This window comes from Chiloscyllium punctatum, chromosome 17 (genome assembly GCF_047496795.1).
Source record: "Chiloscyllium punctatum isolate Juve2018m chromosome 17, sChiPun1.3, whole genome shotgun sequence".
Lineage (NCBI taxonomy): Eukaryota > Metazoa > Chordata > Chondrichthyes > Orectolobiformes > Hemiscylliidae > Chiloscyllium > Chiloscyllium punctatum.
The window spans coordinates 73708420-74184520 of record NC_092755.1 but is presented as its reverse complement, the minus strand read 5'-3'; the positions used below and the strand labels follow the sequence as shown (position 1 = coordinate 74184520).

Here is a 476101-nt window from a genome sequence, read left to right as displayed (position 1 = left end):
TATGGATATATCAGGGTTACTAGTCCAGTTACATTATCACAATGTCACTGCTTCTCTTTCCATAACCTCACGTTTTACACGATTTATTCTACCATTTTGTCGTCCAATAACCTGTCCACAGCAATTAGAAGCTACTTAACCTCCTCCCATCTTGCATTCTCACCTAGCTTGGTATCATTACCAAACTTGGGCATATTAACTTCTCTCCATCTAAATCACTAAGATTGTAAATGGCACAACACTAGTCGCAGCCTGTCAACTGGAAAATGTCCCCTTCTGTAGCAAAAAATTTGTTTCATGGTTCATTACCAAAAGCTATATTGGGGATTTGATTGAAAAGTAAATATAATTTAAACCGTTTATCATACAAGTGGTAATGAAACACAGTGGGTAGCCCACTTCTTGACATCTTGGTAGAGTCAGGTTATATTGTGTTATCTCTGTAAAAGCTTGAAATACAAACTATTCATTTGAATACAAACTAGTCACCTAGCAAAATGAATGTGTTTAAGATAAAATAATTTTACAAAAATTGATTTTATTTATTGTTACATGTATCTTGCAAAATATAATGAAAAGCATTGTATAGTATTGCCACTCCGGCACCATCTTAAACATAGAAAAATAAACCAAAACAGAATATAAAGGCAGAAAAATTAATTAAAGGGTCCAACTTTACAGTATTTCGGGTTAAGTACTCTGTTGTGGGTCATGGGCCAGGTGGCCAGGCATGACTCCTCCACTGCACCGCAAGAACAAAAGTTGCCATTCTTTGGCCACTGCCACCATCACCACCATGAGCCCTTGCTGGATCTTGCCAATGCCACCAGGTACTAAACAGGCCCAAAACTCGATTCTGCCGCTGCCATGAGTCCATAATAGGCCCACTTTGCCAATGCAACAGTTGCTAATGCTACAAAGTCTCATACAGTGCCCATCCTCCTCCATGCCCTTCTATTTGAAAGGGAGGGTGACTTGACTTTAGTGCATATACAAGAATGGTTTTGATCAGGTGGATTTAGTTACAATATTTCTTATCTTGGGTCTAGCCAGAATTGGGGGACATGGTTTTAAAATTAAGGTTTGATCTTTCAGAACTAGCATGTTTACCTCTGTTCTTATTTCATGTTTGTAACCATTCCAAAGCATGCCATAAGGATAGGATAGGGTTAGAGGTTTTGAATCTACATGGTTGCTGACAGAAGTAAGCAAATGAGTTCAGGAACTGACAGTGGTAGTTGTTGCTTTGCTTTGGTCATCTAACCAGATTTAGTGAGCAAATAAAACATAGTGGTCAGTTAGGCTTGCACTCAAATCTCTGCCGTGTTCTCATTCCCTATGAGAATCACTCCTGTCTGCGACTCTGAGAGACCAAAGCTCAATTCTGCTTCTAAAGGTTCTTATACTTACTTTAGCTAATCCTTTCCATTTTGTATACTTCCAAAAGTTAGAATCATACGGCAGGCTTGTTCAACAAACAGCTCACAGACCTTATCATGGCCTAAACCATTCTTACAACCCATTTTTCTATTCCTAGATCTTGTATTCCTTTCTTTCCCCATATATTTAATCAACTTGTTGGTAGTCTTTTACAGGTTTCCAAAACACCCAGTCTTCAGATTTATTAGTACTCTTTGTAACAAGTCTCCAGCCTCTCCTTTTAGCCTATATCATCCTTAATTTTCTCAGTAAACCACAGATTATTTTTTCTTGCTGAATGTTTGACCTAAATAGAATACATTTTGTTGAACATTTTTAATTTTTAAAACCCTCACACTTTATTACAACTTCATGTCTATTTGCTTCCAAACTCTCCCCTTAACTATTAAGTTTTTGGTTTATGATTGGAATATGTAATTTTAAACTTAATATGAAATTGAATATTATGATCACTATTTCTCAATGGATTTCTAAAATAATGACATTAATAATTATCCCTACCTTATGGCACAATGCTATATTTAAAATAGCTTCATCCATATTTGGTTCCACCCATTGCTGCAGGAATCTGTTACAAGTCAACTTCAGGATCATCTTTGCCAATCTGATTGGCTCAGTCCAGTCTAAGAAGATTAAGAGCATGAAAGTCCACTTCAACAGTGACATTGTTTGTAAACGAGAAATTACTGAAACTTGTTACAATGTACTGTTAACCCTTACAATTATTAAGGGCCAATAAACCCTCAACAGTGTTTTTTGAACTTTACTATTCCTAATGTTAAACCATGATAATTCTATTTCCTAATTTTCTGGACCAATATAACACATGCTGTTTTGCTAAGTGTGTATATGTGCATAAAGCTGAATGAAAATGACTTTTTTTAAAAACAAAACAACATGCACTGGTCAACCATAAGTGCAACATGAAGGTAGAAAACAAAAAGATGGAAAAACTTGTGAATCTGGAATGCCCTTCGCAGGTGATTAAGTGTCAAAACTGCAAACTGGAGCTCGCGTTCAACAAATCTGAACAGCATGCTGAATATTGTGGATCAAAGGACTGAACCTTGTGCAGTTTGTGGTTGCAATGTTCTGGTCAAAGACAAACGTACAACACATTTCCTGTGGCAAAGATGTGGAGAAAACAACTGTGTCAAACCTAGATCTGAGTATCACTTTGATGATGATATTGGGACTTGGTTTGAAGCCAACCATTTGGGATTCTTCATTGGGCTGAAGAGAAGCATAGATTAGAGTGGTGCTGGAAAAGCACAGCAGGTCAGGCAGCATCCGAGGAGCAGGAAATTTGACGTTTCGGGCAAAAGCCCTTCATCAATTCAAGGATATTTCTGGTATAGCTGTGCTAAGTATAATGAGAACTCTTGATTGTTCTGTGTTTCTTTACACATGTAGTAACTTTAAATAGCTCCAATTCTACCACCTTTTTAATGATATAGAAAGTGGGTGTATAAGTGGCATTGTGGATTTGCAAAGATTTCTTCTATCTTTTAAGAAAGAAAAATACATACTGAGATAAAATATTTCAATGCTAAGCAAAGACCACCAATCTGGACTTCCACTTTTATTTGTCATTTATGTAAATGATTTGGATGAGAATTTAGGAGGCATGGTTAGTAAGTTTGCAGATGACACCAAAATTGGTGGTATAGTGGACAGTGAAGATGGTTATCTATGATTACAAAAAAATCTTGATCAATTAGGTCAATTGGCTGAGGACAGGCAGATGGAGTTTAATTTGGATAAATGTGAGGTTTTGCATTTTGGTAAAACAAACAATGGCAGGATTTATACAGTTAATGGTAGAGGCCTTGGTAGCATTGTAAAAACAGAGACACTTAGGGGTTCAGGTACATAATTCTTTGAAATTTTCATCACATATAAATAGGGTGGTTAAGAACATGTTTAGCATGCTTCCTTAATTGCTCAGATTATCAAGTATAGGAGTTGGGATGTCAAGTTGAGGTTGTACAGGACGTTGGTGAGGCCTCTTTTGGAGTAGCGTGCGCAGTTCTGGTCGCCCTGTTATAGGAAGGATATTATTAAGCTGGAGAGGGTTCAGAAAAGAGTTAACAGAATGTTGCAGGGAATATAAGATTTGAGTTATAAGAAAGGCTGGCACATTTTTCACTGGAGTGTAGGAGTTTGAGAAGTGACCTTATAGAGGTTTATAAAATCATGAGGGACATAGATAAAGTCAATACCAAGTGTCTTTAAGCCTAGAATGAAGGAGTTCAAAACTAGGGAGTATATTTTAAGGTAACAGGAGAAGGATTTTAAAAAGGACACGAGGGGCAACTTTTCTTTACAGATTGGTAAGTATGTGGAAGTGAACTGCCAGAGGAAGTGGGGGATGCAGATAACATTACATTTAAAAGATATTTGGATTAGTACATGAATAGGAAAGGTTTGGAGGGATATGGGCCAAATGTAGGCAAGTGGGACTAGTATCGCTCAGGAACATGGTCGGCATGGATTAATTGGATGGAAGGGTCTGTTTCCATACTGTATGATTCTATGACACGAAAAGGGTATTTCTGAGACTGAATATACTCCAAAGAAGTTTGTTTGTGCAGATGAATTTGCTGCAGGCATTCAAGATGATACATTTGGAAAAAAAATGACTTATAATCTGCAGTGGCTCTGTCTGAATCCTCAGATAAAACTAATCTCCATATTTTTTCAGTAAGTGGCATATAAAGAAGAATGTTATAATTCCTTCTGTGGTTAAAAAAAAACTCAAATGTGAAGACTTCCTGAATCACATTGAAATGATTCTGAATTGTAGTCCCACATTTTATCATCATCTCACTATCATTGTATACAAGACAAAAACTAGGACACTTAATCCCCAAATAAGGTGACATCAGCTAAGCATAAATATTCACATTCTGTGGCCAGTTACGTGTCCTTATTTTCTGAGTTCAAAACTGCACATCAATATGAGCAGAAACTGTGAATTATGACAACCATTAACACGATCTACTAAAACCATCAATAGGCTGTTTTCCCTTTCTTGTACATATCTTGCCACTACTTCTCAGGGAAAAAAAAAAATCAGCAGAAACCAGCAGACTCAAATAAACCAAAGAACTGCAGATGCTGGAAATCTGAAACTCTAGAAATTGCTGGAGAAACTCAGGAGGTCTGGCAGCATCTGTGGACAGAAAGCAGAGTTAATGTTTCAAGAAAATTCTGGAATCAAAACATTAACTCTGCTTTCTGTCTCCAGCTGCTGCCAGATCTGCTGAGTTTCGCCAGCAATTTGTGTTTTTTTGTCCCAGCAGACCCAGGTTTGTCTGTTAATGAAAATTCCAAAAAGCTCACAGGAACCAATTGGATAATCAACTTTAACGTTTAATGTTGCTTTTTAAGTTGCCATAGGAAATAATAAATATTCTGCAGTTTCAGAAATGCACTCTAGTTTCAGTTATCAAATTATTTAAATGCATTATAGAACACTTTCAGTATTGCCTCAATGTAACATTAGAATAATAGTTCCTAAGACACGATGATAATTTTTCAATTTAATTTGCAGTCCTCATGCTCCCTTGACGTCAGATTAACATCAATTTATGCCCTGTTTGCTCTAGCAAACCTATACTGAGAACTAGGCAAAGTGACACTCTGACAATTTCAACTTATTTGTCTTGATATATTCAAACTCAGATGAACAGAGAATTTTAGTATGTCTCCTCCATTCTCTTTTACCCCCAACACATTTCCAAGTTTCTACAATACACATTTTAATACGCATATTTAATTAAATACATTGGGCTGCTAACCTTGAAAGGAAAATCTAGAAGTTACAATCTTTGACTAGATTCAATCTGCAAACCAATAACAACTTAAAATTCAATCATCAGTTACTTTATAGTCAAATAGCAAATCCCAGGCAGCATAAAGCTGAATAGATAATTCCCCTTTAATTATGCCTGATGGCCACACTGCCTTTAAGGGACTTGGATTCAGTTTATGCACACAGATCATCTCTTTTTACTACAGAAATAATTAATTTGTATTATATTTTGTCTCTTTTTACGACAGAAATAATAAATTTGTATTATATAACCATCCTCCACTTACTGCAGTTTGCTGGAGAAATGATCTTGCTTTTAATAGGAGACTATGGTAATTTTGATCATGCATTTTGTGTGTGTAGTTTGCAGAAATTCTTTGTTTGCTTAGTAAATAAACCTGTTACGATGCAAGTCCTGCCTAGCATCCAACTCCATGACTGAGAATGCACTTATTAGTAAATATAGAGGGGTCACTGTTCCATCACTTTCCTTAAAAAAAATGAATTTCATACTTTCTAGTTCTAAAGACAAATCAAGGATACTTTAACTGTTAGCTTCTGTTATATGAAGTTCAGTAAAGTTTGCTGTGACGGGTTCCTTCAAATTAAGTTGCTGATTTAAATGCATCACGTGCTATGAAAGAAGAGGTACGCCATAGGTTGGCAGCTCCTGGTGTAGCTGGCGAAACATCATAGCACATTTATTTCTTTCCTTCACCTTGCCAAGAGCGTTGTACAGTCTTGCTTGTAAGTAAAGGACTTCTCGGATCCGCTCATTGCAATCTGCTTTCTCAAAATATATCTTTGCTTCATTCAGATTTTCAATTGCTGATTCGAAAGCTTAAAAAAAAGTTAAATTTTGAAAAAAATGTCAAGCAACATCACTGGAAAGTCCTATAGCATTTATTAGTATATTTATTATATCACATTTCAGTAACCCAAAACTGCTTTCCAAAGTACTAGAAACAGAAAAAATACTGGCTTTAAAACTTTAGTCAATTTCCTGCAAATACCTTTAAATATATAAATATATAGCCTCCAATTATTCCTTTAAACAAAAAAGATAATTGTAAAGTCATTTGTTATCTTCCTTAATCTTATCAGATTCTTGAGCAGTAGAGAATTAGAATGATGCACCCCTGAGCTTTCGCAAAACAACAACAACAACATGACAGCACCTTTTACATCCCTTCAGGAGGAAAAGTGGAGCTTATCTGAAATATGGCACCTATGACAGCGCAATATTCTCTTTGTATTGAAATGAAGTGAAAGCCAAGATTATATGATTTATGGAGTGGGGCTTGATTTTTGATACAAAGACAAGAGTTCTAAAATGGAGACAAATCTGAGAAACTCTGTGGGTTGTTAAGGGGTTGAATCAGTTTCAGTTAGTTAAGGGTTAATTTTCAGATATATTTTAAAAGAAATGGGAAACATAGATGTATAAAGACAGGTGAAAACTACAGGAGCTGCACCATCAGTGGACAGAGCTCATGGTGTAGAGGAAATCTAATGGGAGTTCCACATTGTGTTATATGTGTGGGGGTCAGAGACGATTGGTGGCGTTTCTTGGAGAATGAGTGCATGGTAGTAGGTTGTCTAGTAAATAGTGTGGACAAGGGGTCAGAGTTAGGATGGTGATGCCCTGGGAAGCATTACCAGAGAGAATTCTTGGAGTATGACATTAAAAACAGGTGAAGAGCAGTAGTATAGGCTCCTCCCCCACCTTGTCTCTCCCCTATTCCCACCCCCCATACACACACACACACACACACCCCCACCAAGCCCTTGTGATGGACTAGTAATTAAACCCATAGGTAAAATTTTGTTTGACAACATTCAACATGAGCTAATGCCAGTCATAATAGATGTATCAGGGATACAGTTACCGGAGTGGTGCCCGTTCCCCACTGAAACTATTCTATTCCCACCTGACCCACAGAATAATGGGATGAGGTACGGGGAAATATGAGAGGAAATCCAAACCAGCAGTTAATAGATGGAACAGAAGGGAACTCTTTAATGATCTAGTCACAGCACATGGGCAGGAGAGTCAATGGCCAATACTCTTGATTTAGCTAATTTGGACAATAAACTCTCAGGATCTTGACCCAACAAGTCAAAAGAGCCCGAGAAAGACTAAATATGGATAGACAACCAACAGGAGACCATGGGACAGCTTGTGGAGAATCAGGCTATCCACCACTTAATGACCATGCTGGAGGGTTATGCCAAGGTGATTAACCAGATCATCCAGGGCAAAATCAGAGATGACAGTGAGCAGCAAAACTACACCCTGTGCGGTATCTATGGAGACTGTATGATTGAACAGCTGAAGGAGGACCTCAGGCAGGCTAGTGAAGGGAAAGTCCCATCCTGGATTAGTGATGTATAGCTCGAACATTCGTTCCAGGACAGAACCCATACTAACATCTCTAGCTGTCTACCAAGATCTGATATAATGACAACTGCAATGACACTCTTGGTGAGGTGCTGGGCTTGGTGCTAGGGATTTCAATTATCCCTAGTGACAAAGTTGGGTCGACGACTTTTAAAGTCAAAAATATTGGAAGTATTAAAAGAGGTACTTGAATGGGTTACCATGACACCCTCCCATATGCTGTGAAGAGACAGGGGACAATTGATAAGGACCACTTAAACAAACAGATCAAACTACTGTATCTTTACAAAAACAGAAGCTGCTGGTAAAGTTCAGCAGGTTTGGCAGCATCTATGAAGAGAAATCAAAGTTAACGTTTCAGGTCCAATGACCCTTCTTCAGAACTGTCCTTTGTGGTCTTAGCCTGTCATCTGTGAATTTGGCTCCTCTCGTACATAGCTGTGGACCCAATTGCACTCACCTTAATATATCTTAGGATTCTGGCAGCTAAGATTGCAGGCTGGGAAAGGCAGAGATTGGGTACTCACTATGAATAATACTATACATGCACACAGGGGCCTTAAAATAGATGGAACTCCCAGGGTTAGCACTATTGTCACTTCTATTTGATCTAATTACTGAATGTTGTCAATGCAATATAATTTTATGTGGATTATAGTGATGGGAGGTTCTGTTTTGTACAAATGAGAGGCTTGACCAATGTACATCATGGCTTTCACACGAATGCGTAGGCTCCCCTGACAACAAACAACTAACTTTTACAATTAGGTTTGAACGTCATTCACAAAGGACTCTCTCCATTCAAAAGGTGGGGGGGAATGTAGCAGCCTCTTGGCTGCGAAAACACAGCTAGATTGCTAACTTGGCCAAACAGCAAGGGATTCTGGGTACATTGGCCAAGCAAAACTCAAATCACAAAACCCACACACCAGGCACACTGCAAACACAGCAGCCAGATGCTAATGACTTAAACATACTATAAAAGCCAACAGTTATTCTGGACAGGGAGAAGAAAGTGAGGACTGCAGGTACTGGAGATCAGAGTACAGCATGTGGTGGAGGAGAAAAACAGCAGCTCAGGCAGCTTCCAAGGAGCAGAAGAATCGACATTTCGGGCTTAAACCCTTCATCAGGAATGCCGATTTGTGATGAAAGGCTTATGCCTGAAACATCGACTCTCTTGCTCCTCGAATGCTGCCTCACCTGCTGTGCTTTTCCAGCACCACAATCTTGACAGTTATTCTGGACAAACACACTCCCAAAATCCTAACCACCGGGTGCTGCCTCACTACGAAACAGTAGAGAGCCATCTAAATCACTAACTCTTGTTTCAAATGATTAAATGTGTCTCCCTGATTGTCCAGAACTATAGAAAATTCCAGAAAACCATCTAAAAGGTTTAAAAACAGGGTTCACCCGCAGACCTCTATCTTGGAACCTCTCTTAGACTCTCTTGAATCATCTGAGGCCTTCTAAGGAGAACAGCATGGTAAGAGGCAGACACCCGCTGACCATCCAAAGGGAGAAAGGAAGACAGACAGACCCAGAGATATAGCCACAGACAGCATGACTGCGTAAATTTACAAGAGACTCTGTAACTTTAAGGGGCCAAATAGGATAAGGGACAATATGTTTAGTATTCAAGATTATTGTGATTTTGTTCCTAATAAAGTGGGATCGTTTTGCTTTGTATCGGCTTGTGTTTGTACTGATTTGATTGCTTTGGTATTATAGGACACCTGGGCAAATTCATTCATAACATTCTGATCGGAGTTGTCTAAACTGTTTAAGGTGAGACTAGACAACATTATAAATCCCAAAATTTTGCATACCTTTTTAATTACTTTCTCAAGAAGGTGATTATCTTCAATAATTTGTGAATGCGTTCCCTTAGGTTTCTCTTTTCCTGCACTTCTTCTAATTTAATGTCCTTTGTTTTATCTCTCCTTATTGCTTATTTCTCTGCTAATTTATCTGCCGTATGTATGCCCATTTCAGCAGCATGTCTTTGTGTTCTTCAGATCTATCATTATGGCCAAATACCAGGGGATCCAAGCAAATGGATTTGGAAAGTTCAATATTATAATGCAATACAATGTTTACTAGAAATACATTTGTTCCTTTCTATACTAGAATATATTAAAACAATCCACTCATATCCAAAGGTACTTCTGATTTAAAATCTTGTTCCAACTAATTTTAAAGTGGCTTGTCTATTCAAGAAACATAAAGCTTTTCTTTTTGAAGTGGTGGCCTGAGAATTGTCTTGCAAATGTTAATAAGAATGAGTATATTAAGTTGGACCTAATGGATTGTTTGTAAGATCTAAGGAAACTGACAGTTTATAAATATTACTAAAATTGTTCTAGCAGTATACAGTTCAGGTCAAAAGATTTCAAGTACTTACCCTCAGTTCTTTCTTGAGTAGGAGCAGAGGCTGCAGAAGCGACTTGACATTTTGCCAACAGCAACATAGCACGCCCTCGGTTCAAGACTATTCCATTAGCCAGAATGGGTTCAATAGCCATATACAGTAGATTCAAAGCTTGTTCTGGAATTCCAAGCAGCAGCTGGCAAAAATATAGGATTTGGGTCTTTTAAGTCACAAAAAGACTTGAAATTGTTGAAGAACTTCACATCCAGCATAAGTTTCCTGTTAGTTGCATTTCCTGTGACACCATATAGACTTACCTTTCAATCCTCCTAATGCTATGTGCAACTGCAGTTAATTTTAACATAGTCTTCTTTTACTTCCCTTTCTAAAAGTCAGATAAGTTTCACATATTTGCATTTCTTTTCTTTTCCTCAAGCTTATTTTGTATGTAGTGTATTTTACATGTATTTTTCTTGAAGGGTACCAAACAGAGTAATCTTTTTTTAAAAAATTTAATCCCAAACTAGCTTTTCCATCAGTTAAAAATAAAGCAAGTAACAGGTTTTCAGTTTTCAAAAAGCTATACAAATAGACTCCCCCTGCCTGCCGCTTCCTATTTATCAGTCCTAGCATAATAAAGGAGAAGAGAACAGGACAAAAATGTCTTCACCAAAGACATCTACTTACTGGCTACAGTCTATCCACTCTTACCCCAATTGTCATGTATTGCCACCAATATGTTTCTACTTTGTTTTCATGAAAGGAGAATACTAATAGTCACAAAAGTGTTTCTCGTATTTCTTCCCCTTTGAACTGCTCACTCAACTTATGTTTACACTTGATATTGACTCCCTGTGTGTAACACAGAGAATAAGACCTATTTTTCTAGTTCAACAAACACAGAAGTTTGATCATAAATTGTTGCTGAGTCATGTTGTAGTTTTTGTTTTACTCTAAATCTGTTTAGGAAGATGAAAATCAGTGACATGCTGCTTTGAAGTCCTCCAGTTTTGGAATATACTATCTTTGGAGAAATTGTGGTGGAAAATCTCCCCAAAAAAGTAGAAAACATAATGTTAAAGGGAAACTATGACATATGGTATAGAAGTGGTCCTTCAGTCCATCAAGTCTGTACCGCCACAAATATACTATTATCTACACTAATGTCACTTATCTACACGAGGGCAATAGCCTTGAATGTTATGACACTTCAAATACTCATCCGTGTCCTTTTTTAAAAAAGGATGTGGGATTTCCTGTCCCAACTACCATTTCAGGCAGGGCATTCCAGGCCTTCAGCACATTCTGGATGAAAAAGCTTTTCCTCAAATCCCCACTCAACCTCTGCCACTCACCTTAAAATTATGACCCCTTATTACTGACCCTTCAATGAAGAGGAACAGGTGCTTTCTATTCATTCTGTCATGCCCCTCATAATCTTATATAGAAGAGAATATTCATTTACAGGCACAGTATACATCAAACATAGAAATTCCTAAGTCTGAAATAGAAAATTTACATTTCTATATTACACCTAGAATTGAAAAATAAAATACTAAATTTAAAATTAATAAATATCCTTAAAAAACAATGACCATAAACATATCTGTTGAAACAGTACAGTGGTATACCATACAAAATTCTCTTAAATAAAATTAGGTTTTTAGTGTGAAACAAGAGCCCATGTTACGCAAACAGATATTACTGATATCCAGGAAAATAACTTTCTCCATTCTTTTCCTTTAGAAAAGACATCAGTAAATGAGTGGTGGTACGTTTGGCATATCATAAACAGCATCTCAGGTCATAAATAATTTCTATGTAAATAAGGTATAGGTGATAAATGTCAAGATATAAAGGTGAGTCTTTAGAAGACAATTATTCAATATGTAGTTAGGGCTCGACATTGCAACAGGGATGGTGAGGTAACAGAAAATTTACAATATTTATTCACTATGATGCTGTCTTGTAGAAGCACATACAAATAAGGACTTGGGGAAAAAAGTTTTGTTAGAACAGAGGAGATCATAAGATGATTTGATGGAGGTGTTTAAAACTATGAAATGATGAAGCAGAGCAGATTAAAACAGGATGCTTTCTGTGATTGCAAGGACATAGAACAAAAGGTCATTAATAAAAGCAAGGGACCAAGAAAAGTAAAAGAAACCGTTATGTTTGAACAGTCAAAGGCTTGTGAGACAGTTAAGCATCTTGTTTCCCCATATAAACATAGGATAGAAACTCAGTTGAAAGAAAAGGCTATAATGAAAATAAAAGAATAAGAAATATCACAAGAGCATGTGATTAAACTAATGTTTGTCTGAAAAATAAACACTAACATGTATTGTTAGTTTTATGCTTATGTATTCCTTGCTGCTCTAAAAATGGCATCTCTTCATATAATTGAATTGAAAGGTACAAGCTTGGAATGAAATTCAGGAAGAAGACTGCCACTTAGTATCACACAGCATGGTGTGAATGAAGCAAAGCAAACAACTCAAAGGAACTACTGCTTTGATGGCAGGTGCTTTTGGGCTTGCTGTTGTTGGCAAAATTGTGTCTTGGTGAGGGGAACCAGGAAAGAAAAACAGTTTCTTATACGATTCTCCCCTAAGGTTAGACCCATGCAGAGACATATATTTCTTGTTTCGTAGTAAAGTATATATAATAAGCTTTGCAACTAATTACAATAACATTTGTGACATAGCTCACCTGTGAAAATGCCAAATGTAAGATGGCTTCCGAGGTTAGATATTCTAAGTGATATTCTCGGCTCAGTGCCAATGCTTTTAGAAGCAAAGGAACTGCGACTGCATGACATGAGGAACGCCAGAAAAGCTCAGCTTCCAAAATAAGAATTCTAAAAATAAACAGTTATAAATACTTAGAACATATTAGTAAAGCTTTATTTTCTGATGCTGTTGAGATCCCAAAATCATAAGAACAAAATTGGAGCAGGACTACGAATTATAGCCAATCAGGCCGACTGTGACCTTGACTCCACTTCCCTGCCTCCTTTCAACAACCCTCCCCCCCAATTCCCATGCTCGGCAAAAATCCAAGTCAGCCTTGAACAGAATCAATGATCCATCTTCCACTGCATTCTGTGGAAGATAATTCAAAGACTAACATCCCCTCAGAGAAGAAATCCCTTTTCACCTATGTCTGAAATGGGAGACCTATTATTTTTAACTGTGCCCTTAGTCATAAGTTCACTGTGACAGAAGCATCCTCTCAGAATCCACCCTGTGTGGCCCTCTTGTAATCATATGTTTCAAAAAGAACATCCCTCACTCTTCTCAACTGCAATTAATACAGGCTCATCCTGTTCAATCTTTCCTTACAAGATTCCTTACCATCTTTCCTTTATACTGGAAATCAGCTGTGTAAAGTTTCTCCAAATTGCTTACAATACAAATATACTCTTTGCAAGTAAAAAGACTAAAACCGTGCACGGTATTCTCAATGCCATCTCATTAATTCCCTGCACAGCTATAGTAAGACAACTCCTTTTTATAAACTTGGAGATAGTGAGGACTGCAGATGCTGGAAAGTCAGAGTCAATAAAATGTGGAGCTGGAAAAAGCACAGCAGGTCAAGCAGCATCAGAGGGGCAGAAGAGTTGGAATTTCGGGCATGACCCTTCATCCATTTCACTCCATCCTGATGAAGGGTCCTGCCCTTCTGATGCTGCTTGACCTGCTGTACTTCTCAAACTTTGTATACTCCACCTCCTGGCAATAAAGGTCAATATTCAACTTGCCTTCATAATTTGCATACTATCTTTATGTGATTCATCTACAAGGATACCCAGATCCTTCTGCTGTCTATTTCTATTTGAATAATATTCTACTTTTCTATTTCTATTGCAAAAACAGACCTCACATTTTCCCACATCATACTCCATCTGCCAATGTTTTGCCCACTCAGTTAAGCTAAATCAATCCCATTTCAAACTCTTTGTATCATGATTTACCACATTTCCTGAATCAGTCCCTGACTATGGACCAGATCTGAACAACATAGCCTAAGAAGTATGACCACCTTTGGAACAAAGTGTTCAAGCAACCTTCTCCCCCTGAAGCATGGCAGTATCCAAGGTTTGGATTTCAGCCCATCAAATTGGGGCAGCATAGTGGCTCAGTGATTAGCACTGCTGCCTCACAGCACCAGGGTCCCAGGTTCAATTCCAGCTTCGGGCGATTGTCTGTGTGGAGTTTGCACAGTCTCCTTGTGTCTGCGTGGGTTTCCTCCGGGTACTCTGGTTTCCTCCCACAGTTGAAAGATGTGCAGGTCAGGTGAATTAGCCATGCTAAATTGCCCATAGTGTTAGGTGTGTTAGTCAGAGGGAAATGGGTCTGGGTGGGTTACTCTTCGGAGGGTTGGTGTGGACTTGTTAGGCCAAAGGGCCTGTTTTCACACTGTAGGGAATCTAATCTGATCTGAACTCCTCAGGCTACAAACTGTTTAGAAGTACTTGATCAAACTGGTGTCCATCAGCTCCCCTATACTACAACTAAAACACATCACCAGTCCTGCCATATTTATTTTGTTTTATCTAACTAGTCAAATTTCAAGTATAGAAATACTTGTCAATGATTATTCACAATTTGTGTTGTGGAAGTATTCATGGTCTTGCTGTGATGTTGCAGTTTTTCTTTAAATTACCTTTTCCTTCATTAAAATTAACATATCCCCCTCCCTTCTAAATACAAGCTGATCATTATGATGCACTTTTACATCTAGACTGCAGCCGATGTATTTAATCTTTGTCTCCACAGAAAGTACTTGAGCTGGAGTACTCTAAATCACCACAATTTTTATCTTATATGTTATGTTGCTTTTGCTTGTGCTATGGGATGGTCCTTTTGAGTTACTTTGTGTCTCATTTCCATTCTACTTTGTCTTTGTATCCACAATTGTACTACACAAATCAAAAGGTAGGCAAATAATTTTTCACACGATAGGGAATTAATTGCCAAAGGTGGCAAATGATTTTTCATAACACTCTATAATTTGGTCCATACAAGAACTTGGCCTTGACATCTTCCAAAAGTATGATGTAGTACATAATTACTGTGACACTGAGTTAAGAACTTGAAAAATTAGTTGTATGTTTCAGTGATATAGGAGGAAGTGAGGACAGTAGATGCTGGAGATCAGAGTCGAGAATGTGGTACTGAAAAGCACAGCAGGTCAGACAGCATCCAAGGAGCAGGAGAATTGACATTTTGAGCATACGCCCTTCATTAGGAATGAGGCTTGTGGGCCAGTAGGCTGAGAGATAAATGGGAGGGGCATGGGGCTAGGAGAAAGGTTGGTGAGAGTGCAATAGGTAGATGAAGGTGGGGGAGAAGGTGATAGGTCTGAAAGAAAGGTGGAATGGATAGATGGGAAATACGATGGACAGGTCAAGAGGGTGGTGCCGAATTGGAGGCTTAGGACTCAGTGGGAAGCGATATCTGGACCTCTTACTGAGATATTTGTATCATCGATAGTCACAGGTCAGGTGCCGGAAGACTGGAGGTTGGTTGACGTGGTGCCACTGTTTAAGAAAGGTGGTAAGGACAAGCCAGGGAACTATAGACCAGTCAGCCTGATGTTGGTGGTGACCAAGATCCTGTCCCTCAGGAGGGAATCCTGATGAACAGGATGTACATGTATTTGGAAAAGCAAGAACTGATTAGGGATAGTCAACATGGCTTTGTGCGTGGGAAATCATGTCTCACAAACTTGATTGAGTTTTTTGAAGAAGTAACAAAGAGGATTGATGAGGGCAGAGCGGTAGATGTGATCTACATAGACTTCAGTAAGGCGTCAGACAAGGTTCCCCATGGGAGACTGGTTAGCAAGGTTAGATCTCACAGAATTCATGGAGAACTAGCTATTTGGATACAGAACTGGCTCAAAGGTAGAAGATAGAGGGCTGTTTTTCAGACTGGAAGCCTGTGACCAGTGGAATGTCACAAGGATCGGTGCTGGGTCCACTGCTTTTTGTTATTTATATAAATGATTTGGATGTGAATGTAGGAGGTATACTTAGTACATTTGCAGATGACACCAAAATTGGAGGTGTAGTGGACAGCCAAGAAAGTTACCTCAGATTACAATGGAATCTTGATCAGATGGGCCAATGGGCTGAGAAGTGGCAGATGGAGTTTAATTTAGATAAATGTGAGGTGCTGCATTTTGCAAAAGCAAATCTTAGCAGGACTTATTCATTTAATGGTAAGGTCTAAGGGAGTGTTGCTGAACAAAGAGACCTTGGAGTGCAGGTTCATAGCTCCTTGAATGTGGAGTCACAGGTAGATAGGATAGTGAAGAATGTGTTTCCTTTATTGGTCAGAGTATTTAGTACAAGAGTTGGGACGTCATGTTGCGGTTGTACAGGACATTGTTTAGGCCACTGTTGGAATATTGCGTGCAATTTTGGTCTCCTTCCTATCGGAAAGTTGTTGTGAAACTTGAAAGGGTTCAGAAAAGATTTACAAGGATGTTGCCAGGGTTGGAGGATTTGAGCTATAGGGAGAGACTGAACAAGCTGGGGCTGTTTTCCCTGGAGCATCGGAGGCTGAGGGGTGACCTTATAGAAGTTTACAAAATTATGAGGGGCATGGATAGGATAAATACGCAAAGTCTTTTCCCTAGGGTCAGGGAGTCCAGAACTAGAGGGCATAGGTTTAGGGTGAAAGGGGAAAGATATAAAAGAGACCTAAGGGGCAACTTTTTCATGCAGAGGGTGGTGAGTGTATGGAATGAGCTGCCAGAGGATGTGGTGGAGGAGAGTACAATTGCAACATTTAAAAGGCATCTGGATGGGTTAATGATTCGAAAGGGTTTGGTGGGATATGGAGTGGGTGCTGATAGGTGGAACTAGATTAGGTTGGGATATCTGGTCAGCATGGACAAGTTGGACCGAAGGGTCTGTTTCTGTGCTGTACATCTCTATGACTGGGATAAGGTGGGGACGGGAAATGAGGAAACTGGTGAAATCCACATTAATTTCATTGACATGCTTTGTCCATCCCTCAGGGCAAATGATTACCAACTGATTCTATATATTGTTCTCAAACTAACTAATGAAAATGGAAAAGCTCTGTTGGAGTAACTTCAAGAACAATTATGTAGGAATGAAAACTCAAGCTACCCAAGTACCTCAACATCCTGAGCTGTCTGTAGGACTACCGGAATAAGTTTAAAAAAGCTTTCTGCTAAGTATGGGTTTACATATAATTATTGAAAGAAATGGAGAAGATTTATTGCCTATTTTTGTGTTGCTGTTATTCTGATCTCAAATGTACTATAATTTATTGGTGCTATGGTTGGTACGGTACTGTGATGTAGAATTCAAAGCTAGAATTAATATAAGTATTGTAGTAAGAGTTTGTATGCTGCACTCATACTAGAATTGTGAAGTGTGAATGTTGTATTGTGAGGTATGATGTAAATAAAGACCTGAGCAAACATACTAGATTGAGAGGTATGATGTCTCAATACAAACTTGAGTCTGCATTAATTACTATAACAGCCCAAACCTGTTGGATTACAACCTGGTGTTGCGTAAATTTTAACTTAGAATAAGAAAGCAGTCTAACAGAAATCAGGAAATTCTTCTTGACACAAAGACTGATCAACACATGGATTGGACTTCTCAACAGGGTAGTCAAGGCAAAAAAAAATTGGAATTATATAGGAGATGAATCAGATTCTGCAATGGGAAAGGGAAGATGTATAGTTCTTCCTGGGTGAAAGAAATAGACCAGACAAATTGATATCCTCATCATAATTCTGTGATTTTGTTAGTGATGTCTATAGCAAATTCCTAATCAATTTTATCTAGACTCTTAGTCCCCAGCGCTCAAATATTTAGTGCAGTGAGAAGCCAAAACATACATTTCAAGAGGGTTTTGTGTGTAATGCCTTGTATGTACTAAATTTGACTCTTCGGAATAGCAGCTGAGATACAACAACTGTTTACAGTGTGTTAAATTGGAAAGCTTAAGGTCAAGCCAAATTCCTATTACTTGGTCCCACCAGAAATACTCTGTATGGAAGATGGGTAAGGACATGCTTGGCTGAGCATTAAATCATACAATGGACTCCTTCTATGCTGTATACATGAGCCTTCTGAAACCGTACTGACTCTGCAAGACAGTCCCACTGTTGGCTCTTCCCCAGCAATTTTTCAAAACCATTACTTACTTATGCTAATCTCTTTTAAAAGCTACAATTGATTCAGCCTCCACCATTTTGTTGGATACTGTGTTCCACATCCCAATAATTTGCAATGTAAACATGTCTTTTCTCTCATGCGTGAAAAAATTGCCCCTTAGGTCCCTTTTAAATCTTTCCCTCTCACCTTAAATCTATGCTCTCTAGTTTTGGACTCCTGTATCTTGGGGTCAAGTCCTTGGCTCTTCACCCTATCCATGCGCCTCATGATTTTATAAACCCCCATAAGGTCAACCCCTCAGCCTCTTACGCTCCAAGGAAAATGGTCCCAACCTATTCAGTCTCTTCTTATAGCTCAAACCCTCCAATCCTGGCAACATCCTTGTAAATGTTTTCTGAACCTTTTCAAGTTTCACAACATCTTTCCTATAGCGGGGAGACCAGAATTGAATGGTGCCAGAGGTGGTGGTGGAGGCTGGTATAATTACAATATTTAAAAGGTATCTGGATGTGTATACGAATAGGAATGGTTTAGAGAGATATAGGCCAAATGCTGGCAAATGGGACTAGATTAATTTAGGATATCTGGTTCGCATGGAAGAGTTGGACGGAAGGGTCTGTTTCTGTACTGTACATCTTTATGACTCTCACTATCACCCAATCCATATCTTCGGTTTGTGTCACCTCCACCAAAGGGAACAGCTTCTTTCTATTGAACTACAAGATTTTGAATACCATTAAATCTCCACTCAATCTTTCTTTAAAGGACAGACACAATTTTTGTCATTTATTCCTGTCATGCAAGTTCCCCATTTACAATATAACCATTTGTTGTAAATTTTTTTGCACCCCTTTTAAAGCTTTCTAAAAAGTGTGGCACACCAAATTAGAAATAACATTTCAGCAGAGGCAAAATCAGTAATCATTGAAGATTCCACATAATTTCATTACTTTTGTATGGACCAAATATTTGGCATATCAAAGCTGCCTCCATTGAAGTAGGATTTTGGCAGCCCAAAGCATGGAACTGCAGTGTGCACATTAGATCAGCTAAGAGCAAACAGACTTTGTGGGTTCATTTGAATAGTTAGGGTATCCTGTAGAAGTAACGTACCCCTATTCATATGATCTTGGGACAACTTTGGGTGTTGGGGATTGAGGGGCTTAAGTATTCTGTATGATTGTTATTAGCAGAGCAGATTGTGCCTAATGCATAAACCCCTTGGAATGGCAAAGCTGTCAAGGAGAAGAAAGAGCTATCAAAATGTATTTTTCCTACAAATGAGTGCGCTTTTCTCAATAAAGTGTAGTCTGCAATATGGAACTTTAAGTAGTAGACCTCCATTTTGTCTTTTGTCTTCTGGAGTACCAGAACATAAAGGCAAGTAGGCATGTTAGTTGAAGGGGGATATGAATTAGCACTAAGTTAGCACAGGAGAATAAGGGGCCATGGGGATGGCTCCTAAACAGCATTAGTTTGTGGAAATGAGAGAATGTGAATATTGGGCTTATTTTACTTTATTTTAACTTTTGGATGCTTGCTGGAATCCTGAGGCAAGCTTTCCGTCCAGTCTGGCTCAAAAATATGCAGCTTCATGAGCTCTTCCACATCGACTGACCTGACTTCCTACGCAGCCTGCACTCCCAGACCAAAAATTAGGAGTCCAGGCATCCAAAGTCAGGTTTGCAGAGCCTAGAATCCTTCTGCCTCATGCACCTGATCATGAAACAAAAGTTAGGGCTGGTGTCACTTTTTAAAGCCCAGGATCTCATGTGTCTTTTTTTTAAACCACTTGTTGAACCCACCTGCCACCTTCAATGATTATGTACATAGCAAGTCAGTGCCTGTCTTGTTGCCTTTCCTTTAGAATCGTACACTTTAGTTTACTTTGTCTTGCCTCATTATTTGTATTACAATGCATTACTCGTTAGTTCTATATATTAAATTTCATCTGCTAAATTTTCACTCAGTCCTATCTATAATCTTTGGATGTCTAACAGTATCTTCTGTACAGTTCATAATATTTCCCAACTTTTGAAATTGTATACTGTATACCAAAGTTTAAGTCACTAATATACTTGAAGAAAAGCAGCTCTCCTAGTACTGACCCCTCGGGAATTTTTATTTCTCCTACAGTCCAAAAACCTGATTAACCTGTCATTTAACCAAGTTCACATCCACCATCAATGTCACTTTATCTCAGAGGCTTTAATGTTTTTGGCATTTCATAGTACTTCATCAAATACTTGCTGAAGTCCAGATATTAAACAACATCACCTTCGTTATTACTTTACCTCAAAAAACTCAAGTTAAGCACCATTTCCCTTTAAATAATCTGTGCTGACTTGCTTTAATAAATAATGATAAAATGGCTTGCTCATTTTGGATATTAACTGAGTGATAATATGTGTGGCTGCATGTCATTCAAAGTTTTTAGATGTGGTAGCTAGTATACTATGTTGTCAGTAGTAAGCTTCTTTCAGGTTTGATATTAGTTTATCGTACATTCATAACCTCAAATTATACACTAAAAATAGCAATTTTCTATATCATTTACTATTTGTCCTATTAACAAAGCTGATTAGTATCAGTTGATTGAAAAGCCTCATTTTTAGACATATTTGCTTTGTATGAGTGTTATTACTTGCAATGTTAATACTGCTTCCACTCTTTTTTTAAAGAAACTCAAAATAAAACTTGAAGACTAACAAACAAACTATTCCTTACAAATTCTAGTATCTAAAAAATTATAATTTAGTTGCAGTTCTGTATTTTTACCACAGATTCAAAATCCTTCAGACAGACTTAGTAATATAGAAAATGTAATTAGTTATCACAATAAAATATTACTCAAGCCTACACTACGGTGACATATGGGGCCATTGTGCTATTTTCCACCACTACACCAGCTTTTTTCAAAGAGGGGCAAGTAAAATCAGCAAACTGATTTAACTAAGGGCTTTATTTCCACATGGACTGGGATTTGCAGTCAGCAATAGCCTGGACCATGTTTCAATAAATCAACAAAACTTATCTGGCTTTCTCCCTTGCTGTCTTTATTTTTGGATGAGTTTGCCCACCATCCCCAGCCTTCAACTGACTCTGCATTTCAAAACTGCAGAGTGCATCTAAAACATAGCACAAGAGGTCAGGAACTGGAACTAGGACCTATTTGGGTTCCTGTCCCTGACTAAAAATTCAATCCCTGGTGCTATCATCATTTTGGATCATTCACACATGCAATCATTCTATACTTACTTTATCAACATTTCTGTAGATTTTTTCTTTTGACAATGGACCAACAACTTTTGTAGAAGTCTGTAGGATTCTGTGATCTGATTCTGAGCTTTCAGCACAAGTGCTTTCCTTTGAGGAAACATGGAAGGAAATCAATGAGCGCTATTGTGTAGGGCCATATACCACTGGATACATCAAAATTCATTTAGAACACATTGCATTTTAGTTAATACAGCAAGTTTTTATGATGTCATTGTGAATTGAGGAATATGCTATTTTATAATGCCAGGTGACACACTGCATGTTTAAAGACACTGAGTTCGGTCACACTATACCAAATCATTCTGGGAGTTTTTAAACCAGTTTTTGGTAGATTAATGCCAAAATTCTATCCAGTTATTAATGAAAGCTTATAGCCTTGACAATTACATGCTCCTTTACTTATACACTCAATTTTACTCTTCTTAAAATCCAGGATGTACAGCAAGATAGAAAACACCAGGTAGGCTTGAACAGTTGAGCAATAGTCAGGAGCATTATAAGCCAATTGAAGAGGCTAATAAACCCAAGTTTAAAATCTCAAAACTTCAGAATGAAATATAATAGAACAATCTCTAACAGGAGTGGGACAACAATATACGTAAGTTACAATATTTGAGAGGTTAGATTGTAAGTTATTTTTTAAACTCTGCATCTATCTTAAAAAGTATATTTTCTCCTGTTGCTTGAGCAATTTGTTCATCTCTTTTCTAAGAAATTCAGATTTTTCCAACTTAAAATTTATAAACATATTTCCATGTCAGGCAGTCACAGAAACATTCTAGTGGAAATTTCAAACAGGACACACATTTCCATCATTTATAACCTGGTATCAAATTAGATGGTCAACAGGAAATTCACACAGAGGACTTATTGCTAGTACATTTTCTGTGGGTTGCTTGCTGGTCAGAGAAACAATAAACTATTAGATTCAAATTTTAAAAATGTTAATAAAGAGTAATAATTGTAGAATTCTAGCAAAACATGTGGCGTCACCACCTTTTTTTTGTTCCTCTGACTATTAAGAGTCAGTCACATTCTCTGAACTAAAAAGAAGCAGCCAATAACAAAACGTGAATCGCTGCCGGAAACATTTTTTGAATAGGTTATTTGCTTTTCTTTTCTTAAATCATTTGATATCAAAATTGAAAAAAAAAGACATATTTACATAAGTAAACAATTGATATATGCTTGCAAATTGTGAACATAGCACATATCTGGCATGTATCAAAGTAAGTTAAGACTGTTCTAAATTGTGTGCTGGATGATCAGGAAAAAAATAGCAGCCAGTGACAAAATGTGAATCATTGCCTGGAAAAAAAATTTTCAACGGATTATTTACTTTTCTTTTATTAAGTAATTTTGAATCAAACTTTAAAAAGCTTCTATTTATATTTACATAAATAAAGAACTGCTACATGCTTGAAAATTGTGAACATGACATAATGTCTGGTGGGTATCAAATAAATTAGGATTGTTCTAAATTGTGTGCTTGATCAGCAGAAATGCATCAGAGGTGGGGGAGTGAGTTGTGACTTTCAGGATAGGTTGGTCTGGAAAGGACTCATGTAGGTAGTGGAATATGATAGTGCAATATACAGGGACAGGCTAGCTTAGAAGTTAGAACAGATATGGCATGGCATCTTTTAGAGCGTGTCAAAACCAAAATATGTAGAATGGCACTTCGGCAGTATAAGGAGTCTCAGGCACTCATGCAAAATCAGCATCAGAGAATGAAATTTAGAAGATGCATTAAGGATTGGAACTATAGTTGTTTGTTGGCAAGTTAAAAAAGTAACATTTTGTATTCTAAATGGTACTTTTAACCCACCTAGTTTCAGGGTTGGAGGAAATAAATGGTAAGGAGAAGGAGAAAAAATTTCAAAAAATACTTCGAACAATTTAATTAACTGAACTTCTGTTCCCTTTTTACTGGTAGATTCTACATACTGTTTTTTCTGTATTGTGAAGTATTTATTCTTAATTAGAAAACTACAGTTTTTGATTTGTGTTATGCTACCATTATAAAATTTGAGGCAATATGTAATAACATGAATAAAATTGACAATGTGATGAAGTAGTAAATAAATGCCATTACACAAATGAATCCAAAAGATAAATGTAGCACTGGCTTTTTTTTAAAAGGAGGGGGTGGTGGAATGCATTGGCTATATGGTTGGTTTGCAATGCAGAGTCACACAAATAGTACCAGTTCAACTTCCGTACTGGCTGAAGTCACCCAGGAAGGCCCTGCCTTCTCAACCTTGCCCCTCTCCTGATGTGGTGTCCCTCAGGTTAAACTCACCACCAGTCATCTCTTTCTGACAGAAAGCAACCAATGGCCCTCTGAAGCAATGCTGACTTACACTTTCAGTCTATTAGCAAATATGTAGGAGATATTAAAGAAACAAGCATACTGGCATTACGGTATAACAGCAGATTTCTTTCCAAAAACACCCATCAGCGTAACCTCTTCTACTTACAAAAAGCACATATTATTTTCAAAACCATGCCATAAGCTTCTCTGAACTTGTAATAAAGCCAATTAATTTATTTAGGAGGAAAATTAAGCCTTGTTCATTTTTGCAATTCAAGAAAACGAATCAAAGTCAGCAAAGCTCATATTTGAAAGGCTCTCCTAATTTTTCAAATTAAGTTACAAATTAAACTTCTTTAATCTACTTTTCCATTTTTCTTTGGAGAAAATGTAATACAATGAAATTAAGCTGAGATATCAATGTTATAGGAACGAGTACACAATTTAGCTATCCATGCTTGTTTCACAAATCAATGAATTAATGACTGATTCCTAATCTAATTCCATATAACTGTCTTCACTCCACATCTCTTAAAATCTTTGGTAGGCAACAATAGCAATCAGACATTAAAAATTAGCAATTGATCCAGTATCAACTGCTCTTGGTATAAGTGTCCCAAATCTCTGCAACACTTTGCTGAAAATTATTCATTATACTTACCTATACAGTCCTTCTGGGCCATTAAGTGCTGCTATTCCAGGAACTAGGGAGTCAGCTATGTGATATTTCCCATCACTCATTGCTCGATTAAACTGTATATTTTGTTCAAACAGCATCCAGAGCTTACAGGTACAAAAATAAATTTGATTATAAAGCATGGAACATAAAAAGTTGTAAATAAGCAATGTCAACACTACTGTTTGCTTTTTATTGCCAGTAAGATAGCAATTAATTACTAATTTCAACATGAATTCATACAAATTGCTTCATTGTATATACTCAGTAACCTAATAAGAATTCCCGTAGGCATATAGTAATTCAGGTTTTCTGATATTTGTGTAAATAATCAAAAGTTTGTTTTTAACAAAAGGACATCTATAACCACTGAACTCAAACATTTAATGTGAGAAGATCCTCAACTTATCTTATTACTGTGGTAATGTCACTGATGTCTACATAGGTTGTAACTTCATTTTCCTTAACATTTCAAAGGCATATTTTCAAGCAACATCTTCACAGAAATTCAAAAAAAAGCAGCATAAAAATATAGCAGTCTAGTATTTGCCAAATTCAATACAAAATATATATCAAAATGATAAGATTTCAATTTTCAATCAATCAGTTAGAAAGAGTTGGTAAATCAACACTTAAAGATTTCCACAAACTTTCTAAAGGTCAAATACACTGAAATAGGAAATGAACAACAAACTAAACATAGGTTGCAACAAGAAAACAAGAAATAATCATGGCTCCACTTCCTAATCGTAAACATACAAACATACAGGTTCTAGACTTAGACTACTAGTTCAACTGTTAAGAGTCTCTTTGCAGATTCCCTCTTTCCCCGAAAAGAGATTTATGGCCTTTGTTGTTCTTTTACTTCTGACGAGAAACTCAACAATGTAGTTGATCATGATCACAAACCTACATCCTACGAAACTGGTGAAACCCAATTGATTCTCCAGCTCATTGTCTATTTCCACTGAATTCAACAGCAGTTCTTTTGTGAGTTCTGAAGCAGAAATAGGAACTCTTCATGGGTCATTAGAAACTGAAAGTTTAATTTTCACATAGGTCATCGGTCTCCAATTTTTTTTTTTAAGAAACTGAAATTCACAAGCCAATCAACTGTCAGCATCTTAAGGTAAACATGGTCTATTTTATAATTGCAGTTCCGCTAATTAATTCAAAGTAAAAGTTGCAGTTGAGATATTAACGTTTTCTTCCCAGTGTGCAGCATATATTTCTTGAATTCAGTGCAGTAAAACTATTGTACACTTGTTTTGAAGAACTATTACACTATTAAGTTACTGTAATCATTTCAAAAACTAAACAGTGTCAAAATGATGACAATTATCTTCTTTATCAAACAATAACTGCTATTGCAATTGCCACTGTACCTTTGCATGCTGGCTGTGGGGAGGAAACCGATCTTTCAAATGCTTTAGGATTTCAGAAGCAGCTGAATAATAGCCCTACAAATTCAAAAGATATGTATCATTTAAGGTAACAATCACATTCAAGGATACATTTATTAATTAATTGCAATAGCATTTCAGCTGCTTGGGTTTCTATTAAATACATAAATCAAATGAAGAAAAAGGGAATTCAAAATTCAGTTCTTTTATATTAAGTGCCAACTATTGCCTAGTTGCTTTACTTTGACAACAAAATTATTTTAGGAGCTCTGGATTATCACATCTTGGAGTCAAATAATTATGATTGACTCTTTATAAACAAGAGTCATAACTAACACACTCTTCAGTTGTAAACCGAGGTTGGTTTGGAAGTGATTAGTAGTCTGCAGTGTGAAAGAAGTGAATTGACAGCTTAGAGACAAATTCTTAAGAGCATCTGGCTATGGCTACCTCTAATAGCTCCCTCTTATGTTTTGGTTAAGGAACTGCTTTTAGCTAAATAACATACAAACCTTACATGAAACTTGCTAAATCAAAACAAGTTCTTTTAACCACTTTAAATGTTACCAAATTCCTAAATAATATTGTGAAGTGCCGAATTTAAGTAATTGTTCATTTTCTTTTGCATAATACAAGACTTTCTAGATTATAGAGACTCTTATTTTAGTTTCTCAAACATATCGTCGTGGTAGCACAGAGAGTGATGAGACATGTTCAGGACCACTTCACTGAGTTTAAATCTAATCAATAAGGCCACTAAGATGAAGGCACAGATATTCCACTAAATAGAGATGAAATCAGCTGTAGATTTATTTTTGGTCAATATACTACTCTATCAGAGTAGGCCCCTACAGACCCAGAACAGATGTTCTGCACAGGTTTATCCCATTTCTGGATCAAGGAATTGGAACTGTAATTTTACCTGATTTTGGAATTGGACAGCTTTCATGGATGAGGGGACACTAATTGGGAGATTGTGTCAAGAAATTAACACTATTATACTCATTTGAAAGACAGAACATGAGGAACAATAATTCTGTCTCTTAGAGTCATAGAGCTGTACTGCATTGAAACAGACCCTTTGGTCCAACTCATCCATGCCGACCAGATATCTTAAATAAAATCTAACCCCACAAGGATCAGTGCTGGGTCCGCTGCTTTTTGTCATTTATAGAAGTGATTTAGATGTGAATTTAGGAGGTATGGTCAGTAAGTTTGCAGATGTAGTGGACAGCCAAGGAGGTTACCTCAGAGTAAAATGGGACTTGGATCAGATGGGCCAATGGGCTGAGGAGTGACAGATGGAGTTTAATTTAGATAAATGTGAGGTGCTACATTTTGGAAAAGCAAATCAGGGCAGGACTTATACACCCAGTGGATAGGTCCTGGGATGTGTTGCTGAACAAAGAGACCTTGGAATGCAAGTTCATACTTCCTTGAAAGTAGAGTTGCAGGTAGATGGATAGTGAAGGCGGCGTTTGGTATGCTTGCCTCTATCAAGGTCATGTTGTGGCTGTACAGGACATTGGTTAGACCACTTTTGGAATATTGCGTGCAATTCTGGTCTCCCTGTTATAGGAAGGATGTTGTGAAACTTGAAAAGGTTTAGAAAAGATCTACAAGGGTGTTGCCAGGGTTGAGGGTTTGAGCTACAGGGAAAGACTGAATAGGCTGGGGCTATTTTCCTTGAGGCATCAGAGGCTGAGGGGTGACATTATAGAGGTTTATAAAATGATGAGGAGCATTGATAGGATAAATACTCGAGGTCTTTTCCCTGGGTCCCAGAACTAGAGGGCATAGGTTTAAGGTGAAAGGGGAAAGATTTAAAAAGGACCTAAGAGACAACTTTTTCACACAGAGGGTGGTACGTGTATGGACTGAGTTGCCAGAGGAGGCTAGCACAATTACATTTAAAAGGCATCTTGAAAGGTATATGAATAGGAAGGGTTTATAGGGATATGGGCCAAATGCTGAGAGTTTAAGAAAACACAATCACCACAAGATTGCTATTTTAACCATGTGACATTATATTGTAATTGGGAATATGAATCATTTTAGAAAGATCATTGTTTCAGTAAAGAAGAACTTCAAGCAATATTCTTCTACATAGCTAGCAGAAACACTCTTTGATGGTTTAACTATCCCAGATAACTCTGCTAGACAAAGTGTGAGATCCTGCCCTTGGTTTGAGCAGGGTAAACTAATCTCAGCTGAGCTACTGTATGATTAGTATCAGTCATCTGGGGCAAGGGAGATGAAAAGCAAATATGCTTAGCTGGTACTTACCATCCAATGAACTCTACTTAAGTAAGCAAGTCAATATATTCTTTTAAACTCAACTATAAAGTTCCTAATGATCAAATATCTTGTTATCATTGACACATGGAGAATGGTCACTTGGCCGATATACTGTCAGATGAAACTGTATCTCAATGTGGTCTGCAGGGGAAAAAAAGCAGGCAAGGCAAAAAATGAAAAAATAAACAAAGCCAACTTACCTGTTCTGCATGAAGTTCTGCCAGGTGACAAAGTACTACAGCCATTGCTTCAGTGTTATTTTGATGGATATCCACATTTACAGACTCCAGAGTATGCATGTACAGAAGAAGTTGTGTTTGTTGTAGAGCCATTGTGCTAGAAATGATAAACAAAATTAAGTATTCACGCTGAGAGTAATTTATTGGCAATTATGATAAACACTTTTGAAAGTCTCACCTACTAGGTAAGTCTAATCCACATAATTCAGAAATATAGAACAAAGCAACATACAAACTTGGCACCAACTCTCACCAAGAGTACTCAAAAAAGGTAGGAAAAGAATAGAGCTCATTTTCTATTCTGACAATTCCACTTGCTAATGATTATTGGTAAGTCTCACATCACCTGCTAGAATATTGTACCAGAATATATGAGGTCATTCCCAAAGTTCATAATTTCAGTTAGTGATTGGAAGAAACTTAATAGAAGTCAGATCCACTCCTAATTGGAGGCAGATGATTTAACTTAGTTACTTTTTGAAAAGTTGTCACTATGTTATTTGAAATAACCTAGCAGAAAATAATGGAATTGGACAAGGCCATAAATAAAAAAACCAAATGAACCGTGGATACTGGAAATAAGAAACAAAAGAAGAAATAGCTTTAAAAACTCAGCAGGGCTGGCAGCATCTGTGGAGAGAAATCAGAGTTAATGTTTCGGGTCCAGTCCACTTCTTCAGGGTTACTGGACGCGAAATATTAACTCTGACTTCTCTCCACAGATGCTGCTGGACCTGCTGAGTTTTCCTAGCCATTTCTATTTTTTAATCATTATTTACCCTTCTCAGTTGTCCAATAATGCAAGGGTATAACTTAAAAATAAATACCACCTTTAGTTTTACTCCTAAGGGTTAAATGATATGCAGCTGAAAATGTGTTGCTGGAAAAGCGCAGCAGGTCAGGCAGCATCCAAGGAACAGGAGAATCGACGTTTCGGGCATCAGCCCTTCAACGTCGATTCTCCTGTTCCTTGGATGCTGCCTGACCTGCTGCGCTTTTCCAGCAACACATTTTCAGCTCTGATCTGCAGGCCTCACATTCTCCCCTTAAATGGAATGCAATTTGTTATGCACCATGAGTCCATAAATAAAAATTAACACACTTTTACATACCTTTGACCATACATTTTCCAAATTGCAGTTTTCTGAGCTATGCTCACATCAATAAGCTCTGAAAGCCCATGTTTCCAATGCAACATGTCAGAATCCTTCATGGCATCCATTAATTTGTTGGCTGACCTTCCAGAAAAGGTCCTTTGTTGCACTAGTGATTGGATGCCCAGAGATGCTAGATACTACAAAATAAGAGCAGTTAGATATTAACATAACAGGAGTATCATTTTTGTTGTTTGTGCAAAGGGGTACACATTCCAAGGCATCATTCATTTTCAATGCCTAGAACTCTGAGCATATAAAGATAGTTGGAGTCTCTGTTGGCAGGACCAGATGGGATGACAGATTCCCTTCCAGGAGAAGCAGTTGGGTTTTTGAATTTGACAGTTACTCTATTTATTAAACTAAAGTTTTAAATGAGAGAAAATGAAATCTCAACTTGTGTTTGCTGGTCCAGTTCAAAAACTCCTACATGATCATACTGCAACAATACATTAAAGTTGATTTTAACTTCCTTACTTGGACTGTATGTTAGTGTTCTATAGAAAGAACCACAAATACTTATTTAAAATACATTTCTGATTATAGGTTAAAGTAGAAAATTGTAACTTTTATCACCTGATCTGATTTGAAGGAATGCCTGAGACCTAATACAATGAGGGATTAAGTGATGGGCATAGGAGAGTTAATTAAGTTTGAACAGGTTGTATACATATGGATTGTGCTAATAGTCAGTAATGAATGTTTTATGGATTTTGGTTAACTTAAATAGAGTTCTCACTTAAAAGTGTAGACTTGAATTCTCCTAAGACCATTATCTTTTGGAATTTACAAATTTACTAATTTTATTATTCACAAAGAAAATTAATTAATATTTTACTAAATGTTTATGCTCTACTAGTATCTAGCTCTAGGAAGCAAATTTACTTACAGGTAAGCCAAGCTGTCCAGCCTTTTTCACAGAATGTTCAACAAGAACTGCATTATCAGATCCTTTCATTTGCTCTAGTATATAGAGCCAACTCTAGAAACAAAGCAATGATTAGTGTGATGAACTTAGAACTAAATGTCAAATATCAAAATTAAGATTTATGTTTCAGAGCATCAAAAAAGTAGAAATGCACTAAAGACTAAATAATGTGAAGGCTAAGTTAAGACTCCTTACCAAGCAATGCTGTAAACAAACGTGATCACTGGATTCTTGTGCAATACGAATAGCTTCCTGTAAAGCAAACTGGGCCTGCTCACTGCAAATACAAAGATATTAAAGTCAGATCATCGGAAAGCAAAAGCACATGCTATTTAATAGCATAAGCAATACTCTAAATATCCCAATTATATTAGAGAAACCACTTGGACAGTGGTTCTCCAATGTCAATTAGCTCCAGGGGACCCCTTGCTGTTAAAACCCATATATTTGTACTACCTTTTAAGAATAGCTGTGCCAATGTAAAAAAAGAGTGCCATCAATTTAATGGTCCAGCAAGAATTATACAGGTCACTTTTTAGCACAATCATTTTTCTCCTGTTACAGGCATAATCGGGAATACTTCAAGCATTCAACATGCCTGTTTTAGCAATGTTTTTTGGCTACAATGAAGAGGAATGTTTGAAATTAATATGGAGGGTGATGCTGGAGATATCTAAATTAGTGCTGCACCCTGCCTCCAATAGTTATGTACTACTGCAAACCTTTGTTAATTTATTTAGGAAATCTTAGTTTATACAGAAATTAAAACATTCTCATTTAGATTATATTAGATTCCCTACAATATGGAAACAGGCCAATTGGCTCAACGAGTCCACAGTGAACCTCCGAAGAGTAACCCACCCAGACCCATTCCCCTGCCCTATATTTACCCCAACTAATGCACCTAACACGATGGGCAATTTAGCAAGGCCAATTCACCTGATCTGCACATCTTTGGATTGTGAAAGGAAACCCACGCATACACGGGGAGAATGTACAAACTCCACACAGACAGTCGCCCGAGGCGAGAATCGAACCCAGGTACCTGGTGCTGTGAGGCAGCAGTGCTAACCAATGAGCCACCATGCCGTCCTCTAACACGGACTCAGTAACTACAATCAAACTTGATACTCACTGATGGCCAAATCTACAGTTTAAAGCAGCCAGATTGAGTGCTGCATATCGTAAACTTCGTCCAAATCCATCCTCTCCGCTGCTTTTGCTATCACTGCCAGTAAGGATCAACCGATCAAAATAATGAAGCAGGCTGTGCATAGCACTGAAATAGTCTTGTACACGAAGGCTGTTCAGGTAGCTCAAATAATGCTGGAATCACAACATAAATGCATATACAAAATAATACATTTGTTAAAATATATTAAATTCCACACACATTTTCAAGGTACTTTATGAGAAATACTGTCCATTTAATTTATTGTCTTTTGACACAATTAAGTTCTGGTGAGGGAGAGAGAGGGTCATCAAGGACTGTCACTGAATTAAAATGTGACAGCCACAGATCAAAATTTACTTAATCAGTTAAAATTAATAGAATTTAAAAACCCAAATTACTTCAGAAGCAGAAATATATTCAGTTATCATTCCATAATTTATAAAATATTAAAACTTAATATTTACAGCGCTTGGAAAATGTAATCACGTATTGTATGTTCATTTATCAGTAAAGTAATGGCATGGAATTTCTAAATAACATTGTCAACATTTACCTACTTTGATTTGTTAATGGGATGTGGGTATCTTTAGTTGGTCTCAAGAAGGTATCATAAACTGGCTTTTAGAAGCACTGCAGCCCATGATGGAGGGTGGTCTAAGTATACCAATAGTGGTTAGGAAGGGGGTTCCAGGATTTTCATAGAATCACAAGAATCTCTACTGTGTGGAAGCAGGCCATTTGACCACTGAGTCCACAATGAACCTCCAAACAGCATCTCAGCCAGAATCACCCTCCTACTCTATCCCTGTAACCCTACATTTCCCATGCCTAATCCACCAAACCTGAACATCCCTGGACACTGAGCAATTTAGCATGGCCAATCCACCTAATCTGCACAGTGGGATGAAGCCAGAGCACCCAGAGGAAATCCACACAGACACAGGGAGAATGTGCAAACTCAGAGACAGTTGCCTGGGGGTGGAACTGAACTCGGTTTCCTGGCACTGTGAGGCAGCAATACGATCCACTGAACCACCATGCCGCCCCAATGGGATTTTGATCCTGTGACAATGGAGAAGTGATATACAATGAATAGCAGGACAAATGCCAGGATGCATACCCTCAAAAATTCAGGGTTTCAAGGAAGCCCCTATGTAACCCGATTCAGTTATGAACACATTCCTAAGTCGAAAGAAAAGGAAAACAGTGATGCAACGAACATATGAAAGAAGTCTCTATTTTTCAAACTGTTGACTACTTACGATAGGCTGTCTTTGCACCATAAAACACATGGAAAAACACTGAATTAGCTTTGGAAAAACTCAATAATTCTCTTAACGCTTGGCAAGTGGTCTTTGGATTAGGGCTAAATATGCCGCCAGGTAATAATGCAGTCAAATATATTTTCCATATTTTTGTGCTACAGTGCAACAGTCTGAATTGTGTAGCTCAGCTTAGGAAGCAGGTAGGTGCGATCCATTAGGATCATAGCTGGTTCAGACTCTGTTTGAAGAATATACTACTTCCATGAATTCCTTATCTGTCAATTCAATAGTGCAGACATCTCGGTACAAATTTCCCTAGTTGTCTTCATTTTAAATTCCATGGTGGCCTCCTACAGGCAATGAAAAGAGTTCCATTATCGGATTAGTGGCCACACCTGCTCCTCCTCATTTATGACATCTTCACCATATAGTCACAGTGCATTTAAACCTAGTATTATGAAAGCATTAGGTGATTATGGCATCCTCACCATCTTTCACCATTCTTCAAGAGTTGTATTTCTGCTTCTTATCGATGACCTCAATAACCTGAAAGATCAGGTAACGTTGGTAATTGGTTATTAGGCTCCTAAGCACCCTGATCACTGGCTTTTGTGTTGGGAAACAAGACTGTCAGCTCAACCTTAAAGGTCAGCAAATGTCGGTGCGAGGGGCAGTTGACTATAATGCTGATCATCTTCCTTTTTTTTCTGTTATTACATCTGCCTGTCCTTCCTTTCTAACTTATTGGTCCTAACATCTACCTTCCCCTCAATCCCTGACAAAGAGCTTAATGCTTCAAACATTGACTCTCCTGCTTCTCAGATGTTGTCTGACTGTGCTTTTCCAGCACCACAGTTTTTGACCCTGATCTCCAGCATCTGCAGTCCTAACTTTCTCCCTGTTATTATATTTTGTCCACTTTCTAGATCCATGCCTCAAAAAATATTGGAGGACACCTAAGGGGCTTTATTAGCATCATACTACATGAGCAGTGACTTGCCGTTTGCAAAGCAACATGACTTCTTAGACTTTTCCAACAAAGAACCACCTTTTTGGTGCCATCTATGTTAGCACAAACCAAAGCAGAGACATGTTCCTTGCTTTGTTTTCCACCATTATGTTTAAACATAAAATATATAAAGAGTAGTCTGGTAAAAGACAGTAAATATTTCCAGTTTTATCCATGATAAAAATGTCTTTTGGTTCAGGATGTGCGAACACTATTTTGCAGCTAATTATTTGTCCAGATAGATGAGGGTCTGAATGAGCAGACAGAGCTGATGGGACTCTCAGGGCAGGTCAAGCACCAAAGCATCCACAGAAGACAAAGGCAGGCAAGGATAAATCCAGATTTGGCCTGGAAAGTCAGACTGCATTGTGTATTGGGAGCGTGTATTGGGAGCCAGGGTTCCTATCATGTCTATGCATGGAGAGGGAGACATACCCTTGACACATCACAGGATGGATGTTGTGGTTCCCAACGGACATCCTGGCCTTGACCTGGAAAATCAATTGTTCTCTGGCCCTCAGCCAGCCATTCTGCAAAGATGTAGCAGGGAGGAATGGGAAGGGTCAACTGTTGGCCATTCCCTCAGCAAACACTGGACCTGGACCAGCAGCAGAGCCCCCAACTACCTGGAAACAAAAAGAAGATGACCAACCTTCGCCAAGTTCATCACAGCCGACTGCATGGTCTGGCCAAGTTTACCTGCGTTGGTAGTTTCTGGTACTAGTCTGCTTGCCAGCAGTTGTTATATAAGTATTACGATAAAGACTTAATGTCGTGTTTGATAAAATAACTAATGTAAAAATCTAGTGTTTATCTCAAAAGCAGGTTTAAATATACATCAAATGGCGCCTTTTATCTCCACTATATTTTGTGAATAAAACTGCATTGAATTGCAAGTTGACTTTGACTCTTTTGCTCATCTCACAAGTATAGTGCCCAAGTAAGACGAGTTCGCCTAGAAACTAGTCCAAGTGTCCAAAACACGAACAACTGCCACATCCTCAGTGCTTATTGCTTGGAAGATGACTCTGTCTTGCTTTGAATTCATTCCATTACCCTTCAGGTGAACCCTTTGTGATCCAGCCTCTTTGCAAGGACTACTTCCACTTATTGCAGAATTGTGAATGTTATCTGCTCCAGTTGCTTGGAACCACCTATCAGACATATGAAACATTAGGACAGGCAGCCATTCTCACCCTCTTCCTTGGAGGCAAACAGTCAAACTATTCCAAAATGTCCAATAGTGAAATCTCCTATTCGTTAGTGATAGCCACTTACTACCTCCCACTGTGGTTCTGCTTTATCAACTTCACTTCATTTCCAATTGGCAGTACTTTAAACCGTCTCACAAGTTTAATCAAACTTCGTTCTGGCTGTTTGGCTCAGTCATATGACAAGCATCCAACAGCTCGGCTAATCAGACTAGAACTTCGGCTTATTACAGACACCCAGCTCTTGGGTTTCCTATTCTGCCAGTGGGAACAGCTGATAACTTAAAACTCCAATTGTGGCAAAATTATCAGAATCTGACTGATTACAGTCTAACTGCAGTTCCAAGTTAGGGGATGGTATGTGATTTGGAGGTAGTGGTGTCCCTGTGAATCTGCTACCCTGGTCCTAACTTGAGGTCCTGGGTTTGTAAGGTGGTGTTAGACAGGCTGCAACAATTGCTCCAGTGCATCTCGTAAATGGTACACTCTGCCACTATTGCACACCAGGGAATGAACATTAAAAGATGATGGATGGGATGCCAAGCAAGCTTTATTCTGGGAGGTGCTGAACTCCTTGAAGGTTACTAATGTTCAGGGAAGATGGTAAATTCTCACTAGTTGTAGATGATCACTTGGCACTTTGTGATGTGAATGTTACTTACCACTTATTAGATCAAGCTTAACAGTTGTTTAGGTATTGGCATATATGGAAACAAAATGCTTCAGTATCTGAGGAGGTGCAAAAAGTGCCTGAACATTGTGCAATAATCAGCGAACATTCTCACTTCTGATTTTATGATTAAAGGAAGTTCATTAATGAAACAGCTGAAGATGGTTGTGCCTAGGAACTCCTGCACAGATAACTTGGGACTGAGGCTATTGACCACCAGCAACTACAATCATCTTCCTTTGTGCTGAACATAACTCCAACCTGCAGAAAGCCATCCCATCAGCATTCCCACCAACTCCAGTTGTGCTAGGGTTCCTTGATGTCATACATAGTTAAATATTGCTTTGATGTAAAAAGCAGTCACTCTCACCTCATCACTAGAATTACGTTCTTCTGTTCATGGTTGGCCTGAGGCTATAATCATTTAAGAAGCAAGCAGATTTGGTGGAACCCAAACTGAGCATCGATCAGCAGGATGATGTGCTGCTTAGTAACATTGTTGACAACCCCTTCTCCGATTTTGCTGATGACGGAGAACAGATTAATGAGGTGAAAATAGGCTGGATTGGATTTGCCCTTGTTCTTTTGGTCGGGCCATATCTGCATAATTTTTCGCGTTGCTGGATTGATGCCAATATTGCAACTGGATTAGGACAGTTTGGCTAGGGGTGTGGATAATTCTGGAGAACATGTCTTCAGTACTATTGCTGGAATGTTGTCAAGGTCCATATCTTTTGTAGTGGCACACCTTTGGCCATTTCTTGATATCACATTCAGTGAATCAAATTGGCTGAAGACTCGGAGGTCTGTTCTGAGGGGACTTCTAGAAGAGGACAAGATGAACCATCCACTCAACATTTATGGCAGAAGTTGGGAGCAAACTACTCTGTGAATTACTTTGTTAATGAGCATCATAAAGCATCACTAATGATAGCTGATTTTCTTTTTTAACTTTTAAAGACTTTTACAAGTGTTGAGTTGTAAGAAATATGAATCTAATTTACACACAATAAGACTTCAAATACTTACAGCTTCTGAAAAATCAGGATTAAATTTGAGTAAATTATTTAGTTCTTTCTGTAGAGTAGCTGGTGATAGAGCCTTGTTTTCATTGTTTTTCAACAGCGATGCCTATAAAATGTAATAACCACATTTGTCAATTTGTACAAGCAAAGCTGATAAACTAGCCAATGGTGACATCATACTATTAGTTAACGCTTCAAATGCATGCCAAGCAGAATTTAATTCTATACTTAAAGAAGATTATCTCTATTTCAGAATGACCATAAGTTTCAACGTGTTCTCTATATTGGTCAAGGACAATTTAAACCAGTGTACAGCTTGTGATTTAAAGTCAATATTAAACATTTCATTTACATTACAAGTATGTGGTCTCTCTGGGAATTACTTACATCACATTCCAACAGGCATTTTTCTCCAATTAACTTACTACTTCGGGACAGCAGATAAGTAGAATAGTTGACCTTTTTAAGAAATATTGCCCAAGACTTTAATTTTCTGTCTCGTCTAGAAACTAGCATTTAGAACCCCCTTACTTATTTTCCTAAACTACCTTGGAAATGGATACAACTTTTTTAAAAGGAAGAGTCAAGGATTGATCAAGTGACCAATTTTGTCAGAGAACAGAATAAGATTAACATAGGAGGATTGTGAGATCAGTATGTAACAACTGGAAATTACAGGCTAGTGAGCCTGATGTCAGTGGTGGGTAACTTGTTAGAGGGGAATCTGAAGGACAGGATTTACACGTATTTGGAAAGGCAAGGACTGATTAGGGATAGTCAATATGGCTTTATGTGTGTAAAATTATATCTCACTAAATTGATTGACATTTTTTGAAGAAGATTGATGAAGGCAGAGTGCTGGATGTTGTCAAGATGGACTTCAGTAAGGTATTTCACAAAGTTATGCATGCTACGCTGGTTAGCAAGGTTAGATCACATGGAATACAGGGAGAAATAGCTATTTGTATAAAAAATCCAGTCGAAGATAGGAGACAAAGGGTAGTGGTGGAGTGTTGTTTTTTGGACTGGAGACCTGTGACCAGTGGTGTGCTGCAAGGTTCAACGCTGGGTCCATTGCTTGTCATTTATATAAATGATTTGGATGCATATATAGGAAATATGGTTAATGTTTGCAGATGACACCAAAATTAGTGGTGTAATGGACAGTGAAGGAGGTTACCTCAGTACAATGGGACCTTAATCAGATGAACAAATGGGCGGAGAAGTGGCAGAAGGAGTTTAATGTAGATAAATGTGAGATGCTACATTTTGGTAAAGCAAATCAGGGCAGGACTTGTAATGGTAACATCCTGGGGAGTGTTGGCAAAGAGATCTTGGGGTGAGGTTCATACTTCCTTAAAAGCGGAGTCACAGGTTGACAGGGTGATGAAGAAGGCATTTAGTACACTTGACTTTATTGGTCAGCGCATGGAGCATAGAAGTTGGGAGGTCATGGTGCATGTGTACAAGACATTGGTTAGGCAACTTTTAGAATACTGCATTCAATTCTTGTCTCCTTGCTATAGAAAGGATGTTGTGAAACCTGAAAAGGTTCAGAAGAGAGTTACAAGATATTGCCAGGGTTGGAGGGTTTCTCCTTTAGGGAGAGGCTGAATAGGCTGGGGCTATTTTCTCAGGAGCATCAGAGGCTGAGGGATGACCTTATAGAAGTTTATAAGGTCATCAAGGGCAGGATGAATAGTCAAAGGCTTTTTCCCCAGGGTAGGGGAGTCCAAAACTAGAGGGCATAGATTTAAGGTGAGAGGGGAAAGATTTAAAAAGGGTCTAAGGGACTTTTTCACGCACAGGGTAGTGCCTGTATGGAATGAACTGCCAGAGGAAATGGTGGAGGTTGGTACAATTACAACATTTAAAAACACATCTGGATGGGTACATGAATAGGAAGGGTTGAGGGATATTGGCCAAACGCTGGCAAACAGGACTAGATTAATTTAGGTTTTCTGGTTGGCATGGATGAGTTGGACTGAGGAGTCTATTTCTGTGCTGTAAATCTCTATGATTCTGACCAGAACTACACGCAATACTCCTGAAGAAACCTCACCAACGTCCTGTACGACCTCAACATGACATCCCAACTCCTATACGTAATGAAGGCAAGCACGCTAAATGCCTTCTTAACCACACTGTCTGCCTGTGATGCAAACTCCAAAGAATTATGCATCCGAACCCTCGGTTTCTCTGTTCTACAACACTACCCAGGGCACTACCATTAATTGTATTAGTCCTGCCCTTGTTTGTTTTACTCACAATTATCCAAATTAAGCTGCATCTGGACTAGAAAAACTGGGTATGTGTTCTCTGCAGCTTTGAAGAATGAGAGATGATCTCATTGAATCTTACAAAATACTTAAATGAATAGATGCCTATAACTAGGGAGAACAATTTAAAAATAAGGGGGATGCTATTTATCCCATGATGATGAGGAGAAATCTTTTTATTTGCAGGGTTGGGAATCGTTGGGATTCTCTGCCAGAGCGTTAGAAGTGAAATTTAAAATGGTTGTGAGCTATAAACAACAGTGATGGATTTTGTTGATAATCACATTAATGGCAAACAATTGGCATTAAAATAACACCTTTAAGAAGCAGAACCTTCTGCTAATAGCTAAAACAAACCTGACAACTTTCCCTATTGCTGCTTCGGAGGGAAAGATTTTATCCTTGGGAAAATGTTCCAAGGCATATCCGATAAGTTTTGTCAAAGAAAATATGACAATAGGCTACTTAAGGGGAGGTTATTTTTTGAACAAGGATGCTTTGAAGGAATGGCTTAAGGAAGGAGAGCATGGTAAGCAGAGAGAGAGAGAGAGAGAGAGAGAGAGAGAGAGAGAGAGAGAGGAATAGAATTCCAGAACCACCAATGAGGAAATGATTAAAATCAGAGCTCCTAAAAGTTAGTGCAGGATACCAAAACAGAGCAGGGGAGGCCATAGAGGAATTTTAAAACGAGAGTGAAAATTTCAAGTCTTCACTTTATTTATTATTTTATCCTTTGTTGCCTATGTTTTACACTTCAGAAGATCTCATCATATCAAGGAGTGGCAGAACAGAATCAGAATTGTTGCAGTGCAGTATCTGGATCAGCTTTCCAAATGAACATTATGTCTTAGTGCCATCCGGCAACCCTTTCCCTGCATGCAATCAGAAAAATAAATACTCAGATAATCTACAGGACATCCTTAAATTGACAGGAAAAGAAGTGATTTTTAGTTGTAACAGGAAAATCAACCATCAATGTGGGAGGTATGTATTCAGAAATTGATACCTTACACCCAGAAATAGTCACTGTGTGCTTCTTGATCTAATATGGGACTCATTAATGACTACATTTTACTCAGAAGCAGAATATCATAACTTCCTGGCTTCCAACTTTAATAATTTTGAATTAATGTATCTGTGGAGAATCGTCATGGAATACATTGGAGAGGAAAATGTACATAATATTGAAATGAAGGAGAACTGATTTGGAAGCAAAACTACTACACTGAATGTTTACAAGGTGTTAAACCTCAAAATCTTAAAGGACTTGTATTTATTCAGCATTTTTCATGATCTCAAGGTGTCCCAAAATGCTTTACAACTACTGAAGCACTTCTGAAGCATTATCACTGTAATAATGCAAGAAATACAACAGCCAATTTGCATACAGCACAGTGCCAGTACAATCAATTAAGTAATCAGAGATCTGTCTGTAAGTGTTGGTTTCAGGCTAAATGCTGGCTAGTACACGAGTAGAATTTTCTGGTTGTCTTTATATGAACCTGACAGGTTTAACTGCATCTCCAATGGTGCAACGTGAGAATGCATTCTTTAAAAGAAATAATGCTACAGAAATAAATGCAATGTTCGGACACCACTTGACAAATGAGAACTTATAAAAGAAGCTCCACTCACCTTTTTGAAAATATGCAAATATATCCATCTTACTTAATGTGCAGATGCCTGTACTAGATTTTCACAAATTTTAGAAAAAAGGTGAAGACAGTGCAATAGAAGAATATATAATGGAATCCATTAAAATGTAAACAAGACCATAGAAATTCTAGCTGGATATTTCCCAATCTCTGCTGGCATTTAAGGTATTAGACTATGCCAAAGTATTGAGTTCAGACAGACTTCTAGTTATGACAGGTGTTTAATTTACAGATAGACACACACTACCAGAACAAATGTCAGAAGCACTAAAAATAATTATTCGTAAAGCATTCCTTTGCAACAGCTTTATGGTGCAAATGGGTAATCAGCCATATGACAAAATTGTGTCCTCCATTTTTTTTTAAATCAGCTGGTAAAACAGTCTAGATTTGGTCACAGGCAACAATAAGAAAGAAATTTTACAGAGAAATGCAGGACAGAAATACTTTTGACCATTTTGAGAAGCAAACTCTAGGACTTGCAATGAAAACCTGCAGTGCAGAAATGCCTAGGATGTGGTACATCAATGTCTTAAGTATAATTCAAAGTACCAAGAACTGTCTCAAACCATATAACAATGTGTTCAAAATTAAACAAGAAATTGGATATTCAGAAGATTATGATGGAGATATGAATCAAAAGAGGGCATTGTATTAGTTATAGATGTTTCAGGCCAGTGATTAATGTGAATCTTTCACTTGTACAGAATTAGACAGCAGATGCACATCTATAGTGTATAACAGACTGGGTAAAATGTTACCTACAGCCTGAATAAGTAAGTAGGGTTAGAACATTGTTAAGGAATTTGAGAATTTCGTCAGTTTCAGCTTTGAGGATGATATCTATTCTAAGAATTCACTGCAGATGGTTGGAGAATATTATCTAGTTCAGCTAGCTTTTGGCAGAAATCCTAAAGTCTCATTCATAATAAGTGATTGGCCCTCAGTTTGGGAAGGGATTAGAAGCAGCTTTACCTTTTTTGGAATATTTGAACACATTGCATGCAGGCAGAAAGGTTTTCATTCAAGCCAAAGTCTTAGAAAAAAGCTGGTAAGCTTTAAGACATAGTGTACAATCACTGGAAGCCAGTTTCAATCAGGGCAACATTGGTTATCATAAAAAAAGGGGAGCTCCTGGGAAAGGTTATTTGTAAAGATGGAAAAATAATGATTGTACAGCCTTGGAACCAGATTGCTCACGTACACTTTTCAAGGTTTCTGGGTAGAGACTACAAATTTGCAGATTCTGAAAGATTTATAGAGAAAGTAACAAGGAACCATTACCATAGTATTGCATAACTATGAGGATCAAACTATTCCAAGTGACAGTTTGTCAGATGACAGACTGATAAGTTCTGATTATCAAACGGAGATTTTCAGTCCCAAAGAGCTGAGAGTACGTACCTAAGTCAAATATTTACCAGAAAGGACTAGTAAATAGAGAAATGGAACAGGGAAGGATCCAAGAAAATATAAAAATTGGCTCAATGTACAGGTAAGGGGCAAGAGGTTAAGGCCACAGATTAGGAATATTAAGGAAAAGGTCAGAAACCAAGAAAACATCGCTGGGAGCAAACATAACCCTGGAAAGAGATCACGAACTGTTGAAAGGAATCATATTAATAAGGAGGGAAAGGTCAAACAGTAACAGTCTTGAAAAAGATAGAAGGCAAGATAGAGAATGTAATTTAACAAAGTCAAGGAATATAGTACAGACCAATGTCACCAGGAGCGTAAGCCCCAAGAAGTCTTAGTGGCTACAAACAAATTAGACAAAGTTAACAAACAGCAAGAATTACAAAGGTGGACAGAACTGCAGTATGTAAAGGTAGTAAACCAGTACATGGCAGCCAACCCCATCAAATGAATAGATATGGATGGAAAGAGGTCTCCTCTTGGAAGCCTTGGATGTGGCATGAGGTTTTGAAGTATTTAGAAAATTTTCAACAACAAATACAGTACATTGGAATGCAGAACAATTGATATTAAACCTGCATTTCTGCAGGGAGATCAGCTCAAAAGGAAAGTAATTCTTCATTCTCCAAAAGAGATATCAAAAGCACTGGCATCACGTTGGACATTAATATGTAAATAGCCTAATGATGCCTCTGGATCGTAGTCTCTCTCACTCATGTAAACTTCATTAAAACTGAGCTATCTTCAGTTGACTACAGGTGTTGCCACATTTTACTGATATGTCAGGGATAGATTTCAGGTATACTTCTAATGTATGTAGTTTTTTTGTGGAATGAGAGCAGAGAATTTGAAAACATTGAGGTAAATGGGCTTAAAGCAGAATTCAAAATTGAAAGTCAGGCACCTTGGCTTTTAAGTGTTTTGAACTGGAAACCAGGCAGATTGGATAGGTGTTGCTATCCAAGTAATTTTAATTAGAAAAAGTTAAAAAGATTGGAATTGTCGTAAAAAGTAGCTTTGCGGCAGAAGGTCTTGCTTTTGTTTAGGATCAACATGGCATTCTTTTTAGCAAAAATCTTGGAAGAAATTCTAACAAGAGATTCAGCAGCAACACCTATTGAGTGCTACATTGACAACAAGTGACAATGAGAATAATAGAGTTGACAAAATGCATGTATGATAAAAGATTGAGGATCAATGTTGCATTTTTAAAAGCTACTGGAGAGTGGAAAAACTTCAAGCAGTATCTGATTGCTTTCGAAGAAAGGAGCAAGCTCGAAGAATACATTAAAAATACTTGAAAAGATTGTTTGGAACCGTAATGTCCACTTAATAAGGTGGAAAAATAATGTCATTCTGCACAATATGTTATCAGTTTGCAGTTTGTTTTCACTACTTTATATTAAAATAAAAGGGATCTGATGTAACAGAAATGCCTGAAATCAAATGAAATTAGGGAACAGTTATTGGTTGAACATTAATTGAAGGAATAATTGGGTGAGAACTTGACTGGCTGCATAAGGAGAACAAGTAATTAGTCTTAGATTAGATTCCCTACAGTGTGGAAACAGGCCCTTCAGCCCAACCAGTACACCCCGACCCTCCGAAGAGTAACCCACCCAGACTCATTTCCTTCTGACTAATGCACCTAGCACCAAGGGCAATTTAGCGTGGCTAACCTACCTAACCTGCACATCTTTGGGCTGTGGGAGGAAACCGAAGCACCTGGAGGAAACCCACGCAGACATGGGAAGAATGTGCAAACTCCACACAGACAGTCGCCCAATCAAACCTGTGACCTTGGCTAACCACTGAGCCACCGTGCTGCCCCCTAGTCTTGTTGGAATTTATGGAGTGCAAGCAGAAAACACGTTATACTCTGTCTGACCAGCAGTTTATCTCTGGTCCATCTCTGACTCCTCTCTTCCTCAACATCTCTGTTTCTATTTCTAGGGATAGATTGGCCACTAATATCCACTATAAACTCACCAACTCCCACAGGTACCTGGACCATGCATCCTTGCACCCTGGTTCCTGTAAATATTCTATTCCATTTTCCCAGTTCCTCTGCCTCCGTCACGAATGTTCTGATAATGCCAACTTCGACAAGGAAGCCTCCAAAATGTCAACCATCTTCCTCATCTGAGGATTCCCCAACAACGGTGCTAACAGGGCCCTCAACTGGGTCTGACACATCTCCCACACTTCGGCCCCCCACCTCCTCTCTTCCCTCCTGTAACAGTGATAGAATTTCCCTTGGCCTCACCTACCATTTCACCAGCTTCCACATCCAGAAGATCATTAGCCGCCACTTCTGCACTTCACACAACCTTTACAAGGATGTTGCCTGGTATAGAAGGTGCTAGCTATGAAGAGGGGTTGAGTAGATTAGGTTTATTTTCACTAGAAAAAAGGAGATTGATGGGGGACCTGATTGAGGTTTTCAAACTCATGAAGGGTATAGACAGGGTGGATACAGACAAGCTTTTTCCCAGGGTAAAGGATTCAATAACGAGAGGTCATGCTTTCAAAGTGAGAGGTGGAAAGTTTAAGGGGGATATACACGGTAAGTACTTCACACAGAGGGTTGCCAGCAGAGGTGGTAGAGGCAGGCATCGTAGATTCATTTAAGATGCATGAGTAGGTGGGGAGCAGAGGGATACAAATGCTTGGGAATTGACAGACAGGTTTAGACAGTACATTTGGATCGGCTCAGGCTTGGAGGGCCGAAGGGCCTGTTCCTGGGCTGTAAATTTTCTTTGTTCTTTAACCTCGACTACTGCACTCGTTGTTCACAACTATGAAGGGAATAGCTAAGATGGAGGTAGAGAGGATGTGTCCACTGGCAGAGGAAACCAGGACAAGCGGATATAGCCTCAAAATTAGAGGGAGCAGATTTAAGACTGAATTGAAAAGGAACTTCTTCACTCAGGTTTTAAATCTATGCAATTTCTTGCCTAGAGAAGTAATTGACGCCACTTCAGTAAACATTTTTAAAGCTAAGATAGATGTTTTTTGAACAATAAAGAAATTAAGGGATACGGTGAGAGCACAGGTAAGTGGATCTGAGTCCACAAAAAGATCAGCCATGATCTTATTGAATGGTAGAGCAGGCTCGAAGGGCCAGACGGCCTACTCCTGCTCCTAGTTCTTATGCTCTGTAGCTACCATCAGTTCTGAGAAAGGGTCACCGGACCCAAAACTTTAACTCTGATTTCTCTTCACAGATGCTGTCAGACCTGCTGAGCTTTTCCAGCCATTTCTATTTTTGTTGCAGCAGTTAATCTCATATTTAACAGTAAGGGTGGACACATACAGACTCGGATGATCTCTGGCCTCCACTTGTGCAACATACAGATCAGGCCAGGCAGCATCCGAGGAATAGGAGAATTGACATTTCGGGCATAAGCCCTTCTTCAGGAATCTAGTCCAAGAAACAGCAATGGGGATTAAAAAAGGACATGCAAGTAGCAGGAATCCAATTCCTGAAGAAGGGCTTATGCCTGAAACATCGATTCTCTTGCTCCTCGGATGCTGCCTGGCCTGCTGTGTTTTTCCAGCACCATATTTTTCAAATCTGATCTCCAGCAACTGCAGTCCTTGCTTTCTCCCAACATACAGATCAGCCAAGAGTCAGTACTTTTAAAAAAAAATGATATATACCTGTTGAGCAAGGAAATATTCTGCTTGTTTCTGGGATAGAGGTCCTCTATCAATACCTTCTTCATCCCTGTCAAACAATAAGACAGCATCAATCATGAAACTTTAAGAGTTTTTTTTAATTAGGTACATATTACTGTTCCAAGAAACAGCAATGGGGGCAAAAAAAAAAGGACATGCAAGTAGCAGGAACTTGTGAAGTGAATTTGGCTCAACCCAGAAAAAAAAAGAAATTTAGAAGGATGAATGAAATAAGATCCAGTCATCAAACATGGGAAAGTGAAAAATCCTCTTCTTATCTACTAGACTAAACTTTTGGGAAGTGACCTGCAGTTACCAAAAGAAAGAGCTAAGGGTTCAGGCTGGTGAGAGGACATTTGAATTTGTCCAGCCTTGGCAAATCACACGACCAAAAGTATACCAACAGAGGACACATTACAGCAACATGGGATTTTTTATCAGATATAACTATTCAGTGAAGAAACTACATTGATATGATACATAACTAGTTTCCTATACACATTAATTTTGAAACAAACTGAAAGATCAGTAGACTACTATACTGCTTAAGTGTCATATTCAAACTGGAATTGTTAGGGATTCTCTCTCACAATGCCAATTAATGATATTAAGTAGAACTCTTGATACTAATAACCTTGGAGGGGTGCTCTTATGATGCAATGATCAGACTAGGAGGCCCAGGTTCAAGCCCCACCTGCTCTAGAGGTATATAATAACATCTTTGAACAGGTTGATTATAAAAATTGGCTAATAACTTGGGTCCCTCAAGTTTCATTTAAGAAGGTAAAGACTTCTTAAAAAGAAACAAAGAAACAGTGAAAATAGCTTCCCACAATCTTTGTTATTTGTTCTTCCTTCTCCTTTGTAACTTATTAGAAAAATCCTAGGTTGTCAAGCAGATGAATTATAACCCAAAAAATCTTGTGCAGAAGATCTACAAAACACACCAAACATAATAGTCTCAATAGTTTAGTTAGCTACCTGCTCAGGACAGATTTTAAAAAATATATTCATGAAACATGCTAGCAGAGCTTGCATTTGATCTCCATCCCTTGTCGCCATCAAAGATGATAACGAAACACCTATTGCCCACGTTCTTTTATGTGACAGAGGTCATAAATTTGGAAAGTGATGTCCAAGATGCCTCAATGTGTTACTGCAGTGTTTCTACAGCTAATTGTCTGGCTAATTGAAGGAGGGAACATTGGCATTCACAACCACCTTACCAATCATTGGCCTGCTTTATCCAGTATAATATTGAGCTTCTTGAATGTCATTGAAACTACACACATCCCGACAAATGAAGAACACAACAGCACACTTTTCACTTAGACCTTGCATATCAATGATGGACAGTCTTTGGGGAGTGAGGAGATGAGGTACTCACCACAGAATATCACACCTCTAACTTGCTCTTGCATTTAAAAAGCTGATCCAATTAAGTGTCTGGTCAGTTGTCATCCTCAAGTTAGTATTGATAGGAAATTCAGTAATGGAAATACTGACAGACAGAAAGGCAGAGGAACAGAAACAGACCAAGTTTGGTTTGTAATTGAGCTCATAACTAATCTGATAACCCTCAACTCCACTTCTCTGCCTTTTCACTTTGATTCAGAATCTATCTCAGCCTTGAAAATGGTCAATGACAGCCTTGACAGTCCTCTATGGTAACGATTTCCAAAGATTCACTCCCTCAGAGAAGAAACTCATCCTCTTTCTTAGATGGACAAACCCTTACTCTGAGAATATACTCTCGGGTTCTTGAATCTTCCACAAGGGGAAACAATCTCTCCATATCTGCCCTGACAAGCCCCCTGAAAGTCTTGTATGTTTCAGTAACAGTTTCAATGCTTTTAAACTCCAAAGAAAGGAAATCCAATGTACTGTGAAATATGCAGTATGCAGAGCCAACATCAATTCATCGGCTCCCCAATATTGTAGAAAATGGTAGGCTTTTTCTGGTCTAGAAAGCAAAAAAAAATTTAAAAATGCAATAACGCTTTTTGTTGAAAATACGGTGCCTTTCTGCCATGTTTTTATTCTCTCCTTAAGGTGTTTGTAAACTTTAACATGATCCAACGAATCTTACCTTATTGGAAAATCCAGTTCCTCTTTTTCCATCTTTCCTTCTAAATCTAAAGAGGTTAATTCCATATCTGTGTCTTCCCTTTCTCCAGTCCCTGAAGACATCTTTTCGTAGCTTTGGTAATACTGCTGTAAAGCTGTGTAAAGCTTATAAACTTGACTGAAGGACAGTTTGTTGTAAGCCAAGATCATGTGCCTCAAGAACAAACCTACAGGAGCATAAGAACTCATTAACAAAGTAAATACAGAGACTTCAATCTATTCCACATCATGATAATTAGTCTCGAATATATAACAGTAAAACTAATCATTATAAATTAAGCTTTGCTAGAAACTCACATTACAGGAATGATCTTTGGCCCGGTGGTAAAATACAAACTTTTAAGGTGGAAAGTTATGGGTTCAACTCCCAGTGTAGCCAATTTTAGCAACTGGAGCCAAGAACTCCAGTGTTCAACTACTAGGTTGACATTTCACTGCATGCTTTTATTCATTAATTGGATGTGGGCTTCACTGGCTGAGCCAGCATTTATTGTCTGTTCCTATTTACTTCAAGAAGATGGTGGTGAGCTACCTCCTTAAACTGCTGCAGTGCTTAGAGTGTAGTTAGGAAAGGATTCCTGGATTTTGACCTAGCAACAGTGAAATCATGGTGATATAGTTCCAAATCAAGACGGCCTGAAGGGAAACTTGAGGTGGTGGTTTTCCAATGTGTATGCTGTCCTTCTCCTTCTAGATTGTAGACGTTCTGGTTTTGGAAGGAGGAGTCCCAGGGAAAAGCAAGCAGAGAGTCTCTCTATACTGGAATGATATTTAGAAAGATTCTCAACCACCTTTCTGTTAGTAGAGAACTGAAGGTCAAATTATTAACTTGTCTATGTTACTAAAAAGGGAATTTATCTCACATGCAGTTGGGCAAGGAAACAGCAGTTTTCCTAGAACAAACCGATAATTTTAAGAGTAACAAGGAATACTTCAACATTAATCATCATTTGACAATTATCCTTTTTTTCAAAATCTTACAAACTTAGTGGCTTTACTTCTTAAAAAGAGTGTAATTGATAAAAACATAAAATGTGTACACCAAACAACAGAATTTATCTTACTTCAAAAGCATCTATCCATCATTACACACAAAATGAATCAAGAAAACTGTGAATGTATGGTAATATGTGACTCATGTCAGAATAAAATTTAGGTATGTAATAACTGGAGTTGGACAGATGAGTGGAGTTGCTTGAATGCAAAATATTAGGTTGTACATTAGCTGTTCTGACAATGATTAATCTTGCCTAATGAAGCCCAATGGGCAGCCAGGAAGTTTAAAGTTATCCACTATTATCTGTTGTTATCCAGAATAGCAGGTATTTGAAATTTAAATGATAATCAAGTTGCTGTTTCTTTCACTTGCTACCAACATATTTAAATACCTAAAGCAACACCTTCACAAGGCAAAGAAGATAAAGAAAGACTTTAGGAGATACACTATGTATTAAAACATTTCTGCATTCTTTTCTTCAAAAAGAATTAATATGGTAGGCATTAGCCTCGTGATACTGTCAATGGACTGGTCATCCAGGTAATGTTCTGGCGACCCAGGTTTGAATCCCGCCACGGCAGATGGAGGAATTGGAATTCAATTAACAGATTTAAAAAATCTAGAATCAAGAGTCTAATGATGACCATGACCCTATTGCTAATTGTCAGAAAAACCTATCTGGTTCACTAATGTCCTTTAGGAAGGAAATTGCCATCCTTACTTGGTCTGGCCGACAGGTGACTCCAGATCCACAGCAATGTGGTTGACTCTTAACTGCCCTCTGGACAATTAGGGATGGGCAATAAATGCTGTGTAGGAAGCGACGCCACATCCCGTGAACAAATATAGAAAATTAATCAAATGCTGTGATTTAGTGCTACATAAGTACAACTATATTACTGATGCAGTTTGGCAAAAGGGAAATGTACTATTTGTGATGGTTACAGATCTTTGTAACTTGTGCTGTGATTGCTTTGAAATCCACAATAATTATTTTTTGAAATTGAACATAAATATCATGAAGATAAATGAAAACAATTTCCAGCTAAAAATTAGATGAACAAAAATTATATACAGTAGTGTAGGCCAGAAACTAATGCGGCACGGTAGCTCAATGGTTAGCACTGTGCCTCACAGCACCAGGGACCTGGGTTCAATTCCAGCCTCGGTCAACTGTCTGTGTGGAGTTTGCACGTTCTCACCATGTTTGCATGGGTTTCCTCCCACAATCCAAGGACGTGCAGGTTAGGTGAATTGGCCGTGCTAAATTGCCCATAGTATACAGGAATGTGTAGGTTAGGTGCATTAGTCAGGGGTAAATGTAGGAGAATGGGTCTGGGTGGGTTACTCTTCGGAGGGTCAGCGTGGACTTGCTGGGCCGAAGGGCCTGAATCCACACTGTAGTGATTATAAAACAAAGACTATTGACTACAGGGATAAGAAATAAGATTAAAAATACATACCTATGACACTAGTCTTGTGAACTGCTGGTTCTGTCCCACTGAAAACATTCTGAAGGGAAGAGAAGAAGTTTTCCATATCTTTCAACTCTCCTTCAGCCATTAACTTTACTCTAAAAGAAAATAAAATACATACTTATCTTATCCAAATGCATTTTCAAAGAGAAAATAAATTAATGTGCCAGGTTTGATTTTAAAAATCTGCCTTTACTTCTTTAGTGATTTTAAAAATAATGAAATTATTTTCAATATGCTCAATGAAGAAGGTTAAGTACATAAGAAATAGAAGGACAAGGTGCTTAGCCTGTCGAGCTTGCTCCACCATTCAAGAAGATCGTGGCTGATTTGCCCTAGGCCTCGATTCTCCTTTATGCCAGCTTATTATAGCGCTCAACTCTCCAATACTTCAAATATCTATCTACATGCTCTTTAAATATTTTCCATGGTTTAACTCCTTCAGCCCTCTTGCATAGCATTCCAGACACTCACTCAGCCTTGGGTGAAGAAATCCAATGCATCTCAGTTTTAAATGAGTGTCCCCTTATTCTGTAACTGTGTCTATTGCAGATTCTCCACGAGTGCAAACATCTCTTCAACATCCATCCTGTCAAATCCCCTTAGAATCTTGTGTGTTTCAATAAGATCATCTTGGATTCTTCCAAACTGACTTATAAAAGCATACTTGTTTAGCCATTCTTGATTAATCAACCCCTTCATCCCAGGAATCAGCCAAGTAAATCTCTTTTGAACTGCCTCCAATACATCTTTTCTTAAATACAGTGACCAAAACTGTACACAATATTCCAGGTGTGAGATCTCACCAGTATCCTGTACAGTTGTGACAAGACTTCCATATATTTATCCTTTAACTCTCTACCAAGAAATGCAAAAATTCCATCTTCTTTCTTAGTTACTTCTAGCACGTTTCTTTGTATTTTATGCACAAGAATACCTCTGCATTCCATAATTTGGAGTCCTCCTCCATTTGAATAGTAGTCTGCCTCCTAATTCTTACTACTAAAATGCATGATCTCATGTTTTCCTACATTAAACTCCATTTACTAAGTTTTTGACCACTGACAACTTATCTATATCTCCTTGCAGGTCCCTTATGTCTTCTTCATAATATGTCCATGCACCTAGTTTTGTATCATCAGGAAATTGGTTACATTTCATTTTACCCCTCTCCTTTGCATCATTTAAAATAGATAGTAAATAGTGGAGGCCCTAGGACTGATACTCATGGCACTTTACCAATTACATCTTTACAACCTGGAAAAAACCCGTTAATCCTAATTCTCTCTATTGTGACCACCTTAGTCATGCTTAAACATTTTCCCCAATAATTTGAGTTCTTATCTCGTGCAGTCATATTTTATGTAGCAGCTTATCAAATGCCTTCTGGAAATCCAAATACACTACATCTGCTGGCTCCCTTTTATCAACTCTGCTTGCAATATCCTCAAAGAACTAGCAAATTTTTTAAACATGATTTCCCTTGCACAAAACTATACTGACTCTGTTTGATCGTTAAGTTTTTTTTTGAAAACGCCCTGCTATTTTTTCCTTAATAATCCACTCTAGAATTTTCCTAACGACTGATGATCTACAATTTCCTGTTTTCTGTCACCCTCCTTTGCACCACATTAACAGTTTTCCAATCAGCTGGAATAAATCCTGGAGTCCACTGAATTCTGTAATATTTTGACCACTGCCTCCATTCTCTCTGCAGCCAATTCCTTCAAAACCCTTGGATGCTGGCCATCAGATCCTGGTGACTTGTCTGTCTTTAGTCCCATGAGTTTGTCAAATACTTTGCCCCTCAATATAGAAACTGTTACAAGATCTTTCTGCCCATTAGCATCTTGTGTATTAGTTATCTTTGGATGTTCATTGTGTCCTCCATTGTGAAGACAGATGTAAAATATTGATTTAAAATATCTGCCATTACTCCATTTCAGGCTATTAGTTTCACAGTTTCATCCTCCAAGGGTCCCACATGTAGTTTAGCTCCTTTTTTTATATACTTGTAGAAGATCATTCTGTTTGGTTTTATATTCCTTGACAATTCATGTTCCTACTCAATTTTCTCCCTTTTTAAAAGCTTTTCAGTCACTCCCAGCTCCTAAAAAAACTTCCCAATCATCTGACCTACCACTCGTTTTTTCCTACTTTTTATGCTTTAGATTTTGACTGGACACTCCCTTGACTGCCTTTTTAAAAAAAATTATTCATTCATGAAATATGGGTATCAGTGGCTAGGCCAGCATTTATTGCTCACTCCTAGTGGTCTTTGATAAAGCAGTGAGTTGCCTTTTTGAACTGCTGCAGTCCATAGGCTCTGGATAGACCTACAATGCCATTAGGAAGAGATTGCACGGATCATGACCCAATGACATTGAAGGAATGGTGATATATTTCCAAGTGAGGATTGAGAGAGTCTTGGAAGGGAATTTGCAGCTGCTGTCCCCATGTATCTACCACCCTTGTCCTCCTAGATAGAGGTGGTTTGGAAAGGTTCTGGAAGGTGGTGTCTAAAGAGCTTTGGTGAATTTCTGCAGTGCATTTTATAGATGGTATACACTGCCTCTACTTAACGTCAGTGGTAGAGGGAGTGGATGTTTGCACAAGTGGTGCCAATCAAGCAGGCTACTTTGTTCTGGATAGTGTCAAGTTTTGATTGCTGTTGGAACTACACTCATCAAGGCATGTCTGGAGTTCCATCACTTTTCTGACTTGTTCCTTGTCGATGGTGGACAGGCTTTTGGGGTACAGGAGAGAAATTACTCACTGCGGGATTCTGAGCCTCTTCCCCTGTTCTTGTAGCCACTACATTTATATAGCTAGTTCAATTCAGTTTCTGATCAATGACAACTCTCAGGATGTTGAAAGTGGGAAAATGCAAAGGGAACATAGTTAGATTCTCTCTTCTTGGAGATGAGCATTGCCTGGATTTGTGAAACACAAATGTACTTTTTAACCCAAGCCTGGATATTGTCCTGGTCTCGCTGCATTTGGACATGCCTCGGTCTCTGAGGCATTACAAATAGTGCTTATTAGTATTATTAAAAATACATGAAGAGGAGGAGATGTGAGTTGTGAAAAGGAATAAACCAGGAAATTACAGGCCAGTCAGTTTAATTTCACTGTTTCAGTGAAACAGTGAACTGCAGAATCTGCAGTTGGGAGATGCAGGGATTAATCAAGAACACTCATCATGCTTTTGTTAAGGGGAGGTCATATCTGGTCAAATTGATTGAACTTTTCCAAGAAGTGACCTGGTGTACAGATGAGGACAATGCATCTGACCTAATCTACTTGGACTTCAGCAAGACTTTTGCCAAGGTATTATGTGGGAGATTAATAACTCATAGATCGAATTGGCTAATTGGATCCAGAATTGACTGAGTGGCAGGGAACGTCAAGGTACATTTATGTAACTGAAAGACTGTGTTTAGTGGGGTTCCACAAGGATCAGTATTGAGACCCTTGCTGTTTGTGGTTTTTATGAATTATTTAGTCGTGAATCTGAGAGGATTGATCAATACGTTCGAGGATGATATGAAAATTGGTGGGTTGGTATATCATGAGGAGGATGGTCTTAGATTACAGGGTGACTGAAGTTGGGAATGGGTATTTGAATTTCTAGAAGAATGGGCAAAAAGGAAAAGGTGGTGAGGTAGCTTTGTGAATAAAGAGCATTTCAGTACGGTGGTAAGTCAGAACCATACAGCATGGAAACAGACCCTTCGATCCAACAGTCCATGCTGAACATAATACCAAACTAAACTAACCCCACCTACCTGCTCCTAGCCCATATCCTTCCAAACCTATCTTGTTCATGTATCCATCCAAATGTCTTTTAAATATTATAATTGTACCCACATCCACCACTTCCTTGGGAGGTTCATTCCACATTCGAACCACCCGCAGTGTAAAACATATGCCTCTAAGATCTTTTTCAAACCTCTCTCCTTTCTCCTTAAAAACGTGCTCTGAATTTTAAAATTTCCTATTTTCGGAGAAAGACAACTACCATTGACTCTATCTATACCTCTCATTATTTTATAAAATTCTATCAGGTCACCTCACAACCTCCCATACGCCAGTGAAAAAAAATCCCTGCCTATCTTTATAACAAACCTTCCAAACCTGGCAACATCCTGGTAAATCTCTTCTGAAACTTCTCCAGCTTGATAATATCCTTCCTATAATGGGTGACCAGGACTGGACACGGTCGTCTAGAAGAGGTCTCATCAACAATCTGTACAACCTCAACATAATGTCCTGACTCTGATACTCAAAAGGACTGAGCAATGAAGGTAAACATGCCAAACACTTTTTTAACCATCTTGTCTATATGTGATGCAAATTTTAAAGAATTAGGCACCTGCATCCCTGGGTCTCTCTATTCTACAACACTACCCAAATCCTTCCTATTAATTGTATAAGCCCTGCCCTTGTTTGTTGTACCAAAATGCAATACCTCGCATTTATTCAGACTGAACTCCATCTGCCATTTTTCAGCCCGTTGACCCGTTTGATCAAGATCACTTTGTAACCTTAGAAAACCTTATTCACTATGCCACCAATTTTAATGTTATCCGCAAACTTACTAACCATGCCTTCTATTTTCTCATCCAAATCACTTATACAAAATGACAAACAAAACAGGATTCTGAACCGATCCCTGTGGAACACCGCTAGTCACAGGCCTTCATTCCAAAAAGCAACCCTCCATCATTACTCTTTGTGTCCTGCCATTAAGTCAATTATGTATCCAATTAGCAAGCTCACCCTGAATCCCATGTGACCTAACTTTACTAATTAGTCTACCATCCAAAACGTTGTTAAACACTTTACTAAAATCCAAAGAAACAATGTCTACTGCTCTGCCATCATCAACCTTTTTGTTAACTTTCTCAAAAATCCCAATCAAGTTTGAGATATGATTTTCCTCACACAAAAACATTTGGGAAAACATGCTGCCCACTCCCGATCAATTTTTGCTTCTCTAAAATGTTCATAAATCCTATTTTTTACAATTTTCTCCAGCAATTTACACACAACCGAAGTCAGTTTCACAGGTCTATATTTCCCCAGTTTCTCCTTACAACCTGACTTAAACAAAGGTACAACATTAGCCACCCTGAAGTCATCAGGCACCTCACCCTTAGTTACAGATGATACAAATGGTTTTGCAAGAGGTATCATAATTTCCTCCCTTACTCTCCACAACATTTTGGATACATTAGATCAGGTCCCAGAATTTTATCCACTTTTATATTCTCTAAGACCTCCCAAATTTCCTCTTCTGTAATGTGAAGTTTTTAAAACATCAAAGTTTATTTCTCTGTATTTTCTAGATTTCTTTCTTCATCCACAATAAAAACTGATGGAAAATATTAATTTAGTATCTCTCCCATCTCCTATGGTTCAACACAAAGACAACCTCCCTGATCTTTTAGAGGCCCTACCCTCTCTCTAATTACACTCTTGTTCTTAATGTATTTGTAGAATCTCTTTGGATTGTCCTTAACCTTATCTGCCAATGCTATCTCATATCCCCCCTTTGCCTTCTTGATTTCGCTCTTAAGAATGCCCTACACACACTATGTTGATTAAGAGATCCAACTGAACCAAGTTGTCTATATCTAAGATTCTCTTTTCTTCTTCAGTAGAACCTCAATATCTTGATTCATTCATTGTTCCTTACTCTTACCAGGCTTACTCTTCACTCAACAGGAACATAATGCCTCTGAACTCGTCATCACACTCTTGAATGTCCCCCACTTGTCAGACACCCTTTTACCTACAAACAGTCTATCCTCCAATCAACTTTTGAAAGTTCTTGTCTCCTACCATTAAAATTTGCCTCACTCCAATTATAGATTCAATAGATTGTGAGGTGGATGGCCTTAGGAGAATACAGATGAGCTGATCAGATGGGCTAATCATTAGCAAATGGAATTCAGTGAGTGTGAGTTGATTCACTTGGGGAAGACAAATAGGTAAAGGAATATATGATGAATGGTAGGACCCCTGGTAAGCACCCAGAAACAGTGGGAATTTGATGTGCATGTGCAGGTAGACAAAGTGATTAAGCTTTATTAGCTGAGGAACCGAGTTTCAGAGCAGGAAGGTCTACTCAGCCTGTTAAAAAAAAAGTTGTTTCAGGTCAGAGCAAAAGTATTGCATGCAACTCTGTAATCCACATTATAGAAAGGATGTCATTACACTGAACAAGGTGCAGTGGAGATGGCTTGGGCTGGGGAGAGTTTTAGTTATGAAGAAAGATTAAATAGATTGCAGTTGTTTTCCTTAGAGCAGGAAATTGAGTTGGGGCATGATTGTTATGTATAAAATTTTGAGGATCACTAATAGGATAGACAGGAAGGAAATTTTCCCCTTGGTGTACATCAATGACTATGGGCATAGATTTAAGATAAGGGGCAGTAGGTTTAGAGGTGATGCAAGGAGGTTTTTCTTCACCCAGAGGAACTCATTGCCTGTAAGGATGGCAGAGGCAGAAACCCTCATACCTTTTATAAAGCATTTAGATGTGCACTTGCAGTGCAAAGCTACAAGGCTATGGGTCAGGTTTTAGAAAATGGCACAAACTTGACAGGTCAAAGGGCCTTTTTCTGTACTGTAGATCTCCATGACATTGTGCAATCATTGGCAAACATCCTCACGTCTAACCTTACGATGGAGGGAAGGTTGTTATTGAAAAAGAAGCTGAAAGTGATTGGGCCGAGGATACTGCCCTGAGGGACTTCTGCACAGATGTCCTGAGGCTAGAATGACAGACCTCCAACAGCTACAACTACCTTCCTTTGTGCCAGGTATGACTCAAACCAGAGTTGAGTCGAGTGCAGTGCTGGAAAAGCACAGCAGTTCAGGCAGCATTTGAGGAGCAGGAGAATCGACGTTTGGGGCATAAACCCTCCTGATGAAGGGCTTGCACCCGAAACATCGATTTGCCTGCTGCATCGAATGCTGCCCGACCTGTGGTGCTTTTCCATCACCACGCTCTTGACTCTGATCACCAGCATCTGCAGTCCTCACTTTCTCCCAGAGGAAAGTCTTCCTCCGATTTCCATGAACTCTAGTTTGACTTCAGTTCCGTGATGCCACACTCAATAAAATGCAGCTTTGATGTCTAGGGTAGTCACGTGCACCTCACCTCTGGAGTTGAGTTCTATTACAGATTTCTTACCTTGTACTGACAGCACTTGCAAGTTTAGGGCAGCATTCTTCAATAGTCTTAAGCAACTGAAATAATGTCATATCTGGGCCCTGTAACAAAGTAGTAAGGTGCATTCATAATTTTAGAACCAAAATTGAAGATAAATCAACAGACTTCAAAAAATTGCAGATGACACCAAAATTGGAGGTGTAATGGGCAGTGAAGAGGGTTACCTCAGACTACAGCAGAATCGGGACCAGATGGGCCAATGGGCTGAGAAGTGGCAAATGGAGTTTAATTCAGATAAATGTGAAGTGTTGCATTTTGGGAAAGCAAATCTTAGCAGGACTTATACACTTAATGGTAAGGTCCTAGGGAGTGTTGCTGAATAGAGACCTTGGAGTGCAGGTTCATAGCTCCTTGAAAGTGGAGTCGCAGGTAGATAGGATAGTGAAGAAGGTGTTTGGTATGCTTTCCTTTATTGGTCAGAGTATTGAGTACAGGGGTTGGGAGGTCATGTTGTGGCTGTACAGGACATTGGCTAGGCCACTGTTGGAATACTGCGTGCAATTCTGGTCTCCTTCCGATCAGAAAGATGTTGTGAAACTTGAAAGGGTTCAGAAAAGGATTTACAAGGATGTTGCCAGGGTTGGAGGATCTGAGCTATAGGGAGAGGCTGAACAGACTGCGGCTGTTTTCCCTGGGGTGCTGGAGGCTGATGGGTGACCTTATAGAGGTTTACAAAATTATGAGGGGCATAGATAGGATAAATAGGCAAAGTCTTTTCCCTGGGGTTGGGGAGTCCAGAATTAGAGGGCATAGGTTTAGGGTGAGAGGGAAAAAGATATAAAAGAGACCTAAGGGGCAACGTTTTCACAGACAGGGTGGTACATATATGGAATGAGCTGCCAGAGGATGTGGTGGAAGCTGGTATAATTGCAACATTTAAGAGGCATTTGGATGGGTATATGAATAGGAAGGGTTTGGAAGGATATGGGCTGGGATGGACGGGTTGGACCGAAGCGTCTGTTTCCATGCTGTACATCTCTATGCCTCTAAATGCATCTTCGAAAAGCACCCTCACCTGCAGCAATGGTAAATTCAATTTATTCATATGAAGACGTCTAGTTTCGATTTCTGGAGTGCCTTGTCCTTTACAAGTAGCCATTTCGTGCAACAAAACCAGAATTGAGATTTTGTGTGGAGTTACCCAGTCTTTGATGCCAAAAATATTTGCATGAACCACACCGTTGGCCATCATAGGATTGAAAAACATACTCTCGTGAACGCTGGCCATGATAATAGACAGTCAAGAAATCCAACTAAAAACTAGAACAAGGTCCTCGACTTGAGAACAGCAAATAAAATCGACTCTTTCTGGTGGACCCAAAGACAATGAACATCCCAGACTCTACAACCGCTCTGGGCCTGATGAAAACCGTGTTACATACCGAAAACATAAAAATAAATAAAAGAACGGCGGATACCGATACATCCAAAAGGACTTCGATATGTTAAAGATATTTCCTTCTGAGAGGAAGAAAAAGATAGTCAACGAGGTATCCACTCTTCAGATTCAAAACTCATTTTGTTTTATCTTAAACTGTAAATTGCAAAACATTCCGCCGCTCCGCAAATCAACCACCCGGCATCATATGAATCGATACGATGAACACTTCCCTTAGATTGCTTCTGGCCAGGATTTATTGTATCAGAGAGCACCAAAATCAAAGAACAAAGGTCAGAGTACGCGATACGGATTTATCACATTTAATCATTGATTTCAATCTTCCGATCCTGGCCGCCATTACATTACGCATGCGTAAACGCTCATGCAGTCGGTCCGCACCCGCGTATTAGTCAGTTCGAACCGGCGAGACATTTGCGCATGCTCCAGAGACGTTCTTTCACAACTGCGTATTGTGTCTCTAGCGAGAAAAATCTGTTTCCTATTTACACGCGCGATGTTGTGATGACATCATCAGAGTGTGACTTGCTTGTCTATTACTTCCGGGGAAGGGTCACAGGTCTTCATTATGTGAACTCTTCTATTCCACATGTTGCTAGACCTTAAAGTTCTACAGTAATTTCTGTTTTTGTTTGCTTTGCTATGTGCAATCAATGTTTTGTACATCACATATGCAAAGAATGAGATGTTATAATAGTTTGTATTTATATAGTGAGGTAAAAACAATAACTGCAGATGCTGGAAACCAAATTCTGGATTAGTGGTGCTGGAAGAGCACAGCAGTTCAGGCAGCATCCAACGAGCAGCGAAATCGACGTTTCGGGCAAGAGCCCTTAGTGCCGTTCCCAACCGTAGGACATTTTAAAGCCGCTTAAAGTAAATGCAGCAGCCTGTTTGCTCAAAGCAAGCACTCCCAAACAATAATATGTTAATATATATCGTGTTTTGTGATTATGACCGATAAGATAACCGAGTGTCCAGTCAATTGAAAGGACAGCAATGGTAGAGCAATTAAAATTTGAATTGTATTAAAGGCCCAGAAATGGGAAAAAAAATCTCAAAGGTTTGTGGACGTGGAGGAGATTGCAGAGATGGAGAAGGAGAGGCAATGCGTGAACTTTGAGGTAAAAACAATGACTGCAGATGCTGGAAACCAGATTCTGGATTAGTGGTGCTGGAAGAGCACAGCAGTTCAGGCAGTATCTAAGGAGCTTCGAAATCGACGTTTCGAAAGGGCTTTTGCCCGAAACGTCGATTTCGAAGCTCCTTGGATGCTGCCTGAACTGCTATGCTCTTCCAGCACCACTAATCCAGAATGCGTGAACTTTAAATCAATGATGAGAGTTGTAACGTTGAGGTTTTGCTTATAACTAATGTGGGTTAAAGTAACACCCTGTGCTCTATACCAGTACTTTGCTTGGCTTAGGATATGGTTACCTTTTTAGATCACCTCAACTTTAAGGAGATTAGAACGTAGGAAATGAGCCAGGGCTGCATTGGAAGAGTAAAGTTGAGAGAAAGCATGGAAGAAGGTTTTGGCAACAATTGAATAAGACACTTAAGTGGAACTCAGTGGTCTTAGTGAAGGCACAGAATTGTGATCAAAAGGTCATTGGATCAAATACGTTACCTAGTTTACAAATAAATCTGCAGAATAAAACATCTTTCAATTCTGCTGCCAATAATCATGAATGAACTGAATTTTAGGATTTTTATTTCCATGTAAGGTCACCTTATTTTTTGATTAAGCACTGTTCAGCTTTCTAGACTCAAATTGAGTGAAGTTCAAAGACAAAGCATAACCACTGTTTTAATTTTTTTCCCCTCAGTCAGCTGGTTGTTATCATTTCACCCTCCTTTAGACCAATCTTCTGTGCCTTTACAAGTATCATTGACATTCCTTTTCTGCTTTATACCATTATTTTGTATACTTGATCAGCCATGATCATACTAAACAAAAAAAAACTGCAGATGCTGGAATCCAAAGGAGGCTCGAAGAACACAGCAAACCGGGTAGCATCAAGAGGCGCAAAAGTCGACGTTTCGGCTGTAACCCCTCTTCAGTCTATTGCTGTTCCTATGTGTGTATAATGCGATTTAGTTTCCCCTGCATTCAACGTCCTCAGTCCTTCCCGTTTATTCTTTCCTCTCCACGCATTTCCCTACTTTCCAATCCCTGAACGTGCTGAAAAACCATAACTCACTTATTCTAGGTCATTGGTTTGAAATGTTAACTGGTTCTCCCTTTCTAATTGCTGCCTGACCTGCACATTATTATTTTAACATTGTTTCCGATTGCTTTCATTATGGAGGTAATAATTGACTGAAAGACTACTGAAGTTTTCAAAATAGGTGATTGAATGAAAATCATCCAAAGGGATTTATTAAGAGTCTGAGTACACTTGTGCGGTAGTCAGCCACATAACAGACCGGTTACAAAAGCAAAATATAGCTGATACGACATTTCAAGTTGATGACCTTTCAACCGCACTGGTTGGGCCAGTTTCCAAGCTGTAATTTCCAGATAATTATAGCCCGGGCTCCACGTTACCCAGGGAGAGAAAGGATCCTTTCCATTTCCGACGAATGGGATGTGACCTCATGCTTCTGATTGGTTGATACGGGTGTCAGTCTGACCGGATTGGACTGCAGGCTTCCTAGCGAGCGGTTGTGCGCAGCCGCAGTAGGAGCGCGAGCGGTTGACGGTGTCTCGGACTGTGCTCGAGCTCCCTGAGCCTCTGGCGCCGAGAGGCCGGACATGTTGCTGTAGTTTCAGGACGTGGAATCGAGCGACTGTCATGAAGGTACTTGAATCGTTGCTGATTTTAGAGCATTTCATTGTTACATTGAAGGAGCGAGCACCCCAATTTAACAATGCAGCTGCCGCCCTCTATCTCCCACATCTCCACGCCTCAACCAAGATACGGAATTATTGTCAAATACAATAATATTTGGCATGAACAGAGGACTTGATGCAGTTTTAGAACACCTTCTCCCCGGTTTAGGAAAATCTCACAGCATTTGCAGGCAGCCTTGTTATTGCTGGAACTGAACGTCTGAAATGCGTGTGAGGGCCGTTTACTGATGGTGTTGGTTTTACTTTAATTTTGACATTTGTACCACAGTATAAGCGAGTGAGGTGTGTTATTTACCCGGGACAGCAGCAAAGGGAGCGAGATGCCTTTGCTGTCTGTGTTTGCCCGATTTAAGATTTGAAAGGAGAGGAATGTAACAGAATGTAAAATATAGAATTCCAGAATGTCTGTGATCAGTAGTTGACAACATTTATGTTTTCTTCGTCGTTTGATTGTGCTCATAATATTTCAAGGTATGTCGATTTTGATGCTTTTGACCTCTACATGGTTGAACTGTGAAAAGTGTCTAGCCCACTTCAATGTAGTTGACGTTTTCGTGAAATACAGCTACTGTATAATTTAGCCTGTTAAAATTTTGAATATAAATTGTAATCCGAGTGATGAATTACTATCGTTTAGATCTTACAATTAATGAAAGACGTTTCTTTCAATTTTCGAATATAACAGGTGCATCGACATAACCTATATAACACTGTTTTACACACATTATATTGGGATTCGCAAATTATTCATTCCTACATCTCAGTCCAGCCTTGCCGGTGGGAGAAATTAAGCATCAGTAGCGGAAATAGGCTGATGATTTCACATTCCTGATGAGGGGCTTAAGCCCGAAAAGTCGACTGTCGTGTACCTCGGATGCTACGTTACCTGTCGTGCTTTTCCAAAACCACACTTTTTGACTCTGATACTCCAGCATCTGCAGCCCTCACTTTCTCCTGATGATTTCAATAAGCCTATTTCGCAAGTGAAAATGAATGTGTATTTAAAAATATCATGAGACTGATTTTAATTAGCTAACATAAGTTATCTGCTTTTACAAAATGCCTTTTAATGTAATGTAATTTCTCAAACTGATCAGACAATAATTGAGATTAAACCAAAGGAGGATACATTTAATCAAGCAAACTAAATCTTGGACAAAAAGGCAGATTGTAAATGTCCTATAAAAGGAAATGAATTTAAGGAGGTAATTCCTGAGGTTGAGACCTGCAATAAGGCTGCTGCATAAGATAAAGATGGTATTATATATTAGAATAGATAGAGGATTGTTTAACTAACAGGAAGCAAAGAATGGGGATAAATAATTGATTTTTCTGGTTGGCAATCAATGACTAGTGGTGTGCCTCAGGGATCAGTGTTGGGAGCACAATTATTCACAATTAACATAGATTTGGAGTTGGGGACCATGCATGGTGTGTCAAAGTTTGTGGATTACACTAAGAAGAGTGAGAGAGCAATGAGGATAATGGACTTTGCAGTGGGACATAGTTTATGAGTGGGCAAAGATCTGGCAAATGTTAATAAATGTGAAGTAATCCATTTTGGGAGGAATAACAGTAAAAAGGGCTATTACTTGAAAGGTAAAAGAAATGCAGTATGCTACTATCTGGGTGTCCTTGTGCATGAATCACGTAAGGTTGGTCTGCAGGTACAGCAGGTAATTAAGAAGGCAAATGGAATTTTGTCCTTCATTGCTAAAGTCACAGAGCCATAGAGCTGTACAGCATGGAAACAGACCCTTCGGTCCAACTTGTCCATGCCGACCCAATCTAGTTCCACCTGCCAGCACCTGGCCTATATCCCTCCAAACCCTTCCTATTCATATACCCATCCAGATGCCTTTTAAATGTTGCAATTGTACTAGTCTCCACCACTTCCTGTGGCAGCTCATTCCATACACGTACCACCCTCTGCGTGAAAAAGTTGCCACTTAGGTCTCTTTTATATCTTTCCCCTCTCACCCTAAACCTATGCCCTCTAGTTCTGGACTACCCCGGGGAAAAGACTGTCTCTTTATCCTACCTATGCCCCTCATGATTTTATAAACCTCTATAAGGTCACACCTCAGCCTCCGATGCTCCAGGGAAAACAGCCCTAGCCTATTCACCCTCACCCTATAGCTCAAATCCTCCAACCCTGGCAATGTCCTTGTAAATCTTTTCTGAACACTTGGAATTGAGTTTAAAAGCAGGGAGGTTATGTTGCAACTGTACAGGGTGCTGGTGAGGCCACACCTGGAGTACTGTGTGCTGTTTTGGTCTCCTTACTTGAGAAAGGATACATATATACTGGCACTAGAGGGGGTGCAGAGGAGGTTCACTAGATTGACTCCAGAGTTGAGAGGGTTGACTTATCAGGAGAGACTGAGTAGACTGGGATTATATCCATTAGAATTTAGAAGAATGAGGGGGGAATCTTACAGAAACATATAAAATTTATGAAGGGAGTAGATAAGATAGAAGTAGAGAGATGTTTCCACTGGCGGGTGAAACTAGGACAAGAGGGCAGAGCCTTAAAATTAGGCGGAGCAGATTTAGGATTGAATTGAGAAGGAACTTCACCTAGAGGGTTGTGAATCTGTGGAATTCTATGCCCAGTGAAGTAGTTGAGGCTTCCTCAATGAATATTTTTAAAGCTAAAATTGTTTTTTTGAACAGTAAAGGAATTTAAGAGTTATGGTAAGAGTGTGGGTAAATGGAGCTGAGGCCACAATAAGATCAGCCATGATCATACTGAACGGCAGAGCAGGCTCGAAAGGCCAGATGGCCTACTCCTGCTCCTATTTCTAATGTTCTTATAACAAATATTTTACTGCTTTTTGTCATGACCAGTATAAAACCCACAGTGCCAACACTTTACAATTGACTTTATCTAGATGAGAGAAAATCAAACCGCTTCAGGTGGTTAGCATGCCAAATTAAACTATTTATTAAAATGCTTGAGTGTTTCGAGATGTTTGCAGTTTGTTGATTAATATATTGAATATGTTTCTTAAGCAATGCACTTCTGTATGAACTGAATTTGTGTGTTTCACAGGCTGGGGCCACATCGATGTGGGCTTCATGTTGTGGTCTGCTGAATGAAGTAATGGGTACTGGAACAGTGCGTGGCCAGCAACCTGGATTTAGCGGAGGTACAGGTCCATTCAGATTTGCCCACAGCACAGGATACTCTTCATATCCCTCACCAATGCCAGAAGTCCAAAATATAGTCTGTAAAGGCTGTGGACAGGCCTTTTCTTTTCTTAGGAAGAAGGTGAGTTTGATAAAACTTTTTTTAAAATTAAATTTGCTATACATCTAAATTAGTATCCATAAGCAAGGTCAGAGAGCAAGAATTTTAAAAAAAAGATAAATTTGTAGCAGGTCATATGATTTCCTTTCATAGATAATGGTGTAGAATTAAGATTTTTGTGACAGGCTGCCAGATTTAAGTTTATTTTAAGCAATTTGATTTTTTTGTGAATTAATAATGACTGAAACTTCTATTTATATTGAGTCTTTAATACAGAACTTGAATCTAAGAATTCCTGATTGTTCATTATAATTATAATAGTGAAAAAATATTGAAAGGAAGGTGTCAGATAGCAACGGGACATTGACAGAATGCAGAATTGGGCTGAGAAGTGGCAACTGGAGTTCAACATGGAAAAGTGTTGAGGTGATTCATTTTGGAAGGTCAAATTTGAATGCAGATTACAGGGTTAAAGGCAGGATTCTTGGCAGTGTGGAGGAACAGTGGGATCTTGGGATCCACATCCACAGATCCCTCCAAGTTCCACCCAAGTTGGTAGGTTGTTTAGAAGGCATAAGGTGCGGCTTTCGTTAGCAGGGGGATTGCGTTTAAGAGCTGCGAGGTTATGCTGCAGCTCTATAAATCCCTAGTTATACCACACTTTGAAAATTGTGTTCAGTTCTGGTCGCCACATTGTAGGAAGAATATGGAAGCTGTAGAAAGGGTACAGAAGAGATTTACCAGGATGCTGCCTGAACTGGAGGACATGTCTTATGAAGAAAGTTTGAGGGAGATAGGGCTTCTGTCATTGGAGCGATGAAGGATTAGAGGTGTACAAGATGATGAGAGGTGTAGACAGAGTGGATAGCTAGAGATTTTTTTCCCAGGGCATAAATGGCTATCACAAGAGGGCATTGTTTTAAGGTAATTGGTAGAAGGTTGAGGGGAGATGTCAGAGGTAGGCTCTTTACACAGAGAATGGTGGGTGCATGGAATGCACTACCAGCAGCAGTAGTAGAGTCTGATATATTAGGGACATCAGAGCAACACTTGGATAGGCACATGGATGACAGTATGTACGTTAGTGTGATCTTAGAAGAGGATAAAAGGTCGACACAAATTCGAGCAATTAAGGGCCTAATACTGTGCTGTACTGTTCAATGTTCAAAAGGCAAATCCAGTCATTACTTATGTAAATTTTAATGTCTCATTACAAACATTTCTAGTTCTGTTAGCTATTGACAAGTCAAATATTTTAGGAGGGTAGTCAATATATTTACAAGTTTTCCACTTTCTTCTATTAATGGCTGACTAATTCTATTAGAATATTTTATGTAGTTAGTTATGAAGGTAGTTTTCATTCCACTTGCTATGAATCCCCTATATTTTGTTTCTATAATTATGTTGTCATAGTTTTGCAGATGTTTCCCTTATATACTGAAGTAACTCCTTAGAAGGAAGCCTAGCATCACTGCTTTGATTGAACAGATAAAGGGGCATGTAACAATTAATAAGACTCATAAATTTACAGCTATTGCTAAAAATCGACACATGCTAATTCAATCCAAAAATATATCATAGACAATTCACTATAATCATAACCAAAATCATGATATGTTGCACATTATATAGGAGTGCGTTGTTATAAGATAGATTATTGACTCACTGACTGAAAATGTTTATTAGCTTTTTAAAAATAATTCTACCAAACTTTACACATTTCTATTAGAGCTCATCTTAACCTTAATTTAATGGAGATGTGATCTAAGGTTGTATACTGTAGTTGTTTCACTAGGGAGGGGTTCAACTGGTGAAGTGCACTCTCTAAATGTATTCGTCTTTTGTTTGCCAGTATGTATGTAAGGACTGCAAGAAGAATTTCTGTTCATTCTGTTCAGTGATGCAAGAAAGTCTACGAAGATGCTATACCTGCCAAGTGTTGCAACAAACTTCCTTCCAGCGTAATGAGCTTATGAAAATAAAGGTCAAAGATCTACGTCAGTATCTAAGCTTAAGAAATATACCCATAGAAACATGTTGTGAAAAAGAGGACTTAGTACAGCTTGTATTGAGCCATCATGAATCTGATGCTGATGGATCAGACACAGAGAATATTCACTCAAGGTCTCAGAGTTCACAATTTTATACTAACCCTCCTGCCACTGCCTCAGCATCAGCAGCATCACCTTCTCAGGGGATTTCCTCCAATGAAAGACCCACCTCAGGAACTCCAAACATGCATCAGGTAGATAACTTTTCAAATGTGTTGAATTTTGTTTTGAAAAAGAGACCACTTGTATGTCTTTTACAAATACATTCAGAATCCAGTTATATCTTTTAAAAAATAGTCTTAATTTGCTAAATTTTCAGCATTCTTAAGCAACAAAGAGAATACAGGCAGTAATGTTTGTAACCAAATATGTATGCCGCACTAATAGCATTCTTGAATACATTGGAACAGTGTACCAAAACCTGAATACACCATTTTCTGTAATATTTAGGAGACATACTTTTATTATTCTCATCTACGGAGATGATAAAACCCATTGTGGACACCATTCTTATGCATTTTGTCATGTTAATGTCTCCCAGAATTTCATGCAATACTTATACTGAAAACATTTTCAGAGGTTGACATTTCTAGTTTTGCAAAATTAGTCTTGTTTTGTTTGCATAATTCCTTATGAATTACATTTAAACCACACACAAAATAAAGTTACAGCATTACTTTACTTGCTGAAGTAAGATGATTATGGTAATTCTTTGATACTGCCTGGTATAGGAAAGAAGGAAGTGATTTTAAAAAAAGCACATTGGAAATAATTTCACAGTAAAACCTGTTGTATACAATTGCAAATTAAAACATTAGAAATCGCTTTGAATTAAAACAATAATCAGCAAGATACATCTGGTTAGCAATGTGTAGTTTAAATTTGCTAAGAAATATTTTAAACAATCAAGTACTTCTGGAATTGTTTATTATCAAAGAATAAGATGTTGAGTAACAGAGGATAAGAAACCCTAGGCTATTAAGGAGCAAGTGGTTTGCAGTCAGAAGCACATAAATTCTAGAGCATAAGATCAGGCTATTCATTGTAAGTTGTTTAATGTCATTACCATATTTATAATCTAACAAAGCTGCCTCCCACTCTTACCTTTTTACTACCTGGTCAAGTACATCTGTTCCTTTCTCTGACATGGATGAAGTCTCTCCTGAAATGCAACAGTACTGTATGTTTCAATTATCCATGGGGTTTCATGTTCCACATTCTCATCACTGCTGAAGAAATTACCCCAAAATTCTTTATTTCATCTATTACATCTCAGTCAGCAAGATAGTTGGTCTGTGATACAGACAACAGTGGGCCTCAAGTGAAGCAGTGTACATGATTCCTGCTTTCTATTTATGTGTTTGGTTTTCTTTGGGTTGGTGATGTCATTTCCTGTTCTTTTTCTCAACGGGTGGTGAACACAATAGTATGGGATAATTTCAGCTGTAGTTTCACCCTATGTTTCAAAATCTTTTTCTGATTTGCAACACTAGTTGAGAAAACAGCAAAAATCCTATATCTGTTATACTCAATAATTTCACTCTTCCCTATTTCTTTGACCTGTTACTTTTATAATTTAATATGAAAAATATCAACTGACTTTCTAGATGTTTTTACATTACTAAAGTAGTGATATTAAAGTAGTGATGCAGTCTAAATTATACTTTTAATTTATAATTGGAAGTCAGAATATCTGAATTTTCTCACTATATTCATTCAGTACTGTAAGCTAAGAAATCATCATTTGATCCTCAAATTCAAACAGCCAAGTGTTTGGAGAAAATTGTTTTTGAGATTATAATTTCCTTGACTAATGTGACTGTTTGTTTGTACTGGTTTTATTTTTCTTCTGCACATATCCTATAGCCTAGCACCAATTCCTTCTTTAATATGTTTTTATTATTAACTTTCTTATTCTGGCTGCTTTTTGAACTGGAATGTATTATTTCATGTCTTTTTAATACAAGAAACTTTAGTCAGATAACAATGTTTTTCTTTGATTCTTTGCCAGTCAGAGGCTACTTTTCTGTGGCTGGCAGATTTGTATCTCTATGGAATAACTGCAAAGATTCTTGACTGCTCTTCAAGCAATGTTACTTGAAGGCTGAACATTTTCTAAATGACAGTTCTACTGGTTTTATCTGAAGACTGTAAAATCCAAGTCAACAATTATTCTTTAAAAAAAAATCAGCAGCAGAGTGGCAGCATTCAGTGCTGATCCCACAGAAATTTGCCCACAAAGGTTTAGTGATTTTCATAACATTAATTTCTTCTTGCCACTAATTTGGCACAAGTCAAAGGGATCTCCAGGAATTTAACAATGGAAGTGTCATTGAACATGGTAAGCAGCCAATCATATTGAATTCCCAAACTGAAAAAAGAAAGTAAAATACATTGCTTTTCCACAATTTAATTATAATTTTAGAACGTGAAAGACATGATTGGGTGTTACTCATGGAATTATGATAGAAGCTAAAATATCAAACTTCTTAAAATTAGTGAGTTTTTAATGGGCAAAATAGACATCCCACAAATATGCATTAGGTTTTCAAGGCTAATGAGGCTGTTCAGAAGTACAGATCAACTTAGTAAGCTGTTAAAAGATATATCTTACTGAACAAGGTATAATTTGTTATTCAAGGGGAGTTACAGAGATAAATTAAATAAAATATAAGGGCAAGTTATCATTTAGTGATTTTTAATTGATTGCTGTGTGGAGAAAACTCAACTTTCTGATACAACCTAAAGCACTGACTGCATTTCAGGATTTCTTTGTTTAGCAGTGAATGCCAAAATATGTTTGCCAGTTTCAGAAGTAATTATGGTGAATACTGGCAATTTCTTCATCATTATGAGCATAGTCTGGTCCGGTATTTTAGTAGGTACTCCTTTGAGACTTTGCATGTGTGTGCATGTTGATAGGTGAAAAAAGTAAAGAAATTTTCTGGAGATATTTCTGTAGCTGTAACTGTGTGTAGTCACACAAACCTTTCTGAACATAGTAATTCAGTCATGTGTAATGACCTTCGAACGGTTGACAGATGTTACTGTCATTTTCAATACATAAGAAACAAATGACAGGCAAAAGTAGACATCGGGCTACTTCAAACTAATGCTGGAAGCCTAGTGATGGGAGATAAGGAAATAGCTGAAGAACTTAATAAGTACTTTGCGTCAGTCTTCACAGTGGAAGACATGAGTAATATCCCAAAAATTAAAGGGAGTCAGGGGGCTGAGTTGAGTATGGTTGCCATTACAAAAGAGAAAGTGCTAGAAAAGCTAAAAGGTCTTAAAATTATAAATCTCCTGGCCCCGATGGGCTACATCCTAGCGTTCTGAGGGAGGTGGCTGAGGAAATAGCGGAGGCATTAGTTGAGATCTTTCAAAAGTCACTGGAGTCAGGGAAAGTCCCGGATGATTGGAAGATCGCTGTTGTAACCCCCATGTTCAAAAAAGGATCAAGACAAAAGATGGAAAATTATAGGCCAATTAGCCTAACCTCGGTTGTTGGTAAAATTCTAGAATCCATCATTAAGGATGAGGTTTCTAAATTCTTGCAAGAGCAGGGTCAGATTAGAACAAGTCAACATGGATTTAGTAAAGGGAGGTCGTGCCTGACAAACCTGTTGGAATTCTTTGAAGAGTTGACAAGTAGGTTAGACCAGGGAAACCGAGTGGATGTGGTCTATCTAGACTTCCAAAAGGCCTTTGATAAGGTGCCACATGGGAGGCTGCTGAGTAAGGTGAGGGCCCATGGTGTTCGAGGTGAGCTACTGGTATGGATTAAGGATTGGCTGTCTGACAGAAGGCAGAGAGTTGGGATAAAAGATTCTTTTTCGGAATGGCAACTGGTGACAAGCGGTGTCCCGCAGGGTTTAGTGTTGGGGCCGCAGCTGTTCACGTTATATATTAATGATCTGGATGAAGGGACTGGGGGCATTCTAGCGAAGTTTGCCGATGATACGAAGTTAGGTGGACAGGTAGGTAGTACCGAGGAAGTGGGGAGGCTGCAGAAGGATCTAGACAGTTTGGGAGAGTGGTCCAGGAAATGGCTGATGGAATTCAATGTGAGCAAATGCGAGGTCTTGCACTTTGGAAAAAAGAATACAAGCATGGACTACTTTCTAAACTGTGAGAAATTCATAAAGCCAAAGTACAAAGGGATCTGGGAGTGCTAGTCGAGGATTCTCTGAAGGTAAACATGCAGGTTGAGTCCGTGATTAAGAAAGCGAATGCAATGTTGTCATTTATCTCGAGGGTTGGAATATAAAAGCACCGTTGTGCTACTGAGACTTTACAAAGCTCTGGTTAGGCCCCATTTGGAGTACTGTGTCCAGTTTTGGTCGCCACACCTCCAGAAGGGCATACTGGCACTGGAGCATGTCCAGCGGAGATTCACACGGATGATCCCTGGAATGGTAGGTCTAACATACGAGGAACGGCTGAGGATCCTGGGATTGTATTCATTGGAGTTTAGAAGATTAAGGGGAGATCTAATAGAAACTTACAAGATAATACATGGCTTGGAAAGGGTGGATGCTAGGAAATTGGTTCCGTTAGGCGAGGAGACTAGGTAAAAACAATGACTGCAGATGCTGGGAAACCAGATTCTGGATTAGTGGTGCTTAGGACCCGTGGACACAGCCTTAGAATTAGAGGGGGTAAATTCAGAATAGAAATGCGGAGACATTTCTTCAGCCAGAGATTATTGCCGTGGAGTGCAGTGGAGGCCGGGACGCTAAATGTCTTCAAGGCAGAGATTGATAAATTCTTGATGTCACAAGGAATTAAGGGCTACGGGGAGAATGCGGGTAAGTGGAGTTGAAATGCCCATCAGCCATGATTGAATGGTGGAGTGAACTCGATGGGCCGAATGGCCTTGCTTCCACTCCTATGTCTTATGGTCTTATGGTCATTTAGTGAAAATGTTAGAGATTCTTTGTCACTTTAGTTGGTTAGAATTCCAACTCCTTCCCCATCAATTAAAATGTCCACATTTAAAGGATAACCATTGTCCATTTATTTGAGTTGCTGGTTATAGCATCTTCAGTTAGTCTGTTTATTTAAGGCACATTAGTTTTGCTTATTTGATGTTAAAGCACGCTGTTAAAGTAAAATTATTTATTACTTAAGGTATATCAACCAAGAAATCACTAATTATCACATTTAAAATCAAAAAGGAGTGTGGTTTTAGGTGGTGATCATTTAAAGGCGTCACTCTTCTTTGTCACTTCATTATATCCTGTGAATTGGGCATGCATTGCATAGAGCTTGGCCTAAGTTGTATTTATGAAGACTGAGCTTCACAAAGATTTACCATCAGAAACAGTGAAATCTGTTGTTTTGAGGGTGTTGAGGATCAGGACCAGGAAGAGGTATTATAAACGCTGGTGCTTCTGTGTCTTTCTGTTCTCCCCACCCCCAACCAGCACCACCGTTTTTTTTTCCTCCTAGAACTTTTTATCCTCGAAATGTGAAATGTATTGTATTTCACTAGAGGTGAGGGGGCATGGTGGCTCAGTGGTTAGCACTGCTGCCTCACAGCACCAGGGTCCCAGGTTCGATTCCAGCGTTGGGTGACCGTCTGTGTGGAGTTTGCATATTCTCCCTGTGTCTGCGTGGGTTTCTTCCAGGTGCTCTGGTTTCCTCCCACAGTCCAAATATGTGCAGGGCAGGTGGATTGGCCCTGCTAAATTGTCCATAGTGTTAGGTGCATTAGTCAGAGGGAAATGGGTCTGGGTGGGTTACTCTTCGGAGGGTCAGTTTGGGCTGAAGGGCCTGTTTCCACACTGTAGGGAATCTAATCATTTATTTCTTCTCCTATTTGATGTGAATATTTCATAATTTTGGGACATTATTAATGTCTTCCACTGTGAAGACTAATACTAAGTATTTATTCAATTCATCTGCCATTCCCTGAGGTTCCTCATTATTATTTTCCCCAGTATCATCCCCAAGGAGTCTATGTTCACTTTGGCTTCTCTCTTCCTTTTTATGTATTTAAAGAATCTTTTGTTGTCTGTCATGTTATTATTTTATTTATTTACTAGATTTAGTTTTTTTTAATAGCCCTTGGTTTTCAAAACATTTCTAGTGTTCTGGCACACCACTAATTTTTGTTGCATTATATTTTTTTCTTTCAATCTGGTGCTATTGTTAACCTCTTTGGTTAGCCATGGTTGACTTATCCCTATTCAAGAATCCTCCTTGCTGGAATATTTATTTGTTGTGTGCCATGAACATTGCTGCCTATGATCCTCAATCATTTTGCTGCTCAACTCCTTTCCCAGTCCACCCTTCAGCCAATTGTGGCCTCAATCCTTTGCCAAATTTAATTAAGGGTAATTACGCAGTTGTTTCTGACCTAAGTTCCTGCCTCTCACTGAATGTTAAATTCTACCATATTATGGTCACTGTTTCCAAGGGGGTCTCTTACTCTGACACACTTTACTACATGCCACCAGATTCAAAAGAAACTGATCCTGGTTGGTTCAATGACACACTGTTCTAGGTAACTATTCTGAATACACTGAATTTTTCATCATAGATTCCGCTGCCAATCTAACTATCCCAAACTACATGAAAATGTAAAATCATTCATGATTAATATACTGTCTTTTTTACATGCCCTCATTATTTCCTGATTTATTCTCTGTTCCAGTGTAGCTACTGTTAGGGGATCTTTATATTGCTCCTATCGGTGTTGTCTTGCCCTTTTCATTTCGTCCCTCCACCCACATGAATTCTGTGTCTTCTGTTTCAAGATTATTTCTGCAATTGTATTTATTCCATCTTGTATCAATAATGCTACCCTGCCACCCTTTCCTTGCTTCCTCATAATAAATTCCCCTGTTTCTGACTGTAAGGTGATCTACATTTGTCTTCACCAATTCTTTTCTCTTCACATAACTATTGAAACATTTACAGTAAATTTTATGTTCTCTGTAGGCTTGCTGTTTTACTATATTTTCCCTCCAATCAATCCCTTCGCTTTTCTTTGCTGAATTCTAAACTGATGTCATTTGCTTTTTCTGATCAATGTGTATCTCTTCCTTGAATCTAATACTGCCTCTAATTTCCCTTGTAAGCCATGGTTTGGCCATCTTTCCCATTTTAATTTTGCACCTAACAGAAATAAACCATTGCAGTTCACCCATGCACTTTTTGATTGTCTGCCATTGCCTTTCCAGCATCATCCCTTTAAGTAATGTTCCCCTAAATATCTCAAGCAATTTGTGCGTCCTACCTTTATAGTTACCTCTATTTAGATTCAGGATCTTGTCTCTGATTCAGCTACATTAGTCTCCAATTTGATGAACACTTATTATTATATTTTATATTTTATATTTATACTCCTTGCACAACTAGAATGCCAATTATTTCTTTCTCGTTACACAGTATCTAGTCTATGATGGCCTGTTTTTCTGTTGTTTCCTCAACATATTGGTGCTGTATTCACTTTAGAAATTACTGAGGTATTTTAGGTGCTGGAGGTGATTTCCTTGAATTCCAGCAGTAGTGTTAATGTTTTATATGCTGTTGCATTGTTTTGGAACTTTGGAAAAAAAAAGTCAAAACAATAGCAGTTTAAAAGGGAGAAGAGTAGACAAAGGAAGCACATGGTGAGAACAGTGCAGGAGAGAGAAAGAGAGAGAGAGAGAGAGAAAACCTGCACAGTTACTGCCTTTGCTGTTTGAATTAGTGTATCACTGGACATCGGAGTGCATCTGGGAAAATTAACAAACAGTGAAATTCACAACTAACCTTGGAGGAACTGTTGGGCGAAGTTCACAGCACAGAATCAGATAAGTTAATTGTTGTTTTAAGTCTGTCCAAGAGGGAGGCTGCAGTAGTGGGTACAGTGGATTCTTTCTTGATTATATGTTTTTGGAGATAATTCTCTTGATTAAACTTAAATTAATAGCTATGGCTTATATTTTAACCTGGGGCAGTGTTTGTAGAAGAATAAGACGGTGTTATTTTCTGGGTCTGTAAATTTGTGAAGGAGCAAAAATGGCCTTTGCAGTGATATGTACTTCTGGTCAGATGTGGGAGTTTAAAGAGAGTTTAAGGGTTACTGCGGATTATATCTGCCATAAAAGCTGTGTGATGCAAATCTTATCAGATCGAGTGGATCGGTTCGAGAGACAAATAGAAGTGATGAGGAATCTGCAACAGCAACAGTGTGATGGATAGCAGTTATAGAAAGGGGGGAAAATCTCAGATACAGTCACATAGATGGGTTAACTCCAGGAAGGGTAAGAGGTAGGCAGCTAGTGCAGGAGTCTTTTGTGGATATACCCATTTCAAACAGGTATGCTGTAATGGAAAATGTAGGGAGTGATGGATTCTCAGGGGAACATAGCACAAACAGCCAAGTTTCTGGTATTGAGACTGGCTCTAATGCAACGAGGGGTACGTCGGCTTCCAACAGATCAATTGTGTTAGGGGATTCTGTAGTCAGAGGTACAGACAGACGTTTCTGTGGCCAGCAGAGAAAAAGCACAATAGTGTGTTGCTTCCCTGGTGCCAGGATCAAGGATGTCTGAGAGGGTGCAGAATGTTCTCACGGGGGAGAGGGGCCAGCAGGAGATCATTGTCCACATTGGAACCAATGATATAAGAAGGGAAAAGGTTGAGACTCTGAAGGGAGATTAGAGAAATTTAAAAAGGAGGTCCTCGAGGGTAGTAATATCTGGATTACTCCCAGTGTTACGAGCTAGTGAGGGCAGGAATAGGAGGATAGAGCAGATGAATGCATGGCTCAGGAGCTGGTGTATGGGAGAAGGATTCACATTTTTGGGTCATTGGAATCTCTTTTGGGGTAGAAGTGACCTGTACAAGAAGGACGGATTGCACCTAAATTGGAAGGGGACTAATATACCGGCAGGGAAATTTGCTAGAACTGCTTGGGAGGATTTAAACTAGTAAGGTGGGGAGGTGGGACCCAGGGAGATAGTGAGGAAAGAGATCAATCTGAAATGGGTACAGCTGAGAACAGAAGTGAGTCAAACAGGCAGGGACAAGGTAGATAAATTAAACTGTATTTATTTCAATGTCAGGGGCCTAACAAGGAAGACAGATGAACTCTGCATGGTTTGGAACATGGGACTGGGATATCATAGCAATTACAGAAACATGGCTCTGGGATGGGCAGGACTGGCAGCTGAATGTTCCAGGATACAAATGCTACAGGAAGGATAGAAAGGGAGGCAAAAAGAAGAGGGGGAGCGGCCTTTTTGATAAGGGATAGCATTACAGCTGTGTTAAGGGAGGATATTCCTGGAAATACATCCAGGGAAGTTATTTGGGTGGAACTGAGAAATAAGAAAGGGATGATCGCCTTATTGGGATTGTATTATAGACCCCCAAATAGTCAGAGGGAAATTGAGAAACAAAGTTGTAAGGAGATCTCAGCTATCTGTAATAATAATAGGGTAGTTATGGGAGGGGATTTTAACTTTCCATACATCGACTGGGACTGACAGTGTTAAGGGTTTAGATGGAGAAGAATTTAAGTATGTACAAGAAAATTTTCTGATTCAGTATGTGGATGTACCTAAAAGAGAAGGTGCAAAACTTGACCTACTCTTGGGAAATAAGGCAGGGCAGGTGACTGAGGTGTCAGTGGGGGAGCACTTTGGGGCCAGCGACCATAATTCTATTCGTTTTAAAATAGTGATGGAAAAGGATAGCCCAGATCTAAAAGTTGAAGTTCTAAATTGGAGAAAGGCCAATTTTGACAGAATTAGGCAAGAACTTTGAAAAGCTGATTGGAAGCAGACGTTCGCAGGTAAAGGGATAGCTGGAAAATGGGAAGCCTTCACAAGTGAGATAACAAGAATCCAGAGAAAGTATATTCCTGTCAGGGTGAAAGGGAAGGCTGGTAGGTATAGGGAATGCTGGATGACTAAAGAAATTGAGGGTTTGGTTAAGAAAAAGAAGGAAGCATATGTCAGGTACAGACAGGATAGATCAAGTGAATCCTTAGAAGAGTACAAAGGAAGTAGGAGTATACTTAAGAGGGAAATCAGGAGGGTAAAACAGGGACATGAGATAGCGTTGGCAAATAGAATTAAGGAGAATCCAAAGGGTTTTTATAAATATATTAAGGATAAAAGGCTAACTAGGGAGAGAATAGGGCCCCTCAAAGATCAGCAAGGTGGCCTTTGTGTGGAGCCACATAAAATGGGGGAGATACTAAATGAATATTTTGCATCAGTATTTACTGTGGAAAAGGATATGGAAGATATAGACTGTAGGGAAATAGATGGTGACATCTTGCAACGTGTCCATATTACAGAGGAGGAAGTGCTGGATGTCTTGAAACAGTTAAAGGTGGATAAATCCCCAGGATCTGATCAGGTGTACCTGAGAACTCAGTGGGAAGCTAGAGAAGTGATTGCTGGGCCTCTTGCTGAGATATTTGTATCATCGATAGTCACAGGTGAGGTGCCGGAAGACTGGAGGTTGGCAAACGTGGTGCCAATGTATAAGAAGGGCGGTAAAGACAAGCTAGGGAACTATAGACCAGTGAGCCTGACCTCCGTGGTGGGCAAAGTGTTGGAGGGAAACCTGAGGGACAGGGCGTACATGTATTTGGAAAGGCAAGGACTGATTAGGGATAGTCAACATTGGGCTTTGTGTGTGGGAAGTCATGTCTCTCAAACTTGATTGAGTTTTTGAAGAAGTAGCAAAGAAGATTGAGGGCAGAGCAGTAGATGTGATCTATATGGACTTCAGTAAAGCGTTCGACAAGGTTCCCCGTGGGAGACTAATTAGCAAGGTTAGATCTCATGGAATAGGGAGAACTAGCCATTTGGATACAGAACTGGCTCAAAGGTAGAAGACAGAGGGTGGTGGTGGAAGGTTGTTTTTCAGACTGGTGGCCTGTGACCAGTGGAGTGCCACAAGGATCGGTGCTGGGCCCTCTACTTTTTGTCATTTACATAAATGATTTGGATGCGAGCATAAGAGGTAGAGTTAGTAAGTTTGCAGATGACACCAAAATTGGGGGTGTAGTGGACAGCGAAGAGGGTTACCTCCAATTATAACAGGATCTGGACCAGATGGGCCATTGGGCTGAGAAGTGGCAGATGGAGTTTAATTCAGATAAATGCGAGGTGCTGCATTTTGGGAAAGCAAATCTTAGCAGGACTTATACACTTAATGGTAAGGTCCTAGGGAGTGTTGCTGAACAAAGAGACCTTGGAGTGCAGGTTCATAGCTCCTTGAAAGTGGAGTTGCAGGTAGATAGGATAGTGAAGAAGGCGTTTGGTATGCTTTCCTTTATTGATCAGAGTATTGAGTACAGGAGTTGGGAGGTCATGTTGCGGCTGTACAGGACACTGTGTTAGGCCACTGTTGGAATATAGCGTGCACTTCTGGTCTCCTTCCTATCGGAAAGATGTTGTGAAACTTGAAAGGGTTCAGAAAAGATTTACAAGGATGATTCCAGGGTTGGAGGATTTGAGCTACAGGGAGAGGCTGAATAGGCTGGGGCTGTTTTCCCTGGAGCATCGGAAGCTGAGAGGTGACCTTATAGAGGTTTACAAAATTGAGGGGCATGGATAGGATAAATAGACAAAGTCTCTTCCCTGAGGTTGGAGAGTCCAGAACTAGAGGTTTAGTGAGCGAGGAAAGATATAAAAGAGACCTAAGGGGCAACGTTTTCACGCACAGGTGGTACGTGTATGGAATGAGCTGCCAGAGGATGTGGTGTAGGCTGGTACAGTTGCAGCATTTAATAGGCATTTGGATGGGTATCTGAATAGGAAGGTTTGGAGGAATATGGGCCGGGCGCTGGCAGGTGGGACTAGATTGGGTTGGGATATCTGATCGACATAGACTGGTTGGACCGAAGGGTCTGTTTCCATGCTGTACATCTCTATGACTCTACTCCGCTACAGTATTGTTACTAATCTGATTTGCCCAATTTATATGCAGATTAGAGTCACTCATATTACTTGTGTTCCTTTATTGCATGCGTCTCTTAATTTCTTGTTTTATGTCATTCCCAATATCACCCCAAAGTTTGGTCTGTATGCACCCCTCAATAATGTTGTTTTGTCCCTTGGTGTTTCTCAGCTCCATCCATGCAAATTCCACATCAAAATTAATAACCATCATTATTGCATTCGTTTCCTCTTTGACCAGCAATGCATCACCACCACCTTTACCTTTTTGTCTGTACTTCCTAAATACATGATACCAAATTTCTAATAGTAGTTGGTTGGTAATTCCCTCAGTTAAGGTCCCACACTGCTGCAGTCCCTACACAAACTGTGCTCCTTGTGAACTGGGTGGATAGTGTCTTCTTTTTCTTTTAAAGATCTGGTCAGAGAATCTGTTTAACCATTTTAGTCAGCAAGACATTTAGACCAAGAAATTCGGGTGCTTGAATCCTACAGCCACAATCAGGCAGCTACTTCCTTTAATTAGGCCATTTTACTGACTTAAATGATCTAATTTGATTTTACCTTTACAAAGGACATACAAATAATAGATCACTTGGAGTTCACTTCACACAGCTGAGGCTTGACACTGCTGCAGTCTCAACACTAATCATGTTCCTTCCAAATAAATTGATAGTTCTAAAATGACTTTATTTTTAAAAAGAAGCAAAGTACTGAGCATGTTGAAAATCTGAGGAATCAAGCTGTTTGGTTGTATGCTAATTGGCAAAGCAGGGATGCTGTGGGCAAGCAGGTGGGCACCAAGTTAAGCACGTAGAAAACAAGCAAACAAAGTTGAGATGAACCCTAGTCCAGTCTGAAAGTTGGGTGCCCCTGTGCACAAAGTGTCACTACTGCAGCCTTTCAGTGCAAATTGTTGGTATACCTTGCACTGCAAATCTATGCTTTCAGAGCACATTGACAGTGCAGAGTAGAAGTGCCAGGATGGACTTGGAATGGTAAGTTATGGATGCAACCATCAAAGGAAAAGGAGTACCTGTGGCTGGTGCCAGAGAATTGTGTTCTGAGATTTTGCCAGCAATGTGTCTAACATGGACATCATTTGAAGCAAGAGATCATTTGCCAGAAATGCTCTCTGGTTTCCTTGTTGAGTATTCCTGATGTTGAGTTTAGTTGCTAAGTTTTGTAAAATGAATATTAATAAGGCTAGTTGTGATGTTAACAAGGTATCATAGAATCTCTACAGTATGGAAGCAGGCCATTTGGCCCATCAGGTCCATCCTGACCCAGACCCTATTGCTGTAACCCTACATTTCCTATGGCTAATCCACCTAGTCTGCACATTTGTGGACACTATGGACAATTTAGCATGGCCAATCTACCTAACCTGCATATGTTTGGACTGTGGGAGGAAACCCATGCAGACATGGGCACAATGTGCAAATTCCAAGCAGACTGTCGCCTGAGGGTGGAATCGAACCCGGGATCCTGGCACTGTGAGGCAGCGATGCTTACCACTGAGCCATTGTGCCACGCACCCAGGTGATTAATGATTAATAATGACCAAAAAATTGGTGTCTCAGTAATGCCGAGCAAGAATCTCACCGTGATGTTTGTGAATAGCAATAAAGATGATGTATGATCATCTTGATACTGAGTTGGGCACAGCTATACTTGTAGCCCTGTTCTGCCACACTTGTCATAACACTGAATCCTATACGATTCCACCCATTGCCTACCACAATTCATCACTGGATGTGGCCAGACTGTAGAGCTTATATCTAGTCTTTTGATTGTTGAATTACTTAGTTCTGTCTGTTGCATGCTATTTGGCATGCACGTAATCCTGTGACACAGCCCTGCCAGTTTGACAACATTTTTTAGGGATGGCTTGTGCTGTTTGTGACATGCCTTCCTGCACTTTTTGTACTTCTACTGACTGTGTATCACTGTACTATTACTTGAGGATGGGTCTGCCCTGGCAGTTTGATATACCCAGTGATGGTAGTGTCTGGGAAATTGCCTGTCTGTTTACTAGACCAAGGCTAATGCAAGTTATGTTCACTAATCTTACTCGTAATCATAGTATTATGAAATTTTTATCTGAATATTAATTAAAATATCATTAGATATATATCCACATCTTGGAGTTTTTGGAATGACTGGCTGACTGCAATGGGGAAAATACTGCATTTACGAAGAACACGAAGTCTTTGATTGGAGTGGCTCAGTCTGCAATACTTTGAGACAGGCAAATGACACTGAGTATAATAAATCTGATGGATTTTAACACAACAATCAGACAACTTGCCCAAACAATCAACAGCTGCCCCCCCCCCCCCCATCCCTTTCTCTGAAATTCCTCTCAACGAAGTGAGGGTTGAAAAGTCACTGGAAGGCCTTATCACTGCAAGTGGAGTTCTTAAGGGAGAATTCCAAACCAACAGTAACTGCCCAGCATTTAGACTGGAAAGCAAACTCAGCCATGCACCAACATTTGGACAATTCACTGATAACTTGAGCAAAAATGTGAAGTTTTTTTGGTTGCAGTAAACTAACTTTTTAGTCTTTACTTAAGGAACCTGGCTTACTTGTTTCTAATACTGAGTAACACATATTGCTAATTATACATGTATCAGATTATAACTTCCCTTTTTAAATTCACTTTGTCAGACTAGCAGAACAAAGAACAGAATCAGTTCACCCCTTCTAACTCCGTAATAACAGAAAAGTTCAATGAACTGGACAATTTGTTTAAACAAAAATCCCTACTGTAAGTTAGTTGAAGTCATATTGCACCCTGCTTGGTTTACAATAGAAAATGTACTCTACGGACTACTTACCCCAACAAAAAGTCTTTTGTGTATTTGAGACTCGAGACTTTATATGCATTCAGATAAATGCAGCTGAATATTTTGATTTATTTGTAGAAGTGTTCCTTAGAGAAAGTAGTGCATACAAATTCTAGAATTTTTAGACCTATGCATCTGTGACATAATGGGTTTCTACATTATTAGAAATAGAAGATCTGTGCAAAGTGCTCAGTAACTAAGTCGCAAGCCATTTCGGTCAGCAAATGTCTAATTTTTTTTGTGATGCTCAAATAACTTTAGTTGAGAAGGTAACTTTTTGAGACTTAATGAAAATGAAATGTCATTTCGTAAGAATGTTAAAATTGAGTACTAATATGAAATTAATTTTGAATTTTCCTTTTCAATGAGGATCTTTCTAGCAATGTCCTTTTAAAGTATCACAACAAATACAATCACAGCTGGTTGAAACAATTAATTCCATATTGATGGAAGTGGCAAATCCTACAAATAACTTTTAGTTATTACATCATGATGTTGAAACTGGTTTGGCTCTTTTAATTTCATTTGATTTTTAAAAAGTTAATTCTGGAATTAAAGCATAATACAGTGGATTCTTGAATTAGTAACAAATACAAAAGATACGGGAGAAACTCAGCAAGTCTGGCAGTATCTATGAAGAGCGTCAATTTTGAAGCCCAAACATAACCTTAACTTTGTCACTGTAAATCAAACTCATGCTTCCCTTTATGTGGGGAGTTTTCTTTTGAGATTACAATTTCAAACTCATTGTTTACTGAAATGCTTTGTCAGTGTGTAACTTTCATGTTGATGTGCCAAATTATATCTTTAGATGGAGAGATTTTAACTTTTTCTGTTAAGGATACCCTAACATACTGAAGGTTCCATCCGTATATTTAAGTGCAAATCCATGGAGGCAAACAAATGCTCACTTGTGCCTCAAGCTTGCTCCAAATAGAAAATTTCTAGAAAGTTAAATGTTTCTCTCTCCATGGATTGCCAGATTTGCTAAGGAGTTTCCAGCATTTCCTATGATTCTTCTAATTCCTTGCAGAGTATTTGCAGGTGCAGATTCTTTGTTACTTGATTGGGGGGGGGGGGGGGGGGGGGGGGGGGTGGTTAGCTCAGTTAGCTGGTTTGCAAATCAGAGTGATGCTAATAGCATGGGATCATTTCCTGTACCGGCTGAAGTTACTATTGTTATGTATTGTAGTTAGATGTATGCTATCCCTTTCAGAGTGGAAGCTAAGGGAGGCACTCTAAAACTGACTGAAGTTGAGAGGATGCACAATGAATTATTCCCTGTTCTCTGTTTCCAAATCAGAATGGCAAGAGACTTGGAGGTGACTTTGCTAGTCATGGGGGGGGGGGTGCTCCAATGTATCTGTTGCCCTGAATAAAATCCTCCTCGATGGAAATACTGATACATTTAGAAGGTGCTGCCTAAGGATACACACGCTAGTCCCCAAAAGAAGTAATATAAGCAAAAGAATTAATATTTGCTGAATGGTGATAATAGACATCTGTGAATAACTCATATGCCTGCCTCTTGTGCTCAGTATATGTATATTCCATTGTATGGTCATTCTCTGCATTCACAAGGGTTCCGTTCTTGAAAACCCCTGAGACTGATTAAATTTGTGTGTGGAGTACGTTTAAAAATGGTCTATGCCAGTGGATGTTGATTGTTATTACTACTTACTTGCAGATAGGCAAATTTGAGATTTTGCTGATAGAGAATTTACTGTATTTACATTTGTATTACAATGATAGTTCGTAAAGTGAACTGACTATACACTTTCATATGCCATAACTGCACTCCTCTCTGATCACGTATAATAAACTTTCGCTCACTATTTTCAAGCTATCAGCTGGTAACATTTGTGCAGTCATCACATGGCTAATCCTTTGGAGTTTAAAAATCAAACTTTTAAAACCATCTGGTTCTTCACAGCAGTTGAAACTGTTATCAGACTGTCTCCTCCAACTGGTCTCTCATTACTTGCCAAATTTACATATAGTGACTTATCAATTGTATAATAACTTTTGTTTAATTCATGAGAAAACTGCAGAAAAATTGTTCTAAGAATTAAATTGTTAGGAATTACTGAAACACATGGCAATTTTTAATTTCTTATCCACATTTTTAAACAGGGAAGGGAAGAGGCAGCATCTCCAATGAATAGTGGATCTGTATCACAACATCAGGAATATGTAAGTGTAAGATTTTTGCAATCATTGGGGATCAGCATCCATGGGCACTTTTGTAAGTCACCCTTAGGCTGGATCAAAAGAAATGCAATGACTTTAGTTGCCAGCTAAGCACCTTGGTTGGCTGGCCACTGGTTTGCCCATGCAGATTGATGCCAATGGCATGGGTTCAATTCTTGCACTGCTGAGGATACAATGAAAGACTCTTCTTCTTAACCTCTCCCCTTGCTGGGAGCATGGTGACCCTCCTGTTAAATTATCACCAATCGTGTCTCTCTAATGTGACTTTACCTTTATATATGAACGAGGCTTAGGCTATATGCCATCATAATAGTAATTGAATTTATTGTCACGTGTGCAAAGGCACAGTGAAAAGCTTTGTCTTGCGAACAATACAGGCAGATCATAGTTAAGTAGCATAGATAAGTAAATAATAATAGGTAAACAGCGGCAAAAACAAAAACACAGGTTCAGGCGAATGTTAAGAGTTTGTGAGTCCATTCAGTAGGTAAAAAACTGCTATGAAACCGGCTGGTACATGTGTTCAGGCTTCTGTACCTTTTCCCTGATGGTAGCGGTTGTAGAAAAAACATTGCCATGGTGGGATGGATCTTTGAGAATGCTGTGGTGGCCTTTCCTTGACAGCGGGTCTGATAGATGGATTCTATAGACGGGAGATTGGCCTTTGTGATTGTCTGGGCCGAGTTCACCACTCTCTGTAACTGTCTCTGATCTTGAATAGGTACAGTTGCCTATACCAGATAGTGATACATCCAGCAGAATGCTCTCTGGCGCAACTATAAACATTGGCAAAGGTATTTGCCGTCATGCCAAATTTCTTCAGCTGCCTGAGGAAGAAAAGTTGTTGGGCCTTTGTAACCAGTGCATCCACATGAAGAGTCCAAGAAAGCATGTGTGGATGACCACTCGCCACTTGTTCCACCTCTCTGCTGTTAATGTGTGGGTGGGCATTAAGTAACATCTCCTTTCCCCCCCCCCCCCCCCTTAAAAAAAAGTCAATAAAGAATTCCTTGGTTTTGCCAGAATTGAGAGCTAGGTTGTTCTCAGTGCACCATTTTCCCCCAGGTCTTCCCATCTCTCATCTGTAGTCTATTTCATCGCCATCTGAGATTCGACCAACTATGGTGGTGTCATCAGCAAATTTGTAAATGGCATTAGTTTGGTATTTGGCAACGCAGTCATGGGTATACAGTGAGTACAGTAGGGGCTGAGTTCACACCCCCTGGGGGGTTTGAGTGTTAGTGAGGATGAAATATTGTCCCCAGACTTCACTAATCGTGGTCTGTGGGTCAGGAAACAGGATCCAGTTGCAGAGAGTGGGGCTTAGTCTGATATCACTGTTAAGTAATCAGTCTCGAGGGGATAATAGTGTTGAAGGCTGAGTAGGATTCTTATGTAGCTGTTCTTGGTGTCAATATGTTCTATGATGGAGTGAAGGGCAAGTGATATGACATCTGACGTGGATCTGTTAGTCCGATAGGCAAATTGGAGGAGTCAAGAGTAGTGGGAGGCTGGAGTTGATTAATGCCATGACCACCAAAGTTAGGGCCACTGGGTGGTAGTCCATTGAGACATGCAGCGTGAGCCTTTTAGGCACAGGGATGATGTTGGCCCTTTTGAAACCGGCACAGGGAGAGGTTGAAGATGTCTCAGAAGACCTCTGCCAGTTGATCTGCACGTGCTCTGAGTGCACAGCCTAGTACTCTGTCTGGTCCCATTGTTTTCCTTGGATTCACACGAAGGAAAACTGATCTGCCCTCTGATAGTGACTGTTGGGATAGATTCAGCAGGACTTGTCGGAATAGGTGTTAGCCCTCCACCGAAATTCTCCTCAAAGCGAACATAGCAGGTGTTGATTTGGAAGGGATATGTCATAGTCTGCTATCTTGCACTGTCTCTTTTTAGAACCTGTGATGTCATTCAGTCCTTGTTATAGTCGCTGGGTGTCCATCTGGGTCTCTAGTTTGGATCAGTATTGGTCCTTAGCTGTCTTAATGGCTCTGCGAAGGTCATACTTAGATTCCTTATATTTGAGTGGGTCTCCTGATCTGAAGGCGTCACGCTTGGTTTTTAGCAGGTTCTGTATGGCCTGTTTCATCCAGGGTTTCCTGTTGGGGAACACCCAGATTGACTTCCTCTCTTTGCAGTCTTCTACACACTTGCTGATAAAGTCTGTGACGGTGGTGGCGTACTTGAGCAAGGTACCTGCAGACTGCTTGAACATGGCCCAGTCAGTCAATTCCAGTCAGCACCAGAGTTGATCCTCTGACCAGCACTGGACATGTATCAGCAAGGGGGTCTCCTGCTTGAGTTTTTGCCTGTAAGCTGGGAGAAGAAACACGGCATTGTGGTCGGAGTTCCTGAAATGAGGGTGGGGGATGGAGCACTAGGCATCATTCACAGTGGTGTAGCAGTGGTCTAAAATGTTCGGACCCCTGGTGGGGCAGGTAATGTTCTGCTGGAACTTGGGCTACACCTTTCTTAGGTTGGCTTGATTGAAGTCGCCAGTTACAATAAACAGGGTCTCAATGTGTTCGGTCTCCAAGGTGTTAGTGGTGGAGTACAGCACATCCAGAGCTTCCTCAACCTTTACTTGTGGCAGTATGCATACAGCAGTTAGTATAGCAGCTTATTTAATGTAGGACAAGTATTAAAAAATTAATTTCAGTATAAAACATTTTATTTACTTGAACAATTCTGCTCTCATTCAATGATATATCAAATAAATAAAAAGGTTTCTCTCTTGTTAACTTGTGCCATGCATCGCACTTACTTGGTGAACGGCTGCTTTGAGTTGAACTGTTGTAGTTTATCTGGTGGCTGAAAACTTAGATTATAAGTAGCTCAAATGAAGCCTCTAGCTGCAAAGTTGTCTGCCAAAATGACTATAAATAAACACTGGATTCAACCCTATTTGCAAACGTGCCCATGTCTTCATCCAAGCCAGAGCCATCAAAGATAGAACATCATTCCTGGATGATATGATTACTCAGTCTGTTCCAAGTCACTCTTGGTTTGAGAACCTGTGAAGATCTGAACTAAAATACTAGAACTAAGCATTTTAAATTACAATGAAACAGAGAAAAGAATGAGATTGTATGTTCACTCACCCACTTGACCTGTTTGTGAAGCATGTAACCTAACACTTTATCCAGCCATCACACATCTTCCAATTTTGGAGTGGAAGTAGGCCATTTTGAGGTTCAAGCCTGCTTCAAAAAGATCCTGGCTGATATGTTTGTATTCAGAATTCCACATTCTCATCTATCCCCAATAAATTTTGATTCCCTTACCTACCTCTGTCTTAAAAATATCCAATGACCCCACATCCACTGCTGTCGCCAGAGTTCAAAAGTCTGTCCAAGAATGATGACCCCTAATTTTAAAAAGTGCCCCCTAGTCTGGATTTGACTGCAAGAATAAGCATTCTTCCATGCCCACTTTAAGACTATCTTAGAAATTCCAATCAAATCACACATTGCTCTTCTGAATTTCAGAAAGCCCAGCATGTCCAGTTTTTTTTCTCAATAGCCAACCCACTCCAAATATCAATCTAGTAAACTTCGTCTGAATGACCTTCATTGTATTTACATCTTGAATAAGGACACAAATACTCATCATGGTATTTGAGATGTGGTCTGTTATGCCACTGCTCCATGAACCAGAACCCACTTACCCACACATCTGTAATCTTATTTGTCCTTTGTCAATTTGCATGAGACTCTGGCAGTAATCTGGAGATTAGTACTTTTAAGGTTCTGTTTTTTTAAATTCAACACCTGATGTCCTATAAGACTGTAGGAGCAGAAATTAGGCTATTCAGCCCACTGAGTCTGCTCCGCCAGTCAATCAGGGCTGATAAGTTTCTTAATCCCATTCTCTCTTTCTCCCTCTAACTTTTGATCCCCTTTACAAACAAGAACCTATCTATCTCTTTCTTAAATACACTCAATGATCTGGCCTCCACTGCCCTCTGTGGCAGTGAATGCTATATATTTAATGCTCTGGCTGAAGAAGTTTCTCCTCATCTCCATTCTGAAAGGTCTTCCCTTTACTCTAAGGTGAGGCGCTCTGGACCTAGTTTCTCCTACCAATGGAAGCATCTGCTGAACATGCACTCAATCCAGGCCATTCAGTACTCTAAGTTTCAATTATATCCCCCCCCCCCCCCCCCCCCATCCTTCTAAACTCCATGTATAGATCCAGAGTTCTCAAACGTTCCTTATAGGTTAAGATGTTCATTCCTGGGATCATTCTTGTGAATATGGTCTCTCGGCAGAAATTCTTTCCTGGCTCTACTAATGTGTAGATAATGACATGGGTCATGACCGTAGCTGGTCTGATAACTCCTATTTTCCATTTAATTTCTTAGATTAAACTTTGAGAATGTCTGTCTGTTCACTTGATTAGCTCTTTTCCTTAATCATCTGCAGATAATGTTTCCATCTAATTTTATTTCTAGCTAAATTTGATTTTTTTTTCACTCCTTATTAGTCAGATTTTGTTTTGAAGTTTGATACCATCTTGAACTTTTCCATGATTAACCACAGATGATGGGTCATCCCCTTGAGTTGTTCTTGTTGGAATGCATGGATGTATTGTATATTCTGAAATATTTCTTCAAATGTCTGGTACTGTGTCTCTATTGATATATCCTTAAACCTTATCTGGCAGTTCACTTGATTTTCATGCTTTTGTAATTGCCCATTAATTTTAAGATTCTAGTCTTGGATCCACCTTTCTCACTTCAGAAGGTTCACAAAATTAAATCTCAATTTCTCATGGTCTCCTCTTAGGCAGCAAAGGTGTATACTGTGTGTCTGGCGTTGGCTGTACCAGTTGAGAACCGGGTGCTTCACGGAGGGAGTGTTTCCTGCTTATGGACAAGCAAGCTGAACAAAAACTAATATAGTGGGCCATTGGTGCGTTTCCTGCACTTTATGGTGCACTGTCTAGTAATCAGTTTGCTCCCAGCCAACAATCTTCCTACAGAAGATGAAATCACAAACTGGTGCTTTTACTTTTAAGAAAAGACCTTGGCAATGCAATTGAAATATTGTAAATCCATTTTCTGTTTTTGCAGACATCGTTATCATTTGAATGAATTCCCCCACAGTCACGCCTACCTTACTCAATGTTTCTGCTGTCAAGCTGTGTTGCATACAGATAATGCTAATGCAGAATAAAAATGACCCACTCTCACTTGTATTAAAAACAATATTTCCATTTGTTTATTCCTGGTAGGGAACTTAACTTAAAAGTGTGATTTGAAGTAGTGAGAACAGCCAGGGGGTAGACAGCTGTGTGACAACACACCACTTTGAAACTGCAGTTTAACTCCAGTGCCAAATGAAAATTACTGTGTTAATGAGATTGGACAATTGTGATCTAAATCCCAACTAAAGGTCCATTAATATTGAAAACAGATGTCATTTTTACATTGTATTAATCATAAAACTAATATATTAGCGTTATTGTGCACCTTTTTTGCAGGCAAATGAAATCATTCCACCCAAAAAAACAAGAGCCTCGTTGTCAGACCTCTCCAGTACTGAAGACATTGAAGCATTGACCGTTCGTCAGCTGAAGGAAATACTGGCACGCAACTTTGTCAGCTTTTCAGGGTGTTGTGAAAAGTGGGAATTAGTGGAAAGAGTGAAGAGATTATTCAAAGAAACAGAAGAAAATCGCAAGTTCTGTAAGTTTATCTCAAATGTTTTATTAGAAATTTATTTATTCATTTAATTTAACAAGTAGTGACTTTTAAAATGTTTCTGTTGCAGTGGAAAATGGAAATAACCCAGCTGTAGCTGCTGGTAAGTTGTCAACTTTTCTTGGGCTTTTTCGAAGTTGAAAATAAAGTATTTTGCAGTTAATAAGAGGTGTAGGGTTGAGTCTGCAGAAGAGATTCTGATGAAATTATTTCCATTTAAGTTTGCCGAATCAACATCTTTTTTTAGTAAAAAGTCCATGTTCTTACTGTTTTGAGATACTGCCGCTAAGTTTCTCTCTACTGGGCTGCTATAATAAAAAAGAACATCTACATGAGATATTGTTGGAGCTACTCTGGTGCCCTGAGATGTAGGGAAACTTGACCACCCTTCAGGCTCTCTGCCTGTATTCCTGATGAAGGGCTTTTGCCTGAAACGTCGATTTTACTGCTCCTCGGATGCTGCCTGACCTGCTGTGTTTTTCCAGCACCACTCTAGTCTAGACTCTGGTTTCCAGCATCTGCAGTCATTGTTTTTACCTAGGAGATAAATGTTTCCATGGAGCCATAAGCTTAAGTATTCACATTTAGGCCTGTTGGAAACCATTGCCTTATTTTCTTCTACATTTGCATAACAGAATATTCTGCATATTATACTTAAAGTCTCTATGAGCAATGTTTTTCATCCTACCAATGTTCTGCAGAAGGTTTCTTTTAATAAGATTGGGCAGGACTTTCAAACACTTTCCTTCTAATCATGTACAATTGAGATCTCATGCAAAGTTATCAAAAACATCTTTCAAAGTATATGGCATGTTTTATACATATAACTATACTTGCCAAACGTTTTTCTCCAAACTTTTCAAATGTTTCAACGGTTAAGCTATTATAATGCCTGAGTAGCGGTGAGCAGGGACAGAGGGGAGATGAGCTTGGTGGATGTGGTGAAATTGCAATGTGACTTAGTTGTTGGCATTTCAGTTGGCAAACTTACTTGGGGACCAATTCCCATGTTGGGAAGCCCTGATTGAACAATAAGAAACAAAGTTTTACTCTGTAAATTCAATTAACTTGCCCATGAGTAATCATTTTAGTAGAATTGAAAGTTTCTAACTTTAATATTAATTAGAATAAGTTTTCAGTTCTTGGGTGGTCACCTGTTATAACTTAACACTGGTGACTCATTTTAGATGGTGTGTGTATATAGAGGATACATTTTATAAGTTCTTACTCTATGCTCCTGTAATCCCCTAGTTGGGCACAACTCTTAGCAAACTTGCCTCTACAAACAATGAGACTACAGCTCAGCAGGAAGTGACCCATACATTCTGCCTCATTCAAAATGAAAATTCTCAAAGTAATAAGGCTGCAATTGGTTGCAGATTTGTATAACAAATGTCATGTCAAGCACTCAGGATTAGTAATGTTAGATTTTTCAAAGTAATACTATTTAATAGTTACATGAACCCTTCTTGTTTTCTCTGAACTATTGAATCTAAACCTTTACGATTATGAAGAGTAAACACTTTTTTTTGAGGTATTTCAGTTAGTGTTTGGCAAAATATTAATCTTCAAAAAGTACAATTTGAATTGAGCAAAGCAAGAACATTTGTAAGCTGTCAGTCAATGCAAAAAGCAAACAAGTTGATCTTTTGAGGGTGGCTCCTTCAATGCTAACAATGTTCTACACTGGCTGATGACACAGATCACCACAAATTAAATTGATACTTGTTCTGCTTAATTCAATAACAGTACAATAGCATGTTTCATTTGTAAAGTTCTACCATTCCATTCTTTTAGGTGGTTCTTCATAACAATGCATGGTATTGATGTAGGGAGTAGCAATAATCTGGTCATGGCAAGCACAGCTATTATGCAATTTTGCATTCTATAGGTGCCTCAAAATTAATATTGAAGTTTAGTTTACTACCAAAACTATGCTTGATAGGTTTTTTTCATTAGCTAACCAGTTTTTCTTCTCTCCTTTTCTTTCTCCTCCTCCCTTCCTTCTCCCCCCCCCCAAACCGTGATTCAATATTTTTCCAGCTGAAGAACAGCTGCAGTTCAGCAGTGACGAGAATCTCTGCAGGATCTGTATGGATGCAGTGATAGATTGTGTTCTCCTCGAGTGTGGTCACATGGTCACTTGCACTAAATGTGGAAAGCGCATGAATGAATGCCCTATTTGTCGACAATATGTTGTACGGGCAGTACATGTCTTTAAGTCTTAAATTTGGGAGGTATTTGAATGAAGAGAATATGGCTTTTCCTGTTGCTAGATGAAACTTGATGGAGAAACAGTTTATGCCCATATCAATGACTGTAATTTGTTGTAGCCATTTTGGATAGTGTTGGAGGAATGGAATTTCTTAATTTACTAAGTTATCATTACTTATTACTGGGAGCCTTAAAGAGATCAGCGTTAAACTATGTTAAGGTGCAAAAAAATTACTGAATTATAACATTTATCAGCACTAAATCTAAGACTCTATGAAGGATATACTGGGGGGGGAAAAAAAGCAAAGATTCTATTTTAAACTTTTCATATCAATTTTATAAGTCTCCTAAAACGTTTTGCCATTTAGTGGATTCATGTGTGATAGAGTAGCCATTAACTAACCTGCAGACTTGCTCTCAATATGAATTGAGCATCTAGCAATGTCCAATTGAGAACAGAAAGGAAACCTCACAAGCAATCTTACATTTACTACTAACTATCTTGGTTTCTCATTTTTGATTTCTGTACTTTTTGTATGTTTTTAAAAGTTCATTGCCTAATAAAAAAATTATTGGAATAGCAATTCAGTCAATTTGATAAATTAGTAAAATCAATATAACTTTGCAAAAATGTTTCTGAACCTGACATGTGCTTTGAGGTTTTTTTGTAGAAATAATGAATATTTTTTCATTCCACTTTTATTCTGTTTCTCCTTTTGTCCTCCTCCCACGTTGTACAGAGTTGCCTGAGTCTAAATGAAGCCTATATACTTAAAAGGAGTTGAAATAGCTATTATGCAATTTTACATTAAAAACATCTGTCAAATCTGTGGTATTTATTATTTCTAACTGCAATGATTACACTGGCCTATGGAATCATTAACAACTTAACAGAATTTTCATAAGAACACTGTGCCTTTTAAAGATACAAATGACTTCTTCAGTGTCCAGTTTGGTAAGTAGTCATATGGGCAGTTGCTACCAGTGTACCAGTGAGCCTTCAGTGAAAAGGATGAGCAACTATAAGAAAGAGAGCAGAGGAACACTGGCTAGGAGGCAAAGTAATTATAACAAATTGGAAGATGATTACCTTATTTGTATTCGGCCTAGGGAAAACAGTAAACCATACATAGACAGGAGAGATATCCTAGCTGTTGATATTAGGAAAATAAACAAACAATGGGCCTGGTAATACAAACGACACTCTTCACTGAACTATCACTGCCTTGTACTCCCCTAGCATATTATTCCTTCTACTGCAGAACCAGAAATAGATTTATGAATAACTTTTCATTTTACTTCCCCCACATTAAGATAAATACTTAGGTTTTTGTGGGTTTTAAATATCGCTTGCAGGTTATAAACTGCAACAAAAGCACTTTCTTGGCATAAACAGCAGAGTATTTAGTTCTATGTTCTGATTGCTGACTCCTTATGGACAAAGTCCAAGGTGGGTCTGTGCTTCCTCTCCCTATGTGCAACTTCTCTGCAAAAATCAGACAGGCAGGCACACCAAATGTCTCTCACTTTCAGGCAGAACTGCCTCTTGAACATTTAGCAATCAACAAAGGAGGCTTGTGGTACATTACAACATGGTAAAACCTGTTGCCATTTATGTTAGGTTTTCACTGCACAACGGCTGATGAAACTTAGTAAAGTTTGCACCATAGCAATTAATGTATTTAATTGCCAATGCATTACCGTTAATGATAAAAGATCAACTTTTGAGTCCTGGTTCTACTTTTCTTTACAGCCAGCCCCACCTCCTTTTACAATTTCATTTCTATTATTTTTGAAAATCACTGGTCTATACTTTGAGAAACTGATTGCCCCTCCTGCTCTACTAATGTAATACACTATTTTTCAGAAACCTTCCCATCAATGTTCTGTTTTCTTTGTTGGATAGTTTTTGGGAAGCGAACTTCTTAAAAAGTATTAATTTATCCAGTGCTCACCTCATACAGACATCATTCTCCTTTGGTGTTTGCTATTCCGCTCTATCAGTAATGCATTTTCTGACTTGCACAGTATTCTTTACTGAACGGAAGTCTAAGAAATCTCTTGTGAGTTTAAAGTTATTCTCAATAACTAAAGCTATACAAAGGAAAACCTGATCAAGGGCTAAGATTTAAGGCAATTTGAATTGTAGCACTTCCATTAGTCTACTTATCTGGGTATAAGTTGTAACGAACACAAAATTAATTCTTGTCTTCCCTATCCTTAATTTGCATCTTATTTACATGCATAACAAACTTCAAAAGACAAAATGGGGTGGAAATCATTGTTTTCTCTGTGAAAACAATCATTTTCATTTAGAGAAGTATTTAAAAAAGTTGTGTTGTACAGCACCTTGAGTATTGTTCCCCTGTGAATCTAACAATAGTTCCGTACACAGCTTTCAAGACAGGTTTTATACAAATTCAGCAATGACAAACAGCAAATGGGAAAACCAATATCTCGTTACTTTACGGTATCATTACTGCTGCTAAGCTGCTTGCCTTAAAGGCAGGCGATGATGGCACATACAAACATCACAAAGATCATTCCACATAGAACATGTGAAACTTTACAGAGATTAAATCACAAGTAACAAACAGGGAAATTGAAATAAATTGGAATTCAATTGTATATAAGTAATAATGTTACATTGGAATTATTGAAATTTCCACACTACTCTCAATAAAGTAATTTCTGTACAAAAATATTTCTGCATAATGTATGATATGTAGAGTTTAACAAAACAACAATATTTATAACATGGTCAAAATGTGTGGTCAAAGATGCTTGTTTTAAGACTCTTTTTAAAAGAACTGAACTGAAATTAAAATTTACACTGCACATGCTTTAGTTGTAAAACGTGCACAAAAAAGTTAGTTTTTTTTTCATTTTTTTTCTTGCCATTTAGGTTTATACAAATACAAACACTTGTGCGTCAGTGTCCTTTTATAACATTATTAAAACTTAGGAAATAAATTTGAATTTTGGACTGATTTTTCAGATGTGGAAAAGTTTTTGTTAGGATGAGCAGCTTTTGTCCTCTCCACAGTTCATCCTTATCCTTTTGTCTGATGCCAGTAACATGAGCAGAATCTGGGTGTAATTAAATCTCAGAAGAAATTAAACATCCTGTTGTATGGTTCCAGTTCTTCCTCTTGCTTAGTTAACTGAGTTTTTGTAACAGCTTTTCCTCTGACAAATTGAACTGAACAATAACAGACATTTCTGCTATGAATTGTTCACAACCTTCTTTTGTTACCTGTTTGCAGTAACGGAGGTCTATTCGGCAGATATTACCACAACGTTTGAAATAGGTTAGGCACTGGTCAGTGACTTTATTGCAAACTGAAGAAGAAGAAGATTATGCAAGTTAAGTATGGCAATGATGTACTGGTATTCCTCAACTTAAAGTGTTGTGTTCACTTTCACATGTTATGAAACAAATGAGTAGAACTAAATCCAAAAAGTGATGGGGTGAGTTATAAGAATAGACCAAAAAATAGTTCAAGGAGTAATCATATGGAATTTTGGAAAATTACTTTAAAATATAGATAGAAAGTAAAAACAAATGACATGAATTTAAATTAGTTTAATGTTATGTGAACAATATATTGGAGAAAACTTAATACTGATGGATTATTCTAAATATGTATCAAGGTAACAGCAAAGTATTGTAGGTAGAATGCACTAACTCATTAAATAGAAGAAATCTAATTAACATCTGATTTCTAATGCTTTTAACAGCAATTTATTCCTGTTGAAATCCCTCACCTTGGTTGCACAGGTGAAGACAAAGGGGAGAACTCAGCCAGTATTCCACTCTAAAAATTGATACTTAGACCATACACTGGATAGTGCTACTAAAGACAGAACTGGCCCATCAGCCATGCTTTAGCAGATTGTCAAATGTCATTGAGATTGTTCACAAAAATATTCTGGGTCTGAGCAATAAAGTAATCCATAATTGTTTATTCCACCATGTCCTAAAAAGGTCCACAGTGGGCTTTGCATTACAGATTGAAGCAATGCATAATGATACTCCTATAAAGGGTAAAAAAATTTCAGGATACTAATCCATGACAATTAAAGAACTACAATACTCTGTGCAAAACAGGGTGGTGAGAGAGATTTAGTGGTCATGGCGTTGTCAGGACAGAGCAGCTCATGTCCTCATCAGCACTAGAGATTGCAAAGGAAGAACTTATGGGTTAAATAGTTCTGAGTTATTACAGTACACATTGGAAAAAACAATGACTGCAGATGCTGAAAACCAAATACTGGATTAGTGGTGCTGGAAGAGCACAGCAGTTCAGGCAGCATCCAACGAGCAGCGAAATCGACGTTTCGGGCAAAAGCCCTTCATCAGGAATAAAGGCAGTGAGCCTGAAGCATGGAGAGATAAGCTAGAGGAGGGTGGGGTGGCCCCCACCTTCCTCTAGCTTATCTCTCCATGCTTCAGGCTCACTGCCTTTATTCCTGATGAAGGGCTTTTGCCCGAAACGTCGATTTCGCTGCTCGTTGGATGCTGCCTGAACTGCTGTGCTCTTCCAGCACCACTAATCCAGTACACATTGGACTCAACTGGGCCCCTCCTGTGGTTCAGTGGCAGTGTCCCTACCCCTGGTCCAAGAGACCCAGATTAGAGTCTCACCTGCTGCAGAACATGCTGATTTACAAAATAGGTTAACAAGGGAAACTTGTGTCTCTACCTCTGGATCAGGAGGCCTGGATTCAAGTCTCACCTGCTCCAGAGGTGTGTAATTAAATTTTAAAAATACACATTGGACTCTGGGTCCCCTTGAGTTGTTATGATAGTATCCCTATCCCTTGACTGGGAGGCCTGATGAGCAAGTTCCACTTGCTTTAGAGGTGAGTCATAACATCTCTAAAGAAGTTGTTTAGAAATCTATGTTAAATTTAAAAAAAAATTAAAACCTCACATAAGTTTGCAGCTGGAAAGATATCAGAAACATTGGAGTTGAGTAAATAGCTGGGCAAATACAGAAACAAAGCAGACCCAGAAGGTGGCTCTTGTGGTGCAGTGTTAATGTCCAAAAAAATTAAAGCAGGCCCATACATCTCTGAACAGGTTGATTAGAAAAATAGTTAGTTAATAAAATTACATTGGACTCAGGCACTCTTATAGTGCAGTTATACTGTCCCTAACTCTGGACGAAGATGCCCAGGTTCAAGTGCCACCAGCTCTCAAGGTTTGTAATTATATCTCTAAACAAGTTGATTAGAAATTGGGTTAAATACAAAAATTACACATTGGACTCAAAATGTGGAGGAGTCAAAACATTGTGTAAAGTACCACAAAAGCCAATTAAGTGACCTGTTTAATTTTGATTTGGAGATGCTTGTGTTGTACTGGGGTGTACAAAGTTGTGTGATTTTTAACTTTGTTTCATTTTGAATGGTGTTGGCTGACACTCAACATAAATGTTGCCAATGATTAAGCAGCTTCTGGAAGTGAGCTTTTCAGCTCAAAGGACCCAAACTCTGCCTGCCTCTGGTTGGCTTATTATGTTGTTTGTGTGGCTGGTCCAGTGAAGGTTTTAATCAGTAATTACATCCAAAATGATGATGGTACAGGGTCGGTTACAGTTATGCCACTGAAGATTATAACTAACTTGTATATTTAATGGAGTAGATCATGACCTGGCACTTGTGTGCTACAAATGCTTTTGCCATTTATCACCTGTTTATTATCCAGATCCTGGATAATAATACTAGCACAGAGCTGAAAATGTGTTGCTGGAAAAGTGCAGCAGGTCAGGCTTATGCCCGAAACATCGATTCTCCTGTTCCTTGGAAGGGTACTGTTGGGGACATCGGGAGAGGAAAAAACGGAGGGCTTGGAGGCCCTGGTCATGGCAGATGGAGGTGTAGAGGGATTGGATATCCATGGTGAAGATGACGCGTTGGGGGCCAGGGAAACGTCGATTTTGCTGCTCCTCGGATGCTGCCTGAACTGCTGTGCTCTTCCAGCACCACTAATCCAGAATCTGGTTTCCAGCATCTGCAAGTCATTGTTTTTACCCTCCAAAATTATACTGTTAGTTGTCAGAACTTGGAAAAATCTGATCCTTACTACTTGCTACTTGAGCAATGTGTAAAATTTAACTAAAGGTTTATTTTCAAGTTTATAGCATTTAATTGGATTGATTTGAACTAGGAAAACAATATTTTCACTGTAGCATAGAAATTTATTTTATGTTCTAAACTGTATACACAATCAAACAAATTACTTGCAAAGCAATTAAAAGTTAAATTTCACCAATTTTAGCTTAAATAATAACTCAAAATGCACATTTCTCACCTGATAGATTGACATCTGTTAAGGAATCTCTAGTTGTAGTGCCAACTGCCGTTAATAGGTTAATTGATTGATCTGTCAGATGATTGCAGTAACTAAGGTCCAGTCTGGATAATGTTGGCATGTGTCTAATAAGAAGCCGGAGTGTTGCATCTGTAATGTCCAGTCCAGCCAGACGAAGGTCTACCACATTTCGTAGCTTGCTGCGATTGTCAATTTGACCTTTCAATTATGACAAGAAACTTATTAATAAAATCATAAGAAATAGAGAAGTAGGCAATTTAGCTCTTCTCTCACTCCACCATTCAACAACATAATGACTGATCTGTACCAGGCCTCAGTTGCTTATCATAGTTCTCAACTCCCCAATATTCCAAAGATTTATATACCTCCCGTTTAAATAGTTAAGTCGAGAATTTCAAACTCTCACCTGCCCTCTGGAAAAAGAAATTCTTTTGCACCTTGGTTTTAAATGAGATTCCCTAGTTCCACCCTGTCTAATGAGAGAGCAGCCGTATGGTCTGATTGGACTATTGCGACTTTACTCTTAATTGTTGTAAAACTATTTTTCCAAATGCAACCCCCTAACACTCGAGGCAGAAATTCAATTTGCCTTAATCACTTGTTGCACTTGCATGCTAACCTTTTGTATTTCATGTATTGGAAGACCCAGATCCTTCTGTACTGCACATTTCTGGAGACCCCCACTGTTTAAATGATAGCCTGTCTCTTGGTTTCTTGGTTCTTCCTCATGAAATGCCGTTGTCGTGGGTACGTTTGCTGAGCTGGAAAGTTGGTTTGCAGACATTTCATCCCCTGTCTGGGCAACATCCTCAGTGCTGTGGAGCCTCCTGTATTGTGTCGGTTGGAATTTATTTGCTTTTGTTCCTTCTGCTTTTGTTTGTTCGTTGCAGTGATCGGTATATTGGGTCTAGGTCAATGTGTTTATTGAAGAAGTCCATGGCTGAGTGTCACGCTCCTAGAAATTCTCTGGCTGTCCTCAGTTTGGCTTGTCCTATTATTATTGTGTCATCCCAGCCAGACTTAGGATGCTTGTCTGTCTGCCAGGTATCTGTGGATGAAGTTGTGGGGAATATTCATTTTTGACAAAGACTTTATAGAGGTGTGCTTCTTAATCTCTTCGCAAATTGAGTGCTGCAGTGTGTTGTATTCTTTTTGAACAGAGTCCTAATGCAGCTAATCGTGTGTTTGGGTGGGTGCTGTTATAATTCAGGATCTTGTCAGTGTGTGTGACTTTTCTGTACACTTTTGCTGTGCGTTCCCCATTGTGTTCTTTCTACTATGAAATCTAGGAATGGAAGTTGGTTGTTAACTTCCTCGTCTCTTCTAAATTTGATCCCTGTGAGCTTGGTGTTGATAATCTAGTGTGTGCTCTCAATCACTGTCCTTTAATTATTACAAATGCGTCATCCACGTATCTGATCCAAAGTTTGGGTTGGATTTGTGGAAAGGCTGTTCTAGTCTTTGTATCACTACTTCTGCTGTGAGCCCGGAGATGGATGAGCCTATGGGCCATTGGTTTGAGCGTATATCTGCTGCTGAATATGAACTGCATTGTTAAGCACAGGTCCAGCAGTTTGAGCATGCAGTCCCTGTTGATTGGTTCTTCATTGTGTCGTCTGTTCTGTTTGTCCACGAGGTTGGCTATTGTACATGAACTGACACCCACGCTCCAACAACAGTTCACCAGAACAAAAGATCCAATAACCATCAGGTGCAGGACAAACATGGTGCACAAGATTCCATCAGATTCTGCACAAAACACTATATAGAACAAACAGACAGACAACGTGCAATCCGCATTCATAAACATCAACTAGCCACTAAACACCTTCATAGCTATACGCACAGACAGCAAGCACCACAAATTCGACGGGGACAACACAACAATAACAGGCCAAGCCAAACTTAGGTCAGTCAGAGAATTTCTAGAAGCATGGCATTCATCCACAGACTCCATCAATAAACACACTGACCTCGACCAAATGTACGGACCCTTTATGCAATGAACAACCGGAACCGGCAACCGGAAGCCGCAGGAATGAAACCAAATAAATTCCAACCGACACAGTACAGCATGAGGTGCCACAGCATTCAGGATGTCACCTAGAAAGGGGTTGAAACGTCTACAAACCAACTTCCCAGCTTGGTGAACATACCCACAACAATTGCAACTGGCAACCAAGCTACAAATCTTTACACAAACCATGAACTCCTAATGAAGTGCATGACTTCAAACTTTTCTATATTAACTTTCATCTGCCAAGTTTGACCACTCTATCCATCTACACCACCTGCAGGTTCTGTATATCCTCATTGCAACAACACTCCCACCTATTTTTGTACCACAGTAAATTTGTAAACATTACACTCTGCCCTCTCAAATCACTATAAATAGTAAATAATTGAGGTCCTAGGGCTGATCCTTATAACACTTTACTAATTACATTTTCTAACCTTGAAAAGTCAATCCCAATTGTGTCTTGTATATAGAGTCACAGAGATGAACAGCATGGAAACAGACCCTTCGGTCCAACCTGTCCATGCCGACCAGATATCCCAACCCAATCTAGTCCCACCTGCCAGCACCCGGCCCATATCCCTCCAACCCCTTCCTATTCAAATACCCATCCAAATGCCTCTTAAATGTTGCAATTGTACCAGCCTCCAACACTTCCTCTGGCAGCTCATTACATACACATACCACCCTCTTTTATATCTTTCCCCTCTCACCCTAAATCCATGCCCTCTAGTTCTGGACTCCCCGACCCCAGGGAAAATCCATGTCCCTCATAATTTAGTAAACCTCTATAAGGTGACCCCTCAGCCTCCGACACTCCAGGGAAATCAGCCCCAGCCTGTTCAGCCCCTCCCTGTAGCTCAAATCCTTCAACCCTGGCAACATCCTTGTAAATCTTTTCTGAACCCTTCCAAGTTTCACAACATCTTTCCGATAGGAAGGAGACCAGAATTGCACGTAATATTCCAACAGTTGCATAACCAATGTCCTGTACAGCCGCAACATGACCTCCCAACCCCTGTACTCAATACTCTGACCAATAAAGGAAAGCATACCAAACACCTTCTTCACTATCCTATCTACCTGCGACTCTACTTTCAAGGATCTATGAACCTGCACTCCAAGGTCTCTTTGTTCAGCAACACTCCCTAGGACCTTACCATTAAGTGTATAAGTCCTGCTAAGATTTGCTTTCCCAAAATGCAGTAGCTCGCATTTATCTGAATTAAACTCCATCTGCCACTTCTCAGCCCATTGGCCCATCTATGTTAACCAATCCTCAATCCATGTTAATACATTATCCCCCAATACCGTGAACTTCTTTCTTGTGAAATAACCTTTTATGTGACATCTTATCACTACATAAATGATTCATAGATTCTTTCTCTGTGGTCTTCAAAGAAAATTATGAAATCAGAATGCTAAAAAAAAAGTAAAATGCAAGTACAGAATGGACCAATTGTAGCAAAGGAATTTTATTTTGAAGACAGCATTCAATTCAGCATTGCTATTGAAGAGATTTCTACATGCTATTTGAGAAGAATCTAGCATATCAATAAATGCGAGAAAACAGAGCTGTAGGCATTTTGACTTAAGAATGGAAGCACGTGGATTATAATCTGAAGATCAATTTAATTTTGAACTACACATGCTGTGAGTTTTCTGTGATTGATGTAAGAAATCAAGCCTCCTCCAAGCCACGTCAACTTGAAACATGGACCTGCCAGCAATCAGGCAATCCACAAAAACGTTTGGAACAACGTTTGAAACTGATGGTCATATAGTGGAATGCTGCAGTGGATGATTCATCTCAGACTCTTTCCCAGCTCTTCATTAACTGGCTTCTCCAACAATTAGATTTACTCCATTGATATAAAGAAACAGTCGTATAGACTAGATCAGCAGCATGACCCCGACAACTTATCAGCCAAATACTTGATGGGTATGCTCTGGAACTAGCCAAGCTATTCCAACATAGCTACAACAATGATATCTACCTGACAAACTGTAACATTACTCACGTATGTCTTATCCATAAAATGTAGGGCATGTGACACTTACTCACCAAAACCTCTCCTCATATTCAGGATGGGCTCTGCGGAGATTGTTCAACTCCACACCTCATCACAGCTTTGGTCCAAATATGGATAAACAAACTGCATTCTAGAGAGAATGTGAGAGTGACCGTCCTTGATATCAAGACAGCATTTGACTGAATGTGACATCAAGGAGCCCTAATAAAATCTATGTCAGAGGGAGATGGAGAGGTAGTGGTGAAGGGGGGCTTATCCATTGACTGGAATCATACATAACCCAAAGGATGAGGTACAATTAATGGGTTTTAATTAACACAAAAAAACTAAGTGACGAGATGCAATATAGCTTAAAACATACCAAGTTATAAAAATTTCCTACCTGGTCTGTTGTCTGTTGGAGGAGAAAGCAAATCTCTCATTTGGGCATCTTTTAATCCTTCCACCCATCTAAGATCCATAGTTCTCAGCAATGGACAACTAGAGCTGCAAAGTGCAGAGATTGCTGCCCAGGAGCAGCCTGAAACAACCAAGTCCTTAAGACCTGAAAAGGGGAATACAAAGTTGAACGAACCAGCTGGACAGCAGTTTGAAGGTAATGTGCTGAAAGGCTGTATTGAAGAAATTAATATAAATCTTTTAAAAACTGTAAATGATTAACACAGGAATCACAAAACATGACAAGAACTACAAAAGAAACTCCAAACTCACTGGCTTATTCCCACAAAGGAGCTGAATGTGCTCATGTACTGGTAGTAACCTAATGAAATTTTAAAGAATAAAACAACTATGAATTACGTAACCTCATCAAATCAAGTAGCAGCTGCCCTAATGTTTCAGTCGTGTGAATGGTGGTCAGCAACCTAGAAGTTCCACTGCCTCATGCTAATATTGTGTTTTCATATTAAAAGATGCTGATGTAGTCAGTTTATTCACATCAGCCCCACTTATGTACTTGTCACCAGGTGGAGAGACATGCTATCACTGGATATCACATTGCTTGATTCCTTGTTGGGTGACAGCTATCTCAATGTTGAAATCGTTGCCTTTAATCTTTTTGCACTGCCTGTCAGAAGTAGCAACTTGAGCAATATTTCCTTTTCCCTCTGCATTAGATGTCTTTAAGCAAAGTTCTGATACACTTGCCTACACTGTTGTTAACAACGTATATTTTCCTCTATTGATCAAAATAAGTTAAGAAAAAAATGACCAAAGTGTTGATTTTTCTGGAAGATACAAAAGGGCTTTAATTCTCCATTGAAGTTAAAAATGCAGGATTTTAAATTAACATAGAAACAAATATACTCTGACTCTGATCTTTTATGAACCAAAATATGTCTCAGAGTCACCCATCTCATCAGAAACAAGTGTTTTCAAAAAAGTAAGAGTATATTTAACATGTAAATCTTAACACCTTGGTACACAGGGTGATTCAGAAGTATTTCAGCAATTCATATCGAATGAGACAACAGAGTGTTTAGGAAACAAATTCACAATATTCTAGCCAAAGTCAGGATTATGACACATCTTTTCACGAAAATGACTGGAGTAAATCTATCACCTGCCTATCATTCATATTGCCTGCAGAAACTTGGATAATGCTGATCTTGCCCCTTTTCTCTTTGGCATAATAGAGAAACCCCCGTGTCATTGCTTTGGGATCACTTATTCAAATGTAACATGCAGCGCCTATTCAGATGAAATTTAACTTGCCTTTTCCCTCTCTTTCTAGTAAGCAACTACGGTCTATTGGCATGTTTTGGGAATTCATTGTCAAAGTCCACAACATGTCAATCAATGGCACAACGCAACATTGCTATACACAAATACAGAAGTCTTTTTAGGATTTGCAGTTTTATTTTCTGGTAAAAAAACTATAATTGGCATTGTCGAAACAATGCCATTTATTGTCCAAACCCAAACTAGAATATCAGCATGACAATCTGCAAGTGTTTGCCAATCAACACTGTAATTTGACTCCTGCTCCACAAATGGTGCCAAGGCAATCAAGCACTGCATCCCTTCCTGAGGCAGCACAAGCACTTAAAAAACGGATTACACTCAAATATCCTAATTAGCTCAGAGACCACCCTGCAACTACACAAAAAATCTTGGACTTGATTCAATCTCAATGTCATGACATTGGCCAGTATGGAACAAAAGCCATATTATCGACACCAAATGCCACACTGTGCAAGGATGCAAACCATATCTGTTAAATACAAATCTGACATGACAAAATGAAGGCAGCACAAGACATCTGACGACAAAAATGTAGAGAAATGAGTAATAGTGCTGGCTTGATCAGAGCCCTAGTCCTGGCCATACACAAGTTATGCGAGTTTACAGTTATTTGCCATTAAAAAAGGAGTGATGACAAATTCAGAAAGCAATCTGTACTGCCAATAGAGCCTCCGCATTAACATTATTTCTTGATCTTATACCAAGGTTCCAGCACAATCAACAAGGTAGAATATAAAGCACTTTTACTCCTACGTTCGTTAGATAGTCTCATTCATTTCCTCACATATTCATCTATAACAAATAAATCTTTTCCCATCTTACCTACCGAAAAGGTATTGTCCAAACTCATTCCACTTAATAAAAAAACCCTATTCTTTGCCAACTGTAACATTTCAATTTCTGTACAGCTGAAGATCCTTGCAGCATTTTTCTGGCTGAAAGCACTTTTATTTTCACAGTTAAGAGTATATTTGGATAAGAAAAGGGGAAAAAAAAACTCCTACGCAGAGTACAGGCTTCAAAAGGAAGTGATTAATAAAAATCAGTAAGGAGAAAAGAGCGTTCATGTATTTGTTCATGGCAAAGTGTTTATTGCACATTCCTAATCATCCTCAAGAAGCTGGTGAGCTGCCTCTTGAACCACCACAGGTCAGTGTGTGAAGGTTCTCCTACAGTGCAGTTAGAGAATGTGGTGCAGTTATAGGTAGTGAGTTGCCTCTTGAACCACTGCAGTGTGTGAAGATTCTCCTTACAGTGCAGTTATAGGGAGGGTGTTCCAGGATTTTGACCTGACAGCAAGAGGAAAGTGGTTATACTCTGGATGGTCTGCAATTTTAGTGGAATTTTGCAGATAGTGGTTTTCTTAAGCAACTGCTACCCTTATCCTTCTGTGACTTGTGTTGTCGGTTTGAACAAAGGACTGCATTTCCACAAAGACTGTATGGTACTGATTCTATCAATGTGGTCATGGACATGTACATCTATGGCAGTAAATCACTTGGACAGATTTTCCTCTCCTTCACATCAGTTATCTCACTATCTGCCTCCGTCCCATTGTGTCCTACAGGGCCCAACCAGCTTAGTCAGTGAGTGGCAATGTATTGTTTTCAATCAGAGAAGTGTGAATCTTGGAAACTGTTTATCTCAGAGATGTAGTGGTGCTGCCATCTAGATGAATGGATTTTTGATTCTTTAGGGTGTCAAAGAATATAGACAGTGGACTAGAAAATGGAATAGAGGTAGAAAATCAACTATGATTGTACCGAACGTAGAGCTGACACAAAGAGTCAAATGATCTACTCCTGCTCCCATTTTTTTCATGTTCTTAAACAGATTTAAGCTATTGCTATGCTACGTTCACAGCAACATTGCTTTGAATTAGTTAGAAAACTGTAAATGGTAATGAATGTAAAGTCAAAAACAATTTTCTTTAGGAAGCCAACACTGGCTATGAAAGATATGAAAGCATCAAAGCTCTGCTCCTTCACCTGAGGCAAGCTTGTGATTTCAATTAAATCTGTTGGACTATAACCTGGTCCAAGGTAAAACATCGTGAGATCTGAACTTCTGGATTAAAACCAGGTGCCAATCAGGTGACCTTCCCAAATTGTGAAGGTGGGAGAATTATACTTACAGGTCAGGCTGACAATAACCAGACTAAATTATTGGCCAGAAAACAAAAGCAAGAACAGTATTCAGTAGAAGATATATTTATAATAATCAGAAAACATTATTGATTTTTTTTTCCTAATATTAACTACAACAAAGCAGCACAGTGGCTAGCACTGCTGCCTCAAAGCGCCAGGGACGCAGGTTCGATTCCTGCCTTGGACGACTGTCTGCGTGGAGTTTGCAGGTTCGACTCCCGCCTCTTGGTGTCTGTGTGGATTTCTTCCAGGTGCTCTGGATTCCTCCCACAATCCAAAAGACATGCACGTCAGGTGAACTGACCATGCTAATTGCCCATAGTGATAGGCGCATTAGTCAGGGGTAAATATAGGCATGGGGAATGGGTCTGGGTGGATTATTCTTCAGAGGTTCAGTGTGGACCTGTTGGGCCAAACAGCCTGTTTCCATATTGTAGGAAATCTAATCATCTAATCTAACCAAAAGCCACCTCCCTGCACTAAATGTCAACCATATTTGTTAACTTTTATCGTGGTAAGTCCTCTTGTTATACTTGTATTCCTGATTACATCCTGATCGCTGGTTGTTCTGAGGTTGTCAGCCAAACCTATCACTATGGAATAACATTCCATTTCACAGTACTATGGCAAGCAAGTTAGATTATTTTTATAATTCCATTACCCACAGACAAGAAAGATCTTTTATAAAGGCTCTGACCCTGAACAATTCCCATTACTCAGTTTATTTCCTTGGAAACTTCTTTTGTAGGGTGATGTGCAAATAGAGCTAAATGATAAATTAATATTGATTACTAATGTTACACCATAATCCCAATTATCATTGAGAAAACACACATTTCCATTCAATAGTTCTGTTTATTTGGACAGTCTTGAAATAAAATGGAAACTAGCCCAAATAAAAAATGATGCAATAAACTTATTCTTCAGAATTATGGGTAGAACCTATGGAAATGTTTATTTACATATTCAGTGAAGTGCATGTAAACTTAGGCGCATAGTCTGACTGGTTCAACATATCCAACTCATTGTAATGCTTTTGCTATGAGTGTATTGGCATTTCAGACACCCACCTGGCAATCTGTTGATAAGCCAAGTTAACTGCTTTTTCGATATATTTGTCCAGCTCAGGTCAAGAGTTACAGGTTGCCTCCTAATGATGCCACTGAGCATAAGGGGTGTGATCGATTTACACCGGTTTAAATCAATCTTGGTCCAAAGCCTCTTGTCACAGCACCTGGGAAGGTAAAGTTTAACAATGGAACCAGTTGCTTGATATTATAGAACTTGGGTATTGCTGGAGAAAGTGACCACCTTGTTGAAGCTTCCATGCAGCCATCAGGGCAGATTCACAAAAATACCAAATTTTAAAATGAACAACAATTCATACTGCACAAGGGAGCTAATTGGTGCTTTGTTCATGGCAATGTCTTAACCAAACAATGGTTTTTTTCCACGTTTTTGCTGAAATTTAAACCAGGCAAGTTGATTCTGATTGGTCAAGATGTTCTCACGGGAATTACCCCAAGAAACTGTTCTCCAATCCTTTGTTTAGTTTAAAAAAAGGCACAATGCCTGGAAGTGTTCATTTTACTTCTAGAGGACAGACAGGATTCCACATGTTAAGATATGCAAATTTCCAGCCAACCTGTTAGCCCCATTGCAAGCCTGACCAATAATCTTGAACTGTTTGTTCGTGTATTTCTTAGTGCAAGTCCTGCTCAATCATGGAATCAAACCTAGTTAGATGCTATGTTCTGAGCTTTGCAAGCCTGGCTTGGTTGAGTAACATTCAGAATCTGCCTGATGCAAACAGCCAATGGTATGATTCATCAGTCATTGAGAAGTTCAGCCTCCATACTTGACATCATAGCAGTACTGCAACTTCTACACCACTGTATTTACTTGTGTGGCAGACAGAACATCCTCTGACTTGATGACAATCTGTTAATAGCAGTGAAAAATGGCTAACATTCCCCATTTCTCTGAAAGTGACACACTGGATCCATTCTTTTGGGTGATATATAGTAAGCAATGATGTGATCCATCCACCATATGACTTGATTTGGTAACAAACTTGTACAATGAGCAAAAGCTTATGGTCCTATTTATGAGGTTGCTGATAAGGCTAATCTTGTTGCATAGAGCTATATGGATCCCAACAGGTATATTAACATGTAACAATAGGCTTTTGGCAGATAGGAGTAGAGAACCCATTCGTAGAATTTTCAACTATCATGTCAAGGAAATGCAGTTTATTAGAGTCTGTTATTTCGAAGGCAAATTTGAGCTTGGGATGCAGCCCATGAAGGTGTACAAGGAAAATAAACTATCGAGGAACTTCACTCTTATCAATGAAGCAAAGATTTGAAGACAACACTCCAGGGCATTTCCTGTGCCAACACTGCAACCAGAGTCGACTTGCCTGATTAGAAAGTAAACTAAAGCTTGGAAGTAATTGATTGGTGACACTTTGACCAGAGTCGACTTGCCAAACAAGCACGATCCTTTTCTTGTGCAGCATAAATTGTTATTCCTTTGGAGATTTGCTATTCTTGTGAATCTGAACTGATGTGTGAGAAACAAAAAGCCTTGGCAGCATGGCCCTTTCTACAGTGACAAACTTTTAGACAGAATCTTTTCATGTTAATTACCATAAAATAACATAGGCTGATCTGGTTACATTATTTGGTGACAGTATAAGACTGCGGAAATTAAAACAAAACTTCTCGTAACTATCGTCAACTTTATTTTCTTTTCCTCACAAATATAATCTGTGCTAAGATATAATATAGATGATAGAGAATAACAATATTAAAAAGCAGAGTTAGTATGGCGACATGAAGAGGTAATCATACCTAATGAATTTATTCTAGTTTTTTGAGGAGGTATCAAGCAGGGTAGATAAAAGGGAACCAGTAGATGGAATATATTTTGATTACCAAAAGGTATTTGATAAGGTACCACACACAAATCTACTTCAGAAGGGACTATGGTGTTAGGGGTAGTACACTAGCAAAGCCAAAGGATTCACTAACTAATAGAAGAGAGTTGAGATAAAGCTATATTTTCAAGATGCAACTTGTAACTAGAAGGTAAAAACGAGGTAAAAACCAAAAGGATCAGTGCAGAGACCATGATTATTTATAACATATCGTAAATGATTTGGATGACAGAAGTGAATGTATTATTGCCAAGTTTTCAGATGACACAAAAATAGGTAGGAAGGCAAGTAATCAAGCTGACACAAGTGTCTACAGAGTGATATAGATAGCTTAAGTGGGTAACTGCTTAGCAGATGAAATAGAATGTTGGGAAAAGGTGAAATAGCGTTATGTATATCAGCAGGAAGAACAGAAACACTAAATGTTTACATGGAGAAAGGTTTGTACCATAGCTGAATCAGCAGGACGGCACGGGGTCCTGCAGCCGCAGCAGCACGGCGTGGGATCTCGCCGACGACCTCACCTCCCATCACCAAACCATCATCTCCTAGACCATATACAACCTCATCACCTCAGGAGATCTCCCACCCACAGTTTCCAACTCACAGTCCGGGAACCTCACACCGCCTGATTCTACCTCCTTCCCAAGATCCACAAGCCTGACCACCCCGGCCAACCCATTGCCTCAGCCTGCTCCTGCTCCAGCGAACTCATCTCCACCTACCTCGATACTGTGGTCCAGGAACTCCCCACATATGTTCGGGGACACCACGCACACCCTCCACCTCCTCCAAGACTTCAGTTTCCCTGGACCCCAATGCCTCATCTTCACACTGGACATCCAATCCCTCTACACCTCCATCCGCCATGACAGGGCCTCCAAGACCTCAGTTTCTTCCTCTCTCGACGTCCCCACCAGTACCCTTCCACTGACACTCTCATTCGGTTGGCTGAACTGGTCCTCACCCTCAATAATTTCTCCTTCCAATACTCCCACTTCCTCCAGATGAATTGGGGAGCTCTGGGCACCCACATGGGCTTCAGCTATGCCTGTCTATTTGTCAGCTATGTGGAACAGTCCCCACCTCTTCCTCTGCTACATTGATGACTGCATCGTGCTCACGCGAGGAGGTTGAACAGTTCATCAACTTCACCAACACATTCCATCCCAACCTTAAATTCACCTGGACCATCTCAGACGCCTCCCTCCCCCTCCTGGACCTCTCCATCTCCAACAATGGTGACCGACTCAACACTGACATTTTCTACAAACCCACCAACTCCCACAGTTACTTGGATTACACCTCCTCCACCCTGCCTCCTGTAAAAATGCTCTCCCGTATTCCCAATTCCTCAACCTCCGCCGCACCTGCTCCCAGGAGGACCAGTTCCACCATAGAACACACCAGATGGCCTCCTTTAAAGACCGCAATTTTCCCTCCCACGTGGTTGAAAATGCCCTCCAACGTATCTCATCCACTTGCTGAACCTCTGCCCTTGAACCCCATCCCTTCAAACGCAACAAGGAGAGAACCCATGATCCTCACCTTCCACCCCACTAACCTTCGCAACAACGCATCATCCTCCGCCATTTCTGCAACCTACAAACAGACCCCACCACCAGAGATATATTTCCCTCCCCATCCCTTTCCGCTTTTCATAAAGACCATTCCCTCTGTGACTACCTAGTCAGGTCCACACTCTCTCTCTCTCCCCCCCTCCCCCCACAACAACCCACACTCTCCTCCTGACACCTTCCTTTACCACCACAGGAACTGCAAACCTGTGCCCACACCTCCTCCTTCACCTCCATCCAAGGCCCCAAAGGAGCCTTCCACATCCAGCAAAGTTTCACTTGCACTTCCACACGTGAGTTATTATATCCGTTGCTCCTGAAGTGGTCTCCTCTACATTGAGGAGGCAGGACGCCTTCTCGCAGAGCGCTTCAGAGAGCATTTCAGAACACCTGCACCAATCAACCCCACTGCCCTGTAGCAGAATACTTCAACTCCCCCTCTCACTCCACCGAGGACATGCAGGGCCTGGGCCTCCTCCATCGCCACTACCTTACCATCTGACACCTGCAGGAAGAATGCCTCATCTTCCACCTCGGGTCCCTCCAGCCCATAGCATCAATGTGGATTTCACTAGTTTCCTCATTTCCCCTTATCCCAGTTCCAACCTTCCAGCTCAGCACCGCCCTCACGACCTGTCCTACCTGTCAGTTCCACTTTCCCCTCCAACCAATCACCTTTACCCCCACCTCCATCCACCTATTGCTCTCTCAATTACCTTCCTGCCTGCCTGACCCCCCTCCCATTTATCTCTCCACCCCCAAGGCTCCCTGCCTCATTCCTGATGAAGGGCATTTACCGGAAACATTGATTCTCCTGCTCCTCGGATGCTGCCTGATGTGCTTGCTTTTCCAGAACCACACTCTTGACTCTAATCTCCAGCATCTGTAGTCCTCACCTTCAACTAATATATTAGTTGCCTACTTTCAGTCCAAGTTCAATTAAACCAAAATCTATTAAAGCAGCCAAAGCGCTTTGGAGAAAAATGAAAGTAGTCTACACCAACTATTACTGAATTAGCATTGATGGGGTAGACCAGTGAAAATCATCAGGGTTTTAGATATTGTATAATAGATAATATTTCAATGGGTTTACAATGTGCAACTTTACAGCTTGAAATAAACTTGCAAGGCAGAGAAATATAACTAAAATTCTGCACAAAGTATTTGTTCCCCTGCATTTCAGATAATAAGGAAATAAATATAAGCAAATGTTACAGATTCTGGAAATCAAACAAACTCAAACAATGCTGGAAAACCCAGCAGCTCTGGAAAAAGTGGAAAGTGAAATAGTTCACATTTTGAATCAAATATGACTCTTCATCAGAACTTTATGAACAGCAACAGGAAATAAAACGCTTACCATCTGTTCCAGGTTTTACAGACTCTCATGCAAATGCATAAATCTTTTCGACTGAGGTAGCCAAACACAGCCATCCACACTTCTCGTTGCATGACATGGTCTTCACCATCATCAAGGGGCAGAGAGTCCGGGGGTGGGCTGACAGGGGGAGGCCGCACAACATGTCGCTCCATTTGAATGGACTTAGTTGGTGACACAGAGGGTGGGGGTCTAGTGATAACCCTGGGAGCCCGCCTCAAGCTCGTGGTAAGGTGATGCCTAAGCCTAGGAGTCCCATTTAATCCTTTGCTTAATCTGTGAAGTCTTTCACTGCTTGCCGGCAATCGTTTAGGCTTCTCTACTTTTTCACCCTCTCCTTCAGATTTAATTGGTTGATGATTCTCATTTGCCAGGCTGGTCTCAGTTTTATGAATCTCCTGATTGAGTTCTTTGCTTAGTTCTTTACTAAGTTCTTTATTGTGCAATCGCTTCTTGCGTTTCTCTTTAAACCTCTCACTTTTCTTTTCTTTGGCCTCTGCACTTTCAGTACTGGGACCAGCTCTTGGAGAGCTTGACCTAGACTGGTCACTCTCCTTTGTTTTCTGAGGTGTCTCTGATGGATCATCTTCAGGCTCCTGCTTGATAGTTCGCAATGTTTTGACAATTGTTGGGTGATCTTCACTTGGCTGCAAGGATTTTTTCTATTGAATAGAAAAATGAAGTGCATGAAACATTCAAATTAATACACTTAACATTTCAAGTAACATACTGAAACATCTATGGACAATAATACAAAAAGACAGGCTCGCATTGTTACTGTTGCTTTCTTGCTCAGCACACATCCAATTTTATAGCCAAAAAATAGCCACTGGAAAATGTACGCACTATTATAAACACAGGTAACGTGGTAGCCTGTGTGTGTGCAGCAGACTCTCACAAACAAACAGCAATAAAAAGGTAACCTGCTTTTGCCACGTTGATTTTGGGATAAATATTGCCAGACACAAGGGACAACTCCCAAAGTGCCATAAGATCTTTTATATCCATTTGAAGAGGAAGCCTCAGTTTCAATTTAACAGTTTATCTGAAAGACAGCACCCCCAACAGTACAAGGCTTTCTCAGCACTGGTTTTCTTGCGCTAAAGTCTTACAGTGGAACTTGAGCTGACAACCTTCTGACTTAGTGAAGGTCTAATAACCCCTGGCATGAGTTACAATACGATTCTGTTATTGGAGCTTCGCAACTAATAAGCATATTTTTAAAAATGTGTTTTGCTGACAGGGAAATCATTTACTGTTCATCCCTGGTGGAGCTTGAGAAGATTGTGGTGAGTTGCCTCATGGAAGGACTGCATTTGGTGTAGATATACCCATTATGCTGTTAGGGGGGTGAGTGCTAGGAATTTGACCCAGTGACAGGGAAGGAACTGTTTGCTAATAGAATTGTAACAGAGAACTGAAAATACAGTCTAACTAGATACATAAACAGAGGAACCTCTATTATCCGAAGGACACGGGCAGGGAGTATTTCGTTTGGTTATTCAAATTCCAGATAACTGAATGCCGGATAACAATTTAGCCGCGCATTGGGACCTTGCGAACTTGCCGAATAATCAGAAATTCAGAAAATTGAATGCCAGATAATTGAGATTCCTCTGTACTTAATCTTTTCCTGCCAAGCAATGATCTCAAACCAATGATTACTGTGAATTATGAATGGAAGATATTGCACATAAATTAACTATTTCCAAAATAGTATCCTCATATAAGCCAAAAAGAAAATTCATTGCAAGAAAGCAATAGACTTTTACATTTAAACTTCTGTCTTCAGGAGGAAGATAAACCGTGGGAAGATACAAATGATGAACAGCAGCTGAATTCTTGTCATTTGCTGCGAGATTTATAATCTAGGGGCAATCAATGAATAATGGTTCCAATGGAGAAAGACATGCTGAACGTGATCGGATTTGCAAGCTTATCATTAAAACACCATGGTCAAGTTCAAGTTTACTGAATAGGAAGTTTACGTCAGTTATTAGCTGCTATTCTTATACTTTTATCACCTTAAAACACTCCATTGTTGAGAATAATCTTAATATTCAAGCTTGTAAAATGGAAAGAAAATGACTCCTTAAGCCATGCTTTGCAGTAATGCCTAAAAAAACAGCAGGATGCCTCAGTCACTTGAAATTAGAAAAAACATTATATGAACCGACATAACTTTAGTGTAATCTTGTAGAAAAGCAAAGGACAGTGAGGGGGCTGCCAAAAAAAGGTATTTTAAAATAACATTTGTAGATTTTCTAGATTGAAAATTGCAGAACTTTTGATTCGATGTTATATCCTCCCTGGTACTTCACCCTTCACTACACACAATGTTAAAAAAAAGATACACAATGAGTAAAAGTTTGAAGTTGCTCATCTTATCCTAACATATCTAATTTGGGGCCAGAATAGAATATAGAAGAGTGTAGGATATCGTAACTTTGTGCTTATGGTAGTGTATATACGTCAGGAGTTCAAATACACACCACGGGAAAATCATTGTATAAACTGTACTCAGGAAGTCTGGTAACAGAGGCTTGTATCTGAAAGCTCCTAGACTGTTGTCAAAATCTCCTGCTATCATCCTTCAGAGAAGGGAACCAGTCACTTTGTATCTGAGTACATGATGACTCTGAGAAAAACTGAGGGTATGCAATAAATGTCTTACTTGAAGCAAGACAATTTAAATCAAAAGCTGCAGTGACTCTCTACAAGAGTTCTTTTCAACAGAAAAAAAAAACTAGCATAAAAATCTGTAGATTAAAGACAAGAAAAATGGAATCTGTGCAAATGGTAACGTAGCTTAAAAAGCAGAGGATCCCAAGTTTCATTTCTCATCTATCCAGATTTAATTGAACATAGTACTGCAGGAAAAGGTTTGGAATGTATAATTAGGCTTAGCAAAAGACTGTGGAGAAAGATGATTTTGATCATGGGCATGCAATTTAGGCATCTCTGCTGATATTTGACTGCTATTCATTCAAAGTGCTATTCAATTAGTCTCACTCCCATGATCTTTCCCCATCTCCTGACAATTACTTTCATTTTCAAATATATAGCCAATCTATTTCTAAAAATTGCCATTTGACCTGCTTGCATCATCTTTTAAAGTAGTGCATTCCAAATCAAAACTTTTTCTATATATTCATTCGTGGTCATGCTTACCAATACTGTCATGATCAAATGCATTTGCAGCTGGATGAGGTCAAGTATGAGTTTCCCTTTTGCCAATTCCCTCAGCAATTGCTCCAGACCCAATCAGTAACTATATCCTTTCGGACCCAACCAGCTTCATCGGTAGTAGAGGGATCAATGATCAGGGACATAGGTTTAAGGCAGATGGTTTAGAAGAGATTAGCGGAAAAATCCCTGATCATTGATCTCTCCATTGGTGATGGACACTGAAAATACCCAAGGAGTATATTTTGCACCCTCAGTGCTTCAAGTGCTGTTCAACATGGAGGATTACACATTCATCAGCCGAGGGAGTACAATACGTGGTAATCAGCAGGAGGACGTTTCCTTGCCCACGTTTAACCTAAAGGCATGAGATTTCATGAGGTCAAGGGTTAATGTTGAGGATTCCCAGGGCAACCCCCTCCAGACTGTATATCACTGTGCCATCGACTTTGCTGGGTCTGTTCTGCTGTTGAGACAGGACATATCCAGGGATGGGAATGGTAGCATCTAGGACTATGTCTGTAAGATATGGCTCCATGAGTATGATACACGCTCCCAATTTTGGCATTAACCCCCAGATGTTGGTTAAGGACAACTTTGCAGGGTTGTTTGTCCCAGTGCCTAGGTCAAGCCAGGTGGCCCATCTGATTTCATTTCTTCATGGAGACTTTGTAGCAATTAATACACTGAGTGACTTGCTAGGCCATTTCAGAGGGCAACCGAGAGTTAATCGCATTGCTGTAGGTCTGGAGTCACATGTAGGCCAAGCCAAGTGAGGATAGTAGACTTCCTTCCCTGAAGGACATGAGTTAGCTAGAGGGGTTTTCCCGATAATCAACAATAATTTCATAAGTCTTCAGTAGATTCTTAATTCCAGATTTCTTTTTAAACTGAATTCAAATTCCACCATCTGCTGTGGCAGGATTTGAACCCGGGTCCCCAGAACATTAACCGAGCTTCTAGATTAATAGTCTAGTGATAATACCACGGGGCCATCATCTCCCTGTAACTTTGTTGAATAGAATAAAAATTACTTTTTGTTAATTATCTGTAATCAGGCTCATCCAGTGGAAGCAGTCTCTCCTAGTGAGGCTTTTAGAACCCATCAGAATTTTGAACTCTTGAATTAAATCTCTTGAAGTAAAATGAATCTAGCTTCATTAGTCTTATCACATAACCGAAGTGCCTCATTTGGAGTACAGTTTATTTATCCATCAATGTTTTTCTCCCCCAGAAAACTGGAAACGTTCAAAACTGAGCAATTTATTCACAGTACAAAACTTGCCTCCAGAAACCAGAACAGTCCACGGGTACCATGCCACAGTGACATGTTCTGCCATTTATCCCAGCAGCAACTTTCCATTGCCTGGTAACCACATGATTTACATTATTACGTTTTCAAAGATTATCAGCACCTCAAGATCCAATTCACATCTGCAGGCTTTTGTTCTCCCTAGCCTCACATCTTACTGAAAATGATTGCAAAATCTAATATTTGAAAATAATTTTGCAATATCCAAAATCCATTTCCCAGGTTCTGTTTTGCAGCTCCATACCCAGATGCTTACTGGTAAGCCTTACTGGAGAGCAGCACGAGTTACCAAAAAGAAATACAACATGAAACATTTTTTGAAACAGTTTTAAAATATAAATAAAAATTGATTGCCAGGAACACTGCTTTTATATTAATACCTGAAGACCCAGCACATGCACATCACGCAAATATGAAATGCATTAAACCTCCTTGAGAGTTGAGTTTCACAGTGAATTCAATCGATGGCACAGGGTTCCCACTCATCACAATCAGTATTAGCTGCTCTATTCCAAGCTCCAAATGAGCACTGAGCTGTTACAGGAGCAAAGTAGCGTATTTTAAAAGGCTTTGAAATTATGAGAAAATGTTCTAAAAGTTTAAATCAAATACCTTCTTCCTCAACAGTTTCTCTTCCTTTCCAATTTTAAACTGCAACAAAAGAAGGCAGACAGAGTCAGTGTCATGGCAGAGGTCATTTTGATCTATTATCCAAAGCAGCAAAGTCTTTTTGATAAGAAATATGTGTTTAAGTTCTTTTTCCAAAATCTGTTTATTTCAGCTCTCAGCAATTCAGTCATTAGCTTAAATCAGAGTGAATGTCTTTCAGTTACTCAGTTTCCCTGCCAACATGGTAGGGACTTGCTCATTAATATTTGACATGGATATTCTGCAAATGACTTCTTAATAACAGGTTTTATAATAGTGATAATTATAGATTTGATTGAATATTTTGTAAAACAGCAACTTAAAGATTGCAGTATAATCATTAAACATACATTGCAGATTAGGCATTTTAAAAAAGACAGGAAGAATGTTTCGCCATTATGGCACATATATTCCAATTGTTGGTTTGAAATTAGACTTTAAAATAGAAAAGAATTTAGAAAGTTACACATATTATTGGATTGTTCATCACTAAACAATTGCTCCATATTTCATCTTCCCCAATTGCTTGGCATAGCTATAAATTAATTATGAGTCATACAGAGCAGTAAATTCCAACATTTAATCTTCAACGTGGAGTTGGCTGGTGCAAAAGTCAGAAAATTATCATTTTTTCTGAGTTATGGCAACAAAAATCAGAATACCGACTTCTTAGAAGTGTACAGCATGGGTAGTGAGTGAGGCCTCAGCTTTGATGCTTCCCCCACGTAGCACATTTACTTTCCTCAAATGTATCCCTGGAATATGCATTAAATTGAAGCAGAATATGCAACATAACAAGTGAACCGTATCAAAGTTTGAACAGTGGAATACTGTACTGGAGCCTGCAGTGGAGACTTACAGAAAAGGATAAATTGGGGTCAGAAACAGGGTTTGATATCAGTCGTTGAAGGAAGAATGAATCCCACGGTTTATGCCACAAGATGATATGAGATTTATTTTTAATCTGAAGGAAGAAAGAATGTATTTACCTTTTTAGACCAATAATCATGGGCGTAATGTAGACCGTATCTGCATATGCATTGTGATTATTAACTGTTTTCTTTGTTATGCTGATGAGCAGGGTTGGTAGAGAGGGACAATGAATGGGGGAAGCTAAAATTCATCACTACTGATCATAATGAACCAGAAATTACTCCACTATTCACTGAAAAACTTCTAACAAATTTTGAAAGTAATAATTATTACTTGAAATAGTTCTGAATTTTTCTTACAATGTAAACCCTATCTTTTTAAAAATCAGATAAGATATTAAATCTATGCTCAAACCTATTAGGATTATTTAATAATGGCATATTTAATTTTTTAAAAATCCTTTGTAAATGAATCTGCACTAATCAGTTGTATAACTTTTATTTGTTGCACCTTTTTTCGGGCAATTGGCTCAGAATTTCTATCAGTAATTCTCCGCTTCCGCATCACAAGCCCATCCTCAGATTTCCTTCTTGGAACAGATTCTTCAGGTCGTTTCTTGGGATGTTCCTCTGATCTCCGTTTGGAATTTTCCTCTCGGTCTCCCTTTTTCTTTGTCGTCTCTGCAGAGTCCTTTTGTTCTCTGTTCTGCCTCTGCTCCTTCAATAGTGAACCCGGGAGGTTGGAGGCATACTTAAACCCTGGCCCTCTTTTCTGCTTATAGACCAGAAGAAGAAAAAAACACAAATACAACTTTATATCTCATGTCTTAGGGCTTTATTGTAATGTTTATGCTTAATACTTTGCTCTGCTCATCACACTTCATACAAGTAGAAATTAATATGAGTTAAAATAATTTTTTAAAACTATTATGTTATATATCTTGAGTATCTGCATATACATATAAGTGCAGATTCATGATAGAATGTATACATTTCAAAAGTGAGTCTAGATCTGAAGGAGAAGGTAAACACCAGAAGTTGTAACTTATGCTGGAAAGGAAGGACGGACATAGGAAGGAAAAAATTGGAGGTCCTGAAGCCTGAGAAAAGGTAGAACAGCAGGACATCTGGATCATACCCAATGTCACATGGTAGATAATAAAGGAGCAGTTAGAGAAGGTAGGTTAATGTATAGCTAGAAAAATGGAGTGGGGGGGGGGGGGGAGGGTATTTAGAGTCCCAAAACTTTGAGACTTGTTTTGAGGAAGGAGGAATCAATAGAAGATTGATAAGTTGTAACGAGATCTGAAGAAGGGGAGATCTGTACAAAATGAATATGTTGTAACAACATTAGAGCATGGTCAGGGACAGTTTAACTTCCTGTGGCCTAGTGACAGGCACAAGAGTGAAGATTCAGAGGTGGGTTTGGCAGCAGGAATTTCAGAAATTGGATCCTTGGAAGCTGAAGACAGAGCCACCAGTGGCAGAATAAATTCATGATGGGAAGAGGTTGCAATTAAATGTGCACAGAGATCTCGGAGGGTTGTAGGCTATAAACAATTACTTAACTGAAACAGGATGAGACCATGAAAGAATGTGAAATCAAGGAGGAAACATTTTACAATTGAAGCATTCCTGGACTGGGCTGCTAAATGAAGACAGATAGCTTGGGAAACTTGGTTGGTATGGACAAGTTGGACTCCATGAAGGGGAGCCACTTGGCATAATGTCTTTGGATATCAAAAGATGTGCCATGAGGCACCACACATAATGTTCCTTAATAACACCTCATGGTGCTGGGGTAGTATATTAACATAGATAAACAATTAGCTAAGTGAAGATAGAGTGTTGGGATATTGGGTCATTCTCAGAATAGCAACCTGTAACTAGTGGACTGCTGTAAGGATCAGTGCTGGGGCCCGCAATTATCTACAGTATATAGTGTATTGAATGAAGAAAGTGAATACAATATCGCCAAGTTTGCAAATGACACAAAATAGATGGGAAGGCAAGTGACCAGGATGACAATCTACAGAGAGATAAAGAAATGTTAATTGGGCAAAAAACTTGGCAGATGGAATATAACGTGAAATGTGAGGTTACATACTTTGGCAGGATGAATAGAGGAGCCAAATGTTATTACGTGAAGAAATACTATAGAAAACTGCAGCAGAGAGTTTGGAAGTCCTAGTGCATGAATCACAAAAAGCAAACATCTCAGCTCAGAGGGTAAACAGCAGACAAATGGACCGTTGGTCTCTATTTTAAAGAAAATGGAGTATAAAAATAGTGAAGTATTGCTAGAATTATACAAGATACGAGTTACACCATAGCTACAATGCAGTGAAGGGCTTTGGCCCAATTATTGCAGAATGATATACTGCTAATGATGTGGCAGTCTAACGAAGGTTCTTTAAATTGACCCTGGGCATGGAAGGATTTTCTTATGAGGAGGGCAATGGGATACAGTGGGAAGGTGGGACTGACTGGGTTACTTTACAGACAGCTGGCATAGACTCAACACACCAAACTGTCTCCTCCCATGCCGCAATGATGTACATAATTGTACAATCAGACATCTTGTTTGCCCTATCGTAATTCAAATTTGTTCTTTCATTTAGTGGCACAATGAATGTAGGAATATTATCTATTGGGCTATGTGCAAAAAAAAAAGTCAGTATCGAATGATAATTCACATATTAATGCATTTCATTGTAAGTTTCTATTTTACAACACTAAAGAGAGGCGTATATGCAATAATCATTCTGAGATCCTAATCAGGAATCAGCTAAAAATGCATGATTAGATCAAATGACAGATCATTCACTCTGTTTGGACTACAGTAATGACAGATTTTGTCGTTGCAAAATGCAAATTTTCTAGTTCTGATAACTGCATAATTAAATGATGCCAATGTGAGCACGTCAAACAAGTTGTAATTGTTCTGGTTTTAACTTTCTACAGATTCTCTATTTTATTTTTTAGAACTGACTAGTTTTGTTGGGAGTGTCCACCATATCTCATTGATTCACTCTAGATTGTGGACTATTTGCTCAATGCTATGGTACTCATTGATATAATGGATGGAAATGACAGAACAGCTGAAATGCATTTAAATATATTTCTAATTACAGTGATTAAGGTCTTTTACAACATTGTGTGGAAAATGGACTGGATTGAAATTGAAAAGCCAAATCAATTTTTGCCAATCTAACTGTGTTTTCTCAATGGCAGAGCCAAGGTTCGCATTACATGGTTCTTCTGGATCTTTTGGCAGATACAGGTGGCTCATCTATAACATGATGGTTGCGTTCTTGTGTAACGCCTCATTATAGAAAAATCGCACTTTAAAAACAACGCTTAAAGTATTGGCAATATAATGGAGTTACAACCAACACACAATTTAAATGCTTGTGCTGTAGAAAGTGTCTCCAATTCGTCAATCGTGTTAATGCAACGCACATTATAGCAGAACAACCTGTATCACCATGAATGATTTTTTGTTCCACGAAGCCCAACTCCATATCATAGCGATCCAAATCAGAAAACTATTGTCAGTATCCTACTTGAGAATTATGATGGTCAGGACTGAAGGAAATGCAATACAAAACATTGTTATTAGGGAACAATGTTTTTAGATCACATCATTAGACAATTAAACAGACTGTGCTGATTTATTATTCACTTTCATATTCTGGGCACATTGTCTTTGAAGTCCAGACTACAACCTCTTCAAACGCTTTTTCTCCTCTACTTGCAAAAAAGTACACAAATTCAATAACTGGGGCCCTTTTGCTCCATATAAATGGTAACACACTCTTATAATCTCTGGGCTGGACTTGGGAGTACCAAATGCATGCTGCATTGTGTAACAACTACTGTATTTGCCAAAATGTAAATACATCTGCCGCTTTCCAAAAAGACTGAACAATTAGGTATGAGAGCAATGATTTGAGGGAAAATTACATTAATGAATTCAGCTTCAGTTTTCAGCTTATTAAAACTAATTATAATTATCCTACTTCATCCAGTTAGTCAGTTTCCAATGTGAACAATCCCCTATTTATGACCCCACAATGACATTATCATTATGCAAGGAAGAATTTCAAAATGCCCTTCTAAAACTAAAGTCAAGGACATTGATGATAAGTTTTGAAAAAACAGGCAGAAATGCAGAATGCAATCCAAAAGCACCAATGAAAGCCCACTGATATTGTGCAATAAAAACAGATGATTGATCGAATTATTTATACCCTATTCAAGGGATTGTTAATTGGTTCTTCGCTGTTCCCTACTGATACCTCAAAAACTAAGTAACTCAGTAATCTCCTGAAAAACACAGCCAATTAATAAAAGTATATTCCTGTTGCAAATTTACCCTTATTAAAAATACTTTTTAAAAAACGTCATTTGGCACAAACTATGCCAGAAAGAAAGGAAGTCTACATATTCACACAATCCTCAGGCAATCAACCTGTTGGATTTATTTCATTGTGTATTTTGTGGCCAAAATAATGCATTGCTTTAGCTTCAATATATGTACAAATTCCATTCTGTTTGCTATGCTAGTTACTGTCAACTAGTGACTGACACAGCAAGCATTCACAGAATGCATGAGTTAGACACACATGATTAAGAACGATAAGGTGCCAAAGAACACACACAATTTAGCTGAAACAGAATCAGAGTCGTGATCTTTAGCTCACTCCAAAACAAACAGCAGTGAATTTCACGCACACAGGCTGTCCTGTAAACAGATTTATTCATCACCTTTGTTTGTGAGGCATTCAACCCTGTAGCCAGACCAAGCTGGGCAACCGACTCCTGAACCCAAGGGAACACGGTCATGCACCACATTCCATAATGCATTATGACACCAGCATACAGTCACCATCATGTACCAAATATTGCATAGAAAAATAAGTGTCAAATTTAAATATTAACAATCTATGAGCGTACATAAATGAAATAAAATTATTTGCTAAAACATTTAAATAAAATTTGAACACTAGGTTGAATCATATCATGTAAAATTTGATGTAGGATTCCCTCAGAAAAAGCTATAAAACTTGATGGGTATCAGTTGTTTCATGCTAATGTCGACTGAAATTTCTGTCAGAGTTATCTGCTAAGATATAAATAACTGTTAATTTGTAAAAAAAAATGAAACTGTTCAAAATATATTTCCCTACGTGAAGGGTGCTTCCCCCAAATGCTCTTTTGTAAACATAACCACATGCTATTGCAGCTCATCAAGAATCAATCAAAGCTACAGTTTGAATAATTAGTCTGGTCGAGTTAGAGTGCTTGTTAAGCCACTGATCAGTCTTCCATGATTCCATTTAAGGCAGTGGGAAGGAACCAGCCTTCGTTCCAAATCCTCGTCATTATCAAGTGACAGCTGCTGAAAGTCAATGAGGATCTGGCTACAATAACCCACTCACTAAATTACAGTCATAACAGGCCGGGCAGAAAACTCTAATTAAACTTACTTTCCCTGTCTTTCCCTCATGGTTACACTTTGGACATTCCCAGCAGTTTGGAAGCTCTTCGTTGACAACTCCATCGCCATCCTGTACCTAGTAACAAGTGCAGGAAGTTCACGTCATTAATAAAAGTCAACTGTGATAATTGCTAATGCTTCAGCAGCACAGATGAACAAAATAATATTTCTTACTAAAAATACAATTAACAATTGATAAGGAGTTTCGTACATTGATATTATATGAAGACCATGTTAATCGGATTGCTGTTTTCCAGAACTTTTCAAGGTTTTGGAATGGGAAGAAACAAAACAGGATGGAAAACAATTAGCAAAATCTTTATAAACAAGAGCACTGTAAATAAAATATTTCTGATTACAGCACATATTTCAAATCATGAACTACACTCATCAGCCATATTGTTTTGCACTATTGGCACATATGGAATGTGTCCCTTATTTCAAACAAGGCAGGGTAAAGAGTACAAAGGTGTAGATTTCCTCTAAGTTTAAATCAAGGCAAATTTCCAGCAGTAATAACGTGCTCAATCCAGCTCTTTATAGTCAAAAATATTGTGTTGGAAGTCAGGTTTAAGCTATGGCACTGCACTTATTCAGATAAAACAGATATGGTAGAGTGCACTAGTTTCACAGTCGCGATATTTCGGAAACGTTTACTGTTCGATGCATAGAAGACAAGTGTTTCCATCTCACATGGTGCACACAAATCTTGCTGGAGAGCCTCTTACTTCACAGCTTTTTAATGATCAGCTTTGAATTAATTACGTCAGTAGGTGGGGGATGGAGAGAAAGTGAGGACTGCAAATGCTGGAGAGTCAAGAGTTGAAAGGTGTAGCGCTGGCAAAATGCAGCAGGTCAGGTAGCATCTGAGGAGCAGGAGAATTGACGCCGGGCATAAGCCCTTCATCGGGGCGGACGGAGTCAGTATCATAAAGTCCAGATCACTCTTATGGAATCCAGAAAATTACTTACACAGCGAAATGTTGCTGTCACACAGAAAGTTACAGGATTTTGACTGAGTAACAATCAAGTTCACTGGGAAATGTGAAACATTTAAAGCTGAACAATGCACTTTAAAGGTGTGCTCAGAAATACAATGGTGACCAGAACTGAGACGTCAAGCAAATTTTAATTAATTGCCTCTATTTTCATGTTAAATGGCTTAATGGAGACTGGTTAATCTGCTACTACTCAGCTGCACTACTGAATTGTGGACATAAACTGATAACTCCAAGTTTTACTGAAAGGTGAAAAATATTTTGTCGCTTTTACAAAACAATAAAGCTATATCTTTAAATAAGTGCATAATATGAATCTTTAAGTAATTACAAATACAGGTAGTTCTTCTATAATGCAATTCTTGTTTGTGTGCAACCCCGTATTATAGAAAACAGCGCTTTAGAAACTGCGATATAATCGAGTTACAGCCAACTCATGTTTTTAAAGTTTGCACTTTAGAAAGTGTCCTAAATTTGTCAATTGTGTTATCGCAGAATCACCTGTAAGTATAAATTATGATAGAACAGTGTTTTAGGTTTAATCTTGCAGTTCTCACACTGCTTCACAGAATCCCTGGAGTCTTACAAAATATATTGATAAAGATAAGGTTTAAAAAAACCTAAGACAATGGACATTGGGATAAATGTCTACATTAAATGTGCTATATCAAGGTAAGTAGCTGTTATAAGGTTTTATCACAAACTAATTACGAACAAAATACCCACTTTAGCAACTAATACACTAAGGAGATTTATTTATATTTATACATCTATGGACTTCTATTTCACACTGATGACAATACACAATTTTTTATGACAGTTTCCTCCAATTTTCCTTTAGAACTATTTGATGACCTGCTGGAAATCAGCTTAAATATTAAAAAAAAGTATTCCAGCAATGGTCAGTACTTTTAAAAAATGAAGGGAAAGAATTACCTTTAACTGCTTTACCTTTAAGCAGCCAGGATGCACAATTTCATTACAAATTGAGCATTCCATCAGCATAAAATTGAACTTTTCCTCCTCTTCTTCCACAGTGTCCTCCTTTCCTGCTTCTCCACAAATGAGACAGACTGCTGTATGTGGCAGGACCGGCTATGGAGAAAACAGACACCGTAAAACTGCCATCTATGATACTTCAACATGCCATCATAACCCACAGCAATTATTCCTAGTCCATACTAGCATTATCTTTGTAGAACTGTATTTAACTATTCCAGTTATATGTCCGAACACACGACTGTGGTTTGAATCACTTTTGCATACTGCCTTAAATTTCGAATCTGTGGCCATTCCAAAGTCATTCTGAGAAACAAATCTCCCTCACCTAATTTCATTTCTTCCAGTGTATTGCTTTTTATTTCAATTTACAAAGCACTACAAAGTATTTACAAAGTATTTAATGTATTTGCTCTTGAATAATAAACATAGATATTCCAACAAAACCTCATTTACACCACTCAAAGTTCTCCTTCTTCTTAGTGCACTCAGTTCCAAATAGGATTAAGCTGAGGAGTCCATAAAATGCCAATCCAGTGTCGCATCTTATAGAGCTGTCAATGCTATCCCACTATTCTAGCAAGCCTATATTTGCCAACTTCCATTGCTTCCTGCTTTCCAACACATTGTAAATAAGAGATTTGAATTCAAACATGTCCACAACTCTATGCCATCTTACATCTACAACTTCATTCAGATCTTTGTTATCATATACCTTCTACATTACTAGCTCTGCATTAACCATTACTTTCATTTGTTTATCAATTGCCGTCTTCAGTCCTCCACCTCGTCAACTATCTGTCTACAAAAACCAATTCAAACCTGTTTGACTAACACAGCTCACTTCTATTAGTTCTACCCTTACTGCATTTACTTGTCATTTCACTTTTTATGCAATCAAGGTATTTTATCAATAAAGATATTTTATAAACATGTGTAATTCTAAAATAAAAAGAGCAGGAGGTTGCTCTCTGAAACAACAGAAAAGCAAGAGCAATACAAAATCGCCTGTACTCCATAATATTCCTTTAGCACCAGATAATATGGAAATCCATGAGCGCTTGGTGATGCAATATCTTACCTTAGCTATCACTTTGATTTCAATACAAGCAACATTAATTTGTCTTAAGACAATGTTAACTCAATGCTCTGACACTGGATTACATAGGATGTATAGCACAGACACAGGATTGTGCAGAATATTTAGAAAAAGGCCATGTATCTCAGTCAATCTTCATTGGGGTTTATTTTCCATTTGAGTCTCCCTCATTTCTTTCTTCATCTATCATCCTAACCCTCTATTCCCTTCCTCTCATGTTTATTTAATTGCATCTTAAATGCAGCTACATTACTTGCTTCAATCACTCTCTATTAAAACAAGCAATAAAGTTTTGGCAGGATTATTCTGCAAGTTTCTCAGTGTACAGCATACCCAAGACTGGTTAAAGCAAATACTTTTTAGTCAGACAATTGAAACTGCTTCAAACATCAAATAACAGAACTAACCTCAACTTTGTACTTTTGTTTAGTTATTGAATTAAATGGTGCCAGCAATGTTTAAGCTAATTGTGAATCTGATTTAATATTTTCTTCAAGGGAACATGACAGCATAGCAAGTCAGGAAGAAACATCAATTCTACTTATCCTATTTAACCACAAATTTCTATTTAGCAAACACTGTAGATTAACTGAGTTAAACAATTAGAAGTTAACAGGATGGACAGATTTTCTGGCTGTTGTTTCCATGCAGTGTAAATACATGATAGCATAAAAAATACAAATTAGAATAAGCACATAAAAATATAGGCTTTAGTTCAAGGGTGGAATCAGAGAACAGCTACCTTTGCAGTTGCCAAGACTGCACATGGCCAGCCTCATGCAATTTCCTGAGGCTCATTTAATTGCAGATTCTTACAAGTTCTCAGCCTGCATTGAGCCTACTTACTAGAGCTCAGAGGGTCAAGACATTATTATTGGGGAGTAGTTGCTTTTGTGTACATTTACTTCCATTCAATTTAGTTCAAAATGCATAGTCGGAGAGCATCGAGGCATCGAAGAAAGATCAAATCATACATTATAGTTTCAACAAAGAATCATACAGCACACAGATAGTCATTTGTTCCACGATGCTTGAGATGACTCGTTGTAAGAGCTTAGCCATATTCTTCTTTTTTCTCCCCAATACCCAAATAGTTCTCACTAATCTGGATTACACAATCATTACAATTCAGCAAATCTGTCAATGGATCTGCTACAACGAATGCCCAAAACAGTCCAAAAGATGTATTTCAAACATTTGATCAGTTTTATTTAAGAATACATTCAAGGGATGTGTGCTTCACTGGTTGGGCCAGCATTTATTGTTAAGGGCAATTAGGGATGGACAAGGCATTGGTGAGCTGCCTTCTTGAACTCCTGCAGGCCATTGGTAAAAGGCAACCTTTACTGCCGATAGAGGGGGAATTCTACAATCATGAATCAGCATTACAAATAAATACGTTTAGTACATATTGATTCAGTTTCTGAGGAGTGCTGCACATTGTGTAACCATCAGCGAGATCACTACTTTGACCTTATGCGGAAGTTAAGGTCATTGATGAAGATGGTTAGGCCTAGGTCACTGGCTTAAGGAACTCCTGCCAAGATGAGGCTGAACTGACTGATCGGCAGTAACCACAGCCATCTTTCTTTGTGCAAGATACGATTCCAGCTAGCAGAAAATTTCCCCCAATTTCCACCGACTCTCAAACTTTCAAAATATACAATCTTATAAACCTTGGAGGTGTAAGACTGCTTTTGAAAGGTGTCTGAAATTTATGATAAATTAAAGGAGCTCATGTGACGTGCTCTGAATTTTGCCAATAATCTGATTTCAGTGCCTTGACTCGAGAGATGGTTTTATAGTTTTATTGGGAAGAAAGTGCAAGATGAATATAGTTTCAAATTCTTAGGCAAGTGTTGAATATGCTGTTGTAAAGAGTTGTGTTTTGAATTTCAAAGATAACAGAGCATTACGGTCTCAATGTTTTACCCTTGATACAAGGTCCGTGTAATTCACATTCCTGGTGAAGGATTTATGCCTGAAACATCAACGCTCCTGCTCCTTGGATGCTTCCTGATCTGCTCTGCTTTTCCAGTACCTCACCTTTGACTCTGATCTCCAGCATCTGCAGTCCTCACTTTCTCTGTGCAATTCACATGACCTTACATTACATTGTCTTTAAGAAGGAAACAGCCTAAGATATTCCTGTAAACAGGGATAGATTTATCTATTTGCGGTGTGGTGTTGAGTGAGTTTCACAGCATCTGGTCTGCTATGGTCCAGGGTGAATTTCTTCATGTGAGCTTTCACTTCGATAATTATGCAACTAAACTGCGAGTGAACCCATGCCCAGGGAGGCAGACAAGCTTGCCACTATTGTGACCAATTCCTTCTGTGATGACCAACTGTGGTAATATTGATGTAACATGGTTGTTAGAGAAGCGTATTCAACCCCCCGTATGAATGAACCACTTACTCTTCAGTGCACTGCACCATCACAAGCTGCCAACTACCACTGCTTTCAAGACAAACTGGTAGTAGTAGGTCAGCTTGACAGTGTGAAGTGGTGGCTGGGTTGGTCCAAGAGCAAACATGGTGACAATGGTGGTTTATCGATGTGGATTTATGTGGATAAAAGGTCCATGAGGATGGTGACCATGGAACATGCAGAAAGAAGTAGGACAGCAGAATGCTGGTCAAGATGGGCACTTGATGAGCTGTAGCCACCAGGTATCCACTCTGTTTTACCTTCAGGAACTTGCACAGTCTAGTTTTTGCAGTGCAGGAAGTGAGAACTGAAAATGGCATCTAAACAGGGCAAGTTGCATCATCAAATGCTACAAGATGTTGCATTTGACCAAAAAGTCAGAAATTTTACAAGTCTATGGAGGGTTAGTTAGGATTCGATGGGCTGAATAGCCTGCTTCCACACTGTAGGGATTCTATGATTCTAGTTATTATTTGACTCATGTAAGCAACTGAAAATCTCTGGAAAAGAAAGTTCAAGGAACATTAAGTACTGGTAAGCCAAAGAGATCATGTCAGCAAACCCTGGGGTCAGGAACCATTGAACAGTTTCCCAGGTTTTCCCTCCACCCACAACATCAAGGTGTCTAAGTGTGCGCAGGGGAGGTGTATCGTGAGGTCAGAGTTTTAAGTGGTAGTGTTTTGTGTCAACAGTCCATAGTTGTTCATCTGTAGCTATAATCTATTTATCCATAATAAATAATCATTCTTGTAATGAAGCCCTGGTCTCTGCTTTCGGTTAACCTGGATATAAATGCAAGTACATTGAGGAAATTTGCATACTTTGATAGCATCTTGCATTTTTATGAAAAAGCCAAGAATAGCGGGGCTCGCTTTCTAGTGAACAACCTCAAGAGACATGACATCTGGAATAGCATTATTATGGAATGTAAGTATGAAGGGAAAAATTAAAGTAGAGAAAGGGGAAGTAAATTATATTCAACAAAATATAGGGACATATGTTAAAGATGTAACATGAACACTAACTTAACTATAGCATTTCCTATAGGACAGCAGGGGAAAGGTGAAATTAACTTGGACTTTCTCATGGGGATTTTTGAGTTAATTATGTTGGAACCGCACTTGTGTGAACAATGCATTGAAAAGGTTTACTGTAGCTAAATGCTCCCTAAGAAATGAATAACAGGTTGGTCAACAGGTGGGAAAAGTGCAACTTGATTGAAGTACCTGAAGCCTAAAACTATAAAGCAATATCATGGATTTAACATCAAAAGGCTTTTTTTTAAAAATCTAGGTGACCTATTATTGAGCTCATAGTGCCATTGAGACTGGATGAAATTAAGATCAAGATCAAAGCTAGGTTGCTTTACTTGAAAAATGCCTCATCCAATGTGACTTGATCAACAAGGAGTTAACTGCTGACGATTGTGCTTATTAATCCCCAGTTTTAATGCCTTCCAAGCAGCTAACTCACTGATGAGTGAAAAACTAAGTAGGAAATGGCTGCAAAGCAGCAGAGAAACATCCAATCCACCTATTCATTGCTGTTTGTCATCAGCAGTCTTTTCTTAACTCTTGACACTAATAGCAATTTGCATACAACACTGACTAAATTAATTCCAATAATTTTCATAATTTATTTAAAAATGCATTTTTATTTCTGCTGGCAAAAACTGTAAATATGAATCATTTGCTAGTTTTAAATCCAAAACATATAAAACTGAGCAAAGCTGTGACCTCTACCACCGAGAAGGACAGACACAGAAATCACAAACCACCTCACGCTCTCTTCCAAGTCATATTATCATCCTGAATTGGAACTTTGCTACCTTTCCTTCATTGTCATTGGGTCAAAATCCTGGAACTCTGGCCGTTACAGCATTCCGGATATACCTTTACCATTCCACCATGGAATCAGTGACTCATTAAGAAATTGTGACTCATTAAGAAATTACAGTGTTTTTGTTTCTTTGAAAATGGAGTACGGTAATATGACGACCCTGCTCTCCAAAGTATACTACGTGAAGAAATATCTGAGGGTATGAACGTTTTGGGGATGGGACAGGAAAAAGAACAGGCAAGGAGGGCAGGTTACTGCAGGCCCTCCCAAAGAATGCCCCTTGCATTTATGGCACTTGCAGGTATGCATTTCTCTCCTCAATCTTACAGTGCAAATTCACTCTCAACCACTTTGCCATCCCAATTCTACACAACCTGGATTACCTTCCAATAAAGTTCCAGAACATCAGATATTTTCCAGCACTCAGTCAAGTGACTATAAATTAACATATTAATTTTGACAGAGTCAGTCAGCTACTGAACAGAGGAGCATTCTGGCCAAATCTATTCAATATTTACACATGCAGTTTTTTAGTAAAATCAGGAATGTTGCCTGCTTTTCCTGCCTGATTTTAAAAGCAGTTTTGTAGATTATTTCATCATTCTAAAAGAAACAAATTAACTCAGCTCAAAATGATCACCAAATGTTGGTTCTCCCTTTTGTTAAAAAAGATACTCTGAAGTTGACTGGAGACCTGCAAATTCATTTGAAGCATTCGCCGTTTACGATAATGAGCACACATTCTTTTGCTGCCTGGTTTCTTTTAACTTGAAGAATAGTTAACAATCTGTAACCAGCTGAATTAGAATATTTATGTGTGCTGCTCCTAAGTTTTGGTCAAGAGGATGGATGATCAGATACTGCACCTATAATTTTACTGTGTCTCAGTTGATACTTTGAAACCCACACTTCTGCAGTTCAATCACTGGTGGTTAAAAAGGCATTTGGCACGCTAGCCTTCCTTGCTCAGTCCTTTGAGTAAAGGAGTTGGGAAGTCATATTGAGGTTGTACACAACAGTGGTAAGGCCTCTTCTGGAATACTGTGTCCAGTTCTGGTTGCCCACCCCCCCCCCCCCCCCACCCCACCCACCCACCCAGTTACAGGAAGGATATTATCAAGCTGGAGAGTTCAGAAGAGATATAGCAAGATGTTGCCGGGTATGGAAGGTTTGAGGTACAAAAAAAAAGGCTGGGACTTTTTTTTCACTCGAGTGTAAGAAGTTGAGAGACGATTTGATAGAAGTTTACAAAATAATGCGAGGCATAGATAGAGTTAAGGGGAAAAGGATGGAGAAGTTCAAGACTTGGGGACATACTTTTAAGGTGAAAGGGGTAGAGATTTTGAAATGACATGAGGGGCAAATTCTTTTCACAGTGGGTGGTTTGCTTGTGGAATGAACTTCCTGAGGAAGCGGTGAATACGGATACAATTACATTTAACTGGCACTTGGATAGGTACATGAATAGGGAAGGTTCGGAGGGATATGGGCCAGGAGTAGGCAGGTGGAACTAGTTTAGTTTTGGATTATATTTGAAATGGACTGGTTGGACCAAAGGGTCTGTTTCCATGCTGTATGACTATGACTCTATAACTGATCTGGAGTGAAATGCTAGCAGTCCACAAGGATGATGCATTGCAATGGTCCAAAATCTCTTCATTCAATGTTTTATTGTGATTAAAATCTTTCACTTCAACAATTTATGAAGACTCAGTAATCCATTTTTGGTCTGGCAAGAACTGTAAGAGACTTGCTAGTATGAAAGCAATAGCCAAAAAGATTTGATCACCTTTAACACATGCCAATTTTTCCCACAAATGTGTTAAAATTGAAACATTTCACCATGTTGTAACTTACAGCAATGCACTGCCTCATGATACAGGACTGCTTCATTCTCCCTGGTCCTCCAAACTTCTTCATGTCCTTGCAGAAATGGCACTCCCCACATTCTGTTCTTCGGCATGCCTCGCATTTTCGACACCTTGTTCTCCTCCTGCGCGCTCCAGCTGTAGCCCTGTTCGCAGCAAGCTTCACAGCTGCAGAAGTTCCAAGCTTTCCTTTTGGCCTTCCTACTGCTCTATGCTGTAAAACATTTAAGAAAAAAGCAGAATCTAAATTACCCCAGTTTGCTCAAACATTTCTGTTTTGCAGATTTTAAACAAGTACCAAAATTTAGTATAAGGCAATGAGAATTTCCCTGTTCTTTAAAATGGCTGTACCGATGTCCGTATTCATAGCATAGTCATAGAAAAAGGATATACCATAAGGGCAAAAAGACAAATCAGTATGCTAATTCACAAAAGTTAGCTAAATCTATATCCCAGCACCAAGTCGTCAGTACTGCAGAAGTGTTTCATTATGTGAAAGATGTACCAACAGGCCACTCCCTGGTTACTGTACATCTCTTTCAAGACTAGCAATAATACTCAGTAGTTTTATAATATGATAAACATATTATCAATATCACAAGTTAGATTAATTGTAAATATGAATGTTTTAAAGGAATTTAGACTCCCTCAGACTTTATTTATATAAACAATGCAGCAAATATTAGAGATTTCCAGCACAACCACATCAAGTAACTAGGCAATGAGATTAACTGAATTGGATTAAAAGCAACTTGTTCCTTGTCGTTGCTTCTTGCTTTCTCCTTAGAAGTTGTTTGGAGTCAAAAGTCAGAAATTAATCACAAAACTGCCATTGCAAATTTCTACTGTTGACATTTTGAAGAAATAATTAACACAGCCTCTGCTTACGTTAAGTAACACCTCAAGTGGATACACATTATGAGAATTAGCAAATAAACTGAATCAATACATTCCCTCATATAGATGAGGTCCCTGGCACAGCCTCATACATAAATGACATTAGTCGTCATTACTTTCCTTCTCAAATGCTCATCTGTCAGCAGAATAAAACCCATACTATAACTGGTGCGCATTTCCTGACATCATAACACACTTCCTGTGTCAGTTCTAATCGCATACAATTTCCTGCCTAGTCTTTTGCACCAAAAAGCAACTTGAGAGCATGAAGCTGGTTCAATGTGGGTGAAAGCATCAACAAGAATCTGGTGCTGCCATATACAATGTGGAAGCTGCACTTGTCCCTACAGGTGGTGTTACTCTCAGGCAACACAACAGAATCATTGGAGACCAAGTATAAATCCTTTGGGAATTTTGGGAAGTGGTTGCATGGGAATGGGAAGAGAGTCTATTCATAGATAAATGTGACTACATTCTAGCAATGAACTGTCCCATTAGATTTGTGTTCAAGAATTAGACATGTCCAGAACCAAGCTGCTCCTGTACAGCTATAGCAGCATCTACCTGGCAACGTGGAAAACTGTTGTGTCCTGTCCACACAAAGCAGGACAAATCCAACCTAGCTAATTGATGGAAGGGGGTGTTAATAGTGCTACTTAGCATGCACTTCCTCAGAAATAACTGATCCCTGACACTCCATTTCAGTTTCACCAGTGATCTGACCTTATTACTGCCTTGCTCCAAACGTGAACAAAAGAGCTAAACTCTAGAGGGGAGATAAGGGTGTGTGCCCTTGCCCTCAAGGTAATATCTGACCCAGTATGGCTCCAAGGAAGTCTATGGAAATGAGGGGTAAACCCTCTACTGGTTAGAATAATGCTTTGTACAAATGAAGGTGGTTATGGCTGCTGGATGTGAATCATCTCAGCGCCAGAGCATCACTGCAGAAATTCCCTCAGGCTAGCTCCCAATGCCCAACTATCTTCAGCTACTCCAATGAACTTGCTTCAATTAGAAAGTTTGAAAAGGGTATTTTTGCCGATAATTCTATGAAGCTTAGCACTATCCTCAACTCCCCAGATACTAAAGTAGTGCAGGTTTTATATGCAGCAAGATCTGGACAACATTCCAGGTTTGGGCTGATACGCGACAAGTAACATTAAACCAAAGCAGCTAGATGAGTAGGTGACCAAATAATAAGGTTTTTAAAAATCTAAAAGAATAATTTACATAAAAGGTGCAGAGATTTACAGCATAAGACCATTCAGCTACCCAAAATAAATTGTACTACCCTGGTCCTGGCTTCTCCTACTGGTTGAAACATCTTTTACACGTCCACTCTATCTAGGCCTCTCAGCATGCTGTAGTTTTTAAATCAGATCCCCCCTCATTCTTCTAAACTCCACTGAGTAGAGACCCAGACTCTTCAACCGCTCCTCATATGAAAAGCCCTTCATCTCCAGGATCAGTCTTGTAAACCTTCTCTGGAACTTTCCAAGACAGTACAACCTTCCTTAGATATGGGGTCCTAAGTCGCTCTCAATATTCCAAATACAGTCTGACCAGAGCCTTGTACAGCTTCAGCAATACATTCTTGCTCTTGTATTGTAGTCTTCTTGAAATGTATGCTAACATTGCATTTCTAACTGCCAAATGAATGTGCATGTCAGAGATGTACAACATGGAAACCGACCCTTCGGTCCAACCTGTCCATGCCGAACAGATATCCCAACCCAATCTAGTCCCACGTGCCAGCACCCGGCCCATATCCATCCAAACCCTATTCGTATTCATATGAATCTTATTCATATACCCATCCAAATGCCTCTTAAATGTTGCAATTGTACCAGCCTCCAACACATCCTCTGGCAGCTCACTTCATACATGTACTACCCTCTGCGTGAAAACGTTACCCCTTGGATCTCTTTTATATCTTTCCCCCCTCACCCTAAACCTATGCCCTCTAGTTCTGGACTCCCCGACCTCAGGGAAAAGACTTTGCCTATTTATCCTATCCATGCCCCTCATAATTTTGTAAACCTCTATAAGGTGACCCCTCAGCCTCCGACGCTCCAGGGAAAACAGCCCCAGCCTGATCATCCTCTCCCGATAGCTCAAATCCTCCAACCCTGGCAGCATCCTTGTAAATCCTTTCTGAACTCTTTCAAGTTTCACAACATCTTTCCGATAGGAAGGAGGCCAGAATTGCACGCAATATTCCAACATTGTTAACCTGAAGAGAATAAAGAACAAAGAAAATTTACAGCCCAGAACAGGCCCTTCGGCCCTCCAAGCCTGAACCAAAATGTAATGTCTAAACCTGCCAGTCAATTCCTACGCATCTGAATCCCTCTACTCCTCACCTACGCATGCATCTGTCTAGACACAGTTACTGGGCCTGCCTCTACTACCTCTGCTGGCAACCCTCTGTGTGAAGTACTTGCCATGTGTATCCCCCTTAAACTTTTCACCTCTCACCTTGAAAGCATTATTGAATCCTTCACCCTGAGAAAAAGCTTGTCTCTATCCACCCTGTCTATACCTTTCATGATTTTGTAAACCTCAACACGTCCCCCCCTCAATCTCCTTTTCTAATGAAAACAAACCGAACCTACTCAACCTTTCTTCATAACTAGCACCTTCCACACCAGGCAACATCCTTGTAAACCTTCTCTGCACCCTCTCCAAACTGTCCACATCCTTTTGGTAATGTGGCGACCAGAACTGTACACAGTATTCTAAATGCGTCCGAACCAATGTCTTGTACAATGTTAACATGACTTACCAGTTCTTATACTCAATATCCTGTCCGATGAAGGCAGGCATACCATATGCCTTCTTGACCACTCTATCCACCTGTGCAGCAACCTCCAGGGTACAATGGACCTGCACTCCCAGATCTCTCTGCCCATCAACTTTTCCCAAGGCTCTTCTGTTCATTGTATAATTTGCTCTGGAATTAGACTTGCCTAAATGCATCACCTCTCATTTGTCTGGATTGAAAACCATCTGCCACCTTTCTGCCCAACTCTCCGATCTATCTATATCTCCTGTATTGTCCAACAGTCCCTAATGCTTTCTGCTACTCCACCAATCTTTGTGTCATCTGCAAACTGGCTGATCATACCAATAGTGTCCTCTTCCAGATCACTTAGATATATTACAAACAACAGTGGCCCCAATACTGACCCTTGTGGAACACCACTGGTCACCTTTCTCCATTTCGAGAAACTCCCTTCAACTACTACTCTCTGTCTCCTGTTGCTCAACCAGTTCTTTATCCACCTAGCTAGAACCCCCTGCACACCATATGACTTCACTTTCTCCATTAGTCGACCACAGGGAACCTTATCAAACCCTTACTAAAGTCCACGTATATGACATCAACAGCCCTTCTTTCATCTATCAACTTGGTCACTTCCTCAAAGAACTCTATAAAGTTGGTAAGGCACGATCTCTCCTGCACAAAACCATGCTGCCTATCACTGATAAGCCCATTATTTTCTAAATATAAATAGATCCTATCCTTCAGTATCTTCTCCGGCAACTTTCCCACCACCGATGTCAGGCTCACTGGTCTGTAGTTACCCGGAATATCCCTACTACCCTGAAATGAAACTTGTAAGACTCTTTGTGCTTCAAATTTCCAAAGCCATTCCCCAATTAGAAAATAATTCACACTTTATTTTTCTTATCAAGGGCATAACATCACACTTTTATACACTGTATTCCATCTGCTATTTCTTGGCCACTCTCCTATGCCTATCCAAGTCCTTCTACAGCCTCCCTGCTTCCTCAACACCACTTGTCGATCCACTTATCTTTGTGTCATCTGCAGACTTGGCATCAGTGCCCTCAGTTCCTTCATCTAGATCATTAATATATCACATGAATGACTTTGGTTCCATCACTGACCCCTGCACAACTCCACTCGTCACCGCTTCCACAAATGCCACGACAAATGTCATTGCTGCCCCTGCGGTTGCCACCAAATGCATCACTTCTACCCCCATGCCACCGTTCACATCACTTCTCTGGTGATGTCACCGGTGAGCACATGACTGTCCCCATGGTCCAGAGACAGTGTCCACCCCAACTCCAGGTCTACATCAGGCCCAGCACTGCCAGGTATTCACAATCCCCCCCCCAGACCTCTCCCTCACTGAGTATGAATGATCAGTTCTCAGTAAACATCTTAGCTTCATCCCGCTACACGCCCCGGTCAAGGATTTTGCACGCACTGCGATATTGAACTTTTCTTCTGCTGCCTCGGTGTCTACTTTTTCGATCGCAACACCCACCCACCTTCCAAAGACCCCCTTCTCCCACCTCCAACATATTCCACCCTCCTGGACATCCCCTCTTATATCTCCAATTACAGACATTGATCGTCTCAACCTGAAAACTCCTCTTACCCACGCCAATCTCTTACGCTCGCAACACGCAGCCCTCAACTTCCTCCAATCCAACCCCAACCTCAAACCAGCTGACAAGGGGGTGGGGGGAGTGGGATGCATGATAGTATGGCGCACCGAACTCAACCACACCAAAACCAGGCGCAACTCAGTGACATCTCCTCCTACCACCCCTTGGGAGGGGAAATTGCAGTCCTTGAAATAAGAGGTAATCTGAGATATCCTGGAGTGGAATGGCTCCTTTTGGGAGCAGATATGGTGGAGGCAGAGGAATTGGGAATAAGGGATTGTGTTTTTACAGGAGGTGGGGAGGGAGGAGGTGTAGTTAAGGTTGCTCTGGGAGTTGCTGGGTTTGAAATAGATGTCTGTGTTGAGTCGGTTGCTGGAGAACGAGATGGAGAGGTCTAGGAAGGGGAAGGAGGTTTTGGAGATGGTCCATGTGAACTTGTGGTCAGGCTGGAAGGTGTTGGTGAAGTTGATGAACTGTTCAACCTCTTTGTGGGAGCATAAGGTGGCGCTGATACAGTCATCAATGTAGTGGAGGAAAATTTGGGGGATGGTGCCGATGTAACTGCGCAAGATGGATTGTTCCACATATCCTGCATAGAGGCTGGCATAGCTGGGGCTCATGTAGATGTCCATGGCTAACCCTTCTGGTTTGTGCGAAGTGACAGGATTCGAAGGAGAACTTGTTGAAGGTGAGGACCAGTTCTGCCAATTGAATGAGTTTGTCGCTGGAGGGAACTGGTTGGATTGGTGAGAGAGAGGAAGGAACAGAGGGCTTTAAGCCTTCGTCATAGGGGATGGACATGTATAGGGACTGGATTCCATGGTGAAGTTGAGGTGTTGGGGGTCGGGAAATCGAAATCACGGAGGAGGTGGAGGGCATGGGTGGTGCCCTGAATGTATGTGGAAAATTCATGGACCAAGGGTGATAGGACAGGACCGAGTCAGAGGTAAGAGGAGATGAATTTGGTGGGACAGGACCAGGTGGAGACAATTGGTCAACCAGGGCAATCAGGTTTGTGGATTTTGGCTAAGAGGCAGAACTGCTGGGTGGAGCAGGGTTGGGGAGTTATGAGGTTGGAGGCTGTGGATGGGAGATTCCCTCAGGTGATGAGGTCATTGATGGTTTGGTGCCATCTTGAAGAAGACCACTCTGCCTTCTGCTAATCAAACTACAATCTGAACACATCTCATTTATAATCGGTCAACTGGTTAGCTTTTCTACCAGTTAATTTAGGCCTGATCCTCTCGTACTTCAAATATCTCTCTATTTTGGTTTACTATTCTTATTGTTGATTTTAATATTCTTTTCTACTAAATTTCTAATAAATCTAACAATTCATCAGCGAATTTGTTTGCAATGCACGTTAGCCTGCAACATGGCTGTGGGAAAGAAAGCAACTTACACAACACAATAGTAATCAATATTACCTTTGAAAATAAGCATTCTTTGCATTTGAGCACAAATCTGTTGTGAATACAGACCTCCTAATAAAGCAACTTCAACGACTAATTTCTTTAAGTTCTCAATTAGCACAAAAGAGAACATCCTGGTTGAATGGCAGTCCCAATATGCTAACTTATTCTGCGCACTAAGAACGAATAAATGCTACAAGACTGATTTGTCATTTGTGCCAGCAGTTTTTAAACAATTTCAGCCAAGATATATTAATATATGTCAGTAAAATGTCACATATTGGTGGAAACGTAAGTGTGGGTGTGTCAAATCCATGTGGCACAGTTTATGAGCAGTGGGGGCCAACATTGGACATTTAAATTGGACAATTGTCAAGCACTAAACGACTGCAAAACAAAGAACTGATGGTTTTTCAAGCTTAAGGTAGACTGGATACTCCTAATGTAGGTAAAAACAATGACTGCAGATGCTGGAAACCAGATCTGGATTAGTCGTGCTGGAAGAGCACAGCAATTCAGGCAGCATCCAAGGAGCAGTAAAATTGGCGTTTCGGGCAAAAGCCCTTCATCAGGAATAAAGGCAGAGAGCCTGAAGGGTGGAGAGATAAGCTAGAGGAGGGTGGGGGTGGGGAGAAAGTAGCATAGAGTACAGTAGGTGAGTGGGGGAGGGGATGAAGGTGCAGACACTGAGGCGAGTTTGTTTCAGGACATGGTTGAAGTGCAATTTAGCATAGCCAATTCACATAACCTACACATCTTTGGACTGTGGGAGGAAACCGGAGCACCTGGAGGAAACCCACACAGACACGGGGAGAATGTCCACACATACAGTCGCCCGAGGGTGGAATTGAACCCAGGTCCCTGGTGCTGTGAGGCAGCAGTGCCAACCACTGAGCCATCGTGCCACCCCATGGACACTGAAGTATCCACACGGGGTACTTCAATGTCCATCACGTGAAACATTGGGGCTGCGGCAGCTAGTAAGAGAACTAATTCAGGGGAAAGCCTAATTAATGTTGTCCTCTCCAATCTGTCACATATGCATCCATCAATGGAAGGATTAATAATGAGGACTAGCCCACAGTCCTAGTGGAAACAAAATCTTTTACTTATGCTGACAATATCCTCCATCATGTTCTGTAGCACTACCACTGTGCTAAATAGCAGAGATTCACAACAGATTAGCCAGCTCAAAACTGGGCATCCATTAGGTACTTTGGAACCATCAACATCATTATTTTATTCAATCACAATCTCAAATCTTCTGACCTGGTATATCCCTTATTCTACCATTACCAATCAGGGTACCAACGCTGGTTCAATCAGAAGTGCAGAACAGCATGCCAGCAGCCACACCACGGGTATTTAAAATAACGTGTCAAAATGGTGAGACTACAACACAGGACAGCAAAGCATGCTAAGCACTGAAATAGCGTGCAATAGGTAGAACAAAGAAATTCCACAACAAATTAACCAGATCTTCAGTTCTGCCACATTCAGTTGCGAATGAAAGTTGAAGTAAACAACTAACAAGAGGAAGGTCCACAAACATCCCATTCACAATGATAGGACATCTAAGCACATTAGTGCAAAAGACAAAACATTGAAATCCTCTTCAAAAGGAGCAGGATGAACCATCCACTTGGACATTCTCACTGAAGCCCTCAGGATTCTCACAGAATCCAATTCCACGTTTAACATGATTTTTATGGAAATACATGCTGAAAACATCTATTTTCAGGAATGGAACTCCAGTTTTAAGTGGAAAGATCCTGTATATCACCATTCCTTCTGAATGCCCAGATAAAACGCTGAAAAACCCTCCATAATAAGACTGTACTTAGATTAGATTACATTACAGTGTGGAAACAGGCCCTTCGGCCCAACAAGTCCACACCGACCCGCCGAAGCACAACCCACCCAGACCCCTACATTTACCCCTTAGCTAACACTACGGGCAATTTAGCATGGCCAATTCACCTGACCTGCACATCTTTGGACTGTGGGAGGAAACCGACGCAGACACGGGGAGAATGTGCAAACTCCACACAGACAGTCGCCTCAGGCGGGAATTGAACCCGGGTCTCTGGCGCTGTGAGGCAGCAGTGCTAACCACTGTGCCACCGTGCTGCCCAAGATTTCAGTCTTCAACCAACTTAATTCAATTCAATTCTCACAATAGCATGAGACAACTAACGTACTGGAGACAAAGGTTACGAGGCTCTACTATCTTCAGTATTACAGCCAGGATACAGTATTGTGTTCTGGAACTAGCTGTGTATCTAGTTAAACTTTTACACAAATCCTCTAACATCAACATCCACAGGACAATGTGCAAAATTGCCCAGGTATACCTTGATGACATATCTAACCCAGCTAAATGTCACCCCACTAGCCTGCTGTCAATCATCAACAAGATGGTGGAAGGTGTTATTAACACGCTATCAAGCAGTACTTACTCCCCAGTGCTCAATTTGATTTTCAAACCCCGTTGCAGCACTGGCCCAGGCATGGGATGGACAAAAGAGACAAGATCCGGCAGTGATGTGAGGTTGTCTAGCCTGCGGTATTCAAAACAGTACTCAAACATGTGAAGCAACAAATTCAGCTAAATTTAGGCTGGTGGGAATCAAAATTCTCACTCTTTGGGAATTGTACCATGCACAAGGGCAGATGGTTGCAGTTGTTTGAAGTCAATCCTCTCAGCCTCAAGACATCAGTACTGAAGTTCCTCATGGAAGTATTTTACGCCCAACCATTTTCAGCTATTTCATCAACAATCTTTCCCCCAGCACAAGGTGAGAAATAGACATTTGCTGATGATTGCACAGCACACAATACCACCCACAATTCTTGAGATACTGAAACAGTTCATGCCTGCAAGACCTGGACAAGATTCAGCCTTTGACTGATAGGTGGCAAGTAACATTTGTGTCATCTCCAACAAAAAAGTAAACTATCTCCCCTTGATGTTCATTGGCACTGTCATTTCCTCAACCATCAGAATGCTGAAGGCTCACTTTTGATCAGAAACTTAACTAGACTAGCTGTATAAACATTATGACTGCAAGAGATGGTCAGAGGCTACAAATTCTGTGGCAACTATCTCATCTCCTAACTCCCCAAAGAATGCCTGCCATCTGTACAGCAGACGTCAGGAGTGTGTTTACACACTTTCAATTTACCTGGACGAGTGCAGTTGCAACAATACTTATGGTCAACATTATCCAGGATCATGCAGCCCTCTTGATTTGCACACCATCCACCACCTTAAATAAACACCACCTCCACTACGACCACACAAAGGCAGAAGTGTGTACCATCTAAAACGTGCATTCAACAACATATAAGCTTTCTTTCACAGCACCCCCTAACCTATGAATGTTTCCTCCTGGAAGGTAAAAAGGATTACCACCGCCTCCAAGTTCCCCTCCCACTGTCTGATGTCGAACTAGACATGGAGTTCACATTAGGGGTTATTCCACTTTAACATTGATAAGTTATTTGGACTAGAAAGCTCATTGGGCATGAGATTTGTTTTAATGTTATTAACTGTAATGTATTGGCTGACACAACTGTCACCATTTTGGAATCGCTTCTCCCTCAATCAGTTCTTGAGGCCACCTCCCAACATTCAATACAGTGCTGCTGGAGTTCTGCAGCAGGGATCCACCAGGCCCCAGACAATCAGAGCCAAATATACCTTCCCTCCCAGCTGAGAGGCCAACACCAGTCCACACATAGGCGGCATGTCAGAGCCACTGCTCCAGTCTGGCAGGGCATTGTCTCCCTCCACAAGCCGGCAGCAGAACAGCAGACTGGAGCCACAGCTGGCAAAATAACAAAGCAGAGTCACCAAACTCCATCCAGAGCAGCTATCACTATCCACATCCAGCCTGTGCAAAACCCAGAGGCTCCCCCATACTGCTCTATCAGCTCTGCTGCAGGAACCATGTAGCCTGACCACCAGGGGAGGAAGTGCCAGTGAACCCAGCCACAATTGACATTCCGCTGATCAGGAAGACAGAAAGAAAGACCAAGGACACTATGTCCAGGAGAAGGTGTCCTGGTGAGCAATGGCCCGAACGGACTCTGGAGGCAGTGATTCCAGTTTAGCAAGGAAACAACAGCCTCAGCACATGGCGCACAGCACAGAGCCTGGGAAGCAAGGCCCCAGCTTCACTCATGGTTTGCTACAGAATGGATTAAAGATAGAATATTACATTTTCCTTTTATACCAGAAGCTTGATATTTATTTTAATATTTACTTAATTTACCAATGAAAGAATTTCACCATTTAAAAGTACTGCACTCCAGCTTAGAAAGATACAGATGATGTTTTAACATTTTTCTGTTAAGGTAGGTCACACAGAATCCAATTCCACGTTTAACATGATTTCTATGGAAATTCATGCTTCATTTAAAGCATCTACTTTCAGAAATACAATGCCAATTTTAAGTAGAAGATCCTGTATATTACCATTTCTTCAAAGTCCCTCGATAAAAGACTAAAATACCCTCTGTAATAACACTGTCCAACATCACATTGACTGCAGAAGTTCAAGAAGGTAATGCTCAAATTCTACGAATGCAGCCTAATTACATCTTTACTTCTGCCTCAGCTCACCTGGTGCTGAAACTCTCATTCATGCCTTTCCTGAACTCAATGATTCCAACATCTTCCTGACAACTTCTCATATTTTACCCACGGTGAACTTCAGGTCACCCAAGATTCTACTGTAATGCCATGTCCTAACTTATACCAAATTACATTTGATTGCGCCTATACTGGCAGACCCACACTGGCTCACAGTTAAGGAATATGGGAATTTTAAAATTCTAAATCTTGCTTTCATCCATGGCTTTGGCCCCTCAAATCTCCAACCTCTTGCATACCTGCAACATTCCAAGCTAACTGCACTTCTCCAAACTCTGCCCCTTGTAAATCCTCTATTTTCTTTGCTTCACCCATGACTGCCAAGTTTTTGACAGTCTTGACTCTTAGCTCATGACTTTGCCTCTCCTTAAAACCTATTTGATTAATCTTTTCATCGACTGCCCAAACATCAAGTTTCAAATTTTGCTCTGTAACAATCCTATGAAGCTCTTTATGACTTTCACTACATAAAGGTGCTTTATAAACTACAGTTGTTGTCAGCCATTGCACAACATCAGTGTAAGCAGCTGTTGGCTGTTAACTACTACCAAAATCGAGAATTTTCAGTTGGAAGATGGAAAAGCGTGTTCAGAAATATTTTTATAAATGTACACAAACTGTACGTAAGATGGAATGTAAAAGTGTAATTCTTCCCCTTGTTTGCAAAAGAACCAAATACACAGAGTTAAAAAGTGTGGCGCTGGAAAAGCACAGCCAGTCAGGCAGCATCTGAGGAGCAGGAGAGTCAACGTTTCGAGCATAAGGAGTTTTGTATGCGCGTGAGAGTGAGTGAGTGAGATAGATAAATGGGAGGGGGTGGGGTGGGGAGGGGGTGGGGTGGGGGGGGGGGGGAGATAAATAGCTAGGAATGCAGTGGGTAGATGAAGATGGGGGTGAGGGTGATAGGTCAGAGTGGAAGATGGAGTGGATAGATGGGAAGTAAGGTGGACAGATAAGGCACTTCAAGAGGGCTGTGCCGAGTTGGAGGGTTGGATCTGGGATAAGGTGGGGGAGGGGAGATAAGGAACCTGGTCAAATCAACATTGATACCGTGTGGTTGAATGGTCCAAAAGCGGAAGATGAGGTGTTCTTCCTCCAGTCATCGGATGGCTAGGATGTGGTGGTGGAGGCAGCCCAGGACTTGCATGTCCTTGGCAGAGGGGGACTGAAGTATTCAGCCACAGGACGGTGGGATTGTTTGGTGTGCGTGTCCCAGAGATGTTCCCTGAAATGTTCCACAAGTTGGCATCCTGTCTCCCCGATGTAGAGGAGACCATATAGAGAGCAATGGACACAAGTAGATGAGGTGTTTGGAGGTGCTGGAAAATCGCTGCCGGATGTGGAAGGATCCTCTGGGGCCTTGGATGGAGGTGAGGAGGTAGGTGTGGGTGCAGGTTACACACCTCTCGCAGTGGCAAGGAAAGTGCCGGGAATGGAGGGCGAGTTGGTGAAGGGCGTGGACCTAACGTGGGAGTCATAGAGAGAATGGTCTCTGCGGAATGCTGAAAGAGGTGGGGCGAGAAATACATCTCTGCTGGTGGGGTCTGATTGTCGATGGCAGAAATGGCAGAGGTTAATCCTTGCACACCACTAACCTCTGGATACAATGCATCATCTTCCACCATTTCCTCCACCTACACTCTCACTGACAGTTGAAATTTGTGATAATGAAACCAATCGCTTATCTTTGACAATGTGACAGTGTGCCAGTCACGGCACAAGTCTTGTCTGGCTTCAACCCACCAATCAGCATAGCCCCAATATGAACAGAAGCTCCTTTTCAGTTGTGGTTTTTATGTGGATCTAGAAATGTGCGTCAGTTCGGAAACCACTGACTTTTTCCTTGTAAAGGGTAAAGATTTTTAAGTAAACGGAATAAATACTCACAACCTCCCTGCAAAAGTTTGATCATTTAAAATAGATTTTTATTCTAGACTGATGCTCTCTCTGTGATAGAGGAAACTGAATCCTATAGGAAACAGACTAAAGGAACTCACCCAGCCAGTATTCCTTTTGGCACTTACAATGAATCCATTATACACTGCGTAATGAAATCAATGTGGATATTAAATAACAGATTAAACAAAAAAGTGCAAGTCCCGCTTAGCGACTCAAACTATGCACAGTGGCTAAAAGGCTGAATCCCAAATCAGATTGAGATTCTGGAAATGCGGTTTAGGCCCAGTACTTCCAAACCGCTTTATGTTAAGCCGAGAATGATTTTCTACCCGAAACTCTTTTAGGCCCGAGTCGACAGTAAACTACAGTGGGGGGGGGTCAACTCGGAGGAACACTGGCTAGTCACTTAAAATTTCTTTGCAAAAGCGTCTTCAAGCATTCATTACTCCGAAGTGCCATGAACACACAGCCTCAGCCATTTACAGAATAACTCATTGTTAAGAGGTAAGGTTTCTCCTTTGCTCACCCCTCCCCCATACTACCCATGCAGCAAACAAGGCAAAGCTGCCTTTCGAACAGGATCATATTTAATCGTTTCCTCTTGGCCAAAATTGTATGCGCGCACTTGAGGCTATATACTACCTAACGCCTAACATTTAACAACTGCTGTACTTTGTGCAACAGTAGTGGTAAGCATTGCCACGCTCTTATAAAAGTTATTTTACTGGATAACATTACATTCTGCTCTGGACACGCTGTTGAAAAACCAGGACCAAAAAAGACATTCTAAAGCATGAAACGCTTATATAATATTTCAAGCAACAGAACGTGTCGATTTGCGTGTGATCAGTATTTCAAAATATATGTGGACTCAGAGTTCCAAAAATGCATGTTAAGTGCTCTCAAAGATGAGGTTTAGTATGTCTTACGGAGCATTACTTCGTGGCCTCGGTAACGGATAACTGGTTTCGTAAACAGTCTGGATTTGTAATGCCACATGCTTCAAGTTTAAAAGTAGCAGCACCAGTCAGGTTAAAAAAAAAATATACAGTCTGCTGGCAGCTGTCCTAAAAGCATGAAGAGCCACCATCATTATTCAGCACAACAGAGCCTGGCTTCAGCTTAACTACTTCAGGCTTATACATTGTTTCCCAAGAAGAGCTTTCTAGTTTTTTTTTCTAAATGAAAATGCTCCTACTGTGTTCACAATCAAAGCTGAAAGCTGACCTGCTCTGGGTCTGAGTCATACTCCTCATCATCTGCACTCAGGGACATGGCCAAATCTCAGTCTGGGCCCAGCCAGAAACAAACTGACATGGCTGGACTGCTGTAGTAACGAGCCTCCACCATAAACCCAGCTTCCACACTCAAGGCTCATCAATATTCATGAGGGAAGGTCAGGATGGGGTTGAACCGTTTCAGTTGACCAATCAAAAATAAGCAGATGCATTATTTTGAAAAACAGACAATAGAGCTGCTGCTGGTTGTGATTACAGCCCACAGTCAGCAAGAGGAATGACATTGTAAGGGCACACACGCGACACATTCACAAATCACCCTGCTTTTCCCCAGCCACTTACACATCTAACAATGACTAACACTAAATCCGAAGTATGTCATGCTCTAGGCAAATACAATGAGTGGAGATGCAATCAGAGAGCGTTTACAGTATTATTTATGATTATCTTTAGTAAGCACTCCCCCGCCGACTCAGCCTACAAATAAACATTGCGGAGTGCAGGGCTCGTTAGTCGAAACAGAAAGGAGGTAAAAACAATGACTGCAGATGCTGGAAACCAGATTCTGGATTAGTGGTGCTGGAAGAGCACAGCAGTTCAGGCAGCATCCGAGGAGCTTCGAAGTCGACGTTTCGGGCAAAAGCCCTTCATTGAAACGTCGATTTCGAAGCTCCTTGGATGCTGCCTGAACTGCTGTGCTCTTCCAGCACCACTAATCCAGAAAGTCGAAACAGAAACCCATCGTCTTCAAGGTTCAGTTTAAAGGATATGACCAAAATCGAAGTGAACTTTTCTTTTGCTTCAGTTAATTACCAGCATAAAATAAAGCCTCGGTGTCTGGGCAGCAGCTCATTGATAACTCCTGTCAAAACAATAAGAGGAACAGCCAAAATATCTTTATTCTTTGGTCTGTAAAGAAAATCAGCTCCATTTTAGATTTTTCTTTTGCAGATCACAAAATTAATACCTGCATTTTTAGAGCGCCATTAACATGGGTAGCCATAAGCATCTATGTAAGAGAGCAAGAAGTCAGTTTTTGGTGATGTTTCAACATAGGGCAATAGTGTTTGGAACACTTCAATAATACTTGTTACTTTCCAAATATGCCATGGTATCCGTTTCAACCATCTGAAATTGGGCCTCAGCGTTAGATCTCATAAAGTACAGTGCATGTGTTCCAGGTCATAGTGAGGACTGAAGGAACAGCCTTCCGACCCTGAGGCAAAAACAAACTGGCATTGAACACTTACCTTCCCCTGCAACCGCAAGAAATGCAAAATTTGCACCCACACCTCCCCTCTTACTTCCCTCCAAGGCCCCAAGGGATCCTTCCATATCCGCCACAAATTCACCTGCACCTCCACACACGTCATTTACTGCATCCGCTGCACCCGACGTGGCCTCCTCTATATTGGGGAGACAGGCCGCCTACTTGCGGAACGTTTCAGAGAACACCTCTGGGACACCCGGACCAACCAACCCAACCACCCCGTGGCTCAACACTGCAATTCCCCCTCCCACTCCACCAACGACATGCAGGTCCTTGGACTCCTCCATCGCCAGACCATAGCAACACGACGGCTGGAAGAAGAGCACCTCATCTTCCACCTAGAAACCCTCCAACCACAAGGGATGAACTCAGATTTCTCCAGTTTCCTCATTTCCCCTCCCCCCACCTTGTCTCAGTCCCAACCCTCGAACTCAGCACCACCTTCCTAACCTGCAATCTTCTTCCTCACCTCTCCGCCCCCACCCCCAATCCAGCCTATCACCCTCACCTTTAGCTCCTTCCACCTATCGCATTTCCAACGCCCCTCCCCCAAGTCCCTCCTCCCTACCTTTTATCTTAGCCTGCTTGGCACACCTTCCTCATTCCTGAATAAGGACTCATGCCTGAAACGTCGATACTCCTGCTCCTTGGATGCTGCCTGACCTGCTGCGCTTTTCCAGCAACACATTTTCAGCTCTGATCTCCAGCATCTGCAGTCCTCACTTTCTCCATTGAACACTCCAACCAAACATTATCACTGACATTAAACACTGTTAATTAGGCGACAGGGGGAGAGGCATGACAGGGCGAATTAAGTTAAATATGGAAACCACAAGTTGAAAAGTGTGGCGCTGGAAAAGCACAGCAGGTCAGGCAGCATTTGGGGAGCAGGAGAATCAAGTTTCAGGCATAAGCCCTTCTTAAGGGATGTATTCCTGATGAAGGACATATGCCTGAAACATCGATTCTCCTACTCCTCGGATGCTGCCTGACCTGCTGTGCTTTTCCAATGCCAAACTTTTCGACTCTTATTTTCAGCACCTGTAGTCCTCAGTTTCTCCTAGTTGATGGAAATCACAAGCCTATCAAAAAAGGGTCCATCCCAACAGCAACTTGTGTCTGTATAATAATGTTAATCAATTGAAACATCTCAAAACAAGTAAATTACCAGAAAAAGTATGATATCAAGTCACATAAATAGAAATGAAGATGGGCGGCACGGTGGCTAGCACTGCTACCTCACAGAGCCAGGGACCGGGGTTCGAATCCAGCCTTGGGGAACTCTCTGTGTGGAGTTTGCACATTCTCTCCGTGTCCACATGTGTTTCCTCTGGGTACTCCAGTTTCCTCCCACAATCCAAAAATGTGCAGGTTGGGTGAAATGGCCATGCTAAATTGCCCCATAGTGTTCAGGGACGTGTAGGTTAGGTGCATCAGACAAGGGTAAAAGTAGAGTAATAGGGGAATGAGTCTGGGTGGGACACTCCTTGGCAGGTCGGTGTGGACTGGTTGGCCCAAATGGTCTGTTTTCACACTGTAGGGATTCTATGATTCTATGACTTGATCAAAGAGACAGTCTTTAAGATCACATTTTTAAAAGGGTGAAGAAAAAGTGTTCCAGAGCCAAGATGTGGACAATTGAAAGCATAACTGTAAATGATGGGGAAGAAAACAAATCAAAAATATTACAGAAACAGTACGAAGTTAAAATTTTAGACACTGTATTGTATAAAATTGTTATGCTTTGGAATTGCCTTTTTAAGATAAAGTGGAGGAATGAAGGGAGTCATGTGATCTGTTCTAGAATACACCTGACAATAAACCTAGGTGGCTTTGTTGCTATGGGGCCAAGTCAAAAGACTTATTGAGAAGGTGCAAATATTTATTATGCTTGTAGGCAATGGTAACAGTATCTATGCTGACTGTTAGCTTGAGTCATGCAGGGAGATGTTAAAAGTGTCAGGTTTCACATACAGTTAAACTTTAAACTGTCCATTTAGTTTTAAGCTACAATAATGTTGGGGTCCAGAAAATACTTAAAGACATTGACATGAATACAAAATCCACGTGATTCATATATCCCAACTGAACACTGTGACTCTCTGTTGGAGAAGGAACAAATTAACAAAGTGACTATTACTGGATGTGTGCATTAATCAATAGAAAATTGGGTTGATGTTGACTGTAGTATTAGCTGAAACAAAAACAATCTGACTCCAAAGACCAACATATTCCCATGAGCTATTTCAAATGCAAAGCTAATCCTTAGAAGAGTATAAAAGAAGTCGGAGTATATTTAAGAGGAAAATCAGGAGGGCAAAAAGGGGACATGAGATAGCTTTGGCAAATAGAATTAAGGAGAATCCAAAGGGTTTTTGCAAATATATTAAGGATAAAAGGCTAACTAGGGAGAGAATAGGGCCCCTCAAAGATCAGCAAGGTGGCCTTTGTGTGGAGCCACATAAAATGGGGGAGATACTAAATGAATATTTTGCATCAGTATTTACTGTGGAAAAGGATATGGAAGATATAGACTGTAGGGAAATAGATGGTGACATCTTGCAACGTGTCCATATTACAGAGGAGGAAGTGCTGGATGTCTTGAAACAGTTAAAGGTGGATAAATCCCCAGTACCTGATCAGGTGTACCCGAGAACTCAGTGGGAAGCTAGAGAAGTGATTACTGGGCCTCTTGCTGAGATATTTGTATCATTGATAGTCACAAGTGAGGTGCCGGAAGACTGGAGGTTGGCAAACGTGGTGCCACTGTTTAAGAAGGGCGGTAAAGACAAGCTAGGGAACTATAGACCGGTGTGCCTGACCTCAGTGGTGGGAGGGAATCCTGAGGGACAGGATGTACATGTATTTGAAAAGGCAAGGACTGATTAGGGATAGTCAACATGGCTTTGTGTGTGGGAAATCATGTCTCACAAACTTGATTGAGCTTTTTGAAGAAGTAACAAAGAAGATTGACGAGGGTAGAACAGTAGATGTGATCTATATGGACTTCAGTAATGCATTTGACAAGGTTCCCCATGGGAGACTGATTAGCAAGGTTAGATCTCATGGAATACAGGGAGAACTAGCCATCTGGATACAGAACTGGCTCAAAGGTAGAAGACAGAGGATGGTGGTGGAGGGTTGTTTTTCAGACTGGAGGCCTGTGACCAGTGGAGTGCCACAAGGATCGGTGCTGGGTCCTCTACTTTTTGTCATTTTCATAAATGATTTGGATGCGAGCATAAGAGGTACAGTTAGTAAGTTTGCAGATGACACCAAAAGTACAGTGGACAGCGAAGAGGGTTACCTCAGATTACAACAGGATCTAGACCAGATGGAGCAATGGGCTGAGAAGTGGCAGATGGAGTTTAATTCAGATAAATGAGAGGTGCTGCATTTTGGGAAAGCAAATCTTAGCAGGACTTATACACTTAATGGTAAGGTCCTAGGGAGTGTTGCTGAACAAAGAGACCTTGGAATGCAGGTTCATAGCTCCTTGAAAGTGAAGTCACAGGTAGATAGGATAGTGAAGAAGGCGTTTGGTATGCTTTCCTTTATTGGTCAGAGTATTGAGTACAGGAGTTGGGAGGTCATGCTGCGGCTATACTGGACATTGGTTAAGCCACTGTTGGAATATTGTGTGCAATTCTGGTCTCCTTCCTATCGGAAAGATGTTATGAAACTTGAAAGGGTTCAGAAAAGATTTATTAGGATGTTGCCAAGGTTGGAGGATTCGAGCTATAGGGAGAGGCTGAACAGGCTGGGGCTGTTTTCCCTGGAGCATCGGAGGCTGAGGGGGTCACCTTATAAAGGTTTACAAAATTCATTGCTTCCAAAAACTCATTGCTGAGACGTGTATGTCACTGGCTTGGCCAGCATTTATTACCCATCCCTAATTTTTAAGTTAAGTGTCAACCACATTGCTGTGGATGTCGAGTCACGGGAAGGCCAGACCAAGTAAGGACAGCAGCTTCCTCCCTGAAAGGACATTAGTGAACCAGCTGGACTTTTCCAGCAATCATTAGACAACTAATTCCAGATATTTACTGAATTCAAATTCCACCGTCTGCCATGGCAGGATTCGGACCCTGATGCCCAGAACATTAGCAGTGTCTCTGGATTAATAGTCAAGTAAAATAAAAAGAGAGGCAGAGATGGGATTAAGAAATGGAGATAAAAAGAACCAAGAAAAATGTGATTTTAAAATTTTCCAGCAAAAGTTAGACTCTGAAGGAATAACACTTTATATTTATAAAACTGATTATTCAATGTTATTGAGGTTATTTGGCAGTAGTCCATGTTTTTTAACATTCATCTCTCAGTGAAATATCATTATAGCAAAGATTTTTGTGGAATAGAAAATCTTGGATAGCCACTTCCGAATTTCTACCTTCACTTCTTCATATGTAGTCACTGGAATTTGTTATCAAATTTACATGTTTATTGCAGTAAACACAGACAAAGGATACATTTTAAAACATTATTAGTTGTGGTTTATGGCCATTTGAAATTACTCTCTCGAGACTTGCTGTGATCAAAATTTTATAAATGCTTATTCATTTCTCTTCTCTCTTTTGACAATCTCAAAAATAAATCTCATTTTTGTAATCGTATCCATGTGTATGGAATTAGAAATGCTGATTAATGCTCTATCATAAATCTAACTTCTTAAACAGCATATCAGAGAGTGGAATTGAAATACAGGCCTGTTTAAAATTTAGTTAACTCATTTTAATTGTCAATTGATACAAGGACTGTGTACAGTATTTGCATAATAAATATGTTGCACTATAAATGCCTGTAATACAATAAATCCATGCTTTCTGACTTGTTCATACTCACTTACTCAATTCCTCAGACAAGAGGAGCTATCAATCATCACAAGATCTCACAAGCCAACCAATCTTTTCCCCCTTAAACTACATGTAAGTAAAAAGTGCAATCAAGAGATCTTAATTTCCAGAGGAAAAAAAATTGATCATACATTACTATAAATGCAAAGATGGGCAAATTTTGACAGGGATTTCAGTTCCTTCTTATAGTTTGGTTGCTTTGATGTGGTGGAAAGTTGAAGTTTTAACCATGTGTATGCAAAACTACAATGTCCAGCATTCATCATGATGAAACACATCTCATGAAAACTGCAGCAGAGAGTTAAGGTGCTCTGCTTTTCAGCTGACAAGCAGAATTTCAGAACAGTTTAACTCTGATTCTAGACTGCTTATGAACTGCTCATATAATGCAGTGAGATGGATTCTTAGACCAGAACTGTCAATCAGAGCTCTAATTTTGTCCCAGCAATTCAAAGGAATGGTCACCAGGTTCAAGTTGATTCCCTGAGGCTGGGATCTACTCTTTAAAACACTCTTGCAGTTTGCGCAATAAATCAGATGATGCATCTTACATGACTGAATCAATTCTGAATAAGCATGATCAAGAACTTCCTGTTCATCTTACACATGGAATTCTAAGTATTGCTCTCAGTTCACAATTTACATTTATGTAGATCCCAGAATTATATGCCTGGGAGTGAACTGATGCTTCCCCAACTCAGAATGTTCAAAGCAATGCTGAGTTAACCCTTTATGTTGATCCAAACAACACACAAAAATACACTGAAAAGATTGGCACAGACAGAAGTCCTATTTTGCAAGATGTCACTGAACCAAAAGGATGTCTTAAGTATTTCTCTGCAATGTTGAATTTGGTAAATCGGGCATTGATTGAAACAAGTTTCTTTAAACAAAGCTTTTTAAGAAATTTACCAAAAATGGGCAAACAGAAAGAAAAATACAGTTTACATCCATTCAGCAGGCACTTTCATTGATCGGTACCAGCCTTCGACGTTTCCTAGCTATTTACCTCTTTAGAGAATAAAGTCTTTGTTTAATTAGATCATCTTTTATCAATTTATAACGATTTATTCATATGAAAAGTCAGTGGTCACAATATGTTCACATGAAGTAGCCAGGCAAAAAGGGGTGCTCGTTGTAAAAGCAAATACATTGAGAAAACCTGTGAAGCTACTCAGAAAGATCAATAATAACAAACTCCTCAACAAGAGTCAGACTGGACTCAAAATGCTGTTTGTTGCCAGTCCACAAGTGCTGCTCAACACACTATGTTTCTCCAGCATTCTCTGTTTGTAACAAAGTGATACCAGACATTACAATATAATGCAATAGGAAACAAGATTACAGATACTGTAGCAGCTGGAACATCACGCTAACAATGCAGATTTTAAATAGCAGGGAATATTAAGTCAGGAGAGAGATTGTTGCTTAGAAAAGGGGATAGATAAGTCACGCCCAATAAGGGAAAGAGCCTCACGGTGAGTTATTCAGTTGGACTTGAAAAAGCAGGAAAGCTAGTTATAAATTGAAGGTATCAGTAAGAGACTGATGGGTGATAGACTATTCATGGTTAATGGGCTTAGGAAAAGAATGACAATTGTATATAAGGATTTCCTCATAATTCAAAGGCAGGGTGATGCAGACTAATGCTTTGATATACTTTTAGTTTGGTAAATGAAGGATGTTTTAGGATTCAGGTTAAACCTTGGGATGTGCTAAGAATTGAGCTGAAAGGTAGAAAACAACAGAAGAGGTATGTTTGGGGAAGGGTGAAGTCTTGATGTGTCCCAGATGTATGTATTGGGGCCACACAATTTTGAATTTATATCAACAACTAATTCAAAACCTCACTGAATAAGTTGGCTCAGATGTATGAATGCTGGCAAACTAGAAACTGTGATTTGCACGAGACAATCACAAAATTAATTAGAGAAAGGATGTAAATAGACAAAACAAAATTTAATGGAGACAATTGCACAGTACTGCACATAGAAAGGGAAGATTAGAGTGACGTTGAAACAGTTAAAAACACAGAGTTAAAAGACCGAGAAGTTGGTTAAAAACTACTTTTTAAAATCTGCACAACTTCTCTCAGTAACCTCTGACTACAGGTTCCATGTGATTTCACTGCTCAAATACACTCGGCCACTGCAAAGCATGACCAAAACATCAATATACCTGCTGGACTATTGTAACAAAATAGTTGAATAAAGAAACCAATAATTTTCAATCTACATATACTTCTAAGTGATGCGTCCGGTCTGATCAACAAGACACTGGCAGACACTATGCATGGGATGTAGCTCTGCAAAACATTAAGAGGATGCCGATTCCTTATGTTAGAAGGGAAGGGAAGACTGGAGAAACTTGAATCTTTTCAAATAGAACTGGGAGAAACTAGAGATAAGTAAAATACTAAAAAAAATGGAGACTATGTTAAACTAAACCAAGAGTACTAAAAAGATGACACATAACCCCTGCTCATAAAAGTCAAATTTAAGACTGTTAGGAAATTCAGCAGAAAATGAACAATAATTGGAAAAGACCGTAAAAGGAGAGACCAAGCAGCAAAAATCCTGAAATTATTTTAACAATCAATGGGAAGCAAAAGTTATCTTGTCATCTGGTGCCCTTACAGGAAAGTACACTTTCTGAGTGAGGATAGATTCAAATCAGGTATGACTCCTCCCGGCAGCCTGAGCTTATACATGAAATATAACCTTTAATAAGGTGTCAGACAGCAACCGTAGTCTATTGGACCAAATCCCTGCAAGAGTAAGACTGCCAAAGAGCACCAAGGAATCTGGTTTGGTTTGAAATGCTGTAGGCTTGAGAAGTGTGCAGCTTTAGAGAGAGTGGGTCACTGGACTATGCACGCCATATTGTTTTGTACTCTCAAAAATTTCCAAGTCTTAAATCAAGAGTTGATACGACATACCCGATTTTAATACGAAAGATTTTAGGATGGCTGGTAGAAAGTGAATGGTGTAATTATAGAGATTACAGAGCTGACAGCTCAACTCTACTATTAGCTCACAACAGTCCAAAGATAGCACTGTTACATTGGTACTAGCAGTGTAACAGATCAAAAACAATAACAGCAGAAATAGTTATATACATATCTTTTCTCCTCTCCCCCCCCCACCCCACACCACACCCATGCCCCCAATAATTTCCTACAATTTGCATTATTGTTCTGATTTATGTATACTTAATTAGACCCTTCCCACCCCGGACTCTTTCCTGCCACAACCAGATTCATTCCTCACATTGACCAACCATGTCGTACCCTCTACCTGTCTTCACCAATTCCCTCTTCACTACCTTGCCCCGCCACCCCCTTTATCTGCAGCTCCCCCTACACCCACCTAGAGTCCTGAAGAAGGCTTATACGCGAAACGTCGACTTCTCTACCTCCTGATGCCGCCTGACTTGCTGTGTTCTTCCAGCCTCCTGTCCGTCTACTCATTTGTGCATACAGCAGAGACTATAGTTCAATAGGACTAGTAATGCAGAGGTCCATTTGTCCAGAATAATACTCTGGGATCATGGTTTCAGATCCCATGGTGGCAGCTGGTAGAATTTAAAATCACTTAAATCTAGGACATAAAGTGGGTCACAGCAATAGTGTTAATCCTGACAACAATTGTGAACAGCTATTGTTAAAATCAACCTGGTGCACCACTTTGCTTTAGGGAAGGAAATCTATCCAGAAACTGAACAGCATTAACCGTATAGCTGGTCAGAGTCTGGAAATCCTGAAGCAAATAATTCACCCTCCATAGTTCCCAAAGCCTATGAGGCACAAGTCAGGAATGTAATGGAACATTTCCCACTTTTTTGCATGACTTTACCTCCAAAAAGCACTGAAGAAGCTTGATATCATCCAGGGCCAAGTAGCCCACTTGATGAGCACCACACCCACAAACGCTTATTCCCTCCACCATTGATATCCACCAACAATTGCACACATCACTTGTGAGATGCACTGCAGAAATTCACAAAAGCTCCTCAGACAGCATTTTCCAAACCCACAACCACGACCACCAAGATGAACAATAGCTGCTGATAAACAGGAACACCACCACCTGCAATTTGTCCTCCAAGCCACTCACAATCCTGACATCACAACTCCTTCAGTGTCACAGCGTTAACATCCTGGAACTCCCTCCCTGACAGTATTAAAGGGTGTAACTACAACAAAAGGGCTCCAGTGGTTCAAGAAGGAGCTCTCTGCCACCCCTGAAGGCCAACAAGGAATAGGCTGCATCTGATGAATGAACAGAAACTAAATATGCGACCTCGCTAAGTCATCATAGGAATGTGTGGGAAATGGTATCACAGAGTGGCACAATTAAAGGTTGCTTTACAGCAGCTCCAGCTGAGGCACAGCAGAGTAAATGAAACCTCATTCCGCATTCAACTGCATTACACTGGCCCAAGGAATGTTTGGTACTGACAATGGATGCCTGAAACAAATTGTCCCATTCTTAAACATAAACATGGTTTCAAAACAAATATACAGCTGAATTTAATTGCAAACACGTATCTGCTTCTTGAACCAGACAGAATATGTTCCTAAAATATGTATGAATAACATTAAAGGTAAATTTGTATTTACAACATTATTCTATTGCTACTCAAAAGAAAACGCATGCAAAAGTCAAGGTATAACCACTGCCTAACCTCATCACACTCAAAGATGAACCCTCAAGACAAAAATGCAATGTATTTTCAACATGCTATTTTAGTCTGAGATATTTGAAACTATATGATACTGAATTCTACTGTTAAAATCCCAACATGAACACACTTGCAACAAATTGTCCAAATGGTTTACAAAGTACAGCATTTTCCACATTTTAAAAAATACACAATTATGCTTTCTCATAGGATTATGGACATAATGAACTGGTCACTTGTAACAACAACATGTTGAAACAAATTAATGAAAAGTTAGCATTGCTGCAACAATAAAGCTTTCAAATACCAACAATATTGAATAAAGAAATGAATGTTTTCTTGAGTTTATGATCCTGTCATCTCTTCCTACCTTCACTGCCTTCTTTGGCCATGTTACAATTGGGACCCCGGTGATAGCCAGCTTCTGATCATCATCAGCATGTTCCTCCAGTACAGTCTGCATTCACAACAGGAAAAAAAGAAACATTTTGTAAACAAACTACACCAAAATTATTTTGTTATACAGAGCAACCTCGATTATATGAGCAACACAGGCGGAGAGTATTTTGTTTGGATATTCGAGTGTTCGGAGAATCGAATGTTCGGATAACACAGTTTACCCAAGCATCAGGACTTTTGAGATCTTGTTTGGATAATCCGAAGTTTGGATAATCAATGTTCGCTTAACCGAGGTTGTTCTGTACGCCAGTGATAGTACCAAAAATAAACACTTTCTTTTTTACAACAGTTGTGCGTTTCCATAACTGAGTTGCATTTAATTTGGCTTGTCTTTTTAAGGCAATTGATCCAATACTTAAGTAAAAGAGAAATAATACAGATCTGATAGATCTTAAATAAAAATCAGAGAAAGAAGAAACTAAATTTCAATTCCAAAGACTCTTCTTTGGAACTATACTCTTTGTGTAAAAAAAAGAATTTCTACTTTCTCCTTTTGCCTCATTCATCAAGCATTTTATTTTCTACTGAAGTGGTCAGGTGAACAACCTGCTCCCAGCACTGGGAACGTTATAAGATCATTATTAGACATGGATAATTATTATAAAATCTTAATTCACTCAGTCATGCAGAAGTAGCAATTAGTTCCCCTCATGCACCATCCAACTGTTACTTAATTAAGGGGAAATTCTGCCTAACTAACATCTTTTACATCTTTAGGAAAGTGATGACTTCAGCGAACTGTTGCAAACCCACGATCTAGTGTACCTTAGTATCAAAGAAGCCTTTGACTAAGTTATTCTATACACAGTTTGAATAATTACATTTATATTTTCATTTCATTTGGTGTTTTTTGACATAGTATGTGTTTGTTGGCAAATTGGGTTACATGGGGCATCCTTCGATATCTTGGAGCTGCACTTAACATAACAGTTGTGGGCAGGACCGCTGCAGTTCCATTTATTATGATTTTTACCATGCCATGTGCTGAGAGATATATGGAAGCTTGGAGCAGCTGCTGCAATGGCTCAATTGGAAAGGGCCACAGTTTAGGGTCTTCCCATACTTCACACCAAAGAACTAGAACCAGAGTGAAATCCTCAATCTGAATGCATGAGAAATGTATAATGTGATCTAAATTCAGGTGCAATCTGCATTTTACATAGGAGACACCAGATAGACATATACTGGATTTAATCAAACAGATCTGTATTGCATCGAGATTGCCATATTTGAACTGTACTCCAAAGTATACTTAAGCCCTAAATACTCAAATCCTCTCCCAATTCTGACTACTATTCTTTCCCCTTACAAGTCTCTTCTTCAAAATTGCCTCTTTGAATAAACTTTTGTTCACCAGCTTCAATGTCAAACTTCGCTTTATAATGTTCCTATTAAGTACCTTGGGAGGTTTTATTACATTATGGATGCTGCATAAATGCAAGCTTTTGTTGTACTACATGTTTACAGGTGTTGTAACAAGCATGTAAGATGATTCAAGGAAAAGAAGAAAATTAACCAAAAGGTTACTTGCAATTCAAAAACATGAATTGACACACAGCATGCAGATTTAAAACTATGTTTAGGTTAGATATCAGGGAACCCTCTCTCACAAAAAGCAATGAGAAATGAACATGCAAAATGAAATCATTTAAGAAATAATTCAGTACTAACATTGACTGTCAGGATCTTTCTGAATAAGCTTAATGGTAATGGTAGTTTTTCTTCCATTGTTTTTTCTATATAGTGAAATGTATGCTCTTACTGTTATCGTCCAAAATGCTAAGTATTGAAGTAACTAGTATTTTCTCAATAAATGTTGAGATTTTTCCCTCTGAACCATTTTTAAAAATCTGATACTTAGGAAAAATATTATAACAAGGAACCCAATTCATCTTTCCAAATACAAAACAAGAAAAAAATTGATTTACATATTTAAAGTATGTCTGGAATATCAGCCCACTTCCCCCTCCCTTCCAACATTCTACTAAATATAGCCATAATTAGGGGTGGATTCCTATCCAATGGAAATGATAAAGTTAAGTGCATTATAAAGCTCTCCAGGGAGACAGCCACATGCTTTTTTATGCACAGAATCAATTAATGAGCAAAAGTGAGGTGACTCCAAAGCCTGTTTTATTTAATACATCAAAAGAACACATTTCAATATCTATTTCTTTCACAAACTGCTCTTCCCCTTTTTAACTGTTGCAGATCCAAATCGTTTGCACTATTTGAGCATATTATTACCCTCAAAATGAATCAGCAAAATGCTTTATTGTGTCTCGTTCTTTGAGGCCTCTCTCCCATTCCCACACACCCACTGTAAAAAAAGAGCAGAATCAACTATTGAACTTTGTTGCAGTGGCTATACTTACCAAGGGGGGAGTTTACGTGTTGTTTTGATGCTAACATTTTGCACAGAGGTCAAGTTTAGACCATCCTACACCATTCACTATCTCTGCAGTTGTTTCTGCTGCCCATGCCGTCCCTCTTCGACAGCTGCTTTGTAATTCTGCCCACTGAGCCTTACATTTTCTCACTACCATCTGATATTATTCCCGACAATCCTTTCCCTCTTGCTGTTTGGTCCCTTACTTGTCTCAACTTGGAATCTCAATGGAGTGGAGTTACTTAACAAACCCACATTGTTTGCTGTTGTTAACGTGGCTGAAACAACTCTGTATAGTTTGATGGATATTCAAGTATCATTTCAATCAGTGTACATTTGCTATAGCATGGCAAGACAATAGGTAGTTACAGGCAACAATGAAGCATGGGGCAAAAAAATCATAAACCTCAGATAGGATCATAGGTTACTCTTTAGGATCTTACTCAAACTGCCATCCGACATGAGTATTAACTAGCAATTCAACCATGGTCAGCATTACAAACCCAATTCTATCCCTCTGGAGTTGAAATGGCATCTGCAAGCATATTTAAACAGCTATGAGCACATGATAGTTATCAGAAGCAGGAAATATACATGTATATAGATGATTAGCTGAAAGTATCACTGCCTAGATTCATTCAGTAAATGTCAAAAAAACTAGAGATCAAACATTGGTCCTGGCCTGCATGCCTCAATCACAGGTTATCAAGAGTCAGAAGGAAAGGCAAAAGCTGACCATACAAGTTCACTAGCAGGAATATCTTGTACGCAACATCGTGTTAAAAAATAAAGAGAAAGAAGAAGTCTTCCATTTAAATTGTGTCCTTAGTGATCGAAGGATGTTGTTAGGGAAGCCCATGACCGAGTAGCACAAATGGTCGATAGCTGCCCATGGCTAATGCAGCAGAACATGGCTGACAGTAGTTACAGCATTTGAGAAAATATTAGCTTAATGTTGTCTTCACAAATAGAAGAACAGTAGCTCTGTATAATCAAGGCTACTGAATTGAGATAGAATGTGCAGCTACAATTGCTAACATCGATAAGAACATTTCACATTAATTAGTTGTTACGCTTGAATTATTTAATCAATCTGTTACAATATTAAGAATAGGTTCTAATTAAGATTCTTCAAATGATCATGAATACAAATTCTGAAATGGTTATAGATTCACATATATACAAAATAAATCACTAAATGCTTTGGAGGAAAAGATTCAAACCAGTTTCAGACAGTAAAAGCAGCGCCCATATCATTACAGGGAAGAATGGATACAGAGATTAGTAGACATTGGAATGTGGATTGAATGAAGACATTAACACACGACTTAAGAGTCATAAGAGTAATAGAGATGTACGGCATGGAAACAGACCCTTTGGTTCAACCCATTCATGCCGACCAGATATCCCAACCCAATCTAGTCCCACCTGCCAGCACCCGGCCCATATCCCTCCAAACTCTTCCTATTCATATACACATCCAAATATCTTTTAAATGTTGCAATTGTACCAGCCTCCACCACTTCCTCTGGGAGCTCATTCCATACACGTACCACCCTCTGTGTGAAAACGTTGCCCCTTAGGTCTCTTTTATACCTTCCCCCTCTCACCCTAAACCTATGCCCTCTGGTTCTGGACTCCCCGACCCCAGGGAAAAGACTTTGTCTATTTACCCTATTCATGCCCCTCATAATTTTGTAAACCTCTATAAGGTCACCCCTTAGCCTCTGACGCTCCAGGGAAAACAGCCCCAGCCTGTTCAGCCTCTCCCTATAGCTCCAACCCTTGTAAATCTTTTCTGAACCCTTTCAAGTTTCACAACATCTTTCCGTTAAGGAGATCAGAATTGTACACAATATTCCAACAGTGATCTAACCAATGTCCTGTACAGCTGCAACGTGACCTCCCACCTCCTGTACTCAATACTCTGACCAATAAAAGAAAGCATACCAAATGTCTTCTTCACTATCCTATCTACCTGCGACTCCACTTTCAAGGAGCTATGAACCTGCATTCCAAGATCTCTTTGTTCAGCAACACTCCCTAGGACCTTACCATTAAGTGTATCAATCCTGCTAAGATTTGCTTTCCCAAAATGCAGCACCTCACATATATCTGAATTAAACTCCATCTGCCACTTCTCAGCCCATTGGCCCATCTGGTCAAGATCCTGTTGTAATCTGAGGTAATCCTCTTCGCTGTCACCTCTAATTTTGGTGTCATCTGTGAACTTACTAACTGTACCCCTTATACTCACATCCAAATCATTTATGTAAATGACAAAAAGTAGAGGACCCAGCACAGATTCTTGTGGCACTCCACTGGTCACAGGCCTCCAGTCTGAAAAACAACCCTCCACCACCACCCTGTGTTCGACCTTTGAGCCAGTTCTGTATCCAAATGGCTAGTGCTCCCTATTCCATGAGATCTAACCTTGCTAATCAGTCTCCCATGGGGAACCTTGTTGAACGCCTTACCATATAGATCACATCTACCTCTCTGCCCACATCAATCCTCTTTGTTACTTCTTCAAAAAACTCAATCAAGTTTGTGAGACATGATTTCCCACACACAAAGCCCAATGTTGACTATCCCGAATCAGTCCTTGCCTTTCCAAATACATGTACATCCTGTCCATCAGGATTCCCTCCAACAACTTGCCCACCACCGACGTTAGGCTCACTGGTCTATAGTTCCCCGGCTTATCCTTACCGCCCTTCTTAAACAGTGGCACCACGTTTGCCAACCTCCAGTCTTCCGGCACCTCACCTGTGACTATTGATGATACAAATATCTCAGCAAGGGGCCCAGCAATCACTTCTCTAGCTTCCCACAGAATTCTAGGGTACACCTGATCAGGTCCTGGGGATTTATCCACCTTAATAGATTTCAAGACATACTTCCTCCTCTGTAATATGGACATTTTGCAAGGTGTCACCATCTATTTCGCTACTTTCTATATCTTCCATATCCTTTTCTTCAGTAAATACTGATGCAAAATATTCGTTTGCTATCTCCCACATTTTCTGCAGCTCCATACAAAGGCCGCCTTGCTGATCTTCGAGGGGCCCTATTCTCTCCCAAGTTAAACTTTTTGCTAGCTAAAGAATTCTAACATTAGGCGTAACAACATAACTGATCAAAAAGTTAACTTTTTTTTGTCCAATTAATTGACATTTAACATGGCACGGCTGACAAATGTTACTTGAATACAGTATCCATTGTGAAAAGCTTCAAGAAGAAAGATCTGAAAATCTGGGAAAACATCACGAAAGACCAGGGGTGGACCAGAAGCCTGACCATGTCTTTGTCATTCAGTGATATGATTAGCTTAATTGTAAATACATGAAGGCAAGCTTGAATTGTGTAAGATGCTGTACCAGAGAGCCAATTATAGAGGGATAAGTCAGCACCGTTGACTAAAAGTAATCAGGGTTGGGGCAGTGGATGGTATATGTGTGCATGCGCTCCAAGTTTAAATTGTACAAGTTAAGACATTCTGCAGCTTTGTGTGCCTTTTGTTATACTGTAACCGATGTGTAAAACACGATGAAGGTCACCTGAAACCACCCAGTGACCTGGACTTTCATTTAAAATGAGATCTAACAGATATCCTAACATGCTTTACAGTCACTGAAGTGCTTTCAGTAGTCACTGTTGTACTGTAGGAAACCCTGCAGCCAGTTTGATAAACTCAAACAAAAATCAACATGATAATGATCATATGATGCTGGAGGAATAAACATTGGCCAAGACCCCAGAGAGAACAGGGAGCAAGTGAGGACTGCAGATGTTGGAGATCAGAGTCAGGAGTGTGGTGCTGGAAAAGCACAGCAGGTCAGGCAGCATCAGAGGAGCAGGAGATTTGACGTTTCAGGCATGAGCCCTTCATTAGGAAATGGCGGATGATGATGATGGGCACGTCCTGATGAAGGACTCAAGTCCAAAACGTTGATTCGCCTGCTCCTCGGATGCTGCCTGACCTGCTGTCCTCCCTCAGAAATAACACCACTGCTCTCTTTGAAATATGTTTTTTTTTTGTAATGCTCATCTGAGAGGGGAAATTGGATTTCCATCAGTGGCTTTACACTCTGCAATTTTCTCCACTAAGAATGCTCCCTGGTCACCTGTTCTCATATCCCTCAGTGTGATTAAAATTTATTTACAACACACTTATTAAATACCATGGTCCACTTTGCTAAATTAAAAGATACTATATTAATACAAGGTACTGTTAACGTCTCATCCAAAATACTCAATACCAGGTTCATATTTTCCAATATAAGTAAAGCCAGGCAAAGCTAAATACAAAATAAAATGATCAAGAAACAGAAGATTTGAGAAATCCAACAGTTTTTCTTGGCTTGTCTTATTAGCGTGCTGTTTGGGTACCTTCTACAAAGTAACATGAATCAGAATGAAGACTTAGAATTCCTAAACGATCACTGCTGCCAAGTTAACTTTGCACAATCAAAATTCACAACGAAGCCAACCAAGTTAAATTATGGATGGCTTCAGACGGTTTTTTTCACCATCCTACATAACTGACAATAGACGGAGGTCAGAATTACAGGGGCAAATAAATGCCCAAATCACGACTTGAGGCATTACTGAATTCTAAGCAAATTATAATCAACTTTCATTCAAACAGACCAGACAGCATCTCAAGCTCACACAAGTAGAAAATTACTTTACTAAAATTACATATGCTCACATTTAAATCTCTTGGACTGGGTCAAGAGAAAGTAGGGGATGCTGTGCCAGCAAAACTATCTAAATATTTTTAACTTCGTTGGTTTCTTTCAGATCAATTAATGGTCTGGACCCAAGGCCCGGTGTGGATTGGAAGCTAGGTGCCAGCGTGGTCTGGGTTGGATGACAGTTACTCTAAACTTTTTTTTTCTGCAATGCTGGAATTTTTATTTCTCTATTTTCGAAGATCTTGTAACTGAAGAAGCTGTACCTAGGTAGCTTTGTACCCAAGATGATGCTGTAAATGCGACTTATTAACTTTTCATTGTACTCAGTTAAGTATGTGACAATAAAGCTATTTTCTAATATAACAGTAAATTGACTCAGGTTTCAAGTAATTGTTGGGGTCTCTACGTTATTTAATTTTGTCTTTCTCTTGCATATTAGACCACTAACTAATTTCAATGATGCTAGCAATGGAAATTTAGGAGTTTATTCTGTATCAGCTGGAATGTAGGAGGATCCATTTTCTTCAAAAACTGAGAAGCGAACAGAGACGGCTTTGCACATTAATGCAATAATGCTTAATGCCGTTGTGCTGCTCCTCCTGCTATAGCTGCAATGCTTAAATTAGCTGTCCAAAAATTTATGACAAAAACTGACATTTATATGGTACATACTTCAGAATCAAATGAAGTAATTCTGCAAGCAAATTTATTTTTGTTGTATAGGCAGATGTCGTAGTCAATTGACACATTGTAAGACTGCACCAACAAATTAATGAATTACCAAAGTTAACTTGTAGTGGTATTGGGTGAGGGATGAAAGTTGGCAAGGGCACTAGGAGAACATTCTGTTCTTTTTTGCCTGCTGCCTTAGGATCTATTACAGCCAGACAGGAATGCATTTAACTTGCCCAGATAGCGCCTCTTACAATGCAGAAAACTTTCAATGTTACACTGAAATATAATCCAAGATCATGTTTTCAAATCTGCAGATGAGCCTTGCCATAAATCTTACTGACTCCAAAGGCAGAATACTGCCAATTAATCCAAATTGATATGTAGCAATTGAAAGAATATGTAATAGTCATCTTTTTGTATTACTTTACTGGCCATTCTGAAGCACCGTGAGCCAACACAAGTTTCTGCAATGAGTTATGTATTAACAATTCAATATGATGCTCCCATATTTATCACAAGAGTAGCAGTTGGGCAAAGCTGAAAGGAGATCACAAGCTGAAACCAAACTGTGAGCAGCAAGAAGTGGATTTTGAGGCAAGATTTTATGTGGGCTGGCACAGAAAACACTAATCTTAGCAAAAAGAGTTAAATACATCGATTTCCATCTCTGTAACCTGTTAGATAACTTAAATAAGTCCACAAGGTACTGTTCCCCATTCTATCAGATGCTATCTCAGGCGATATGGGCAAAATCTAAAAGCCTTTAAGATTGTAACTTCATGAAAAGTGGCAGCTGTGAATCGCTGCAGACGTAGAGTTATCATTAACCTGTATTCAATTTTTAAAGATATGCACTCAAGAGAAACACAGAAGGTGAAAAATCCTGTGGAGTGATACATGTGCTGCAGGTAAGAGATTGATTTCCGAGCAATACCTGGGAACACACAATAATCACTTGCCCCACAGTGAATAAATGTTGTTTTTGTTTGATACCTTCTTTGATCCATTTTCCGATATTTTGAGTTCCTCTTTAAATTTTAAAACACTCAATGTATAAATGATGAACAGATTCTGGGAATGAATTGTTATGTGGGAATTCTCTGTATTTTAAAAAAAACTTATTTCTTCCAAACATAGTATACAATTCATTACTGGCAGACTTTTTAAAAAATCTAATGTAAATTAAGAGAAATCGACTCCAAGGTCGTAGGTAGAAATGTTAGGACTTTCATCTTTTTCTTCCAAAAGCTGCACACTATACTATCTCCTCCCGCAATCCCAGTAACTCCAGCTGCTGCTCTTGGGCTTTTGTCTCCCTCACTTCTCCCGACTATGGTTACACCAAACCCAACCAATTCTTCTCACCTCACCACACACTTCAGCTTTAATATTAGGCTTTTCTCCACCCACCTGTCCAATTTCTTCTCACCACCAAGTAAGTGCCACTCAAGCTTTCTGCTTTGGTTTCCCTTCCTCACTTGCTCTCTGCCACTCCCTCATACCCAATTCCACTCGTTCTGCTCTCCAGCCTCTCTTTCATTCCATACCAATTACTTTTCTTAACTTCCTAAACCCTTGCTCCTTCAGCGCTCTCATCACTCGTTGTCGTTGTTGTTGAATTGAATGTTACTGCACTTTGTGGCAGGACCTCCCAGTTCTATTAGAGTTCCTCAACCACTTTACAGCGACAATTTGACAGCAACAGGTCAGCTCAGTGGCTTGGTGGTTAGCACTGTTGACTCACAGTGCCAGGGCCAGAGTTCAATTCCAACCTTGGAAGACTGTCTGTGTGGAGTTTGCACATTCTCCCCCTGTGTGTGGGTTTCCTCCAGGTGCTCCAGTTTCCTTCTGCAGGTTAGATGGATTGGCCATGCTAAGTTGCCCATTGTGTCCTGGGATGAATAACTGAGGTGGATTAGCCATGGGGAATTCACTGTAATGGGGTGAATCTGGGTTGGATGCTCTTCAGAGAGTCAATGTGTCTTGTTGGGCTGATTGTCCTGTTTTTACACTGTAGGGGATTCTATGAGAACAGGTCAGAGGAGCCCTATAGCAGTGCTGTGGAGGTAAGAAGCCATGTAAAGCTCTTGTTCCCTTGCAATACCAGATCAGTCAGTAATATGCTGACTTAATAGCGTGCATGCTACTCTCAAGCAACAAGCCAAGTTTATTTTTAGATTAGATTCTCTACAGTGTGGAAACAGGCCCTTCGGCCCAACAAGTCCACACTGCCCCGCCGAAGAGAAACCCACCCAAACCCATTCCCCTAGCCTATATTTACCCCTGACTAACGGGCCTAACTCTGTGGGCAATTTAGCATAGCCAATTCACCTGATCTGCGCATCTTTGGATTGTGGGAGGAAACCAGAGCACCCGGAGGACACGGGGACAATGTGCAAACTCCATACAGACAACCCAGGTCCCTGGTGCTGTGAGGCAGCAGTGCTAACCACTTAATCACCATGCCGCCGTGTTCTTTCTTCAAAGATTCTTTCTCAAGTAGTTATTGCAATGGGTAGATTTACATTCTGTGGAATAAACTAAAGAAAAGCTGTTTTCACAGTAACAGGGAAGATACAGTTTCATTCATATTAGTCTCTGTATGAGGTTAAAAAATTCTGTCTTTCATCATCATTATAGTTTGCACTGATATTTTTCAACAAGACTTAGCAACGGCCCATGAATTGCAATTTGAACTTCAATATAAAAAGTTCGTGTTCTACTCGTCAATGTTGAAGAATTTTAGAGTGGGGTCGGAGTTAACATGGCCTCTTATGCACACACAAAGAGCTAAGGATTAACATAGTTTTGCACTCACCGTTGGCCTACCCTTATAAACCCTTTGCTATTTTTTGCAGCTTCACCAATATTTTTAATGAATTATTGACTATTCTTTCTCCCTTCCTAGGAGGACTCAGGAGGTCTGGCATCGTCTGTGGTGACAGAAACTGGGAAGTGATACATATACTCCCATCCATCAATGCATCAATCAATACCCTGCCAACTTTAAACTTGGCAGCTCTGCCAGTCAATCTGTTAAACCAGCAACTTCGTGACAACTGCTGGCACTACAAGGAGTCCAAAGGAGAACTGATAAGAGTCTCCCGGAATCGGGGTGTTTCCATGCATTTTGGTCAGGTTAGGGTTGAAGATCCCAGATTCTGGGATGTCAGCAAGGCCACAATGAAGATAATCTTTCCCCACCTTCTCATCTGGGTTTAGCCCACACAGTGAAAGTTGACAGGTTTTCCTACCTCAGCCATTTGTGCTACACTTGCAGAGGCGGAATATGGTCTTTGAACAACCATTCATTAGTTAGTAAATAAAAAAGCCTCAATAGGCCTAAGGATAGCTGAGACATCTGAAGGTTTATTCGTCATCTTTGTAATATAGAGCTCAGGGAAGGAGTCTTACAGTAGGCCACCATCTCTATTTTTAAATATCCCCCCTCCCACCTGCCTTTCAAGTATAGGGGACTGGCATAAAGGGTCAATATTTCGAGTCAAATATGACTCCTCTCCAACAAAGACTCAAAAGGTTAACTTTGTTTTCTTGCCATAGATTGACAGGTTTACTAAATATTTCCAGCACATGACATTTTTATTTCAGATTTCCTATATCTAAGGAACTTGTTTTATTCAAATTTGGCTATTAACTTTAGATTAATTCCACCAGGTCCCAGTTAGACCTTTAAATAGATCACTTTACAACGTCTCAGGCTAACGGTCAGTACCTCCATGGATACTCTGCATTCAGCATCACATTGCATCACGCCCATTCTACCAATTTTTGTCTGCCTCTCCCCAGTTAAAAGGAAGTTGCAACAGTGGTGGACTAAAGTCAAAGGAATAAAAGAGATCAAAAAGGAAACAACAGTAAAATGATGAAACACAGAAAACAGGAGCAGGCGTAGAACGTTCAACCTTCCAAGCCTGCTCCACCATTCATTACAATCATGGCTGATCATCCAATTCAACAGCCTGTTCCCACTTTTCCTCAATATCCTTTGATGTCATTAGCTTCAAAGCTAGATTCACCATCTCCTTGAATCATGTAGTGCTTGAATCTTGACTGCTTTATGTAGTAACAAACTCCACAGGGTCACTATTTATGGTGAAGAAATTTCTCCTCATCATAGTCCTAAATAGTTTATCCCTGGTTTTGGACTGCCCATCCTTCCTGCATCAACCTTGTCTAATCCTATTGGAATTCCTTTCACGGAATTAGAATCATTCAATGAATATAATCATAACCAATTCAACCTCTGCTCATACAGTAATCCTGCCAGCCCAAGGACCAGTTGGGTAAACCTTCACAGCATTCCCTCTCAGATAAGGAGACAAAAACTGCACACAACATTTCAGGTGTGGTCTCAGCACGGCATTGTACAATTACAGAAGACATCCCTGCTCCTGTACTCAAATCGTCTCGACGAAGGACAATACATCATTTGCCTTCTTTACCACCTGAATGCTTACCTTCAGTGATTGGTGCACAAGGAAATTCATGTCTCATTGCAATTCCACCCTCTCAATGTATAGCCAGTCAGATAATAAATCAACATTTCTTTTTCTGCTACCAAAGTGGATAACCTCACATTTATCCACATTATACTGCATACGCTGTACAGAGGGGAGGTGCCAGCCTAATAGTATTGTCACTAAACTATTAATCCAGAGACCCAGGTAATGATCTGAAGATCTGGGTTCAAATTCCACCATGGCAGATGGTGACGCCTACATTCAATTAAAAAAAATGGAATAGTCTAATGATGACCATGAAATCATTGTCGACTGTCAGAAAAAAAAACCCATCTGGTTCACTAATGTCCTTTAGGAAAGGAAACGGTCATCCTCATGTGGTCTGGCCTTTATGTGATTCCAGACCCATAGCAACGTGGTTGACTCTTAACTCTGAGCAATTAGGGATGGGCAATAAATGCTGGCCTAGCCAGCAATGCCCACATCCTATGAACAAATAAAAAAAATGTAACTTGTCCAAATCACACTGAAGCATCTCCACACGTTCTTCACAGCTCACCCTCCCATCCAGCTTTGTCTCATCTGCAAATCTGGAGACGTTACATTTAGTTCCCTTATCTAAATCAGTCATTTATATTGTGAATAGCTGGAGACAGCATGGCACATGTCCTTGTGGGAAAGTTCATGTGATAATTTCTTTTCTCTATTATTAATTATCTGCTATCAATCTTTAGCAACCTATCAATTGTAAAGTAAAATTTTATTCAGAATGCATCCTGTAATAGAGTCAAGCTTTGAAGTTGTCAGTTAACTTATGAAACACCATTATCTAATAAACTAATGATACTTAGTGACTCAGTACACTTCAAAGTCTTTACATGCCTCAATCCCCAATTTAACTGAAATATAAAATTATCTGGTCCCTCCCAAAAATTGACACGAACAAATAGGTCAGCAGGAGGAGCAGTATTGGAAAATGTGTGCAATTTGAAATTCCTTCGTAAGCATGCAGCTGAATCCTGCATCTACAGCAAGTTACTAATCTACATTCCCTACATTACAAAATTTAATAGCATCAATAAGTACGTCTTTGGCTACAAAATATTTTGGGTTGCCCTTAGAATGTGAAAAGATCCAATGTGAATGCGAGTCATTTCTTTTTTTGCTCTTATTTAAAGATTATTTTGCAGATATGGCCATACTTCAGAGTACACTTATCTCTTAAATTACTGAAGCCAAAAGCCACAAAATCCTAAATTGAATCCCCAAGTGCATATTGTATTAGCAATTCTCGGGTAGTAAGCATTGGTATCAAACTATCTCTGCTGCCTCTATGTTACCATGGGAGGTTTGACTAGGGAAGTCACTCATGCACAATGTCTATTGCAATGCAACAATTACATGGTCAGACTCAACTGTGATACCTACTCCATTAAAATAATATATAAAAGCAACACAACTCAGTTTGAGGACAAAAAAGTAATAAAGAGAGAAAAGCAAACTAGCACAGAATATTAAAACAGATAGCAAAAATCTTATAACAATACAAAAGGGAAGACAGTAGCTAAAGTAACTGTTGGTCTACTGAAGGGCAAGGTTGGGGAGCTAATAGCGGGGAAATTAGGGAGACACTAATCAATGTTTTGTATCAGTTTTCACAGTGGAGGATACTAGTAAAATCTTAATAATGACAGGTAGTGCAGAAGTGATAGAAAGAGAGGAGCCTACAATAAACATCAGTAGGAAAGAGAAACCTTTCCGACTGAAGGTAGACAAGCCCCAGGGCCTGATGACTCACGTCCTAGGGTCTTCAATAAAGTGATAGCAGAGAATGTGGATCTACTGGTATGTTCTAAAATTCCCCTCAATGTGAGACAAGTTACAATGAATTGGACAATGTTCAGACAATACCCTTATTCAAAAAGGGAAAGACACAGAAATAAGCCAGTTAGTTTCACATCATCATTGGGACATATTAAGTATTAAATATTAATTATTAAGGAAGTAATTATAGTACATTTACACAGTTAGAATGTATCCATCAGAGTCAGCATGGTTTTATGAAAGGCAAATTATGTTTAACTCAGTTTTAAGAGTTCTTTGAAGATTTAACAAGCAAAGTGGATAACGGATATCCTGTAGATGTAGTCGATCAGGACTTCCAGACAGAATTTGCAAATGTGCCATACAAAGATTAATACACAAGATAAGATCACATGGAGCTGGGGTCATTCTTTGGCTTGGTTAGAGGATTGGCTAACCAACAGAAAGCAGAGGATCAGGATAAATGTATCTTTTTCTGGTTGGCAAGATGCAACCAGTGAGGTGCCACAGGGATTGGTCCTTGGGCCCCAACTCTTTACAATCAAAGAGAAAAATGGACCAAATTGGGCAGATAGAGTTTTATGCGAATAAAAGTGAGGTTATCCATTTTGGTCAGAAGAATAGAAAGGCAATTAGAAAGAAATGTCAGAATGCCTCAGTGCAGAGAGATCTGGGTGTCCCAGTATATGATTCTCAGAAAACTAGAGTACAGCTATAGCAGATAATAAGGAAGAGTAATCGAATTTTCACTTGTACCTCTTTCAATATGGTCTATTGCATTCTTTGCTCCCAATGTGTTCTCCTTTATATCGGACAGACAAAACGATTGTCTCTCTTTCTCTCCCTCCCCACTCTCTCATCACCTTTTTCCTCTCCTCTTCCCCCTTTGCTACCCTTCTCTCCTGTTTTCCATTTGGCCTCTGCTTCACCCATTCCCCACCATCCCCCACATATTTTGTCACATAGCACTGTCTTCAGCCTTGGGGGATTTCCACTTTTGGGGCAATTTAGAACAAGAGGTCACAAGTTTTAGACTAAGGGGTAGCAGACTTAAAAGAGAGGAGGATAAATCACCTCTCTCAAACGGCAGTGAATCTTTGGAATTCACTTCCCTAATGTGGTGGACGGTTGAACATTGAGTAAATTTGAGGGGATAGGCAGTTTTTAAATTAGTAACAGGTTAAATGAGTATGGGCAGAAAAGTGGAGTTGAGACTAGCCATGATTGTGTTGAATGGGGAACAGGGTTGAGAGCCTGAATTCGAAGAGTGTGGTGCTGGAAAAGCATAGCCAGTCAACCCTCCTGGTCTTCACCTTCCACCCCATGAAACTCCAGATACACCACATCATCCTCCACCATTTCCACCACCTACAAACAAAGCCTACTAGCAAAGATATATTTCCCTCTCCACTCCTATCTGTGTTTCGGAGAGACCATTCCCTCCGCTACGCCCTTGTCAGGTCCACGCCCCCCCCCCCCCCCCCCGCCCCACCACCAACCCACCTCCCCCTGCCATTACAAGAAGTGCAAAACCTGTGCCCACATCTCCCCCTGACCTCCATACAAGGCCCCAAAGGATCCCTCCACATCCGGCAGAAATTTACTTGCAGTTCCACACACGTCATCCACCGCATCTGTTGCACCCGATGTGATCTCCTCTATGTTGGAGAGCCAGGACGCCAACTTGTAAGTCGTTTCAGAGAACATCTCTGGCACACCCACACTAACCAACCTCATCGCCCTGTAGCTGCAAACTTTAACTCCCCCTCCTACTCTGCCAAGGACATGCAGGTTCTGGGCCTCTTGCATAGCCAAACCCTAACCACCCAAAGCCCGGAGGAAGAACATGTCATCTTCTATCTTGGGACTCTCCAACCACACAGGATCAATGCAGATTTCACCAGGTTCCCCATTCCCCCTCTCCCCACCTTATCCCCGTCCCAACCTTCCAACTTGGCATCACCCTCTTGAACGGTCATATCTGTCCATCTTCTTTCCTACCTATCTGCTCCACCCTCCTCTCTGACCTATCAATTTCACCCCCACCCTTATCTATCTGTAGCTTTCCCAGCTACCTCCCCCCACCAAGCCCTATCCCCTTTGGCCACAAACCTCACTGCTGATGAAGGGCTTACGCCAGAAACTGTCCTGTTCCTCAGATGCTGCCAGTCTTCGACTCTGATCTCCAACATCTGCAGTCCTCACTTTCTCCTAGTTGAGGGGCTGACTTGCCTACTCCTGCTTCTACATCTTATGATTGATCTCATCCCATCCCCCTGCCTTTACTCCTGCAATCACCTGCAAATTTTCTGTCTTCAGATAATTACCCAATTCTGTGTGAAGGCCTCAACTGAAGCAGCCTTCACATTTTCAGCAGTGCAATCCAGTTCCTAAGCACTCATTACACAAAAAAGCTTTTCCTCATGTCACAACTCTTATTTTGGCAATCAACTTAAATATTGCCAACATGAACACAATTTCGCCCCATCCTATTCTATCCAGACCCTGCATGAGTTTTAATACATTATCAAATCTCCTTTGAATCTTCTCTTCGCAAAGGAACAGCCCCAGTGTCTCCAACCTATCAATGCAATTGTTGCTCATTTCTGGAATAATTCTCATGAATATTTTCTACATCATTCCTAAATCCTTTACATCCTTTCTAATATGTCATAACCAGAATTGGATACAATACTGCAGTCAAGGCCAGTTAAGTGTTTTATAATGACTTTCTTGCTATTATACTCTATCCACCTATTTATAAAGCTGAGGATAGTATGCGTTATTGGCTATCTTATCGATCTACTCTGCCACAAACAACAGACTCTTGAGCAAACATCGAGAAACCTTGGGCAAGATACCAGATGCTGGGGAGCTGCATACCATCAAGGAGTCAGCAGAACTGAAGGTTTTGGCAGAAATATTGGTGAGAAAACTATATTTTCAAATTCATTCTGCATTTAATGTTTGTAATATAACAGGCCAAATGTGTATTTCAATGCTCACTATCCAGTTAAAGAATATTTTAGTCAGTTCACAGAACAGCCTGCCATACTCTATGTAGCCAAGAGGTGGCAAAATTAACTGATCACTGCACAGCCAACACAGAAGCTTCTTTCCAATACACCTACACTTTATTAGTGACTAAAGCAACAATTTCTTTGTTTAAAATGCAGCACTTGATTAGGTAAAATCACATTCATCAAGGAGGCTAAAACTGAACTTATCCCAAAAGAACTAATCATGATAGATGGAAGTGTTAGACAGGGAGAGGAGTGAACACCAAGCAAGTCAACAAAAAAAAGTTCAAAAGAATCAAGTTAGTGAGACACGATTTCCCACTTACAAAGCCATATTGACTATCCCTAATCAGTCCTTGCACTTACAAATACATGCAAGTCCTGTCCCTCAGAATCCCCTCCAAAAAGTTACCCACCATTGACATCAGGCTCACCGGTCTATAATTCCCTGGCTTTTCTTTACCATCTTTCTTAAATAGTGGGACCACGTTAGCCACCTCCAGACTTCCCACACCTCACCCTTGGCTATCGATGATACAAGTATCTCAGCAAGGGTCCCTGCAACCACTTTCCTCGCTTCCTACAAGGTTCTAGGAAAAACCTGATCAGGTCCCAGGGATTTATCCATCTTTAGGCATTTGAAGATGTCCAGCATCTTGTCCTCTGTAATATGAACACTTCAAGTTATCACTATTTATTTCTCCAAGTTCTCTCGCTTTCATATCCTTCTCCATGGTAAGCACTGACATGAAATACTTGCTTTGTACCTCACCCATCTCCTTTGGTTCCACACATAGGCAGCCTTGCTGATCTTTAAGGAGCTCTATTCTTTCTCTAGTTACTCTTTTGTCCTTTCTAGAATCTCTTTGGATTCTCCTTAACTCTATTTGCCAAAGCTATCTTTGATCTCCTTTTTACTCTCCTGGTTTGCCTCGAATATCCTTTTACTGCCCTAATACTCTGAGGGATTCACTCCCAGCTGCCTATATCTACTTCCTCCATTTTCTAGACCAGAGCCTCAGTTTCTCTAGTCATCCTATCATTTAGTTGAGGTAAATGCAAATTTCTGTCTTCCCATCGCTCTAAAAGCAAATTAGGTACAGTTTACCTTTGGATAAATTATTTGTAAATTCAGGCATGACATTCATAGAATCATACAGCACAGAAATAGATCCTTTGGTTCATGCTAACCAAGTTTCCCAAACTCACTCTCTTTATTTAGCATGCCAGTGCAGCAATGCTTCAATTGCAAAATTTTCCTCCTTGATTTCAAGTCCTTCTGTGGTTTCACCCTGTCTTAGCTCAGTAATCTTTTATAGCCTACAACCGTCAGAGATCTCTGTGCATATTTAATCACAACCTCTTCCCACCATGAATTTAATCATTCTACCACTGGTCGCTGTGCCTTCAGCTTCCAGGATCTAATTTCTGAAATTCCTGCTCCCAAACCTCCCTCGCCTCTATTAAAATCTACCTGTTTAATCAAACGTCTGATCACCTGTCCTAATATATCTTCATTTGTCTCAATGCCAAAAGTTTGTTAACACTCCAGTAAAGCATTTTGGAGCATTTCACTGGAACAAATAATTGCAAATGTTATCTGTTTATCCTCTTGATTTTTTTCCCACTGTTTTTGTAAAAAACAACTCAATGCTGCCAAAATTCCATTTTCTACAACAAGCCTCCAACACCCTGATCATTCATCAAGTGACATTCTGAGCAAGAGGAATATTACAAATTTCAAGACTGGAATGTGTATTTCCTTGAGATGAGCTTTAAGGTATACTCCTGTAAATAGACCTTACGGCCTCAATAATTAAGAATGATGACCAGTTCCTCAGTGAATTATATTGTGTTATAATAAATTAAAAGTTTAATTGTCCCTTTTGTGTGCTGGATACTTTAATCACCTCTATCATTCAAAAATGTGGGCTTATAAATATGCATGTAACAAGACCTATTGTAAAACAAATAAGAAATATATGAATGCATTTAAAATAAGTTACCACTGAGATTCAGATTGCTCTAAAATAATAAATTACACAAACATTGTCCTTTGAAATTTTTACCCTAACTCATGTAATAAGCCAGCTTCACTGAGCAAGGGCAAAGCCAAAGCCAATATTGAGTGACATCTGACATTTCAGAAGAATAAGTAGAAAGAAAAAGGAGGTGGGGTAAACTGTTAATAAAAGATGAAATGAGTGCAGCAGTGAGAATGAACCTTGGCTTGGAAGACTAAACATACAATCAACTCAGGTAGTGATATGAATTAGCAAAGAAAATAAGTCCATGGAGGTGAACAATACAACAGTCATGGATGTTTTTAATCTTCAAAAAATTGGGCAAATCAAATTGGCAAAAGGTAGCATCAAAGATGAGTTCATACAGTATATTTGGGATATAGTGGAATCAAACAGGGAACAGGCTAATTAAAATCTGGTCACGTGTAATGAGATGGCATTAATTACCTCATAGTAAAATACAATTTAGTAAACCACGATCATAACATGATAGTGTTTCACAGACTGTTTGGGGGTGACAAATGTGTAAGAAACCGATGCCTTAAATTTAAATTAAAAAACATTTGTAAATCTTGAAGCCAAGGTTGGTTAAAGTGCACTAGGTGAAAAGGTGGATCAACATAAGAACTAGGAGTTGGCCATCTGGCCCTTGAAACCTGCTCCGCCATTCAATAAGATCATGGCTGATCTCTTCATGGACTCACATCCACTCACCCATGCTCTCACCTTATCCCTTAATTTCTTTACTGCTCAAAAAAATCTATCTTAGCTTTAAAAATGTTTACTGAATTAGCACCAACTACTTATCTGGGCAAGGAATTCCACAGATTTACAACCCTCTGGGTGAAGTTCCTTCTCAGTTCAGTACTAAATCGGCTCCCTCTCATCTTGAGGCTATGTCCTCTTGTCCTAGTTTCACCTTCCAGTGGAAACACACTCTCTACTTCTATCTTAGCTCTTCTCATCATAATTTTACATGTTTCTATAAGATTCCCCCCCTCATTCTTCTGAATTCTAGTGAATATAATCCCAGTCTACTCAGTCTCTCCTCATAAGCCAACCCCCTCAACTCTGGAATCAACCTAGTGAACTTCCTCTGCACCCTGCCAGTGCCAGTCTATCCTTTCTCAAGGAAGGAGACCAAACCTGCACTCAGTACTCCAGGTGTGGCCTCACCAGAACCCTATGCACCTGCAACATAACACCCCTGCTTTTCAACTCAACCCCTTTAGCAATGATGGACAAAATTCCATTTGCCTTCCTAATTACCAGATGTACCTGCAAACCGATCTTCTGTGATTCATACACAAGGACACCCAGGTCCCACTGCATAGCTGTAACTTTTACCATTCAAGTAATAAGCCTTTTTACTGTTACTCCTACCAAAATGGATGACTTCACATTTATTAATATTGTATTCCATTTGCCAGACCTTTGCCAATTCACTTAATGTATGTGTTCCTTTGCAAAGTTTCACAGTCCTCTGCATACTTTGCTCTGCCACTCATCTTAGTGTCACCTGCAAATTTTGACACACTACACGTGATCCCTGACTCCAAATCATCTCTTTAAATTGTGAATAATTGTGGTCCCAACACTGATCCCTGAGGCACACCACTAGTCAGAGTAACACTCATTTATCTCCACTCTTTGCCTTCTGTTAGTCACCCAATCCTCTATCCACGCTAATATTTTAATAAAGCCATGCATCCTTATCTTATGCAGCAGCCTCTTGTGTGGCAGCCTAAATAGTAAAACTATGACATTTCAAAAATATTTTATAACTCTCAGTAAAAATATATTTCATTGAGAAAGAAAGATTATATTAGAAGGATGAAAAACATTCATGGCTAACAAAGGAAGTTAAAGATGGAATAAAATTAAAAGAGATAAAATGATTTGCACAAAGATTAGTGGCCAGAGATTAAGAAAACCTTAGAAATCAGTTAAGAATTTAGAAAAAAAGTGTGAAAATAGAAATGGAAGCAAATAGCATGAAAAATAAAGGCAGAAAGTAAGAGCTTTTCCCAAGACTTAAAAAGAGAGCAGCCATAATAAACAATAGTTCCTTAAAGATTCTGAACAAATATTTGTCTCTATCTTCACAGTACAAAATACCAAAACCACACCAGTCACAATCCCAAGAAATGGCTGCAAAGACAGTGGATACTTTGGTTGCGTCCTTCCAAAATTCCCAAGATTCTGTAAAGCCCCAGTAAGATTTGAAGACTGTAAATTATCTTTTTGAAGAAAAGCAGGAAAGTATAAGCAAGATTTCCTATCATCTGTCTTTGGGAAAATGCCGGAATCCATTTTTAAGGAAGTAACAGCAGGGTATTTAGAAAATATTAATAATATCAGGTACAGTCAAAATGACTGTATGAAAGGCTGAGAGCATTTAACCAATTTATTAGAGTTCTTTGAGGATGTGACAAACAGGTCGATAAAGGGGTAGATATAGTGTATTGGATTTCCAAAAAGCATTCAATAAGGTGCCACATAAAAGGTTAGCAAACAAGACAAGACCTCAAAGTATTGGGGGCAATATCCTTGCATGGATAAAGGATTGACTAATTAATAGGAAGCAGAAAGTCAGGATAAATAGATAATTTTCAGGCTGCCAAATTACAACAAGCAAAGTGCTGCAGGGATCATTGCTGGAGTCTTAACTATTTAAAACCTAATGACTCACATGCTAAGGGTCAAAGTGTACTGTAGTCACATTTTCCAAGGTTACAAAGATAGGTGAAATAGCTGTTGTGAGGAGGAATAGAATGGGGATTTAGATTGGTTAAATGAACGAGCAAAAGTCTGCCTGCTGGATGATAATGCAAGATTATGAACTTTTATAGGAAGAATAGAAAAGCAAAATATTCTATGAACGCAGAGAGTCTAAACAATACTATGATAGAGATTATACATGAAGCACAAAGTTATCACACTGGTATAGCAAGTGAACAGGAAAGCAAATGAAATGTTGGCTTTTTATGTCAGTGGAAGGAGTATAATAGAAGGAAAGTTTTGCTACAACTACAAGAGCTTTGATGAGACCACACCTGGGGTACTGCATCCTACTCTTATTTAAGGAGCAATGACCTTCAATGAATAGCCTCCAATATAAAGGCAACCTGAATCCTAGGATGAAGGGGATGTCTTAACAGGAGAGGTTGAAGAGGTTGAACGTTTACTTTTATGGGTCTAGAAGAATACTGACATGACAGTTCCCCATATGGGTAACCTCGAACAAGGAATCACAGATTCAGGATAAAGGGTTTTCCCTATTTAAGGCTTCTGCTCGGACATTTGTGAACACTTAGTGCCTGCCATTTGAAGTCATTAATGCCCATACAGTAAACAAAATGTTTTAGGCTTGTATATTTGGCTATGTCACTTTGCATAAGAGTTACAAAATCTCACATCTAGACAGGAAACAAGTAGATTTTAAGGTTCATTTTAAAAGGGAGAGCGGTAGTGAGATAATTTCAGAATTGATGGTGGAGGAAGCAGTTTACTCCACAGTTGCCACCTGTGTTATGAAAGCCGAGATTATAAAAAAGATGATAATTTAAGAATTGTCGGTGTCATGACACAAGACATGAGACAATGCAGATCAATGAGCACAGGGACAATGAGTAAAAGGTTGCATTCCCTCTAATTTTCTTGTTGGCTGTGATGCACGCAGAGCCAAAAAGAGAGAATCTTGCTGAAAGGGACATAGTGAGAGTTGGGATATGGAAATGTTTTACGAGTTTAGATTTGTGAAAGAAAAGAGGAAAATACTGGCAGTGTTAACAGAGCTAATACCCAGAGGTAACAAAGGAATGGACATGGGTTTCAGCATTAGATAAGCTGTGGTAGGTTTGAGACCTGGATTGGTACAAGTAGATGGAAGCTCATCACAAACTTGACTTTCCATTTCAGAACAGTCTGATTCAGCCTCAAACAGTGACCAAGAAAAGGGCTTGAAGTCAGTGGCTTGAGAATGAAAGCTACGGCTTTAATCTTCCAAATATTTTGAAGGAGGAAATTTAGATGGAGAAGAAGTGAAGGAAACTGACAAACCACAAGATACCAGGAGCATACAACTGAGGGGGGAAGGGTTGGAGATGCTGAGGAAAGGGAAGTCATGTCTTCTCCCTACAGAATAGCACTACATGCTTATGCTCCAATGTACTCTCACTCTCATATCTTCAAAGTCTAATTTATTATGGACTACACTGAGATTGTGTATAAAATTAAATATCTATCTGAGGTGGCACAAAGAGAACTTCTGTATGTGAGGTCAGTCAGAGGCCACCTTTTACCAGTACGGCAGGCTTCATCTGACTGCACTGGCTTCTTAACATTTAAATGAAGGCCATGGAAACATAAGCTTGCAGCAAATGGTGTTCTGTATTGTCCAAGTTGATGGCGTTTTTTGTACCAGTCTGATGGCTCTATGCCTTACCCCATACACACTTCACAAACATTTGACTATAAAACCTTCTTTATGCTGGAACCTGGGTAAAGTTGTCATAGAAAAATCTGCAGTCACTCCGCAACAGTTAGAAGAGATATTTGTTGAAACAGTGAAGTGAATTCAGTTCCACTCTATGAATCATTTAGACAACAGTGTTTTTTAAAGCCCTCTAGCCTATAATTAGGCAAGGGGAGAATATCAATCTGCTATTCCGTTATCAATTGAAAACCAAGCGTGGACTTTTCTACACCAGTAACTTTTCATACAAGAAAACATAATTATTTGCCCTACTAAGGAAAACTGAATCTACCGTTCACAAACAGTTGTAACAAGTGTTTGCAGAATTCAGAGAAAGCAGCCACAGCTGGGGGAAATTAAGTTGCTTTCAAAAATCACTAACAGCTCATATCCTGAATACTGACAAGAATTCCACTTGGTAGAATTATAGCAAATTATAGATGTTCGAGTTTATCTCTTCAAGTAGCACAATCATATTCCCTTCCTCTGTAAATCCAGAGTAATTAAGCAGTTGAGGCTATCAACTTCCAAATCTGGAAAATCTATTTATATTTAAACTCATATTTAGTAAACTGATGGGATTTTCCAAATTATCACTGACAGGTTAAATGTTAAATATCAAATCTAAATAGGATTTGAAAGAATTTTGATTTATTTTGTCAATCCTCTGGGTCTCAAAATATTACTGATATACTGTACTTTTTATAATTAGCTAATTTAGTGTCATATTACTGGTAAAATGTAAACTGCAGCATATGATAAGTGCCACTTGAAATCAGAAATGATAACATAACTTGCATTTGATTAAAACTGTGTGCTTCAGACAGATAAACAATTGCGTCAAAGCCTTTGAAAATATTTTACAACACTAACCTTCATATCCTCTAGAAGGGCATAAGGATCTTCTATCCCTTCAGGGACGCATTTTTTATTCTCTGGCAAAGATTCCAGTTTTTCCACAAGTGCTTTTAACCCTTTCAACTCAAATTCTGTAAGGTGAATCCATTTATTAGATCCTTCAGATGCTGGCTGAGATGGGTCAGGAGACCCACTTGGTGTTTTTGGACAGTCTGTCAGCATTGGTGACTTAGTGCTGTCATCTGAATCATTGGACAAAGTCCGCTTTAAACGCTTTGTCATTTTCGGTGTCTTTCCAGTGCTTTCATTTCCTTCTGAATGTGCACTGTTAGGAGATGGCGAATCATCACCAAATGCTTTTGTGCTTTGAAGGCTCATTTTGTCTCTCGTCTCATCTTTCTCCTCCTTGATTCGTACATCAGAAGATTCTTCATCCATATCTAGACGGGAATCTGATGAAGGACTCTCTGTATTTGGTTTCTTCTCTGTATCTGAAAATATTTAAACTTAAATGTAATATGTCAAACATTGATCAAGAAAAATGTTTTATTCAATAACGGATCGTGTTAATGGCTGATTGCATAGAAATCAGGAACAAGCCCAATACATTGTTACAATATGTAAAAGGCAACCATCTCAGAACGCATAATTGGAATTCACTGGCAATTGGCCAGCAACAATGATCATCTATTTCTTCTATATGCTAAGGAGGAGCATAGAGGCCCAATCATAGCGCGGCTAGGTTTTGCCCTGTTGAAGTATGCAATGCCATTAGGACAAGCTGTCATGTTCACACTGGAAAAATCCATTGCAATTTAACAGCAAAAAAATCCTGTCACTATTACACACAGTTTAGACACTATATATTAGCAAAACTGTACAGAACAGTTTCAAACCTATAATTCGCAAGATTAAAAGAGCCTCCTTGTAGGAGTGATTTTTTTGATACGTTATTAATAGAATTCCTCACATCAAAACACCCACTTGGCTACAGAGGGAATAATAACATCGGAATGCTTTCAAGGCAGCATTAGCACAAAACTCATCAATAACAAGAACCATCTTCATCTCCAACAATATCTAAATGCTTAATATTTTTTCAGAGCACTTTTACACAAGAATGTCAAATGTTAATTGCACAATTGATTTAGCAAATTACTTATAAAGCACCGAACATAGGATAATTACTGTTTTAGATGGTTTCACACAGAACCCAGTCTTGCATTTCCTAAATTGTGGTCATGAGACAAATCAAAAGCAGGGACCTGAACTGAATTTTGCCTTCCCCATCCAAGGGTTGAGGTCTGCCTGAGCTCATCAGAGATTTAGTATTGGACGGCTAACCTTAACTTGCCTCCCTCAAAAGCCTGTTACAAGCAAGTAAAGAAAACTTCATTCTTTAAAGCACTGCAATACATAGGTTGCTCTGAAAAAGGAGATTGTGCTGCTAAAGAAGATGAACTAATTTACTCTATCGTCCAAACATTGAGGTCCTCCTTCCAGGAGTCAACTCAGCCAATCAAAATTTGGGGTGCAAACCTGTCACTCTGGATCTCTGCCTGTATTGTACCATTGTTGGTATAAAGAGGTAGCACTTCAGCTGCTTGCAAACTCAGTCTAGGAAAGAGGTTTACAAAGATGGTCTTAGAAGGCCATCAGAGACATCCAGGAGATCCCAAAGAGAAGGAAAACACCATAATATAGAGTGTGGTGCACTGTCACTGAAATTTGTAATGAAGGCACAGGGAATTGTTTTATGCTGTTTTTGAAAGTGAGAAAGAGAACTAGAAAGAATACAATAAGGAATAAAATGTAATATAACCTGCTCAGTCACCCAAGTATAAACACATAATTGCAAATACATTGCAAACTATTTTTGACCATGATCAACAGGGGAGATTCACTTAGCCCACTCCTGCACACCCACGGCAGCCAGGCAAAATGTCCAACAATTGGGAAAACTTTGTTCTTGCCCAACCCTCTTTAAAAACTGGGCAGTTTTAATAGCTGTGCAGGAAGAGGAAACAGCATTGAAAAATAAACCATCTTATCCTCAATGAGCCATCATAAAATGGCAAGTGGTCTGATTAGTAATTGGAATAATGCTGCCCAAGTTCAGGTCGTGAGATAAAGAATTATTTTCTGCAAATTACTTTAATTCTAGTTCCTCTATTAATTTTAACTTCTTTCATCTAAAGCCGAACTCCATACTGAGATGTAATTCAGTGGTAACAGTCATGCTTATCCAGCTCACCATGTTTAATGTGTGAGACTTAACAGTATATCAGGGAGGTTATTCAACTCCAAAGGAATCGCTGTCTCATCCAATTCTATCCACACTCACTTCAAAGAAACAAATTACCAGTTGGAGTTACTGATGGTCAAATGTGAGCATGAATCCTGGCTTGTATCTTTATTCATTTGTTACAGTGTCTCCACTGCTACCACAGTTGAAAGCACTTAACTTGGTACATACAACGGATCTTGCCAGTTTAAGTGATCCAACTACTACATGATAAGGTAGTTGGGTCATTAGGGAGCCAGTTAATTACTTCCACACAATCAAGCTATTTTTAGTCTGCTGAAAGTGCATATTTTATGGAATTTGCTAATGGCCTTTTATTGCAAATACTTACAGAACAAATACCCTGAAACGCTTCATGTGAACAGATGTACTACTGCTGGTAACTTACCAATTAACATTGATTCCCTCTGGTATTGTTTGGTGAGATAAGACCTTTTCGTCAAACAGAACACATATCTTTCCAGGACATACCAGCACATTTCATAGTAGAAAGGATAGCGGAACTTGGCATTAACCTGAAAAACAAGGATTATTTATATACAGAATATAGCTGAGGAAATGGAGAATTGTCAAATAAATGTGTGGGCACAGCAGAAAGCCACACCAATGGCCATTGTGTAGGTTGGTCATATACAAATGATAAAAGCAAACAAACAATCTAGAATCATTGTCGAAAAGTGTGGCGTTGGAAAAGCACAGCAGGTCAGGCAGCATCCTAGGGACAGGAGAATTGACATTTCGCACATTAGCCCTTCATCAGAAATCTAGAGTAATTGCTTGAGTGCACGTTTATTTCAGAAAGTATTTACAGAAATCTTGCATAAAGTTCATTTTGCTTAACAAGGATTTCATATCCATGATTTTCGTTAGGGTCAGGGAATCAATTCTGTGAAATACACTACTTTACATCAGTCTACACTTCATATGAGGCAGTGTACATACTTTAGCATTTCATTTTGTACCTCTGTCTGCTTGAATTGCCTTAACAACACAAACATCAGTTTATAAAGATTGCAATCATTAGGTTTTTACTAAGTTTGTCATGAGGATTAATGGATAATAAATTCACAAAAATTCAAGAGACTATTAAGTCACATTGGGCTGCTAGTTAGCAGGGACATGCGTCACTGACTGTAAACAGTCACATTTTTAAATGCAATTTCTTTAGCAGTGAACCCTAGCTCACCCTTTCTATACCAAAATGACATTGTTTCAGGTCAAGTGACATTAAAGCCAGCAGCACCTATTAGTACCTGCATGAGCCTGGACCAGTTTAAGTTCTTAAAATGCAATAACCAAAATACAAAGATTCTAAGTTTTATGAAGAAAATAGGTTTGATGATGTTTGTCCACTTATGCAAATTCCTTTAAAAAGATTTTCCCTTTGCTGAATACATTTCAGTGTGCATCTTGGATCCTAAAGCCCGTAAGATTGCACCTTCTTTAACTCTGATAAGTGAGGGTGAAAAGGCAATTTTAGGAAATTTAAAATGAAAAATAACAGTACAAAATTTATGAATGAATAATGATCTATGACCAAAGTGTCACATTCTGGTCCACTTGAATGCTATTTTGATCCCACTGATGATAACACGAGACAAGGCAGATCACAGAGTGAAAAGTGGTTTGAAAAGAACATTAGCCTAATTTTTTTCACCACAAGTCTGTTGAACAAAACAAAACAAAGCTCTAAAATGTTGTTTAGGGCATGCTCAATTGATAAAATCATGCATAGCTCCAAACTAAGTTTTGAAAATAACAAAATATAATATTATAATAAACAAAATTTTTCTTTTTATCCCAGCAAAAACCTTTACAGATACTCAGTCCTACTGCAGTGACCTTCTGATCTTAACTTTTTAATTTCTGACTAAACTGATTGTTTTCAGTTTTAGTAACCAAGAAACTGCTTTCCAGTTCTGATGACCTGGATTCCTATCCCAATCTGTCGGCATAGAAGCTTCCTTTCTGCATGGAAATCTTTACACAACCTATCTTCACTTCTGATAGGAATTCTTCTGCACTAAAAACCTGAATGGAAACCTGAGTCTTCTGAACTAAAAACCAGTAATAGCCGCTGGCCCACTTTCTCTGTCATAAAAGTTCATCTTTGTAAATATTTCATCAATTAACTTCATAGACATCTTACTAGGTACTTCACTTGCTTCCATGGAAATGATGTCTTTAGTTAATTGTTCCAAGAGATTTTGACCTCATAATAAAAATTACCCTCATTGAACTGGAACCACATATCTACTTTGACTATATTTCAAAATGAAAACTGCCAAATAATAACTATATATACTTTATCAAAACATCCACTGAAATGGTCTAATTGGCTGAAAGTAAATGTTTACAGTTCCTCTGAAGATATTTACCAAAATTAACGGGAGAGATTGAGGGAACGTAATGTAAATTCTTCCCAACATACTTTTGAACAAAATGTTGTTTCGTAGATGCCTAATTTATAAAGTCTTGTACATTTCTGACATTGTATCTTGTGCATAAGGCAGGGCAAGTTTTAAAATCTGATTGATGTCATAACCTGAAATCAAAAGAAGCCCATTGCCATTGGTAGCGTTTGCAAAGACCTCCATTATGAATACTTAATTGATTGTAGCAGCCAGAACAAGTCTTTCATTGCCCCAAGCTAGTAAGAAAATCAACTTTTTTTGAACTACAAATAAGTAGCATCTCAAAAGAAAAGGCAAATTAAAAGATCCATTATAAATGGGACTATGACTCAAACTGAAGAATTTTCAAAACATTACAAAACATAATAGTGCAGTTTAGCTGTTCAAGCTCCAGTTTGATCCAGTCATAAATGGTGGTGGACAAATAAACAACTCATTGGAGGAGGCAGCTCCCACAAATATCTCCATCCTCAATAATGGGGAAGCACATCACATCAGTACCAAAGGTAAGGGTAAAGCATTTGCAACAATCTTTAGTCAGTAGTTCTTTGTGGAAGACTCAGTGTACTCCAAAAGGTCATAAGCATTGCAGATCCCAATCTTCAGCTAACTCAACGCATTCCATGTGAGAACTAGAAATGGTTGATGGCATTGAATGCTAAAAAGGATATGGACCCTGACAACATTTTGACTCTATACTGAGAATCTGTCTTCCAGAAGTTGCCCACCCTTGGCGACAAGAGTTCCACTACTGACTCTGGTATCTACCCACCAATGTGGAAAACTACCAGATATGCCCCATACACAAAAAGCTGGGAAATCTAAACTGGTGAATTACTGCCTCATCTGCTTATTCAAAATCATAAATAAAATTGGGAAAAGGGTGATCAATAGTGCTAATAAGCAGCACTTGCTCAGTTGGCCTAGTTGTATTATCAACTAGGAAAAAGTGAGGACAGCAGACGCTGGAGATCAGAGTCAAAAAGCCTGGCACTGGAAAAACACAGTTGATCAGACAGCTTCTGAAGAGTGAAAGAGTTGACATTTAGGAAACATTCCTTATGCCTGAAACATCAACTCTCCTGCTCCGCAGATGCTGCCTGACCTGCTATGCTTTTCTAGCACCACACTTTTTGACTGATTGTATTATTGCTAGACTATTACTTCCAAGCCCTCAGTAATGTTCTGGGGACCCGGATTCAAATCCCACCATGGCAGATGGTGAATTTGAAATCAAAATAAAAAAAACCTGGATTAAAGAGTCTAATGATGACTATGAAACTATTGTCCATAGTCAAGAAAAAAAAATCATCTGGTTCACTAATGCCCTTTAAGGAAAGAAACTGCCATGTGGTTGACTCTTAAGTGCTCTCTGGGCGATTAGGATGGGCAATGAATGCTGTCTTAGCCAATGATGCCCACATCCCATGAATTTTAAAAAAAACCTGTTGTTCATTGCTGTTCAATTTGGATTCTGCCAATTTGGATTCACTTGGCTTCTGACATCATTACAGCCTTGATTCAAACGTAGACCAAAAAGCTGAACTCCAGACGGAGAGTGACTGCGCATTTGACCAAGTGTGGCATCACTGAGCCCTAGTACATATCGAATCAATGGAAATCAGGAGAAAATTCTCAGCTGGTTGGAGTCACACCTAACAAAAACAAAGATGATTGTGGTTGCTGTACAACAGTCACCTCGTTTTTTGGACAGCTCTGCAGGACGATCTCCAAGTAGTCTCCTTTGCCAAAAACATCTTCATCTGCTCCATCGTTAGTGGGAATATTCACTGATAGTCATGCATTGTTCAGCACTGTTCACAACTCCTCAGATACCAAAGCTGTCAATGTCTAAATGGAGCAAGACCTGATCAATATCCATGCTTCAGGTGACAAATGAAAAGCGACATTTGCATTTCACGTACCAGGGAATGACCATGTTGAAGGAAGGGGAAACTAACTATCATCCCTTGACATTCAATGGCATTACCAGCACTGAATTCTCCTACTTTCAAAATCCTGAGGGTTACCATTGACCACAAACTGAACTGGACTAGCTGTATGAATACTGTGACAACAAAAGCAGGGTTATAGGCCCGACATCCTGTGATGAGTAGTTCACCACTTGACTGCCTAAAGCTTGTCCACCAACTACAAGATATGTGGGTGATGGAATTCTCCCCCAGTCGTCTTGGCTGGTGTACTTTCAAGAACACTTGATATCATCGAAGAAGAGGCACTCTGCTCGATTGTCAACACTTCTCCAAACATTCAGTCCCTCCACCACAGGTGTTCATAATAGTAGTGTGTACCATTGACAAGATGTACACCAGAAAAGCTACTAAGTCAGACCTTCTAAACCCATGATCATTATCATCTAGAAGGACAATAGCAAGTATCGACACCTGCATACTTCTCTTCAATCGACTCACCATCCTGACTTGGAAATACATCGCAGTTCGATCATCGTCACTGGGTCAAAATCCCGGAATGGTTCCCTAAAAAGATCGTAGAAGTTCAAGAAGGCAACTAACTACCAACTTTTCCATGACAACCAGGGATGGGAAATGATTGCTGGCCCAAGCAGTGAAACCCACAGATTCTGAAAGAAATTTTGATAAAATAATTTTTTTTTTAAAAAAGGGGTTTATCATCTCACCAATTTTTGCAACCTCTCTCCCCTTCGGATATTGACTTCACAATAGAATATGGGTCCTCAAGACAACATGATTGAAGTCAGCAGCCTACTACCTTGTGGTAAACTTTGAACACAATCTTGCCAGCACCTTAATACAATTCATCAAACCAAGACAATAAAAATATCGATTTAATGATCATATTCTGCAGTCAAAGGTGAAGGTTAAGCAGTTATTTAAGAACATAGTTTTATTAAACAAAACAAAAATACAAATATACTAAGCTGTAAAATATAGAGAGAGAAAGATTTCAACATAAACATTAAAACAAAGTTTCAACTTGTTTCCCTACCCTATCTATTTGAAGTCCAGAAAAATTATACTCCCACTTCAACACTAATTAACACCCTTGAGGTTATGTCTCCCAAATTGTACAGCGAGTTTTACAATATTCCTCGGAGTCTGATGGTATGAACCTTTCATAAGCGTGATGGTCTAAATTTTGTACAATCATAACAACTTTAAGATTTCTGTACCAAACTCTGTTAGCTTGGAAACATCACAAACTTTAAACAAAAATCACAGCTTCTACAATGGCTGGTTTTCTCTAAACTGAACTAAAATCTGAGAACAGAATTTAAAAACTTGATTTTGAACTAAATTTTTGATTCTTCTCAACTAAACTTCTAGTCTTTTTTGAACTGAACGGAAATAAAAAAATAACGATTTAATGTGTTTATACTGCCTGTCATCTTTTCCACCAACATACCAAGTTTTCTTGAATCTTTGATTACAGTCACATATCTTCTTGAAACTGAAGCATTTAGGTCACTGTTCCAGAATGACCTTCTGACCTTTTTATGAAACCCCTCCAAAAACTAATCCACATTCACTTGCCTTTTTTAAAACAATATAAATTCAAAAAAGCAGCAATAATATGTTTTATACATCTTTCAACAAACTAGCATAATAATGGTGATGAAATAGAGTTTAAGATTTTGTTTTTGTCAATTCATTCTTTAGTAAGAGATATGATGGTAACACAACTTATTATGTGATGAGCTCTCATGTCCAAGATTTTCTTCCTTTGGTTTTAATGTTGAGCAAGAATTCTGGATTAGTCAAGCAGACTATAACTATGAATTCTGAGCTAGACCAATCAAAGTTAAGAATTTGAGATTTTTGACAGGCACAAGGAATGGAAATACAAATTGTACTGTTTTATGGTACCTCCAACAAGCTTTGAAATGCTGTTATTTTATTACAGTAATTACTACTATTTCTAGAGCCATAACTCAGTTTTCTGAAGTGCTGCAGCATGCAACAATTTCAGCACATCAATTCTCACAAACAAAAAATGACTAGTTTTTATAAATTATGATTGTTATGATCTGCTTCTAACCAGAATGGACTCAATTATAAGGGAAGGCATTATATGCACATATTCAAAGCAAAATTTATTATGGAATTATCTACCTGAATTTGACGAAAGGGAAAAACGGTAAAATTTTTCTTTCATTTACATTTCTTGATGTACTATGTGAAACTTACAAGAATGGGAGTCTTAAAAAAACTTTGCATTTTTCCAAGCATTTGCAAGATCATTTACAAGTACTGTCAACCTTTGAAAAAAAATGCAATTTTGAGGATGCACAACATAATCAAATTTACAAAGAAATGTTTAATTCATGTATAAAAGATGAAGATTGTAACTTGTGCTTTTAATGGCTTTATGCTAGGAATGAAAATTTACATAGGTTCAGACCTCAAATTTGATTTCAAAATGTCGGAATGATCCAGCCTTTTTAACTTTGAGTATGAAAACCCTTATGAATAAACTAAAAGCAAGTTCTGAGATCCTTAGCTACTGTACATTAGTTTCATAGATTCCAGAGCTCATAGATAATAAGTACCATTATTTAGACTTTTAAATAATGACGCCTCGCTATCTTGAGACCACTTTATCCATCAAGAGGAATAGAATCAAACAAACATAGTCACCTATCTCACAAGCATATATAAAAACGGAAAGGTGGTTTCACCCTGAGGAAATGCCTAGCAATCCTTTATGCAAAGATGTACGCAGAGACCTATAGCCAGACAGGCAGATGAATAACACATGAATGGTGGATTTCCCACAGTGGTTCATGTTTTTCTCTTAAAAGTGTCATTTGGACATACTGTTTTCTACGCATCTCAGTCTCCTCTATCCTTTCTCCCTATTTCTGTCCTTTTCTGTTTCACACTCCTGTTGAGTGGCGGGTGGCATAGAAGAAAATCAACAAGGTCGAAAGGCTGAGAATCAGTCAAGTTTTTTTTGAACTGCAAAGCAGACAGGGTGTATGTGTGTTTATTTATGTGAACATGAGACAGACACGGAGCTAATGTCATTAGAAAATAAAGGAAGAAACATGTGAAAAAATCCACAATTGCTTTGTAATTAACAAATAAATATACCATCCTTAATTTCTTACACCAATTAATCAATCTGCAATCACAAGAGTAGAGCCTTCTGCAAAATGGAACAAGCACAGTACTCTTAAAAGTAAAAGTAAAAAGTCTACTTAAATTATGAAAAGATGATCACTTCAGGTCTGTATTTCAGTTTAACTCCTACCGTGACTAAATGGCCATCATTTAACAGTCACTCTACATGCAGTTTGAAATATTCATTATTCTTTTGTTTGATATTGTACCATCTTCCCCTCAACAAAATAATTTCCCAGCTAAAGGGTCAACCTAGACTGCTCCCAGGCAGCAAGAAACACATCCAGTAATAACCAGATTAAAATTAAGAATGATTCAGATATGCTTTTCAATTCATTTTTTCTGCTTCACTTTATGAATGTACTCTGTATCACTTCTCCCAACAAACTGAAGACGACCATCTGGAAAGATTATGGTCCTAAGACATCTTTTTTAAAAAATTCAATGGCACATCACATCCACGTGGCAAGTACAGCTCAGAATTCAAGATCAACATACATTGAGAAAAAGTCAAACACGTGATTAAAAACTGCATGATTTTGTCCTGTCAAATGAAAAAATTCCTAATTTTGCTAATGAACTTGTTAGATACATTATCTTCCATACATTGCGCATTTATAGAAACATCAAATTTCAAAACAACTAAGAAGCTTTTAGAAAATAATTCAATTAACATTTTAAAAAAAGGGTAGAAGAGTACTTGATTTGCTACTATTCAAGTAAACATTTGGATGGGAAGATCTGCCTTACACAGATAACTTTGATTTTTGTTCTTGGATTACCAAATAGACAATTACTTTTTTGCTTTTTAAAGAAATTCTAACTTTTCAGCACAAGAAAGAATATGATAGTACACCAATGCTCATCAACTACTGACAGTCAAAATGCTGAGTTGCTTTTATTTTCATTGCATTAAGAGGGATTGCAGCTAGTTTTATTTTAGAAAGCGTTCAGTATGGTTAGTTCTTCTAAAACACGATGGTTGCGTTCTTGTGCAACCCCATGTTATAGAAACATCGCACTTTAGAAACAGCACATGAAATGTTGGTACCATAATCGCTTTATATCCAACACACATTTTAAAAGCTTGCACTGTAAAAACTAGCGTACCTAATTTGTCATGTTACAGTGAATTTGCATTGATGAAACACACATTATAACAGAACAACCTGTAAGAGGTAAAGCAGTATCCACCATAAAACCCAGTGTCAAATAATGAGAATACCATAAATAACAACAAAGTGCTGGAAATACTCAGTAGATGATCATCTGTGAAGACAAAGACAGAGATAACATTTCACGACAAACAAGAATTCATCGAACTGCAGGCAGCCTATTTGACAGTGGAGCAGCCTGATCTCAGCTTATGTCCCAGACATAATGTTACTATGCATGATGATGTGCATTTACTCTTCTTCCCTAGTTGCCCTCAACTAGTTATCATCAATTAGGGGTGAAAAACCTTCCAAATTTGAAATTATGGAAAATTTTAGAATGCTTATCAATGGCCTGTCTGAGATAAACAAACAAGCCACATAGAGCACCAGGGACCCGGATTCAATTCCAGCCTCGGTGTGGAGTTTGCACGATCTCCCTGTGTCTGCTTGGATTTCCTCTGGGTGTTCAGGTTTCTTTTCACTATCCAAAGATGTGCAGTTTAGGTAAATTGGCCATGCTAAATTGCCCATAGTGTTCAGGGATGTGTAGGTTAGGTGCATTAGTCGGGGTAAATGTAGGTTAATATGGTGGGGGAATGGGTCTGGGTGAGCTACCCTTCGCAGTGTCGGTGTGAACTTGGGACGAAGGGCCTGTTTCCACATTATAGGAACTTTATGATTCTATGCTTCTATGATTCTAGACCCACAATGCTGCTACAGAGGAAGTCCCAGCAGTTTCATCCAATTACACTGCAGTAACAGTGATATGTTTCAAAGTCAGGATGTAAACACCTTGGAGGGGAATTTGTAGGTGGTGCTGTTCCTATGTAACTGCTGCTGTATCCTTCCAGATAGAAATGACCTTGAGTTTGGAAGTTGCTGTCCTTCTAAAGAACCTTTGGTGAATTTCTGCAGTATATTGAACTTCTTGTAGATGGCACTGCTGCTACTAAACATCAGTGGTGGAAGGAATGAATGTTTGTGGGCGTGATGCCAGTCAAGCTTTGTCCCGCATGGTATCAAGCTTCTGAAATATTATTGGAGCTTCTCTCATCCAAGCAATTAGAAAGTATCTCACCACACTCTTAACTTCCACCTTGGTGATGGTGGATAGGCTTTGGGGGAGCTATCAGGTAAATTATATACTGGACGATTCTTAGACTCTGATCTGTCTTTCTTGCCACAATATTGCACGCTCGTCCAGTTCAATTTAAGGTGAATAGTAACTGCAGGATGTTAGTACTGGTGGAGTCAATGATGAAAATGCCATTGTTAAGGGGCAGTGGTTAGATTCTCTCTCACTAAAAATGGTCATGGCCTGAAACTTGAGTAGCATGAATGTTACTTGTCACTTGTCAGCCCAAGCTATGCTGCATTTGGACTTGGACTGCTTTAGTATTTGAGGTTTTGTGAATGGTGCTCAACATTGCACATTCATCAGTGAGTGTTCCCACTTCTGACCTTAAGATCGATGGAAGGTCAATGACCAATGCCTGACCCAGTCTAGCACTATGACACACACACCAGACTAATTACTGGCTAAAACCTTTGGCAGATGCTGCTAGATGATCTTTTTTCAGTTTTCAGTTGGGGTATTAGAATTATCACATCATTGGATAAAGAAAAAGCGAGCTGAAATTCCCATTCTTTTTTGATATCCAATGACCTGTAATGGAAAGTGCAGGGTCAAAGTGAGCTGAAAAAGATACATTTCTATCTCTACTTCATCACCCAAAATTCACAAAATGTACATGTGAAGGTGAATGCTTTAAACAATGTACCCAAATGCTGTTGTTATCATTAAACTGCATTTCAGGCAAGGTAACATCTTCAGATAAGCAGAGGACATAATTAGATGGAAAAAATTGCTTGAAATCTGCAGTGATTAAAGGTGAACTAATATGTAGGTGACTTACCCGAGTTCGATCCTCAATTCCATAGATATGAAGTTGCATAGGAATATTAAAGCTGTGCAGAAAATTTCCACCAAAAACCAACGTATCTACTGGAGTGTATACGGCATGGATCCATCCTAAATGCAGAGTGATATCACTTGTGAGTTTGTTGTAGCTTTAAGATTTTCTGATAGATAATTTATAAAAGTTTTACTGAAACTCTTAAGCAAGTACTCTAACTAACACTCACCATTTAAAAGGATCTGGTGAAGAATAAAGACTTGGAAACGTATTAAAAGGGCCATTAGTAACTGTACCCAAAAGGAGATGGGCTAAGGTACAGTGGGAAAGAGTCACTAAAATTGTATTTGTAGCTAGATCATTGTATCTGAGAATTCCATAAATTTAAATACATAAGAAGACTCCATGTTGACAGGACAAATTATTACAATCAGACACAGCCTACAGGCCAATTCCATAGTGATCTCTTCTGATCTAGTCCATACGGCGCACTGGTTCAGTGCGCAACATTAATTTGTACAGCTCTTTAACCAATCGTGGTGCAGTTTCTTTCAACAAGTTCAGAATTTCCATTTTTTTAAAAAATGTTTATAGGCTTCTGGAGAGGAAAGAAAAGGAGAGGAATGGAAGGCAAGGTAGTGCAGGATTTGGGATGGAGAGTTTTTTTGGATAAATTATAGAAGTCTTACTTTTCTGTATACAGGGTCTCTTTATTTTGGATAGGAATTTTGCTGTTCTTTTGAGGATTTCCACTTTTTGTTTTGAGAATCTCACATTTGGAGGTCTTGCTTATACGTGTGAAAATCTTACAATTTTGTACAATAAGTCTCAAAGATAAATGAAGCTTCCTGATAGTGCTTGTTATGTACATCTCATTTTGCTGCTAAATGAGCACACACCTTTATTCGAATTCACTGTGTAACCAAGGTCCCAAAGCATTATAGATTATCTACATTGATTACAGACAATTATAAATTTCACTTTGTACCTGAAGTTACATTTTTCAGCAAAAAACAATTATCTATCAGATACAGTCTGCACCATAAAATAGTCAATGGCCATACAGATGCACGATGGGAAGCTGAAGGGCATTTATTTTGTTATCATACAACATTGGTGAATATGAGGTAAGCAATGAAGACAACCCATAGCCATAGGTGGCCACCTCCACACTTCAGTATTGCACAATGGGAGTTCAATGGCATGTACTGCACAGTAACAGGCAGGTTGTGAGGGCTTTGAGTACATAGAAGCTACATCTGAATCGGAGCAGTACATATTTGTATAAAGACATGACATATTGCCTCGGTCTTTACAGCAATGCCTCAATAAAGACATTTCAATAAGGAAAAGAAAAATTGAAGTAAAGAGCAAAGTATATTCTCAGCAAAATGCTTAATAGATATCAGTAGTTAATATCTCTTCTCAGTAATATACAAATGTTTTTAGAATCTGTTGTGGCTCATTAATCAACAAGGTAACACAATGTTCTAACGGCAGTATCCAAATCATGCAGGACACTTACAAATTATTACTGCACATGCACATTAACATAAGACGGGAGATTAGAGGAGTAATTTTTTTTTGCAAAAGTTTTCAACCACTTTACTAAATATGACAGGAAGTGCTCCTGTCTTAAACTGTGAACCAGGATGAATTGTGAAGACACACTGCAATCAAGTTATTTTTATATAGAAAAGAGGTGGTGTGGAGGGGAAGAGGGGATGAGAAGGAAACAGCTTGCAGTCATGTCACATGAAATGCATATACCATTTGGAATTGCTCATTTCAAGTCATTGACAGAGAAAATCGCTATTGCGTGGATGTTAAAGCAAGTAGCTTTCCACAGATTCACAAATGGAATAGGACAGATGAGATTTCATCTCAAAACTAAATTTTCAAACATTAAACTACAGGAAAATAAGTAGCTGACCTTCTTCCTAAAAGAATTCAAGTCAAACTGAACGATAAATGCACTTTATTTTCTCTTACACTTGATATTTAGCATGCTGTCCTAAGACATTGAATAGGAACATCAAGAATATCTAGAAATACAACAAAGATAATGCTGAGTAATACTAATGTACCAATATTTTTGGAATCTATCATTGCTCATTAATCAACAAGGTACCTCAACGCACTAATGGCAGTATCCAAATCAAGCAGGACACTACTTTAGATAATGCTGCCAGCTATTCAGATACAAATGACTGACAGTAAAGAATGATTCAGTGAAAGTAATGTATTTACAGCACTTCCTCCACCACATAACTGTAGCACGAGTTAAAAGGGCAGCACACAAAGGAATGTCTCCTCTTTTTCAATTCACTAAAGTTGCATCCACCTACACAATCCCATCCTCCTCCAATCCAATAATGCAAAATAACAAATAACAATCGCTGTCTTCTGTTACCTGAAGGAATCAAAAATGTATATCCTTGTTTTAACTCAATCCGTTGGCATCCGTCCACTCTGTCCCCAAGGAAAATATCACCTTGTTTTCCCGACAGAACCCACTCTTCATAAATCTCCAGATTGTGCGAAGTCGGGGGAACTAACCAGAATACCTGAATGAGACAGACCGCTTATAAGACTGAAACACTTACGAACAGCCAAATTTTACATCATTATAGATCGGAAATATATCACTGCATTTTTAAGCTAATTAGTCCATCGGCTGTTTTAAACATAGGCAAAATAAGATTCCACTTTAAGTTGTCTGTATTTTTTCTAATGCTGTTACATGCAGCAATAATCCACATAATTCCATTTGAAAAAAAAGTTTATGAATTAGTACAAACCTTCAAACTTCTAAATAAATGATAAAATACTGATGAAGGTTTGAAAATGCTAAATACAAGTTTTGAAATGTTTAAATGTGTCAAAACTGCAACATGAGAACAGAATCTACATTGAGAAAATTCAAGGTTGAGATAGAAAGTTTTTTTTATATCAGAAAGGGAAGCAAGGGTTATGGAGAAGAGACAAGAAAGTGGAGTTGAGGATTATCAAATTAACCATGATGCCATTGAATGGCGGAGCAGACTCGATGGCTGAATTCCCTAATTCTTCTCCTACATCTTATGAACTTAAGTATACTATAAATATATTAAATACAGACTTTAAAAAGAAACAAAGAGATATACAGATATTACATAATTTTAAAAAGTTATATACAGCATTAGTGATAGCCATTTATGTCATGGCCCCACTATACAATGGCTTAAGCAAATCAGGTTATGACTTTTTTCTAAGATCACGCAGGGACATCAGTATGATTGACCGCTATATGACATTTTCTGGTTGTGGATTAACTGAGTACTCCATAATAACAAGTGATTATTTGATGCAAAGGATTCTGGAGACAGATCAGACCACTGCACAGTTCACCACTATAACTTCATATTGAGATACTACCCTATCAGAAAGTTAGATGCAAATTTCCTATTACTATTGCCCACAGTGAGGGACACTCCGTTAATTCAGCACAGGTGGTACCAAACCTTACAGGTAAAATGAGGAATGGGGTGGGAACACTGGTGCAGTGGGAGAGAGAAGGAGGAGCGAGTCAGAGAAACAAAAAAAAACCTGAAAGTTTGATGGATTTACTCTCATCAGATCAGTAATAAATTTGAATGTTAATTCAGGGACCAGGCCGACTGGGATTCCAAAAAAGGGAGAATGACAAAATAGATCAAAAACCTTTTGAAAAATGTGATTTCATTTCAAAGAACCCATCAAAAATGACTGCTCAAAGATCCTCTGAACATATGTAAGAAAAATATGGCAGCAACTATGATATCACTTTGCACCATCAAATCATTTGCAGGTGGCATTAATTTTCATGCCATCACAGTAACAAAAACGTGAATTTATATAGTGCCTTTAATATTCAAAACACATTTGTAAAATATAGGGCAGAGGATTTCCAATTTCATTGATGATAGTGAAATCAAAAAATTATTGGAATGTATGTTATTTCAGGATAAATAGTGAACAGTAATAATCTTATTCCATAGTATTTTGCACTAACTTGTAACACTGTATACATAACTTGACTTGTTGGATATCTTAAGGCAACCAGATTACAAAGCTCACCCACTCAGAAACTGAACAGGTTATCGATTTCTGGGTCCTGAACATCTGTAGCTTTCTTTAAATAGAGTTGGTCATGGTTGGCTTGTGCACTTACATCACACACTCAGAAAGGACATCTTACTTCCATCCATCAGAATTATGATTTGTGGACAGTTATGATGTTCTTATGTGTAGAAGTACACAATTCTCCATTTCATATTAGCTAGCTTACTCAAACATCAAAACAATTAAACAGCCATATCCAAAGGACCAGAATGAAAACTCAGTTCATACAGCTACATTAATAAACTCTGCAATTCAGGTTCCAGTATCTAAATAAGGATAAAAATGGTACTCTCAATTGTTTACCAAATTGATGTCTTACAACAGCAAACATGCATGATTACCATAGGAAATCAAAAATATATAAAGATTTGGTTCATTGCATATTTTTTGGGAAAGAAAAATCGCTACATTTCTCCACTTCATTTCTGGAGCCAGTAGCTTTTGCTGTGGGCACACTTTCACAAGTGTTTCCAAAACACATTTAACTAACTATTCTTCATACAAAAACAAAAGCACCAAAACACCGCATAGCACTCCGAGAAGCAACAAATACCAGAGTCAAGCATATCCTATCCTAATATCCAAACATTTTGCCTTCTAGGGGTCACTGGAGAAGCGGTCCAATTACTGTTCCAGATCAATGAATTCAATACCGTCTGTGAATCAAATCTTGGATCTTCCTAGCCATAATTCTACAAGGCAAAGCCTTTACCCAGAAAGGAAACTTCAGTTTTGATTTGTTATACATTTAAAATCAAAGAAGTCAATCTTTTCTATTTCCAAAATGCTCTCATTTGTTTATCCATGTTTAATATAATCCTTGACTTAAAATAATCACCAAATGAGCAGCTGTATACACAAACTACTCAATTTTAAAGCTCATTAAATTTAAGAATAAATAATAGTTCAAATACCACAAATAAGTGAGTGCTTCACTGCTCACCTTCCCTCCTCGAAGAATATGATACCAGACAGAAGTGCCACCAAAATCAATATGAAAATCTGTGTAGCACCCTTTGACGCTCATTAAGCAGTACCTGCAGAGAAAACATTTAACAATTAATCACTTCATACTTTAGCAATCAGCAAGTTGTTGACCTACATGAGGATTCAATCATAACCAAGAACAGCAGCAAGTAATGTCCTCTAATGACATGATGGAGGTCAACAAGGACAGACATTTAATACAAGGTGTTTAATTCAAACATAACGACACTGCATAATAATTCTAACAAACTTAAAGATTTTTTTTCCATTTTTGGGTTTCAGTATTTTTGCCCTCTATGACAATTAGCAAATAATATATAATCCTCACTGCATCAATGAGAACCATACTGCAGGTGTGTGTCAAAGCCTGGAGTGAGATTGATATGCTGGATATTGTGAGAAAGAGGCATCAACTTACAAATGGATATTAATTAGACTGTAATAATATGTTCTAAGTTCACTGAATCAGAGGGGGAAAGAAAAAAATAGTTTCATGTTTAAGAAACTTTGGTTGATCTTTTATTTTTCACAAAGGGAAGATTATTCTGTAATCCATCTCACAAATGCAGCATTCAAATTGAAGAAACAAATCCTCAAGTTTAAGATGTAAATATGTTAATGGAAAATGCTCTCCTAATGCGTACTCAATTTGAAGGAGTAAATTTATAATTAAATTACTTCTATTTAGAAACATATAGCTTCCACTTGCACACACCTAAAGTAGTTGTAGAATTCAGCTAGCAAATGTATGGCCCACAAGCAAGTGTGAACTTTACCAATCTTGGTGTGTGTAAAATAATTTTCTACAATTCAATTCTATTGCACATCTGAACAGCAGCTGCACCCAGCTTTACAAGTGAACAGAAAAAAACAATTTGTCCTATTTAGTTATACATACCAAATAACAGGGTAAAAGACTCACAAAGCAATTACATATCAGCATTTATCAATTACACTTTCAATACAGATAGTAATACCTCAATATCCACATATATAAATAAGAATTGCTTAAAAAAGAAAAATCTGATTGTATATCTATAGGATGATTAAATGCTGCAAACATTTGCTGTCTTACACTCACTGCATGATTCCCCAGTCCTGTTAGGTTCAGCAGCAGCCATCAGTTCTAACTAATGGCTGAATCATACTGAACTGATGCTCCATGCACCTTAAAAATAATTCAGCTGTTAATGTGAACCCACCATTACTCCGGTTGCTGCTTTTTGTGGGTTATGATGTGTCAGCGTTGCTGAACTCTTCTAAGGATCATTTATTGCCTCATCTTCTCTTCACTTATTGCCTTCATTTTAGAGATAAAATCTAAGCAGTGTGCAGGCAATGCACACTCTCCTCTGCTGATAGGCTGTGAAGGACTGTACCAGGTGGCAACAGCAGCAGTCTGCGGATCAGAGCTGCTTCTGGTAAGGAGAAGTCCGCTGCCTAGCAACAGGATCCAGGATTGAGGTTGACAGAAAGATATGCACTGATGTCATGAAGACAGCTCAGGCAATTTACAGGGTCTAATGGTCTTTGTTCCCCATTGTTACTATTACAGTTCTCCTGACTCAGCGACGGTAACTAGACCCTCCATATTCCTTGCACAGCAATTGCCAGAGACATTCGAGTGCCCATCAAAACCACAACTTGTGTGAACCTGCATAACCTATTTCAGGAAACAGACTAGCTTACATAACCATGATCCGTTATTTCACAATTAAAGAGGCAGAGTCCCTGTAGTTTAGCCACTACAGAACAGTGGATCAAGCTCTGCATTTAAGCTTGCAGGGTTCAGTGCTTGCAATCTTAATTTCAATTAGAAATATTTCAGCTCACATAAGAAAATAAATAAAAGGACAATTATTTCTAATATACTTTTAAATCAACCTGTCTGAATCCCCAAATCTGTTTCTTTAGAGCCCATTTTTATAACATAACTGCTGTTTATGCAATGGCATCTACAACTACTGCGTGCCTGTCACATGTCTTTAGTAAAGCTCGAGTGAAGACAAATAATTTTTATACTGCATTTCACCTTGTTAATCAGACCACTTTGTATGCTGTTTGCCTGAAACCCATTGCCAGGTTGCATTTCAATTGCTTCCCCACGACCTTAAAAGGTGAATTCAGGGTTCTATCATTCACACAATGAACTGATGCAATCAGCATTGTCAAAGAAGACTTTTATGTTTCTGACACACACACACATACACAAATACACATACACACAATCAAATAGGGGATCCATCACTGTCACAAACAGGCATAAAACTCTAATAATACATTTCAGAAAAGACAACTAGCACTCATATGCTTCCTGTCACAATAAATACAAACATTTTCACAGAAAATCAATTAAAATGACTAATACACCCAATACCTTAAGGAATAAAAGAGTGAACTGGAAGTCAATTAGGCTTTTTGTCAGATCCAGGTGTCAGTTGAAGAGCTATGGGCACAGTAGGGGAACATATTAACTCTGTAGTACGACTGGAAAGACAGTAGGGATTCCATCACATTTATTTAATGAGCACAATCTGCCAGTTTCTCCTCCAATCTTTTTGAGACTACAAAATAAGGGATGCAATCTTATCTTAATAATATTTAAGCTCATTCATATCGAGTTCCATTGTCCATTATTTTAACAGAAACAGCCACCATTTATTTTAGATGGCTGTGTGTCGAACCTGTTACTACCAAGCAATTGTGGAGGTACACCAGGCATTCTTGAACTGGTTGGGGGTTCAAGCAACAGAGGAAAAGAAAGTCAGCCACTGTTCCTTGTGATATTCATTAATCTCCCCACTTTAGTGAGTGCATTTCTGTGGGTATCAAATGAGGACAAGAACAGATCTTACCGTGATGCCCATCTCACAAGCAAGCAGCTTGCCTTCACTCACTCTCCAGAACTGCACGTGAAAAATGGCTGCTTTGGTTTCAGATGGGAGAAAGGAAAGAAAATTTGGAAAAGCAATACATAGATGAGATCTTGTGGCACAGTAGTAACAACCCTACTTCTGAGCCAGAAGCCCAAGCCAGGATCTGGTAACCAAGGTGACCAAACAAGCTGAGTACCAACTTGTAAATCCTTCCAACATATGACAGTGGCAGGGAGTAAAAGTGGGAGAGATACCTGGTCAGTAAAAAATGTTTATGCATATGGTTAAGACAATCAAGTCAATTGATTTTGTCTTCTTTTACTGGCAGTTCTTTAGGAGTGAACCAAATATTATTGTCACCTTTGGTCAACACTTAAACCTTTTAAGTATATCTTGTTAAGACCTTCCTTTTCAAAATCAGAGGCCAGAAAGAGAGAAAAAAAAGCAAGATACTTTAAGGACTAACAACTGTCTTATAAACGTTAACACCAAAGAGCTTCTGTCCATTTCGACTACATTGCTGTTTAGTGTAACCAAGGTTAATATTTGTTATTTTATAGTCTTAAGGAGAAGGATATTAAGTAAATCTAAAATGGATGACCACATCTATTCACATATCTTATTATTCTTTAGTAAAACTTTTGCCAATTCTTCGCCAAAAGTCATAGTCTGAATCGATGGTTATTCTACTGGATTCTGAAGCCAGGAAAATTAAATAATGGCACTTGATGTTTAAAAAAAAACATGTCAGTGCTCAACTTTTCGCTAGTCTCTAAGCTAATTACAAAAACAAGCATAGTATGGGTTTTGTTTAGGTCGATAAAGGCATATTCCAAATCATGGAAAGGTAACACAAGCCAAAAGGAATCTAAGACAGTGAACTTAAAACGTTGCATTTACCTATTCAATATTTTCATACTAGAAATGCCTATAACAAAGTTTTCCACCTGAGACTCGATCATGAAAGTTCCAAGATGAATCGCGTTTTGTTGTTCGCATTAAGAAACTAGAGCTCCTCACACACACCTCTGTAAACAACTTCTAAGAACATACCTGATCACACAAGGCTTTGTAAGCCCTTTTCCTTTATTTAGAAGAAACTTCACGAAAAAACTTTTAATACTCCAATTTTTTCATATTCAATTCAGTATATACAATACAAAACTATTCAACGTCTTCTAAGCAATGATGTTAGGAGAAAGTGAGGACTGCAGATGCTGGGATCAGAGCTTAAAAATGTGTTGCTGGAAAAGCGCAGCAGGTCAGGCAGCATCAAAGGAGAAGGAGAATCGACGTTTCAGGCATAAGCCCTTCTTCAGGAATGAGGAGGGTGTGCTAAGATAAAAGGTAGGGAAGGGGGACTTGGGGGAGGGGCGTTGGGAATGCGATAGGTGGAAGGAGGTTAAGGTGAGGGTGATAGGCCGGAGAGGGAGTGGGGCGGAGAGGTCGGGAAGATTGCAGGTCAAGAAGGCGGTGCTGAGTCTGAGGGTTGGGACTGAGAAAAGGTGGGGGGAGGGGAAATGAGGAAGATGGAGAAACCTGTATTCATCCCTTGTGGTTGGAGGGTTCCTAGGCGGAAGATGAGTCGCTCTTCCTCCAGGCGTCGTGTTGCCATGGTCTGGCGATGGAGGAGGCCAAGGACCTGCATGCCCTTGGTGGAGTGGGAGGGGGAATTAAAGTGTTCAGCCACGGGGCGGTTGGGTTGGTTGGTCTGGGTGTCCCAGAGGTGTTCTCTGAAACATTCCGCAAGTAGGCGGCCTGTCTCCCCAATGTATAGGAGGCCACATCGGGTGCAGCGGATGCAGTAAATGATGTGTGTGGAGGTGCAGGTGAATTTCTGATGGATATTGAAGAATCCCTTGGGGCCTTGGAAGGAAGTGAGGGGGGAGGTGTGGGCGCAAGTTTTGCATTTCTTGCGGTAACAGGAGAAGGTGCCGGGAGTGGAGGTTGGGTTTGGTGGAGGAGTGTGGATCTGACAAGGGAGTCGTGGAGGGAATGGTCTTTCCGGAACACTGATAGGGGTGGGGAGGGAAATATATCCTTGGTGGTGGGGTCCGTTTGGAGGTGGCAGAAATGACGATGGATGATACGATGTATCTGGAGGTTGGTGAGGTGGTAGGTGAGGACTAGTGGGGTACTGTCCTGGTGGCGATTGGAGGGGCAGGGTTCAAGGGCAGAGGAGCGGGAAGTGGAGGAGATGCGGTGGAGAGCATCGTCGATCACGTCGGAGGGGAAATTGCAGTCTTTGAAGAAGGAGGCCATCTGGGTTGTTCGGTTTTGGAATTGATCCTCCTGGGAGCAGATGCGGCGAAGGCGAAGGAATTGGGAATATGTGATGGCGTTTTTACAGGGGGCAGGGTGGGAAGAGGTGTAATCTAGATAGCTGTGGGAGTCGGTTGGTTTATAGTATACGTCCGTGTTGAGTCGGTCGTCCGAGACAGAGATGGAGAGGTTTAGGAAGGGGAGGGAGGAGTCTGAGATGGTCCAGGTAAATTAGAGGTCGGGGTGGAAGATGTTAGTAAAGTGGGTGAACTGTTCAACCTCCTCGTGGGAGCACAAGGTCGCGCCGATACAGTCATCAATGTAGCGGAGGAAAAGGTGGGGGTTGGTGCCAGTGTAGCTGCAGAAGATGGACTGATGTTGCAATGATCTTGCCAGGTATGGAAGGTTTGAGTTATAAAGAAAGGCTGGATAGGGTGGGACTTTTTCCACTGGAGCGTAGGAGGTTCTCATGTGACCTGATAGAAGTTTATAAAATAATGAGAGGCTTAGATAGAGTTAATGGTAGTTGTCTTTTCCCTAGGACAGGGGATTTCAAGGCTAGGGGACACATTTTTAAGGTGAGAAGAGAGAGATTTAAAAAAGACATGAGGGAAATATTTTACACAGAGGGTGGCTCATATGTGGAATGAGCTTCCTGAGAAAGTGGTGGATGCAGGTACAATTACAACGTTTAAAAGATATTTGGATAAGTGCATGAACAGGAAAGGTTTGGAGGGATATGGGCCAGGAGTAGGCAAGTGGGACTAGTTCAGTTTAGGAATATGTTTGGCATAGACTGGTTGGACCAAAGGCTGTATGGCTCTACGACTATGTACAAGCTGAAGTTCTGCAGCAAGTACTATTAAGAAAGGCAAATGCACCAGAATAGAAACCAAAGAGTGTACAACAATCCAAAGCAGAATTTTGCATTCTATTCAATGCAACATACCACCCAAATTTATGTCACATTTATTGAAAGTATTTGTTTGTTGAAATTCCTTGTTTACACTGAAAATACACTTCAAAAACTCCACTGAAGAGCTTTGTCTCCAAGAAGCTAAATGCTTGTGCAATAACCGCACAGAGGCCAGTATCCCAACACCAAATCACCCTTTATTTACTTGTGCACAGTAACTACCTGTGGCCAGCTATTACAGCGTCAGTCCCTTGAACAAAGGAGATTCTATATCTCCTGGTTCTATATTTTTTAAAAACAGCTCAGTAAAAGAAAAGAACAAAAACCAAAAACACAAAAACAAAGAAGAAAAATAGAAGGCAACATCTTCCACTCCAGATAACCTATTTGACCAACTGCAATACACTGGCTGTGGGACCAGCGAGCTTGGAGTTAGCCCCTTGACCAGAGGAGATTCTATACCTCCTGTTTTTTTTATTTTATTAAACAGTACAGTTTACAAAGCACTGCTGTCTCACAGCACCAGGGCCCCAGGTTTGATTCTAGCCATGGGCAACTGTCTGTGTGGAGTTTGCACATTCTCCCCATATCGGCATGGGTTTCCTCTGGGTGCTCCGGTTTCTCCCACAATCCAAAGATATGGAGGTCAGGTGAATTGGCCATACTAAATTGCCCACAGTGTTAGGTGCATTAGTCAGAGGGAAATGGGTCTGGGTGGGTTACTCTTCGGAGGGTCGGTGTGGACTGGTTGGGCCGAATGGCCTTTTTCCAGGCTGCAGGGAATCTAATTCAAATCTAATTCTAATTCATATAAACAATTAACATTAACAGCTGTATACAGCAAAACAGCAATTTACAGGGGAGAGGGGTGACAAATCCCCACCTTTCAACCAGTTTTCAGGGAAATGAGGATAAACTTCAAATCCCATTTCCTGGTTATAGTGGTCAGCCAGGACTTTCATGATTGGCCCAGGTTAACAATCTCAACTAAGGACGTCACAGTCAACAAGACCAATCTGGTTCCAAACACTACAACTCGTGTTTACCAGGTTACTCAGGACCAGCTAAATTGCTTTAAAGAAGAAGCAGGCAATACCAGGGCTTGCTTTTTGAAACAGCATTCAAGCAAAATAAGGTATAATTAGTGCTGGAAAAACAGCAGCCCAAAATTTACTATAAGAAATGACAGTGTTGCTCACTGTATTGATTGTTATTTATGATAGAAATTTATCAAACAAACATATACTATAACTTTTCTTCAAGTGAGTGAAGATGATCTCAAAAAGCTGAAAGTCCCTGTCAAGATGTAGTGAGCTGCCATAAACCACATGGAAACAATACCTTGTCAGCTGGTTCCCCCCTCAAACGTACTGAATGGGGAAGTTCCTCTATGCATTGTACATACAGACTAAACTGGTCTCAAAGTTAAAATTTCTTCACTTTCAGTTTAAATACTCTTTTTAATAAGTCTTAATTACTGTTGTGCATGTTCTGGATTTTTGAAATGTTATTTAAACATTGAAACATAGAAGGTAGGAGATGGAGGAGGACATTCAGTCCTTTGAGTCTGCTCTGCCATTCATCATGATTATGGCTGATCGTCCAACTCAATAGCCTAGTCCGACTTTCTCCCCATAACCTTTGGTCCAATTCACCCCAAGTGCTATATCTAGCCACCTCTTCAATACATTCAATATTTTGGCATCAACTACTCCCTGTGTTAATGAATTCTACAGGCTCACCACTCGCTGGGTGAAGAAATGTGTCCTCGTCTCCGTCCGAATTTGGTCAACCCCAAATCCTCAGACTGTGACCAGTGTTTCTGGATGCACCCACCATCGGGAACATTCTCCCTGCATAGTCCTGTTAGAATTTTATAAGTCTCTGTGAGATCCCCCTCACTTGTCTGAACTCCAGCAAAAACAATCCTAACCTAGTCAATCTCTCCTCGTAAGTCAGTCCCGCCATGCCCGAAATCAGCCTGGTAAACCTTTGCTGCACTCCCTCAAAAGCAACAGCATCCTTTCTCAGAAGAGGAGAACAAAACTGCACACAATATTCTCGGTGTGGCCTCACCAAGGCCCTGTATAAATGCAGCAACACATCCCTGCTCCAGTACTCAAAACCTCTCAGACTGAAGGCCAACATACCATGTGCCTACTTTATTGCCTGCTCTACTTGCATGCTTACGTTCAGCAACTGATGTACAAGGACACCCAAGTCCTGCTGCACACTCCCCCCTCCCAATTTACAGCCATTCAGGTCGTAATCTGCTTTCTTGATTTTGCTTCCAAAGTGAGTAACTTTGTATTTATCTAAATTATATTGAATCTGCCATTGATTTGCCCACTCACTCAACCTGACCAGATCATGCTGAAGGACCTCTAGATCCTCGTCACAGTTCACCCTCCCCACCCAACTTGGTGTCATCTGCAAACTTTGGGATGTTCCCTCATCCAAATCATTGTAAATATATATTTACATGGCAGCATGATGGATCAGTGGTTAGCACTGTTGCTTCACAGCGCCAGGGACCCAAGTTCGATTCCAACCTCAGGTGACTGTGCGGAGTTTGCACATTCTCCCAGTGTCTGCGTGGGTTTCCTCCAGGTACTCCGGTTTCCTCCCACAGTCCAAAGATGTGCAGGTCAGATAGTGTTTGGTGCATTAGTCAGAGGTAAATATAGTGTAGGGGACTGAGTCTGGGTGGGTTACTCTTCGGAGGGTCGGTATGGATTTGTTGGGCTGAAGGGTCTGTTTCCATACTATAGATAATCTAATCTAAATAGCTGGAGTCCTAGCATCAATCCCTGTGGCACCCCACTAGTGGGGTGGGCGGCACGGTGGCACAGTGGTTAGCACTGCTGCCTCACAGCGCCAGAGACCCGGGTTCAATTCCCGCCTCAGGCAACTGACTGTGTGGAGTTTGCACATTCTCCCTGTGTCTGCGTGGGTTTCCTCCGGGTGCTCCGGTTTCCTCCCACAGTCCAAAAGATGTGCAGGTTAGGTGAATTGGCCATGCTAAATTGCCTGTAGTGTTAGGTAAGGGGTAAATGTAGGGGTATGGGTGGGTTGCGCTTCGGCGGGTCGGTGTGGACTTGTTGGGCCGAAGGGCCTGTTTCCACACTAAGTAATCTAGTTACTGCCTGCGAATTTGAAAAGGACCCATTAATTCCTACACTTTGTTTCCTCTCAGCCAACCAGTTTTCTATCCATCTCAATAATCTCCCCCAATCCCGTGTGCGTTAATCGTGCATAATAACCTCTTATTCCAGGACTTTGTCATACGGTCTCCGAAAGTCCAAATATACTACATCAACTGACTCCACCTTGTCAACTCTATTAGTTACATCTTCATTAATCCCAACAGGTTTGTCAAGCACGAGTCCCCCTTCATAAATCCATGCTGACTCTGTCTGATTCCGTCACAGCTTTCTAAATGCTCCGCTATAAAGTCCTTGATAATGGATTCGAGAATTTTCCCCAATACATATGTTAGACTTACTGGTCTATAATTCCCTGGTTTCTCTCTACCTCCCTTTTTGAATATTGGAATGACATTAGTTACCCTCCAATCTGCAGGGACTCTCTCAGAGTCCATAGAATCCTGGAAGATGACCACCAATGCATCCACTATTTCCACAGCCACTTCCTTAAGTACTCTGAGAAGTAGATTATCAGGGACTGGGGATTTATCTGCTTTCAATTCCCGCAGTTGTCCCAGCACCATTTCTCTACGAATATTGATCTCCTTCAGTTATTCCCTATCACTAAATCTTGCAGTCTTCAACATTTCTAGTATCTGATTTGTGTCCTCTTTTGTGAAGACAGAGCTAAAATATGTATTCAGTTGCTTAGTCATTTAGTCCCAGTATGAGCATTGTTGCCAGTGCCAGCAGTTATTATCTATCTGTATTCGCCCTTGATGGAGTGACGTTTAGTTGATGATACAGATTGTGGGTATAGTTAGGAACTTCCAGGACTTTGATTCACAACAAGAAAAGGATGGCTATATATTTCCAAGTCAGAATGAACTGTGTTTTGGAGGGGGAACCTGCAGGCAGTTCTGTTTTCATGCACTTGCTATATATGTTCTTCTAGGCCACAGATTTGGAAGATGCAGTCATAAATGCCTTGGCAAATTGCTACATTGCAACATGTCCATAGTATACACTGCAGCCATTGTGCACCAGTAGAGAAAATTATGCTTATCCTATCACTTGCTTTGACATGAGTGTTCTCAGCTTCTTCCTGTTTCTCATATTGTAGTTATCCAGGCAAATGAAAAGTATTCCATCACCTGTGCCCAGAGATGGTCACTAGCAGAAGATTACCTAGCCTCAAACCTTCTCGTGCAGGTGCTGATTTGATGGAAATTTAAGTGTACAGAATAGAGAATAGGTTAGAGAAAGATAGATCAGGAAATAAACTATTTCTGTTGGTTGGGGAATCTATGAGAGTTACAGTCAAAATATTAACACGAAAAGACAAAGTAGGTAAAGATAAACTATTTCCACTGATTGGGGATTCTAGAACGAGGGGCATAATCTAAGAATTAGGGTCAGACCATTCAGGATAGATTTTAGGAAGCACTCCTACACACAGAGTAGGGAGCTGTTTGGAACTCTCTTCCTCAACTGACAGTGGATGCTGAACCAGTTGTTAATTTTAAATCTGAGCTAGATAGTTTCTTTTATAAACAAAGGTATTAAGGGATATAGGAGTTAGGGCACAGATCAACCATGATCTCATTGAATGGCAGAACAGGCTCAAGGGGTTGAACAACCTGTTCCTATGAGAGGGGAACAAATGCAAAAACTTAAAAACAAACTCTTCAGGATTGAGCTTAGAAAATACATCTACAAGCAAATAGGTAGCAGTTTAAAACTCTCCTCTGTAAAAGCAGTTAATACTCGGTCAATTGTTAATTTTACATCTTAGATTGACATATTTATGTCAACCAAATATATTAAAGGACAAGGGCCAAGATGTGGGTGGAGGGGTTTAGGTCACAGATGAATCATGATGTCGAAGAATAACAAAACATAGCTAAAATACCTACGCCCACGTATTTGTACGTTCAAGTATTTAGTGAGTTAGTTTAGCTCAACCGTGACAATAACTCAAAGCAGAATGATAAACTATTGACACATTGCACAAAAGAAAATAATTTCCGTTATGAATGGGAGTGCAATGAATATAACTCTCACAGATGTCTGGTTTAACCGGCACAAAGAAATGCCCTATCATCTATTTAACTTTAGTTTGTGGAGCAGAATTCCTGAACAGGAATCAGACTGGTCGCTTCCATATGGCACATCATTAATCTAATGCAAAAATATCAAGATTAGATCCCTCAGCAAATCCTAAAATTGGAATATGTATTTCAGCCACATAGCTGAGGATGAAAAAATGTTTACAGATTTCAAAGTTTGCTATCAACATAAAAATAACTCTCACTTACTTCTGAACTTTTGGATATTTCATTTCTGCTATTGCATTTGTGGAGTCCATTTGCTTCTCTTTTAAATGCCGTGGCCACATGTTGTCCACCCAATCCACCAGGTCAACCTGAAACAAACAAACATTGAACATCTGTAGAAATTAGTAAATTAAAAAATAAATCATGTCAGCTCCAGAAGCATCGACATCTGTCAAAATTCACATCGATGTGCTCCAGTCATCTTCGGTTTATAAATGATTCGAGAATGGCTGATCTCCACCATTCACACAAAAATTACATTTCATTCAACTCAAAAGGTAAGCAGATTTGTCAACTTTAGCAAGAATAGAATGCTTATACACATTTTGACCGGCAGTGAATTAATTACAGCAGGATGTCAGTTTTATTCAGGGTTGTTTTCATACAGCAACGCACCTTTAGAGTAAATATCACCCAAGTAATAAATACATCCATGACACCTGTCTTTTATGTTGGATATTTATTAGCTATGCTCATTGCCATTACGTTAAAGAAGCTTTTAAAATTAAAAAAAAAATCAATCTTGCAGATGTGCAAAGCATTTCATTTTGGAAATTCTGAAAAATGCTGTCAAGTAATAAGAAAAAACATCTAAGTTAGAATGGAATAGAATTGAATAGAATCCCTACAGTGTGGAAATAGGCCCTTCGGCCCAACAAGTCCACACTGATCCTCCAAAATGTAACCTATCCAGGCCTATTCTCCTGTCCTATTACTCTACATTTACACTGACTAATACAACTAACCTAAAATCCCTGAACACTATGGGCAATTTAGCTTGGCCAATCCACCCTAACCTGCATATCTTTGGACTGTGGGAGGAAACTGGAGTGCCTGGAGGAAACCCACGCAGACACAGGGAGAATGTGCTAACTCCACAGTGACAGTGGCCAGAGGCTGGAATTGAATCTGGGTCCCTAACACTGTGAGGCAGCAGTGCTAACCACTGAGCCACTGTGTTACCCAGAGAAAGCACATTACATACATAGGCTTTGAAAACCAAAGTTGACACTGTCAGCAACAAACACTCACACAGGCAAAAGGTTCCAACAGGGTTCACTGGATAATGAACAGGAACAAGCAACTTAATTAATTGCCCACTTCAAAATAAAGAAATATACAAGACAACTACAACACCTCAGAACCATCAAGCCACCTAACCATGCAAAATCTAAGCAGAAATTTTTTTGCCCACTGGTTACCAATTCATTCATCAGATGCAATCCCATTAAAGTTTTAAGGCACCAAATTATGTTCATGCCAAGTGCTTCAAAAACAATTAAACTCATTCCCCAAGCACACAACCCTCAAATTTGGGGAAAAGCATCAACCATCATTTAAGTTTTCTGCATTCATTAAGTTTAAAGACATTAGTATCCTGACTTTCAGTAACAAGAAAAAAAAGGCAATATTTGTGCATCAGAATCTTGGAATTTCTAATCTAACATTGCTGTGGGAGCATCATTGCTCAAAGTACTACTGTGATTCAAACGCTCAATGCCGCAGAGGAGAATGATCAGTTAAAATTATCTACTTAAAAAATACAAAATAAAAACTTGGAAACAAAATTTTTGAACAAAACTGAGCTTGATAGCTACAAGTGCCACTTAGAGACCAAAATGGTATCTGCTCCGAGCACACTTTTGCCATGAATCACACCCTCTCCTAAATCTCACACAGAGTTGAGCACAAGCTAAGCAGCACAAAACAGGTGCATCTCTTACTATTTAAAGTCATCATCAAGATTTATTACTTGCTACTTTCTTCTGGCTGTTGGTATGAATTGGCATGTGTTAAGTGTTTTTCATTGTCGTCTCAAATTATAACAAAGTCTTACAACAATGGAGAGGTAGTGGTATGGTAGACAGTGAACATTTTGTTGAATTCAAGGTTTCTGGAGCAATCAGTTGTTCCCAGATGTTTGCACTAAGTAAGGCTTCTCCTTGAACAACACATGGCTGGGAGAACAGGAGAAAGAGGACAAGTTGCTACAAGGGGAGAAGGGTTATCAATAAGTCAGAAGCGGGGATATCCTTTGATGATGCAGATGCGTAGCATCAGTCATGACTCTGCAGATATTGAAGTAATCCATGTACATTTCCAACAAGACGACCTGGAATACATGTGTGCCACGTAAGTGCCAAGCATGACCATCTCCAGCAAGAACGTCCCTTTGACATTCAATCCCTCTATTATCAACATCCTGGAGAACTGCTTGTCACTAGAAACTGAACTGAACCAGCCATATAAATACTGCATCTTCAAGAGCTAGTGAGTCTAAGAATTCTGCTGCAAGTGACTCACCTCCTGTCTTCTCAAAGCCTGTCCATCAGCTAAAGTCAGGAGTCTGATGGAATACTCTCCACTTGTCAGGATGAGTGCAGCTCCAGTAACATTTTGGAGAAGGCAGTGGTCTACTGGTAATATCCAGATGCCTAGGCTAATATTCTGAGAATGAGTGCTTGAATCCCATCAGAGCAGATGATGAAGGCTGAATTCAATAAAAGTCTGTAATAAAATGCTAGCCTAATAGCATGCATGTAACCACTGTTGATCATTGTAAAAACCCATCTGAATCACTGATGTGCTTTAGGGAAGGAAATCTGCCATCCTTATTTGGTCTGATCTACATGTGATTCCAATGTGGTTGATAACTAATTGCCCTCTGGACAACTAGGGATGGGGCAATAAATGCTTGCCTAGAATTAAAGAATAAACAAAATGCTGTTCTACATCTTAGCATCATTTCACTATGCCAACTTAATTTCTGCATTTGATCGCCTTGATTTCTGGGCCAACGGCAATTGCCATAACATTGTCACCTCACTTTCAAACTGTAACCCCTGCTACTTGAGAGGGAGTGGGTACAATCTGAAGTGACAATATTTCAGTTGAATAAAGGGAAATATGGAGCTATGAGGGAGCAACTGGCCAAAGTTCAATGGTTTAATACCTTAACAGGGAAGACCGTGGAGGAACAATGGCAGATATTTCTGTGTATAATGCAGAAGATGCAGGATCAGTTCATTCCTAAAAGGAAGAAAGATCCCAGGAGGAGACATGGGCGGCCGTGGCTGACAAGGGAAGTAAAGAAACATATAAGGTTAAAAGAGAAAAAGTATAACTTAGCGAAGATAAGCGGGAAAACGGAGGACTGGGAAGCTTTTAAAGAACAACAGAGGATTAGTAAGAAGGAAATACGCAGAGAAAAAATGAGGTACGAAGGTAAACTGGCCAAGAATATAAAGGAGGATAGTAAAAGCTTTTTTAGGTATGTCCAAGGCAAAAAAATGGTTAGGACAAAAATTGGGCCCTTGAAGACAGAAGCAGGGGAATATATTACTGGGAACGAAGAAATGGCAGAGGAATTAAATGGGTACTTCAGATCTGTGTTCACTGGGGAAGACACAAGCAATCTCCCTGAGGTAACAGTGGCTGAAGGACCTGAACTTAAGGGAATTTCTATTTGCCAGGATTTGGTGTTGGAGAGACTGTTAGGTCTGAAGGTTGATAAGTCTCCGGGACCTGATGGCCTGCATCCCAGGGTACTGAAGGAGGTGGCTCGGGAAATCGTGGATGCGCTGGTGATTATTTTCCAGAGTTCAATAGAATCGGGGTTGGTTCCTGAGGATTGGAGGGCGGCTAATGTTGTGCCACTTTTTAAGAAGGGTGGGCGGGAGAAAGCAGGAAATTATAGACCAGTTAGTCTGACCTCAGTGGTGGGAAAGATGCTGGAGTCTATTATAAAGGATGAAATTACGGCACATCTGGATAATAGTAACAGGATAGGACAGAGTCAGCATGGATTTATGAAGGGGAAATCATGCTTGACTAATCTTCTTGAATTTTTTGAGGATGTAACTCGGAAGATGGACGAGGGAGATCCAGTGGATGTAGTGTACCTGGACTTTCAGAAAGCTTTTGATAAAGTCCCACACAAGAGGTTAGTGAGTAAAATTAGGGCGCACGGGATTGGGGGCAAAGTACTAGATTGGATAGAGAATTGGTTGGCTAATAGGAAACAAAGGGTAGTGATTAACGGCTCCATTTCGAAATGGCAGGCAGTGACCAGTGGGGTACCGCAGGGATCCGTGCTGGGACCGCAGCTTTTTACAATATATGTAAATGATATAGAAGATGGTATCAGCAATAACATTAGCAAATTTGCTGATGACACAAAGCTAGGTGGTAGGGTGAAATGTGATGAGGATGTTAGGGGATTACAGGGTGACCTGGACAAGTTAGGTGAGTGGGCAGATGCATGGCAGATGCAGTTTAATGTGGATAAATGTCTGGTTATCCACTTTGGTGGCAAGAACAGGAAGGCAGATTACTACCTCAATGGTATCAAATTAGGTAAAGGGGCTGTTCAGAGAGATCTGGGTGTTCTTGTACACCAGTCAATGAAGGCAAGCATGCAGGTACAGCAGGTCGTGAAGAAGGCTAATAGCATGCTGGCCTTCGTAACAAGAGGGATTGAGTATAGAAGCAAAGAGGTGCTTCTGCAGCTGTACAGGGCCCTGGTGAGACCACACCTGGAGTACTGTGTACAGTTCTGGTCTCCAAATTTGAGGAAAGACATTCTGGCTATTGAGGGAGTGCAGCGTAGGTTCACGAGGTCAATTCCTGGAATGGCAGGATTGCCTTACACGGAAAGACTGAAGCGACTGGGCTTGTATACCCTTGAGTTTAGAAGACTGAGAGGGGATCTGATTGAAACGTATAGGCTTATGAAAGGATTGGACACTCTGGCAGGAGGGAACATATTTCCGTTGATGGGGGAGTGCCGAACCAGAGGACACAACTTAAAAATACGGGGTAGACCATTTAGGACAGAGATGAGGAGAAACTACTTCACACAGAGAGTGGTGGCTGTGTGGAATGCTCTGCCCCAGAGGGCAGTGGAGGCCCAGTCTCTGGATTCTTTTAAGAAAGAATTGGATAGAGCTCTTAAAGATAGTGGAGTCAAGGGGTATGGAGATAAGGCTGGAACAGGATACTAATTAGGAATGATCAGCCATGATCATATTGAATGGCGGTGCAGGCTCGAAGGGCAGAATGGCCTACTCCTGCATCTATTGTCTATTGTCTATTGTCTATTGTCTACTTGTTTGGTGAACCCGCTTTTCTCCAGTCTTCTGACTCGTGGAAAAATACTCAAATTTGAACCTTATGTAAATATAGACAATCTAGCTAAAAACACAAAAAATGGACTCTAAAAGCTTCTATAGCTATGTAAAACTGAGACATCTGGCTAAAACAAATGTGAGCCCATTAAAGTCAGAGTAAGAGCATTTATATTCATTCAAAAAACTCCTAGAATTGAAGATCCAAGTGACTAAGAAGAATGATTTGAAGGAAATTAGTATTAGTAAGAAGTTTGCTTTGGAGATATTAATTAGGCTGAAAGTTGATAAATCTCAAGAATCCCATTGTTTTCATCCCAGAAGCTGCTGAAAGAGGTGATTGTGGATTAGTCAATGTGTTGGCGGTTGCCTTCTAAAATTACATATATTTTGGATTGATTCCTATGAAACAGAAGATGCCAAATGTCACCCTGCTATTTAAGAGGGAAGGGAGCAAGACAGAATCAGTACACTAAGACCTCTTAGCCTCACATCAGTAGTAGGGAAAATGTTAGATTCTGTTTTAAAGAATAATATAGACATCTGATTAGGCTTAGTCAGCATGGATTTGTGAATAAGAAATCATGTTGACAAACTTGGAGTTTTTTGAGGATGCTACTAACAAGGTTGATAAGGTAAAGTCGGTGAACATTAAATATTTAGATTTTCAGAACGCTTTTGATAAAACCTCTCACAGAAGACTGGTTTGAAAAATTAAAGCACATGGGACGCATACTGGCAAACTCAGCAAAGTGTTGGAATAAATGGGTCAATCTCATATTGAGCTGAAAATGTGTTGCTGGAAAAGCGCAGCAGGTCAGGCAGCATCCAAGGAGCAGGAGAATCAATATTTCGGGCAAGAGACCTTCTTCAGGCATGCCAATCTCATATTGGCATGCTGTGACTTGTGGGGTACCATAACGATTAGTATTTGGGCCCCAACTGTTCACAATATATATATTAATGATTCGGAGGTGGCCACCAAACACAGTATTTCCAAATACATGGATAATAGGAAGTTAGTGAGAATGTGTGTTATGAGAAAGACGTAAAGCCCTTCAGAAAGATTTAAACAAGCTCAGTGATTGGTTAAGAATATATCAGACGGAATAGAACATGGAAACATTTGACATTATCCACTTTTGTAGAAAAAAAATGCATCTCTTAAATGGGAAGGGTTGGAAAGGATAGACGTACAAAGAGATCTAAGTGTCCTTGTCGATAAGTCACTGAAGACTTATATTCAGATGCACCAAGCTATTAGGAAGGCTAATGGAATGTTGGCTTCTATTGCAAGATGATTTGAATGCAGGAGTAAAGAAGTTTTGTTTTCACTGTATTGGAGCTTGGTTAGACTGCACCTGGAGTACTGTGTGCAGTCTTGGTCTGCTTACCTCAGAAATATATTATTGACATATTATTGACATAAAGGGAGTGAAATGAAGGTTCACTAGATATGTTCCCAGGATGGTAGGACTGTAGTGTGAAGAGAGACTGAGTAAACTGGGTCAGTATTTGAGTTTTGAAGAATGGAGAGGTGATCCCATTGAAATCTACGAAATACTTAAAACGGGATAGTAGACATGGTAGATGCAATTAAAATGTTTCTCTTGTTTGCAGAGTCTAAAACCAGGATACCATGTTAAAAGTAAGGAGAGTGTCACTTAGGTCATAGAGTCATAGAGATGTACAGCATGGAAACAGACCCTTCGGTCCAACCCGTCCATGCCGACCAGATATCCCAACCCAATCTAGTCCCACCTGCCAGCACCTGGCCCATATCCCTCCAAACCCCTAGTCATATACCCATCCAAATGCCTCTTAAATGTTGCAGTTGTACCAGCCTCCACCGCTTCCTCTGGCAGCTCATTCCATACACATACCACCCTCTGTGTGAAAAAGTTGCTCCTTAGGTCTCTTTTATATCTTTCCCCTCTCACCCTAAACCTATGCCTCTAGTCCTGGGCTCCCCCACCCCAAGGAAAAGACTTTGTCTATTTACCCTATCCATGCCCTTCATAATTTTGTAAACCTCTATACGGTCACCTCTTAGCTCCAACGCTCCAGGGAAAACAGCCCCAGCCTGTTCAGCCTCTCCCTGTAGCTCAAATCCTCCAACCCTTGTAAATCTTTTCTGAACCATTTGAAGTTTCACAACATCTTTCCGACAGGAAAGAGACCAGAATTGCACGCAATATTCCAACAGTGGCCTAACCAATGTCCTGTACAGCTGCAACATGACCTCCCAACTCATGTACTCAATACTCTGAACAATAAAAGAAAGAAACAATAAAACGCCTTCTTCACGATCCTATCAACCTGCGACTCCACTTTCAAGGAGCTATTAACCTGCACTCCAAGGTCTCTTTGTTTAGCAACACTCCCTTGGACCTTACCATTAAGTGTATAAGTCCTGCTAAGATTTGCTTTCAAGAGCTGTTTTACACAGAGTTACAAACCTTTGTAATGCTCTACCCCAAAGGGTTGTGCAGGCCCAGTCTTGGAGTATGTCTTAAGGCAGAGATATATAGATTTTTGATTATTAGTGGTGTACAGGGTTATGAGGAATGGGATAAGTAAAAAGACTAGACAATCTGCATTGCCTACTCCTGTTCTTATGCTCTTTTGTAAGGAGTCATCAACTTCCAGTTCATCCAAATAAGTAGACTTTCAAGCATTAGGCCACACAAGAAATTCATTTCTATGACTGAGCTGCCATTTCATACAGAAAAATGACATCAAGAACTTCAAACTTAGGACAAAAGAAACTAAAGATTACAAAATGTTTAAAGTAATTTTGGGCTACTATAATGTGATGATGATGCCCCTTTAACAAGGTTGCACTGTCCTTTTTTTAAAATAAAATATTGTACAAGGCCGGGTTGCCGAGATGTCTAGAGTGGATGGGTTTCAGGGCCAATTTCATTATAACTAACAGATACTACCTCAGGAAAAAGGCTTTCAGGTTTTGAAAAAACACAAACAATTCAAAGATAGTGGCTGGCTCTCCCTGCTCGTCTTTTCTCTTGCAAATGAATTCTGTTTCGTATAAAACTAAGTGGTTGGGCCAGCTGCATCCCTCCTGGAGTACACGCTTTACACCTGCTTAAAACAACGAGCAAAGTTAGGGTTGGAGGTACTTTCTTGAAATGATTTGAGGGGGTCTGGCCTGTTTGAGGGCTCTTTGCAGGATTTGTTCTACAGTTCCAAATTGGGATTAGAGTTGTTGGACTCGAAGGGAGCGAGTGGTAGGTGTTAGTGTCTTTTGTTCCAGGTGCTGAATATGGTTGGTTTAAACAGCACCTAGCGTAGTAATGGTTCTTTCAGTCACTACGAATTTTCTGGGGGTGGAAGAAGTAACTTTGGGAGCCTTAGAAAAGGTAAATAAAGCCAAGATGCACGAATTAGCAGACAGACAATCTGGAGTTGGAGCTGCCTCCTTCCATAATTACTACTGTAGCTCAGCATTTAAATTTGCTGGAAACACCATTAGAATCTTTGCAGATGGCTAAAGTTCGATTGAAAATGAAGCAGCTTGAGCTAGAGGCAAAAGACAAGGAAAAGGCAACAGAAATGAAAGAGATTGAATTACAATTACAAGCAGAAGAAAGAGAAAAAGAACAAATCACTTTAGCAGAACAAAAAGAAGACAGAAAGAGAGAGAGAGAAAGAAGAACGAGAGGAAAGGAAGAAAGGGAGTTTTAACTTCAGAAATTGGCACTTAGACAGGAAAATCAGTTCAAAAGGATAGAGATGAAGGCTGAAGGTAAGCTTAGTGAGGAAGATAGTGAGGATGAGCAAACCCATGATAGCCAAAGGTCTGGTGAGAATCTGTTTAAATATATTCAAGCATTGCCTAAATTTAATGAGAATGATGTGGAAATCTATTTCATCTCATTTGAAAAGATGGCTAACAAATGCAGTGACCAGTGACCATGTGGGTTTTGCTGATCTAAACAGAACTTATAGGTCAAGCTACTGAGGTTTGCATGGCTCCTGAAATATTCACTGTACACCTGCTCAAAACAACTCAAAAAATTAAGGTCCGAGCCACCTTCTTGAAGCGTTTTGATGGGGTCTGGCCCGGTCCATAAAAATAGACAGGACAGGATCGGTATGTTCCTGTTATCTTATGTTCAGAGTTTCACTATACTCCTGTAAAAAAAAACAAGCTGAAAGTAACAGGTTTTAAACTTCCTGCTTGGATAGTGGTTCTTACATGAAAATCTATTGACTGCACTGCAATTTCCACAGAGAGGAAAGGTATCTCATCACAAAGACAAAGATTTTTCAAACAGTCATGGTTTTAGATTAGATTAGATTAGATTAGATTACTTACAGTGTGGAAACAGGCCCTTCAGCCCAACAAGTCCACATCGACCCGCCGAAGCGCAACCCACCCATACCCCTACATTTACCCTTTACCTAACACTAAGGGCAATTTAGCATGGCCAATTCACCTAACCTGCACATCTTTGGACTGGTGACCACTTAAATTATGTTCAACTGGGTCCTTCAGAATCAACTCCCTAGGTTCAATCTCTGCTCTGCGAACTCACTGATCTTCACCAAATAAGACACATTTGACCACAAGACGATATGAAATAGGAACAGAAGTAGTCCGTTTGGCCGATCAAGCCTGCTCTGCCATTCAATAGGATTATGGCTAATCCGATATTCCTCATATTCACTTTCCTGCTTCTTCCTCCCTTTACCAATGATTCCTCTACTGATCAAGAGCATATCTATCTCAGCATCAAATATACACGATGTTACACTTTTTGACTCAGCCACCCTAAGTTGGACAAAAAGAGAAAGAAAGAAATTGCTTGTCATTTTGATTCATAATCACTATTTAGCTGATAACTAAGCTGGGCTGTGATTCCTTCCATGTGGTCACAAATCAAACTCGATGACTGAGCAATATACAGTAAGCAAATCCTATGGAAACACTGTACTCTATAAGAATCAAGGGAGGTGAAAGAAGTGAGTTGTGAAGTAGCCAAGGGATTTTTGAAATACATCTGCCATAAAACTGAGCACCCAGAGATAACCTGGAACACAAGAAGACTAAATGTTTATACATTAGTGCATTTACTGCTAACTGCAGTAACTGCTTTTGTGACATCCTATCAGCGGAGTGGAGACTGGGGGAATGGAGCTGGGAGTAGGGGAGCTCAGCAGTTTGGGAGATCAGGACAACAGAAATGCAAGCAGATCCAGACTGCTCTGGACCTAGGTGCACATTGCTGCCTGGAAGGTTTCAGAAATAAGGTTAGGTCATTATCACTAAAATATCCTGACGATAAAGGTTCTGTCACGGTGCTGCCATCAGCAGCAGTATCTGAAATGCATAGGTGATGTCGGAGAAATTTGCCCAATAGGTTAGAGATCACAAAACACAGCTTGAAGTGAAATTGACAAGCAGTTTATTACAAGTGATATTACTGGAAGAAAAACCTACCAGCTGACACAGCACTGACAGTTTGTACAGGTCAATCAGATTTCTCTTTCCAGACCTGAGGATGAGACCAGTTTTATAGTAATGCTGCACATTGGCACTGATTAAGAAATGGGAGGCCACAATATATCTGGAAATGGAGTAATCTAGTTGCAAGGAAGCTAATTGGAAAACAGTTACCGGATGAATGCCCTGTTCCTTCACACAATGCAACACCCTGACAGTATCGACGGTTCCATTTCTCTTCACAGGTCGGTGTTAGTGTCTCCTCTGAAGTGGCGAGATGCTTCCATGGTCCTGTTCCTGGAGTATGTTCTTGCTGGTGCCTCTCTGTCTGTCCTGCTCTTCGTGTGGCTTTGGTATTGCTGGGTTGTGAAACTGCCCTTGGGGCTTCGAGATATCTGTAGTGCTCTGTCATTGTCCGTGGGAGCTTAAAGTCTATTCCCTTTTCTGCGTGCTGTCTGATTTGACTTTTGAGCTGCTTAGGAATTCTGGGTGTTCTGGTACAGTTTGGCCAATTTTGCTTTTGTGGGCCTATCGTAGGTTAGCAAATCTTTTCTCACAGGTGACATCCATTTATGCCGGCACTTTGGCTTTGGCAACACGTACTCCATTGTACAGTACTATTCTTAACTTCATTGTGATCCACTTTACAGTCAATGAAGTACCACTGAAGTGTAGTCACTATTCTAATTGTGGAATTGAAGTTGAAGACAACAGATGGCACTTAGCAGTATGCAACTACCCACTTGGTACACAATAATGCCATTAATCATGTAGTGCAAATTATTTGTTCAAGTATAAAGCACAGCAATATATATCAGTAGCCAGAAACACATTAAGGGAAAATAGCTAGAATTAGAATTTTAAATTTAAAACTATCATTGGGTGCTTATAGAAACTCAAGGCATAGCATGAAATCTAGCACTTCACTCTGCATGGTGAAAAACTGCCTGCCAAATTTGTCAAATCTGACAAAGGAAGATTCCAAGAAACATATTTTTCCAGGGAGTTAGCAAATGGATTTCAGGTTTAGAACTGTGATGAAACCAGAATATTTGGAGCAGTCTGCTGCAGGGCACACAGGCTGGCAGCAAAAAGAGAATGGTGCTGAAAGGTTTAGACAGCTAGGACAGAAGAACGCTATTGGCTTCTGCAAAAAACTCCAGGATAGACAAAGTGAAGTTGACTTATGTTGGGAATGCTCATGTTTTTATAAATATCAGTTACATCACTAGCTGTCTGGTATTGTGCTTAAGATGGCTCTGTGAATGTGCTACTGAACTAGGAGTTGTTCTGTTGGGCAAGCGAAGCCATGGTCGAATTGTAAGAGAATCAGTTGCCTGAAAAGGCATTTCTTGTTTAATTGTTGTCCAGCTGAAACACCAGTAAACGTGACCCCTATTGACAGGCCACATTACTGCAGGATAGGGATGTGCTGGAAAATTTAATTAAAGATACTGTCAACAAATCTACAAACCCTCATCAGTGAAAGATACTGATTAACAAGAAGCTAACAAAAAAAATGAGCTAAACTCCTGGAGAATACTCCATTACTTAGGTCTGTCATAAGCCAGAAGTCACATTAATTATTTGCCACACAGGAGAATCATTTTGGTCTTTCTTAGATTATTTAATGTTGTTTTATAGCAAAAATGCACAAATTGGGATCAAGACCTTGAATTCATGGCTGAATACTTATTTTTCTTTGAGTTGTATGCATAAGACAAAATTGAAATGCTTCCTGTGTTTTCTCTCCAAATTGCTCATATAAAACCACCATAATACCCTGTATTCAAATGATTTTAACTAAGCTAAAAATGTTTTTGAATTAACAAGAATAAATTGAACTGTACATCCTGACAAAGTGAATCTCCATGCTCCTCATTTCACCGTTTTCAGCTAGGTATGCATGTGCTTATTTTAAATTCGCAATAATATCCATTTATCTGAAATGTTCATCCACTTGAAGCAATGTATCCACATCAACATGCATTGTTTTTCCCCTGAAACCCCATTATTTCATCCAATTACTGGTCAATTTACACTGGCTACTTTGATTGATCACTGAATCAGCAGATTGAAGACAAACAAGTGACTAACTCAGTGTATTTATTATGAATCTATTTGATTTGAATTTTTCACTTACCCAAAATGCATTCAGCTCTGCATTTATAATCTAAAAAACACTCCTTTATTCATACAATCTGGATTCTGCTCAAATACAAACCCTGAATGCAGCATTACTTTCAGGATTTGCAGCATCTATATTTTGAATTGAAATGTGGAGTGCATTTTAGAACACTGATAAAATTTCTGTTAAACATAAATACAGATTTGCAATAGCTTTGTGACAAATTATAAAACATTCTTACACTTGCAAGTGTAGAGCAAAAATGATTCCAACCGTTTTTTATGTTAGGTTCAGTGCACTAACATTAAGAAAATATAAATAATTTAGAAATAGTTGAACACAAATATTTCAATCCTGATTTTAAAAAAAAGTATGTACTAATTTTTTTAAGACAGTCTCTCAATTATATTGTTTGTTTCTTCATAGATTCATGTTAGACTAGATGCCATTGTCACTGATGGAGGCTAGAAGTACAGGTAGTCAGGTTATACAGGTTCACACTTTTCCCTAAAGATGTTTCTCCTGACTGGCTTCTTTCTGGCTATTGTGTCAATGTCACCAAAAATAGCAGACGCCACAGTGTCATACCAGTACCTTTCAGCTGCCACATGAGTACTGTCATATTTAACTAACAGCTTGCCTCCTCAATGCTTGACTTCAATCCAAGCTCCCACTGTTGATTTAAAACTGAGGACATTCTTGCAACAGCAGGAGGCGGAAATTGAGACAATAATAATACCTTAGTGCTGAAGGAACAAAGCGTTCAGAGAAGGTACAGAAGTTGGAATCTATTAATTGAAACGAGAATCATAGAATCATATAGAATCATAGAAACAAGCATGGGATCAGGCCAATCGGCCCACTTAGTCCACAGTGACCCTCTAGAGAGCATCCCACCCAGAACCACCACCCCTATCCTACCCTTGTAACCTTTATTTCCCATGACTAACCCACCTAACCTGCACATGCCTGGACACCAGGGGCAATTTAGAAAGGCCAATCCATCTAGCTTGAACATCTCTGGAAAGAAAACAAACAAAAAATTCTCAATGTAAAGGACATCAGATGAGAATTTTGTTATTTGCAAGAATTGTAATATTGATCCTCACTCTTCACAAGTCAAGGGATCTTTTAAAATTAAAACGAAAAGCATTTCTGGAGGATCTAGTATTTTTCATTTCCTCATTTGTGGATTTTAAATTCAGAGTTCTAGGTGGGCAGCAAATTAGGCAAAAAATGGTCCATCTACTTTTTACAATGAAAAAACATGGCCAAATCCATCTGTACTCTGATGGATATAAACAATGCTTGCAGAGCTGGCATGTTGGTCTCCAATTCTATAATTAGATTTTTTTATATTAGATTACTTACAGTGTGGAAACAGGCCCTTCGGCCCAACAAGTCCACACCGCCCCGCCGAAGCGCAACCCAACCATACCCCTACATTTACCCCTTACCTAACACTACGGGCAATTTAGCGTGGCCAATTCACCTGACCCTGCACATCTTTGGACTTTAATGCTAACTGGAACAAGGATGAATCGCAACCCTTGTGCATCACTGAGCCAGTGGTCACTCCATCTGGATGAGGCTGTGCCAAAAAACATCCTAACACAGCATACAGACCAAATTCTAATCTCTACACTCCAAGACAGGAGTGGGACTAGAACTCTTTGCCTTCTGATTCAGAAGCAGAATCCTACCGAAGGTTTAGTTCTCCTAATTCTGAATGTTCTCCAAAACCTTGCAAGTTCTGGCCTTGTATACCCACTGTTGGTCTAAGTTTCAGCTACGCAGTCACATCCTGTAAAACACACTCCCTAAAAGTCCTGCCTTTCTTTTCTATAAACCTTAAAAACCGGTCTTGAAACTTTTCTTTTCGACCAAGATTTCAGACAATTTGAATTAATCCTTCATGGCAGCCTTCAAAGCCTTAAGTTCTTCTTCATATTTTCTCCCCCTCCTGTAAAACACCTTGAAACTTCCATGTTAAGGAAATTCTAATTTCATATAAATTACATACAGGGCAACCTCAATGTCCATGGAATCATTTTCCGTGGTTTCAGCTACCCGCGGTCCGAACATATTACAGGGAATGTTCCAGAACCCTGGACCAGGAGGCTGCCAGGAAGGTACATTTCCCATTTAAACAAATGGGTTCGCTCTTATCCACGGTTTCCAGGTCCTGGAACGTATTCCCCATGGGTATAGGGGGACTACTTGTATTTGTGATTCATCAGCATTAACCAACAGCCAACCTGGATATCCTGGACTTTAGGTGAACAAAAAACTGTCTTAAGACACAGTTTTGTGTAGAGATTAAACATGAACCATTGTCCCTTAATTGAATTATAGACAGATTTAGCATAGCCTAATTTTGTAATGATATAGCTGTGCATTCATAAATGGTTTCAGAAATGCCATTCCCTTTCAATGAACTTGCAACTAAAGTAACTTTCATTAAAATATCACCAAATAACAGATCTTTACTTCACAATGCATCGGATTGTGACACTTCACAGATGTTAAGAGCAATTGCTGAATACTTACGAAGTTCTAAATGTATGGCTGCAAAGAATTTAAACTTAAATTCTTAAATTCTGCACGTCCCGAATTCATAATTAACAGCTTAGGCCCTACCTTGTTACAGATCAATATGATATTCTCAATAATGTCAAATGAATAAATATAAAACACTGCTCTTGGTGCAAATATCTCTGCTAATGACAATTCTCTACATATTAAATTCATTTCCAAATTTTCCACCCTGGCAAAATCCATTGACAGTGCAAAACTAAATTTAAAACCAAATATCTCTCATTTTCTCTCACTCGCAAACACAACAAACACACACAATTGAAATACAATTCAATGCACAAAAATATTTGAGCCTCAATCTTTCTCTCCTCAAAATAAAACTGCTGAAAATGAATTTTCTTCATAACTAGCATAATTGTGCAGATAAAATCATAGCCTTTGAAACGAGATTATGGAAAATGAAATTTTGTTCATGGTAATTATGTTAAAAAAAGGCATTATCCCAATTTCCATTTGATGGCGAACTTCACCCCTTTTAAAAAGCTTAATCAGAATTATCTATAATGCTTTTGTTTGCATGGTCTGCTTTGATAAATATCAATAATAACTGCAAGTAAAACTTAAATATCAATATTTCAATTAATTTCACTTATACCCCATTTTCTCATTCTGATTTAGTATTTGTCCATCAACTACAAACAGTTTTCTCCCAATCTCCAATTCCTTGGCATGAAACTTGGATAAACCAGCAAGCAGGAAATATGCTCAAATAAAACAAAGCTGCCTGGAGTTGGGGATTCAGATTTCCCGAACTTGAAAACTACATGGAATTTAAGTACCACTGATTCATTACTACTTTCAAATATATAACTGAATAAATTTATTCAGCTAGACAGAAACATTCAAAATGGGGAAATAAATTTTCAGGGATAAAGTGAGGACTGCAGATGCTGGAGATCGGAGCTGAAAACAGCAACACATTTTCAGCAAATAAATTTTCAGCTATGACAGAGATGGATAGACCAGAAATGTTCATGGCTAACTGACTGATCTCAACTGGAACAGTAAGGAAAACATTATAATTGTATGCAGTGTTCCTGCACTGGCAGAGGGAACAACTTCAGCAAGATTTAAATATCCATCAGTAGCCAGTGATGGCTACAGCAAAGCACATATCTGTTGATACAGTAAACAGAGAATGGGCCTGACAGCACTAGCACTGACAGAAAAATAGCCTGAAAATATATGGATAAATGGCCACTTGTGAAATAAAGAAACTACAGATCACATGCAACTGAGCCTTGAACAAGTTATGCCTTCCAAAGCAGGGAGACAAAAAGGAGGAAACCTATGAAGGTCATGCAGAACTTCAGGTGTAAACAGTGGTCCCAGTAAGGCAGCGAGTGGAATAATGCACAAATGATACTTTACATGGTGCAGAAAAAAGAAATTGTGTTGTCAGTCCCAGTGAGTGTAAACAAAAAGCTCTTTTAGAAATCGTCAAGAGTAGGAATGAAGCTGCCAAAACGTTGACATATTGCTCTACAGCCAGTGGCATAAAATACAACATGTCACCATGGAAAACTTGGCATTCTAGCTTTCCTTTTTTGAGGCACACAAATAGCTGGTTGGTATTACGGAACTTATGTTTTCCCCTAAGAAGCTGGTGGGTCTTTGTAACTCTCCTTTCCTGAGAGGTGCAGAGGCAGGGTCAATGACTATTCTTAAGGAGGACATATACAAGAGGTAGCTAAGCAGGTTTATGGAACTTTCACTCACAACTTAAACCTATTTATCGTTCTCAAGGATTGAAATCAATTTTATTAGTAAATGAGAGAAACAGCCAGCTTATTTCTTTCAAATTCTTTCTAACAAAATCGGCTCGTATTGAAATTGTGTGAATACAAAATTGCATTAAATTTATGAAATTTAAATAAATGCATGAAATATTTCCAAAACAAAAATGAAATTGCATTGAACATAGTGTTAACAATGAACTAAGATGCAGTTATTTTTAAAATATTACTGCAGCTAACATTGCACCTTAGGTTTTAAATATTGAAAGTGAAGTGCTTCAATTTGGAGACCTAATTTCCTCAGTAGGCTCTTTTTGTTTCATTACACTGGTGCCATTAGCACACAAATTAATTAGTGTTAAAATATTAAGACATAGAAATAATGCTCTTGCCATAAGAGATGTTAGTCTTCCAACAGAATAAAATGAAGGAATTGATCGAATGCTTTGATTAGTTTCTATAGATGCAGACATAATTTAACTGATAGATGCATATAATTTTCTTACCACATTGGGCCGTTTGACCAGATTCTCAAGTTTTGTATGACTGAATTCCAGGCTGATGACATTATACAGCTTCTCTCTTTCCATTTCTGGTGTTTCATAGTATTTAACCCATTGTGACATACTCATCTCAATTCCTTTCTGGGTACTCACATCCATGACATCCACAACACGGCGACTCCCTACACAAAATGTAAAACAATTCTCGTCAGCTTCACTTTACTGTTTAACTTTATATACCCATATATATTGAATATGGTAAAGTGTAATATTTCATAAATGTATAGAATAAATATATTAGCCGGTAACAGCACCATGATGGAAGATGGTGGCATTGAGATAATGTCATTGGACTAGTAAACCACAGGCCCAGGCTAATGCTCTGGGAACACAGATTTACAGCATCTGAAGAGATTTAAATTCAATTAATAAATCTGGAACCAAAGACCAGTCAGTGATGGTCACCATGAATCTACCATTGAATGTTGTAGAAACCTATCTAGTTCATTAATGTTCTTTAAGGAAAAAAACTGCCACCTTACCTGGTCTGGCCTACATACGATTTAATGGGATCCACTCTCAACTGCCCTCTGAGATTGCCTTGCAAGACACTTTAGTTTAAGGATGGGAAAGAAATGCTAACGTTATCTGCAATGTCATATCCCATCAAAGAAAAACCAGAAGTAGCAGATGTTCATTTTAAACTGCACATTTGGAGCTGATGTCAAAACACTCACATCCATTCATTAAATTCAAGCTAATTTTACATAGCCCCTTAACCTTAGGAAAAAACATAAAACTGGTGTTTACAAGGGAAGAAATTAAGTTTCTTACTCTTTTCCTCTTCATACTACTGATTCACAGTGCAAAAATATCAGTCATCTTCAGGCACATTCCCCAAGTAGCCATTTACAAGGCTCAATAGCAAGTGTCGTTACAATATTCAATTTACGGTGGGGCCTCAGAGCCAAATTCAATCTGATCTTCACCAAATATTTACACAAACATTGATGAACAGAAATCAAGAGATCAGAACCCAATTTCTGATTTGGCTCCAATTTCTGACTGTCCAATCACTACCACATCTGAGATCAGCACACCAGTCAGTCAAACTTGAATAATGTTAATTACTGAGCCAACAAGCAAATGAGTTGGCAGCTTAATGCCAGGAAAGCAGAGTGTGGCCTTACTTGTACAAATTGTTTGGCATTCCCTAAAAACTAAGTTAAAGCATTGGAGAAAGAACAACAGTGCATAAAACTTTCGATTTGCTTCATTATATTGAAGTGTGATCTGCGAAGTACAAAGCAGCATCTGGAGAAAAAAAAGAGTCAATATTTGCTTAATATAATGGCTTATCTTCCCAAAGCAAGAGAGTACATTTTTGTCTTGGCCTATAGATCAACAAGCTAAGTTTTTTTATTCAATTACTGTATTCAACATGCATACATATCAAAAAATATATGATCCATGCAGAGATAGTTGCTAATCAAAACAATGTATTTTTGCTAATTAGGTATAATTTCACCTATTTAACATGTAATCCAACAAGTATATTTCAGAGAAAGCAATGATAGTAGCACTGAGTATTTATAGTGAGGTCTGAAATGACTTGCCATCAAGCCATATTTCTGTTATTGTTATTTATAACAGAGATTCAAATGAAGAAAAAAATCTTGGAAATGTTGAACACATTAGTCATCTGGATTCAATGGTAAAGAAAGCATTTAGCTTGAAATTACCAAATCTTGGGAAAAGCAGATATCTATAGGGTACAACGACCACACCTTACAAAATCAATTTTTTTTAAAAAGTCAAATTAGGATATATAAGGAATTCTAGTTACAATAGTTCTTTCCAGTCCTTTAATTATCCATTTAAAGACACAATTTTATGAACAAGGCATTCCCTCCCTGTAGTTGATAAAATTGTAGGAACATTTATTTAACTTGCTTTTTTTACAGCCTTACAGAATTGCAACGGTGACCTTGACTTTTTTTCCCAAGAGAGAATAGTTATTGCCAAGGTCAATGCAATTCACTCAATCAAGCACCCTGATGTTTTTCTCTCCAACTACAAAATGACAAATAATTGCTCTTTTCGGACAAAATTCAGATTGTAGAGGATGGGGAAAATGCAGCTACAAATACAATTTTAAAATAAAATGTTTAAAGCAGTATCTCCAGAGGAAAAAGACAATTGTTTCTTATTGCGTAGATGCTTAATGAGAATATTAACTGGTCTGCTTTGTATTTGCAGCATTTCATACCTTGATTTCTAACATGGACAGACTGTTATGGTTTAGTTGTAACTGTATATAACTTGAATTCATTATGACTGTCCTGTTTTGAAACAGACATCTGTTACAGTTCATGAAAGTAGTTGCTCTTGGAATACCAACTTTATATGTGGACAAGCAGGAGACTGGATTAACACAGCAAGCCAGGCAGCATGAGTAGGTACAGAAGTTGATGTTTGGGGTGTAACCATTCTTCAGGACTGGAGGGAGCGGCAGATCAAGTGGGAAGTGGGGGCAGGGTGGTGAAGTGCGGATAGGTGAAGGCAGGTAGACAGTACGTCCTGGTTGGTCAATGGGAGGAACGAATCCAGTTCATGGCAGGAAGCAGTAGAAGGGAGGGGGAGGGGCTGGGAAGGGGAGGGAGGTTATTTGAAATTGGATAACTCAATGTTGAATCCTCCACGCTGTAGGGTGCGCAAGGCGGAAGACAAGGCGTTGTTCCTCCAATAGATGCTGTGGCTTGTTTTGGAAATGGAGGAGGCCAAAGATGGTCATGTTGGAAAAGGAGCAGCTGGGGAAAATGAAATGGGCGGTCGCTGGAGATGGAAGTGGTGAGGTCAAGAAAGGGGAGAGAGGTGTCGGAGATGGTCCAAGTGAATTTGATGACAGAGTGGAAGTTGGGGCTGCTCCAGTTCAGCCTGGGTGCATTCATCGATGTAACGGCAGAAGAGTTGAGATATAATGCCTATGTAGGTACTGAAGAGGGGCTGTTCGATATCGCCGACAGAGGCAGGCTGGGACCCATCCAGGTGTACATGGCCACCCCCTTGATTGAGGAAATGGGAGGAGGGAGGAGTTAAAGGAAAAGTTATGGGGGGTGAGGACCAGTTCAGCGAGACAGAGTAGGGTATTGGTGGAGGGGGACTGGATGGGTCTATTGGAGAGGAAGAAGCAGAGGGCCTGGAGGCCGTCCTTGTGGTATAGACGGTACAAGGACTGCACGTCCATAGTGAAGAGTGGTACATGGTACACCTTTTAAACTTCGATATAGAGACACGGACTGGAATACACAAAGTGAGGGAGTATAAAATGTACAGTGATAGACAAAGGCATATTCGAGCCAGTTCTGCTACAATGCGTCTTTCATTAACACAAATTGCCTGTAACACAATTGATGTATATGGAATGCTGTTTCTAAAATGTAAACATATAAAATGCATATAGGCTATGACGTGATTAGATCTCCAACACTTGGAGTGTTATTTTCATAAAGCAATTTTCATATAGTGCGGGGTCGCACACAAACACAACTATCGCATTATAGAAGAGATGACTGTTTACAGCATAGAAAACTGGCTTGACGGTAGGTGACAGAGGGTAATGGTGGAGGGGTGCTTTTCAGACTGAAGGCCTGTGACCAGTGGTGTTCTCTAGGGATTGATGCTGGGTCCACTTTAGTTTGCAATTTAAATAAACAATTTGTATGAGAATTTAGGAGGCATGGATAGGAGGTCTGTGGATGACACCAAAATTGGTGGTACGGCCGAGAATGAAGGAGGTTATCTAAGATTAAAAAGGAATCTTGATCAATTGGGCCAATGGGCTGAGGAATGGCAGACAGAGTTTAATTCAGATAAACGTGAGATATTTCATTTTGGTAAAAACAAACAAGGGCTGGACTCAAAGTTAATGGCAGTCCCCTGGAGAGTGTATTAGAACAGAGACACAGAGGGGGTTCAGGTACATAGTTCATTGCAAGTTGCTTCACACATAGACAGGGTGATTAAGGCAGTGTTTGGAATGCTTGGCTTCATTGCTCAGACCATTGAGTATAAGAGTGTTATGGACCAGGCCTGACCCCTCAAAACATTTTTAAGCAGGTAGTCCAGACCATAACTTTGCTATTTGTTTTAGGTAAGTGTATAGTGGATGTTCCCAGAGTGAATTAGCTGATCCAACTGCCACGTTTTAAACAAACAGAATTTATTTACAAAATTATGGAATGAAACTCAAAGAACAGAAAATAGAACACTGGACAACTTATCCTATCTAAAAACTAGACAGACTATACCGACCTAATGACGCTTGCAGAAATACTTGCAACAGCCCCAATAAACACATGCCTTAGCCCAAAGAGTAAAAATGAAACAAATCAGGGCTTACAGACTTTAAGTTAGAGAGTGCGGGTACCCGGTTCGGTTGGATTGGCCCAGCAGCCTTTCTTCACATACACACACTGCTGCTGGAATCAAAAACTCTAATATAAATGAAGGCTAGCTACACAGCTAGCTGGCCATTCCCATTTGATTACACCGGTTTTTTAAAAAAGACATGAAAGCCTTAGGCCAGAGGCATTATCTGTTAGGGGTAAACAAAAAGGACCCCAATAAACCTTTCAAATCCAGCTGAGTTGGAGCCTGGCCAATTACCCCCTCTCTGGTAAAAAAACAACTCAAGGGCATGGTAACCTTGTAAAAAGACCAACATTGTGACAGGAGTTGGGACGTTATGTTCAGGTTGTACAGGACTTGGTGTGCCACTTTTGCAGTACTGCGTATAGTTCTGGTCTCTCTGCTATAGCAAGGATATTACTAAACTGGAGAGGGTTCATAAAAGATTTACCAGGATTTTGCTCAGATTGGAGCATTTGAGCTATAAAGAGAGGCTGGATAGGCTGGGGCTTTTTCAATGGCGTATAGGAGGTTGAAGGATGACCTTATAGAGGTTTATAAAAACATGAGGAGCACAGATAAGATAAATAGCAATTGCCTTTTCCCTAGGGTGAAGTGAGTTCAAAACTAGGGGCCATATTTTTAAGGTAAGAGGAAAAACATTTAAAAGGGGCAACATTTTCAAACAGTGGGTTGTTCATACGTGGTATGAATCACAGAATCATAAAATCCCGACAGTGTAGAAAGAGGCAATTCAGCCTATCAAGTCTGCACAACCCTCTGAACAGCATCCAATCTCCATAACCCTGCATTTATCATGGCTAATCCATCTAACCTGCACATCCTTGGACACTATGGGAATATTTTAGTACGGTCAATCCATCTAACCTGCACATCTTTGGACTGTAGGAGGAAACCGAAGAACCAGAGGAAACCCATGCAGAATGTGCAAACTCCACACAGACAGTCACTCAAGACTGGAATTGAAGCCGGGTCCCTTCTGCTGTGAGTCAGCAGTGCTAACCACTGAGTCATGGTGCCACCCACAAACTGCTAGAGGAAGTGTAGGTGCAGGTACAGTTATAACATTTCAAAAACAATTGGACAGGTACAGGAAAGGTTTAGAGGGATATGACCAAACTCAAACAAATAGGACCAGTTTAGTTTGGGAAACTTTGTAGACGTAGAGATGATGGACCAAAGGGTCTGTTGCCATGCTATATGACTCTAAGCATGTGTCCAAAGAGCACTTTACAACATGAAAAAAATTGTAATCCATAAAGGTCAAGCTGTGGAAAAACATATCAGTGAGAAAACAGCTTTCTGTCCAGCTATATGGAATTAAACAGTTCCCATTTATAACATAAGATTTTTTTTGCTTCCTTTGTGGAATTACAGCTTTTTTAAAAACAATTAATTTGATTTCAAAGTGGAGAACAGAAGCTTAATTACATTTGCACTTAAAGTGCAGTATTTAAAGGCACTGCTGTAGCTCAAAGAACAAATAAAATAGCTGCATCTGTTCACTTATAGTGATATGCAAGGGAATAATGTTCTAATTCACTCATCAGCCAGTTATGCACCACACCAAAGGATGCTCCATTTTAATAATAGTAGCATTTTGTTTATGCCAGTTCAGTTACTTACTTAAGAGCTCATTTAATGTGGTTCCCTTTTGTAATTGGGGCTCAAATTTCAAACTTACTTTAAAAAGGAGACAGTAATCTGTGACAGTCAGTTATAACTGCAAGTGACAGAAAAAAAACTGTAGTTTTAAAAGTGACCACAAGAGGTCAATGAACAACAGGGAATTTTGTTCTCTCATAAGTCAGCTTTTGTGGCCTAAGCAATTTACAAACTATGTAACATCTACGATGAAAGCTCATCACCAAATGCTCTATAATGCAATCAAATAATTCAGAATGTCAGGTCTGTAAATTTTTATTTTTACCTAACCCATTTCATTTTTTTATTACTGCCAGGCTTTGTTTTCTTAAGCAACTCAGATATTGAAGGTGACAAATGTATTTCCCACCTCCAGTGTATTCTGGCACAAGCAGCATTAAAATCGAGTTGCAAAAGGAAGAGATCTTCAGTTATTGTTATAATCCCGTGTGGTGAACCCACTCTTCTGTCTTACTTGTCAAATGGAAAATTCTACATTTCTAAGCGAAACAATCTCGATGACTGACCCTCACTGGGACTTTGCAGGAGTTTAACACATGGTTGTGAAAAAGAAAACCACACAGAGTTACAGCAGAAAAGGAGATTATTGGCCCAAGACATGTCCAATGGTTCTTTATGCATACAATTCAAAACTATTTTAAATGGTCAACTTTCTCTTCATAGCTTTGGATGCCCAAGCTTCAAATACCCAATATTTGCCCTGCATGTCTCTCAAAGGTTTCTTTTGTGATTCATTCAACTTCTGTTGTTTATCTCTTAAAATCTAAAAAATGCTACAAGTACAATATGGACTGAGGTGCACCATCTACTAGTAGGTTAGAAATTCTTACCCTTTAGTGTGCAGTAGTTCCACAGCCACCAGTACATCTGACAGCCTGCACAATATCTCGCATCAACAGCCTAAACGTTGGAGTGGATGAAATGGAAATATTGAGCAGCTGGATTGGAAGGTGGTAAAAGCTGTGGGACAATTATTGTTTCTTCAGGTCAATTTGCTCCAGGATAGTCTAGTCAGGCATAAGGAAAGCTGACGGTGACAAAGAATGATTCAGAATGACTCAGAATGACAGATCTGGGTGTTGAGGGGGAGGATGGGGAGGGACAGGGTAACATTGAAGTATTGTGTAGAAGAGAATCACCAAGACAAGGCGGATCAATTCATGACAAATCAACCAGTGCTTAAAATTGTGTCGCTTAAAACTCACATGAACAATTTCACTGTAGGCCTCAGCACCATAGCAGATTATGAAAGCTTGAAGAATTAATATCTAGTTAATGCTGATTGTCGTAAATACCCAATTGGTTCACAAACACCTTTAGGTCCACTGATATATTCAATTGACATATTCAAGCCGGCATGGGACATTATCTGAATAAAAATAATGTGCAAGGGTATGGGGAGAAAGCAGGAAATTGGCAGTAGATAATGATGTTCATTTGAAGAGCTGGTACAAACACAACAGGTTTCCTTACGCGTAATAACGCTTCTGAGATTCTCGGATGAATCTTAATGATCTGCGTGACAGTAGGAAAGAACTCAATTTGAGAACTGTAATTGGTTTCCATTAACAGTGTTGTCAACCTTAAATGTTCACATGATTCCACAAATGAATTGGTACATCATCATATGAAATACACAACTGAAACAAAAGGTAAAGTGGAAGAGGCTCAAAGACATTTAAATACTTGGGATTACATGAAATTAGATGCTTCTGGAGCACAAAGGGACATGTTAGATAATTAGCCTATTCCTGCACAATCAAGAAACATTAAGGGAAAACATTAGGACGTGAAACCATTCAAATCTCTGGCAAATGCATGTAGACATTTCTTAAAAGATACAACATCATTGACAAAACAAAGTTCAAATCAAATAAATTTCACTGCAGCTAGAATCTCTTGAGTTATTGCACACAAAAGTTACAGCTCAGAGCTCATCAGAAAACCTGGCCTATTGGAATTCTTTAGGCTTTCAATTGCACGGAAACATAAAACATCATAATCCAACTTCTACAGGTCACAGTTATCCCTGTTTGCTATTAGCAATGAAAGTGTAAAGCAGGAATGCAATAAAAGATAGCTCGAGATAGTGCAAATATTTTCCATTATATTAGATACAAGGTACTTCCCTGTTTAACCGGTTCTGCATCTGATAACGTATGTAAGAAATGCTTTATTTGCAGTGGTAATGATAAATGCCTTAACTTGCAAACCAAATCCTTCTTTTTCAAAAAAAAAGCCGGAAAAGATTTACAAGGATGTTGCCAGGGTTGGAGAATTTGAGCTATAGGAAGAGGCTGAACAGGCTGGGGCTGTTTTCCCTGGAGCATTGGAGGCTGAGGGGTCACCTTATAGAGGTTTACAAAATTACGAGGGGCATGCATAGGATAAATGGACAAAGTCTTTTTTCTGGGGTGGGGGAGTCCAGAACTAGAGGGCATAGGTTTAGGGCGAGAGGGGAAAGATATAAAAGAGACCAAAGGGGCAACTTTTTCATGTAGAGAGTGGTGTGTGTATGGAATGAGCTGCCAGAGGATGTGGTGCAGGCTGGGACAATTGCAACATTTAAAAGGCATTTGGATGAGTATATGAATACGAAGGGTTTGGAGGGATATGGGCCGGGTCTTGGCAGATGGGACTAGATTGGGTTGGGATATCTGGTCGGCATGGATGGGTTGGACCGAAGGGTCTGTTTCCATGCTGTACATCTCTATGACAAGGAGAAAAAGTGGAAGCACAAGAAATTCAAACATGAGGTCATATTGAACTTACCTTTGTGTAAACTGATGTAAATATTTGTTCTTTTTGTCCTGTATTCATTGCAGGTTACAGTTCCACTGATATTACTGCAGCGAAGGCCTTTTTGTTCATTCAGTAAAAGGATGTGGACTTGGCTATTTGGACCATTGCCCATCACTAACTGACCTTGAGAAGATGATGTGGAGCTGTCTTGTTGAACTGCTGGAGTCCATTTGGTATCATTACAAGAACAATGCTGTTAACAGGGGATTTTGGCACGGTAATAGTGAAGGAAAGGAGGGTGGGGAGTTTCAGCATTCCTCGCCTCTGACTTGGTCCAGTTCAGTTTCTGATCAATGGTGACACCCAGCATTTGGCAGTGGTGTTTTTAATGAAGGTAGTGTTACTGAATATTAAAGGCAATGGGTTAAATTCTCTCTTGTTGGAAATGGTCATTGCCTGGTGCAAATGTCATTTGTCATTTGCCAGTGCAAACTTGGGTACTGTCCAGGAGGTGCGGCATGTGAGCATGTACTGCTTCTGATCAGTCTTGAATGAGAGTGAATATTGTGCGAACAATTACCATCAAACATCCCCATGTCTGACCTTATGAAGGAGCGAAGATCATTGATGATGTGGCTGAATATTTTTGGGCCAAGGACACTATCCTGAGGAACTCCTGCAATGGTATCCTGTAGCTGAGATTACTGAACTCTAACAATCTCAAACATCTTCCTTCAGACTAGGTATGAGGCCACCAAATGGAGAGCTTCCACCCAATTCCTGGTGACTGCAGTTTTGCCAGGGCTCTTTGAGACCATGCTCTGTCAAATATGACCTGGATTTCACGGAACATTACTGTCACCTCACCTCTGAAATTCAAATCTTCTCTATTTGTTTGAACTAAGTTTGTAATGACATCTATAATTTAGTGGCACTGGTGGAATCCAAAGTAAGCATCTGCGAGCGAGTTATTGTGAAGGCAATCATGTTTGCTAGTACTGTAGGTGACTCCATTCTATCACTTCACTGATGATCTAGGCTAGAATGATGGGTCAGTAAATGTGAGAGTCGTCCTACTTTTTGTGGACTGGTTATGGCTGGGCAATTGTCCACTTTGTCACAAAGAAAGGCAGTTTTGTAGCTGTACTGAAACAGCTTAGCTAGGAGCAACCACGGTCTTTAGTGCTTTTGCCAGAATATATCAGGACCCACAGCCTTTGCTGTATCAAGTGTCTTCAGCCATTTCTTGATATCATGTGGAATTGGCTGAAGACCGGCATCTGTGATGCCACGGACCTCCAGAGAGACGGAGGTGGATCATCCACTTTGGAATATCCCACTTCCAGTCAATGTTCAAATTTACAATGCTTCCTGGATAATAACCAAATTGCAAATTCAAGCTAACTTTCCCTGGTCATAGGATGCACAACAACTTAACATATTTGTGTAACGCATTTAATGCAATAAATTTGCCAAAGCACTACATGAAAGCACGATCTAATACATCAAGCCACAGAAGGAGATATCAAGGCAGGTGGCCAGATGTTTAGAAGACGACGATAGATTTTAAGGAACATCTTAAAAGTGGAAAGTGATGCAAAAGGCAGAATGAATTCAGGAGAAAATGTAGATTTTAAAGACACTTTTCAGCATGGGGAGAACAAATGATACAACTAGACAGACAGGAATTTGAAAGGGAATTTCAAAATCAAAGCCAAGAAGGCAGAAGAGTCTGCCACAGGTCAGTGAGAGGAGGGAAGGACTTGATAGTATTAGTACTAGAAGAGCCAAGGATAAAAGCAGAGACACTGGCCTGCGGAAGGTTCCAGGAGCACAGAAAATCAAGCTGATGCGGATATTTGAAATCGAAAGTTTAAATACTGTTGCACGAAGGGATAGGGAGTAACTGAGGAATTAGGCAAAATAGCAAGGATGCAGTCTGCACAATTTTATGCAAATGGGGTTTATGCAAATGGAGCTAGAGATGAGTGCATAATAAACGTGTGGAAGTAAAAACAAGCATGCAGCATGACTTCATAAACTGTAACACAATACCAGACCATCATGCTGCTCTCTCATGAAAGAGAGAGACATGACGGGTGATGGTTTAAGTGGAGAAGGAGAAGGAGAAGAAGGAAAATTCTTCATGGTGACCTCAGCAACTGCAGGAATTGAACCAACACGGTCGTCATCAGTCTGCATCACAAAGCGACCCACAGTGGAACAGACTTGTTAACACACTGAGAACGAGGTCTGGACTCCAAGTCCAACAAAGAGCATCAAGGCTGTGTATTGATCATATCACCTGGAATAGGGATACAAGTATTGGGCACAAAAATTCTGACTTATACCATTGCTTCAGGTCTTGCCAGCATTGGGCTGCAAGAAGTTGTTAAGAATATGTATATATTCCATATTGATTTATTTATTGTCACATGTACCAAAGTACAATGAAAAGCTGTACAGGCAGATCATAGTAAGCAAGGATGCACAGAAAATAAAATTCAGACATAGGCAAACAGTTTACATTGCACAGGGTGTATGAGAGAGCAAGATTAGCATTATTTGAGGCTAGAGAGTCCAGTCAATTGTCTCTTAAGTACTAGGAAGATGATGTCCCTGGTCCTACTAGTGTGTTCAGGCTTCTGTATCTACCTGATGGAAGAGATTGAAGGAGATCATTACAGTAGTGGAATAGCCCACCTTCAATCAATATTCAAATTTGCAATGCTGCCTGGAACATAACCAAACTGCAAATTCAAACTAACTTTCCCTGGTCAAAGGATTAGATTAGATTACTTACAGATTAGATTACTTACAGTGTGGAAACAGGCCCTTTGGCCCAACAAGTCCACACCGACCCTCTGAAGCGCAACCCACCCAGACCCACTCCCCCACATTTACCCCTTCACCTAACACTATGGACAATTTAACACTGCCAATTCACCTAACCCGCACATCTTTGGACTGTGGGAGGAAACCAGAGCACCCGGAGGAAACCCACGCAGACACGGGGAGAATGTGCAAACTCCACACAGTCAGTCGCCTGAGGCGGGAATTGAACCTGGGTCACTGGCACTGTGAGGCAGCAGTGCTAACCACTGTGCCACCGTGCCTCCCACTATGCACAACAACGTAACATATTTGTGTAATGCATTTAATGCAAGAAAATTGCCAAAGCACTACATGGAAGCACAATCAAATACATCAAGCCACAGAAGGAGATATCAAGGCAGGTGGCTCGAAGTTTAGTGCAAGAGGATAGGTTTTAAGGAACATCTTAAAGCGGAAAGCAACGCAAGAGGCAGAATGGATTCAGGAGAGAATGTAGATTTTTAAAGACAGTTTTGAACATAGGGATAACAAGAATAGGAAGGGTGTTTGATGAGATTGATAGCCTTTCCATGGCAGCAAGCCTTGTAAATGGAGTTCATAGATGGAAGGTTGGCTCCTGTGATGGCCTGGGCTACCACCATCTGTAGTTTCCTACGATTCTGGACAGAACAGTTGCCATTCTAAGCCGGTATGCACCCGACCAGCATGCTTTCAATTGTGAATGTGGAGAAATTGGTGAGGGTCTTATGGACATGCCTCCTTAAGGTGAGCTACATCATAAATTCTATCCTCCTTAAAGCTAAGTAATAGCACACGTAACAAAGCTCTTCCAACTGAAGTATCTGCAGGTGCATCTTGCTTATGATTCAACTGAACGAGCATTTTCAAAGTAAAGGGAGGGGAAAAGACAGAAAGAAATGGGGTCTGGCACTCATTCAGGAAAACTTTCCACAGCCAAGCCATGTCCCTGATGATAATTAGATCAAGGTAATTCTGTAGAATTGTATGACCTTGACTTTCAGCCAAGATCTAAGTGTGAAAAGACATCTGAAAGGTCAATCAAAATGGCATTTCAAATCACAGTACTGCATATCATGTTATTCAACATTAGTGTGCAAATAGGTTTCATAGTTATAGCTATGGTAACAAATAATCAACTCCAAACTCCAGATTCAGTGTATTGCAATATCTCAGTACATCTGGTACTAATATGTCAGCGCCATGAATTTTGCCATAAACAGAAGAATGTTATTGGGAGCAGAGGTACATCATTTGGTCCTTCGAACCTGCTTGACTATTATGATTATGGCTGATCTTCTCCATCAACTCCATCTTATCACATCATCCGTATATCTGCTAATGCATTCCCCCCCCAATGATAAATTAACATCTACATTAAATTAGAAGGCAAGGGAACGACATACAAATTGAGCAAATGTTTCTATTTGAAACTTCATGCAAGTAAGTTTTAATTCAGCATTCTATGAAAGTTTAAAGACACAATTAGATAAGTATATGAATAGGAAAAGTTTGGAGGGATATGGGCCAGGAGCAGGCAGCTGAGGCTAGTTTAGTTTGGGATTACATTCAACATGGACTGATTCGATCGAAGGGTCTGGTTTTATGCTGTATGACTCTACAACTATTCCAATTAAAATTACTAGCTAAACTCTCTGATATAATATCTGAACTTGATATTTGTCGTGACACAGATTGCTATTTACCATAGATTCTGCACAATGAGTTTCACATCATGTACATCTGAAGAGATATTTAAACAACATGGTGGTTGAGGAGTGGTAGAAATAGGTAGCAAGTACATAACACTTTTAACCAGTATCTCATCATTTCGAAGTTGCTATTAGGACTCCATTGTCATACACTCCATATCGTCTTCTCATTTTCACTTTCCTCATGCCACCATCAAATCTGCTTGAGGACCAAAGATAATCTAAACTCAAGCTTTGCTATATATCTAGCAGCAATTCTCAGTCCCAAGATCTTTTGTGTCTATCGAACCAAAGGTAGAAAAATGGCACAATTTGGACTGCATTATATTATCAGCAGTGGTATGTTCCATGCATTTCTAATTGTATATTGATCAAACAAAATGGTTGCTAGCAATTAATATAATATTAGCAGATACCTGGAAATAAATTTTTCTGCTTACGTCCAGCCTCCATATTTACTTAGTGAGGGAATCTGAGACTACAGGAAGAGCATTTAGCTTAAAAAAAAGGAAGAAAAGAATTTGAAAAAAAAGACTTGACGGTAGCAAGACAACAGTGTACCAATTAAAATGGTAATCCAATGCCACAAACATCAATGCACTGAGTCTTGAACTCAAACAATTACTTAACTGACATGACAAAAATGTTTTCTGAGGTCCCACTACTTCCATAATCCTGCTAGCAGACCACAAAGTATAGCCTTGCTGAGAAATATGACTTGGAGAAACTGAGGACTGCAGATGCTGGAGATCAAAGTCGAGAGAGTATGGTGCTGGAAAAGCACAGCAGATCAGGCAGCATCTGAGCAGGAGAACTGACGTTTTGGGAAGAGGCCCTTCCTGACCTACTGTGCTCTTCCAGCACCACACTCTCGACTGAGAAATCTGGCTGCGTGTTGTGTGTGATCCTCAGCTGATTACACTGGGAATGATGTAGATCATGGAATTAAAGCAAAATATTTTAGTTGCGAGCAATTAGTCAGGTGAGGAATGGAAGTGCTACACAAGACTGAGTGAGTCAAGTGTGTTTTACTGACAGACATTAGGTTTAGGGAGGGCAGGCCAGCAGATTGAGTTAAAGAAACATACGAGGGTGATCTTATGGCAAAACAGTTTCAGCAATCTCCTGGTACAGAGGGATGAAACTCTGGGTGTTGGTATGGGTTACAGCATGTGTGACGCATGGTCTTTCTTTGATCTTCATTCATTTTCCTACTTATTTCTGTTTCAATTCCTACTTCTTCAGTAGATGGCACAGGTCTTGTTCCCAGGCTGCCTTGCCTGAAATTCTCTCCTCTTTTAACTTCATAAACTCATGTCATACTTTAAATCAATCTCAGATTTACCTTTTCCACAATATCCATTTATTTTTTAAACAGGGAAGCAAAGCATTTAGAATTCATGAACATAGGAGGAGGTTACTTAGTCCATTTTGTTAAAAATCCCTGGCAAAATCTGCCTATCCTTCATTAACTCACTATGCTATTCTCTCAAGCATTTCATCCTACATTTCACATTTCCCTTTTTAATCAGGGAATTAGGGCTCAATTAGGGAGGGCTTATGCCCAAAACGTCGATTCTCCTACTCCTCGGATGCTGCCTGGACTGCTGTGTTTTTCCAGCACCACATTTTTCAACATAAAATTTAATGTCAATAAGACATGTGAAGGATAAATAAGTTCCTCTATGCATTTTGGATGTATTAAGGTAAGCCAATTACACTGGTTCCTCAAAGAAAAACAGGTAATAATCAGAAATAATATTTTTATATTAGTTACCAAGTTTTAGAAGCCTTACATAAATGATGAAGACCTTGATCATCATGCAAATAATTATGCAAACACTGTTGCCTATGTTTAGAAAGCACTCCTCCATTTCAAATGGAAAAATAAAAGAAATCAAATTCTGCTTCTCTGATGATACTTTCCTAAAAATTGGTTTTTCTGATATTCTGAAGTCACTGCCACTTCAGAAAATGATTCAAACTCAGGAAAGGTTAAAAAAAAGTAAGACTTCTTTATTAGTGGCAACACAGCACAATTTACAGCACTCACTTCTCATTTGGAAGGTCAAGTTCCTAACTTAATGAAACTTAGCCTTACATTCCTATACAATATTAAAAGGAGTGCAGTATTGTGGAAGGTACCATCTTCAGCTCAGGTGTTAAACCATAGTTCATTCTACCTGTTCCATTAACTCAGGCAGACTTTAAAAATTCAAAAGGCAGCAACTGAAGAAGAGGAGGTAGCTCACCTGGCAGCCTGACCAAACTTCATCCCTTGAAATTAAATCAAACCAGGTTATACATGAAGGGCTCCTGCCTGACATGCTGTGCCTTTCCAGCACCACACTCTTGACTCTAATTTCTGGCATCTATAGTCCTCACTTTCACCTATACATATAATTATAGTTGGCAGGATTGTGCAAGTAAACTAGCTGACATGCTTGCATGGACAGCAGTCATTTCATTCGTTGATAATGCAAGGGCCATGAAAATAGTTTATTCTTTCCTTAAACACAAGCTTGTCAAACACATCTGTTAGAGGCAATAAAGTCAGTTTCCCAGCTAACAATCTAAATTTAGCTGTCAGCTTGGTGTGACACGTATTCCAGAATCAAACTCTCATCCAAAAAAAGCTCAAGCTTTAATTAAAAAGTGTTATTTTCTTCACTTAGATTGAAATAGCACTTGTATTAAATACTGGTATTAAAATTATTTCTGTTAAACCATATGTCAAGTTTTTCAAATTCCATAGAGAGTTTTTATGTAGTCTGTGATGTATCTCTAAAACCAAAACTGGTATTTACAATCATGAACATGCTGCATTCCCCACTTCTTTACCCAAATCAGTCTTGACAATCATGTTTGAAATGGTCAGAGTTGTCAATCATACTTAGGGATATTAAGTGAGCAAGAAGCCTAGTCATGAGCTAGGAAAGAGAAAACAATTTACTACCATCAAACTGAACAAGGTTGGAACACTTAAACAGGGAGGAGAGGAACATTATTATTAATTGGGACAGCCCATTCACCTCAGGTTCTTACCAGTTAGTCAATTTGGATATGGTGAGCAACTGTCATGTTTTGCATGGTTTAATTCTGAGTTGCAATTAAACAATAATAAGCTGGGAGATGTCAGCACACTCCTGAGTTTAAGCGAATCATTGGATTCAGAAAGAATTAGAAGCTTAAAAAGTGCTTAGCAGGTTTGTCAAGCAGCCTGACAGTCACAATCAAAAATCATATTAACAATGTCCCAGAGAACACCATCACTATCCCTGGTTATGCTCTATCCCACCAGCAGAGGTGATGGCATAGTGGTGTACAGTCTGGAGTGAGTTGCACTAAGAGACCTCAACATTGACTCTGGAATCCATGAAGTCTATGGTATAAGGTCAAACATGGGCAAGGGTTCCTCCTATTGAACTCTACATACCAGGTCCCATCAGCTGATGAATCAGTCAGTACTTCTCCATGTTGACAATAATTTGGAGGAAGTACTGAGGGTGTCAAAGGAGCAAAATATATGGGGACATCAATGTCGATTATCAAGAGTAGTTTGGCAGCATCAGTACTGACCAAGCTGATCAGGTTCTAAAGGACATGACTGTTAGACCGGATCTGCAGCAGCGGGTGAGAGAACCAATAAGACGGAAAAACATTATGACCTTATTCTCCCAAATCTGCCTGTCACAGATGCATTTGCCCATGACAGTCCTGGTAGGAGTGAACAGCATAGAGCCCTAAATGGAACTGATTCTGAATAGATTTACCAACCCACAACCAGGCATCCATGGGTTATGTGGAGCATCAGCAGCAGCTGAATTATACTTCAACTCAATCTGCAACCTCAGCACACACAGTACAAAAGACAAGCCTGAAGCATTTGCCATCACCTTTGGCCAGAAATGCCGAGTGGTTGATCCATCTTGGCCTCTACAAGATATTCCAAGCAAAGATATCAGTCTTCAGCCAATTCAATTCACTCCAAATGATGTCAAGAAGCGTCTGAAGGCACTGGATACTGCAAAGACTATGGGCCCTGACAACATTTCAGCATCAGTACTGAAAATCTGCACTGTAGACACTGGCATCTACTCAATGTAGAAAATCGCTCAGGTATGTCTTGCACTCAAAAAGCAGAACAAATTCAACCCAGCCAATTATCACCCCATCACTTGACTCTCGGTCATTGGTAAAGTGACGGAAAGGGTCATCAACAATCTATCACACACCACTTCCTGAGCAATAATCTCCTCACTGGCAAATCCAAACTAGTATTAGTCAGCTCCCAATCTCATTACAGTTTTGGTCCAAATGCAGACAAAAGCACTAAATTGCAGAGGGTAAGAATGATAGCACTTCACATCAAGTCCACATTTGACAAACAGCGGCATCAAGGAATCCTAACAAAATTAAAATCAACGGGAATCAGGGAGAAAACGCGTACTGGTTGGAGTCACATCCAACAAAAAGGAATAAGATGCAGCTGTTAGAGATCAGTCATCTCAGCTCCAGGACTTCTCTTCAGGAGTTCCTCAGGGTAATGCCCTCGGCCTAACTATCTTCAGATGCTTCATCAATATCCTTCCTTCCATCACAAGATCAAAACTGGGGATGCTCACCAGTTCCACAAATGCAGAAAGGCCTGGAATGATACCCAGGTTGGGATGACATTAACTGAAATGTCATATAAGTGCCAAGCAATGACCCTCCAATAAGAGAATCTAAACATTGCCCCTTCACATTCAAAGGCATTATCATTTCTGAATCCACGACTAATATCAAGAGATTAATATTGGCCAGGAACTAATCTAGAATAGGTATTTAAATAATGTGGCTACAAGAGCAGGTCAGAGGCTAGGTATACTTAGCAAATAACTCATCTCCTGACTACCTAAAGCTTGCCCACAAGTCACAAGTCAGGAAGGTGATGGAATACTCCTCATTTACCTGAATGAATGCAACTGCAACAACACTCAAGAAGCTTGATTTCATTAAGGATAAAAAAGCCTTCTTGACTGGAAACACACCCTCAAATAATCATTCTCTTCACCACCAGCGTACAACAGAAGTATGTACCATCTACAAGATACACTGCAGAAATTAACCAAAGGTCCTTAGAAGGACCTTTCAAACCCACAACCATCACGAAGGACAAGGAAGCAGTATCTGCAAGGATCTCTTCAAACCACTCAGCATCCTGACTTGGAAGTATATTATTGTGGCTTCAGTGTTATTGAATCAGAATTCTGGTTCAGAAAAGGATTCAGGAACACTTGAAGGTACAGTGTGAGTGGTTTTTAAAAAAGTCTAAAAACAGAACGCTACATGAACAGCTCAGAGACATTAAAAACTGGGCAATGTCTCCAAACTGATCAAACCATGAACCAGGATATTATTGGTTGGACGATTGAAAGTGTTAAAAGGGAACAGGGTTCTGAGAAGTGCTAGAACACGGAAACTCAAGAGGTGAAAGTTGTTATTGAATAGGAGTCATAGCATGTGGAACTGTTAGGTATGTAGTGCTACACTTGCGTGAGAAGTGATGCAAGTGCTTGTGGTTGTGCAAGAAATATTTTTGTCATATCAACTATTTAAAGTGAAACTTAAGTTTTTAGTTGAAAATTTGCTTGCCTATTAATTCACATGTAATTTGTGTTGGTTCTGGTTTGTGTTAATTTAAAAAGCTACAAGTGAAGTCTACTGCTAATTTATTTGAGGCCCAACTCCTTTGGTTATTTTCCTCTATGGTATCCCCACGGATGTCACAATAATAAGCCTTCTGTTGTTAAACCCCATCTTTTCCATTCAGTTTCTCATTAGTTATAATAGAGGAAAAAACTAATCTCTAACCTCATTTTGGGAGTTATAGTCCATAGCTGTGACTTACCCAGAAATAACAAATAAATGAGAGAAGACCAATATCGATATGGACCTGAGGAACTTGGTTTCACGTTCCATGCTTCAAGAAAATGAGTTGGAGGAGAAAACTTCTAAAGTAAATTACTTATTAATTTTCCTTCCTCAGAGTAGTCTTAGATTGCTTGTTACATACATGAACATATTTAGCTGGGTTATATATAAAGACACTGGCTGATGACAGTTTAAAAAATAAATGATGCAATGTGTAGACTAAATGACACTGCAGTTGCTGAGAGATTAATACCTTAACAACTGGAAAGGTTGGTTTTATTGCAAGATCCTAGTTCCTGAACAATTACTTTTTTCATCTATTAATGAGATTAATCAGTAATTTGAGCTGATTAATAAAGTGACACCATTTTTTTTCGATCTTTCATGTCTGGTACATGATCTGTTCCTGCTTTACGTTTCAATGATACATGAGGCGATGCACACAATGTAATGAATTCCTAATTATTAAATGGAACATCAGACAACATTAAAAAAACCCATACATCCCTTCTAATGACAACACAAAATAACAACTCTGCAAAGCAGTCAATCATCTACACTTGGTTTCCCCAAGTTAGAAGTACCTTAAACAACAGTGCAGGACACTTGATAAACGATGGTAGAAGTAATTGCTGTAACATGCAAAAGAACTGATCAGACCATGGACAATGCAAAACAAACAACAGTCAGGGATAGCATCTTCTGCATTCTCACAGAAATTTCCCAGGTGAAGAGCAGATCGTGAGCTTGGAACATAGAGGGAACTGAAGAGTAGAAAGAAAATAAAGAGCATATTTGGATATAGGTTCCCTGAAGCAGATCTTCCCATGTCCACTCGTGTTGACAATTTCTCAAGCTGGGAGAAAGTGAGGACTGCAGATGCTGGAGATCAGAACTTAAAAATGTGTTGCTGGAAAAGCGCAGCAGGTCAGGCAGCATCTCAAGCTGATTAGGAAAAAAGGTTCCCCTTTTACGTAAACCATTCCAAAGAGTAATGGCAAGTTACAATATAGCTCAATCCCACAGTATAATTAATAGGTTTAAGAGTTTCTTTTGCTGGATCAAAATGCTCACTGCCTTGTTGTTTATGTAAAACAAAAAATTTAATCATTCTCTTACAACTCAATATAAGTAGACATCCCACCACATCGTAATGCCTCCATGACAACTGAAAGGCATGACATTAAAATTACTTATCTTTCAGATGTGCTCCTTCCTCTTCCTTACCCCCAAAACTTTATGAAAGATTAAAAAGCAGCCTGCAATGGAAAGTAGGCAGTGGAAAACAGAGGAAATTGTAATAAAATATGAAAGGATGCTAGTTGCAAACAGAAGCTGTTTGCTTTAAATAATGAAAAACAATGATATATTTGAAACAAATTAACTGGAGGGTAAAACGTTTGCCCAAGTGGCTTCTTTTGCGATATCTTTACAATGAATGCAGTATCCAACAGAGACAAGTTTTTACTGATTATTTTGATAGTAATGTCAAGATACAAATAATAATTGGGTCACATTCACTCTAAGAAAATTATTAAGTTAGAATATGCAAAATAGATTCCTTCATTCATGGTGCAGAATGATAAATAGTTTTTAAGTGTCAATCTCACTCAGGTAAATACAAGAAATGCAGAGAAGCTGTGATAACCTGCAGTACCAGAAGTGCAGCAGTACAAACTTGCAAAAATGGCAAAACATAACTCAAGATTTGTAAACAAATAAAAAAAGACACAATTGGCAAATGTCTGTGAACGTAGCAATAAATAAACCCGAAGTATTATTCATAATAGATTTTCCACATCATTCTCATGCATATTATCATCATCTTATATTAACTCATTCAATATTGCAGTCCAGAGAAAAAACTCAGCATAACCATAAGACCATAAGACCATAAGACATAGGAGTGGAAGTAAGGCCATTCGGCCCATCGAGTCCACTCCGCCATTCAATCATGGCTGATGCGCATTTCAGCTCCACTTGCCAGCGTTCTCCCCGTAGCCCTTAATTCCTCTAGACAACAAGAACCTATCAATCTCGGCCTTGAAGACATTTAGCATCCCGGCTTCCACTGCACTCCGTGGCAATGAATTCCACAGGGCCACCACTCTCTGGCTGAAGAAATGTCTCCGCATTTCCGTTCTGAAATGACCCCCTCTAATTCTAAGGCTGTGTCCACGGGTCCTAGTCTCCTCGCCTAACAGAAACAATTTTCTAGCATCCACCTTTTCAAAGCCATGTATTATTTTGTACGTCTCTATTAGATTTCCCCCTTAATCTTCTAAACTCCAACGAATACAATCCCAGTATCCTCAGCCGTTCCTCATATGCTAGACCTGTCATTCCAGGGATCATCCGTGTGAATCTCCGCTGGACACGTTCCAGTGCCAGTATGTCCTTCCTGAGGTGTGGGGACCAAAACTGGACACAGTACTCCAAATGGGGCCTAACAGAGCTTTATAAAGTCTTAGTAGTACATCTCTGCTTTTATATTCCAACCCTCTTGAGATAAGAGACAACATTGCATTCGCTTTCTTAATCACAGACTCAACCTGCATGTTTACCTTTAGAGAATCCTCGACGAGCACTCCCAGATCCCTTTGTGCTTTGGCTTTATTAAGTTTCTCACCATTTAGAAAGTAGTCCATGCTTTTATTCTTTTTGCCAAAGTGCAAGACCTCGCACTTGCTCACGTTAAATTCCATCAGCCATTTCCTGGACCACTCTCCCAACCTGTCTAGATCCTTCTGTAGCCTCCCCACTTCCTCAGTACTACCTGCCTGTCCACCTAACTTCGTATCATCGGCAAACTTCGCTAGAATGCCCCCGGTTCCCTCATCCAAATCATTAATATATAATGCGAACAGCTGTGGCCCCAGCACCGAACCCTGCGGGACACCGCTCGTCACCGGCTGCCATTCTGAAAAAGAACCTTTTATCCCAACTCTCTGCCTTCTGTTAGACAGCCAATCCTCAATCCATCCCAGCAGCTCACCTCGAACACCATGGGCCCTCACCTTGCTCAGCAGCCTCCCGTGTGGCACCTTATCAAAGGCCTTTTGAAAGTCCAGATAGACCACATCCACTGGGTTTCCCTGGTCTAACCTACTTGTTACCTCTTCAAAAAATTCCAACAGGTTTGTCAGGCATGACCTCCCTTTGCTAAATCCATGTTGACTTGTTCTAATCAGACTCTGCTCTTCCAAGAATTTAGAAACCTCATCCTTAATGATGGATTCTAGAATTTTACCAACAACCGAGGTTAAGCTGATTGGCCTATAATTTTCCATCTTTTGCCTTGATCCTTTCTTGAACAAGGGGGTTACTACAGCCATCTTCCAATCATCCGGGACCTTTCCTGACTCCAGTGACTCTTGAAAGATCTCAACCAATGCCTCTGCTATTTCCTCAGCAACCTCTCTCAGAACTCTAGGGTGTATCCCATCGGGGCCAGGAGATTTATCAATTTTAAGACTTTTTAACTTTTCTAGCACTATCTCTTTCGTAATGGCAACCATACTCAACTCAGCCCCGTGACACCCTTTAATTTTTGGGATATTACTCATGTCTTCCACTGTGAAAACTGACGCAAAGTACTTGTTAAGTTCTCCTGCTATTTCCTTGTCTCCCATCACTAGGCTCCCTGCATCAGTTTGAAGTGGCCCAATGTCTACTTTTGCCTGTCGTTTGTTTCTTATGTACTGAAAGAAACTTTTACTATTATTTCTAATATTACTGGCTAGCCTACCTTCATATTTGATCCTCTCATTTCTTATTACACTCTTTGTTATCCTCTGTTGGCTTTTGTATCCTTCCCAATCTTCTGATTTCCCACTGTTCTTAGCCACTTTATAGGATCTCTCTTTTTCTTTAATACATTTCCTGACTTCCTTTGTCAGCCAAGGTTGTCTAATCCCTCCCCGGTTAATCTTTCTTTTCTTGGGAATGAACCTCTGTACAGTGTCCTCAATTATACCTACAAACTCCTGCCATTTTTGCTCTAGTGTCTTCCCGGTTAGCCTCTGCTTCCAGTCTATTTTAGTCAGTTCCTCTCTCATGCCTTCATAATTACCTTTATTCAACTGTAACACCATTACATCAGATTTTGCCTTCTCCCTTTCAAACTCCAGACTGAACTCTACCATATTATGGTCGCTACTTCCTAAGGGTTCCCTTACTTTAAGATCTTTTATAGAGTCTGGTTCATTGCAAAGCACTAGGTCCAAAATAGCCTGCTCTCTTGTGGGCTCCATGACAAGCTGTTCCAAAAAGCCATCCTGTAAGCATTCCATGAATTCCCTTTCTTTAGATCCACTAGCAACATTATTTACCCAGTCCACCTGCATATTGAAGTCACCCATGATCAATGTAACCTTGCCTTTCTGACATGCCTTCTCTATTTCCCGGTACATGTTGCGTCCCTGGTCCTGACCACTGTTAGGAGGTCTGTACACAACTCCAATTATGGTTTTTTTGCCTTTGTGGTTCCTCAATTCCACCCACACAGACTCCACATCATCCGACGCTATGTCATTCAATACCATAGATTTAATTTTGTTCTTAACTAACAAGGCAACCCCACCCCCTCTGCCCACCTCTCTGTCTTTTCGATAAGTTGAAAAACCATGGAGGTTTAACTGCCAGTCCTGACCCCCCTGTAACCAAGTCTCTGTGATGCCTACTACATCATAATCATTCACTATTATCTGTGCCATTAATTCATCGGCTTTGTTATGAATGCTACGAGCATTCAGGTAAAGTGCCTTAATGCTAACTTCCTTATTAGAGATGTTGTAAGTCATATGTCCTAAGTTATCCTTGCTTTTTTCTGCATTCTCAGTCTGCCTCAATTTTAAATCCGCCTGGAAACATGCTATCCTGCTGCTTATCTTTCCATTTACCTCCATACTCCCTGTCGCTTTCACTTTCCCTTCCCGCCAACTCAGAAGTTTAAAGTCCTACTGACCACCCTATTTATCCTCTTCGCTAGAAAATATAAACACATACAGAGCAAAAATAAAATTGTCACTGGTCATACAGATTACCTAAGCGCAAACCTGCAACAAAACAACATTCGCAAAGATCGGTGAAATGGTTGGTGCTTCTGATTAGGACAGCATATTGTGATTCTATATGAACTTGGGGAGAAAGATGTAAATTTGGCTTCTGATGCACTTCTAAACTGATCTTGTGCATTTCAGATCCTCAGGTAAAATAACACGCCTTAAAATGAATTAGATTACTCAAACTTGCGCTGTTGATATTTTCATCTGTGTCATATAAATTCATGGTAATGATTGACAGCATCCTTCCTACCAACCTGAAGTAAACAAAATAATTTGATGGTTAAGAAGAGAACCCAAAAAACTTGCTGTCAGAAATCATTTAAGTTTAAAGCAAAAAAGGATGCAGTATTATTTTGCAAAAATAAGTCAAATAAAAACTCAATCAAAGCCATGTTGACTATCCCTAATCAGTCCTTGCTTTTCCAAATACTTGCAAATCCTATCCCTCAGGATTCCTTCCAACAACTTACCCACCACTGACGTCAGGCTCACTGGTCTATAGTTCTCTGTTTATTTCTGAACACCTTTCTTAAATAGTGGCACCACATTAGCCAACCTTCATCCAGATCTTGAAAGTTCATTTACCTCTTCAGATTACGAACACCACCTACCAGTCACAACATAAACTGCAGAAAACACTACAATTTCCAAACTATATCAACTTATGGGTTGAAGGTAGCCAAATGTGTCCTCACATGATGGAAAGGAGGATTGGACTGAAACGCAGAGTTGGAAGATTTTAAGGGTACAGGTAGTCTCAGAGATAGGGCAGTATTGGGGTCAAAAGCTATTTAGGAACATTGTAAACAATAGTGGAGGTTGGCAAGGTTTAGAATGATGGAAAATCTGAACATGTTCAGTTATAGAATATTAACAGCTGAATTTTGAGGAAAATGGGATTTGTAGGGGCTAAGGTATCAATAGAATAAGATCTAGAATTTTTTAAAAAATAGCATGGATTGTGGCTCAGTTGCTGGCTAATGCATGATTGATATCTGGGAACTGAGGAGTTGCAGCTTTGATGGGACATAATTTGATGTAGAATTACATGTTGCAGGCACCACGAACATGTAGATACTAATGCTACACACAGAATGTTGTTACTGAGGGTAATATGAAAATAAGGACCAACATAGGGTGCAAGATAGAGTCTTCCTATGATTAGATTCCCTACAGTGTGGAAAGAGACCCTTCGGCCCAACCAGTCCACCCTGACCCTCCGAAGAGTAACCCAACCAGACCCACTTCCCTCTGACTAATGCACCTAGCACAATGGGCAATTTAGCATGGCCAATTCACCTGACCTGCACATCTTTGGATTGTGGGAGGAAACCAGAGCACCCTGAGGAAACTCATGCAGACACAGGGAGAATGCGCAAACTCCACACAGACAGTCACGAGAGACTGGAATCGAACCTGGCATCCTGGTGCTGTGAGGCAGCAGTGCTAACCACTGAGCCACCATGCCGCCCTATGTACCAGGAGGAGAGTAGGAAAGCCATTACTGGTGATACAACAGAACAAGTAGGACAACCAATACACCATCTCAACCAGCAGGAAATAGTAGCAGCTCCTTCAGTTAAATCAGTTCAACTGTGACAGAAAACTCTAGGGCTAGAAGAGAGACTCCTTCGAATTGAACGCTGGCTTGAACTGGAGTGGTTTGTTGAGTTTAATTTGGTTCATGGAACAGAAGCGGATTTTGACATGGAATGGAGGTCTCATCTAATTAGCTTCAGTAATTAGGAAACTGGCAAAATATCAACAGTAATGAGATTACCACAACCCATTGCATGTTGAAAATGTCTGAAACTGAGAGGAAAAAAATTAAATCTACCTAGATAAAAACAAAATAAAATATTCTGGCAGCACTTTGAAGTTGGGCCTGTAATAAAATACTACCTTGGATTTCAATCAGAAATATAAAACTATCTAAAGCATGATACTTTTAGATCCTAGGCTGAGACCATTGCAAGATCAGCATGGATTGTGACAAAATACAGTGTTATGTCCATAGCATATCACTTTTGTTTTTGTTATGGTAAATACAGAATCAGTCACGCATAAATTCTTTCAAGATTTTGGTCTGATCGAGCTCTGGAACCTTTTCCATTCAAATGACATCCTGAATTCACTATTACAAAAACCATGGCTCCAATGTAATCTAATTTCAAGCTCACTCACATAAAACTCTTACACCCATCTGATAAACAACACTCTAAAAACCAGAGACAGTGTGATTCTTGCAGGCATCAAGGATACATTATTATTTCACTTGTATTAATTTTCCACTTGCTTGCTTTCTTCATTGCTACTATCCAGTGACATGTGAAAGTCCCATGCAATCAGGGGAGAGATATTTGATTTTCTTCTTTCATTAACTCCTCTTCAGAGGAGTTCAAACATTCATGTTGCGGAGAGTATAAGAAGAAAAATGGAAAACAAAGTAAAGCTCAGAGTCATGGAGTCATACAGCACAGAAACAGAGCCTTTGGTCCAACTCGTCCATGGCAACCATAATCTCAAACTAAACTAGTCCCATCTGCCTGCATTTGGCTCATATCCTTCAAAACATTTCTTATTCATATACTTATCCAAATGTCTTTTCAACATTATAAGTATATATACATCTACCACTTCCTCTGGAAGTTCATTCCACACACAAACCATTGTCTATGCAAAAACATTGTGCCCATACCTTTTTTCCCAAATCTTTCACCTCTCACCTTAAAATATGCACCTTAGTCTTGAAATCCCGAATGCTAGGGAAAAGATATCTGTCATTCACCTTATCTATACCCCTCATGATTTTATCAACTTCCAAACGTCACCTCTCAAGCTCCTACACTGCAATGAAAGTCCCAGCCTATCCAGTCTCTCCTTATAACCCAAACCCTCCACTGCCAGCAACATCCAGGTAAATCTTTTCTGAACCCTCTCCAGCTTAACAATATCTTTCCTCTAATAGGGCGACAAGAATGGGGCACAGTGCTCCAGAAGAGGCCGCACCAACTCAATATAAAATTTTGATTGTTTTTCAAGGTACAAGTTTTACAGTTGCATCTTATTGCAGAAGATGTAATCACTGTTACATTCTACATGCCAAAGAGTAAGAGGCTAGTGTAAAACTGCTAGTGGTATTTATTACTTTGCGTTGATCCATTTATAGTTGTTAAATCTGTTTCACAGATAAGAGCCATAGCCAAAATCTGACAAGATGCTTGTTTATTCTACAACTTTTTTTAAGTCAAGAACTTAAGTGTGGCCATGTGGTAGTTTGACTATGTTGAAAATCCAGGCATCAAGATTATCTGGAACCCTTAGGTTCACTATAGATCTGGCTGTGCAAAATAAACTCCTGCTCATTGGGTGAAAGGGATGGATTTTGTCAATGGTCATGAGGCAATACTCAAAGTGAAAGAATAATAGAATTATGGACCCACAAATCTTATACAGCATTGAAGGAAGCCATTCAGTCCATCTTGACCATGCCAACCCAAAGACACCCAGATGCCCTTTCTAATCCCATCTGCCTCCACACAGCCCTGTAGATTACAACACCAAGATGTAGATCCAGGTGCTTTTTTTAAAAAAAAAGTTTAGGGTCTCTGCCACCACCCAACTCAGGCAGCGAATTCCAGACATCCATCATCCTCTGCTTCAAAACATTTTTCCTTACGACCCCTTTAATCCTTCTGCCATTTCACTTGAATCTATGACCTCTTATTTTTTAACAACTCTTTGACATAGGAAACAGGTTCCTTCTGTCTATGCTCTCTCTACCCCTCACAATCTTGTATACCTCAATCATGTCACTCCTCAGCATTCACTGTTCCAAGGAAGAGAATCCAACCTCTCCATTCTGCTCATAGCCACAGTTCTCCAGCAACATTCTATTAACTCGTCTTCCAAAACTGATCTGGCCTCTTTAACTCATTAGGAGGCTAGTTTGGAAAAAGTGCTATGTTACAAATACATTTTTATATTTTTTTGGAATGATAAACACAGAAGACATTTTGATTAATTGTGCCTGTGTCAGTTCTTTGACAGTCCCCATTCTGTTGCTCTTTCTTCATCACCGTGCAAATATTTCCTTTGTAAATACATATTCAATGTTCTTCTGAAAATTATGGTTGAATCTGCTTCCACCATCCTTTCAGGCAGTGCATTTCTGGTCATAACACTGCAGATTATTTAGACCTCATTTGGATCAACAAAAAAATTCTGAAAGCTTGCCCACACTAATTATTTATACTGAAAGCCTAAATCAAAACAAATCACCCAGCAGAACTACTGTCAACAGTTAGTAGCAACACCCATGAGACGTTGGTTCAAGTCCCACCTGCTCCAGAGTGTATAACAACCTCTTTGGACAGATTGAATTTAAGTTTTTTTTTAAGAACACATTGCAGCTTAGCGGTTTCCACAATTACAGAAAATCACACCATGTTTAAAACGTGGTTCTTGTTGGAATATAAAAATGCACCAAATGCATGTGTACTTCAAAAGCCCTTTAAAGCTATTTTCTGAATTCTTCTATTTCCTTATTTGGATATTCTGGAGTAATTTTTGCCTGAGAGAGAAAGGACAAGAAACATATTAGTCCTGCCATAGATTTAAGGCTCTTAAAAAAACAAACAAACAGTCTCAGTAAATTAAATGCATTCAACTTTTAAGGATTTGATTAAACTGTGACTTGAATCACTCCCCATTATTCTCACTTTATGGCATTGTGCAACAATAACTGCCACCCGAGCTTCCTCTGCAGTCCACCTACAAATTAAAATATAATTAAAATAAGCTACCTGTCATCATAAAGAAGCATGCAGTCAGCTTCCATTTACATGCAGACATTATCCAGCTTTATCACTCCTGCCTCCTTCATCAGCCCCAAGGCTGTTGCTACTATCTCTAACTGGTTGCCAAATACTACAAAATGAGTCAAAGTTTCCTTGAGTTTTTCCTTAGCAAAAGCAAAGCTGTAGCCACACACCCTAAACTTCAGCAAATAATCTTGGCTGCCAATTCAGTTAAGTACTGAAGGAGTGTTGCGATATTGTTAGAGGTGCCATCATTCGAATGAGATGTTGAAGAAACATCCTACATGTCCCTTCAAAAGGATGTAATAAATGAGACCACAGCACTTTTTTCAAGCTTAGAGTGGGTATAAGCCCCATACATTCCTGATAAAACCATTATCTCAACACAAAGGGCAAAACTAGTTTCTATGTCTCGTGTTGATTAAAAATTATTTTGAAAAGCTTGGGTCAGCTTGTTTTGCTGTTTGTAGGCAGGAAAGTTGAAAGGGCACGGAAAGTTAATCACTTGCAGACAACCTGTACACCACTACGTCAAAAATAACATCACACACAGATATGTCTTCTGAACTTTAAAGAAAACACTTAAGTGTGATGATTTATGCATTCATACCCTTGTAAAACAGAACCCACACAATATGCTTACCTTCATCATCACAGAGAAAAAAATTATAAATCAACTCCAAAGCTACAGGTCACAATTTTTAGTTTGCATGAAATAAAACACTCAAGCATAATTCTTGAAATGACACAAGGTCATTTTGTTCCAACATTTCTACACTGGAGTGTTACATGAGCACAGACAGCCTTGACATGTGTAACAGCTGGTCAGTGACAAAAAATTACGGTAGAACACTACGAACCAAATGCCAAACAGAGAGAGACTGCAACAAGTAAACTACACAAAATTAAGACTAACATTTGGAGTCGTAATCAGTGTTCAGTCACTCTGTTAGAGTTTAACCCTTAAACTGCCTCCTGCAAAAACTTAGACAATATGAAATATTCAACACATTCTAAATATTTTCGCAACACAACGATCAGAATTGTTTAGATTCCCTACAGTGTGGAAACAGGCCCTTCGGCCCAACAAGTCCACACCAACCCTCTGAAGAGTAACCTACCCAAACCCCTTTTCCCTCTAACTAACGCACCCGACACTATAGGCAATTTAGCATAGCCAATTCACCTAACCTACACATCTTTGGACTGTGGGAGGAAACCGGAACACCCGCAGACAAGGGGAGAATGCGCAAACTCCACACAGTCACCAGAGGTTGGGATCGAACCTGGGACCCTGCTGCTGTGAGGCAGCAGTGCTAACCACTGCGCCACCCCAAAAGTAGCAGTTTTCCAAAATATGAAAAAACATTAATTTTTAATTGACCTTTTACAGATGGAAAGTAATCAATACTTCAAGTTTAATTTAACAACTTCACTCTGCACTGTCTTTTAGAGGGACACAACACCTGGCAGCAATACTAAAGTCTAATGTTAATTTAGCTTGTTAAGCTGAGCAGATTTTGGCCAGTTGTCCATTCTATAACAAAATATTTCCCTGCCTTCCCAACTAGCTTCAAACTGGAGTACGTTATTTGGGATTTGTGACATATGCCTGACACCTAGTGTCCCAATCCCAGTGGAAGCTCAAAGCTAAAACTGAGGCTTCAGTATGCAACTCTGAGGTTAATTCCATGTTGTAAACCAATTTGAATTCTAGCCCTAATGACGATAGATACAGCAATTCTTATGTATCACAGCGCAAAGAAACTTTTCACTACATTTGTATTGTTAGAATGACGGACAACAAGGGTTATAAACAACAATACACCTACCCACAGACAATCCTCCAAAACTAGAACTCCCAACAAGAGAGCATGACATGCTATAACAACATGGTAAAACAACAGTCACATGGTATGGGGCCCTATGAAACTTTGCTATTTTCAAATGAACTCCCTGACAAAACAAAATTCAATACAATCATCATTACTATTAAACACTTCTTTTTAAAAAAGGGTCAATGATATTAGAGTCAAGTAGGATCACTCTTCCAAATGAGGTTCATTATCTCATCTTACCATATTCTAAATCAATTCACACTAAGCTACTAAAGGTTTTCCCAGTAGAGTCAGTACAGGTAAAATAGAAGAAATCCAATGAATGCTTTACTCTTGTATTTTCAAGGACACATGTAGATAGAATCAAGTTCAATGCTTATTTCTCAATTGGATTATGGTATATTATACCTGCTCTGGCTTCCTGCTGCCCATGTAAGCAGAATGAACTCAGAATGGTAATCCAACCTTAGCAAGGATGCAAACTGACAGTGGACTTCCGACAAAAAAAACTTTAGCTCGCAAAGCTGTTATTTCTTCATTGCTTCTTCAACATGCTATTCGGTGGTTAACATTCTCTTTGTCTTTTATAGCTGGCATTATATTAAAGTTATTTTATCTAAGAACTGTGACTCAATGACATTATTTATAGGCTCAGTTTTCATTTGAGCAACACCTCGAAATACATTTCCATCAGGTTGCTAAACTGAGGTCAACTCATCAAAATTTCTTTCAACTGAATACCAGGAAGACTTGAGTTTTCATTTTTGGCCTGCATCACGCACTCTCTTCTGATACCACTGATTTCATGTTCTTCCACAGCAACCTGCCGAAGCAGAATCAGGTTGTGTGGGAAATCTATTCTACCCCAACTCAATGTCAAACCCAACACACCATCTATCACCAAGGCAGCAATATTGCTGTCTCTGCCAGAGTCTAATCTTCTGTGAACACTAAATTCCTTATCCATAAATCTGATAGATTGGCCAACAGCTCTGCAATGCACAATAAAAATGTCATCTCCAACTAATTAATTCTCTCGACTATGGGTCAACTGGGATTGATGAGGATGCAATGTACTGTTGCTACTCCGTGAACAGAAGCAAGTCCCTGTAGTCACTTTGGTAGACACGATGGAGCCAAAGCATACAGTCAAATAACGCAAGATGACACCTGTTCAGTGGACACCAACACATGGAAATTGTAGTAAGATGACTAATTAAAATAGAAAACTAATCCAAAACTGTATTTTACAGCACAGGAGCAGGCCCTTCAGCCCATTATGTCATGCCGAACCTGATGCCAAATGAAACTAATCCTGATTTTGGGTTCATGTTGCACTACATGTGACACCACCACACTGTTCTGTATCAGTAAAACGTTCCTTACTGTCTTGCTTTGACACCATCATCTTGATAAATTGTGATGATCTCTCTACCTAATTAGTTTGTATAGTTTTGGATTACTTATTACTTTGGTTAGACACCCTCTGCATGTGACTCTTATACCTATCATGTTATTCCAGTCAAATAAAAACCAAAAGAACTGCAGATGATGTAAATCAGGGGTGAGGGCTGCTGGAGGGGTTTAGCAGTAACCCTATTGCTGGTTAGTTTTCACAGATTCTGCCAAACCTACTGGGCCTTTCCAGCAGCTTCTGTTTTTGTTCCATGTTATTCCAGTCATTTGGTTCGTCTCCACCACCAGCTTATCTTTAATTGTTTGTAATTATCTCTCCGCCTCATTTAATCGGATTGTAAATCATCCCTTTGGTCATTATTCAGTTATTGACACTTCACTCACACCATCTAACACCCTTGGTCACCTGCAGAGACTTATTATTCAATACTCCACTCACACCATTTGTACGATCTTTTGATCTGTGTCCTTGATCTCTCTGGCCGTAAATTCTGTGTTCGGTGTTCCCTCTCACTTCAGCTGACAAAGGGGCTTTGCTCCAAAAGCTATTGATTTCAAATAAACCTGTTGGACTATAACCTGGTATCGTGTGATTTGTTACTTTGTCCACCCCAGTCCAACAACTAGCACTTCCACATCATATTTCTAACAAACAGCCAGAAAAGATTTTCATGAGGTTGACATGAAAAAGAAAACAGAAGGACAAAAAAGACATTGAGTGGGCATGATGGGAGATTTATCACCAATATAGACCACTATTAGAACAGCTAACAAGAAGTTCTAGGCTGCTTACTGCAACACAATGCAAGCTGGCCTGGAAAAACTGGAGTGTCAGGGACTCCGTGTATGTGCTTGTAGTATCTACATTTCTCAAGAAGTGCAAGAGAAGCTATAGGATTCACTATGTTGGTCCCAGTCACAGACCCTATTCTAACATTAAACAATAAACAGGTGTAAGCATTAATTTATCATGGAACTGCATTCTGTCTATTATTGTTAAAAATGATGTCACAATAAATACAGAAAATAACAAAATCAAAAGCATGCTTAGCAATATAATGCAGCAGAGAACTGGAAGAGACACTAACCTCCCACATCTTTGTTCAACTTGAGTTCAGCCTCATCAGATGGCTAGGAATCTTGCATTGATTGTACATTATCACTCTAAGTTAAACATGTTTGAACTGCCTCAGAATACAAACAGCTTCAGATGACCAAATGGTAGCTGACATATGAAATTAACACTTGTGTGCTCTTTGTGTAACGATGCTATTACTAGACAAGTCAGATTCCAGATTGATAGATCATACTTTGATTTTTTTTTGGCTTTAACAAGGGGGTCTTTCACTGAAACACAAACACGTAATGTTGCAGAGAATAATAAAATAGAAGCTCAATACACAGAAGAAAAGATAAAATAAGACAAACCAAACTGTTTATACATAACACATTAAAGATATCAAAACACACAAAAACAATTTTAAAATTATCCTAATAGCATTCCATTATAGTTCACTATAGGTTTAGGTGTGGTTTCAATTGCTGGTCATGAGAATCTGTTAGCTTCTTTCTTGATTTGTCATATAACTGAGCTTAAACTTTCTCAACTTTGAAAACATCTCCAGGCACTACTGGTCTGGAACTTTTAAACTAAACTCCCTACAGTGAGGTGACCTATTTTTAACAATCCTAAACTATCTCTTTCCTTTCTTAGGTGTAACTGCTTGACACATCTAGTTTCAGCCAAGAACTGCCCCAACCTGAAACGAAAAATCCATTTTCAATATTATGGGTACATTGCATAAGCCCCAAAAAATTCCAGAATCTTCTAGCTGAAAGCTTGATACATTTTACTATGTCTACTTTGCTCATTCAAGCTCACCCAATATTAATCTCAGGACGTCTCTCTTTCACACAGAATTTTTAAAAGTCACCATGGCGACAAAAGTGCTTACAAATTAATCATTAAACCCCAAGGGACACATGTAAACCTATGTGCTACTCCTTCAAATTCAAACTCTAAACTCAAAAATAAAATCATGTTAAAATATATATATATATATATATATATATAAAACTCACACACCTTGAATCACAAGGTCCAACAATAAACCAAGTTTTAATTTTAAGTTCTTTGATTAGATGTAGACACTGCTGGCAGGAGCAGCATTTGTTTCCTAACCCTACTTGCCTTTGAGAAAGTAGTGATGAGCTGTCTTCTTGAACTGCTGCAGTCCATGTAGTGTAGGTACATTCACAGTGCTTTTACGAAAGGAGCTCCAAGATTCCAAACCATTAACAGTGAAGGATGGGCAAGACTTTTCAAACTCAGGATGGTGTGCCACTTCGAGGGAAACTTAGAGATAATGGCACTCCCCTGAATCTGCTGAACCTGTCTTTCTAAGTAATTGAAATTATAGGTTTCGAAGTTGCTGTTCTCACGGCAGCAGCAGCAGTTCTGCACAGGCTCCAAAGGAGGAAAGTCAGCCATATTTTGTCAGGAATACTATTCACTAATCATTCAATTAGAGCCAGTGATGCTACTCTCGTGAAATAAGGTGAAAAAAATCATCAACATTCATACATGAAGATCTGCCTCTTCAGCTAAATACTGAGAGCACCAGGTATGGAAATATACTCTCAACAGCAGATGACACTTTTAGTGAATGTGCAAAAACAAAACAAATATAAAGTAATTCTCAATAATTAATGGACTCCCTATGGTTTGGCTCACATTAATTCATAGAATAGAGTACTTTTCAATGGCAGGAATATTACACCAAGCAATGTGCAGTGCATTATTTTAATAGTCATTTCTGTCCCTTTCAGTTTAAATGATAACAGGTTAAAGTCGATCACTGTCTCATCAAAAAAAAATTGTTCTGAGCTGCAAACTGAAACTAAAGCACACTTTTCAATCTGATCAACAACTAGAAAAATGTGCTTTTCCAAAGGAATGGAGAGTATAAATATGGGTCCATGTACAGTTACATAGTAAATTGCAAAGGAAGGACAAGTGAACACAGGTTCAAACTGTTCACAAGGAATTCCTCTTTGCAGATTGATTTAATGAAAGGATAAATAACTGAAGCATTTAAAAATGTAAGTTATGAGTGGACTTAGATGGATTGATTTTGATGATCCAAATTACATATGGATGCAGAGTGGCCCAAGCAGTATAGTTACTTATACCTCAAATAACCTTAATTCCAAGTTATAACAGTTTATTTTCTTTTACACACACAAGTAAAAAGATTTTTTTCCCTTTCACAAAGCTGTGCAGACAGCAGAAATCCCTTACTTCAAGGCATGGCAACAATAAGGACCTATGGCAATTACCATGTGTGCTATGAGAATTATAAATCATTTTACTCATCTACTTGAAAAAGTAGTAGGCCTCGATTAGAATTTATTTTTCAATCAATTGTCCACTTTAAATACTTTTACTCACTTTGATTATATTTGGTTACTTTTTCCATGTTTTAGCACAGTAAAGTACTGACAAGATCAGTTGAACTATGCCAAAGAAAACATTTGTCTCAGTGACCCTTAATACTGGGAGGATCGAGACATGTAAAAGGTCTTCTGGAACGATTCCTGAGGGAACAGGGAAATTTGGACAACTTTCACAGAAGTTGACATGTTTACAATTTAGAAGCACTAATGTGTGCTCGCCTGAGAGGATACACATTGTGAGAATGTAAACTCACTTACATGTTATATACTTTGATTGAAACTTGTAACACCCAGGGGAGTATTCCTCCTGTCCTAGAACAGATCGTGTGACTGCATGTTTACAGGAAGTTGCTAGTGTGTTGCCAAAGCACAGATCATCACAAATTGTGACCACCAAGCAACAATGAAACCACATCTAAAACACTCCAGAGCTGCTCTCTGCCTTTCAACCAGGCAGCCAAAGTGACTGATGCCTTGTCTGTGCCAAAACGGTCTGCATCCATCCTGGAATCTGACCTCTGTCTACCACTATAAACAACCAGAAGTACAGAGTTAAAGTTAGCAACAGCATCAATGAGTCCTCCATCATAGATAGGTCTCACGTTAATACTAATTCAAATGCCTGACATAACTACCAACTAAATCCCTTCACTCTGCTTCCTGATTATTAGATGCTGTCTCATTACATCAAAATATGTAAAGAAGTTCTAAAGACAGATCAGTGACTCATCCACACAATAAACGAGTCATTGAGACTGGGAGGTCTGGTGCCCAAGCCCTGCTTTTACTGTACAGGATTGTAGCAGCGGAACCAGTCAGTAGGACTCTTGCCTCAGAGTCTAAAGGGTGTGCTTGCTGGTCCTACTCTTAGGATTCGAGCACCTAACCTGGGTTGGCATTCTAGTTCAACACTGGGCAGTGCTGTGTTGTTGAAGATTCAAATCTCTGAATTCCAACAAACATGTTACATATTATTGGAAATTAATAATCCTAAGTATAACTCCACAGTATTGGAAAAATCCCCATCTTAAATCCACAGAATGTGACACCCTTTCATCAAAATGGACTAAAAGATTTACACCACTCTATAAACAGCACCATGTGAGAGTAATGCTTAGTCTAACCAGCAACCAGGAAAGAAATGAGCACTCTAAAGAATGCAATTCAACAAAAAAAATTAAAATTTGACAGGAGCGATATCTGTGTGCGCATATGATAATGCCTCAGAACGAGGATGATAGTTGTTTATGACAGGAACATGTATGATGAATTTTCAGCTCCCACATGGATCAGGCCAACCAGGAAACTCTCCTGTTTTCATTGCTTGCTACAAGCATATTGGAAGAATTTACAGATTGATACCCAACCAGTTTCCCATGTCATGACACAGCAAGAGTCCTGAGCTGGGACTTGAACCTGAAGTTTGTAGCCTGGTGGTACCATGCCACAACACTTCCACTCGGGCAATATTTCAATATTCAGGAGGGTAGGCATAAGCAACATGTCACCTATCATCTAAACTGATTAACAAGAAAGGGAAGCTTAGGAGAGTGCCAAGTGCAATTTCCTCTCCTATTTTGTAGCCATTCAGATTATAATCTGTCTTCCTGTTTTGCTCTCAAAGTTGAAAACCTCACATTTAGCCAAATAATATTGCATCTGCCATTCATTTGCCCACTCACTCGGCTTGTCCAAATCACACTGAACCATCTCTGCATATTCGTCACAGCTCACCCTGCTATCCAGCTTTGTCATCTGCAATTCAGAGATATTACATTTCGTTCCCTCATCTAATTTATATTCCAAATAGCTGTGGTCCTAGTACTGATCCCTGCGAAACTACACTAGTCAATGCCTACTTGGAAGGATGGAGGGAGGGAAGGAGTGTGAATGAGTGAGTGAGTGAGTGAACCAGTTTTTTTAAAAATCCATCTCAATATACTACCCCAATATTAACCTTTTATGTAGGTCTGTTTGACAGCCTCTGCAAGTCCAAATAAAACACACCCTCATCAAGTTTACCAGTTACATCCTCGAAGAATTCCAGTAGATCTGCCAAGCATGATTTCATTTTTGTAATAGCATACTCACTCTAACCCACTGTTTTCCAAGTACACTTTCCCCACTACTAACATCAGGCTGACCGGTCTATAGTTCCTGGTTTTCTATCTACTTTTTTAAAACAAATTGTCATCCAATCAATTTTTAAATTAATGCCTTAGATTCAGAAGCTCAATATAAACTCATCAAAGTCATTCACAAATGTAAAATGAGGGAGGAAGAGACAACTATTTGAAGCAGAAGCAAAGGGGATAAAATGTATCAGATAAGATTTTTTTAATGTAACAGGGATTTAAAATAGTGCTAGACAAAATAAAGTCATAGAGTCAAAGAGATGTACAGCCTGGAAACAGACACTTCAGTCCAACCCGTCCATGCCGACCAGATATCCCAAACCAATCTAGTCCCTCCTGCCAGCACCCCGCCCATATCCCTCCAAACCCTTCAAAAATAGGCAACAGAAGCACTATGAAAATTGTTGAAATTGCAATGCAATAATTTAAAAGGATGTACAAGGGATTAGAACACAACACATTCAGTGTGGGAAATCACTCTGGAATATCAATCAAAGTAAGCAGAAAGCAAAACTGTACAGCTCAAAAAGCTATAAATCACACTTAAAATGTACAAAACACTGGCCAAGTAATCCCTTAAGCATGGATCTATTCTAATCACTATTATAAAGGCAATAATTAAACTCTGAAGGCAATGCACAGAAAAGCAACAAAGAGATGCGCAGCATCAATGAACTTAGCTACAATGATAGGTGACAATTTGCATTTGTATGGCATTTTTGACAAAGTAAAAATTCCCAAGTCAATTCACAGGAGCCTTATTAAAGAAAAAATTACATTAAAATATGTAAGGAGTTATTACAGCATATAACCAAAAGCTTAATGAAAGAATTAAATTTTAAGGAGAACAGAGAGTTGGGTAACAGCACTTCAATGAAGAAATTATAGCTGCAAATGCCCTTTGCAATGAAGGTATAGCCAACAGTGGAATGATGAAAATAGGGAAAATAATGTAGAAAGGAACTCAGAAGCATTCTAGATGGGAAATGGTTTAGAACAGGATACTGTATAATACTAATTCCAATCCAGACAAATGCCATCTACAAGTTCACTGAAGACACCACCATTGTTGGTCGATTCTCAGATGGCGATGAAACAGACTACAGACAGGAGGTGGAAGACCTGGAAAGATATGAACTTATACCAACCTAGTTCTCAATGCCAGCAAAACCAAGGAACTCATTATTGACTTTCAGCAGGATGTTACTCATACTCCCCTACATTAACAGCACAGTGGTGGAACGGGTGGAGAGTGTCAAACTCCTGGGAGTGGTCACCCACAACGTGCTTTCTTGAACTCTTCATATGGACGCACTGGTTACAAAGACCCAAGAACGTCTTTCTTCCTCAGGCAGCTGAGGAAATTTGGCATGATGGCGAATGCACTTGCTAACTTTTAAAGGTGCACCATCGAGAGCATTCTGTCTGGACGTATCACTACCTGGTATGGCAACCGTACCATTCAAGATCGAAGACGGTTACAGAGAGTGGTGAACTCGGCCCGGACAATCACAAAAGGCAACCTCCCAGCTACAGAACCCACCTACCAGGACCGCTGTCAAGGAAAGGCCACCAGCATTCTCAGAGATCCATCCCATCCTGGCAATTTTTATCTACAATCTCTACCATCAGGGAGAAGGTACAGAAGCCTGAACACATGCACCAGCTGGTTTAAAACAGTTTCTACCCTACTGTTGTTAGAATACTGAATGGACTCACAAACTCTTAACATTCACCTGCACCTGTTTTTTTTGTTTTTGCTGCTGTTTACCTATTATTTACTTATCTTTGCTACTTAACTCTGATCTGCCTGTATTGCTCACAAGACAAAGCTTTTCACTGTGCCTCGGTACACATGACAATAAATTCAATTCAATTCAATTTTATAAAGCCAGTATGAAAATTCAGAATATATTCAAACTAAGAGAAAATACTTGAGACTCCAAACTAAAAGCCAAAGATTCAAGCAACAATTCATTTAAAAGGTACAGTAGTGATAGGAAAGCTATAGGTTTTCTTTGAAGGGATAAGCTAGAATCCAAACTTACTCACTAATAACAGTCGCACTGCCACGCGAAGGAATGGAACTCAGTGCAATGAAGTAAATTACGTTTATGTCCTATCATTGCATGATACTGTCTACACTCAACATTTTGGCATCACAATGGGAGTACATATTTCCAATGTGGAGGAGCCTTACATAAGGAGTCATAAGGATTCTCTTATAAAACAAAAAATACTCAGTCACTAAATTGACTAATGTTATTTGACCGTTTCAAAATGACTTAAAATTGTAAGAATTATTTTTTGAGTTAATAACTGTAAATTATCATAAAACAGCATTTAAGTTGTGCTTTAAGTATTCAACCAATCTCGTTCTCTAAGCTGAGGAATAAACAATAAATTGAAGAGATGGAAACAATTAACAGAAGATTGCATCAAAGCCATCAGCTAACAATAACCAGATGGTAATTTAAATGATGCAATGATGAGCTGAGCCTGATAAATTAATGAGAACTGGAACATAACTGATGGTTGGATAAAAAAAAACTCCATAAAGTAGATCTCCATGAAATGACTGTACAGAAGGAATTAATATGCAGAATATTCAGCCAAACTGTTCTATAATCAGTATTTATGCACCTCAAATGCTCCTTCCACCCTTTCTCATCAATTTGGCATATTCTATACTTTTCTCTGTCGTGTTTATCTAACATTCCCTTAAATGCATCAGGTTTTATCAATTCTATATTATGTACACCAATACTACAACAGCTATAATCATTTTGATCAAGGCAGTTTTCCAACCTGAATAAATTTAGTTTATAACCCCAATCTCACTGAGCAGCACAAATCAACAGCGTTTGTCAAGAAAAACATTTCATCAAGGAATTGGAAGACATTCAGATATAACTTTATGTTCCTGTCATTTTTTTTTCTTAACTAGAAGCCACAATGTGCTGGCATCTGTGTGCCTTGTTTCCCCAACCTCAGAATGTTCCACAGCCAATTAATTCCTTATGCAAGTGTTGTCACTCTTTTATGAGGAAAACACAGCAGCCAATTTGCTGACAGAAAGTTCCAACCAAAACCAAAGTTATAGCAACTAGAGAATCTGTTTTGGTGATGTCAATTGAGAAACGAATATTGCTCATGACAAAGCAGAGAAATGAGGGTTTCTGCAGCGCAGTGGCAATCTTTCTATCCCTGAACCAGGAGGCCTGGGTTCAAGTCCAACCTGCCCAAAAGTGTGTACTAGCATTTCTGAGCATTTGATTAGAAAAGATCTACATCTTCTGCTGTGAAAACAAACAAATGAGCTGCATCCCCTTGAAATAGTGCAGGGGGATCTTTTACATCTATCTGAGAGGACAGGTTGGGATTCGGGACAATCATTTAACTAATCAGTTGTAGAATACTTTCTTCTTGGGATGAAGGTAACAATTTTTAATTTCCCATGTGTGCAGTATATTAACTTGATCCTTCAGGTACCTGCGCAATATTATCAATAAGCTAATCAAAATCTTTGTACAAAATCACTTCAGTGACACTGCTGCTTAAGTTTCACAAATGACTTAATTTAAGAATTTAACATCAATGTTAAAAATAACAAACAGAATAAATTCAACGTCATTAATATCCCAGTAAGGAACATCATACAATGTAAGGTTTTTCCCTCTAAGTTGAATCCAGTGACCCTTCTTCAGAAATGACTGTAGCTGGGAAAAGGTTGATGGATATGCTAAAGAAAAGATGGGGAGGGTGGTGGAGTAAACAATAGGTGGAGATGGAGCCCAGGGAGAGAGAAAAAGTCAGGCAGACAAAGCAAGGGTCAAGGTCAGCCTGGGAGAATCAAAGCTGCTAACAGAAACCATCAGTGACTGGCAAAGGGTCATGTGTGATAGCAGCCCATGTGATGACAAGGCCTGGTGTGAGGGGATTGAGGTAAGAACATGGGAAAAGGTGCTCAAACCCAGAAATTGCTGATCTTGATATAGAGTCCAGAAGGCTATTTCCCAGGTGGAAAATAAAGTGTTATTCTTCTAGTTTGTGCTGAGCTTCACTGGAGCACTGCAGCAAGCCTGAGAAAAGGATATTGGCCAAGGATCAAGCTGCTGTGTTGAAATGGCAGGCAACCAGATGCTCAGAGTGATTTTTGCAGATGCGGAGTTCAACAATGAACAACCAGATGTTCAGGGTCATTTTTGCAAATGCGGAGTTCAACAATTTTAGGGCTTGAGCGCATTCTCCCAACCTCCATACACCAGGTCTTGTCATCACATGGGCTGCAACCACAAACAACCCACTGTCATCCATAGCTATTCATTCTCCCACGCTGTCCTGTGTCTACCCACTGTTTTCTTCTCTGCCTGGATTCCATCTCCAACTGTCATTTACTTCTCCCCTTGCCCCATCCCTTCTTCAGCATAAACACCAACCTTTTCCCAACAACAATCAGTTCTGAAGAGGAGTCACTGGATCCTAAATGTTAACTCTACTTTCTCCCCACAGAGGTGACAGACTGCTAAGTTTCTCCACAATTTCCAACTTGGTTTTTGATTTTCGGCATCTGCAGTTCTTTTGTTTTTTTTGTTCAATGTGGGGACATTTTTTTTGTTCAATGTGGGCTTGCTGTGTAGTAACACAATTAAGACACAAATGGATTTCAGTCAATGAGAGGAAACTGATGTCAGCTTGTGAGTTTTGAGGAATTCAAAAAGGTCCCAGTAAAGGATTCAGATGGGCTATGAGGAAATAACAGGGGAAAGGAACTAACTGGATAACCCTTTAAAGAGTAGGCACAGACATAACAATGTGGCTACAAACTAGGAACTCACTGTTTACCTTCAGATCCAAATAATGAAGTACAAACAAAAGACAAGAATTTGTGGAGTAGTTTTATTCTTCATCTGACTGTACGCAACTGCCAAAATATGAAATTTCAAACTACTGCACGCTTATGCTGGATCTTACTGTCAGACTAGCAACTAGAGTTCTGAAAGCATAGCAGCAATAATAACTTGCATTTACAAAGCATTGTTATCATAATGAAACAATCCAAGTAATTCCATTCACAGATGAACGATAAAGCAAATTTGGCAGTTAGCCACAATGGAGTCATATGGGGCAGAAGACCAGAAGCTTCGATACGTTTTAAGGAGTGTCCAAAAGGAGACAGAGCTGGAGCAGTGAAGAGATACAGAGATAGAATTTCACACTTTAAGGCACTTATGGCAAAAGCCATGGCCTACAAAGGTAGAGCAATTTAAATCAGAGTTGCACAAGGGATGAGAGCTAAGGAGAGCAAAGAATACAGATGGACGTAGGGCAGAGCACAGCAAATTATATTTATAGGGAGGGGCAGGATGGCCATGAAGATGAGAACTGGGAGTCAAGGTAGGTTAACAAATCCTGAAAAGAAGGGTGGATGAGATTTGGTGCAAATTGGGACGGGGAAGCAGAGTTTTAGAGTATTTCAGATTACAGAAAGTAGAATGTGGAAGACTGAGAATATGTGTTGGGCAGTTTATATGCAGGAAACAATTAGAGAATAGAAGGACAGGAAAGCAGCGATCGCTGAGAAAATACAAAGGGATGAATTGAATTGAAATCAGGTTGAGCGATGAAAGCAGTAAAGGTATTTCAGGGAAAAAACTTAAGTGGTATTTCAGTGGAAGTTAGTGAAAAAGATTAAAAATCAAAGTAAAATGCTTCAAAGATGGGGATACAGTGCCAGAGAGGGACTGAAACAGAGGAATAACAGTAGAACAAGGAGAGATCTGATGACAAGAGTCACGCTGCCACCACAACAGTCTGGGAAGGGCAGGTAGGGTTTCACTTAGAAGACAGCTGAAGAAGTGCATGTATTCTTTGTAACCTCAAATATAGAGAATCCACTTCCTATGAAGCACACATTTTCCAACAACAATCGCCCTTCACTCCACCTGCATTATTTCTACCCAAGAGGCCACATTTAAGCAACCTTCCGACAAGCATTTCCCAGTTTAGATCTTTCTCAAGTGGGTTTGTGTATATTCAGTGTAATTTGTTTCCCAATTAGTAAAAATGTTTATGTTTGACATCTCCTCTGAAATCTAAGGAAGATCAGTACACATTAACAGAGCTACACTAGCACATGACAGCAAATCTTAATTCATCGAAGTAGGAGAAAAAACGCTTGTGAAAATGTTCCAGCAACTAGCAAAGAAAATCAGCGAATAATTCTACTGTTATTCCAGATTCATTAAAATCTTGCTTAATGATTCTTAAATCTGTTACAATCCACTTGTAATGCATGATTTAAAAAAAAGCACAATCATACAGATCTACAGAATACTAAGCTGGAGAATGGCTGGAAGTGGGCTTGTGGCCATGCAGCCCCAGTGGTTGTCCTGATCTCACTATATAATTACAGGAAGATGGTGAACAGATGCTGGGCACTTTTCCAGGGAAAAAGAAACTAGGTTGTGGAAATACCATCAGCCATAGTGGGTCCTCCTTGTCGATGTCTTCAGGGCAGCATAAAATCTAGCATCAGCAAAATAAATTTCACATCATCCTCTTGATTGGAAAAGTTGGACAGGTATTTTACTCAAAATTACTGCACAGCATGCCTTTCTTTAAAAAAAGTAAACTATGCCTATTAAACAGCGATAGTTATTGAGAATTTTATAAGGTCGAAAGTGTATTTTTTTAAAGAAGTTCTTTCTGAAGTACGAGTAATCTCCCCAGTATTTGGCACACACACAGAATGGGGGAGTGTGGTTACCTGAATCTTCCCATTGCATGCAAAATACTAGTGGCAGCTGGAAGAACCCAACTCGTCACTGCCACAAGACAAATGTGCATTGTCAAAACAAGCAGACAGGACTGTTCACAACCCCTAACGGTTTATCTGGCCAGGATAGACAATTCTGTTTTTATCAATAATCTAAGTTTTGAACTAGCTTGAACGAAGCATCTCATCCATAATTTCTTTCCAATTGTTAATGTCAGCAGAGTCCCTGTTATTCGGAACCCAAGTATCCCGATAACAAAAAAATCTTTAGCATATATTCACAATCCTAATTAATAGCTGTAGGAAATTACGATTGACACATTCTTATCTTTATTGTGACAAGTACCTCGCTGTCGCAGTTGCCAGGAATTCACTACACAAGAACCTGTAAGCTGCATCCTACCACTCTGACATAATGTACTGGACCTTCTTCCCCCCTTTTGGATGCCAAGTAAAACCACTTACAGCACAAGCAGTCTAATGAGAGGCAGTTATTCTATTTAGATTAAATCCAATCAAGACGTTTAAAACTATTTAGCTGATAAAGTTAAAAATAAATTTTTTTATAGTCCTTCCAACAAAATAGATAATCCACAGAAATTCTTCATTGTGTTATTAAAAGCATACACCAAACAAATTTATATCTCACCTTAAAAAAGGATAGCTGTACACAAAATCCCTTGGCAATTCAGGTTGCTTCAAATATTAACTATAAATAAAAGTTTCAAACTACTTAAATTTACTCTTACAGAAAGGCAAAGTGAGAAAAAAAATCATGAAGATATCTCAAATGATTGCCATGTTTTACTTAGCACAAGGACAGCAAAATCATTTTTCATATTTTGTCTGCCACAATCTACATTGGAGTCGAATAAAATCATGCAAGGAAACAACGAAGACCTATGTAAACAGTTTCTGTGGCTACCAATGCAAAAGCAATAACATCTTGCCAAATAGAAAAAGACTGAATCCTAAAACCTAAACGTCAATGTCTTCAATTTATGCCCTGAGCATGCAAACATGCACTTTGATTTTATTGGCTTCACTACATTCTGTTTGCCATACAAACTTAGTAAGTCTCCTGGTAAGAGTAACTAAAACAACCATATGAAAAATATTACTCATTCTGGTCTTCAAAAAGACTTTTAATCTTTCAAATATTATTTTAACAAAACAATAAATTATTTTATTTAATTCACTGAATGTTTTAATTGCAGAAATATTCACCTGTTTTCACTTGTGCATTGACTGTGGATATAACATTACTTTGTACTCATATTTACATTCTCCCTTTGAGGTAGCGATAATACAGTATCTATAGTTGCAACCCTAAAAGTGCAACTTCAAGTGAAACAACACTTCGCTAGTGTGATCTGCACATCACAATCAATACAAAAACTACAATTAAGTATTGCAGAACTATTATCCTCCTATAAGTATTAAAACCTCCCTCTTAGGTTGAAATATATTAAACTGATAAATTCATATATTCATAAAAGGTTTGCCAATCAAAGTTTGCCCACCACTTTCACACTGGCCCTTTCAGTTATCGCCAACTGTACTTGTCGAAACCCCACTTGCCATCCGTTGTGTTACTGGAACCTCTCAGTTGCTGGCCAACATTCCTACTCCCCAAATCCCTCTCTTGAACCCCCTTGGGAAATAAGCAATGTGATGCAGAAAAAAATAGCTTGAGAGCAAGCAGGAGAGCAAAAGGGGAGACTGTGCGAGTGAGAGCAACTTCATTATGTAGGTGATTCTTAAGCTGAAGAGGCAGCAAGGGAGAGAGTCATTGAGTAAGAAGGACCATTTGGGACTGTAACCATGGGGAACAAATGAGGCTACTCGAAAATAGTGCATATCAGGTCATGCAACGCTATGTCACTCCTGGTTTAAAACAACATTAAAATAAAACTCCTAATACTAAACATGAATATCTGCACCATTACACTATATACAACACTGCAACCTAATTGCCAGGTGACCTCACCCTCCTCCCCAAAACAGGGCAAATCAGACTGTCCAGAGCAGCAAATGAATTATTAGAAATGGGATACTATTCAGTTGTAACAAATACTAGCTGCAGCATTTCATTTACTGTACATAGCTTTAACATCACTATGAAGTGGTATTTCCTAAAACGTCAATATCAACGCTGGATTTAGAGGGACTAGCAGGTTCAGCACAGAACTGCTGCAAGATCGCCTGGAGGAGTTTCACTTTGATTGGATAAGCTACAACTTGATCCATACAATAGTGTCAAAAAAAAAAGAGGAATGGTTTCAAAAGGGGAATAGAGAAGTAAAGAGGTTTAATGAGATAATTCCACAGCTTACAGCTGAAACTGCAATAGGGACAGCTACCAAAGCTAGAGGGAAGGGAGAGTGGGATAAGAAAAGGGCCAGTACTGGAAGAATGCAGAGCCCTTGGAGATTGCATAGAGTTGGAAAACATGTGGGGGAATTTCAACATAAATCTACTTAAGAGGGGAATTTTTTTCAAAGGCAAAGGCAAAGAAACCTAGGTTTAGAGAGAAACAATGCAAGCTAACATAGTTATAATCTCACATGAAATAAATGTATATTAATTTGCATATCAACTGATAATATATTTGAACAAAATCTGTTCCAGCAATTCAAATTTCTTTATCAAGTCCTGAAGAAAAAAAAATGCTGATGGAATTTCAGACATTTTAACCAAAGCTACTCAGTAGGAAACTGACAAGATTAGACTGAGCATCCATTTTACACGTTGAAGCCAAGGTGAAGTAAAACCAGGCACATTGTTGAAACAAATCCACAGAGACCACCAAGTCACCCTTTATTTAGATTTGGAAAGTCTGTTACCCTGGTCCAGTTCCCTCAGAGCAAGCTCCCGGTGCCAGAATGTCTGACACTCCTGTTTTATCTGTCAGCCAGGGCTCCCTGATTGGACAGGTTTATCAGCCCCAATCATGGAACTCATATTCTATGAGGTCCATCTGGCTGACTTTGGCTACAATTACTGTAATTGTAACATAGGCAACCCAAGTCTGACAAATCAGTTTCCCACCAGGAGCATCTGTTTAAATTACCACACTACTTTTGCTACAAGATGTGAAGTAAAAAAACCAAGAGGTCATGACCCCTTTCTAAAACCTTCTCATCAGTTAGTGTTGCATGCAATACCACAATTTGAACTATGGAAAAACTATCAAGCCTTTATCTAGAGTACAATGGAGATTTACAAAAGGGCAAAGTCTGAGATCAAGAAAACAAAATAAGGAAGAAAAATCAGGAAAAACAAATGAATAATTATTTTGTGTTTCTTTTCCCCAATTGTTTTTTGAGGTGGAAGCACCTGATCAGACAGGCTTTTGCAATTTTAACAAAGGTCTTGCTGCACGCACTTTCTATCTTCCACAAGATGCAATTATCTTTGCTTCACTTCTGTAATGTCATCCTTGTCAATGTGTCCAGCTGTACCCCCAGTCCTTTTTTCCTTATTGCAACTGCTTTATCACTTTTCTTCATCCCATGCCGGTTTTCTGTTTGTATTTTCCAAAGGTCTACCAACTGCCTCCATCCTGACCAGCTGACTCGGACACTGCCCTCATTCCCAGTCCTGGTGGATTCCAGTTTTATCTTTTGCTGTGTTTCTTTTTTTTCTGCATGTAATTATATTTAACTACTGCTTTTTGGAACAAGCAGCAAAATGCAAGAATTACAATAGTGTATCAAACAATGCCAGGTGACCTCACCCCCCTCCCCAAAACAGGGCTAATCAGACTGTCCAAAGCAGCAAATGAACTATTAGAAATGGGATACTATTCAGTCGTAATAAATACTAGCTACAGCATTTTACTTATTCTCAGTGTTTGAACAATGCTAGCATATTCTCTCTGACTCTCTCTCACAGCACGTAATGTGACAGTGAAGACATGAATAAACCAGATTGGTGATTGGCAGATGCGTTCTTTAAAAATAAGAACATGGAATTTACCATGGCCATTTATTTTCTGATGCCAGCCCACAAATTTATTAAATTTAGAACTCTCCGCTGTATTAAATTTCACAAATGGTGCAATTTAAACTCACTATCGCCAGGTTACCTGTCCAATGCCATAATCAGAAGATCAAACACATCTGAATTGGACATTTCTCCCCAGCTGCTTTTTCAACAACACACTGACATACATGTACCAACAAGTGATTTGAGAAAACTGTCATTCGCACTAAATAAGAGTCTAAACACTTTTCATTTTTCTAATACTTGGAGTGCCATTGCATACAAGGCTATGGGCCAAGGTCTGGGAAATGGATCAGAATAGATAGTTGTTTGATAACTGACATAGATATGATGGATCCTTTCCATGCTTTAAAAACTCTGACTTTCCAACAGCTCAACCAAAAATTTAGAAATCCTGCTGTCATGAAATTTTAATAAATGAGAAAAAGCACTAAAGTGGTTCAATTCTGTCAAAACATTTTCCACTTGCTCTCTGAATGTAAACCCAGTGACAATCTTATTCAACACATTGTCCCAGGTGACCTGAAGTTAATTATCTGACCTGCTATTAATTGGTTCCTGTGACAATCAGTCATCCCAAGGGAATCTAAGCTTTATTGAAATTAAAATCAATTAGTCATCTCTCATTGTTATTTGATAATTACACTTTTCAGAATATCTATTATGGTCAATATTACTCAAATTTTTATTTTCTTCTGCCTTCCTAGCTTTAAATGTATCATCCAACAGGCTGCTCATTCATATGTCCTTACAGTGTTGAGAGCAAACTTGGTGTGCAGTACAAGACTATGAATTCACAATAATGCTAGAACAATAATGTAAAACATCATCCTGTTACCAAGTTTAAAAATGTTTCACTCATTGCTTCCTCCTACAATTCTCCAGTCTTAACAATCCTAGTTTAACATTGCTTAACCTTTACTTCTGGATTCATGTCATTTTAGATCTTTTCAAAATTTATGGTCTCATGCACAAACTAAAATTTTGCAAAACAAAACAGCAAAAGGCATACAAAAACCAAACACAACATGCAGAATAATGATGCTGTAAAACAAAACAACATAAAAATATTTGAATTTATAATGAAATTCTGGGAGTTGGAAGCAAACAAAAAAATTGAATAAATCCTACATTTTGAATCACTAAAATGTTCCAATTACACACATAGGCTTTGTTATTTTTTTCTCTGAAAACTGAGAAACATTAGAAGCAGGAATTTTGTAAATTGGCTCTCACTCAAAGTGAGCAGCCCATCTTGAAAATCTCTTTTGCGAATACCATCCCAAACCAGAATATATTGAAGCAAGGACTCAAGAACCTACTCTCAAAAACAAGGCAAAATTCTTTGGAACCATCACAAACCAGTTTATAAGTAGTAATTTGCAGATTCTACAATTGTGTCAAGGATTAAAACTGTTCATGTTCGCTATTTACGAATAGGATTGGAAATCGTTGAAATTAGTATCCTGCTTGATTTAATTATTAGTACCTGCTCTAAAAACAAAAGGAATTCAATAATTCTTAATGTTGAAGTGTTTGGAGAAAAGAAAATTTGGTTTGTGGGAGCCAGGTACTGGTGGCATTTTGCTTAACTCAATTTAGTTCCTCAAACGCCAACCAACTGTGGCTGAAGTACATGCGACCTACAGAAATTAATTGTACTTACTTCAACTCCAGGTTTTAATGCTATGTCCTCTACACAAGGAGGACAAGAGTAGTAGCACTGTGGAACAACATCACATCAAAATCTCACATAATCCTGATTTATGGAAATTTGCCAATCAAATCCTGAAATTCCCTACCCAACACAATCTCACATGGACCACAGGAGTTTCTAAAACAGTTGAAGATCCAATTGGCATAAAGTGGCTACTACTTCATCAAATTACCCAACAAAAAAAAGGGCTCTGAAATGAGGGAAGGTGAGATCTTAAGAGTAAAATTAAGCGCACTCACAAGGAACATTTTGTTTCAAAATGAACTAATTCATTCTCCTTTTAATATCCACTGGACTGCCATTCTATGTAACAGATACCATCAAAAATCATGGTGTATAAACTGATCCAGTGTTTAAGACAATGCATCTTCTAGCCTCAAAAGTTATGTTTTTGTATATACTTGGCATACAGGTCAACCGTTCCTTTTAGCCACGACAGTGCAATACTAATCTTATAACTAGTTGGAAGGAGTCAAGCAGATGATATGGACTGTGAAGACATGTGGGATTTTCAGACAATCAAACCCTGCTGGGCAAATGCCAAAGAGAACTGTGTTGTCCAATAAAATGTATGAAGTATGAAGGTGGTTTCAAATTATAAGTCATAATAATTGATAACTTATCAACTGAATGTGCAGTAGTGAAGGAATTTGGTATTAATGAAAAGTTGATGCAAGAATGGAAGGAGGAGGAATCCACCCGAAGATAGCGCTCAAGACCAATTTTGCCTTGAGAACAGGAATCAGCCACTACCCTGATCTTGAGAACCATATAGTCATAGAGATGCACAGCATGGAAACAGACTCTTTAGTCCAACTCTTCCATGCCAATCAGATATCCTAAATTAATCTAGTCTCATTTGCCAGCATTTGGCCCATATCCCTCTAAACCCTTCCTATTCATATACTCATCCAGATGCCTTTTAAAAGTTGTAATTGTACCAGCCTCCGCCATTTCCTCTGGCAATGTGCACTACTAACTGCCTTTTTCATTATCCTATCTAACTGAAACAGTTTCCCCTTAGGTGCCTTTTAAAACTTTCCCCTCTCGTCCTAAATCTATGCCATCTAGTTCTGGTCTCCCCAAAACCAGGGAATAGATCTTCGAGGAATATACCTAGAATTTAACTTATCCATGCCCCTAGCGATTTTATAAACTTCGATAAGGTCACCCTTCAGCCTCCAATGGTCCAGGAAAAACAGCCCCAGCCTATTCAGCCTCTCCCTATACTCAAACTCTCCAACCCTGGCAACAGCCTTAAATCTTTTCTGAACCCTTTCAAGTTTCACAACATGCTTCCTATAGGAGGGAGACCAGAATCGCACACAATGTTCCAAAAGTGGCCTAACTGATGGTCCTGTACAGCCGCAACGTGACCTCCCAACTCCTACACTCAATGCTCTGACCAATAAAGGAAAGCATACTAACTGCCTTTTTCATTATCCTATCTAACTGAGACTCCACTTGCAATTAACTATGAAGCTGTAGTCCAACATCGCTTTGTTCAACAACACTCCCCAGGATCTTACCATTAAGGGGAATGACCTGTCTTTATTTGGTTTTTAAAATGCAGCACCTCACATTTATCTAAATTGAACTCCATCTGCCATTCCCCTGCCCATTGGAACATTGGCCCATCTGATCAAGACCCTGTTATACTCTGAGGCAACCTTCTTCACTGTCTGCTGTTTTCTGCAAACGTACTAACTATACCTCCTATGTTCACATCCAAATAATTTATATAAATGACAAAAAGCAGTGGATCCAGCACTGATCCTTGTGGTCATGGGCCTCCAGTCTGAAAAGCAACCTTGCGCCACCACCCTCTCTTCTACCTTGGAGCCAGTTCTGTATCCAAATGACTAGTTCTACCTTTATTCCATGAGATCCAACCTTGCTAATCAGTTTACCACTAGGAACCTTGTTGAACGCCTTACTGAAGTCCATAGAGACCATGTCCATATAATGGAATGGGTCCTTGAAAATCATCAGAATGCATTTCTGATAACATTGAAACCAATACAGATAGATGCATTTGTGGGCCAAAAAACAAATTCCAAATTTAGCAAAGATTTCATGACAACAGCTTTAGCCACTTTAAGAAACAAACAATGTCATGTTGCTGCAGCAGAAGTTGAAGATCAATCAGAGACTACCAAAATGACCAGTTTCTACTAATTCATCATTGGGCAGCAGGAAAAACATGATTACTATTATGTCACATCTGCAATATGGACGAAATGCCTCTGAATTTCAATAGGCCCAGCAACTGAACCGTGAAGTGGAAGTATTCTAAAATAGTTATTGTGAAAATAACAGGTCATGATATACTTCTCAATGGTACAAACCTGCATAGGTGACTAAACAAAATGAAAGCCTATGGTATATTTTAAAGATAAAACCACACCAAAAATCAAGATCCCTATCAGAGTCTTTGTACTTGTGCATAATAAAAGTCCAGGTGGATGCAGATAAAGTTATGGATTGATAATGTGTGGAATAGGTGCCCAAGTGGTTAGATTAGATTAGATTAGATTAGATTAGATTACTTACAGTGTGGAAACAGGCCCTTCGGTCCAACAAGTCCACACCGCCCCGCCGAAGCGCAACTCACCCATACCCCTACATCTACCCCTTACCTAACACTACGGGCAATTTAGGATGGCCAATTCACCTGACCTGCACATCTTTGGAGTGTAGGAGGAAACCGGAGCACCTGGAGGAAACCCACGCAGACACGGGGAGAATGTGCAAACTCCACACAGTCAGTCGCCTGAGGCGGGAATTGAACCCGGATCTCTGGCGCTGTGAGGCAGCAGTGCTAACCACTGTGCCACCGTGCCGCCCACTGTCTACATAAAGAACCCATAATATCAGTGTGGGATATACTCAAATCCCATACAAACAGTGGGATTGAGAAATAAATAATATCTGTACTGCAGTTATAACAATAGATATAATGATCCCTAGTTCGATCTTTGAATGCGTGCCTCAAAAAGACATTCAAGGATTATGCCCATGCAGTGTGGAATAGGTATATGGTTGATGGAGAAACTCTTGATGAACAGTAGATACATATACAGAACATTCCATTTGGTGTTTTATGCAGTTTGGTCGTCAGATCATTAAATGCTTTTTGTGCACAAACTATCATTAGATGATTTTCAAAAAAAAACACAGATCATCCAATCCAGTGGATGGAGAAGAAGATAATTTATTCAGAACGGCTGATTCTAAAACCAAAAACCACAGGAGAGGATATTTAAAGTGATGCCATAACATAAGTGACTCAGAAAAAATTGAATGAACTCTGTGAACTTAACAGGTTTTAGAACATTTTAACTGTGGTTAAATAAAGTTGCTTTTTCCACAATTAATTTGTTCAATAAACTGGACCATGTTAATTTAAAATGGCTTTTTTTCCTCGCACATCAAAATAACAGTTCATATTTTCTACTTAACCATACATGTCAACCACCATTCTTGGAAGTTTCAAAGATTGACATTTATGGTTGCTTGAAATCAGAAGTTGCAGATACTTAACAACATAACTTTGCTTTGGTATCTTTCAACATCATTCTCTGCTAGATAATTAGAGCACAGGTCTTACTTTCATGAACAGAGCTCTGCCTACAGGCATTCAATTGTTATTGGTAAATAACTAATGCAGCTCGGATGATATAAAATTGAAAATAAAAGCCTATAAATGTCTGAAGAATAATGATAGTTAGAAGACTAGGATTTTTTTTTTGATAAGCCAGCAAAGGGTAATTTTTAAAAAGGAAAGGGAGTAATTAGACAATGAGCCAAAACTAAAGAAATATAAGAACAGACTTATAGTATGGAAGATGATTAGAGTAGCTAAAATAAGCATTGGTCCCTTAAGGATGAGGCAAGGGAATTACTAACAGGAAATAAGAAAATTACCAATACTTTGAACAAGTGTTTTGTCTCTGTATTGACAGAAGACATGAAAATATTTCAAATATAGTAGAAAATCAAGGCAAAGATAAGGGATAAGCTTGAAATAATTATGATTCAAGAAAAACTGTACTGAGAAAATTAATGTGACTAAATACAGAGAAGTCTCTTGACCTGATGCCCTAAAATCTGGGTTTTAAAAGAAATGGTTGCAAAGTTAGAAGATGTATTGGTGTAATCTACCAAAATTCCCTAGATTCTGGAAAAGGTCCCAAAAGATTGGAAAAGTATGAATAGAAGACCTCTACTCAAAACAGGATACTTTAGGCTAACACCTTATATTAGGAAAATGCAAGAATCCATTTGTTAAAAAGTGATGGTGGCAAGATACCTAATATTTAAAACCAAAGTACAATTAAGCAGAATCAATCAGGTTTTGTTGAAATGGATCAGCATTTGACAAATTTATTAGACATCTTTAAGGATGCAACTAGCAGAATGGATGAAGGCAAATCAATAGATGTAGTGTTTTGGATTTCTGAAAGGCATTCAATCACAAAAAAAGTGTCATTTCAAATGTTACTACATCTGGCAAGAGGTCTTGATGTTAGGAGTGATACAGTACAATGTATAAAGGATTGGCAAACTAACAAGGATGAGAACATCAGAAAAAATGGTCATTTTAACATTTTCGAACAAACTTAGTAGAATGCCACTGGTTTGATGCTGAACCCTCAACAACATACGATATACATTAATGAATTGAATCAAGGGTCTGACCTTGTTTATTGTTGACTAATTTGGTTACTATTTAAAAATTGGTTAACATACATAAATTATGAAGAAGGTCCCAATAGTCCAGAGAGCTATAGGGTAAATGAGTGTGTGAAAACTTTGCAAATGAAGTGTAATGTGGGAAAATATGAGGATGCCCACTTTGAAAGAAGGAATAAAAAAGCAGAATGTTACTTCAATGGAGAAGAACTGAAGAATGCTGCAGTGCAGAGGGAATCGTGAATAATGTAAAGTTAGAATCCAGGTACAGAAAATAATTAGGAAGGCAAATGGAATGTTGGCTTTTATTGAAAGAGCAAGGAAGTATAAAAATAGGAACATCTTGCCATAATTGTACAGGGCATTGGTGAGATCACATCTAAAGCACAGGGTACAGTTCTGATTTTGTTACTTAAGGAGGGATATACTTGCATCTGAAATAGTTCAGAGTAAGTCCACTAACCTGATTACAGGATGAGGGAATCATCTTATGAAAAGGTTAAGCTGATTGGGACTGCAATATACAAGGCCAAGTTAGACAGCTATATTTTCTACACTGGTATCGAGCTTTATGGGGACAGCCAGGAAAATGGAGTTAAGGCCAAATCACATCAACTATGATCATTTTGAACAGAAAAGAAGATTCAAAAGGGCTGACTGACCTACTCATGCTCCCATGTCTTCTGATTTTATAACCTTCTGATTGTTAATGTGGGTCAGAGCTACCTTCAGGCAGAAAACTCAAGGAGATGAAGATAAAGAAAACTAACATTCATGGGGTAATAAAACACCAGAAGAACAACGTTAAAATGATTTGGAAAATGTTAAAATCCACCACTTCTTCCAGCATATGAATATTACTTTACTGGTGAAACACATCTATAACAAAACCAAGCCGAATTGATAGAAAGTAGTCAATTATACATAAACACATTAACATTTAAAGGCTAATTCAGTGGCATGGCTTTATATACATTGTGCAATACCTATAAAATTTTAATTCAGTTTTCACTTTGCTCATAATCTTTTTATTTATTATATGCAAATTCATTGAGTGATTAAAACTTGTTGTAATATGGTACTTTCTTAAGGTTGCAATAATACTGCATTACTGTTTTGAGATCATCCACCACACACTGACCTATATGAGAACTCAATAATGTGTTTGCATGCACATGTAGACAATTCTCCCAGTTACTGTTTTTATTGAATATTTGAACACGAATAATGTTTTCCATAAGTTTACGAAGCACACAGGCAATATAATTAGTCATAGAGATGGACAGCACAGAATCAAACTCTTCGGTCCAACTTGTCTATGCTGACCAGATATCCAAACCTAATCTAGTCCCATTTGCCAGCACTTGGCCCATATCCCCATCCAGATGCCTTTTAGATGTTGGAAATGTCTCAACCTTCACCACTTCCCCTGCCAGCTCAAGCGCTACCCTTTAGGTCCCTTTTAAATCTTTCCCCTCTCACCCTAAACCTATGCCCTCTAGTTCTGGACTCCCCAACCCCAGAGAAAATCCCCTCATGATTTTATAAGCCTCTATGAGATCACCCTTCAGCCTCTTTTGCACCAGGAAAATAGATCCAGCTTATTCAGTCTCTCCTTATGGCTCAAACCCTCCAACCCTAAATTGAATGCTTGCAATTTTTAAAAACTCCAGCTCCATGCTGTATTGTAGTGATGTACCATATATAGCCAAACTTGAGTGGTAGAACAGTCACATGCCTTGGCCTTAGTTCATTCTTAAGTTCAATCATGCTACCAGTTTCTAAAAGCCAGGACACAGACACAAATAAAAAATCTACAAGTGTTAATGGATTGTTGGGTTTTAACTCAGGGGGTTGAAATACAAAAGCGAGAAAGTAATGTTTCAATTGTACTGAGCCTTAGTTAAATCTCACCTGCAATACTGTGCTCAGTTTTGTGCATCAAACCTCAGGAAAGAGGATCAATTGTAACTTAAGACAGGAGTTGACCATTATTAATAGTCAAGGCTATCAAGGAATATGGAATAAAAAGCAGGCAAATGGAGTTAAAGCATACATCAGCCACAATCTAACCTAATGGCAGGATCGGCTTAAGGGGCTGAATAGCCCACACCTGTTCTTTTAATTATGCCAAAACATACTCAAAACCAATCTGTACAATCATAAAAAACAATGTAATGATTGTATATTAACATGCAACTTCAAATTTATGCATATAAACAACACGAAAGCACAAAACAGAACAATACTTCAAAACTTGTTATATGACTGATCAAGATAAAAATGATGGCGATGTTTCCACTGAAGCACTCTCACAGTTACTAAAACTCTCATTCAAGAATGCTTTTGCAGACTGGACGTTCAGCATTTAATCCTTCAGCCACTAATATGCATTGTGGAGGTAATATTTTAGAACTATGTCCCTAATTATAACTGAATAAACCTCTTTAACTGTCTTACTTTATACATAATACTCAAAGTGACTTTGTCAGTTAATCAAAATCCTGCGTTACAATACCTGCTCAGAAAACACTTGTAGAATTTAAAAACATTTAGGATATAATTGGCCTTCACTTACGACGGCTAATTACATTCAATGTAATATACTTAAAGGAATCATACTGCAGGCAACAAAATACTTCAACTTTGTACATTGCAAAGTTCACTTACCAACAAATAGTTTTACATCTCTGACACTGAAATCGCTATCTGGTGTTCTGTGGTTGGAAAACAAAAAATTAGAATGTTTAGTCTCAATCTCGGGGTTATGCAAAAAAAAAGTTTTGAAACATGATTAAACGTGGGAAAACGAAAGGCTAATCCCAAACCTTCGTTATTACTGTTAAAGGCATAGCTATTTGCTTTGTTTACCCAACACGATGGAGGTTGTATTTTCAGCACTTATTGGATAACTTCACATTGCTCGGGTGGGCGCTGGCTTTGTCTCATCGGACGTTTCCAACTCGAACCCAAGATTGAACTCTGGGCTCCAGGAATCCAAAGGCTGCTTAATCGATCTGAGGATTTGACACCGTGTGTCATCCCAGCTACCGACATACAATCACTGACCTATAACTGCTGTGTTAACATGGAGATGTGAATTCAGCATGAAAAAAAAACAAATCTTATTCCTTACATAATTGACTTTCATTATAAGGCGAGGGGTGCGCGAAATGAAATACGATCTTCTGCTATATGCTAAAACACTAAAATTTACAGTATAGTAAACAGGGTTTCCGTGACAGAAACAGGTTCCACTTTATTCGGGCCATTTTATGGATCAAGAAAATTGGTGTCAAAGTATTCTGCAAATCGTTCTTGTCAACATTTACATCCTCAAAATAAATGTCCGAAATCAAACAACACATCCATGTAATCTTTATCGCCATCCTTAGAAAAGGGACTACTTATTTGGGAGTTCCTTTTATATAAAAAAGGTACACCTTTAGAATGCAGATCTCAGCGCCAGACCCACGTGCTTCTTAATAAGTGAGCCAGCGATCATCCCTATCTGTTACTATTCTCAACAAAAAAAATTCCTTCGGTAGCTGGGATGTAATGTTAATAACTAACTTTTTGCTGCATCAATTAATGTCTATGCTGAATGTGTCACCTCAGGCCCCCTTGGGTGTTCCAAGGTTTTTCACGTCAGGGAGACGAACATCCTAGTGGCGCGCTTCGATAGTAGACTGCCTATGACACGATCATTTCCCAAATCAAATTTAGGATCACTAGAGCCACGGCAGTCTAGATTACAAGTATTTGTTAAAGTCCACATAGCACCCGCCCCCCTCACTGGTAATCTGCCCCGTAACTTCTACGACAGAGGATGCCAGAACCCGTTCCAGCCTACTTATTCAGTTTTAAGTCAAATTGTGGTCGCTCCCATCCCCGCCAGGCCTCTATTAGATAAATCACATGGATATTGAGGCTGCTGGGATCATGGTTTAGTTTTGACACATCCGAGGATGCCAGTGAGAAAACGCACGGAGTTATCTGTTTTCCTCTCCAGAATCTGATTTTATTAGGGAAATGCCACACTCGTGTATCCGTGTGAGGGTGTTGTGTACCCGATGCAGTTTTCTCCAGTGCTGAGTAGTGAAACTTTTAGGATTGCTGGCTCCGGTGAAAATAGACAGGCGTGAAGAAGTTCCCGTATTTAAATCTCCCTTGGCATTCATCCATGTGCCTGGTCGGGAAAAGAGTTAATGAGACTATCTGTGTGGACTGAAAGCGTGTAACTCGGAAGGATACGCCACTGGAGATTCAAATTGTCTACCTTGACGGCAGTAACGCCGTTATCATGGTTACTTTATTGCTCTAAGGTGGCCTAATCTAGAAATTCATCAAATTATTTAAACCAGAGTGTGAATGATAAAAAAAAACCTAACCTTGAAGGGCCTTAAGATCTTTGATCTTGTGGCGGAGTTAGGATTTCAGCAGCAACTACGTCGAATTCAGGGCATAAAGAAGGGAGGTTATGTAGGCTGAGAAAGAATACCACAGTTCTGTTAACGTCTCAGACTGGATTAAGGTCGCTTTAACCAGTATCTGGTGATGAATGAGGTCAACGGAGTTACTGATGTACCAAACACAGACATATCGATGGCATTTGCTGTCAGTGTTTAGGAACATTACTGAATAAATGAAATCTAAACGTATCTAATAGAAAACTTACTTGATTCCTAGACCATCTTTGTCCCTGAAGATAATGGGGACCTTGATAGTCTCTCTCTGCACATATTCAAGGGTAAAATCTGTTGCAACATACAGCAAAACTTAACTTTAGCAGAGAAGCGAGAAAAGTCAACCCAACAATAAGTATAGTTAATCCGAAAAAAAATTGCAACCGCTGGCATCGTGGTGGATCGAACAGGGATTTGCCCAGGATTCTAAATTTGCGCCTTTACAGAACAACCTGAGTTAAAAAATCAACGTAGCTCTTCCATGTGAATCCGCAGAACCAATAATGTAGCCGCTACTTAACAATGCCTCTCCATTGAACCTGTATTAACGGCCTCATGTTTTATAAAAAAAATTGGCAGTGGCTTTGATTCGTTCTCCCGCCCTCCACCCCCACGCATCCTCATGTAACGCTGGCCAAATCCCTGTTGGACCAATTGCTGCAAATACAGACGGTTCAGATAACAATAACATGCAAATTATTTTTTAAAAAATAAACGATATCAGCAAGTCTATATTTGGTTATTTTATTTTGTGGATAGGTTAAGGAAAATTTACAATCCACACAGCCACATACATAATATTACGATTATCCTTTCTCATACCGTTGTATTTTTTAGTAAAATGTTTCAAATTGTTTTCCTGTGTTTCAGACGTCATCTCGTTCCGAAATTGATTGCACAGCAAATGTTACAAAAAAAATGACTTGGATTGTGAGATAATGACGATAGTCGTCAAGCTCTGAAGTCATAGCCTGCCTTCACGGCGGGAAATTCGAGACTCAAACAGAACCCACTGACCAGGCAAGCTGCAGTACTGCTGCAGCAGTCGCAGTCTTGACGTGGATTTACTGTACATTTAAAAACACACCTCTCTTCCAATTCTTACCTTTTCCTTTCATAAAGTGCACGTAACTTGAATTGTATGAGGCAATACTAAGCTTTTCCTCCACATCAAAAGTCCTCATGCTGGCTATGTCATCGTCTGAGAGGTCCTCATTGTCATACCGCCTTCTACAAAATGTGCGCTATAAACAGAACAGAACCAGACCTATATGTAACGCTACACCAGTGTTGAATCCGCAGCCATTTCAAAAAATAGATTTCATAATGAAACATCGTATTTGTGTACTGGCTAGGTATTAAATTTAACTTTATGAATGTGTACTTATTTTGATCAGTATCAACACGACCAAAGTTTATATTTGCATATGGGACGCACGCATTGAATGTTGCAACAGGACGTACTTCATATACAAACAATAGTGCTGTACTAAGTACTCGGATGATGAATTGGAAGTATCTTTTTAACATCATAAATCGACCTGATAAATCGATCAATTTAAAGAAATTTACGACTCATGTATTTTAATGAAAGCCATCCCACCGCGGTCCTTTCATAGATTTGCAATTTAAACGTGTTTATGTGCATTTTCTTTCCTAAGATCACAAAAAAACTGCAATGGTTGAAACAATTTCATAGCGTGGTCCAGTTTTTAAAAGCATGATTTTGTATATAGTTTGCATTAGGCTCCCGCTGAATTCAGCACTTTTCAGACCTGCTGTTACATTATTGGACATTTGTTCAAGTCCGAGAAGAGATCAAATCTTAACGTGAAACCTCGATGCAAATGATGTGGGAATTTGTTGCAATACTTCTGTAAACACTAATGACTTGACCATCTTCGACTAAGTGGGGAGCCCGGTCCAGGCAAACTCGAGGCGAACTTTGCACACAGCAACGTTAAAATTTGAATAATACTGCTGAATTATTTTAATACTATTACATGTGCAAATAAGGGTGGGTGAGCTATCATGCAAGAATAGAAATCAAATGGCGAAGTGGAAGTTTCAGGTTCCTCGTTTCTAAGGGGAAAAAAAAACTTTTTTTTAAAAAAAAGCGCAAGGGTTTTGTAAACAGGGACAACATTTTGTTTCGTGCCAGACCTCTCGTCGCTAGGCGTCCGATTCAAGCGAATACGAGACCGAGTTTGAAAAGCACAAACACAGTCCTTCGATTTTGGGCTTTCTAGCCTGTCTTATTTTTCCCCTTTCAAAAATAAAACACCCACTCGGAGGAAAGGTGAGGGCAGGCGATTCGGGGGTGGCGGGGGGGGATGAATGGATGAAAAAGCTGGAGGGGTGGGCGGGGAGGGGGGAGAAACTAGGCCGTCGAGCCTGGGTTGTAGGATGGAAGGCGGCCAGCGGGAAGGAGCGCTTCCTCCCGCAGACACTGTAAACACACCAAACCCACTCACTCCAGCCACTTCCCCCACAGCTTGGGGCGGGAGGAGGAGGAGGGGGAAACCCGTGACCATAGGACAAAATAAAAATAATAAACGAGAGAAATTGAAAACAAAACGCATTTTAAAAATAAAAGCCTCCCCCACAGCGCACACACCCTCCCATTTTCACTCATCTTCAGTCTTAAAACAGGAAGTCACTAGCCTTTCACACCCCAAAATAAAAACAAACGAGGCCATTTCAGCTCCAGTCACACGGTGACTGCTCCCCTCCATATCACTAGTAGCTGCATAAATCCTGTCTTTTTAATATGGCATAAAAACTCGTTACGTTACAAAAAACTACAGACCAATCTTCGTCCAGAATCTTTCTCTACATCCATTTTTGAGATAGCATTACTCTAAATCACCAATGCATCACCCAGGATTTTGTGAATCCAAATAACTTTCAGTCACTCTACAGCCCGTGTAAAAAGACACCATTTTTCTATAGGACTCTATTGCATATGACGTCATACACTTCCAAAAGCCAGAAAACACCTTACGTCACGTCGTTAGCCCCTTTCCAATTAAAAAAAATCGGGAATTTTTCTTTCCGTGCACCCCAAATGTGCAAAAATTAAAATAATAATTAAATGCTCTTCCCGCCTTGCAGGTTATTAGAATGCACCTACCCCCCCCCCCACTCCCACTTAATTGTAGATTGGATGGATTGGGGGGGGAGGGAATGCGTGTTCCCCGCAGTTTTGCAGCGACGGATTGTTGCGATGCAGAGCCGCACGCCACGCACGCACAGCGCCGCTTGCACCACTTCCCTGCAATCATAATGTTGGACAGGCAACCCTCCGACTCCGGAACGGGCCCTCTCGTCCACAAAACAGCAGCAGGGTGCCAGGGCTTCCACTGCCCACCCGGAAGAGCCCTTTTCCTCCGTAAGTCCTGTATCCACCCTAGCTGATAGTTAATGCCGTGTCGCACGATCTTTCACAAATGCACTCCCCGAGGAAGGACAGCGAGAAATACTGAACACCATCGATTCCTAATAGCCGGTTTGAGGTCAATACTAACTCCAGTACTGGGTTACCTATTAATGTTGCATTGGATCCGAAATTTTTGATCTTTCCACAATAGAACAGCTCCTCGTCAAATGGCTGTTCTCTACGAACGTTAATATATTCAATAAGGCTCACTCAATTTTGCTCGTTTGCTGCCTTCAAACTTAGTTTTAAATCACGAATTTTAGGTAGCACCAGCATTTATTGTCCACCACTAATTGTCCTAAAATAAGTGGTACAGTAGCAAGTTATTTTAGTGAACTGCTGCATCCATATTACTCCCTCACGACATTAACCCAACAATGAACGAATGACAATATCCAAGTCAAGATGATGCGTGCCTTGGAGAGGGTCTTATACGTAGTAATGCTCACAAGTGTTTGTTTTTCTAGAATAGTCATGCGTTTGGGAGGTGTTGTGGAGGAAACACTGGCGAATTGGTGCAATTCATATTGGAAATAACTCATGTTGCAGGCATAGTGTGGTACTGTATGTCAATCAAGCAGGCTGCTTTGTCTTGCATAGTTAAGACTTGTTAGAACTTCGCTGTTCCAAGCAAGTGCACATTCTAACTTAGACAATACGTATTGGAAAGGCTTGGGGAATCGGGTGTTGAATTACTTGCTCCACGTTTTTCAGCTTCTGACCTGCTGACGTAGCCACAATATTTATGTAGCCGGCCCAATTAAGTTTTTGGTCCAAGGACACCTAAAATGCAAATAGTGAATGTTCTGCAGGTCTTACTTCTCCCACACACTATGTCCAAAAGAAGCAAGAGGGTGGAGTTGAGGACAAAATCAGGACCAATGAAATCTGACATTTAGGTGGAAGCCAAACTGAATATTAATAAGCAGGTTATTTGCAAGCGTCATGTCCAAAAATAGATCAAAAAATGCTTTAAAAGCTGTACTTTGTTTAAATTTATTTTTTTTTCCTGGACTAAGACATGGCCACTAGCAATCACATGAAGCAAACGGACCACAATTTCTGGAAGGGTTCTAATTAGTCATTACCAAGCTAGCATTCATCATGGACATCGTCCTCCTGGTATGTCACGTCCCTGAGTATGCTGTAGCTTTAAGAGGTGTATTTTGTCCTGGTTTCTTTTGGGGGACAGATGCTGAGCAGCCTATGAAAAGACAAGCAACTTGTGAGTGCCTTGGGTTTAAATATGAACTATAGAAGCAACCTGAGTGGGTGTGGTCAAATTCTCACAGACCAAGGACTTTTAGTTAGCTTTCAGCAGTCGCTGTCAGAGTCCCGAAGAAATGGACGCCATTTTTCCCTCTCTTGATTACAGCTAAAAGCTGGGGCTTCTCTTTCAGGGCTGCTGGTTGAAATGAAAAGATTTGACTCAAATGCATTTTATTTTTGTTTTGCCAGAGCTATTCTTTCCTTTTCTTTTGCCTCTAATTCAAGCTGCCTCATTTGCATTGAATTTTACCAATTTCCAAAGATTCCAATGGCATTTCCAACAATCGTAAATATTGAGCTATTGCTGCAATTACTTCCCCTTTTTGCATAGACAAAGGCAACACCAACCCTAGCTGGTCTGCCAATTCCAAAAGCTTTGCCTTGCTCATATTCTGTGAAACTCCTGAAGTGACTCCTTCCACCTCCAGGAACCTCTTAATCATTAAAAGAGCCATTACGACACAAGGCACACCCTTGTTCAACCAACTGAATTCAACACCCAAATCAAAACATACTAACACTTAGCACGTGCTGCCTTTAAGTCCAATAATCCTAAACTCAAGATGAAATTAGAGGTTTTGATCCCGGATGAGCCCCCAATCTGTTATGGAGTAGACCAGAGCCCCTCAAAATATATTAAGAAGGTAGTGTCGACCTAACATTTTCTTATTTTAAAAGGTAAATGTCAAATGCTGTGTTCCACATGCAATTCAATTGGTTAAACTACTCAACAATAAGCAAAACAATTTATTCAAATGCAATTGCTAAAATACAATAAAAGAAAAAAAAACTTCGAATAACTGTCAGAGAACTTAACAGAATAATATCTTAAAGTAACTATGACTAATTAACTGTTTAAAATAGTTACATCTCAAACACCCTTGGCAAAAGGCATATTCAGAAAAAACAGATTTGTCTCACATCCAATCCAGCAGCCGAAGAACAGAACCCCCCACTTTTTGGCTGTAATCAAGAGAGGGAAAAATAGTTTCCACTTCTTCAACTCCCCAAGAGCAACTGCTGAAAGCTAACCAAAAGTCCTTGTTCTGTGAGAGCTTGACAACACCCACTCAAGCTGTTTCTATGGTTCTCACGTTTTAAAAGAAAAACTCAAGGCCTCACAAGTTGTTTACCTTCTCACAGACTACTCATCACCTGTCCCCCAATCTCACGAAAAGAAACCAGAACCAACCATAACTCAAAGCCACAGCATCATCACACCCTTGTATCGTGTGAATCACAAAGATCAGTACACGTGATATCTCCCCCAGTGAGTTCAGAACAAAGCAGAGCTATTGAAGCTCTTATGCCTGAAATAACACTCAACAGTTCACCACTGATCTCAAAAATGAAAAATGGTCCAAGCTAGAGACAGAAAGCAGTAGTTATATATGTACTACTTTATTACTTACTTCATTAAGGAACCCTGTCACATGATAAAATCCTGGTCTCCGAAAGAAAAAAATTTTTTAGATTAGATTCCCTGGAAATAGGCCCAACAAGTCCACACCAAACCTCCGAAGAATGACCCACCAAGACCCATTCCCCTACCCCCTAACTAATGCACCTAACATTATGGGCAATTTATCAAGGCCAATTCACCTGATGTACACATCTTTGGATTAATTTCAACTTCTGGACTGCCTTGCTTCAGTTTGACAAGAAGTTTGTTAGTAACATCAAGTCTGCTCAGAATCTCACTGGTAACACCGCAGCCTAATTCTCAGCTCAGTTAAGCCTATCTGTCACCCAGCTTCCCAACTGAAATTTTGTTCCAGAAGAGATTTTGTACCTGCTGGAAAAGTGAGCACCAATCTCAACTCATTGTGCCTTCATCAACTTTAAAAGGAATTAGTTTTTTTTAAATCAATCTGTTCAGAGATTACACATCTCTGAAGTAGGTGTGATTTGAACCCAGGCTTCCAGGCCCAGAGGTTGGGACATTGCCTCTGTTTCACAAGAAGCCTATTTTAAAAGGAACTATGTAACTTCCGCCAACTGTACCCATCAGAGTATGAATGCCTATAGAAAAGGAGCTTTCGTTGGACACTGACCTCTGGACACCATCAAAAATCATGTGAAATGATTTAAACTATTCTTAATTGTAAACATTTTCCTTTCTTCTCTTCCTTGTATGTGTACTTGTGATCATACACTCCAAGAATTATCCCCAAATTTGAATGCATGAAAAATTATACTTTTGGCTTAATCTTAAACAGTTTGCTGCAGGTCATTTTAAAATAGGACTTCACAGAGGGTTTCTCAAGGTGAACACAAGTGACCCAATTTAAGATTTCTTTTGTATAAAAACTCTTAGTTATGGATAGATTGGGAGGAAAATGAAATAACAGAATTCACCTCTCCCTCCTGTCTGGAACAACAGGGGAAGTTCTGCAAGATACTGCCATGGACAACATCCATAATTTGCTCATGATTGCAAGTTGACCAAAGAAGCAACCATTGGTCAATTGGATTTTCTTGATTTTTGTGGACAAGAACACAACTGGGTAATTTTCCACATCATCGAATAAGTGCTATTATCGAACTGTACTAGAACAGTTTTGCAAGAGATATTGCTAGTTCTGGAGCACATCTTCACTGTTCTAGCTGGACATAGTCAGTGCTCATATCCTTTCCTGCATCTTATGCACTGTGTTTTTCATATCACATGGAGTGAGTTGTTAGTTGAAGAATATTAAAAATCACACAATACTAGGTTATAGTCCAACAGATTTATTTGGAAGCACTCACAAAGCACCTGGTGTTGGATGTTTCTAACTTTGTCCACCCCAATCCAAAACCGGCTCTTCCACATCATAGTTGAAGAATGTTATCCTTGATAAAGGAGGAGACTGAAAAGAGGCATCCAGATGATTGTGAATGCTTCAGTCATGTCTTTTGTATTTGGGTGCTGAGCTCTGCCATCACTGAACTTGGGTATGTTCATGAAACCTCCTTGTTTTAGTTGTGCATCACAACTGAATGTAGCGAGAATTCAGATCTTTGGTCTGATTAGTTGGCTGTGGCATCATTTTACTTTGTCTGCAGTATGCTTCTTCTGCAGTTAAACACGCATGTACTTCTGGTTTCAGCAGATTGGTACCTCATTGTTAGGTACACTTGATGCAGCTTCTGCTTTGCTCTTTTACAATTTGGTTCCTACTGTTAGTCCTTAGATACCCATTCCTAAGCTGCAGGATCTGTTCTGAATCCATCCCATATTGCACAATGGTACACCAAAACAATGGAAAATCCCCTTGGTGTGCAGTAACTGTAAACAGCAATTGGCATTTTATTTCCATAAATATTTTGAGGTTGTTCCTTTTACTAATACTTTCATGCATAAATAACTGTGCAGCAGGAACGTTGGTGAGGGTGAGCTTAAGTAGGGCTTTTCTTTATGTTGACTCCCTCACCACCTGCCACAGATGCAGTCTGGCAGATGTGCTTCAAGACTTGGCCAGTTTAAGTCAACAGTAATTCTATCAAGTCATTCCTAGTGATGATCATCAAAGGTTCCACTCAAGAGTATATTGACTGCTGTCATAGAATCCTAAGAATGTGGAAACAGGCCATTCAGTCCTTCGAGTCCAAGGACCATCCCACCCAGACCCACCCCCTACCCTATTCCAAGAACCTGCATCTTCCAGGGCTAATCCACCTAGCCTGCATATCCCAGGACACTATGGGCAATTGAGCATGGCCAATCCACTCAACCTGCACATGTCTTTGGACTATTTCCATGTGGTGTTCATTATCAACACTTACATGATGTATTTCAATTTCATAACATGTATTTCATGGATTTATCTTAATCTTATGACAATAAATGTTCTCGTAGAATAGCATTAATTCCAAAACTAACTTTACCTCCACTGCCCATTTCAAAGGTCAAAATACTGAATCATATCTTAAAGCACTAATGTATTCACTTTTTGGAAAATTTTCAGTTATGAAAGCTATGAACTAGCACAGATGTATCAGTAAGGGGACATTGTTGGATTGAACTATATGAGATAAGAATTTATATTCATGTAGAAACAGTTTTATTTTTATGGAAGCAAAGAAAAAAATCTATTTATTTTAATAAAAAAGTTAGTCACTTAAAATTGTATTTCGCCTATCCAATTTTCCAATCTTTGCTTCACTAACAGATGATAAAGAATGGGAAATATGGCATGTTGTTGCAGTGAATCAGGGGAAGGCAATAATTAGCACTTCCTGGTCATCAGCTTTCAAGACACTAATAGTACCAGGAAAGTTACTTTCATGTATCCAACTGTAAGAATGTAAAGACCATTTAGAACGAAAGATTAGCAAATGTATTAATAAGTAAAGACCATTCAGTCATAAAGATTAGTGAAAATGTTACAATAGAAAGCAGAGCAATGCAATGTATTTCTAAAAATCAATGTCTCGTAAATCTCAAACAACTGTGAAAAGGTTCTGAAGAATATATCTTGATAACTTAATCATTTTAATTCCATCTCATTCCTCCAATCATTTTGGCTCTGAGCAAGGCATTCAGTTTTGAGTTAGGAGGTCAGGCCTGCAACTACTATATATGTACTAAGTTTTTTCTACTCACTTGGGCTAAATATTCAGTGACTCAACCCAATGATACACAGACTTCCTTCAGAAATGATAACAATACTATTCTTTAAAAGTCTTTGAAAAAATGAACAAATCTACTTTATACAGGTTCTGTCTTTCTTCCACATATTTACAGTCCTTCCAAAATGGCCTAGAATAAATGAATAAATAAATGAAATTTGAACCAAGAACTTCCTGTGCTGTACTGTTTTTCATTCTTAAACTCATGACCATCTTAACCTGCCATGGTATCCTTCTATTCATCTCTAGCCATGGGATTAACATCAACTTTTTAAACTTTTCGCTAATTCAGATGAACCCCAGAAAACGGACCTGATTAAAAACAACCATCTTCCAAGGTCAGTCTTTGAATGTGCAATTAATTCTGTTTACAGAATCTTCAGTTAACCTTACAGTGTACAAAACCACTTGTCTTCATCCGTAAAGTATCATTTTTCTTCAACATCACTTATTTCCCATCACAGGCTGAACAAGAAAGTCCTTTCCATCTCCAGCCTTACATGAAAGTTGAGTAGTGTATTAAATATATTTTCTAATCAACGTGTTCAGAAATGTTATTACACATCTCTGGAGCAGGTGGGACTTGAACGTAGGTCTCCTGGCCCACACACAGAAACACTACCACTGTACCATAAGAACTTTAGCTCAGTCCAGAGTTTTAAGTCCGAACAACCAATCACTCTTTTAGCCAATCTAGTTAATCAATCCACCTGCCTACTATCAGCCCCCATCAACCACTTCTGCAACCTTTAATAATTAATAATGTACATGATTCACAAGTAGTATCTCTTTTTGCCCTTAAGCAGAATACCATTAGAAGTATTAATCAGAAGAACACCTATCCTTCAATAACAAACAAGCTTCCAGGTTCAAATGTCATATCAGAGACCAAGTTTCATTGAGCATGATTCAAGATAGCTCTAACTTCCTAATTAATTCCATCTTTTGTATGATAGGTTTGCATTAAAATAATCAAAAAATTGTAAAACACATTTTGTAAGGTAGCTCAATCTCCAAATTCAAATGCATACACAAACTGTTTGTGTGAACAGTGATAGTGACGCCAATTTCCTCCCACTTAATACCATACAGTTTAAATAAACAATCTTTTCTGGATGCAATAAGGTAACAATAGCGAGTTTTGAGAAGATTTGTAGCTCAGGTTGAGGTTCTGAATGTAGGTTTGCTTGCTGAGCTGGAAGTTTCATTTTCAGACATTTCGTCACCCTACTAGGTAACATATCCAGAGGCTCACTGATGATATTACCTAGTATGGTGATGAAACATCTAAAAACAAACCTTCCAACTCAGTGAGCAAACCTACATCCATAAGATAACAATAATCAAAGGAAGTAAATTTTGCACATGCAGACTCTTTCAAGGGTATATTGTCCTATACATAATTTGAGTGTGCCTTACTATAACAGACGTTTATGCAGGTGGAGATAAAATGATCAACAGATAAAACCTTAGAAACACATCTTCAACCAAATAACATTTCTCAGAATTACTGATGCCACATTTAAGTCTTGTGAATCACACTGGGCACGACCATTTCCCCAAGGAGATCTCTAATACAAATTTATTATAAAAGAAAATAAAAAGCCTTGAATGTAGTAGTACTTTAAGTCAATTTTGCAAGGTGATTAAAAGAATACACAGGATTCTTGGCTTTATTAATAGAGTACAGCACAAAAGCCCAGAAGTTATATATGCCCCTTTTTATATCTTTCCCCTCTCACCCTAAACCTATGCCCTCTAGTTCTGAACTCCTCCAACTCAGGCAAAGACCTTGTCTATTTACCCTATCCATGCTCTTCATGATTTTATAAATCTCTTCGATTACCCCCTTAGACTCCAATGCTCCAGGGAAAACAGCCCCAACCTACTCAGTCTCTCCTTATAGCTCCAATCCTGGCAATGTCCTTGTATATCTTTTCTGAACTCTGTCAAGTTTCATAACATCCTTCCAATAGGAGGAAAACAAGAATTGCACACAATATACCAAAATTGACCTAACCCATATGTACATCCTGTACAGCCACAACATGACCTCCCAACTCCTGTATTCAATATGCTGACCAATAAAGGAAAGCATATTAAATGCCTTCTTCACTATCCTATCTACCTTCGACCAGTCTTTCCTACTAATGAAAATATCCAGACTCTCAGTTTCATTCTTCTAAACTCCATTGAATACAAACGCAGAGTTCTCAAACGCTCCTCATATGAAAACCCTTCAGATCCAGGATCATATGTAGAAACTTTCTCTGGGTTCCCTCCAAGGCCAGCACATCCTTCCTTAGAAACAGGGCCCAAAACAGCTCTCAATATTCCAAATGCAGTCTCACTAGAGTCTTATATAGCCTCAATAGTATTTATTCTGGCCCTCTTGAAACAAATGCTAACATTATATCTGCCTTCCTAACTGCTAACTGAACCTGCATATTAACCTTAAGAGAATCCTTAACTAGAACTCCCAAGTCCTGTTGTGCTTCAAATTTCTAAAGTCTTTGCCCATTTAGAAAATAGTCTACACCTCTATTCCTCATACCAAAGTGCATAACCTCACACTTTCCACATTATATTCTACCTTCTATTTCTTTGCTCACTCTCCTAGCCTGTCCAAGTCCTTCTGCAGTCCCCCTGCTTCCTCAACACTACCTGTCGCTCCACTTATTTTTGTGTCACCTGCAAACTTAACAACAATGCCTTCAGTTCCTTTGTCCAAATTGTTAACATATAACATGAGTAGCTGTGGACTGAACACAGACCCATGCAGAACTCCATGAGAAATTCTCTATCAATGTCCCTATCAATGCCTCTACCTAACACCATGGGCTCTTATTTAGCAGCCATCTGTGCAGCACCTTGTCAAAGATCTTCTTGAATTCCAGACAGATCATGCCAACTGGCTCTCCTTGGTCTAACTCACTCATTACCTCCTCAAAGAATTCTAACAGATTTGTCTGGCATGACCTCCCCTCGATAAAGCCATGCCAAACCTTGCACTTCCAAGTACTCTGCAATCTTGTCCTTAATGGACTCTAAAATCTTACCAAGAATGGCCTATCGTCTCCGATTTTCTGCCTCCCTTCCTTCTTAAACAAGGATGACATTAGATATTTTCCAGTCCTTTGGGACCCTCCCTGAATCTACCACCTCCTCAACCATCTCCTTCAGAACTCAGGTGTAGTCCATCTAACATATTCACCTTCAGACCTTTCAACTTCCTCAACACCTTCTCCTTAGTGATCGTCACTGCATTCACCTCTTCCCTGATTCTCTTGGATTTCTGGTACGCTACTGATGTCTTCTACTTTGAATACTGATGATTATTGTAATAGTGCCATCATTACATGCCTTTTGTATCTCCCGATTTATTTTCTTCCCCATGTCCTGACAGACACTGGGAGACGGGGGGGGTAGATTGCTCACAGAATTCTTAACCTTTGAATCGCTCGTAATCACAGCACTTATGTGGGTAATCAGTTCAATTTCTGGACAGTAGTAAACCCCAAGGTGTTCTTTGTGGGGGATTCAGTGATGAGAATGCCATTGAACTGTGATAGTGAGATTCTCTCTTGTTGGCGATGGGCATTGGTGTGTGTGTGTGTGTCACCAGCTATCTGCCCAAACCTTGATATAGTCCAAATCTTACAACCTAAGCACCTTTTTCTTTAAATTATTTATTTGTGGGATGTGGATGTCGCTGGTTGGCCAGCATTTACTGCCTGTCCTTGGTAACCCCTGAGAAGGTGGTGGTGAGCTGCCTTCTTCAACCACTGCAGTCCATCTGCTGTGTGACTGCTTCAGTACCTGAGAAATCATAAATGATGCTGAACATTGTTCAGTCAGAGCAAACATCCTCACTCTGACCTTTTGGTGGAGGGAAGATTATTGATGAAGCAGTTAGGTCTAGATCACTATCCTGCTGCTGTGAATTACAGTCACAGCAGGAGGCTATGCTCAATATCACACATCAAACCTCATTCAACAGCACTTTTGAAACCTGTAACCTCTACCATCTAGAGGCATGAAGGCAGCAGCTGCATGTGAACACCACCACCTGCAAGTTCCACTCCAAGACATGCACCATCTTGATTTTGTGACCCAGTGATGGTGAAGGAACAGTAATATAGTACAATCATTGAACTCCTTCCCTCATAGTATGGTGGGTGTGCCTACATGCTAAGGACTGTAGTGATCAGGAAGGCAATTCACTACTAACTTCTCCAGGGAAATTAGGATAGGTTTAGCCATGAACTCCCACAAGCCACAAATGAGTAGATTCTGCCCATCCAGCCTGTGCTTACCCTAACAGAGAGTAATCCAAATAGTTCCATTCCCTACTTTTTCCATAATTTTTCAAATATATGTAAGGTTTTTCTTTAACCACCCTGAATCATTAATGATGAAAGTTAAAAATAACACTAGCTCTGATAGCTAGTGCTTCCAAATAAACCTGTTGGACTATAGCCTGGTGTTGTGATTTTTAACTTTGTCCACCGGCTTCTCCACATAATTAATGATGGGGCAGAGCGGATCTTCTCGATTGAAACTGACAACAATAGCTTCAGTTCTATTAGTGCAAAGAGTTGATGAATCTATTGAACCATAAGGCTGCTGTCTCATTAGCGAGAGAGATAACTGGGTGATAGTTTAACCTAAAGGTCATCATACTTTAGGTAAGGGGACAGGTTGGGAAGGAGAGTCACAGATGTACAGATTGGAAACAAACCCTTCAATCCAACTCATCCATGCCAACCAGATATCCTAAATTAATCTAGTTTCATTTGCCCACATTTGGTCATATCCTTCTAAACCCTCCCTATTTATATACCCATCCAGATGCCATTTAAATGTGGTAATTGTACCAGCCTCCACCACTTCCTCTGGTAGCTCATTCCATTTATGCACTATCCTCTGCATGAAAAAGTTGTCCTTTGGGTCCCTTTTAAATCTTTCCCATCTCACCTTAAGCATATGCCCTCTAGTTTTGGACTCCACTATGCTGGGGAAAAGAGCTTAGCTATTCATACCCCTCATGATTTTATGAACTTCTTTAAAGGTCACCCCTCAACCTCTGACACTCCAGGGAAAATAGCCCCAGCCTGTTCAGCCTCTCCCTATAGCTCAAATCCTCCAATCTCTGCAACATCCTTGTACATCTTTTCTGAACTCTTTCAAGTTTCACAACATGCTTCTTATAGCAGGGAGACCAGAATTGAACAAAGTATTCCAAAAGTGGCCTAACCGATGTCCTGTACAGTCACACCATGACCTCCCAACTCTATACTCAATGCACAATAAAGACAAGTATACCAAATGCTTTGTCCACTATCCTACGTACCTGAGGCTCCACTTTCAAGGAACTATGAACCTTGGTCTCCAAGGTCTCTTTGTTTGGCAACACTCCCCAGGACCTCAGCATTAAATGTATAAGTCCTTCCCTGATTTGCCCTACCAAAATGCAGCACCTCACATTTATCGAAATTAAACTCCATCTGCCACTCCTTCACCCATTGGCCCATTGATCAAGGTCCCCTTTCTTCAAGGTAACCTCAGCTGGTGCAGGAATTGAAGCAACACTGTTGAAATCACTCTGCATCACAAACCAGCTGTCCAGCCAACCTAGATAACCAACCTTGAGTTGCTATAATCATTCATGCACTGCATGAAAGAATGGTTGAACCAGAGTCCCATCCTCAAAAGATAATTGAATATATACACTTGAAAAAAACTGGAAAGAATGGAACTAATTGGCCAGCTCTTCTACAGAGTGGCCCATGCATGAAGAGCAGCGTGGCCTTCTTCTGTACAATATGACAATGATTCACATCTTTTGACCATCCCAAAGTGCTTCATATAAATGATCAGATAATCTGTTTTCTGTTACGAGATTAAAAAAATTGGTCTTGACCTGGGAGTACGCCTTTGCCCTTGCTAAATGAGATTTATTTCTGATTACAATAATTCTAGAGGAATATTGTAGTTTGATCTGGACCTGCTCAATAGGTACTGTGTAAAAAAGATTGTCTAAACCTGATGCCACATCTACATGATACCACAAACATTAGTCAGTAAAAGATTATTCCTCCTTATTGATTTACATCCCCAGCTATTTGTAAAGACTACCTCTATTTATTTTAAATATGACTTTTGAAAATATTGAGGACCTACCTGAAACTCTGATTATGGATGTCCACACTTACAAAACAATGTAAACCAACTAAGAGCACCAATTACTTTTCATAGCAGATTTTCAATGTACTTTATACTATAACTTGATAATAAATTCAATTCACCTTAAAGAGTGAAATCTATGTCATGGGCTTTTTTAATATACAATTCACAACTCAGATGAAGCACATGGAAATGTATTGAAACAAATTGTGGTAAACATCAAAACCATTCAAACAGGGAGCAGTGTGGTTCAGGCAGGAAACCCTAATCTATCACCCATCTGACCAATCCCTGGATATACAAATCTAGAATGGGCTCAAAGAACAAGCCTTTGGCTTGTTCCAAGCATAAAAACAAGACAAAGCAGAATGAACTCAGCCAAGAGTACATTATGAAAACGAAACCAAATCTAAAGTTAAAAACCTTTTCCATTTCTTGGTCAACAGAATGTATTATATTATCAGTATTGCATATTTTTGCAACTTTCAGATTAAATCACATAAAATACAAGTGCAATTGGCATATTCAAGAGACAGTTTCATCTTGCTATTTAATGGAAAACTCTGAACAAGTTATGGCTCCACAGTTGATCATATTCAAATAATTAATTAAATCTGGCATCTGATTACTGATGGACTGTCTTAAGATCTACTTTCTGTCTATGACTCATTAAGAGCAATTAGACAACCTTGAACACTTCCCAACATGAATACCATATAGCCAAATAAAACTGTACATGTGCAACAAATTTGCATATGTGCATAGACACCAAGATGCCTTTGACTCAGAGCCACAAGGAACAGTAGTATACTGTGAGTCTTGGATCAGTGGTAGCATACATTCAAATCATAAGGTTCTGTGTTTAAATCCCACTACAGAAACATGAGCATATAATTTAGACTGGCAGTTTAATGAAGTTATGGTGGAGCAACGCACTGTTGGTGCTACAATCTTAAGAGGTAAGATATTAAAATCAAAGTCATGTCTACCCTCTCAGCTGGACACAGGATCCCATGGGTTTAATTGGAAGCACTGTTGGACAACCTGGTGTTGTGTGATTTTTAACTTTGTACACTCCAGCCCAACACCGGCATCTCCAAATCCAAGGATCCCATGATATTATTCAATTAAGACCAGGTGTTCTGAACAACTTGTTTGCCTCAATAAACATCTCTAAACACAGGTTATTTGGTCATCTCATTTTTCTTTATGAAACCTTGCTATGTGCAAATTAGGTGCAGACAAATTCAAAAGAAAATCTAGCGCAAATCAAAATTTTTTATGAGCCATCTCTAACTCGAAGCTCAAGTTGGATGGAATTCTATGCATACTTTCAGAATGTAATGCACACTTCTGCATTTCCTACAATAGTGACTACACTTCAGAAATATTTGGCTGAAGAGCATTCAATGCATTATACAAATGTAAGGTTTTTAAAAATCTTTTCTTCTTTCTATCAAGCACATACTAGTTTAAAAACTCTGAAGCTCATAAGTCCAGAATCTGAAGTTCTTTCAGCTTCTACAAAAAAGTAGAATGAAACATCTTTTTATTAAAAAAAAACTTATTTTTGCCCTAGCACAGAACATATCAGAATTCAATCTTGGACCTGCTGGATGACTATAATTTACACCAGATTTGGTACACATGGACAATGGTGAATTGGGGAGGTTTAAGGAAACCGTCAGATACTCTATATTTATATATAATACTCTCCAAACAGAATGGATCTGACCAAAGTATTTGTAGAAATTCTTGGAAAAGTTTAATTTCCATGTTAAAAAACCTGATACAAACACTAGAGTCATAGAGATGTACAGCATGGAAACAGACCCTTCGGTCCAACCTGTCCATGCCAACCAGATATCCCAACCCAATCTAGTCCCACCTGCCAGCACCTGGCCCATATTCCTCCAAACCCTTCCTATTCGTATACCCATCCAAATGAATGACAAGCCCCAATGCCTTATTTTATACCATTTTAATATTTTACATTTCCAGCTGTTAGAGATGGAAAGTAGAATTTTTGCTGAATGAATAAAATTGAAAAAAAAACTCAAAATTAAATAAAAGCTTTTACAGTTTTGCAGATGAATGAACAGTATAACATTCCTTACTACTAAGAGGAAGAAGTAACAATGAGAATGAAATGATAAATTAAAAGCCATTCTAATTTGCAGGAAATTAATCTCTGAAGGACACTTATGAGAGAATTAAAGGCAGGATAAGTGACAGTATTGTGATGGAGGACTGGAAAGACAAAAACCTGATTTTAATTGGGATACCCTAGGGAAATAAGATAAAATATAGAGAGGAGATGGTGGTATATTGGTAACGTTACTGGATTAATAATTTGGAAGTACAGGCTAATGCATTAGGACACAAATTCAAATTCCTGATTAAATTTAGTTTCAATGGATGAAACAGGAAATCTAAAGCTAGTCTAATCTCAGAAACCATAATATTTTTTTAAAATTTATTCACAGGATGCTTATGGTTTGTCTAATTTATTGCCTATCCTTAATTGCCCAGGCGAGTAGTTAAAAGTCAACCACATTGTTCTGGGTCTGAAGTCACATGTAGTCCAGGCCAGGTAAGGCCAGCAGTTTCCTTCCCTAAAAGGAGATTAGTGAAGAAGATGGATATTTCTAACAATCAACAATAACACCATGGTCACTTTTATTGACTGCAAACTCCACAATCTGCCAAAGTAGGATTCAAACCCTATGTCCCCAGAACAGGGGCTCAGTGGTTAGCACTGCTGCCTCACAGCACCAGGGTCCCAGTTTCAATTCCAGCCTCGGATGACTGTGCAAACTCCACACAGACATTCTCCCTGTGCTTGCGTGGGTTTCCTCCAGGTGTTCCGGTTTCCTCCCACAGTCCAAAGATGTGCATGTCAGGTGAATCGGCCATGCTAAATTGCCCATAGTGTTAGCTACATGAGCCAGAGGGAAATGGGTCTGTTGGGTTGCTCTTCGGAGGGTCGGTGTGGACTTGTTGGGCCGAAGGGCCTGTTTCCATGCTGTGGGAATCAAATCTAATCTAAACAATTCCTGGTCTTTGGATTAACAGCCTCACAACTAATCTAACAGGTTGACTAATGTGGTGCCACTGTTTAAGAGGGTGATAAGGACAAGCCAGGGAACTATCGACCAGTCAGCCTGATGGCTGTGGTGAGCAAGTTGTCGGAGGGAATCCTGAGGGACAGGATGTACATGTATTTGGAAAGGCAAGGACTGATTACGGATAGTCAACCTGGCTTTATACGTGGGAAATCATGTCTCACAAACTTGATTGAGTTTTCTGAAGACGTTACAAAGAGGATTGATGAGGGCAGAGCAGTGGACGTGATCTATATGGACCTCAGTTAGGCTTTCGACAAAGTTCCCCATGAGAGACTGGTTAGCAAGGTTAGACCTCATGGAATACAGGGAGAACTAGCTATTTGGATACAGAACTGCCTCAAAGGTAGAAGACAAGAGGGTGGTAGTGGAGTGTTGTTTTTCAGACTGGAGGCCTGTGACCACTGGAGTGTCACAAGGATCGGTGCTGTACATTTCATCATTTATATAAATGATTTGGATGTGAGCATAAGAGGTATAGTTAGTAGGTTTGCTGATGACACCAAAATTGGAGGCGTAGTGGACAGCGAAGAAAGTTACCTCAGATTACAACGAGATCTTGACCAGATGGGCCAATGGGCTGAGAAGTGGCAGATGGAGTTCAATTCAGATAAATGAGTGGTTCTGCATTTTGGGAAAGCAAATCTTAGCAGGACTTATACACTTAATGGTAAGGTCCTAGGGAGTGCTGCTGAAGAAAAAGACCTTGGAGTGCAGGTTCATAACTCCTTGAAAGTGGAGTCACAGGTAGAAACGATAGTGAAAAAGCCGTCTGGTATATTTTCCTTTAGTGGTCAGAGTACGGAGTACAGGAGTTGGGAGGTCATGTTGCAGCTGTACAGGGCATTGGTTAGGCCACTTTTAGAATATTGCATGCAATTCTGGTCTCCTTCCTGTCAGAAAGATGTTGTGAAACTTGAAAGGTTTCAGAAAAGATTGACAAGCATGTTGCCAGGGTTGGAGGATTTGAGCTATATAGAGATGTTGAATAGGCTGGGGTTGTTTTCCCTGGAGCATCTGAGGCTGAGGGGTGACCTTATAGAGGTTTATAAAAGCCTGAGGGGCATGGATAGGATAAATAGACAAAGTACTTTTCCTGGGGTGGGGAGGGGGGGAGGGGAGGCCAGAACTAGACGGCATAGGTTTAGGGTGAGAGGGAAAAGATATAAAAGAGACCTAAGGGGCAACGCTTTCATGCAGAGGGTGGTACGTGTATGGAATGAGCTGCTATGACAAGTGGTGGAGGCGAGTACAATTGCAACATTTAAAAGGCATCTGGATGGGTATATGAATAGGAAGGTTATGGGGGGATATAGGTCAGGTGCTGGCAGGTGGGATATCTGGTCTGCATGGACAGGTTGGACCAAAGGGTCTGTTTCCATGCTGTACATCTCTATGACTCTAATACCACTCGCCATCACTACCTCAGTGATGTTCTTTTGGGAAGTCTGCCATCATTTTGTGGTCCAGCCAACGTGATATGACTATGTGACTCTCAACCCACAAGAAGGTTAACTTTTAATTATTGTCTGAAATACTCAGCATGCCTCTCAGTTCAAGATAACAGGTAACTGGCCATGTCAGCAACAGTGACACATTTAGTGGAAGTATAAATTCAGACAGGAGGATAAAAAAAAACTAGTTTACAAAATATTGATATTAAGTTTTGATAAGAATTCTATGGAAAAGAGAAAAAGCAGTACCTAATACCACTTAAAAATTTAAAAATCTAAAAATAACATGAATACAAGATTATTAGAATTGAATGTAAAGTGTTTCAAATACTGTTTAAACTTCATTCGCTGACAGAAATACTGGAATTCAAATGTGACTCTCTTGTACATCAGCTTGACTCAGTGGCACTTTCAACAGAGCCAAAAGTTTGTGGATTTAAGCTTTACTAAAGACTTGAACCTTCAATCTAAAGTTAAGACTAACATATATGTGGGTGGCACAGTGGTTAGCACTGCTGCCTCGCAGCGCCGGAGATCCGGGTTCAATTCCCGCCTCAGGCGACTGACTGTGTGGAGTTTGCACGTTCTCCCCGTGTCTGCGTGGGTTTCCTCCGGGTGCTCCGGTTTCCTCCCACAGTCCAAAGATGTGCAGGTCAGGTGAATTGGCCATGCTAAATTGCCCGTAGTGTTAGGTCAGGGGTAGATGTAGATGTAGGGGTATGGGTGGGTTACGCTTCGGCGGGCGCGGTGTGGACTTGTTGGGCCGAAGGGCCTGTTTCCACACTGTAAGTAATCTAATCTAATCTATATCAATGCAGTCCTAAGTACTGTATAGTTGGTAGTGCCATTTTTGGGACAAGGTGTTAAAATGAGACACCATAAAACATGTGTAAGTAGATAGGTTCCATAACACTACTTGAAGATTTATTTCACTGGAGCATAGGAGGTTTAAAAGATAAGGTGAATAGATCTTTTCCTCAGTTGCAGGGAGTTCAAAACTAGGGGGCGTATTTTTCAGGTGAGAGGAGAAAGATCTAAAAAGGGACCTGACTGGTTCGTATGTCGAATGAACTGCCAAAGGAAGTAGTAGATGCAGGTACAGTTACAATATTTAAAGACATTTGGACAGATACATGTATAGGAAAGGCTTAGAGAGATATGAGCCAAACACAGGTAAGTGGAATTAATTTAGTTTGGAAAACTTGGTCAGCATGGACAAGTTGGATTGAAAGGTCTGTTTCCGTGCTGTATGACTCTACATATGAAATAACATGAGAATTCTGATGTCCCAGTGAATACTCAATCTTCAAACATGATCAAAAACACATTTTTTGTAGGATTCTGTGCACAAATTGGCTGCAGGCTTTGTTTACATGTCAATGATTAGTCTTCAAAAGTACTCCATTGATTGAAAATTATTTTGGATGGACTACGGCACCACACTGTGTCTAGAAAGTTGACCAAACCATTCTTCTTAAACATCAACCAGATATGGGCCTGCACATGTCCAGTTCTAGTTTTATTAATCCAGGCTTAGTTAGTAAATCAAAGAACAAGCATTTTTTTCCACAACTGCATTGTCACTGTTGGGGTTTCCTATGGACCAATCTGCAGCTTCCACATCTACAGGTTGCCCCTCAACAACATTGTCTGAAAATATCAAATACCAGCTCTAGCATTTTTCTCAATCCCTTCACTACTTATGATTGTCACACTACCTGTCAAACATCTAATACTGAATCAGCAGAAATTTCCTTCAACTAAATACCAGAAAAAGAAAGTAATTTTCTTTGAATCTCATCGTATCCTCCATTTCCTAGTCAATTTCATCATCCATCTGATGTTGAATCAGACTGTTTGTGGTGTCATAACAAACATGAAGTTAGCTTCCAACCACAAGCTTGTCATCACTAACACTGCTAATTTCTACCTCTGTATCAATCACCCGACTTCACTATTTTGCACATCTGCTGCCGAAACCTGGATCTGTACCTTTGTTATTCCTAGATTTGGCTATTTGATACATTTCTGCCTGGCTTCCCATCTTCCAGTTTAGCAATGACTCAACGTTAAAATTCTCATTTTTGTTTTTCAGTAGTTGTGACCTTGCTCTTCCTATATCTATAACTTCCTCTAGCTAACTAACTGTCAGAGACATCGGCAGTCCTCCAATTCTGGCCTCCTGAGAATCCCTCATTTACTACATTCACACCTTCAGCTATGGAGATCTTAACTCCCTTTTTCCTTCTTTAAGACACCTTTTTAAAAGCTACTTCTGACTAAAATGTCTTTATCTGGTTTGGTGTCAAATTTTGATGTAAAATGCTCCTGTGAAGCACCTTGGTGCCTTCTACTACATTAACAACGTTACCTAAATACAAATGGTCAATGTTACAGGTTTGATTCCAAGCCTGTGATGAATTTGTTTGGTTGGTTGGGGACAGCAATGATGTAATCAATTTCAGTTTTAGTCAGAATGGGCAAGGAAAACATAATTGCATTGTGTTTCTCCAGTCAAACTAACTGAAGAGGGTTTCTCTCAGAGCAAGGTGCATTTAACGAGCTGATAACATTTTGTGAAAAAAAAACATTTTCTCCTGGATCTGCAGCCCTCTGCCTCTGCTCATTTACATTATGCCTCTGCCAGTGTTCAAAAACAACCAATGAAATCCTTATCTCACCAAATGAGAAGATGCAGCATCGAATCTCCATTTCTGATCAGGTATGGGGTTCTCTCATGTTTTTAAAATCACTCTGTATTATTATTATATCCTGCTATTCTCCTTTTTGATCTCTGCTTTTTGATTTTCCTTAGTTCTTGCCTTTTCAAAATTTCTTTTTTTGTTTGCCCTGCTGGTTTCAAAACATAATAACTAGGAAAGAATGACAGCTGTAAAACAAATTAAAGAGAAATGTAAAGGGAACTTGAACCCAATAGGAACACGAGAAACAAACGAGTTACTTTACAAAAAAGATGGAAAATAAAGAGGGAAAATCTAATTATCAAGGATTTTTTAAAACTGCAATTTGATTCACCAGTGCAGTGTTGCAAAAGTTATTCTAAAGATAGCTCATAAAGATTCATTACAAAATATTTACATTAAAACTAAGAAGCAATTCATGTAGGTCTTGCATCTTGTAAAGAATATTAATTATTTGAACATTAATGAAAACTCAAGTTTAATCTCAGAGGAGAAAGCCCCAATCTCATATTGCAGCAGATTTTCCAGTGACTGATACTTGTTTTGCTGTAGTAAGCAGAAGTTCCCAGGCTTCCGTGCCCTCATCATTTCCTCATCTTCAATCAGCATACCCTGAGGTAGAAGGTTTAAATATCTGCCATGGGAGACTCTATGTTCCCATATTATTTCTGGCACTCTCAAGATCTAAGTGTGTTGCATAGCACTAATGTTGAGTTTTGTCCAATGTTTCAAGTTTTTCTTCATATATATGCGTTTAATTATTTCAGGCAACACCTCAGTGAACTGCACCATTACACCCTTTCTAAAACCTCAATATCTTCCTTTGCACATGAATGCTGCTAATCATGACATCTTAGATTTTATATTCTGTACTTCCTGTGATAAAATCCAGCTTTATCTCCCTCTGATGATCCTTTTCTATCACATAGCCCCAGTTTCTAAGCAGTAACTGCAAGTAAATGATTAGTGTTTTGTTAAATCAAAATTACCTCAAAATACTTACTCATATCAATAGTGTTTTGCAATTTCCTTTGGTTTTCTAAAGAATTAACAGTACTTCCTATTCTGGTATTGTGCCAAGTCTGACATTATTTCCTCTAGGCGTGGATCACAGACATATATAGTGAACAGAAATGGCCATGGACAAAGGGAACTTCTTTGTTCTTAAAATAGTGCCATAGGATCTTTCATATTCACCCAAAAGTACAGGCATATATTTCATTTACTCTCAGTAACATTACTTAAAATCTTATTTGTTTTCTCTATAATCAATTCGCACTGTTGTGAATCTTTAATGAGTGGTCAATTATTGATCTCAGGTCTTTTTCTTAGTTATTTTTACTCAACATTTGTGCCAATTAAGTGACACTGCCACTCAAGACCACTCACCTAATTTAAATTGTCATAGTCATACAACTAGACCATGCTGAACATAATCCCAAACTAGTCCCACCTACATGCTCCTGGCCCACATTCCTCAAAATCCTTCCCATTCATGGACTTATCCAATGTCTTTTAAACACTGTAATTGTGGTCAAAATGTGTGGTGTTGGAAAAACAGCAGGTCTAGCATCATCCAAGGAGCAGGAAGTTGACGTTTCAGGTGTGAGTCCTTCATCAGGAATGTGGGGGCTAAGACGGCTGAGAGATAAATAGGAGGGTCGGGGTGGGGCTGGGGTGGAAGGTAGCTGGGAATGCAATACTGGTTGGGAGTGTGATTGTGATAGGTCAGTGGGGAGGATGGAGCGGATAGGTGGGAAGGAAGATGGACAGGTAGGATAGGTCAAGAGGTCAGTGCTGAGTTGGAGGGTTGGAGCAGTAGGAGGTGGAGGAAGGAGAGATTTGGAACCTAGTGAAATTAATGATGATGCCGTGTGGTTAAAAGGTCCCAAGACAGAAGATGAGGCATTCTTCCTCCAGTCATTGGGTGACTTGGAATTGAGTGGAAGAGGCCCAGGACTTGCACATCCTTGGTGGAATGGGAGAGGGAGTAGAAGAGTTCGGCCACTGGGCAGTGGGTTGTTTAGTGCATGTCCCAGAGATGTTCCCAGAAACATTCCGTGAGTTGGTGTCCTATTTACCCGATGTAGAGACCACATTGAGGGCAAAGGACACAGTAGATAATGTGGGTGGATGTGCAGGAAAATCCCTGGATGCTGCCTGACATGGTGTGCTTTTCCAGCGCCACACTTTTCGACTCTTATCTCCAGCATCTGCAGTTCTCATTTTTTCTAATGTTGTAATTGTACCCATATTCACCAATTTCTCAGGATGTTCATTCCACACACAAGCCACCCTCTGTGTAAAAGATTTGTCCCTCATGTCTTTTTTAAAATCGTTCTCTTCTCACCTTAAAAATGTGTCCCCTAGTCTTGAAATCCCTCATCTGAGGGAAAAGACTCCTACCATTCACCCTATCTTTCCCCCTCATGATTTTATAAACTTGGTCTGATCCACACACACTGCAAGTAATCTAATCTAATCTAACTAACTAACTAACAAGTAAATAAATTCTTCTGAATTCAGAAAACTGGAGTAATTTTATCTAAGTATTCTTTACATTACAGAAAAAGGTATGTTTCCATATTGCTATTTTCTCCACATATGCTATCCCATGACTTTAAACCAACTCAAGACAGACAACCAACTAGCAAAATGGCCCATTCCTACCTCAATGCAAATACACAAATAAGGAATCATCGACAGAGAACAATCATGTTCAGCTTTTTATCCTTTCCTTCAGAGAGAAGTATCATCCACAAAACTCAAAATCAGATCAAAATCCTCCGACCACATAATAATCCAACCAATGTTCACCTTTATGCCAAATCCAAAATGTTACTCGTGGGTGGTTTAGCCACTTAGTTCATTGAAACTTCAAAGTCACCAGGCAATGATTCAATCAATTATGGCAAAACTTAATGTTAAAATAGTGGCAGTCAGATATTGCAAGTCAGATCAGGCAAAGCAACATTCTCGCCTGAGCGTATTTTCAAGAGTCATGAAGGTGGAAAAAAAAATGATTTTTCAAATGATATTTTTGGATTTTTCTTGGTAGCCTAAGAAATGGCGAGTAACTTCACTACCAGTGGTTATGAACTTAGAGTTAATAAAAACATTAAAAATTGGTGCAGAAGTAATCCATCTGGCCTCTCAAGCCTGCTCCATTATTCAATAAGATCATGGCTGATCTTTTCATGGACTTAGCTCCACTTACCTGCCCACTCACCATAACCCTTAAATCCCTTACTGTTCAAAAATCTATTTTTGTCTTAAAAATATTCAACAAGATAGCCTTAATTACTTCACTATGCAGGAATTCCACAGATTCACAACCCTTTAAGTGTACAAGTTCCTCCTCAACTCAGTCCTAAATCTGCTCCCCTTCATGCTGAGGGTATGCCCTCAGGGTTCTAGTTTCATCCACTAGTGGGAACAACCTCTCTACTTCTATTTTATCTATTTCATTCATATTTTTTATAAGATCCCCCCTCATTCTTCTAAACTCCAATGAGTAAAGTCCCAGTCTACTCAATCTCTCCTCATAGGTCAACCCTCTCAATTCAGGAATCAACCTGCTGTTATGGACCTCAGTCCCTTCACTAACACTTTTTCCTGCATCAAAAGCATGCAAGGCGTGTGGATTTCAGGCTTCCTTGTAGTTGCCATCTTGTTCAGCTCTAAGAAGCACACATCTGACTGCTCACCCTTTTACAGCATTCACAGACCGGCAAAAACATACTCCTGGCAAATGTGGGGAGGCAGTTCAGTGAAATCGTGTTCCGGAACTTGTAAGTTTTAACGGCAGGCAAAATATTACAGCCAATCATTGATGGTTTTGAAATTATGCCTTAAAGGATGACTCGAATGTCCAGCCTCCAAAGGCCAAACTGTTTTATGAGAATACTGACACAGTTCAGACTATTCCAGTTGAACTTGCAACACAAATCATGAACGGTGTCAAATGAACAACAAAAACGGAATTATGCAAAAATAATAATGGCCTGTTCTCCATGATTTCCTGTCAGGCCTCGCAATTCCTAAAGCCAGCACTGCTCTGCTTTCCCACACCTTCAAACACTACTCAGTGTAATTTGTTAAACAATATACTTAGAACTGATTTTTACAGACTTTAAAATCAACATCATGCACCTTTAATTTGTTATACAAAAAAAATCAATCAGGAAAATGCTTTACAATAAACTTTGTTTTTTCATTTTTAAGAATCTCTTAACCCTTCACTACGTGTACGCTTAAAGTGACCCTGACTAAAGGCGGGTGTACAAACCGTATTCTAACACATTAATCGGACTAACTTACTTCGATGTCGGGTCGATTTCCTTCTGAAATGAGAACTGCAAAGGGAGGTTTGTGTGTTGTGTTTGATGGAAGGGGTCGAAAATGGAAGGGAAAAAAAAAATCCCCAGAGTCCGCCCCCGGCACCATAAGGTTATAGAGCCGTTTATATGCAAAACACTTTCAAGTCCTTCCTACTACCACCACCACCATCATCATCATCATCATCAATATCCCTGCAGCGCTTACCACAAACTGGCAGAGGCGGCAATAATACGAGCCAATAGCTCAGGATTGGGAGTGGTGGAAAGGGGAAGGATAGGAGGCTCTGATGGTTTCTTATTCACTGAAACGAATCTGGTTCAGAGTTTGAATCACTGACACGAGGCGGGAGCGGAGCGAACCGGAACGGAACGTCACCCGGATCGCGTGGGTGGTGATTCAGAGGAGGTGGGGGGGAGGGGTACAATGATTGACAGGCGCGGCGGAGAATAGAACGTCACCCCAGAGAGCGATGATTGACAGGCGCGGCGGACGGGGTTGGGCTTGCGGATAATAGCCACAAGCCAGCGAGCAGGAGTGTAGCAGTATGGAAGAGGTCGTTACCCTTTAATAGGTGCATTCGGATCTACTCTCTTGATTCTACATGCTGCTACTTGTGTGCTTTTTTTTGTTTCATGAGTGCGGGCATATCGTGCGATCGTAAACCGTGTGTGGACTCAGCAAGCAAAACTGCGACGTATCCAGTTCTGCGAGTGCAATTTGTAACAAAGGAACCTTATTTTGTTTAAACTATGGAGGAAACGTTTGCGCTTTAAGGAGAGGGCAAGAACACCGTGCGACAGTCGTCACCTGGGAGACCGCTGTTCAAAGCTGGGACTTTTTATCGCTCAGGGTTAGTGACTGAGTCGAAATACGGGAAAGGTGGAGGAGTTTTTAATAGATGAGTTTGAACGAGCACTCGATGCAGGCTTTGTCCTGGAGAAAGCTCTATCTGAGCAGAGCCAAACTCAAAGCCTCCAGCAGAACGTCCGCTTTATTGTCGGGTTTCGCTATGGTAAGTTTTTGTAGACGCAGATAGAATTGAGTGTTGCTTTGTGACAAATCTATACCATCTAAACCTCGTGCTATGGTGAACATTATATTTCCTGTGCCACTTTTTAAAGCCGATTTTTAATGAGTAACCAAGTACAAATTGGAAGAAGAGTAATCGTGGTTTAGTTAAGTATGTTTTACAGATTGACTGGTTATAAATAGCGACAGACGCACCACGAATAATGTTACAAATTGACATTGTCACACATGGTTTGTGAGCAGTGAAGTCAGTCGCTTATTTCCGCACGAAGTGTCCATGTTTCTGCGGTACAATGGTCGGTGCAATGATCTATAATTTGTTCGTCGTACAATACCAAAGCCAAATGTAAGCAAGTAATTGCTAACAAATGGTACTGAATGAATTAGGGCTTTTGAGAATGCAAATTATTTTTAGTTTAACAAAATTTATTTTTCAACTTAAAAAATTATGTAAGCAATATTTTTTTCTTGAAATGACACCAGACTGAAATATATCCTAAAATCGACCTTTTTGCAAATCTTCTCACGTTCCTTACCTCAGAGAAAAATACCCCGCAGTAATGCAGCAGAGTTCCACTTGTATAAGAACCTGTTTTTACGGCAAAATACAAAATGTACTTTAAAAAAACCATGTGTTCGATTTTCAATTGTTGATTCTGCCTCTCGATTATTCGTAATGATGAGAAGACGTAATATTATTTAAATCTTAATTGATTGAAGGAAAGAATTGAGTTTTTTTTGTCTAAATTTTATCTGCATATCAGCAATTAATTATGTAAGGCAATTTATCACATATTTTAGACTTAAAAGATTTTAACTTAATTTAGCAGTAATTTTGCTGTTCCATTGGAGAATGTTAAATTGTATACACTGACAAACTAATTCATTTGTTAATTGATTTATTTGTAATTAGCAGTTTTGTGCACTATATATACTGGGTCGCTAGATAGCGGAGAAAACTGACTGTTTCTTGTCTCTTACAAAGAAGTTTGCAGGTTTACTACGTGCTTTCATGTGGTGCTCATTCTCCATAAAAATATTTATAAGGTACTAACTGTTCATTTGGTTCATCCAAATGATCAATACAATTAGTAACGACAAGGTCTTCCAATTTTGAAGTGTCTTGTACTGAAATAAGAGTCAAAAATTCAATGAAAATATCATGCAAATGTTCATATCAGTAATATAATCAAATTTTCATAATCTTAAAACTTCATGTAATTAGAGAAGTTTTATAATAAAGAACAAATACTTTTACAGCAGCCTTGTGAGAAATAACTTCTATACATCATCTGTGGTATCTTTCTCTTCTCCTGTTCCATTCTAACTATGCAACTTATTTATGTGTCTGGTGACTAGGGTACTCTTAAGTTGTCGATGCTCAGTGGTATGCAGAGAAGATATATGACCCCTACACCAACTGGGAAAAGTAGCATGCTGAAGTTGATACTAATTTCAAGTTTTATCCAATTTTGCTTAATGTTTGGATATTCCGCTTTGAATATTAATCCAGTTTAGAATGAAATTCAATATTTGATTAAAAACGTGAAAAATATTCACGGTGGAATCAGGAAAGTTGTTTCTCCCAGAGAATCCCTAGGAAGAAAAAATGTTTGTGTAATACTTTTTCCTGACCTCAGAATGCCAGTCAGATGCTTTATGACAATGGTGTACTTTTTGAGATTCTACCAAGTTTGTACTTTAGAAAATGCAGCAGATTTCCATTTAGGTATATATTGACCAGGGAATAACACTCTATCGTTTTATTTTTTAAAAAAGCCACAAATCTTCTAGCCTGACCTCCAAAGGAGACAGAGCTTCAAGAACAGTCACTCGACCCAAAGCAGTAACACTCATTTCTCTCTGCAGATTCTGTCACATCTGCTGAGCTTTTCCAGCATTTTCTGTTTTTGTTTCTGATTTACAGCATCTGCAGGTCTGTTGGTTTTTGTTTCAGTTTATTTGTCCAACAACATCGCAACCAGCAATTATAGGTTGGAGTGTAAACCTTGAATTTTATGCAGGGATTTCTGCTGTGGGTACTTAACACCACAGCTTTCTGGCTCAGGAGCAAAATAACTGACCACCTGATGATTGTCTGGACCATTTCGCATATTTATAAATCACATTCTGCCAAAATCATCCATCACTCCAAGATGGATGTAAAGATAACTTCAGGATTTTCTTAACAGTTAATTAATCATTCGCTTCTGTCCTTCCACTTGTGAACCTCTGGAACTAAGGTTGAGATCATCTCCAACTGTTTTTGCTGTGTTCCCAGAACCCTCATCTCGCTGCTTTCTCTTCCATCACCCCTTGTTCTCCTTGTGGATGACATGAGCTCAATCTCTGAATTATCTTGAACTAAATTGTTGATCATCCACCCATCCTTTCTATCCTCATTGTGGTCAACATGTTTTAAATAGCTCCTTTTTTAAAAAAACTATCCATATGTTTCAAAACCACCATCAGCTATCCACTGTTGATATTGGTTTTCAAAAAAAATCTCCATCACACTCACACAGACTTTCCCAAGCATGCACACATGCAAACATACACTCCCTCTCACACGCACTCCCATGCAGTCTCTCTCTGTCTCATGCATGCACACACAGACAAGTCTATGGGGTGAATTTGCTTTTGCAGAATTATTTGCAGATACATTCTATTTTGCTTATAAAGTGCACAATCTGCAGGCAGTCAATCCATGTAATATTTTATAAATTCCACTTTGTAAGACAGCACAGTGGCTCAGTGGTTAGCACTGCTGTCTCTCAGCGTCAGGGACCCAGGTTCAATTCCTGCCTCGGGCGATTGATTGTGTGGAGCATGCACATTCTTCTCCTCCTGTCTGCAGGGGCTTCCTCTGGGTGCTCTGCTTTCCTCCCACAATCCAAAAGATGTGCAGGTCAGGTGAATTGGCTATGCTAAATTGCCATAGTGTTAGGTGCATTAGTCAGGGATAAATATTGGAAAATAAGTTTTGGGGGGGGGGGGTACTCTTCAGAAGATTGGTGTGAACTTGTTGGGCTGAAGGGCCTGATTCCACACTGTAGGGAATCTAATCTAATCTTTCGAATTAAAACCAGTCTGACTCAAGATTGGGAAACAGACAAACTCTAAACTCACACCTTTAATGCATTTTCTGAGCTGAAATGTCACCACCTTTTTATAAAACCTTAAGTAAAGACACATTCGAGATAAAAGAAGTTCTGGGATTTACATATTAACGAACCAAACTCTGCAACCACTCAAAGATAGAAGACTTACCAGCAGTCTAGGTTTACTCAATATATCACTTCAGTTGCGTGACACTAAACTTTTGCTGTAAATTCTGTGTTTTACAGTCCTGCTCCACAGCTACCTGATGAAGGAGCAGTGCTACAAATGCTAATGCTTCCAAATAAACCTGTTGCACTACAACCTCGTGTTGTGATTTTTAACTTTGCACACCCTGGTGCAACACCGCCACCTCCAAATCATGGCTTCTTTTTACTGGTATTTTAGTTACTTAGGGTCAAACATCCATTTCAGTTTATAATCCAGCAAGAAATTATGTAGTCCCTTAAGAGTTTGTATTGTACCACAGTCACAAAGAATGTTTTATTAATCTACAATCATGACACACTTTGACATGATCCTCCAACTCTCCAATTATTCTTCACCGTTGGTTAGTCTTCATTTGGTGTCACAGCTTCCAAAGATGTGAAGATAGTCTTGAAAAAGAGCTAATATCCAAAACATTGACTTCTCCACTTCCAGATGCTGCCTGGCTTACTGTGTTCTTCCAGGCTCCTGTTTGTCTACATGTAATTCCACCCCCTCCCCTCCTCCTTTTCACAAGATCTCTTTGTGACATCATTAGCCTGACAGGTCAGCTTTCACAAATATTCTGATAATATTGGGTTCTACTTCTACATCATCTCTCTTGACCCTATTGATAACTTTATCAGGCGTCTTGTCAAATGATTTTTTTTTTGGATGAACCACGGCTTCCGCCAGCCAAATTTTTGTTTTTTGGACAGCTCTTTCAAAGAACAAGAATAATTGACCAGGTAGTTCATGCAACATTGGGAGGGGTTTGTTGTGATTGGAGGACAAAGCCAATCATGTTTGCCTTTTGACTAGAATTAACCTTTTGAAGCCAGCAGCCCCTAGTGGTACATATTCAAACTTTGCCTATATAAATTTTTAATATTTAATTTTGTTTAAAAAAAAATTACTTTTTCAAAAATCGATTTGAGAAAGTAGCCTAGAGCACCCCCCCACCCCCCCATAGTATTTCTTTTGGGGTTGCTGCGAGTTGTTTAGTATGGACTTGGTGCCACTTATTCTGCAGTTTTGTGATTTTGTATTCAAAATGAAACCAGTGTCACTACTGCTTATTGGTCTCTGGTGATTGCAACTGGGGGAAAAAAGGGAAATGTTGCAAATTATCACAAGTGAAGGAAAATTTGTGCAATTTGTAAAACAAAACATTTTCCAGAAGTGAAAATGTATGTAGTATGCGAGGAGAAAAATATACTAGGAAGGTAGTATTTGTATTTTTTTATCCATTTGGATGTACCTCATAGTGCAAGCATTTATCGATGACCGTTTGATGTGAAACCAATTAGGATTGAGCCTTAATCTCCCATGGTTACCAATTTCTAAACCACAAAACATATTTCATTAATGTAAACTTCCAGCAAGGTTTCATAAAGCCAAACATGGTTAAAACTGCATTAGGAGTGGTCTTTGTAAAAGCAATAATTCAGAAATTTGGTTTTGATTATTGGAAGCCTTAAGTACATCATAATGGAAAATCCTACAAGCAGCTTTCATTTCATATAGTGCTCTGTCAGGGAAAATGTTTTTGGTGTGGTATAAATTGTTGAGTTGATTTGATTTTTGTTTTTTTTGGGGGGGGGAGGAGTAGGGGTAGGACAGAAATGGGGGGGGGGGGGGAGTAGGGGTAGGACAGAAATGGGGGGGGTGGAGTTAGATTTCACAATTTCTAACTGTTTAAAAGGAGAGCTGGAGGAACTTGAAGTAAAAATGAAGATCTGGATACAAGGAATATAGGGATGTGTAACTTTTAACTAGTTGAGAAAATAGACCTTGATGATCTCAGTATGGTGTAATTTGTGCACATTGGAAGGTTAAGAAGTATTTCAGAAGTTAAACTTCTGAAATTTAATAAGTAAGGTCAAGGTTGAGTGATAAAAGTAGAAATTGGCAAGACCATCTAAATGTAGTCATAGTCATACAGCACAGAAACAATTCGTCCGCACCAACCAGACATCCCAATCTGACCTAGTCCCATTTGCCAGCACCTGGTCCATGTCCCTGTCAGCCCTTCCAATTCATATATTTATCCAGCATTCTCCAAGTGGAAAAAGTTGCTCCTTTGGTCCAATTAAGTCTTTTCCCTCTTACCTTAAACCTATGCCCTCTACTTTGGGACACCATCACTCTAAGAAAAAAGACCTTGGCTACTCATCCTATCCATGCTCCTCATGATTTTATAAACCTCTGTTAGGTCATCCCTCCATCTCCATCGCTGCAGGGGGAAAAAAAGCTCCAGTCTATTCAACCTCTCCCTTCCAGACTGGGCAACGTACTTGTAAATTTTTTCTCACCCTCTCAAGTTTAACAATATCCTTCCTATAGAAGAGCAACCAAAATGGTAAGGCCACGATTGGAATACTGCATACTAATGTACTGTACAGCTGCAACATGACAATGAGAAGATGAGGTAAATGTTGGTTAGGAGATACTCCTTGCTGAGGTGGAAGGACTCCATTGTAAGGCATGGACAGTTCCAGAACTTTCCACAAAGCTGGAGACTCACATTATTGTGAGTTAACGAAGATTTTTGGAGCAAGTAGAGCATTGTTGAAGGTCCAAAACAAGGTTGTGTTGTCAACAATCATGATGGTGAAGAATGATTAATTTATTGAATGCTGAAGAATGCAAACAGAATTGGTTCAATTGCAACAAGTTCAATGGAAACAGGGAATTACAGAACTAAATGGGAGTATAAGGTGGGTAGGGTGGAAGCCTGTTTAGAAGGGGAGATTGGAGTTTTAGCCAAGAAAAAGGAAGATGGCTGTGGTTGTTGGTATGACTAGTTTTGCCATCTGCAAGCCCAAACCATTTGAGTACTTTTTAATTTCTTCTTGGAACATGAATGTTGGATTTGTTATCCACCCTTAATTGCTTTTGATGTGATGGTGAACAATCATCTTCTTCTGCTATAGCCCAATACATTTAAGTGTTCCAAGATTTTGACTCAGGGACGTGCTCCATTCTACCTCCAAATTTCATTCAAGTACTGGTCCCTGCACCCAAGTTACATTTTTATATTTTAGATTTATCATCTCTTCCAGCTCATTATTCTTGCACTAAATGCCATGCTCTCTGCAATTCACTCCTCCTTTCTCTCTCAAATGATCTATTCCCTGGTTTTTGCATTTATGTCCACGAATCACGAGCAACATGTGCCCCTCCTGTTTCAATGTCCACTTTTTTTTTCCTTTTTTATGCTATAAGATTTTGGGTGTTGTTCTGAAGTTACAATTTATTTGGGTGTTTCAGGGGGTTTTTTTTGCATAAGAATAAGAAAGAAATATTTCTCTTCCCTCGCTTCTTTGTGCCCCCTCTCCATGACCAACCCATCACTGTTTTAAAACAAGCCCTCGACAAAAATGATATTAATGTTTCAGTTTAAAATCTGAGTTTTACAGCCACTAAAGTAGAATATTCCATTTGTTGTTCTAAAGTGCCTCATTAATCTGACACTGATAACCTTGGACTTTATTTTGATTCACTCGTCATTCACGAGATATATAGGTAGCCATTAACCTTCTAGTGACAAATATTCTAAAGCAGTTCTTTGTTTCACAATTAACTTCTGTTTACAATTTGAGCACATTAAAGTGGTGACAAAGACCATCTACCTCAATACAGATCATTGTTTGCTTTCTCTGACCTTTTTAGAAGTGAGATGCCTAAGATGGATTGATACTGGAAGAAAATCAATTGAACTAAGGTCATTTATTTTAAGCACTAATAAAAACTAAAATATACTCTGTTTCAACCTGAAAGGTTAACTTTCCTGCTCCCCTGCCACTGTCTGATGTGCTGTGCTCTTCCAGCTTCACATCTATTGACTCAAATTTCTACCAACTGTATTTAAAAACTTGATCAATCAATTTGACCAAATAAAAATGTTTAGATCATTGGTTCAATAGTTTTACATTGACTGACTGGAAGGTTAGTTTGATTTGCACTTTAACTGTGTTTCTCACTGGTTAAATGTTAGAGTTGCAGTCATGATGTGCCTTCAGCTGAATCTTAGTGGTTATATCTGCAGCGATTTCCTTCACTAATCAGGAAATGGTTTGGTTTAAGACGAACTATAGACATTGGAACAATGTCAACAGAAAGCTTGCAAAGAGAAGCTATTTACATTTTGACAGCATCTTTCGCTGCTTTGACTATGATATGCTTGAAGTTCTAATGAAGAAAATTTAATGTAGTCTCTTTTTAATGTGGAGAAATGCAGCAGAAAACGATGCACTAACAAGTCCTATATATAATAAAATAATCTAATCTGTTTTAGTGACTGAGTCATTACTCTCTTCGTAAGGATATTAAGAACCAGGAACAAAGATGCAGATGTACTAACCTCTAAATGGACAGCACAGAACAAGCTGGGGCTCACTTGACCCACATCTTTTCCTGTATTTATACAAGAGTACAGTTTGTCATTTTGTGGAATTCTTTTTAAAGAAAAATGATCTTACAAAATCAAAAATATTTGTAAAGTTCAGCTGTGTTAAAATTATGGTCTAGGCTGAGTTTGCTGAGGGCTACAATAAGGATGTAAAAATTAATTTACCACTCCCTCTCCCTCTAAGGGGAAAACTTAGCCATGGCTTTTAATCCTGATCCTTGTTGACAGTTTATATTTTTAAATGTTGGGGAAAGAAACATTTGATATCAGAATTGACATTTCGGCTAAAATGTAATTGTCGCATAGAATTGCAAACTGCTGCCATTGCACATTCTTCTTTTTTTTAAAAAAAAAATTTGGAACAGATCTTGAACAGGGTATCATGGTCGCTTAGAATAGCGCTAACTGCTGTTACTTGGTGAGGAAAGAAAATATTCCTTTTCGGATTGTAAGTAGTACCCCAGAAAAGGGAGAGAAATGTTTTGCATGTTGTGAGAAATGAAAAACAGAAGCAAGAATGAAGGATAGGGTGGGGGTGAGATGCATTAGGTGTGAAAAATGAAGCATTAACTCAACAATGTTTTGTAAATTCTAGAAACAATTTTTCTTTTTGTTTTTTAGGTAGCCATGGTGGAGGTGCAACTTGAGACAAGCCATGATATATATCCACAAGGTCTCCTGATAGCCTTTAGTGCCTGCACTACTGTGCTAGTTGCAGTACACCTGTTTGCTCTCATGATAAGTACTTGTATTCTCCCACACATAGAGGCTGTAAGCAACGTTCACAATCTCAATTCTGTTCATGAGTCGCCTCACGAGCGTATGCACAGGCATATTGAACTTGCATGGGCTTTCTCCACAGTCATTGGCACCTTGCTTTTTCTTGCAGAGGTTGTACTACTCTGTTGGGTTAAATTTCTTCCATTAAATCATCCTGTGGTTAAAAAAGAACCAAATAAAACATCAATGACATCTGGACAAGCCGCAGCTATTACATCCACAACTATTATGGTACCATTTGGAATAATTTTTATTATATTTGCAGTTCACTTCTATCGATCACTAGTAAGCCACAAAACAGAGAGAGTTGAAAGAGAACTGGATGTACTTGCACAACTGCAGGATCAGCTGGACCGAGGAGAGACGCACACTGCACCCTACTAGTTCTCATTTTGGATAAGACTGACTGTAAACTACGGGGAAATAGCTTTTGTATAATACAGTTTACAGCACTCAGTGCATGGAGTGATTGAACTGAAGTACAAAAAGAACAATAACTATCTATTCGTACTCGATGGATGCTTTTGGATATTTTGGGACAATGACCAGTACAGATATTTTTGCTCCAGTTTTAAATTCAAATTAAATTGGTGCCATAAAATGGCAAAGTGCATGTATTTACTTTGGATTTGTACAGGATTTAATTGGATTGTTTAAGTTTTCATCATTAAAGAGATTGTGTTCTACACAGGATTGTGTGTCTTAATAGGGTAACTGACTTAATCCATGGTTTTACTTCTCCACTATTTAATTGAAATTAAATTAAACTAAAGGCTGTACACTAGTGGTGCTTAGACAGTAGCTAAGAGTTAGCTGTCGCTTAACAGTCTAGTTAGTTGGGAGTGCTTTTGTGATAGGACTTTTCATTCGAGTTGATTAGTAAAATTGTTGTCAAGTTGTCTTGCCCAACTGAGTGCCTCTTGAATGAATGTTTTTTGTCCCTCATTGGTTGATTTCTCCTCATGTTATCATCCAAGCTATTAATTGTGCTTGTTATTTCTGCACCTTTTTTTCATTCAACCAAATGGTACTGAAGAAGGTCTCCCAATCCATTGTATTGTTGAGTATTTGAAAAAGTTATTCATTCTGTCTTTTTTTTTTTCTCCATAACCTGAAAACCTTCCCTTTTAAGTACATTTGCAATTCCTTTTGAAAGTTAACATTGAATTTGTTTCCACCATGATTTCAGACTATGCAGATTCATTTGCTGCCTTTATTTATTTAAAGTATTTTCCTCTGGTCCTAGCTTTTGTCAGTTATGAATCTGTGTACTCTTCCTAACCTTCTTGTAATAATTAGCCTGTCTATTTGTACCAAACTTCATAATTTTGAACACCTCCACTAATCTTTGTTAACCTATTTTGCTGTAAGAAAAAGAGCCCAGGTCTCTAACATAACTGAAATCCCACATGCCTACTATTGAAACTGTCTCAAAGTCCTTTTGGGATATCCACAATACACATTGTTCAGAGGATGATATCTTGTTTGCAGATTGTGGGCTGAAAAAAACAATACAATCCCTGGAATGATTGGAATGTTTTGCACCAAAACTATCCGAAGTAATAAATTTAACACTGCTTTCTGTTTGTGTTTTAAACAATGCTGGGCAGACTCATTTAGCTGCCAACGAGTTTTCTCATCAAGAAACTACTAGTAGTTTCTAGATATGACACCAGTTTTGAGGAACTACTTGAAATGTAATTGGGCTCCCAAGAACAGGATTTACAACCATTTTGGAGTATTGTGGTCAATCGGCCTTCTGGCTATTTTGTAGTTCTTAAATGTCTATACTCAAAAGCTGGAATCATTTGCACATCACCTTAGGTAAGTAGTCACTTTGTATAATTTCTAGTGCACATTCATAACTAAGATCAGAGTATTTACAAGTTTTGAATTCAATTTTATACTGATTTCAGTTGGGGAAAATAGTTGATGCATTGTGTGTCTCTGGCAGCAAGCCAAAGCATGGTGATTTCTTTTTAGGAAAGAACTCGTTATGTTCAATGCAGTGGCATGTGAGTTCTGTCCATAATGTTTTTTTTAAATCAGACCTGAATTACACTGCTCACCATGCCTCACTTCCAAAGTCTCATGCAGTGACAAAGGTGCTCTTTTAGGAATTGTACAGAGTTCAAACTTCAGGTGGTTACTTAGAAGTACTCAAAAGTACTCTCATGTCTCCTATTTTCAACACTTGAGTCAGACTGGGTGACAACTTGAGTCATACCACTGCTGTCAAATGTGCATCAGAAACTACTTCATACTCCTAAATAGAGGTCAATACAATACCAAGTTTTGATGTTTGACCAAGCTACCAAAAAGCCAGGAAGGGGAAAGAGAAAAACTATTTCACAGATCAATATCAAGATGAACTTAAAGTAATGTACTGTGAATGTTGAAATTCTGAAATTGAGATTCCAATTGTCTTGTCATATTTATTCCCTCCTGGTGAACTCTGCCTCCTATATTTTTTCTAATGAAGCTCAACATAAGTATTAGCCTCAGAAATTTCAAATCACAACATCAGACAGTGGCTACTGATTACTTTTTGCTCTGCCTATTTATACCTCTTCAAGATGACCTTTTTTTTTATTTCTCTCCTATGCTCCTTTACAATATCCTTTTGGCTTGTATCAATATTGAGATCCTTCTGCTTGCTTCCACCATCTTACCCCCTCCATTTCTGTGCCTGTGTACTTGCTTAAAACTTCTACTTCTAACAAATGGCCAGTTTGAAACCAGACCTCTTTTTCTTCTTTGTATGGATTCTGCTTGACCAGTGGAGTACTTTCAACAATTGGTTTTTAATTCCAAATTAATTTGTCTGCATATGCCTGTCACAACTTGACTGGTATCTTCCACACCCTCTTCCTTTGTAGCAGAAACAGTATTTTGGTACAAAGATTAACTTTATTACCCTCCAATATTGTGTGGTTGAGAGCCACAAAAATCTTCAGAAAATTAGCCAGTACTAATATGGATAAAGTGCATTTGAGAATTTAAGACTCCATTACAAAGCAACCAAAAATATCAAACATCAATTATCTGACCCAGCCTGAAATGTGGATTATAGTGCAGCATGCTACTGAATATTTGAAAAACATATTAAAGTATTGTTCCAAATTCAGGCCTGTTTTTAATGAAGGAAAATAACCACATTATAAAGTTGGAGTTGAACGTAACTAAGTTGCCTTTCATCTGTACCTTTTTATTCTTCTATTAGTTTTTGGTCTTGTAATCTATAAGAGCAAAAACATACCTCCTTTAAAAATTTGATTTATAAAACAAGTATAGAAATGTAACCGGAACAGAGTTTTCAGTCAGTTTTAGATTTCAAAGCATAGTTCACTTAAAACAGATGCCATATACTTCCTGCCTACATGACATTGTTTCCTGTAAAGCTTTTCTTAATTAAAATTGACATTGCAGATATTTAAATTCATATAAACACTTGGTTTAGCACCTGATTCAGATCAGTAGTGTTTGGCACTAAAATTTATATATTTTGCAACTTGTAGAAGTTTTTATTGAATAGCACACTCTGGATTTATGGCCTGGGTATACAGTACAGAAATGAAGCCAAAAATGTATCCACCTATAAGGTTGAACCAGAGTTCTCTGATAGGCAGTGTTATAACACCCACTAACTTTGTGTTATTTATTCCCAAAATATTTTATATCTCAGCCTTTTTTACATTTGCTACTTATTCATGTTACATAAATCTTACAGGACCTGCAACACCAACAGGCCACTTGACTCAATAACTCAATGTTTGTATATTTATGTACCCATCCTTCCTGTCACTCCATCAACAAATTCCTCTTTTCTCCCTTATGTTTCTCAGTGACAATGGCTTGTCTGTCACTGTTTGATTTTACTGCAAAATGTCAGTCTAACTATTCCTATTTCACAAAATATGTCACTGTTAGGTTTTTTGAAATATACAACAACTTTTCCATTTCTGGTGGCTGCTTGTAACTGAATAACTCAAATTCTTCAATATTCTGAAGGGATTGATAATTTCTAGCATCGCCAAATAAAATGTTTAACCCAATAAACCATCCCATCATTAGATAATTATTCCAAAAATATTTCAACATAAGAAGGAATAAAGGTTTCTGACAAATAAAAAGTAGTGACAGGATACCAGCCTTCGTGGAGTTATTTCAGTGGCAACAAGAGGAAAAACGTGACCTTTTTGAAGAGATTTGCTCACAACTGTTGTTTTTGAGTCCTGGCATCATGATGTTATTTTTGATTCGGTTAAAATGGCTGGCAGAGGCATGTGACTTTTGGTTTAACCTTAAGTGAGATGCTGAGAGACTATCTGGTTTGTCACATCATTAATCCCACAATGCAAAAACGGCTATGAGCTGAAACCCATCTAGACTTCAAACAGGCATGATATTTAGAAACTGCAGCAAGTGGAGCTGATGAGCTACATGCTATTTTAACAGAAGTGAACACCCTCGCCAGGCGGACTGAGCTTGGGGAACACCACTTGAGTGAAGGCATAGCCTCACTCAGAACATATCCTGAACAGAAGGACTTTAGGTCAGCCCACAGCAAAACCTCAAACCAAAGCCAAACCTCTGCCAAATGGATAAAATTTTCTTGAGAATGGGCTGGCAGTCCATTGTAGTTGCTACCAGTATACAGACTTGAAACAGCAAAAATGTGTCCCTGAACTGAGGAAGAGAGTTTGCACATTCTCCCCATGTCTGCATGGATTTCCTCTGGGTACTCTGGTTTCCTCCCACGATCCAAAGATGCGCAGATTAGATGAATTCGCCATTCTATATTGCCCATAATGTTCAGGGATGTGTAGGTTAGGTGCATTAGTTAGGGGTGAACATAGGATAATAGAGTAGGGGATTGGGTCTGAGTGGATTACTCTTTTGGAGGGTCAGAATCAATTCTAACTCTAAAATTGTTTTCAATTTGTATAGGATCTTTTAAAGGGTGTGAAATCTATCTTCATGATCTGAATTTGAAGATTTAATATAAATGCAAAACCCACAACTATAACAAATTGGAATATTATATCTAATATAAGGTTTGACAACTGTGTTTTAATTAATGGTTAAAGTGTAAAGTGGTTGCTTTTAAACTTCTAAACAGCAATGGAAGCAGACCCTTCGGTCCATGCTGACCAGATATCCCAAATAAATCTAGTCCCATTTGCCAGCTCTTGGCCCATATCTGTCCAAACCCTTCCTATTCAAATACCCATCCAGATGCTTTTTAAATGTTATAATTGTACCAGCCTCCACCACTTCCTCTGGCAGCTCATTCCACACACACAAACTCCGTGAAAACGTTGCCCCATTGGTGTTTTTTATATCTTCCCCTCTAGTTCTGGACTCCTCTGTCCTGTAGAAAAAGATCTTAGTTATTCTATCCATGCTCCTCATGATTTTATGAACTTCTATAAGGTCACCCTCAAACTCCTACATTTGAGGGAAAGAAGCCCCAGTCCATTCAGCATCTCTCTTTAGCTCAAACCCTCTCGCCCCAGTAACATCACTGTAATTCTTTTCTGCACCATTTCCAGTTTAACAACATCTTTCCCATAGCAGGGAGACCAGAATTGAACACCATATTCCAAAAGTGGCCAAACCAATGGCCTGTATAGCTGCAACATAACCTCCCAACTCTTATACTTAATGCACCGACCAATAAAGGCAAGCATACCAAGTGCCATCTTCGCTATCCTGTCTACCTGCAACTCCACTTTCTCAGAACTATGAACCTGAACTTCAAGGTCTCCCAGGACTTTACCAATAAGTCTATTAAACCCTGCCCTGATTTGCCTTTCCAAAGTTAATAGGAAACTAAACTTCAGGAACGTTGAGCTTTCAGCAAGCACCTTACACAATTAACCACTTAATACAGAATTTTTGCTGCTGTAGTCATTAAATTGGCTAGTTCAAATTTTCCATTATTGTGATTTTGAGAGCCTGGAAGTGTTGAGACCATAGAAAATGAAACTTACCAATGACTCTTAGACGATCTCAGATCTTCCCAGCTTTCATTTTCCTTTCAGTTAATGCAGTCATTCTGGATTTTCAGAAGTTGATGTTAGATTTATTATAGTGTGGTGAGTTATTCAATAAACTGGTAGTTTTTTTAAAATTAAAACATTCATCCCACCAAGTAACCCATTTGAGAATGGTTTACTCTCTCAAGCGTCCATTGTTTACAAATGAGTTTAGATCCGTTAGCATCATTATGCTACTTTACTATGGTAACTTAATGGATAAAAAACATTTTTGTTTTCTGTTGATTAACTTTCAGATAGAATCACTGGATAGCAAGCAAAGCAGGAGGTTATTATTTTCCCCTCCTATGTTTCATTTCTATAAAATTTAGCAATTAAAACAAACCACAGCTTCTCCTGTTGCAAGTTTTAGTTTCTGATCAACTACAATGCTGAAAAACAGTTACCTGCTTTTAAAAAAATGGAAAAACAATACACTGGCTTGAACAAAAGCTGGAAATCTTAAAGCAAAAAGACTGGAGCCACCAAATCTTTAGGTGAGTCAGATGTTGGGAATGAACAATTTCTTCAAAACTGAAACATATTATTATGGATTAACAAACTTTAACTAGAAAGTCAACAAAAACAAGCTGGTAAAAAAGATTACTTTTCAGACCTATGGGACCTTTGTGTGCAATATATATATAAATGATCTGGAGGAAAACATAGGTAGTCTGAGTAAGTTTGTGGATGACACCAAACTTGGCAGGGTTGCAGATAGCGAGGAGGAGTGTCAAAGAATACATCAGAATGCAGGTAGCTTATAGATTTGGGCAGAGAACTAGCAAAGGGAGTTTAATCCAGACAAATATAAGATGATGCATTTTTTGGAAAATCAAATTCAAGTGCGAAATATACAATAAATGGCAGAACCCTTGGATCCCTCTGTATGTCAATGCTCCTATGTGGAAATGTCCACAATATCTGAAAGTGGCAACTTAAATGGATAAGATGGTCAAGGCAGCAGACTGAATGCTTGCCTTCATCAGTCAGGGCATCAAATATAAAAGTTGGCAAGTTATGTTACAGCTTTTTAGGCCACATTTGGAATATTGCACGTGTTTTTGGTTGCTATACTACCCGAAGGACGTGGATACTTCGGAGAAAGTGTAGAGAAGGTTTACCAGGATATTTTCTGGTCTGATTTTATTCACAAGGAGAGGTTGGATAAATTCTTTGCACTGGAAAGGTGGAGGCCAAGAGGGCAACCTGATAGAGGTTTACAAATTTAAGATATAGGTAGGGTGGATCGTCAGAAGCTTATTCCCAAGGTGAAAAGGTCAACTGCAAGAGAGCACAGATTCAAGGTGAGATGGGGAAAGTTTACTCACACACAGGATGGAAACACTGCCAGTGGAGGTGGTGCAAGCAGGAACATTTATCAAGACACAAGATAAGTGTTGCAAACATACGAATGGGAGGTAAACAGAGGGATACAAACCACATATGGGCAATAAACAGCGGTCTAAATAAGGACTAGGAAACTGTGCAAGCTTGGTGTGCTAATGGCCTCCTCCTATGCTGTATTGTACTGTATAAGTTGCTTAAATTAGCAGCGCTGTTGGCATAAGGCAATAAGAAGCATGACGCACAAAGTTTAAGTAGTTCAAGGAAGAATGGAAATGTGAAAAGTCTTAAAGATGGGAATAAGACAAGTAGAAAAAGAAAAAGCAGATTAGGATCAAGTTGCCATTTGAGGATGTGGGCAACAGTATCAGATGTTCATCCAGTGGAGAATATTGAAAGCATCTCTATTTACCTAGTAATAGATGAATGTATATCCATCAGATTATTCAATTTAAACACAGCAGATTATTCTTTGCTACAGAATGTATGTTTTATAGAAAGGTTTTCTTTGGATTTGTTGCAGAAAGTCTTGGCAAACTTGCATATGCATAGTGTACAAGTAAGTGTAGTTGAGTATTGTACCAAAGGCAAATTTAGAGTTCGTGTATGTGAGATTGATTATATATGCCATTCTGAAAAGGACAGTCATTTACGTCGTTTGAATTTTGCTATCTTGGACTTGTGGAAGAGAGGAATCAACGGTTACGTATCTTCATTTTTATCCAGAAATCTTGATCTGGCTCTCTCCAAAACATAAGTTGGATTGCGTAGCTTAATCTGGGAGAGAAACAAAAACAAAATGCCTAAATCTCTGTTGCAGCAGTTACCACATTTGTAACAATAAGCAGTAGTTATTAAAATTATACATTCATCCTTGCTTGGATAAAAAGATGATCAGAGTTGAAACTCACGTAGAATGTATTTTAAATGATAATCTGATTCAAATTTTAAATTATTATTGTAGCTAATGAAAAGTTGAAAGATTGATGAAAAAGCTGTAGCTTTTTAACAGACCTGTTGAACTGAACAATATTCAAATACAATTAAATAATAAAGGAAAACAAAGAATCATTTACACCAGAATTAGGACCAGAAATAGGTAATATAACTATTGTCTGGTGGAGCCCAGATAAAACTACCAATCTCTATGTCAAAAGTATGTTATAAACTAATGTTTTTGCACATAGATGGAAACATTACTAGCTTCAAGTTTCTGACAATCATTAACATGGAATTATAATCCCGGATTTCCATAACTATGCATGGAAAAAATTCTGGAACATAATTGCACAATTAATCACGTTACTTGGGAAACCTTGTTTAACTAAACAGTCATGTTCAATCTTGTTATGACCTACGAAAACGATGGTGGCTTGTTAAACAAATTACCTACCACAGATCATTATGGTTTCAAATCAGTCCAGACATTAAACTTCACCACTGAGATTTTGAAGACCTTTAGCCCATTGTGCCAGTGCCGACTGTTTGTTAGAGCTTTCTAATAAATATACTAATACATAATCTCTCCACGCTAGCTTACCTGACCAACATCAAAGCAGACTTGTTTCTGCAGGAGTGCAAGATACTGTACCTCAGCAGCTCAGGAAATGGTCCTATGGCCCACAGGCCATCAGTTTGGTTGGGGGGTAATGATTGTTGTTCCTCTGGCCTGAATATTCTGCTGCAAGGAAATAACTTCATCTCCAAAGTTAAGGAGGTGGTGGGTAGGTGTGTCCTTGTAGCAGAAATAATGTACAGAAATGCTCCCCAAGACTGGTTTGTATGTACGCCCCAGTGATAAGAGTGCATGCCTGATGGTCTTTCAGCAGTTCCCACTGCTGCAGATTACATCCAGGCCAGTCATTCTGACTGGTGATTTCAACTTTATTGTCAATATGGCTGGATGATCTGGAGGGGCTCACAATAAAATGGATGCCATGTCCAGATTCATGATGGAAACAGATTTAGGTCTGAATTACATTAGGTTTAGGGCAGAAATATGAGGTTTTGTCTGTGGTTTCTCATTAAAGGTTTTTTCTCCCTCAAATAAGTTTAACATTGCATTCTTTTAGGTGGGAGCCAACATTAAAAAATGGAGTGCTTTAGATCTGAGGAAACCATTTAGGTGTTGTCACATTCAGACCAGGTTTAAGGTTTTGTACCAGAACATCAGGAGTATTTTGTTAATTAGGAGGATTATTTTAATAAACAAGTTTGAGTTGAGCCACGCCTGTGTCCATGTGATGTTGTTCTTTATAAAATCCTAAAGTCCAAGAACTAATGTAAGCGGATGGGAAACAGGAAGGGAACCATTTATATCTCTGGCAATCAAACAACTGTTGGAGACCCAGGCACCTTGTGAGTCCCATGCAGAAGACATTCCTTTGTATTTGGCATTAATTGAAATGATCAACCCCCATGGAAACATCAAGTAGAGATGCTAAAAGCCCTTGCCAAACTGGAATGAAAGAGAGGATTTAGCCCTTATCTGTCAAATCTGTTGGATCTGGCATATGAGTGCTTGCCTGTCTGCACGGAAAGTGTTGGAGCTGCCCTAAGACTTAAGCGGCTGCTAGCTATGTGTCTGCACCCACACTCCAACACTTTAGCTGTAAGTCCTCGACATTAATGTCTCGAAGTAAATGAGGCATCTAAACCTCATTCCTGGTATGCCTTCTTCTGATGGTAACAAGGTGTAGTTAGCAGGCACCAAAAGGGAGGAACAACAATAGATGGCCACACTGGGAGTTTAATTTCAGGGCACTCGAGGTGCCTGCAATCACATCTCCCCTCCGCCATTACTGCAGTTGACCAGGTTGAGGAGAGTAATCCCGCATTTGTGTGTAAGACTGACTTTGGACCCTCTAGGTCCCACATCCTCAAATTTTCACAGTAACCATGGAGCACCAATCTATAGGTGAACCGCAGGTAAGGGTCATAACCTAACCCAGGTAAGTATGGCAGATTTCATTCCTGAAGTGGTCTCTCTCACACTCACACTCACATACATATTATAATATATATGGACCAGGCCCAACTCATCAAAACATTTTTAAGCAGGTAGCTCAGACTGTAACTTTGCTATTTTAGGTAAGTGTATAGTGGATATTCCCAGAGTGAATTAGCTAGTCCAACTGCTAAGTTTTAAACAAACAATTTATTACAAAATTACAGAATGAAACACTGAACAGAAAATATAACACTGGATAACTTATCCTATCCAAAAACCTGACAGACTATCCCGACTTAGTGATGCTGTTCCTAAAATACTCTCAACAGTCCCAATGAACAGATCCCTTAGCACAGAGTAAAAATGAAACAAACCAGAGCTTACAAGCTTGAAGGTAGAAAATGAGGACTGCAGATGTTGGAGATCAGAGTCGAGAGTGTGGTGCTGGAGAAGCACAGCAGGTCAGGCAGCATCCGAGAAGCAGGAGAATCGAAGTTTCAGGCAGAAGCCTTTCATCAAGGCTTACAGGCTTGAAGTTGGAGAGTACCCAGCTGGACTTGGCCCAGCAGCCTTTCTTCACAAACACACACACACGCTGCTGCTGAACTGAATCAAAAACTCTAATCTTAACAAAGGCTAGCTACGCACCTAGCTAGCCACTCCCCTTTGATTACACCTTTTTGTTTTAAAAGACATGAAAGGCCAGAGGCATTATCTACTAGGAGTAAACAAAAAGGGCCATAATTAACCTTTCAAACCCTCTCTGGGGGAAAAAGCTCAAGGGCATAGTAACCTTGTAAAAAGACCGACATTGTGACAATTCTCTCAAATGCTCTCTCACACACATACTCTCTCCCTCATGCATGCATGGACTCCAGTTTATGGGGTGAATTTATATTTGCATATGCATTCTATTTTGCTCAAAAAATACATAACCTATCTTATAAATTCCATTTTACAAATAGAACCAGTCTGATTCAAGATTTTAATCTCACGCCTTTAATGCATTGTCTGAGCTGAGATGGCACCTTTTGTTATAAAACCTTAAGCCATCTTGAGAATGTGATTTAAAAGAAGTTCTGGGATTTACATATTAAAGAACTGAAACTAACGAACCCATTCTAAAAGATGAAAGACTTAAATGTTCAATGTATGATTTCAGCTACATGAGACTGTAATCTTTGCTATGAATGGTGTCCTATGATCCTGTTTCACAATCACCTCATTAAAAAGCAGAGCTTCAAAAGTTAGTGCCTCCAAATAAGGACTATAACCTTATGTTGTGAGATTTGTTTTAACAGTAGCTATTAAGTTAGGTTTTTATTCCAGACTTTTATTTAATTCAAATTTCACCATCTATCATGATGGGATTCAAACACATATCCTAGAACATTAGGCTGGAGATCTGGATTACGAGTCTAGTGACAATTACACTAAGCTATACCTCCCACATAGTAGGACAGTAATGTATTTAAGGAAGAGAAAACAAGTGGCCCATATAGTCTGCTCTTCTAATATCCCGTTTCTTTTCTCTCTACAATAAGTCTAAAATTAAGAAAACTTTTCTTATATTAGATCTATATACTTTTTGAAACCCTGGAATTGAACTAATTGATGCAGAAGTCTGTTCCATTTCTTGATCACTGCTTCAATGAAAACTTTCATTTGTTGTTTTTTAATTATCTGGGAACAATGATGTTGGTGTCAGTGACCTGTCCTTATTGGGTAGGAAACTACTAAGTACTGTTTAAACTTTAGTGACAGCCCTATATTCCTCGAGGATTCATACTAATGTATCAAATTATTCAACTGCACAGAACTAAATCTTAAATATAAATTTGTAACTTGAGTGTAAGTGCTGTATAACTGTACAACTATTTAATAATTTAGCAGGGATAGTCAGTCAGTTAATTGCAGTGGTTTCACAACATTGAGTGTGGTTGTATAGTGGTTCTATTACTGGAATGCTTGTAAATTGGGATTCTGTTAATTACACTACTGTTGAATTTTCTAACAGTTAATCTTTGAGTTCAACATTTGTAGGCATTTTCTATATCAGCCTTTTCAGAGACATTAAGTATAACGGAATAACTGCGGATGCTGTAAATCAAAAACACATTGCTGGAAAAGCTTAGCAGGTCTGGAAGCATCTGTGAAGAGAAATCAGAGTTAACATTTCCGGCCAGTGACCCTTCCTTAGAACTGTTCAGAGATATTATTACACATCTAGGGCTTGAACCTGGGCCTCCTGACTCAGATATAGGCACACTACCATCGCACCACAAGAGCCCTCACAGAGACACGAACAGTGATATTGAATATACAAATCTGCTCAGAAATGTTCTTACACACTTCTGGAGCAGGTGGGACTTGAACCTGGGTCTCCTGGTTCAAAGGCTGGATCACTACCATTGTGTCAAAGAGTATGGTGCTGGAAAAGCACAGCCGGTCAGGCAGATTCCGAGGAACAGGAAAATCGATGTTTCGGGCATAGGCCCTTCGTCACTGTGCCATGAGTCCTCAAAGAGGTAGAGACAGTGTAATTATTTAAATGTGGTTCAGATACAGAAATAAAACTCTACAATCTAAATTAACTAAATAAACCTCAATTTGTTGTCAAAGTAGTTGTGAGGCAAACAAATGCAGAAACTTCAGATGAGGGGCAGATGCACAGTTAAACTCAAAATTCAGAGGTTACTGTCTCAGTGGTTCTCTTCACATTTAGAAAAACAAATCTTGTTTTCTGGTTCTCCACTGAAACACTGGTATGAGATTATCATATTTGCAAGGTCAATATAAACAAAGTCTATCACAGATTCCTGTCCATTTCAGTCTGAGTACTTTTTTGATAACATGGTTAAGTGTTAATTACACAGAAAGACATATGCAGTTGTTTTCCCTGTCTACTCAGGTTCCCGATGTGCATTCTCTTTCATTGTGACATTACTAGCTCACAATTCCTGAATATGTCTTGCAAAAAAGTTAAAATCCTCAAAGTACAAGGACATAGCTAACCAGCAGTAGACGTCAAGCTTGGATAATGTTGGAAAAACTCAGGTCTAATGTATCTGTCGGGCAAGAAACCAAGTGAAAGTTTTGGAACTGGAACAAAAACTTGTAAGTTTTAACTTTTTTTTCTCTCTCTCCACAAATGACGGCAGACTGGCACTTTTAACAGCAATTTTGTTTTTGTTTCAGATATCTAATATCCACAGTACTTTGCCTTTATTTAGTGGCAGATGTTATTCAGTGCTTCACTTCTACAAATTATGGTCTGTTACATTTCTGTTGGTTGTTTATGATATAATCTGGCATTAACGCCTGACATGTTTTCTTACATAACAACAGTAACTACAACTCAAAATAATTTAATATAAGAAGTATTTTGACATATCTTGATAACAAGTTTTAAACAAATCCACATATTTCAAATAGAGAGGTAAATTTGAAAGTTCATAAATATAGCCACTGGCATTAGTTTGTCCTACCAGTGGATAAAAATATTTAGCAGTTGTCCATTTTAAAAATATTTTTTTTCAACTTTTACAAGGAAAAGATGCCAAATTGATCTAGATTTTGCTTCACAGTTCCTATGAAAACGTGAAAAGGTAACTTAAGTCTCTAAAAATCTTACGATAGCAATTTTAGAAATGGACAATTTATTACAGAAGTATAATAATAGTCGAGAAGTCCTAATATTCTTAGTTTTGAGACTAATTTAGGTAGCTTGTTCAGAAAACATCAAAGGATTTCAAAATGTTAACTGAACCAAACATTTGGTATTCATCATTATTGGCTTTATATCAGAGTAATGCATTCTTAATTCAACAAATCATTATTCATTATGATGTTGCCTTATTGTCTTCAAACTTTCATTTCATACCATATTCAGTCAAAAGAAGACAATGATTACATTTAATGGCATCATTCAGAAGAATTATTATTCACCACAAATATATTTATGTGTTTGACATAACATTAGCAGATGGAAATATTTAATTTTCTAATGATTCCAAGCACCTCTGAATTTCAGGTATTATATGCCCTAGTTAGACTCTTTCACCAGTTAAAGAGCCCTCATCGAAAATAAGTCCAAAGTAAACAGCATTCTCAATCTACTGACATGCGCATATGCAAAAAAAATGCAAGGAGAAGGTATTACTACCAATGCTGTGAATGTATGTTGAAACAGGATATTTTTTTACTGCCATTAACTTTGGATGTTAGTAGTTTCCTAAAATGATAAATGTTTTGCTTTGCTTCAGAGGATTTGATATCATTTTTAGTACATATGCTCTCCAGAGACATTGTTTCAAGTGCTTACAGTAATCTTTGAAGACTGTGTAAAAACTAGTTCTCTAGTTCTTTCATAACACTGCCAAAATATCATTCAACATGATTTCACCTAAGAGATTATTAATATTTTAAAAATTAACCAATACATTAAAGTATTGCTTAATTTTTCACAATGTGATACAGAACATAGAACATTACAGTGCAGTACAGGCCCTTCAATTATGTTTACATTTCTTCTTGGGCAATGAGCAGTGCAGGCTGGACCAGCATTTATTGTGCATTCATTTTGCTCTTCAGAAGGTGGTTATGCTCTGCCAATATGAACTGCTATAGGTACATCTGCAGTGATTTTTTTTCTGTAGTAGGTTTGATAGAATTGAGTGGCTTGCTACAACATTTCAGAGAGTAATGAAAAGTCAACCACATTGCTGTGGATCTGGCATCATGTAGACCAGACAAGTAAAGATGGCAAATCATTCCTGTTGAATGATACTAGCAAAGCAGATTGATTTTTATGGCAAGTTAGTAGTTTATGGTCATCATTACACTAGCATTTTGTTCCAGACTCAAGAGTCATAGACTTGTACAGCACAGAAACAAACCCTTCAGTCCAACCCGTCCATGCTGACCAGATATCCTAAATTGATCTAGTCATTTTTTGCCCCATATCCCTCCAAACCTTTTCTGTTCATGTACCCATCCAGATGCCTTTCAAATATTATAATTATACCAATCTCCACCACCTGCTCTGGTAGCTCATTCCATACATACATGTACCACCCTTCTGTGTGAAAAAAATTGTCCCTTTAGACCCTTTTACATCTTTCCCCTCTCACTTTAAACTAGGTGATTGGAGGAAGGTTTAGGGGTAGGTTCAGAGGTAGGTTCTTTACACAGAGAGTGGTGAGTGCATGGAATGCACTGCCAGCAGTGGTGGTAGAGTTAGATACATTAGGGACATTTAAGTGACTCTTGGATAGGCACATGGAAGTTGGAACAATGAAGGGTATGTAGGTTAGTCTGATTTTAGAGTAGATAGGGTAAAAGGTTGGTACAACATCGAGGGCCGAAGGGCCTATACTGTGCTGTACTGTTCTATGTTCTCTAGTTTTGGACTTCCCTATCCAGGGGAAAAAAAACCTTAGTTATTCACCTTATCCATACTCCTCGTGATTTTGTAAACTTCGAGAAGATCATCCCTCAAACTCTGATGCTCAAAAGAAAATAGCTCATGCAGCCTCTTCCTTTAACACAAACCCTTCAGCCCCAGCAAAGTCCTTGCAATTCTTTTTTGCACCCTTTAAAGTTTAACAACACCTTTCCTATAGCAGGGAGTCCAGAACTGAACGTAGTATTCCAAAAATGGCCTAACCAATATCCTGTACAGCCACAACATGACATCCCAATTCCAATGCACTAACCAATAAAGGCAAGCATACCAAGTGCCTTCTTCACTGCCCTGTCTACCTGTGACTCCTTCTTCAAGGAACAATGAACTTGAACTCCAAGTCCTCTCTGTTCAGTAGCACTTCCCAGGACCCTATCATTAAGTGTATAAGTCCTGCTCTTTTGTGCCTTAATCAACTAATTGAATTTAAATTCCAATGATGCCATGATGGGATTTGAGTCCACCCCATCCCCCAGATTACTAGATCATTAGTTTTATCATTATACCATCAACCCCATGACCACAAGTGCCTTGGCAATATAATGCCAGAGTATGATTCATTCATATAGTGCAAATATAACCCCTTATTAACAACTGTGCCATAATGCACAAGAACATTAGCGCAAGAATAGTCCATGTAGCTCCTTTAGCTTGTTCGCCAATCAATGAGTTATAGAATCACACAGCGTAGAAACAAGCTCTTCATGTCACCATGTCTGTGCCAACCAACAGATACCAATTCCACCCTGCACTTGGTCCATAGCCTATTATGACCTGACATTTTAATTGCTCATCCAGATACTTCTTACACGTTGCAAGAGTACCTGCCTCAAGAAGTGTGTTTCTAAGACACATCAGCCTGGAGGAAAACATTCTTACGACCTATCCTGTCTATGCCTCTCATAATTTTGTATACCTCAATCAGAGCCCTTTCCCCTCTCCTTTATCCTCCTCTGTTTCAAGGAAAACAATCCCAGTGTATCCATTCTCCGCTGATAATGAGACTTTCTATTCCCTGGCAACATACTGGTGAATCTTGTCTGCATTCTCCTCCAGTGCAATCACATTCTTCTAATAGTGTGGTAACCAGAACTACACAGTATTCCATCTGCAGTCTAACTGATGCTCCATAAAGTTGCAACAAGGCTTTCCTGCTCCTACATTCTCCGCGCCAACTAATGAAGGCAAGTATCCCTGTATGCCTTCTTCACTGGTCTATCCACTGACACCTTCAAGGATCTATGGACTTGTAAATTCTTTATGTAAATCCTTGCCCTGTTAAGAGTTCCCAAAATGCATCACCTCACACTTATCAAATTAAATTCCATATGCCATAGCTCTTTCCAATTTACCAGCTGATCAAATGAACCCGAGCCTATCCTCCTATCAACAATACCGTAATTTTCATGTCATCTAAAAACTTATTAATTATACCACACATTCTCATCCATGTTGTTAATATACATAACAAATAGCAAGGGTCCCAGCACTGATGACAGTGGTACATCACTGATCACAAGCTTTCAATCACGGAAACAACCCTCCATTATCATTTGCCTCCTGTTTGCAAGCCAACTTTAGATCACTGGATACAAGATTTGAGGATGGAGAGCACACTGAGGAGCAAATAAATTTTTATAGTGAATTGGTCTGTGCAACGCTGACAAATTCCAGAGGAAATGGTAGAGGCTGATACAATTACAACATTTAAAAGGCATCTGGATGGGAACAAGAATAGGAAGGGTTTAGAGGAATATGGGCCAAGTGCTGGTAAATGGGACTAGATTAGTTTAGGGTATCTGGTCAGCGTGGACAAGTTGGACTGAAGGATCTGTTTCTGTGCTGTATATCTCTGACTCTAAGTTTTACTGAGATTGAGTGAGGCATTGATTGTCAAAGGCAGGAGAACAAATTACCCACATCACCTTTTAGTTAAAACAAAGAACTGCGGGTGCTGGAAATTTGAAACAAAAACCCAGACAAACTCAGTTCTGAACAAGGGTCAGTGAACCTGAAACGTTAACTCTGCTTTTTCTCCTCAAATGCTGTCAGACCTGCTGAGTTTCTCTAGTAATTTCTGATTTTGTTTCATCTGTTAATTCCGTGATAATATACAATATACATAAATATATTTTCTCAATGTATAGGATCAGCTAACATTTGGATATTTTAATCAGTTCTCGGTTATAGTCCAAAAGGTTTAATTGGAAGCACACTAGCTTTCGGAGCGACGCTCCTTCATCAGGTGATAGTCACCTGACTATCACCTGATGAAGAAGCGTCACTCCAAAGCTAGTGTGCTTCCAATTAAACCTGTTGGACTATAACCTGGTGTTGTGTGATTTTTAACTTTGTACACCCCAGTCCATCACCGGCATCTCCAAATCTTAATCAGTTCTGTAACTGTTTATAGAATTCAAAAGCACAATGATCTGTGATGAAATCACAGTAAAGGCACTGACTGAACAATTAAATATTTAAACTGCAACAAATTCTAATCAGTTGGTGTACACACTTACATACTTAATTCTTAGTGCTGCTGTCAAAATAGTGTTGTGGTTTTGCAGTGCATCCTGTAGGCAGTATAGTGGACAGAGTAAATAGATTAGTAAATTAACTTCGATCGAGTGAGCTGCTTCAGTCTGAACAGTGTCAAGCTTCTTCAGTGTTATTGGAAATATGTCCATCCAGGTAAGTATAGAATATTTAATCACACTCTAACTCGTACCTTGTAGCTAATACAAAGTTTTAACAAGTCAGGAACAGCATCCACTGCAGATTATCCAGTCTCTAACCTGTTTTATTCGTCACAGAACTTATGTGATTGGTGCTGTTGTGTTTCTGGTCAGTGGTGATCCTGGACATTGATGTTGGGAGACCTTGAAATGGTGATGTGTTTGAACAAAAAGACACTGTGGAAAGGTTCTGTCTTTTGGAGATGGTAATTTCCTGGTACTCGTGTGGCACAAATGTTGCATGTGAGAAGAGACTAATTTATTAGCTGAGGAATTGAAAAGTGGTTCTGGACGCTGAACAATCAGGAAACAGCCCAATGTCTGAAGTAGGTAATTAATTAAACAGCTGAAGATGCTAAATTAGAATGGTTTTACTGAACCATAAAGGAGGACTCTTGTAGTGTAATGATAGTTTCCCTAACTCTGGACCACAAGCTAAGTCCCACCTGTTCCAGACATGTGTAATTAGAAAATACCTCTTCTGAACCACAAAGCTCAAAATGTTTTCAGGTTTAATCCCTGGGCTGTGTTAATGTATTTGATTTCATCCAGATGGCAGTGTTATATCTGGACTTGGATTGAGGAAAAGAAAACTGTCAAGGTTGCCGTTCCCAATTCAGAACATAAGTAGCTTTGAACTGTGTGCAGGAATTGAAGGTGTGATCTGACTCCATTAGAATGAGCTTCATTATATACTTGAAAAAATAGGCTGGTGTCATCCAGGGCAGTTTAACCAGACCTTGTTGCTGCCTAAGGAGAAAGCCTAATCGGCGTTTATATATAGGAAAAATATATCTGCAACTTTAATAACTAGATATGCACATGCAAACACATGATATAAGAGCAGATTAAGGCCACTTGAATCCTCAAGTCTACTCTGCCATTTAATAAGATCATGACTGATCTGCTTTTATTCAAAATTCCACATTCTCAACCAACCCTAAAAACATTTAATCCTCGGGCCTAACTAGCATTTAACAACCTCTGCCTTTAAATTATTCAATTACCTCAATTCCACCACATTGGGGGAGGGGATTTCAAAACCCACTAAATTTCTCCACACCTCTGCTTTAATAGGCAATCTTGAATTTTAAAATAATTTTATTTCCTAGTTTTGGACTCCCACACAAAAGAAACATCCTTTCCATATCCTCCTCATCAAGGCAAGATCCTGATCTTGCGCACTTTCTGTTCACCTCTCACCCTTCTGAGCTCCAGTGAAAACAAGCCATAACCTAACCTAACCTCAGAAGACAATCCACTCTTTCAATGTATTAATCTAGTAAACATTCTAACAACAGCGCAGTGGCTCAGTGCTTAGAACTGCAGCCTCACAGCACCAGGGATCCGGGTTCAATTCCAGCCCGGGTGACCGTCTGTGTGGGGTTTGCACATTCTCCCAGTGTCTGCGTGGGTTTCCCCTGGGTCCTCTGTGCTAAATTTCCCATAGTGTTAGGTGCAATGGGTCTGGGTGAGTTACTTTTCAGAGGGTCGGTGTGGACTTGTTGGGCCAAAATGTCTTGTTTCCACAGTGTAAGGGAATCTATCTAAAAAAAAAACTGACTCCAGCACATTTGCATCCTTCTTTAAATAAGAAGCCTAAATTTGAGGATCTAGTCTCACCATAACATCCTTACTTTTCTGTTCATTTCCTCCTGTCATAAAGGCTAGCATTTCATTAGACTTCTTAGTCACCTGCTGTACCTGCATATTAACTTTTTGTGACTTAAATATGAGAACATCTGCACCTCAGATTTTCCCAGTCGTTTTCTATTTGAGTAATAGACTTTTTTTTAATTCTTCCCTTTAAAAAACAACTTCACATTTTCTCACACTAGATTTCCAACCACGAAATGTTTGCCCACTCACTGAACGTATCTAAATCCTCCAAGTTCCTTACATCATCTTCACAACATACTTGATTTTATGTGGTCTACAAATTTAGCTACCAAGACTTTCTTCCCCTCATCTAAGTCATTGACGTGAACTATAAAACAATCTTCTATCCACGGTAATGTTACCTGCTCAACTATGAACATTTCTTTTCTGCAATAGGCTTTGATCTGGTACCTCATTAAATGCCTTCTGGAAATCCAGGTGATATACAAGTGACTTGATAGAAACAAACTATAACCACATGTGAAAGGATATATAATCACATGTTAACACTGTATAGTTCACATTTCCAGGCTTCAACATACTACCATATCTTCTGTAATGTATCATTTAATCAGTTTTTCAGGAAATTCTAAAAACAAGTTGTGCAGTTTATCCTGAACATTTCACTTACTTATAAAAACTTGTACATTTTAAAAATTTCATTTATGAAATATGCATCCAAATTACAAGTTCATTTATCACTTGTACAACTTTAAGGACTCAGAATATACAAGAACTTAAATACCCTGTATATATTTTAAGACTATTGCCTATTTCCCATTTTTGTATAAAATAGCTAAATTGTTTCTGTAATCTAAATATGTCATAACGGAAATAATGCAGAGGGATGTAAACCAAATGCATTCAAGAAGACTTGGTTAGTTTCAGGAACCAGAGATTAAATATTTAAATTATGAAATCATTTTTGAGTGTTAATATTCAGAAACAGATTAATTCATAAAGTAAGTAATCACTTATGACATCAGCAACAAAAATAGAATACCTGATTATGTACAGCAAAGCTTTATCATTTGGACATGATTGTTTGGTCATGGTAAACATCTTTAAACCAATAATATGAAAATGATTTGAGATTTTGGAATAGAAATTCCTTGCAATTACAATATATCTGCATTTAATGGTTCTATATAAAAATCAGCACAATCCATTTGATCACTCATGAAGCAGATGCAACTTTGCTAGCTTCAAGCATGTTTTGCAGGATTAAAGATGGATATGTGTCCAAGGATTTACTCTAGGGTGAGGCAGCTGGTGCCTGGAAACCAGCAGGTTGCTCAAAACTCCACTTCAACGGTGCTTGCAAGCCATAAGATCATAAGAAATAGGAACAGGAGTAGGCCATAAGACCTCCTGAGCCTGCTCCACCATCAATAGGATCTAGGCTGATCAAAACTCCTCACGCCCCTTTTCCCAATAACCCCCGATTTCCCCTACTGATCAAGAATCTATCTCAGCCTTAAATATACACAAGGACCCTGCCCCCACAGCTGTCTGTCACAAGGGGTTCCAAAGACTCATAAGCTTCCAAGCAGAAATTCTTCTTCACCTCAGTCTAAAATTATCGTCCCTTAATTCTTTGACTATGCCCTCTTGTCTTGGACTCTCTCATGTGGGAAAACATCCTTTCAGCATTTACTCCCTCATAGGCCTCTTAAGAATCCTATATGTTTTAATGAGATCACCTCTCATTCTTCTAAATTCCAATGAGTAGAGTGCCAACTTGCTTAGCCTCTGCTCAGAAGACAACACATGACATGAATATTAATTTCCATGCCTGGAAAACACTAGCTGATAAGAGAAATGGCAACATCACCTGTGGGTTGGTGTGTATGTTGATCATTGGCTTAGTAACACCAAAAATAATCCCCAATAACACCAGACAACCTTGTGTCAGAATCTGTTTCAAATGGGTTGCTCTTTCAGCCATCAACAAAAGCATGTCATATGAAGCTACCCTAGTTTGCTAGTACCCAATCCCCCAATGATTTGTTTTGCCAAATGTCCATCATCCAAATTAAGAAGAAGATGTTTAATTAGTTATGGGTCGAGGACTATGAACAGCAGGCGGGAAAGTGGAGTTAAGGCCAAGATGAGGTCAGCCATCGTCGTATCAAATGGCACAATAAGCTTGTTGGGCTGAATTGCCTACTCCTACTCCCTGTTCTTAGGTTTCCTTTTATCTCTTATGTAGATGGAAGGATGTCACAAAAACCATTTGTGTTCATACAAATAAATAATGTAATTTAGGTTCTCACTGCTGTTAGCCCATAAGGGAAGAAGTAATAACACTGTAAAAGATATTTTAAAATGACTGCTTTGAAAGCAATCAATTGAAGCTGGTGCCAGACATGATCAATCTGTTTTTGAGGTGAGGAGCTGACAGTTGGCAATCTTGTCACACAAAGTGATGAAACTTTGGTTTGATTCATTATTGTCACATCTACCTAGATAGAGGAAAGGTTTGTTTTGCATGCAGTCCAGGCAGAACATTTCATACAAACTACGTAAGGGTAATGGAACAGAGCGAAGAATACAATGTTATGGTGGCAGAGAAGGCACAGAAAGAGCAAGACCAGTGTTAAATTTAAAATTTGAGACGTCCATTCGGAAGTCTAATAACAGCGGGAAAGAAGCTGTTCTTGAATTTATTGGTACGTGTGTTTAAGTTTTTGTATCTTCTGCCTGGCAGAAGAGGTTGGTGGAGATTGTAACCAGGATGGGAGAGTCCTCTCCATGTCCATCAACGACGACTGACTCAACACTGACATTTTTTTACAAACCCACCGACTCCCACAGCTACCTGGATTACATCTCCTCCCACCCTACCTCCTGCAAAAATGCTATCCTGTATTCCCAATTTCTCCACCTCTGCCGTATCTGCTCCCAGGAGGACCAGTTCCACCACAGAACACACCAGATGGCCTCCTTCTTTCAAGACCGTAATTTCCCCTCCCACATGGTTGAAGATGCCCTCCAACACATCTTATCCACATCCCGCACCTCTGCCCTCAAACTCCACCCTTCCAACCCCAACAAGGACAGAAACCCCCGGTGCTTACCTTCCATCCCACCAACCTCCACATAAACCGCATCATCCGCCAACATTTCCGCCACCTATAAACGGACCCCACCGCCAGGGATATATTTCCCTCCCCACCCCTATCTGCCTTCCACAACGACCATTCCCTCTGTGACTGCCTGGTCAGGTCCACGCCCCCAACAACCGACCCTCCCCTGCCACCGCAGGAATTGCAAAACCTGCACCCACACCCACCACCCCCCCTCCCCACCCCCAACCCACCCTCACCACCCACCCACCCCCCTCCTCACCTCCATCCAAGGCCCCAAAGGAGCCTTCCACATTCATCAAAGTTTCACCTGCACTTTCACACGTGTCATTTATTGCATCCATTGCTCCCAATGCAGTCTCCTTTACATTGTGGGGAGACTGGACACCTTCTCACAGAGTGCTTCAGGGAATATTTTCCGTGACACCCGCACCAATCAACCCCACTACCCCGTGTCCGAACATTTCAACTCCCCCTCCCACTCTCCCAAGGGTGTGCAGGTCCTAGGCCTCCTCCACCACTCCTTCATTACCCAATGCCTGGAGGAAGAATGCCTCATTTTCCGCCTCAGAACCCTTCAACCCAGGGCATCAATATGGACTTCACCAGTTTCCTCATTTCCCCTCCCCCCAACTTATCCCACTTCCAAACTTCCAGCTCAGCACCATCCGCATGACCTGTCCCACCTCTCAATCTTCCTTCCCGCCTATCCACTCCACCCTCCTCTCCGACCTATCACCTTTACCCCTTCCTCCATCCACCTACTGTACTCCCAGATACCTTCTCCCCAATCTCATCCCCTCCCATTTATCTTTCCCCCCCGAGGCTTCCAGTCTCATTCCTGCTGAAGGGCTTCTGCCTGAAACATTGATTTTCCTGCTCCTCAGATGCTGCCTGACCTGCTCTGCATTTCCAGCACCACTCTAATCTTGACTCTAATCTCCAGTATCTGCAGTCCTCACTTTTGCCATCTTTGAATATGTTGGCTGCCTTTGCAAGGCAATGAGTAGATGGAGTTAAAGGATGGAAGATTGGCTTGTGTGACGGACCAGACTGTGTTCACAACTTCCAGTTGTTTCTTACGGTCCTGGGCAAAGCAGTTGCCATACCAGGCCGTGGTACCAATGCTTTCTATGATGCATCTATAAAAATTGGTAAGAGTCTTTGTGGAGGTGTTGACTTTCCCAGCCTCCCAAGTAAGTGCTTCCTTGATTGTAATGTGAACGTGACTGGACCAGGACAGGACCAGGACTCCGAAAACTTGGCACTCGTGTGCATCTCCACCTTAGCACCCATTGATGTAGCCAGGGCATGTCCTCTATCTTGCTTCCTGAAGTCAAAGACCAGCTCCAATGTTTTACTGATGTTGAGTGAGAGATTGATATTTTTACACCATACCACCAAGCACTCTCTCTTTCCTGTCTCATCACTGTTTTAGATCCAGACTACAATACTTGTGAGATTCAGCATGATTGATAAATGTTACATAATGATGTTCATAGTGTATCATCTTCAATTGTCTAAACAAAGACAGATCCAACTGTCAGCACCATGACTTCCCTCAACAGGTTAGGCAAAGTCACACATCCTGAAACCCCAAAGCTGGAATGGGAATTTAACCCTGCATTAGTGACACCAATCTGATCCAGACTGATCTTTCTGTCAACTGATCCAACGATACCCTTTTAGAAACCAGTAAAGAGTCTTAGCTTTTACATGTTGTAGTCTGAAGTTAGTTGGAGTTCCAATTCTCTTCCCATCATGTGGCTCTCCAGGAATCTCCCTAATTCTTAATCCTTCCAATATATGCAGACAGTTACAGGCTGTTACACAACCTAACTGGTTACATTTTGAGCTTCACTTGTCCCACCCATCAAGTCCCAGAAAGAGATTTGAACCTGGAGCTTGTAGTTCAGAAGCAGGGAAGCCACAAATCTCTCAAACAAAAAGACAGCATTAGAACTTTAAAATGAAGAAAGATGGATTAATTTAAATTTTGAGCACCAATAAAGTTGACAGTAAAAAGCTTTCTTGCACATCTTTTTAAAAATATGACAACTGTCCAGGACACAATATTATAGCAGATCTGTGGCTGGAAAACAGTTAACATAATTTGACATAAACACCTTCCAGAGGCAACTGCATGAAACATATTTAGCTGTTTAAAAGGACATACAATTTTTAAAAGGTGCATCTCACTTAATTGTATTTGTGAAACCCACACAGAGATACATATAAAAGGAGAAAAGAGTTTCAGAAAGAACGAGAAAGAAACAAGCAGAAAGACATCACAATTATGAAAACACTTAGGAGTTAAAAAAGAAAACAAGGAAGCAGCTACATCTATGAGCAATGAGAGATCATCTGTAGTATAATATATTATGAACTGGCTTATACACAGTCATATCAAAACAATATTTGGTTTAAAGGCTCTGCTTTTCACAGGATTTAAAATAGTATTATCCCACCCAAGGACTGATACCAAGGGTTTACGGTTATCAAGATGCCTATAATTGAATGGACCAGCATGATGCATTGATCAATTCCAATAATTTTGTAGGACCAATTAAATGTGACCCTAACAACAGACATTTCCTAACAACAGAAGTTGTGGTCTCAACACAGCTTTATGGAACACCACTTATCATCTACTGACATCTTGAAAAGGGCCCTTTTATCCCCACTTTCTGCCAGACAGCCAAGTTTCTCTCCAAGCTAGCATCTTGCCTCTAACACCATGGGCCCTTATCTTACTCAATAGCCTCCTGTGCGGCACCTAGTCAAAGGCCTTCTTGAAGTCCAGATAGATAACATGCATTGGCTCTCCTTGGTTTAACCTGCTCGATGCTACTTTCAGCATTCTAGCAGATTTGTCAGGCATGACCTCCCCTTTGATGAAACCATGCTGACTTTGCCCTACTTTACCATACATTTCAAAGTATCGAGAAATCTCATCCTTCACAATGGATTCCAGGATCTTATCCATGACCGAGGTTAAGCTAATCAGTCTGTAAAATAGCGAAAGCTTTGATAAGCATATAAAAGGGAACAAAGTAGCTAAAGTGAATGCTGATCCCATGGAGGATGAGACTGGGCAGTTAATATTGGGGAACACAGAAATGGCAGAGTTGCTAAATCAATATCTTGTTTCAGTACCATCCCAGTCATAACATGTAATGCAAAGGTTATGGAAAGGGAGGAACTCAGAACAATCATTGATTTTATTGCTTTATTTATTGTTACATGTATTTGTTACAAATACTTTGAAAAGTGGTGTATAATGTTGCCGCTGTCTGGAGCCATCTTAAAACACAGAAATAAACCATACATAGAGTATAAGTGTAGAAAAATAAAGTTAAATGTTCAACACGGCCAAGTGCTCAGCCATGGTCCTGGATCCATGCTGTTCCACCCTGATGCTAAGACCATCAGCAGCACGAAGCTGTCAGCCAAACTAAAATCCCACCGCTGCTGCTGGAACCATGTCGCCATTTGCCACTGCATGAGTCCGCACTGGACTGAGCTCAGAAATGCAGCCGCCACTGAAGTTGCTGGGTCCTGCACTGGGCCCAAACTTATCTCCCTCTGCCACCACTAAGAACACAATCTCACCTCCCTCCACCACTCCTGGAGAGCACAATCACAACTCCCTCAACCCCCACCGGAACAAACCTTGCCCCCAAAAGTGCTGAATACCTCAATGCTGTCCAAGCTCTCCACAAGAAGGTAAGTAAGGTTAAAGTTCTTTTTAAAAGGCAGAAAAAGAAGGATAAACAAAAGTAAAAACAGAACGAGATCCAGGAGTCCAATCGCTGTGCTGCTACTTTGGCCACTGTCTTGACCAGAAAGTCATCTCTGGTCGTCATCATCATCATAGGGAAAAAGTACTGAGCAGTGGGATTTAAGGCAGACAAGTTCCCAGGGACTGATGACCTATATTCAAGGGTCTTAAAGGAAGTGATCCATTAGCTATAATATTCCAAAATTCCCTGGATGTGGGAAAGGTTCCAATGGATTGGAAAAATGTAAATTTAACCCCTTTATTCAAAAAGCAAGGGAGACAAAAACTAGGAAACTACAGACCAGTTAGGTTAACATATGTCGGTAGGAAATTGTTCAAATCCATGATTAAAGAAGTAATGACATGGCATTTAGGAAGTCAAAATGGTTTAATGAAAGATAAACCATATTTAATTAATTCACTTGTGTTCTTAGAAGATGTAGCAAGCAGATGGAGGCTAGCAGATTTAAAACAGAAATGTGTAGAAATTACTTTTGTCAAAGGGTTGTGAATTTGTAGAATTCACTACCCCAGAATATAGTGAACGCTGAAATATTCAGTAAATTTAAGGAGGGGGAAGATAGATTTTTAATTAGTACTGGGTTGAAGGGTTATGAAGAGAGTGAGCTGGAAAATGGACTTAATGCTGAATGAGATCAGCCATGATCACATTGAATAATGTAGCAGGCTTGAGGGGTTGAATTGCCTCATCCTGCACCTATTCCTTACGTTCTACCACAGCACCTATATAGAGATTTCTTTCCATATTCTAACATTGATGGGGATAAATATGGTAACCACACACATAAAACAAAAGAAAATATATCCTAATTAAGTAGATTATATGATACAGGAATTTATAAACAGATACATATGCACATATCTCGTGGTAAGTCATCTTCCCTTAAAAGTTTAATTTGCAGTACACCTACAATATTACAAATTGTGCATGATCCATCAGAAAGAAAAAAATACAATGTATTAAATGGCCTTTTTCATTTTAATCGTAAATAAATTATGCAAAAGTTGTATAAAGGTTTGGCTTATAAGCACAATAAAATTTAAGTACCTGAGGTATTGGATAGGAAGTAGGATTAATTGCACCTTCTCGACCAAAGTCAATCATTTTTCCACACTTCAGAATGTTGTCAACCCATACACCTTCATACATTTGGCCTTTCTCAAAGAAGAAAAACTTTCCGGTTCCATGTTTCTTTCCATTTTTCCACAAGCCTTCATAGCGATTTTCATTGGCTGAATAAAGACATAACTATTAACTGATGTAAAAATCAGTAATACCTACAAATAGCTAATCCACCATTTTGGATCCTGACTATTTTATTCAGTAAATCTGAATTCTACTGTTGTTCATATGCTTTCATCTCAAACTATTTGAAGTAAACTTCAAACTATAATTATCTTAAGGGTGTTTACCAGTTTCTCAAACTCATTTTTTTTATTTTTGTTGTGTAAAGATAAAAATGTAATTCCCAAAACTAAAAGTAATTCTCTGTGGCATGTAAATCATAAAATCATATTAATATATAGAGATTCTTCCCAAACTGATTGCTTGTATAAAGGATTCAATAGTAAATATATTAAGATGGTAATCAAAGTATAAATTCTATTTAATCTAATCAGACCACAATCTTGCACAATGTAAGCATATCCTCCTCACACACATTGGAGAAAGTGAGGACTGCAAATACTGGAGATCAGAGTCAAAAGTGTGGTGCTGGAAAAGCACAACCAGTGAAGCAGCATCCAAGAAGCAGGAGAACCGACATTTCGAACGTAAGCCCTTCATCAGGAATGACGGTTGTGGGCCGGGGGGAACTGAGAGATAAATAGGAGATGACGACAGGTCAGAGAGAGGAGGACGCAGCAGATAGATGGGAAAGGCGATGAATGGGTCAAGATGGCGGTGCCAAGTTTGAGGCTTACACAATACCAAATCCAGGATAGTCTGCTCTCTACTTGGTTCCCCAACATATTAGGTTAGCACTGCTGCCTCACAGCCCCAGGGGCATGGTTTCGGTTCCAGCCTTGGATGACTGCCTTTATGGAGTTTGTGCTTTCTCCCCATGTCTGCGTGAGTTTCCACTGTGCTCTGGTTTTCTCCCACAATCAAAGATGTGCAGGTTAGGTAGATTGGCCATGGTAAATGTAGGATTACTGGGATAGGGTGGGGAACTGGGACTGGGTGGGATGCTCTTTAATGGTTCATTGCTGATTCAATGGGCCGAATGGCCTTGTTCTGCACTATGGGATTTCTAAGATATTGCTCCAAAAAGTAATCTTGAATTCATTCAATGAACTTTCCCTCGATGTGACCCTTGCCAGTCAATGTGCATATTAAAATCAACCGTGATTTACAGTCTCCAGTATTTCCTGGTTTATAGTCCTGCAATGGTGCACAATACTGTCTAGTGACCTATGGATTACTCCCTTGCTGTTTTTTATTTCTACTCAGACTGATTCTATACCTTGACCACCACAGTGCTGATATCATTTCTTACTACAGCTCCGATCCCTCCCTTTACTGACAAAGTTGTACCACCTCCTTTTCTTTCCTGCCTATACTTTGAAAACATTGAGTACTCTGGACATTCAATTCCCAAACCTGGTCTTCCTTTAACCACGTCTTAGTTAGTACTGCCAAATCATATCCATTTGTCACAATTAGCACTGTCAGTACATTAATTTTATTCTGGATGCTTCGTGTATTCAGATACAAAGCCTTTGCGTTGTTCTATTATCAGATTTCCATACTCCTGTATGATGTCTTGATATGATGTTTCAAATATTTTGACCCTTTCTTCCCTTTTCTGGTAACCATCAGACTCCCCACTCACCTGCAATCCAGCTCTGTTTGATTTTCTAATTTTCCATGAAACTGAAACAACGCCTCTGCCACACTGTGGCAGTTTGGGAGATACCAGTTCAACTCACTACATTATCTCTGAAAATTAAATCTATCCCTTAAATACAGTGAAACAAAAGTAAATTGAAGTGCAGTCAGCTATGGATGTGCTTTTAACTTTGTCACCTGTATTCCCCTAGACCCCAAACCCAATGAAGCAAATGTAGTCATGAGATCCTCAAGCATTATTGTCAATGGTACATAATTTATTGAATTCCTTCTTACTAGTCACATTGAATTAAAATTGATTGGAGATTGATGGATGTTTCTGTAAAGCCCAAAGATTATGGGTGAGGCCTTAACGGATGAACTCCAAGCAAGTGAATGGAGTTCAATGAGTCAAGAGTAATGGTGTTGAAAAAGCACAGCCAGTTAGACAGCATCCAAGGAGCAGGAGAATGGACGTTTCGGGCACCAGTCCTTCATCAGGAATGAGGCTTGTGGGCCAAGGGGGCTGGGAGATAAATGGGAGGGGGTAGTACTGGGGGAAGGTAGCTGAGAGTGAAGGTGATAGGTCAGAGAGGAGACTGGAGCAGATAAATAGGAAGGAGGATGGACAGGTCAAGAGGGCAATGCCGTATTGGAAAGTTGGATCTGGAATAAGGTGGGGGGAAGGGAAATGAGGAAATTGGTGAAATCCACATTAGTGACCATTTTATGACAGAATTCAAAATTTAAAAAAACATCCGTGGCTAAACAATGAGGTCAAGGACAAAAGCTAAGGTATATCATACGGCAAAGGCCAGTGAAAGGCTGGAAGATTGGGAAACTTTCAAACATAAACAAATGGATACTAAAAAAAATAAGAAGAGGTAAGATAAATTACGAAAGAAAACTACCACAAAATAGCAAAAGCTTCTATGAGCATATAAAAGGGAAGAGAGTCACGAAGGTGAATGTTGGTCCCTTGGAAGATGAAAGCGGAGAGTTTATAGTGGGGAACATGGCGATGGCTAAATCAATACTTTGCTTCAGTTTTCTTGGTGGAGGACAACAGTACCATTCCTATTGGAACATGCATGTCAAAGACAATAGAGAGGGTAGAACGTAGAACAATCAACATCGATAGGGAAAAGGTATTCAGCAAACTATTAAGATTGAGGGCAGACAAGTCCCCCAGGCCCGAGGGCCTACATCCGAGGGTATTAAAGGAAGTGGCAGTGGAGATACTGGATCCATTGATTACAATATTCCAAAATTCCCCGGACATGGGAAAGGTTACAGCGAATTGGAAAAATGCTAATGCTTATTCAAAAAGGGAAGGAGGCAAAATGTGGCAATTACAGACCAGTTAGTTTAACCTCTATCGTTAGGAAAGTGATATAATCAATTACCCAGGAAGAAATATTAGGACATTTGGAAAGTCACAACAGTATCCATCACAGTCAGCATGGTTTTATGAAGGCAAAATTATGTTTGACTAATTTGTTAGAGTTTTTCAAAGATGTAACAAGGAAAGTGGATAATGGGGGTTTTGAAGTTGTAATATATCTGGACTTCCGGAAGGCATTTGATAAGGTGCCAGACAAAAGGTTAATTCATAAGGTTGTACCATATGGGATTCGCGATAATTCATTAGCTTGGATAGATGACTGGCTGATGGACAGAAGACAGATTTGCGATCAATGTTTTTTTTTCTGGATGGCAAGATCTAACGAGAACAATGCCAGAGGGTTCAGTTCTTGGATTCCAGCTATTTACAATCTACACTGATGGCTTAGATACAAGGATAGAAGGATCTAATGCCAAATTTCCAGACGATACAAAAATAGGCGGGACAGTAAATTGTAATGAGGAAATAAGAAGCAAATGCTTTCTCTTGTGGGACATTTTAGGACGGGAGATCAGAGTCTTAGGATAAGGGGCAGCAAATTTAAAACAGAGTTGAGGAGAAACTACTTCTCCCAAAGGGTTGTTAATCTTTGGAGTTCGCGACCCCAAAGTGCAATAGCTGCAGGGACAGAGAGTACATTTAAAGGAGAAGTTAGACAGAGTTTTAATTGGTAATGGATTGAAGGGATATCGGGAGAAGGCAGGAAAATGGGGGTGAGGGCCATATCAGCCATGATCGAATGGCAGAACAGAATCGATGGGCTGAATGGCCTAATTCTGCTCCGATATCTTATGAACTTATAAGTTGAATAGCAATTTGTCCAATGCTATATTAGAACAGAATTATTAAGCCATTTATCATGTCAGATAGAGACTATATGTATTGCAGATCTTTGTAATAATAGAAGACTCATAACTGTAAGACTCTTTACCAGTCCGTTTCCTTTTTGTTGAAATGTCATTAACCTGAAATAATAGGTGGAACTCACGAATGATGACAGCATTTGTGAGTTAGTTGAAAAATAGGATGAAATCTTTAGAAATCAGATTCTTGGCATTGAGCAAGAAAAAGTCCATTCTCCAACAAAGTTTGAATGGTCAGATATGAATATTGCAATTGAGCAGGGAGAGGGCTATTTGCATGTATTAGCATGGCATTATTACTTTATCTCACCTCATTTAGGATGTGAACATAGGAGGTATGGTTAGCAAGTTTGCAGATGACACCAAAATCGAAGGTATGGTGGACAGTGAAGAAAATTACCTCAGATTACAATGGGATCTTGATCAAATGGGCCAATGGGCCGAGGAGTGGCAGATGGAGTTTAGATAAATGTGGGGTGCTGCATTTTGGAAAAACAAATCCAAGCACAACTTATACACTTAATGGTAAGGTCCTGGGGAGCGTTGCTGAACAAAGAGACCTAGTTCCTTGAAAGTAGAGTTGCAGGTAGATAGGATAGTGAAGAAGGCATTTGAGAAGCTTGCCTTTATTGGTCAGAGTACTGAGTACAGGAGTTGGGAGGTCATGTTGCGGCTGTACAGGACATTGGTTAGGCCAATTTTGAAATACTGCATTCAGTTCTGGTCTCCTTACTAAAGGAAGGATGTTGTGAAACTTGAAAGGATTCAGAAAAGATATACAAGGATGTTGCCAGGGTTCAAGGGTTTGGGTTATAATGAGAGGCTGAATAGGCTGGGGCAATTTTCCATGGAGCGTCAGAGGCTGAGGGGTAACCTTATAGAGGTTTATAAATTCATAACTGGTATGGATAGGGTAAATAGACAAAGTTGTTTACCCGGAATAAGGGAGTCCAAAGCTAGAGAGCATAGGTTTAAGGTGAGAGGGGAAAGATTTAAAAGGGACCAAAGGGGCAACTTCTTCATACAGAGGGTGGTGCATGTATGGAATGAGTTGGCAGAGGAAGTGGTGGTACAATTACAACATTTTGAAGGCATCCGGACAAGTTAGACCAAAGAGTCTGTTTCTGTGCTCTGCACTTCTATGACTCTATGAATTTATTTATTTGTGGTTTCCCATTCTCTCATCCGACGGATAGAACTAGACAATGATAATTACTGACAAGAAAGTCAGAGCAGATCCCATCTCCATTTTCAAAAGCAGTTCTAGTCAGTCCTGGATATCAACTCAATCAAATCCAAGGAGTGGAGGCTTTGTCTGGGGCCACTTCTTGTTAAGGAAGTTGGCAAACTCAGTTCTGTAGATTGAAGGCAGCATTTTGCGATATAGAGGGAACAATACCGTGAAGGGGAACAACAATAAACAAGGATGGAGGAGACAACAGTGCATTGGAGGACATGGTTACTCTGGGAGTGATGAACACTTGGATTTGCAATGAATTGTCAGCCATGTCTCTTATGTTCCCTTAAGTTTTTTTTCTCAGTTCCCCCTTCATTCTGTGCACAGTGAATGGAAATTCCTACCTGGCAGCACATGGCCTGGTGCATAGATGGACTTAAAAATGGTGAGATCCCAGTTGTGGCAAGTGCTTCTGCCTTACTGGCAGAAAAGTTAGGATGTGTGGGGCACCATGGAGGTACGACACACAGCTAATGAGGCAGGTTTCAGAGTCTAGCGTAAGAAATCTCACGAGGGTTCACAGAGAAAACCCATGCGTCAATCTTAACAATTTCTAGTAAACTTCAGCCCATTAGCACTCTCTGTCTGTCTGTCTGTCTCTCTCTCTCTATATTTACATATATATACAGATGTTACCAAAACTGTTGAGTATTTTGCATAATTTGATTTTTTTTCCAGATTTCCAAAATATTCTAGTTTTAAACTTGCCAACCCTTGCCTAATGAGAAAATATTGTTTCTGGCCATGTCTTCAGTTACTTAGAATATTTATTTTAATAAAAAGCCAAGAAAGGAACCACAGTAAGATAGCCATTCAGTTGATTACATTTATGCCACCTGAAAAAGAGCTTAATCTTAGTTTCCAGCTCTCAGGCTGTAACTCTATTGGTCATTGAACTGCATGTCCTCATTCAAATATTTTTTATAATAGGAAAAGGTTTTTGCCTATATATTTCTCTATCAGACAGTGAGTTCCAGATGACTGCCACCCTCTGGATGTTAATAATTCTCAATTCTCTAAGATCATTTTTTGAATTACTTGAAATTTATGCCTCTATTTATTGACCTCTGAAGTAAGGGAAATAGTCCATCCTAACCACTCTCTCTAGATCCTTTATAATTGTATTAATGTCAATTAAATTTCCAATCAGCCTTCTCTGTGAAAAAGAAAACCATCTTTATTGTTCTAGCTGTTGCAGTGACTTAAATTGGAAGTACTTCAACATATTGGTTCTTCCTTACCTATTGAAAATTTTCTCAATTATTTATTCTCTACTTCCAAGAGCAGATTTTTAAAAATTCATTTGTGTGACATGGACATCGCTGGCTGGCCAGCATTGATAGCCCATCCCTATTTGCCCTTGAGAAGGTGGTGGTGAGCTGCCTTCTTGATTCGTTGCAGTCCACTTACTGTGGGTTGACCCACAATGCCAGTCGGGAAGGAATCCCAGGAGTTTGACACAATGACTGTGAAGGAATGGTATTATATTTCCAAGTCAGGGTAGTGAATGTCTTGGAGGGGAACTTGCAGGTGGTGGTGTTCCCAAATACCTGCTACCCTTGTCCTTCTAGGTGGAAGTGGTCATGCACTTGGAAGGTATTGTCTAAGGATCCTTGGTGAATTTCTGCAGTGCATCTTGTAGATAGTACACATTGCTGCTGCTTAGCACTGGTGGTGGGATTGGATGTTTGTAGATCTCGTGCCAATCAAGCAAGTTGCTTTGTCCTGAATGGTGTCAAGCTTTGAGTGTTGTTGGAGCTGCACCTATCCAGGCAAGTGGGGAGCATTCCAACACACTTTTGATTTGTGCCTTATAGATGGTGGATAGACTTTGGGGTGTCAAGTGGTGATTTACTTGCTGCAGTATCCCCAGTATCTGACCTTGTAGCCACTATGTTTATGTGGTGAGTCCAGTTGAGTTTCTGATCAATGGTAACTCCAAGGATGTTGACAGTGGAAGATTCAGTGATGGTAATACTGCTGAATGTCAAGGGGTGGTAGTTAGAGTGTCTCTTATTGGTAATGGTCATTGTCTAGCTTTTCTGTGACACAAATGTTACTTAACACTTGTCAGCCCAATCCTGAATGTTGTCCAGATCTTGTTGCACTTGAGCACAGACTGCTTCAGTATCCGAGGAGTTGCGAATGGTGCTGAACACTGCAATCATCAGCAAACATCCCCACTTCAGACCTTATGACAGAGGGAAGGTCATTGATGAAGCACCTGAAGATTGTTGGGCCTAGGATACTACCCTGAGGAGCTTCTGCAGAGGCATCCTGGAGCTGAGATGACTGACCAACCACAACCACAACCATCTTCCTTTTATGCCAGGTATGACTCTAACCAGTGGAGCGTTTGCCCCCTGATACCCATTGATTCCAGTTTTGTCAGGGCTCCTTGATGTCATACTCAGTCAAATGTGGCCTTGATGTCAAGGGCTGTCACTTTCTCCTCATCTTTGGAATTCAACTCTTTTGTTCATGTTTGAACAAGGCTGTAATGAGATCAGGAGCTGAATGACCCCGGCAAAATCTAAACTGTGCATCACTAAGCAGGTTATTGCTGAGCCGGTGCTGCTTGATAGCACTGGTGATAACCCCTTCCATCACTTTACTGATGATGGAGAGTAGACTGATTAGGCGGTAATTGGCTGGGTTGGATGTGTCCTGCTTTTTGTATACAGGACATACCTGGGCAATCTTCCACATTGTCAGGTCGATGCCAGTGTTGTAACTTTACTGGAAGAGTTTGGCTTGGGGAGTGGCATGTTATCAGGGCCCATTACCTTTGCAGTATCCAGTGTGTCCAGCCATTTCTTGATATCACATGGACATGAATCGAATTGGCTGGAGACTGGTATATGTGATGCTGGAAACCATTGCAGGAGCCCAAAATGGATCATCCACTCGGCACTTCTGGCTGAAGATTGTTGCAAATGTATCAGCCTTATCTTTTGCACTGATGTTCTGGGCTCATCCATCATGGAGGATGGAGATATTTGTGGAGCCTCCTCCTCCAGTGAGTTGTTTAATTGTCCACCACCATTCACAACTAGATGTGGAAGAACTGCAGAGCTTAGATCTGATCCATTGGTTGTGAGATTGCTTAGCTTTGTTTATCACTTGCTGTTTATGGCATTTGGTATGCAGGTAATCCTGTTTGGTAGCTTCAAGAGGTTGACACCTATTTTTAGGTATGCGTGATGCTGCTCCTGACATGCCCTCCTGCACTCTCCATTGAACCAGGGTTGATCCCCTGGCTTGATGGTAATGGTTGAGTGGGAGATATGCCAGGCCATGAGGTTGCAGATTGTGCTAGAGTACAGTTCCACTGCTGTTGCTGGTCCACAGCGCCCCATGGATGCCCAGTCTTGAGCTGCAAGATCGATTCAAAGACTACCCCATTTAGCACGGTGATAGTGCCACACAACATGATGGAGGTTATTCTCAATGTGAAGGCAAACCTTTGTCTCCACAAGGACAGTGCAGTGGTCACTTTTATCTATACTGTAATAATTTGTAATCTTTTGTGAAATTGTTTAGTGTAACACTATTATCAGATGTTTGCCTACTAGTAAATTTCTAGGGACCAGCACCCGTCTAGAAGGCCTGATCCTGATTAACCTGATTGTTTCTAGCACCAGTACTCAGCTCAGCACACAAGTCCCTCAAACTGTCAACTCTAACCCCATCTCAAATATCAGGCCCTATGGCAAAAAGAAAACCTCAAGTCAATTGAACCAGTTAACTTTTATTTCTCCATAGAGTACAAACCACTCGGGGGGGAAAATAAATAATTTTTGCATCTTGCCTAATAAGCTTATTTTATGGTTGTTGATTTCTACATGTTCTTCCTACCGATGACACCTTGGACATTATTGTTTCACAGCAATATGGGGGCAAGATTCATAATTGATTTCACTCACACATGATCATATGTGGATTGTTGTAGTACATTTTGGGTATGAATTTCTAAAATAGCAGCATATGAACTCACAAAATTAATCAATATTTAATACACAGTATTTGTCTATAGCCATGAAAATCGACCCAACCCCATTGTAAAATGTACCACTGGAGGTCTGTGCATGCAAAGCCAATAGCAACAAATTATTTGTTACAGGTATTCCTAAAATTAAATATCCAGCTTATTGAAATGGTCCTGTATGACAGAGACAACTGCCTTCGAAATAATTGCTAACTTGAACTTCAGCCTGCATCATCACTGCTTTTTCCTTGACCCTTTTCAAACCATGAGTGTGTCAGGAGGGAGGGAGCCATTTCTAACAGTATTTAAAAGGGACACTTAACTGCTCTCAGCTTAAATTCTGAGATATTTTTCAATGCATACAGCAGCTGTACACTTTTCTGACCTCAAATTGCTTTTTGCATCCCACTTTTGGGAATTGTGCTGTTGAGTCCAGCATTGGCTAAAGGAATAAGAAAAGCAGCAACAGGAAGAAGGATCAAGCAGAGCAAATTGAAAGAGGCACAAGTACATGAATCTTTACCCTCCCATTGGCACATACAGGCACAGGATCAGCATATTTGCACACGAAGGCTACCTTCTCTAAGTTATCTCAGAGCTATGGCACCTCCTGGAGGTTGTGCAACCAAGTGCTACCGTTTACGCTGCCTGTTGCACTCAAGGTCTTTGATGTCTTGAACTTATTTGCTTAATGCTAATAAAGGTAGAAGTAATTGGGTGAGCAATAGACATAATATGAAAAAGTTTGACATCCTATTGGAAAAGGAATAAATTAGAACTAAACAAACAAATTCAAACTGGATCAGGAATTTAAAACATGAATGACCAAGCTAAGATAAAGTGGAAAGAGAATTTCAAGAAAAAGAAAGACTTGTCTTTATATAGCACTTTTCACAATTTTAGAATTCCAATTCTAAATTTTGGGATTTAGAATATCCCAAAGCTCTCTACAAGTAAAAGTACAACTGTACATACACTTCAAAAGTAATATGCAACTTGTACATAGCAAGGTCCCATTGACCAGTACGTTTTGCCAACATTGACTAAATTATAAATATTGGTAAGGACCAAGAGGAGAAAGGCCTTACTTTTCTTTGAGTAGTGTCACATTTACCTAAGAAAGGAGAGGGATCCTTAGTTTAACTGTCATCTGAAAGAAATCCCTCGATATTGGGTTGATAATGTAAGGGCACCTGACAGTCTTGTCTTTAATATTTACACAAACTGCGATATCCTGTACCTTTAGTTTTTTTAATAAAAAGATTGAGTTCTTTTAATGAATTTCTTTTAATAAAGAAACCACTGGTAGTTGTAGCATGCCATAGATAAAAAAAAAATCGATTACAGACTGATTGAAATTGAAGATGCCCAAAAAGGATCAGAATAATAACTTCAAAATACTAAGGAAAATATGGAACAGAGTTAAGGAAGTGACAGAGACAACTAAGAAAGAATGCAAGAAAAAAGTTTAAAAGAAAACTAAAGAAACAATTATGTGCTTTACAAGCATTGAGTAAAAATGCATTTGAAACTTTTAAAATTCCTGAAGTTTTAAGCAGGGTGATGTAGAAAGGATATTTCCCCAGGGCGGGGATAATCTAGTACCAGGAGACAGAGTCTCGGAATACGGGGTAAACCATTTAGGACTGATATGAGAAAGAATTTCTTCACACAGAGGACAGGGAATCTTTGAAATTTGTTCTCCCAAAAGGACTATCAAAGATCAGTTATTGATACGTGAAAGATGAGATCAATAGACTTCTAAATACTGACTGCCTGAAGTAAACAGTTTGTTTGTAGAGAAGAGAAAGTGAGGACTGCAGATGCTGGAGATCAGAGCTGAAAATGTGTTGCTGGAAAAGCGCAGTAGGTCAGGCAGCATCCAAGGAACAGGAGAATCGACGTTTCGGGCATAAGCCCTTCTTCAGGAATGAGGAAAGTGTGTCCAGCAGGCTAAGATAAAAGGTAGGGAGGAGGGACTTGGGGGAGGGGCATTGGAAATGCGATAGGTGGAAGGAGGTCAAGGTGAGGGTGATAGGCCGGAGTGGGATGGGGGCGGAGAGGTCAGGAAGAAGATTGCAGGTTAGGAAGGCGGTGCTGAGTTCGAGGGATTTGACTGAGACAAGGTGGGGGGAGGGGAAATGAGGAAACTGGAGAAATCAGAGTTCATCCCTTGTGGTTGGAGGGTTCCTATTCGGAAGATGAGGCGTTCTTCCTCCAACAGCCGTGTTGCTATGGTCTGGCGATGGAGGAGTCCAAGGACCTGCATGTCCTTGGTGGAGTGGGAGGGGGAGTTGAAGTGTTGAGCCACAGGGTGGTTGGTGCGGGTGTCCCAGAGGTGTTCTCTGAAACGTTCCGCAAGTAGGCGGGCTGTCTCCCCAATATAGAGGAGGCCACATCAGGTGCAGCGGAGATTAAATGGTATTCTTGACAGTTTGCAGCAAGAGCTCCTGACTGAGGACAGTCCCTCTTCAACCCACAAAGAACAACTCTTCTCAGACATAAACAAGCACATTCGGAGTGTTTGTTTAATAAGCTGCCACCATATGATAGGTATCACATCAATGTAGTAGGAAACTCGGATATAGCAACTTTCGCCTCCTTCACTGATCATTACTGACAAACATGGCAAGTCGCCTGGCTTTCTGTCTGTGCTAAAAGTCAAGACAAAACAGAAGTACTGTGAGCCTTTAAGTTCTGAATGAGATAGCAAGGTGCAGAAAAGGCAAGGCAGAGATGCTGTGAGCATCTAAGTAAGTACAAAATGAGTGAGTGTTAAGAATGCAAGCTAAGAGTTCAGAAATGCAAACTCATTCAATGAATGAGATGGCTGCCTGTCCCAGTGTGCAATGTGGCCTAACAGCAACATTGGAATGTAAGATATCGTTGAACACTATGTAAGATAGTGTTGAAGTGCTCCATTAGAATTGTAACTGAGTCGAGATAGGCCGCTGCAACCAGGTGACCGCTCTAGTTTGCTGCTCAATCACCTCCAATACACCCTTTCTTTTCCGTGTCACCTTTCCATGCAAATACAGGAAATGGAACCATGTCGCATTATAATTCCTTTTGGCCCTGCATTGTCAACTGTTTAATCACTTAGTTCTCTTTTGCCTTTCATTCTTTCTTCTCTTCTGCTCCTTTTCCAACATTCTTCATTTTAACTTGCATAAAACCTATTGCATTGCTAACTTTCCCCAGTTCTGACAAAGGATATTGGCTTAGAACATAAACTCATTTCCGTCTTCATAGAGGCTGTCAGACTTGCTAAGGACTTCCAGCATTTCCTTGTGTTTTAGAATGCAAATAATGGATACCGGATGACAAGTTAATACCCGCTATAAAGACATTTCATTTTGGTCAGCAAACTTCAAAAAAGATAAAAAGTACATTAGAAAGAATTCTTATAGGTGACCAGGTTACTTAACTAACTTATGAAGATAAGCTCAAATTACTTAATTTATTTTCAAGAAGAGACATCTTGCAGGAAGATAAATGATATAGGTTTGAATGAAAGTAAACAAGTTAGTTAAGTTTGAATAATAGTGCAGAATTTATTGAAGTCAAGGGGAAGAACACAATGAAACCTTTTACCCCTGCCTGACAGGATAGTAAATGTTCACAGATGACTCAGAGAAGTAACTGCTTTTGGATAAAATAAATTCAATAAGAAGGGAAGTTGGGGATTACAGAAATATAAATAACACTGCTTGACTTTTTTTAAAAAACAAGGAGAGACATAGGAAGGAAACAGTGTTCCTTGAATTATGGTTCAATAGATATTTGTGGTTAGTGAGGCATGAGCTAAAATACTTAATCCATGAAAAAGTATTTATAGGATCTGGACAGAACAAACGTGATCAATAGAACTGACTTTTCTCAGTACAGACTGCGCATTTTTTACGTATTTCAGCCCGTTAAAAAGCCAAACTGCTGCCATTCAATTTAGAAAGTAAGCATTTAGCTTAGATTACTATAATAAGTACTGGAAAACACAACTTACCCAGACGAAGCATTCCCTGACCATTGGGAGTGTCATCAAACCATTCACCTTCATAGGTAGAGCAATCTGCATAGTACATTCTACCCCAGCCGTTTCTCTTGTCAGCATACCAATGGCCCTCATAAATGTCATCATCTGAGTAAAAGTTGGTTCCTAACCCCTGCAGAAAAGGTATCGTATTGTATCATAACAATAATGATAAAACATAAAAGTAAAATGAAAATCACATCAAAAATAAATGAATAAGAAAGACATAAACACTTACTTTATATAAGGCTTTCACAGCCTCAGCATGTTCCAAAGCACTTTACAGCCAATGAACTACGTCTGAACTAGACAAATTTTTGATTGTCAAGGGTTCCAGGGAGAAAGCAAGAATGGGTTTGAGAAATGATCAGCCATGATTGAGTGGTGCAGCAGACTTGATGAGCCAAATGGCTTAAATTCTGCTCCTATATCTTATGGTCTAACTGTAACTATCATTCTAATGCAAAGGAATGACAGGCAATTTGTACACACCAAACTCCAGAAACAGCAAAGTAGTAAGGATCAGATAATCTACTTATCTATGTGATAAGTATTGGCTAAGTCAATGTACATAATTCACATGCTTTTCTTCAAAACTGCGCCACAGGATTTTTTACATACACCTGAGAGGTCAGAGGACATTTTAAAGCACTGTTGGAAATTCACGTCTCAGGATTGGCTGAGATATAGAATACTGCACCTCCATGGAGGTCATGGTAACAATTCTGTAAATGTTTATTGCAAAGTAATCGCTCTATTTATCTAATAGGCTTGTGTTTCAGGGAAGTAGTTTCTCTGTATATTGTATGTATATATGTTCATTCACAACCAGGCATGAGTAGAAGGTCTGCAAATTTGGGAAAGTTAGAAGAATCCATCAGTTCTCAAGTGATAATCAGACTCCACCAAAGTAATTCATCTCAGAGAACTTTTTGCCTCCAGGTAGTGGTAAATACTTCAATTTTTTTTGTACAAAGACTTGCTGTTTCATTTCAATTTGACATTCAAATTGCTGCCCACTACTTCACAGAAATTGCAATTTAAACTGCAAGGCAATTTCATGAATCAAGGATAGAAAAGGTAACAGTAATCCTTATCATTATATTCTAAGTCAACTCTCCTGCACAATGAATATTCTCTACCTTCCTGTTCCACTGATTCTCAACTTGAAATAAAAATTTAAAATCCAAACAAAAGGCTTAGAAAGTAACAAAAAACATTTGTGTCTACTTTCATATAAATTTCCATCATCAATTGAACAGTGCAAACAATTAATAGGAAACTGGCAAACAGATATTGTAAGCAGCCAAAGACAGTAACCAATTGTTAAAGAGCAGATAGTTCAGTTGGAATCTGACTGGACACTGCTAGAGTCCAAATTGCCAGAATGTGAAAACCACCACTTTTAGGTGAAACTTATTCATTATTTTTAATTGGGGCTCCAACCAAGTTAAAGTCATTTAAGCCACATTTTTTCTGGAGTGATTTTAGTTTTGAAACCAAGAGATCAGCATCCATAAATTAGTTTACAGTTTTGTATTGCTAAGTTGAGCACTCTTATCCTGAAGATGAGTTCTTAGTCCCACAAAATAGTTGGTGAAATTGAAAGAGATCTGGAAGTATTTGTAGTCCATTAGCTGTACTTTTTAATCCTGACATCTGTAAATCAGTAATTAATTCATCCATTTGTTTTGTCTTTTACTTCTGGGATACAATGGCTTGCCAAAAGAACAAGTTGATGAAGAGCGCTAAATTGGGTGAATTTGCTTAGCTAACTTGCGGTATGCCCCAAGTGCAGTTATTGTAATTAAAAAGCTATTTTCTAATACCATTTGACAACTCTGGGAAATGTTCAACAACTATTCCCTGCACACACAACCCAAGCAGTGTGTTGGTGCAGTGGTAAAGCTCCCATCTAATTGTATTATTTATTACTTTTGAATTATACGAAGATAACTAAAATATAGACAATACTAGAACTTTAGATAAAAATGGAAGGCCACATTGTTTGCAGTTGTATTTGATTTGTTATCTGGAATTTTTAAAAATAACAACTAATGCCTTTAATTAGACAATTTCATATCCCCATCTCACAATTGGAAATTTGCTTTGTGGAAAAGTAATTTGAATTGGGAAGGTAATTGTGAATTTGGAATGTTTGAAACAGTTCAGTCAATGGTTTGCCCCCTGTACATTTAATGAACTTTTTAAACAGATCAATATTGACATCACTGGCGTTGGAATATTTTCGAGCCTTTTTACTGTGCAGAATTTGAACACTTTCAGACACACTCAGCTGCTATAGACTATTTTCAAGAGCATTCCAAAAGTTACAGATTATTTTTAGCAATTCATTTAGAAACCTACAAAAGTTATATATTGCTGAAAAGGGAAATATGTTGCCAAAGCTTTCCATCTTACAGTCATCAGAGCAAACTTGCCAAATTTCAAATGATCGCACAACTTGTATGACAGAAGAAAATGTTGCTAACTGATTAGCCAAGGCCAATAGTTTCCCACTGCCATGGAGAAAGCAATGGGGAATTACTGGCTCCAAGATCCCAAGTACTTCAAGAAAGAGGCACAAAGCTTGAACATATCCTTTTAGTGTGCAGATAATCAGTCTTTGCAGATGAATTTATGTCAATTTTAACAGATTATGTAAGCCACATTATGAGCTAAAGAATCATGTGAGTGGAAAATACATAAGACTGGCCATATCAGCAATCTTGTAAAATACAGCTTTCAAAATGTTCTCATCCTGCAAGCATGAACAGAGAGCACCAAAACTATCCAGAATAACAGTGGTTATCTTGATCAGATCCTTTTCTCTGAGTATCTCAAAAATTCTTAAATGAGCCAGAGGTTCCACTTTTGGATCTGAAAAATGTTACATCTCTCAAAAAAATTTGAATAGATCAAGCAAGCTATTTCACAATACGACAATGCAGTAGCTATGTTTGGATGCTGGCACTACTGAAAAAGACATTCTTTTTTCACATTATTGAGCAATGTCATGTATAAATTCTGACTTGTGCGAGAGGATAAAATGTTGCCGACTAATTGGCTGAGACCAACAGTTTCCCATTGCCATGGAGAAAGCAATGAATTGGAAGGGTTTAGAGGAATATGGGCCAAGTGCTAACAAGTCGGACCACGTTAATTTGAGACATCTGCTCACCATGGACGAGTTGGACCAAAGGATCTGTTTCCATGCTGTACATCTCTATGAATCTAAGTGCTGGTGTGATGTCAGGTATGTGGACAGTACAACCTCATGACTGGCTGATTAAATCAAAGCATGTTCCTTCAGTTATTTGTAATATTAGGAGTACAGGTCATATTTAGCCTGCACTTCCAATAGCTAAAAAAAGGTCTATTTTCTGATGTGATTTTTAAATTAGGCAGGACTTGATGAATAATTCTGAGTAATTCCAAGTGCACAACAGCGACACTAACAACCAATTAAAAATACACACTCAAACTTATAATATGGCGTACTTGCTAGAAGCAACGTGCAGACGGTTCTGCTATAACACACATTTCTTCAACATGAATTGGCTTTGACATGATTGGAGAATTAGACCATTATTTGTAGAACACAAACCTCCCTTGCCTGTATTGGATATAAAATGATTCGGGCCTCATTAATTTAAATTGCATGATTTTCTTATATCACGAGATCGCACAAGAACAGAACTATCGCGTTTTCTCATATACGTTCACAGGACCCATTCCCTGTAAATAAAAGGAATATTTTCAACCTTGCACCTTTGAATTATTTCAGAGCCTGTGGAACCTATAGCACTCTGTTGCTTTCTCCTCTGCCTATCAGAGTCTATTTGTCAACCAATCAACATCCTTTTCTTCTGCAGTTTAAATTGTTGTAATCATTTGTAATTTTACATTCTTGCATTTGTCTTGTTGAAGGCAAGATAAAAAGCTTCAGTAATATCTCACTATTCAGCATTATTCAAGTTCTGTATCTACAAAGACTCAGATTAAACAAATCCGGAACATTGTGAGGGCACCTGTTCATTGCTTCATTTAAGACCAATGTAGTGTACACACATTTTTAAAAATCCATTCAAAAATTTACCAAATAAAAATTAGGAAATTTCAATTTTGGTTTGAGGGTAGTCCTTCAGTACTCACTACCGAACCCCAATATCAAATTCTGTCCATACATGATACAAGAATTTCCACAGTTATAAAATAGCAAACAATATAAAAATGGCTCCTCATTGAGTAACAGTTGAATTAAATTTGACACTGCAAAGAAGTAGTTCATTATGAAGGAAAGGAAAGTTTTGGTAACTAAATGTGGAAGATGCATTATATTTGCATAAAAATCGCCATGTGGAAGTTGGACAGTTAAAAATCCCACAACACCAGGTTATTGTCCAACAGGTTTATTTGGAAGTATTAACTCTCAGATAATGATCATTTTGATCCTGCCCCACTCGGTACCTGATGAAGGAGCTGCACTCCGAAAGCTAGGACTTCCAAATAAATATGTTGCTCTATAGCCTGGTGTTGTGGAATTTTAACTTTGCCTAAAAGTAGTCAGTTATCTTGGACAAATAAAACATTAAAAACAAATAGTAATGATACAATATACACTAAAATGGTAAACGGTATTACTTCAATGGTATTCTCAAAAAAAAGTAACTATTACCAAAATCACATCAATTCTGTACTCACATGTCTTTTGTCATTTTTCCATGCTCCTGAATAGACCTTTTTATATTCTCCACTAATTGGATCTGGTACACTGTAAGTCCCAAAACCATTTCTTTTTCCATATTCCCAGTCACCATTGTATATGGCTCCATTAGATTTCCACTTCTGTGTTCCCTTTCCTGTTTAGATTAAACTAAACTATCAATGATGATGCAACTGGAAATGTTTAAATACTTTAGAAATTTTTTTGCCTTAATGCTCAAAATGGACATTTTCAGCACTCTCACTATTATAAAATAGATATTGATTAGTATAATTTTTTGAACTTGCAATGAGGAATTGTCAGTATATAAATCAAATGTTTAAGATAAGGGTTATTTCAATCTCTTCACAAGTAATTCATGTAATAAGGATTTCAATTCTTGAATACAAAGCTGTAAAACCAAATTTATACTTTATCATCAGTGAGACAAACTTTGCCACAAACTTTGGTAGGAATGGGAGTTATGGTTATATATGAATAAACTTAAGAAGAGATTTGGACAGTAAGTGGACAATAGAAGTGGACAAGTATATGGAGTTCGGAGAAAGGGTCACTTGACCGGAAACATTAACTCTGATTTCTCTCTACAGATGCTGCCAGACCTGCTGAACTTTTCCAGCAATTTCTATTTTTGCTTCTGACAAGAACATGGGAACTACAATATCATCTGGAAAAATGTGAATTATCCACTTTGATAGGAACAAACAGAAATGCAGAATACTTCTTAGGTGATGTTCGATTGATAAGTATTTATCTCCAAAAGAACCTGGGTATTCTTGTTCTTAAATCTAACATGCAGGTGCAGCAAGCAATTGAGAAAGCAATGGTATATTAGCCTTTATTGCAAGTGTATTTAGATCAAAAGTACAGAAATCTTGCCACAATTGTACACAGCATTAGTGAGACGGCATCTATATATAATTTTGTTCTTCTTACCAAAGGAAGGATAAAATTGCCATTTGGGTAGTGCAAAGCAAGTTCACCAGACTGATCCATGGGATGGCACGATTGTTCTACTAGGAGAAGTTAAAAAGACTGAGTCTGTATTTTCTAAAGTTTAGAAGAATGAGAAGTTTATCTCATTAGAAGAGTACAAAATTCTGACAAGATTTGACAAGGTAATTCAAAATGGATGTTTCTCCTTTCTGTAGGGTCTAGAACCAGGGGGAAAAAAGTCTCTGAATAAGAGATTAGGGCATGTTGGATGAGATGAGGAGGAATTTCTTCAGATTTCAGAAGCAGTGGTATTCTCTACCCCAGACGGGTGCCATTGAGTGCTATCAAGACAGAGATCAATAGATTTTTAAATATCACACCTGTTAAAAGATATAGAGATAGTGCAGGAAAATAGCATTGAGGTAGAAGATCAGCCATGATCTAGTTGAATGCAGAGCAGGCTAGAGGGCTTAAATAGCTAACTCTTGTTCTTAATTCCAATGTTATGTGAAAAGCAATGTTTTCAACACAATGTGAAACATACATATTGATCATTGTGTAAAAGCTGCTTATTTGAGAGACTTTTTATACACATTGTTGATGCAGTTTCCCAGTTTGAAAATTGAAAAATGTAAATAGATCTCATGGCATCCAAAACATTCATGTTTCTAGACAGTGCATTTTTTTAATTGCTCTAGATTGACATTGAAAGATGTACATAAAATTTCAAACCAGAACAAATGTCACTTGTTAAGGAAATGAATTGGGTCTCCTATAACTTAAAGCGTAAGCCAATACAGACAAAGTAGATTCTAATTAATCCAAATGGGGTGTGACAACAATGCGAAGAAGATGCAGTGACATTGCCTCAGTGATCATCTTTTACAACGACTTTTAGGCGATTCCACAGACCACTGAAACTTCAAATCTCCCTTAGTTCCATTTTAGGAACACCAATGAACTACTGATTTTTCACTGTCTCAGCAATTAAATTAAAATGGTATTAGTAAATATTTTAGAAGTCCAACTGAAATTACACAAAATTGATTAAGGCAATTCAAAATTAGAACAAAAAAGAAAAGCATTAAGGCAGTAAATTTGCTAGTTAGCAAATCTACATTGTTTGTGGTCTATTTTATATTGCTTGTGTATTGTTCTAAGTCTGGAGCACAGTTTTGAAGTTCAGATGCTAATCTACCTTTATCTGTATCAAATAGATGAACTGAATTAATCATAACTACACACAAATGACTAAATCAAAAGGACAATTGCAATTGTTTCTAAATTTCAGGCTTCACATTAATAATTGGTTCTCTTTTCTTAAAAGTTACTTTAACCTATAACAAAGTATGATGATGCATTGTATAAAAGCTTTTCATTTGATTACTTTATAATGTATATCCTGTCCAAATATCAGAGGAACTAAAGGAGCATATCCAACAGTACCTAATTCTTTGCAGCAATTGAGGTTTATAGAAAGTTCAGTTGTTAAGAATAAAAAAAATGTATATAATGGTATACAGTCTAAAATATTATATGGAGGTCACAATTTCAATAATTTCTTGTAGCATGTAGAATTATAAATTAAACATGAGTATCTGTAACAAAAACAGAAATTGCTGGAGAAATTAAACAGGTCTGGCAGCATCTATGAAGAGAAAGCAGAATTAATGTTTTGAGTCCAGCAACCTTTGTTCAGAACTAATAGTAACTAGGAAAAGCTAGCCAATGACAGAGGGTGTGGGGAAAAACAAGTGAGTGGATAGGTTGAGACAGAAAGAGAGCATACACAGAGAATGAGAGATGGGGACAATGAGAAGGTGACAATGGATTAGCTGTGCTGAAAGCAACCAATGTCATGACAGAGCCTGGGGTGTGAGTTGGATAAAGCACATGGAAGGATGTGCTTGGGTTCTAAAATGATTGAACCCAACATTGAGTCCTGAGACCGCAGGTTCCCAAATGAAAAACAAGATGCTGTTCTTGCAGCTTGCACTGAGCCTCACTGGAGCACTGCAGCAAGCCCAAGAGAGAAATATTGGCCCGGGAACAGTAGTGTTGAAGTTGCAGGCACCTGGAAGCTCAGGGTCATTTTTATGGCCAAAATATAGATGTACTGTAAAGTGAGGACCAGTCTGCATTTTGTCTCCCCAGTTGTGAGCAGTGAATACAATCGACTAGATTGAATGAAGTGTAGATAAATCGCCGCTTTACCTGGAAAGTGAGACTGTGTGTCTGCAGCCTTGGATATTGAGGAAGGAGGAAATAAATGGGCAGACACTGCACCTTCTGCAATTGCACAGGAAAGTGCCAAGGGTTACAGGGAAGCTTTGGGAGTGGAAGAGTGGATTAGGATGCCCCATGGGAACAGTCCATGCAGAATGCTGACAAGAGAGGGGATGGGAATACTTGTCTGGTGGTGGCAGAAATGGCAGCTAATGATTGTTTTGGATGTGGATGCTGATTTGGTGGAATGTGACCACCGGGGGACCTTATTGTTGTTGTGCAAGGGAAGAGATGGGATAAAGACATGGCTAAGGCTCTGTCAACCATGGTGGCTGGGAATCCTCAGTTGAGGAAAAAGGTCGACATTTCTGAGGTCCCCATGCAGAATGAGATATCATCAGAATAGATGTGATGGAGGTGAAGAAACTAGAAAAATGGAATGAAGCCCTTACGGGAAGTAGGGTGTGAGGATATGTATCGGGGTAACTGTGGGAGTCAGTGAGTTTGTGGTGCAACATCTGTCATATTTGAGTATTATCAATTGCAAAGAATGTCTTCATTTTTTAAAATATGGAACAACAAATTGTACTTTGATCACAATATCAGTTTGTTGTAATGGATCAACGCTATTAAACAAGCCAATTATTGACACCATCAGTGTCTGTCTTTCCTGAGACTATCACCACTCTTCTCAAAATCTAACCTTTGCCCATCCTTCCTCTCCAAGGACAGTCCCATCTCCAATCACTTCATGGTCTTCAAAGTCAGTGTACATGTTGTCACTGCCATCTTCTCAAAACTCTTTGCTCTAATCTCTTCACGTTAGCTTCCACATTCAGGTTCCTGATGCATAACCCATCTTGTCCTTTTTTCAACATTCAATAAGATGTTCATTATTTTTATCCAAATTGTGGTTGATATACATTGCCCCTCCTAAATTAACTATTAAGTGGAGAGGGAATATCTTTATGAACCATTGCAAACCTCATGATCCAGTGGTAGTTGGATTTTGAACCAGCAAAAATGTAGGCATGGCAAAATATGTCCATGTCAAGACTGCATACAACATGGAGGAGAAATGAGAAATAATGAGCTCAGCATTATACTTCCAATCTTGGCTTTCTCATTGGTAGATTTCACAGGGTTGGGAAATGTTAGTGAAGTAAGTTTGGCAATAGAAGAACGTAGGATAAACTAACTTCGCAGTGCACTGTTGGATGAGGAATTAAGCTATATTTTGTAATCCTTCTCAAATTATTCTTTCATTCATCCAGCTCAATGGGAATGATCAAGTCTCATGTAATGAAATACAGAAATGACTTTTCTTCCTCAACTTTGGTTCTCATCTAACATTCAGTCCCTCACTAACCGCCAATCTGCAACAATTTAATCTCAAACCCTTTGTTAATTTTATCCATTAACAATGAGCATAGGATCATAAAGCACTAGCATTACCATCTCAATCACTCCACCAATTCTCTTGACCACTTCAAAGCGTTATCAGAAATACATTTTGGATAAGTATCACATTGGGGATGTTTGATCATTTTACTGACAAACATCTGCATATCGTTTATATTATGTGGTAAATGGTATCTGCAGTAAGGATTCACATCAGCCATAATCTCATTGGTGAAAAAGGCTCGAGGTGCTAAATTGCCTGATCTTGTTCCTATGTTCAAGCTCAAGAGGCAGTGGGGGTATGGGACTGAGTTGTGTGTTCAACCGACACCAGTGATCTCTGAAATATTGTCTTCCAGGTTAGAAAATGAGAATCCATCCAGATCCTTTTGGTAGATTATCATCTTCATTGCCTGGGTAATAATTTGGCAGACAAATCACCCATCCTTTACAAACAGATGATTTGTATTTAATTAATTGAAGATAAAAACATATGCACTGTGTCAAGGTGACCTATTCATTTAAAAAGCAGTCATGTCTCCACAATGCAACCATATTCACCATAATTGGAAGCAAGATGTGTCTTAGTGGTTTTTGCTACAGAATATCATGTGTGTAATGTAGTTGCATAATTCATTGCTGCTTACTGTAAAGAAGCAACTGAATAAAAAAAACTCTCCTTCTGCCAATATATAGGCTCTGCATTACAAAGATCCTGTTATTAGTACCTCCTCATGGCAACGCACTGTAACTTTACACCCTAGGCAAAACCTCAAGGGACCTCAGTGGAACTCTGCCCCCAATTATGCATTATACAGGTCGACCAACATGTGGTCATGCCCTGGTATCCATCACCTTGGTCTCACTGATGTGTCAAATAGTACACACAGTCTTTTTTTTGGACAGTCAAATGTTAACACCTGGTAAATCAAATTGTTAGGTTTGTTCATGTGTTTATTTAAGATTAAGAAGTAAGAAATGGTAGCTAGATGATAGCTATTAATTATCTGAGCACATACATAAAGGGAGCACCTAGTAACATTTGATGTGGAACGAGAGGCGCAAGATTGAGAAAAATCAATAAACTTTGGACAAAAGAAATCTGTGTCTTAATTTCCTCTCTGCAATTAGCTTGGAGCATATTAGCATCAAAAATATGGAGTGGAGTCTGACAGAATCCTGGTACTTGCTTTCTGACAACCTCTGCACAAGAGTGAGCCTCATCCACAGAGGCTCCCAACTTTGCTCTGAATTCAACTGACAAGGTTGAGAGCAAGATGCAGATGCTGAGCAAATCTATATCTCTAAATCTAGGCTATGCAGCTAAAAAACAAATGGAGAGGATACATCAACCTTACATAAGGTGACGTTTGTTTAGTACCCCCATTTGTTTAATCCCATCACGTTGCAAACTAACTTTCCAAGATTTTGCTGCTGCGTTTGTTGTAATCTCTGATTTTTTTTCTTGCTTAATGCTCTTCCCACTACAATTATTAAAGACAGTAAGACCATAAGATACAGAAGCAGAATTAGGCCATTCAGTCCATTGAGTCTGCTCCATCATTCAATCATGGCTGATAGGTTTCTCAACCCTATTCTCCGGCCTTCTCCCTGTAACTCTTGATCCCCTTACTAATCAAGAACTTATCTATCTCTGTTCAAATACACTCAATGATGGACCCTCAACAGCTTTCTGCAGAAATGGGTTCCACAGATTTACCACCCTCTGGCTAAAGAAATTCCTTCTTAACTCAGTTCTAAAGGGTGACCCCTTCATTCTGAGGCTGTGCCCTTAGGTTCTAGTCTTTCCAACTCATGGAAACATCTTCTCCGCATCTACTCTATTCAGGCCTCTCAGTATGCTATAAATTTCAACAAGATACCTCACATCCTTCTAAACTCCATTGACTACACACACAGAGTCCTCAGCTGCTCCTCATTCAACAAGCTCTTCATCCCTGGGATCATTCTTGTAAACCAGATCTGGAACCTCTCCCTGGCCAGATCATCGTACCTCAGAAATGGGGTCCAAAACTGCTCACAATGTGGACTGACATTATACAGCCTCAGCAGCACATATCTGTTCTTGTATTCTAGTCCTCTTGAAATGAATGCTAACATCACATTTGCTTTCCTAACTACCAACTGCATGTTAACCTTGACAGAATCCTGAATGGAAACTCTTAAGTCCCTTTGTGTTTCAGATTTCTAAAACCTTTCCCAATTTTGAGAATACTTCACACCTGTATTCTTCCTACCAAAGTGCACAAACACACTTTTCCCATGTTGTATTCCACTGCCACTAATTTGGCCATTCTTCTAGCCTGTCCAAGTTCTTCTGCAGTTTCCTCACTTCCTCAACATGATCTACCCCTCCACTTATCCTTGTATCATCTCCAAAATTAGCAACAATCACCTCAGTTCACTCAGCCAGATTTTAATGTATAAAGTGAATAGTTGTGGTCCCAACAGTGACCCCTGTGAAACTCCACAAGTCACCCAATGCCACCCTGAAAAATACACCTTTAACCCCACTTTCTGCCTTCTGTCAGTCAGCCAATCTCTATCCATACCAGCAGCTTTCTGCTAACACCATGGGTTCTTATCTTATTTAGCAGCTTCTTGTGTGCCACCTTGTCAAAGACCTTCTGGAAATCCAAACTGATCACATTACTGGCCCTCCTTTGTCTAACTTGCTTGTTACCACCTCAGAGAATGTTAACAAATTTGTTCGGCATGACGTTCCTCGAAAACGCCATGCTGGCTTATAATATTAAAAGATTAAATTGGAATATCTCTCTGGACATCAATGTAATATTAAAAGGTTAAACTGCACTGACTGAACATTCTGGAGGTGGGTGGAGGCGACATTCATGCAGGAATGCAGACGACTCCCACCCCATTTAGACAGTCATTTGCTATTACACCCCCTACTATTATCAATTTAAACTATCTCTTCCATTCAGAAGTGCTTTCAGAGTCATCCCCTGAAGCTAGAACACATCACACCTACTTTGTCCTAGGGAATCATGGAGTCAGGAAATTATCTGCATAATGATTCCCCAGGATTAGGTCATTTACATTTGCATTATCTCCAAGGATAATCTCATCCTACCATTGTATCTGGGGTAATAAGTGATTAAATGAGGGGTGTAGGCCAGGGTATCCTGTGCGCATTGCAAACTGACCTGTATAAAAGGGGATGTGTTTTCTTTGTTCAGGGTCTCACTTTGACTTGATTTCACAAGCCTGCGAAGAGGGTCAAAGGGGGTCACCTAACTTGTACAAGCTTTAATAAACTTTAACTATTTGTAGAGGTTGGTGTGTGCGAATTGCTTCTAGTGTGTGACATCCTGGGAAAAGAACTAACACATGGTGGCAGCAGTCGGAATCCAACATACACGGAGCTTCCAGGTGGACTGTGTGTTGGCTACGTGAGACAGGTGGGCCTACAAGGTAAGCATCACTTTGACCTCTCTCTCTTTTTCTCTCTCTCTAAACTTAACACTCAGTTGACCCCTTGTCTCCTGGATCCCAGGAGACCCCTTGTCTCCTGGGACGGAATCTTTGAGGTAACTTGCACACCTAGTCGCTTTGCAAAGTGGATTGTGATTGGAGTTAGAGCCCTCAGCACATAGAGTAAGAAAAGGGGTTCAAGTCCCCGTGAGAAGTAAAGTAAAAAAGGGGTTAAAGTCCTCAAGGGAAAAAGGAGCATTAAAAAAAAGAGTTAGAACTTGGTACTTATTAAAGGTATCGATTTTGTGACCCACATCTCCCCTTGGAAGTCATTTTAGAACAACATGGCATCACCGGGAAAAGGGGGAGAAAGTGGAGCTGGTCCACTCGGATCCCAACAGTGAAGTGCATTGACTGCCAGGGAAGGTTAGTCTGGGTTTCTGTTGTGGGAGTCTGTTTCTGGGCTGTGAACTCGGCGTGGCAAGTCTTGGTTCTGGGGGAGGGGAGTGGCATGGACTGCAGCGCCATGTGGTCCACTGTGAGGGCTTACTCTTTTTGTGGGTGTGATTTCGTTAGCAGGATATGGCTGGTCTTTTTTTCCCTCACGGTGGTGGGGTAGCGGTAGTCGGTCTGGTTTCCACTGAGGTGAGGATGTTTCGTGATTCTTTTTGTGTGGGCGTGCCAGGCACTGTGGGGATCACAGAGCTTTGGGAATCTTGGACCAATGTTTGTGGGGTTTTTTTCTGTGCTGTGATGGTTGATTGGGAGTCTGTGAACGTGATTTATTAGATTAGATTAGATTACTTACAGTGTGGAAACAGGCCCTTCGGCCCAACAAGTCCACACAGCCCCGCCGAAGCGCAACCCACCCATACCCCTACCTTTACCCCTTACCTAACACTACGGGCAATTTAGCATGGCGAATTCACCTGACGTGCACATCTTTGGACTGTGGGAGGAAACCGGAGCACCCGGAGGAAACCCACGCAGACACGGGGAGAACGTACAAACTCCACACAGTTAGTCGCCTGAGGCGGGAATTGAACCCGGATCTCTGGCGCTGTGAGGCAGCAGTGCTAACCACTGTGCCACCGTGCCGCCCACCTTGTCCGACTCTGGTGTGGATTTTTTGGGGCCACCTCCTCCACATTTTTGACGACTCATTTTCCATTTCATGGATCAAGCCCGGGTGAACTGGAGGGGGGGGGTCTCAAATGTGCACAGTTTTCCCCCATATTAAAATGAGAAGAATTCTGACCAGAGATTCTTCAAAAAGAACATAAGAAACTCTGAAATTAATGTTGTACTAATACTTTGGTTGAGAGGAAAGGTTCAATGTAAATTGTGCCATGCTGAGAGTTTTGATATTTAAATATTTTGGTTTGTTAAAATACTAGTTAAAACAAATCCTTTTAAGTGACTTTTTTGCCTCATTTGACTTAGGATCCCAATTCAATGTGTTTTGTGGATTACGTAATAGGGCAGATTTTGTTTTTACACTGAAATTGTACATTATGTCCTTTTTAAAATGATCAAACTTGTAACTTTAAAACAAATTGATTGAGGACATTGAGCCCCTGATTTGTTTAAAAAGCTACAATGCCTGTTTCAAATCAAAAACAATTATGTCAGTGGTCATGTTTTAGCCAGATGCGAGTAATGTATTATAATGTCTTTGCTGCTGTGTTTTTAATGCAGAGTGTTCACAAAATGGGCGGCAAGGTGGCACAGTGGTTAGCACTGCTGCCTCACAGCGCCAGAGACCCAGGTTCACTTTCCGCCTCAGGCGACTCCCTGTGTGGAGTTTGTACATTCTCCCCGTGTCTGCATAGGTTTCCTCCGGGTGCTCTGGTTTCCTCCCACAATTCAAAAATGTGCAGGTTAGGTGAATTGGCCATGCTAAATTGCCCATAGTGTTAGGTGAAGGGGTAAATGTAGGGATTTGGGTCTGGGTGGGTTGCGCTTGGCGGGTCGGTGTGGACTTGTTGGGCCGAAGGGCCTGTTTCCACACTAAGTAGTCTAATCTAATTTAAAAAGAGTGCATTTTAAATTTGATGTTTTGTTAAGATTTTAGAAAGCATCAGAACTTGAAGCTGAGCTATTTCAGTTCTGTCAATTATTGTTAAGATTTCATTGGCCGCCTTCATTTTGCACATTCAAAGAATGTTGAAGTCGACCAAAGTTGCCACTGTAATTCAGACTGTTTTATTTCAGAGGTTTCATTTGGAGAACATATTTTAATATATTCTGCATTTGTTTTTGCATGAATATTTGAGATTTAAATTTGAACTGAAACTGCCTCTTCAATGGCTCGAGCACAGGAAACATTTTGGAAATATTTTTCCTGACAGCTTCCACATTAGTCAAGTATTAATTTGTTAAAGGAAAATAATTTTTAAATAACCTGAATGGTTTGATTTTAGGCAAAAGTGAGGACTGCAGATGCTTGAAACCAGAGTCTAGATTAGAGGGGTGCTGGAAAAGCACAGCCGGTCGGGCAACATCCGAGGTGCAGGAAAATCGATGTTTTGAAGGACTTTTACCCGAAACGTCAATTTTCCTACTCCACGGATGCTGCCTGACCTGCTGTGCTTTTCCATCATCACTCTAATCCGGTTTGACTTTAGGACCAGTGATTGTGATTTATAATTGATTAAATTGTTTAGGCAGTACAATTTAGAAGTTTATAGATTGTAGAAAACTTGATAATGTTATAAAGAGTGAACAGGGTAACAGACTTCAAAAGATAACCGAGAGTGTTGAAATAGGCAGACACAAGTGTAGTTAAATGTGTGACTGTCTTCATACTGATAACCACCTTAGCAAGGAAGTAATGAGACAGGAAATGCAAAATACTTGCAGCAGCTAACATCGTCTTTTGAGTTTCTCCATTCACAGGTAAAGCATGCCTTCGTACCACTGCTGCCCCTCCAAAACCTGATCCAACAGACTCCATCAGCTCCCCAGTCATGAGCATGAAAAGTGAAGAAGCTAATAACACTGAAGAGGAGGTTGGTACGCTTTTTGTCAGTAGCCTTCCTATGGACATTAAACCACGTGAGCTTTATCATCTCTTTCAATCATTTAAGGGATATGATGGTGCACTGATCAAGCTAACATCACAACAGCCAGTTGACTTTGTTACATTTACAGCAGAGCGGGAGCAGAAGCAGCAAAGAATGCTGCATTCACCTAGCCTGCTGCTGCACTTTACGCTCAGATGTGCTGGTATCCTCCATCTGAAGCATCTCTGGAGAATGAAGTCTCATCAGTTTTGTTAAGTATTTAACTGCCCTTATCCAAGAATTCAGATTTCTCCGTGGAGTGGAGTGCAAGGACAAGACAGAATTTTGTTTTCAGATTGGACATTACTGAAGGAGGTTTTGGATAACTGGCTCGTTTCCATTCAACTTGGAGGGGGTAAAATGGTCACTAAGGACTGTGAATTTAAGAACTTTACTGGGTGAACTTTTCTTTCCACGTGGGAGGATCCTGGAAACTCTATTTACCGCATGAACTAGTCATCTTTGTTGTTATAATCATGGCACGTTGCGTATCAATAACTTGCTTAAATACTGGCTGTTCAGTGTCTTATGGAAGCTGGTAGTGTCATCTAGGTGGTTATCATGGAATGATAAAAAGGGTGGAATATAATGTTAAAAGATTAAATTGGAATATCTCTCTGGACAATGTAATATTAAAGGGTTAAACTGCACTGACTGAACATTCTGGAAGTGGGTGAAGATGACGTTTATGCAGGAATGCAGATCACTCCCACTCCATTTAGACAGTCATTTGCCACTACTCCCCCTACTATTATAAAATTAATCTATGATTCAATCTCTTCCATTCAGAAATGCTTTCATAACCATCCCCTTAAGCTAGGACATATCACCCCTACATTGTCTTAGGGAATCACTGAGTCAGGAAATGGTCTGCTTAACAATTCCCCAGGATTAGGACATTTACATTTGGATGTAGGTTTGCTCGCTCAGCTGGAATGTTTCGTCACCATACTAGGTAACACTTCAGTGAGCCTCCGGACGAAGCACTGTTGGTGATTCCTGCTTTCTATTTATATGTTTAGGTTTCTTTGGGTTGGTGATGTCATTTCCAGTGGTGATGTCAATTCCTGTTCTTTTTCTCAGCGGGTGGTAAATGGGGTCCAAGTCTATCTGTTTGTTGATAGCATTCCCGGTTGGAATGCCATGCTTCTAGGAATTCTCGTGCGTGTCTTTGTTTGGCTTATCCTAGAATGGATATGTTGTCCCTGTCGAAGTGATGTCCTTCCTTATCTGTATGTAAGGTTACAAGTGAGAAACGGTCATGGCGTTTTGTGGCGAGTTGATGTTCATGTATCCTGGTGGCTAGTTTTCTGCCTATTTGTCCAATGTAGCGTTTGTTACGTGCTTGCACGGTATTTTGTAAATTACATTAGTTTTGCTTGTTGTCCGTATAGAGTCTTTGAAGTTCATTAGCTGCTATTTTAGTGTGTTGGTGGGTTTGTGGGCCACCATGATGCCAAGGGATCTGATTAGTCTGGCATCATTTCAGAATTGTCTTTGATGTAGGGGAGAGTGGCTAGGGTTTCTGATCGCATTTTGTCTGCTTGTTTGGGTTTGTTGCTGAGAATCAGCAGACTGTATGTTAATTGGATACCCATTCTTTTTTAATACACTGTATAGGTGATTTTTCTTCTGCCCTTCGTAGTTCCTCTGTGCTGCAGTTTGTGGTGGCTCGTTGAAATAATGTTCTGATGCAACTTCATTTGTGGATGTTGGGATGATTGCTCCTGTAGTTCAATGTTTGGTCCATATGTGTTGTTGTCCTGTAGACGCTGGTTTGAAGTTCCCCATTGGCTATTTGCTCGACTGTGAAATTGAGGAATGGCGGTTTGTTGTTGTGTTTCTCCTCTTTAGTGAATTTTATGCCAGTAAGGGTATTAGAAGATCCAAAGACACATGTACTAAACACCGCTAACTTCATCAGCAAGGACAGTATCATCAGGCTAGTGGACCTATACCTTACCATCCACTGTACCTTCAACAACAAAACCTACAGACAAACCAACTGAACACCCATGGGATCTCCGATATCAGGTTTCTTAGCAGTGACGGTAATGCAGATACTCAAACAAACAGTTCTGTCAACCATCCAACCCAAACTTTGGGTCTGCTACGTGGATGACACCTTTGTCGTCACTAAACGAAACAAATTAGAGGAAACCTTCAAGACTATCAATAATACCAGTCAACATCCACAAGCGAAGCTGCATCAGAACATTATTTCAATGAGTCACCACAAACTGCAGCACGAAGGGCAGAGCGTATTCAAAAAGAATGGGTATCGATTTCTCAGCAACAAACCCAAACAAGCAGACAAATCGCGTTCAGAAACCCTCGCCACTCTCCCCTACATCAAAGACATCTCGGAAGTGACTGCCAGACTACTCAGACTCCTTGGCATCGTGTTAGCCCACAAACTCACCAACATACTAAATCAGCAGTAAATGAACTTCAAAGGCCCTATACAGACAACAAGCAAAACTAATGTAATTTACAAAATATCGTGAAAGCTGCTACATTGGACAAACAGGCAGAAAACACGCCACAAAACGACATGACCGTTTCTCACTAGTATCCTTCCATACAGATAAGGAAGGATACCACTTTGACAAGGACAACACATCCATCCTAGGACAAACCAAAGAGATATACACAAGAATTCCCAGAAGCATGGCATTCCAACTTGAACTCTATCAACAAACAGATTGACTTGGACCCCATTTACCATCTGCTGAGAAAAAGAACAGGAAATTACATCACCACAAGAAACGACATCACCAACCCAAACATATAAATAGAAAGCAGAAGTTATCAGCAGTGCTTCATCCAGAGGTTCACTGAAGATGTTGCCTTGTATGGTGACGAAACGTCTAAAAATGAACCTACCAGCTCAGCAAGCAAACTTACATCGGGAACCACAACCTAAGTTACAAATCTTCTCAAAACCCGCTAACATTTACGTTTGCATTATCTCCGAGGATGATCTCATCCTACCAATGTACCTGGGGTAACATTTGATTGGGGGGGGGGGGAGTGGCTAGAGTATCTGTGAGCATTAAGAATTGACCTGTACAAAGGGGATGTGTTTTCTTTGTTCAAGGCCTCACTTTGACTCGATTTCACATGCCTGTGAAGAGGGTCAAAGGGGCCACTTAGCTTGGACAAGCTTTAATAAACTTTAACTGTTTGCAGAAGTCGGTGTGTGCGAATTGCAGATGGTGTGTGAAACCTCGAGAAAAGAACCTCACAGGCTCAGCCCTACTCTACCATGCACTCTCGAGTACTTCGCAATTTCATCCTTAATAATTATGGACACTAAAATCTGGTTGGCACGATGGCTCAGCAGTTAGCACTGCTGCCTCACAGTGCCAGGTACCCAGGTTTGATTCCAGCCTCAGGTGACTATGTGGAGTTTGCATGTTCTCCCCATGTCAGCATGGGTTTCCTCCGGGTGCTCCTGTTTGTTTCCACAATCCAGAGATGTGCAGGCCAGGTGAATTGGCCATGCTAAATTGTTCACAGTGTTCAGGGATGTGTTGGTTAGGTGCATTAGTCAGGGGTAAATGTAGGGTACTAGGGTAGGGGAATCGGTCAAGGTGGGATACTCTTCAGAGGGTTGGTGTGGACTTGTTGGGCCAATTGGCCTATTTCCATACTGTAGAGATTCTCTGATTCTGCCAACGACTGAGGTCAGACTAACTGCCCTGTAATTTCCTGTTGTCTGCTTCCCTTCTTAAATAGGGGTTTACATTGACCATAAGACAATATGAATTGGAGTAACTTGTTTGATCCTTCGAGCCTGCACTGCCATTCAACAGGACTATCTATGGCTGATCGACACTCCACTTGCCTACATGTTTTCTGCATAACCCTTGATTCCCCTGCTTTGTGCAAAACTATCTCAGCTTTAAATATACCTAACGACTTCACCCCTACAGCTCCCTGTGGTAAGGATTTCTAACTACTGATTTCCAAGCCCTCTAAGAAATTCCTCATTTAAGTCTTTAAAATTGGTGTCCTCCTTTATGCTGAGACTATGCCCTCTGGTCCTAGATTCTCCCATGAGGGGAAACATCTTCTCAGTATTTATCCTGTCAAGCCCTTTAAGAATACTGTATGGTTCAATGTCATCATCTTTCATTCATCAAAACTGCAGTGAGTAGAGTCCCAACTTATTTAGCCTTTGCTTCTAAGACAATCTCTCCATACCAGGGATCATCCTCATAAGCCTTCTCTGAACTGTCTCCAATTAAATGATGCCTATTTAGAAGGGTACTAAAGCTTGTCACAGTAATTCAGATGTGGTCTCACCAGCACTTTGTGCAGTTACACTAAGACTTCCCTATTCTTGTACTCCAACCCATTTTAAACAAGGGCCATTAGCCTTCCTGATTACCTGCTGCACCTGTGTGCTAGTTTCCCAGTTTCTTGTATTTTGTGCACAAAAGTACCAAGTGCCTTTGTGTTGGAACTTTCTGCAGTTCTTCTCTATTTATATAATGCTGTTTGTTTGTTCTCCCTTCAAAAATGAACTTCACATTTCCCTACATTATATACTCCATTTACAATTTTTTTGCCTACTTCATCTATCAATATCTCCCTGTAAACAGTTTAAATTCCTCTCACAATTTGTCTTTTCACCTATTTTTGTGTTGTCTGCAAATTTGGGCACAGTACATTCACTTCCTTCCTCTAAGTCGTTAATGTACATTGGATACAGTCTTGCCCAGCACTGATGCTTGTGGAACCCCATTGGTTACAGATTGCTAACCTGAAAAAGAATGACTTATCCTCACTTGTTATTTCCTGCCCAATTCTCTATTCATGCTAATATACTACCTCCAACATCATGGGCTCTTTTGACAACTTAGAGAGGCACAATGGCTCAGTGGTTAGAACTGCTACCTCACAGGACCAGGGACCTGGGTTCAATTCCAGCTTCAGGTGTTTCTGTGTGGAGTTCACATGTTCTCCACGTGTCTGTATGGGTTTCTTCTGGGTGCTGCAATTTCCTCCCATAGTCCAAAGATGTGCAGGTTAGGTGGTCTGGCCATACTGAAATTGCCCATAGTATTCAGGGAAGTATAGGCTAGGCAGATTAGCCATGGTAAGTGTGGAGTTATGTGATACAGTGGGAGGCTAGTCTGGGTGGGATGCTCTTCAGAGAGTTAGGCCAGATGTGATGGGCCAAATAGCCTCTTTCCACATTGTAGGAGTTCTACGATACCAACTTTCTCTAAGGTACCTTGGCAAACGCCCTCTGGAAGTCCCAATATAACACATCTACTAGTTCCCCACTATCCACTCTGGTTAAGACTGCCTCAAAAACTTTAGTAAGTTAGTAAGACGCGATTTCCCTTTCATGAACCTGTGCTGATTCTCTTAGATTATGGTTTTCAAAAATGTGCTGCTATTACTTCCTTAATAATTGATTCCAACAATTTTCCAATAATAGATTTAAGGTGAATCGACCTATAATTACCTGTTTTGTCTGCCTTAATTTTTGAACAGGTGCGTCACACTGACAGTTTTCCAATAGGCCAGTACTTTTCCAGAGGACAAGACTTTTGGAAAATTACAACCAATTCATCCACTCTCTCTGTAGCTACTTCTTTTGAGATCCTAAAATGCAAGCCATCAGGGCCAAAGGACTTATCTGCCTTTAGCCCCATTAGTTTGTCTAATACTATTTCTCTCTTGATGGGAATAGTACTTAATTCTTCCCAGTATTCATTAGTATTAATGGAATGTTCAAAGTATCTGACACAATTAAGATTGATGCAAAACATCTGTTAACTCCTCTGCCATTTCCTTGTTCCCCATACATATCTCTCTAGATTCATTATGTAAAGCACCTATGTTCACTGACCTCTCTTCATTTTTATATATTTAAAAAAGCTCTTACTGTAACTTTTTATATTCCTCACTAGTTTGGCGTCATGGTTTACTTTCTTTCCATTATCTTTTCAGTCTTCCTTTGCTGGATTCTGAATTTATCACTGACGTTCGTTTCCTTATATGCTTTTACTTTCAACTTAATAGTCTCCTTAACTTCCTTGGTTAGCTACTACTTACTTACTATCATTCCTGTCAATCTATGCACCCAGTTCACTTTCGCTAACTCTGTCCTCATTTCATTGTAGTTTTTTTTAAAATTTAAGTTAAACAGTTGTTCCAACCCAAGTGAAGGTGGGGAAGGCAATGACAAAGTGGTATTATCGCTGTACTGTTTAACCAGAGATCCAGGTAATGTTAGGTTTACATTTTGCCATGGCAAATGTTGAATTTGAATTCAATAAATATCTGGAATTAAGAGTCTTACAATGACCATGAATCCATTGTCAGTTGTCAGGAAAGTCCATTGGGTTCACTCATGGCCTTTAGGGATGGAAACTACCACCTTTACCTGGTCTGGCGTACACGTGACTCCAGATCCATAGCAAGATGGTTGACTCTAAACAGCCCTCAGGGCAATTAGGGATGGGTAATAAATGCTCACCACCCAGTGACGTCCTCATCCCTGAATTTTAAAAAAAGCTTTCTCACACTCAAAAGTGAGCAATAAAATTCTACCATGTTATGATCACTACTTCCTAGGGGATCTTTCACTCTGAGGTTATTTATTGAACCTGCCTCATTACCCATTGCGAGATTCAAGACAGCCTGTTCCCTGTTGGTTCCATGACATATTGTAGTAGGAAACTATTCTTAATGCACTATGAATTTGTTGTCTTAGCTGTTCTTTCCAAATTGACCAACCCAACCAATAAGCAGATTAAGGTTACCAATAATTCATTCTATATTATTTTTACATACTCATTATTTGTTGATTCATACCCTTTCTGAGAGTGTGTCTACTATTTGGGGGTCTGTACACTACTCCTACCTGTTCTTTGTTTGCTTGCTATTATTTAACTCAATTGAACTCTACATTATCTGAGCCTAAAAGGTAAAAATAATAACTGCAGATGCTGGAAACCAGATTCTGGATTAGTGGTGCTGGAAGAGCACAGCAGTTCAGGCAGCATCCAAGGAGCAGCAAAATCGACGTTTCGGGCAAACCCTTCATCAGGAATAAAGGCAGTGAGCCTGAAGCGTGGAGAGATAAGCTAGAGGAGGGTGGGGGTGGGGAGAGAGTAGCATAGAGTACAATGGGTGAGTGGGGGAGGAGATGAAGGTGATAGGTCAGGGAGGAGAAGTGGAGTGGATAGGTGGAAAAGGAGCTAGGCAGGTCGGACAAATCCGGCTAAGTCAAGGGGACAGTGCTGAGCTGGAAGTTTGAGACTAGGATGAGGTGGGAGAAGGGGAAATGAGGAAGCTGTTGAAGTCCACATTGATGCCCTGGGGTTGAAGTGTTCCGAGGCGGAAGATGAAGCGTTCTTCCTCCAGGCTTTTGGTGGTGAGGGAGCGGTGGTGAAGGAGGCCCAGGACCTCCATGTCCTCGGCAGAGTGGGAGGGGGAGTTGAAATGTTGGACCACAGGGTGGTTGGGTTGATTGGTGCGGGTGTCTCGGAGATGTTCCCTAAAGCGCTCTGCTAGGAGGCGCCCAGTCTCCCCAATGTAGAGGAGACCACATCGGGAGCAACGGATACAATAAATTATATTAGTGGAGCCTAGATCATCTCTCGCAACTGTCTTCATTTCTGCTGTATTAGTAGTGCTACACCACCATCTTTTCCTTCCCTCCTGCCTTTCTGAAAGGCTAAATTACCTTGAATATTAAGTTCCTAGTTCCAATTTCCTTGTCACCATGTCTCTGTACTGCCTATGAGATCATATCCATTTACCTTGAATTTACCATCAGTTCACCTGTCTTATTCCAAATGCTATGTGCATTCAGACACAAAGCCTTAAGGCTTGCCTTTTTTTAAAATCATCTTAACTTTTCTTTGTAATGTGACTCATTTGCCCCTCACCCTCGATTACTCTGTTTACCGTTTTTGCACTTTACTTTAGATTAGATTAGATTACTTACAGTGTGGAAACAGGCCCTTTGGCCCAACAAGTCCACACTGCCCTGCCGAAGCGCAACCCACCCTTACCCCTACATTTACCCCTTACCTAACACTACAAGCAATTTCGCATGGCCAATTTACCTGACCTGCACATCTTTGGACTGTGGGAGGAAACCGGAGCACCCGGAGGAAACCCAAGCCAACACGGGGAGAACATGCAAACTCCACACAATCAGTCGCCAGAGGCAGGAATTGAACCCGGGTCTCTGGCGCTGTGAGGCAGCAGTGCTAACCACTGTGCCACCATATTCTTTCTTTTATTAGCATTGTTGTTTCTCTTTCCCTTCTCACCCAGCATGGGTTGAAAATGTGTTGCTGGAAAAGCGCAGCGGGTCAGGCAGCATCCAAGGAGCAGGAGAATCGACGTTTCGGGAATGAGCCCTTCTTCAGGAATGAGGAAAGTGTGTCCAGCAGGCTAAGATAAAAGGTAGGGAGGAGGGACTTGGGGGAGGGGCGTTGGAAATATGATAGGTGGAAGGAGGTTAAGGTGAGGGTGATAAGCCGGAGTGGGGGTGGGAGCGGAGAGGTCAGGAAGAAGATTGCAGGTTAGGAAGGTGGTGCTGAGTTCGAGGGTTGGGACTGAGACAAGGTGGGGGGAGGGGAAATGAGGCAACTGGAGAAATCTGAGTTCATCCCTTGTGGTTGGAGGGTTCCTAGGCGGACAATGAGGCGCTCTTCCTCCAGCCGTCATGTTGCTATGGTCTGGCGATGGAGGAGTCCAAGGACCTGCATATCCTTGGTGGAGTGGGAGGGGAAGTTGAAGTGTTGAGCCACAGGGTGGTTGGGTTGGTTGGTGCGGGTGTCCCAGAGATGTTCTCAGAAATGTTCCGCAAGTAGGCGGCCTGTCTCCCCAATATAGAGGAGGCCACATCGGGTGCAGCGGATGCAGTAAACAATGTGAGTGGAGGTGCAGGTGAATTTGTGGTGGATATGGAAGGATCCCTTGGGGCCTTGGGAGGGAAGTAAAAGGGGAGGTGTGGGCGCAGGTTTTGCATTTCTTGCGGTTGCAGGGGAAGGTGCCGGGACTGGAGGTTGGGTTGGTGGGGGGTGTGGACCTGACAAGGGAGTCACGGAGGGAGTGGTCTTTCCGGAACGCCGATAGGGGTGGGGAGGGAAATATATCCCTGGTGGTGGGGTCCGTTTGGAGGTGGCGGAAATGACGACGGATGATACGATGTATATGGAGGTTGGTGGGGTGGTAGGTGAGGACCAGTGGGGTTCTGTCCTGCTGGCGATTGGAGGGGCGGGGCTCAAGGGCGGAGGAGCGGGAAGTGGAGGAGATGCGGTGGAGGGCATCGTCAATCACGTCTGGGGGGGAAATTGCGGTCTTTGAAGAAGGAGGCCATCTGGGTTGTACGGTTTTGGAACTATTCCTCCTGGGAGCAGATGCGGTGGAGACGAAGGAATTGGGAATATGGGATGGCATTTTTACAGGGGGCAGGTTGGGAGGAGGCGTAGTCTAGGGAGCTGTGGGAGTCGGTCCATTTATAGTAAATGTCCGTGTTGATTTGGTCGCCCGAGATAGAAATGGAGAGGTCTAGGAAGGGGAGGGAGGAGTCTGAGACGGTCCAGGTAAATTTGATGTCGGATGGAAGGTGTTGGTAAAGTGGATGAACTGTTCAACCTCCTCGTGGGAGCACGAGGCAGTGCGGATACAGTCATCGATGTAGCGGAGGAAAAGGTGGGGGGTGGTGCCAGTGTAACTGCGGAAGATGGACTGTTCCACATATCCTACAAAGAGGCAGGCACAGCTGGGGCCCATGTGGGTGCCCATGGCTACTCGTTTGGTTTGGAGGAAGTGGGAGGATTGGAAGGAGAAGTTGTTCAGGATGAGGACCAGTTCAGTCAGTCGAAGGAGGGTGTCAGTGGAAGGGTACTGGTTGGTACGGCGGGAATGGAAGAAGCGGAGGGCTTTGAGTCCTTCGTGATGGGGGATGGAGGTGTCCAGGGACTGGATGTCCATGGTGAAGATAAGGCGTTGGGGACCGGGGAAGTGAAAATCATGGAGGAGGTGGAGGGCATGGGTGGTGTCCTGAACGTAGGTGGGGAGTTCTTGGACTAAGGGGGACAGGACTTGTCGAGGTATGCAGAGATGAGTTCGGTGGGGCAGGAGCAGCCTGAGATAATGGGTCGGCCGGGGCAGTCAGGTTTGTGGATTTTGGGCAGGATGTAGAAACGGGCGGTGCGGGGTTGTGGGACAATGAGGTTGGAGGCGGTGGATGGGAAATCCCCTGAGGTGATGAGGTTATGGATGGTCTGGGAGATGATGGTTTGGTGGTGGGAGGTGGGGTCATGGTCAAGGGGACAGTAGGAGGAGGTGTCCACAAGCTGGCGTTTAGCCTCAGCGGTGTAAAGGTCAGTGCGCCAAACTACTACCGCACCTCCCTTGTCTGCCAGTTTGATGAGGTTGGGGTTGGAATGGAGGGAGTGGAGGGCTGCACGTTCCGAGGGTGAGAGGTTGGAGTGGGTGTGAGGGGTGGAGAGGTTGAGGTGGTTAATGTCGCGGCAGCAGTTAGCTATGAAGAGATCCAGGGCAGGTAAGAGGCCAGCACGGGGTGTCCAAGTGGATGGGGTGTGTTGGAGGCGGGAGAAGAGGTCGTCAGAGGGTGGGCGAGAATCCTGGTTGAAGAAGTAGGCACAGAGGAGAAGGCGGCGGAAGAATTTTTCGATGAACGTTTCGGGCATGAGCCCTTCTTCAGGAATGAGGTAAGTGTGTCCAGCAGGCTAAGATAAAAGGTACATAAAAGTCCCACAACCCCGCACCGCCCGTTTCTACCTCCTGCCCAAAATCCACAAACCTGACTGCCCCGGCTGACCCATTGTCTCAGCCTGCTCCTTCCCCACCAAACTCATCTCTGCATACCTCGACATGGTCCTGTCCCCCTTAGTCTAAGTACCACCTCCACCTCCTCTATGATTTTCGCTTCCCCGGTCCCCAACGCCTTATCTTCACCATGGACATCCAGTCCCTGTACACATCCATCCCCCATCACGAAGGACTCAAAGCCCTCCGCTTCTTCCTTTCCCGCCGTACCAACCAGTACCCTTCGACCGACACCCTCCTTCGACTGACTGAACTGGTCCTCACCCTGAACAACTTCTCCTTCCAATCCTCCCACTTCCTCCAAACCAGAGGAGTAGCCATGGGCACCCACATGGGCCCCAGCTATGCCTGCCTCTTTGTAGGATATGTGGAACAGTCCATCTTCCGCAGCTATACTAGCACCACCGCCCACCTTTTCCTCCGCTACATCGATGACTGTATCGGCGCTGCTTCATGCTCCCATGAGGTTGAACAGTTCATCCACTTTACCAAAACCTTCCACCCGACCTCAAATTTACCTGGACCATCTCAGACTCCTCCCTCCCCTTCCTAGACCTCTCCATTTCTATCTCGGGCGACCGAATCAACACGGACATTTACTATAAATGGACCGACTCCCACAGCTACCTAGACTACACCTTCTCCCACCCTGCCCCCATAAAAATGCCATCCCATATTCCCAATTCCTTCGTCTCCGCCACATCTGCTCCCAGGAGGACCAGTTCCAATACCGTACAACCCAGATGGCCTCCTTCTTCAAAGACCGCAAGCTCCCCCCAGACGTGATTGACGATGCTCTCCACCGCATCTCCTCCACTTCCCGCTCCTCTGCCCTTGAGCCCCACCCCTCCAATCGCCAGCAGGACAGAACCCCACTGGTCCTCACCTACCACCTCACCAACATCCATATACATTGTATCATCCATCATCATTTCCGCCACCTCCAAACGGACCCCACCACCAGGGATATATTTCCCTCCCCTCCCCTATCAGCATTCCGAAAAGACCACTCCCTCCGTGACTCCCTCGTCAGGTGCACACCCCCCCACCAACCCAACCTCCTGTCCCGGCACCTTCCCCTGCAACCGCAAGAAATGCAAAACTTGCGCCCACACCTCCCCCCTTTCTTCCCTCCAAGGCCCCAAATGATACTTTCATATCCGCCACAAATTCACCTGCACCTCCACACACATCATCTGTTGCATCCGCTGCACCCGATGTGGCCTCCTCTATATTGGGGAAACAGGCCGCCTAATTGCGGAACGTTTCAGAGAACACCTCTGGGACACCCGGACCAACCAACCCAACCACCCCATGGCTCAACACTTCAACTTCCCCTCCCACTCCACCAAGGACGTGCAGGTCCTTGGACTCCTCCATCGCCAGACCATAGCAACAAGACAGCTGGAGGAAGAGTGCCTCATCTTCCGCCTAGGAACCCTCCAACCACAAGGAATGAACTCAGATTGCTCCACTTTCCTCATTTCCTCTCCCCCCACCTTGCCTCAGTCCCAACCCTCAAACTCAGCACCACCTTCCTAACCTGCAATCTTCTTCCTGACCTCTCCGCCCCCATCCCCACACCAGCCTATCACCCTCACCTTAACCTCCTTCCACCTATCGCATTTCCAACGCCCCTCCCCCAAGTCCCTCCTCCCTACCTTTTATCTTAGCCTGCTGGACACACTTTCCTCATTCCTGAAGAAGGGCTCATGCCTGAAACGTCGATTCTCCTGCTCCTTGGATTCTGCCTGACCTGCTGCGCTTTTCCAGCAACACATTTTCAGCTCTGATCTCCAGCATCTGCAGTCCTCACTTTCTCCACCCAGCATGGGTTCCCAACTCCTACCATTCTAGCTCAAACCTACCCCTACCCCAATCACACTAGCAAATGCTTGCTCTCGGTCATCAGTCCCGATCCTGCCCAGGTGTAAACTATCCAGATTGTACTCGTTTCACCTTCCCCAGATGTCCTTGGAATCTGAAACCTTCCTCTAGCATCTTTCCAGTTACATAATCAACTGATATCCTGCCATTTCTAAACTGACTAGCATATAGCAGCAGTAGTTACCTTTAACATACCTGCATTATTTTTTCCCTTAATTAATTCCGTTCTAGAGAGTAGCGTTCTACAGGTTCAAACAAGGACCATGATTTTTCCTTTAATTACAGAGGCTCAAGCATACAGCGCACAATTTCAAAATTTGTACACAGCAAAAAGTCTGGAGGTATTGTGAACAGGGAGGGAATTCAAAAGGACACAGAGAGACTGGTGAAATGGGCAATCAAGTGGCAGATGAAATTGGTTGTACAGAAACAAATGGATACACTTGAAGAAGAGTAAAGAACAGCAATACAAAAACAGCAAAGGGACTGTAAGTGCAGAAAGAACTAATGGCAAATGTTGCACAAACCACTGAAAATGTCAGGTTAATTTAAGAAGGTGGCGCAAATGGAATATGGAATATGAAATCTGGACTTACAAAAGAAAGGAAGTTATGATGAATCTTTATAAAACACTGGTTTTGCTGCAACTAGAGTACTGTGTCCAAATAAGTGCAGCATGTATTAAGAAGAATCGAAATGCATTGGAGAGTATGCAAATATTGAGAATGGTTCTAGTGATGAAGAGCTTCAGTTTCATGTATACGTTGGAGGAGTTGGAGTACTTTAGAGACAAGATATTTGATAGAACTGATCAAAATCACGAGGAGTCAAAACACAATAGATAAAAACCATTTTCAATGGCAGAAGGATGAAGAACCCAAGGACACTATTATAAGGTAATTGGAAAATGAACCAAAGATAATATTACTTCTTTTAACAAAGTGAGAGGTTAGGATTTGGAATGCACTACCTGAGGTTGTCTTTTCAAAGCAGTGCCAATCACGGATTTTAAGATAAATTGAATAAACACCAGCAAAGAGGGAGTTTGCTGGGCCAGCAGATGTTTGGAGTGGGGCAGGCCCAGTTGCTCTTGTGGAGAGCTATTGTGAATACGATGGGCTGAATGGCCTCTTTATGTCTCATATGCATTCTAAACTCATGATTTAGTCAATTTTCATTGCTTTTGAGAAACGCAGGACATTAAATACAAGCAATTCCTGTTTGGAGCCAATCCCAGCTATGTTTTTCACTTTATTTTTAGAAATTATGTTTTTGTAAAATGATGCACTGTAGGTTTTTTTTTAAACCTTACCATGTTTTTTGTTGTCCCGCCACTCTCCAGTATATTCGTCCCCGCTTAATGAGTAGACGGTGCTTTTTAAACCGTTTTTCTGCGCAATCCGATCCCACTCATGCCACCGATTTTCTTTGGGCTTCCGAGGCCTCAGAAATGGCATTTTTGTGTCAGAAACTCCAATGGAAGGGTTCACTTGTTATGAAGGGGGCAGGGTGTTGCACGCTCCCAGGGATCGAGACTGGATCTCTTCCGCTGTCTTTCACAAGACGAGTTTAATCGAAATGAACCCGTTTTCACTCAAAATCCCTTCGCAAACAGGTATCGGAAAGACCAGCCAAAAAATCGGCTGTCCTGCATATCAGCAACAGCGAGGCTGCAAACAGGATGTTTAACAACAATCCCCAAACTCGCTGACGCTCCTTGTGCGATAGTGTACGGCTGTTCCTATAGCAACAGAGACGGGCCTTGTGAATCGTCATGGGCCTTTTGGTATTTTCAAGTAAAACAAGAGCAAAGGAAAAATGTGAAAATACCGTCACACTTATTTTTTTGTGTATGGGAAAAAGAGCAATTTTTTAAAAATAAGTTTTTTGATGGAGTAAGTCATGTCTCGGCCCAATCATTACCCCTGCTACAAGAAATAACGTTAAAGCCAGCAAGCGGTTGCTAACCTTCAGGTCTGAAAGATAGCTCTTTGAATCGTTTAAATACGAGCTATTGGATGTTCACATTATTCACTCATAAATGCAGAAGTATCACAAAACTGTTTTCTTTTTAAAGAAACAGAACCCCAAAATGGTACATGTAGAGACTTGAAGAGTTGAACAATTTCCTTGGACATCACTCAAATCTTATGCATCTTGACACCAAGTGGACTGGGGCGGGGGAGAGAGGGGTGACCTTATTTACGCCACCTTTCCAGATTACTATGATTGAAATGTTTTTATTTATTTTGGTAGTTCTGATCACTCAAAGTTGATCTCAAATTTCCCTCCCAACCATCTTAAGTTACACTTTCAAAGGGGAAATTGTTTATATAAATATATTTTCTTTTAAATATCTCCACAAGTTAGATAATTGCGTGCAGAATATTGCTGAAAAATGAGTGGAAATTTCAAGGGAAATGTGTTCCAATTAGTTAAATAAGACCAGGTAACCAGATCAGTTGGAGTCATCAATAATTAATTTTCAGCTAAAAATCACACAACACCAGGTTATACTCCAACATGTTTATTTGGAAACACTAGCTTTCAGAGCACTGCTCCTTCATCAGGTGGTTGTGGAATATAAGATCGTAAGACGTAGAATTTATAGCAAAAGATTACAGTGTGATGCAATGAAATTGTATATTGAAAAAAACCTGGATTGTTTAAGTCTCTCAGCTTTTGGAACATGGTCATTCTATTCAATATATAATTTCAGTTGCATCACACTGTAAACTTTTGCTATAAGTTCTGCGTCTCACGATCTTATACTCCACAACCAGCTGAAAGTGCTCTGAAAGTTAGTGATTCCAAATAACCCTATCGGACTATAACCTGGATGTTGTGTGATTTTTAACTTTGTACACCCCAGTTTAACACCAGCATCCCCAAATCATTATTTTCAGCTGAATGTTTGGTGAGTTTGAGTCATTTCTGATCAATATTCCAAAATAATTTAAGTATGAATTGGATAAATGAAAGTAAATGAACCAAATGCTCAGAACAACTGCAGAGTTAAAAGTTTAAAATCATGAGGGGCATAGTATTGAAAAGGTTTTTTTTCCCCAGGGTTGCGGAGTTCAAAATTAGAGGGCATAATTTTAAGGTGAGAGGTGATTTAAAAAGGATCTGAAGGCCAACCTTTTCACACAGAGGGTGGTTTGTATGTAGAATGAACTGCCAGAGGAAGTGGTAGATGCAGGTGCAGTTACATTTAAAAGATATTTTGATAGGTACAAGAATTCAAAGGGTTTAAAAGACTATGGGCCAAATGCAAGCAAGTGGGACTAGTTTAGTTTGGGAAACTGCGTCGGTATGGATGAGTTGGACCAAAGAGTCTGTTTCCATGCCTTTTACTTTATAAATATTAATACTATGGAGAGTGATAAAATACCAATAATGGGGATGTAATTTGAATTTGAACAGAACTGGGAATTTAACATTCCTGAATACAGTGTAACATTTTCAAGTGAGTACAGTTTGTATGGGATGAAATTACAGGACTGGAATTTAAAGATAATGAGTTATGTTAAGATAAAATTGATGAGGAAGGTAAGGAACACAACGAGAAATTATGCAATCCTTGTGCATTCATTACAGGCCACCAAACAGTGGAGAAGTGGTACACAGGAAATACAATTGAGAGATTAGGAGAATAATTGGGAAATAGTGATTATATGAGAAAATAACTGATTAGCCATAATCTCGAATGGTGGAGCAAACTCAAGGGACTTAATGGCCTACGACTATAACCTTATTCCTAAGCCCGTAACATAGTTCGGTTCATTGCAAGAATGAAAAAAAAGCATAACGATAATTAAGACTCAAAAGTAAGCTTCTAGAAAATGACAAAGCTCAGCAAGGTAAGAACAAATCTGGTCCAAACTAAATAGGTAGGAAAGTTAACCTATCTTGCGTCTATTTTTTCCACCTTTTTTCATTCTCTTCCCACTTACATTTGTGATTCTTCTGATGCTTTATGTCGGTTCCACAATTGTCAGTTTTCTGGCCCTACTCATCGTGTCTTCGCAATGGATATGCAATCGCTCTGCATATCTATCCCCCATCAGGATGGTCTGAAGGCTCTCTGCATATTCTTTGAAGGGTTGAACAGTCCCAATCCACCACCAACCTCCTTCACCTGGCTGAGCTTATTCAACCTTTAAACAACTCTTCCATTAAGTCATCTCACTTTCTCCAAGTCAAAGGTGTAATTGTAGGTATTGACATAAGTCCCAGGTATGCCTGTGTGTATGAAGGGTTTATTCCTTGTTCCAGACCTACTCAGGTCCCCAGCTACAACTTTTTCTGTGATACACTGATGATCTGTGCATGCACAGTTGTACCCATGACATCTCACCAGCATTACATTAAATTTTAAACTAGCTGTAAGTTCTGGGAAACTGTAGCAGCAGTTATTAACCAAATTGTAAGTTTGTTTGCAAATCAATGGTCTGGTTACTATTAATTAGTCTGATCTCTCCATGGGTGCAGCTCAACATTAAAATTATAACTTCAAGAGTTACATTACAGGAAACTTCCCTTTAGCAGAGATTTATTTTTGTGTTTTATTCACAAAGAAGTAAGTCAGCATGAAAAAGCACTTTATAATCTCAAGATAAAGCAAGTGTGTCTATTTACTCACAGAAAGATTCCTCATGGACTCTTGCCAAAGGTTAAAAAAAGGAAACTGATTCTATCTGGAAGCAAAAGGTTATTTTACCTATGACAGAACCAACAAGCTGGTGCTTGGGGATGCTCTCAATGCTGAGCCTCAACTGATTTATTAGAATTTAATAGATCTTGCTCAACTGAGCATATTGTTAAAAGTGAAATTTGTTTCTTATCGTCTCCAGATGAAAGTTTAAGTAAATTGGGAAATAGTTCCACTTTCATAAAGCTGGATGCAAATAGGGATCTTTGGCAACTTATTTTCACTCACAGGATGAGGGCATCGCTGACTAGGCCAGCATTTATTGCCCATCCATAATTGCCCAGAGAGCATTTAAAAGTCAACCATATTGCTGTGGATCTGGAGTCACATGTAGGCCAGACCAGGTAGGAAAGGCAGATTTCCTTCCCTAAAGGACATTAGTAAACCTGATGGATTTTTCTGACAATTGACAATGGTTTCATTGTCATCATTAAACTCTTAATTCCAAACCTTTATTGAATTCAAATTCCACCATCTGCCTTGGTGGGATTTAAACCCAAGTCCGCAGAACATAGAACATAGAAAAGTACAGCACAGAACAAGCCCTTTGGCCCATGATGTTGTGCCGAGGTTTAATCCTAATGTAAAATATAATAACTTAACCTATACACCCCTCAACTCACTGCTATTCATGTGGATGTCCAGCAGTCGCTTAAATGTCCCTAATGACTCTGCTTCCACCATCACAGCTGGCAACACATTCCATGCATTCACAACTCTCTGCGTAAAGAACCTATCTCTGACGTCTCCTTTATACCTTCTTCCTAATATCATCAAACAATGACACCTCGTACCAGTCAATCCTGTCCTGGGGAAAAGTCTCTGGCAATTCTGAATCCAGATAGCCAAATCTCCCTGTATCCCGTACTTGCTGACTTTATGAATGAGCCTACCTTGGGGAACCTTATCAACTGCCTTGCTGAAGTCCATATACATCACATCCGCTGCTCGACCTTCATTCACCTGTTTTGACACCTCCTCAAAGAACTCAATAGGATTTGTGAGGCATGACCTGCCCCTCACAAAGCCATGCTGACTGCCTTTAATCAAGCTATGCTTTGCCAAATATAAAATCCTATCCCTCAGAATTCTTTCCAAAACTTTGCTGACCATAGACATAAGACTGACTGGTCTGTAATTGTCAGGGATTTCCCGATTACCCTTTTTGAAAAGAGGAACAACATTCGCCTCCTTCCAATCCTCCAGTATGATTCCCGTGGACAGTGAGGAGGCAAGTATCCTTGCCAGCGGCTTAGCAACCTCCTTTCTCGCTTCCCGGAGCAGCCTAGGATAAATCTGGTCTGGCCCTGGGGACTTATCAATCTTAATGTTTTCCAAACTTTCCAGCATATCAACTTCATCAATCTTGATCTGGTCAAGACTATATCCCAGTCCCTCAAAGTTTTCAATCACAACAAGTTCCTTTTCCTTGGTGAAAACCAAAGCAAAAAACCCTTTTAGGGCTTCCCCTATCTGCTCAGACCCCACGCACAAGTTCCCTCCACTGTCCCTGATCGGCCCTACCTTCTCCCTGATCATTCTCTTATTCCTCACATATGAGTAAAATGAGTAATTAACATTACCTGTGTTGCTGGATTGACAATTCAGCAATAATAACACAAGGCCATCACCTTCCCTATTACCCTTATCATACCCAAAAGAAGCAGGGAGACTACATAACATCCCGATGGGAGTTGGGAACTACCCCTAATTGAAGAGTCTACATTATTCACAATATTCATTACATTGTTTGGGTGGGTTTGGCTTCAATAGATTATCCTTCTGCATCACATCAGTTCCTGAAATCTCCTGGAGGATAGTGTCAAGGATTGTAGAAGCACTGGATGGAGTCACATGTGACATGGATGATGGCTTGGTCCATTCAGACAAACGTGACACTGGAGTGTAAGTTGTGTCATAATGCCTACAGGAAACAGGAGGTAGACTTAACTACAAATGTAAATTCTCACCAACTCTCATACTGTGGATGCTTCTTGTGCCCAAGTTGATGCACAGAAGAGAACAACAATCAAGAAGTTTCCAGCCCCTTAGAATTTGATTGAGCTCCAGAGGTTCTTGTATAGTAAACCAAATCATAAAATTCTTGCTCAACGTAACTGTTTGTAAATGAGACATTATGATGAAAAACTGTTCATTCGGAGAGTCCTGGGACTTGACAACAATTGCATCAAAAACATCTGGGAATCACAAAATGTCATACCAAAAGCAAGATATTCTGTCAAGTGGTCAGGTTCCCACTATCTTCAGAAAAGATCACATGAAGTTGCATTACTTGTACAATTCATTGTCAAGAGACAAGAGAACTTTATTGTCATCATCTTTGCAACATGTCCACATAAATATCTTGGGATGAAACTCTGAACACAGAAGTAAAATGTTATTGATAGTAGTGGACTGTTATGCCATTTAGATAGAAATTATGTTATGGCAAAACCACATGCTTGAAGGAGATCTTATCACTACATGAAATGTGGGAGATGAGGCATCCTTGGGGCATTTTACATGCTCATATGGCTGGGGTCAATGCAAGTTTCTGGTTCCAGACAAACATCAGTGGCACTAACTTACTGTGCCAGTTCAGTGGCAGGAGATATGTTGATAAAGAACTAACTGTGCCAGTGCAGTGGCAGGTGATACACAGACAAAAGGTTTACTGTGCCAATGTGGTGGCAGGGTAGAGTTGATGCTTTCCTAACCTCCATTGACTCTGTTAAGTACCTTGTAGCAGCACAACGAACGTTATAACCGGAAGCAAATACCTGCACTCCAGCCATGACTGCGGCCTGCTAAACTGCCAAGTATCTTTGCCCCCTGCCCTGTCTGCCTTGGTATAAAGCAGGCAGTTTGCTGGAGGGGTGAGGAGCTGCTGCAGTGGGCTCGGCTGACGTCACGGCGCTATCCCAGCAGTCCCGGTGCAGCGCATGTATTGCGGAGCCGAGTGGACAATGTCCCTGCTGCGGTGCCAGGCTGAATGGGAAGAGTTGGATAAAGAATTCAAACAGCTGCAGGTAAACGGCAGCGTCTAGTCTGGAAGGATTGGTCCGACAAAGCGGAGGCGATTGTCTTTTGTCCGGCGACCTCGCTCCGTCGACGCTTTTTTTTTTGAAATGGGGTTAAATTGTTCTGTCAGGCAGCTGTTAGTGTTCGTGTCACATTGGGGTTGGGGCCCCCTTTGTCTCAGTCTCCTTCCTGTGGAACCAGCTTTCAGCAAGGTCGAGACTAACATGCTTTTGTCAAATAACGGTCTATATTGTGTTCTGATGTCGCCTGTGTACTGTTTGGCTATAAATCTCTTGCTTGCTCCAACCAGCCGCTGCACCATGTTGGAGAATATTGTATTGAACATTTCCTGTATTAGTTGATTAGTGCACGTTATTGTACTGCCAATTCATTTTATTTCCAGCACATAATTTCTATGCAGTATCATTATACACAAGTGGATATGTAGAATGAAAGTTAAGAGCATCATGAAGTATTTAAAATTGGCTGGTTGAGTCTGTAGTAGTTTCATTGTCAGGATATAGTGCTGTCAGTGGTTTTAAAACGGAATAAGATACTTGTTAAAAGTCTGGGTTGCAAGTTAAGCATTTACAGTTGGCTAGCAACCCTCATTGAGGTTTGACTTTAGAGTACAGTATCAAGTAATTAAGATTTAAAATCTGCTTTTGATAACCATACAAATACCAAATGTAATCTTAAAACATAGGATAAATTTGGAAATGTTATCTGAGATCGTTTTGTTTAGTAATAACAGTCTTTAGGGTGTGATTATGCAGAATTTGCTTATTAGTGAGGGTCTAAAATTGACATAGAAATTTGAAAATCAGTCCCAGAATATCCTAAATAGTGTGAATCAATCAGGTTGTATGAGAGTATTATTTGAGATTTTCGTTAAGATAAGAACATCTTTTAAAAAGGAGCAGGAGTATGCTATTCGACCCCCTCAAGCCTGCCCTGCTAACAAGATTATAGCTGATCAGCCAGGCCTCAACTCCTCTCTTGCGCCATCTCATCACAAACCTCAACTCAACATTGAACCTAAATTCCAAAAATCTATCTACCTCTTTAAATATTTTCAGTAATCTAGCCTTCACATATCAGTGCAGTTGTCATAACTCTACATTATATGTAATCACGCAAAATATATTTTGTAAAATGCATGAAGACCAATCTTGATGGCAGCGAAGGTTTATCTTTCAGCCACAGAAACCAGAAAATCCTGTGATAAGTTAACTACTCCAGGATTGGTTGCTTTTCAAGAGGAAAATCAGGCACTATTTCTCCTTTTGATTACAATCCATCTGACCTGAAGAAAAAGCATGCATTTTTAAACCAGTGCCATTCAGATATGGGAGTATACTACAGCAACAGTCAAGTCCCTCGTGAGAGGAGAGATTTAGAAAGCAAAATGATGTTCAATTGAAACAGTTCCATATGTTTACACATTAAGTTTCACATTTGTACACGAACAGAAAATTGTTTCACTTTGTTTGAATAAATAATTTACTTATAAAACAGTATGTGCTGTCAAGTTAATTACTGAGCATGTTCTGTAAAAGTCACAGACTAAATGAACTGAACCAAAGCTATTGTAAATACAGTTTAGACACCATTGCTTCCAAATTTACTCAATGGAGTAAATGTCATATGGAGGTAGCACAGGTTTTAGTTCTGTCAGATTTTCATCTGATCCTTGCTCAGTAGTTCTTGTTTTTATCAATTGAGATTCATTTGAGGACATGATTCAAAGTCCAGTGACGCTATCGTTTTATAATCAGGGACTTGTAACCTTTGATGGCAGGTGAAATGTTCATTACCACTGGATCTCTAAATAACATTAACATCTTTTATATTTTAATAAAACCTATCCCTTCCTAAATCTGGAAGTTGTCATTTTGTTTTCTGAAAATGTATTTACAAGATTTAAAACATTTATGTAAATTGATATTCAAATGTTTTGTAGGGAACATTCAGTGCAGATATTTCTTCTAGATATATTAAAGGGCTGATGTAAATTCAGAGACGCAGAGGAACACTAACAGTTACCTAGTTCCTAATAAGTAATGTTGCACCAGGGTGTTTGGATGTCAATAAAAAAAATTGTAATGCAGTGTGTCCTCAGGAGTATATCTGTCTGAATTGTCTTGGCCCAAGTTCTCGAAATGTGTGTAACAAAAATGAGAAGGTGAGTTTGGCATAGCAGCACTAACAGGATACTGTTTTTTTTTGGTGGGGGGGGCAAGAGATGTGTGGAAAATAGTCCTTGATGTTATGCATCTGATTTTATTTTTGACATGGAATGGGAGACTTTAAAAAAGCTGTCTTTTCGTCTGTCAGGTAACTGCTACATCAAATTAACTGCAGTTAAAATTGAAATGCACCAGATGTTTAATAAGACACATCACAAAGACTGTTAATTATAATTAGACTTGCTGCTATGATGTCAAAATGAAAGCAGTCTATTTTTTAAAAACTTTCTTATACCCTTTCATTGGGCGTTTGCTCATTCCTGGCAAAAACACAAGCCATGCCTTCTGTGTCAAATTGGGCATAAATTATTCTTTATTTTAAATTTGCAGGTACATACTTTAATATATTCATGCACAAGTTAACCATGGATATATAGGATTTGCTTCAATTTAACTCCAGGATCCTGAAAAATTTAAGAGAAAGGCAAGTAGTGAAGAATGCATTTATTGTTGAAAGATTTACGTCAAAATCTTCTATGTCCAAATATCCTAATTCTTGGATTTGATGTCTGTTTCCAGTTATAGAGACATTATCATAGAGACATATAGCACAGAAACAGACCCTTCAGTCCAACTCGTCCATGCCGACCAGATATCCCAACCTAATCTAATCCCACCTGCCAGTACACGGCCCATATCCCTCCAAACCCTTTCTATTCATATACCCAACCAGATGCCTTTTAAATGTTGCAATTGTGCCAGCCTCCTCCACTTCCTCTGGCAGCTCACTCCATACACGTACCCTCCCTCTGTGTGAAAATGTTGCCCCTTAGGTCTCTTTTATATCTTTCCCCTCTCACCCTAAATCTATGCCCTTTAGTTCTGGACTCCCCCACCCCAGGGAAAAGACTTTGTCTATTTATCCTATCCATGCCCCTCATGATTTTATAATCATCTATAAGGTACCCCTCAGCCTCTGACACTCCAGGGACCCCAGCCTATTCAACCTTTCCCAATAGATCAAATCCTCCAACCCTGGCAACATCCGATCATTTTATAGTCCAATAGGAAGGAGACCAGACCATGCAATATTCCAACAGTGCCCTAACCAATGTCCTGTGCTGCTGCAACATGACCTCCCAACCCCTGTACTCAATACTCTGACCAATAAAAGAAAGCATACCAAACTCCTCCTTCACTATCCTATCTATCTGCGACTCCACTTTCAAGGAGCTATGAACCTGCACTCCAAGGTCTCTTTGTTCAGCAACACTCCCTAGAACCTTACCATTAAGTGTATAAGTCCTGCTAAGGTTTGCTTTCCCAAAATGCAACACCTTACATTTATCTAAATTAAACTCCATCTGCTATTCCTCAGCCCATTGGCCCATCTGATCAAAATTCCTTTGTAATCTGAGGTAACCTTCTTCATGTTGTACACGAACAGGAAAATTGTTTCACTTTGTTTTAATAAATAGTTTACTTATAAAACAATATGTGCTGTCAAGTTAATTACTGAGAATGTTCCGTAAAAGTCACAGACCAAATGAACTGAACCATAGCTATTGTAAATGCACTTTAGACACCATTGCTTCCAAATTTCCAAATCCACTACACTTCCAACTTTGGTGTCATCTGCAAACTTACTAACTACACCTCCTTATGCTCACCTCCAAATCATTTATATAAATGACAAAAAGTAGTGGACCCAGCACCGATCCTTGTGGCACTCCACTGGTCACAGGTCTCCAGTCTGAAAAACAACCCTCCACCACCACCCTCTGTCTTCTACCTTTTGAGCCAGTTCTTATCCAAATGGCTAGTTCTCCCTATATTCTATGAGATCTAACCTTGCAAACCAGTCTCCCATGGGGAACCTTGTTGAATGCCTTACTGAAGTCCATATGGATGCCCTCATCAATCCTCTTTGTTACTTTTTTGAAAAACTCAATCAAGTTTGTGAGACATGATTTCCTACACACAAAGCCATATTGACTATCCCTAATCAGTCCTTGCCTTTCCAAATAAATGTACATCCTGTCCCTCCTGATTCCCTCCAACAACTTGCCCACTACTGACATCAGGCTCACCGATCTATAGTTCCCTGGGCTTGTCTTGCCACTTTTTAAAAATAGTGGCACCATGTTAGCCAACCTCCAGTCTTCTGGCACCTCACCTGTGACTATCAATTATACAATTATCTCAGTAAGAGACCCAGCAGTCACTTCCCTTGCTTCCATAGAATTAGAGGGTACAACTGATCAAGTTATTATGCTTTAATTTTCATTTTCCTTAAAAGGTTTTGTTCTGTTTTATGGTGATGTATAGGTCTGTTAGTGCACTGAACATGTATGAGTTTCAGGACATAAAGATTTTCTGACCAGAAGTAGAACTTTCAAGCTTCTGCACTACAATAGAAATTTTGGCCTTTTTATCGGCCGTAGCTAAAATGTGGATTCTAGAGAATGGAAAGGTAACTGTGACCATATTTAACAGCCCAGGTAAGAAAATTGAGCATAATGAAATATCTTTTTATGTAATTTACATTTTTTTAAAACAACTAGGAACATACCTTCTGTAATATTTTAAAAGTACACCAATCTATGGCAAGACATTAGATACGATGTGAATGGTTTTATGTCTTGGATCTCTGTAACGTGTTTGCATTTTAACCCAGACTCATTTAATTATCTGATCTCAAATGGGAAAAGCTGGAATTTGTTGTCCATGCTTAAGCTGACCTCAGATTAAAAGTTAAACAAATATTCAATTTGTAGAATAAAGTGGAGCTGCTTGCTTACTTAAGACTGTGTATTATTGAGGACGAGTGTCACTTTTGAGCCTGCCCAGATAAAATTAGCATGTTTCCATCCCTGTCGAACCTTTAGTGAATCAGTTGATTTTTATACAGTCTGTCTGTCTTCATGGTAATATATTTTAGGGTGAAACCTGAAGCTATCAAGTTTTGAATCTGAAAAGAACAAGTTAATTAGAAAAGACAGACAACGCATTTCAGAGAACAAAGTAACTCTGAAGAATTAAACTGCATTTATTTCAGTGCAAGGGGACTTGCAGGTAAGGCTGATTAACTCAGGACATGTTTGGGAACAAGGGATTGGGATGTCATAGCTATTACAGGAACTTGGCTGAGGATTGGGCAGGACTGGCAACTCGGTGTTCCGGGTTTCAGATGCTTTCGGGAGGCTGGAAAGGAAGGCAAAAGGCTGGGGTGGTATTTTTAATTTAAGGAAAACATTACTGCTGTAACTAGAGACAATATTTCTGAATAAGTGTACACTGAAAATTTATGGATTGAAATTAGAAATAAGAAAGGGATAATCACTTTGATGGGATTGTACTATTAACCCCCCACCCAATAGTCAGGAAAATTGTGGAGCAGATATGTAGAGAGATCTTAGAATACATGTAAGCATAATGTTGTAATGGTAGGTGATTTTAATTTTCTAAACATTGACTGAGTTACCATAGTGTTAAATGTTTGGATGATGAAGAAGAATTTGTTAACTGTATTTTTAAGAAAATTTTCTTCATCAATATATGAATCTTCCTACTAGAGAAGGAGCAAATAAGACAGGATAAGTGACTGAAGTGATAGGGAACACTTTGGTTCTAGTGATCATAATTCTATTTGCTTTAAAAGACTTGTGGAAAAGGATGAGATTACCATAGCAGTTAAAGGTTTTAGTTGGAGTAAAGCAAATTTTAATGGGATGAGCCAAGAACTTTCAGAAGTTGATTTGGAGTAGATTGTTCACAGGTAAAGAGACATCTGATGTGGGAGGCTTTCAAAAGCATGGTAACGAGAATTCAGAGTCATATATTTCTGTTAGAGTAAAAGGCAAAGCTGATATGATTAGAGAACAATGCTTGAATAAAGATTATTGAAGTTCTAGGCAAGAATTAAAAAAACTTATTAGATGTAGACAACTGGGTTCAAATGTATCTCTTGAACACTATAGAGGCACTCTTGAGAGGGAGGTCAGGAAAGAAAAGAGACCATATGAGAGAGCATTGGCAGATAAGGTTAAGGATTATCCAAAGTGATTCTACAAGCACATTAAGAGCAACTAGAGAGCGAGTAGGGCACCTTATAACATTGAAGATGGGAGAGATATTAAATTAATATTTTCAGTTTTTACTGTGGAGAAAGAAATGGAGGCTAGAGAATGCAAGGAGATAATTTTGATTTTTGGAAACTGTTCACATTACAAAAGAGGAAATGCTGGAGGTTTTAGAAAATATAAAAGTGGATAAGTTTCTGGGACCTGATGTAGAGTATACCAGGATATTTGTTGGAAGTCGGGGAAGAAAAAGCCCCTTGCATAAATACGTGTCACCTATAACTATGGGTGAAGTGTCGGTTGACTGGAGTGTCTAATGTTGTGTCTTTGTTTAAGAAGGGATGTGAACTACACCTTAGTCTGAATTTGGTAGTATGCAAATTGTTGGAGGTGATTCTGAATGATGGAATTTATATGCACTTGGAAAGGCAAGGAATGATTGAGTGTAGTCAGCATAGTTTTGTACGAGGGCAATTGTGTCTCAAACACCTGATTGAAGTTTTGTTTTGAGGAAGTAACTAAGAAAATTGAGAGCAGAAAGGTAGACATTACGAGCTCGAAAGAGAGGCTGAGCAAAATTAGGTTGTTTTCTCTGACATGGCAGAGGCTGAGGACAGACCTGATAGAAGTTTACAAAGTTATGAGAGGCGTATATCAGAATCTTTTTCCCAGGGCTGAAATGTCTAATACTAGAGGGCATGCATTTTAAAGTAAGAGTAGGAAAGTTCAAAACATTGATGTACAGAAAAATCTTGGGGTCCGAGTGATAGGTCCCTGAAAGTGGCAACACCAGTAAATAGGGTAAGATTTTTTTAGTTGTAGGTGTCTGGATTGTGCTGCCAGGGGTAGTTGTAGAGACCGCTACGATAACGTTGTTTAAAATGCTTTTCGACTGGAAGGGTATGGACCATGGGCGTGCAGAAGGGATTAGTTTAATTTGGTGTCATGTTCGGCACAACATCATGGGATGAGGGGCATTTTCTTGTGCTGTACTGTTTTGTGTTCTAGGTAGCCAGGCTGGGTTGTACAGGGTGTTGGTGAGGCCTCTTCTGGAGTACTGTGTCCAGTTCTGATCACCTTCTTATAAGAAAGATATTACTAAGCTAGTGAGGGTTCAGAGATTTAACAGAATGTTCAGGAGTGGAGATTTTTGCATGAAGAAAAGCTGAATAGACTGGGACTTTTTTCACCAGCATGTAGAAGGTTGAGAGTTAACCTTTTTTACATAGGGGTTTACAAAATCATGAGGGGTTTAAATAAGGTGAATGGCGGATGTCTTTTTCCTAGAGTGTGGGATTTCAAGACGAGGGGGCATATTTTTAAGGTGAGAGGCAAAAGATTTTAAAGACATGGGGACATTTTTTTAAACAGTGGCTTGTGTGTGGAATGAACTTACTGAGGAAGTGATGGATGCAGGTACAGTTAATTTTTAAAGCACATTTAGATAAGTACATGAATAAGAAATGTTTGGAAGTTTATGGGCTAAGCTCAGGCAGATAGGACCAGTTTAGTTTGGGATTTTGGTCAGCTTGGACTGAAGGATGTGTTTCTGAGCTGTATCTCACTCTACCAGAGTTAGAAAATTAAATTTTTGCACTGTTCTATTGTGAATTTTGAACTTGATTTTTGTTTTTGTTGCTGTCACTATTCTGCGTTCGTAACCATTTTATTTATATGCAGAAATCTTTCTAATAGCTACAAGGTGGTCCTTGTTAAGTTTGGGCTGTCTGGTAGTTTGAACAGACAATTCCTTTCAATTTGGTAGGAAACTTGTCGTCCCGGTTTTCCCCCCTCAGTCAAAGCAAAACAGTTAGTATAGTTTTACTTCCTCCATCTTTATTCTGGGCCCTGGAGGGAGATAGAATGATCACCCATGTGCACAGAGACATGAGTTTTCGGTCTTCTCTGGAATGGCAGTTTCTTAATTAATTATATAGTCATTTTACAGGGAGGAGCATCCAGATAGGGCAACATACATATTGATTGGGTGACCATTACAATCAGCGAGTGACAATAGTAAAGATTAAGTCATCTGCTGTTCTGCAATGGATGTTCTTAACCTTTAACTGGCTTCACATAATGAATACTTTTCACCTTGTTAACTGAACTTACATACTGAATTCTTCCAATATTGTTAAATGGCTCTACATAATGAATGCTTTTCCACCTTATTAATCCATTACCCTTGCCTCCTCCACCCCATTGTTATCTGCAAGTTTTATTTGATCGGAATCATGCTCAGCTGAAACTCTTGTTTCACAAAACTCAAAATTTAACTCTTTCCCTACCTGCTCATAGCCATACACATTCTCAAACTAACACTCCATTAAGGCCATTGGCCAATGAATATAGCAGAAGACCTTTTCTTTCTTTCAAAGCAGAGTAACTTTATTGTAATATTTTAGACAGCCATATTTCAAGTGTGCCTTTCTTAACAATATCAATATCAATAACAATATCTTGACTGTGAGTAACAAAAGTGAAGTGACCAACTCAGTAAACAAAAATAAACATAGATGACATGATATCACCAAAGAAAGCTAAATCGGTGTAGGGCTTGCAGTATACAGCACATGGAACTATTGCCTGCTCAAGGTATACATTGAATAGCCTACTTGGTATGTTTCTGTATTAAAAGCCAACTTATTCAGTGATCAACTCTCTTGAATGTTATTACACTAATTGCCAGATCCCTTGACAAATTGTGTTGTACAGTAAGAAGAATAATGAAATGATCTGTAGAAATGTTTACACAAATTCACTTTAATGTTAGTAAAACTTGTGCCAGAACTTTAAATTTCTAAATTAGTCAATTTGTATTGTTTGTGACATACCACATCAAAGTGACTTATCCAAAATGATTCCTTTTTCAAAGAGTGTATAATATTGCAACAAAGGACTCACAGCTATGCAATTCAGAACAATGTGTTAATTCTTCAGTATCCCATGTTGTAAATAACTCTCTTTTTTTTTCACAATGTTTTTAAGTTTTCAAAGCAAGTAATATTTGCTGTGTTCATATTTCTCTCAATTTGCACTAAAGTTGTCATTCAATACACAAGTCACTAGCTACAAATTGCTAATTGGATATGGCCAATTAATGTTTTTAATTAGTAATAGGCATTTGTTATTAGGAATGTGATATCGACTCATGTATACAGGTTTATTTTTGTGTGTACATCAACCTCTCTGTGCATTTGTTGGTAAAATAATAAAAATATTGTGCACATCCACTTTATTTTGCTATTGTGTGTAAATTATTGGTGTGTGGACTGGCTGCAAACATCTGATTTCAGTACAATGGTAAAACTGGCAACTGTTTATGGAGTGGACCTGTCGTCATGGCCAGCTTAAACAATCAGTCTGTGCTCCAGGCCAGAAGGCAAACTGAACAAAGAACTGACTTCTTCAATAAGGTCTTCATACTAATAGGAATTGCCGTAGGTGGAAAGCAGTGTTTGGAATGGCATGTCTCATGTGAGTCCACATTTTCATCAAGCACGCCTGAAGTAAACAAAACCTACAAGTTGAAATTCTTCCTAGAATTCCCACATTTGTAACACTACAAAATCTTTTTGCATTGAATGGTTGAGGTTTTTTGATTAGTTAAATTTACCTTGCATGTATTTATTCGTTTTTTTTAAACTAAAGCTAGTCCATGTGGTAACAATGTTGCCCTAGCTACACCTATGGTTAGTACATGATTTTCTGTTGGACAACAATGCTCTCAAGAAAAATATCATTCCTTTACAAAATATACTCAAATGATAGTAATTCCCTCCCTGCACTCTCAAACAAAAAAATAATTAGTTTTATGCCATTCAGATTATCATTTTTGCAGTTTGCTAAGGGATTAGTGTTTTGTAATGACTAAGACATTTCTCCAGTACTTTAGTTTGGTTAACCTCCAGGAGATAAAATCAGCGAGCATGTCACAACTCCGTCAAAAGTCAAGTCTAAACTGGACCGATGGTGGGTGTTGGTTAGCTCAGTTAGCTGGACAGCTGGTTTATGATGCTAACTGTGTGGAATACATTCCACACTGGCTGAAGTTACCATGAAGGATTCTCCTGCTCGGCCTCTCCCCTCAACGAAGTGTGGTGACCCTCTGATTTATACCACTACCAGTTGGAAAGAATGATTCCCTCTCACTATCTTCCATTAGAAAGCAGTAAAACAAAACGTGAAACTGGCATTATGCTTTACATTGAGGTCTGGTGGAGCTAGAGCAAAACCCGATATTTCAATCCAACGGATGTGAATGTTTAAATATTTGAACATCTTACTTTATCAGAGTTGCAGATTAAAGCTAACCTCTTATCTTAGTAAGGGTTCTTTTAAAACTTGTCATCATTAATACACTTATTTCACTAAAAAGGCAGTTGAGGTGACTAGGTCTTTAGGTGGGGGAGAAAAGTACCAAGATATTTTGTGCGTCTTTACATGTTTTTTTTCACATTTTTCAGCTATTTTATTAATTTTGTCCTTGAATCTTAACATAAACATGAAGTTATGGACAATGCACCAGATTTTGCTAAACAATTGTTAAGATGATGGGTTGTTAAACTCTGTTCTTTTTTGGCTTTAAATACTAAAATGTTGCAGTTATATTTTCATCATGGTGATTTTTTTTTCAAAAAACATTTTGTTTTGCCCATGAATTAATGTGTAGAGTGTATCATTTTATTTGTCTTTTCTAGGAAACACACAAAGTATATAGACAAAAACTTGATGAACTTTCGAGCCTTCAAATTATATGCAGCAACTCGATAAGTAAACAAAAAAGAAGAATAAAAGATCTTGCGTGCAATCTCCGAAGGTAAGCAAACTAATGATAACCATGTGGAGGTACTCTTGAATGCTGTTTTCTAAAGAAATTGTGATATGCATTTTATTTTAATGGAAAATCAGACTTAATTGTGAAAATAAATCAGTTGAGCAACTCGAGCTGCTTTCAAATCCTAATTTCTAAAAATTGCTGGTCAATTTATGTTGATGTGCCACTTGCTTCATAGGACATCAGCATCTCACCCTTGCCTCCCTGTTAATTTTAAGAACTTTCTGAATTTGCACATCACTTGTTGCAGCTAATTTAGTAGACAATTCAAGTCTGGCAATCAAGAGTGTAAGCACCTTTTTTTAACAATACGATCATTGTTAACACAATCATCCATCTTAACTGCAGTGTTTCACAACGTATTCATCTGGACTTTTTTTTTAAACTTTTGGACTAATCTCTTCCAATCTGCAAATATGTGGTCATAGTTTAGTAGGTTTTTGACATAGGTACTAATAAGGTCTCACTCTCTGAATCACAGCATGGTTAAATTGGCTCCTTTTTAAAATAAATATATTTTGGCTGGGGAAATTGACCCTTTTTAGATTGACTGACCGACTTTGTTGCAACCAACCACAGGAGAAGTTGAATAAAAAAGGGAGCCAATTGATCCCTTCTGATCTAGAAGCATAACCATTTGGGGGTATCCAAACCAAAATTTTCTGAAGTTGGGAACCCTTCCCTGGGGCCAGCATCTGAAAACGCAAATTAGTACCAAATCTTGAATGTTTCCAGATAGACTGAAAGTTCATTTGTCTTTAATTGAAAAGATCAGTATTTGACATTGTTGCTCGAGTGCTTAACTATGGGGAATAGAAATTTGTTTTTTCCATTTTGGGTAATGGAAGTATACCTCTTTCCAAGCACCACTTCCCCTTGGCTGCCATGACCTACATCGCAGCCAAAGCCTGGAAGAGAATTGGCAGAGATCTTCTGGACATCACAAGGGTGGGAGCAGACTCTGGGAGCTGCAATTGGGGTGGCATTCTGTACTGCTCGCCACTTATTGTAGCTCCAGGGTTTTGCAGACTTCATTGAGCAAGTTGGAGAGCCTGAGAATTGGACAAATGTGAAATTGGGCAAGCAGTAGAGTGTACCATAGTGATGTTTGGCAGGCAGGATTCCAGGGAGGGGGCAGGTGCAGTGGTGTTCAATTCTCCTCTCTGGACTACTTGAAAACATCTTTACAATTTGGTTGGGGACCAGTAACTTTTGTAGAAAGTTTCAGTGCCTGTGGGGTACCAGGATAGTTTGTTCCTGTAAATCTATTGGAAAGGCCAGGCTATTGAGTAGGTGGGGGCTGCAGGAAGAAGGATGAGACTTGGGAAGATAACTTGTGGTCAGAGTTGAGGGGGTGGCTGTAAGAGAAATGTGTGTGTGGAGGGGAGGGGCTGATTCACTGCATGTGTGTTTTGGAAGAAGGATTTGACTGAGCCTCTATCGCCAGAGAAAATGAAAAGCTTGGTTGAAACATATGAGTACATAAATTGCATTTTAACAGAACTTTAAAGGCAGATGTTCATATGTGTTATATGTTGATCTTTTAATATGCAAAATTTTACTATGTAAATGCTATTATGCTTTATTGTTCCGACTTGGCTACTGTCTGAGGTAAATTTAATTTCCGAGCCTTTTAAAAGTATGTGTTTGTGTAAGCTTCATAGTTTTTTTTTCTGAGGTTTCACACACTAGATGCAATTCGCAAACACCAAATTCTGACCCTCTTTGCAGGTGTGTGAAGTTGAGTCAGAGGTCCGGAACAAAGAAGACACATCCCCTTTTATATAGGTCAGTTGGTCATGCTCACAGATACTCTGGCCACTTTCCCCCATAGTCACATGCCACTCAAGACAACCCCTGACGCCCCCCCCTCACAGTCACATGTTACCCCAGGTACAGTGGTAGGATGAGATCCTCCTCAGAGATAATGTAAGTGCCCGAATCCTGGGGAATCATTATGCAGACTACTTCCAGACTCCGTGATTCCTTAAGACAATGTAGGTGTGATATACCTAGCTTTGAGGGATGGCTTTTGAAAGCATTTCTGAATGGAAGAGATTGAATGATAGTTTAATTTGATAATAGTACGGGAAGTAGCAGCAAATGACTGGAGTGGAGGTCATTTGCATGACTGTTGCCCTACCCACTTCCAGAATGTTCATGCAGTGCAGTTTAACCCTTTAATATTACATTAATGCCCAGAGAGTTATTCCCATTTAATCTTTTAACGTTACACATTTCTGACAAGGCTATCATTTATTACCCATTCTTAATTTCCCCATGGTAGGGGAGTCATTTAACTAGAGAGCAGAGGTTTAAAGTGAGAGGTGAAAGATTTTAAAAGGGGCCTAAGGGGCAACCTTTTCCAAAAGGTGGTGTGTATGGAATGAGCTACCAGAGGAAGTGGTGGAGGCTTGTACATTTACAGCATTTGAAAGGCATCTGGATGGGTATATGAATAGGAAGGATTTAGAGGAGTATGGGCCAAATGCTGGCAAATGGGACTAGATAAATCTATGACTAGATATCTGGATATCATGGATGAGTTGAACCAAAGGGTCTGTTTCCATGCAGTAAATCTCGATGACTCTATAATTGTCCTTAACAAGGCAGATGCAGGGTGAGTTCCATATAAAGTGCACTGAATGTGAACATCCTGAGGCTATATTAATCATATTACAAAGCATTGGCTCAACTGTTGTAATGGGAGGTAAACAAAAGAAAAACTAACCCTTTTGCATCTAATAATTTCACCTATTTGAAGTGTTTTAAAAGCATTTACGTTTCACCACTGAACATAAAGTGCTATAGTTACATGGTTCCTTGTCACACAAACTTTCAGATTTTTTTTTGTCAGAAGCCACTCTTATTCCTGTATGTAGCTGGAAACCATATACCATTGTAATAACTTACTTATGTTTCTTTATCAGGATGTCTATCTAACATGTACAACATATTAAACATTGCTTTTCACATAGGTATAAACATTCTGCTAATGTAGAAGAAGCTGAAGTTATACAGAAATTTAATAATGATATCAAAGAGCGACGCAATGTTTTCTTTGAAATGGAAGCGTTCTTGCCCAAGAAGAATGGGTATGTTTTGTTTTTGCACTTTATTTAAAAATTCTCTAAAAGTAAAGTTGTTAGAGGCAACATTGACAGTATGGACTTGCATCTATTTTTTTCACGAAGCGGGCAAGGGTCAACAGTACTTTTTTTTATGGGAGAGAGGTTTCACACAGCAACCTGCGTTTTATATTTATCATTTGACATTTTGTCTTGTCAGGTGAAAGATTTGTGTTTGGCAATGTAGCATGTTCCTTTTAATGAGGACAGAGTCAGCAGCTATGTTCTGAATTGAAATACAGAACAAAACTCATCATGCCCAATTATAAATCTCAAATCTGGGGGAAATTCAAGATGGCGACAGTCTGCTGTATTGGGCTTTGTGCCATACCCCAGGCAAGGTGGACTTCTTACCCCCCAATTAATCACCCCTGAGGAATGTTTGCAGCATAAAGTAGCTAGAGCACCCAGACCCCTTTAAGTTAGGATTTGGAAGCTCTGGAGCTGATGTGAAGACATCTAAGGGAAAGGGATCTAGGGGAGTGCAGCAAGCAGGGTACTCCCCTGCCATGTCAGGCATACACGTAGCCATTACCTCTCTTAACATGGCAGCCCCCTTGAGTTTAGTGGAGCAACAGAATTTACTAACTGAGTTTGCAAAACTCGGTGGAAAAAGTTGAGGGAGCACAGGAACCAATTTACTGCCATGCTGACCAAGCATGAGCCAGAGAACCGAGCCTTGGATCAGCAGACTGAGACAGTGGAGCAGAGGACCACGGCCTCTGAGACCACAACGGAGAGCCCTGAGGGGCACGTCCAAACCTTGGAAGGCCAGGTTCAGGCCCTGCAGGAACAAGTAAACGACCTCAAATCCAGATTGGCGAAAAAATCTGCAGAATTTGGGTCACCTGACCGTGAAGGTGAAAACGTCGCTGATTTCCTCGAGGGGTGGCTTCTGGAGTTGCTGGGCCAGGAGATTGGGTCAGGACAGGTGAGTGGGGTGCAGGCCTACCAGATCACAATGTGCAGATCCGGGCCAGCCCAGCACCCCGACCTGATCCCAGTGTGACTCCAGCATTAAATAATAGAAACAGACTGGGAAGAGATCCACAGGCTATGGCTTTGGGCCATAGTTAAGAAAAGGAAGACTTTTTGTAAAGAAAAGATTGAGAGATTTTTAAACATTTTGGGGTGCTATGTTTCAATTATGAGGGAACTGTCTACAATTTTGACGGGGAAAAGTAAAAGAATTTTTGAACTCTATAAAATGATAGACTTTGGTCGAGGAGGAAAAGAGGCATATGGACAATGACATAATAACTTTTTGTATCTTCTGTCTCCTTGTTCTTCTCCCTTTTGGGTCTCTGGCTTTACAGGTTTGGCATTGCTTTAGGGTAAAATCCTGTATGTTTTATTATATCTGGTGTTTGGAGGTTACTTTATTGCTCTGTTTTGTTGGGTGAGGGTTGGTTACTCCTTTTTTGATGTAAAGATTTAGATTACATTACAGTGTGGAAACAGGCCCTTCGGCCGAACAAGTCCACACCGACCCGCCGAAGCGTAACCCACCCATACCCCTACATTTACCCCTTACCTAACACTACGGGCAATTTAGCATGGCCAATTCACCTGTCCTTATGTGTGGGGTTAAGATGAGATGGGGGAGATTCTAGATTAGAGTGGTGCTGGAAAAGCACAGCAGTTCAGGCAGCATCCGAGGAGCAGGAAAATCGACGTTTCAGGCAAAAGCCCCTCATCAGGAATAGAGCTCTTTCCTGATGAAGGGCTTTTGCCCAAAACGTCGATTTTTCTGCTCCTCGGATGCTGCCTGAACTGCTGTGCTTTTCCAGCATCACTCTAATCTAGACTCTGGTCTCCAGCATCTGCAGTCCTTGTTTTTACCTAATGAGGAGGGGTAGGAATGGGCGTCTCTTGTTAACTTGTAGGAGTGTAAATGGTTTCTTTTCCTTGCTTGGTTTTCGGGTGTGGCCTTAACTGGAAGGTATTACGATGTTTGGGAGTGAATGCCCCCTATGGGCCAGGTGAGGGGAATCTCTGGGAATTGTGCTTTTTGTGTTTATTTGTTTAAGTTAGGAGTAGAGGTTAGTTTTTTTTTTAGTTTTAGTAATTTTGATAGTGTTGGCAGGAATAGTCTTTAGATTTGATTAAAATCTTTTTTTTCTCTCTCCACTTGTCACACACCGAATGGGCTTCTTCCTCTTGGGGGAACCACAGACTATAGTGGGTGGTCATGGCTAGCGATCTATTCGGGTGGTGCACTTGAAATATAAAGGGGAGCCATTCCCCCGTTAAAAGGAAAAAGGTGCTCCCAAATCTTAGGGTTGTTTGTCGCACTGTTGCAAGAGACACATTTGACTGATAGGAAACATCTGAAGTTACAGCGGGGGGGATATGATAGGGTATTCTTTCCTTCTTTTAACTCCAAAAGCAGAGGAATAGCCATACTGGTATGAAAGAACCTCCCATTTCAAGTGACAGATCAAAGTAAGGATGAGTATGGACAGTTCGTCACTCTCAACACGCTGACACAAATGTATGGCATCCTGAACCCCGGTGCATTACTGTACCCCGGCGCACCCTCTCAAATTTTTAGTTGATGCAGTTTCTTAAATTAATGGCTCTTAGGGTGCGCTGTACGATTTATAGGAGGGGACTTTAATTGCCTGATGAACCTCTGGAGTAGACAGAATGCCAAGAGGACTGTTGGTTACACCTCTGCAGTCTACATAGTTAACAGACTTGTGTGAGGAGTTGGAGCTAGTGGATGTGTAGAAGTACCTCAATCCAAATGGAAGGGACTTTATCTTTTACTCCAGCCCGCACAACTGCTGCACAAGAATTGATATGTTCTTTGTTATGTCAGTTTGTATGGACTTGGTGTTAGCCTGCAGAATTGGGAGCATAACTATTTCAGACCATGCAGCAGCATATTTAGATGTTAAGACCAAAGATAGTGGAATAGGCATGCAGCAATGGCTCATGGATCTGTTTCTCTTAAAGGATGACAACTTTGTACAGTATATTGCAAGGGCATTCAGGGCTCTTTTGGATATCAGAGTACAGCCAGCAAGCCACCGGTGGTTTGGGAGACCACCAAAGCATTCTTAAGGGATATGATTATTTCATACTCAACAACAAAAAGAAGATGGGAAAGCAGCGGCGGATGCTCCAGGCCTGGCTGAAAGTAGCTGAAGCAGCATGTTTTACCAGACCTTCCGTGGTCAAATTGCAACGAGTCACTGCTCTCTGGACTCAATGCTCACACAAGGTGAAGAGAGGGGTCTTCTTTTGTAAAGCAAAGGCTGTTTAAGTATCGAGATAAGCCAGATAGATACCTGGCTAGGAAGAAAAGTCCTCCAGTCCATTGTGTCTATCAGGGAGAGTACTGGTAATGTTTCTTGTAAATTGAGGAAGATCAATGCAGGATTCAGAGTTCTATGCAGAGTTATACCAATTGGAGGTCTGTGGGAATGGAGATGTGAGAATGGAATCCTTCTTTGAAAACTTGGACCTCCTGAGTATAAGCGCAGATCAGGCCTCCCGATTAAATTCACCTCTGATAGTGCAGGAGGCAATAAGGCAGCTCCAAGGTGTAATGCACCTGGCCCATCCTGATTCCCGACTGAATTTTAAAAGGAGTTTGTGCACGTGTTAACTGAACCACTGCTGGGGATGTATACTCATTCATTATAGGCCTTTACCCTCCCTTAGGGAGGCTAATATCTCCCTCACCTTAAAGAAAGGGAAAGACCCCAAGGATTGTGCATCATATAGACCCATCTCATAGTTTAATGTGGATTTTAAAACTCTATCAAAGGTGTTCTGAGACTGGAGAATGTGTTCTCCATTATTATAAAAGAGGACCAGATGAATTTTGTCAAGGGCTGCAGTTCCTCCAATAATATCAAGCAGGTGTTGAATACAGTGCACATATGTTAGCAGAGAATGATTCCAGGTTTGGTGGTCTCCCTGGATGCAGAAAAGGCCTTTGACTGGGTGGAATGGTCATATCTCTTTGCTGTTCTAGATCATTTTGGTCCAGGAAGGGCTTTCGCCAGGTGGCTGGCGGTGTTATATAAAATTCCCAAGGCAGCAGTTGTACTCTGTCACCGCTACTGTTTACCTTGGTACTTGAACCACTGGCTATCCGAAAAGACCCTGAAATAACAGCACCAAAGGTGGGTGTTGGGGAACACAAAATCACTATGCAGACGATGTCCTTTGGTTTTGGCTAATCCCGAAAAGTCCATACCCCAGCTCATACAAAAGATTAAATTATTCGGTAGCTTTTTAGGCTACAAGAGAAATTTGACAAAATCGGAAGTCATGTCCGTGGGTATTGAAACTGGAGGATGGAATGGAGTTTCCTTTTTGAATGGTCACAGGTTTTCTGTATCTGAGGAATTTTTATTACCCCTCGCTTCTGGCAACTGTACGGAGCGAACTTTGTGCACCTGTTAGAGAGGATAAAGCAGGACTTGCAGCAAGGGAGGGACTACCCACATTGTGGCTAGGCCGCATAGCCTTGATTAAAATGAACGTTCTTCCTCGGTTATAATCCTATAACGATGTTCCTGCTGTTATTACCCAACAGGTGCTGCGGAGGTTTGCGAGATGGCTTGGATCATTTACTTAGTGCCATAGGCACCGTTTAATTAAACTTCCACAAAATATGGGGGTGTGGACTTCTCCGATTTGAGGAGATATCAAATAGGCATCCTGTTGTCATATGTAGGCAAATGGATGCAAAATGACTCTTAAGTCGATTATGGCTTGATGTGGAGACCTCGCAGGTGAAATGTTCACTCATAAACTTGCTGCTCATGGATAAGATGAGGTCGGTAGTTGAGCATTGTGAAAGTACGATTATCACAAATACGGTACAAGCATGGAGGATAATGTGGCAGAATGAGGTGCTTAAGAGTTCGCCGTTCACCCTGTTAGTAGGAGCCCCAGGATTTAGACCGGGGTCAGTGGATATCTGAGGTCAATGTGGGTTTTAAGAAGTTAGACTTCTTGAAGTTAGAGAGGCGTAGAGGTTTTTAAGGACATATTCTACATTGTACACCTGGAGAGCTGCTGTGTCTGTCATTTCTGGAAATGTCAGTGCAGAAAAGGGCAGTATCAGAGAAACAGGAAGGAGCAGTTGGGTTGGAGGTGAGTATAGAAATAGGGTGGGACAGGGCAACAGAAATATTTTTAATCAACTTGCGCAGACCTGTTGTGACACATCTCACTTGCAGTTGGGTCTTGAATCCAGCCCTTCTGGCCCAGAGGCAGGGACACATAAGAGCCCTAAGGTGACCAATGCATTCATTAGACTTTTTGGCGAATGAAAGCTAATATGAGCTTTAATGCTGAACATGTTGCACATGGTAAAATATGTTGGGCAATGAGAAATTTGAATACTACTTTTTGTGAATACCAACCACAAATTGCTGTTTTTGATAATTAGCATTTAGCCAGTGCTGAAGTACTGAATTGCCTCATTTCTGTTGAAACAATTACTTGCGAGGGGAGTAGAGGTTTTATTTATGTTTGTATGTATGTGGAAGTTGATGCAGCTAAGAAAGAGAATAGGATCAAGGGATTGTAGTACAAAGGAGGGAAGCGAATCTGTTGATTGGAGATGCACTGCTGCATTTGTAGTTAAAAAAATCACACAACACCAGGTTACAGTCCAACAGGTTTATTTAGAACCTGGTGGTTTGATATTTTTTAAACTTTGTCCACCCCAGTCCAACACTGGCACCTTCACATCGTGGCATTTATGTACAAGAAAAGTATAGCATTGAGGAAGTTGGTGGGGTGTGGTAATGTGACTGAACTAACAATCCAAAACCCTATCCTCCTGTTTTTGGGAAATGGTTTTAAATTGCACTTTGGCAGATGGCGAAATATGAATTACTGTATATACTCGAGTAATAGTCCATCTCGTGTAAAAGTCAGCCTACTATTTTTGGCCAAAAATTGGAATTTTCTATATCTTGTGTAAAAAGTCGACCCTAGTTCTTCAGTTAACAGATCAACAACATTTTATGCGTCAGTGTGCTGGTCATTACACTCCGGTCCAGGTTTCCAATCTGCCGGTCCTCCTGCTCTGCACTGGGTCTTCCGGTCCATCAGCTAATGCACTTTGCTCTGGGTTTTCAGAATTGCCATAATTCATTGTTTTTCTTTATTTGTTTACAGATCAGTTAGGCTTCTGCTAATGATGGTATGAATTTTGACGGGCATGAGGTTTAGCCACTCACTATTAGTATCCATGTAATAGTCGATCCCATAAATTTAACCTTTTTAAAAAGTAGTCAAAAATTCAACTAATACTCAAGTATATATGGTAGATAAAATGTGGAATAAAGAGCTGATTTAACTAACTTTTTTGTCATTATTGAACAAGATAGGTTTTTAAATGTCCCTTAGAGAAGAAAATCTGCCATTCTTACTCACCGAAAATCTGCTGACACGTCACTTCAGACTCTCAGCAATGCAGTTAATTCTTAACTGCCTTCATAGGATTTGTTATCTATCTGTAACTGCTGACCAGCAATCCCCAGATCCTGTGAATGAATAACAGTAATTTAAAAAAAAAACTGGAATCTAGACTGGCCACAGTTGCCAGTAAACAATGGCAGATGCTTTGGCGGAAATCCGCACGACTAACCTATCAAAAAGAATGTCTGAAGTTCACAGTTGCAGCAAATATAATTCATGACTTTGGCTTGAGCCATTTCAGCCTAATTTAAGAAGGATGGATGCTGTACTGGAGAGGTTTAGAGTAGGATATTGTTGAAGATATGGACACAGAGTTGAGAGGCACCTTTGAAGGACCTTGATTCGAGTGGTAATACTCCCATCAGGATGCCTTGGGCTCCAGCGCCATTCTGAAGAACTTAGACTGATATAAATGTAGTATAGATGGACTGTGATGAGACTTTAAACCCACGTTCTGATTGCCCTTGAATGAACGTAGAAAATCCCATGACAATTGAGAAGAACCACGTACCAGTAGTTCAAGAAATAGCCTGGCTAAAATTTTAACTTTCAATCAATTACATTAAAGTAGATTATTTGGTCATTAATCTTAATGTTGTGTGTCTTGGTGTTAGTTATTGCATTTACCTTCAATATTATAAAACACATATGGTTCATAAAACACTATGGGATGTCCAGAGGGTTTGAAAGGCTTGATATAAATGCAAATTTTTGTTTTCTTTTTATAATATGGAAATGAGGATAGAAAACCGGCTGATAATTGGAGAGGCTTTCGATTAGTTTCTTTTGAGGGGACCGAATTATAAAGGGGTAACAAAAAATGGGAACGTAATTCTTTATTTTCCTTTTATTATCTAGCATGGGGAACAAATAGGATTGAATGGAAAGGAATGGAGGGTGATGGGAGGCAATTTGTCAAATATATAAATTCTGGCACAGGAATACTGTCTAGGTTAGTGGTGCCTAATTGTTTTCCGTATCTAGGTACACTTTGATATGAGAGACAATTTCACAGCACACCCAACTTTTCAGCCGAATTGATTGCTCATAAACGTGGCACTTACTCTGCCATAGTGGGAATGGAGGCACTGGATATGGTTAGTGATGCTCCCATGTAGCCTCATCACTACGTGTCCACCTAGCAGCAGTTGCTTGTTTCCCAGTCCCACAGACTAAGCCCGGTCTTCAGTGGTAGCAGTTATCCCCACACCATGCAGTGCTCGGTGAGGCAGAGAACTGAAACCCTCGCCCCAAACTCTGCTCCAACAAAGAGCCAACTCTCAAACTGTAGCTCCCGCACAGTGTTTTCAAGCTCTGTTCAGACACAGCCCTGACAACCTGCAGTAGCAATGGTGCACAATCTAACTGGCTCAGCCCAGCAATGCCCAAATGTGATCGACTCACCGTCCAGTGCACTGAGTGATGGCTCTGTTCACCAGACACTTTGAGCTATTCTTCCCACCCCATGAGAGAGATGCCTTCAATGATAGACAATGAATGTCTAGGGAAGATGAGAAAGCACAGACCGAGTCTCAATTCTCCAGTAGACCAGTGCTGCTTCCCAAAAAAAGTTTTGTGGCAAATGGCTCACCTTCTCTCAACACACTGATTGAAGACAACTGCTCTAGATATTGTTTCAGTGGTATGGACATGCCTGTAGGGAAAACTAGGACTGAGTCCTTTTCTGTTACAAACCAATATTCATGTATGCACATTGCCACACTCATTTCCACTACAATTGCTAAATAGTTGTTGCAGATAGTCCTACAGCATGGGAACACACCCTTCAGTCCAACTAGTTCATGCCGAACATAATCCCAAACTAAACTTGTCCCACCTGCCTACTCTTAAACCATATCCTGCCAAGCCTGCCCTATTCATGTACCTATCCAAACGCCTTTTAAAAGTTGTGATTGTACCCACATCCAGTACTTCCTCAGGAAGTTCATTCCACACTCTAACCACCCTCTGTGTTTTTAAAAAATGACTTGCCTCTCGTCTTCTAAAAACTCTTTTAAAAATGTGCCCCCTAGTCTTGAAATTCCCCATTTTTCGAAAAAGACAACTACCACTAACTATCTATACATCTCATTATTTAATTAACTTATTAGGTCACCTCTCAACTCCCTATGCTCCAGTGAAAAATGTCTCAGCCTTTCTTTGTAACTCAAACTTCCATAACTGGCAACATCCTGGTAAATCTCTTCTGAACCCTCTCCAGCTTGATAATATCCTTCCTAATAACTAGGCAACCAGAACTGGACACAGTATTCCAGAAGAGTTCTCACAATGTTCTGTGCAAGCTCAACATGACTTCCCAACTCCTATACTCAAAAGGACTGAGCAAAGAAGGCAAGTGTGCCAAATGCCTTTTTATCCATCCTGTCGCTGTGTGATGCAAGCTAAAAAGGATTATGTACCTGCACCCCAGGTGTCTCTGTTCTACATTGCCCAAGACCCTACCATTAATTGTATAAGTCTTACCCCTTGTTTGTTGTACCAAAATGCAATACCTCGCATTTATTCAGATTGAACTCCATCTGCTATATTTCAGCCCATTGACCCATTTGATCAAAAGAGATCCGGGTTCAATTCCTGCCTCAGGCGACTCTCTGTGTGGAGTTTGCACATTCTCCCCGTGTCTGCGTGGGTTTCCTCCGGGTGCTCTGGTTTCCTCCCACATTCCAAAGATGTGCAGGTCAGGTGAATTGGCCGTGCTAAATTGCCCGTAGTGTTCGGTAAGGGGTAAATGTAGGGGTATGGGTGGGTTGCGCTTCGGCGGGGTGGTGTGGACTTGTTGGGCCGAAGGGCCTGTTTCCACACCGTAAGTAATCTAATCTATTCTATTCTAATCTAATCTAATCTAATCCCCTTGTAAACTTAGAAAACCTTCTTCACTATCCACTATGCTACCAATTTTGGTGTCATCCACAAACTTACTAACATACTGTTATATTCTCATCAAAATCATTAATATAAATGACAAACAAAACAGGACCCAGAACTGATCCCTGTGGAACAGCACTGGTGACAGGCCTCCATCTGAAAAGCAACTCTCCACCATTACTCTCTGTCTCCTGCTGTTAAGTCACTTTTTTTATCTCCAGTTGGCGAGCTGACACTGAATCCATGTGACCTAACTTTCCTAATTAGCCTACCATGCAGAACCTTGTTGAACGCTTTGCTAAGTTCCAAGTAAACAAGATCTACTGTTCTGTCCTTGTCAATCTTTTCGGTAATTTCCTCAAAAATCTCAATCAAGTTTGTGAGACATGATTTTCCTCACTCAAAATCATGCTGACTATCCCCAGTAAATCTTTGCTTCTCTAAATGTCCATAAATCTGATATTTTGTAATCACCTCCAACAAGTTACCCACAACTGAAGTCAGACTCGTATGTCTATAGTTCGCCAGTTTCTCCTTACAACCTGACTTAAACAAAAGTAGAATGTTAGCCACCCTCCAGTCATTACGCACCTCACCAATCATTTTAAATGATGCAAATATTTCTGCAAGGTTCCAACAATTTCCTCCTTTACTTCCCACAATGTTCAGGGGATACTTTAGATCAAGTCCTGGAGATTTATCCACCTTAGCAAGTTTTGAGAAGATTTGTAGCTCAGGTCGAGGTTCTGATTGTAGGTTTGCTCGCTGAGCTGGAAAGTTCATTTTCAGATGTTTCATCACCATACTAGGTAATATCATCAGTGAGCCTCAAGATGAAGCACTGGTGCTTTGACCCACTTTCTGTTTATGTTTATGTTTCCTTGGGTTGGTGATGTCATTTCCTGTTCTTTTCTCAGGGGGTGGTAAATGGGATCCAAATCAATCAACAAACACATTAACTTGGATCCCACTTACCAGCACCTGAGAAAAAGAACAGGAAACAACATCACCATAGGAAATGATGACACCAACCTAAAGAAACCTAAACACATAAATAAAAAGTGGGCCATACCACCAGTACTTCATCTAGAGGCTCACTGATGTTACCTGTTATGTTGACAAAACGTCTGAAACCGAACCTTCCAGCTCAGCAAGCAAACCTACATCCATTTATCCACCTTTTTATATTCTCTAAGACTTCCTGAACTTCCTCTTCTGTAATGTGAACTATTTTTAAAACATCAAAGTTTATTTCTCTGCATTCTCTAGACAAATTTCTTTCTTTCTCCACATTAAAAACTGATGCAAAATATTAATTTAGTATCTCTCCCATCTTCTTGGGTTCAACACAAAGACAATCTCCTTCATCTTTTAAGAAGTCCTTTTCTTTCACTCTCTCTCTTAATGTATTTGTAGAATCTCTTTGGATTATCCTAAAATTTATCTGCCAATGCTATCTCATATCCCATCTTTGCCTTCTTGATTTCTGTCTTAAGAATGCCCCTACACTCTCTATATTGATTTAAGAGTTTCAATTGAACCAAGTTGTCTGTATCTAAAAAAGATTCTCTTCTTGACTACACCTTCAATATCTTTATTCATCCAATGTTCCTTAATGTTCCTATGCTTACCCTCAGCCCCTAGCAGGAACATAATGCCTCTGAACTGTCGTCATCACACTCTTGAAGGCCCCCACTTGTCAGATGTCCTTCTTATCTATGAACCGTCTATTCCAATCAACTTTTTGAAAGTGCTTGACTTGTACCAAATTTGCCTTACTCTAATAAAAACTTATAACTTTTTATGGCAGGCTTATCCTTTTTCCATAGCCATTTTAAAGTTAATAGGATTGTGATCACTAGACCCAAAGTGTTCCTCCACTGTTATTTCATTTGCCTGCCCTGCCTTTTTGTCCAAAAGAATTTCTAGTTTTGCTCCTACTAGAGAAGGAGCCTTCATATATTGATAAAGAAAATTTTCTTGAACACATTTGTCAAATTCTTCACCATCCAAACATTTAACACTAAGGTAGCCTCAGTCAATATTTAGAAAATGTAAAATGTTCTATTTTTTCCACGTTACGATGCTTGTATATATCTCCGATCTCCCTGCGTATTTGTTCCTCAATTTTGCTCTTACTATCGGGGGACCTTATTGTATGAGCTCATCATAGTGATCTTTCTTATCTCTAATTTATACACATATGTTTTCACTGGATAATTTTTCAGAAATATCTTCTCTAATTACTGCAATAATATATTCCTTAACTAAACCCCTGCCCTACCCCATCTCCTTTCCTATCCTTCATATAGAATCTAAAACCCAGAACACTGAGCTGCCAGTCTTGGCCATCTGTCAGCCAAGTTTTTGTAGACATTCCAATCCTGTGTTCCTAAGCATGACCTGAGTTCATTAGTCTTATCTGTAAGACCCCTTACACTCTCTTGCCTGTCTTTTCTAATTGATGTGCTCTATTCATCAATCTTTCCCATCAACTTTTCTATTTACACTGCTACTTAGAATTCCTTCACTCCCCATCTTTGTCAGTATAAAGTCTCCCTTAATGGAATGAGCAAATCTCCCTGCTAAGATACTGGTCCCTTTCCAGTTCAGGTTAGACCCATCCTTTTTTGAAAAGTTTTTTTTCATCCCAAAAGATATTTCAATTGTCCAAAAATCTGAATCCCTGAGCAATACACCAGCTCTTCAGCCATTGGTATACAGAGGAACCTCGATTATCCGAACATCAGATAATACAGCAAGATCGCAAGGTCTTGATACTTGGCTAAACTGTTATCTGGCATTTAATTATCTGGAATTTAATTAACCAGATGAAATATTCCCTGCCCGTGTCTTTCAGATAATCGGGTTTAATCCTGTTTGTTCCTTCCCTCATTTTGAGTTGGCATTGGAAGTAAACCAGAGATTACTACTTTTAAGGTTCTATTTTTTAAATTTCTACCTAATCTCTTAAATTAACTCTGTGCTTCTTTTTAACTTTTTCTCCAAAAATGTTATTCCTACCAATGTGTACAATTTCTGGCAACAAACAATCCTAAACTTATGGTCACTGCCACAGAATCTATCCTGCTGACAGGAGAGTCCCCATAACTATAATTATATTAAGATTTGTCAAACGCTGCTTAACATAAGAATCATTCCAAATATTCAAAAACTGACTGCCCCTTCCATTTTTCTCAGAGACTATCCCCTTGAACAGTTTCAAAAATTAAATATCTATTTGATAGAGGAATAGCCCCAGGAGACTTTTGAACCATCTTCTTACCTTTCCTGATTTGGAGATGCCAGTGTTGGACTGGGGTATAACAAAGTTAAAAATCACACAACACCCAGGTTATAGTCCAACAGGTTTAATTGGAAGCATCCGCTCTCTGACCACAACCAGCTGATGAAGGAGCAGCACTCTGAAAGCTAGTGCTTCCAATTAAACCTGTTGGACTATAACCTGGTGATGTGTGATTGTTTTTAAACTTACTTTTCCTGACAGTCACCCATCTATCTGACCGATCTTACTGTATAATAACTTTTCTAAATCTACTTGCCATATCACTGTGTATCTCCCACATATCCTTAATAGCATTACACCTAAAAACAATTTGCAATAACACCTGATATACAAAATAGATTACCTTTCATTACCAACAGAAAATAATATTAAAATGGAAAAAAAAATGTCTGTGTGTGTGTTAAAATCAACCACTTGGCTGTTGAACTGAATAAAAAACGACGCCTCTTCAATAAATTCCTTGAAGAAAATAATCTTCAACAGAGCTGACCACGTGTAGGACTCCCAAAGCAAAAACGCAACTCCTTTTTTTTAAAAAACCTGTTCAGCTTTTCAAAAAAAACTTTTGCAATGTGATTAAAAACCTTTTAAGACACGTTTAGTTTTTGTTTCCTTACTTGTCTGGAGATGGGACAGTTGTAATGCTCAATTAGGAAGAAGGGTTATACCTGAAACGTTGACTTCTCCACTTCCTGATGTTGCCTGGTTTTCTGTGCTCTTCTTGCTTGTCTAACTTAGCATGTGCAAGCCATTCCCCTTTTTTCTTATTCTCTACCCCATACTGGTGTTTTTTGCCATAGAATAATGGAGAACAACTTGCATGTACAACTGTCAAAGTCGTGCTTAAAATAGCAAATGGGTGGAACTAGTAAAAATTTTTTTCTTTAATTGTTTCATCAATTTATTGTGACGATACTGTGACTTTAAGAGGTGTAGTTTGTCAGTGTTTCTTTTTTATACAGAGAGAGGTGAGACACAGGTGCCAATCAGTTTGATCCAATCCAATAAAGTGAACAGCTTGTGAGGGCTTGGCCTTTTTCTTTTACAGTTGGAACAATAGAAGTAGCATGAAGGGGTGGGGGTCAGGTTCCCACAAAAGCAGGATTTTAGTTTTACTTTCAGTAGCTGTTGGAGTCTGAAAACTGCTATACATTATCTCCCTGCTACAGTAAAACCCTTGAGTTTTCCCTGTCTCAGAATTTTCTGTTAATGTTCTTTCCTCCTGGACTGGAGAAACGTTGCATGTGAGACAATTTATTTTACTGAATTTACCTCTGCCAAGGGTGCATCTATGGGAAGTCACTATCTTGGAACTGTTAGTCAGTGGTAGTTAATATATTATCTTAAATATTTCAATGGAGTTATAATTAATCTAATGTTTTTATTTGTAGTTTGTCTGTATTTTAACCATAGTGTAAGAATAAAGTGTGTTTTGCTTCAAGTCTGGCAGTTTGACCAACTGAATTATATCTAGAACACAATGTGGTGCATTTGCCTTTAAAAATATTTGGGGTCTAGGCTATCTTCTTAATATTATTTTGAGGGAGTTTGGTCTGGACTGTAACATTATAAATACCTAATAACCCCTCAAAATCTGTGTTAGATTGGAAATACAAACAAAAATTTGGATTTCTGATTCATTCTAATTTTCCAACTGTGCTACTAAATGGAATGATTAAAAGGATTCAGTTTTGCTTACTAAGTTGTTCTTTTCCAGAATGAATCTCACCATCACAAGGTTTTTCAGAAATCTTTTCCTGAAGTCTTATCTATAAGTCCAGTCAGACAGTCTTTGTCCCAGTTGTGTAACTTCATGGTTTCTTACTCATGGAAATGTAAGATAATTTTAAATCGAGCTCCAATTTTCTAGGAATGGTAAGATATAACATTTTTTTAAAATTCCAGATAATTAAACTGTACATTTTTTAAAAAATCCTTCTTACAGGCTATACTTGAACTTGGTGCTTGGAAATGTGAACGTGACGCTTCTCAGCAAGCAAGCTAAGTAATATCAGTTTATGTTTTGGTCTGTTTTTCAGAATATATTCCAGCATGTTTTCCAGTGCTTATGACCAGCTACTTTGTTTATCTGTTGACTTTGACTTTGAAAAGGACTGTAGTTTTTTTTTCTCTTATTTGTTTCCTTCCCTTTTGTGAAAGTTCTAACTTATCTCAGAATATAATTCAATAGGTGCCAAGAGATGTGACTTAGTAGAGACAAAGATGCTCAGAGGATTAGATAGGATGCACAGTGAGAGCCTTTTTCCTTGGATGGTGATGGCAAGCACAAGGGGACATAGCTTTAAATTGAGGGGTGATGGATATAGGACTGATGTCAGGAGTAGGTTCTTTACTCAGGAGAACGTCCTACCTGCAACAGTAGTAGACTCACCAACTTTAAGGGCATTTAAGTGGTCGTTGGATAAACATATGGATGATAAAGGAATACTGTAGATTAGATGGGCTTCAGATTAGTTTCACTTGGCATGTTGTCCCAAGAAACTATTCTTCATTTGTTAGTGGAGAGTATGTCAACAGAATATTTAACTTCTGGGAACATTATAGTTGAACTCATATCTGTACTTACTCGGCATATGTCCTTTCACTTTACAGCTGTAAAGTGATCATAAGTAGGAATTCTGACCGTTTCCCTCATGCCCACTGATCCCATGGATTCTAAGATCAATTTATGTTCAAACTACCATGCCAGTGAGATCAATTTAACCTGGAACCTTTTGGTATGCTTGGTTTAAGTATTACATTTTTAATTGTTCGGTCTTCTAAAGAATTCCTTTAATTGGTACTAAAACAATATTTAGTAAATTTGCTACCTTAATTACTAGTCACATTGAACACTTTTTTAGTTTTCACTTGTCTAGTTATGATGCTGGGATTTTCTTTTTAAAATTATACTGCCAAGTTAATTGTGAATTACTTCCTGTAATTCATCTTTACATTTTAAAAATTGTGCAGAAAGTCCAGAAAATATATTAAAAATGTCCAGAAGGTGCCATGTGACATCCAAAAAAATCAAGCAAGCTACTGAATTAAATTCAGTACGAAACTTCCTAGACTTCCCCACTGTCCTGGCTCCTGCATTTCATTATGAACAAGCTCTGGGGTTTTCTCCTAACCGAAGACCATTGGTGCACTCCGTTGAGCTGATGCCAGAAGAACTACAGTCATACAAGCTGGCAATTAGTTGCTTTCAAATGGACTGATTTGTTAGAAATTTTATTTGCTTTCTTGTTTTACTGAACATACCCAACAGCATTCTCCTCTACTTCAAGCCAACCATCTGAAGCATACTCCAGTTAATGAAATTCATTGCACTATAGTTCTGCTGTCACTTTGCATTATTCCTAAAATAAGGCCATTCCATAAAGTTCACTCAGTAATTGCATAGTATCCTTGTAAAGCCTATGGTAAAGCTTAAGATGCCCATATTTATTTACAATACTTTAATTTGATGTAGATTTTGCTTTTGTTGCTTTAAGATAACTAACAAAGCCCCCTTTGCCCACTAGCTCATAGAACATAGAACATTACAGCACAGTATAGGCCTTTTGATGTTGCACCGCCCTGTGAAACTAATCTGAAGCCCATCTAATCTACAGTATTCCTTTATCATCCATATGTTTATCCAACGACCACTTAAATGCCCTTAAAGTTGGTGAGTCTACTACTGTTGCAGGTAGGACGTTCTCCTGAGTAAAGAACCTACTCCTGACATCAGTCCTATATCCATCACCCCTCAATTTAAAGCTATGTCCCCTTGTGCTTGCCATCACCATCCAAGGAAAAAGGCTCTCACTGTGCATCCTATCTAATCCTCTGAGCATCTTTGTCTCTACTAAGTCACATCTCTAACTTCTTCTCTCCAACGAAAAATGCCTCAAATCCCTCAGCCTTTCCTCAAAGATCTTCCCTACACACCAGGCAACATCCTGGTAAATCTCCTCTGCACCCTTTCCAATGCTTCCACATCCTTCCTATAATGTGGCGACCAGAACTGTACACAGTACTCCAAATGTAGCCGCACCAGAGTTTTGTACAGCTGCAACATGACCTATTGGCTCCAAAACTCAATCCCTCTACCAATAAAAACCAACACACAGTCTGCCTTCTTAACAACTCTATCAACCTGGGTGGCAACTTTGAGTGATCAATGCACATGGAAACAGATCTCTCTGCTCATCCACATGACCAAGAATCTTACCATTAGCCCAATACTCTGTGTTTCTTTTACTCCTTCCAAAGTGTATCACTTCATACTTTGTTCTGCCTTAAACTCACTTTTCCACCTCTCAGCCCAGCTTTGCAGCTCATCTACGTCCCTCTGTAACCTTCAACATCCTTCTGCACATTTTTCTGCACTCCACCGACCTTAGTGTCATCTGCAAATTTACTACCCTATCCTTCTACACTATTATCCAGGTCATTTTTATAAATGACAAACATAAGTGGCCTGAAAACAGATCTTTGAGGTACACCACTTTTAACTGAGCTCCATTTGATGAACATTTCCAATCAACTACCACCCTCTGTTGTCTTACAACTAGCCAATTTCTGATCCAAACCGCTAAACTGCCCTCAATCTCATGCCTCTGTATTTTCTGCAATAACCTACCATGGGGAACCATATCAAACACTTTACTGAAATCCATATGCACCACATCAACCGCTTTACCATCATCCACCTGTTTCATCACCTTCTCGAAGAACGAAGTAAGGTTAGTGAGGTGCGACCTACCCTTCACAAAACCAAGTGGACTATTCCTCAGCAAATGGTTCCATTCTAGATGTTTATAAATCCTATCTCTTAAATCCTTTCCAACACTTCACCCACAACCGAAGTAAGGCTCACTGGTCTGTAACTACCAGGGTCGTCTCTACTCCCCTTCTTGAGCAAAGGAACAACGTTTGCTATCCTCCAGTCTACAGGCACAATTCCTGTAGACAATGATGACGTAAAGATCAAAGCCAAAGGCTCTGCAATCTCCTTCCCAGCTTCCCAGAGAATCCTAGGATAAATCCCATCAGGCCCAGGAGACTTATCTATTTTTATACTTTCCAGAATTGCTAACACATCCTTAGGAACTTCCATCCCGTCTAGTCTATTAACCTGTATTCTCCTCAACTACATTGCCTTTTTCCTGTGTGAATACTGATGAAAAATATTCATTTAGTATCTCTTTGGACTTCACACACAACTTCCCAATTCTGTCCTTCACTGACCCTAATCTTGTTCTAGTCATTCTTTTATTCCTGATGTACCTATAGAAAGCTTTAGGGTTTTCCTTGATCCTACATGCCAAAGACTTCTGATGTCCCCTCCTGGCTTCTTTAGGTTCTTCCTGGCTAACTTGTAACTCTCAAGCGCCCGAACCGAGCTTTCACATCTCAGTTTTACATAAGATGAGAGATGTTATACTGGTGAGGTCCCTCTTTTCTGTTGGAATATTGTCTAGCTTCACTTTATAAAATTCACATCAAAAAGTGAGAAGAGAGGGAGATTGAACACCCTAATCATTCTGGTGGAAAGCAAGTGTTAATGTGGCAGAGTTACATTTATAGGTACAGCTGTCTGTAGGGAAAGAAGTAACTGGCCAGTTAAAGGCTCTGGTGCAGCAGAGCACAACCGTAAAACCAATGCAAGTGAAGCCCAAGCTGACTCCATCACTGTCAGACCAACAGTTTTTTTTAAAAACCAGTTGTCAGTTGCATTTTCCAGTTGCTCTGAATGACATAACTTTGTTCAAGTGTAATGCCCAAGCTGATTTAGTAATTTCAGTGCAAAGCCCAAGAACAACTTCTTCAGACTTGCAATGTACTCTTTTATTGTTCAAAAACAGCTAATAATAATAATGCATTATTTCACTACTGAAGCCGACCAGCTTTCTCAAAGCAAAATGTTGTCATAACTTCCAGTTCCTAGAGAATTCTGCTTGGTCAAGAGCTGGATAGTATGAAGTTTGTTAAGTATTTCCTAACAATCAGTCAGCAGTGACCCCGTTGCAGTTTGCAGTCAAATCAAAACTAGGATTTATTACTATACAAAAATGTCAGTCAATGCGATCTTGTGAAAATGAGAACAGATTCCACTTAACTTCCATAAATTGGTCTTAAAAAAAACTGGGGGGAGAAATGTGCATTTTTCCATTTCTCAAAAGTCTGAAATACAACTGTTGATTAAATCTCATGGATTAAATACATCCTCATTTTTAGCCAACAGTCTTGTTGCTTTTGGTTTTAGTATAATATCTGCCTGCAACCGTTTGAACACAAATAGAATTTACTGTGTTGTATGAATGTTTGCAAACTAGGATTTGAAGAACAGTTCTACAGAGGGTGGTGGTGGAGGGTTGTTTTTCAGACTGGAGGCCTGTGACCAGTGGAGTGCCACAATGATCAGTACTGGATCCACTACTTTTCATCATTTTATATAAATGATTTGGACATGAGCATAAGAGGTATAGTAAGTAAGTTTGCAGATGACACCAAAATTGGAGGTGTAGTGGACAGCCAAGAAAGTTACCTCAGAATACACCAGGATTTTCAGATATGGGCCATTGGGCTGAGCAGTGGCAGATGGAGTTTAATTCAGATAAATGCAAGGTGCTGCATTTTGGGAAAGCTAATCTTAGCAGGACTTGTACACTTAATGGTAAGGTCCTAGGGAGTGTAGCTGAACAAAGAGACCTTGGAGTGCAGGTTCACAGGTCCTTGAAAGTAGAGTCGCAGCTAGATAGGTTAGTGAAGAGGGCGTTTGGGATGCTTTCCTTTATTGGTCAGAGTACAGAAATTGGGAGGTCATGTTGCAGCTATACAGGACATTGGTTAGGCCACTGTTAGAATATTGCATGCAATTCTGGTCTCCTTCCTATCAGAAGGATGTTGTGAAACTTGAACGGGTTCAGGAAAGATTTACAAGGATGTTGCCAGGGTTGGAGGATTCGAACTATAGGGTTGAATAGGTTGGGGCTGTTTTCCCTGGAGTGTCAGCGACTGAGGGGGAAACCTTGTAGAGGTTTGTAAAAATCATGAGGGGCATGGATAGGATAAATAGACAAAGTCTTTCCCTGGAGTGGGGGAGTCCAGAACTAGAGGGCATAGGTTGCAGGTGAGAGGGGAAAGATATAAAAGAGATCCATGGGGCAACTTTTTCACGTAGAGGGTAATACGTGCATGGAATGAGCTGCCAGAGAAAGTGGTGGAGGCTAGTACAGTTGCAACATTTAAAAGGCATCAGGAAGGGTAGATAAATAGGAAGGGTTTGAAGGGATATGGGCCGGGTGCTGGCAGGTGGGACTAGATTGGGTTGGGATATCTGGTCGACATGGACGAGTAGGACTGAAGGGTCTGTTTCCGTGCTGTACATCTCTATGACTCTAGTGCTAAAACTGAAAGAACAGAAAGTCTATAGTTTGTTCCAGTCGATTAGGGTTCAAAAATCTTAACCATTGTTCCCAACAATGTTTTCACAGGTTTGCCTACAAAGATGAATATGAAAAATTCAAACTTTATTTGACCATCATCTTGTTACTTGGTGCTATATCTTGTATGTTTCTTCTGAATAGGTAAAGGTTTTGTTTTATCCAGTAAAATTGAATTTTTAAATGTTAGTTGAAATTTGGACGTGAAACAATTCGATCGTGCTGATTATTGCATGATGGGATGTTCTATATAAATGTTGTGTTTTGCTTTTGTTAAGTTATTTATAGAACTGAGAAGAACCAAGTATTGGTAATACTGGAAATGTTTAATTTTAACCCAGTATCAGCTTTTTGCATTAGCTCAATACACAAAATATAGCTCCCTTACTTACGCCCAAAATAATGTGCTTTATCTCAAACTGCAAAGGAGAATTCTAAATTGCACGAACTGAGTTTTCTTGCATTCTTCGTAGTGTCTGGCTTTTTGAGTAAGACCTCCCGGTTTTATGGCCAGTCAATTTACAACCGACAGTAATAATCAGCACAAGTTCTACTAATAACCTACGATCCATTAAAAAAAAGTATTGTGACTGCTCAAATTTCATATACTCTGACCCTTGAAATTACCAAACAATTACATTACATTTGAACTCAAACTTCTACGTTGAAGTGACAAAGTTTCAATCCAGTCCACAGAAACATGGTGTTAATCTTAGATTAACACACTTTTTTTGAGTTTACAAAATGTTTTTTGCTTTTATGTATGTAATTGAGTTTTTTCTGTTCCAGAAAAATTCTGTTATTTTGCTTTTAGTTATATATGCTACTTTTTAAGAGAAAATCAAAGAACACTGTTTATACAGAACAGACCTTTTGGGCAGTGTCTAAAATGATTGATTCATTTCATTTTGCAATGCATAAAATTTACTTACGTAATTTAGCATCAGTTAAAATTTCCAGGGAGACCGAAGAAAGAGAAATAAGGGCAAAAACAAAATACAGAATGGGAAATTTTTAAAAACGTGATAGGCCAGGAATTCAGTGACAAGAATCTTATAGGTCCACAGTGCAGGAAAAAAAACGCAAATGGAACTAAGAATAGAACAAAGAAAACTCACAGCCCAGGAACATGCCCTTCGGCCCTCAAAGCCTGAGCCAATCCAAATCTACTGTCTAAACCTGTTGGCCAATTCCTAAGCATCTGTATCCCCATGCATCTGTCCAGATGCCTCTTAAATGAATCTACCGTGCCTGCCTCTACCACCTCTGCAGGCAACGCGTTCCAGACACCCACCACCCTCTGTGTAAAGTACTTGCCGTGTGTATTCCCCTTAAACTTTTCACCTCTCACATTGAAAGTGTGATCTCTCATTATTGAATCCTTCACCCTGGGAAAAAGCTTATCTCTATCTACCCTGTCTATACCCTTCATGATTTTGTAAACCTCAATCAGGTCCCCCCCCCCCCAACTCAATCTCCTTTTTTCTAATGAAAACAAACCTAACCTACTCAACCTCTCTTCATAGCTAGCACCTTCCATACCAGGCAACCTCCTCATAAACCTTCTCTGCATCCACATCCTTTTGGTAATGTGGCAACTAGAACTGTACACAGTATTTTAAATGCAGCCGAACCAATGTCTTGTACAATTTTAACATGACCTGCTAGCTCTTATACCCAATACCCTGTCCGATGAAGGCAGGCATACCATATGCCTTCTTGACCACTCTATCCACCTGGCTACAACCTTCAGGGTACAATGGACCTGCACTCTCAGATCTCTCTGCCCATCAACGTTTCTCAACGCTCTTCTGTTTATTCTATAATTCACTCTAGAATTAGACTTGCCTAAATGCATCACCTCACATTTGTCTGGATTGAACTCCATCTGCCACTTTTCCGCCCAACTCTCTGGTCTATCTATATTCTCCTGTATTCTTTGACAGTCCCTTATGCTTTCTGCTACTCCACCAATCTCCGTGTCTTCTGCAAACTTGCTGATCATACAAACAGTGCCCTCTTCCAGATCATTTATGTATATCACAAACAACAGTGGCCCCAGCATTGATCCCTGTGGAACACCACTGGTCACCTTTCTCCATTTCAAGAAACTCCCTTCAACTACCGCTCTCTGTCTCCTGTTGCTCAATCAGTTCTTTATCCACCTGGCTAGAACACCCTGCACACCATGTGACTTCACATTCTCTATTAGAGGAGTGAGCTGACTATGAAAAATTAGGGAATATTACATGAAGGGATAATGGTGGATAGGCAATGGCGAACGTTTTAGTGCCTAGAGGAACTGCAATAATTGCTCATTCCTGTCTAGCACAAAAATAAAATTGGAAGGGTGTCCTGACCATGGCTATGAAGGACATTTTAATATTAATAAGGAAGGAGCATACATATTCGCCAGAAAGAAGCAGCAAACCTGAAGGTTGAGCGCAGCTTAAATTTCAACAAAAGGAGGATGAAAGGATTGAGTGGGAGAAAGGGATTGAAGAGATTTAGTGGGAGAAAAGAGTAAGCATCCAAGAAATATACAAACTGATTGTAAAGTGCGCAGAGGAAAAGCCTAATGAAGGCAAACTTATGTCCCATACATTCAGAAACTGGAAAGTTATAAAGGGGAACAAAAAGACGGCAGACCAATTAAATACATACTATGGTTCTGTCTTGAAAACTGAGGACACAATGTCCCAAAAATGTTGAGGAACACAAGGTCTAGTATAGCTTTTTTTTGGAGTCCGTGTTGGTTTTGCTAATTATCCCTTTTGTGCAATTTTTAAAACTTTAATTTAATTTTTGCTGACAACTTGCTAAGTTGATTCTGTGTTTCGTGGCTAAAATGATTTATTGGCCTAATTTCATATTTTATAAATATATCAGATTAGGACATGTTTGAGTGCAAGATGCACCAGTTTTATATTATTAGCATTAAAAGTGCTAGATAAATTGTTACCTAATATTCGTTCTGTCACAGCAACCTGGAAGTCCCCACACAAACCCTGCACAAAATAACATCTTTAAATTACTGCACATGTGGCTATGCAGAAATAAGTTTAAAGGGATTGTATACTTTGAAATCAACCATATACTTAAACAAAAAAATTAGAGAGAAAGTTGCTCACTGAATGAAGCTAATCAGTTGTGTAACATGTATTCCATTGGAAATAGGGTCAGTTTGCTGGATGAAAGGTAAAAATTGGTAACTACAACTACCTGTGTTGGTAAAGACTGCAAAATTATTCATTTACTTCAAATATAAAAAACAAGTTTGATTGTACAGTTTGATTCATCAGTAAGGAACTCCACTGCTACAAGCCCCACCATGGCTTGATTACTCCATTTCTAATAAAGGTGACTTGTTTTTGTTGAAAATGTGTTGCTGGAAAAGCGCAGCAGGACAGGCAGCATCCAAGGAGCAGGAGAATCGACGTTTCTTCAGGAAAGGAAAGTCCTTCCTGCTGCGCTTTTCCAGCAACACATTTTCAGTTCTGATCTGCAGTCCTCACTTTCTCCTACTTGTTTTTGTTACCAGGGTAATTGATGAAATCTTTAATTTTCTGCTGGTCTGGTATTACTGCACATTAACAATAAGAGAGAGTGTGCTCATCAGCAATGGATCAAGGTAATATGACACATTGTTATTTTTGGTACTTTTTCCAAACTATTTTAACAATTAACGCTCCATTTTTGTATCATCAAAAAAAGTTTTAATTATTCCGTAGGATAAGCTCTACAGATACATCTTAGCTCTAAGATCAGAAGACATAGAAGCAGAAGTAGGCCATCTAGCCCATTGAGTCTGCTGTGCCATTGAATGAAATCATGGCTGATCTGATAACCTTCAACTCCACTTTCCTGACTTTTCGCTATAACCTTTGATTCCTTTACTGATTTTAAAAATCTACAGCAAACTTTTTTTTTTGTTTTAACTGACACCTAATGAATAGGCACTCTTGATAAACAGGCAAAAATTTATACAACTGAAATACTGCAAGTTTTACTATATTATCATGATGTCCAAGTAGTCAGTTGTGGTATGAGTGAGAAAGCTCTCTTCTGGTAAGTTTTTTATTTAAGGCAAAGTTGCATTATTATTTCAGTGATTTATACTGTAGGTACAGCATAAGTGATGTTTATACCCCCGCATTACATTTCTATGACTTAGTGTGTGTTTTTGCATTGATTATCTGGATCTCTTGAACAGCTGGCATATTTGATCAACTAGCACATTCCTGGTCCCATAGGTGTCAATTAATAAAAAGGTTGCTGTATCTCCACTTTGAATAAAATTAATGACAGCCTTGAGAACCCAAACAGGAAAGAATTCCACATATTCGCTATCCTCTGAGAGAAGAAATTCCTCCTCCTGTCTGTCTTAACTATATGTCCCTTTATTTTGCGATTATGCCCTCTGGCCCTATACTGTCCCACAAGAGGAAACAATCTACCCTGTTAAGTCCCCTAAGAATCATATTTCAATATGGCAGCATAGTGGCTCAGTTGTTAGCACTGCTGTCTCACAGCGCCAGGGGCCTGGGTTTAATTCCAGCCTCAGGCGACTGTCTGTGAGGCTTTTGCACATTCTCCATGTCTGTGTGCGTGCTCCAGTTTCCTTCCAAAGTGCAAAAATGTACAGGTTAGGTGAATTGGCTGTGCTAAATTGCCCATAGTGTTCAGGGATGTGTAGGTTCGGTGCATTAGTCTGGTATATATAGGGTAGGGGGAATGGGTCAGGGTGGGTTCCTCTTCAGTGGGTTGGTGTGGACCTGTTGGACTGAAGGGCCTGTTTCCACACTGTAGGGATTCTATGATTCTATAAATATGATTGCATGTTCCATTTGATTACAGACCCAACCAACTCAACCTTCCCTCAAAAGACCTTTGTTGGAAAAACCCGTCTAATGTCCTTTTAGGAAAGAAAACTGCCATCCTTACTTGGTCTGGCCTACATGTGATTCCAGACCCACAGCAATATGGTTGACTCTCTTGGGAATCAGCAATGTTAACTAGCAACGTTCACCTCCCGTGAATGAAGTTTTTTTTTGAAAACTCCATATCTGGCATCAACCAAGATAAACTTTGGTGGACTGCCTCCAATGTCAGTGCATCTTTCCCTAGGTAAAGGGCCCAAACATGTTTACAGTATTGCAGCTGTGGTATGACTAATGTCTTGTATAGTTTTGGCAAAACTTCCCTACTTTTATGCTCCTACCTTCTCATTTTAAAGTTAATCGTATAGGTAGATAACTATAATTTTAGACTTTGTTTCAAAAAAATATATATTTATGGTCACTTTCAATGGTACTTTAGGTCCTTCTGTACCTATACTAGAAAGCTAGCTTAACTTTACGGTAACCATGGGAGAAGGATTGCTGTATGATCTAAATTTCAGAATTGTACATGAATATTGCTTTCAAAGACTGATCCGAATATGTAATTTAATTGGAATTGAGAGTGTTATTATACAATGCAAAGAAAGTGTTGATGTTGCTCCACTTTTCCACTACCAGCCCCTGATATAATGTTGTTAACCAAGGTGTTACCCCAAAGCACATGTGCAAGGGATCCAGAACAAGGACGACACTGTAATACTATTTATGAAATAACTTCTTTCCAATAATGAGATGGATTAAAGAGTTGAGACATCAATTTAAGGATGTAGGACTTGAGAGCAAGAGTGGCCATTTGGTCCTTCAAACCTATTCTACAATTCTGTAAAATCATGGCTGATCTGATTGTGGTCTCAGCACTGTTTTCCTTCCTGCATTATTCTCTTATTCTTAAACACCTGTTCAGTATCCTAATGTATAGTTTATCTTCTAAAACTATAAGTGACTTTTATTACCATGGGCCTTGAGTGTATAGCAGACCAACAGTGTGTACAGCATTTGCAAATCGGGTTCTTTTGTGTAAAACAAGCTTGTACAGTAATCTGAACAATTATTCATGATCTTAGTTTATGTGCTTGTATCCGGAAAGGATACATCTGATGTTTAGTGCATTTTCAATTTTGTCTGCTGTAAGTCAACTTAACAGCCACAAACTCCCAAGAAATTATCTAAACAGTTTCTGAGCAGCATTCCTTGTTTTCTGTGGTTCTTCTGCTGAAGCTACGGCAAATGTGTAAGATCATTTCAGAGGAAGTTTAATCCCTTGGTTAGCTTGTTTTTTTTGTGGTCTTCTTTTCGCATCTTGAATCTAAGAAACTATTGCATTTTGGTAAACCAAACAAGGGCAAGACTTGCAATTAAAAGTAGGACCTTGGATAGTGCTGTAGAACAGAGACCTTGACGTTCTTGGTTTGTGTCACATATAGATGGTGGTTAAAAAGGTACTTAGCATACTTGCCTTCATTACTCAGACCTTTGAGTATAGAAGCTAGAATGTCATGTTGAGGTTGTCCAGGACGGTGATAAGGCCTTTTATGGACTACTATGTGTAGTTCTGGTCGCCCTGTTATAGGAACAATATTACTAAGCTGGAGAGGATTCAGAAAAGATTTACCAGCCTGTTGCTGGGAATGGAGGGTTTGAGTTATAAAGAGAGGCTGAATAGTCTGGGACTTTTTTCATTGGCATGTGGGAGGTTGAGTGACCTTTTTATAGAAGTTTATAAAATCATGAGGGGCAGCTAAGGTGACTGGCAGGTGTCTTTTCCGTAGGGTTGGGAATTTCAAAACTGAGGGCATATTTTTAAGGTGACAGGAGAAAGCGTGAACTAAGTTTTAACAAGACAAGAGATGGAAAATTATAGGCCGATTAGCCAAACCTCGGTTGTGGGTAAAATTCTAGAATCCATTGTTAAGGATAAGATTTCTAAATTCTTTGAAGTGCATGGTCGATTTAGAACAAGTCAGCATGGATTTAGTAAGGCGAGGTCATGCCTGTCAAACCTTTTAGAATTCTTTGAAGAGGTAACAAGTAGGTTAGACCAGGGAAGCTCAGTGGATATTATCTACCTAGACTTTCAAACGGCCTTTGATAAGGTGCCTCACGGGAGGCTGCTGAGGGCCATGGTGTTTGAGTTGAGCTACTGGCATGGATTGAGGATTGGCTGTCTGACAGAAGGCCGAGAGTTGGGATAAAAGGTTCTTTTTCAGAAAGGCAGCTGATGACAAGTGGTGTCCCGCAGGGTTCAGTGTTGGGGGCTGCGGGTGCTCACTTTTATATCGAAGTGATCTGGACGAGGAGATGGGGGCATTCTAGCGAAGTTGGCCGATGATATGAAGTTAGGTTGACAGGCAGATGGTTCTGAGAAGGTGGGGAGGCTACAGAAAGGTTTAGACAATTTAGCAACATGGTCCAAGAAACGGCTGATGAAATTCAATGTGAGCAAATGTGAGGTCTTGCACTTTGGAAAAAAGAACACAGGCATCAACTATTTTATAAACGGTGAGAAAATTCATAAAGCCAAAGTACAAAGGGATCCAGGAGTGCTAGTCCAGGATTCTCTAAAGATTGACTTGCAGGTTGAGTCCATGGTTAAGAAAGCAAATGTAATGTTGTCATTTATCTCAAGAGGGTTGGAATGTAAAAGCAACGATGTGCTACTGAGACTTTATAAAGTTCTGGTTAGGCCCCATGTAAAATAGTGTGTCCAGTTTTGGGCCCCACACCTCAGGAAGGACATACTGGCACTGGATGATCCTTGAAATGGTAGGCCTAACATACGATGAATGGCTGAGGATCCTGGGATTATGTTCATTAGAGGTTAGAAGGTTGAGGGGAGATCTAACAGAAACTTAGATAATGCATGGCTTAGAAAGGTTGGGCACTGGGAAATTGTTTCCGTCAGGCAGGGATACTAGGATTCATGGGCACTGCCTTAGAATTAGAGGGGGTCAATTTAGAACTGAAATGGGGAGACATTTCTTCAGGCAGAGAGTGGTGGGCCTGTGGAACCCATTGGCACGGAGCGCAGTGGAGGCCAGGACGTTAAATGCGTTCAAGGCAGAGATTGATAAATTCATAATCTCGTAAGGAATTAAGGGATACGGGGAAGTGGGTAAGTGGTGTTGAAATGCCCATCAGCCATGATTGAATGGAGAAGTGGATTCAATGGGCCGAATGGCCTGAGTTTCCTATTTCTCATGGTCTTACAGGCAAAGATATATGGAGCACCTTTTTTAGTGGTTTGTATGTGGAATGAATTTCCAAAGGAAGTGGTGGATGTGGATACAGTTACAATGTTTAAAAGACGTTTTGGATAAGTACACTAATGAATAATTGTTTAGAAGGATATGAGAGCAGTGCAGGCAGAGGGGGACTAGTGTTTAGTTTGGGATTATGGTCAGCATGGATTGGTTGGTCAGAAGAATCTCTTTCTGTGTTGCATGATTCTGACTGTATACTCTGCAGCAGAAATACCGTCTACTTTTCCTTCTTAAAATAAAAAACAATAGTACTTCAACACTTAGTATCTCGGCAGAAAAATGTAAGCAGTCTGACACTCTAAATTCTGAGTGATGTTTCTGACACATAATCCCATAAATTCTGTGCATTGTCACATGCCTTCCTGATCTGGATTACCCAACTAGGTGGGATCATACTTTCTGATTACTATTTTGCCTGTCTGCTAAATTAGCCCACTGATCATCACAGCGTGGTTTCTAATTTTGGCATCAGCTCATTAATTAAATAAGATATTTCTGGCTATGAACTTATGAAGTGTTATTAGTACCTTCAGAATAGAAGCCTTATTTAACCCTTCTGACATCAAGCCAGTCTTCCCACTCTGTCAAAATATGAACTTAGCACATCCAGAGAGCAACATAAAGAGGCCTGACGATTTGATTGAATATTTAGTGTGCCATATTTAGACAACCGTATCAAACATTGGAAGCATTACATTTTTGACACATTACAATTGTAGTTACGTAGGAAGTTACAAGTATGGCCAAAATCTAAGATTTAGCGCACATTCTTAGCACAAGAGCCCACTATTATCCCATTTGAATATATCTTCCCTCTTAGATTGGTAGTTTTTGAGCCAATATGGAATATGTAATTCCTGAATTTGGATGTAAGTGGAAAAGGCATTATTGGGTGATGTTGCCTTCCTGATTGCTGGAAGGTCCAATATGACATAGCAGAAGATTATGGTTGTCCTGATGTCTTAGCAAGATAAGCAAATGAATAGCTGTGATCTTAGGACAGTAACATCTCTTGATATTAATTAATCTTGCTTAGGATAGCAGAGGAGATTATAATCTAACTTCTAACCCCAGAATTAAGAAAGAGAACATTCAACAAGGCGTCTACTCCTGTAACCAACAATTATTGCCATAATCATCTGTGTGGATACATGATTACTTAACACTAGTTTGAATTGGCTGCAGTATTTCCCAAAATTTAATAATCTACAGTACATTCATCTCCATTCAAATGAATAATTGGCACTTAACTCCAACATGTGAAGCTTGGGCAAGAACTTGTGAAACCATATCTCAATAGAGAATGAGAAGTGAGTTAAAAAAAATTATTAATTTGAAAAAGTCATATGGCATAGAAACAGACCCTTCGGTCCAACTAGTCCATGTCAATCATAATCCTAGGTCAAGTCAACAAATAAAACTTAAATTCCAATAAGTATAGTGTTCTGCTCAGTGTTTGCCTGTAGGATGAAGGGAATGTCTTGCTCAACCGTTCCTCATCTGTTGGCCCTTTATCCATTTAGAGTTTAGAACAATGCAGGGTGATCTTATTGAAACATAAGATTCTGAGAGGTCTTGAGATGCTGAGAACATGCTTCTTTTCTTGGGGAATCTTCTGGAACCATAATTTCAGAATAACCAGTCTCCCATTCAAGATGAGGACATTCTTCTAAGTTAATCTGTAGAATTCTCCAACCCAGAAAGCAGTGAAGATGAATCACTGAATATATCCAAGGCTGAGTTCAACAGATTTTTGGTCTACAAAGAAATCCAAGATTATGGGGTTACTCATGAAAGTGGACCAGACACCACAATCATACCAACCAATGAGACTAGCCCTAACCGATTGAATGGGGGTCAAATGGCCTACTGTTCTATTTCTTATGTTCTTAAGACTGCTCAAGTGAACATAAAAATATTTAAGTTAGTTGTGGTATTCAGAGAGGTCACAGGATGAATGCTGTATAAAAGGCTCAACTGATGATGAGACTAGAGACACGTTTTAGGTCCATGAAAGAGGGAGTTTATGCTATAAGTAATCACAAATCTTTGAATGTTGTATTCCATTGATACTGATGATTCCAATCTTGGTAGGGGCAAGTTGAGTAGACAACACAAGAGCAGAGTATAGAATAGACACATGATCTGAAATTTTGACTCCACAATGTTCTTGATTTAGTTTTCGACAAGATCCCATGAGTCAGCCTGATTCAACTTTGTTTCCAATCCAATAGCTTGCACGTGGTACTGTGTGTGAGGCAATTGGTAGGGAAGCACACCAACATTCTAGTTACTTCTGGCGCACAGGTGTTATTGCAAAGGTGTTTACTTTCTTCATAATGCAATCCTCAGCTTTCTTAAGCTGTGTTATGAAATCCGAAGCTGCTAGACTTATATTTAAATGGGCAGTCCAGCTTCCTGCGCTTTATCCCATCTCTATTAAATCCAAATGTAGGTGGTCAGGTATGATGTATTCAAGTTTTAACATCACTATCAAGCCAGCATACTTGTTTTTAAGATTTAAAATTTACCTTTGGCATAATTCAGCCTAATAAATTTCAAATAACCTTTCTGTTTGGTTTCAACTTTTTGAAGTGTTTTCATTGAGTATAAGAGAATGTTATTTTGAGGTTGTACAACACATTGGTGAGGCCTCTTCTGGGATGTTGTGCTCAATTCTGGTCATTCAGTTATAGGAAGGATATTATCCAGTTCGAGTTCAGAAGAGATTTACAAGGTGGAAAGTTTGAGTTATAAAGAAAGACTAGGACATTTTTCACTGGAGCATAAGAGGTTGAGAGGTGACCTGATATAAGTTTATTAAATAATGAGAGGCATAGATAGTTAGTGGTAGTTGTCCTTTCCTTAAGATGGGGAATTTCAAGACAAGAGGGCATGCAGCAGAATACACATACACATATCCCAGTTGTTATCATGTGCCATCTTTGATTTCTTCTGATTTTATATGACTGTTCTCCCATCTCCTGTTTTGTTTGAAATATGTATTCGTAAAGTTTGGAGAAGAAGTCTTTTAATAATGAATAATCTTTTAATAATGAACAACGTGTCATATCACAATGGTTGCAGTTTCCAAAATATATTTGCTTCAGTATGTTCAGCAATATTAACATCTAAATATGATGTAAATTAAATATAACTACCTATAATTAAGTATGGAATTTATGCAGTGTGAATAATTGTGTCCACATTGATAAAATAAATATTTTATAGTGCAGTTACACCCTCCTACTATTGTGGCAATGTACTGCCTAGGTTTTGCATCTGCAAGCTCAGCCAAAACCACAGAGAAACTGTCCAGTACACCAGTGTATCTTATGTTACCAGAAGTTTAATTATTTCATTGCAGGCTGAACTACTCTAACATTCAAGCTAAATTATATCCATATACCTTAATCTCCCAGCATCACTGTTTCAAATGAAGAAAACATTTGCTGTGAAGATTTTCTGTGCAAAATTGCAGTAGATCAACTAAATCAATATTGTCCAATACAGTCATCAGGAGCCACGTGTGGTTAATTATTAATTCATATGTCTAACTGCATTTTAATTAATTACCCATAGAGCAACTTGTGACACGATATATCTAGTAAGTATATTTCAAAGAATATTTTTGGACCCCCTAGAAAAATTTCACAAACTGCTCTTTGATACTGAACCATTGTTATATTTCTGTGGTATTATTGAACTGCCGCAACTTATAACTGACAATTATTACTTTTTCAGTCGGACTCTGATCCCTGGATTTGATTATGCCAAAAGAAAATGAGCAATAATTGATAGAGGCACAGACTTTTGTTTTATCACCAAACTACAACTACTGACTGACTGTCACACCCAAGCCTTTACTAGTATTGGTACAAAGTACTGTCAGTAAAACACAGAACAGCTAGTTTGGTCAAGTGACCAGCTGCAGTAAAATTACTAGAAATGATGCAAGTAGAATAATCAAGTTACTTTCGATAAATTTGAAAGGATATAATTGTCTAATTAGACTTAATTGTTCAGTTGAAAAGATGAAATATAAGCATCAATTGTTCTGTTCAAAAAAGTGTTTGAAATTCAGAATTTTTTTATTTGTTCATCAGATGTGGGCATCACTGGCAGGATAATTGGCCATCTGTAATTGTCCTTGAGAAGCTGGTGGTGAGCCACTGCCTTGAACTACTACAGTCCGAGTAGGTAACGATAGGGAGTTCCAGGTTTTAACCCACTGACCATGAAGAAATACAGGTACACAATCCTTTATCCAAAATCCTTGGGGCCAGTTGTTTATCGGAATTTTTCAGATTTCAGAATAAATGACATTTTTCACAGTGAAATAAAATAATTACCTTTCAGCGGATGCACATGTGAAATAGTACGAGGGCTGAGACACAATTGACAGCTGCGAGTACTGGGCCACACCACCACATCTGAGTGATGTGGTTTGAGTGGGTGTGGAGTTGGATCACCTGTTAGCACACTAAAATGACATTCCACACCGCATGAAAAAGTTTTGGATTTCTGAGCTTTTCAGATTTCAGAATTTTGGATAAAGGATTGTGTACCTGTACCAATTTTATAGTTCCAAATCAGGATAGCATGTGACTTGGAGGGAAGCTGACATGCCGATGAGTATGCACCTTGTGTAAAATTGCACATTTGAATGTGGTGTTAAGAAACCTCACTGCATCCTGTAGGTACTGCATATGGCAGCCATGGTGTGCCCTTAGTGGAGAGAGTACATGTTCAATGTGGTAGATAAAGTGCTAATCAAGAAGCCAGCTTTTACTTAGATGATGTCAAATTTCTTGGTTTTTTTTGGAGGTTTATATCCAAGTAAGGGAAGAATATTTCATCACTTGTTCTTTGTAGATGGTGGAAACATTTTGGAAAGTCAGGAGTACTTGCAGCAGAATATCTAGTCTTTGATAACTACAGTATTTACATGGTTGATCAAGTTAATGTTCTTTATTCCTCGGTGTTGGACTTAGCAATGTTAATGCTATTGAATGTCAAGGAGAAGTGATTAGACTCCCATGACGAGAGGTTATTTTGCCTGGCATTTCCATTGTATGAATGTTAGTTATCATTACAAGCTAAACGCTGAATGTTTTCTGGGTCATAACATGTTGCATGTGTGTATAGATTCCCTCTGAGAAAATTCTGGTTTCCTTCCTATCAGAAGGATGTTGTGAAACTTGAAAGGGTTCAGAAAAGATTTACAAGACTGTTGCCAGGGTTGCAGGATTTGAGCTATAGGGAGACGTTGAACAGGCTGGGGCTGTTTTCCTGGAACATCAGAGGTTGACTGGTGACCTTAAAGAGGTTTATAAAATCATGAGGGGCATGGCTAGGTAAGTAGACAAGGTCCTTTCCCTGGGTTTAGAGTGAGAGGGGAAAGAGACCTAAGTGGCAACTTTTTCACGCAGAGGGTGGTGTGTCTGTGTGGAATGAGCTGCCAGAGGAAGTGGTGGAGGCTAGTACAATTGCAACATTTAAATGGCATCTGGATGGGTAGATGAATAGGAAAGGTTTAGAGGGACATGGGCCGGGTACTGGTAGGTGGGACTAGATTGGGTTGGGAAACCTGGTCGGCATGGATAGGTTGGACAGAAGGGTCTGTTTCCATACTGTACATATCTATGACTCGGTGTAAATGATAGTGAGCAACCTGCAATCATTAAACAGCCTCACTTTTTGGAGGGAAAGTCACTAAAGAAAATGAAGATGGTTGACGCTAGTGCATACCCCTGAACAACTGTCTGGGGACTATGCTATTTGACCCACAAATGTCATCTTTTGTGCTTCATATTAGTTCAACCAGTTCCCACCCTCCATTCACATTGATTTCAGTTTTGTTAAAGTTCCTTGATGCCACAATTGGTCAAATAATGCTTTAATTTCATCCTTGGAATTCAGCTCTTTTTTTTTTGTCTGTATCTGAACCAAAGCTTTAGTAAAACCTAAACTTGGAATCAGTGTGCAGGTAATTGGCAAATGCTGCTTAATAGCACTGTCAAGGGCACCTTCTGTTTCTTTCCTGATGCTGAGAGTAGACAGGGGTAATTGGCCAGACTGCTTTTCATGGCTAGGACATAACTGAACAGTTTTCTGTTTGGTTGGGTAGAAGTCAGCTTTAGCTGTTCTGAAATGGATTGTCTAGAGATGCAGCTTATTCAGAAGCACAGGTCTTTACTAATAGAGCAAATATGTTGTTATCCATAAGTTTTGGTTTTTTTGCTGGATCCCATGTGTTTAAGCTGTGTGATAATTGTGGAATGAACTAAATTGGGTTTAGACTGACATCCTTAGTTACATTGATCTCCTAAGAGGCCAAGATGATCATTCATTCAGGCCTTGCGGCTGTACAAGACACTGGTTAGGCCACTGTTGGAATATTGCGTGCAATTCTGGTCTCCTTCCTATCAGAAAGATGTTGTCAAACTTGAAAGGGTTCAGAAAAGATTTACAAGAATTTTGCCAGGGTTGGAGGAGCTGAGCTACAGGGAGGGGCTGAACAGGCTGGGGCCGTTTTCCCTGGAGCGTCGGAGGCTGAGGGGTGACCTTATAGAGATTTACAAAATTATGAGAGACATGGATAGGATAAATAGACAAAGTCTTTTCCCTGGGGTCAGGGAGTCCAGAACTAGAGGGCATAGGTTTAGGGTGAGAGGGGAAAGATATAAAAGAGACCTAAGGGGCAACGTTTTCATGTAGAGGGTGGTACAAGTATGGAATGAGCTGCCAGAGGAAGTGGTGGAGGCTGGTACAATTGCAACATTTAAGAGGCATTTGGAAAGATATATGAATAGGAAGGGTTTGGAGGGATATGGGCCGGGTGTTGGCAGGTGGGACTAGATTGGGTTGGGATATCTGGTCAGCGTGGACGGGTTGGACCGAAGGGTCTGTTTCCATGCTGTACATCTCTATAACTCTATGACTCTAAATATGTCAGCTTTCTCTTATTCCGTATCCTGGTTTGTTGAACTCCTTAGTCTGTTGGGAATACCTCTTCACTTTGTTGATTAAATGCCCACCACCGTTCATAGCTGGATATGGCAAGTGTGCAAAGCTTCAATATGATTCATAGATGTTGAATCACTTGGTTCCTCACTAAAACCTGTTGCTGATGGTGTTTATTGTGCATGTGGTCCTGTGTTGCTTCACTGAGTTGGCTGCTCATTCTTAGGGTATGCCTGACACCTCTCAGTAAGTTAATGTTAATCTCCTAGCTTGATGCAAATGGTAAAATGGGGAATGCAAGGTTGTTAGTATCCCACAGTGTATCATGGGAGTCCAGTTTTAGGTTGCAGAATTGTCTTGAATCACAGTTTGTCACACTAAGTGCCACACAACACCAAAGGAAGATGTTCTCCGTGTCAAGACAGGACTCTACCAATACTAACCTGGACAGAGATAGCTGCAACAGATGGATTGATTCGTGTAAACAAAGTCAAGCAGCTTTTGCCTTTGTTAAGTTGTTTAACGTCCGCAGCTTGCCAGTATGATGGCTGTGTTTCTCAGGGTAGTGGTGCTACCATAGCACTCTTGGTGATGGATGTTGAAACTCATTGTGAATTCTCTCTTCACCACCCACCCCCAAAGTGGTTGCTGGTTTTTGTGTTGCTTTTGGGTGACACATGAAGGAGTACTGTTTCTTCATGTGGTAGATTAAGACATACTGGTCCATTCTTGATGTCAAGAGTCCAGATAGAGTCAGAATACAAGTGTTGAGTACCTCCTTCCGGTCACATACTTCTGACTTTATACGCATTATTGCCATGTCATTTCTCGTGGGTCTGTCCTGCCATTTCGTCAGAACATGTATGGTGACAAAGGCCTGAGATGTTGAGCCACAATCACGGAATCAAAGCTGGGCATCCATGATGTGATATTAGCAGCATTGCATATCCTACCTTCCCTGTTATTATCAAGGGAATAAATGCTCGCATTAACATCAAGCAGGACTTACTCGCCATTAACAAAGCTGTTGCTTAAATGGTATGTTATATCAGTGTTGACACAACCCCAGATTTGGTGTAGAGGATCTTGCAGAGTTGACTTGCCTGGATACATCTTTGATGTTTTCAGTGCTTGGGTCAATGCTGGATGGTTTGGTTTAACTTATTATGAAACTTTTCCTTATAACACCTGTCTTCCACAGAATGACTTAATCAGCCAAGAAGTTGCATACAGGTCAAATGGTGTAAAGACAGGCTTTCTTTTCTAAAAGATGTTTGTAAAGCAGAGATTTTTTTACAACAATCCAATAATTTCATGTTTGGCATTACTAAAATTAGCTTTTATTGTAGATTCAATTCATTATCTGAATTTAAATTCCCAAGCTGCTCAGTAAATTTATAATTTGTGTCTTGGTTCTATTAATCCAGGTGTTTGGATTACAAATTCAGTCATGCTAACCATTATGGTACCCATAAAGAATGTATGAACTAATGTAGAACACCATAGGCATTTCATGTTTCTAGCAGTTTATAACTGGAATTAATTCTGAAATGGCTTAAATTACAACTTCTAATTTTTAAAAGTTCTTGCATTGGGCATGCACAAATTATTTTTAATTCAATCCTAGCTTTCTTTTCTTTGTTAAATTTTTTTAACTTGCAGTGTCTGACAGCTTACATGTGTTTCAGTGCTTTTTGATACTTTGGAAACTTGAATCATAATGTCACATTACAAGTGACCTTAATAAATAGTTAATTTGGTTTCAATAATCTTTGATCTTCACTTTTTTGTTTCTTTATTTGATAGAATCAAGGGCTGGTGGGTGTCTCATCATTATGTGTCGACGTTTCTCTCTGGGGTAATGTTAACATGGTAAGTTTTTTTTTGTTTCCCCCAGCACCTGGGAAAATTACACCATTGACTGTTCTAAATTATTTTGGGAAATTTGTAGTCCATTATCTCGTTATATTTACAGCGAAGTCTTTCATTCTCCTGTTAAGCGTGTATGTACTATTCACGCTCATGCCATTGGAAATGTTCCATCCTCAGTCTGTGTTGAATTTGCTCGTTGCAGCAAACAAAGTGGTGCAGTATTGCAATTAGCTATAACTTCACTGAACTGAGGAAATAATAATTAATCAATATGTTTTTACAACTGATCACAATACTGTGACTATTCTGGAAGTGCTCATGTGCAGACACCAGCTGGAATTTTAGCCTTTATCTCAAGTTGGTTAGAATATTAAAAGATGAAGGTTATGTCAATGGATAGATTCCATTTGAAGTTCTTCATTCAGGTGCTCAACTAAGAGAATTCCCTTGCAGAGAATGTTGTGCAGATTCTCCAAGAATGATAGCTGAAATGTTTTTTTAAGGATTGTATTCCCTTGAGTATAGAAGATAAAGTGTTATCTAACTAAAGTGCTTCAGTTGATTAAAGGATTTTATTTTTAGAAATTATTTCCTTTTCTAGGAGCAATCGAACATTTGGCCTAGCTCTAACAACATTAGACATTCAGGAATAACCTCCAAGAAGTGTGCTCTCATGCAAAGTTTTTAGTGCAGTTGTGGAGCTTTCCCTCAAAAATCTGCTGAAGCTAGGGTAATTTGAACATTTCGAACTAGAATTAATAGATTTTTATTGCCCAGCACAATAGGAGATCAGGAAGCAAGCTGGCAAAATGGAGTTGAAATACAAATCAGCCGTGATCAAATTGAACAACAGAACAGGCCTGTGTGGCTAAATGATTTAGTCCTGTTTTAATGATGGTATTTGAATAGTTAATTCTTTTGCACAATTAAGTAACTTGTAAAGACTCTCCCATAAAATGGTCATTTTGCTTCAAGTAGTGAAGAATGACTCCTACTCAAGCCATGATAACTCAGGCAGTGAGTAAAAATATTAAGGAAGTGAAGTTGGTGGAATTAGTGACTGGAAAATAGAAATCATTCACTGGACTAGGTTATTTTTAAGTATAGTTTGCAGTACTACTTAAAAACTTCTATTTTTAAAGATTATTTGAATGCAAATGTGATTTAAGAGCTCACATAAATGATCAGAAAATAATTCTGAATCTTCTTTGTTAATATTCATCTCTTTTATTCTTAAGGCCTAATGGGTTAATGTATCAGATGTTTCGTAGCCAATTTCTAGCATTTTCCATTTATCAAAGTAAGTATTTTGTTTTCTGTTACTTAATTTTGTGAGCTAACTTCTGTTGAAGGAACAATTGCTTATTGATCTTGTAGCACTATGCAAATTTTGGTGATCAATTTGGACCATGAATGTTATGAATTGCATTTCTGCTCAGGCTGACTATAATTGTGGCCTCACTTCTCAATGTGGCGTCTAAAACCTTTTTTTCCAAATAACGTTAGTAGAACTTTGCTTCATATAGTAATTGTATAAAATTGGTGAAAGACAGCCTGACATAGATCTGTAGTTAACAACGTTACTTTGGTTTCTTTGTGTCATTTGTTTGCTTTCAAAAGCAGTGCTTTTTAAATAAGTAAATATGGAGAAAGAAATTGCATGGAGTTTTGAGTTTCCTTTACGCATCTAGATCAGGTATATTCTCTGGACTGTGGATTGTACATAAAGTGTGACAATTAGAGCCTGCTTGTGCTGAAGATGAGTGACTTCACATCAAAATCCAACATTCACCCTTTCAACTGTGCTGGCAATTTGTACCTATTTGATTCCCCATTTCACCAGCCCGGGGAAAGATGCCTTGCTGTTAATTTTGATTTTACTGTTTAATATTTTCAATGGCATCTAAGACAAATGGTACTTTTGATGCAGTTGATGGGAAATAAGCAACTGTACAATTTCCTTGTTCTTGGGTTCAAGAAGAATGTTTGTATCCAACAACTAATGAGATTTTAACGATAAGGAAGTAATCATTCTGTTCTTGACTAACAGACTCTAGAAAATATCAAATTTTATCAATGTTCTCTAAGCAACATAGTCAGCATACTTAGAGCTGTCTAATAGAGTCATAGTCATAGAGATGTACAGCATGGAAACAGATATCCATTGATACTTATATTTTTTTTGCCCTCTGAGTGTTCCTGAATTATACATAATTTCTTAAGTTTATGAATCTATTTTCTTGCAGGTTGTGTACAGTTCCTGCAGTATTATTACCAAAGTGGCTGTCTTTATAGATTGAGGGCCCTGGGGGAAAGAGATCACATGGACCTTACAGTAGGTATGTGCTATAGCAATAACCTGTTTTCCTACAATGTTGAATGTTTGTAACACAGAGCCACAGGGTAAGGGGTTGTGGTGTTGATGCCCATCATCCTTCATGGACTAGTGGCTCGATGTTGACTGTTATCCTGTGTGGATGTAGTGAATAGATTTCAGGTGTCTTAGATTTTACTTCAGTTCCTGTGGCAAGAGTCACATCAACATTTTTAAAATTATTATTACTTATTCTAGGGATGTGAGCAACAATGGCAGGCTGGTACTTAACTTCCTCTCCTCAGTTGTCCTTGGGGTAGTGGCGGTGTTTTGCCAACTTCAACTATTTCAGTTGATGACAAATGTTCCCACTATCTGTTCGAATTGGCATTTCAGTTTTATTAGTCCCAACTACTCTCTGAGCCATTCCCTGTAGCCTCTTAGATACAAAGGTTTCCAGCTTTGTAGATTTGACATACCTGCTTAATTTAAGTTCATTTATTGCAAAGTCTTCCCTTATGCTTGATGTAGCATTGGTAAGTTTCCTCAGTTCCTAATTTGAATCAACTACAGCAGTTTTGCAATGAAAATTATCGGAATCTGTTTAAGTAAATCAGTCATGCCATCTTCACTGAGCATTATTCTATAGTAATAGAAACTAGGAGAAGGAGTCAGCCAAATGCCACTTCAAGTCTGCTCCACCATCAACATGATCATAGCTGATCACTTTGTCTCCATACCCCTTGAAGCTTTTAATGTCTAAAAATTATCAATCACTTTTTATTGAATATACTTGGTGACCTGGCCTCCAAAGCCTTCAATGGTAGAGAATTCCACAGGTTGACTATCGTCTTAGGAAAGAAATGTTTCATTATCTCAGTCCAAAATGGCTGACCCCATTTCCTGAGACTGTGACCCTGGTTCTAGACTCTCCAAATGTGGGAAATATCCTCCCTGCATCTAGAGCAAACAAAAACAAATTACTGGAGAAACTCAGCAGGTCCAGCAGTATTTGTGGAGACAAAATAGAGCAAACTTTCTTCAGAATAGTTCTGAACCTGCTGTATTTTTAGATTAGATTAGATTCCCTACAGTGTGGAAACAGGCCCTTCGGCCCAACCAGTCCACACTGACCCTCCAAAGAGTAACCCACCCAGACGCATTTCCCTCTGACTAATGCACCTAACTCTATGGGCAATTTAGCATGGCCAATTCACCTGAACTGCACATCTTTGGACTGTGGGAGGAAACCGGAGTACCTGGAGGAAACCTACGCAGACACGGGGAGAATGTGCAAACTCCACACAGACAGTCACCCGAGGCTGGAATCGACCCTGGGACCCTGGTGCTGTCAGGCAGTAGTACTAACCACTGAGCCACCGTACCGCCCTGTTCTGTTTTTGTTTGTTTCAAGTCTCCAGCACTTGTAGTTCTTTGTTTTATCTCACTGTATCTGTATGTTTAGCCCTATTAAAATTTTCTTTCAATCAGAGCCCCACTCGTTCTTCTAATGTCTTATAATACAGGCCCAGTCGAATTAATCACTCCTCTTCCAATAGTTCTGTGATCCCTGGTATCAGCCGAGTGAACCTTTTGCTGCACTCCAAGTGTTGTTTCACCAAGGCACTATATCACTGCAGTAAGTCATCCCTACTTCTGAACTCTCATCCTCTTTGCAGTGAAGGCCAAAGTACCATTTGCTTTCCCAATTGCTTACACCTATCTTTTTTACTTCCATTGACTAATGTACAGTGATATCCAGAGCCGTATGTACATTCAACATTTAATTAAGACACCGCAGTTCTGCTTTTCATGCCAAAGTGTATAACTTCAAATTTATCTACATTGTACTGCATCTGCAATGTGTTTGCCCAAACACTCAACTTGTCCAGATGAAGCCCTCTTCCATCATCTTCAGAATTAATAAGCCCCCCCAACAGTTTGTGTTGTCAGCAAACCTCAAAATATTACATTTGGTTCTCTCCTCTAAGTCATTTGTTTAAATATATATACGAATAACTGGGGCACAAGCATTGATCCCTGTCATTCACCACTAATCACCACCTGCCACCTGGCATTTATTCCCACTCTGGCCAATAGACTATAAATAGTTCTCAATCTGTACATTACCCCCAATCCTCCATGCTTTAGTTTTGTCCACTGATCTCTTATGGCTTTAAACCTGGGCACCTAGTTGGTAATTTGGATACATAGTGAATCTCAACCATATCACAATTGTTCCTGTCACTAGTACTTAGCATATGATGTACAAAATGTTATTCCTAGTGTCTGAAGGTCAAATAAAAATTCCACAGCATTCACCTGGATGTAGTGAGAAAGTATAATTTCAACCCTTAGGACTTTCTGTTGGAATCAGTCGGAGAAAAAGTGAGGAATTTTTTTAGTCAACTGTCACATCTCAATTCAAGCAAGAGATGTATCATCTTAAGTAGGTGCATTTCTGGAGTATGGAAATGTCCAACTTTACTGCTTGGTATCTTGTCCAAATTCCAAGAAAATAAGTTTAGTTTACATATACACTTACACTATCCAGTTGTTGATGATTTCTCTTGTTTGTGTATAAATGAAGAAAGAACCCAAAGAGCAGAGTATATAGTTACCATATAGAACAGGAGAAATCATTATTTTTCTCTAACTGTAAGAAACAGACGTTTGTATTCTTACATTTTTATTTTAACTCCCAAAATTTGATACAAGTTAAGAATTTTCACATTGACACCACTCTCATATGCTGATTATCCATACTGTATTTATAATTGCAGAAGGATTTCAGTCATGGATGTGGAGAGGTTTAACTTTTCTTCTTCCGTTTCTTTTCTTTGGTCATGTAAGTATAACTGTCTTTTTCTTTGGAAAATGTTTTCAAATGTATTTCATGGAATCTGATTTTGGAGGGAATGAATAATATTCAAAGATATAAAGCTTTGGAACAGTATGAACAAGCCAAATAAAATAGTTTGAGGATAAAAAGATAGGGATGTTAGAATTGAATAGCAGTTAACATGAAAGAATACAAAATCTTTCTTTCAGGCTGTATGGTTAGCAAATAGTAAGAAATGGAATGGGCCCTACTTGGGACAAAAAATGATGGATGCTTGTAGGCACACAGCAAGGTTAGAAAACTTAAATGAGTATTTTATATCGATGTTAACTCAAGAAGGGAGGCTGATCAAATATCAGTCAATGCAGGGATTGCAAAGGCAATGGATTAGATTAAAATTGACAGGCAAGATGTACTGGAAAGGTTAGCTGTGCTTCTATAAGTTGGTTAATTTGAATAACTTGTGTCTTCGGTTCCTCAGGCAAAAATGGGTACTGCAGAGGCAGGAAGTCAGAGTCTAGATTAGAGTGGTGCTGGAAAAGCACAGCAGGACAGGCAGCATCCGAGAAGCAGGAAAATCGACATTTTGGGCACAAGCCCTTCATCAGGAATGAGGCATTGCCTGAAACGTCGATTTTCCTGCTCCTCAGATGCTGCCTGACCTGCTGTGCTTTTCCAGCACCACTCTTAGTTTGTTCAGGCAAGTATGGTAGAGATACTGAGAGGTTTTGCTGTAATCTCCCAGTATCAGAGGATGCATCAGAGAATTGTAAAGTGGCAAATGTGGCATTCTTGTTCAAGAAAGGGTGTAAGGACATTCCGAGTAACCAACAACAAACTGGTCAATGTATTACTGGTGGATCATGTTTTGGAATCCCTTATGGCTGAGTGGGGGAAATGAATTGGTACTTGAGAGATTTGCCTTCATTAAAGAAATCAAGTAAAATAAAGTAAATCAACATCATTCTTGACTAAATAATTTGAATTTTTGATGATGCAACAGAGTATGTTGATGAAGTGAATCTTGTCTTAATGGACTTTCAGAAAGTCCTTGACAGATACCACATTAAAAAAAACTAAAACATTGAACTCATGGTATAACAGGGTCAGTATCAGCTCACATAAAGATTTGACTTTAAAGGAGATAAAGCAAGTTGTGATGAATTGTTGTTTTCCAGGCTGGAGGATTGTGGACAGTAGTATTCTCAAGCTTCAATGTCAGGATTATTTCTTTTTTGATACCTATAACTTTAAGGTGGTGCAGTGGGTAACATCCTTGTCTCTGGCCCAGAAGCCCTGGATTCCAGTGTCAGTGCAGAACCCATTGGCTAAGGGAAATGGCCAAACAGGTTGAGTATCATCTCCAGTGCTTCTAAGATATGTTAGTGGTGGTAAGAATGGAAGAGATTCCTGGTCAGTTATGGGATGCAAAGAAATATGAACCCCTCTTGACTTTAGCTCCAAACTAAAATGTCTATGTAAAAGTATACATTGTCACTTGTCTCCTGGAAAGTTTGGTTTGCTCATTAAGAGGACAACTAGAGAACTAGATTGTTGCCGACTGCATAGGGTTGGCCACAGTTTACAGCTGAACATCTGAATGCACACTGGGAGAGGACAGGATTGAACGTCAGTGATGTCTCTATATCAAATTATGAACTGAATTTCAACTGGAAAGAGTTAGGTGCAAGATGGTTGCAAGAGACACATTTGAACTATGCTGAAATGTGGCCTCAACATCTTCAGAAAAGGACGAGAAAGTTGTGACAGAAAAAACAAATGGGTTTAACTGTATTTGTACTTAGTTAATTTAATTTTGTTACTTTGTTTATCCTATTTCTGTAGTTTTGGCAATTATATAATTCGGTAACACTTTTTGGACTCGCGCAACATGAGCGGTGCAAGGAATGGCAAGTAAGTACAGTACAGATCAAAATTTCTGCTTTGGTAAAATTTTTCCAAGTATGTCTACCATCAGGTTCACCTTCTCTGCATGACCTCTGACTGGAAGTGTTCCAATTAATAGAACCTATTCTATTTCAGATATTTTGGGTGATACCTTTTTTAGTTGGTTTACCACAAAAGGCTATTAGCATTCATTGCATGCAAATACATACATTGTACCTGATAATGTAGCATGCCTTAGATAACCAGTAACGTCTTTTTATGCTGCAGATCAGTTAATTGTAAATATAAGCATAGTCTCCTGGTCTTTCCATTGAAAAACAAATAGTAATCTTTCTGACAAACTGTATATCTTAGGAAACAGCCAAGAAATAATTTTTTATTAAGTATAATTAAGCTGGCATAAGAGATATGACTATATCACTAGGTTACAGTAAAATACTTGATTTCTTACCTGGCCTTTAAAGATTTAAGGCTGTTGCTAATTTTAGTCAATTTTATGCAACTTGGATCTTTTATATTAGCTTTTCCTCATAGTTATGATACTTTATATTCAATGTTTCATTGATGTCAGACCATCAGCTGCCTGATGAAACAAAGTCACTGATGGAACCTTTGCATAGTCATGAAATTGCCTTCTTACTCTGAAGCCCAAGCCAATATAGATTTGAGAGACACAACAATTGCCCAACAAATTTTCCTTTTAACAGCAAGTAATTGCACTCATATCCATCAGGCAGGTTGGCAATCTCAAATATACCACTATACCAGTGGTAGGTTGGCAATCTACCACTATAAATGCCGGAGGAAACATCACAGAAGCGTTTCACAGGAGGCTCCCAAGCACTGAGGATAGCACCTAGACAGGGGACGAAATGTCTGCAACACAAATTCCCAGCTTGGCGAACATAGTCTAGCAATGGGTGTTAACAGTTTCTAAATCCTTGTGTCTTTGACATTGGCTGAACAGTCCACCTGGACAGAGATACTTCCCCTTCCTTTGAAATTGCAGTAATATGGATTTGTGTATCGACTGATCCCAGTAAACTGCAATCAATTCCATCATCTGAGCCAACTGTTAGTATAAGAAGTGCATATTAAAAATGACATAGTTTGTAACTTTAAATAAAACATACCACCAGCATGCCATCTTTGACCTCTCCATATCTGTTGCTAATAATAAACAATCCCAAATAATGTAGTTTTTTTTTAATGGACAGAATATGGTGTTCAAATGCAAGGAATGTGATTTATTTTCAAAATCATTCCAAAATGATAGTCATTTGTGTATGATGGTTTCTTTCATTTTGCAAGTTTGTTCTATTATTGCATTTCCAAAGTGTGAATGCACTGGCCAAAGGCTGACGTGCCTGTTTGGAGTGGGAGCCTTGGCTGGGAATGGTAGAAACATTTGTAGTGGGGGTGGTCCCACAGATGGTTAAACTTGCAGTGATGGTTTGTTTTGCTTTTGTAATTTAAAAGCCATGCTGGGTGTCGGTGTGTTTTTGTCATTTTTTTTAAAATGTTTTACCTGTTTTCCACTCTCCTCAGGTTTTTGTCCTGGCACTCACATTCCTGGTGCTCTTCCTTGGGAACTTTCTTACTACTCTTAAAGTTGTCCATCAAAAATTTCAGAAAAATAAAGATAAACTGAAGAAGCTATGAATATATGAAAGTTGCTAAAATAACATTGAGGAACATGGCAACAATATTCCTATTTTGTCTGTGCTCTTATGTGATGGTCTGAACACTTGCACATTGAGGTTGGATTTGCAACTGTTGCACAAATGTTTAAGAAATCTGATGCTAGCTGCATTCTGAACTCAAATTCTTTGAGAAATGACAATGCTAATTTACTTTGAATATCGATGTATAGATTTAAAATTATTGTCCTTTTAAATAGTTTGTTGAAGATTAATTTCAGTGTTATTATTGAGATATGTTACCATTCTTGATGTGATTTATTTTATCATGGACCTTTTCTGATAATGATGTTGATGAGGTGGGCAGGTGACAGAAGAGGATGTGGACCCGTAGAGTAAATGTTTCTCCATGATCAGTTATTTGATTAAAACGTTATCATGTTTTGATAAGAGATATCTGGTTTGTGAAATTCTGCAATGTAAAGATGGGAAATAAATTTTGATAAAAAGTTAATCTGAACTCACCAACTAAAAAGATTGTTCTCCAGTTAAAAGTTTAATACTGCGCCATTTAAAATACAAAGCATAATATTCCTATAAATTCTGAATGTGTTGTCTGTTCACTCTTGTAGATGTTATATTAATATCAAGTGATTGTGTATTACAATATTGAATTATTTAATTTAATTGATATTGTGTGCATAATATAAATTTTTAAAATAGTCATTCATTCACCCTTCCTCTTTGTTTGTTTATTGAATTATTTGCTTGAATTTTGATTTAAAGATAATTTTCCCAATTCCATGCACCATCTCTGATGACCCTCTCAGATAAAACAACTTGCCTTTAAAACCACTGCCACTCTTTTAATTTAGCTAGTTGCATTTGCAAAGCATGACTCAGAATAACTCTGATCTTTCAGTCTTGCTGCATTCAGGGGAAGTGCCTGGGATTCATTTAATGCTTATGCTTGATGGAACATCTCCAGGAGAGAATCCATTAGGTTGGGATTGTGCATGGACCTGTGTTGCGCTACTTTAGTGAAAAAGTTGACTTTGTGGATGAATTAAGATTTTCTTCAAATTGACAACATTTTGTAAATAATGCTGGGCACATTTAGACACCAGTGTGTTCTCAGACTGAGATATCTCTTTATTTAATCACAAACAACTACAAATGTTAATAAATTGCCCAATTTTCTTTTAACTTCGATAATCCATTTGCTCTTCTCTTGTACTGGTCTAAGTATTTTGTATGTAAACTTCTGTGATATACTCTGTATTTATATGTAATGTTAAGATCATTAAAACCCATTAGTATAGCTCGCTTAATGTTCTTGTAAAACAACAAATGTAATTCCCTTTTTACAAAAAGGTAAAGTTTTACATTTCGATCAAGAATTTGATTAACTTTGGAGCTTTGACAAGGTTTGTAACAGGTTGATGAAAATTTAATAGACTGTCACAGTGGTTCATCTAAACCTAAAGAAAACAAATGTCAGACAACTTGAATGTATTTCTTTTGAGTTGAGTTCCATTTGGTGAAAAGGAATTTTATGTTTTTTCCAGTAGCATTAAAAATTATCTACTATTCACAACAATAGAACCAAATCTAATGAGTACAGAAAATCAGGTTCAATATAAATTTGTTTATTATTTGTTTAAAATTGATGTGACACTGATTTATATTTCAGGGCATTTCCAAACTCTCAGCTTAGAAATGAGCTTAAACACAGTAAAATCATGTAGAAACCAAAAATGAGGGCATATCTGTTTAGTGGTCTACTGTGTGACAGCAAAAGCCCATTAGTCTTTAAAAATGAAGGCACATTTACCTTAATACATTGATAAACAGCAAGCATTGCAGCTATGGCATTATGGCCAAATGCGAACTGTACTGAGACGGCAGATATCGCCAACAAGTGTGATTTAGCATTTATTAAAATCTCATTATTTCTGATCGCACATTTAATTGATATCAAAATCTGGAATTTTTAATGTCAGTCTAATAATTTATAAGGTGCTTGAAAGAGATTTGCAATAACTCATAGCTTATGTGAAAATCTACTTGTTCTGGAGCAAAGTATCTGGGCAGAAACTAAATACTGTTTACAAAAGTCAATATAATTTATAAATGAAAAACCTTGTGTAATAAATATTATGAGCAGCATATAATTGCAGTTTTCATTTTTGACTGGATGGATGTCTATACAGCTAAAAATATATACATGATTGAGTTCCAGAAGGCTTCAATAGGATTGTGTCGTATCGTGTCATATTGGGGAGTCACTAAGACCTCTACGGTCTGAAACCTAACTGTCACCAAGAAATTATTTATGTAAAGGTTTTTTCAAAATAATGCAGTGTTTTCAATTTGCTCGTGCTAAAATATTAAAATTATTTTTTACTGCTTGTCACAGGACAACTAACTTTTGAATCAATGGAGCAGATTATTTTTGAATAAAATGAGAACAGTTGAATGTGTTAAATGTCAAAAATTAAGTTGCTTTAAAAATCTGAAACCACATATTATCAGGCAAGTCTCATTTAAATTATTTTAATACCAAAGTGCAACAGACCAGTAATAAGCTACAGTTTTTTTAACAAATTATTTCATTTGGATCCTAATAGAATTTGTGTGGAATGTGGAACATTCCTTGTTCCAGTCCAACTCAGACCCATACTCTAAGCTCTTTTTCCGATCCATTGATAATGTCTTTGGAGCTGCTTCCCATTCTTGTCCAGAATTGGAAAAAACATCAATTTTGTTTCCGATTTCCATTCTTCTCTCACCTTCACCTAGTCCATCTGACTGTTTCCTTCCTCGCATTCAGTGTTTGTTTCTGAGGAAGCACACCGATTTCCACAGTTATGTCAATGTCGCGCCCTATTCTACTGCTGTCGCTTTCCACTGGGTTGCTTCCAACATGACCTCCTGTTTCCGCAACTGAAAGTGCCCCCCCCCCATAAAAAAACAAAACTTTGTGGTTGACAGGGCCTTCATCTCCCATACATTTTCCCTCATCACTTCCCATGCTTTCCAGGACAGTACTGGGGTTTCTTTGTCCTTGCTTTCCACCCTACTAGTGTTCTCATTCAAAGGTTCATCCTCACTACCTCCAGCAGGATGCCACCACCAAACACCTTCCCTGTCCCTTTTTATTGTTGGCATTCTGCAGGATTTGTTCCCTCCATGACCCTGGTTAAGTTCCTTCCCATGCAACCGCAGGAGGTATAACACTTGCCCATTCACCAACTCTGTCCTCATTGCCCAAGGTCTAAACACACATCTTTCAGGTGAAGCAGTATTTCACTTGTACTTCTTTCAATCTAGTCTACTGCATTCACAATGCAGTCATCTTTACATTGGTGAGACCAAATGTGGACTCGGTAAACACTGCAGAACACAACCTCTCTGTCTCGTGGAATGACCTTGACCTCCCAGTTTTTTTTGTCATTTCAATAAACCATCTTGCTCTCATGCTAACGTTTTGTGTCCTGGCCTGCTGCGATGTTCCAAGGAACAAAACCCCATTTTCTGTTTAGTTCAGTCCCAGCTTTGATGTCTCAATATTGAATTCAATACTTCAAAAACTGACTATATTTATGTCTGTTATCCACATTGACTCTCTCGCTCCCCCCTGCCACCCAACATCACAGTCTTGTTTATCCTTAGTAAAGAGGGTGCATTCCCTCCCTTTCACACCGTACATTTGCACACATTTTGCGTCATTTTTTCTCTTTGTCACCATTAACAACCCCTTTGTCATTTGTACTAGGCTTCTGCCTCTGTCAAAAGCTTTTAAGAAACATTTACAACACATTTCATGGCTGACAAAGTCATGGTACACTTCAAATATTAATTCTCTTTCTCTGTCCAGAGATGCTTCCAGAGCTGCTGAGTTTCTCCAGCATTCTTTGTCTGTATGTTTCAGAATTCCAGTATCCACAGCATTTTAGCTTTATTACAAAGCCAAGGTTAGTTGCACATGGTGTGATTTAAGAAGGATACCAATAAGCAACTTGAAGTGTATGATTCCATATTCTATCATACAGAGTGAACATAAATGATCAGTGAAATAAATTTGCAGTGAGCTAACAACTTATTGAAGTCCTGGGATAGGTGTTTTATTTTTAAAAAAAAACAACCTGCAATAATGGGGATAATCAGAAATCGGTTATACCTAAACAACACAGTCGTGGTAATGTGTGGCCTCATTTAAAATGTCCCAAATGAAAATGTCTTTCTTGAAATGCTAATTTATGAATATATGCTTCCTGGATAATCTTCATTTAAACATTTGCAGCTGCAGTTCCTTTATGAAGTTCATATACTATGAAATAAAATTAAGAAGCAAGAACTGTATGGACTTAATTGTTGCAGGGAAGATTTGGTCTTTTATGAGGCTTTTACTGTTTTGTCACTGTGTAAAAGGCTGAAAAAAATAAAATGATTCAAGAAAACATTACCTGGACTATAAATTTTGACATCAGATCTCCAACTGTAGTTTATATTTTGGTCTTGTGACATTTGAACCACTACACTGTCAACTTTAACAGTATTCACATTTATAACTTAGCAGTGATTGCATTTTTCACTTGGATTTAGTTTTGACTTAAAGTATAACTAATCTTGAATATTAAATTGGTTAATATGTTAACAGAGAGATGCCAATTAATTTATGTATTATCCTTCATTCAAAGAACTTTTGTTTCATCTGAAGGAACCCAACCAAATTGTTCACATCTCATTCCATATGTTGCCAGAAGTAGTACATTCCATCATTCATAGTATTTTTTTTGTGAAAATCTTGATTATGCCTTCAGAAGAGCCATGCATAATTGTTTATGATCTAACTCATTTAATGTAATAAAATGTCTTGAGGAATCTTCAGAGGCAGAAATTCAGAAATAATTGGGAACGTGATGAAAAGCTAGGTTTTAGGGAGGAAAGTAAAATGGAGAGACTGTTTTGAGATGTTATTCCACAACTAATGCATAGCCACTAATGCTGGAACAACTAACAGTTTTCTCTCTCTGATCTCTCCCTTATACCCTTTTTTTCCCTCTCCCTTTCTTCTCTCTCTCCTCTCCCTTCTCTCGCTGTCTCTCTCTCTCACTGCCTCTGTACCCACTTCACTCAATCCCTCCCTTTTTCTCATTGCAGGGCAGGAAGCAGCCCATAATATGGCTGAAAGAGCCAGGATCGGTGGTGGGTGGCCAGATATTCATTTCCCACACCCCCCTATGAGCAGAGGATCTTCGCATTGGCCGGTGAGGACCAAGACCACTCGCGATAATCATGAAATCATCCATGTCCCGACAACTGAGTTAAGAAGCATTGTTCGTTACTTTGCCATTCTCCCATTACCACCATTGATGAATGTGTTGTTATCATGCCATGATTATCTCTTGGTCACAACATTTTCTTTTTTTTTTGTCTCCCTCAGATACAAGCAGCATGTCTAAATGGTCAAAGGTGCAACCCCACAAGTAATTACTCCCTTCCCCCACCTCCTGAGGATGATGGATGCCTCAGAAGAAGCACTGGCAGGGTTTAACCTGACCCCCAACTCAAATACTGACACCAGTAGATTAGAGCCAGGAGCATTGCTGGTGAGCACTTCACTGCTGGAGACCAGGTACCTGCTTGGTCCCAGGCAGGAGAGAACCCAGTGATGTCAGCAATTCAGGCCTTTGTGCAGGTGCACAAGCGGACCCAGGAATAACAGACAGGTTTATTGGGAATTGTGGACAGCCTGATACAAAGGCTGCAAGCCTGCAGCCATGCATTTAAGACTCTGCTGCCTCGACTGTTGTGTCTGTCCTCTTGGGACACTCCAGGTGATTGGGATTTCCATCTCCAAACTGCCTGCCATCACCTCCCAGAGTGTGTTTTAGCCATATCGAATGCTTTCTGCCTGGGAAGGCACAGACTTTGTCTTGGGCCCTCTGGACAAAAATGTCCATCAAAATCCCCATGGTCAGTGGGCTCCACTGTAGGCAGGCCTCCCTCAGCTGCAGAACTCTGGACTGCACTGTGATGTAGTGGGAGGGTGGGAAAGCAGAAAAGTCTTCTGAGGGCACATAAGTGACATGGGTGACATGTAAATATTAATAAGTTTTCACATTTGTAAATGCACCTGACAGTGAAAAATGAGCATGTATGTGTAGTTGCAGCTGCAGTGAAGGAGGCACAGAAGCCACCCATCATCATTGTTACATCATGATCTGTGCTCCAAGGTGTGAAGTAGTAGCTCCTGCATCATGTACTGGTAGTTGGTAAATCCAAGATGATTTGCTAATTTTCAGGCTCAAATATTGCAGTCATTAATGGAACTCGTTTGTTATTTTGCATGCTATGATACGATGCTTTGGACAAGGATTTGGATAGGCATTAGCCTATTAAAATTCACAAAATAAATAATGCTTGTTCGTGGGTTTCAGCTTCAGTATATAGGTGTCTGTAAAATGGTGTTATCCTTTTTGTAGGACTTTTCAAAGCTCAGAATCAAAACACCTCCCTCACAAAACAAAGCACTCCAGATGTGGTAGCAGCCATTTTCATCTGCAGTGCACACTAGTTATTTACAGCATAATGGAAGACAACAGTAGCCACTCTTTGAATTGTGAGTCTTAGGCTCAGCTCAGCCTTTTTCATATTGGTAAACACCCAAAATTCCTTTCATGTCCCCTCCCTGTCAATCATGTAGATTTTGCCCGTCCCCAACTCCACACACCCCCACCCACCCAAACCTGTTCAACTAAGTCTTCATCTTCATTTGTGCATTTTACCCTTCCCGGCCATATCAGGTAAATCTGTCAGATCCAGTAATACACTTACTGTGAGCACCACTCTGGCTTCCATGTGAAGACAATGATATCCCTCCCGTATTTGCCCTTTCACTCCTATGGTCTAACGTCATCTCTTCCCACCATCCCGTTCCCCATTCCCCTGGTATATTGAATTTCCACTGTTCAGTAATGCAATCCCTCCTACCTCCCACAGCACTGCTTGTGAGATAAGCCCTCTTAATATCTAGTGGGCAGATCTTCCAGGGACTGACTATGGCTTACTCCCTTGAACGACTTAGCTGGACAGCCCTGAACAGTAAGTGACCAGAACCCCCAGCTAATATTTGTATAACTCCCAGAATGGGTTCCCTTGACTCCCCAGACTGACCTTGGCCTACTTCTCCGAATGCAGAGGTACAGACCTCACACTGATGTCGAGAATGCCCTTGACTTACTGTGCTGGGATCCCTGACTGAAGGATAGCTCCCTGGACTTAACTGAGTACTTAATTTTTGAGACATGGCCACTTGCTTGCAGAGCATAGTGTGTTGAATGTGGCTGGTACTTAGTGTTGTTGAAAGTTTGATATAGCTTTGTGCTGTACAGCAATATGTCCAACTCTTTTTAACTGATGACTGTTGACAATCATGACAAGCTGCCTGGATTTGTTTGCAAGGCAAGACAGAGGTTCTTTCATTAGTCATTTATGGGATGATGGTATCACTGGCTGTGCCAGCATTTATTGCCCACCCCTAATTGTCAGAATCAACCAGTCACATGTAGATGAGACCAGGTAAGGATGGCAGATTTCCTTCCCTAAAGGACATTAGTGAACCAGATTGGTTTTTCAACAGTTGGGAACGGTCATCGTTAGGCTCTTATCCCTTCATGGCAGATGGTGGAGTTTTGAACCTGGGTCGCTGGATTAACAGTCCTGTGATAATATCCTTAGGCCATTGCAGTTCTTGCCTGAATGAGAACTTCACATTTTTCCACATTGTATTCCTACTGCCAGATATTTGACCATTTGGTCAATTTATCTATATTTGTCTGCAAACTCCTACCTCCTTCACATCATACTTTCCTCCCTATCTTTGTATTGGCCATGAATTTAGCTACCGTGCCTTTTGCTCTCATCATCTAAGTCATTATAAATTGTAAGCTATTATTAAAAAGCTTGGGTAAGTTCTAGGTAATTAGGCAGAGCCAACAGGGAATGGTTAAGGGGAAATTATGTTTAGTTAATTTATTGAAGTTCTTGGAAGAAGTCACTTGTGCTGCAGGTAATACAATGTATTTTACTTCGATTTCTAGAAGGCATTTGATAAGGTGCAACATCAAAGGTATTGTGGAGAATAAAAGCTTATAGTAAGAAGATTGGCTGTTTAACAGAGGGTGCAGATAGTAGAAATAAATGTTTATTTCTGATCCCACAGATTTACCAATCAATCCAGGTAGTAGTGGCAGTGTGTTCACCAAATCTCATTAAAACTTCATCTCCTTTTACAAGTGATTTCAATTTCTCACTCTTGAAGACCTAGTCTTGAAACTCCTTCAAAGCTGCTCAGTCACTAACAAACCCAATAACTGCTCACTCAGTGGTTGAACAGTCTCTTTTATTGGAACTGCATTCCCCTGGATTCTTAAGGTCACATCCCAACACCTACTCATGGCACAATTCCAGCTTGTTTACAGACAACTGGCTTCACTAATTTGGCAATGACCTTGATTTTCCAGTCTCCCACTTTGCTCCAAGCAAATACTGCTTCTGGATTTGCTTGAGTCCCAGTTCTCAAGAACCAAATAAATGGCTTCAAGGACTTTGTTGTGCCAAAAACAGTACTTTGGGCAGTTTCTTTCACTCCAACAAAGAACCAATGACTTTGTATCACCTTCATTTCCTGAAAATTGCTAAAAGCACCTCAATGACTCAGACCTACTTCTCCCTACTTTAAACCCCTGACTGATAAACCTGACTTTTGTGACATTCTACCTTGATACCTCTGACCGATTTGTCTCCGTTCCATGGGCCTCTTTTTCAAGGTCCCATGGTCTTCTTTTATGCCACTCTACTACTTGTGCATACTATTCCCCTTCAAATAGTGCACAATTCAGCTGTATTTGTTTTAAATGAACAGAGTATGTGTAGCCTGTGACACTACTATGTTTTGCGTGTGCTCAAGAACTCTGAGGTCTGTAGAGAGATGAAGTTCAAACCAGAGCCCAAAACAAGTTAACATTTCTTCACAGACACAGCCCATTTGCCTTCTCTTCTGACCAGCCTTCTGAGGAAGGCCATCCTCAAGTCTTCTACCTTGTACTAAAACAGATGAAGAAGGCAGAATCATTTTAATAAAAATCAGTTTATTTATACAAACAGCTAAAGAACAAAGTAAAACTGAGTTTACAAGATTAGCATTTCAAACTTCAAAATAACACTTCAGAGATTTGATAACTTGTATTGACCTGGTGATCTTGTATCTGTCTGGAAATGGACGCATTCTACTTGTTTGACAAGTTGGCTGTCACTCAACATCACTACACCATCATCAGAGTAATGTCACCCACTTTTATTGTGCATGACTGATGTGTGATACATTTGTCATTGCTATGATCTATGCTGGTTGCATATTTAATGAAGTATATTTGTATCTAGCCCTCACTCCAAGCCTAAAGCAGAGTTCTGTGTTTGTTGACCAGTCCTCTAGTTCTTTCATAGTCCTTTGGCTTTGAGGAAGAATGTCCTATATGTTTCTACAATTGGTTCCTGAGCAAGCTCACTCATGCTTGCCTTCTGAGCATTAGTGCTGGAGATGTTAATTCCTTTCTCCATTGGTTTTGCACAAAATGCTGCAATTTTTTGTGAAAATGTTTTCTTATTTTGTTGCTTAATGAGTGTTGATTTGATAGCATGATGTGGAGGTGCTGGTGTTGCTGGTTAAAAAAAATCACCCAAAACCAGGTTATAGTCCAACAGGTTTATTTGGAGGTACTAACTTCCAAATAAATTTATTGTTAATCTGTGATTTTTAGGTTGGTAATAGTTACTGTGTGTTTTGTGCAGATACTTGAGCATGACTAGTGGGATGCCAATGTGATATGGATACACTCCCCACTTGGTATGCATATCTTGAAATATTTGCACACCTGAAGCACCTTTGAATCACTTACTATCATGGAGCAACCAAAGTCAATTAGAGGAAGTGCACACTTGAGGACTTCTGTCATTAGCCAATAAACAAGGCAGCAAAGTTATGCTTTTAATAATCGTGTCTCTGTTCAATAACTCCAATCCCTATTATTCAATTGTAATAAAAATAATGAATTTCCAGGCTTCACCAATAAATTTGGTATGTGCAGCAAATGTAAAATTGAAGTTACAGGTGATAAGTGATCAAGGAGGATTCTTGGAGACGTTTGTGTAGTTACCACAACGTTAGCAGCCTTACCTTGATTCAAGGTGATTCTTTTTACTTACCCTCAATTTCCATTAACCTTTTACATACCCATAATATTTTAGAGTAGTGGTAAACTCCCTGTGCTATATGCCAGTGAGGCTAGAAATAGGAAGATAATAAAGTTACATTTGTGGTTAAAATGCTGGTGCAGGAAGGAGGGGTTCAGATATGTGGATCATTGGGATGTCTCCCAGGGCAGGTGGGACCCGTACAGAAAGGACATGTTGCACTGAAACTGGAGGGGCACAAATATCATGGCATGGAGGTTTCCTAGTATCACTCAGGAGGGCTTAAACCAATAAGACAGTTGGGTGGGAACCAGCACAGAAATGACCAAGGTGTTCAAGACTAATGCCGGTAAGGCTATGAGGTAGAACTGACACGGAGAGGTTAGCGAACACGGCGGGACCTGCAGTCTGAGGTATACTTGTCTTAAAATAAGTGTTATGACATTAAGGCTGATGAATTTAGAGCTTGGATTAACACACACAACTATGATGTTTTTGCTGTTACACAGACTTAGCTGAGAGAGGGACGAGGCTGGCAGCTTAATGTTCTGGGGTTTAGATATTTCAGGTGAGATAGAGAGGAATGTACAAGAGTTGGAGGATTGCACTACTGATTAGGGAGAATATCACCATTTCCTAAGGGAGGACACCTTGCAGGGCTCATCCATCGAGGCCATATGGGTATATCTCAGGAACAGGAAATGCCCAATCACTTTGGGGTGGTACTACAGGCCTCCCAATTGCCAGCGAGAAATGCAGGAATCAGTTGTGTTGGCAGATTATGGAAAAATATAAAAACAACAGGATTGTTGTGTTGAGTGATTTTAACTTCCCATATATTGACTGGGACTCATTTAGAGCCAAGGGCTTGGATGGGGTGGGAGTTTGTTAGATGCGTATAGAATCTGTTGGTTTCTTTTGATGCAACATACTAATTTTCCAACTAGGGATGAGGCCTCTCTATCGGGGAATGAGCCCAGCTCTTCGGAACTTCAATGGGGGAGCATTTCGGAAACAGTAACCATAATTCTCTTATTTTTAAGTTACTTATGGATAAAGGTGAGAGTAATCCTCAGATTATAATACTAAATTCAAGGAAGGCTAACTATGACAGTATTAGGCAGGAACTGGGGAATGTAGATTGGAGGCAGATGTCTGAGGGTAAATCCAAATCTGTCATGTGGGAACCTTTAAAGGCCAGTTTGATTAGAATTCAGGACTGGCATTCTCCAAT

At 39.4% G+C, this 476101-nt stretch overlaps 6 protein-coding genes across 21 annotated transcripts; 3 read left to right on the top strand and 3 right to left on the bottom strand.

Annotated features, from left to right (window-relative positions):
* Nucleotides 1-4799: 4799 nt before the first annotated feature.
* On the bottom strand, nt 4800-59524 carry anapc5 (anaphase promoting complex subunit 5). The gene is made up of 17 exons (XM_072587477.1): nt 58739-59524; nt 57685-57764; nt 50469-50578; nt 47971-48175; nt 45864-45930; nt 36855-36956; nt 31632-31822; nt 30692-30773; nt 30458-30550; nt 29527-29708; nt 28376-28511; nt 25860-25934; nt 24460-24581; nt 21464-21571; nt 12745-12892; nt 10066-10228; nt 4800-6097 (listed from the first exon to the last, which is right to left on the bottom strand). Exons 1-17 carry the CDS (start codon nt 58949-58951, stop codon nt 5892-5894), a joined length of 2283 nt encoding a protein of 760 aa, XP_072443578.1. The 5' UTR covers nt 58952-59524; the 3' UTR covers nt 4800-5891.
* Nucleotides 59525-59717: 193 nt separating this feature from the next.
* Nucleotides 59718-93014, top strand: rnf34a (ring finger protein 34a). 4 transcript variants are annotated; one of them, XM_072587474.1, is made up of 7 exons: nt 59718-59737; nt 65035-65253; nt 67085-67477; nt 84184-84243; nt 89755-89959; nt 90045-90077; nt 92018-93014. In XM_072587474.1, exons 2-7 carry the CDS (start codon nt 65050-65052, stop codon nt 92200-92202), a joined length of 1080 nt encoding a protein of 359 aa, XP_072443575.1. In that variant the 5' UTR covers nt 59718-59737; nt 65035-65049; the 3' UTR covers nt 92203-93014. The 4 variants fall into 4 exon arrangements, with proteins under 4 accessions (XP_072443575.1, XP_072443576.1, XP_072443573.1 ...); XM_072587472.1 differs by lacking the exon at nt 59718-59737 and adding an exon at nt 59819-60246; XM_072587473.1 differs by lacking the exon at nt 59718-59737 and adding an exon at nt 61796-61926.
* Nucleotides 93015-94455: 1441 nt separating this feature from the next.
* Nucleotides 94456-317522, bottom strand: LOC140487978 (lysine-specific demethylase 2B-like). Of its 11 annotated transcripts, none has more exons than XM_072587462.1 (22): nt 317323-317522; nt 291319-291457; nt 290426-290504; nt 288418-288464; nt 230503-230681; nt 212924-213030; nt 201362-201455; nt 198689-198842; nt 196276-196391; nt 186054-186180; nt 183376-183851; nt 158824-158910; nt 133109-133333; nt 125820-125978; nt 123875-123961; nt 118894-119157; nt 117475-117513; nt 112347-113026; nt 107539-107702; nt 102961-103122; nt 98508-98726; nt 94456-95530 (listed from the first exon to the last, which is right to left on the bottom strand). In XM_072587462.1, the coding sequence occupies exons 1-22, from the start codon at nt 317446-317448 to the stop codon at nt 95349-95351; spliced, it is 3912 nt and encodes a 1303-aa protein (XP_072443563.1). In that variant the 5' UTR covers nt 317449-317522; the 3' UTR covers nt 94456-95348. The 11 variants fall into 11 exon arrangements, with proteins under 11 accessions (XP_072443563.1, XP_072443565.1, XP_072443561.1 ...); XM_072587464.1 differs by having other exon boundaries at nt 125835-125978; XM_072587460.1 differs by having other exon boundaries at nt 118894-119166; nt 317323-317521.
* Nucleotides 317523-317835: 313 nt separating this feature from the next.
* Nucleotides 317836-327563, top strand: LOC140487981 (calcium release-activated calcium channel protein 1-like). Its single transcript, XM_072587476.1, has 2 exons — nt 317836-318355; nt 326714-327563. The coding sequence occupies exons 1-2, from the start codon at nt 318242-318244 to the stop codon at nt 327254-327256; spliced, it is 657 nt and encodes a 218-aa protein (XP_072443577.1). The 5' UTR covers nt 317836-318241; the 3' UTR covers nt 327257-327563.
* A 5336-nt stretch (nt 327564-332899) lies between these two features.
* Nucleotides 332900-398554, bottom strand: morn3 (MORN repeat containing 3). Its single transcript, XM_072587459.1, has 5 exons — nt 398161-398554; nt 373017-373174; nt 368286-368445; nt 355008-355192; nt 332900-335037 (listed from the first exon to the last, which is right to left on the bottom strand). The coding sequence occupies exons 1-5, from the start codon at nt 398303-398305 to the stop codon at nt 334963-334965; spliced, it is 723 nt and encodes a 240-aa protein (XP_072443560.1). The 5' UTR covers nt 398306-398554; the 3' UTR covers nt 332900-334962.
* Nucleotides 398555-404461: 5907 nt separating this feature from the next.
* On the top strand, nt 404462-469073 carry LOC140487976 (transmembrane protein 120B-like). Of its 3 annotated transcripts, XM_072587458.1 has the most exons (14): nt 404519-404591; nt 407163-407256; nt 415555-415673; nt 418670-418786; nt 433414-433473; nt 438956-439048; nt 442446-442535; nt 451172-451261; nt 455838-455903; nt 457142-457203; nt 458150-458242; nt 461001-461065; nt 462905-462973; nt 464516-469073. In XM_072587458.1, the coding sequence occupies exons 4-14, from the start codon at nt 418758-418760 to the stop codon at nt 464627-464629; spliced, it is 831 nt and encodes a 276-aa protein (XP_072443559.1). In that variant the 5' UTR covers nt 404519-404591; nt 407163-407256; nt 415555-415673; nt 418670-418757; the 3' UTR covers nt 464630-469073. The 3 variants fall into 3 exon arrangements, with proteins under 3 accessions (XP_072443557.1, XP_072443558.1, XP_072443559.1); XM_072587456.1 differs by lacking the exon at nt 407163-407256 and having other exon boundaries at nt 404462-404591; XM_072587457.1 differs by lacking the exons at nt 407163-407256; nt 451172-451261 and having other exon boundaries at nt 404462-404591.
* The last annotated feature ends 7028 nt before the right edge of the window (nt 469074-476101 follow it).

What these genes read in the sequence shown, in the direction of transcription:
- anapc5 (XM_072587477.1), bottom strand. Translation starts at nt 58,951, where the DNA reads ATGGCCAGCGTTCACGAGAGTATGTTTTTCAATCCTATGATGGCCAAC. An exon ending in TTTGTTTACAGCATTGCTTG is followed by an intron (nt 30,551 to 30,691) that starts GTAAGGAGTCTT and finishes CTTTGTTTCTAG; the next exon opens with AGTTGGCTCTATATACTAGA. An exon ending in TACATTTGGCATTTTCACAG is followed by an intron (nt 10,229 to 12,744) that starts GTGAGCTATGTC and finishes TATTTTTGCCAG; the next exon opens with CTGCTGCTTGGAATTCCAGA.
- rnf34a (XM_072587472.1), top strand. Translation starts at nt 60,214, where the DNA reads ATGGAGAAGGAGAGGCAATGCGTGAACTTTGAG. An exon ending in GAACTCCAAACATGCATCAG is followed by an intron (nt 67,478 to 84,183) that starts GTAGATAACTTT and finishes ATTTTTAAACAG; the next exon opens with GGAAGGGAAGAGGCAGCATC. An exon ending in TAACCCAGCTGTAGCTGCTG is followed by an intron (nt 90,078 to 92,017) that starts GTAAGTTGTCAA and finishes ATATTTTTCCAG; the next exon opens with CTGAAGAACAGCTGCAGTTC.
- LOC140487978 (XM_072587460.1), bottom strand. Translation starts at nt 317,448, where the DNA reads ATGGTGCCGGGGGCGGACTCTGGGGATTTTTTTTTTCCCTTCCATTTT. An exon ending in AAAGATGGTCTAGGAATCAA is followed by an intron (nt 288,465 to 290,425) that starts GTAAGTTTTCTA and finishes TTCCAACCACAG; the next exon opens with AACACCAGATAGCGATTTCA. An exon ending in AAATATCCAAAAGTTCAGAA is followed by an intron (nt 201,456 to 212,923) that starts GTAAGTGAGAGT and finishes TTTTCTCTGCAG; the next exon opens with GTACTGCTTAATGAGCGTCA.
- LOC140487981 (XM_072587476.1), top strand. Translation starts at nt 318,242, where the DNA reads ATGAGTTTGAACGAGCACTCGATGCAGGCTTTGTCCTGGAGAAAGCTC. An exon ending in TATTGTCGGGTTTCGCTATG is followed by an intron (nt 318,356 to 326,713) that starts GTAAGTTTTTGT and finishes TTTGTTTTTTAG; the next exon opens with GTAGCCATGGTGGAGGTGCA.
- morn3 (XM_072587459.1), bottom strand. Translation starts at nt 398,305, where the DNA reads ATGCCATTTCTGAGGCCTCGGAAGCCCAAAGAAAATCGGTGGCATGAG. An exon ending in GGAAAAATGACAAAAGACAT is followed by an intron (nt 368,446 to 373,016) that starts GTGAGTACAGAA and finishes CCTTTTCTGCAG; the next exon opens with GGGTTAGGAACCAACTTTTA. An exon ending in CTTCCTATCCAATACCTCAG is followed by an intron (nt 335,038 to 355,007) that starts GTACTTAAATTT and finishes TTTCTCTCCCAG; the next exon opens with ATTAAGCTACGCAATCCAAC.
- LOC140487976 (XM_072587456.1), top strand. Translation starts at nt 404,505, where the DNA reads ATGTATTGCGGAGCCGAGTGGACAATGTCCCTGCTGCGGTGCCAGGCT. An exon ending in AAGAATTCAAACAGCTGCAG is followed by an intron (nt 404,592 to 415,554) that starts GTAAACGGCAGC and finishes TGTCTTTTCTAG; the next exon opens with GAAACACACAAAGTATATAG. An exon ending in CTTGAACTACTACAGTCCGA is followed by an intron (nt 451,262 to 455,837) that starts GTAGGTAACGAT and finishes TTTATTTGATAG; the next exon opens with AATCAAGGGCTGGTGGGTGT.